The 572353-nt window shown below is 40.4% G+C and overlaps 41 protein-coding genes and 3 long non-coding RNA genes across 94 annotated transcripts in view; 18 read left to right on the top strand and 26 right to left on the bottom strand.

Annotated features, from left to right (window-relative positions):
- Window positions 1-17081: 17081 nt before the first annotated feature.
- Window positions 17082-46064, bottom strand: LOC122411519 (acid sphingomyelinase-like phosphodiesterase 3b). 7 transcript variants are annotated; one of them, XM_043420390.1, is made up of 11 exons: window positions 45723-46063; window positions 45352-45508; window positions 33509-33589; window positions 33069-33137; window positions 32159-32330; window positions 29884-30089; window positions 28052-28269; window positions 22161-22341; window positions 21902-22011; window positions 20714-20889; window positions 17082-20449 (listed from the first exon to the last, which is right to left on the bottom strand). In XM_043420390.1, the coding sequence occupies exons 3-11, from the start codon at window positions 33564-33566 to the stop codon at window positions 20206-20208; spliced, it is 1434 nt and encodes a 477-aa protein (XP_043276325.1). In that variant the 5' UTR covers window positions 33567-33589; window positions 45352-45508; window positions 45723-46063; the 3' UTR covers window positions 17082-20205. The 7 variants fall into 7 exon arrangements, with proteins under 7 accessions (XP_043276325.1, XP_043276314.1, XP_043276333.1 ...); XM_043420379.1 differs by having other exon boundaries at window positions 45352-46063; XM_043420398.1 differs by having other exon boundaries at window positions 45356-46063.
- A 6492-nt stretch (window positions 46065-52556) lies between these two features.
- On the top strand, window positions 52557-64355 carry LOC122419316 (uncharacterized). Its single transcript, XM_043433754.1, has 17 exons — window positions 52557-52903; window positions 52965-53117; window positions 53338-53396; window positions 53477-53618; window positions 53807-53974; window positions 54271-54417; window positions 54629-54702; window positions 58835-58982; window positions 59074-59132; window positions 59974-60115; window positions 60197-60361; window positions 60448-60588; window positions 61777-62007; window positions 62116-62174; window positions 62316-62457; window positions 62542-62709; window positions 64000-64355. The coding sequence occupies exons 2-17, from the start codon at window positions 52977-52979 to the stop codon at window positions 64144-64146; spliced, it is 2133 nt and encodes a 710-aa protein (XP_043289689.1). The 5' UTR covers window positions 52557-52903; window positions 52965-52976; the 3' UTR covers window positions 64147-64355.
- A 4987-nt stretch (window positions 64356-69342) lies between these two features.
- LOC122419315 (uncharacterized) lies at window positions 69343-77526 on the bottom strand. Its single transcript, XM_043433753.1, has 12 exons — window positions 77301-77526; window positions 76962-77214; window positions 76448-76551; window positions 76029-76364; window positions 75677-75958; window positions 75493-75549; window positions 71590-71811; window positions 71118-71370; window positions 70862-70965; window positions 70302-70676; window positions 69539-69814; window positions 69343-69456 (listed from the first exon to the last, which is right to left on the bottom strand). Exons 1-12 carry the CDS (start codon window positions 77496-77498, stop codon window positions 69412-69414), a joined length of 2505 nt encoding a protein of 834 aa, XP_043289688.1. The 5' UTR covers window positions 77499-77526; the 3' UTR covers window positions 69343-69411.
- A 1573-nt stretch (window positions 77527-79099) lies between these two features.
- Window positions 79100-84289, bottom strand: LOC122414576 (odorant receptor 13a-like). The gene is made up of 6 exons (XM_043425981.1): window positions 83955-84289; window positions 81532-81784; window positions 81235-81338; window positions 80672-81046; window positions 79453-79728; window positions 79100-79373 (listed from the first exon to the last, which is right to left on the bottom strand). Exons 1-6 carry the CDS (start codon window positions 84150-84152, stop codon window positions 79314-79316), a joined length of 1266 nt encoding a protein of 421 aa, XP_043281916.1. The 5' UTR covers window positions 84153-84289; the 3' UTR covers window positions 79100-79313.
- A 4111-nt stretch (window positions 84290-88400) lies between these two features.
- On the bottom strand, window positions 88401-94649 carry LOC122419314 (uncharacterized). Its single transcript, XM_043433752.1, has 11 exons — window positions 94220-94649; window positions 93858-94110; window positions 92640-92743; window positions 92207-92530; window positions 91560-91833; window positions 91379-91490; window positions 89763-89908; window positions 89482-89588; window positions 88971-89321; window positions 88574-88852; window positions 88401-88501 (listed from the first exon to the last, which is right to left on the bottom strand). The coding sequence occupies exons 1-11, from the start codon at window positions 94445-94447 to the stop codon at window positions 88445-88447; spliced, it is 2235 nt and encodes a 744-aa protein (XP_043289687.1). The 5' UTR covers window positions 94448-94649; the 3' UTR covers window positions 88401-88444.
- A 1646-nt stretch (window positions 94650-96295) lies between these two features.
- LOC122412525 (neuropeptide SIFamide receptor) lies at window positions 96296-134125 on the bottom strand. Its single transcript, XM_043422117.1, has 3 exons — window positions 132857-134125; window positions 110463-110562; window positions 96296-102052 (listed from the first exon to the last, which is right to left on the bottom strand). The coding sequence occupies exons 1-3, from the start codon at window positions 133425-133427 to the stop codon at window positions 101278-101280; spliced, it is 1446 nt and encodes a 481-aa protein (XP_043278052.1). The 5' UTR covers window positions 133428-134125; the 3' UTR covers window positions 96296-101277.
- On the top strand, window positions 103266-104072 carry LOC122412536 (uncharacterized). The gene is made up of 2 exons (XR_006261376.1): window positions 103266-103445; window positions 103786-104072. It is a non-coding gene; the product is annotated as an uncharacterized lncRNA (long non-coding RNA).
- LOC122412531 (uncharacterized) lies at window positions 105041-107136 on the bottom strand. Its single transcript, XM_043422128.1, has 2 exons — window positions 107093-107136; window positions 105041-105770 (listed from the first exon to the last, which is right to left on the bottom strand). The coding sequence occupies exons 1-2, from the start codon at window positions 107102-107104 to the stop codon at window positions 105516-105518; spliced, it is 267 nt and encodes an 88-aa protein (XP_043278063.1). The 5' UTR covers window positions 107105-107136; the 3' UTR covers window positions 105041-105515.
- A 6120-nt stretch (window positions 134126-140245) lies between the features above and the next one.
- Window positions 140246-165137, bottom strand: Cad89D (cadherin-89D). Its single transcript, XM_043422317.1, has 22 exons — window positions 164925-165137; window positions 163615-163860; window positions 160333-160463; window positions 159971-160129; window positions 158211-158319; window positions 157644-157846; window positions 150849-150977; window positions 149730-150681; window positions 149323-149484; window positions 148879-149056; window positions 148136-148394; window positions 147708-148017; window positions 145283-147096; window positions 144659-144871; window positions 144366-144454; window positions 144193-144276; window positions 144014-144082; window positions 143322-143525; window positions 142006-142224; window positions 141539-141748; window positions 140880-141280; window positions 140246-140767 (listed from the first exon to the last, which is right to left on the bottom strand). The coding sequence occupies exons 1-22, from the start codon at window positions 164944-164946 to the stop codon at window positions 140733-140735; spliced, it is 6198 nt and encodes a 2065-aa protein (XP_043278252.1). The 5' UTR covers window positions 164947-165137; the 3' UTR covers window positions 140246-140732.
- Window positions 165138-177696: 12559 nt separating this feature from the next.
- Tsp97E (Tetraspanin 97E) lies at window positions 177697-184176 on the bottom strand. Of its 3 annotated transcripts, none has more exons than XR_006262793.1 (7): window positions 181700-182660; window positions 181369-181536; window positions 180763-180861; window positions 180539-180664; window positions 180178-180306; window positions 179865-179992; window positions 177697-179493 (listed from the first exon to the last, which is right to left on the bottom strand). XR_006262793.1 is itself a non-coding variant. In XM_043433026.1 (7 exons), exons 2-7 carry the CDS (start codon window positions 181757-181759, stop codon window positions 179395-179397), a joined length of 681 nt encoding a protein of 226 aa, XP_043288961.1. In that variant the 5' UTR covers window positions 181760-182066; window positions 184083-184176; the 3' UTR covers window positions 177697-179394. The 3 variants fall into 3 exon arrangements, 2 of the variants coding, with proteins under 2 accessions (XP_043288961.1, XP_043289051.1); XM_043433026.1 differs by lacking the exon at window positions 179865-179992 and adding an exon at window positions 184083-184176 and having other exon boundaries at window positions 181700-182066; XM_043433116.1 differs by lacking the exon at window positions 179865-179992 and adding an exon at window positions 182846-182864 and having other exon boundaries at window positions 181700-182066.
- Window positions 182839-190768, top strand: LOC122413904 (facilitated trehalose transporter Tret1-like). Of its 4 annotated transcripts, none has more exons than XM_043426676.1 (4): window positions 182839-183100; window positions 184931-185026; window positions 185123-185208; window positions 185810-190768. In XM_043426676.1, exons 3-4 carry the CDS (start codon window positions 185157-185159, stop codon window positions 187198-187200), a joined length of 1443 nt encoding a protein of 480 aa, XP_043282611.1. In that variant the 5' UTR covers window positions 182839-183100; window positions 184931-185026; window positions 185123-185156; the 3' UTR covers window positions 187201-190768. The 4 variants fall into 4 exon arrangements, with proteins under 4 accessions (XP_043282611.1, XP_043280935.1, XP_043281789.1 ...); XM_043425000.1 differs by lacking the exon at window positions 182839-183100 and adding an exon at window positions 184266-184368; XM_043425854.1 differs by lacking the exon at window positions 182839-183100 and adding an exon at window positions 184289-184439.
- A 209-nt stretch (window positions 190769-190977) lies between these two features.
- Window positions 190978-211788, bottom strand: LOC122415833 (uncharacterized). 7 transcript variants are annotated; one of them, XM_043429538.1, is made up of 5 exons: window positions 211489-211788; window positions 206939-207995; window positions 206121-206376; window positions 204826-205133; window positions 190978-194180 (listed from the first exon to the last, which is right to left on the bottom strand). In XM_043429538.1, the coding sequence occupies exons 2-5, from the start codon at window positions 207405-207407 to the stop codon at window positions 194101-194103; spliced, it is 1113 nt and encodes a 370-aa protein (XP_043285473.1). In that variant the 5' UTR covers window positions 207408-207995; window positions 211489-211788; the 3' UTR covers window positions 190978-194100. The 7 variants fall into 7 exon arrangements, 6 of the variants coding, with proteins under 6 accessions (XP_043285473.1, XP_043286201.1, XP_043284676.1 ...); XM_043430266.1 differs by having other exon boundaries at window positions 211404-211492; XM_043428741.1 differs by lacking the exon at window positions 211489-211788 and adding an exon at window positions 209730-210917.
- Window positions 211789-214013: 2225 nt separating this feature from the next.
- Window positions 214014-219257, bottom strand: LOC122414207 (urea transporter 2-like). Of its 2 annotated transcripts, XM_043425253.1 has the most exons (11): window positions 219007-219077; window positions 218697-218804; window positions 218259-218384; window positions 217839-217958; window positions 217173-217324; window positions 216931-217093; window positions 215839-215919; window positions 215536-215683; window positions 214961-215145; window positions 214731-214895; window positions 214014-214657 (listed from the first exon to the last, which is right to left on the bottom strand). In XM_043425253.1, the coding sequence occupies exons 3-11, from the start codon at window positions 218361-218363 to the stop codon at window positions 214595-214597; spliced, it is 1182 nt and encodes a 393-aa protein (XP_043281188.1). In that variant the 5' UTR covers window positions 218364-218384; window positions 218697-218804; window positions 219007-219077; the 3' UTR covers window positions 214014-214594. The 2 variants fall into 2 exon arrangements, with proteins under 2 accessions (XP_043281188.1, XP_043281178.1); XM_043425243.1 differs by lacking the exon at window positions 218697-218804 and having other exon boundaries at window positions 219007-219257.
- A 7-nt stretch (window positions 219258-219264) lies between these two features.
- Window positions 219265-219940, top strand: LOC122414213 (uncharacterized). The gene is made up of 2 exons (XR_006261718.1): window positions 219265-219446; window positions 219545-219940. It is a non-coding gene; the product is annotated as an uncharacterized lncRNA (long non-coding RNA).
- Window positions 219941-220023: 83 nt separating this feature from the next.
- Mcm6 (minichromosome maintenance 6) lies at window positions 220024-223726 on the bottom strand. Its single transcript, XM_043425229.1, has 8 exons — window positions 223490-223726; window positions 223194-223337; window positions 222593-222857; window positions 222319-222521; window positions 222037-222235; window positions 220729-221908; window positions 220324-220598; window positions 220024-220239 (listed from the first exon to the last, which is right to left on the bottom strand). Exons 1-8 carry the CDS (start codon window positions 223576-223578, stop codon window positions 220126-220128), a joined length of 2469 nt encoding a protein of 822 aa, XP_043281164.1. The 5' UTR covers window positions 223579-223726; the 3' UTR covers window positions 220024-220125.
- Window positions 223727-228278: 4552 nt separating this feature from the next.
- Fntb (Farnesyl transferase beta subunit) lies at window positions 228279-230678 on the bottom strand. 2 transcript variants are annotated; one of them, XM_043433146.1, is made up of 7 exons: window positions 230521-230678; window positions 230221-230346; window positions 230024-230143; window positions 229619-229857; window positions 229236-229536; window positions 228888-229129; window positions 228279-228799 (listed from the first exon to the last, which is right to left on the bottom strand). In XM_043433146.1, exons 2-7 carry the CDS (start codon window positions 230335-230337, stop codon window positions 228610-228612), a joined length of 1209 nt encoding a protein of 402 aa, XP_043289081.1. In that variant the 5' UTR covers window positions 230338-230346; window positions 230521-230678; the 3' UTR covers window positions 228279-228609. The 2 variants fall into 2 exon arrangements, with proteins under 2 accessions (XP_043289081.1, XP_043289082.1); XM_043433147.1 differs by having other exon boundaries at window positions 230221-230340; window positions 230521-230668.
- A 1301-nt stretch (window positions 230679-231979) lies between these two features.
- LOC122418961 (tubulin alpha-1D chain-like) lies at window positions 231980-252712 on the bottom strand. Of its 2 annotated transcripts, XM_043433142.1 has the most exons (5): window positions 234173-234578; window positions 233819-234035; window positions 232855-233684; window positions 232545-232708; window positions 231980-232410 (listed from the first exon to the last, which is right to left on the bottom strand). In XM_043433142.1, the coding sequence occupies exons 1-5, from the start codon at window positions 234173-234175 to the stop codon at window positions 232284-232286; spliced, it is 1341 nt and encodes a 446-aa protein (XP_043289077.1). In that variant the 5' UTR covers window positions 234176-234578; the 3' UTR covers window positions 231980-232283. The 2 variants fall into 2 exon arrangements, with proteins under 2 accessions (XP_043289077.1, XP_043289078.1); XM_043433143.1 differs by lacking the exon at window positions 234173-234578 and adding an exon at window positions 252310-252712 and having other exon boundaries at window positions 232855-234035.
- On the top strand, window positions 241409-327449 carry tinc (tincar). 6 transcript variants are annotated; one of them, XM_043433136.1, is made up of 15 exons: window positions 253619-254622; window positions 275408-275468; window positions 310305-310421; window positions 310608-310899; window positions 311109-311333; window positions 311734-311865; window positions 317171-317941; window positions 318130-318317; window positions 318687-318880; window positions 319481-319983; window positions 320239-320440; window positions 321078-321210; window positions 321406-321456; window positions 322324-322533; window positions 322922-327449. In XM_043433136.1, exons 4-15 carry the CDS (start codon window positions 310614-310616, stop codon window positions 324095-324097), a joined length of 4071 nt encoding a protein of 1356 aa, XP_043289071.1. In that variant the 5' UTR covers window positions 253619-254622; window positions 275408-275468; window positions 310305-310421; window positions 310608-310613; the 3' UTR covers window positions 324098-327449. The 6 variants fall into 6 exon arrangements, with proteins under 6 accessions (XP_043289072.1, XP_043289071.1, XP_043289069.1 ...); XM_043433137.1 differs by lacking the exons at window positions 253619-254622; window positions 275408-275468 and adding an exon at window positions 241409-241429; XM_043433134.1 differs by lacking the exon at window positions 275408-275468.
- On the bottom strand, window positions 324609-340747 carry LOC122418968 (COMM domain-containing protein 4). Of its 5 annotated transcripts, none has more exons than XR_006262790.1 (9): window positions 340521-340747; window positions 329423-329474; window positions 329252-329323; window positions 329024-329089; window positions 328426-328465; window positions 328129-328332; window positions 327886-328038; window positions 327446-327562; window positions 324609-325004 (listed from the first exon to the last, which is right to left on the bottom strand). XR_006262790.1 is itself a non-coding variant. In XM_043433153.1 (8 exons), the coding sequence occupies exons 2-8, from the start codon at window positions 329423-329425 to the stop codon at window positions 327525-327527; spliced, it is 576 nt and encodes a 191-aa protein (XP_043289088.1). In that variant the 5' UTR covers window positions 329426-329474; window positions 340521-340747; the 3' UTR covers window positions 326791-327524. The 5 variants fall into 5 exon arrangements, 1 of the variants encoding a protein (XP_043289088.1); XR_006262792.1 differs by having other exon boundaries at window positions 327459-327562; XR_006262789.1 differs by lacking the exon at window positions 324609-325004 and adding an exon at window positions 326791-327186.
- Window positions 330907-333738, top strand: LOC122418962 (uncharacterized). 2 transcript variants are annotated; one of them, XM_043433145.1, is made up of 4 exons: window positions 330907-331100; window positions 331282-331463; window positions 331783-331990; window positions 332093-333738. In XM_043433145.1, exons 1-4 carry the CDS (start codon window positions 331023-331025, stop codon window positions 332825-332827), a joined length of 1203 nt encoding a protein of 400 aa, XP_043289080.1. In that variant the 5' UTR covers window positions 330907-331022; the 3' UTR covers window positions 332828-333738. The 2 variants fall into 2 exon arrangements, with proteins under 2 accessions (XP_043289080.1, XP_043289079.1); XM_043433144.1 differs by having other exon boundaries at window positions 331783-333738.
- On the top strand, window positions 335024-340332 carry LOC122418965 (uncharacterized). Its single transcript, XM_043433149.1, has 5 exons — window positions 335024-335122; window positions 338142-338508; window positions 338601-338790; window positions 339447-339617; window positions 339700-340332. Exons 2-5 carry the CDS (start codon window positions 338161-338163, stop codon window positions 339945-339947), a joined length of 957 nt encoding a protein of 318 aa, XP_043289084.1. The 5' UTR covers window positions 335024-335122; window positions 338142-338160; the 3' UTR covers window positions 339948-340332.
- Window positions 340748-340843: 96 nt separating the features above from the next.
- Window positions 340844-342280, top strand: LOC122418967 (MKI67 FHA domain-interacting nucleolar phosphoprotein). The gene is made up of 4 exons (XM_043433152.1): window positions 340844-341080; window positions 341181-341378; window positions 341793-341901; window positions 342013-342280. The coding sequence occupies exons 1-4, from the start codon at window positions 340991-340993 to the stop codon at window positions 342252-342254; spliced, it is 639 nt and encodes a 212-aa protein (XP_043289087.1). The 5' UTR covers window positions 340844-340990; the 3' UTR covers window positions 342255-342280.
- A 313-nt stretch (window positions 342281-342593) lies between these two features.
- On the bottom strand, window positions 342594-344918 carry LOC122419302 (homeobox protein MOX-1-like). Its single transcript, XM_043433740.1, has 4 exons — window positions 344824-344918; window positions 344296-344597; window positions 343128-343300; window positions 342594-342720 (listed from the first exon to the last, which is right to left on the bottom strand). Exons 1-4 carry the CDS (start codon window positions 344916-344918, stop codon window positions 342631-342633), a joined length of 660 nt encoding a protein of 219 aa, XP_043289675.1. The 3' UTR covers window positions 342594-342630.
- Window positions 344919-349841: 4923 nt separating this feature from the next.
- LOC122418960 (Kallmann syndrome 1) lies at window positions 349842-354238 on the top strand. The gene is made up of 8 exons (XM_043433141.1): window positions 349842-349982; window positions 350110-350237; window positions 352110-352302; window positions 352458-352781; window positions 352902-353101; window positions 353185-353329; window positions 353541-353773; window positions 353933-354238. The coding sequence occupies exons 1-8, from the start codon at window positions 349961-349963 to the stop codon at window positions 354176-354178; spliced, it is 1491 nt and encodes a 496-aa protein (XP_043289076.1). The 5' UTR covers window positions 349842-349960; the 3' UTR covers window positions 354179-354238.
- A 16-nt stretch (window positions 354239-354254) lies between these two features.
- LOC122418966 (putative carbonic anhydrase 3) lies at window positions 354255-359734 on the bottom strand. 2 transcript variants are annotated; one of them, XM_043433150.1, is made up of 6 exons: window positions 359386-359734; window positions 357300-357353; window positions 355860-356015; window positions 355436-355659; window positions 354877-355110; window positions 354255-354649 (listed from the first exon to the last, which is right to left on the bottom strand). In XM_043433150.1, exons 1-6 carry the CDS (start codon window positions 359426-359428, stop codon window positions 354458-354460), a joined length of 903 nt encoding a protein of 300 aa, XP_043289085.1. In that variant the 5' UTR covers window positions 359429-359734; the 3' UTR covers window positions 354255-354457. The 2 variants fall into 2 exon arrangements, with proteins under 2 accessions (XP_043289085.1, XP_043289086.1); XM_043433151.1 differs by lacking the exon at window positions 359386-359734 and adding an exon at window positions 358391-358412.
- A 3449-nt stretch (window positions 359735-363183) lies between these two features.
- On the top strand, window positions 363184-364824 carry LOC122406281 (potassium channel subfamily K member 15). The gene has a single exon (XM_043411665.1). It carries the CDS (start codon window positions 363499-363501, stop codon window positions 364498-364500), a length of 1002 nt encoding a protein of 333 aa, XP_043267600.1. The 5' UTR covers window positions 363184-363498; the 3' UTR covers window positions 364501-364824.
- Window positions 364825-364960: 136 nt separating this feature from the next.
- Window positions 364961-365777, bottom strand: LOC122406284 (uncharacterized). Its single transcript, XR_006259948.1, has 2 exons — window positions 365490-365777; window positions 364961-365371 (listed from the first exon to the last, which is right to left on the bottom strand). It is a non-coding gene; the product is annotated as an uncharacterized lncRNA (long non-coding RNA).
- A 201-nt stretch (window positions 365778-365978) lies between these two features.
- On the top strand, window positions 365979-369594 carry Arp1 (Actin-related protein 1). The gene is made up of 7 exons (XM_043433401.1): window positions 365979-366175; window positions 366537-366601; window positions 367074-367400; window positions 367930-368239; window positions 368310-368483; window positions 368638-368700; window positions 368779-369594. The coding sequence occupies exons 1-7, from the start codon at window positions 366128-366130 to the stop codon at window positions 368920-368922; spliced, it is 1131 nt and encodes a 376-aa protein (XP_043289336.1). The 5' UTR covers window positions 365979-366127; the 3' UTR covers window positions 368923-369594.
- Window positions 369595-369697: 103 nt separating this feature from the next.
- shtd (shattered) lies at window positions 369698-379130 on the top strand. The gene is made up of 17 exons (XM_043433399.1): window positions 369698-370436; window positions 370542-370685; window positions 370869-371186; window positions 371426-371609; window positions 371735-372001; window positions 372088-372502; window positions 372760-372949; window positions 373041-373443; window positions 373558-375567; window positions 375716-375920; window positions 376144-376464; window positions 376615-376843; window positions 376911-377116; window positions 377231-377570; window positions 377701-378331; window positions 378417-378548; window positions 378844-379130. The coding sequence occupies exons 1-17, from the start codon at window positions 370413-370415 to the stop codon at window positions 378927-378929; spliced, it is 6105 nt and encodes a 2034-aa protein (XP_043289334.1). The 5' UTR covers window positions 369698-370412; the 3' UTR covers window positions 378930-379130.
- On the bottom strand, window positions 378708-380579 carry LOC122419120 (rhomboid-related protein 4-like). Its single transcript, XM_043433409.1, has 2 exons — window positions 380197-380579; window positions 378708-380102 (listed from the first exon to the last, which is right to left on the bottom strand). Exons 1-2 carry the CDS (start codon window positions 380317-380319, stop codon window positions 379485-379487), a joined length of 741 nt encoding a protein of 246 aa, XP_043289344.1. The 5' UTR covers window positions 380320-380579; the 3' UTR covers window positions 378708-379484.
- Window positions 380580-380653: 74 nt separating this feature from the next.
- Window positions 380654-413065, top strand: LOC122419117 (serine protease snake-like). Of its 3 annotated transcripts, XM_043433404.1 has the most exons (5): window positions 380654-380750; window positions 380840-380918; window positions 411877-412135; window positions 412206-412456; window positions 412544-413065. In XM_043433404.1, exons 3-5 carry the CDS (start codon window positions 411921-411923, stop codon window positions 412879-412881), a joined length of 804 nt encoding a protein of 267 aa, XP_043289339.1. In that variant the 5' UTR covers window positions 380654-380750; window positions 380840-380918; window positions 411877-411920; the 3' UTR covers window positions 412882-413065. The 3 variants fall into 3 exon arrangements, with proteins under 3 accessions (XP_043289339.1, XP_043289338.1, XP_043289337.1); XM_043433403.1 differs by lacking the exons at window positions 380654-380750; window positions 380840-380918 and adding an exon at window positions 410403-410607; XM_043433402.1 differs by lacking the exons at window positions 380654-380750; window positions 380840-380918 and adding an exon at window positions 410403-410607 and having other exon boundaries at window positions 411844-412135.
- Reg-5 (Rhythmically expressed gene 5) lies at window positions 381062-386558 on the bottom strand. Of its 2 annotated transcripts, none has more exons than XM_043433407.1 (4): window positions 386098-386558; window positions 383777-383948; window positions 383594-383680; window positions 381062-382490 (listed from the first exon to the last, which is right to left on the bottom strand). In XM_043433407.1, exons 1-4 carry the CDS (start codon window positions 386227-386229, stop codon window positions 382075-382077), a joined length of 807 nt encoding a protein of 268 aa, XP_043289342.1. In that variant the 5' UTR covers window positions 386230-386558; the 3' UTR covers window positions 381062-382074. The 2 variants fall into 2 exon arrangements, with proteins under 2 accessions (XP_043289342.1, XP_043289343.1); XM_043433408.1 differs by lacking the exon at window positions 386098-386558 and adding an exon at window positions 384065-384304.
- On the bottom strand, window positions 405963-410954 carry LOC122419121 (eukaryotic translation initiation factor 4E type 3-like). 3 transcript variants are annotated; one of them, XM_043433410.1, is made up of 7 exons: window positions 410881-410954; window positions 408094-408256; window positions 407463-407583; window positions 407283-407390; window positions 406889-407011; window positions 406704-406803; window positions 405963-406606 (listed from the first exon to the last, which is right to left on the bottom strand). In XM_043433410.1, the coding sequence occupies exons 1-7, from the start codon at window positions 410933-410935 to the stop codon at window positions 406572-406574; spliced, it is 705 nt and encodes a 234-aa protein (XP_043289345.1). In that variant the 5' UTR covers window positions 410936-410954; the 3' UTR covers window positions 405963-406571. The 3 variants fall into 3 exon arrangements, with proteins under 3 accessions (XP_043289345.1, XP_043289346.1, XP_043289347.1); XM_043433411.1 differs by lacking the exon at window positions 410881-410954 and adding an exon at window positions 410386-410422; XM_043433412.1 differs by lacking the exon at window positions 410881-410954 and adding an exon at window positions 410355-410412.
- Window positions 413066-413649: 584 nt separating the features above from the next.
- LOC122419118 (uncharacterized) lies at window positions 413650-416691 on the top strand. The gene is made up of 6 exons (XM_043433405.1): window positions 413650-414225; window positions 414317-414470; window positions 414539-414753; window positions 414822-415016; window positions 415286-415528; window positions 415608-416691. Exons 1-6 carry the CDS (start codon window positions 414220-414222, stop codon window positions 415752-415754), a joined length of 960 nt encoding a protein of 319 aa, XP_043289340.1. The 5' UTR covers window positions 413650-414219; the 3' UTR covers window positions 415755-416691.
- Window positions 416692-416846: 155 nt separating this feature from the next.
- Window positions 416847-423723, bottom strand: e (nonribosomal peptide synthetase ebony). The gene is made up of 10 exons (XM_043433400.1): window positions 423185-423723; window positions 421522-421927; window positions 420962-421117; window positions 420534-420760; window positions 420377-420439; window positions 419743-420121; window positions 418610-418806; window positions 418198-418390; window positions 417747-418107; window positions 416847-417566 (listed from the first exon to the last, which is right to left on the bottom strand). Exons 2-10 carry the CDS (start codon window positions 421925-421927, stop codon window positions 416972-416974), a joined length of 2577 nt encoding a protein of 858 aa, XP_043289335.1. The 5' UTR covers window positions 423185-423723; the 3' UTR covers window positions 416847-416971.
- Window positions 423724-430482: 6759 nt separating this feature from the next.
- Window positions 430483-436978, bottom strand: LOC122419238 (uncharacterized). Its single transcript, XM_043433638.1, has 7 exons — window positions 436482-436978; window positions 436287-436394; window positions 435723-435868; window positions 435041-435354; window positions 432972-433124; window positions 431750-432191; window positions 430483-431637 (listed from the first exon to the last, which is right to left on the bottom strand). The coding sequence occupies exons 1-7, from the start codon at window positions 436699-436701 to the stop codon at window positions 431380-431382; spliced, it is 1641 nt and encodes a 546-aa protein (XP_043289573.1). The 5' UTR covers window positions 436702-436978; the 3' UTR covers window positions 430483-431379.
- Window positions 436979-437271: 293 nt separating this feature from the next.
- On the top strand, window positions 437272-494947 carry LOC122419240 (growth hormone secretagogue receptor type 1-like). 7 transcript variants are annotated; one of them, XM_043433645.1, is made up of 8 exons: window positions 455072-455752; window positions 458056-458563; window positions 459236-459357; window positions 459443-459605; window positions 477568-477676; window positions 477999-478070; window positions 491393-492017; window positions 493541-494947. In XM_043433645.1, exons 2-8 carry the CDS (start codon window positions 458473-458475, stop codon window positions 493604-493606), a joined length of 1248 nt encoding a protein of 415 aa, XP_043289580.1. In that variant the 5' UTR covers window positions 455072-455752; window positions 458056-458472; the 3' UTR covers window positions 493607-494947. The 7 variants fall into 7 exon arrangements, with proteins under 7 accessions (XP_043289579.1, XP_043289580.1, XP_043289578.1 ...); XM_043433644.1 differs by lacking the exon at window positions 455072-455752 and adding an exon at window positions 437272-437664 and having other exon boundaries at window positions 491393-494947; XM_043433643.1 differs by having other exon boundaries at window positions 455072-455211; window positions 491393-494947.
- Window positions 439580-454526, bottom strand: LOC122419239 (protein 60A-like). The gene is made up of 3 exons (XM_043433639.1): window positions 454202-454526; window positions 439861-441278; window positions 439580-439624 (listed from the first exon to the last, which is right to left on the bottom strand). Exon 2 carries the CDS (start codon window positions 441257-441259, stop codon window positions 439898-439900), a length of 1362 nt encoding a protein of 453 aa, XP_043289574.1. The 5' UTR covers window positions 441260-441278; window positions 454202-454526; the 3' UTR covers window positions 439580-439624; window positions 439861-439897.
- On the bottom strand, window positions 441441-447088 carry LOC122419237 (embryonic polarity protein dorsal-like). Of its 2 annotated transcripts, XM_043433637.1 has the most exons (3): window positions 447008-447088; window positions 446668-446844; window positions 441441-443937 (listed from the first exon to the last, which is right to left on the bottom strand). In XM_043433637.1, the coding sequence occupies exon 3, from the start codon at window positions 443754-443756 to the stop codon at window positions 442026-442028; it is 1731 nt and encodes a 576-aa protein (XP_043289572.1). In that variant the 5' UTR covers window positions 443757-443937; window positions 446668-446844; window positions 447008-447088; the 3' UTR covers window positions 441441-442025. The 2 variants fall into 2 exon arrangements, with proteins under 2 accessions (XP_043289572.1, XP_043289571.1); XM_043433636.1 differs by lacking the exon at window positions 447008-447088 and having other exon boundaries at window positions 446668-446887.
- A 16-nt stretch (window positions 494948-494963) lies between the features above and the next one.
- LOC122419242 (DENN domain-containing protein 10-like) lies at window positions 494964-497073 on the bottom strand. Its single transcript, XM_043433649.1, has 5 exons — window positions 496617-497073; window positions 496333-496529; window positions 495727-496152; window positions 495529-495646; window positions 494964-495459 (listed from the first exon to the last, which is right to left on the bottom strand). The coding sequence occupies exons 1-5, from the start codon at window positions 496654-496656 to the stop codon at window positions 495185-495187; spliced, it is 1056 nt and encodes a 351-aa protein (XP_043289584.1). The 5' UTR covers window positions 496657-497073; the 3' UTR covers window positions 494964-495184.
- Window positions 497074-498174: 1101 nt separating this feature from the next.
- LOC122419243 (small integral membrane protein 8) lies at window positions 498175-498793 on the top strand. Its single transcript, XM_043433650.1, has 2 exons — window positions 498175-498475; window positions 498546-498793. Exons 1-2 carry the CDS (start codon window positions 498374-498376, stop codon window positions 498702-498704), a joined length of 261 nt encoding a protein of 86 aa, XP_043289585.1. The 5' UTR covers window positions 498175-498373; the 3' UTR covers window positions 498705-498793.
- Window positions 498794-500090: 1297 nt separating this feature from the next.
- Window positions 500091-503664, bottom strand: Got1 (Glutamate oxaloacetate transaminase 1). Its single transcript, XM_043433629.1, has 6 exons — window positions 503526-503664; window positions 502131-502421; window positions 501782-502038; window positions 501435-501712; window positions 501103-501245; window positions 500091-501023 (listed from the first exon to the last, which is right to left on the bottom strand). The coding sequence occupies exons 1-6, from the start codon at window positions 503638-503640 to the stop codon at window positions 500878-500880; spliced, it is 1230 nt and encodes a 409-aa protein (XP_043289564.1). The 5' UTR covers window positions 503641-503664; the 3' UTR covers window positions 500091-500877.
- Window positions 503665-503806: 142 nt separating this feature from the next.
- On the top strand, window positions 503807-508659 carry Dpit47 (DNA polymerase interacting tpr containing protein of 47kD). Of its 5 annotated transcripts, none has more exons than XM_043433633.1 (9): window positions 503807-503921; window positions 504256-504409; window positions 504689-504964; window positions 505053-505224; window positions 505963-506155; window positions 506241-506521; window positions 506601-506765; window positions 506978-507396; window positions 507460-508659. In XM_043433633.1, the coding sequence occupies exons 3-8, from the start codon at window positions 504694-504696 to the stop codon at window positions 507069-507071; spliced, it is 1176 nt and encodes a 391-aa protein (XP_043289568.1). In that variant the 5' UTR covers window positions 503807-503921; window positions 504256-504409; window positions 504689-504693; the 3' UTR covers window positions 507072-507396; window positions 507460-508659. The 5 variants fall into 5 exon arrangements, with proteins under 5 accessions (XP_043289568.1, XP_043289570.1, XP_043289565.1 ...); XM_043433635.1 differs by having other exon boundaries at window positions 503827-503921; window positions 504316-504409; XM_043433630.1 differs by lacking the exons at window positions 503807-503921; window positions 504256-504409 and adding an exon at window positions 504443-504604.
- Window positions 508660-527471: 18812 nt separating this feature from the next.
- LOC122411342 (uncharacterized) overlaps window positions 527472-572353 on the top strand; it is a 181254-nt gene continuing 136372 nt past the window's right edge. For 3 of the 4 annotated variants that reach the window (XM_043420101.1, XM_043420097.1, XM_043420089.1), the window contains exon 1: window positions 527472-528410. The gene's annotated coding sequence lies outside the window, so the exon portion shown is untranslated. Of the gene's footprint in view, window positions 528411-553617; window positions 553694-572353 lie in introns of those variants that run through there. The other variant, XM_043420095.1, reaches the window with a different exon arrangement.

The raw sequence follows: 572353 nt of genomic DNA, 5'->3' as shown, positions 1-572353 counted from the left end.
AGTTTATTCATAGAGATATACACGCGCATTCATACGAGGAGAAACTCTACGAGCATGCGAGTACAGTTTGTAATTCTATTATCTTTACAAGAGCACGTAATCCACCGCGTATCACGTACTATACGCTTTGCTCGCTGTCTAAATCTTCCGGTTCTCTGGCTGGCTCTGGTGGCAAACCGAAAGCCACCAACCGTGCGCACCTCGATCCGAGCCTCTGTACACACACTATGAGGACCTTATATATTAAAGGTCTCATGAGGGTCATTCCTCCTCGAATCGACCAGCGGCGCGAAGACCTACCGATGTTGAACTCGTCCATGTGTACGAGGACAAATCGCTTGTGGCGGGGAACGTCCTGTCCTGGACGCTGCAACGACCGTGTGAGGCGACCATTTTTTATAGACTTGTTTACGAGAGCCTGATTCTTTAATTTTATTTCAACTTGCTAACTAATTTAAGTGTCAAAGACAGAGGGGACAATGGTTTTCAGTTTATGATGTTTCCAATATTGATTATATGACCTGTATGGGAGGGAGTACAAGGACTCTTTGATACGAAAATGCATGTAAATATCCCCCGGATATTGTTTCGGCATATAAAAATAGTTGAAATATTTTCCATTTGTGCAGATGAAAGCTAGTTTGACGGTCTCTTCTTCTGGTTATGACACGCTGATGAAAAAAGTCTGCTTTCATAAGTGTGCTGTTTTCTCCGCCGTCACCATATGCTACAACATGATACTTTTATAGATGCTCACAAGCGTGTAAAAAATGACTGCGTTGTAAAGGATAGGGAAGTAGACACTCGGAAGACGCCTCGTTGTTTTACCGGTGGCAAAAAGAACCTCATTCACGATTTGTTGCAGTTTTTTGTAATAAATGGAAATAAACTGGAGAAAAAATGGAATTCCCCGTGCATGTATATACATGTGTGATATCATATCGTACATACGAGCGGAATAGGATTGCTCTTGAGCAACCTTCGTCTTATTCACTGTCTCCCTCTTCTTTTGTCGACTCTCCGCACCCTCTTGTGTTTGCGACGTGATAAACAGGTCGTATTTACGGTAACATCCGACACGGGGATTTCTAGCTATGTTGTTATACGTCTCCCATTCTCTCATGTGCCCCATTGGTTATTCTCACCGAGGAAACAGCGAATGTGGATGGGTAGCGAGAGTGAGCGGGGGAGAGAAAAAAGAGAGAGAGAGAGAGAGAGAGAGAGGAAGCAAAAGATGAAACTATCATGTAATTTTATTTTCTGTTCATTTCGAATCGTTTATTATTACATTTTTATTAATCCCTTTATTTTTCTCATTACAAGTATCGAAATTTTGTAAAATGTTGCGGTCCAAAATCGTAATTGGAATGCAAGGAAATATGGGAACTCTGCAATAACTCAAATTCTCGCTGGCTTGTGATTTGGATCGTTCGAACGTTCGATCCAAGAACCAATTACGAACGTAGAATATTTTGCAGATATTATCATAGGTTTCAAAGAGACGATAATACCAGTAGACTAGTGGCAATATGGAATTAACGTGATTGGGAATTCGGAAATATGTATTGACACAACATTGGCAAGGGTATTTCACTTACCTCAATTCTGCACGTTACGTAATATTATAAACTGCATATGATACGCTGCATATTTCCTCTGTGAGTATGCAATTGCGAATGATCGCTAAAGGTCTTTTTGGTGAATGTCTAGTTTTGATACCTCGCAATGTGCTTCCACCGTAGGCTCTTTGCATTATATTTTCGTCGGCAGCTATACCACGCCCAATCGCGTCGTCCGATATTCACGAATTTCTCCAGCGCAAAAATCTTGCCAGCGATAGAGAATAGCTCGTATACAAAGTAGCCGAGTAGAATATTGCTCGTGCTGCGCCGAGTTCTTGAGTCTCTGCAGAGTGGAAACATTGCGAATCCAGCGGCTCGTGACTAATCGAGTCCGGAAATACATATGCCAATCGTCTGTCACGCTGGGCTGCCTGGAATTGCTCTGTTTCCCTCGCTGCCGAGAAAGCGAGAGAGAGAGAAAAAGGGAGAGAAAGCGGACAAGAACGAACAGATTGTACCGTCTGGCAACGTCTGCGGGCAGAAGTAGTAGTAATGGTGGTAGTCGTGGTGGTAGAGGCAGGAGTAGAAGAACAGAGTGGTGGGACGGTCGGAGTTTCATCCCTTATTCTCCACTATCGGCAACTTGTTCGAGTTTATACTCAACATAGTGCTGGCAGGAAAGCTGACCTCTTCCCACTAAAGCAAAGCTCAGAGTTCTGATGTATCGTGCCCCAGGAATTTGCTATATACGTGCACCGAGCGTAAGACGTTTCGTCACTAATCCGCGGTTTACTTTTCAGCTTCTATTTTCTACGGTCCATACCTCTGTTTCATGTTGAATTCTAACACAACCGAGAGCGAGTAATGCTCGATTGGTCGTCAGATCACAAAAATTACGAAGCGATTTTCCCTAACTTATCTCTTTATCAGAGCCCCTTCCTCTTTGTTCTCTCAAATGATTTATATAACAGGGAAACGTATAAAGCCACGGGACAAGCCGGGGTTTGTGTTCGATTTTTCGACGAGAACGTTCATCCATAGAAGGTAAAAGGACCTCGATGATCCACGATTCGAAAGCGATTGACGTGTCAAATTTCGAAGTAAGTAGACCCTGCGGAGGTAAATCGTGTTCACACACTCAACGCCATCGAGAGAAAAGACTTACTTGTGTGGGCGCTCGTTGCAGGAGCATGCTCTCCACGTTCTATTTGTCGTCCGTGGTGTGTTTGCTGATCTTCGACGCGGGGGTTAAGAGAGTTCCGTTGTATTTGCTCGCTATCGGTTCGCTCGCTCGCGCGCGCGGCACTCCCTCGTTACGTAAACCAATGGATTAGCGAGCGATTTCCGGCGACCTTCGTCTCGACCCTAACTCATTCTCTTAACAGAAGCGTGAGACTTAACAGATGTACAAATAAAAATGTATAGACACTTTTTTACAAATTCAAACGCACTCACTGATCCGCTCTTCCGCATAACACTCGATCTTCAATTCCGTTGGGCTCTTTCTATAAATTAGATGCGACTCGAGACTCACCGGCCTACGCGGAAGCAAGCAAACTTGGCGCTGTCGTGTTCCGTAATAATTATGTCATTGGTCGAGATATCAGAGTTACTCATGGCACTTTTAATTATCGTTAACGATCAAGCCTGCGAGCGGTGTTTTCGTCACGCGAAGTCTCCATCTTCTCGGTCGAGGTCACGATATACGAGGGTACTGCAACGCCTCCGCGGACGGTGTACCTGCTACCCTGTGGTTAAGCGTACGCGTTACGTATATAGCTATTTCCGCTGTAAAATTTCGTAGCGATACACGTTTGTCCAAAAGTTAGATACTTTTTAATCTGGAAAATAAGAACGTCGTGACTGATGTTTCAGAGATTTTTATATTCGGGGCTGTGAAACTGATACTTTTCGAAATTTCGTGCTTTCATAAATGCCATTTCGTCCCATCAGTCGTCTCAGCAACGATCGTTCCACGGTGTGCAACTATGTGGAAATAGTTTCGACCGGTAGTGTATATCCTTAAGGAACTTTTGTATATCCATAGCCCTGGAGCTGGATGGCAAATAGCAGGTACCGAGCAATTTCGTTAAAGTCTCAGAATCTTCGGTAAGCTCGAGACTCGCTCGTGTACACACGCGCAAAGTTGTACCGCAACATCTATATACTCGGTGAAGCTTTGGGAGGGAAACACATTCGGGCGCTGAGGTAAATTTACCACGGAAGGGTTAAGGTAGCTGGCTGTGAGTTGTACCGGTATGATTACGAATATAGAAAGAGAGAATAAGAAAGGAACGCTCGGCGCGGAGCCGAGGGTGGTCGAGTACGAGCGTTTAAGCTTTCATCATTTAACACTGTAGATTTTTCGTTAAATTCTTATCCGCATGTTTGATTTCATTACTTTCAATTATTAGATTCCTTTCGAATTGGAGGAAATTTCTAGTTATCCAATCAGTAGGTCGAGTCTCGAATGGACTGTTGTATATATTGTACTGAATCGATGGGACTCGAAGTGTTTGATTAACCGCTGCACAATGAGAGACGGGACGGAACGTCGCTAACGGCTTTAGTGAAAAAATCAATTGGCAGTTTTGTCGCCTCTGCTTCGATTCTTGGCTTTTTTTAAAACTCTTTCATTAAAACTTTGTTATTTTTACACATCCGGTTTGTGCCGCGGTTTGTGCCATTAAATTTTAATGGTTAAACTATACGACTCGCGGGCTGGAGGGAACTTTTGAAGGTGTATTAAAATTCAAAAGTGGTGCAAGCTTCCCTTCCGAGACAAATAGGCTTGGCAAAGCTGGAGCTTAACCAAATAAATTATTCAACGATAATCGTGAACAGCTTATAAGAATATAAAAAACTGACGTCTTTTGTACGGCTGATGTGAGAAATAAATTAAATGAATAGTTTCGAACTCCTCCGAGCTGCTTATGCGTAGGGGACGCGAATAGAAAATGCAACGAATGCAGGGGCCGTTAATCCAATAAGAAGCTTTGATCGGACAAATGGCAATGAGCTTAGTAGGCGCAGGAGGATTCTCTTTCCAATCGGTCAGAGGTTTCGAAAAGCTGTGAGAGCGAGGGGCGAAATAGTTGTTGCGGTTGCAACCAGCACGAAGAAATGAAATCCGGGGTCGTGAACCTTCGGACCCTGTCCTACGTTCTCAACTTACCTTCTTCAGCGGTCATTCACCGATTTACAAGATACATGGACGGCTGTTAACCCTGTAACGAGGGCTTACGAACGAGCCGCGAGTGATGCGACTCGTTACCGACTGGGACGTTGGCTACTACTTACTTTACTATATTCCAACCAAAGCCCACAGGCATCTCGCAGGCTTTCGTTTGCGCAGTCACCTATTTTGTGTGCCTTAAACTCTGTCCCTAAATCCCGCTTGCTCGTCCGCATACCAACAATCTTGCTCTTCCTCATTAAATCCTTCTCTTTTTTTATCATCACTGTACCAATCCTTCTCTCTATCTTTTCTTTGTTCCAGCGAGACGTGGGACCGATGGAAACCAGAATTTGCTTTTTCGCTTGCTCCGTATATGCGCTCTTGCAAACTTTTATGCTTCTCGCGACGGTTTATCGACAATTTTCAAAATCAGACACGAGGTACAATCGAAGTCTATTATTGATATGTCTCCGGACTAAAGCTCACTGTAATATCGCCTTGTTCATAAAATTCTATCGTTTTCACAAAGTTCTATTTCGGTAGCATGAAAAATTAACCACGTTTCGGTATTTCTGTCGATCTTGTCAGGTGGCAAAACGTTCTGCCAAGCGAATCAAGACCGAAAATCACGTTGTACAAAATTTACCTGTTAATTGCCATCCTCTGTAGCCAGTTTTCCTAACGTGTAGGCTTTTAAAGGGATGCACAGTATATTTGATCCCAAAAAAGCTGAAAGCTCGCGGTCACCGCGGACGCAGGACGATGATAAAATTTGCTGACGCCGAGCTTTTTTGGAACGGTCGAACCGTGTCGAAAAATTTCACTTTCAAAATGGCTCGACACTGACTGTCCTCTTTACGAACACTTTTATGGAGTGAATCGTCGAATCGTTTCATCGAACGTTTCAGACGCTGCTATTTTTTTTCACTTTTGTGCTAATACATTTCTGTATACAAAAGTTAAGCGATAGTTTGAGGGTTGAGATGCCAGCGGCGGTAGTTGTCGGTCACGTTTCTTCATCGATAATGCGGATATAGGAAAATATTACGGTGGGCGTGCAGATTGGTCGAACGAGAATCTTTTGTTCCTAGAAAGTGGGGAAAAGATGCCGAGACCACAAGTGCGCCTCGAGGCGCCCTCTTCATTTGACTTTTTTTTTATTGTTTCTGGTCGATTCCTCTTTCACATCCAGCCACTTTGTATATTTTGATCTTAGTGTAGTTGTACTGCACTGCGCTATATTTTAAATCACTTAAATGGAAATAAAAAAGAAAGCGGAAGGTTCAAGAACTTTAGTAGGAAATATGGAGTGTTTCGACGTTTCGATCCAAGTTTCTTGGAGTGGGTCACGATGGGAACTCGAACGAGTCAAACTTCTCGTAGAGCAACAGGCTAGTCACGTGAAAAACATTGAGTAGATGCGATCAGATACGTGAATGGCAACTTGTGATCGAGCTTTTTCATTTTGCTGAATATAATCACGATTTCCCTGCGCATAAACTTCGTCTCGCTTAAACATCAAACTTTGACTTGTCACAAGCATATACCGATGGTCCTCCAGTATATAATTTTGGACGTGTGTACGCGGAGTGGAACGAGGGCCGATGCGAAAACGATTTTACGCTCAATTTCCTGGAAGTACTGACCGAAGAATTTTACGATCAACCGGTAGCGCCCCCAGCACGACTTTGCGGGTGAAAACCTCTTCAGTTCGTATGTGCGGCGGCAATTGAAAGAAAAAAATGGTGAAACACCCACACATGCCCGATACGACCCCATGCGCACATACGGGGTATTTTTACTGTTACAAAGCAGGCTTCGCAAGGTGTGCGGAAGCTGAAGAGGAAGAGAAGCTCGTAACCACGGTTTATACGAATAATATGGCCTCAGTGGTCGTAACAGATCCAACCATTAATTAGAGAACGAGAGAATATCTTTTTAAGTGGCGAGGAGAGCCCCCGGTGCTCTTTACTCCTTTACGGCCGCAACGACGAGGAGGACGCCGACGGTAGCAACGACGACTGCGTTTGTGAGTCTCTTACTGTATCGCTGGAATCAACCCCACCTCTGGCGAGGGAAACACTTCATTAATTTTACAGACTCTCGTTTCTTTCGAGCGCTCAAGCTTCCTCTTACGAACGCCATCGAACTCGTCGCGGAATATCCAACGCAAATACACTTCTCATTCTCAAACCCAACCAGATACATATTATAGAAGTATACTTAAAAGTTTCGCCATTTTATAGACAATGTGCTATTTGTGAATTAGAAATTATGACGACGGGCTTAAGCCGAAGAGAATGTTGATTTTATTATTTCGACGATGAAATTGAAGAGAGGTGCGAACATCGTGACTGAAATAAGGAACGTTCCTCGGATCTGCAACCAAGACTCTCGCTTCCCACCCAACTTTTCTCGTTTCCAACCTCTTGGTTGCTCGCTCGATCATAAACGTATATGCGGGACTCTAACGCAGTTTCAACTCCCCTCCCCAGGGTGGCTTTACCTTAATGAGGGCGCTCGTTTAACGAACCCGTTGCCCAACGCTCGTTTAACTGTCTGCTATACGGTGGTTTATAATCGAATATGCATTTCCGACTGCTTTTCGATCTGCGAGACAACAAATCCCGATAAAATATCACTTTGCTTATGCACGCACTTATCTCACGACTTTCAACCACGCTTTGATCATCATTTTATCCGAGGCGGATTTTTTAAATTCTCATTAATTACAATACACATCGATAAATTACGCGACATGAATTGACTTGCGGGTGAGAAAATGTTCGTTTCCCTCGAAATCATTAATTTCGGTGAAATTCGCTTTCGACGCCCTCACAAGTCGTTTTTCCCGTTCCACTGCATGCCCTTTGCCTCGGGTGTTTTTGCTACTTAGTTCAAAGGTGAAATACATCATTGATAACCGAATTGTTTACGCGCTGATTAAAAAGTAAATATCGATACCGTAAGTGCTTGTACACGTTGCAGCGGTTACGGGCTCGTTGGGCGCTGAGTATATCTACCGTAATGACGTCAATTTGTGGCCTCATTCTCGTTCGGGGAAGTAGGTTTTATGCGGTAATCGGAATGGCCTCTCGGTTAGCCGCTTCCTCCGAATATATATCTTTTGAGCATATTGGTATCCGGATAATCGAAAAGCTCGCTCTCTTCCCCCGATTCTATGATCCCGTGATTTAATTTTTTTAATATCAACGCGTTTTCTCTCCGTTCGGTTCATTTCTGCTATAAATTCTTTGTGAATTGGTGTGCTAATGTACGGCCATTACGACACCGTATGGAAGAATTTCAAAGACCTTTCTGGTAAATCTAATGAATACGTTTTCTAACAGTTTTCCGCGGATCAGAAAATATGCACTTGATGAGTTAATGAGGTCAATCGACGTTAATGAAATTCATAGAATTTTATTAACGTAGGTCGAAATAAGAGAAGTTAAATGAAAAATGTCACTTCAGTCGGACACATTCTACTGTTTGCATTTCACGTCAGAAAGTACCTTGTCCAGCATGAATGTTGAGTGGTTTTTCTTGAATATTTTAATTGTGCCCATTTCGCGATATAACGCATATCACATCCGTATTATCTCTGGCACATTGTACCTTCAACATGCCAACGTGCTGACATGTTTGAGTTCTTCAATTGTTTGACAAGAGTCGTGTGTCCCAAATATACCATTTTGCTCTGCTTGCACTCTCACTAGATTTAACGTCGCCACCCTTGAAGCGATCCATTATTCATACGGAGCCCATCCCTAGGTTGGCTTTTTCAGTAAATTCACCGTCCCCTGACTATGGATTCTAGCTGCGATTTTTAAAACATAGCTTTTGGAAAAAGTCGTTTCGCATTTGAGATGAACACTCGCAAACACTATACACCCTGTTCGAAGAAGGTGCAAAATTCGTTTGAACATAATGGGATGAAGCACCCGGGGCTCTGTATGGTATGCGTGACATTCTGGCTTATGGTAGAAATTAATCAACGCCGCAGTGAAATTGAAGATGAGCCGAGGGACGTACCGCCGGTGGATATCTATGTGTGTACACAGTGAAAGGGAGGCAGGCAGATCGAGGCATCCAGACAAAGACAGGCACGTGGAAAGAGACGCAGCAGAGGCAAGGGGTAGACGGATTTTTTCGGCATGCGAAGCGAGCTTTTAATTAAGTAAATTAAAATGAGAACGAGAAAAGCTACACTTTTGCTACCTTGAATTGAAAAATGTAAGATACGGAATATTCTTTTTCTATAATATAGATACGGAGAAAGGAAAATAGAGTGAGGGGGAGAGGATTTTTTGTCGCTATTCGTTCGTTTTTTCTTCGTATTTTCTTCATCTCTCGTGGCTGTTCGAGCGACTGAAAAGAAGGAAGGCTCGTCGTTCTTTGCACAGCAAGAATGACGAGGTAACCGTTCTCGTTAAAGTCCACGAATTGAATCTTCGTTGGAAAGGTACATTCGTTGTGTACATATAGCGTAGGCTTTCGAGGGTTCAGTAAAATGTACCCTCCGCGGTTTTCCATTTTTCGATGCTTCTTTTAAATCGCGTTGGCTGAACATTTTTATTCGTATTCGGAAATATATCATTCTCATTAAAGCGAAAAACGTTGCCTCGAAACTTTCATGTTTCATGTTTGCGTTTTTTCTACGGAATGACGAGGAAACCTTCGATAAATACGAGAAAATAAGAGAATCAGGGGATAAATAAAAGGAAAATATCACGAATATAGCAAGACGCAGTTTTTTCGAGAATATTCAGTGAATTCATCACATTCTTTTCTATAAAATCACTGCCGAGGATCAAATGTAGCGGTGATGGAACATCGCCAAAAGCATACCTATTGGCTCGAACAACATTTCCCAATCCCTTAAATTGAGTCGCTGTTACGGCCAGTATTTTGTCAGCGCGTAGAGTTCAGTGACAATAATTTTCGAGGAAAGCTTAACTGCAACTAATTTATCGAAGTGAAAATGATTTTATTGAATTACGTATTCATTAACCGGCGAAGTGGTTATAGAAATAGATTTTTGTTCACTCACTGCACTCACTGTGAACGCAGAGGCTTGTTAATAACTAGCAGGAAATAGAGAGAATCAAGTTTGGAAGCAGAGATACCACGCTTATCCTGGAGGCATTCAACTGCGTATGGTCATTGTTTCGATGTTTAATTGCGCTTTACAAGGTACCTCCAGTGCTAGACTATGTTTGCTCGCAGTTAATGAGACTGTTAGTTTAAAATATTGGACACCGAGCGATTTAAATAATTCGACGAAAAAAATTCTACTTTGTTCCATCGACTTGCAGAGCTGTCCCATTAATAAATCATTTATGACATTTTTTTGGCTAAAAATTTTTATGACTGCGGTAAACAATATTTTGAATAAGTCGAAAACTTGAGAGTATTTTGAAATATGGAGCAAACTCCTAATTCATGTATATAACGATAGTATTTCGTATTCATATAAATTGTGTAAAATATCGCTTGATTTTGAGCATTTCCAAAGCGTGCCTTGAACTGCGATTTTTTTTGTTATCTAGCATGCGCAAAAGCGACTAATTTCTCGACGATTTTTGCTTTTCGGACGAATACACTTTGCTGCATCCATTTGAAAAGAACAGTATCACTTTTTCCACACGATCGAGTCTTCGTTCTATCATTTCGAATCTATATAAATGAATTATTTGAAGATAGCAGAATTTATAGGACACTAATTATAGGAATTTCGCTTGGTCTTTATTAAATCATCAATCGCACATTCGAGGCAGATATTCCGAATAATTATAAATGTGACATACGTGAATGATGACATACGTCGAATTTGCAGATTGAAATACTCAAAATTAATGATGACTCATGAGTGCCGAGTGAACGTTGTAATTATTTTCGATATGACTGAAGTTCACCAAAGATCCTGGTAATCGATTCATCGTGTTTTATAGTTTGTGAATTTATATATGTTTCTGTTTCTATTCGCACAGATTCACAGATTTGGCACTACTCGAGATGAACAAAGATTTTATCTGATTTCACTGTCATTTATATTATTTGCAATTTCATTCCTTCACAAGTAAATGCATTTTGGATGCGACCTAATTATGTTCAACTCCCTTAGTGCCTGCTGTCAACGTCAGGGTCCTGTCAGGTCGCCTGGTGATTCGACACACGATTGAGAGAATACGATCCATTACATCGGATAATTCAAGACGTTGAATTTCAATTTGAATTTACCATGCCGAAAGTCGTGATTAGACGTTCAGCATTAACATCACATTATATTAGTATTGAACGAGGATATCAGCTCATAAATTTTCTGTGTACCGATAAATCGATTGACGTTTATTTATGAGGTAGGACAGAATTACAGATTGAACGTTACGAATGAATGAATATGAAGTATCAAAGTCTTTCAACCACAAACTTCCACATAAAGTGGTTGCTCTTCCGCAGCCACATTTAAGTTTTCTATCAACTGTATAAAGTAACTCTGCAATAGTAAGTTTGTAACAAACAAATTGGACTTTCCAGCGTTCACGAAGTAATATGAAATTCAAACAAATTTTCTTGCACCCGGGCTAGAGGCATGCGCAAGGAATTTGTGCGAGGACACCCCGCACACATAGACACTTCTCTCAAGTCTGCTTACATCGTGTGCTGTGCAAGTCTCGTGTGTAACTTCCGTAAAAATTATTGCGGAAGTATGTTGACGCTCGAGCCCACATGTAGCCCTCATCCCAGGGCGTTCCGATAGATATTTACACATCCGAAATACGCTTTCGGCAGAAACACGGTGGTAAGGAAAGTTCATTTTCCTAATAGTATTGAGAGACATATGTGACGGTATTCTCAAAATGAACGATCGCGACGTGCTCATTGGTTTCAATTTTCAATTCAATTCAATGAAAATTTCAATTTTCAAAAATCTTTCAAACCGCGAAAATTCTACACTTTTTAATATTTCTGTATGATTTTAGTACAGACGACACTGCCTTACACATCAAAACGCTCTTTGGTTTTTTGATCTCGGATAAACCAAACCCCCGGAATAGTGGAGAGGATGGAGAAATATATGGGTTCCTGTGGAGTAGTTTTACATCGAATCTATCCGAGATATCAGAGTTAAAAATTTGATCACAGCGTTGAGAAACCAATAAATATAAATCCTTCGAGTTTCAAAAGTCTATGTTTTTATTCCTCGCCGCAAAAGAATCGCGAAAAAATCCGGCTGCACACGGGGTGATCTCCTTACAAAAAAAACGACAAATTATTTAAAAATTTTCAAGAGATACCCGGTTTTTCCCAAAATCTTTAATTCTCTGAAAATGCAAATCATCAATTCGCGATTCGTAAATTCTGTAGTTGTTGAGAGTAAAAAACATCACGAGTGTCTCAAGCTTCTATAAGGTACAATACTTCCTCAGGTTTTTCCCTGGTCTCCCTTATTTATAGACAGAAATAGGAAGACTGGCAGGAGGAAGACACGAGTACGATACCGTTCATTGGTACGTAGTACATACTAAGCGTAATCGTGAATTTGGGATACGTCTCCGTTGCATTCCAGGAACGAAATTCAACGATGCGGTGGGTGTAATTTAGCGAATATATAGTGTCGGAAGACTGTTTGGTTGGTTGGCATATCGGTATGCAATAAACGGACTAGCTCGCCTCGGGTGAGGAGTCTCCATTTCTCTTTCTGCCGGCGCGAGAGAGCTTCGATTTGCCTCATCATTGCTTTCTCTTTCTCCACCCTATACCAGCGGAAAAACAACGTCTCTGAACTATTCCGAATATTCGGACGGGAATCGACGTGGAGAAGTTAGTACCAGCAAATCGGTGCAGCTGCTCCGTGCCGGTGCGGAAGTTGGCCAGTTTACCGCGCGTGGCATCGCCCGCTATTGCGAATGTCGACGAGAGGAAGGACGCTCGATGAACTCTTATCGAATTATAGCATTCTGTGTGAGCATTGAACAACCGTTATAACTTGAATACCAAGATCCCTGTTGAAACTTTCCGACGGACCGTGCGGCTACGGGCTACATGGATTTTCTTGTTCCGACCGCTACACTCTGTACATCTTCCGCTGTTATTGCTATTTAGTCTATCCCAAAAGTTCGGCCATATCGATAGGTACCTGGAATCCCGATTGCATCGTCCACGTGTACAACGCTCGTGTAGATAGAATTTACAGTTGTTGTTTTACAAGATTCTCTTGGTCTCGAGGTAGTTATGAAACTCAGGTACCGAGAAACTCGATGGGAGATATTAGAGCGAATACCCTTTGACGCGAGATAGACGGATTGGTTGGGAAATTCGAGAGAGCTTCGCGCCGCGTTGACGGCTGCCGAGTGAAGAAAGAATGGAAAGCTGTTTTATATTCGTCGTGGTGTAAGGAGCATTGACAAGAGCGCAACGAATTACATAGGAGCAAGTATAAAGCGGGAGACGCGAAGCGTGGAAGAAGGGAAACCAAAAGAATATGAGTTTGGGAGGAATGTATGTGCAAAAAGGAGTTGAGACAGCAGCGCCACGAAGAGAAGCGAGCCAAGATGCCTCGAGTTGAAGAAGGTTTTGAGCGAATGAGGTGGAACGGGAAAGTTGCACGTTTTTAGTCGCGAGATTAGAAACGCATGGCAGGACTCTCGAGAAAAAGATGCCGAGTTGACACGCTCGCGGCTTTTTTCTGCCTGAGAAATCGGGCAACATTCGTAAATGGTAGAAGCCGAAGAAAAGATACTTTAAACTTGTGATCCACGCTCGTATATGCGACGATGGCTCTCGCCTACCCGGATGCCTGAACGGAAGCAATATTTTTTACGCGCTTCGCGACGACGTTTCCGCGTGCCCTCCTTTCTCTCCGCTTTTGGCAATCTTTCATGGACCCCCGTCGCAACCTTGTGTCGCCGCGGTACTCGTTGTTTCATTTACCAGCAACGCATATTTCTCAGTTCCTCAGACACTGTCGGGTCCATTTGAACGAAGAACGAAATTCAATATTTATCTTGTTCCCAAGAAATGTTAAATATTTCCGAATTGTAGTGATTCAACTGCGTACATATTTAAGAAGGAACGTGACCGATGAACGTTAAAACTCATGTGAACGTTAAAACGCGATCCTACCTACGAATTCTTCTCATTTCGCCATCTCATTTTCTGAAGAGCCTTCACCCAACGATAGGAAGCTTACGAATTATTCGTCAGTGCCAAGAGTACTTGGCAAAAGGGATAAGGAGTGACGCGTACATAAGACGAGGGATAAGTTGCCTCTTAGCGTTTTTTTTTTTATTCTTCCTCGCGAGTCCCCTCGTGCTGCAATCCTCTTCTTTCCTCGTATCTACGTGTTTGGTCGTCGTAAGTACGAGAGGAGCTTAAGTGGTGTACTCGAGCGATTAGTCCGTAGGTGTAGAAAAGAAGAAGTCATTTCCTCGGCTGTTGGATGGAGAACGACAATGGGAATGAGGCAAATTTCTATAGAACATGCCGAGCAGACTATTCTTGGAGCGTGAACTAATTTTAACACACAAAGCTTCTCAGAATCGCGTAAAAAATTTTCCCTCGAAGATCCTTTAAATGCTATAAAACTGCAAGATTTTTCATAACTATAAATTGCCTCGTTACCAGCATTCAAATACTCCGGTATAAATGAATTTTCTTATATTTATTTGTCGTCACATATTTTTTCCTATGGTTATTCAAATTCAGTCCATCACACGCGTATATTAAGCCAACCGAATCGATAGTGCTCGAGAGCAAACGTACGCGTAGTTAAGAATATCTGGTAACCTATATAGCCAGCTCTTCTTCCTGATACCAGCATGATAGTATCTGTTCTCCTATGAAGCATTCGTGTAACAGATATAATACTCTCTACAATTTATAACGTCTTAAAGCGGGCACGATCGCAATACACTTGGGTAAAATATCCTTTATAGTTTCGAGAGAAACGGGAGACGAGGATAAAAAGAGCGGGAGAGGGAAACTGAATGGCATTTTGCAAAAACGGGAGTTAATACTAGAGAGAAATGATACGAAGCGTACCCGCTGGTTTTAGTACCCTTCGCGTTACACGGAACGGCGGATAGGTATACGCAAAGGAGTAATAAATGTAGATGTATTTTGAATCGATCGATGAAGAGTTTTTGAGCGTTTTTTTCTCTCTCTCTTTCTGTCTCAGGCTCTCTATCTCGTTCCCTTTGCCGCCTTTCATTGTTGCTCAAACTCTTGCTAGCTCTAGTTCATGAAGAAAATGCTGAGTCGTCTGTAACGTTTCCAGATATTTCAAGCAAATCTAACTCTCGCACCGTTCTTCGATCTTTATTGCCAATTCGCTCGACACATTTCCACGAGCGTTTTCCATTGGCGGACTGCTCCGAGCTAGACTATCCACCAGGTGGCTCGTACACCAGCGGCATCGAGGTTCTGATTTCTCTCGTCCTACCCAATATCCGTTTACACATGTACGCATATGTAGGAACTGCTCTCATAAATGGTCTGCGAAGACCCGGTGGGTTTGAACCAACGAGTGAGCAAGCGAGACGACCAGGGTTATAGCGGGGTTTGGGAGGCGATGTGCAAGGATTTGCGCGACGCTTGCTCGCCGCGCGTTCCCTTTTCTCTCTGCGTAACATATGTACACACACCTATCCGCCTATACATACAGAGTGAGTGCGGTATCAACTGTACTTCGCACTCCATAATCCACGCGGGTGCCACCATCCGCTGTTCACCCCATTCCACCCTCAACCTCAACTCTATCACGCTCTTCCATACATGTACTTCCCGCCTGTAGTCTCTATCCTTTATACCGGTTAGCTCCGGCTTACCCCTTCCTCGCTCGCCCCCTCCGCCGGTTCATGCTGTTTTCGACATTTTTATTTTCTCACTTTTTTACGGTACTTACTCACGGGCATTATTGCCACGTGTAGTCGACGTTGCAGCTCGGTACATACTGCCGGGATAAAAATACAAATGAAATTCTCTATTAGCGTGTATCGGCAAGCTTTCAAAACGCTCGAGCTTCGTACTTACTGCTTCAAACGAGATCGGATGGGGATAACGGCTTTAAAATGTTTTACGTACATTCATTTTCTCGCTTTGAATACCATATACCAATAGTTCGATGCATGCTCCTGCATTTTATCGCGAGAAAACATTTTTCACAATGAAGTATATTCTTCGTACACTACAATGCTCTTGAATAAAAAAAATCACGAGGATGAAAAACATTTGTAGTCTCTCAGTTTCAATGTATTTTGTTATTTCAATGGAACTGATAGAAAGAGTTCAGTCATCGATTCGAAGAGCTTAAAAGAGCGATCGTTGAAATTGTTCGGTTAAAAAAAAACCGTGGAAAAGTGCTTTTCAGTGAATTGCGGACTAGCTTTTTTGGCGCAACGCGTGTGAAGAGGTGAGGAAGATAATATGTAATGATTGGTAAGAAATCGTTCTTTTGTTCGTTCTCGCCGTTAAACACTTTCCCGCGGCATAACAGCCTGTCGTTGATCGGTGCATAAAACAGTAGGGCTTAATTCCGAAAAGATAAATAAATATGTCGATACGGCTGCGGAGTGTTGCTCCAATTTAACGCTTTCTTACCGTATAGGACCATTTGGAAAATCGGTTTTCTGACACGAGCCCCCATACACGACGGGCACACGTGAGGGGCTTAAACAGAAGGCTTTTAACTAATTTAACACGCGTCAAAAACTCGTTCGCGTGTGCATCGGTACTCGAAGATTCGTTGAACGACGAATCTCACGAGAAGAAAGCTTCGAGCGGGCGCGTTCTGAAGGCGCGATACGAGTGTTCCCATAAGTATGGACGAGAGCACGAGAACCCGTTGGGATAGTACGCTCTCTGCTGGAGGGATTCCTCGATAAATCGCAGAGAAACGGATAAAAGTAAGTGCTCGAAGTGAGTGCGAACCAAAAAAAAGAAAAATAGGAGATGAAGAGGAAGACGAGAACAAAAGTGGTACACGATGTTGAGGGATCCAGGAACAAAAAGCTTCCCTCTCGGTCGTCTCTGATCGGTGTGTTGCTGGTTATGTACTTACATAGATAATAATATGACAGATGTTATGCGGTAGACCGTATAGATGTTGATGGTTTAATTATCACACGAATGAGGCAAAAATGGAGGGAAACAAGTGCCTCTTTATCAAAAGCATTCGTCGATCGTGCGATCGAAAATTAAAATTGGAGTAATGGATTGTATATAAAGTACAAAATTGATGTGAATTATACATGAACGGAACACAATTAATTTGAGTATCACGGGAGCAATTTTTCGTGCAACAGAGGTAAAGGTACTAAATAATTATATGATATCCCTTTACAAGGTCATTTGATATTTTATTATTTATTAATTCAGTTATGAAACACTTCGCTGAATGAAGAATTATGAATTGGCTTTTCATCGTGTACACACATCCCATATACATAAACTATATAATATATAATAAATATTAAATATGCGTATATACGTACGTGTATATCCGAGATAAAATTACAGTTGTTTGACAAAGTTTACTGAGAAAATGACGCATTTCCACCATCATTTGCGTGGCAGGATTTGAATTTGATGTCGCAATAAAGAAAAACGCTCTCACCCCTTTCTCGTTTTGGGAACCAAAAAGAAAAAACACTGAGAAAAGGTTTTAAGCGCACTCACACTTGACGCATTTGTTTCTAGCTAAGAATTACATTAATAACATGTATATAATTAACGCCAATGTCATATAGAGCATCCATAGGTACACAAAGTATATGCTAGTGATAAATAGGTCGATATTTTTTATTATACACGAATGACCGTAAATGAATGTTTTCTTCGATGTACATACACGTTCGTTTATACATATATGGGATATGAAGAGTTTTCTTTTATACTGCATATGGGGCATTCCAATTGAACTTACACAGCCTCGAGGTCTGCTTAGTAATTATATTTTCCTTCGACTTATTTTTTTCATAATGCCTCTTGGCGTTATGCTAATCGAAAAATTCAAATTTAATAATATACGCCGGCTCAATCATCTGCTTACAAGATATAAAAAATATTTTATCATACAAATTCTCCTGGTAAATGCGATTTCTTCTCGTTCTAATGCCAATTACTTTTTATAGGCTTACATCTTATTTCCCCGCTGCCAGCACTATCGTCGACAAAAACGATGGAGAACATTTCTCAGCAGCTAAACACTCCGGTATTCGAACATCATATCCATATTTGGTGATGCAGTTATTCATCTAGTGTCTTGTACACGCCCGTTTATTTGCAAAAGTTTCAACTTAAATAGACAATGCAGTCGAAATATCGAGAGATCTAACTAGTTTATGCCGAATGCCCCATCTATTAAATACTTGCCGAAATTTTACGTATGACATGGGAGTTCTCGGGGTTACACATGATATTCTATACCGTGACACGTCTAAATAACTTGTCAAAAATAACTTAAAAAAATAACTTTTGTAATAATAAACCCCGAAAAATAACTTCTGCAATAATGATTTTATTTTCCAAACACTATTTCCGCACACACACACACACACATCGAAGGTGCTCCCAACCCACCCAACGAATTCGCACACACATCAATTGTACTCCAAGCCCACCCAATGATTTGTCCTTTGAATCTCTGAACAATAGCTTTCGGACGATGATAATAATCCTCGTATCGTCTAAAAGTTATTGTTCAAAGATTCGAGTAATACGATGTAGCGAATATTGTGGAAAATAAAATTATAATTGTAGAAGTTATTATCACGGGAGTTATTATTACAAAAGTTATTACTACGAAAGTTATTTACGCAAAAGTTTTTTTTTTAAGTTTTCTTTGACAAGTTATTTAGACGTGGAGCCTTCTATACTATGTACACAACACGTCGAAAATTCAGTTTGTAGCCTCAGGTTTGAAAAAACATAAAAATTAAAACCGAGCAATAAAGTCAAAAATCGAGGAATTTACATAGCTCATGCCGAATGCCCCATCTATTAATTATTTGTCGAACTTTACGTGACATACGAGTTTTCGGGTTTACACATGATATTCTATACTATGTACACAGCACGTTAAAATTTCAGTTTTTAGCCTCTCACTTGTTTCATTCCGCTTGGTAATTCATACGATTTTTATTTTCTCTTCGGTTAGGCAAATACCTATGCGCTACAAAAGTTGTGCAGTGTACGGTCAGTTTGAATATTAACGGGTCCATCGTAGAGCGGGAAATATGAGATTCATCAAAAGCTCACACCTTTTCGTAAATTCTTTTTCACCAATCGTGGTTTTTTTTTTTTGTTTTTTTTTTGTTTTTTTTTTTTCATCGACACGGACACCGGGGTAGTATTGCATGTGACGCGTGAGTGAACGCGCTGTGCATTGTTCTATAAAAAGTTTGTTTTTTATCTGTGCAAACAAGTGTTAGTGGATTGATATAGAAAATTGGCAAGAAAAGCAAATGTATACTTCGACCGATCACAATGAATAGTGAGGGAAATGTGAAATAAATATTTACCCAGGGAATCGCGTTGGAGACGATACATTATTGAGCTTGCTCTGTTGAGTCATGCTCAGGATGTATCACGGATGTACGCTTGCTAAATTCGATCAGCCCGAAAAACGTTTTTCAAACAGCGCGAAGGAAATTAGGACATGATGACGGCTTCCCCTTTTCACAAATCAATATTTCGGGCAACATTATTTTTGGAACGCTTGCAAACGGAGCAGTACCTAAATACCCTGAACAACCCACACCGATCGTCAAACGAATAAATCAAGTAACGATTGGTGAAGTTTAACTCGTGCTACAGGAACGGGGATCTTTGATCACTCCCATAATCCGGCGTGTTTGCATCAGCCAACCCACGCTTTCACGTCGCGATGAACTTGTAATTTCATTCGGTTACTGGCTATTTGCATGGACTTTTTGTAAAACGTATAAATAACGACGACCAAGTTCACTCGCTCGAAAATAGAGAGAACCCGTTACGTCACGAATGATGTTTACAAAACAACAATAACAAAAACAACACGCGTTGGATCATAAAAGTAATCGAAGATAAATATGCCCCGTTTGCACGAAAGTTTACACAGAAGCGTACTTTCTCTATTTCTCGCGTTCTCACTCATTCCCATTTCTCTTTCTCTCATCACAATATTTATTTAATTAAATTACTCGTTGCTCTATCTTCATATCACGTGTACGAAATTATCATTAAAACTTAAACACTCGTCGATTAATGTCTCTTGAGTATTACACTTATGAATTTCTGTCACGTAACCACTTTGTTGCTTCGGACGAAATTTTATTGACAAGAAAACGACATTTGAATTTGTTTAAACTCACGTTAGGTTAGCAGAATTGAGATTTAGCCTAGATCTTATTCGGTGGGAAGTGGAATGCGTTTGCGAGGGATTCGGAGGTAGGTAGTTCATCAGGATTTCGTATTTGGCGTCTATCGACTGCGAAACAGAGATAGGAGGGCGAGGAGGAGGTAAGGCGCGAGGTAAAAGTGTACAGTAGGTGAGCACGCGGTCGCGAGAGCGTAGGCATACGACGCGAGGCAGGTGTTGTAAGAGCTCGGATTTACTCGTGTTACCGCGCAATAGTGACGCAATACGCAGGCACTGTTCAGCGCCCCGCAGCCCCAAATTTCTTCTACTTCCCGGGGCAATGATACAGCGTTCGCGGCGTAATATCTGCTCAGAAAAACAGTGTCGGATAAACTATGCTTAAAAATAATCTGCGTCAGTCGGTATGGTTGTATTGTATTCGGTTGAGACAAACCGATGATCCCGACGATTTGTAATCAATTGAGAGTTTTATAAAAAAACTCGTCGTTCTCTATGAAAATTTGATAATTCATGTCCGAGTAGCATTAAGGCACGTCCTCCAGACAAAAATTATCGAGAATTTATCGTTTTCCATGAATTAGTGATTACAGTACGAACGGAAATACTAACCTTACAAAAGCGCTGTCGTCGGTCTGGGTGAATCGATCCGCAAGATCGTGGAGACTGTGGGGCGTTATCTCCTCAAGATGATAATACTCGAGAAGGGAGTATTCGGTTGCCCAATTTGCATTACCGTCGATATTAGCTTTTGGGAGATCGAGGTAAAATTGCGTGTAATCGAGAATCTGTTTCGAAACACATACGCTCATTTTAGATAGCGATATTATGATGCCTACTATTTAGACTTTCATTGAAAATCATATCATTGAAGAATGAACTAATAAAACGATCGATTCGAGTGTCTGATTTTTTGGTACATGTTATTGAGGAAGATCATGCGTTACTTGTGATTCAAAAAAGCACCTGAACTTTTTGCTCATTTCATGATGAAAGAAACGATTAAAATTTATTCTCGTAATTATTAAAATTATGTGTTAAACTTATTTGTTGAGATTGATTAATTATTAATACAATGACAACGGTTAAAATACTAGCGTAGTAAAATCATCAAGCAAATTGTGACAGCAGCCATTTTCTATTTATATGCGTATACGTATCTATATTTTAAACCAGATGGCTCATGGTGTTGTCAAATCTTCCACCGTTTATGTCGTTATTACTCGTTAACCTCAAATATGTGTTTTTTTTCTATTCCCAAGTCATTTTTACTGGTAACAAGGCTTTCTCGAGACAACATTGATATCTAAAAACGTTCTATTTTCTTATTCTTGTTTTTGGCTCTTTAAAGTTGGGAGGATTTTATTTTATTAAATCCAAATGGTCGCACAGAAGTGTGCCTGTCATAAGAGCCTGTGTATAACCCTTCAAAAATTTTTTTTTAATTTTTCGTTAATTGTTTTCTCGACATCTGGACCATGGATCCTATAATAATTCCGGGAATAGATGCACGCTGTATATTTCTAGCATATTTCCAAATTTCAACTCTTAAAGTTAGAATTTTCGGTTTCCATTAGATTCGCGTGAGCTTCCTCAACGTTTTGTGGCGTTGGATCAGATTGAATCAAAGTGAAATAGTGTTGCTCAATCGCGATAAACAACGGCAGCATTTCATTGATTAATCATTCTGAGTGATTTAAGAAAATTCCAATTGTATCCCAGTCTATAAGTTCAATGCATCAAAGAATAATGAAAACAAACCGACAATTATCGGAACAGAATCACAATTAAGGCGTGTACCTTTCCCGTACTCGTTTCGAACTTATAAAGTCGAAGTCCTGGATTGTTCGGTCCATTGGCTCGTCCCGGCGTGACGCTCGGTGTCATCATTATCCAAGATACCGGCACACCTGCTCAACGTCAAGTTTTCATAGATCGCACGTGGAAGAGTGTCAATCTCTTTTATTTAAGAGATTTGTGAAGGGTACTTTACATTTAAGCGGTTCAACGTGCATATCGACAGTACACTTTGGGACTGGAAACATTAAAGGAGACATACCACCGTCGCTGTAGATCGTGCGAAACGTATCCGAGTGCCAGTGCCCGAAAAACTGTCCTGCAATTATGTCCGAGTATTGTTTCACCAGTTGCAGATAATGGAGGTTGTGCCGATCGCTCATTACTCTCGCTCCGCCATCGCGTTCCTCGACTCCCGGTGGCGTATGCCCTACTACGTAAACCTGATGAATAAAACGTTGATTGCCGGCATGATCACGGTATCTTTTCTTCTTTACGACGTATAAAAAGTTTCTCCTTCCTTTGTGTTATGTGCTGGACAAAATTATTTCCGTAGTAAAAAAAAAATGATCTGTGAATGAATAGATAATGCGAGACCACAATTAAAAATGAATGTTTTTTTTCCTAACGCACGTCGGGCATCGACAGGAGCGTTGGCTTCTACATGGGACTGTCGTAAAGCTACCTCAACTTATCTTCTTCACTCTTGTGACAACTTTGAAGTGATTATACGAACTTTTCGGGTGGTGAAAGTGAGAACTTGGCAATGCTATTAGGTCCTCGTCTCGAAATTCTGAGTAGAGTGTCATCATCCTCTTCGTCCTCCGGTCCAAGCTCACTTCTGGCTCATTCTCATCTTTGTCTGGCAATCTATTTCGTCCCGAAGCGAGAACGGGGCTGAGCCAGTAGGAAACTACTTGGTGAGGACCGGAGGTGGCCGGGTATGCATCGTACAGTGACGGAAGCGCGCGAGGGGAAAGGGGCGCGTCATCAAAGTTTCGGTAATACGCGTACAAAGCATCTGCGAGACTGAGGATCCAACCCGGTTCGTTGCTCGAGATCCACTCCACGAGGGAGAGAGAGTAAGCCCTCATCACAGAGGGGCTTCCGAATAATCAATTTCAATTATATGGATATGCGTCTCTAATTCAAGATTCGAAAGCAGATTTGCTCGGGTTTCGGGTTTACCAACGAAAGAAATTTCAACAAAGCAAATTGTGAAATAAATATTATCACACTTGAAATTCTCATTGCCCCTTTACAAATAATAATTGTGTACGACGAAACGAAAATCGAGAACCGCTGAGCTCTAGCCACTGGGTCGCATCAACATTCAATATTTACTTTTTTAATATTTTTCACTTCCACTTTCTTTTTACATTCGTAAAGCGCACATCCCTGATGCGGAAGTTCCAGCCTCGCTGGATAGGCAGTTCGTATAAATGAATTTCACACTTTATCTTTTTTTCTTTTAAACAAACTTTTTTCAAATCTGCCAATTTCTCCTGGGTTATACACTCTGTCAGAGAAATGAAATAAAAAAAAATCGATGTTGGAAAGAGCTGGTGTTATATGTGATGCGGCGGCATGAAAAAGAGGAAGAAGAGCCATCATTTTTCTTCCTGGAGGCTCAATCGAAATTGAAGTTGATGGGGAAAAAGGGCAGAGTTTTTTTGTGTCAAACATATGTTGGAATCTGGTTGAAAAAATCCATAATAAAAGTCACTCTTATTACATGCCAATGAGTCGTATATATGAGTGAATGGAAAAAAGTAATCGCTCGGACAGAGCGATTTTTTCTGTCTCTTTGTCCCTCGATCAATGTCACATGTGTGAAAGCTTTACAATAAGTTTTTGAAAAAGTGAGGAAAAACGGAAATGGCAACGCCATCGACAACAGTCGGGTGAAATAATAGACAATATCGAACGGCCACAAACGAGCACTCGGGCTGGCGTCAAACTAAAAATGTAGAGAGCGAAATATATATAAATGTATATCTACTGTATGACGGTCAGAATGGCACAGAGACCGAAGCATTGTAGAACTCAAATAGCGCAGCGTATACACAATTCCCGTGGCGTTTCCTGCAACAACGCGTGGTAGACAGACACTGGAGAGTGGTGATGCAGCAGTATAAACTGAGAATAAAAGGGTCGCGGAGTTCGAGCTGCAAAAGCCGAAGAGTGAGGATCGAGTGAATGCTGTGTACGAGCAGCGAGTATTGCCATGGGTAAAAGAGAGGAAATCTCGAATGCGCCCCTCTTGATGATACGACGGCAATGAGAACGACAATCGAATCGCTGATTGATCTCTTTTCACGCGGAGGCCCCAGCTCAACGATTCGTAATGAGTAATCGTATTATCGGGACCTCTGCGTTAATTGCGTTTGCTGACTACTCTAACGGGTGTATGTCTCGTTAATTTATGGGAAGGTGGATAGGTATGGTGAAACTTCGCCGGTCTCTATAGGTAATTAAACTGTGCGTCCGTAAGAATATTAAAAATTTCAAAATGATAAGAATTTAATAAAATTTGGTAAATGTACTCTTTAAAAATATATAAGAGAATATAATTTTTTTTAGATTTTTCTACCACACAGCTCTCGAGTAATTGAACACTAGAAAGTTCGCGTGTATGAGCATAGAGTTTGCGCATATACAGTTATACATCTCGTGCATAAGAACTTCGATTTAACGCTCTCGAATAACCATGTGGTAAAATAATTTGAAAAAAACTGTATTTGTGTACTCGATGCCAAAGAATGTTATCACCAAATTTTATAAAATTCTGATTATTTTGATTTCGTGATCGACCCTCCTTAAAAAGAAAATCTTTTTAGTTCGAGTAAAAGACAAAGAAACAACGTGCGTTCTCGATCGGCTCGTCAACGTTTTACGTGACTTTTGGTCGAGGTTTCAAACTCCCCATGCTGGGGGGAAGGCGGGATAAAAATGAGCGTTCGAAAGCACCGTTTGACGACGGTCGGGAAGGTTGGAAAATGAGAGCTACCGTCGTCTTAGGCCAATGGCTCTCTCCCAACGGTATGACGAATGGGTCTTTCGCGCTGTGCGAAATAAGAACTCTTTCCCTCGTAGCCCAGGAAATTTATGGCCACGTGCGCGAGTGCTCGCTACGATCTACAACGTCGGCGAGGCTAGGTAAGCCTCCCCCCGCTTATTCGTTGGCGGGATCCCCCTTCACGAAACCCTCGATGAGCCGGACCATCCAACAGTACTTCCACTTGATTCTACTACGTTAGTAGGTTATGCACGCGAACGCATTCTCTGAGTGATAGGGACGACGGACTTATCACTCAAAAAGTGCCCAGCCGAACTCTTACCTGAATTGGAATCCGATCAATTTTATAGCCAAGTCGTAAATCGCATGATCGCTAGAACTACGCCCGACCTGCTTCCATCCGCGCTTTTCAGAACAAGCTTTGCACTGGTCAGGCCGATACCGAGAGTGATACTCCGGGAGAACGGAGAGGAATAAACGAGTCACATGAACGTAATGATCTCAGCGATTAACCAACGTTTCCTCAAATACATTTAATCAAACGACGACTTGAATTATTTTTTATTACTCCTCGAATTTAAAGTTGTTTTTCTGCTACAATAATTAATCCGAAGGAATAGACGATTGGAGAAAAAGGACAAAAAAAGCAATGGGGGAATGAAGAAGAAAAAGGCGTCGCCAATAAAAGAGACCAGTCCAATTTGTCGGAATCTATTTAACGTATTTTCACTCGTTGCGATGCACAGCCATCGTAAAACTAAGATTGAAATAACTAGAGGAGACCAAGATTAAAATAGCCTCGAATAATTACAATGTTTTGAGAGGGGGGAAAGGGTGACATTCATAAAAGCAAGCAAGAACGAACCCCCATTTTTTACCAGCTCATCGAAAATAATAGTTACGAAAAACAGCACATGGACGCAGCGCACGAACCCGGAAGCATTGTCATTATTTTTTACAGATCTACGGATGCACGGAAGGCGAGAATCGAACATCAGCAACATTTTCCATGAAAACTCTCTACAGCAAGCATTCAGTCCGAAATTGTTAAACACGACCGCGCAAAATAGTGCGATTGAAATCGACGAGGTTGCTAGTGATGATGTTCTAGCAAGTTTCAACCGAGCCCGATACAGAAAGCTTGACTGAGACGGTGCGGACCTTTCGAAAGTTATCCGTATATTTGTATGAAAAGGAAGGTAAATCGACTACCAGATATATGAAACGAGAGTATCGACGAGATTTCAGCTCTGGCGGTTCCACTATATACACGGCGCTTCGACGGTGACAAGGAAAATCCAGAGTCTAGCATCGTCAAGCGAAATTTGAGGGCTCGAATCGATCGTCAAAGATCAAAAGCAGCTTTATATAATTGGCAGTTCGGAATTGGTGGAGCCGAAGGCCAGGTATACATTTGTAAATGAAAGGAACTGTGACGTAGATGAAAAGTTTACTTTACATATGAGGCATCAAATACCAGAAGTGAAAAGAGCACTACCCACAGACATTCCCATGCAGAATTCGGCGGCTTACGCTTTTCCATTTACTGTTCGAAACTGTAATTCACTATTGGTAGTTCCAGTATCCAACAAATGTATATATGTGAGTCAGAAAGCTCCATGGAATGTATTCGGGGGACGAATTAGAATCAGTGTCCATGAAGCTGAATGGAACAGGGTCACTCCTATGTACGAAGTATTGTATCAGCACGTATATTATATGTTTTTGTGTTTCCATATATATCTAATCGCAAAGAACGAGCAAGAAATACGTTGGCGTGGTATGCTCTTGCATGTGGCACGTTGCATTATCATTAAACGAACTCTCCGAAGAATACTAATTTACACTCTCTGTTTCTCTATTCGTATCCCCCAGTTCCACCCTACAAATGTATCTCTCACGAATAGTAGATGCTTTCGCTCGTAGGGAATAGCGATGATTCGTACAACTTTTGTTCCGATGTATAATCCGAAAGTCGGAAATTCGCGGCGTATTATACGGAATGAGCTGACTTTGCTAATCAAAAAACATACTTGTGGGAAATGTCAGCGTGTGCATAAACGTGGTTTGTTCACATAACACAGATCCTTTTACAAGTAACATCTTATTTACACAGAAACTTGTGATTTTCGGCAAACTCCTCAGAGAAAAGTGGCTCTAATTTGTTTGTGAATTTCATATTATTCTTTCCCACCGTTATTCATCTTCGTTCGTGGCTCAAGACTCCAGGGATAGTAATAGCGAAATGAAGACGTAACGAATAACCAGAGGCGAGAATATCGCGGTTGTTTTTACCTGGAAATAAAAGCGAGAATCTTATCGAGGAAGAAAAACTTTACGAACGCGGAGCCATTCGAAGGAAAATAGAATGAAAAGTGAAGCGGAGGAAATGGGAACGCGTACACTGGTCAAGTATGGGCAAAACGTATCACTGCCTGAAGGAGCCAACAGGCGAACCTGTACAAGTGGAAAAGGTTCATAGCGTAGGTTACCCAGTTGCCCCGGGACTCCGCTCGAACTGCCGCACAAGCACAGTAACACAGATGAGAGGCACGAGCTCGCTGGTGCTGTGACAGTATTGCTCGAACGTGTCTGTGGTAGAGAGATTTCTGTCTCGGTCGTACAACTACTGAATGAGTTTTGGAAAGAGATACTGGAACCCAGGTAGATGAAGATAGAAAAAGAGCGAGAGAGAAGCAGAGATATTACAGTGATCGGATCGTATAACACTCGCACAGTCATGGGACTGGTAACGTCGACGCTCTGGTAGCCCACCATTGCCAAGTAGCACCGCAGACCGGAGTTCATAGTCCACAATGCAATGGAGTACGAGTAGGAAAATAGATTGCTTCGGCGCACTCTTTTCCTCGATTCTTCTGTCTCGCCCACTTTGGTAAACTCTTGTACAAATAAAATATTCTGCCAAGAAAAAGCACTACTTGTTTATTTTTTTAAGGTATACAACGAGCTCAAGAAATTGGATTCACGAGAGCGCGTTTTTGTCTGCGTAAAAAGTTGTTCTCAGCGTACTCTCGTTGTTTCATGCTGCCCACTGGACGAGAGACTTACGAAACAATTTGTAATAAAGGAGATAGATAACCAGAGCGCATGGAATCGTCTGAGGTAATGCTTACCGCCTCTTTTTTCTTGCGAGCGGTACGCAGCGTCGAATCAAACCAAGTCCATTGACCGTGTGGATCGTCAGAGTTGTCGTTACCGACACTTACACCACTGCCCGATCGCTGGTCGTTAACACGATTGTCCATTCCTGTCTCGGTCTCGAGCCACAGATTCGTGTTGAGAAATATGATCCTGTAATTTTCGGTTGTCTGCTCGATCGTGTAGAAACCAGCTGTAGACACAATCGTAAAAGAGATATGTGTGTTTAACGAACCGGAGTAAAGGGCGCGCTCGTCGAATGGATTGATCTCACGCAGAAGGGTAATACCGCGCGGTAGTCCGCGTGGTTCGGAGAACGCTGAGTTCGCGAGAGCACTTTATCAACCTTCCGGGTATGCTGTTATACTATTTGCGGTTTTTTCGTTGAGCTGACCTGAATAGAGTCAACTCAACACATTCAATGGTCTATGATAACGATTTAATTCCTCCAATTGGTCGAGTTTTTCACTCGCTTATTCATATTTTCCTCGTACCACGTTCGTATCAGTTTTAAGCAGGTATACGAACATTTTCATTCTTCCAAACTTTCAATTGCTACAAAACTTGTCGGTGTACTACGAATTCAAGATTGCTCCACACACGCGAATGTATGCGCATTACTTTGAAGTAAATGGGGAAACGTTTGTCATCCGGAATAATGGACCTACCAAGAATAACCACAATAACGTCATTCGCGGTTCTATTACAAGATTAAGATGCTACGAGTAGTAATTTGAACTCGGTGAATACACTTCCTACCATATCGTTACGACCCTTTATACCCGTATACTCGCTTTCTGACACACTATTTTCTACTCTATTTACTCATGTTTCGTAATTATTTTCTCGCTGTAGCTCACGCTTACGTTCTTCCCGGACCCCGTCAAGTTTCCCGGGTATATATAGGAAAAGTTGGAAAATATCTAAAAAGTACGGTATTTAGAAAGGTGACTTCGGAGCCGTTCAGGGAACTTCGGAGGAGGGAGAAGGGGGGGGGGGAAGACAACGAAAGAGCGTTATTTTACTACCACCACGACTGACTGGTCGTTGTATCAACTAGTAGAGGTAATAGTGGGAGCAGGATTCGTAGAGGTAGCAAAAATAGTTGTGTATAGTGGTGGGGAAGCGTCCCGTAAGTCCTCATTTCCCTCGACGCATTTACTTCCCCTCTGTTTAACACCCTCGCACCGTTATTCGGCGTTTTTTATATTTTTATTTATTTTTTTTCGTGCCGTCCGACCTCTTTCCCGACTGCTACCCTTTCCTGATCCCCGTTTACCCTCTGTCCTTAGCGAACACCGTATTTTCTAGTGAAAACTTTTGCACCCCGAGCCAAGAAAACTTTCCGATTTATGCTTCGCGAATTAAGTATAACTCGTTTCCTCTCCTAACCTTTCTCCGCTTGCTTGGAGTTGTTGTTTTTTTTTCTTCTTCTTCTTTTTTTCGAATAATTTTTCATTTTATTTTTCCTCGCCGGCGTAAAGAAATTGCACGCTGTCGTGCCCTCATTTTCACATGCGCCTTTTTCTCCCATCTTTACGTTCGATCCCGTTTACGACCGGTGGTTCGCTCCAGCGGATTTTTCGAATGCCATGGACTCGAAGTATTGCACTTGGAAATATCGGGGTTCCGTGCTAAATGATCTAACGGAGGTAGAATTCCAAACAGTTTCTACTTTTTGCTAATCTCACATGCACCTGATTTGTGATTAGTGATTCTAACCGGTCGGTTGACAATAAAAAAAGCTTCGTGGTTGTAAACATATGTGGAAAAAAATGTGCGGTGATGGAGATTCTGAAGTACCAACTTTTTTCAAACGTCTGGAGAGCGTCCGTGGGTAACCAATGCTTCCAGAGAGTTGCTATTTCCTTCAAGCTAAGACCAACATCCTCATGTCCTAAGGCTGGGAACACGAATTGCTCGGAGAAGGTACGTGACAGCAGATCCGTCAGATTCTTCAAACACTGGAGCCGCAATTCTTTGCTCATTTTATCGCTATGAGACAAGGCGTCGCTGAAACAATCAAACGGTTTTCCGTTTTCGTGATGCATCATCGTCCGATTACTTGCTATTACTCGTGTATTTCCTATAGTCTTTTTATCTTACGCGATTGAGTTGGAGTTTGTTCATACTTATTTCTATTTATAACGAACATTTGTTCGTCAGACGCGGACCAGTAGGTTACCGCGCGCTTATCGAGTTGATTGAGAAACGAATTCTCAGTCGTGGTGCAAGTGAGTCTCGATTTTTGGAATTAACAAGCAAAACTCTGATAATGAGGTCGGCATGGCGCTGACGGTAATGCAGCAAAACCAGGTGGGTCGCCTCATTAAACAGTAGCGTAAGCTAGACCAAATTGCCAGTAATGCAACAAACGACTATAGTTTTTGCCAATGGTATTTACCCACACATGGACATGGTTTTGGTCGTGGGCTCTCGTACTAATGCTCATGTTTCCTGTTTTTCAGGTCTTTAAAATTACTCGCAGGCTAGCAATCTCGTTTGAATAGTTATGATCAAAAGTGAGCCACAGCCGTGGTTACCGGGTTCAGCGAACTTTTATCGTGTCAGTGTATAAACAATTTCAAGATGAAGGACCGCAGTCGCGGGGTTCAAATTTCATTTAATTATCATATATAGAAGTTGACAGACTCTCGGACTTTTTTTTTTCAATTCTCCCTAATATCGTTTTAGATCTGGCTTCGTCGCTTCCAATATCCAACGATGAAGCCCTTGGTTATCGGTCTGACTCTTATTTTGATGCTGCCGTCCAAATTCGTCGCGAATATGGCTTTTGGTGACATTTTATTGGTACATATTGGAGTGAGTGTCACACGAAATATTATATTTATTGGAAAAAAACTTGATGCAGGATAAGTCATCGGTAAATTACGAATAAAAGGTCTCTTTCTGATGAACTGTCACATTAAAGAGTCGAGAGATACAAACGAAGGTGACGAGGCAAAAAAAACTCAAGAACGTCTGTTAAATAAAACGATCGTTGTCGGGAGCATGGCAGGTATATGATGTGAGAGTTCGTGAGATAGAGACGGTGACGACTGTAATTGGGATAAGAAAAACGTCGGAGAAATGTCTGTATATACGATTGATTTTGCGCCTCGGAGAGTTTTTACCGTTCCGAAGATTTGTGTAAACGTAATTAGGGATGATCCAATCGTCGGTGAAGAGTAAAGAGCGAGGAGGGTTGGAGCGCGTGTACAAAAATCCGCACGGATGTAGAAAAAGAATAACGAGGGAAAAATCAGTCATGAATATCCAGTCCGGTGGCATACGCTCGCAATAATATCTTAGCAGTTGTTCCACGATTTCTTTCTACATATTTCATTAAATGGTTCCGTGAAAAGTGTCTCTTTTTTTCTCGACATCGTCATTTCTCGTGATCTTTGCCACTTCTATCGGAGTCTCCTCTTTCATTCATTCACGTCACTACTGCGCGAGATCTCGACGTCGATGTTGGATAACGGCCTTCTTCTCGCGGGTTTTGCACTCCACCATTGCCGCTTCTACCGGTGCCGCTACGTGCTAAGCCGACGGATGGTTCGATAAAAGTTTCCTCACGGCACCGCGGGGTCGTTATATTTTCCGTCTCTACCGCGGGGTGCTTCTTCAACTGGCATACACAGCGAAAAACCTCCTACGGAAACTCTCTGTTTCTCCCTTTCTATATTTCTCTCTCTCTCTCTCTCTCTCTCTCTCTCTTCCTCTCTTTCTTTCCCGTTGGCGAACATCTGCTTGTGGACTCGACGAATTCTTACCAGCTGAGGGGCTACTTTTTACAGGAATATAGGTTCGTTCATATATCTACAATGACGTATATGACGAGACCATACAACCTCGATCGCACTACGTGCTTCGAAGTCTTTTTCTACCATTCCTCTGTTCGATGCGCGTGAACGTTGTACAGAGAAACGAACGGACTATAACTACGTTTTTCTCTTGCACGTTGAACGAAAGAGTCATATATATAGCACAATGATAGAGATAAAAATGTATTTCGTACGCGTATAAAGTATGTTCGGTATATACATAGATGGGAGATCTCGCGTGCGAGAGGAGCATACCCAGTCCAAAGCACGAATTCGATTCCCTCGCTGTGTTTTGATTTCATAGCTTTTGCCGCTGATTCGATCAACGCCCACGGTGAATCGCAGTTGTAGTCACCGAAAATGCCGGGGGTTCTTCTGTCCTGCCTCGGGCGTCCGCTCTCCACATTACTTCTCGCGTTCCAACACACTATAACAAAAACACCACAAACGACGACACGAGTTAGCTCAAGTTACAACTTCCTTACCACTGGAAACGTTAAATTAAAGTACTGTATATGGAATCCCGTGGAGGAAAGCTTCACTTTAATATTTAAAAAATGTCAAGCCTGTCGGAAAAATCGTTTTCAATTAAATGTACCTTCAGGAAAGCACAAGTTAATCAAACAAAAATATGAGAAATAGTTCGTGATCCATGGGCCGATACAGCGAGCTCTCTACTTGTAGAATTTCCTGTCGTTTAATAATATTCCACAATTTTTTGTCCGGATTTCACGATTATTTCATTTTCACAAAAATGCACAAACTGCACAATGAGACTTCGGGCCGCTCCGCGGGCACTATTTAAAGACTCCCTCGGCCAAGAGGTGAACGACTTGAGCCAATTGAATAGAATACCACCAAATTCGGTTAGAGCCTTATACGACTATTTTCAATTTAATAATATCAATCAATAATCAATACATTTTATCGGGAGTTACGGGGATGATGAGAACTGCCAAAGACCAAATTATTTTCATGTACGATCCAAGTTTATTTGACAAAAACGTGCACACATAAAATCGAATAAACTAAGATGGCAAAGAAGAAAAACACGTCTGCGAGTCTCGAACTCGAACTCAAACATTCGAACGTCATTATTCAACGGAGCACACAAAAAACGGGGCGAAGCTAACAGCTGCGATTCGGAAAATTATACAGAACTTACTGTTGTTGGCATTTCTTTGCGCAGAGTACCGAGGGTCGTAATGGATGTCAGTAATATGCCAGAAATAACCTGGAACATAAATATAAACATTTACACGAAATTTCATAGAATATGAGCTTCGAGAAAACTTTTACTCTCCACAGTTATCGAGTAATGGAATCAACGGTCTGACGATATTTATTAAATTTATTAATTGAATTTTCTGGCATCTGCATCCGGCCCCCAGATTTTATTTTCTAGTGATAATATAAATGTGCCTTTTTGGTTTATCAATTCAATTATTTTCTATATTTTTTTATAGGTAGTTTGTTTTTTTCTTCTTCAATGAACAGCATGAGAAAACATGAATAATTTCGAGGTCCATGAATTCTGTAGAAGTAAAAATGAACATAAAAACTCAATTTCGCAATTTATGGTATTGATAAATCGTGCATACTCGCCTATACGACCGTGAACCGCGCACAACCACGAAAGTAGTATCAAATAATCGCGTATCATCTTGTCCTGCGGCTGCTTCGAATCTGTGCACACGTAAAATAAAATATATTTCGTTGAATCTTAAAGTTTTATTTGCTGGTAAACTGCGACTGGTCTGGTGGATAATCGTGCATGTTCAATCTTTTCAAAGGATTCACGAGATGCTAAGTAAATGTACACGCTGCGACTGTGCAATGGAATATTACACGCTAGAGACGGCAAAGGAATTTCGCTAAGCATACAAGCTTGAATCCACAGCATTGTTGGGATTGAATTACTTTGAGTTTTTTCATGATATGAAAAGCATGAAACCCAGCGGATAAAAAATGAAGCTTAAAGGCTATGAAATCTCTGGAAAGGGATATGCCCGTAATTTGGCGCAAGGCAATTGGATGAAAGGAAGTAGAGCAAGAAAACCAGCGAAAGGCAAACTGAGAATAACTATTTACGAGCTGAATATGCATGAACAATGCATGATTAAAAAAATGTATTCACTCAAAATTTAGTTATTTGTTCGGCCAGTCGAGTAGCGTTCACGTTGTCTCATCATACGCTTTTATTCATTCGGATATTTGTCGAAAATTTGTGAAAAAAATGCATATTTGCTCACACTTTTTTGTGAAGTTATTTTTTAAACGGATAAATTATGTTATTCATCTGAGAAAGTATCGTAAGCGGAGGTGCGGGATTTTTAGCGGGAACTATGACCAATTTTAGGACACGTCCAGCTGTTCACATTTCTATTTCATAATTCATATATCAAATAACTCCGGATGTTGGATATAAAGTGGTCTATGCATGCGATGAAATTCCATAGATTTTGTGGCGACGATAAAATGAGAAGTCACCGGATATTTCAAAAAAATTTATGACGAAACTTGGAAAAATGTGACTGGTAGACCATTTTTCGTGATCGTGACTTTATGCTTCCCGTAGTTTATGGTGACTGTGGTTATGTTTTATGTGACAGTGTTCACAATATTTTAAGTTCGACGCTACTTTTTTCCATTGCAAATTGAATTTTCCGCAAGTCACTTCACACTTTCAACGTATTTTCACTTATGTTTTACTATTTTTTTGCCATTCAATTGCAATAATTGCGCTTTTTGCCTAAAATTTTTCATACTCAATTCTCAGTGTTTGAGCGTACCATGAAATATTGTAATTCATTATCTTTTGTCATTACGAAAAATAATGGATTTTCTTTTTACTGAAATCTAGTTCAATTCATGATCAACCGAAAGAGTTTCTGCTTGGGCGTTTAAGGAATACATTCATCAAGAAAGAATTCCTTGCTGCTCCATCGTTTAATTGTTCACTCTTAATTGACTTCACAATAATTCTTTACCGAAGGGGCTCCACCGCTTTACCGAAACTCCATATTTTTCTCTACATGCCTGCCATAATAATTCATCACATTTTTCATTTCTTTCAATTTATTTATTTTCCCTATTTTATTACTTTTATGATTTCATCGCAGTTCTTCTTCTCGTTATATCTCTGCCTCCCTCCCCTTGGACTACAACCGACGCATCTTGTCACTAATAAAGCCAGTTAAGCTGGAATCTTCTCTAAGATGACATTACATTAGCTAGCCCATACAATACATGTAGCAGGTAAGCAATTTTTGATATCATTTTATTAAAGCTCGAGTTCAATTTGACTCTTTCTCTTTAAAATATTTCAGTTCCGAATATTTCATATCGAAATCATTCTTATTGATCTGAAACTCTATTCCGACGCATCCCTTTTCATGGGAAACAATAGATGGTCAAAGTGATAGCGTGATTGCTATCAATTGTTTCACACCCGAATCGTATCGGAAAGAATATATCAGCACAAAAACTATCAACGGTGGGAAGAAAGTTTTTTCGTCAATCAGTGCAGTACAGTGGGACAATCGCCGGATCGTTGGAAAACAAGCCTCTTCCTGCACGCTGAATCCCTCGAAAATTGAGCTTTCATGAGAGACATGACAAAAGAGGCTTTTTCAAAAAATGAATTTACAGTCGACGTCTACATGAATGGTCGCAATTTCTAAACTACGTATTTTGAATCCACGATATTTTACAGAACTTATACTTTGCTTTACACACAAATTTTCCTATAGGAATATTGAACCTGCTATCGGAGTGGTGGATGGAAAAAAATATCGGTTTTTTTAACGCATCCAGTAAAATTATACACATACATTTTTTTTCACTTTTTCTCTATTGATTTTGAATATGTATCGTAAAGCATTGTTATTGCAAAAAGCAGATTCCTCCTAATCGATGAATTTCATACCAATCATCAAAATAACCCCAAATGACAATATTTAGAAAAAATTTCAAGCGCATCTGTTACTTGATCATAATGAAGATGCGTCGGAATTAGAAAGGTTTTGGCAAATAGATCTCCAAATAATCTATTTGTGCTGAATAGAACAATCGATTTGAATGCGCCATAGCATTCTAGTACACCCAAATATCAAAGCTATTAGACGAATCCATTACATGTTGTCCCAACAGTTGATAAAAAATAGCGACATTTGAGAAGACACATTTGAGAATAAAGACATGAAAGATAGAGTTGGTACATACTGTTTCTTTTTCAATTCAAATCTCCGTGCAAATGTATTTCCATCGAGAATCAATAAATATTTTTGGTAAAGCCCCGGATTTTCGCGTAGTTGTAACAGTAGAAATCCGCTTGGTTCATTCAACACTTTTATAACACACAGAGAAGACAGATCCGTTTTGTTTAGCCAGGAATAATTTATTTTCAACGGAAATCCTTCTCCAAATACAGGAATCAACATAATTTGAGCATCAGTTGCAAAAAAGCAGCATTTCTGAAAAGTTCCACAGCTTTTCTTCACTCGAATAATTCTAACATCTTCATGAGCAGGGTAGTGAACAGTTCGTTTTCAACAAGTCGTGAATCGGCAAGAGCAGTGAAGAAGGAAAATTATTCTTGATAAATTTTACAAAAGCATTTTTTTTTTTTCCAATTTGAATAAGTTATAAAGAATAAACTCTTCATAAATTTTCTAAAATCTGTCTACTGATTGGGACAACGCTAAGGTTCGTTTTATTATTAAAAATATCATTAAACAAGAAGTAATCTCGCGCTAAGCGCGCTTTCGAATCCCCTAGTTTTTTATATAAAATTCATGAGCATCGCGTAAAATTGCAGTTTTGTCACAGCTTTTTCGTGATTCCAATTTGTTCGCTGTGAGAACGGTAGTTCTCGTCGTGCGACAGAGTTCAAGCCAAACGATGACCCCGAGGTTATACTTTACGTTGGGGAGTGCCACTGTGACAACTCTTCCTTCAAGATATTTATGAAGGAAAATAATTTTCCATATATTTCGAGAAAAGTGTTTTTCGTAAAAACTCGCGTGGATCAATTATGGATAATTATCTCCTGTTTATATCTCATTACAAATTCATTTCAACGCACTCAATATCCGCCAAGTGTTTTAGTTATTTTTCACTATCCTATCAGTGAGACAAGCGTGCATGGTCGTTGAAAATGCAATATTGTTCTAACCAAATAAGTAACAGAATTTCTGATACACTCCCTCAAAACTGTCCGACCCGTTTCCTTCTCGTATAACCATACGTGTATGGGTCTTCAATCGCTTCAACAGTCTCCTCGATACTATCGAATTCTCATAGACATCGATGTCAGGAGATCGTTGATAAAGCGACGTGTGGCTGCTGTTACCGTTTAATCGAGCTCGTGAATTTTTCCGCTTCCAAAGGAATTAGGACATGTGCTATTTTGCTCAATTTCCCATACGACGCGGCTATATCGATTGATTTTCTCTACATACATATTGAACTCCGATCTAACTCAAATAGAAGAACGTTTGATATTCCCTGTATTTAAACACCGTATTGTCGACGTTCTCCTATTATGTAATAATACCAGGGTGGTTCTGTTCACGGACTGTATACGTATGGATATTATCGCTGGAATATTACGTCAGCTACAGTATCATAACTAACTATAGTAGCGGGTGTGTATATGCCTGATGTATTTCATGGCGCAGGGGAGGTAGATGTGTGAGTTCGAAACTGCTTTTCACCGAGCAACTAAGGTTGAGCATCTGAACGCGTGCGCGGGAATATTCACCAGGGGCCCTATAATATCTCCGCTTGCTCCTTCGCCAGCATGCACCTGTATCCTGGCTATTAGACCCAGTTAAGCTATTCGAACTATCAACGAGAATGGGAATCTCTGGGATATACACGTTCTATCGGGATGGTCAATCTATTTGAGAACATAGTATATGGGACAATGAAAAGCGGAGAGTGTGGAATGAGCTAGTTGACCATTGAATGGTACCGAAGGCAGAGCGAAGAGCTCGTGGAACACTCGGCATGGATCTTTGATATAACGAGGCAGTCCGTCTTCTCGCTTTTTCCTTCTTCTCCGTCGCGTCTCTTATTCCATTTAATTTCGATGCAAGCATCTCATCTACGCTATTTCGTGAATAAGTAACTACAGCTTTCGATGTATCGGATATCGAGATATTTGAACTTCTGTCTTGGGTATTTTACCACGCTCCTCCTCCCTTTTCCTCCATATTGCTCAACAGCCTCGTCCAACTTTAGTTCTTTATTGTGGTTACGTACGTACGTTGCGCAGATACGATAAATTAGAGAATTCCAGTTACGACGATATTTCTTCGCATTACCGAAAATGAGCGCTCGAACATCCGGCCAACGCCGGTCCGGTAAAACGCTCGAACATTAAGCCACCAAGTTCTTGGTCGATACCATGATTTCATACAAGGTCGTATATATTCTCGACCATGGTCTTCCGGTATTTCGAGATCGTTTGTTAGAGTTTCTCTGTATCGGGATACTGGAAATTCAGAAAGTAGTGGGGCACGCTAGGACAGACTTCTCCAGGATCAGAAATACGGGGGATGTTAACGGCGATGGAAAACTTGAGAGATATAAATATGAAAACTATGTGTAAAGTTCAACAACCCGTTTGACCCCGCCGCAGAATTCCAGTGTTTTCTTCTACGTTAATTTTTTCACAATTCCGGCAAGCCCTAATAATAGCTAACAGTAACGGTCATGCTTAAACATCGAAGTAGTTAATAATCGAATAATAGCAATAAAGCATTTACGTATCTGCATTTTCGTGCAGACTCGATTTAAATATTGATCGAAGTAAAAAGGCATTCGTTACGATTTGGCGACAGCTTTAAATCGGTCAATTGATCGACTATAATTGAGATTGTTTTTTTTTTAAATTTTTTGCATTGTGTTGTTTCCTGGAACAACCGATGAAGATTGAAATATTAGCTTCAACAAACTAGCTTTTGCTTATTTACACACTCGGCTCGAATGATTTGCGTACAATTCAATTTACAAAAGTGGAATTGGAAAGCCAATAAAATACTAAACATTTAGAGTACAACGCGATGAACGATATCCACAGCAATTCAGGACTCCGTGCATCGACTAATGAATAGGTTATTCGTTAATATGGAATTCGATAAACTGGGGCTAGATGTGACCGTTTTCGCTATTTTCGCAATCCATGCACGATGTTGGAATGCTGATATTAAATCCTAAACGACGCTACGAACTCTGCAACTACAATTGCGTTTTTCGTTACCGAAAACATGAGGCGCGCAGAGAATGATTTTCAGAACATTCCTAGAGCCATCGACTATTTTCGAATTAGCCCAATCAAAGTGAGGTAGAATTGCCCGATACGCTGATACACAAAACTGTTGATTCAACGGCAATAAGAGTTATTGAAAGGACTTTTTGTCAGTTCACTGACACGAGTAGCTCTATATCCGGGGAGTTGTAAGGTTGTGGAAGGGGAGTCGTAAGGTTGTGATTGTTATTAATTTCATGCGAATATTCCGTTCATCTAACAACTTTTATTGTCAATTTTGCAATGTTACAGCGAGGTGGGGTTCAGTATGTCGAATAATCAAATTGCAGAACGGTCGATATTTCGAAATATCAGATTAGAGAAAAATAAGTAATTCGAAATTCTTATCTTCGATCGACTATTTAGCAGATTACGTGTTTAATCGAATATTCCTTCTTTGAATTCGTATTTACTCGAAAATATATATGTATATCGATAGTTTCCATTGCGAATGCCAATTTATAGACCATACGAATGTGAAAGGTTCATATTTTCGAATTCAAAATGGAGAATAGTTGTTTTATAGACACACCAGAATAAAGAGTAGTGAAAGATCGAAAGGGAATTTTTCGAGCCTATAAAACTTAGATATATGCAGAATAGCGACATGACTCCTCTGCGTTTCTTTATTTCATATTATATCATTATTATTCAACATTCAAAGCTCTACTCGAATTAATCTGTCTCCAAATTATCATTCCAAGTGCATAAACTCGAGATTTTAGCTATTCAAATTTTTAGTCATTCTAACGCGATGACCGTTCGGATATCTGCGTTCATTGATTCCTATCTCTATGTCCGTTGAACAACGTAAAATATTGTGCGACCGCATCGCATTCCAGTACATGAAAGTATTTACCTGATCGTTGATCGTAATTCGTGTTATTCGTTTTACGTGGTCTACGATCGCAAAGACGAATCAAACAAAGCTCGTGTTTCGTTCGCCAGGTTTCAAATTCGGTTCGCGCTGTACATAATTAGAGCCCTTAGTTGCGGACGCGAACACAGTCTCGCAGTCGGCCCACGCGGCGCGACGCACCGAAATGGGATCGCGACTGTCACTCTCTGAAAATGCGCTTTTCGTCCAAGCAGGGAGCTTTTCACTTGAACCAACATAACAGTGGTCATTCCGCATGTTGGCGAATCGAGTTCAGGTACAGAGCCAGCAGCGAGGCTGGTACGTGACCTCGGTCTCACTTTGTCGAGCTGTTATCGCGTCTGTGTCAAAACTTTTTGCGGTCTTCTACTATTTATGTTCGTCACGGATTTCGGACGCAGCGCTCCAAGCAAGCCGAAATTCAGCGAGAAGGTTATTGATTAGGGGAATCCGGGAATTACGATAAACGCTCCTCCACAAAGAAGACTAAATCATTTGTCGCAGCTCCCTAACGATACTGTACGATTCCTCGGATACTGGAGAACTCCCGAAATCAAGGAGGACCCAGACGCCGCTCCTGTTACGTATTCACCCTGAAGATTATCGAGCGAAATTCGTGCACTGTCAGACTCCATTCATTTCCAAATGCAGTACAATCGTCCGATAAAACAAAGAACCAGGAGACTATAAGTTGCACACATACATCTCCAAATATCTCGAAGTTGATCTCATAATTCATGGGCCGCGAGAAATTTGTAAAACTTTATCGAGTATGCTATCTGCGAGTATATATCATTGGGGAATCTTGGAGACGCGGAGGGACAAGAAAGAAGATAAGTAGAAAAGATAAGGCCGAAGAAAGAGAAGGAGGGGGCAAAGGGGGTGAAAGAAACGGTGTGGGAAGGGAGAGGACATCGCGGTGCATCTCATGAATCAGCTTGCGATCGTGAACGCGGAGATGTCATTCGTTTTCTTATTTTATTTTTTTCGTCTTTTCGTCTTGTTCGCCATCGCAAAGGGAAAGAGGTGAAAAGCTTGCCGCCCCGAGCTGCTATTCCCCCATGGCGCACACTCGACGTGAAAACCTAGCAAATTTTCAAGCGTTATCTATATCCCTGTGGCGTAAGAGATGTTGCCCGTGCGTTTGAGAAGCGTATACTTTGTTCAACAGTCGCGCTCTTCTCCGCCCGCTTTCGGTTTACAAGTTTGTTGCTCCTAGCGATCAAGAGGGTAGAAAGAGGAACTCCTTCGCACACAGACACATTGCGCGACGGTAGTTTCACGGTAATCAAAGTTAACACGTTTTCTCGTGTACACCGATAAAAGTTATGTACCTTGAATCCCACTTGTGTGTGGTGCACAACCGCATGAAAATCGGGTGCCGAGCTTTCGAAGCGCAGGAAAGGTCGGAAGTCATCAAAAACTTGTTCTTCGGATAACTCTAATAGCAATTGCGATTCTCACTTCTCTGCTAGCTCCTCGCTCCTATCTAATGTTTTGTAAATGTTTATGTGCGCATGAAAATTTTACAGCATCCCCGCGTTCTACACTTTTACAGCTATTGCAAGCTCTGTGGTACAACAACAACAACGGCGAGAATCTCTAATCCATCCTAATCCTGAGGTGCGAAATGCTCGGGATGATGTTTATAATCCAACGTAAAGTACCAACGCTTTGGAGTGCTTTGGAATCGACGCTTCTACTGTGGTACAAAGGATTATACGAATCTTGGCGGAGTGACATATATGAATGTGCGATTGTAGAAAAGCTCAAGGTTTAGAGGGACTGAGAAAAGGGTTTAAAAACGGACTAACAACGAATGTGCACCGTGTAAAGCCGCGATAGTAAAATTCCAGTTCAACATAAATCTGTCGATGGGTCTCATCCAGCGAGTAACACCGACATGAAATCCATGCAGCAAGCAACAAGTCAAGTATGGAGGAACGGGAGAGTGCGATAATAGTGAATCGGACAGAAGAGGGCTGGGGGTTGCGCAAAAAAGGTCAAAGCACGCAAAATTCGACATTGAAACATCCGTTCTATTTATGGCTTGAGAGATGAGCGAGCTGAATCTGATGAAAATTTTCTCCTCGCTTCTATCATCACTGAAAAAAGTTCATTTCCTCGATTTCGCTTATTTTGGCATGCTGCCGAGATTTCGCCTATTCAACCCACAGGACACATAGGAATACAAGGTCTGTTGTCTGGGATGAATGTCGACTTACTCGCTCCAGAATCTGATTCTACGTCGCTATATATTCTTTCGACGTGTCAACATCGATCAGTGTCAAAAATGGCGCGGTAGATTGAGTGATAGAATTGGCGAAAAAGGCAATGAAACTTCGCGTACACCGATAGTCACAGGAAAAAAGATCTGAACTGCGCAACGATGGAGTCTGGCAGTCGAAAATTTCTGTCAACGATTCATAACGCTGAAGTTTGCAACGTTAGAGTCCAAAACCCTCCAATGATTCCAGTAATTCTCCAATTTCGTTCCCTGCTTAATTTGCAATTCGTAGTTTTTCAACTAGTACCGTGTAAGGATTTCGTAGAGGTACGTTATATTCGTGTGTGCTGAGGTGTGCGATGTGAGTGTGAAATAAGAAAAGAGGGCTTTGGAGAAGTAGTGGGAAGATTCCCTCTCCACGGTCGGACCAAACGTCTCCGAATTTTCGCTCGATCGAGCGATCGAGGATATTTTGAGAATACTTAATCTTGAACAATCGAACATAACGGTTCTACCTATAATCACCTGCCTAGATCAGTCTATACCTTGATATATGTATGTGTGTACACGTTTTTTGTTTCGCCACGTTTATATATATATATCTATATCTCTGCATACTGGCATTCATCGACCACATCGATAATCAAAATCAAAACAGATCACAACGAATCTGTCTGTTTTTCGCTGTTTGTGTTTTACAAACCAAATTGCGTTCATGAAGAGTGACCGCCTCAAAAAAGAAGATTCCGATCGCACCACTCCTGGAATTCGTCTTCGATCGTGTTATCGCCGCAAGGGGCATCATCTCGCCACTTCGTTAACTTTACATACCATCTCGGCCTGTAAAGTTATTTTCATCACCTTCGGTCGAGAAACGACGATCCACGGGGTCGGACACAATAAGAAACGTCGCATCGAGGATCGGAGAGGACGAACTCACCCGCCGCATACATCTTCGAGCGTAATTAGATAAGTGAAATCGTTCCATAATTGTTTCTTCGTTTATTTGTTTCTTATGATCGGTCTGATTCCACTCCGAGAGTCGCAAAATTGTTTTTTTTTATAAGTAATTTCTGCCCTAAAATTGTGCAAGCGATAGAATGATTTTCGAGCAAATCGGACGCTGATTGTGGAAATTCAGCGCGAATGTCAGAGTTGGTTGTTGAATGAATAATTTGCCTCGCGTAACACCGAACCATTATACGCCTACATGTTCATCTTTGGTTTTTGTGTGTGTTATGATATTTTCCGTGTACAAGAAAAATCTATGCACTTATTGATTTATTGTTTGCCTCTATCAAAAATATATGTGTAGGTTTAGAAATTCGCAATCGAATTATCGCGCGTTGCCGCCCTTGTATGAAATTGAGAGTTTCGTCTGTGAATCCGAGCTTTGTCATTTATATCGACATTAAATCAATGTGTGAATCCTTCTTGTGCGCTTTTTGTTCTCAATCGAATCCGAAAATAAATATATCTCTGCAACGATTATTCAAAACCTCACACTAAGAAATTAAAAGTTGTTACAACCGATGCTTCGTGAAATAAAAAATTGGTAAATTACAAATGTTTTTTTCGTTCATTGTGTTGGACTTGAACGTTGAAAACTTCAGCGTCATAACGATTCCCTAATGAAATCAGGTTCAAATTTCTGTCCGGTTTCTAAGCTTGTAATGCGTCCACGCGAATGTGTGCAGGAATTGATGGGCTATGTACACTGACAAGGGAAAACGGACCACATCGGTTTTCACGGTAGTTGAGCAATTCTATAACGTTAAATCGATCTTCGAGGCCCTGCCAAGGTTCACCGAGCTCCAACACCCCCTACTCTCTTGCGCGTTAAACTTCTCTTTTGACATGTTCCAAAAATATTAGAATAGAGTCTGTTAGAGTCGGATGATGAAAATGTTTTATGTACGCATGTACGAACTGCGGCGTTGATGCTCTACGAAGGTCCGCAGCGATTAGCGCCAATTTCATTGCTCGCGTACGGTACGTATATTTTTGACTTAATCTGCATATAGCGCCTTTCATGAAAAAACTTCAAGGATCTTTGAAACTTAATTTATTTGAAAAGCCAATTTAATGGACACTGCGAATGCCCGTAATCGTCGTTAGCAAATCGTGGAAAGAGGGCTGCGTTAATTCACAGGATTTTAACTGGGTGAGATGGTTTTGGTCGTTGGAGATACGGTGAGAGGAATCTACCACGGGCTGAGGTGAACAACGGTGAAGCTGAAATGGGAGAAGCTTTGGGAAAGGCGCTGCCAAGGATACGGGGAGGATGGGACGATAAAAGCTTCCCGCATAACGTGGGATGAGTGTCGGAGCATAATGCTTTTTATCCCGGGGCTGTTATACTTTTCCACGTCATTTGCACACTCAGAACAGACGTTACCAAGATCGTTAAATAAATTGACGGCAACACCTGCGAAGAGAGTACTGTTACGCGTGGCAAACGAGTACACGATCTACAAAAAATGACATGCTAGAGTTACTTCGATCTGTTAAAACGAAATGTCATGGTAGTTTAACGGTTGAGTGAGAAATCGGGACATTATGGAGATGCGTTACGACGAGACCCGGCGACAAAGTCGTGAAAGACCACCGTACATTGATATTTCGACACTTAAACGAGCGCTGATGAGTTCACGGTTATGCGGATGGTAAATGATCATTGATATATCAGTTATTCGAAGTCAAAGGCTGATAACAATAGGCCACGAGCGATAACGAATGCAGAACACGAATATGGAAGGAAGAAACAAGCAGGAACCGAGATTAGTAATAGCTATCTCTCGAGCTCGTTTTCTCATCTCTTTTTGGCCTATTTGGCAAGGCGGAAGAACAAGTTCAGAGAGGAGGATAAGCTCCACAAATTCCGGGTCATTAACTCTGCACTTCTGTCGGGTATCCTCCGCTCTCGCTTTGCCATTTCCATATACGTTTCTCGTCTCGTGCCGCGTCGCTTTCCTCTACATGTGCACCAGCTCTGTTCGCGAGGTACACTCTGTTAGGTTCTTACGTACCCACCCACTTTGCTTCCACGCCTCAACGGATAAATTTACAGTATGTCCATGCCGTTGGAGAACGTTATCGAAGCGATTCTCCTCTGGCAATGCTTTATCCTCTTTGCTGTTCTTCCTTTTCACAAGTTCGTCGATTTCCTCTCTTCCACTCGTTTAACTGCTTAAAAACAAAGTTGTTCGAACATTACCAGTGAGACTGTTTTTCGCATTCGATTCCCTTCATCCTCTTGATAAGTTTGTGCGTCATAAACTCACAGTAAACACAAATATACAATTCAACAAGTATTTGCGCTAATTCCTTTTCAATATTTACGAATATTTTAAACTCGAAAACACACTTCCATCCGCTATTTCCGTATTTTTTTATATACCGAAATGTTTAGGGACCACTGGTGAAAGATCGAAGCGATGGGACAAAAATCGCGTTGAACATTGTGTCAAGAACAATTACGTTGGATCCTACAGATTCTCCGTTTGGTGGATTATAAAAAGATCGTGTCGGTACATTTAACGATACCGTGACAAATTAGAGTGATTTATTAAAATCACGGATGTCACTGATGCAGCATAGTTTTATCACACACCGACGTTCAAATTTCGTTAATCAAATAACGCATCCGAATACGGGCAACAACAAAGCGAGTGTAAGAAGGCTTTCGGCGATCGAACGTCCCGTAACGCGACGATGAGCGAACTGAGGGGGTTGCGCTGTATCTCACGCACGAGTCGACTCGGTCTTTCCGACCGGTAGTCGGAGAATGTCGGTGGGGTTGAAAAGGGTAGTGCAAACGGCTTCGCGACTGCGCTGTTTTTCCCAGCTCCTTCAATCTATTACCCTTCCAGCTATTTCCCTCTCTCTCTTTTTCTCCTCCTCGTCCTCCCCCCTGTACGTAGTCGGTCTCCTTTTCTTCCGGCAACTTGGGCTCTCTCGTCGCTTTCGAACCCGTCAAACCAACAACTAGCTACAGAGACGGGGGTAAGAGAAGGACAAACGGGCTGAATGTCATAGCGAGGGGATGCATATGACAGATTGTAAGTGGTACGGGAACGCAGATATATCATCGCATCACTTTGTGCCTCTCGTTACGTTTTATTAAGCAAGTATCAAATGTTGGTTGCACTGCCTCAGCTCCGTGGGTGACCTTCAACCTCTCGGACAACATGCTTGCGCTGATGAACCCATCATATTTCTCGAAGGACTCTCAGCTTAATTTATTGCAAGCATCCCACCAGGAGCGATATTTCAGAATGTTATACGGTCTTATTGCACTAACCTTACGGTGCAACGGAAATACTGATGTGATGAACATTTGGTCTGGATGGATGTTAATGTATTCTTAGGACGTGGCATTAATGGATGTAACGATACGGATAATGACTGTACACTACGCGTTATACGGTGGTGCGCATGGAGCTTGCTATCAGAACGTTCGTACATGCTCGTTTTATGCCAGTATAATTGAGGTAGGAAAATACATACTTCCGCTTGAAATTCTAAACTACGAGCAACCAACGCTCTTCAGCTACAGCTGACTATTGCGACGAATAACACTGGTTTCGTGCACCTCGGCGTATCATGTTTTAATTATGTAATTATTGACTTCTAAAAACGAGATAATCCTAATGCTATTGCGATCACGTTTCACTGATAATGTTACTTGTGGCGTGTAGGCGAGCAGCATTCGTGGGAAATGAAATGACGTAGATGACGTAAGCATGGTTCCATCGAAGGTAGATCCAAAATAATGTTGGATACATTCGTACAAAAAATCATCCGTCAATTGTAATTTGGGATAACTTTAAATTGTTGATAGTACGTCGAGTGATAGCTCATAGCGTTGACGTTAGTATTTAGAGGACACGTTTAAGCACGCTTGCTCGTGAAGTGCTGGACAAGAGAACATTGCGTTTAACCGATGATTCCAAACGAATATTCTGGACGTAGCTGAGTCAAAATTAGGCGGAAAGTGTGATGCACCGTCGCCACGTATACTCTCGTCGTACTCGGTGACGGATTTTTTTCTTTCATGCAGCATAGGAATGCTGCGACGATAGAAAGCTTATACAAGGGGAACGAGAATAGTGCCAACGTGTGTACTGGATTTAGTGCACGTGCGCAACGCCACCTTCCTGTATAATGTATCATGGTATGCTATGTACAGCTACCATGCGATATAAGCAGCAACGGACTTTCTTCCACCTCTTTGGCGTGTCCTCCAAGTTTTCCTATATTTTTTTCTCGCAGTATCCCATGTACTCCATGGAAGCTCACATACGCGTATCCTCCTATTATGTCTACGTATCTACAGCACACTCGTAACTACAAATATACCCCGCGTGTGTATCATCAACATGGATTCAATAAAGAGAAGGCTGGGAATCTGGTTCCTGAGACGGCAACGTTGACTCTGGGTATCCCCGTGCCCAGCTGAGTGCTCCCACGATAAAAATACATACGTTTCTCCCTGCCAGGAAGGTAGAATGGCGGCGCACATTTGGCCTTTCCTCTCTACTGTTCCTTCTGTTCTATTTCTCTCTCTCTCTCTCTCTCTCTCTCTCTCCATCCTTTTCCTATAAGCGTGGTTTTTAGTTACTGGTACAGCTTCGAGGAAATTTTATTTTCTATCCGGTGCAAAAAACAAGACGGCGAAATAGAACAAAGACGGCGAATGGAGACAGGAAAGGTCGCGAGCCGACATATTTGGACAGTTCAAATGTCATACGGGGCATCCAACTTTACAATATCATTGGATATTTTGTAGATTTCTATCTTCGTTTTACATTATCTTATATTTTAGCGGCCTTCTGGTATTTCTTTTCTCCAAAATATATATGCAGTCGAACGGCAGACGTGGCCGCTGCACCTCATAACCCGCACGTTCTCCCGTTTGACTTGCAACAGACGTTCCCTACAGCTTCCTGACCCTCGTTCAATGGCGAGAGCACTGGAATATATACACAGCAACGAATAGTGAATCACGAAAGACATGCTAAAATGATTGAAAATAAATAGTAACATTTTGATTTATCGTTTGTCCAGCCTTTCACCTGATATGCCCGTAAAATATATTGGGATACAGAATTTCGGAGAGAAATTCACTTCAGTTCAGTAAATTGCAATCTAAAAAAAAAGCCTGAAATGTAATTATATAGACACACTAGTGTTTGTGTGTGTGTGTGTACGATAAAAGTTTCGATATTTTGGAATTGAAGCTTTTGAGCTAGGATCAGAAAGGAAAGCTAGATTCGGACGTGAAGCTCATACAGGGCGAAAGCTCCACCGTCGACAAAGCTGTACCAAACGTTCAATGTAGATATTTACATCGTAGGCACACTAGATAGGATCGCTTTTCTTTTCATGGTGCACGTTCACGGACACAAGTGCCAATTGAGGGAGCCTATAATTCGTCGATATATCGAGAGAGGACTCAAATCTAAATCGCCTAGGGTACACAGTGAGCTCGTCGTTCGGGCAAACCGCATTGAAAACCACGTTTCACCAGACATACACGGATTTGCCAGCTATAGAGTCGATATCTATACGCGTACCTACAACCAGTGCACACGTATTTGAGTAAATGTTACTGTAAATACACACGTATACATATATAATACATGAAATGTACACAATATCGTTGAATGAAGGTATGGCGGGTTTTCGCGCGCACGCGAATGCAAGTGTATGTATGCACAGCGTGTATCGTACATCCAACTCTTCCTGTGTATCCCCGCGACGTGTTTGCCCTCAATTTGTGAACGAGACCAGCCACAGCTATGTAATGAGCTGCAAACAACGAAATAGTGCATCGTTTCACGCTCGCGGGACTCGCTCGATACTATCCTCGGATTTGAAAAGCTCCGCAGCTGTGTCGTTGCTCCGCGTTGTATACTTCCTTCTCTATAGAAAATGTACAAACAGTCTGCAACGAGTTGTTCAAATTTAGCGTCATACCATCTGACTCGAGGGAAAAAAACTCCACCTTTCCTCAAACATTATTCTCGCACAATACAGAAATTCTTCATTAACGAGAGTATACAATGCAATAAAAGATCAACCGATCTATCATGTTTCGAGCATCACTCAAGAGAACAATAATTCACTGAAATGCATCAAACGGCGTTAAATTGATCACTCGCGTCGATCGCCTCTATTTATAGTGAACTCGTATACAGCCATATTCATTCAGAAGCGCAAAAATTTCGTGAGCTTCTCTGTACTCGTGCATCCTGTAATCACGACTATTTACCTTACAATGTAGCATATCCGGAGCATGCAATATTAACGGTTCGGGTGGTAAATGCACTCTGGTAAATGACCGGAAGAACCTCCGCTTGTGACTTCGAATATCGATAAAGCGCTGGTTTGCGGTCAGTTACATCGATTTATCATCGTTCCCTGAAATTAATAATTTTGCTTTATCCAATTAAATGCATATATTCATTAAACGCTCATATTTTACTTGATGTCCTTCTGTCCTTCAATTTTATCGTCATTCCAATCTCTCTCAAGCGTATCATTTTATCCCAGTACACTCGTTTTTTATCTGTTACGCTTTTTTATCATAAAAAGGGTCTTGAGATTTTGGCCGACAAAACTATTAATCAAGGTTTAGTGGATCCCGGCCTGTTTCCTTGGAAAACATTCTATTCCTCCAGGCACACAACGACGCTGAAGTTTGCAACGTTGGAGTCCAACGAAATGACCTAAAAGAACCCTCGAATAATTCCAGTAAATCTACAATTTTGTTTCCTGCCCAACTCGTAATTCTTCAATCAACATCAATGATTCGTAAAATAAAAAAAAAAAAATTATGAATTACAAATATTTTTTCCGTTCGTTTCGTTGGACTCCGACGTTGCAAACTTCAGCGTTGTGGCATACACACGATTTTTATTTCACATTCACTTGGTGCCATGGATAAAGGTGAGGAAAGAAAATGATGGAGTGTGCGCGATTGCTATTCTTTCATTGCAGATGGTTACAATTTTGTAAAAAACTCGAAGTTGGTGATGAAGAGAAAAACGTATGAAATGAGGTGCCAGTGGTGCGTGCGTTTTCCACAAACAAAAGAAAAATAAACAACTCCATACACCAAATGCAGTCGCAGATGTTGCGTTTTCGGAGCGCCCATCAATGAAAAGTCAGCTTTCAAATATCGATCGCAGTTGAACAATATACGAAGGCATACAAACTCGTGTACATTCCACGGCCTCTCGTGAAATACTGTACATTTTCCAGCATGTGTCACGAAAGATCCTTGAAAAAGCGTGGCAATTGCGGATGGCTGACGTATCGAGTTCCATACGCAATAGTTCTGCCCCGTGCTCTCGACCAATATCAGAGAAAACGTCGCGCTTTTCAAATCTCAATAGAAACAAGCTATTTGCTTAAAATTCGTGTGACATCGTCCCCATCTGCAATACGAAAGTGTGTTGGCACGAGGCAAGCGATGAGGACCCAGTATATATATAATAACGGTGAAATATGATTTTCAACCAGCTTGGAAAAATGAACTCGCTACTCATGACGGAAAACGAGTAGCGAAGTTTTGTGTCGCAAATTTTAATCCTCTGCTCACACCGGAAGTGAAGCATGAGCGTGACACGAGCGTCAGTCCATCTGAATTTAATGATAAGACGACCCGGACACTCGATGATTCGTGACCTTTCGTGAATACACGAAGGAGAGCGAACATGCTGGGATTTCTCTAAACTCCCGCTCCGCCGGCCGCTTTCATGGGCGTTTGTGAATATAACGCATATACATCACCCTCCTGAGATTTTTCTACCCCCGGGCGAGGTCGATCGTCCGAAGCGCTTGCGTGAACGTATGCGAGACATTGAGCGTGTAATTAGCTACCGTATTTAATTATAACGCTATGCACGCGGACGTGCTAAGCGTATTTAATTCCACCAGAACTGAAAGCCGTATTTTTGTACTATTTTTAATGGGTTCGGTTATACGGATAAACCAACGTGGGAAAAATGTCGTTCACACTCGATTCTCTCTTCTGCTTTTCCCTACGTCAAAAATAATGTCTCTTCGTCTATTCATAGACGCTTTAGTAATGCAAAGACAATTGCTTGGTGCCCTCATTACAATGAGAGATTTACAGTGCCAGTGTTCGTGGAAGGACGAAATCTTTTGTACCTTAAAAATATTCATGTTTTATAAATTAACACATTAACGTTGGGTAAAAGCAGTTTTTCGAGTATAACATTCATTTATTCCAGTACACGATTCATGAGACATCACCATGTGAATATTTGCTACTAAATTCAACGTTTCGTCCTACATGAATGCAATGAAATGCAACAGATATTAAGCCGTAATGTAATGTATAAAAATTCATAACATAAACTTTTTAAGTGCGCTCAATTGGCTGTTTAATTACATTCGTTTTTGTATTCGATTGGGTCAGCACGAGGACGTCAATCAATTATGATTATAACCCTGCCCGAACGTGTATTCTTTTTTCGGAATATTTTTTTCCATTCATGAGGAAGGATGAACAATAAAAGCATTTTTAATGGAGTTGTATTCGTGGGATATAAAGCATACCTTTTTCAATGACGAATGCAAACGTAGAATGAAACGGCATCTATAATAGAATCATCAATGTAAAGAATTCCCATACCGAAAAAATGTTCTTCAAAATAAACGTGAATATTTCCCATTCTTTCCCTTGATAAAACGAGATTCCAAAGACTGAAGGGGAAGATAATCACTGAATAAATATAGGTAGTTTAATTGAACGAAAGAATCATTAACAAAAGAAACGAATATACAATAAAATTTCCTACATATAAATTTCTACATATAACTACTTTGTCTTTATTTCAACGCAATTTTCAATTACCGAGAATCAATGTTCTATCAATCTCAAATGATTAAAATAAACGTATTTCAGAATCATAATTAATATTATCATTCACACACTTGAAAATTTTCGCATTGTTCATCTGAATGAACAGTTGTTACGATGCGGTATCTATAAGGTGACATTGCTGACGTCACTCAATGTATTGTAGGAACTTCGTCTCTTACCCCCGCCCTCTAAAAAGATTTAGCAACAATTTGGTATGTACTTTTTACCTGACTATATTCGAAGTGAAGAGGATCGGCGCACGTTGCGCTGCTTTGACTCGAACTCATTGTTTGGCACCATTGCCATGGTTACGTACGATTGAGGAACGCGAACATATCATTTCGCTGTCTATACGCAGGCCTCGAACGTTGTTCATCCACTTAAAACTGTCCATATCAGTGTTCCGCGTTATCAACGTTTTTCAAGCTTTGTACAGAATTGAACTTGCCCAGCTCTCCTTGCTTATTCGTTGTCGACATCTTTATAATTTACTGTCGATCCCGAGTGTTTGCGAGTTCGATACTCCCTTGCTGTACATTGATGGATAACCTTGCCACGGATCAGTGACGAGCGACGCAGTATTTCATCAGTTCTCCACGACTGTTTCGTTTATCCGATACAGCTCACGTTGGTGTCGGACCCTCGTTTGGAACAGACTGACTTGGCACAGTCCAATAGCCAGGGTACGGACAAGAAATTCGTTTTCTCTCGAGTATCTTTGAACTAATCGTTTAAGCGTTACAGACACTCTGAGAAATGACGGTTGACCTTTATTACGTGCCGATAAGTCCACCTGCTCGGATGGTCATGATGCTCGCGAAAGCTCTCGGGGTCCATCTCAATCTCAAACCGATTGACATTTTCAATGGTGAACATATGCAGCCCGAATACCGCAAGGTAAAGTTTTGCCAAATTGCGAGTCAAATTGAAGGCAAATGATCATAGAATTCCACTCAATTTTTAGCTTCAATCCAGTTAAAGGAGTCCGATTTCTTTTTTGAAAAATTATCCACTGGAAGTGAACTTGCGTTGGACGAAGTTCCAATAAAAATACCTTTTGACGTCCTCCGTACTCTTGTTCCATACTATGCTCATATCTTGCCCATTATTATCGTAGATAAACCCTCAGAAAACCATACCAGCATTGGATGACAATGGGTTCGTTCTTTCCGAAAGGTTCGTAATGCTTCCTCTAAAATCGTTGTCACCATTTACATAGTGTCTCAAACAGTCATGATATTATTTGAATGACACAGCCGAGCAATAATGGGTTACCTCGTGAACAAATATGCCAAGAACGACTCCTTGTATCCCAAGAATCCGCAAACAAAAGGGATTGTGGATCAAAGACTTTTTTTCGATACCGAAAAATTGTATGGCAACATTTTCAAATGCTGGGTAAGTTTATGAGGCACATTTCCTTGACGTAGATGAACGATTCTACTAACTAGAGAATTAGTTTGTTTTCATAAAAAAAGTCTTTCGTTTTAACGTCGTGTGCATGTTCTGCCATGTAGTCATCGAGAAGTCGACGATATTACAAATGATCGAATGTCTATATATTTTTTGAGACGTGAAATTTGAAGTTTCCAGTGGCTTTCAAGATGGCAAGTACAGTGGACGAGAAAGACGTCCAAGCGGTTGAAAAATCCTTCGAGATACTAAATGTTTTTCTCGAAAATAACGATCACGTTGCTGGCGAAAACTTGACTATTGCCGACTTCAGCATTCTCGTTAGTGTCAGCATGGCCGAGGTACGTTCTCGCGAAGGTTCAACTACCATCAATTACTTTAACTAGCTTTACCTCGTTACTAGATTACTTGTTGAAAACAACGTTCTTGTGTCGCGCAGTTTGGTAGAATTAACGATAACAAGCATGTTATGCTCCATCTAGCCGAGCTTGATCGTTTACTTAGTAAATTTGTATAAGCTTCTGCAGTCTGGAATCTCATACTCGAGCCACAGGGATTAGAGGATGAAAAAAACATTCGATAAAGCTTCTGAAAGGCTAAAATGGAAAAACAATCACTTTTAAAACACGTTTTTCAGATTTTCGGCTTTGACGTTGCTCGCTACGACAATGTCGCAGGTTGGTACGAACGTTGTAAAGAGGAGACGTCCAAATATGGCTACGAAGAATTTATCGATGCGTCTTCACAGATTGGTGAATTTTATCGTGCAAATATTGAAACTTCTTAGGCGTAACGCGTTGAAAATGGAATGATCCCAAGGTTTACTCTGAGGCATTTAAACATTTAAATTTTATCGTGTAGACTTGATAAAGTGTAAATTGAATAAATAAGCATTCTAATGTCTATCGACAGATAGCACAGATACCTTGACGTTAATCCTCGACGAATTTTCATTATAGCGATTATTCTATTGACACCCATGTTAAAACCATCAGAGGGCTAAGCCTTCCAAGAAAGTGATACGAAAATCATTTCTTGATGGGAACGGGGTCACGCTGAAGGATCTTCGGTGACACTGAACCGTATTTCACAGTGACGTTGAACGAAGGAAGAAGGAGCCACAGGCGACAAGGGTGGCTGGCGGCTGCCTGAGACGCGCCGTTACTCTGCTACCGCAGACAGTTCGGCTTCTTCTCATTTTTGTTCGTGTTCAGTGATCCCAGTGGACCAAAAAAGAGAAGCCTTTACCGCGGCTGGCTGTGAACACTCGAAGGACGTGAATCGCTTCTCTCCGGCATCAAGCTTTTCCTTCACCCTCGTATAACCATTAGTATTTTAAGCTCAATGCACGTACCACCCGACATGCCTCACGTATTACATTTGGCCTGACCCTCGACCTTCTTCAAGCCCGGTAATAATATAAAAAAGATTCTCTAATCATGATAGAGCAATGCTTTAGTGCTTCCTTAAAATGTTGAGAATATTTGTCAAAGAATCTATTGAGATGTTCAAGATCCACTGGAATATTAAACGAAACGATGAAGAATCGTGCTTTTTATGAGTAAGACCCTCGTTAAAAGAAGCTTGTTTTCGAACCTCCATTGCTTCACAGTACTCAAAGGAGAGATTAAGGTCAGGCCACGCGATGAAAGAACATGCGACGAGAAAAAGAGAGCATTCAAAAAATGGTAAATCTTCTCTGTACATATTTATGGGGAAAAAAACCACCAACGGAGCATCCATGGTTTCATATCGCACGTCAGAATACCAGAAGACGTTAATTACATTTTTTATTCGCGCACTTATTTGAATTGTTAATTGAAAATGTTCACTTCTATACCGAGCAAGTCTGTGTCTTTTCATGTTATTGGATTTTCATCAGAATCTCGTCAAAATTAAAAATACATATTTTTCAATGCAGCGTGAACTCGACACAAAATTTAATGCTTGAAGTGACACCAACGAAACCTTATTACAAGACTATTATGAACTTGATCGTTTTATTTTTATCAGTTCACTATCCATTGATTATTATTGGACTGCTCAGAAGCTTCTTCTCCAATGAATTTCACATTCCTCCTTGCTTACACTCCCTTTAAAGAAATGGTTTGCTAATTAATGATAGCGAGGAAGATAAGGAGAGAAACGAAAAGAAGGATCGCGTTGGGAAGTGGTTGGCCTTTCTTAAAGCAGCTTCCACTCGCTCAGTTTCTGTAGACTGTACGAACAAGGAGTGACTGCAGTTCCTCTCTGGCGATTCCATTAAGACTTGGATAGTAGTAACCCGGCGGTTTCTCAAGGACCGAAAGGAGAAAGAATCCAACTCTGTGAGGTTTCTCCAATTATTCCTTTCTCGTCCTATATGAAAGAGTTAGTACTGACGCGCTCCAGTCGATGTCACGAGCAATGCTGAGTAGCTTTCTCGATGACGAAACTCCAAACACTTCAGAAGGCTTTTCGATGATAATAAAACAGATGTCATCCGGCTGAGGCTTAATGGAGCAAAAAATACGGACTAACAGCAAGCGTTGCAATTGCGCTAGCGGGATAAATTAGAATAACTAAAATTCACCGAGTCTGGGAAATCTAGGGAGCTGCAATAAAATCATATAAGGAAAGAAAAGAGGACATGAAATAGGAGAGGAGAGCGAGAACGAAATAGCGCTGTTCCTCTTCCACGGTATCATATTTCCAATATCATTTCATTTTCAAAAAAATAAAAGAGACACATCGTATTATAAATGTTTCCTCTCGCAGCGCACTGTGGGATCGAGCGGTGCGTGGAGTTAATTAAGGACGAGCAAAGCACAGAGACAATAATAATAAAGGACGATGACGAATGAATCGCAAGATGACAAATTCATTGTTCTCGTTGTGCAACAGGATCAAAAATGAAATGCTGTGCACGAATGTTATTAATTTTCTAAAATCATTCGATAATATTGAAAGGTTTTAGGGTAAAAGTATTTTCAAAGAAGGTCGGTAGAAACTCGATGAGCAAAAAAAGTGACATCAAATATCATGACATTGGTACACCAAACATTGCGAACTTCACACATCGCACTTTGGCACGCTGCAACAATGATATTTCAACAAGTTAAATTACTCGTGCTCCATATATTCGAGAAAAGGGAAATAAAATGATAGAGTGTGAAGAGGGATCCATGGAAAAATGAACCAGTAAGAGGCAGCTGCCGCGGCTCTCGAATAGCTACATTATTGATGGAAGCTGCGTGGAACAGCACACTGTCTTTCCCGTCTGGTTTCACGACAAATATGCTACTTTTCAAGGCTCTGGCGGATCGCTCACGCTCGAGCTCCTTTCACTTTAGCTGGTGAACTATGTGGTCGTTTGTCTCGGACAGTCAGGAATAGAAGAACATTCCTAACGAATATCGATGTATTTTTCCACTCCTTAGAACGGCTGACTTCATTAATGAACTACTGGCACATCTGCATCTTTCAGAATGATAATGAAATCTTGCCACAAGCTGATAACTTCCGGGACGCGAGGGTGCTTATGAAATTGATCGAGCTCTTGAAATCTCGAAGCAGGAATTCGGATGCCATGGTCCGACGTCCACCGGCCATTGGTTCTATTCTTAATACCTCACATTACGAGGCTAGATTTCATTTTATTTTCGAATGAAAAAAACCCACTGACTCACACTGACACATGTATCGCCAAGACGATTCGTGTTCTCACATCTAATACGTTTATCTCAAACATAACGAGATATTTTCGAAATTGTTATGGCCTCAGGGAAAACCCACCATCTGCGAATCCTCCGGATCGACGCGTTCTGGAGGTTCGCGCTATTTTGTTCAGGTTGCGCATTTGGTAAAATTATTTTTAGTTTTTTATTTTTCTCTTTTCATAATTTGCCTTTCGGAAATGTAGGTAGCTCCTGTGTATGAAAATTTCCACAGTAGCTTGAAGAATTTCGATGTTTGCCTATTAAAACCTCGCTTATCTTGAGCGATACGTTAAATCGGTAAGAACGTACAATGTAGGTTACGTCTAAAGAATGCAGACGTTGGGAGAATGACCTCGAAAGCAGCGTGCAACAACTTAGTATCAGTGAGGTTACGCTCAATTATGCTCAGTATCAATGAAGTATAATGTATTTGAGAAATTCTGAAGTTCTATAAAGTGGTCACAGTCTTTACCCGATTACCTTAATTATCAGCATAAAATAGTCCGTGAATTCATGAAAAGACTTTTACACGAACACTTTTAAAATGTAAACGCGTGAGGACTCATTCGTTCTAGCACGTGTATGAGAGTTGAATAAATTTTATTAGTCTTTGAATAATGATGTATTACTTTCGTTGTAATACGCCTTTTGTTGCTGGTGATCGCTGCTAAACCGTCTTCCCGTTAGTCATCGTAGTGACGGAAAAAACGTTATTCCTCTTGTTTTAATTGTAGCTGTGATATATGAATAAGCTGGTTACATTGGTGTAGGTTGCCACGTCAGCACTGATGTTCCATTAAGAAAGGACTTGGGTCTCCGTTAAGCGAGAGAGGTTCAGTAGTCGATCGACTATACTCCAAGCAATACGCATCTAAAGTTACTCCATCATTAAGAATTTTGTGGTGTTGTTGCAGCCAGCAATAAACTGTTGAAGGTTTGAGTCCTCGAAGCATTTTTATTGAGGATTTATTAAAAATTATTGGGAGCCTTTCAATTCATGAATTTTGAGAGAGACATCGCGAATGTCAAATGAAGCTCTGCGTAAAATATTCACTTATGAGTTTACAGTTGTTTATTATTCATTTCGAGAACGGATCTGACATTCATTTTGTTGTTTCATATTTATATTACTGATAAAAGGCAATCAATTAACACATATTTGATGAAAAATGTAATTAAATATAAATTCGATTCTGTATGGAAAATTTATTCTCAGACAACCGTTACATCCGTATAATTCATGAATAATGTAATCCTCAAACGGAAAGAGGTCATTTGTAGATTTATTTAATTAACGTGCTGTTCAACATTCGCATTCAGCCGGAGTACCATTGTAACATAAGTAATAAAAATAACTGATTTATGAATTTCTCACTAATTAATTTATGCCTCCGTTTCGCGATACATCGCGAATAATTAAAAATTCCATTGATCATTAAACAGAGATAATAATTTAATTTCGAGAGAGGTAGATTGTTCATAGTGATGATATATGAATTTCAGAATCAAAATGCCAATTGACCTGTACCACGTTCCGGGGAGCAAGCCATGCCGGGCAGTTCGACTGGCAGCCGCCGCCCTGGGTGTCGATCTCAATTTGAAGCACGTTGATCTCATGCACGGCGAACATCTTAAGCCCGAATTTCTCAAGGTTTTTATTTTTCTATTGTCAGATTTAACTGTTCTTTTGTCCATAATTGCAAGAATGAGAAATATGAATGGCGTTTTTCATTGGATTTCAGCTCAATCCACAGCACACTATCCCCACCATTGACGATAATGGATTTCACTTATGGGAAAGGTGAGTTTACGCATCATAAAAAACTATTTCAATCTACGTAGTCTCGTAAATAATATTTCCAGCAAAAACTTTTTGAAAGTGGGAAAGTTACGCCAAGTATTAAAAAGTTGCAACCTTGTTGATAAAAATATTTATTATATTACTTCCTCTAATTATTTATTTATTCTGTTTGTTTACAAAAATATAAAATCATATCAATTCAATCAAGCTAAGTAACTAGTGATGTTTGTTTAATTTTTTTCTTTTTAAAATTTAGAAAAAAATTCAAGCTTTTAAACAAAAACTTGGCGTGCAAGGTTTTTCAAAATGTACCCAAGTTAACGATACACACCAGTTTCTCAAATTTTGCTATTTTACGTTTTTCTTGTTGTTCTTGCTCCTTCAACTCAAAATGAGTTCTCACCATCACCCTGTATCAGAGGCAAATTGAAGGAAACTTGAATTCAATTATATACGTAGGCACACGTGTATACATGCATTTAGCCTCGTGTTTATAATTTTTGAAATTTAAAGACTAAATAGTATACCGATTAAAATGAGTCCATTACTTTTGTTTGGATAATCAAGCTTCTACTTATATTTTAAGGAAGCTTTTTTATTACAATAATACATTTATCAGACTATTACATCCATTAAAATGACTTCGTTTACATTCGGTTTTACTGTTTTGATTACTTTCATTTTTCTGAATTTAGTGTTTATTTTAATGAAATAAAAAGCTCCTCAAAATCGTTGCTGCCACAGGCCTACGAGAAGTTTGTTAACCGAAATTATTCTGAACACTCATTAGTTTCCACTCACAATAAAACTGAGAGAATGACTGCTCAAATGTCCTTCACAGTCCAGCGATTATGGGCTATCTGGTTGAGCAGTATGGAAAAAACGATTCTCTCTATCCCAAGGACCCGAAACAACGAGCAGTTGTTAACCAAAGATTGTATTTTGACATGGGAACGCTCTACTTAGCCTTCAGCGAATATTACGTAGGTTCTTGTGTGCTTGTGTGCTGCTACTATAAGTGTCTCCAGAAACCACGAATGACCTTTGTTTTTTTTCTGTTCTAGTATCCAATGATTTTTTCCGGAGCACCGAAAGATCAGGCCAAGTATGATAAAATCAGCCAAGTGTTTGGGTTCTTTGACAAGTTTCTTGAAGGAAAGGATTACGCTGCTGGAAATCAATTAACTATCGCTGACTTTGCTCTTATCACGACCGTATCTAACTTTGAGGTAAATATGAAGCTTTGTCTTCATCATTTAGTGGTATCAGATGACTTTGCTACTAATTTATCATTCCCTGTGTCATGTCTGTACAGCTAATGGAATACGACTTCAGTCAATATGAAAATGTTACGAAGTGGGCATCCAAGATCAAGGCTGAAACCGTCAAGTATGAGGAAATTAACGGGGCGGGTCTTCAAGCATTTAAGGCATTGATTACCATGTTATCTAAGAAGTAAAGAGTTTGTAATTTTGTAATCCGTGCCAAGGAGCGTTGTGATTTTCCATCGTAAAGTGAGAATAAATAAAAAAGAAATTTAATAAAGTTGCATAAAAGTCGGTAGACCGGAAAGACACCGAATGGCTTTCTCTTTAAAATCCGGAAGTTTCCGTGACTCTTTCTTCTTGCGCAAAGAGAGAGTGGTTGCAAATTGCAATGCATAAGCGTTCCTGAGCTTCGGGTTGGAGATTTTCGGTTGCGTTGGTCGAGTATGTTTGTATATAAGAAAGATTGGTACACAAGGCAGCAGCTAGGATTCGGCGTTGACCATCCGCTTTGGGCTAACGCATGGAACTTTGATACGAGGTTGGCTCGTCGGTGGCTCTCCTGTGCTTCCTGTATAGCAATATTAGGATCACAGGACGTTATCAAGAGGAACGAGCGAGGCGAACGAGTTTGCTGCTGTGGGCGATATTTTGTGGTCGACTGAAGAAAGCAAAGCGGCGAGATACGGTAATTATCGAGCTTATCGCACGGGAGATTACTCGTGTGGAACGTTATTTCACCCACCAAATGGACGGCTTATTACGGCAAAGAGTGAAAACAAACTTTTCTCTCACGAACTTCCGGATTCCGCGATGTAAATCGGCTTTGTGACCAACTACCGAGTGTCCCAAATGCATGTTTATTGCGTAAAAACGCGGGCGTTTGAAGATAAGAACGAGCTTGCCAATCGCTCACTCGGGCCTCGAGCATTACTCATTTATTTTTTTATAACACCAGTTTTGAAAATTTCCAAGCGAAATTGTTAGCTGAATGGCTACACCTCGAGAATTCCTCTCATCCAGTGCTATTACCTCACAATTATCTTTCCTTACTAACGGCGGAAGTAATGCTCTGGAATCGGAAAATTGTTAACATCGACGAAACGATTCGTCAACGCTAACGGGAAATGTCTGTCAATAGCTCTTCCTAGCTTACTCCAATTATGAAACCGTTTACAGTTGGGCGTAGAATCAATAACGTTTCCGCCGCGTCATGCAGATTGGTGGAAGTACAAGTCGATGCGAAACGCCTTGTCTGTACATTTTTTCCCTGAGGAAATCCTCCCCTCGCTGGTTAAACGGCTGAAGGTTTGTTCTAGAAACATATATGCATTGGTGTATCGACTAGCCTGCGGCCATGGCTTTGTCATAGTTGAACTTCAGTGTACATCGAACCAGGTATCTCCGCGCGTTACCTCCTTCGTCGCTTCTTTCTTCGATATCTACGTATTTTCTTAATTTACCTAACGATGTCGTTAGACTTGTACTATTATCCAGCAAGTCCACCTTGTCGCGCAGTTATGTTAACCGCCGAAGCAATCGGTTTAACTCTTAACTACAAGTCTATAAGCGTGATGGCAGGTGAAAATCACACTCCCGAGTACGAACAGGTACGTAATCAAATTTTCGCTCATAAGCAGAGCTGCTCTTTATTTAATTATTCTCCGAGCTAAATGTTTTCCGCCCATGAAAATACAACGCTTCGCTCCATTTTACAGTTAAACCCACAAAAAACTATTCCGTTTTTAGTCGACGGTGATTATCGTTTGAATGAGAGGTCTGTTATTACTTTCCTATCCAATAATAATTATCACGCGCTAGTTTCTTTCTTATTCTCATGAGTTATAATAATGACTATTGTATTATGCCTGCGATTGTAACAGTAGAAAGTGGAACGGGTAATGAATTCATTTTGCAGTCGAGCCATTATGGGGTATTTGGTAGATCAGTACGGTAACAACGAACGTCTGTATCCGGCGAGTCCCGCGGCGCGGGCTCTTGTTAATCAACGCCTCTTCTTTGACATTGGCACATTGTACAAGAATATTGCAACGTATTATGTACGTACAAAATTTCAATTCGAGTTTCCGAAAATATCCCGACGTTTCGTCTATCTTATAATAACCAAATTTCACTCTCTCAAGTTCTCAGGATTCTTTGGATTGGAACTCAAAGATGCCTCGACAATTTATGAAAAAATGGAAGCTGCTTTTGAGATACTGGACACATATTTGGACAATCAGGAATACGTCACTGGACGGAATATGACAATAGCCGATTTTTCAATGATAGTCTCGGTCACTACGGCTCAAGTAATATTTTCTACATTTAAAAAAAAACTTCAGATACTCTTTATATTTCGTCTTCTATTGGTTTTTCAATATTCCATACCTGACCAACATTTTATCCATAAAGGCTCCCTGTTTAAGGTGGTTCATGCACGAAACGATTTTCTTAAGGTCTTAATATTTACTCAGAGTTTAAATGGCTAGTCGACTGACACGCATATCAATTTTAAAGAGTTTGTCTTATTAGTTATTTAGATAAACGTGTTTAAATATAAAAAAAAAATATACAGGGGTATAGGAACTGTGCGTAAAAAAATCATTTACTTTTCCGTAAAACGAATGAACGCTTCTTACGAAGCTCATGAAAAAGTACACAGTAGCAGTGAAGTATACAGTGAAGGTCAGGAAAAAAATTCGATTGTCTTACTAGTAACAAAAATATGTTATGTTAAAAATTGAACGAAATTGGTAAAACGAGCGCACTCGTAACCTCACATTTACTCATTTCGGTATTTTGTTTTTCCTTGGTTTGGGTCATTCCTGTCACAGTTTTCTGTCTTTTTATTAACACCTTTTTCTTGATTCATTTCTCTTTGTGTGTTCCCTTTGCGCTCTCTAAAACGATTTTTTACATAAAAAACTAAAGTATTTTAACCAAGGACGAATGAAATTTTGGGTTCTGTGAGTGATTGATCTCCGTTCGATTGATGGCTTGTAATTTCATTCGCCAAAAAATAAGTTGAAAAAATTTATTTACAATTTTGCATAAATAACTCTGACATTAATTTAAAGTGATAACATCTTGAATTAGGAAGTAAATATCGACCCAATTTGGACACCCATAACATGCAATCCTATGGGCATGATCTACTTTAAGAAATCACAAGTTTGAAAAGTGTCAGTTTATGAAACTACTGACGTAAGAGCTAAACGGTATCGATTAGGAACGGTCGATTCAAATTATAGCCATACGTTATAAAACCTTCTCGTACAAAAGTTTTATTGTAGTCTCTGCGATAGATTCGTTGGAAAGTATTCTTCAGTATTTTTTGATTAGTAAATCGCAAAAAAACTTACACGTTAATTGATTGATACTCCAAATTATTGATAAAATGATCATTAAGATTGGATCGATAGGGCAATCAATCGTGGAGTTCGTGAAATAAACTTTGTTGTTGCACACATTGAATTAAGCGTAACTATAATAGATGATAAATCTCCAACAGTAAATGGGCTGTAAAAATACATTTACACATCAATCGTTTCAAAAAATTCAATGACTTTTTAATAATTTTGCGAATGCAATTTCTCCAGGCCTTCGGATTCGACGTATCGCCGTACAAGAACGTTGAAGAATGGGTTGAAAGGATGAAAACTAGTGCGCCTGGCTATAGAACAGCCAACGGTGAAGGGCTGGAAATGCTAAAGAAAATGATAGACAGCAACGAAGAGACGGAGTAATCATGTTGACGGAACTTCGAGACGTGCGAAAATCTGATTATGGAAGTCATAGTTATTTTAGAGATGCCACAATTGTAAAGCTTTTTGCAAAACTATGTAAATCTACTAATTTTATTTTTTTTATTAATTAACTACGTTACTTAAGAATAATTATTTTGAAGTATCTCGTTCTACGATGTATCACGAAAAATATAAAATTAGTTCTAGAATGCTTTGCCAATGTTTGTCAATCGCGCATCACCTGATAACCTATAAAATTGCTGATCGATTCAACTTTCACTCTCCGATATTCAGCCCAACTCTGTCACACGTACACATAAAGAAATCATCACATCGTTGATAGTATTTATGGAGCTCACATAAATTCCAACGATTCGAAGGAATGGATCCATCATTTGATTGCCGGAACTGTCAGAGCTCACAGCTCTAAAATCTCTCTCTGGCAAACGGATCGTTTCGGAATTCCGAAAAGAAGAGACGATAAAGCTTTAACAAAAGGACAATGACGCTCGATATTTACTACATGCCTAGGAATAATGTATTCGTATAGCACAAACTTCAATACCCATTGCTGGTAGCTATCTTGCACTGAAGGTTTCAATAGCTGTTAAATTCTTGAAACAAGGAATAATTCAGATCCGAATCTGTAAAAATATGTTATTTTCATGAATTTAAACTTTATGTCTACATTTGACTCCTCGATTCGTTGTCACTTTCCAAGTCGTTTGTGGGTAATGCGGCGTCATTTTCCTTTTTATAGATCAATTACTCGTAATGGCAGGAAAAAGAGAAAAGAGAACGTACGTTTCCGAAGCATATAATAAAGGGAAGTGAAGTGGCAACCAGCAACTTGGTTTTCTATCGTACTAATGGTCGGTATCATATTTTTCACGAAAATCGTTTTAACGTATAAAGATTCCTTTTCTATTTTTTCCAAAAGTATAAATTCTGTAAGTCTGTAATGTGACTTTCTTCGTGAAGCTGAAAATAGTAAAAAATTACGTTACAAAAGATGGGCAATGGATCTGATAAGTTACTTAAAAATTTATCAAACGACATTACCTTTCGAGATCGTGTGTACGAGCCGATGGTAGGTTCAAGAACGCTGCTTTTTCAGCAGTCGGTAATCTCAATTCTATCTTAGTTACAACGACTCCTCATGGGTAAATAATTGAATATCCTGAAGTATCCTAAATGATAATTAGGGTAATATGGGGCAAAATAGACACTTAAGAATTTAAGCAAGTTTCATTGATGGTCTTTCAACTATTTTTGAGTCCCAAAATTGATGCCCAGTCCTTGTTTCCTAAATTTCGTAAAAAAAAAATTTCGGGGCAAAATGGACACGGCCCCGTAGAGGCATAAAAATCGAAAAACCGACATTTTTCGAAATACAGCCGTTCTAAGCGACTGTTCCCGAATAGAATGTCAACTCGATTATATGGGAAAAGAAATGGGACCACTCAGGCTCCATTTCTTGGATGTAAATGAAAAAAAATAAGTCAAATCTTATATCCCATTTCTGTCATGTTTTTGAGGAATGCAAAAAATCGACTTTGGGTCCATCGTGTTCGGGTATATTTGGTGTTCGTACTAGATCGGAGTCCCACCATTGATTCATAGTCCTAGTTTCCGGAATTTCTTAAAAAAAAATCACCGGGGCAAAACGGACACAGACTCTACGAGGCATAAAAATAGAAAAATCGACATTTTTCGAAATGTAACAGTTTAGCAGACAGAAAAAAAAGCTCACCAAGACAGCCAAGTCCTCGTCTTTTGAAGACGTTTGTTGCATTTTTTGCGAAGAGTTACATTCGTTGTCCTCCGAAGATTGGATTTACCGTGTAACATGCAAAAAATGGGCACACGCCTTGTGTACAAGTGTTGAAGATGAAAATGTCAGCTATGAGTGCAATTTTTGTAAAAAATGAATAAAAAACCTTTTTTCCTTATTCGTAGTTTGATTACTATTGTGGTTTTTAAAAATAAGTCAAAAAAGCGAATAGATAGTGAGAAAGTAGTTTGAGATCTATTTTGCTCTGAAACTTGAATTTTTTGGGGATGTCACCGTGGAATTCAACAATTTACCATGATTTATGGTCAGGACATGATTTGGAACCGAAAAAAAAATTTTATGCATTTTATGAAATTTCAGTTTCGGGAAAGTCCATTTTGCCCCGGAATTCAACTTTATGGGGCAAAATGGACACTGTGTCCGTTTTACCCCATATTACCCTATTTGGCAATGAGGATTCGGCGATTTTTTGTATTTCGTTTTCTATTTCAGATACTTTGTTGAACAATCTAGGAGCTTTTTCGCTATCGTGATAATTGTTTCGTTTACACACCGATGTGATTTTTTGACTAGAGATTCAAACGAGTATTTTGATTACTGAAGTTCGCAGTTTTGATAAAAAGAAATTGGCGAATCATTCGAGAAGAACATGCATGTGTATTTTATTTCAAACTGATCAGTACTTTGGTTCCGATAAACATTTCGATATGACCGAGAAAAAAACAATGACACAGATCTACCATCGACACCATCTCAATTATTCAGAAATTTTTGGGTTTTCTCATAATGCGTATGAAGCATGGATGAACACTTTTTATGCTAAAACAAAAATGCGAAATCGACCGTTGATTATATTTGAGTATATTCACAGTAAGAATTTCTGATTCGTTCAATCTGAAGAAATGTTAAGTAAATTCTTCATACAAGTTGGTTAATTTACTTCCACACATCGTCTGATGCAATGCTCATTGAATATTACAGTACTTCAGCTCTCGAGTGTATAAATAGAGAGTTAGCGAAAAGAGCAATACCACAAAAGCAATGAACCATACACAATAATTGATCCTAACGATTTGTATACTTCTTAATTGTAGCTTACCCGCTACTGAAAAACGAAAAACGAAAAATTTGAGTTTCACTGATCTTGACGTGAGAAAAATTCTACGGGGAAAAAATGTTGTGCTTTGTTACAATTTGAAGTTGAAGTTGAAGTTGAGAGGTCTAGCCTATGTTTGATAGCAGGAATCCTTGAGCACGCTACTTGAGCATTTATGACAAGAGTTTTCAATCGATAGGGACGACGGTAAGGACTGCACATTTTCAAACGATATATTCCTCGACATACTTCGGGAGATAAGACGATTCTGGATGAAGAAATTTCGTTGCTTATTAAATCGAATTTGCCCCTAATTCACATTGATCTGTTTTTTTTTGCTTAGATGAAGTCAAAACAATTGCCTCCACAAAACTAGCGACTGTTGACAATGGAACGGTTGTGTAGTTTTTTCAAAACCTTGGAGCATGGAAAGATCAAATCATTAGCGTTTGTACGGTTCGAAATTTTGAGAATTTGAGGAAAATCGTGTCCGCGCGAAAAACATGAAAGAATCCACGACAGTTCGATCCCCCAAAATTTACAATTCACACAAAATGGAACTTGCATTGGGGTCATTCGATCATCATATTTTTTTATTTACTGTCAACACAATAAAAAAAAAAATGATTTGGGAAGAACATAATAATTTAGAGATAGAAAATTATCATTTTTGATTTGCTGTCAACACAATCGAAAAATGTGATGGGCAAGAGCATGCAACATTGCTGTCCCTGCTGACGTTTTGTTTTTGCGATGATGAACATTGTCACTAGTAAATTATGGATATTTTATCCTCACAGAACCCCATAAAATTTTAATTGGATAAAATTCTATCACCGATGCACTTTTTTTGATTTGTTAATGGTTTATTCAAACACAATCATTGGAAGTGCTTGTCGGGATGATGATGATTTGAAACATAAAAAAACTGCTTCGATTAAAAACGTAATTGGAAATTGTTTTATAGCCAAATGTTTCGTGGTTTGTGAAGTATTTGGAAGACGTTTTAAAGAAATTCTCAAGTTATTCGCCGGTTCACATTTAATAGAGTTTCAAGTATAACCACTTCCTTTAATCTGTCCCTGATTTATATGTATTTATGAATAGAAATGGCGACATTTATGACAGTTAAATTTCGCTCACCAACCGTCGCAGTGTCCAAGTATATGGTGCCAGGTTGCTGTTATCGTGAAATCCGCTCGTATAATGTTCATTCGGATTGTCCGTTTATTGCGCAATCTTCCAAAACAAACGATCCACTGAATCGTATTTTTCATACCAAGGCCCATCTTCCGCAGGATCAGTGAACTCTATAAACTTTCGGAAATTAAGTAAGAATGCCGAAAAAGCTCGGACGCACCAGTCTTCGTGAGATTGGTTTGCTTTGTTCGAACGATTGGTCGATTGATTATGTGACCGAGTAAATCACGTCAGAGTTAGATCGGTAAGAGTTCGATTGGGGACCGGACTCGTCTGTTTTGATAGAAAATCTCCAATTTTGATGGTTGATATGGACTGATTTCTGCTAAGATCAAATTGAGTCGAGCTGGCGATACAAAAGGGTGTTTTTTGCATCTTGAATTATCTTTGAAAGCGTGATTCCAAAAACCATAGATCATTCCACAAGCATAATTGAAAGACAATCATGCGCAGCTTCCGGAAGTCATTTCGTAAAATGATGAATTCCAAAAGAAAACCATAAACGAATGAGTACAGAAGTTTTCGTGTGCACCCATACAATTTTGCTGAACGCTAGACGCGTTGCAATTTTATACCAGTTCGGATACATTTTTATTAGTGGTATTATAGGGGCTTCGAAAAAATTATGACAAAAATCAACGGGGCAGCAACTCCGGATATTTCGAAACAGCTCCCGTTAGATTTCGATGTTCTTGGTTGTTGGAAGGTGACCTTAACAGTACTTTAGATTTACAAGTGAAAGTAATGTTCACCTCGGATCAGTAGGGTGGTTCACCGTCAATCGGCGAAGGCCAATACTCTTATACAAGATGACGTGGAATTTTTGTATCGCCTTCGTCAAAAATTTTCCGCAATTTTTTTTTTTTTTTTTTTTTTTTAATTTTATCAATCCGAAACAGGCCGCGTAGGAATATCGATAAATGTGCGTGTGGCCAAGGGGTTGATTTATTTTTGCATGCTGCATGTGCGTGCAATTTTGAAGGGAATGATTAATATGTACTCATCTTTTGGCCGAAGGAAGAAAGGAATCGAGTATGACACTTTGGGGTCGGTTAACGAAGCAGAAAAAATCGTAGTGTAAGTGAATATTTTTTATTTTCCTGTTTCTTATATATACAGTCGCAAGATTGAGACTTTCTTGATTGACAGTTCGTCATTGAGAAAGCGCTACTCATCAGTTCCTCAACAAAGTCAAGTAAGACATCGCGGAGCTCAGAATCTGAAATAACCGAACATTAGCACCCCAACGTTGAGGATTTACGTTCTCAAAAAGTAAGTTTTATCGAACGGAATATGCTCACGGTTGTAAACGTTTCCAAAGAGATGGCACAAAAGCCACCGGCGGTGAGGCAACAAGGCCGCCTCGCTCTCATAATAAGGAACATGAGATCTTTCCCAAGTGTCCTGCGAGAAGGATCAGAGAGGCAGTAGTACCAGCAGGCGGAATAAGCAGCGTCGGCAACTGCTTGACTTTCTCGTATCAAATCATCGCAGGTCAACGTGAACATAAACAATTGGGTGAACGTTCCAGCGCTGTGCACGATGAAGATCATTCGTCTCGAAAATTCTCCATCAGCCTCGAATGAACCCATTCTTTTTTCATATTTATACGAAGAAAACATCCGATTAGGATGTTAAAATTTCGGATCTTATACACATATGGTCATTCAATGTCTACCAAAATACAAGCATCGTGCTCAACCTACTTTGATCGCTTGTTATATCGAATAGCGTTTCAATCAATTCGTTCTTCCATTTTTTTCAATCAATGTCACGATAAATTTGCAATCATTCAGTGTTTTCTTCCCTAGTTTATGGATTACATTTGGTTGAGATCGAACGTGGTCTAACTGATAAAATATATATATAGGGATCGGGTTCATTAGTTTGCTCCCGTTTTACAATAAAATCGTTGGCCGACAACGTTAGCTCCATTTTTGTACAACGATAATCGCAAAATTCTTTTTTTTTAAATATTTTTGACTCAATTAAAATTGACACGATTCAAAAAATTGTGGAATTTTCCATTTCATTATCGCGAGTCCGGTGGTGGCAAAAACTCACCAACACAGCCTGATAGCTCACGAGACAGATGAGGAGGCTGAATATAACAACCTGACCGAGTATAACCAGCGTGTATAGCTCTTCGACCGACTCGATGAAAGCAATAAGAGCTTGATGCTCTTTAATGCAATCCTTCAACGTGTCGTTGGATCCATTACGTTTCTCGATCAACTCTATTTTCGAAAATTTACTGCTTTCCTCATTCGCCGATATTTCTGCATGCAAATTGGCATTTGAGTCGACTCCATCCGCGTACCGCATGAGCTTTAACTTCCTTTGTAACATACGAAAATGACCAGCAGTAAAGACATTTATGATGCATAAGAAATTATCGAAGCAAAAGTAGCAGATCCCCGAGTGAAAGCATGACAGTATCTGCAACAAGAGCACACGTGAGGATTCAACGAAATTCAACACCAACAAAATTAATTTGGATGAAAGAAACCGTATGAAAATTCTTATGCGATGTACTTGGCGAAGGATTACATGATTGTATCGATTTGAAGAATCAAAATCATTGATTTGTCATGTGATTTACGAAAATGAACAAGATATACTACTTCAATAGTAAAAATTGTTTCGAAATACGGCGTCGAGGTTGTCGGGAGGTTTATCCAAAGGGTGAATGGATGTATCCTGTCAGTATCATTTTTCCCCATATTTTCTGCAAAGTTAAACACCAAAGAATTCTCGATGACTTCAAAAAAGTCTTTTTTTTTCTTCTATGCAGGTAAGTATGTGCTCAATCGTTGGAAAAAATAAATTACATCTCTCATGGGAAGGGGAATGGGGTAAATTAAAACGAGAATGACTTACCGATAATCGGATACGCGGTGTAAGTACACACGGTGGAGAGAGCGAAAAAAGTAAACATTACCACAAAATAAATGCATCTCAACTCGCAGCTTCGCATTATGCTCAAACTCTCAGCATTGTTTTCCGCTTTCCATAAATTTTTATAACAATACTGAATGAGTTTCATAAATTTATCACGCTGAATTAAGAACATAATTAGCTTGATGCAAATTGTAAGAACTGTCATCATGTTACAGGCCGTATACGTTGCTTGCTAAAACGAAAGGAAGAAAAAACTTTATCGATATTTCCCTACTCGATGGAAGTTAACCATAAAATATTTTATTGGGTGTTAAGAAATTATGAGTTCTTCGAGAATGAGCGTCAAGATCAAGAATCAATTGTTACTCGAGTGCGATTGAGAATCGTGATGATTGAAAAAAATATTGGTTTACTTTTTTCACGCATCTCATTGAAATCCTAATATACTCACGTGGAAATCGGATAGAGAAAAAATCAGATCAGTCGAACATATGAGACCGGCGATTGCAATTGCAATAATCGTGTAACCGGTCATGAGATTCATAAGGAGTTTGTCGGCCTTGCTATGAGGAATCCAGAAACCGGTAAATCTCATGAAAAAACGCGTCAACCGTATTGCAGGTGAATTGCTTAAATCGGACAGTGCCATCCTACGGGTGCTACAGTCCCGCAACTGTTGCGTGTTTCAACTTTTTTTTTCTGCATCCCCATTCGGCACGCGACGATTACAGATAATGACAGATAATAGTGGATATATAGCGAGCCACATCATCGGAGTTTGACACTCGTAGTCTCACCTTCTGCGTACTTCTCACCACGTGGCCGACCAAATAAATAAAAAATAAATAAAAAAAACGTTTCTACAATCAGGACTTACATGACCATCAGCACGGAATATGTCAACCGCAAGAAATCCAATCACGCATTTCTTGGAATATTTTGCTGTTACAAAGTCTAGGCGAAGTAATAGGCCGTTTTGATAATGGTTATTGTGAGACGGGATCCTGGTCTTCAGTAAAGGTAATTTTTTAACAATTGGAAGTGAAGTTAAATCGTTACAAACATGCAAAAAATAAACCATATCAAGAATACGTTGCGGGATGGAATACAAGTAAGAAAATTTTGGTTTAAGTATCTTCGACGAAATCGAGCTGACTGTGGGTCTGTAAATGTGCGTCATTTTAAATCATTTAAATAAATTGTATAAACTTAAATTTTACTTTATTTTCGAATAATCTTTCTAATTGATTCCCGAAAACTGACGAACGGTTTATTCAAAATAAATCATCTTTAAAGCTGAAATAACGATCAATGTTTACTACACATTTTGAGTTTCATCGGCATCGCACTTTCTTCACATCAAAAATATTTTACAATCATGGCGTTCAACCATATTGATTATTGCAGTGCATCAAGGTCTACTCGAACTTGAAAAAGATGCTGGAAGTGAAATACTCTTTAAAATTGGAAAAAAGTCACTTGATATCAGAGTAACAAAAACTCCGATTGTCAAAAAAATAGTGATACAGTGTTTGCTAGGGTTTGAACGGACTAAACAGTTTAAATTCATTTTAAACACGTCCGTAATCTCAGAAGATAACTCGTGTCCACCGAAACATTCAACGGCCCAACTTACGTGATTTAGAGTTACTCACCCAATGAGACTGCACCCTCAGAATCATATCTGCTTTTTTTCATCGATTTCTTATCACAAAGAAGAAATGAGTAGAAATTATCCAATGTTCGGACCTTTTCTTTATATTTTAATCTGTTTTCAAGCATTATTTCTCTGAAATTTTCTGAAAAAAAACTTCGGTTTCCAGGCTGAACATAAAGAGCAAAATCCGGTTGCGAGCTTTGATAGGCTGCAGCTTATTTGTTCTATATTTTGAAGATTTTCCATATTATGGATGCTTAAAAAAAATCAAAAGGTTTGTTCGAAAATATACCCAGAGGGGTTTGGATGAACGGGCAAAGAACAAGCTCGACCCGAACCAAGTCCCCAGAGTTCAACCGCCGAGCATAACAGCGTGAGCATGAAGCTGTAACGCCTGAGCAACTGCGATTCTGGGTACTTGGTTCGTGTCGAGTTTGAAATCTGCCCCTGAAAAACGTACTCCTAAAGGAATTCGTTTTTTTTTCTACGAATAACGTAGGAAGTTATCCTTAAATATTTTCCATCTTTTTTCAAAAGATGCGTATTGAAATTTACTAATTTACGGTTATTCTGAATCACAAGTGCAGTGTATAAATTTTTTGTGATCTTGATGCGCGGGAGAACCAGTATTTACTAATTGGATGAAAAAAGAAAATTGCAGTGGAGGTAATAATCGCCAAGAACACGAATGAATTGACCGATTAACGTGCACACAATCGCCTGATGCAACTTTCGTCGAATATTACAGGATTTCGGCCCTCGCATGTATGAATAGGAATTTATCCTCAAGAGAAATACCGCAAAGGTAATAGAGCATGTATCGCACACACGGTTTCTTAGCTTACAAAATAAGTGTTGGTGGGCTAACAATTTTTATATTCGTCGGTTATAATTTACTTTCTAACTCAAAAATGAGAAACGAATTTTTAATTTCGTTGATCATAACGATAAGAAAATTCGATTCCTAAGAGAGGCGAGCAATCGAAGGCGATTTGATGGAAGTGTTTTTCTTACTCAATTTCTTAGTGAGTGGTTTGAGTTCCCGAAATCGATAAAAATTGCTTACAACTTTGAACCATTTGTCGATTCAGTCCGTGTCCGCTACTGAAAGTCCTTGAGTACTACCATATCCACGAAAGAAGTTTTTGATCGATAGTTCGAAACTTGTAGATGTTTGAACGTTGGAGAGGTTTTTTTCCCAAAGAATGAATCAAACCACGATGTACCTCGAGGGCAAAGGTGATCTCGAATGCAAGGAAAGCGAATTCAAGTCTAAACCGTAATGATTTTTGTGTTGCCATCGTCGTCGGGCAACACAAAGTTAGCAACACACGTAGAATTTTTTTGAGCTGACAATGAGTTTAGGAAATGAACATGAGCTCCAGGAAGTGCAATCAATTCTTCAAATTATCGATTTGCTAATGAAATTATGTTTTATCGCTACGTTGAAAGAATAATAATAATAAAAAATTTGTACTTCGTATTGAACATGATTTGTCTTACATTTATGAAAAAAAGATTCCAAAAGATGAAGCTTAAAGTTGAGGTCCAAAAAAAATGCTATTACTTGTGTTGTGAATTATGGATTTTATCGAATTCATATGTTACTTAGGAATGATAGTTAATGAGATTTTTCAAGTGAAATGTAAATGCTTGGATTTTTAGATAGATTTTGATGAATTAAAAGTTATAAAAATCTATAGAATACAACGATGGAACTCATACTGCAAGAAGACTACATTTTCTTTGTAAAATTTCTTATCAATGATAAAACAGAAAACAATACAAAACAGTTTTGTGGGACAACGTGTGGGACCAAGAATATTGGATTCCTGGTGGAAATCCAATTTTCCTATGAAAAAAAAAAAAAAAAAAAACAAAATATTCATTGTTCACAGTAGAAAATTTTACTGGAGTATTTAGAAAATTTTGACGTCACAAAATCTCCGTACAAATTTTTATACTAGAATGCAGCTATACTGGGGACATCGTAGAGAATCTTATCGCTATATCAGACTATTTCCCCATTGTTTTTATATGCTCAGCCCTTTATCGAAGTGTGTAAATCATCATTTCAGTGTGCTACGAAATTCGGAAACGAGTGATCAATACTTACGTTAGGGCAAAGACATTTTACCGTGATTCATCGTAAAATTTTCTAAACATTTTGTAAATTTTAATATACACGTACCGTAAATTTCACGGTCTACAATATTGACTATTGTAAAACTGAAAATTCCACAAAATATTGAAAATTTTACAGTGCGTTACTGGAATAAATATTTTTCGTTAACTTGTCCCCGCAATCAAATATATCCGGTGAATTTTACAGTGAATTTCACGCTAAATATAACCATTTATTCTCTCCGTGTTTGTCACTAGAGGAGATTTTTCTTCACTGCACCATCATTATGTGGGAGAAGTACACGGTAGATTTAGGACCACGATTTGTGAACGATAGAAAAATAATTTTGTAAAAGTAACCCAAATGAATTTGTGCGAATGAGAAAGAAAATAGTCCCTTACCAAAACTGCATCGTAATCACAACATTGAATATTTCATTATCTACAAACTAGTATTAATACAAATTGTACACGGTACACTTTTCACAAACCCGGAATGGCAATTGAATAATTTTCGCCACGAAGAATTTATTGGAGTTTTATCTGTTCAACTTGGTTTGTGGACCTTTAAACCGCGTCATCGTTCATCTGCCGAAGTATTGAGAAATATGATAGCGACGTACTCAATACCTGTGGGATCCGTGTAAAATATGAATTAATATGAAAAAAAAGGTTCGATGAGTACCCGGAACAGCAGTTTTAATGGCTCATTCTGGGAGACTCCATCGATTCTCTTGATACCAGAGAATTGACTAACCGAAGTAAATGTCTCGAGAGTCATTGGGGTGAATTTTCCAACGGTAAGGATGCAGGGCTTTCGCGCCCTGACCGTGACGAACTGACTAGCCATCAGGTATGCCCTTCCCCATCGACTGTGGTACGGGAGAGCGTACCAAAATGCGCGGTAAGCCGCTTCAGCAATCGCTGTACTTTCCAATGCTATTTCGTGACACGCCCAGGAAAATAAATATAAAATAATAACCGCACCCCAAAAAAACTCGATGCTGAGTGCCGTCCGGAGAACCGATTCATCCGCTCCCTTTGGAAAATCATAACCTATGCATTAACCTCCTGAACAATAAAATGAAAAATGTTTATCGACTCCTTACCAAAAGCACTTGGAAACCGGAAAAACATATTTGCAGAACTGCCCCCAATCCTTGACCCATCATTATATAACAGTACAAATTTTCAACTTCGTCCATGTAATCAATAAGCAGCTGATGTTGCCTGATGCAATTTTTCAGTTCGTTGTACGTCGTTAGTTCATTCTCGTTTTTTTCCCCACCGTCGTAATCTTTTATCATATTTTCCATGTACATGTCACAAGAGTTTTCTATTCGACGTTGCAATATCTTGAATTGACCAGTCGCATAAACACATACCGTGAAAAGAAAAGAGGCGAAAGTCGTTGTGCACACGGAGACACTCAGGGTTGCTGCAGCCTGTTTGAAAAAATCGAAACCATTATTTCAACAGGTTTCTTCGAGAAGCCACTTCGATGTGCTTTCCATAGCGAAGAGTTTACCTGTAGACCGAAAGCAACTTCGTAATACGGTGTCTCTGTGAATGGTAGATTGAACCACAATCGAAATGGTAGTATCCTCTGTGAATGGTCTTTTCCTATGGATTCTGTAGAGAGAAAGGGACGAAATATTATGGACGGGGATGAGAAAGCGGACATTCGACGATTATCATTTTATTAGAAAACAAAGAATTTTACTGTATTTGTAAGCTATCGTCAGAGGCTGAGACAGAAATTGAGAAAAATTCCAGAACGTCTGCATTTTTTCCAATTGAGTGGGCCATCTGAGACACAAAAATAGCCTTCGCAAAAAAAGACGTTGAAAAACGTTTATGCGGACACACGCGTCGCGGTTTGCTTCTTCGGAATACAGATCCCCTTACCAAGGAGAGCCTTGGGAGGGTTGGTGGATGAGATTTAATGGGATTTCCCCAGCCACGTTCTTTAATGCGTCTCTGATTCTCATGCACTTACGCGGATTGGGATAGTAAAATTGAAACTGTTAAATTTCACTCACCAACCATCGGGATGCTCAAGTAGTGCCACGCTATGATTTGCATGAGAACTGCCAGAATAATATTCATCCGCAGTGTCTGTTCATTGCACTTGTTCAATATTAATAGATCCATCAATTCATATTTCTTTTTCCAAAACGTATGTTCCGTGAACGCGTTCAAATCCATGACTTTTTGTCGATTGTATAAGAAGACGATGAGTTTAAAAAGTTCGATCAATACAGTTATCGTGCAAGGAGCGTTGTAAGTTATCGCCTGGTAATTAGATTCGAGTTACTATCGCTCGTTGCTTTGATACGTTCAGTTTCATCATAATCATTATGATAAACGATGTGACGAACGTGCAAATCACCCCATGAGTAGAAGAAATCAGTTCCCATTACGACGAGAGCGACGAGCATAGTGAGTACTGTGTAAACAAGAACTACGTTTGATATTATTTTGTCCCGTTTTTTCTCGACGTACCACATACCAACGACCTGCATGTAAAACCGTGTCATTTTTATCGAGAAATGATTTTCTACGCTTGACGATTCCATCTTGGAAAAATGGAAGGTACCGTCTGAGAGTGCCACTGCGGAAGCAACGATACTTTCTCATCAGCGGCCAAGCCCCTCTTCAAATATTCATCCCCGTGGGATCGTCCCGGATGTCGGTACGTATATTTTATCTCGTCCAACACATTTCCCATGATAGCCTTCATTCTTGGCACAGTCCTTTTAATCTTTCTTCGATTTTTTATTCCTTTCCTCTGTGATCCATAGTCGTGATATTTGATAGCAGTCAAATTTTTCATTTGATTACAGAGGAAGCTTCGGAAGACCGCAGCAATCCCCCGTAGAACCGGAAAACCAGACGATGTGATTCGAGAATGTGAATCGTCTTCGAGGAGACGTCACTTCCAATTTTTTCTGTGAATGACAGTACAACAAAGAGGAATCGGTAGTGGTTTTCGTACACGCGTATAAGAAGTAAAGAAGAAATCCATGAGGCATTCGTTTTTTTTCTGTTCAAGGGGCTCATTTATCGACTTCAGCGTCAGTACGAACCGTCGATCAACCAACAGCGATCGAACTTTTTTCACGGACTTTGTCTGCTCGTAGTGAAAATGGACGGCGTGATTTATTGATTAGGTTTAAAATTTACGATAACGATATAGTACGCGCCTATCGTGCTGAAGATCTACCATTATAGAGATCAATAATATTGTAATAAAGGATGAGCACAATTGTGAATGTCACCATGAAACTCGGATCATCATAACAAGTAAGATTTTTGACCGAACAGTAAAAGTCCAATGGAGTAGGCTTGTATTGTATTGACAAACTGTATTGTACTGTATTATATTGTATTGACTGGTTTGTACTGTATTGAAAAATTGACAAAAAAAAAAAATGTCGATCCTGTAAATACGTGTAGATGTAGAATGATCAATGCTTTAGTCATCGCACAGTAAATAGTTCACTCCATCTTTTTGGTGCGAAAGTGAGGTTACGTTCTCATTCTCTTTCACAAATGCACTGATGGCAGTAGCTCTGCACAACGGCGTACGATAATAAACGGGTGACGTGAGAAACGCGCATGCGTGGAACACGTTATAAAGCACTTTTAAATCCCAGGAGCTAAAAGTGTTGTATTTTGTACCTCCCACCGCTACTTGCTTCGACGGTTACAAAAACACTAATATTAGATCCTGTATAGACGCTCAAAAAGTGAGGTAAACGCGGTTGTGTTATATAAAAATATAATTTGTCTTGGGTTCATCAAACAATGAATTTCGGATATATTTATCACGTGCCGGTTGGAGAAATCGGTCGAGGTTCTTTCACGAAAAAATGAGAAAGTAGAAATAGTTAATAGCACATTGTGTATCAAGGAGGCAAAGTAGGACTTTTGACACCGAGTACTGAAAACATCGCGCGAGGCGTTAAAAACCCTTGCCTCCGAGGTGCACACGATACTTTATATAACCAAACCACGTTTCCGAGCTTTTTCGAGCGTGCCGACGATACCGAAAGTAGGTGTTTTACCGACTGCTTTAGTGGATTAGTGGTGGGTAGTGCGAAAAACACCCAAACTCCTAGGAGTTAAAAGTGGTGTTTTTCGCACTCCCCACCACTAATCCACTTCAACAGTCGGTAAAACACTTACTTTGCGTACCGCTGGCAGGCTCGAAAAGCGAGGAAAACGTGGTTGCGTTATATAAAAAAGTGAATGGTACGTTTGTATTTTTAATTTCTATTTTATTATTTCGTATATGCAGTCGCTCGATCGAAACTCAGTATGGTATCGGACAAAGACGATCAGGGATACCATTTTTCAGAACACTCGGTTAGCATTGAGAGAGTACACTGCTAATCGGTATTTTGGCCATTCCTCAATAAAGTCAAATAAGACATTGCTGAACTCAATATCTGAAATAACGAAATACAATTTTGTTATAAAAATTGATCAGTACAGGAGATGAATATTACTGCGTTCGTGCATTCTCACGGTTGTGAATGTTTCCAAAGAGATCGGACAAAAGCCACCGGCGGTAAGGCAACAGGGCCGTCTCGCTCTCATAATGACGAACATGAGATCCTTTCCGAGCGTCCTGCGAGAGGGATCAGAGAGACAGTAGTACCAGCGGGCGGAATAAGCAGCTTCGGCAACTGCTTGACTTTCTCGTATCAAATCATCGCAGGTCAACGTGAACATAAACAGTTGGGTGAACGTTCCAGCGCTGTGCACAATGAAGATCATTCGTCTCGAAAACTCGCCATCAGCCTCGAATGGATTCATTGAGAACAAGAAAAATCTTTGAATAATGCAACCTCCATTTAAGAAAAGGCAATATGAAGATTAAAAGGTAAGGATTTTGTATTTCAGAGTTTCAGCACAGCTCATGTTAAGAAGAAAATTCTTTTGTTCGGATGCAGAACGTCCATTTCCACGTAGCAATATTTCGCCTCAAAGGCATAGATCATTCGCTTAAGGTATTCCTTTCGCAGAACCGTATTTTTTGGTGACGCAAACTAGGGCACTCGAAATTTGGACTGATTCCTAACCTCTGAAAAGTCGCTGTTATATGGGAAAAGCTTCTGCTACTGCTATTTATCCAATTTCTATTGTTAATATCTCTTTTCAACATTCGGTAACCCTTTATTTTTATCATCGCTATGGATGCCTTACATTTTTTTTCTATCCGTGAGGCAGTTTGTATCAGGAATTTAAAGATATTCAGCGTATGAATTATTGAATAGAAATGTGGTGACGATAGAATCTCCGTAAGCTCCCATATAAATTTTATGATATTTGAAATTTTAATTCTTCTTCATTAAATGTTCGATAACCTGACCTGAAATTTCACCAGTCTATTCGCATGCACTTGTACTTTACTGTAAATTAAAATCAATTTTTTGTGGAGAGTTAGAGTTCGTGAAAGAAATACCTTAATCTCACCCCGAATTCTCCAAGTTGAAATTATTCGACTCCGTTATGTATGTATTCGTAGAATAACTAAATCTCTACAATACGCCAAGTCTCAAAATCTCTTATGTTAGACACGAGTGTCTATCGTTTGCTCGTCGAAATTTTTCGACCTAAATCAAATATCGAAGCACGAGAAGTGAGGTAGAATGTGTCTTTTTCTTACTATTTTAGCATCTAATCAGAGTGGCTCTAGAAAACCAGCGCAGGATTCGTCCGGATCTGGGATGTAAAAACTCACCAAAACAGCCTGATAGCTCACGAGACAGATGAGGAGGCTGAATATGACAACCTGGCCAAGTATAACCAGTGTATACATATTTTCAACCGACTCAGTGAAAGCAATGAGAGCTTGGTGCTTCTCAATGCAGTCCTTCAATGTCTCTCTGGATTTATACCGCTTCTCAACCGGTGTTGTTTTTGAAAATTCGTTGTATCCGTTGCACGAGGAAAGATCCGTGAAGGAATTGCTTTGTGATTCAAATCCGTACGCGTAGCGTACAAGCCTCAATTTTCTTTGTAATATACGGAATTGACCGGCAGTGAACACATTTACGATGCATAAGAAATTGTCGAAGCAAAAGTAACAAACGCCTGAGTGAAAACACGCAAATATCTGTAAATAAAGCTTCGATCAGCGTTGATCAGGATGCGTGCGATATGAATTCGGATTGAATGAAATTAATAAACGAATGAAAATTTGTTATATTGTACGAAACGAACGATTTCATGATCGTATCGACTTGAATGATACGGCGAAGATCATTGATTTTGGTGTAAAATGTGAAAATTAACAATGTATACTTCAACAACAAAAATCGTTTCAAAGTACGGTGTCGTGGTTGCCGGGAAGTCTAGCCAAATAGTGAACGGATGAATCCTGTCAGTTTCATTTCTTCCAATATTCGCTGCAAAGTTAAATATTCAACATGTACTCATTAATCAAACAGTATCGTTTCTTTTCCTCTTCCGCACATCCCTGAGAATGTGCCTCTACAAAACCACTAAAACGAGTAGACACAAATAACATCTTTCCCGAGCAGGAAATGTGTGGGAATATCGAAGGATTATGCATGAGATATTAAAAAAATGCTAACTCACCGATAATCGGATATGCGGCGTATGTACAGACTGTAGTCAGGGCGAAAAAGGTAAACGTCTCCACGAAAAAAACGCATCGGATCTCGCAATTGTGCAAAATCCCTACATCCTCCTCATCGTAATCAGTTTTCCAGAAGTTGTCGTAGCAGTACTGAATAAGTTTCATAAATTCTTTTCGCCGTAACGAGAACGTAGTTAGCTTGATGACTATTGTCAGAACTGTCATCATGTTGCAGGCTGTGTATGTTGCTTGCTAAAATATAAAGTAACAAGGCTACGCGGGATTAAAAAAAAACTTCAAAATTCCACTTTTTGGCATTTGTTATACGGTTAGATAAGAACATTAAAATAGTTCGGCCGTTCGATAAAGTACGGTGAAGGTCCACTTTTTTCCGGTAAATGATAGTTTAAGGTCCTCTGACAATGATAAGCACAGTTCCGAGACCTCTTACGGGGCAAAATTTTGAATTATTTTATTTACTATTTTGAGTTTTTAACACGGTATCCTATGGGAGAACTCACAATGATATTATTTGTGAAAAAATTGTACGGTGTTCGAGTTTTGGAAAAGTTTATATCATTAAGAAAATTTATCACAGATTCCGTTCCTTCAAAAAAAACATCACCTTATGGGGTTTTTAAGAAAGAAGACATGAAAAAACTTTAGTTTTCGACGAAAGTGGATCATTACGTTGGACAGCTGGTAACAGCTGATTGAACTTCAGGCAAATTCGGGAATCGCGGGCATTTCATCAAATTTCTTATTGAGACTGACTCACGTGCTTTCATTCGTCTTGTAGCTTCGCTTTTTTTTTAATGAATTGGCCACTCCTTTTTCTCGGTGTCATTATACCAATATAAATTTTCTTTCACACAATAAAAACGTTCCCTAGGTTATGTGCATTTCAAGTGTGACCGGTACCAACTCAATCATTAGCAAGTCAAGTTGAAGTATAAATTTTATTTTTTATAATATTTTTAAAGCATTTTATTACACTCTTATGATAAAAATATTATCAATATAAATGTTTATTAATTTTATTAATAACACCGGCATACAAAAAAAAGTGGTCAGTACTTTTGACTAGATCCATGTAATTCTATGTATTTTGACGCGCTGAATCAGAATTTGAGGCCAGTTCATTGCCTACACCCACCAATTTTGAGTAAATTGCAAAAAATTGCTAAAATTATAAAATAATCGCATTTTTGAGATGAATTTTTATTTTTTGACCTATATCATGTATGATTTTTATGTAATTTGATGCGGTGAATTTAAATGCAGAGTTATTTTAGCTTTATACACCTTCACAATATTGAGTAAGTATAAAAAACGCATATAAGTATAAAAACGCACTGAACATTTTTTTTGACCTTTATTGTCACGTCCCGCGTTTAGTTATCAGTAAACGCGAAACTTGACGACGATTCCTCTCAATTTTAAAATATTTCTTTTATTAAAATTGCTCTTCCAACATCCACAAAAAATAATGAAAATATATACGAATTGAGCGCATCAAATTACATAAAAAGCATGCATGATAAAGGTCAAAAAAAAATTTTTTAGTGCTCAAATATGCGTTTTTTTTGCTTACTCAATATTGTGAAGGTGTATAAGCTAAAATAACTCTGCATTTAAATTCACCGTATCAAATTATAAAAATCATGCATGATATAGGTAAAAAAAAAATTTTTCTAAAAAATGAGATTATTTTACAATTTTAGCAGTTTTTTGCAATTTACTCCAAATTGGTGGGTGTAGGCGCTGAACTGGCCCCAAATTCTGATTCAGCGCGTAAAAATACATAGATTACATGGGTCTAGTCAAAAATACTTTTTTTTTGTGTGCCAGTATGATTTAGACTTAAAATAAATCAACATAGAGTAGTTGCAATCTTGACTAGTCATAGAACGGCCGAACTACTTTAAGGAGGGTGGATCATGAAATCAAAATAATCAGAATTTGATCAAATTTCGTAATAACATTTTTTAGTATCAAGTATACAAATACAATTTTTTTCAAATATTCTTGCCACATGATTATCGAATAATTGAGCGTTAAATCGAAGTTCTTATGCACGAGATGTATAACTGTATAGATGTAAACTTTATGCTTATACACGTGAACTTTAATGTTCAATTACTCGAGAGCTATGTGGTAGAGAAATCTAAAAAAATTATATTGTCTTATATATTTTTAAAGAATACACATTTACCAAATTTTATTAAATTCTTATGATTTTGAAATTCTTAATATTTTTAACATGGCTTAGCAAGGCAACATTGTGTCGTCTCAATCCAACCCTCCTTAAGTGACGAAAGCGAATTACATTCGGGTTATTGATCGTTATATCTCACCATCATTCAGCTGTTGGTTCTTTCGTTTTCCACACTCGACTGAAATCTTATTTTTTTGTACTTACATGGAAATCTGATCGTGAGTACCACAGATCCGTTGTGACTAGATACCAAGCGATTATAATCGCTATGATCGTATAACCCGTCATGAGATCCATGAAAAGTTTACCACGCGGATTACCAGAAATCCAGAAACCGGTAAATCTCATGAAAAAACGTGTCAACTTTATTGCTTGAATGTTCGTTAAATCGGTCGGTGCCATTCTCAGGCTCCTCTAATCCCGCTACAGTTGCGTGTAGCACTCTCACTGTTTCCCCCGTGCAGCACGCGACAGTTACGGGTAATACCAGATAATGGAGATTGCAAATCGAGACATATCATCAAAAGTTGACACTTGCTGACTCGTCCTCCCCTCACTTTCTTTCTACATGGGGGAACGAACAAAGAACAAAACTTTTGTACAATCGAAACCTAATAGCGCGCTCGGCGTGGCGCGAAGGGGAGGGGGAGGGAGATTCGTCAATTACAAGCAACCCCCCGATACGAATTCGAAAATTATTTTATTGTAACGCCAAGTCGTCGATAGTTTTGTGAGCGTTTATTGTGACCGAATCGTTTGTAGGCAAACAGAGGACAATGTCCATACTTTACTGGAGCATATATCGTGGAACAATTTGTTAAATTTCAAGAATTTCATAATGCCACTCTGGAAGAATTGTACGCTACACAATACCAAGTTGTAATCAAATTGGAACATTAAAAGGTTAAACAAAATAATCCTCAAATAAAATGTCCGGATGGAAGATTCAAATCTCAAGACAATAAATTTTGATACAAACAAAGGAGCCTACCCCAATACCTAATACAGTTTCTCAAACGTCTATGTATTTCGTGATGAATTTTACTAGAATATTTTCTATCGGTCCGTGTCTATTTTAAATAAATTTCCCGTTTCGGGCATTGTGCATTTTTGGAACAGAATAAAGTGTAATGAAAGGTGAGAGCCAAGAAAATTGTAAATTGAGGCTGATGTTTACGCTCCATATTATACTCAAGTCAAAAGTATTATTGGGTTTCATCTTTCGACATTTGAAATACAAAAATAGAACACTCGCTAATCCGAAAATCGTCTTCGTACCGCGGTACAAAAAATAAATAGAAGTTTTCGCGTGCGCAACGATAGGGGAGAAAATATCAATAAGTTAAACATCGATTTTTTTTGTAGTGCGATTCTTAATTGATTGAATTAATAACCGATCACGCGGTCGCAGTTGAGAAGTCTGCTAATCGCGTCTGTGGTAACCATGCTGAAAAGTATCCGATTCGCCACCGGGAAAGGTCGTCTTGGTGGTGACCGTATCGACAAAAATTTTCGCAGTTTCTCCTTCCACCCTTGCCATTATGTGATTTATACGTTGTGAAATAAATTGGATAAAAACTAATTCCTTGGTAAGTATGGTATAATGATAAAAAAGTACTATTATTGCCATAGAAAATTCTCACGGTTGCCAATATTTCATGAACTAGTGAATGAATTTTGTTGCACTGTGCGCGATGAAAATCATCCACCTTAAAAAAAGTTCTCCATTGGCTTCAAATAAAATATTTTCTCCCATTCCGGCAGTGAAATCTAAGAAATTCTAAGAGATTTTGAGAATTAGTTTTTGATCCCATTGCAGATCTTGATTCGAACATAATTCGATTTTGGAATTAACATATTTTTCAAATAGAGATACTTCAAAGGACTCATAACTACCTGTCTTACCACCAGTTCTAATTGAAATTGATGATGGGGTGTGAGGAATTTCCATAACAATAAATAATATAATGAAGACCGAGCTGAAATCAGTTGTAAGAAAGAAAACTGTATGAGAAAAAGATGATGTTGATTCAATAACATTGATGTTATTGAAGAAAAAATGATTGATTCAAATCTAATGTTTTGGATCGAAATGAATGAAATATTGCTTCAAAGAAAATGTGATTGTTGTCAATAGCACGATGATATTGAAATTTTTCATTGATTCAACCAGACATTTCGTCCATTGAATAATATATGTAGATGAATTAATAAAATATTCTGTTATTTCAAAAAGTATACGATTTTGAATTCGAACATACGATGCAAAAAAATATGTTATTGGAATAACAACACATGCATGATTCAGCCAAGTAAATAGCTCTAATCAGGTTTGGAATACATTGTTTTTTGGATCCAATAAATATTTTCATTGCATTGATTCATTGTTTAATTCATTTGATAAACCAAGTAATCAATTTTTCGATACCATTATTCACTTGCTGATCAAAATGATTACTCTCAAGATTTTTGAACCACACAGAGGTTGCAGAAAACTCATCCAATTTTTTTTTTTCAATTTGTTTGTTTTTTTTTTAATCAAAAAGCTATTTATATCAGATTTGTGAACAGTTACCGCGTAAACGTTTGAATGGTAATTTTCTGTAATAAACTTATGCGATTTTTGTCCGCCATGTTGGATCTGTCGATTCGAATTTTAAAAATCGAACATTGGGTTCGTTATCAGCGATCCTAAAACCCGCAAAAACACATTTCAGGTCAATTGGGGTGATTTAAAAAAAAATCATCCGCCATTTTGAATTTTGAAAATCCAACATCGGATTCGTCATCAGCGACCCTAAAATCCCCGAGTGACAAGTTTCAGACCAATTGGATCGATTTTTGAAAAAGTCGTCCGTTGTATTAGATACGACATTTTTTATTTTGAAAATCTGTAATTAAATTCGTAATCAGCGACCCCAAAAAGTTTTGAATAATAATTTTCATCAAAATTGGAGTAGACGAAACAATTGTGACTAAAAGAGTTAAGTCGCAACTTATATAATGCCTTTTTGAGTTTATATGTAACAAGGTCCTGGTAGTCTAGTGGACAGCGTGCGTACTTAGAAAGATGTAGGTAGATACGTAGATCCTCATGCAGGTAGGAATTTTTCTTTGATTGAAATGGTTCCAGATACGTACCATAAACTGTGATGATCATCACGGGCAGTGAAAGTAGTTTTGGGTTAAACAATTCAATTTTTTTTTAATTTACTGATCCTTTTTTTCAGTGTACATTTATGATGCTGAAAACCACAAACGATATCGAAGCGATTCCATATTTGCTTTATTTATATGAATCTAAGATTCATTCGACTATTCGTTTAATTGCACTAATTAAATGAACTTTTCTGTTAAGGAGGGTAGCTACCGACGATACAATGTTGCCATGCTAAACCATGTTAAATACATTAAAAATTTCAAAATGATAAGAATTTAATAAAATTTGGTGAACATATTCTTTAGGGCCAAATTTGGCAATACAAATTTTTAAAGATTTTTCTTGTGTACAGTTATTGAGTAATTGATCACTAAAATTCAAGTGGTATAAGCATAGCGTTTCCATATATATAAGTATACATTTCGGGCATAAGAAATCTGCTTTAATGCGTAATTACTCGATAACTAAGCAGAAGAAAATTTTGAAAAAAATGGTGTCTTCGCACTTGACGTTGAAGAACATTATCACCAAATTTGATCAATTTCTTATCATTTTGACGAGTGTAGCCACCCTCCTTAATAGTATGTTCATTCCACTGGTTTGCAGAATTAATAAATTGTACTACTTATGTGATCCATCTAAAGACAGAAATTATCATATCAAATACACGTTTATTCGATTTATGCGATTTGATAATTGATTGAAGTATATATAAATGTGAACTTCATATTTACTGATTTGAAATACATATTCATTTCAATCAATCTAATATACGCTTGTTTCAGTGCTTGGCATTATCGTACCGAATGCAGATTCTATTCTTATGAGCAATTATTTTGTTCGATTAATAATATCAAGTATTTGGACAAGAACATTTGCTATTTAGTGAAAAAAATATGTAGTTTAATGAACTACATTTTCCAATATATTCATTTAATTGTACCGATCTTACATTTCGGTGGCACTATTGAATTACAGATTTAATTGAATACATGCTATATTTTTTTGAATCAATGACTTTTTTTCTCAGTATATGGCGAGGTTATAACGATTATAAAACATGAGAATGAAATACATCGATAGAAAATAAATAAATATGAGGCATTTTACGTCATTTCGCGTGGCCGTAATGCCGACAATTAAACATTTTTCTGAAATCATTTTACAAAAAAGTATCCAACGGACGGAATATCCAAACCACTTTGGAAATTTTTCTCACACGTCTTTCTAGAGTTAGAATTTAAAAAAGTTTACCTTGGTTGTCCCAAAATTTTTCTACACGCGCAGCCATCGTTGGTGATCACTTACTGCTCGTTAGGCTATATCGGTAAACCGATATGCTAAAACTGCTTTGTTTATTATGTTGATATTGTTTTTTTTGTATATGTACGAGATTGCATTGACATATAAACTCAGTCATTTTTAGTCGTTTCTAAAAAAAATTGAACATAATAGTTCTTCAAACCAGTTGACTGACCATGAGCAGCTCCCTCCTGGGTGGCAGTCGAAATTTCATCCAGATCGTAGTCTTTTTTCAGTTTTCAGCAGACTGTTTCAGAAGCGTTAAATACGAGACTGCAGTGCTATTTATCTGCAAGTATTTTATTATTTTACAGCAAATATTTACTGTACGATGCATAGACAAACAAATTGTTGAACCAACTGTCATAAAAGTTTCCAGAGTTATCGGAAAGTATCCGAATGCGGTGAGACAGCATGGACGTCGTGTTCTCATCAAAATAAGTATGATATTCTTCCGCAGTCTCTGGGTAAACACATCATTTCCTGGCAGGAGGTGCCACCTTGATTTGTATATGGCATCTGCGACTTCAATACTACCATCTCGCAGTTCCTGACAGGTGAGGGTGAACATAAACAGTTGAGTAAAAGTACCGGAGCTGTGTGCCAAAAAAATTATCCTTCGCAAAAAAGGCCCTCCGACCTACGATGAAAATACGAATTAACGGTTTATCCATGTAATTTTGATACTCTGAGTTCATAATTGTGAATATTATCCACACTCTCATTACAAACGTTGAACAGAAGAATAAAATACTTACCAAAAATGCCTGATAACTGACGAGACAAATGAGAATGCTGAACAACAGCACTTGGGCGAGTATTATCAGCGTGTAAACGGCTTCTATATCTTCGACAAAGCTTATTAACGATTGATGCTGTCTGATACATTCGTCGAGCTCTCTCAATGAACTCCGCGAGTCCCGTAGATAATCATCGTTTTTGATCTCAGTTTTTTCGCTTTTGTACGATTCGGGCTTGATGGTTATATCACATATTCTTTCAAAACGATGATGCAGAATACGGAATTGTCCAGTAACATGGATATTTAAAATACACAGAAGATTGTCGAAACAGAAGTAACAGATCCCAGAGTGATAGAGCGAAAGTGCCTTAAATATTCGTTCGAGGAGTGAAAAAAAACATATAAATACGAATAAACGAGACACTAGGTTACATGTACGACTCTCGTATTTCATTAATTAGGGAAAGTTTTGTTACTGAATGAACTCATCGTATAAAACTAAGGTACTAATATTCACTTCCGGGTACCTCTATGAAGAAGAGAATTTCAAAGTACGGTGTCTCTGAATATGGTATTATGTTGAGCCAGATATTGAAGGGGAACTTTCTGTCCGTGTCATTTTTACCAATATTATCTACGAACGTTTACAAAAAATTATTGCCACCAAATACTAATTCATTGACGTATATTTACGGTCTGATACATTTAATTTTTTTGACATTTTCGAATTGGGTTGTAGGCAATTTGAATGATCTGTTCCATATCGCATAGATAGGTTGACACAATCTTCACCGATACATCAACTCACCAATAATCGGTGTTAACATATAACTCCAAGCAGTGCCTTGAGCGAATGCCGTAAACGTGAACACAAAGAGAACACACTTTTTTTCACAATCGTCGAGAACCTTCGATCCGAAATCATCGTATTCGGCGTCCCAGAAATTCAGTTTGCTATATTGTATAAGGTTGATGAATTTTTCACGCTCGAAAGCGAATGTAAAAAATTTAATGAGAATCATGATCATCGTTATAATGTTCGTTAAGCTGTACGCGAGTTCCTATTGAAAATTTCGACAGTAATTATTGATCAATTTGATGAAGAAGAGTCATTGAAAATTTGTAACGCTCACATAAAAATCATTTCTCGAGTAATACAAATCCATCGCTAAAACACCGATTGCGAATATGACCATGGCGGACGAATACGCAAGTGCAATATCAAGAAATAACTTTTGTCTTGGACTGGTCGATATCCAAAATCCAACGACTCGTAAAAAAAATCGTGTTAACTTGATAGAAAGTTGGTTCCTTGAAACCGAAGCCATCGTGGCCAGCAGCTTGAGTCAGGGATTCCCCGTCTCGATTTGAAAGTTGGCACTATCGCTCCGAACATAATGTCTCGCGCTTACTGACTAATATTCTACGATAATGATACCTCCCAAACGTCAAACTTGACACACCCCTTGATCGATTTAATTTTCGAACGTCCATCATCGAATCGGACACTCCCTTGAGTTGAAGAAAAAAGTTTTTCGCACTTATAGTTTTCAGTATACCTTTAACAGTTACGATACTTTCCTTTCCAATTTTTTTTTCTTCTCATCATTCTTGCTTTTCAATCGTATTGAGAACATAATTTATTGAGAACAGTGAGAAAATACATATCGGTCATCGTTAGTGTAAAATTCATTGTTTTTCAATAAAATTTTAATCACATCTTTCGAAACAAAATGAGTGCTTAATCCTGTTTATATGAATCTAAATTTTGAGTTTCAGACTCGGATTGTGCGAAGTAATATTGGGGCAATGGATCAGTGAGTTTGCACGGTTTAATCATGGAAACGGTGATGGAAAAAACAAGTTAACTACCTTGTCAAATGTTTTTGCTATCACTTTTTCAATGGTGTAGTTCCGCTGAAAATTTTTTTTTTCAAATATTTTTGCGAAATATAGTGAAAAAGTAGCGATTTTCGAAGACTGCTTTTATGTCCATTTCACATTTCGAATTATCACAACCATTTTCATGTTCGCTCTTGGACTTTATTTTGCATGATTCTCAGCCGAAAAAATAGTCTCTCTACAATAAGATCGTACTGTGACTCATTCTACAAAAAAAAGGTCAGACTGAAAGCAGATTCGAGTATACGGGTAACCCGGGTCGAATGGAGTGGGTTTTTTGCTTTGGATGCAAACACCTTTACAATATATATCTGTATGTATATTTATACATACACATACAAAAATAATAAAAGATCACTTTATTTCGTATAATTCTATTCAGAAAGCTAATTTTCTCCTTTTACACTGATTGTATTTCACGCCTCTCCCTCAGAGATCACATTTGTAGTATAATGGTAGTATTATAGAAACGCTCATACAATTGTGATAGAGCTTTACTTACAGGTAAGTTCGTTTAATCACTAATTATTATAAACAGTGGTTGCATGTTTGTCTGAAAGGCAAAATGCATTCATGCGTCCGATGAGCTCATTTGTTGCATCATTGTGAAGTACGAAGCAGCCGTACTGACAATCTATGAAAATGAGAAATTCTTCAAAATCACTCTTTTCGAAAGAGTACATAAAAGAAAAAATACGAACACCCTTAAATGTTTCCAGAGTAACAGGAGCGAATTTGCCTGCTGTAAGAGATAATGGTGTACGTACTCTGGCGAGTACCATCAAAACTCCGTGTCTGATCATCCTGCCAGTTTCATCGTTGGGTAACAAATACCACTTTGAGTTGTAAACACATGCTGACAAACCACTGCTCTCGTAACTAATGTCATTGCACGCCCACGTGTAAAGATATATTTGCAATATATTTCCGAAACAATGTGGGAAGAAGAAAATTTTGATTCTTATAGTGTCACAAGTCTATGGAAACAATAAATTCGTTGAAAGATCGTAGTGAAACAATTTATTCCAGAAACCGTCCGTGTACGCAATTTACGTAAACTGAGAAAAGAAACACAGAAGAAAAAACATTACAAATTACGAAAAAAGTAAACATAAATAAAACCAATGATCGTTTTAACTAGTGAAGCAATATTCGATTTGATTCGGCGATTCGATTGGAACTAATGGCCAGTCAGAGAAACATATTATTCAAGCGAATTCACAGTTTTTGTAAGTTGACATGACCGGACCACATTGTACCATGAACCGAATGTTTTTATTCGTTTGTCGCGCGACCACAGAATTTCTTTTCTCAGTGTACACCCAAAATATAAGAGCGAATGAAACTTACCGCAAATCGGAATCCCCCGATACAAATGCTTATACTCGAGAGTAAAAGTTGACCGAGGAGTATCCAGGTGAATGCCTGCTCCATTTTTTCAACGTACCGAACGAGCTTCAGATGTTCACGGACGCACGTCGCGAATAGATCTCGCGCCAACATCCCGTCTTTGAAACATTTAATATTGTCTTTCAAGTTTTCGAGATACTCGTCAACGACAACCTCAAATTTGTGGCCGACTATTTTTATCTGAGCAGCAACGTGAATGTTGAAACAGCACACAAAGTTGTCGAAGCAGAAAGTGCAGATTCCCGAGTGTATCGTCGAGAGAGACTGCTCGAGTTCAAGGTAAGTTCCGTATAAGCTTCGCTATCCCTCAAATAAACATATAATTGTGTTTTTCTTTTTTACTCCTTAATGCTCTTTCCGCCGAACGTCGTACCTGGATTGTATAAATAATCTCGTAATAAGGACTGGTTGTTACTGGTAAATCGACCCACAGTTTGAAAGGTAGCATCCTGTCGGTTTCGTTTCTTCCACGGTTTTCTAGAGGACAACGAAGTTCAAAAGAAAAAAAAAACACGTTTTACGCTCCTTCATACGAGAACGATAGCTGCAAGCTTTGCAAGTTAAATGTTTCTCCACCGTTCGTTCAACCGAGTCAAAAGAAGCTCAGCCCCTTTTTATCATCATCTCAACAAAACATCTCAAATGTTTTGGAACTAAAATTCAACTGAAATTTCAAGTTTTTATCTCAAACAAACCATCTTCAGAAAGGATTTGTTCCATTCATCTTGAAAAATGTTCATGTGTCGAGACAACGTACAAAGGACAATGGCAGTTCCAGCAGAGTATCAATAACAGATCCCTCGATTACTGGTTCAAAGAGAACATTATGATGAACATGACGTTATAATTTAACGAGTACCGTTTTCCAACGTTTATTTATTGATGTTATCGTTTCCAAGAATGTAAGTAAAGAAGTTCGAGGAAGAACAGCATTCCTCTGAAAACTTGTTTTGTTAAATCCAAAAGATCTAACAACACACAGGATCTAACGGTTCTGAAGAATCTAACAAAAGTTTCTACGACATCTGGATTCCAACTTCGATCGGAAAATAGGGTGCACACTATTTGGGGTTGAAACTTTTCTCGGGTACTCTCCCCAATTCAGCTTCGATAAGCGGAGAAGGACATCCTGAAAGAGCTGAGATCTGTGAGTTAACAAGGAAGGTTGCTAGCAAGAACGAACATCACTTGAATGTTAATGAAATTTGTGTTAGCAGTACTTTTGGTTGCCTTCTTTTTCCCCATCGAAATAGCACGCTGAACTCTTCACGGTTACTTGGAGCACTGTCAGTCTCATAGAAAAAAAATCATTCAAGCATATTGGAGGCGCAAGTATAAGAACGCCATGGATAATTCCAGGAGCACAAAAAGTGCGATTGCACCTCTCAGTCGAACAGTCAAAAAAACATTTCGTCACTAAGTAAATACCACACCCTATTGACTACATGAAAACCAACGTACACACACGTCACTTATAGCTGTAAATCATGAATGTACAGTTGGATCTTATTTTCGGTGAACTCAGTTTTGTAAAAAACAAATAAATCGACATGATTATAGACATATTTAACTAAACCAAACTTAAACTTACCAAGAATCGGTGTGTAAATATAATTGATTGCGCCAAGTTGGACAATTAGAGTGAAAGTATAGATAAGCATTACCCCCTTTCGATCGCAGGCTTTTAAGACGCTCGTGCCGTACTCATCGTAATCCACTTCCCAAAAATTTCGCTCAGCGTAATCGATGATGTTGTACACGATATCGCGGTAGTACACAAAGCTCGCAAACTTTATCATGATTTTCAGGAGTAACATTGTTGCGCAAAGATTATACGTGACACCCTAGAAACATCACTTGAGAGTAATTGTATTTTATCGACAACTTCACATAACTATGAAATATAATTAGAAAAAAAAAACGCCAGAATAACCAAACATGAATGAAACGCACGTCAAAATCAGTTCGAACATAGTACAAATCGACGCCTTCGACTGCGATTGCAAAGAGAATAGCCGCCACAGCATAAACGAGGGCCACATTCAATAATTTTTTTTCGAATATGCTTCGGGGTACCCACAATCCCACAATTTTCATGTAAAATCGTGTTAAGTTTACCGAGCGATATCTGTTCCTTTTAGACACCATTATTTTTGTGCGAGAGGTATAAAAGAACAGCATGCACTACGATCCCCTTTCTACACCGGTGGCGAGGAACCTCGTTATTATTTTCCAGCCCGTGCATCATACGCTATTGACTTTAACTGGAGAAAATTGCAGCATTTAGAAAACTCTTTGTGGTATAGGCAACGACGAGTCCCGAGCCCCAACCCCCTCTCGATAATTGAGCGTCCATTACCGCAGGTCGCTCGATTTCTCTTCGTTAAACACATAGTGCAGTTTGAATTGAAGACGCTTTTAAACTCAATTTTCCAAGTCCATTAAACCTCGAAGACTGTCATGTGGAAGAAGGTGCGAGGGTGCGTGTGACAATCGTCGGAGAATCAAAAAATTATCAACGTCACTTATAACGGAAAGGTCTCGTGCCAATCTTATCATATGATTTATTATGCAAATTGGCTCACGATCAAGATCCTAAGGCGTCGACCCCACCAGCAGCACAAGTGTAAAAATTATTCGCTGTTCAATTACTGCCAGGCGAAGTATTGAGTCGATCCAGCACGCAGTACAGCAACGAGTTAGTAAATACATTTTTTTGAATAATGTGATCCTTTTGATCTTGTAAAATATTTTGCAAGGGAAATCGAATCAAATTTCCACTCAGAGTTGTTTCATTTGAAAGAGTCGAACGTGTACGTAAAAAACTAGACCAACGACGGTAAATACAAATTTCATATTTCTATAGTTCATTTGAGCGTCTGACAGGAAATATAAATCTTTTGCAATTTTGTCAAAGCTATCGAAACAATATTATTTTTGCGGCATTTTGCCTTCTTACAATACCCTCCCTCTTCCCTCATTCCATTTTTTCCCCTCCCATTGTGGCTGCAGCCGACTTACTCCCCACTGTATCGCATTTTCCGAGGGCGAAGGAAAACTGTAGAAAACCTTGCCGATACAGCCCGTACTTGGTTGATCCCCTCCGGTGGCAGTGCGAACACGCTCAAGCGCCTCCACCAGAAGTGCTCCAATCATGCACCTCCTTCTACGGTGGTACGACGTTGCGCCAGCCAGTGCACGGCTAGAGGGTCATCCCGCACGATGAGAACCGTCTATACGGAGGCCCCCAAAGTCGTACACCGACCGCACACGTATCACATAGAGGTGTTATTAGGCCATGGATTTATAAAGGTGGAGCCGAACCACCCGGGGTCACAGCAGAAAAAACACTTGAAAAATTTTTTCAAATTTTTCGTTGATGTCTTGGCCGGGATTCGAACCCGGGACCCGTGGATTGCGGGCCGCCCGAGTCTTTGTCGATCGGACCAACCGCTCTCCCTAAGCTATCGAAACAAATTTCTCGCTGAAATTCTTCCAAATGACAGTTACAAGATAAGCGGTTTGTGAGTAGAGTTCATGCCGCGTCAGTACATCCACGGTCAGTTCAATTTTCTTCAGAATCCACAAAATTTCAAACATTTTTTCAAACTGATCAAAAATAAAGTGTATCGGCGATGAGAATTTTTTACATCGCGTCTCATCAGAATCTTAGAAAAATTGCCTCCCATGCGCTCAGTGATCGATACGCGAGCCAGTGTTTGGCTAAGCGGTCACCTATCCAAGTATTGGCCACGTTGGAGCAGGCTGCACAACTTGGGTGACCCATACCCATTGTTGTCGTTAAATTTACAACATTCTTCGAAGAATGAGTTTACCATCATACTTGAATTTAATATGAGACGCGATAATTCGATGGTTTTTGAGACGAAGTTTGTGAAAAAATGAATATTTGATTGTATTAGATCAGAAGAACACTTTTCATCGAAAAATAGAATATAGGAAAAGTATTCATGAGATGAAAAATAATTCGGAAAGATGAGACGAGGAGAAAAAGATTAAAACGTTTGCTCATAATCAAGGTATTTTATTATCTATATTTTTTGAGAAAATACGATATAATCCATGTTGTATTTGTTTTACGAGTGACACGGTGTTACAATATTGTTACAATATCATTTCGTCTACAGCTGCAATACCCAAATTGAAGCTGAAACAAACGCCAGACTTTGATCTACACACTTTATAGTTGTGACCTTCGGGTTGTGTTTTCGTGTTGTTTATTTTTATTTATTTTTTGACGTTTTTATTGTATTTTCCCTTTCGTTTGGTACAATTATCGTCATCATAAAGCGGTAGGGATACAACAGATGCTTAATCAATAATTTTTAGTCGGACAAATATCAGGGATTATTCGTTCGTACGAAACTCGTAGTGAATTTCGAGACATTCGTCAATTATAGTTAATTTTCTAAAATAAAATTCATTCACCGTTTTGTGGTAAAGTGAATTTGTTTACCCATGGAGGTGCGTTTCACCAGCTCCACGTTGACCAAAAGTTTTTTTTCAGCTTTTTCAAATCTCTTGATAATTATCCTTATCTAATATGTTTCTATTATTTCATTGTTATTTGGATAGCCAGAGTCTATCCACCATAACGTCAAAGAATCATTTGAACCTAGGTAAAAAACTTTCGAAATAATAATACACAGATTAGGAGTAACTGCCCACGGTATACCGGGTCAGATGCTCGTGATCAATGATTTTTTTTTCTTTCATCTTATAAATACTGCAGGTTTAAGTGCGCCCGTGCAATGCATTGAAATTATTTTTTTCTTCAAGTACATTATTCCCCGCAAATTTAGTATTAGTCTTTCTTCATCGTACTTATTTTAAGGAGGTTGGAATGGTCCAGTTGAGTCAAATGACGATTTACAAAATTTTCTTTATACGAAGTCTTCAAAAAATGTATGCGAGACATGAATTCGGATCATATCAGGTCCTAAAATAGTACAGTTTAAGTGCAAAATTATTCATTTTGTTTCAATTATCACCGAAAACAAATTCGATTGTGTCACTACCATCTCGAGTAAATACAACATTGACAGTGAATAAAATTTTTTAAAAAGTGCGTCTATGAATGTTTCACGAGTCACAGAATGAAACTTCAAGTCCATTCAAACGAAAAGGTCATTTATTGTTATCATAAATTAATAGTAAATTGAATTATATCGTAGCAACGGCAAGCTTGCCAGTTGATGGCATCACTCGCTTCGCATGACCATGCACTACCTTAATACACGACAACAGCTCAACCTATACATAACTGAAAGTGGATGCTCGCAATTTTATTACACGGTTTACTCGCTTGTCGAAATTCATGATTTTCGAATTCGGTACATATTCGATAACAAATCGTTTTTTTTTTGGGTTTTGGACTTTTCGACGATCTAATTCGTGTACGTATTCTTCTTTTGTAATGATTCATCTTGGGATTACATTATCGAAAAAAAAAATGCGCATGTGTCGACACTTTGCCCATGCAAGTCTGCACGAATCGCACATGAAATGGTTTCGTATCTTCGGTTTCCGATGTTGAGAAAATTCGAAGAAATGTAATCTTTGATTTTGATGCACGCTCCAACCTCCTTAACAGTGTTACATTTATTCTTCATAAGTCTACATTATAAGATTGATTTTAGGAATTTTCCTCCATTTTAAAATCGGATATTTTCGGGAGAATTTCATGTTCTCGCATTAGAGTTGTCATAAAGAATCGAATGTTTGATAAATCAGTGCATAACAGATACAATTTGTATCAAAATTCCGATAAAACTGACCATTAAACGAATTATTTTAATGACAAACACATCAAAATTAAAAGATGAATGCGTCATGACATTTCCTTCCTTTTCGCTTGAATTCTGCAAGAGCTGTAAATTATTGACAAATACTCGATGCATTTTCCGTGCACTTCACTCGCTCCGAATGTGCGACTTCTCTCTATTAATTTGCTCCCATCAGGATGGACTCAATCTCTGTAAATTGTTTCATCTCATCTCTTACGATAGCAGTACAACGAAATGATCGTGATTAGTGAGATAGAAAATTCACAAAGTTTTCGATTTTACGCTTGAACGGTTATTAGTTTTGTTAATCTTCCAACAAATTCCTGTATGAAAACCGATATTTGCACATTTTCGTTTTTAGAAACATACATGCATATAAATTATCGCTAAACAGATAATTTGAATGTTCGCTTTTCCTTCTGTAATCGTTTAGATAAACGGCTAATTAGCGAGCGAGGTTGAATCGAAAATAAAGGAATGCGTGCTTTTCGTTTATTTTTCTTTTCATATCCATTCGGATTCATTTCCGATAGTTTGGTTAGAAAGAATTTGACATTTTTAACAATTGGTATGGCGAGTAGCAATCTGCACCAGCGATCGCGTCCGTATATTCACACATCTCAGTATCTCAAAACACTTCTTCGAATAGGTTTTTTCCGTTTTTTTTTTTATACCATCTCATTAGGTGTCAAAATAGTACAATCAATCAACGTCGCAACAACAGATCAAACAGATATAAGTTTTTAATTCATTCATTTATCGACGGTAACGTGTTTTTTGAAGTATCGAAATTCCAAAGACTCGATGCATGGCTTGTGTTAGATTGTGCATTCGAGTTTTTCTCGTCCATTGACAAATAATGTGTGCACCGATTGAAATCGCCTTAACACTATCAATACAATTCCGCGTAGTTCGAATGGGTTCTTCGTAGTTGGGAAACGAATGATACTTACGGTCGACTTGATTTTTTGTTTTTCCCCATTTTAACTTGTGATATCACTTATCATCTGAGTTTTACGCCTAAAAAGCTTTGCATTATTGAGAATGATATACATTTTTAATCAATAGGGAACGAAGCGTTAAAGTATCATTGCAACCAGATAATTTTCATTCAATTTTTTTCCTTATTATTGTTGTGATCATTTCATAATAATATTGTTATTATTGTTATCGTTATTATAATGATTATTAATATTAGTATTGTTATACTGTCGATGAAAATTATCAAAGTATTGAGTTTGGATATCCACGCTTCGGATACTCATGCGGGGCCTGAGTCAGCTGTTTGAATCACTTTGTAGTTCGTAATTCCTCAACCTTAAATCCAGTTAGAACCATAATCATTCATATGCCGGAGACGGAGGGACCCAATTATCATTACGGTTATTAGAAGTATCATTATTGTTATTATTATCAATCTCATATTAACATTATTATCATGAGTTATCGTTGGATGTTTCATATTCCTTCATCAGTGTCATCAAATTACCATAAATTATCGTACTATTTCGCACTGCCTCTGTTGACTTCTCGCAGCATATTATTTCGTTTCGTCTCATTTTTTTTCCAAAACATTTAACGTTTTTTTCTCTTTCTCTTTGTTATCACAATGGATTACGTTATAGAGTACACGCGTGTACTCACCTTATTGTTAAGCTGCCCGTGTGCAATCTGGAAAAAATCTAAACCTATTCTCTCCAATCGAATCTCTTTTTACTTATGCGAATTGATCTTTTGTTTCCTTTGTATACAAACTTTACGAAAATAAGTGCTCTATTCGTGAAAATCCCGCGCGACCTTTGAGGAAATTCTACAATTCTCCCAAATACTTCGAGACTTTTTAATTAGGGTTTTTTTTCTTTAATCCATTTTTTTCAATTAATTATCTCACTTTTAATGTCTTTTCGCAGAAAAGTATTTTCTGCTACCACATAGCAGATAATAACCGTAGTATTGATAATAGCTAATCGGGGTGAATGATTTTGCCACGCCTTCTTCACACATCCTCCAATATTTGCCTAACGCAGACTAATTCATATTTTAACGTACATATTTTCAATATAATGAGTACATTGTCGAGAGTAAAAAAACAAATTAACAATCGATGTATTCGTTCTGTAGGGGGGGGGGGGGGGGGGGGAAGTTTTTCGGTATCATCCGCGACCTTCGAGGATCCTTCAATTTTTTTTGCACGTAAACCTATCAGAGAATAATGGCTTCGTTGAATTTTTCCTTCGACAGGCTCATCCTCCTCGTTATTTCTACAATTTCAGTACGGATGGGCATTCCTCATTTTTTTTGTAAGAAAATATACAGACGGCGTATCTTCTCACATGCGACAAGGCAAAATTTGCCACACGTTCGTTATTCCCCGTTGGATATGATATTGGATAGTTGGTACAACCTAGAGCGTACGATACCGGAGACGAGGATAGTTACAGATAAAATACACTCAAACCACTCAACAGTATCGAGTAGCACATCGCTGCCGAGGCTTCCTTCAGCGGATTTATCTTATTTTTATCCAAATTTCGAAAGCCGGTAACATCGATCATTATCGAGACATGATTCGGTCATACTTGGCCTGTCTTGCGACATGATACGATAGGTTGCCAGCCAGGATAATTAGCATGACGCTCAGGCGTAAATAGTCACGCATACAAGGACAAACAACGCGTGTATACAGCACGTACAATATTGAATTGAAACCTCGATATAAATCTCGCTGGTCTTCGAAAGCTTATTTGTTTTCCTTTAACAAGGAAGGACGAGGGGCTATATCGTAGGTTGGAACAAGGCGTTTTCGTGCGAATATACTGGAGTATAGACGAAAGGTAACATAATTTCCTTTGTATTTGTTCGGTGACCGAGGAGATATTTCCATCCGGCGTTAAATGCGATCCGAGTAACGATCGATCGATCGTGACAATGTAGCGGGGAAACGCGCGAAGACGCGCGCGCGCGCATTCATGTCCGACCCATAATCTCAGACCGACTCTTTTTCAAACCCGTTCCGTGTATCCTGCATGGCTGATAACACAGGCACGGAGGACACTTCTTCATCAGCTTCGACGGAGACTCCATTGACCTCGGGAGACTCGTTGCGAGACTCGCGAATCTCTCCGCGATTCTTTGGTGCACATATAATGCTGCCGTAATGTAAGTGCGCGCGACAAGAACTCTCATCGTTGCTCAAAGGGTGCATTAAACACCGGTATGATTGAATATGTAAGATACGTTGCTGTCTTGATGGACCGGTGGCCCGTGACAGGTTCGTCTCGTTGAGGAGTTATTGTTGTTGACGTAGTACGATGATTTCCTCATGCTCGTCGACGATGACATTATCGCGACGGTCTCGTAGTAGCGCAATTTTCCGCAACAACGTCCACTCTTCAATATCGCCATGAAACCTCGTCTGTATTTTTTATTGAAGAATGCATAGAGAATCGGGTTGATGCAGGAGTTACTCGAACCAAGCCACTGAGCAATGGGGGTTGCGATTTTCAATACTTCTTCCTCCCAATCAGCTCTCTCACCGCCGAGCTTTATTCTAGCGAATATTACGTACAGCGGAAGCCACGAAAGTACGAACAGTATAACAACCACTACCAGCATCTTCACAACCTTGACCTTGGACTTTTGCTGTATCCTCTCCATCTGAGCGTCCTTTGTGTCGGTCGGTATGTGTCTTCGCCACACCTTAATCCATATGAGTATGTAGCAAAGAGATATGAGAATCATCGGTAAAACGTAACACAGCATGAGATTGCCAATGAGAAAAAAAAGTGAACCATCCTGCGGGCGGGGCCAAGATTCAACGCAAAACCTCAGCTCGGGATCGTCGTCGTCGATTACGAGATCGAAGAAAAGCAGCCAAGGCGATGTCGCGGTCAGTGCGATGAACCATATTAGTACGATCAACATTCGGGCACGTCGTTTCGTTATCTGACACTTCAGAGGCCACCATATCGCCAGGAACCTGGAACACATGTAAACGCGACAGTGAGTGTGAGCACATCGTTTTAAACTTCGTTTCATCCAGCAACAACTTCGTTAGGTGCATGCTCGAATTACACTGATATTTCAATTGGAAAAATACGAGCAGCCTCGATCCACGTAAGATCACAGAGGAGTATCGACCAAATGTTCGGGGGGCACACGCCCGCAACCGGTTTATTCGTTTGTACTCGAGCAATCCGCGGTAAGAGTACATTACTCGCGTCGTCACGTTGTTCAAGCGGAGGGATCGGAAAGATACAACTACATTCGCCCGCCGATTTAAAAGCCGGCATATACGTAGTGCATAACCATGGCTTTCGTCACGCTCCGGCGAACTTCTTCCGAGAATAGAAGGTGGAAAAAGTTTTATACACAATCGATGAGAATAATTGAACGTTTCCCTAGTCATGCTCTAATGCATTTTTCACGCACGCGTACAGTTTGGCCTGCAAGCACTCACATGTGTCTGAGCAACAAGCACATGGACAAGAGAGCGGGGCTTTGCTCTTTAAGGTACATTACCCAACGGTGATGGTACGAACGAAAAATATTACAAAAAAAATGGACCGAGAAAATTACAGTACATTTTCTACATAATTATGGCCGCATCGATTAATCAATTCCCGATATAATTGATGGCTTTAAACTTGTGTGTCTAATTGGAATGCCAGTCGTGAAATATTCGAAAAGCTATTTCTACTATAAGTACGTTATTATCGAAATCAAGTGGTCGTTTAGATTACGCGTGATAGCACAGTTGTGACACTTTTAATACAGTCAATGTGCCAATCCATTGGTCGGGCATTATTTTCAAACGCGTTAATTATTTAGACACTCGCTTTTCCCCCTTGCGGATCTTTTGCACGCGATAAACGTTATAATAATATGAGTCCGATTGAACCGATTTTCTTCGTCCCGATGTGCGACTCGTCGACAGATCATGACTACGTGTACGACCTCAGTCGTAAATCTTCCTCGTATAAATTACCGAGGAAATCTTGCACTGCACCAGGAAATCCGCGAAGTACTTATTGTGTGCAGTACCTCGAAGGTTGATCGTGAGCTTTGTTATAAACAATAATAAATAATCCTCTAGGGGAACTCGCGATCGATTACAGCTACGGATAAATCGATGGAAATACGCAGATATAAAGTTACGTCGGAAGGTCAGACCTGGCACGGGAAACCATGGAAAATAAATTACATTAGCAAAACTGGAGATGACCAACATCGTTGAAATTCGAAGGACATATTTCTCGATGGGTATATAAAATCGATGGTTTCCTATTGCTCGATACCAGAGTCGAGAAATATCTTGAAGAATTTGCACAGCGGAGAGAACTTTTTGTCCCAGCAACATGATTCGTATCCTGGTGAGTACGAGTGGTGTAATTCGTTGAGTTTCATTGCTGTAACTTTGCCGAGAGATTCCATTTTTTTTGGTTACGCCGTGAAAAAAAAAATTCCCGAAAACTATCATATTCGAGTGTATACGAGCATATGCGGCAGGACTCGTGCAAGCTTTCCCGTTGAATACTCGGCGTTGAACCGCCACAGGGTCTCTTGACTTCTCAAAATCGAGAAATATTACAAATTCAAAGCATCATTGAACTCATTGACAAAGTTTTTATCGTTTGCTTCATTGTGAAACGGATATGAAATTCAATGAAAAACTGGCCGACAAAAAGAATTTTTTCGTTCTTATTTTTCCAGATGATTTTTATCCTTGCTCTCGCATCGAGCAACGTCGAAGGTGCGCCATATCCACCCCTGTTGCCTGGACATCCACTAGTTTTACCGGCGAGTTATGTGAAGTTTGTGCATCCAGGGTTTGCACCGTTGCCTTATCATCCAGGGTTGAGCTGGGTCCACCCACCTTCCGTTTTTCTTCCGCATCATTATTAAGGAGACGTATGCAAATATTTTGTCTTTCGTTTCCATCTCACGTATTATCGATTTGCGTCGCTAGCAAATTTCAATAAACGCATTATAAAATCGCATCGAGAGCTTTTTTACACTGCTGCGAAAAAAAAAAGTAATCAAGATAAATGTGCAATTTGGCTGGATTTTGTCCTGTTCCAACGGTGCACGAGCTCTTCCATCTTCATTCTTTTCCCTCCTTTACTGCGCCACTTTGCATGTGAAATGGATGCGTCTACGATACTCGTATATTCCGACGACTATCGTGCAGAAATAGCAGGACGGTCCTCATCACGCAAATCGTATAAAAACATTGCGAAAAGCCGCCACCGCGTCTTATAAAAACTTCACAGCCGACAAAGAGATATTTCAACAAAATTTGTTTCGTTCTTAAAAAGTATTATAAAAATGAGTTTCGAATGGTGCCTTATCGAACCGTGATAATATCCTTCCTGGGCATGTAATATTTTACGAAGAAAAAAAGTAGTTCGGCTGTATCGAGAGACTTTAAATTTATATTAAATGCAATGCAAAATCAATGGAAGTTGATTTAAATCAATTTTTTCCAATCACCTATTTCTTCTCCTTGAGCAATTCCATCGTGCAATGCTTGTAAAATTACAACTAGCCAAAATGTGTTTGTGCGTTTGAATTTCCTATGCAGCGTATCGAACAAGATCAAATTTAAACTCTACGACAATCTCTACCAGAGTTTGTCCTGTGCTCCTTCTCACACTCGCTGTCGCTTCCTCTTCGCCGGTACAGCGAATGAGAGCTACATCAAAGTAGGAATCCCCTGGAGCAGCTCGATTATAAACTCTCGCAGTACACACAAACGCACTCACAGCCACACTTACATGTATAGAGGACACTTGATAGTACGATAAAACGCTCGTTGTTCGGGAACGATGAGAAGAAGAGAATGGCTTGCAGTAGTAGCAGCAGCAGCAGCAGCAGCAGCAGCAGCTCGAACGAGCGTATTACGAACTAAAGGATTTGAGGATTATAACGCGAGAAAGGTTCTCCCAATTTCACTCTTGAATGCGTGTTTTGGAATCGTAATTATAATTTTATTTAAAAAATTTCCATGGTGTTTGGACTATTCTGGAAGAGACGGGAAGGGGGAGGGGGGATGAGTAAAAAAACATAAAATCAAAGGAAGTGTTGGAAAATTCGATGACTCGATGAACGAATGCGTTTGACGGATAAGTACAAAAAGAACAACGAATATACTTAGTTCAGGGGGAATGATTGTATTCGATAGATGGCCACAGATTAGAGTATCGAAAAAGACCGTTGTTGCAGGTTTTTAGTTTGCTTCTTAGACCGTTTCTTTCGAAAGGGAATTTCGGATTATTTTGTATTTGTTGTTTTCGGTAATCGTCGTTGATGCGTAGTCGCAAGGATGTCGGTGACTGCTGATATTGTGGTGTTTTGGGTCTGCTTCATCATCGGCTGGATGTTATCGCTGAACCCTCTGTTGGATGTTGAATGTGGGAGAAATTGAGTGGTTGTTTGGGCTCTTAGCCGTGAAGACCGTGGAGACCTCCGTGTCCAAGAGCAAGAGCGGGAGCGTGGGAGTTGAGGACGGTGTGCGTGACGATGGGTACAGCGTGGACGACCGGGGCAACGGGCTGAGCGACGACGTGCGCGTAAGACTGATGCGCATGGGAGACGACCTGGGGAGCGTGGATCGGTCCAAGACCATGGCTCACCTGGACACCGGTCAATCCACCGGGGGCGGCGGCAGCGACGGCCAAAACGGCAGCGAGAACAGCCTGTTATCACAAGTTTTTTAAACATTCTTTTCATTACGTTTCATCTTTCCACACAGCCATTTTCCTCATCTTCCATTAGATTATTTCTAGTCCAAGTTACTTGTTTCATTTTTTTTTTTCACCGTGCAATCCTGTTTCCACGATATTTACAACACTCAGCTCCGATAACTTTCTCATTTTCTCATTATTTTTCTGAACATAACAATCTTTGATTTTCTGTAACTTCTTCTATTACCATCCCGGCATTCGATGTTTGAATACAGAATTTCTGTTCGTCTGTTTATGCAAAATCAACGCGTGCCTATGAAATTGTAATACCCAAGAGAATGTGTGAGGTGAAACCAGTCGAGCGAGCACTACACTGATTATTAGCGAGTCGCCGTGCACATGGAACAGGCGAATCGATATATGGGGAACGCGATCAAGAGCGAGACAAGAATCGCCGAGAGAATGGCGTGGGACACAACAGAATAGTGCAAAAGATTCTAAAAGCAGCATTCCGATTATCAGTGTATTTGTGCAAGGATGCTAGAGTTAATCCTCCGTCTCTTTCCTCGTGCATATATCAGTATCCCTTGATTATTTATTCGCATGTTCATGGATATATAGATATATCTCTATCGCTATGTTGATTCGATCTTTGTAATTTTATACAGGAGGGCTTTACAGCGATTTTGCAACGAAATCTTTCGGATCTCGAAGCGGTGTGACACCCAGGACCCGTGGTTAGATAATACACAATGTGCATACCTCACTCGTTTCACACGCATTTTTGTGACCCTTCTCTGTGTGCTCCTTTCTTACTCTTTCTATCTCTCAATCTCCTCAGTTCTCTCTCGCTCTTTCTCGTGTAGTGAATGTAATGGCACGATCTCACAACTATTGAGACAACTCGATGGAGTAAAGGTTACCGAATGAAGATGTCGTCTCGAATAGACGATCCGAGGCTCTTTTTTCTCAGAATATTTATTTTGTATCTTTGTATCAAATAAAAGAGGATTTTAATGAGAATATGCCGATTTTAATTTCCATCGAACTTCTCAAATCGAATGATACACAAAATTGGAGAATTCTATATTTCATTAAAAAATTCGATATTTCGTTACTGGGGAAGAGCTTGAAAAAACCAAATCTGTGGACTTTGTGCTCATCTTGTTAATGCCAGAAGAACAAAGTGGAAGTGTTTTGAGAAAATTAAATCGTGGTGAAATAAGAATTTACAAGTAAATAGAAGTTAATCTCAAGACAATAAGTATAAATTAATAAAGTTTATAAGAAATGTAAAAGTTTCAATGCGTAATGGTTTAATGCTTTCGTCTTACCAGCTTGAACATGTTGATGATTGTTGGGTAGTTTACTGTTTGGTGATCAGTAAATTTGTGTCGATACAAAGCCTCACAGCCAATTTATATAAAACGAACGAAATAAAAATGGAAAATATATAGATAATTTTGGTCACGTGACGAGGAATGAACAGCATGACGCTATGGAGCGAATAGTTGAGTCAGCCGATTTATCGTTGTACGTGGGGGTACAACGAGCCAATCGTCATTCAAGAATCGTTGCAAGTGCATTGCTCGTTTGACCAATCGTCGAGCTTCGCCACTACGATCACCCGGAATAATAATAATCTTGACTTTCAACCCCTGTCCAGACTGAGAATATCTCGTATCTCACTTCATTCAACGTTAAGTAACCGCGGCTGTTTTCTTATGGGATAGCCGTACGATAGATAGTATTCAGGGATCGAGAGACACTAGCTTATCGATCAAATTCATTTTTAAAAACGCGTGAATGAGAGAATATCCAATTTGCAATAAATTATAACATTATTCTGTCCATGCAACGTTTCTACTTTAATAGCTCTTATTGGAAAAATACAAACGTGAATACTGCGTTAAAAAGACATTGCACAATGCGTTCATGCAGAGTCAAATTCATCGAATTTTCCGTACACGATCGAACCTTTATTCGACTACGATGAATTTATTGCAAAGCTATTAAAAATGGGCTGCAATTCTGTTACATTTTTACAGAATCATTATTTTACTTTTCCTACGACTCTTATAAATACGTTCGATCATTTATATTCACCAGTATTTTGCAATACACATTTTTTATCCTCTTTCAATTACCGTTTAATTTAACGATATATCTTTTAGTAAATCGAATGAAGAATCGATAAGAGAACTGTTATTACCAAAGTGTGACACGCCCCTTATGTAACATACGAAGTGTGGCCATTGCTCTTTGACAATGCAAGTACCTTTACGAGATATTACATATATATAAATATAAATTTAAGCCGCAGTTACGACACATTAGGAAGCCGCTTGGTGGTTGGCTTTAGTGCTGCTGCGTGTCTCTGGGTATACTTTTCAGTAGGACGCTGTAGTGTAATGTATAACGAGAGAGCGAAAATATAATCCCGCGGTATCGAGTTTCGAACGAAAGAGAAAAGTCTCCGCAATGGTTTGTTATCATCTATATATCTTGAAACAACATCAGCTAAAGCACCATTCATTTTTCGTTGATTTATTATCGTCGGATTGAAGATTTTCAATATTTTCTTGGGTGCACCAAAACTGCTGTTCCTTCGATTTCTATTTTTTTCGTTACACATGACGTGTCTGTTGGAATATCTTTTCCACTTTTACGCTTCATCCTTTAATGTATAATCGTACGAATAAAAGTTGTATTTTGCTCAGTTTCAGCATTTTACAGATAGCTTGGCCACGGAGTGCTCGAATTTTTGTAATTTGCTTGTCTGTGACGCTCTCAAGCGGCAAATCAGAAATCAATTGTTTCATTTTGGAAGTTCCCCGTGTTCGGAAACCGTTAACATAATTTCCAGCGCTTTATTGACGATCGATTGACGCAGTGGCGTGTAGCAAAATTCAACGATTATGACTGAGTCAGAAATCCTCGGAAAACGGGACCAGTACGTTGTTGTTTTATCGCTCGTAAATTTTCGTCTTTTTCTTTTTTCCGAAAGCTTCGATGAACATATTCTATTGCAAATTAATCTGTGTACGAATGACTCGTTTGGCCGAAGTCACGCCCATGTTTGATGCTGGCCCAATTCGTTTGACAGGCTTGTACATAAATCAAAAACGTAGATTCTACGCAGCAACGAAAATATTATTAAAAATACGAACGTAGGCGAGCTTGTGTAATGACACCTGGCATGGAGGTTCCGGTCAGTAAAACATTGAGGCGGACGAACCACGGTAGCCATTTTACCGCACAAGTGAGTGAACGAACTTCGATGCGAGATTTCGAAAATCGAGCATCTGGGGCGTTGATAAATTTCGGATGAACTCTCCTTGTCACGAATATGAAAGGAAAGTGCACGAAAGTGCGATTTAAACAAAATTTGAGCCGTTTGAAACCGACGCTCATAAAATATCTGTCTTGCCTCCTACAAAATTCCCTTCGATTCGAATTGTTAAGGCGCAACGAGGCACAGGTCTGGAATCGAGCTTTGTCATTTCATTAAAAAAATGTCAAAAAAATAGTTAAAAGACGATAAAAGAAGAGCAGAGGAGGGTGAAAAAATGGCTGAAAGCAGGATGGCTATGAACCTGTGATGGCGCGGAATGCCGCTCATAACTTTGTTCGGTGATGAAAAAAAATCCCTTGCAATGGCGGATAGCGCAGTAAAGTACGTGTATCCATACGAGTATTGTGTATCTGCAATGGGTGCGAAACGTGATAGGTGAGAAAATAATAAAATCCTTTACAATCGTCGGTTGTCAATCTTAAAAAAGCTACATATCGTTAGTACCTCCATCATTTTTTCTCTATTCTTCCTTCCCCTGTATCAACGACCGTATATATACGCCTGACAGATTCTTAGATTATTTTTATTAGCAAATAAAATCAGTTCCAGGTACAATACACAAATGTATAAATCTGTCTATAATCATTGCAAAGCTCTGGTTCGTCGCGGGAAAAAATGATGAATAATTGTGATTAGACCGGGGCACATTCACCGAAAAAATATTATGTGAACGTGTGTTTGGATGATAGTGTAAACGATAAATTTTATATACAAATTTATATGGAATTTATGGTCGACCTTTACGACGGTATCGAAAACCGTTTCTTTTTTTCTTCCACGATTCAATGATACGTTCACGCATACAAAGATTCGAAGCAGAGAAATGGTTTGGCTGCAGGAGAAATAATCGTTTTTATTTTTACACCGTGATCACAGTATCGCTTGATATTATTAAGGATTCGAAGAAAGTACGCAACGAAGGGTAGTAAAGTACAAAATTCCCAGGAAAAAAGAAAAAAAATCACAAAAGGTTTATAAAGTAGTGAATATTTGGGTGATCCGCCCTTATCGGCAGTCTTTTTCTCCAGCAATAAAGCCATACACGAAGACTGTATAATATACTTCCTGAGCCAAAGAGCAAAACTCGCGGCTCTTACGACCCCGAACTTCCGTCTCGTAGAGAACGAAAGAGGGCACTTTGCCAGTCTCGTCAATTTCTTTTCTTCTTCATATGCAATTAATCTTGACTGGAGTGCACATTATATGAAAATATAAAAAGTTTCATCGCCTCCAGTAAAATCAAGTCGCGTGTGTGAGCATGCGACGAAAAATCAATTTGCTGCATTAATTAATTGTCCCTATTAGTTTTAATTAATGGTGATATTTAGCATCTGACGGATTACACTTACCTGTCCAATGAAACAGCGACCAAGCTGTACACCGATGCCGCAACTGAGACTCCCTGAATATACGACACTGTCTTGCACATAAATCTTCCCAAGACCCAAGCTGAAAGAAAAAAATTCAAATACACTTTGAAATCGTTCATTTATTGTTTAAAAATTTTGCTTTATTCTCTATTAAAGTTGCTAATTTCTCCAACATTAAAAATTTTAGTGCCGTACTGCAAGTTCTGGTTTCCCTCTGACCAGAGAAGTGACTGTTTCGAGTATCATTCGAAAAAATATGAATTAGATCGGAAAATCTTGATATTCATTTGACACTTGATCCTCCAGCGATAATTCATACCGATTGCTTAATCGTTTTCAACTATAATTATTGTTATTCGCAAAAGTTGCGCTATCGCGGATAATCGGTATGCGTTTACGCAGTCTGCACGAAGTTTTCATTATAAATTGCATACAATTGACGCATCGTATCGTTATCGATATTACTAATACTGTTATTACTATTGCGGAGAATCTCCGAGTCAAGATCGGGCGTAAACGACAACTTTGCACATATATTTATATGGAAGGATAGCTAGAGAGAATGAGGATAATAATTAATGAGGTCTAGGTGTTCGGGTGAACGTGGTGGGAAATGCCATCCGCAGATTGCCAAGTGTGTAAGTTTCTGTGTGGGCTCGCTGCATCGACACATAAATTGATTCCTCGTCAATACTCATCTGTGCCCCTTTCCCGCGCTCCCCCCTCCCCTCGCGAGTCTTCGCTCCATGTTTTTTCTCGCCCGAATACAGACACACGTGTCTTTAAAACACAGAAATCGTGAAATAAGAAATATAACGACTGAACTCTCGTCTAGCTTTGCTGTGTAGCAAGGTACACGGCAAACAACGTGAAAACCTTTTTATTGCCGAGCGTACGAGGGATTCCAGGTCGAATAGTTACGATCAAATTTATCCAATGTTATTTTTCTCTTTTTCATAATAAAATATTGGAACATCATGTACCGGCAATCCAATTTTCTCGAGTTCTTCCGTTATCAGTTTATTTTAAAAATTCGTACCGAGTTCACCGGTGACTATCGTTAGTGTTGAGTACTTTTCACGGGCAGCAATGATCACGGTGAAAGTTTTTTTCGAATTACAACAGGCTAGGAAATCACTAAATCAATAAATATTTTAACAATTAAACAGTGACGGAATTTTTTATTGGAGTATCATTCGAGAACAAAAAACATAAGACATGCCCTACAAAATGTGTTTTTTTTTTTTTAAATAAAGACTTTTGAAAAATCATAAAACGTGACAAGACAAACAGAAGTGAGCAAGAAATTCTCAATCACGTTTCGTCAATTCGATCTTAAACAACCCATAGACAATATACATATCCATAGATATATTTACAGATTTATATCTGCACAACGGGAACGACAGCGACGAGTCAAAGTTGTGTTGGTGTCTATGTGAGATAAGCAAGTAATTGTACACAAAAGTGAAGGGCAAGATAAACTCGCAGGCTTGCATAGAAAGGTAAACCAAATCAGCGATCGAGCGTTAAATGGCAATCACTATACACTACAAACGAATGTGTTATTATGTTCGTACCCTCCCTGGAAACACCGCTAATTTATGTTTTTCTCTTTATCAATTTTCTCGATTTTTCGTTTTTCATTGATCGATCAAAGACATTTTCATTAGAGAAACCGCTCGAAAACACAGTTGCTATAAAGTACGGTTTCACAACGCTGTTGCTCAATCGAAACCTCTGCATCATTGGCACGACTGTTCGCTATACCTGTGAAGCATTTCGCTCTCCGGCTGTGTAACCAGACGAAGAGCAACGTTCAATTTGAATATGTTTAGCTTGATATTTACAAACGATAGAGGAAACGGTAGAGTAGAACGTCGAAGGGCCAAAAGTAAATTTATGGATATTACATTCAAGGTTTAATTAATGAAGCGCTCGGTTTAGATGGGGTACTACACTTTCATGTCCAGCAGCGGCAGCAGGGCTATGTAACGTCAAGCGTAACAGCCCGCGCGTGGGCGATTTGTATACATGAAACATCCACGTGAAGATTTTATGTCGTGTGTACTGTACGCGTGTATACGAACGTCGAGGGAACGAGGAGGGGGAGGGGGGGGAGGGAAGGGGGCTGGTATTAAATTTTCCCCACTCCTTTAACAATCTGTCTCCGAGTCTTCTCGCTCAGATGTCTCCCCGTCTATCTCTCTCCTTCTTTCTTGGACGGCTTCGTGCTCTCCCACGTTCATATTTCCAATTCTCCCTTCCATTCCAACCCAAACACCTGATATTCCCCACCACTTTTATAAAATTTCCATTTTCCATAGTTCATTTAGTTGCTATTTCTTTCCTCGATTCACTAGGTCGCGAGAAAGATTCACGGATCCCTTGGAATTTTCATCAGTATATCATTTTCATCGAATTGTGTTGGTTTTTAGACTGGTATTTTTCGCTGGAATGTCATAGTTGCATTCCCTCCGATTGACGTATAATTGAAGGGCTGAAGCTCCAGAAATCGTGGACTAGAGTGCATCGAGTTGAAAAAATGTATGGAGCTGTTTTTTTGTTACGTTGGAAAACATTTGATTTCCAACAATCACGGTAAAAGTATGTAGTCAAAAGGTTCAGTGAGACGACGAAAAGACACAAGGGAACGAAATTTGTGAACGAAATGCGAATAAGCCAGGGTTGGCCGAGTCCAAATTCGATGCCTCGTGTGTGCTCGTACATGGGTATTTATTTTTGTCTGCCTATGACAGGGGAAAACTAGAGCAAAAATGGTCGAGAGCTTTGGCGGAGGTGACTCGATCGAAGTGCACTGTCTCTTACAGTCAGTAGCGAGCAGTAATTCTTCGACGATATCGTTGTTTCAGCTTGTCTATTTTCCTCTCTCTTTTTCCCTTACTCCGCTTCGGCATATGGCTCACTTCATTCACAGCATTACCCCCTACACCGAGCTTTACTCGAAGGAAACGACCACGACGATCAAAACGAGTGCCAAGATAGGAGTGTTTGTTCACGCCGTTGGATATGCCGGTAAGATAGCAAAAGCAACAAGGAATGGCAGAGCGACGGTAAAGAAGTAAGAGAAAGAGTTAGATAACGAAGGAAAACCATGCAAGATGCAATGGGGTCATAAAACAGGAGCAAGAAACTTGACGTTATCACGATGCAACACGAGATGACCCACCATGAACAACCTCTGTAAGAATAAGTTCCATTGCAACATGGCAATATTCCGAAATGCCAAATACTCCTAGTGAGATACGTTTTTTTTTAATAATCCTATTTACTAAGCCAGATAGCCTCGTACATTACCCATCAAAACCATAAAAACATTTAATAATGCCTGTATGAGGTACCGAATAAATCGCGAAAAAAAATCTCAACGCCTTGCATTCACAGTAATGAGTGTATACTCAGTGGGTGGCGCCGGCGACAAAGATGAACAGCCTCCGATGAGACCATTACTTGGTTGGGTGACCACTGAACCGTGCACCAAGTCACGAATCAATCGTCGCACGTGAGGATGATTAATTGATACGATCCGATCGGCCGGGTTTCTCAGTCCCCCTTAATCCCCGCACAGATGCAATACAATATGATGAATACAATAGTGCTATTGTATGCGGCGGTGACACTTTTGAAGAGTCTCAGAGTCTCTTAGGAGGGTGGAAATGAAGATGGAGATTAATGAAGTGGAATGAAGTACAGCGTGATGGCATGATAGCATGGTGTGGGTAGATGAAAAGCCTCGTGAGACTTTTCACCAGCTATGCAATGAGACATTTCCGAAAACTTGACGGTTTGCAACTTCGCTGTTGCATGCCATTCGGTCAATTAGTATTCAACATCAGAGTGCGCAATCCTTGAGTTCGTTTACTAATCACGTATACGATGTGTCAATCGACTTTCACTCTTGTAACATATTCGCTCGTGAAAACTTTGTAATAATGGTAAATGTTTTAAGTATAATGATAAATGATTTTAAAAAACTGTTTATTCCTATAAATTGCTACATCCTTAATTAGTGAACAGCTCGTTTATAAATGAATCGCTGTATCACCGGTTCAACGTATCAACAAAGTATAGATGGCACGTAGTAAAAGCTCCTTGAAAAACAACCTTGATCCTTTGTTCGAACAGATAAAAGGAGAGCGAGGCGAGATATTTGAAAAATTCAACAAATAAAAATGGACGGCTTTGAGCCAGAACCAAGTCTCGATCCATGAATTTTATATTTCCCTTGTTTAATGCTGAATCACAATGAAAACCTGTCCTCGCCACGCGAAATAAGTATACGTGTCGAAAAAATGAACCGATGGAGATACTGCCCAACGAGCTTTCCTGAATCTCGTTATCGCCTCTGAAGAACATAATCACCAGTGACCGTAGCTAATATCGAGTTACGAAAATTATTATCGACAATAAAATTGAAGGATTTTTTTCATAATACGGAATAAGTCGGAAGTCAAGCAACAATCAAATCGTCTGATAGAACTGTCGAGCAAATTAATGCTTTCAGACAAACAACGATCGGTTGATGAAGTCAATTATCGTGCGATTGATTATGTGTTGTCTGAAATAAATTTTATCAAAGTCTCTAAACAACAGACCTTATCCATTTCCCTAGCTTCAATTTTTTTGAGCAGTCAAACGCCTCCGTTTCTCGAAGCCCTTGATGAAAAATTCCAATTCATGTATTAAACGTTTTGAGGTCCTTCGAAACAGATTTAAACAGAGAGTAAAGTAAGTTCGGAGAAATTGGCCGTCCCCTCGAGGTGGCCTCCATCGAAAACTTTTCCATTAAGACTAATATGGAAAATTGGCTATCCCGAACGCACGTTTAACGTCCCTGAAATTAAAACGAATCGGACACAGATTTCTTCAACCCTTATATGATACACAATAATCATGAGCATACCTTAAGGATAATTTGTGCAGGATTGATCGCAGTAATTTTTAACCATTTTGTAGTAGAACTTAATTAATCCTTATTCAATCCCGAAGCATTATTCGCTGAAGATTGAAGCCTGTGTAATTCCGAAAATTTATCAATCTGTGAACAACTCGTTCCATTTAATTGTAGAGTAATTACAAAATGACGAAATCTTGCTCAAATGCCAAGGACGAAATTGCAAGCGTACAAGTATGTGCAGTCGAGTATTTCGGCTGCTGCTTCGCTTTTCGTCGATTACCAAAGTCCCGGATAGAGTGTGAGGCACGAGCAAAAGGGAGAGAACGAAAAAATGTAAAAGAAGAAAAAGAACTTTTTTGACACGATCGTAATAAAGTGAACCTTTGCAATATTATTGCTGTCACCGCTCGAAGAACGTTTGACACGAAAGAACGGAGTGTGAGGGACAGGTTAAATCACAAGAGCAATCTAACTCTGTCGTTCCGTTGCATATTCAACCCCTCGAACTTTAAAGGTCTGCGCTTTCAGCACGGGCGGTATATTCCTGAAGACAAATTTGGAAGTTTTCAGTTACCTCGGGAGACCGCGAACACCTTTTTCATCCATCATTGATCTTTGTAAGCCACCGATAAAGTGACATTATTGAATAGTGAAACCACCAAGTTATTACTTTTTAGTAACTCGTAGTTAGAAAATTAAATCATTATTAGTGATCGAACAACGTGAAATATGACATAATCCAGTTTTATTAGTTTCCGTTAAATCTTCAAGGTAATAAAATTAATGATCTATTGTCATTTTATTATTCCTCGAAAGAAGTACGAAAAAAATTTTACCAAAATATTTATCGTTGCCATAAAATAATTTGGAAGTCAAACTGCGATGGATATGCTGCCTTGAGGTGAGATAGAGACTATAAAAATTCGAAAACCATCATGACCAAAAACCAACCATAATCTGAAACACGTTAAAATAAGTTGGTAATACGAGTATGAAAAAAGAATGAATAAAAATCCTCTTTCGAGGCTCTTTCGTTCAAATATTCAGTCTTTTTGAAATCTCATACTCTTGAAGTCTCACAGTCAAAGTGATTAAATCCGATTGAAAAAAGCTCATTAATGAAGAGCATTAGAAGTTGGATGAGCTGTTGAAATACTTGTCGGAGAGAGCACACACGCAGTTGACGAGTAAGGAAAGGCAGTTTACGATGGCGGTTTGGCGAGGAAGGCGACTTGGAGGAAAATTTTTGGTGGATGCGTTTAGGTTGGAGACGTCGATTGAACGTAGCAATTGTGGGCTGATAACGGCACATCTCCCCGAAGAAGTGAGCTTGCTTTCACGACCAGCGAATTCTATTATCAAAGCATTCTCACACTGGAACGATTCGAACGAAGCTTTATCAGCAATCCCTTCGTTCTGCGGTTTTCCGAAGTGTTCTCGCTGTTCCATCGGAATATCGGATCGGCCAGGAGATATAGAATAGGGAGGTTTGGGCATGGAGATACCGAATCGTTTCCACGTTTGCAGCACTATAGATCAGTCCAAAAGGAGTTGACAGGGATGGAGGGCGGAGATTCTCCGGGCGGAGCATGTGTACATTCCGCCATCACCATTCCGCTAAAACGATTTATACGATCGAATGGTGTACCTAGATTCTATACGTGCTGTTCTTATTGCTGACAGTTCTCCTGCTTAAAGTTCCTATAGTTATCGTTCCACATCGTAGATCGAAGTAGACTATTCTCGCGCTTTCTCTTCCTGTTTCTCTCCATCTCTTCTCTTCCGCAATCTGCATGTACGCGTTTTACTTTCAACTCGCATCTCCGTGTCGCCATTTATATGAATCGGCGAATGCCCATAGCTTAATGGAAACTGCACGTGAGAAAGGAGTGTAGAATTTTGTGCTACCGAAATTTCATCCTTGTATAAAATGAGTTGGAAGAAAGAAACTATGCAGCGAAAAGGAAAGGGGAAGGGACAGAGAAAGAGAGTGTGAGAGAGAAAGGGGAGAAAATGAGGGGGAAATCCGGAAGAGAATGCTGAAACACTAGAGAGAAACTTCGTGTCTTCTGAACCACAAGCCACTGGCGTCCTTCCCACATCTTCTATAGTCCTCTCTTCCTCCAACCCTTTCTAACTCTGTTTGTGGTGGTGATTTCCTCGTTGTATAAAGTTCTAATGCGAGAACTCTCATGCACAAAGTTAAATAAACTCTGTTCTCTCCGCATCCTTCGAGGGGATGTCCTCCGAATATATGCGGATGTGCCACGTATCCTATCATGTAACACCTTCGTATCGAAGTATCGTTCATAATAAGTGCTAACAAACAAAAAAACTCGACTTGCTTGACTAAATAAGTTGAACAACGCTGATGACCCGCCTCTTTCGTTCGCTAACAAGCTCCATGTTATTACGAGTTTCGTCCTACTTATCGATAGTGATAAAAATGACTGGCTCAAGTTTTCATCCGCCAAAGTGTTCCATTATAACAATGCCTGATTCCATTATAATTTTGGGCTGTTTCGTTAATACAGCTTACTTCTTGTGACTCAACTGTATCATCCAACCACTTTAAAATCTACCTGCAGTTCGACTTAACGAATTCCCATGTTTCGCTCAATCCCATTCCATCAACTTGTTGTCCGGAGTTAGTTGGATCTAATGCAATTCTCTGTAGGACTCGCAGCGGCTCAAAGGAAAAGTAGAAAATCTATGCCGATGGAGTCAGCTGTTTCCGTGGTCAGCTTTCAGCTGGTTAGCGCCATCAGAAACTCAGAAAAAGTCTCTGCACTGTGCAATCGATGCGATGAGAGCCGGTGTGTAACTGAGCGGTCAACCTTCCGAGAAGTTTGACTTTGTTCAAAGTTATCTTCAACCCAAAATCGAGCTCGGTGAAAACCCCTCGTAGATCAATTCCAGCCAGTTTTTCATTCATTATTCTGAACTGAAGAAGTCTGGAGCAAGTAGAATTGATTGCCACATCGGATACTACGAATGACTCGAAAATTTTATTACCAACGATTTCAACTAACAACCATACCATTTGTGTTAATTTCACTGCACAGCAATCAGCATTACCAGAGATTTTTGAAGATCATGATATTATGACCAAGGTTTAGAAACTTAAAGTGTTCGAGGGCTGACGAAACTCAGCCGTACTACTGCGTGCAGGGACACGCGCTAAGCGGTCCAGTTTTGTTGAAAACCATTCCCAACGCGTGTCTTAAATTGTTGCGAATTGTCGACTATGAATTTCTCCAAAGAGAAAGAGAGAAAGGGGGAGCAGTGTGGGGAGATGACACCACGCCGTGACGGAGTGATAAAGAGAAGAAAGCCAACGGTGGCCATCATGAAATAGGAGACAATGGAGTTGATTGCGTCTCTCTATACACAGGAATGGCTAACAGCGAGGTCCCGTTCCTTCCTCGTGCCTCTGATGCTGGAGTGAAAATTTGAAATTCCACCACGTGTACTATGTAAGCATTAATGAGAATTCAATCTCAACATAGGCACCTTTGGATTTTACTGGTATGTTCCTCTCATGTACCGTCGCTCCCTTTCCCATCATAATCATCATCATTCTTAGTGTGTAATTTCGAGGCAAACTATTCGCAAGCGCAAACTTTCAAGAGGAGTAGTAAAGACGTCAGAACTTTTATTTTATCGCTAGTTCAGACCTTGACTCTGATCTTTCTTCACAATAGGGATATCACATGGGAGAACGACCGTGAATCGGACTTGCATTTGGCGTAAACGTACTTGACTCGATGTCAAATGTGTACGAGTTTGTTACGAGAGACACTACGTACGTGAGTTCACTACATGACAAAAACGTAGTTCCACTGTGTTACAAACGTTGAGTGGAGTGGATGAGGAATCCTCGAAGCGCATAAAAAGTGAAGCAATTTGTAAGTCAAGATTGAATTCTGTTATCCATAAAGAGAGTTTTGCAGGTGCAAAAGAAAAGCAATACAAATAATGGTGGTTTGACAAAAGCGACAATTATCAAACGCGCTTGAAATTTTGAATCAGTACCTCAATTTGCGTAACAATTAGACATCGGTGTAAGTTCGCACTGTTAACCAAGAAATTAATGTAAATCAAGAACCGATGGAATTAAACAATAAAAATTCGAAAATGCTTGTTGACACAAAACATCAAGTGGAAATACACATTTGGTAATCCGTAAACATTCAAATTTATGCAAGACCAATGGATCTTCTTGGTTTTCGCCAACAGACTTTCCTCTTGCACTCGCACAAACTATACGAAGGAAAAAAACCTTCGTGAACAGTGAAATAGCTTTTGCCAGCTTCACATGTCTATTTATTCTGTTTAGTATACGTCCTGTATGAGGGTTCACGGCCGTGTGCCAAAATAGCTGTACAGCCTGCTCTGAAGTATCTGATCCAGTGAATGGAATGTTTTTTTTGCTAATTAAGGAAACGTTGACAAGAGACGAAACGGTTTATAAATAGATTCGAATATTTTGACGTATTGGCTCGTTAAAAAAAATATCATTTTGGCGGAAAAAAAATTACTCATCATCAGTGTCAAGAGCCGTCTCTGATGAATTCGTACAAATTTTAAGTCATCTTTTCAAATGAAACAAAGTTAGTTTTGGCCGTGAGTATTATTCTTCAATAAGAAAGTTTTTAGTCGCTGAATTTCGTGCTTTTTGTTCAAAAAAATCTCGTGTCTTATGGTTCTAATAAGTAACAAATAAAACGAGTCGCGTGCTTATTCCTATTTGGTGTCCGACAAAGCCGTCAAGCCTTCCTCTGTTAATTGGGGCGATGAACTCGTTTACAACGTATCAAGATCTCTTAGAATTCTAAAGCCCTCTCCTTTTTGGGGACATAACCACTTGACAGGAGATAAGCATGAGAACCCGATAGGTGTTAACGAGCCTTTAGGGTGACCGAATTCGTTGAACCGCTTGAAAACGTTGTGTCGTCAAGAGAGACAGAGAAAGGTTTCTCCAAGGGAAAGAGACCCTTCGAGTCACGTCGACCCATCATGAGGGATCCTCCAAGCAATTTCCTGGGCAAGACTTTGTAGAACGAACTGAAGAAGAGTTTCTCAAGTACCGTTTGGGGTCGCTAACTTGGCAGACAGATGAGCGAACATCGAGGCATGCCTTCATAGTTATGTAAAGTTTCCTCTCAGCAGAATACAATCAACCAGTTAAGCTGAAAAGAGGTCCAAAACAGTGAAGAAAAATGTCAAAGGACGTCTTGCCCCGAATCGACGTTCCATTAGCGGCGTCTTTGAGTTAACATAAAAATCTGACTTACGCCTCCTTGCCTGCAAGAAATTCAATGTTTCCAGAACGTTCGATTTCAACACATCAAATCATATCTTCGAATTCGCTGGACGGAAACCAATAGAACGAGTGAATCAAGAAAAAAATACGTGACCAATATTCAAATTTGCTGCCGCTAACAAATCGTCCGCGAACACCATTTAAAAACGCCATGACCTCATAAAACCCATTATATATTCGCGTACGTACCATCATCGCACTGGTTTTTCTAATACTTGACGTCAAGTCGTTTTGCTATGGCCCTTCATCAACAATTTCTTTATACTCGATGTAGCACTCCACGAGTATTGAAAAATGTTCGTTTCTATCTTCGAAAATCCACAAATTGTTCACATATTCCGAGAATATTTCAATGGAAGAAGATAAATTTAAATTTCCATTAGAAAATTTAGCTGGGACTTAATTATTCTGCTAGCGAGGCGCATATTTTCAAAGGAAAGTAAAGCTAATAATTCAACGAGTTTTTACGCTGTTGAGTTCACCATAACGAATCGTCAACGATGGTTTTGCCTGTTGTAATAAAGCTTCCTCGTGTATGGACAAGAGCTGCACGAGGTTAAAAAGAAGGATGTGAGGATCGCAGTGCATAGAGCACTACAGTAATTCCCTGATCGAAAAGAGTGTACCAGAAGTAGAAGGAAAGACCATTTATCGAAGAATATAACGAGGGTGTAAATATTTAACGAGTCGTAAAGTTGTAAGGGCCAGAGTTGGCCAGGTCAAGAAGGAGATACCCGGCGGTGGCAGAGCGGCTTTGGGCGAGTATGTAAGGCTGAAATGAGGTAGGGGAGGAGAAGGCGCGAGGCTACGAGGAGAGCAAGAAATTAACAGGACGCTCGGACGACGAAGATGTCTCGACACGTAAGAGAAAAGGATCGATTTCAAGTCGACTATCAACTCAGCGAACGGACGAATTCGATTGGTATTTCGCGAGTAAAATCCATATTAACATACGTAAACCACGTAGTATTAGTGGATCGAGTACCCTGCAACAATGTGGCATAACCTTGTCCCGCTATTTGGCTGGATCCGCTGCGAGAACCTGCCTCAATCCCTGAAGTATGTGTCACTGTATCCCGCTTTACCTCATTTTTAATGCAGTTATACCTCGCAAGTAGCATTGTTTCATCGACGATTAGCATTTGTCCATTGTGTCTCACCAGTTTACATTGGGCTAGTGCTGATGAGAAGAATCATGGATATCCAAATAAGCATTGCACATATAATATCGAGATTCTTGCGGACATTTTAGAATAGAATGTTTATTTTGGACTGTAGACTCGACATGAAACGAACGGACTGAATAAAAGATGAAAAATTCTCGAGGGGACGTTGCTGTATGGAATATATAAACATCTAAAGAGTGGAAGAGTCATCAGGAAAAGAAGGATGGTGCGAAAAGGAGGATTGCCACTGAGTTACATTGATGGCCACAGTCATTCCACATCGTGGTTAGAAAAGCGGACCTGCTACCTATCTGCGAGCGAATGTTCGTTCCCTCGGCGGTGGTGGATTGGCTCGATGTAGGGCAAGCCCCGAACCCTGGCCCGTGCCTATACAAGAGTACGATCCTATACTCGGCGTGGTTGCATTCGCCTCCGAGAGAGAGAGAGAGAGAGAGAGAGAGAGAGAGAGAGAGAGAGAGAGAGAGAGAGAGAGAGAGAGAGAGAGAGAGAGAGAGAGAGAGAGAGAGAGAGAGAGAGAAGAACACGGTAGACTCGAATCAGCATTGCGGCTGCGCGAGACCCCTCTTCGGGGACAGTGCCCCGGTTTCGAATACATAACTTCAAGGTTTTCGTGCCTCGCTGCCTATATAACAGCACTACCATTCGTCCTGCTCCACCTTGATCTCGTCCTCCCTGTCCCATCTTCCGTACGACTCTTTACCGTGTAATTCGGATTTTCGCTATCTTTCTCCTACTTAGACTTTCACTGAAGACACTATTTAACCTCCGACGAAAAATATTCTCACATTTTCTTAGCGTCGTGACAAGTCACGACCATCCACGAGAACAGCATTGGACTCCAAGGACTAACCGTAAACCTGACGAGCTTGACATCGCTTTGCCATTAATGTTTAACGGTTCTTCATGGCCAAAGTCCTTGGATGACAGACCTACTGAGAATGCACTGTCACTCGAGTGTCTCTGTGATGGATTAAATTTCACTTGCCATCTACGTTTGTGCCTCCCACCCAATGCCAGAATATCAGGAATGCATATTTAAACCTAATTATCTTCCGTCTGCTTAGCATCAATATTGCCTTGATTATTGCGCGGGGTGTAAAAATGCTAGAGCCAGAATCCCGAACAAAGAGCTGACGAAAAACAAAGCCCTGGCACCGTCCCATGGCTGTAAGCCCTTGCCGCGAGAACGGGATGACAATAGCATCGAGGAAAATGAGAAATAAGCACGAAAATTAACCACGGAACGAGCGCCTCGTCATGTTATACTAAAATTTCGGATATGTGACCTTTGTTTCGACGGGAGATGACAAGCTTGCGTGGACATAACAGATGAGAGGTGTTTCGGGGTTGGTAGGTCGACGTTTAGATATCCTAGCCGGGTTGGTTGGGTTTCCGCTGTGCCTGCCCTCTCTTTCTCGCTTTCGATGTGTGCGAAAAGGTGACGGGAGCTCGTATAGCTACCCAAGAGGTAGTGACCTAGTGCAGCCGATGTGGCCGAGATGCATGACCCGAATACCGCTCTGCTGTACAGGTGTCCTACTGCCCTCTACCCCTTACGGTATCCTGCTCCCCTACAGGCAATACTATATACTTCCGATAGTAACCCCTTCCCTTGGCTGTACTTGTGGAAAAAGTGAGCACGCGACCTCCGTACACGATGGAGTCGAGGTGCAGCATCCGTGTGCCTTGACCCTTGCAAAATTTCGAAACGGAGTCCACGTTAGTCGAATTTTCGTGACAAGCAACCTTCCAATTTCGATCCGTTCTCCGCTCGAGCACAATGTGGAATACTTTAATACTTTTGGGGTGCGTATACAGTAAAAGAAAGTGCAGTGCACAGCCGGCGTGTTGATTAGCTCGTTATACTTCGGAGCGTTTCGCAATTATAATGATACACCCTCGCATCGGCTCAGCGAGCCAGAATATTCGGCTGGTCTTATCAAAATTCGAAGTAGGGCACACGCTGCGTACCCACTCGCCGGGACGAATAATCCAACGTAGAAGGTCATGGACAGAGATGTGCACCGTTGTGAACAACGGTATCACGAACTCTTGCTGGTCGTCAGTAATAAAACGATCACAAAAGTGTCGCTCTTGTCGATTGTCCTTGGATTAAGGCATTCCCGGTGAATGATAATCTCGAAACAGACTGCATGCATGTGCGCTACGTAACGACTCATTTGTCCAAAATAAATTCACCCAGCGATCCTACTGACTGCTATATAAATAAGATTTTTATGAATAAACATGAAAGATAAGTTTCGAGAGGTGTGTCGTTGAGGGGTTTTAATGATTCAACGAAAATTTCTATATAATCATATCTCCGCATTGATTATACAGTTTCCATAGGTTCAAAGATTAGGATATCATGGAGGACTTCCTGATTCGCGAAACAAGCTCATGTCGGAGGCAACGGAGATAGGATTAGTGGCGGTGGTAGGTATTTTCCTGCACGTGGTTACCCACGCGCTGCGGGTGCCCGGTCCCGTATATTCGGATTTTGATCGTATTCGACATTGACCAACGAGCTATGGCGTTCTCCGGTGATCACGCTCGTAAATTTTCCCACGATATATGCTCAAAGATACCCTTGACCAATAACAGAATCGAGAGATAAATTGAGGGGATGAGAGGCTACAGAGTACGAATCACTCTGCTGCTGGTATATCGATGACAGTGCGCGCATATATATCGACACGATCGGCTGAAACGAGCGCTATATAGTGTCGCTGGCAATCCAATCGAAAGATCACACAAACACCCTCCAAAATACCATAATTCGAAAAAGCGTGGCACGAAACTTGATGAAAGATTTGATATCTTCACGTATCCTTGGCAGGTGTGTAGCATAAATCTGCGGCGATGACCGATGGAGATGGATCAAATCCGATCCCATGTGCACAAGCGGTGGTCCTTGATAAGTCCATCAAAGTTCAAAACGCAGTCCGGTATGTATGTAAAAATGTATACGTTAATCCAGATGCGGACAGACAGATAGTGTAAAAGAATACCGAGAACCCGTTGTACCAGTGGTTGGAACGCACCGGATATCCGACTGCGACCTAGATACGTATAATTATCTTCTCACGAGGCTCGACCTTGTACGGACCAAGTCTGAACTAGGCCATGTCTCCGTCTGCTGCGCCTACGAGGGGAGAGAGAGGGAGAAACCCGGCAGTGGCTTACCCAACGGGAAACACCCTTGTGGCATACACCTTTCCTCGATTTTGCTCTCGCTCTCTCATCCAGCTCCTATTCGTCTGGCAGCCCCCTTGTACACGTATCGTTCATCATAAATAATTATGCAATTGTTGCTCAGAAAAAATGATTTATTCGGGGCTCATTTTCTCGACGATTTTTCGACTCCGTTGTTCTGCGTATTTCCTCGGATCGGATGACCGATGGAATTGACGTACTTTTTGTCTTCGTTAATCACTATGAAAATTTTATGTTTCAGCCACACTTTTCGTCCAGTAACGACATTGCATTGCGAACATCGCTGTGCATCTCGAATTGCTGTATCAACGGGGAGCCTCTGTGATTTCGAATTTTTCATATTTCCTTATCTATTGTGTACTCGCAGTTGTAAACCAAACCTGCTCTGGATGGCAGATTTGATTAATGCTTCCAAGGGAGGATTATCGGATCGGTGCATTCGGTTTATGTACAACACCCTGATCATGCTACAAACACACAACATGAGCTAAACGTCGAAAATCGTCTTTAATGTAAGTTAGTAAAAAACGATGTTAGTAAAAGTTGTCAGAGGAAAGCGTGAAAATTGTTGAGCTTTATCGAATCTTTTTTTCTCAATTATTCTATCTATTTTTCACCATTATTTGGGTTGTTACTATTCCGAAGGGAAATATATAACATTGCTTATAGGTCACCACGAATTTTCAGAGTTGTTGTATCGAACCTGCGAGCATGCTGGTGACCTAGTTATACATGCTTAACCGTACAACCGTCTGATGCCCTTCCATCAGGTCAATTCAGTATTTTCTCTATCTTCACTTATTATTTACCCGGTGACCTGCTATTCCACATCCCTTTCCAAAAATACACCTTATATTTGTTCCTATTTGAGATAGAACGAAGATAGCGACCATTCCGCTTGTGTTCATTGGTATGTGAAGAAAAACAGATCGTAAGCCGACGCGGTTTGCAGTGCCTGGAACGCCGTTATTATTGGAAAATCGTCTCACATTTTCGTTCCCATTCCTTCCTCGCGATTGCTTCGAGTGAGTTTTATTAGTGGCCACATGCCATTCTTGGTACCTGGGGGTATTGCTTATTCGTCCTGGTGTACGGGGAGGCGATATTCCGGGGTATTCGGAGCGTATCCTCTCCGTACGTATTGATATACTCGTCGAGACCTTTTCGGAAAACAAACGCGTTGATCCACTCAAGGTGGAAGAGTTTTCCAGTATAAACGATGCGCGGAAACCGAGCTGAGCAATCAAGATGATTTTTTCTCGATTCAAAAGCCGAATAGTGCAGTGTGAAAGGTGAAAAAGTCTGGGAAAGAAAAAATGTGGGGAGCGTCGAGTGATTTTATACTTCATTGAAAGCCGGTGGCGACAGCTCGTTGCGGATTACTGGCGGCAGGCTGGCTGCGACAATGGATCGAAACTGACGGAGGGGATGGTTTCGTTTCTGTACGCTTTGGTAGCAAGTCTACTCGAGATTTGCGAACCCGGTACCGGTATGTTGAGCTAAGATCCGCACGATGGATTACAATACAAAGGTACGTACGAGTATATATACGATTTATACAGGCTATCCTATAAAGAGAAACGTGCGCAACGTGATCCACAAACGGAAAAGTATAGGGAGGGGGTGTATTGTGAGAATTGAAAGCCGTAGAACCGGCAATGCCGTGAGCAGGGGTAGGTGGCCAGGTAGATGGGTGGCGAGCTAGGTGGTAGGTGTGTGAACTGCGAGAGCGAATGTAGGTCGGGCGAGAGTGTTGGCCCCTCGACTCGCCTTGACACGAATGCAGGTTATCCTCCTCTCTCGCTCCCTCTCTTCCGAAGGGCTCGTACAATTCTACTGTGCTGGGTTTGTGTCAGGAATACACGGGCTACTTTGGTATCGCGCTACCGCCGCTGTTACTGGCGCTAGCTTCTAATACCCTCATGTCGAATTGCAATAACCGTGATCGAAGCAGTGGGAAGATGCTAACACATGCTATGCCCGTTCATGTGAAAAATTGGCATAGAATATGGCCATCAGAATGGAATGAGAGCATTTGCGGATATACCAACGGCACGGAAACGATGATGAGCACGCGTGTGTGTGTGTGTGTGTGTGTGTGTGTGTGTGTGTGTGTAACGTGGTTTGAGACTGTGTTGATAACTTCAAAACGATCAGCTAAAAGATATTTTTCTTTAACTTGAAAAATGATGATCTTTGTTATTATGATTTTGACATGCCTCATCTCATTGGTAACTGGCTGGTTCTTGGCTGGCAAAAAAATATTGAAAAATGAATTTTCCTAAAACGAACGCAGTACGAAACAAAGCAAAGATTTACAAAGTGACAGTTTCACTTGGCTGATACATGCCCGAAGATTTCAGCCAAACTCATTGGATTTTTCCACCGGTATGTAAATATTCTCAACTCGTTGTACGCGTTATTTCGTTGACAACGTATCGCCAATTAAGGAAGGCGACGGCGTCAATGCCAATGACGAGTGTTCATTTATCTGGGCATATACATAACCCATCTGTACGTGAACTCGAGCCTGCGATTCCACGTTTTCCTTCTCTCACAATAATAACAATATACGAACAGTTGTGTATACACGAATGCACGTCTTGCACTCGCCGACTCACACCTGAAGAGATACTCGTTCCTTGCACAATGTTACTTTTTATCCTGCCACTCGAAACGTGTATTACTCACAGCTTCTCTGCCGAAAATAATTTCTCATTCGCAGATAAATTGATCTGCATGAGAATTTCGATAATAAATAATTGTGACGAAATAAAATGGATTAAAGAATCGTGCAGGGATTTTCTATCCATAATATTGAATATCGAAATGAAAATTTTCAAAATAATATTGAATCCCCCGCGTTTGATTGACCAAGATGAACCGAGGTACGGACTCATCCAAACAGAATTGGAGTCTGGTTGGGCGATGGTATATCGCGGTGTTGGTTCGGCGTTCACGGAAATGAGGCTAGCGGGGTAAGCGCGGGCCTGGCATTTCTCTGTGCGAGTGTTGGGCCGGGTCGAAGGCACAAGGGCGGTTTCTACCGTTGGTTATACGTCCATCGAGCAAAAGCCAAACGTATTATCTACTGACATATATAGCAAATACACGTACATATACAGGTGAAGCGGAGAGAAAGGAGCGAGAGGGAGGGGGGGGGGGGAGGGAGGGGTATAGCCGAGCCCCAGTTTTCCAAGAGTCAAGAGACTGAGAGACAGAAAGGCGAATACATGCGAGTAGGGTAGAAAGAAGGTTTCGCATGGATGCGGAGCAAGGACGAGAGGAGCGGTGCGGTAGAACAGGGAGAGTGCAGCGCCGGGCGTCGGGACGCGGTCACACGGGGTCGTTCACCTCGTGCAAGAGAGCGCACTCGATACCAACCCCCCGGCCAACCACCATCTACCCTTTCTCTTGCACGCTTTTCGCTGTATCCTTTGCGCGCTCCGTACTTTGCGCGCGGCACTCCCATTTGAACGCGAGGCAACCCCTTTGCCGTGCCCTATCAAATGCAGCCTGAAACTACACAGAATCAGGTTCAAAGATGGGAGCTTCTCTGTACTAAATACTTCAGGTTCCAGCCAACTTTTATCGGCGAACATCGCGGAGTCTTATATCGGTAAGGCTGTATAAGAAACATTGGCATGTACCAACATGGGGTGCAGCCCTGGAACGGTGCCGCTCCACCGCTCAGTACTCATGCCCGCCTACCCGCTTTTATCCTCTTTAAATGCTTACGATCCTCCAAGCATACTCCAATAAATTGATGGGCGCGTTGGTCGTAGACCGGAGAGCGCTCCTTTGCATTATGCAATAGATGGACTTGCTTCGATGAGCCCAGTCCTCGCACGAAATGCCCTACTACCTCTTATTTCAATATGGGGTTAACGTTATAGCAGACTCGTTCGGCCTCATAGCTTGTGAGATGACACCTTCAGCTTTCCTGTCTGCAGATCTCATCGTGAAATGAATACTAATTTCAATGATAAATTCAATGAAAAATGCTTAATTACGATCGATATATATCAATTAGCGACCGATCGATTAACAGATTTAATTATACAAAAATTGTGTTTTCACTGTCGTGGTTCCACTGCAGATAGTTTATAGTTTTCTCACTATTTTAATTATCGTAAAAAACGACAGAATAATTTGGGCAATAAGAGAGCATTGGGAGAGTAATTCTGTCGATTACTATTTTTTGGAGGATTCGAAATTCACATTGTTCCGTCAATCGATTATCCCGCCGTGAATTAATTGTTTTATGGAGCGAATGAAGGCTATTTTATATTTGCAGTGATTATGGTTATCCGTGCTGGTAAAGAGACGATCACGATCAAGTTGAAAAATATCGCGATTGTTGGTCGCATGAAAATGTCTGAATCTAATTGACCCATCAATGGTTTCAATCAATTATGAATCGTTTAACCAAATGTTTGGTTCAAGCTAAATCGGATACATGAAATTTCGGAGCCAGACTAAATAAGAACGTAATTTTGTAAAGACGAGAGATAATTTGCATTCGAATTCATTCGGAAGAAACGCGCTCGAGTCCCGTGGTCTCTTTCGAAGGTTGACGAGCACATGCGGTCGTTTCTCTCGCTCCGTCACCTCATTATTCGCATAAACGAATGCCTTATAGCATAAAAGAAAACGAAGAAGGAGAAGTGAGATAAGTGGCGCAGATCGCGTGGGATAATGTGTCGTGTCATCCTCGTGACTTTGAATAACAATTGTCTGTTGAAACAATGCATTGGGCGATCATCGTCGCTGTTTAGGCCGTCGTTCCCGACTCAAAAGCCGATACGTCTTGACGACGAAGATAAACTAATGTGTCGAATCCACACGTGACTGTAACTCGGGCCTTTTTATCACTGAGCAATTCACGTAAGAGATTCTGAGAGGACTCGATGAACTACTCTCATATTTTCCGACTCTCCGATGTGCATGCATCGACGCAACGAACCGGAGATTTTAAGCATTCAGTTTCGTTGCCAGCGAATTTCAAGGTAATATTTTTTTCAGCTCAATTTCAACCATTATTCTTTGTCTGCAACGTTTTCTTCATAATTCTTTGTTATGGAAGTTTCACTCAATTCCATTATGTACATAACGTATAAGGACCATAAAGAATAAAAATAAATATAGTAATACTCGAAATATTCCCGTTCGTCCATGAAATTGTCTGCGGCAAATACTCATCATGCACTATGTCTACGCTACGGAAATGCCAAGAAAAACTAAACGAAAAAAAAGGCAGTAGAATTACGGACGGAGAGAGGAAGGAAACAGGAAGCGAGAGTCGACGGGAGGCAGCAGAGTTGGTAAATATTAGCCAAAAGCCAAAAAGTATCTTAATTCCCAATGTGTTTTCTCAAGCATCCAAACGAGAAAGGGGGAAGAGAAACTTGACGAAACTTTCACGACAAATGTACGTTTGGTCTAACATGTAGGCGAACTTGTACGCGGAGCGAGCAAACGTTTTCTCTCACCCCTCTCCTTTCCCATTCTCAAATCGCTTTATCAATGGTTTCAAAGCGAAAACTCCTGATGGAAGATGGCCAGCAACCACCTCGTAGGAACTCTCACGAGCGCGATTCCGCGTACTTCCTCGCTCCCTGCAATCTATAGAACTCCAAACGGAAGTACAGGAGAAAAGGTACGCGGAGCATAATAGATGGAAACGGAAGTAAATACGAGGGCCGTCGTGAGGAAGTATTCATGAGAAACTTAAGTGGATCGGAGGTGCGAACGAGAACATAGATAAAAATGGGGAAAAACACCAGGTGGCTGGCATAGGGACCGTTTTTACAAGCTAAAAAAACTTAGATATTCTATGGACTAGAAAAAGCTTGATCGCAACGTGTGTAAGTTGAATGTGACCAAACACTTTCCAATACTAAAAATTGAGTATAACACTCCCGAATTACTGTATTGTACGTAAAATTCTAAAAGGCTAAAATTCCAAATGAAATGCCAATGGATGAAAAAAACTGTGCAAGAGAGCAGAAAGTCCAGAATTTTTCGTTCTTTTCTTTTCTCTTAGCTGCCGGCACTCAAAAGAATAATAGTCGTAGCATTCGCGCGATAGCGACGGGAAGCTGCTAATTTTACTACGTTTCTTACAGAGCACATCGTTTGCTTTGGCCTGCTCTCGAACGTCTGTTCCGTGGGTCGCGCATTAAGAAAAACAAGGATGTATTTCATTTACGAACATTCCCATTCGAATAAGCTCAATCTCGTAGAAATTGAGTCCAATTACTTTAGTTAGTACGAATTTTTTGAGCAGAATGCGAGAGCAGAGTAACAAAATACTTATCATACCAAATGAACTCGATGGAAAATATTCATCAAATAAGTGATTTATTGCCTGCTAAAATGAGCTGTTCAGAAAAAAGGATTTAATTTAGTAGAGTGAAACAATTTTCTTTCCGTTTAAGTGCGCTGACACAGTGAGTACGACACGAATTCCCTGTGAGTACATCTTGCCTTGATATACAAACTGCACAGCTTACCCCCTTGCAAATACACCCGGACACGCACACACACACGCGAATGCCAACTGTTGTGTGACAAGCGATACTTTCTATAATACCGACGTCCACCCCTTTGATTCTACATTCCAGAACTTCTGGGCGAGTCACGTCCCGGAAGAGAATGGATTCTGGAGGCACTCGTGCGGGCTTGGTACGAAATAGGGAAGGAGGAAGAAAGAGAGACGAAAAGTCTCAGTGATGGATGAAGAAAGTTGGATCGAGCTAGTGGGCGAGTATCGAAATAGAATCGTAAAAAAAGTAATGAAACGTCCGGACACCTGTATATACATACATGGTACGTACAAGTTAAATGGAATTCTTGAGACACCAAGCGAGTCTCCGAACGTTCGACTATGCCGAAAGGTGATTCTTGAAAATTACGACGCGATTCTTCAAAATTCTCTCACACCATTTCACGGCCATTCTGCCACGGGCCATTGGGAGTATTGGATTTAATTCGAACAGATATTCTCTCTCCGCTATGTTCGTATATATTTCGGCAAGTTATTTGAACGCGACGTTAACCTCGCGACCATTTCAATTTCCCATCCTGCTTGGCTCAATATAAGCAATCAAAATTCATTTCTATCGTAGAAACTATTCGACTGTGACGAATTCATCTTCGACGCAAAGGCCTTTGTTACTCCTCAAAGCAGGTATCTTCAATATTGAAAATCAGTGTTGAGTATAAAATTCTTCGTTTTTAGTCACTTAGAAGTAAACTCGTATTATGAAGTGCATAACTACAAGTGACAGGGGTAGGTGTGGTCTAGAGTGTTGTGCTTAAAGCAGCAACCCAAATATCGTTATATACCAAGTTCAGAGAAAGATGCCACAACATCTCCAGTCTCCCGATGTGCGATAGAATTTTTTCTTATTATCATCATTACACTCCTAATCGAATTTCAATTTTCAGTTAATCACGTTTTTTTTACTGAGTCAACTAAATAAAAGGATCGAAAAAATTGTCAAGAACGATCCAAGATGTAGTTACGCATGGCGTCTTTCAATTTCGTGAAGTATTTTTTATCCAATCGGTAAATCAAGAGAATATGATAAAAGTGTCAACGGCGTGTTCAACTGATTGACGAGTACAATGTAATACGTAATTGGTCTTGATTAAATTTCGATTTGACCATACAATATCTTTGGGCAGCATATAGCGGAGAGGAGAAAAAGCAAATACTCACGAACGAGAATATTTCCGACGAGGGTAGCCGGCAGACAAAAAACGATAACAAGGACATCGGCGATGGCAAGATTGACAATGAAGAAATTGGTGACGGTTCGCATCCTCGGTGAACGATAAACAACAGCGATAACAAAACTGTTGCCGATGAGGCCGATTACGAAAACAAGCATGTACGCGATACAATATATCGCGGTCAACGATATACTGTGTCTGTAGAAACGATCGGATGCATGCTCGACTGGAATATTTGCGTTTTCACTGGCGTTGAAGAGCGAGCCCGAAGATTCGTCGATCCGCGATCTTGAGCTAGCCGTAATGAGATCGGTTAGCGAGCTGTTGAAATATTCTCGCAGATCGTCCTTCGCTTGTACGAATACATCGTTACCGATCGATATGTGGAGAGGATTGATCGTCGTTAGTCCGACGTTTCCGCTCGTTCTTCGGCGGGCGTCGATGTCGAATTCCTCCGAATCCGGTAATCTTAGTGACGCCATCTCCAGCAGTCCCGAAGGAGGCTGGAGCATGGGCTGAATTTTCAGCGCGAAATCGCGTAACGTCGTGTCTACCATTTAGCAGTATCAATTTATCATTTGTCAAATGATCTTTCCTCCCTTTGTGTATATTTCAAAAAATATATACTTCCGTTATCGAAAGCATGCGAGATTTGAGAAAAGGCAGTTGCTGTGTGTGTCGCTTTGTTATTGTGCGCCTTTCCACTGGCGGGCGAGCTTGCGATGTGGCAGGGAACACCAGCACACCTGGGCTGACCCAACTTTACGTTGCACCTTTCACGTGGCGGATATTTTCGACGCCGACGCCTCATCTACGGCAAACTCTCGTAGGCACAACTATTACTCCCTTGATAATATTTTGTTCAAAACTCGACGAGCATTTTGGATACGATCGAATGTATTAATGAGTTTCAAAACGTCAGTCAAGGATGGCACAGAGTTCCTTTAAATCCTCATTGACGATTCGATTTATGATTTACTCCAAGAGGTTCGATGCGAGGAAGAAAAATGAGATGAGATGCAAAATACAATTGTCGCAGAAATTCGGTTTGATTCGAAAGCGGATCTTCGTTACCAGGGCAAAGCGTACAAAACGAGTAGGGAAGTTAAAAGATATTTTTCCTCGGGGTAGAATGAGGTGAAACAATAAAAGACAAGGAAGTAATGAAAGGGTAGAAGAGAGATGGACGAAAGGAAATTGACAAAACTTTTATCGCGAGCGGATGCTGCAGGACTAATGAGTCCGCTTTAAGAGACGATCGCGCACTGTTTGAGATGCGCCCGTGAAGCGGCGAGCTGTCTGGCAAAGCTCCGGAACTGCGCAAGCGTCCGACTCGCGACCGCACACACGAGCAACGCCACATGCACCTTATACTATATCATAACACAACGTTTACATATAAATTTAGATGTATCCATATTATGTATTCACACACATATTCAAATTATTTAGTATGTCGTGTTTTCAGCCTGGCCCGTTTGGAGCATGCCGAACGCAATTTTCCTCTTACCGTTTTCGAGTCATTTTCAGTCAATGTTTATCTCTCGCCAGGCTGCGGAGTCTTCAATTTATCATTTCATTATAAGGCCAACACTTGGCTCGCCGAGAGGTGGAGAGCTTCGTGATCCTATAATATGACACGGAATTACCGAAGCTCAATACCAACCCGTCACTCTGTACGACGTGATGAAAAATCCTCAAAGCCGGGTTATTTTATTGTTACAAAAAAACGAGACTATTCGGTAAGCCCGCGCAGACTGGAGAATGGAACATGAAACTGATCGGTAACTTTCGGGTTTTTGTTTCCAAAAATCTTATCTTTTCCTTCATGCCAAAACTGCACAGAGAACTTTAGTCGAAAAATTGAATTTTCGTTTTGAAAAGATGAAAAAAATTCAGCTCAATAATTTTACTGAACTTCGCCAAAAGTTATTCACCTTGCTTATCGAAACATGCGGTATTGATGATCAATTATTCGGAAAGAAAAAGAAACACGCGGCAGACGCTTTGGAATAACACACATCCCTTCATACATTCGTCGACACTCGTCGAAGTGCCGTAGATGTGATAAGGAAACATGTAAAAACAGCGAATACAACAAAAGTTTTGCTCATCGAACTGAACAAGGAATTCTCATTCTCGTGATGACTTTATTTAAGATTGCGATACATTACGCTGTCCACGATGTCAGCACATTTTTTTACTATTTCGAACGGAGGAATCAGAATTTTGCAAGCGAAAGAAAACAACTGACAATGAGCTTTCTTCATTCCGGTGCAATCGTATTGTAAAAATCAGGATTGATGCGATGAATCAAAATTTATCGTCTAGGGATGCTCGACTGCGCCAAATAAAACGAATTTTGCGTTTGCTCGCGAAGATAATTTGTCCAGGGAATCAACGAGAGTGTACGGCGGAGGCATGGAGCATCGATTGACGACGCCAACGATTCGATCATTATTGGTAGACCCCGATCGAGAATAAAATGTGTGTCAAAAATCTACATCGCTCCGACGACAAATCATCTTTGAGATCGTCGTCCACGGAGAATGCATTGCGTTGAAGCACCTGTCTTGAAACCAAATATTAAACACCTGTAGCCTGCTTGAAAAATTCCACGGTTCACTTAACTTGGGATTTCTGAACAACGATAATCGCGAAAATGATCGTTCGTTCCACTTTAATGGAGCGTTGTTCAACGCTGATAATTCATTTATTATTTGACGTGTATCGAGAGTCCATTCGGATCCCTATGATTCGCTAAATTTACGATATTCTCTGTGCATAGCCGCTTCATAATTACACCTGTATGATAATCAATATTCGAATACGAGAAGCACTCGAGAGTAAACGTACCGGCTTGTCACGAGATACAAAATTTATAGGTCGTATCGACGGCAGACGCAAACTGTGTACGATAGCACATTTTTCTTTCTACGTATTTCGAGCTATTAATCGAAAAAAATCATTTCTAACTAAGATCTCTAGCCATAAGTATCAGAAACTAAGAATAGAATAGTTCATAAAAGTTTCCATGTGTACGTGGTCAATGGTAGCAAAGAGAACATTCTTCCTCTACAGCTATAATATTCATACATAAATGATGATAAAAGGAAAACTTGTTTGTTGCGTTCTCGGTTATTGACCGGGCACGTTACAGTTCGCAACGACTGCCGATAGTTCATCGGTGAGGGAATGAGCTTTCTGATATTTCTAACATGAAAAATTGTGACGTTAATAATTGGGCTTCACGAATAAACCCAATATTCTAATTATACATTACTGAGGTGTTCTTTAGCAGGAGTGGGGGTGACCTTTGTCTATAGGTTCGAGCGTTATATGAAAGAAAGTCTGTGAGTGTTATTTATACGGTAGACAAGGTAAGCACAGCCATCCTATGAAACTCGGCCGCCACCACTTCGCATGAACTTCTCATATTTATTTAAAATCTATCTTCGAAGCCCTGCTGCGAAAGCTTGCCCTTATGACCTACTAAGGGTCACTTTTGGGTGAATTATTGAGGAATCCTGCTGTCGCTATATAGGAACGATTGGTGCTTAATTCTGTGTTTTTGCTTTGGGACTGTGACCCAAGATGATTTCGCAGCCTCTGCATCTATCGATGAATCAATAGCATTTCTATAGATGGTCGTCGATAGCACTTTCGATGCAGAATCATCGTCACAATTCGATGTGTATCTTTTGAGGATAAAATTTGAAAATAAAAAGTTTTCACGTTTTTATAGAGTATCCCAGGTGTGAATTGGTGAGGAAAAAAGAGGAGGGGGGAAATGCCGGAGCACAAGAAGACACGATAAGGATTGTGATAGGAGACGGAATTAAGTCTAAGCGAAAGAAGGGAAGGACATCCGGGCTTTCATTCGCAACAAAGTTCGTATTGAGCTCCATAAATCTCGGCGCAGTGTCGAAAGCTACGTGCAGTACCTCTAGGAAGCGTGATTTTTTTGTTTACCTTAACGGTTGAGAGGCAAGAAAAGAGAGGAACAAGGAGAAAGAATTGTCGAGAACCCTCAGGATGGAGCCAACTTTCTTAGTCGATCTTTCAACTCGATACGCGATATCGGCAACCATGACCCGCACCGAGCTTATTCTCAGAAACCTGAAGAGATCCTCTTCGCTCCCGAAAAACTCGTGAAAGATTAAAACTTCCGAGATTTTCACGTTCCATGAAAGCGCGAATACCAAATTTTTCCGAAGAATTCAATCTTCCCTCATTCTTCGACAAATTCCATTCCGGCATTTCAAATACTGTTCACATTTTCTCTCGTGCCATCCTCGACACCTATTTTCCCGCTATGCAGCATTTCGTTCATATGTCCACCTTGAACTCGGCTTCGTTGGCAATTAAGCCTTTTCTCCTTTCTCACCCCTTTTCCTCTCTTTCCGGTGGGAGCGTTTGCTTGATCCTAATTGCAATTTAATCGAGCCTCGGAGCACTCCCTCTGTACGTTAAACGCCCACGGGTCATTCGCGAGAAACGAGAGAAACGGAAAAGGAAAAATTTTTCACGTACTTTCGTTAATTCGATAGTTCGAACCGCTCCCGTGGCTCATTTTTCTTTCAATTTTTCTTTCATATTCCGTCTGACAATGAGCACATCAGCGCTAAGATAACCAGTTTTACCTAGTACTTGAAAGAGTATACACGAAGCGACTTGAATGCGATAGAAAAAGGCTTGGAAATGCTTCAATTGTGCGGTTGCAGATATTAAAAGCAGCAATATACTCACGAATATGTCCCAGTCGCCAATGCACGATGCACAATATACGAGAGCCAACCGAAGTGTAAAAAGAGTGTGTACGCGATAGAAAAGAATGACGCGGAGAACAAGGTCAGTCGGAACGCTGACTACCCTTGCACCGTGCGAGGTGGTTCGTCGTCTTGGTATATCCATCTCGCTCTCCTTCGCCTCTCGTTCTCGTTGAAAGTCGAGGAAAGCTCAAGTGCCGTGTATTTCTTGCGAGCCTCAATATACGACACGTGAGAGAGCTCTGGCTCAGGCGCTTCGCTGATTAATGACCGTCCTTAATTAATCATATACTGTTGCCGTTGAGAGAAGAACGCACGCGAGCTCGATCTTTTGTGCTATATGCATATATTAAATTTAGGGAAAAATCGTTACGTTTATAAATCACCGTTATAAAAGATCTCGTCCATAATTGGATAAGGCGCTCTTCGACTAGCCAACATTGAGAAAATGTTATGAAACGGAAACTACTGAAAAGTGTGATTGAACGTCATGAGAGGCATTCTTTGTCCGTGGCGGGTCACGGTGAGAAAAAGTTCGAAAAAAGAGAGAATAGATATGAAGCCCGAAGGGCGATGGATATGCGGGGCTTCCCTTTTTCCTTTTTCTCCATCCTACAAGCGAAAAAATGAAGATAAAAGCGAAAGCTTGGCAAAAAGGACGAACGCGAGGAAGCGAGAGCGACTGCGGATATGCTATTGTATATTATGAACGGGCTGATTCACAATGTATGAAGAAACTGATAGTAACTGGAGTACACTGAAAAATAAAATGAAAAAAGAAAACCCCGTGGTTCTAAGTTAAAAACATCTTGTTTGAATAAAAACAAAATTCTACCGAACGTGAAAAAGGATCATGCGTGCAAGGAAAAATACTTGTTCGAAAGCAGTGTCATTTATTCCAGCATCCAGGAAAAGAGATATAAATATTTTTTCGTCAGTTTGAAATTGAGGTCGAGTACCTTATTACTTCGTTTTGTGCGAGCAAGGCAACCTTCGAAACGTTCAAGATCAAAAATACGAATATCATCGAGAAAAAAGCTCAAAGTTTATTGTAAAAATATTTATTTTCCGATTATAGAGAAGTACATTCGACAAATGAAGAAAAAAAAGCAAATGTCATACGACTTCTGTACATGCTATTTTTCAACAAGGTACTTGCTCATACGTTACATCCCGTGCACGCTTCGCAGGCATAAGCTCGTCACTCCATCAGCAGAGGCTTGCCCTAGTAACGGTGCAGCATCTTCTGGTAACAGTTGAGGTCTTACAACACTATTGGTACAGCTCTCCACGCTCGCGTGGTTTTCACACTTCCAAGGCCACCAGTTAACATCACTTTAATACAATTTTTTTCTATTTGGTACGAAATGTACGTTTCGTATCGATGAGCCCATTGACGATAGTGAGATTTCGGAAATTAATAGGATCATCTCATGCCTCGACTTAAGATGCATTTTAGAGGAGAATGAGATTAAAATGGCTCACGAAGCGAGGACTTCGTTGCTTTTCGCACTAGCACAAGTTACTGTTTCATGGAGTGAGCAAAATAGATTATTCAAGGGGAAGGGCGCACGTCGCTTTCCACGATTGCAATTGAGTTATCCGAACGGATTGAAATATGAATTATCTCAGTGAAAATGAATTGAACTTTCAATCTTTGCAACTCATTGGTACAGCTAGAAGTAGAGTCAAATGATATCGTTTCCTCGAGTCCGAGCATATATACATAGGAAATAAATGATCCCAATTATCCAATAGAACGATTTTTCATTGGAAGCCACGATTTTGTTGGATAGAAATGGGAGATTTATCACCACGAAAGTTTTCCATCGTGCTTGTTCCTTCGTAGAGCGATACGATCAAGCAGTAGTTTTGAAGATGGTTTGAGGGTTTTTGTGAGAACGGAAAGCGACCTTGATAGTCTGATAATTAAACGCGTAAGAGTGAGAAGCGTACGGCGAGCAAAGGCCCAGTCACGATTCGAGCTTTCGCCTGTATTTGAGGGGATGAAAAGAGAGAAGTAGATTGAACGAGAGTGGGAACTGGAGCAAGATCGAGAGCAAGGACGAACGAGCAAAAGAGCCAGGGGGCGAAGGGAACACGAGGAGGAAGAGGTGGAGGAGAGACAGAGCGGGAAAGCTGAAATGAGAATGAAAGGAAAAGCGCAAGGGTCGAGAGTGCCGGAAAGAAGTAACAGAAAGGGCCGCCGGTCAGGGCTGTTAGGCTTATGAAAAATACGAAACCGTTTGAGTCCATTGCTAATATGTAAATGGGCAAGGCGTCTCTCGTTTATAGAGCGTCGAAAAGACCACCACCGTCGGACCAAATGAATCATCCTTAAATGCTCGGCTTGCTCCAATTGCCCGATTGTTTCTATTCTATGGACGAGGGTTTATTCCTCTTTCTCGGCTTTCGGCTACCGTTGGCCTCGGTACAACAGTACTACATACCTAGAGCCGCCCTATTAGCTCTCGCGATGTCAGGGACAGTTGCTTTTAAAACCTCCTCCGCGCAAACCGCAACTTTTAATCTTGAAATTATAGAGTTTCTTGGTGGAATGTCTCGAGAGGGTACGAGAAAATTGAATTTATTCGAGCATCCGAACATATTCGTACGTATACTCACGCTACTCTGAATTTTTATTTATAAATTTACAGGTAAATATATATTTATACGAGTATACATCAATATGATAAATTAATTTTTTTCACGATGATGCGCATAGCTACATAATTTACATTATTACTTTTTTACAATTATAAATACACGATGATCATGCACGTGTTGCAAGATAATCGTTCTACGAGAATCATTTTTTGCTTTATGGTAACACGAATCATACAAGTCATCATCGATCTGCCAGATCGCGGATCATTATTTTTCCTTCCACTCTCCTCTACATCAGTTTCAACAACCTCTTCCTTTCTCTCTGCGTTTTCCATTTCTTTTTGTACACATATACTCGGTATACGCCCTTAACCTAGTCCGTTCTTCTAACGCGGTCTGCCATCATAAAAAATTGATTGTTCAATGTTGAGCACCATGGGTGAGTAGACGTTGAATTAGCACGATTCGAGGATCGTTAAAGCTTCATCACCAATACAAAGTATGACTGGAGCCAGCGGGTCCTAAAAACAAAGGATTGACGTTGATTTAATTTGCCTTGAACGAGTGCGATGCTTTATGCTAATCTTCAATGATTCTTCATGACCATCTGTCATCCATAAGTATAACGCTGACCCTGTAAACTATCGGGATTGTCCTCGTTGTTTGGCAGTTTGGTGACGGTGTTGGCACGATCTCGTATCAAAGTACGACTGACGTTGTACCCTTCGTGCAAGCTCTTATCGTACGACAAGGAATTATTGCTGGCGCTGATCGCCCGCTTTCTTTTTTCGGTGTTGCTCCGGTACCGCGTTTCGCGTTGAAGGGTCGTACTTTCCCGAGGATACATGCTGCTCTCGAAGTTGGTAAAAGAGTGGAGACGATGCCTACGCCCAACAGTGTTGCTGTTACCGCTGCCTGTGATGCTCGTTAACTGTTGCTGAAGATCGTTTCCCGTAGCGTGAAGCTCGTGGCCCCGTGAGAGCTCGTTGCTCGCACCGCTGCGGTGGAGCGACTTGAGCGAGTCCTCGTAGCCACTGGAATGAAAATATATTTCCCAAAAATTGTTCGTAAACCGATAAGGATGACGCTGACGCGAAATAGCTTTATCGAGACCTTGAACTGCGTCGGTATTGAAAAGAAAAAAAAAATATCTCAATTTTTCGATACCGCATCACTAAAATTAAAGTTGAACTAGAAGAGAATTCTTCTTCAAGAGTCTTTTACAAATCTACCCATCGACGCGGCTCTCCCAACCTCTCACAATTAACTTCGGGTAAAGGTCAAGTACGCACTTGCTACTGTCGCCACTGGAAGGACTCGAGGAGTGACTGCAGTGACAGGCTCGCGCTACAATTCCGGAATCTTGTCCGCTCGAGTGTAGCGAAGTTGCGGAAGCCTCCAAACATCCTCCAACGGCGGCAGCAGCAGCGGTGACGCTACCATCACCGGTGACCGATCTCGCGGTACGCTTTCCATTCCCTACGTCGCTGCAGCAGCGCGTTCTGCACCGTTCAATTCAATTTCAATAAAATTAAGCATCAGATGTAACCATTACTTAACCCGAGTTGAATCTCAATAGCTGATAATTCAATTCTTCCGCTGAATTTATGTGATATATCATTAAAACGTTCAAAGATCAGCGCGGAATGAAAAAGCCTTTTCATTCAACCCCGCTGCATTTATCACAGCGAATATTATTGCGAATAATGTATCAAGAGAGAGAGAGAGAATATATTAACAGCAAAATTGTGCGACGCACCCTCGATGATGATGACGGACACAGCTGGGCTCGTGCTCAAATTGACTGAGCCTTCGGGTCGTCATTTCGTTAGCAAACGGTTCAGGATCGTATCGAAGACCGTCGACGAACGTTGGGAATAACGGTGGCCCTTTGCGTAGCGAGGCGTTTGGCTCGGTGAGCGTAAAACCAATTGGGCCACTTGCACCGTATATTCCGGAACGCCTTAATCGATGTCGCCTGATACAAATTTGTAAATGCCACACTTCGTTTTCTCTCCGAATTAAGATACGTTACTGAACCATCCCATATTATAATTGACGTTCGAAATTGGCTCGAGTTGTTGAGTCGACGAAAAAATATCGATGGAAGGAAAATAAAATTTTCGGTATTTCCTACTCGTGCAACTATTTGTACCTCCCCCCCCCTCCCCCCCCCGCTTCCTTACCATTAAATTCGCAGTCGGCGCAACTTTGTTCGCAAACTGTGGATGATTGAAAATTCCAGAGTGAAAAAAAGCAACGGAAAGTTTAGTATCGATTTTTCGATCTTCATCCGAGATTGCGGCTAAGGCACGCGAAACAGTTAGCGAAATATGAACTCCGCGGCGAGTAGAGCCTTGTACATACTGTATTATGTACATCGTTACGCTACATAGATACACATGCAGGGTCGGTTTATGAAAAATCGATAGGCTTTTCACGCTTACATTCATCAATGCGACAAGTGCTTTCTTTTGTTTAAGAAATTGGGTTATTGAAAAATTGATTTTTTGTCGTAAAAAATGGAAGAATAATTACTCCGATCTTCCATTCATTTGGATCTGAATTCTGAAACATTGAATATTACAAATGAGAGAAAAAAAAATTGGGATACATGAGAAAAAAGAAAGGAAACGAATGCTCCTAACGATTGAAATGTAAAGCATGTTTGCTTTGCCACAATATACCGTTGCACTTTGTAGCGGTTTACTGCAAATATTCATAAACTTACTGAGGAAATAAGATTCGTGACGCTTGTATACAAACGAAAAATAAGAAAGGAACGGAGGTAAATAGTTCCGAGATATCGAGCCTTTCTCTTTACTGATTCTTCAAAGAAAAGCTTTCTTGGATGGAAAATATTCTCGCCTTCGTTCTCCATGGAACTGTCGAAATATGCGATTCATTTTAAAAAGAGCCAAATGTTTCGTTGAAAAATAAACGCGACCGACCGAAACTATTAGAAAAGTATTGAGTTACAAGAATCGTTAATGGTTTTTTCATACCTCGCCAGCCTCAGTTTTTCGACTGACAAGAGTTCGTCAACTTTTGGCTGATCAAGATAAAGTCCCTTACCGTTTATTTCTACGTACGCAGGTGACGCATAGAGCAGTTACGAGTGCGCCGACGAAAACAACGCATCCTAGAACGACCACGCCAACCTCCAAAGTCGAGAGTAAATAACGATTGTTAGCTCGCCTCGGCGTGCTGCTAGCAATCTCGAGCATTCGGTATCTCTCCAGTTCATCCTTCAACTCCAATTTCTTTGTGCGGAATACACTGGAATATCATTTTTTCTCGTTTATTAAAAAAAAAAAAAAACGGCGGGGGAGTGTGGCATGAAAAACGTTTGAAGCGGCCGAATCCCTGTGTTTGCATATCTCCGATATCCCAACTTCTTTCCAAGTAATATTTGGTCATGGCATTGGCAGAAATACTGTTAACCCTCAATTGGAATTGTTTGGATTTTTTATATCTCGAAAAAAGGAGAATAATCTTTTCGAACTGATTATTTTCAACGGTAGAGCTGAACTCATAAAAGAACGGTAAACATAGCTACACGTGGGAATTGATAAACTTGGAAGATTTCATGAAAATACTAAAAAAAAGGATGAAAAAGTACGACGTTTGCAAACTTCTGTATCCCCGGGTACGACGACACTCTTATGCATCGAGATACTCTTTCCTCAGCTGTCCACAGTTGACCAGAACAGCTTCGCAGGACAACGGAACAGAGGGCCATGATAATAAAAAGTTTTTATACTTACTTTTGCAAAGTTTCCATATCTATCATGACGTTCAAATCCGGATCAACCGCGTACAGATACATGTCAGTACTGTAGAAAGAATAAATAAATAAAAACGGAAAATATGAGGTACAATCAAGAATTTCGTATCTCCCTTTGACCGAGTTTTATTCTTACGAATAATAGAGATTTTAACTTACGACTCAGCATCGATGAGATTTTTTTCTATGTGGGGCTCCAGTTTCCTAACTCGTACATCGAGTCCCGTTACGTTTCGCAAAGCGCTGTATAATGAGATAAAAACAAAAAATTGAAAATCGTTACAGAAATTGAATAAAATGAACGATTTTTAAGGAGGATTCGTAAAACTTACGTCGTAATCTCTTCCACTTGGGTCTCAATGTCCGTTGGTTTCTTGCCCATCACCATCACCACTTGCTTGTGATCGTCAAGGACGTACACCTGCAATAGATGGAAAGGGAGAATGAGTCGACTGAAAAAATAATCCATTCGGCGTCGCCGCATCCAATGAGAGGGGCACAAAATTCGAGGACGAGAAAGCCACGTTCGGAGCCAACAATCGGGGATTTTATGTGGGTACACATATGCAACGGAGACTATGGTTTCAGTACACTGTTGTATCCATGTACAGAAGTAAAAACTTACGAAAACGTTGGCAATGCTACTGCGACCATTCTCAGCACCTCGTCTGTCGGTGGCCTTGACATCGAAGCCGAAAACTCGACCGGCGTCCCGCGAAAAACTCCCAACAGATCGCACTTGACCACTAAGTGGGTCAATGGCGAATCGCGGCGCATCTTCTCGGCCAAGAATCTGGTAGCGAATCTCACCGTTTATTCCAGCGTCCGGATCCTCGGCCTGCAATGCATAAAACTATGCTGCCTCATCTTTGATACTCTCCGCGTGTCCTTCGCGTGCGATCTTATTATCACGCTATACGGCTACGGAAGCTCATCTACGTAGGAGCATGCGCGCGACGAATACGTATACGAATGATGCATTGTGTTGTGTATAATGCTACAATCTCGGAGGGAGAAACTCTCGTTTAATCCTATAAGCTCATAAGCTTCATTTTCATTCCCTAAAGCAAAAGAAATTTTCTCGATATTATGGAAAAGGAAGCGAATCCCTCTAATTGGCCTTGCTCTTTCGTCCGTGTTTATCGAAAAATGTTTTCATGTTAATGAGCGTTATATACAAATAAATATGGTAAAAAAGTGACGAGGAGAAATAAAATTGAGTGAAATTGCCTCGGATACGCATACTGACCTCGACCTTAATGATCTCGTAACCATACGGGACGGAAGTTGGAACAGCAGCTAGGAACGGACGACCTTTGCTCTTGAATCGTGGCGCATTGTCGTTGGTGTCTTTGATCCTGACGACGATCTTGGCCTCGTTGTTGGCCAAACCGCCGAGCTTCTCATCCGGTATCGGATATATCATCACCGGTCCCATGCCCCTTCCAGTTTTATTGACTCTCTCGACTTTGACCTTGATCTCGTAAAAATCCTCGATCTCGCGGTCGACACTTTTTAGAAGATAGAGAGCTCCGTCAACGGGATCGATGCTGAAACGATCTTGGGTTTCGATGTCGTTGGCGACTATCGAGTAGCGTATTCTGTCCTTGTTGTATCTCTCGGAGACGTTAAGTTGCAAGAGCTTAGTCGGTACGAGTGTGTTCTCTTCGATTTCAACTTCGTAATAACGATGCTGAAAAACTGGCTTTTCTTCTTCTCCGATATCGAGCTTCTCGATCGGCTCTTCGACGTCGAGCACCCTAACGTACAAAATGGCTGTTGAGGTCAAGCTCGGGGATCCCAAATCTCGCGCTGTGATTGTCAAATTGTACAACGATTGCTTCTCGTAATCGAGATCGGCGATGATCGTCACGAGGCCGTCTTTTCCGTCGATCGTCAAATGCTGCTTCTCCCCGATAGTTCGTGCAATGTCGAAGAGTATTAAACCATTTCCGTTGCCGACGAAATCCGTGTCGTTGGCATATACTTTGGTGACGATGCTACCAACCGGACTATCCTCGGGTATGGAAGCGTAATAAATCGGAACGATCAATCCATCCTCGTCGCTCTTACCGTTGATCAAACCAATCTCCGAGTAGCCGTAAAACTTGGGAGCATTGTCATTAACGTCGAGGACACTAATTTCAACGTCTACTCTAGCCGTCATCGTGGGTTGACCATTGTCAGTAGCGACAACGCAAAAATTGTAGGTATCGCGAGATTCCCGATCAAGATTACCGCTCACCGTCAAGGAGCCGTCGTAACGACCGATCGCGAATGTCAGCCTTGATAAATCGGACTCTGTAGTTTTTTGCTCGATGGCGTAACTCACATTGGCGTTTCTACCCAGATCGGCGTCTATCGCGACGATCTTACCGATCTCGTGAGAACTGTATTCTCCTTCCGGAACGTCAAAAGCGTACCAGGATTTTTGAAAAACTGGTGGATGATCATTGAGATCTTCGATGAAAATTCTTATTGACAAATGATCCGTGAGGTTACCCGAGTCCGTGGCTGTCACCAGTAGACGAATTTGTCGACCAGCATCCAACCCACGTGCAACCGTGATCTCGCCCGACCTTGAGCCAATGACGAAGTAGGGCTTGGAATCGGAATTCGATTTAACCTTCTCCGCCTCCTCCGTTGCTCCGCCGCTATCCGAGTCGTCCTTTCCTTCGATGGATCGCTCGTCCGTCGAGATGCCGTACGTTATCGCCCCGCTCGATGCATTGTCGGCATCTGTGCTCCTGCCAGTCTCGTCCTTGTCCTCGGCCAGCAAACGAATTATCACGGTACCAATCGTTACATTTTCCGGCACAAATACCAGCGGCGAACGATCCTCATTTTTCATCTCGTTCTCGTGATGTTTTGCGTTTTCCTGACTCGTCCTTTCGTACGTGGATGCGTCAATGCTCGACCAGATTTCTCGATTGTTGAGGATGCTCGGATCCTTTGTCACGTAGATTCCATGATCCGGGAGAACGATCATTTGCGAGAAAGTTGGCGAATTGTCATTCACATCCTCGATCTCTATCGTCATTGGTACTCGATTTGGTGGATTTACTGTTTTTTTTTTTTTTTTCGAAATAAGAAATAAGTATAAAATGTAATTCGAGTCAAGGAAAGCGTACCAGAGAATCGAATGGGCTTCGTAATTCATCGAAAGAATTAACATCCCATAAAAATGTGTGTTCGTTTTTACTATTCTTTTTCAATTTTGACGACCCAAATGACGTCGGGTAACGAAAAAAACATTTTATGATAAATTTTATGATCGTGTCGATAACTTCTTACTAATCGTTCCCTCACAAAAACTTTGTCACGAAATTCTTTTCGATAAAAAAAACGCTGCAAGTAAACTGCGAGAGCTTGTCACGGGCTGGAGGCATTCACGCCACAATAAGTCGAGCATAACATTTGTCTTGCCGGGTGAACGGACTTAGGAACACGCTGCTGTCCGATTGTGCCCGAGCGCGTAAAAAAACGAAAGAGAAATGGTGAATGAGAGAAATGAACGTAAGGTGTAACCAGTTATTTTATTTAATTTTCATATGCTCGCAGCACAGCGCAGCAGCAAGGGACCGAGTTGTTTTATAGGAGTTGCGTACGGATTCTTGCGTACGAATGAGTCTCGGGCGATTATGTGTCGATAATAAATGGAGACTTTCACTTACCACCGTCGTTGACAATTAGCTGGAGATTGTAAAGTCTCTTTTCCTCTCGGTCGAGTATCTCGCACGCGTTCCTCGTTTCGACAAAAAGACGTCCAGTAGCTGACTCAACGGCGAAACAATCGCTTCCAGGGCCCTCGAGGATCATACTGTAGTTTCCTCGGTTGATTTCCTCGTCCGGGTCGTGAGTTGAAATGGGATTCTTCAGAATCACTTCGGTTCCCGAAGGACTGTTCTCCTCCACGTGACCCTCGTACAAAGGAGCATCGAATATGGGAGCATTGTCGTTTTCGTCGTCCACTACTATCGTTACCTTTGGAAATAAATAAACATGAATATTTAAAGCACGAAGCAAGTAAATTATTCATTCGCGATCAACTATTTTACACATTTTTTTTTGGACACTCCGAAAAATAATGTTCAAAGCTCACTTGAAATACTCCCAGATCTCGAGCAGTCTCAGCAATGACGGTGATACTAAAGTTTTGTCTGTTCTCACGATCGAGACCTCGAAGCGTATAAAGAGTACCATCGTCCGCTATCGCTATGTCCGGTACGTCTCGCTGATTGGCTATGAGAAAATGAATATTTTTTGTTCCGTTCGTTCCATTGCTTGGGACAACTTGACCGATCGACGCTCCTACTGCGTTCTCCCGAACGTGGAACAGCAAAGGAGCTCTCGTCGTGCCTCTGTAGAATTTTCGATAGAGGATTAAATTGTTGTAGCCGCGCGTGAAAATAATATTGTTGTAAATTACACAAAGTATCACAGGGATCGTGGAACATGAATAAAGCTGCAATTCCAAAACTGGCGTTTTCTCTGCTCTCGTGTATAGCTCAAAACTGCGTTCAGGCTAGTTTCGAAATTTTATATATCGAATTTTTTCATACTAAGAGACTTTTGAAAAAATATTTACACAAGAAATTTATCCGGTAAAAAAGTCGTGCATAGATCATCAAAACACAAAATCGCGAGCGAGTTACGAGGACTCTTCCTCATCATCGAAAGCGCGCTTCTGTGTCCGAGAAATTTCACTTTTCATGTCACCGAAGCGTAGCGGAGTGCCTACACGGTAGTTAAATGTGTCATAAGCTCATCGCGTCGTCGTTACACCCCCGTACTCGGACGTCGTATTGTATGCGTGGAGACAAGGAGTTTCAGAGTTTCACTTACTTGGTGAATAGGTCTCTTTGGTCGTTGGGATCGACGACGTGTATCGAAACGTTGGTAACAAGAGTGAGCTCCCTTTCATCGGTGACAACTGCCTCGAAATCGTAGCTAGAACGATCGTAACGTTCAATTTCGTCGACGACGGTTATAGTTCCGGATTTTTCTTCGACCGCGAACGGGACTGAAAGTGTTTATCGTTGTCAGTACAAACAGCATCGATTCAAACTAATTTACTCCGACATTATTCCCATTCATATCGACAACGCTGACGGCAGTAATCAGAGTCGTAAATATCATTAAAATTAACAATGAAAGCGAATTTATCATAAAATGAAATGGCTACGATATGCCAATTTAAATTTTATCGATTCTCAACGTCCGGTGAAATACGATTTGATATAATCGTTGAGCCAATAAATATATCTCTGTACGTTGATTGAAACTCACCTCCCTCGTGATAACTGTGCAGAAGATCGTAAATTAAGTTACTCTTCTTAGCCGCAGCATCGTTTATTCTAACTTGGCCGACGCTCGTGCCAATTGGTACGTTCGCACCGACCCAGAATTCGTAGGGAGAACCGATGAAATCCGGCTCGTAAACTCGACTGTCTGCGGAAGTACGGAAAGATTCTATGTACGTAAAATGGCGTTCCAAGAAAATGGAAGTACAAAGAATTTATAAGCAGGAAGTGAGGCAAAGGGAGGGGAAGCGGGGAAGAGAGAAAGAGAGCACGGATGGAGCTGGATGGTAATTGTGACGGGAGGTGATGATCGAACTTGTTGATAGTTTCACAAGAACATATACGAGCAATGATTATTATTAGTGTTATTACTGCGGTACGTAAGAATAATACCGTCGGAGCGGAAGACGTCGACCGTGACGACGGCAAGGGAGAATCTCCTTTCACTGGGATTCGCCGGTTGATCCGCGGCTTCGACAAATATCGCGTGTCGTCCCTCGATAATCGGGCTCCTCGCGACGGTGATGACGCCACTACGTTGATCGACCGCGAACGGTACGCGGGCAGACGAATTGCCGGTCCGTTGAATTCCATACTTGACAATGCCGTTTCTGCCCTGATCTGTGTCGTGAGCGTGAACCTGTCCGAGTACGGTACCAATTTTGGCGTCGCTCTGCGTAACGAATTCGTAAACGTTGCTCGGTAAGAAAGTCGGATTGTTGTCATTCGCGTCGAGCAACGTAACTTCCACTTGGACCGAAGAACTCTCGTTTCTACCAAGATAAATGACACTCGGTGTCTTCTCCACCGCGATTACTCTCATTCGTAAAAATGCCGTTTTTTCGCGATCCAAAACAGTCTCATCGCGCACCGTCAGCCAACCGCTTTTCGGGTCCACAAAAAACGCCCCCGATGGGTCCTCAAGGTCGTACGTGAACTCCGCATTGTCTCCCTGGTCGATATCCTGCGCTACAACTTGCAGCACGCTGAAACCGTTTGGCAAATTTTCCACGATACTTATATTGTAAAAATCCACTTCGAACTCTGGCAGATTGTCATTCAGATCCAACACTTTGATCTCTAATTTAGCCGTCGCGAATTTCAACGGATTGTCCGTCTGCGACGCGTGTACGTGCAAGACGAACGTATTGTTCGGCAAATTTTTCTCGGCGTCCAGATCAATGTCGCGCTCGAGATAGAGAGTGCCGTTGTATCGGTCTATGTGAAAAAGTCCACGATCATTGCCCGATGTGATCTCGTATTTGATCGGTGAATTGATATCGCGATCCTGATCCGCGGCATGAATCGGTGTGTCCATGTAGATCTCTTTGTGAATCGGATTTTTCTGGAAGGCAAACGACGAGCAGCTTTTTCAGGCACCATTTTCAAAGAATAATCAATCTTTTTTTCTAGTAAAATACTTTCGTTGAATTCCGGTATCAACAATTCGATGAAAAAAAAAAGAAAGAAAGAGAAAAAAAGAAGGGAAAACTTGGAAGACGAATTTCTCACCGAAGCTGGGAAAGATTCATAAATCTTCGTCTTGTAGACGTTCTGAGTGAACTTTGGACCAAGATCGTCGTTATCGACGACGTCGACAGTGACCGTGGTGCTGGTAGTCCTTGCCGGTGTTCCGCGATCCTGTACCGATGTCAAAAGAAATCGTGAGAAGAACGCGCATGCACGCGAGTCACATTCTATCAATACAGAAGTATGAATAAAATCTACTTAAAGTTACTATATACGTATATGAAAATTTGGATTTTTCCCGTGCGACTCTGTATGACAAAGTTGACGCTCCCTCAACCAAGGGCACTTTCGGATCTCAATTGAAATTCTATTCTCATGGAAAATAATCAAGTGAGACCAACTCCGGTATGAGGAATAATAGAGAACGGGAGAGAAAGAGAAAGATGGAAAGGGAATGTCGACAAGTTCCGTTGGACCGAAGACTCCCGCGTTCGTTTATGGTCTTCTCTCTCTCCTTCTCCGTTTCAGAGTAACTTGGAGCTATTCCGGTGCTCGAGCTCGATCTTGACAGTGACGTGTAAGAGTCTTATAAACTTGAGAACTTCAATATAGGAACCAGGGTTTAATAAAATAACTCAACCAGAATAATTACGATAATGCGTGTATTTATCACAAGACCTCGCGTCGTACTGTCGAAGGGCCTCGCACGACCCGAACACCGGGTTATCTCCCACTCTCCACACTCATCCTTTTGCCGCGCATTTGTTCTTACATTTCTTAACGTATCTATCGTGTCGAAGCTCACAGTTCGGCCTCTCCTGACACACGTCCGTCTCGGGCGTCAATTATGTATTACATTATAAACTTAAATTTATTTTCATAGCGTAGATGGCAGTGTCAAAATCTCTTTCGTTTATCGTTTCCCTTTTTACTCGTTTTCAGTGATCAATCGCTTATACATTCGATCTCGTCAGTGTCAAAATCTCCTTGAGAACACCAGGGTCGCATATTTTTAGCCTCCCAGGTACCACAGTACGGCTTTTGGGTAACCTGATGGTTCTCTACATCAGCAATGACATAGCGGTCATTACGTAAAACCTTTATAACGCGGTAGGGTCCCTTGAATCTCGGAATCAATTTATGAGGCACGCCTGGTGCGCTCTCGAAGTTTTTCACCATGACAAAGTCGTCAACTTTATATCGGTGTGCTTCCTTACGCCCTTTATCAGCGTTTTTTTCATTATATTTTTGTGATTTCATTATTTTTTCGGCAGCTTTTTCTCGTAATGCATCGAAATCGCGTGTCTTGTTCACTATCGTGTCTTCAACATATTCTTTTATCGCGTCTTGGATTTTTCCACGTTGGTTCATACCAAATAGAAGCTTTGCCGGGGTTTCACCGGTTGATTTGTTAATCGAATTATTGAGCGCGTATTCTACTTGATCTAGAACCTTATACCAGTAGCGTCCTGAGTCATTGTCGATTAGTTTTCCTAACATCGGTCCTAATACGCGATTTACGCGCTCGACCTGCCCGTTGGCCTGTGGAGACGCAGTTGCAATTTCAATATGTTTGATATTATTTTCTCTAATGAACTCGCCAAACTCGTGGGAAGTGAAACTCGTTCCCCGATCGGAGATAATGCATTTCGGCGGACTGTAGTCAGTAAAATAGCGTTTCAGATATTTAATCGTCTCGGTAGTCGCTGTGGTTTTTGTCGCATAGAGCTTTACAAATTTCGTAAACGAGTCTATCACGACGAGGAGGTGGCGCTTAATCAGTCGTGCTTTTTCAATCGGTCCATAATAATCGATGTGTATCGTTGTAAAGGGTACATTTCCTTTCGGAATGCTGTGTAAAAATCCCTCCGTCTTTCCCGTGACCGGATTAAACGCAATGCATTTGAGGCAGTCTTGAATATATGCTTTCACTTTTTCTTTCATTTTTGGAAACCAATACGTAGACTTTATTGCACCACACGTCTTCTCTACTGATAAGTGTCCTACCTCGTCATGACATTTCCGTATAACATGCGTGATCATTCCTTGTGGAACATAAAACATCAACTCCTGCCCTTCCTTACGGTACACCAGGCCATTTCTCATTTCGAAATGCTGGTGTTCGGTTTTTTCTAGTAGCTCTTTCAAGTCTTTAATAACCGGGTCACGCCCTTGACTTGCAGCGAGATTCACTTCGAACGGATTATCTTCGACCACCAACACGTTTGTCGCACGGCTAAGCGCATCCACATGCTGCATTCTATTTCCCGCGCGATGTTCGACTTCGTAATCGAAATTCTCTAATTCCAAGGCCCATCTAGCGATTCTTTGGTTAATTTCTTTTTTATTGAGGGTCATTTTCAGAGAATTGCAATCCGTTATTATTTTAAATTTGATTCCATGTAGGTAGATTCGGAATCTTCGCAACGAGTAAATAATCGCAAGGGTTTCCAATTCAAAGCTATGATACTTGCTTTCGGCTTCACTCGTAAGCTTCGAAAAATAGAACACAGGATGTAGATTGTTGTCTGATTTCCGTTGAAACAGAACGCTACCATAACCACGAGAGCTACCGTCGCAATGTAGCTCGGTTTCGTCGCGAGGGCTATAAATCGCTAAGATTGGTGCTTGAACGAGTTTTTCTTTCAGCATTTCGAACGCTTTTAGTTCGATTTCTCCAAATCGAAACGTTACATTTTTTTTACAAAGTTCGTGCAGAGGTTTTGCTATGAGCGAGAACCCGTTGACAAACTTCCGGAAATACGAAGCCATGCCCAAAAAGCTCCTCACGCCTCGGGTATCTCTCGGTACTGGGTATCTTTGAATCGCGGCGATTCCATCATCAGTTGGGCTAATCCCCTCGTTTGACACTCTGTAGCCTAAATATTCGACCGTGGTGAATAAGAATCGACATTTATCAACGCGAAGTTCCAATTTATTAGCCACAAGCGTTTCAAAGACTTCTCCGAGTATATTTAGATTTTGCTCGACCGATTCTGTCGCGATCATAAAGTCGTCAAGGTATACAATTATATCGCCTCGCTCGATAAATTTTCGCAATACTTGGTTAATCCATCTCTGAAACATGGTCGGCGCACCCTTGAGTCCAAAGGGCATTTTCACATATTCATATTGGCCCAAAGGGGTAACAAATGCGGTGTATTTAATCGAATCGTTAGCGACGTTTATATGATGGAACCCGTCTTTTAAATCAAGCATTGTAAAATACTGTTTTCCTTGCAGAACATCGAGTTGATCCTCGATCAGTGGGAGGGGGTAATTATCTCGAGCGGTAACTTTGTTTAACGCGCGATAGTCGACACACATCCTTGTCTCACCGTTTTTCTTTTTCACGAGCACAATGGGAGAAGCGTATTCCGACTCGCTAGGCCTAACAATCCCTCTCTCGAGCAGTCTGTTTACAATTTCGCGTACTTGCTCTTTTTCAACATACGATAACCTGCGAGGCGCGAACCGAAACGGTTGAGCGCTAGTTAGAGACAGAGAGAATTCCGTCTTCACCAATGGTACCTCGGGTCGTTCAGGCATCAAATATCTTTCTTCGAATAGTCGTTCGACTTTTTTTTGTACATCGATCGGAAGTGCGGAATTTATTTCCAACTGATCCCTAGGGTCATCACCAGATGACGAGATATCAATATTAGCGATGTTAGCAATTTCAGTTTCATACTCGGTATTCTCTCCCTTCAAACTAAGACCGAACATCTTTAAAATATCGCGACCTAGAATTACCGAAGATACCATGGTGAAATCAGGAACAATCATTAATTTGGCTTTTCGCGACTCTCCATTCATCTCAATATCGAGACAGACCGAACCGAGAACGACTAAGTTGCTATTATTAATTCCTTTAAATTTACTAGTTTGATCATCCGTAACCTCTATTACATCGCCTGGGATATATTTCAATTTAACGAAACTGATAGGACTCCCAGTGTCTAACAATGTCAACAACTCGATTCGCTCTTTTCCCCCGTTAGGATACACAGTATAAAGGATGTTTCTGTGATACTCATCGTCTTCACTGGGTGCTGGACAAACGTTACTGATTTGAGAAGGCTTATGGGGGCAGTCTCGCGCAAAATGGCCGGGTTGGTCACAAACAAAACAGAAAACTTCTTTCTTCGGAAGCTCGGGACATTGAGGCTTCAAATGCCCCTCCTTCTGGCAGTGGAAACACTTCGGTGTTGAGCGCTGGTCCGCTGTTTCTCCGCGTACGTTTCTGCTTGTACCGGGCACCATCGATGATTGTTTTTGACCCGTCCTGTAGTTATTATCATGTCTGCTACCACTTTTCCCGTCTCCCTTGAACGGACGAAGTGCAATTTTCTCGAAAGCTTCTAGTATCGAGGTCGTGTCATCAAATTTTTGCATTCTGGCTTGGTCTTGAAGTCGTGGGTCTGGAATCCCATCAATTACATAATCAACTATCTCATCTTGTGGTATTCCTACGCGATTAGCTAGTATAATCTTGTCATGGTGATAGTCATTGAAAGTCTCCCCACTCTTCCAGATTCTATTCTCAAATTGTCGGCGTAACGCGACTTTATTTGGCCGATGATCGAACATTGTTCGCATTTCCTCCAGCAATTGATCAAGACTCATCTCAATGTGTTCGGGCTTCGAATGGAACCAGTCGAGTGCCTTCCCTTTAAGCCTTGACCCCACCAAAATCCGGCTAGAATGGTCGTCCAAGTCATATGAGTTCTTCAATAGTTGCAGCTGTTTTACCCAATTCGAAAAAGTATTTTGTGTCCCGTTAAATTCGCTTATTAGATCCGAAAGCGATTTAATATTGACTTTTGATTGCCCTTCCACGCTTGCTGGAGAATTCCCCCTTCGAAGTAGCTCGAGCTCTCGTCGTGCGAGCTCGAGTTCTCGCTGCATAAGGTCGCGTTCGCGCCTTAACAAATCGAGTTCTCTCTGTGCGTCTGCCGTCGGTGTATTACATACCGGGTCATGTTGGTGCGATGATTCCCCCGAGCTCACTGATTCCTCCGACTCTTGTCTCCATTCCCCGGATGGGTCATTTTCCTGTAAACGGGCAATCAGTTCAATTTTCGAACCAGCTGATGAGAGCCCGCGTTTCTGGAGTTTCGCCTTTAACTGAGGAACTGTAAACTCGTTTGGTTCCTTCATTTTATGTCGATGAATATTTATCTCCCGATAACTTTGAATTATCCGTCGTTCACTGTTTTGAGATATATGTAAGGCTGGTCGATAGAAGCACACTGGTATACAGTTATTGTCCACAATATTCACGAATGTACACACCGACTATCTTGGTACGTTTACGAACACGGAGACGCTACTCACACGCACCTACCGACGTATTCGACGTATTCTGGTCGATCACTCACATGCACGATTCGCCAGAATTCGTGTGTCCTTCTATTTCCTATCTCTTGTTCTACGAGCGGGAGTATCCAAAATAATTCGAAGTCTCTCGAAGAACGTAAATAAAACCGCTATGGTAGATCGGAGATCATGCCACCGATCGTGTGATTCTGAGTTCGTCGTTATGCTCAACACAGTTTTCGAATGTTCAATCGTAACAATAAAGGCGATTTTCCTTAGCCTTCGCTTCACATGGATTGAATCACCAAAATTTCCTCGCTGGCTGTCCGTTCCCAGCTTTGTGATCGCACCAAAAGAAATTCACCTTTTCTATATTCAATCACCGTTGAAATTTTGTCGCTGACCATCCGTTCTCAGCTTGTGATCTCACTAAAAATGAACTTTTCCCAATATTTAATTGTTGTTTTTCCACAGTCACTTCCGTTGGACTGGGATCTTTCTTCCCGTTACCCGATGCTTCGGAAAGGAAAAGAAACACGTTTTCAAAAATTACGATAAAATTCGAGTCGAAATTATACGCGAATTAGCCGAGATTGCCACGCCCGTTTCGCTACAATATTCTTACTCTCGCACACCGTAATCAACACCGTAATTTTGAAACACGTTTTCGTTTTCTCCCACGCCGCGAATTCCAAGGTCTCGTGTTCCTTTTTAAGTTTTTTTTTTTTTTTTGTACGTTTTAATTGTTCATATCCCACTTCTGAGATTGTAAGAGTCTTATAAACTTGAGAACTTCAATATAGGAACCAGGGTTTAATAAAATAACTCAACCAGAATAATTACGATAATGCGTGTATTTATCACAAGACCTCGCGTCGTACTGTCGAAGGGCCTCGCACGACCCGAACACCGGGTTATCTCCCACTCTCCACACTCATCCTTTTGCCGCGCATTTGTTCTTACATTTCTTAACGTATCTATCGTGTCGAAGCTCACAGACGATCGTACGGGAACCGACTCGAAATCACTTTGCCAAAGTGTATATCCTTCTCAGGGTCGAGCCGCGGTGCAGCGACGAAGACATCGATCGCAACGAAGATCTATCGAGCGAGCGCCCAGCACTCATGCACTTCTCCATGTATACACGCGGAAGCTCCGGTAAGCAAGGGAGACTACTCTCTGTACTACGCTTTCACGGGCGAATGGAGACTGCATCGGAAATTCGTAAGCTCTCTTACCGCTCCGCGTCGACTTTTACTCCGCTGTGGGGAGCTCAGCTCGGAAATTGTACAGAAACTACAATTCTATCTTGCGCTCAAATGCATCCTTCTTATACGGGCTAGCGGCATGTACACATGAGAGCCCCAAAGTGAATTTATCCAATCAATTAGGAGGAGAAGAAGAATATACGACGATTCGAAGCGTCATCCAAATTTATTCCAAATCCATCATCTGATGTTTCGAGATATAGAAGGAATAAAATTTTGCCAGGAATTAATGAGAACTATAGAGACTCACGGTGGCTGTTACGACGAGAGAAAATTGTCGATCGCCGGTATCGTAGTCCAGGGGTTTGCGTAAAATCAATGCCGTCCTGTGGCCGGATTCAAGGGAAAATTTGCCATCCTCGTTTCCTTTCACTATCGCGTAGTGGACGTCGCTGTTCGGAGTATCTGGCTTGTCACCGTCGGAGGCATGAATACCACGGAATATCGTCAGACCTGCAACATCATTCCCACAAACGTGTCAACGATATAGTCACATATAAACTTCCCATATTCATATTACACACACGCACACACACACGCACACATTAATATAACAACGCGTGGTATATATTCTGTGTGAAGTTTAGTTTGATGGTCGCTATGAGCTCCGGCCAGTCCTCCGGCAAACTACTCCAGGAAGCAATTCGTTCCTCGTTCCTCAGCTCTGTATATGCGCGCCGTTGCATATTCATGCAAACAGCACGCTATGCGAATATACTTTTCTGCATGTCCACATTTGAAAATCATACATTCAATGGAAACGGCCCTGTGCAAATAAATAGAAATCACACTTCAATATTTATGCATTTTTACTCACCGGTCGGCGTGAATTCATCAACCGTCACGTGGTAAGGCGCTCCGATGAACTGCGGCGCATGATCGTTAACGTCTTCCACGTAGACCGTTACCGAAAGGTGAGAAGACACCTGATCGTACATTTGAAAATCTCGTATGAATAATTATCGGTCGGAAAGCACTTTTCCAGTGCATAGTTTCTGTGACCTGAGACAATTGCCAGGCTAGAGGAGAAATTTTTTGAACTGAAATATTGTCGAATCGTTTCGATCGTCACTTTTTCATGTGAAAGACCTGAAAAAATATCGTGTTCTCGGAAAAGTGGTGTAGCGATGTGCTAAGTCAAGCTCGAGAAACCTGCATAACTTTAGAAAACGAGAGACGAATAAAACTTATCTCCCTGACTTGATCTCCTTCATCTCGTACAATCTCCGTACTATAATCACGTGGATAATAAGGATGCTTCATAATCAATGGAAAAAAGAGCGAGTGCTATTGGCGTATACCGTTGAGAAGTGCACGCGATGTAACACGCAGTCAACGTACTCGAAACTGCATTTGCCAAGATTATTGCTGCAGTTTATTCCAACGGTCTACGAGACGGTCACGCTCTCGGGGAAAAAAGGGACTTTTTTCTCAAGATTTTTCCGTCGATCATATAGTACGAGGCCGTCACGTTCGTGCTTCCCTTGGAAAGTATCTAATACTCTACCGTGTTCTTGCGTACATGGACGGAAAGTAAATAAGAGAAATGTGCATGTTGCTCGCATTGTATTTCCGATGAGACTCAGCCTGCACTTTCTCAAAATATACTGAAGATAAGCGAATTTTGGACTTTCTCGATTGAGCAATATCTAAACGAATTCGATGACTTTTATTTTCCGAAATAAATATACTCCTAAAAATACTCCTATATAAACAGTGGGGTAAAGTTCAGTCGACGTTTGCGTTGATTCATCAAGCGAATGGCGAATTTGCTTTTTATGTGCTCACTTACAAAACGAGAATTTCGAACGAACCGCTGGTCGAACTGCAATTTGGTCATGAGGAATCGAACCGTTAACAACCGCCGTTTCAATCAGCAAATTCTATTCCTTGCTATACGAATTTGGTGGAGAAGATAAAACTTTTTATCGGAATCATTCATCACTCATGGCCCGCGATTAAATTGATGACTTTGCGGAAAAAAATCTAATTGAATTCGAGAATGAATTGCATGACGACCGAGAGCTCTTTAACGTTCGTTTGCACATGTGCGAGAGCGAGAAAACGTGCACGTGCCACATCACTTCCGGCTGCGGATGGCATGCAGCGTAAATCGATATTCGTTCGCCTAAATACACCGCCCCACCCGAAACCAAATAAATAACTTAATATTGCATTGGAACGTTTTACTCACGGAAAATCTTCCTGACGGATTTCTGTCTCGTCCTGTCCAAGAATGTCCGTTTGTTCGTGCAGCCGTTAAGTATTGTTGTATCGGTAGGGCCTGTCGTATTATTAAATCTTAATCCGTCAAATGCGATTTGCAATAAGATTTGAAAAAGTTGTTAAAACCTTTAAATTTTGTCAATTTTTTGTCAACGCCGAATAGTTTCTGTGAGGACATAATGCCTCAAAGTTTTGTCACGAGTTGTGCTGTGAGCGTTGTTCTTGTCACCGATTAATTATCGTATAAACCAAAAAAATATGAAATAAAAAAAAGTTTGCAGGCACCATCGTATTCTCACTACAAATTCCTGGACGAAAAAAATGGATTATAAATGATTAGTAATGAATTACCAGCGTATCAGCGCCGGCTGAATAATCGCAAACGAAACGAAATTTCAATAAATTTCTCGGCGTCTCCGAGTCGACGAGATCCTCCAGTGTTTGAGACAGAGTAACTGCGACGTGAGTCGAATTCAAATCCTTGTGCGTGAAATATCGAGCATCCTCTTCCTGAAATGCCATGTCACGTATACAATACGATACCATAATGTTGTTGAGTACGTGCTTAAATGATAACAAACGTGAACGACCCTGCAGCCTCCAAATGATAACAAAACTTGAAATATAATTAAGGAATTATCTCATTTCGGTATATGGTTATTAAAGTTTGGGGACTTCTGACAGATGAGTGATTTTATTATGAATAAGCAGACCTTGTCAACCGGAATAATCGTCAAATGGCTCCTCGGATGAACCTCAAGGGTGAGAACTCGATCTCCGACAGCCAAGTTTTCCGGTACCCTCACGAATTTGAGGTACTCTCCAACCGGATAAAATTGACAAGCTGCAATCGTAATTGTGATATTTCAATGAAAAATAGTTGAACGGCACAAATAATTTCGCCTGTTGATTAGATTGAATCTCGTATCTCGGCTTATGGAGGAAAGTAGCGGCACAAAATATGGAAACGGTATTGTCGCTGTTCGGAGCTTCGTCCTCGGGTAGAGATAAAATCGAGAATCTAGGAAAGAGTCGAAAGTGGTAAAGGGTTCATAGGAACGTTCAGGGTCAGACAACCTTCTGCGCCGATGTCATCGTACACCGTTGTTTTCTTTCTTCATATTTTTCTTTTTTCTTCGACGCGTTAAGATCTCTCGGACGTGATGATATCGGTAAGAAAATTTATTCGGGCACTGAGCCCCCTTTCTTATATCGCTCATTCGATCTCTCGAGGCGATCCTCGGAGTCTTGAAAAACCGAGTCAAATACACAGTAGAGTTCTTACAGAGGCGGTGCCCCCGTGGAACGACCACCCCAAAGTCCTTTCGCGTTCAGCCACGCGCGACCTTTCATTGCCGGTTTTCTTTTATTCCTCGCGGAACAACTCGTTTCATTTTTTTTCGTTAGCTTTGCAAGAAATTCGATTTGAAAAAATGGCCCACTCGCTTTTGCCCACTCTTTCCACTACCATAGAAAAGTTGATTATTAATCCAGTCAGACAACATTACCAGTCAATGCAGGCCAAACCGCCCGCATATAAATTATAATTGCTGTTAAATACTATGAATATTCATCATGATAATAGTAACGAAAAAGTCACAAGTTCCCAATCAAACGCGTGTGAAATTGGTCAAGTAGAACCCGAATAACTCGATAAACGAGCGTTTGTGAAAAATGTTTCACGGCATTTATTTGATCGAATTTAGTGAAAGTCGTTTCATACCTTTTCCAATGAATATGCTTTCAATGAGCTATTATTTCGTGCCCGACTTCATGAAAATTTAAATTTCAGCAGCTGCGAATCTTACGTTATAATTATACAATACAAACTAATTCCATCAAACATTATTTCATTTAAAAATGATATTTGACATGAAAAAATTCGAATGATATTTGCCAAAGTAAAGTAATTGGTGACAGCAAAAAGCAAAAGTATATGAAATTCCATAAAATATGAACATTGTGTTGAAAAATAAATATGAAAACTATTGACGATAAGAGTTATATCATTGGTGATACCAGAGAAGGGACGCATATGAATATTTGTTTTCAACATTCAGCAATAAGCAACGAACCGCGAAAAGTCTTCGTTATATAATATCGAAAGAGTTGAACTCTAATCAATTAGACATTTTTCGAGTCGAAATAAAACGTACTTGAATCAAACGAACCGGTTTGTCGTTGGTAATGCCGGGCCAGTGGGTCCGTATTCGTAATGTTTTATTTAACACCTCGATTAGCTGCCCACAGCCGGTGTGCTGATACAGGGAAGGAAAGCCAACGGCGTTAATTAATTATTCAAGCGTTGATTGTCCTTTTGTAATATTTCTTTGGAATATCTTTTTTTACGAGCGCATACTGCTTTCCCGTTCGGGTTTGTGGGTTGAAAGCTCGCTGGGAGTTCCACCAGTGTACCCATACGAAAGCGCTCGATTATACAGTTCTCCGTGCATGTAAAGGTGGCTCTCTCACTCTACCGACATACGCGCTAACGTATGCCATCCCGATATTTACTCGAGCGAGCTTTGCCGAAGAGAGCGAAAGAGCGTGAAAGAGAGAGAGAGAGAGCTTTTACGAAATGTGGGCCAAGGCCGAACATGCCTTTTCTCCCTCTCTTTGCTCGAAATCCTCTGAATTCTCGCTGTTAGCCTCCCACCCTCCAACTGTATTCATGTGGCGTATATACAAATACAAACCTCGATATCTCTTCTCTTGTGTTGTTCAGTTTATACAAAGGAATAGCACGGCTGTATCGCGTATAAAATCCACGAATGCATCGTCGAACGTGTCTTGCAGCGACTTACCCAAACTCTCTTTCTTTTTTCCTTATTTTTTTCTCCACGCTATTCTCTCTATTCCTCTCATTCCTTAGCTTTCTGTTTCGCACTTGCCCTCTCTTCAAAATAACTAGGAAAGCTGCTCCGCCGCGTGGCTCCCGAAGACCAGCAAAATCGACGATCTCCTCGTCGCCGCTTGTGTCTATCGTATTCTCCTGCATGTACATTTTTGTATATAAATCCGTTTACATATACGCTTGTATTCACGTATACAGATATTCACCGAAGGAAAGCTCAAGCTCGCAACTTTGGTAAAATATTTGTTGCCCGGCGACTCGCTGACTTCTGAATTGAATAATGAAACGACACGGAGCGACGAGACTTCACGAACAACATACACGAATATACGGTTTGGGGCCTGCATCCTAAATATTCTCGCGGTATCATATTTACCGATGTAATATTCATTTTCAGCGAGTTCTTGACTACCGAGTAGTAGACCAGATTTTTGGGTACACATTAACGAGAGAGGAGACACATTTTAATGTAAAATAAAGGTTTCAATTAGTAAAACATACTTTCTTACATATATATTCAAATGGCTTGGAAAATAATGTAATCTGTGATTTAATTACTAGGAAAAATGTCAGGTTCACTCGGAGAATGTGCTCCACTGGCTTAGAAAATTAAAATTTTAATCTGCCCGTATAACCTTATAACCGTATAAAAGTGTATCAATCAAGATGAAACATCTTGACAAGGGCATTATGCTAATTAGCGTTAACGCACGTGGAAAACAATGATTGAACGATACGACGTGCGAGTGCGAAACAGCTGCTCGGCTTGAATGAATATTGAGATAATCTCTAATCTCGAATTATATTGCTCCTTAGAAGATATTTTCGCAACATATCGTGAGTGTGCGTTCGCGGTTGAAATTATGAGACACGCGGAATATAGGGAAGACCCAGATCTCACGATCCTAAATGCTAACGATGCTGTGAATGGGAAGCGAACCGGAGGAAATGCACTGCAGGATGGAGGAGGAAGTAGCATCTGCACACGAGACACTCGGCTCCTCGCCCTATCGCACGCCTTTCAACAATACTGCGCTTTTCGTTATTGTCCTATTGTTTTGCTGAGATACGAGACGCTCGTACTCGATATATTTACACTAGCAGACGAAATATGAAATCTAGTAATACGTGCTGAACGAACCTGTTGCGTAATTAAGCCGGAAGTTTACGACGATGGAGACGAAAAAAAATATTTTCAGGGTCAAGCAACTGGCGAACTTTGACCTCGGGCCTGATGAGTTCTTTCGCTCCATCCCTTCAGCGACGAGTGATTTTTTTGTAGCTCTCATCCTTACTTCCTTCCCGTCCCTTTCGTCTCCTCCTCCTCCTCCTCCTCCTTTAGTATGCGATCTCATGTAAACCGTTTTCTTCACATCGGGGAGGAATCCTGCAACCGGATATTGGCGACCTTAAATTTTTTTTCTGTATATTTTGCAAGCCTCGGTCTATTCAGCCCTGCGGGATATCATCTTCGGCGAATCGCTTTAGAAATAGTATACGCATATAGATTTATACACATGCATATGACTCCGTGACAGCTTGCGAGGATGGAATCACCCGCGAAAACGCCACACACGCGCGCACACACTCGGAAAGGACACACAAGGGTGTTTCCAATTTGGCATCGATCGCGACACGGATTTACACGAGCATCTCTCCTCGTTCGGCATATTTGGAAAGACAGCCGGCGCGTGAGACGAGATTTGTGCATAATATCAAAGGGAATAGGCACCAAGGTGCTCGCAAGATCAAGGACACCTGCACAAAAATACCTCTCCCCTATCTTTTGCTTATACCGCCGATGAAAAAGATCAAATCAAGGGACACGATCAATATCCTCTCAATTCGGCAATCACCGGACACTAGGGTCTAAATTGATAACGCAATTCAGTGGTTATTCTCAGGAAATCAAATCTCGAAATAGAGATATCTTCATGGAGGAAACTTCGATATGAATTTGAACTATTTTCGACAGAACTTTTCTCAGCTTCGTACGTATCTCGCGGTCGTTGCGAACGAATAATATCCGCGCATGGAATCAAGCCTGCTTAGACCTCCGGAAATGAGGAATTCTGCTCGGTTTTTCATCATTATTTTTGTCTGTTTTATGTTTTGGAAGGCACTGGAACAAGTTTGAAAATAGAATTACTCATTTTGCTGCACAACGAATAAACTGTATCGACAAACGACGTGCGGCGACCAAAAAATATAACCTTCTATCAATTTGTGGCAATCTTTGGAAAGATTCGAGGACGTATATGTTGACTAGCCTTGAAAAAGGTACATAGAAGAGTAGGAAAAGAAGAATTGCTGGGAGAGTAAAAGAACTTTGTGGGCAACCTTCGATTTTTCAAATCGAGAAGATGATCATTTTGTTCTTAACTTTCTTCTTTCAGATCAACAAGTTCAAATGTTCTTACTAAAGTTTGATGCAGGAAACTCCGCACTAACTAGTCTCTAGACACTCATTCATGAGAAGGATGATACAAAAACTGCGAAGAGTCTGGTGATATCACGCGCGGAAATAAGGATAAAACACACGCGAATCTGATGACAGATTTAAAAACAAGAGCTCTCTCCAGAAGAGAAGAGAAGCCTTAAAACTTTCAACTAGTTTCACGTTTCACGAGTGACTGACATCGAACTCGATGGCAACGCGGTGTTGTAGACTTTACCAATCGTCGTCGATTCCTTCTTTCGAGCCTATTGCTCGTGAAACGGGCCCCCTGCTTTCGTTCCGTCCCCACGCTCTTATTGCCTTATTGCCGTAGATCAACCTGCTTATAACTACTTGCGTTACTTGGATCACCTGATTATTATGTCAATTTCGCAACAGGATTCATAACCGGCGAGCTGATCAACTTATTTCCCATTTCCTCAATCCTGCTGTGACCTAAACTTTGCTCACAACATTTTCTCCCCAATAATGTCGAACTTTGTAATTGAGTAACGAAAAATAAAATTGTTTAGAAAGGCCTGAACTGTGTCTGTGACATTAACCTGGATCATATTCAATGGATTCAAACAACAGGCGAGAAAATGTAATTAAACAGAATTACTGCTAACCCACACAGGTGTAAACTTAAAAGAAATCGGAAGTAATGAGAAGAGCACAAGAGAAAAGATTTGTGAGGCACGAAGCTTCCGAAACGTGGCATGGTATTTTCGCTTTCTTCCTGCTCACAACGAGTTTGTCACGCGATCTAACTCTACTCTGATATACACGTAGACCCGTTTTCTCTCTTATAAACATTTGTCCAATGCAGCGACTCCATCGTCAAGTTGACCATATGAAAAATGACCGAGTCAACGGGTTACTGTGTCAAAAGAAACGCATTACCCCCGCATTCTTCTCTTTTTACTTGGCTCGAATTCTGGAAATTCTCTTCACGCTTCAATCACTCCTTGGATTCACAAATTCCCCTTCACCAGCAACTACTCTCTTTACTTATTTTTCCTTTCTTTCTTTCTTTCTTTCTCACTGGAGTAACAAGTTGAACTCGAAGGCACTCGCTGTGGTTCACTTTTTTGCACAAACGTGTTCAGCAAATGGCCGTTATGAAAAAAATTTAATAAACTATTCGCAGCTTCCCGATCCATTGGAATTAAATGATTATACATTTCCGATAAATTTCAATCTAAAACCAAAATATGTCTCTGTACACGTTCGACCACTTATAACTCTTCAATGTTGTTATTATTGAATCGTAATTATACTGAATGAATTTCTATGAATCTCTCAGAATACTTGTCTATCAAAATTCAGGCTTCGCACGACATAACATTTGGAAATTATGACAACTGCGTGGTTCTCATCTTCAAAATTGGACAAATAAAAGTGAATAAAACGATCTGAATGCCAAAAATGACTTTTAGCAGTGCATATTGACCCAAAAAATCTGACCTTGTACTAAAACCGATTGTTTTCGGTTTCTAATTTACAATATTCCCTAAGTTAACGAAACTTAGGTAAAAAAAACTACTCTCCTTTCGTTCGGAATTTGCAACAAATATGCAGTTCATTTTTCGACCAATCCGAAGGATTCGTTTGCCAAAATTGTTCGTTCGACGTGGATTCTGGTTCTCTAGACCCCGAAAACTCAAATGCACAGATCGAGCCCTTTATTCAGAAAATAACAAAACGCAAACTAGCAATCTTTGTTAAAATAATTTTCGGTAAAAGAGTCGAGATAGTTTAAAATACTCTGCAGCGCAACGATGCGTTTTAAACATGTAGAAATGGTAGTCGTCCACAGAATGCTGCGTTTTTAAACGTTACAAAATCCTTCCTTGCTTTATCACATCGTTAACCAAGTTTAATAGCGAGATAATAAAATCAGTAAATTAAAATTTTTCATTGCCACGAAGAAATGTCTATTTAAATTGAAATGAAAACTATTCGAATTTAGCATACGTTCGAGGAATTTAGGTAAAAGTGCAGTCTCTCCATTACATTTATTACCACTGAATGACAGTTGAACGAAATCGATTCAAGAGAGGAGCTAATGTATCACTTAGATACGAGACGCTTTACACCGTTGAAAGAGCACGATCAAAAAGTGAGATCTCAGAAGAAAGATGTCCCATCGTAATTCATTATCTTATGGCAACACGACTATGAAAGAATTTCGATTCGCTTTCGTTGATGATTCTTGATATTTTCGCTCCGCAGGGGCAAAGTGAAAATGGAGGTTTTCACTCTCGATGAGATTGGGGGGCGCCAGCCAGCATTGATCTGTCTCAGCTGCATGAGGACCGTTATCCAGCGTCGTCGGCGACGACGATATTACCGCTTGCCCGACTCTATCGTCGTTTTTCTCTCCCTCTTTCGCCTCGCTCGCGGTCTCCCTCTCTCTCTCTCTCTCTCTCTCTCTCACTCTCCCTCTACCGCAAGCAGAAGGATGATAAAAATCCACGGGTGCACCCACACGTTGAAGAAGAAGCCATCGGGGCCATTCTCAAGCCATTCGCTTTTCCTATCGTCCATGCACGTTTTGTGGATAAAAACTGACGTGAACGCGAGAGCGGAAGAAGCGAAAGAAAAAGAGCGAGAGAGTATCAACGATTTCAGAACAAAATCTACGAGCGGAGGCAAAAAGGAGATAGCAAACCGACGACACTCTTTCTACAATGGTCGAAAGTTTTAGAGAGAGATACGACCATGAAAAGAAAGAAAGCGACCGAGAGAGAAACCATCGGCGGAGCTGACTGAGAGTACGAGACCCCGGATGTACTCTTGTGGCTCTCGCATTCAAGGTTCTCGTACTTGCGGTGATACAACGGCTCCGGATTATATCATTTGCTTACACACACACACACACACACACACACACACACACACACACACACACACACACACACACACACACACACACACACACACACACACACACACACACACACACACACACACACACACACACACACACACACACACACACACACACACACACACACACACACACACGTATAGAGCATTCCCCACAATGACAACTCTCTAAATATTGCTTCGAATAATAATTATAAAAAAAACTCCAAACGTGTTCACCAGTTCTAACTGCATTTCTCACGCTTCTATAACGAAAGTTCAACAAAGTATTTTCGAAAAGCAGTATTATTCGAAGCGCATTTGAAGCACGTCAATTTCGAAAGGGTTCTATGATCATTTTTGGAGATAATTCTCGCATGCTCTCGTTGTTTCTCACAAACTTCCATGCGCAATCGTATCATGTCCGAGTGCGTATAAACTTGAAGAGATATGGACATTCGACGTGATATTTATACGGCGGGATAGCGCGTTCAGGAAAAAGGCTTTTGCGCCCGTATGTCATAATAACCTGATAGCGACTAGACCAGGAAGATGACTCTGAATTGTTCTCGTTGAGAGAAAACGGATCGGATTTTCGAACTTGTGTCGCGAGGGGTCGGAAGTTCGCGTGTTCATTCGAACGAAATGATTGAAGCAGAAGCTCTCCGAGCTATTCCGCTTCATTAATATTTACATTTTCCTCTCTTATTTACTTCTTCGAACCAAGAGACAATCAATTTCACGTTAGAAATCTCGCGAGGCCAGGCTTCGTTAAACTCGCTTCAATACTTCATAACGTCGTAAAAGTATTAAAACCCCCCCCCCCCCCCCCCCCCCCCCCAAGAACGGTGCAACTTCTCATAACGCGAGATCATCTCGTCTATTCCATTCAGAATCTCAAACATCTCAAAAGCCGTTGTCGAACGATACAAATTTGACATCCTTTTATACTTGTGATGATTATCATCAAACACTAAGTTCGTTTCTTTTATTTTAACATCACGATACGGCCACCTCGCGCTCTCTCGACTCGTGTCAAAATATCGATTTTTCTCGGACGCCCGAGAATGTGGCAATGACTCGAACAAGATGGTTTTTTTTTTATGCACCGTTATACAAGTTTATAATGGTTTCGCGCTGCTACCTTGTACGAAAGAGACCGAGGATAAAAAAATTTAATAGTGGACGCCATTCGAGAATTATATATCTTTATTACGACTCTGCAGTTGTTTTTCCTTATTCTCATGACCACCGCAAACGTCAAAGGCGCCAAATTATGAGCATAGATCATTTTTACAAGTTGAGAATAACGGCCTCTCTGATAATTTGGCATCGCGAATAAATCGAATTTATACAGCTGAAGAAGAAAATATTTCAGACGATTTTAAAACGGCTCGTAATTAGTAGAGTCTTTCCGTTCTTTCCCACGTTTTCGTTGCAACGGATAAGAGTCCTTTCTAAGTACACAGGACTCACTGTAAACGAGTGAAAGTGAGTAAAATTTATAATTCATTTTTCGGACTTAATTTCTTTGGAATAATTGTTTGAATATTTGCTCGCAACATTTTATAGACCATAAATAAGTTTTCATCGATTTTACGTTTCAGAAATATTCAATAAAGTCAAACCGTAGAGCTGCATATTTTAGAGGAGCGAGAAACGATTGCTCATGATGAAGAAATAACTTGCAATTCGACTCACTCGAGTCAGACCGAGTCGATTGTACTGAACAAAGAAGCGACGCGTCTTCTCGTTTCTTAGCTAAATCTTGATACGTTTACTCATGTTTAAGTTTGGATTTTGCGCGAAACGTACTCAGACGCGTTATGTGGCATGCAGATATTGATCAGGCAGCGTTCAAGTATCACGATTTCGTACAAATAATCGATGCAATAAACCGAAATAGAAAGTTCGAGTATTATAATGGTATCAGATATCCCCCCCGAGGGAACGTCCTTGATAGGTCATTTTGTACCTGCCGCACTCGCATTCCAAACTTTGCCTACGTGTAACTTTCATTTGTTTCTTTTACACTTGCACTTGCACCGTTGCACGCATATTGTTATTTCGTAGCGGCTCTTGGAAAGGTGCAGAAAGCAAAAAATGAGTTTCTCAGGATAAATGTCGAGGCTTTTGTTGAAACAACGTTAAGTCATCGGCTCGGAGGAAATGTTAATGGCATAATTGTGTTTATCGACCGTGAAGGAAATGTCTCCGGGAAAAAGTGGAGCTAATCTAGTGGTGGAACACCTCAAAGATTAATCCTTTCGGTTTGTCATAAGAAAAACATAAGATATTGAAGAAGTCGTTAAGGTTCCAAGTCCGCTCTCCAAATAACTGCTCTCCCAATCGTTGTGGCAATCACGAAATGTTGTTTCTCATTTCATTTTCATCGTGAACGATCGTACAGAAAGTGATCGGGACTCCAAATGATGCTAGTGAACGTAGACACTAAGAATTCAACGATGAGGGACGAAAGACACTGAAAAGTTTTGAAAGAATGAGGGCTCTCATATTTTCTTTTCGCTCAGCGATGCGACGACGAATTTCCATCCGCACGATGAGAGACTTCCGATCGCGAGACAAATTTATTTGGAGATAAATTTCCTGGAAAAAGTGGGTTGCTCATATATCTTGAAGACCGTCAGTCTCAATTATCGGGACAGAGGCTAATGAGAAAAATATGGAAAAGGGTAGAGCTAAATCCGGATGCAACGTAGTTGAGAACTCCGTGGTTCTTGTATCTTCGTGAGAGGAAATCGCGAGTATGAAGATCAAGGCAGCTGCCGATGACCTCGGTGGGTCGTCGACGTGCGAAACCGCGTCTCTCTATCGTTGACACGTCTCGTCCATTCTTAGCTCCGTTTTCACTCTCTCTCTCAGTCTCTCTTTCTTCACTCCTCGCTTTGTCTTGGACCGAGTGATTATTTCAAGACACGCGTCTCTTTCGATTCTATTGTAATATGAGCTCCGTCACGCAGAAGAGCGTTCGTTGAAAATTGCTGACCAAGATCAAAGTAGACCCGAGTAGATCGAGCCCCGAGCTTAATCGCGTTGTTACATTTTTTTCCTCCGCTGCTCTATCTAGCTCAACGACTTTCATTCTTGTGTGAATTTCATTGTTTTCTTAATGAGTTTTTCTTTCCGCTACGGAAAATCGCTCGTGCCGAGGAGATGCGCTAGGGGTTAAAAGGATATCAAGCTTGTGATATAAAAACGTACGTAGCAGGATAAAGCGTAAGAGTTTTCGGGCAGGGTTCAAAAACCTCTCTATGTGGCTGGTACACATAACCCGAGAGGGAGAAACGGGATATTATACGAGCAGTAACATAACTATGAGGATAAATCGGCTCGCTGCCCGACGCCAAGCAAGCTTCTTTACATATGCCGTTGCAGTTAAACCACTTGACGAGTCAGTTTAATATTACTATCTGCGCACAGAATGCACGCAGTAATCGGACAAGTTTTACCTCGACGTGTCGGGCACAACAGTCCAGTATAGGTCATCGGAGGTACTCGAGTGAGCCGGTGATCGCAAACCAGTCGAAGGAAGAAGTAAGCAACCGGGACGATCTGATTGCAAACTCGTTCGAACCCTTTCGCTACTTGAGACAAATATTTACATGCGAATTAGAGCGCTTGCCGGTTAATGTTCGAGTAATGCCACTTCGTTCTTTGATTTTCTTTGAAACACCGCGGTTTCATCGAAAAAGTAAAAAACGAGCAGAAAAAAAGAAATTTGAATCTTCGTCATTTCATTGTGGGTTTGATTTAGAACGATTTCATGAGAAAACGACATAAAAATAGAGATCTTTAGTGAACGCAGTCGCTGCTGAACGAGGCGCGCTCGCAGTCTCTGGTTTTTGGCCCAATACGCGGTGGGTTGATACACTTGTTCCTCAGCCGAGACCGTCAGAAGAGAAAAAGGAATCGCGAAAGTTGGAAAAACTTGGTGCTCCAACGAAAACGGGGGCTGAACTGTTATCTATGTTGCAGCGCGGAGTTGGAGTAATTTCATACTTTAGTGCTTTAGCCCGTAGGAGCCTTCTTCGAACGCTCGGGCGTGAACAATAACGGGAGCTCATTGAATGGAGAACCAGCGCGGATCTCGTGAGAATTATTAACAGACGGAGAACATATAATCGCGGCTCGTTATCCAACATTGTTTCACCGGAGCCATAACGCGATTCGAGCCATTATTTCCGTAAATCAATCTTCTTAACTCCCCTCGAAACTGGTCCCGTTCAATTTCATTCGCTACTTTCGATCCGTGCTCGAACTTCCTTCAAATTAGTAGAGTATCCAGTTCATCCGTTGAGGAGGGCGCGCGGAAGTACTCAAGAATTGAATGATTGAATTATTATCAAAATTCGATGAGGGTACGACGTTCAATAATAAAATGTGCCGACAAAATGCGGATAATACTCAGCGACCATTTAAAATTGGAGATAAAATTCTCGCTTTGAATCCTGATGAAAAGCAGCGTTTCGAATGTGCCCCAAACGCACGCCAAGAGACTCTAATGTCCGCGATGACTTTTTGCAGTATTTTCGATCTTCACGGCAAAATCTGTATATAATTCAAATGTTGTAGCATACGGAGAGTGGCTCCGAGTATAAAAGCGGAGAAAAGATGCCTCGCTTCCATGATCGTTTAGCGTTAAATGGAACGCAACGAGTAAACCGTGGTCATACCTTGTTTTTTGTGGGTACTCTCATTTTATCGCGATACATTCAACGTCTGGACGTGATCTCACGGGCCGCACGTACAAATCGTACAAGAATAAAATAAAAAATAACTCGGACGAAATTGATGTCACGTGACAGCCTTAAATCCTTTGGAAAAAATCTGATGGCGCATGATCAATGCAAATGCGACGTTGCTGGACGGTGTCGAAGGTCGTGTGACGACGTTACGTCAAATATAAAATGATTTCGCAATTGGAAAGAGAGCAAACAATATTTCTGTAATATTTGTAAACGTTGGAAAAACATGTTTTTCCTTTTGTACATGGCATTCAGGGGGTTCGTAAATTCGAGGAGAATAATACGGGGAAGCTGCTGGAATTGCGGCCTCCACGGTGAAGCATGGTCTGGAAGAACGTCGAGAAAAGACTGTATTTGGAGGAAGTCGTTTCGCGAACCTCGTACTTTTACTGGTCGATAGAGTCTGTCGCGGCTCGGTCATAACGATAACGTTCCAATGAGAATCGCGAGCAAAACACTGTCATGAAATACTTTGTCCCCTGCACCGAGAGAAGAGTTATCCGGCGGCGAGAAAGAGGCGGCGGCAACCGGATGAAATAAACTGTACGAAAAGTTTGAACGCCGCGCGGCACTCGCAATGCAGAGTTACGAATGGCACACAGAAGTGAATAAACCTGACAGCACGGCGTAAGAGTGCGTGATAAATAATATCGATATGTGTTTATGCTCGATCGAGTGTACGTCGGGAAATCAGCGGAAGAGGCGAACGGGAAAAAAGAGAGGAAAAACTTTCGCTGCTCCGATTATTCGTTTGTGTTTTCACACATGTGTCTATCCTTGTGGAGCACACCTAACTGTAGTTTCTTTTTCTCAACGACCAGAATCGCTTCTCTCTGTATATATTAGAGTGCCCGTTATTTTCCGAGTCGACGTATTTCACTCGAGCGCCAGTCAAATCGTTTATTCATAATCCGAAAATGATTGTCAATAAAATATACAAATGTATCACGACTTCTGCTTCGGTAACGATACTTTTCACGTTTAATACCGACGAGATTTCTGCACTCTTCGATTTTCAATATTTTTCTCGCTGACTAGATCCAGTAGAACTCCCTTAATTTCGTAGATTCTCCGCTTGTGATCTGCTTACGATTAGTTTGACAATTTGTCGTGTTCGTTCATAATTTTCTAAATGGTCTCAATTTCATCACAATTTTAAATATTCTTGAGTTACTCAACGTTGAGAGACCAGTCCGTTTATCTATGGAACGAAATAAAACTCTCCTAACGTCGTGCGATCAAAGCCCTTTTGGTGAAAGTGACAAGCTCAAAAACTGTGGGGTTCTTGATACAATTTCGTGCGTGGGGAATATTTTATGATTTCATTACAAAGTCGTTGAAGTCGTTTCAATTTTTTACCGTTCAATTTCGGTTGACGGTGGAGTGATTAAAAACTGTGTCGTCGGTCGGAAACTATGGGGCTTCTAAAGAAATCTTTTTTTATCCGAAAATCAAAATATTTTTTCCCCAATCTGTCTGATTGTAACTTTGGCCAACGAATTCGCTCATATCCAAAACTCTGCGTTATAAAAACTGCATGAAACATGGTCCATGAAACATGTGGAGCGAAGTAATTAGTACAGTCGAATAACAATTAATTTGATGGACAATTAAATGGCAGTCGAGAAATACAATTTGAACTTGAAAGAGTGGGAGAAAAAATTCAACCTCGGAGCCCGAGCCATCTATACTGGCAGTCAGATAACTGATAAAATTATCAACTTAACATTTTCTTGGTCTGTATCAACCTTTGGTGATGGGATAGAATTTCTGAATTAAGGCATAAATTGTAAATTTGTGAAATTCGAAGAAACACTAATGCGGAAGCGTGTGAAACGTGAAAATAGATGAAATTTTATTGAAATCTGAGTGATTCAGGAATCGAAAAGTACGATAGAAAGGAAATTCCATTTTGTCACCAATATAAAAAACCGTCTAACTGAATATAGATCACGATGAAACTAAAAATCACAATATAAAGTGAGTTGTCTGGTGTCGATCAAACAGGAAAAGTAAGATCATTTGAGCAGGGCCCATGAGATGCAAGCAAAAAAGCCTTTTTTCAAATGATTTGAAAAATAGAAATATGAGAAGTCCAACTTTTCGAGTAGCACCGTGAAAGCATTGAAGTCTTCTCGAATATGTATAAATCTGAAGAAACATTGGAATCTGTCCGGTCTGTCAAACGAAAAAGATCGACTTGAGCATGTGGCGAACGTGAGGTGTCCTTACAAAGTGAACGGTCCAGATAATGAATGCACTGCCAAGTCAATCGAACCCCTCGGTCTTGTCATTATTTATGCACATAAAATGAGCGAGCTCACCGACGCAGTCTACCCGTTAAGCGAGATATTGCGACGATTACATACATCCGTGATTGCGACCGATATTAGTTCGATGCAAACTTCATCGTGAGTACATTGAACACAGATGCACAGTGGGTAACGCGTACGAGAGGAATTTGAGAAAACTGGTCCTTTTTTTCTCAATTCGAGGATAGATTGTATGAATGGAAGTGAGGAGGAGAGGGACGAAAAGTTGAAAAATTTTTATTATCGTGCGGCGAAGGGAAACGTGACGCAAGAGATAATCGACGCCACTTTTATTCGTACGTTTGTCAATGCATGTACTTTTAAATTATTATGTTATCTCCGGCAAGCACGAGCTATGCAAATTGCAGCCTGGACATTGCCACTGGAAGTAAGTAGTCACGTTTACATTTCTGTGCAGAAAAATATAAACAATTAGCGGAATAAGAAATACGATATTGTTACTTTTACGTATTATATTCGTGTAAGCAATTAGAAAAATTTCAAACGACGGAAGGACTTTTTGCACGATCCCCTCTCACAAACTTCTTGTGAAACGTAACTGTATACACACAGATTTAGAATCTTTTTCTTCCATTATAATGATAGTATTTCGTCGACTCAAACGATCGTTCTTCTGTATATACAGCTAGATTCGTTTCACTAAACCTCGTGGCAAGCGCGGAGCCTTAATCTCGAGCAAACGGTTTGGCCATTCGTGAAAGTGGCCGCGGGTGTCTGTAACGAATTTTTCGTAACTCACCGTCCACCGACGAGGTTACCTCTCCGAGATCCTCGTCGAGATTAACTCTACGAAAAACTATACGTACTACTGATATTTACTTAATTCTCTTTGCAAGACCTTAAGACTCGGACTCGTTGTTTAAATTGCATCGGACGCACGCGTTACGGTCGCTCGGTACAACACTCCTGTTGTTGCTTCTAATCCACACAAATCTGCCAAGTTCCTTGGTTTTCTCTACAACGAAATTCACTGGACGCACCCGATCCAACATAATTTTTTTCCTAAAGATGCAAAAAGTATTTTTCATCGTTTGCCATGCTATTGGAACTGATAAAATCGTGACTTTTCCAACACGTTTGGCGAATTCGTTCGGAATTGAGAAAGAATAGTTATGGAGCCTGCCGCATATGGGGAGTTAAAATGTTTTAACGAAGAATAGGATTTTTTCTTGTCTCGTAGAAAAACTATGGTTTTTTAGAAATTCGCGTGACTCTTACGGGAAGGTTTCAATCGGCGAGGACATGCAAAAGTCTATTTATTCATGGATTCTCGTCGCGGTCAATTGAAAATTCAAAGGCGATCTTTTCGCTTGAACAAGTGAATCGAAAGAAAGCGAAGCACTCGTCCCCGTTTGCTCAAAGCCCCTGGACCTTGAATTCGAATCGCGTACACTTCCAGTTTTCGCGAATAACCCAGAATTCGATCGCGCCTCGTTGGAATACAAAAGATGAATTCTCCGTCGAGATATCCGACACACTCGCGCAAATCACTTGCCTACATAAATACTGAATTCACGAAAGAAAGAGAAAAAAACGAATGTCGGTCGAACTGTGGCGATTCGAGAAAGCTGGCGGGAAGGTATCGCCGGTGATCGCCGACTTTGCGATTTCAACTCGAAATACGATTGTAAAATGTTAAATAGAATCGGTGGGCTGTCGTGCGCCTATGCATTTAGGTAGTTCAACGAGAACATTTGAAATCGATAAGCCCAATATTTACACTGATTAATATTCAAAAGAGCACTCACGTTTATGATCCGAATGGTGAAAAATTCGGTTTTTTTCGTTCAACGACTGCGCTCGTCAGTAGGCTTCTTCAGGGGAGAATACCAAAGTCCGCGTAAACATAACGAGAAAGTAACGTGACTTAAGTCTCAAGCACAAAGCACCCGCGAAAAAAAAAAAATCATTTTTTAAAATCGCAACTCAACTCGCGAACAGGCCTTCGTGAATAATCATTCGCGAAAATAATTTTACCGATTAAAGTCTATCGGATTATGCTCATCCACTGTTCATCATTTATAGAGAAAAAAAATACAGAGTACAGGATTGTTCGAACAAGTTTACGACTGTTCGAGTTAAGTGTAGTATAGGCCCGTGCGCGCGAGCAGGCACTCTGATCGGCTCCGTCGAGTTGAACGCACTCACTCTCGCTTCGTTTCCTCGCTTCGTTCCCCACCTGCTGCGAGAGAGACTCTCGTACCCGCACCGATGCACCGGAATCAACGTTGCGTCTATGCCCGCTGAACTTACCCGTGGTCCTCTCGGCTCCGCTCCGATCCCGTACCCTTCTGTATCCTCCTGCATCTTATATAAATGCAGAGATACGTATGACTGCCTCATCCTCGGCGCTGTTACCGCGCTTCGAACTCTTCCCAAATTCATTATGCGGGCAGAAAAGCAAGGAGGAGTAAAACAATGTGAAACGCGGTGTAACGCTTTTTTTGTGGCGTCCGATTCATCTCGCGGGACCAAATTTTGACGAACCAAAAACATTGCGAACGCTTCACAGAACCGTATTTTGCTGTGGTCTGTCGAAAATAAAATTTCGGACATCTGCGATTCACTCCTCAAACGCTAAAGCAGCAGGACCAGGCTCGATGCAACGATCCTGACAAATTGAAACCCCAGAAAACAAAAAATGACTGCAGAACATCGCTTGCAGAGAAATTTTTCCATAAACACCAACACTTTTGGTTTTTCACCTCGATGACAAGTTTCGATGATCGAATAATTCATTTGCGATGTAAAACAGCAAAGAAATTACGATTCGGGAGGATATTTCTGCGACGAAATGAACGAAACACCGAAAAGAATATTTTATAAGGGAAGTCCTTTAATGTTTAAATATTTACGTGTGATTACAACGTCAATCTTACGGTATAGTCGAACCTCATAAGTTTAAGTAGATTATTTTTCTGCCCGAATATACACGATAAGAATACTTCTTTATCAGTAGTACCAATACGAGTAGCATAGTCATTACGTACATTATGATCTACGCACTATCTAGTATCATTGCATTCGCTATTCACGACTTCCAATGCCGAATGCACGAGATGATGATCTCGTTAAATCGCCATATGGATATATAAATAATATACATGTATAATATATAAAATACGATAAAAAAAAAATAAAGGTTGAGCTAGGCACGGGAGGATAAAGATACAATACATATTTATGAATATATATATTTGTTCTTATTGAAACTCCCAAGTTACGTGATAATCTCAGACTCGAATAACTGCGATCTATAAACAATAAAAATATGCCCGTTGATATGAAACCGATGACTCTGCGCGTTCGTCGAGTTCTTTCCAAACGTTTTGAAAGACAATTTTTCTGGGCAAATAATACGGAAAAAATAATTTTCATTCGTATGGAATCGTTCGTGATGTTAAAATGATTTGTTTTGTTTTATCTTTTTTTCGATTTTCCATTTTCTTTTTCTTTCACCAAACCTCCCATATCGTAATATACAATTCCTTTTCTCGTACACTCTGCGACGTATAAAATAGTAAACGTACAATTACCGAAAGCATAGGAAGCATGTCTGGAAAATAATGGGTCGATCGAATAGTCGCGCCGTGTTCGGTAAACTTGACGCGAATAAGCAAATTTGACGATTTGCTTTCGGCGGTCAGAATAACATACGCGTTACAACGATGAATATTGAAAAAAATACAAATAATTTACCACGATATAACATCGCATAGGAGAACATACTCATCGAAATTTCGACACTCAAGATAATTATAAATAAATGATAAACAAAATGTTTTTTCATCAGTCTCGCCGCTACGGCTCATCCGCTTGCAAAGATCTCGTTCATCTGACGATCGAGTTACGTATGCATTTTCACTCGTTATTGTAAATCGATACTGCGTTGCTGCGAGTTTTTGAACCTTCGACGTTTTGGAGAGAAGGAAAAAAACTGTAGCTCGACGCGTTTTGCGTATTCAAAAGCGATTACGGAAAGAATTTTTTTTTTTTTTTTTAATGTTCAGAGTGAGAGATGACGACAACGAGAACGTTGAGACGAATCCTTCAATACACTAAACTACAAGGCGCTTTGAGGCTTGGTATGTGAGTGTTGTTCGTGGCTGACTAGAGCACACATTTTTACCTATCATACTCCTTCGATTCACTCTAAAAATTTGATAAACGCCTGAAACAATATAAAAAAGAAAAAAAAAAGAAACGCAAAGAAATAGAAGCAAGATAACGCTCGATATTTGCGGAGAGTTACGAAAATTCGTGATTAATTTTGAGCCCGCAACCTCGGAAAGCACGGATATTTTCTACGTGAAAAATGCTCGGAACAAAGACGGCGATCCTTCGATATTTTTCTTTTTGTCTCCTTCACAACCGAAGTTATTGCGGTAAACCTCTCGTTCAATGAGCTGCGCTGTAAAAATCAAGCGTGTGCGAAAGACTGTCGACTCGAGGGAAGTGAGTCTAGGAGTTTTGTTTTTTCGGTCTTTCCTTTTACGTTGCAACGGTGAATTAGATTAGTAAAGATAATTTTTTCGGGGGAATATAGCTCTTGCTGCTTTTTCCTCCGGGTCCAATTGATTCCGGTAGCGACGTGCCAAGAAAGCAGCAATCACCTGTAAAACAACGCGAAATGAATGTGCGACAGAAGCTTCAATGGATTCAATTTACAAAGGGAAACTGAGGAGGCGAACTGTACAGTTGGAAACAAACAAAAAACCAACACCGTTAATTTGACACGACAAAAAACAAAAAACGTTTCGTCGAGAATCGTTACTTTCGAATAATTATGCGACAAAAAACCAACATTCTGAGTCGAGTGGAATACGAATACACAAAAAAAAGTATTAGTCTCTCGTTAATGAATTGAACAATCGCACTACTTTTTGTGTCCAACGAATTTCCTTTAATTTTAAGAATTAAAAGTAATTGTTGTGAATTATAAGAGGAAGAATGTACAAGGGGAAGACCGAACGAGACCACCCACCATCTATTTAGAGTGTCGTGCGAGGATACAGGGGACATGGCGATGATGTTAGACTAGAGGAAAGCACTGGGATTAGCTCGCGGATCTTTCTGGTTCCTGTAGCGCACCGTCAACCATACACCGACAAACTGCAAACGGTACACAAGTTAGCTCATTGGTAAAGAAGAAAAGAACGAAAAAATCGGGCATTTTTTCGAGTGTCCCTCGTGATATTAGTCAGACAGGCACGTTGTGCGTAGTTTCTGGTCAACTGAGTGAGCTTTGTTAGTAAAAAATCCCATAAATCGATGGCAAAGCTACTGTCGCGACTCACCTCCGTGAAACTGAAGAACAATCCAATCCCTCCGCATAACTTAAACGCAAAATCAATGGTTGATTGGAGCTTCTGCATGCACGGCGGACACTCGCAATCTGGCTTAGTGCTATCCTTGCAACAGTAACTCTGAAATCGAAACATCAATATTGACACGAGTTCGATGCTACAATATTTGCGTTTTTCTTTTCTATCATCCAGAATGAATGAACCGAAAACTACGAATAATTACTACGAAAAAAGAAGAACGTTCCCGAATACATTTTTCTTTCAGAAAATGTTCCAACTATTTTATTTTATTAAAAGGTTCTTTTATGATAAAATACTTCAATATTTCTATGAATTAATCTAACCGGCTTACATTGACTTTTTCACAGGTTGGATGCTGGAGAGCTGTATCAGTCTCTCCTACAGTGTTGTTGAAACCACAGCAGTGGAAGGTCTCTTGAACTTCTGCCTTCATATCAATTCCGACACGCCTCCATCCCTTGAAGTTGCAATTGAATCAGTTAAAAATTTTACTTCCAATTCAATTCGATGTTTCTACTACGAGAAATGAAGCGAAATATAAGAACGTCGGCTTACCGTTTCGGCAAGGGTCTCCTGCTGCTTAGCATTAACAGCCAAACAAGCGCACGCGATGCTGAACTGAATAAGAAACAGCAGGAAGAGAATGAGCATGTACTGAAATTCAAATACATTGTTAAGGATTAAAATACTGATGCGTTTGTCTTTTTTTCTTTACTTTTCATGAGAGTCCTCGGAAAAAAATGGATGAATAATGAGCAAACTTTCAAAAGGTTTCATCACGAAATCGGGAAATTTCCAGGTGGAATACAATTGGAAAAAAAGGCTCAAATTTTGCTCGAAATGCATTGGAATTATACACGAAAATATTGTGAAATGTTGAAAAAGAGCCGACAATTTCGTTCCTCGCTGGCTAAAATACTTTGGAAATTGAAGTAAGCGCAATTTCGTAATTAGCTGAAATAAAAAAAAAAAAAAAAAAAAAGATAAAAAGAAATGGTCGCCTATGTTCGAGAAATAACTCAGCTCTGCCGATACAGCAGTGCGAATATGAAATAATCGACTACGGGATTTGTGCTGTCAGTAGAATCCCGTTTCACTGCTATTGGTCACGAAAGATATAGTCGTAAACAGCCGTAAAGTAGGAACGAATAAAAAGGATACGAAGAAGAGCAGAACTTGATGATGTTTGACAGCTCCGATTAGGCCCAATATTGATATGAGAATGAGTATAACTCCGCACGCTAAAATTCCACCGATAATCGGTAGATTTGTAACGAGAGCGGAGGCTCTTCCGTATACCGCAACGCCGATTAGAATAAAAGCAACTACCTGAAAGGGAGGACAAAAAAAATAAGATGTTAAATCGTTTAAACGATTCGTCCGTGATTGATATAATGGGATAACGAGTAAAGCCCTCTTGCCGTCATCCAATCAAGAAAATACCCCAACACGTAAAAATCTCGGTCAAAACACGACCTCAGTAATAACTTACGATGTATAGGATGTTCAATGCTGTCAGAGCATTTTTGGAACACGTGAAACCACCGCACATCTTTGACACCCGATCTCGTGGGTTGTCACTAAATATAGCCTCGTTATGTTGGATATTAAACGATGTCGTTGCTCCTATTGTCGTAGAACTATATGATAATTCGTGTGTAGCACCAGCAGCGGGGCTGATCCGCTCAAACGAGAACGAGTCTCTTGGTCTGCTCGACGACTAAACTCGGATCCTTTTATCACACGAGACTTGCGTCACGAACTGCTCTGATAATTCTCACAGATTTGACTCACGAATAAGTGAATATGTATAACGTTAGCTCTTTGTCGGTTCGATTAATTGATTGGCGTAAACGTCCCTGTGAAGAAAAAAAATGGAAAAAACACAGAATATCGCCTCGTTCTTCAGCAGACGAGCCGCGACTGTCTGACGCTGGAGATCGATATCTCGAACGAATGTGCTCCAAACACCAGCGCCGCCAGAGTACGAAGGGACGGTGAAAGCCCGAAATCTGCATCTCCGCATTGATCGAAGGAATCTCTTGTGCCGACTGCAACCCACAATTCTTGACACTTTATCGAGGACCGATAATTTGCAACGATACACTGTGTAAGATAAATAAATAAATTCGCCGATTCAATTGTTTGGATTGTCGAAGAATTTCAATTGCTTTACGATCAGCCCGTTTATTTTAAGCAAAATGGGTCTTTTGTTATCGCATTTAAACGTCTTCGCGTTCTTATTCAAATCAGCCAAGATTTGTCGTGCGAACAAAGCCTCTGATTTATGACAAATTTCGCTATTACGTTCCAGGAAATTCATCTCAATGTACTGATACGAGTTAAGTTTTAAAATTCGCGTTATATTTGCACTTCTCACAGTGTGTTTTGGTTTTGTAACCCTCTCGTCCTTCTCAAAAAATGAAAAACGCTCTTCCACTCTACAATTATATGATAATATCACTGACGCTTCGTGCGAGGAACAGTTTTTTCTTCATATATCGAAAGACCTCGAACATTGTCATGAAAACTACGCGCTATTATTAGTTCATTTGTCTGCTCTGGCGCCGCGTCGTATCCACATTAACGAATATTTGTATTTGGAATTGTTACGTTAATGAATTCGTGAAGTATTAACCTTAAATTCAAACATTTATCCATTACTTGTCGGTCCAACGAGATACCGTTTTTGGGTGTTTCGCTTTACGAGATTACTGCTGCTTACTCAACGAAAGGGGGGAGGTTGTCAACACTCGAATAAATACCTGACACGAAAAAATTCCGGCTTTCAAATGCGTCTGTTATTATTTTTTTGTTGAATTTTCGTGCGTATGTACAGTGGATGGTACGAGAAGCGAATTGCTCATTGTATACAGCAAATTCCAATGACGCCGTGAGTAAAAATTATCGTATATTTGTCTTGACAAGAGTGATTTAACGTCTGTCGGTGCGTCGAGTTTGTTAGAAAATTTATAATTCCGTAGATTCCTTTTCTTTTGTGTATAGTCTGCGTCGTTGTATTAACACAAAAGATCTTTCTCAGCTCTCGCTTCGAGCGTTTTAAGCACGAATCCGACAATTTATTATTCATCTTTTGATGTAAAGCCCACAAATAATGTACAGGAAAATGAAATTTTCGCGAGCGCTCCGAGTCTCGAAAGGCACGGTGAAAAATTTACCGGCACGAAGCGCGTTTTCACAGAGAATTTTCGGTCTTTTTCTAATGAGTTTGAGAGCAAACGACGACGCGACCTGCTGCCTACATACTACTTGCGTTGGGCGAGTATTACTCGGAATTTTCCACACGCCCGAAGAGCAATACTTTCAAGGCTCTTTGTATTATGTTTACACGAATCTTAACGGGGAATACGAGTGAACGGAGATGAAGAAACATCTACGTTTCCAAATAACCGGGAGAAAAAAAGTGTTCGTGTCGCTCTGACAGAAGTACGAGATTGTTACGCGATTGCCTGCGATAAAATGAGCCTGCTACCCCTTCCTTTCCTCAAAAAACGTAACTCCGTCAATTCCTCGATCGAAGATTGGCAAAAGAGCCAAAAAAATCGCGGCAACGACGATATGTGACGCCACAGAGAAACAACGCCATTACAAGCATCGATAAATGCATCTGCTCGACGCACGCGAGCGTGCCTTTCAATTCAGAGCGAAAGTGAGAGAGACGGAGATAAAATTTTGTTCGAATTTTATTAGTCACGAGTCCCGCAATCTGTACACTCTTTTCAACAAATTATACGATTGGATTTTTCGAAGGAGGTTCAAACATCGAACTCAATCCGTCGATTCCATTCCCACACGATTCGCTCACACTTTCAGTGAGTTTTTAAAGATCCTTCGACCCAGGAATCGTTTCCTACCAGCGTTTCAACGCGTACGATAAAACTCTCGAACTCAACGCACTAAAACGACGAGACTGTACCGAGTCTCCGGACTAATTGTGCTCATACATCTAGATGTAAACTAAAGAGAAGTGGAGAGAGTCCCTGTGGGATCGAGAGGGTGTCACGAGGCTATAGCTGCGTGTATTCGGTCAGCGAAATACGATCGTATATTTAGTTCGAAAAGGCAGTTGTCTGGAGAGAGAATAGTCGGGAGCTGTGCGCACCTACTGATTTCGTAGGCCATTGGAATTATTGTCGAAAGGTATAATAATAATTGGATCTATCTGCGCTCGGTACCCGTGGACTAGACGGTGACGCTGAGCTCTCGCGCAGGTGATTTGAATTTGATCGAAAAATTTATTCAGTTGGTGACTATTCGCTTCGCCGACTTTCCTTCTGGCACGGGATCGCGTTATTGAGGCGCGATCGAATCGACGTGAATAATCGTGCCAGTGTGGTGGGTCCTCCTGCCCCCTTTTTTAGGGGACTTTGGTGTGTGGCATGCGCGCAGACATAATTATCAGAGTTATCCAAAAATCGATACAATCGTGTACGGATCGTGGAGCGAGCAGGTTCTTTCGCGTCGATAATCGAATCGCCGATTACAAATCAATGTCCGGAAATCCACGGGCGGCTGTTACGACGTTAAATCTTGTGTTTTCACACAATTAGTCCGGTTGTGTCTCGTTAGCAAAAATAACGAAAGCGGGGGAGGGGGGGGCGTGACGAACGTGAGAGCCCCCGTTTCTCGTAGTCGTTATACCTACACTGATACCAACGATCGAGACTGATAAAGCAGCTTTCATATAAACTGTTGTTCGCAGGAGGACGACTATTCTCAGCTTCACCGGGCAACGAGAGGCCTGCCGTGACGAGTCCTCCGGATCTCCATCGACGAGAAGCTTTGCAGCCCAACCTCCGTGAGTGCTCGTTCAAAGTTTCACATTCGATTCCGTTCTTAATACGCACCTTGTCAATGATGACGGGGGAACTAATTTTTCTTGAATTATAATTAGCACACCGTTCGAGTAATTCAAATAATCGTGGGTTATGGAAAAAGGGAAGACGAAGCAATGGCCTCAGTATCTCGCAGCGCTGACAGGTAAATCGAAGCAAAATCAATAGTTCAAAAATCCCTTTTCGTAGAGTAGTTTCTTTCGTGTGTGTGTGTGTGTTTTTTTTCTTCGACTCATTTCCAAAGTGTCCTAATCATTGATAAATACGCGGGGAACGGGGAGAGTGAGTAAAATGGTTAGTAAAATTCTAGTGACGCGATCGTTTTTAAGGGTGAATGATACAAAAGTCGAAATAATTAGAAATTGATCAAATTTGGTGATAATGTTCTTCAACATCAAGTGCGAAAACACAAATTTTTTCAAAATTTTCTTCTGTTTAGTTATCGAGTAATTACGCATTAAAGCAGATTTCTTATGCCTGGAATGTATAAGGAAACGCTATGCTTTATACACGTGAACTTTAGTGATCAATTACTCGATAGCTGTACAGAAGAAAAATCTTTAAAAATTTGTATTGTCAAATTTGGCACTAAAGAATATGTTCACCAAATTTTATTAAATTCTGATCATTTTGAATTTTTTTATGTTTTTAGCACGGTTTAGCATGGCAACATTGTATCGCCTGTGCAATATATCCTTAAATGAAGCTCAATGTTAAAGGCGTTGTCTCGATTTTTTTTTCGGTAGCCACCGTATCGTTGGCTATAACAGGCTGTCACATAGGGTGGACCTCGCCCAGTTTGCCACTGTTGAAAAGAGAGGACTCGCATTTGCCAGTGACGTCGAGCGAGGCCTCTTGGATAGCGTCGTTCTTCCTTCTGGGTTGCATACCCGGTTGCATATTGGCAGCTTTCGTGGTTGATCGTTTCGGGAGAAAAAGCAGTTTGCTTATCGCCGGCGCACCGCTGTTTTTCGGATGGGTTCTCATAATCGTCGCGTGGAATCCTTACATCCTGTACGCGGCTCGTTTCATCAGCGGCATCGGCCAGGGCATTGTGTACGTCGTGTGTCCGATGTACATCGGCGAAATAGCTGACAAAAATATTCGAGGGGCCCTGGGTACTTGCATCAAATTGATGGTGACGTTTGGGGAACTTTACGCCCACGCGATCGGGCCGTTCGTCCCTTACGAGTGGCTGGCTTACTACTGCGCCATTATTCCAATAATATTCTTCGTGTCGTTTGCCTGGATGCCCGAATCGCCGTATTATCTGCTGATGAAGAACGACCAAGCGGGAGCTGCCAAGAGCCTCCGACGTCTCCGGCGTTACACGAATCCTGATGAGGTTCAAGAGGACATGGATCAGATGGCTAAATCGGTCCTCCGAGATTTGGCGAACCGCGGTCATTATTGGGACCTTTTTGACACCCCGGGGAATCGGCGGGCGGTCGTAATCAGCTTTGGCCTGCAATTGATTCTCCAGTTCAGCGGTATCGCCGCGATCGAATCTTACACGCAGGAGATCATGGAGGAAAGCGATTCTGGCCTCTCGGCGGGGGTCGCCGTTATTATTTTGAGCGTTTTGCAACTGGCAGCCGGCCTGGGCGCGGCCGCCCTGGTCGATCGGATCGGACGCAGGCCGCTTCTTCTTTCAACGACTTTTCTCGCGGGCCTTGCTCTCACGACGAGTGCCCTCTTTTATCTGATGAAACTCCATTTCGGTTACTCGATGGAAGGCTTCGGATGGGTCCTCGACACCTCGGTCATGTTTTACGAGCTCATCATCGCTCTTGGCCTCAATCCCTTGCCGTACATGATGCTCGGCGAATTGTTTCCAACGAACGTCAAAGGCGTCGCGGTCTCAATGGCCAACCTGTGGGCGGCCCTCCTCGCATTCGTCGTCTCCAAAATGCATCAGGTTGTCACTGACACTTGTGGAATTTACGCCGCCTTCGGATGGTTCGCATCGACCTGCTTCTTCGGAATCGTATTCATATACTTCGTCGTCCCCGAGACGAATGGTAAATCGCTGTTGGAGATTCAGGAAGAGCTCAACTGCCGCCGGAAACATCGAAAGAGCAAGGAAAAACGAGCCAACGAAACTTGCGGAGAAATATATGTGAGCCACATCTGCTGAAAGCAACGATAATAATTGTCACTCCGAGAACTATCACTTCGTTCCAATCGAAATCCGATGCTATTGAAATCGAATGAGAATTTCACTGAAAACTCTCACGAATCGAGCAACTTTTTCGACTTTTCGCGCATCACTCGTTCCTATCTAACGAGCTCTACAGTCTGATATTTCGTAGACTTTTTTTTACTCTGGCATATCTCCGAGGATCCACCGCCGTGGAAATTAAACGGTACGTTGAAATTATTAGGCTAGAGAGCGTTCAGCACGCATTCCCTTCTTTTAAAATACTTCGGCATCATTTATCTTTTACAGCTTGACGAATCAATTCGAATTTAAGGAGGCTCGATCGCGAAATCAAAATAATCAGAATTTCATCAAATTTCGTGATTACATTCTTTGGCATCGAGTATACAAATACAATTTTTTTCAAATTTTTTTACCACATCGTTGTCGCATAATTGAGCGTTAACATCCAAGTTCTTATGCACGAGATGTACAACTGTATATGTGTGTAAACTGTATGCTTATACGCGTGAACTTTAGTGTTCAATTGCTCGAGAGCTATATGTGGTGGAAAAATTTTAAAAAATGTATATTTTTAGTTATATATTTTTAAAGAACAGATTTACCAAATTTTATGAAATTCTCGTAATTTTGAAATTCTTAATATTTTTACCATGGTTTAGCATGGCAACATTGTATCGTCGTGATCCACCCTCCTTAATATTTCCGCGTTACTCGACTCAATAGTCTCTTTGATCTGATAGATTTGCTGGAACTTTTTCATCACCAGATGCTAAAATTTTTGTCTCCAGACTCGACAGCGTTTTGCTGTCAGACATATTTAGAATAAGGAGTTTCAACGGCGAAGGCGAATCGCGTCCGGTATGCTTTTACTCGAGACTCGACTACTCCGAATATACGCTGTGCTTTCCCTGAAGTTGGTGACCCGTGTCAACCATGTTTTTTAATCTGATGCGTTCTGTAAAAATATTAATGGGCATCTACCTTGATAACGACCATTCGAGTGCATCAGTTAGCTTTTATTTTAAAATCGTTTCTATAATCGTTCCAACCACGCGTCGTGTGTTAATTATCGAGAGGTTTTTCGAACCCACGAAGCGTGATAACAACACACATGAACGAAGAAGAAAACTATTTTTACGCGGTAATTTTCAAGTTTATCGCATTCGGTCCGGAATTGTAACTATTCACTGAATTCTTTCGCCCGGGGCTGTCGATCCGATACCATTAACGTTATTGCAGATCGATGAAAAATCGAGCCTCCGGGCAGTTGCGATGAGCTTGGCTTTTCGGACTTTGTCCTTATCGGCGACTGTTGACTTTTCATTTGAGAACGAACGAGGGGCGTGAAACCGGGGAGAAATATAATTAACGTTATTCGATTTCGCAACGATTGTAGAAACGATTTTCAAAAGAACAATTCGTTTTAAACATCGGATTGAAAAAGCGTCGAATGCCCTTGAAATCCGAGAGGAAAAATGGTCGTTAAGCGGGACGCGTTTCGCCTGCGACGTAGCGTTTAAACGAGCGTTTAAATCTTCTAGATGAGTAAGTTGGATCATCTTTCATGTCAAAATATCATTGCACTCAATTAATCAATTTGCCAAGATCACAGTTCGCCAGTGCGTTCTGTAACGCGAAGCCTGACAACGTCGAGCGTCTGCGCGTGTAGAAACTTACGCGAAATTTTCATCAAAGAATATTTTACCGGGGGGATTCGTGGTTCGCGGCTCCGCAAGCTCCACCCTGACGTCCTTGGAATTAATCGTCGTCAATCGGCTTATTAGGCGAGAGCGATGTCTCCACGCTTCTCGTGTCGAGCACACTCGCGAAGGCGCCACGTTGTCGATAAACGTCATTCCGAATATCGTTCGGGCCCGTTGAACGAATAATTCAATAAAGACACACTTGTCTCGTGTCTACGACAACAAACGATTGTTGAATCTTCGAAAGAAAAAAAAAATATATATATCCACCCGCGCATGTGGGCATTCTCGCTGGCACGAAGGATGATCCGAGACCGAGCTCCGGACGAACGTTAATTCGCTCATTATACGAGCTAGTGAATAAGTTTTTTAGATTCTAATTCTTTCATAGGCTATAGATCTAACAAGATAGTTTTTTTTTTTTATTATTTTTCTTTTTTTTTCAATTGGCCAGAAAGAAAGAAAGAAGAACAAGGTGATCAAGTATTTTCGGTTCGTAAACGAGACCGTTGTAATATACCGCTGCAAATAGCACAGATTCCCGTTGAGAGTGGCGCAAGAGCAAGGGCCCAAAAAAAAAAAAACAAACAAAAAGATGAAAAAAAAAAAAGAGATAAAATCGTGCAGAGCAATATCGCATGACCATCTTCTATTCCCTTTTAGGCAGGGTTAAAAAAATACGACTGAGACTGATATTTATATTAATCGTAAAGTATTTATTCGTCGCACCGGAGACAGGACGTTCGAGAGATGAGTAGAGAAATATATGCTTTCGAAAATCCTCGATACAACACTGAAGTCCGTCTTTGGTCGCGACTAGAAACATCATCATCATTTGATATTTCCCTTTGAGGCAGGGTGCAAATCAACCACTGATTAACGACTTTGACGATTATTTATTACGTTGTCGATCAGAAAGAATGAGGTATATCGAGCCCTTTCGATGCGTTAACTCTGCATCAACGAAAGTAACGACGTCGAACGGGCGATATTTACGCTCGAGCTTACGGCCCCGATGCAACAAGAGATTTTAGGCGAGCACTGCAGCATGACTAACTTATTCGTTTCCCTTTTAGGCAGGGTGAAATATTGTGACGTTATAGTAATGCATAAGTTCGCGTGTCTGAGAATGAAGGACGAGAGAAAGAGAGAGAAAAAAATACAACTGGCCCTTACAACAATGTAAAATTAAATATGCCAATCTATAATATGTATCCCATGCATTATTATATATGTACGTGTTTAACGCCAAATCTGATTGCGAGACAAAAAGTTTTAGCTCCAAACGAAACTAAGAAATCTCAGTAAGGTTGTTGTCCCTTTGTCTTGAGAATCAGATTTGGCCGGGGTACCGTAAACGTGTAACGAAAACGTGTATTTCGCCGACGAGATATATTTACAAAGCAGGATTAATGTGTTTTAACCGTGAAGGATATTAATCTCAACGATATTATCAATGACGCCAGATTCCGAAACGAATGGATTACGAGAGAAAAAAAGGAAGATTAATTGACTCGAGCTGAATTTTTAGATCGAAGAATCGGATTCCCCGATCCAAAGATTTCGTTGTACAAAAATAGGTCGAAACTCGTCGAAATACACGGTTTTATATTTTCTGTAAATTCGTAATTTACAAATTGCATGACTCTCTACATGTCCCTTTTAGGCAGGGTTCGAGACAAATGAAATACGAATTCAACGTGATCTTATTTCGTAACAGATTTCTACCGTGTAGAAGTTTGCAATAGTATAAGGAAACGAAAAGAAGAAGAAGAAGAAATCAATTTTAAAATGTTGAAGCATTGTACTTCTTTAATAAAGACGTTTGAACGATAAAATATGTTATTTATTCACTGTCTTATCGGTGCGATGTCCCTGCGGATAATATATGATGTAGAAAATGAGCGATGGAATATTAAACGCCAGGGGAGAAGCACGTCAAAAGTCTTGGCGCGTCTTATCTATGCTCACCGAGGATATGCTCGTCGGCTCTTAAAAAAGACGAAAAATATTGAACGATCGAGTGACGAGTAAAAAGTCCGTTAAATTCACAACTATAGTATATACTATATATATTTTGTTTGTCCGGCATTGTTAATGACCGTTATACATAAATTGTTATTACAATATACAAACATAAATCTTAATAATTCATCCATTAACATCTCATATATACTTTTACGGTTACAGTCCAAATAATATATTTATATATTATTTTTATATTTTTTCTTTCTTTTTTGAGTTTGTGTTTTTTGCTCATTCTATGAATCATGTATAATATACAAGTTTTGTCACGAGAATCCAGCCAGTAACGAGGACGTCGTGGGATCACGATCGGTTTTGCCGAGCTTCCTGAGCCCGGATTCGCTATTTGTCGTCGCGTTGAAAATCTCAGGTGACTCGTCAGCACGGTGCACTCGAGTTTCTCAAATTTTCACGCACAATCCTATTGGTACGCGATCTATGTCGCAAATATTAAATCACTCTCAAGTGTGGTCTTATTACGTTTTGATGGATACTTCATTACTTTATTTAACATTATTTAATTTTACGTTTTTCTCATTAACATTTCTTAAGACATGTGCTCGCCGTTTCGTTTGGATTTCGAACCGAGTGATTGTCGCGCATCGACTGCGGGAAATTGCCAATTTCCGTTATTGTGTTTTCGATTATTATGATAAAACGTACGGTGACGCGGTAATCGACTACGGTCGCCATTTCGGTGGACATCCGTCGCAAACGACATTAACCATTTTTCATTTACTATATCGGTCAATCAATGGATTCGCATTGATACTTTTTAATGATAGACGAAAAGAAAATTTGATGAAATATCTTTTCTTAGATTTATTCGTAATAATGATTCGCTCGGGTTTTTGGAAAATGACTACAGCCGATTCGATTGAATTGCGGTGATGACATGTTGGAGTATATTGAAAATAAGCGTGTCTGACGATTAGGCCCGTTCAATTAAGTCGTAACTACGCACAAAATGATGACACGTGTGTCAGACTCTTCGCCCGATCGTCACTACCGGTTATAAATTCGACTCTCGGTTCTAAAGAAAAATCAACAATATTATCTTACCAGAAATGATATAATATTCTGTATAACGCATGGCACACGAGGTCGCCGAGTGTCACGTAGATAAGAATGTTTCTCGAGCTCACGAATTTCTTTTATGTTTCATCTCAAATAATGAACAGAACATTTTGTGACAATCTTTTCGAGGGATTTTTCGAGTTTTTTGGATGCTTTAGCAAATACATCGGACGATGACGTCAGAGTATCGATCGTGCATCGATTTCATTAAAAAAAAGGTTGTCAGTTGTCTCACAATCAAATTGGTACTTTTTCGTAACCGCGTCAAAGTATCTCGTTCTTTACAATTCCGACGACAAATAAAATTGAATGGTATGTAAGTGCGTCTCTAACGAAAACGAAGCTCTATTTTCGTCACTCACCGCGAGGCCACGAGACTAAACTGTTATTGAAAAGTTAAGCAATACAACAAACGATGATGTGCTGTGAACGCAGGACGGTTCCACTTGATTCTTGATATCGGAAATATTATTAAATTTTTATCAATGTTGAGCTAATAATATCTGAAAGATTTGTGATCGTGTCGGACGACATGCGTTTTTTATCGTATCGCTGGATCGCTGAAATTTCTTTTCTTTCCGCATCGCAACGGTGCAATTTTTTCTTACTCTCTTTTGCTTTCTGTTCTCTTAATATTTTTAATTTTCTATTTCGTTTATTATAAACCAAGTAATTGTCACTTGTTTTTTTTTCTTTTACAATAGTTACGAAAATTCATTGCGACGTAATTTTACGTCGTTCATTTTTTCTCAATAGAATTCTATTTCGTCAGTTATAATTGAATACTGTAGCTGAATTTTTGGTCGCAATTCGAAATAATTATTACACTCCGCTTGATTCCGTGATAACAATCGTTTTTTTCTGCACCCCTTAAATAATCGCGCAATATACGTAACATTTGATATATATATTTATTTATTTTTAAAATCAATATCTTTTACGGTAACAGTTGTAATTTTGTTGTTTTATGAACGGCCGATAACTGAGGTCTAATATTTTTTGCATTTCTTCCCTTATCGTATTAACTATGATTATCTTTAAGCCTTTTAAACTTTTGACTCGCTTTTTTCGCTATAATACACTTCTATAATAATACGCTTTTATTTTTATCCTCTTAAATGTCTTGACTTCTGCAAGCTTTCTTTAATTTGTGCTCCATTCGCAGTGGTTCACCAACGATATTCATTTATTCCATTAGTAAATTAGTATTTGCGTTGCGTTCTTGAATGAACTATTCGAAATACTCATTTCGTTGTTATTCGATCGAAATATTCACGTCGAATTTTATATCGTACACACTATGTATGCACAATATACGTGGAGCACTTTGAGCTTCCAACTCCTTCAGCTAAATATCGAAGTTTTTCACGACTCAAAATATCAATTGTGATCATTCTTTAATTAGACTTCTTTGAGAATACTAGCCGCAGCTTTTGATTTTTGTTTTTCCTCGGGTTCATTTTGATTTCGGTGTTTTTTTTCCTCGTGCAGTCTCAAAGTGTTGGGTTAATTTAGCCATCGAGTTAGTGCAAAATGCTCCATTTGCGGAATTCTTTTACGTGAGATTTTTCTACACATTGCTCACAGTAACAATTTTGATATTTTTATATGGTGATGAATCTTTGCCAATCTTTGAGCACTCTCCGGACGCATGTTTCTCGAGTAATAACTGTGTCGCCATTCGAATCAACATAATATCCATCTCGTATAGTTAATAACGATGCAGTGATTTTTGAATCACTCATTTCTCCGTGTTCGCGAGGCAATCGAGATATTGTTGTTCTTTTTTCTTTTTCTTTTATTTTCGTAATTGTTTTTGTACAACGTTTCATCCGAATAATCCTGCCACATTTATTGCCTGAGAGAAAAACCTAATAAAAATTGAGCTGACATTCCACGCGTGTGATCCACATCGTTCCACATTTTGTATACAAACATACTTGGTTTCATTTTGATTTTTTTTCTCGCGTTCGACTGTGGAACGAGAATCACTTACAAACGCGGCCGTTCAAGCAGTGAACCGTGGAGAGCATATCTTATCCTTCGAGAAATTCGAGGCCTCCTTTCCCTACGGCAAAGACGTTGAGTTTTCAGGCACCGAATTGTCTCGATTCAACGAGTTCAGCAACTCTTCGTTCTCCTTGCGAACTGAAAATATGAAAATGGATTAAACTTAACGAAAGTATTTTAACTCATTTACTTTTTCTCTTGTAAAGACAACCGAATTCATGGAGCAACGATGCCACATTATACTTCAATTTCAAAATTATTTCAAGCAGTATTTTCAATTATACAAATTATGAAAAAATGGTTTACTGTCGAAAGACGAATGCATGCGACGGATAAACATGACAACTAATGAAGCCGTAAAATATAGTAAATGATAGAAAACGGATACGAGAGGTAAAAGTGGAAACTAATGAGGCGATTATGAAAAACGGTCATTATTTAATGGCCCCTACGAGTATCATTGACGTTTGGATGGTAATTGTGATTAGCTCGATGCTCGGCCAGTTCTTTCGATCCCATGGGGGGCGTGTGAAAAGAGCTGTGAGTGAGGGTGACAACGACGACGAGTACCGAGGCAATGAGTAAAAAAAAAAAAGTCCCGACGATGATCATGGCGATTCTTCGATGTCTCCTGGCTTGCTCCAACTCAAGGGGGCTCTTTACGACGATTTTTCCCTTGGACTCTGTGATTTCGATCCTCGTCGTCGGACGAACGGAATCCTTCCGCCTCGGGCCTGTTCCAACCGCGCAAGTAGCGCTACTCGCACGCCTCGAAGCACCTTTTCTGGCTACACTTGCTCTCCTCCCATCACCTGAATAATCGACAATGACTGTTTCCTTTTTTTCATGTTTTTCCCACCACCACCAATAGTCGACTAATTATTCTCACTTGAAAAATTAAATATTCGACGAAATAAGTAGATTCAATTGCATTTGTAATGACAAAAATATACTTTCTTCCAACAACGTCCGTTTTTATTCGGTTCCGGAGAACTCACCGAGAGGAGTTTGCCTGCTGTAACTATTTGCTCTGGAACGACTGGAATGAATGCTGGTGCGTCTGCTGCCCGAGTGCTCCGAGTCAGAGTTCGGCCTGGAGCGTCTCGGACGATCGATCGTTTGCGAACAAACGGAATTCGATCTTCCAGCTCCGTCACAATGATTCGGTGGACATAGGCCGGAGGAGTGCAATTGCCTTCGCAGAGCAGAGTCAGCCGGACTCAAAACTTCCGGATACGATTCACCGATGGCTTCGTCGACGTAAAAAACTATTCTGTCGGACGAGCAGCCGGATATTCGACGGCCGAAACTCGGCGCATAACCGCTTGGGTCCATTGTTTTTCAATCGGGAATTTCCATCGAAGAAAACTATGACAACTCTCTACTCGTTTTTTTTTTTATCAGAGATTCTCTCTCTCTCTCTCTCTCTCACTCACTGAATACACATACAGACTCGCTTCGACTCAGTACTTCACTATCGCTGTGAGCACCAATGTTGCACAAAGTTTCGAGAGCCCTCAAATTTCATGTTGATGACAAGTGGCAATCGGAACTCGAATGATACTTTTTCAACAACGTGTCTACGAACAGTCTCGATTTCCGTGCCTGATATACAGCCTAAATACACTTGATATTAATAGTTTTGCCATGCAGAACAAACCAATCGTGAATGTATCACGAGAACTCGTACTTCATCGAGTAAATGTAAATTAATAATTCTGCGTGAATTCGTTTGAATTAAGAAGAAAACTAAAACCTGTTGACGAAGATTTATTCGAGATAGGAGCGAATCGATCGCTACTCGAAGAGTATAATATTTGCATGGATGTTTGTGTTAAGTGGTTTGCAATTGTCGAGAGAGTTTCGGGAGAGATAAACTGGCTGTATTAAAATTGTAAAAACTGATAATGCAGCCTGACGTTGGAGAGTTTGGGTCGCTGAGAATTCACGGGTGTGCGATGGGTAAACAAACTATCCGCTGGTAAGCCGCGTTGAGCCAGTCAGAAAACCCATCAAAAGGGTAAATCGTTGCATAATAGAGTTAAAACACGTGTATCAGGTTCTAACAAGAGAAAGGGCGCGTGGTCCGTGGATTGCAATGAAAATTCCGTCCCCATAAGCCTCTTTGAAGGGTTCACATTCGATGAGAGGCGTTGACGTGTGCAACATATGGACACATGAACGAACATCTATGCAGTTTGCGTCGATGTAGAGAAAGATGAGTCCGGTGTTGCGAGTTCGCGTCACTAGACCGCAACGTATAGTACCCGTAAATTCAACTCTGGCCTAATAATAGGCACGAACGCTGCTTCTCTTTCGGCTCTTCCCTCTTTACTCTCTTTTCCTCCCTCGCTGCTGCACGGGCGTGTGTGTGTGCACACTTACGACGAGAGCCATTTTGCTGCTGTCATGAATATTGTCTGCATAAACGAATCGTCCGCTTACAAATGGATGTAATAATTTACCGTATAAAGTCGAGTGTGCCAGGACGGAACGAGCAGAAAAGCTTTGAGCGAAGGGCCAACAAATCGCCATGCCCGAGAATTCTCCAGAGACGACCTTTGCTCCGTGAATATGAAAAACGAGTCCAAAACATTTTGGTACGGAGCGCAGTATAAAAGCATCGAATATCGAACCAACATTCCCTCTTTGCAATCCGACGAAATGGGGGGAAAAAAAAATAAAATCACGGTTCCTCTAGGGTTGCTATCGGAAATATTTCGTTTGGGGCGAGCAGCATTTATTCTTCGAGTACGAAAAGCCCCGAACCAGTCATCATATCAGACACGTCGTTTCGCATGAAGAGTACAGTTCGATCAGCATAAATGTATGCATCCATGGAACACGAACCTGAAGAAAAAAATGCATTTTAAACTTTTCCAAAATAAATTTTGGTCAACGAAAAGCACGAAACAATTGAGCTGTATTCCATTGAACAATTAGAGAAAGAAATTGTCGTAGAAGGGAGGTTGATGGGTACGAGCGCAATGAAACAGAACATTAAAGAGTACCTACAAAGAGAGACTGTAGTAAAGAAGTAACGTATTTATTAAGAGCTACCCTTGGTCTTTATTGGGTGTGATATATTTTTAGCGACGATTCTAATACTAGGGCAACAACGTGGGAAACTCGGCTCTATATCCGTGCCTCATCTATCGTCCCACAACCTGCCTCGAGCGTACGAGTCTGCGGTCTCATCCACCACGTTTTTCTCTCGTATAAATTACGAGAAAACGAAGACACAGGGCGCACGTACAGAGTCTTGCTCTATCTTCGGGATGCTGCTGCTTCGTAGGATATTCGCGTTGTATCCATCACCGAATAATTCTCCTCAATCTTATATATCTATATATTTTCGATACTTCATCGCGCCATTGCTGTCGATAAATATACTTTTCCAAATATTTATACGGAAACGTATCGCGCTCGAGCCGCATATTGGTTCATCGGAGCGTTGCTGGACGTATCAACTGAATATAGTTTGTGTGTTAAGTTACGTTTCCCATTCGTAGCTGTGTGTACATGTCGTATAAAAGCGTCCTACACCGCGTCTAGTCGTAACGTGCGTCAGCTGTTGAATAAAACAATCGCATTTGATCATCGGGATTGAATAATCAAACGCTTCTAAGTGGCTCGTTTCATGAACTCGGATTAGCAATGATTTGCACGTTGATTTTCATGAGTTTCATTGAAAGGGTTCGTCTAAAAAGTTGGAAAAATATTTTTCGCAATAACGTGTAACTCGGTGACTTCGCTGGGCTACTTTTTGCCTGGATTTATGCGAACATGCGAATGAAAGAGTGCATAAAATGCACCTGACGGCTTTGAAGCTCGGAAATGAGTGACAAATTCAACATTCGCACGACTCATATATGCCGCATTGAATGCGTGGTAAAAATGTATGAGCATTTCTCGATGAAATATGATGCTCCAAAGAGCCTGGTAAGCCGTTGAACAACTTTGCATATTTCTGCCACGACTCTCATCACACATTCGCCGGATGATTGCCGTTATATGCACGTATATTTGAGAGGGAGCGCGGTGTGAGGTTAGGATTTTTGTAATTTCTCCGCAGTTCAGTGACCCGACCATTGACCTCATTGGCACTGACTCATATCCTTGGATAAAAGCCAGCGTGACGGGGGGGAGCGTCGGGGGACCGGAAAAGAAGTTCCTAATAATTCATTTGCCACCCTGTATAATATTTAGGTCATTCAACAGCTCGCCCATCCTTTCGCGCCCGCGTGGAACGATCATTGCTGCTATTAGCGCTTACCAAAATTTATAATCGTTCGCCCCCGAGATAGCTTGTATGTAGAGAAACACCAACGGCTTCCAAAAGCCAAGAGTAATGATGAACGCGATGAAAAATAATGGAAGAGGAATAACCAACGTCTATTTTACTTAAAATACCCTCATTCCTGAGAAATTTTCGATATTGAATATGAATCAGGAATCTCCATAACTATGAAACTTTACCTCACAACTTTATCTACTCCCCCCATCCATGAAAATGCCAATGAAGGGAATAGAGGAGATTGTACGATCTAATTTACATTGTTCCGTGCTTATCGCTCGTAGCTCGAAACCCCCTAGGATAAGCTTCCGATGCAGTTGCAGCCTCGTGGGTGTCCTTTCCCCTCGAGAATTGTTTCGTCACTGCTCAGTTTGACGTTTTCAATTAATTATTTTAATCAGCCGGTTCAACGACTATTCTCATCATAGATGCAGTTTCAAAGAGACATTTCCGTACTCCGATGGACTAGCCACGTGCACCCGAGCATTTCCGAGCGAATATAGAGCTGTAAATACCGAAACGATTGGAACGTCTGTCTCGACTCGAGGAACTCTTGTGTCGTGAGTCTCCATTCAAAACTTTCATGTGTTTTGATGGAAAAAGTGTTCTAATTGATGTTGCATTAATGCAAGAGAAACGGCAGTGGGTGAGGCTGTGAGGGGACGTGAACTCGAGAAACAGTACGTGACTTGAAAACCTGGGAGTCGGGTGACCCGTTGGGGTTGTACCAACAGGCCGAGTACTCGTTCGCATTCCATTTTCCGACGGCTTGACATTCGCACAATAGTTTGTATTCCAGAGCTAGCTTCCCTGTGAATTACGTCATAGAACGTTGGGAAATGGAAAACTAAGCCAACGCGCCGATATGTATTACTGTGCTGTACTACAGGCACAGGTCGCGAGAGTCTTTTACCATCACCAGATACTTTATACACGTGTCGTCATACTTCTATTTACACAAAGTCCAACCCACACCTCGAGTGATATTCGCAATGGTTCATTGGTTGAGAATACAATGGCGACGGCATATATACCATGGAAGCTTTTACAAAGATTCTCTGACATTGGTATCGATTGAATTTACGCCGAGGGTTACGTCACGCCATATTTTCATTACAACTTTACTGTGCAGCAGCTCGAGTTCGTCATTTTGGAAAAATTACGTCGGCCGCGTCCGTTTAAGAGCATGAATCAGTCGACTAATTTCACTTGGAATTTTCAAAATTGAAACTCTTTGACGCAGTTTGACCGATTGAAAAAAGGCTCTGGCAAGCTGCGCAGGGCGATAGAAAAAATGGGCTGACAGAGCCTTTTCTTAATCGGTCGAACCGTGTCAAAGAATATCGAAATCGAAATTTACAGCTATCTCTCTCGCACTCACAGTTGCGATATACCGACTAATCCATGCTCTTAACCGAAACAAATATTTTCAAATAAATATAAAACGGTCTAGACATTTTCGAATTTTCCAAAAGACGATAAAACAACGAGATAATTGAAAAGTAAAAATGATCCTTACAGCTTTAGAAACAGACAAAGGTTTTGATTTTTTTTTAATATTCTAACATCCGATTTTTGTTCTTCCGCTTTTATTTCGGTAACGCTCATTTTTATCTTTCAACTCTTTCCACCCATTCGTTGAAATGCTCGAAACTCAGTGTGAAATTTTTCAATCAGTCAGAGTGAAATGGACCGTTTTTCAGCTATTTGAAAAATTATATACCGACGAATAGTGAAAAGGACGCGTGGATAAAAACTCGAGTGTGTCCGGACGAAGGAGAATGACGTACGATTGGTAAAAAGGACTGTGGAGAAGCTCTTGGAGCGGCATCAAAGCACGATAATGTATCAGGCTCGTGGAATGAAAGGAAGATTGAGCCTAAAAAGAACGAGTGGCAGAACTCGGACCAGATGATTATTCCGTCCTCTGTGAAAGCGAATGACAAATGGTTCGATCGTCCACTATTTTGTCCACTCCCGACACCGAAGCTTTTCGAATTCTCTATTCCAATCTCAAATTCGCGTGACTTTTTTTCAATTACGGACCACAGAAGTCTCTTGAATTTCCGCCTTGAATTTCAGCTGCGATTATTTGACATGAAAAGCTTCCGAACGAGTCGTAAAAGTATCGATTCACCAGAATTCTCACGCCCGGTTACTTCGGAAGACTTTCAGACTTTTCTTCCTTCGATTCACTGAAAAAATAGAAAGAGAAAAATAATAAAACGTTCGCCCTGAGAACAATTCGGTTCTGCACGATGTGAAACGAATAAAACCGGGTTACTCAACCGTGTGAATTTATTCAGAACGGATCATTGCGCAGATATAACCACCCGTCCACGTTTTTGATATCCACAAAGAGCCCCGAGCCTTCTAGATTCCCATTTTTCATTCTATCCCAAACCCGCATAATGTCGGCATTCCGAAAGATCCATCGGGATAGAAATAATACAATTTCGTTTGCAAACCTCAATAGTTTCAAGATCACGAAGCGGTTCGAGGAAGAGTTATAATATGCAATGTCAAGAATCGCAAATAATCGATCTCCACAATGCCTTTTTTCTTCTATCGAAAGTTCATTCGAGAATGAAAGATTTAACCGAATCTACTTGATTTTAAAATAAAACAATTCTAATTTTACAGTACTCCAAATTGACGTTCAATCTCACGAACATGTACGATCCGTTTGGATTGTCCGCTCAATGCCAAAAGATTGTAACGATAAAATGAAGGCTCAAGGAGCCACCGAAAAATGTTGGAATGAAAAAAAAAAAAAACGAAAAAAAATCCTCTCGCACTTCTACCAACCTCATCCCGTCCTTCCTCGCCCCCTCTTTCGCTCAGCCTCTTGACCAACTCATACTTATATACACAAGTGGATCTGTATAAGATGCGAGTTTCCAGTAGCGTTTTTGCAAATCCGCACACACACACACACACACACACACACACACACACACACACATATATATAACAAGGGGCTACTTTTAGTACGCTTATCCCAGAGCTTTAGAAGCGAATAACAAGCTGAGCAGCGTTTTCTCTCGCATAAGCGCCTCAACCAACTGCTGTTTCATATCCACTGTCAGTCAATCGCGTGTTCCATAAAATAGATTTTTTTTTGTTCATTAAAGTTTCTCTTGTACGAGAGAAACTGATACGTTCTCATTCGCTCATTCACCGTAGACAGGACCGACGTTTATATAAAACTGCACGTCTTTGCATGTATTTATTCCAATTGGTTGTTGTTGAATCAGCGGCCAATTGAATGTGAATGAGCGTAATAAACTGAGTTAATAAAAAAATTCGAAGTCACGCATTTTCCACAAAATTTTCCAACGAACGAATTTACATTTTTAGCACGATCGTGTGTACAGTTTCAGCGGTTCGAATTGATCCTTTGACTAGATTTCTCGTGTCCAATCAACACGTCCATCGATCCAAAGACGAAGCATAATTACGTGAATATAAATATCCATTTGATTCGAAGTGGTTTATCCACGTCAGTTACTTCGCTAACAAGCAGTTGACTCGGCTGCCGAATGTGAATTTGTTGCACAGCTCGTAATTGTAACACTCGTTTGAGATGCGCACGGCTCTATAATCACCTGGAACTCGGTTAAGGACTAGAAGTGGATCGTAAGATGTGACGAGGATGGAAAAGGGGGCAAACGAGCTTGCGAATTGAGGGGTTCGGAAACTCTCGATTTTCTGTGCCGATCCTCTCATTCGGGGAATATAAATTGTTATCGGAAATGCGAAATCGAGAGGAATCGTTCGCCGAAAGCTCGGCTCGGGCTTCCACTCTATTGGAAGAGTGGAAATCTTTTGAGAAAAGTGTGATTGCGCACAGCGGTAAAAAGCGATTAATGGGCGGATAAGATGTGAAAGAAAAATGGAAAAAAAATCGGGAGTAAGCCGCGCAAAAGAAAAAAGAGCGAAGATTGAAAAGCAGAAATAGGGTGCCTCCTTATCGGTGCATGGAGAGGGTATTTAGCGAACGAGGACGTACGATTGAGCATTATGCGAGCGAACTGGGGGGTGGGGGGGGGGGGGGGAAGAAAGTGGAGAGCGAAAATCCCTTTGAGAAACGGCTCGGAGCCTCCCCTGCACGAGGAGATTATGGTATAAAGATGAAATCTCGAAAGTTAACTCTCCGCAGCCCTCTTGATTCTCGTTCCATCCCTCTCACCCTTTTATCATTATTTTTTAAGAAGCGGACCGTCGATGACTGACACGAGCTCCGAAACGAGTGTTATCACTCGTCAGATATCGAAAGGAAGAATGTGTGAAAAAAATCCCACGGAGGATAACGCCAAAGAAACGAATGGGAATGGAAAGATCCATTGAGGAAGAGCGACAAAGGAATCCTCGAGGGACTTGGCTAATCATTTCCATCTACTTCGAACCTGGCTGTGGGCTTCAACTTTTTCGAAAGCACTCTAATGCTCGCTCTTTTATATTGCAAATGACGACAATACTTGGAATTTAAAATAACCGAGAACAAAAGACCGGGCGGTCGTACGAACCTAAATGCTCGTTCAATTCGTCATGAAACACGAATAATAAGACGAGTATTGACTCTGCGCGTTCGAGTCGTGATATCATTATGAATCGTGAATTTCAATGTGTCGTGTTGCTTCCCTGGCAACATTCCAACCATCGTTTGTACCTCTATTTTCCGAACCACTTCATTCGGAGCTCGAAGAAAAAAAGCACGAATGTCGAAATTTTTTCATGCCCGATGAATAGAGCCTGGTATCAAAGCGGCATTATTTAAAACCGAACATGGTTTTCAAAAAGTAATTAAATAAATATATATGGAGAAAGGGATTGTTGTTCGAGTATCCGAGACCACGCTCGACTCTATTCATCAGACTGAATATAAAATAGCAAGCTCATCACGAGTAACACCGGCACTGTCACTCTTGAGTCCGACAGGTGTGTGGCACCATGACACGAATGAATGTAATATCCGTAAATCACTGACGCGTGGGAGAGAGAGAAAGAGAGAGAGAGAGAGAGAGAGAGAGAGAGAGAGAGAGAGAAGAAAAGATTTTGAGATTGGTTTAAAAGGGGATGAAAAAATGGATTTTTATGCGCGAAAATGAATTTCGTAAATCGTGAAAACCGCGAGAACGGTGCAGCTGATGTGCCACGGAAATCTGGTGGCTGACTGGAGATTCACAGACGTGCGCCTTTAATTTAGAGGCGTGGAGCGCCCTCGACCTCGCTCTTGGCGCGGGCTTTTCCACCTATATATACATACATAAATGGATATGTACGAAGGAACACGAATACAGGCGAGAACCGATGTGCATCGTGACTTTTCCTGCGTTTGTACATTCTCCTAAGACTCGGGTGTGTTCGTGTGTGCGCCAGGTATAACGATGAATATGCTCGGCTCGAGATTTCACGTTTTCCTCAAAGTTGTGTCGCTGCTCCGTGAGCACGTAATAATATGCCAACGAAAACAAGAAGTAGACGTTGAGGGTCACAGTGTAATATCGAAAAGTACAGAAAGTACGAGAGAATATATGTATATATACATGTGAGGATTACACGCGAAAAGAGAACCAGAGGGTTTGTGATAATTGGCCAAGCCTGAGCTTCCCTCGTTTCGAAACTCCCAACGTACCCTTTCCTCTCTCCCTTTTCCCCTCAGTTCCATCTCTTTCACAGGTACTTGTGCAGTTTCTCTGCGTCTTATATGTCACACGCCTCCGTTTCCACTCGTCAGTACAGGCAACACTCGGTTTCTCGGTCTCCCGCAGTATTTTGTCCTTCTTAGAAAAATGCAGTTTATTTTATTGCGATTTTCAAATGTTCGAGTGAAAATGTTGATCATCTTTTCACAGTGTGATGCTCGAAGGAGGGTCTTGAGATAAAAGGAAGACGTCAGAAATCAATTCCGAATAGAGAAAAGTTCGCCTCGAGCCGGTGTTGACTTTCCATCAAGATTCTTTTCCCTTCGGTCTGACAAGACTACTACCGAGGGGCTGATGGAAAAACCTACTTTTAAACAAGTTCGTTTTTCCTCGGGTGCGACGAAATCGAAAAATGTCTTTGCACATTTTCACCGTCCTCGTGTATTCGTACGCGGAAAATATTCAACCTCGTGCCTGCTTTGATAAAAACTTCTAAACATAATCTCGAACCCTGCGAGATCGCTGCGATGAAAATAAACGTCGTTTTTCTTCTCCGGCGTGACGTTCAGAACTTTGATCAATCCTCAAAGTAATAATAATGGTAAATCCGATGGTGAAAAGTCTCGAAATATCAAGCTACAAATACAACTAGAATCTCACGCTTCGAGAATCCGATCGACCCAAACGCGAAGCAAAGGACTGAACGCTGCGAATAAAAGTGGTCATTTTTTCTGCTGTATCATTAAAAAATCTTTGATAATCGTAGAGGCCATTTTTAAAACAAACAGTCTCGATGCATGAGGAATTTGTATCAGCACAAAAAAAGTCAAACACTCACCCATATCGTCGATGATTGGCGCCATCCGCAAAGTAACACCGACGAGAAGCAACGACATCGCGAGAAGGAGACACGCGGTTGCAACGATCGTCCATCTGGCACGTGGAGGCAGCTCTTCGGGATCGACGTACTCTTCCTCCGGGACATCCGGTTCGACGATGCGTTTTTTTCGCTTTCTCTTTCTTCGTGGTCGATGAAAACGCTCGCGCTTGTCATCGCGTTTTTTACTAGCGTTGAGCGACACTCGGTCGTCGAAAGCATCCTCGAGATTCACTGCCACGTAATCATCCTGATCGTAATGGATTTTACTGAAAAACAGTCGCACAGTTCGTCACTCTTTCAACATACAGAAGGACTTCCACGTTAACGAATAGTTTGGTAATGAGCACAATCGAATGTCGGGCAACTTGTTGCTAGTTCGGTCAGACAAAACAACGAAAATGCCCGCGGGTTGACCCACATCAACTATTTGTCTCCTGTACCGGACCCATACAAACTAAAATTGGTATATACCCGACGTATCAACAAATGACAATGCCACTTTGTTTCTTTCGAATGATAGGGGATGAAACTTTGCCGTTACTTGGGCGCAGTACATTCGTCCACGGTAGAGTTTTCTCGAAACAATACTCCTTCTGAAATCAATACCTAACGCACCTATCATCTGCCCTCCTGTGCTGTTGGAGACAGTGCCTCCGGCACGGTGAATCGTGTCGGAAAAATTATTTTAAGGAGCTTCGAACTGTTCTGTCGTTCATTCAAATGACGGTTTACAAATGCTGAAGTTTGCAACGTTTGAGTCCAACGAAATAAAGGAAAATAACATTTGTAATTACCGATTTTTATTTCACGAGAATCATTGATGCGTAATGCGTAACTACGAATTGAAAATGAGGCAGCTAACTAAATTGGACAATAACTGGAATTGTTGAAGAGTTTTTTCAGATCATCATTTCGTTGGACTCCAACGTTGCAAACTTCAGTGTCACGTTTACGAAATACTTTACACGAGGCCTCAAACTTCTACTTTCGATTATATTTTCTCGTTAAATATGTAATCCGGATGGAGTCTCAGGCGAAACCGATGCTAGGTATCGGACGAGTTTCGCATACGCTTTCTCGAACCTCGTGCAAGCGATCCCAGAGGGAATCGAAACGGAGGAGCGGAGTGCAGGAAAATGTGGAGTTGAGCAATGAAACGAGTCGACAAAAACCCGAAAAAGCATGCGCAAAAATAGAAGAAAATAAAATAAACATAGGACAGAATGGAAAAATTGAAAGGCGTGTGAACTCACAGGTGTGCCGCAGTGTGGGAAAAGTAGCAGGCACTTGGGTGAATCCCCGCATGGTCGCACGATTCGCCAAGGGCTTCGCGGCTCTTCTCGAAGTTTATCAACGCGAGATCCTGATCCGCGTCGATATCGAGGAGCTCGAACCTCGAATCGAGAGGCAGATTAACGTCCTGCAGGATATTTGGGCTCTTGGAGTATCGTCGTTTCTTCCGAGGACTTCGAGGCATCTCGGACGCTCTTCGACGGCGCGTCTTGTCCGCTTGGTCGCGAAAGCACATCAATGAACAAGCAAACAAATGAAATCTTAAACAACGTGTAAACAAAATTATCACAATATTATCTGATCCATTTGACACGAAGTATGAAAACTACCAAAAGTTTCCATGTTTCATGTAACTGCTTCGATTTCGAAATCAGCTTATTTAAATTCCTGCCCCCATCAGGAGAAAAGCTCCGTTTCATCTGTGAACGTTTAACAGGCCGAACGCGACTCTCGAGACTCGAAATCCCAATTTGTATGCAAATTCCCGCGAGCTCTACGCCGCGAGTGGTTAAGCTCAAGCACGTGACATTACCAAGTACGATACAGATTTGGATGTGGGTTCGTCGCCAGCGGAACGTGCAGCGATGAAACTGGAGCTCGGGCTTCGCATGCATAATTCAATGTTCACGAGCTCAGCGAACCTCCGCTCCCCATTTTTCTTTTCTTTTTTTTTCTAGCTAATCCGTTTAATTCTTATCCCCTGATCGGGGTGAAATGATCAGTATATCCGAATCCAGCTTGATTTTCATAGACTCGCTGACTAACGAGGAATAATTACCGGAGCGTTGTTTACGGTGGTCCCGAGAACTCGGATCTTCGATGTAATCGCCGCAAGGCGCGGAATCGTGTCGACGGTGTCGATGAGCTTCGTGCTTATTATATTCCCGACGTTGATGCTCACCACTGCCACTGCGATCAGCAGCGTCGCGATGATGAGAACGATGATGTTGATGCTGATGCTGATGCTGATGATGATGATGATGATGATGATGATGTTGACTGTACTGATGATTCTGCGAGGAGGAGGCAGTCGAGGAAGACGTGAGTCTCGGTCTCCGGGGACTCGTCGGGGCACTCCCAGACTTTTTGGTGGTGCTCAAAGCCGAGGAGGCTTTCATCGCTTCCACCTTGGTCTCGACGAGTGCCGCAAGGACGGCCTCGAGGCGGACGACTTCTCTTCCGCTCGAGGCATCCTCCGTTGAGACGGCCTTGTCCGCGACATCGGTACCCGAAGGCATAACCGTCATCGCGTCAGCTTGCACCCAGCAACCGACAACTCCGTTTTTCGCGGCTTACATTGCCGCGGTATAAATGCGAACTTTGGTACACGACTATTTTTTCCAACGTCCCAACCATTCGCCAAACGGTGAGGTAACTTTTTCTTCTGCCCGTTTACGACCTCACGAGCTCTTCTCACCGCGCTTTACGACAAATCTGGCGTTCGGTTTCTCCACGGAATTACCGCCGGACATCTTTCCACGCGCGGTGACGTAACTGCGCGAAAATTCCTCGCTTCCTGCTACGCGAGACTTCTACGATCCACGATTATTCTCAGGCGAAGAAACGTCTTCAGAGTCGCTCTCAACGGCACGCTGCATCTCACGTCCTCCGTGTGGCTCGTACTTGTCTCGCCTAACGGCTTCCAGCGATGGAGCTTTCGCACGAGTCTTCGACACATTCTCGTTGTCTGGCTCTGTGTGGACACGCGTCAAATCTTCCGCCGATTTTTCTCCCTCGGAGACTTTGCTCTACTTTGGTGGACTCGCGCGCCGATTCTTCGACGAACCACTTCTTCCGTCTTCTTCCTTATTACAATCCTTCTCGTTCATCCTTTCCTGCGTGTGATGAAAAAAATAAAATATGAATTAACGACGTCATTAAAACTTTTCGTTCCCGAGCTTTATTTCTATTCAATCGATATTTCTCGGCTGCTTCCAGTTTAAATTATTAATGAATTTGCCCTACTTCGATATAATCGATACTCTTTACACATCGAGCCTCGATCTCTCCGGTTTCATCGACTAGCTCAATCAACTCCCGAAAGTTTCGTAGTCACGGATTCACAAAATTGTAGTTTTACAGCCTGTCGATAGAAATTACGTCTCAAATGCGACTAGTTTCGAGAGATGAACTTTGCCTCCCGAAACGTCATGAATTTCGTGTAACTTTCCATGAAACTGGAATCTTCGTGGTTAGCTTTGCCGAGTCCACGCGCCATTTCGCTTTCCAATATATTCGCACTGTGCTCTCAGCCGTACAAATGTACAGTAGAATTTCCAAGAATCGATCGAAACCCCTTAAAATTCAATAAGCATTCGTATCGTGAGAACTCAAACTTGAAAAAACTAACAAAGGATCGTGCCTCTGTCCTTGTCTCGAAGCATCGTGTTCTGACCGATATTTACACACATGCAATGTCAACGTACGAATTATTTCGCCTATCGCATCGAAAAGTTGATATAAATTCTTCTAGGAAACAGCAAACACGGATGAAAAAATCGTTTTCATAATTTTGATTTCATTGAAAAATGAGCTGCAAAATAATTACGTGAAAAAGCACACTAAAAAAAAATACTGAATAGACGAACTCTTTTCTTCGTTTAATTTATTCTTCAAGTCTCTCTGAATTTGATATATAAAAGTGCCATATATAAATACGTGTAAACGAGGAGTTGGAATGCTTCAACACAATGTAGCTCGTATACATTCTCCTTTGTTCTTCTTTCTCCCATTGTCTCGCTCTTCTGAGAACACACAGGGCTGAGCCTATGCGGCCAGGGGTACGATCACAATCATCTCGCACACTGGAAGGTTTATATTCTTAACAGAACTCGTGACCTTGTTACACTCAATTTCTGGGAGCTTCTTTTTTCGTTTACTCTTTTATGGAATGAGAAAAATTTTTTATGAGGGTTACAAAAGATTTTGCGTGGGCTCTCGATCGTCTAGTAACAACAAATGTATGCCACGCGGCAATCACACGCGTTACTGAGCGAGGGAAAAGGAGAGAGAGCCCGTCAGACTGGCGGAGTGGTTTCGAGCTAGTCGAAGCTGTTTACTCAGTCCTGAAGATCGCAAACACAGTGATACGTGTACACATATTTACATTGGCATGGACAAACATGGAATTCATCAGCAAAAACATATGAATAATTGTTTCGCACCGAAAACATTATTCCTTTGTAGAATAACGTTCCGATTTCAGGAATCAAGAAAATTGTCATCTTCGAAAACGAGACACCACTTTCTTGAAGTGTTTAAAAGAAAGTGAAAAACGATTATTTCAGGCCTAGGAATACTACTGCGAAGTATATTTAACTTTCTCATCACAAAATATAAAGAACATTCGAAAAAAAAACTACGAACGATGATAATGTAATTATATTTACGATTGTATCATTTCCAATATGTTCCCACTTGTTCACTTAATTTATCGATGTAACTCAACATTGTAGTTAATTATGGAGTTAAAATCAATTCAACGACATTAAGCCGGAATAAAAATATGATTTTATTGAATTGCTGTGTCCACTCGAAATCAAATTCATTTTCACAACTTTTGCACCTACCTAAACGTTCTAATCTGGGAGACGCGGAAGCGCTGCCTCAGTGATACATTATTCAAAGCCTCGAAATTACAACGGTCGGCAACATGAAAGGGGGAAAAAAATTCGGCTCTCAGTACGAATAAAACGGATTATCTGAGCTTTCGTAACTGCAAACACAAAGACGAGTTGTAACCGATAAATCGTACTTTAATAGAGTTCGCAAAAGTCGTTGGCGAATAGGCTTTCGTAGCGTCATTCGATTCCAGTCGTTTCACTCTTTCCATAAAAGCCCAAACGTTTACGAAACAAAGGAAAAGAAACCGTTGTACAGTGTCGCCAAACGTTTGAGACGACACGCAGTGTTCGACACAAGAATCCATCGGTTGGAAGGTCAACACAAAAAACAAAGGTTTCACAATCTCGCCACTTGTCCGGGACACATATTACCGATAAACGATTATGTCGTTAAGAATAAACCGACCCTAACGAGCAATCGACACTGGGATATCAAGGATCACGGTACGGTATGATCGCGAAAAGCCCTCGCAGGAATCAGAGGTCGTTGCAAGACATCACGTTTTTCTCAACGAAACCACTCTCGTGTAAACATTTCTCCGGAGAGCTCACAAACTCATATTTATTTTAAGTCCAACGAGTCTAAGCCGCGCGATAGTACTACGATGCGAACGGATATTGCTCGGGCTCTCGATTTTTCGAGGCTCGAATTCTCTCCGTCCGTCCTGACACGAGTCGTTTGTTCAACTGCCGCGTGGCTCGAACCCTTAACCCGAGAAGAGCGCGGGAGGATGGCAAAGCACAGGCGTCCCGGTACTGTACCACGGAAAACTAATCGGGTATGGCGATACTCTTCCCCCTCGTGGGAGTACGAGGAGGAATCTCCCACTTTGAATAAATGTATGAATTTTATATATATGTGTGTACATCGGTCTCCGCGTAGTGAAATAAATAAACGAACTGACGAGAGCGTATGGAAGACTGGCTGGTTTGAGACGCGTTAATTGGAAATAACAAACAAAGCATGGGTCGGAAAAAATCAGAGAAAAAAATCCGATCGCCTCGTCCCAGCTACAACTTTTTTTTCCCCTGTCGTATTTTTCCTTACGAACTATTTTCGTACCGACACGGAGGTCAAACGTAGACGTATTTTAATTACTGGAAAATTTAGAACAGCTTCGTGAAGAATCTTCGATATATTAGTTAAAGCAATAGAGTTCGTCTCAATGCTGTTGAAAGAACCTGCGCACGGTTTGTGTCGTTATTAAAATTGGAAAGACATTCAAATTCGTAAAAAAACAGCATCGACTCAAAAATCGCACATTTCATTCGGCACACTCGCGTTACATTCTTAAACTATTTCATTCTCAAACGGAACTGTTCGTCCTCTCAACTGAAAAATCACGAAAAGGAAGAGGGTCAAGTATATTTGATAAAAGATCCAGTGGATTTTTGATGTAACGGTGTATGCGAGTTATTATGACATTTTTCAGTGAACCGTTGGAATGTAATGAACAAAGTGAGGGACTATGAAGGACAAAGTGGTTGTGCCCATTCGAATAAAAGCGTTCAAAAATTGGTGAAAATAGTTTAAACTAATGACGACGATGAGGGATTATAAAAAATTAGAGAGAATTATGGATGAGGCGTGAGAGCGAGAAAATTCAAACGTATCTGTACCCGTGAAGCGTGACGTATATGTACACACGACGTAAAATACATGTTGCTCGTCGCGTTAACGACGAGCACGACTCGTTGCACTCACACTGACGCAAGCGCAGTACACTGAGGGTCCTGAATCCGCAGCGATGGAGCAGCGCAGCAGGCTGCATCAGTAGTGGGAGAGAAGTTGTCAAAGTACTCACGTAGTATGCGAAGTATAGAGTGAGACGCGAAGATAAAGAGAGGGAGAGAGAAATGAAGAAAAAGGAGAGATGAGAAAGAGAACGAGAGAGAGCGAGAGGAAGGACGATGGTATTATTTACACAAAATACACGAGAAAAAAGCAGCGACGGGTCGCGACGTGAAACGAGCTGCAGTGGTACGAGTCGAGATGTGACGAGCCGCCCGAATACACTGTGGAGCAGTGACTGCCGGCAACAAGCAGATGTGGCTACTAGCAGGAGAGTACCAACCTACCAGGCAGACATACGACAACAGAGCAGTGATACGCAGGGGTAGAGAATGAGAGAGAAAGAGCTTACGAAGTTAGGGGTCAAAGGGAGAGTCGGAACGAAAGAGGGAGGCAGAGTTATTACGCTGTTGGAAGAGAGAAGCAGATAGAATGAAAATCCTTCCATCTCATTTTCCAAGCCTCTCAGTTTTCTCCTCGGCAAGCACCGACCTTACCTCTTCTGAGGGACGCTCCCGCGTCCCTTATCGCCCTCCCCTGGAATAAATGCGAGGTAGGGCGAGGCGTCCTCCGTGTCTGAGGTCGTTGTTAGCAACGGAGAGAGAGAGAGAGAGAGCGAGCCCACCGGAGATACCAAATGAAAGGACAATGAGGCAGAGCGGGCGCGAAAATGTTCTCTCGTGTAGTTCAGGTCGAGGCTGGAAGATGGCGGATGTAACGAGAACGGCGAGATACACTGGGAAGGAAAATCGAGATTATCGAGAGTGGGAAAAGCATTTGGGGGGGGGGGGGGGGGCGTTGTGGACGATTCCGATACGTACGAGAGACGGAGATGAATAGAAAGAGGACAAACCAACAGAATAAACGAGAAAAAGAGAGACAGTTGGAGCGTATAAAGGTATGAAAACATAGAAAAAAAATAATGTTGAAGTGAATCCCGACAGGAGCTGAGACGGAGATGAAATGGGAATGCTGGGATGAGCGACAAGCTCGGGAAGTGAACCATTCTCGCGCTGCTTACACGGTTCGAACGCAGTCCCTGCTTATTCCGTTTCGCGATCCGGAATGGCGCTTAAACCCACGTGCAAAATCCTCCCTTTTTTCTACAATCCTCTTTTTATCTTTTTCCTTTTTTTTTTTATATAGTTTCAAATAAGCCGAGCATACTTCAAATACAATAGCAGCCTGCTCCGCCTCGAAATTGTGGTATTTCTCGGTTCACAAACTTTCTAAATAAATAGGCTTAAAAATGTATGTTTACTGAGACAACAGCCCCTTGCCGAGGAAACAATAGCACGCAATGTCCCAAACTCGTAGATTATCCTCGCCGCAAATCCCGAACGCTGAAACAAACTCTCCCATCGGAAACCCGCCCATCTACTAAAAGCCCCCGGGTCTCCAGTCTCGAATTCTCGTACACGCTCTGCGCACGTTTATCTTATACGTGTTTTCGCTTCCGTACTACTAAAGTTAGCCACCCAACTTGGAATGATTCATTACAATCCTTCGGTCCTTTATATCACCGAAGTTGAACAATCTTGGGCAAAATACTGTTGGTACGTGGCTTCATGCCACTTGTTTCCACCGACTCTCGCTGTTGAGCTCGTTCGCCAAATGTTTGCTTTTCTTTTTATTACCGCTTCGAGCTTTGTCGACGTTCAAACGCATAATGAAGTATCGTGATGAAGAAGAGAATATTTTTTTCGAATTATGCTCGATCCCATTGTCGATGATTTTGAAAATGTTTTTACTTGGTCTTTTTATTATTTGATTTTATACAGAAAAATTTGTTTATTCGTTTGGCAAAAAGTACAGAAGTCTAAATATTAATAAATTGATCAAATGTGGTGATAATGTTCTTCAACATCAAGTGCGAAAATACAATTTTTTCAAAATTTACTTCTGCTTAGTTATCGAGTAATTACGCATTAAAGCAGATTTCTTATATGCCCGGGGAAACGCTATGCTTATACACGTGAACTTTAGTGATCAATTACTCGATAACTGTACAGAAGAAAAGTCTTAAAAAATTTGTATTGTCGAATTTGGCACTAAAGAATATGTTGACCAAATTTTATAAAATTCTGAGCATTTTGAAATTTTTTATGTTTTTAGCATGGTTTAGCATGGCAAAATTGTATCGCCTGTACCAAATAGCATCCTTAAAGGATTTCACGGGGATTGTTCTTTATGCAGTTTTATTTACAAAGTAGCGTGATCGTGTAGCGATAAATCTTGAAATTTAATCGGGTATACAACTATCGGAATTTATATCGCTAGGGAAATCAGAAGCGATGAATAAGCGACGTAAAATCGTGCGGCAATAAAGGAATGAAATGAATTTCAGAGGACGAGGAAAACACGATTCAGCGATAGAATGCTAAACTGGCATGGCGAATTTACAGTTTATGAGGTTTTCGTGCGAACTTAAACTCGGCTATGAGACTCGAGATTTTATTATTCTTCGTTTGCCCTCTCGATCACACTTTTTCCGGAGACACAAACAAACGAAGCTAGATAAGATTTAAGCAAATGGTTTTGTCCCTTGCTTGAATAAATTTCTACAAGGTAATTGGAGCGACTGGAAGGATGAGAAAAAAAGTAAACCGTAAGGAGAAAAGTGAATCATTCGTTTTTCGCTGCGTCGTCGCTGCTCGGCTTTCAATAACTCTGCAAACGAGACGCTTTTGAAAAACACGAGTTATCCCCTTGCCCAGCGACCATTTTCTTCGTTTTTATTCCTCGTTATTTTTTGTTCCTGTTTTTGTCTTCGTTTGTGCTTGGGAAAATGATTTTCTTCGAGCAAAACGGTTTTACGTAGGCGGGTTTTACGTTCTTGTAGGGTTGTTAGTCCCGTTGGCGCCGGCGAATACTTGAGGCGTTATTGTCGAGGCCACGCAATGCGCTAGTTTGATTCTTTTTTATATCATTGTCTCTAGGCAGATAATCTCCCCAATCAGTTTGCTTGTTCTCGCGCAGAAATGCGGCAAGTTTAGTTAATCTCGAAAAGCATGGTTTCTCAATCGTTGGAGGATATTTTTTCTTCGGCATTTGGACTTTCAGCATCCGAGTTTTCCTCGATCTGTGGAAAAACATATTTTTTTCTTCGATTGTTATTTTTTCATGTGGGACGATTCTGCAAACTGACGTTTTACCTTTTCGAGGTCAAGTTCGTGACCTTTCAAGCGATAACTGTGGAGCTCGTGCTCAGGAAATGTCACCAATGCTGGACGTGGAAATGTCCCGTCGACGGAATCACGGAGCCCGAAAAATAACCAGGCTGTCACGACGAATGGGATCGTTAAAACCGGAAGTCCAACCTGAAATGTCCGAAAATTCTTCCCTCACGTTCTCTCACAATATTCCATTAGTTTGATGCAATAACCTTTGCCATTAGAGGATCCCCGACGTATTGAAGCAACGTCGTAAATATTATTGCCACAAAAGCCACAGCTGCGGTTTGGCCACTTATTACAAGAAACAGCCCACCGAAAGCTCCACCGGTTAAAAAACTGTTGTAGCCCCAAAGTCCGGCGTAGACGGAAACGAGAGGGACGTTGAGGCTCAAAGCTTGAAAAAGAAAACTATTTTACTGACAGAATAATAATTTACGAAATTTTCACATCCCCGAATTCATTGGGAATTCATATTTAGAAATTTTTTAATTTTGAGCTTGAAATAAAAACCACCAGTTCGTAATGGGTGACGTGCCTGTGCGTTGCTTCAAAAATTATCCGATTAACGTGAATTCGACTCAATCCCAAATTTTCACACGAGCGTTTATGCGCGATATTTTTTCCTCGAGGATGTGATATTTAACTCGGTACGACTAACACCCCAAAACTCAAAATCAAAAATCAATAATTCATTCCTCCATTCGCAATCTTACGAGACAACAATACCACGAATTTCCATTAAATACGTTTAAAATACCGTTGGAGAACGATCATTATCAATTACCTACGAGAGATCCGACCAATGCTCCGAGAAAAGAGAATAGTGCTGTCAGCGGTGAATAGACGATAATGGAAAGATAGATCACCGAAGCTGCGGCCACGTCATCGACAGCGTACAATTGGGACGCTGAAGTAACAACTCCGCGAAACACCTTCGAACGTTCATATCAACACTCTTAGACAATTTGGAATAATAAGAGATAATAAGCTCAGTAAGAAATCTGTAATTACACGACATGACAAAAAAAAATGGGAAATAAATTGTCCGGAATAGGAATCTAATAAATTTTATTTATGTTCTCCTTACCAGTCCCCAATTCAATTTCTCGAGGTTCAAAGTTTCATTGATCAGTCCTCTTTCCACGAATAGAAACTCGGTAGAATTTTCCTGAAAAATAATAACTGTAAAAACTGAAAAACAAAATTTTTCAACGCGGGGGTTTTTTCACACGTGAGTTTCATTTATGTGTGCATAACGATGACAAGAAATTTTAGAATGAACAGGGGTCGTTACTGGCGACAAGCAGAGTGGGGGTGAAGGAGGTGAGAGAGACTAACGAATCGTGATTAAATTGATTATTTGAGATCGTTGAGCTGCTCAATTGGAAATGATATATGATAAAGGCTGTGGCTTGTGGAGTGTAATGAACGAAAATTCGACATTGAAAAGGGAAATATCGAGGGGACAAATGCTGAAATAAAGTCAATCGACAGCTCGAGAGCTTTGGCTGTTGACGAGCTTGACGTTTCGTTTGTATCGAACTCACATAATTTTCATCACGTTTCTATCTCCTCGCGTTTCGTCCTTTCTCCTCGGCGGTAAATAAATACTACGTATGATGCAAGTGCAACATGCACAGGCATCGCGTAGCGCACGGTTAAAGTGCAAAAATTGGAGCACCTGACCTACATTCGTACGATCATTCGCACCACGTCGCTAAAGCCGACCGGGCATTCGCTGCTTCTTCATTTTACATTTTAATTGACCATACCGGTTTCATTAGCGAACGAATGTTATTGAACGCGCTCATTCCTTTCGTAGAACAAGATTTAATGTCAATTTCAAACTTGATACGGGAAATCAATGTTTTTTTTTGTTTTCAGTAAATTTAATAAAATGGCATTCTTCGGTTCACGAGCACGAAATCATGTCTACGAAAAATGAATAATAAATATTTTCGTATTATGATGTTGAAGTCCAACGAAATGATGTAAAAAAAAACTCCGAAAATTTCAGTAATTCTCCAATTTTGTTCCCTACCGAATTTGCAATTGGTAATTTTTCAACCTACACCAATGACTTCGTGGAATAAAAAAATAGTGAATTACAAATATTATTTTCGTTAAATTCGTTGAACTCCAACGTTGCAAACTTCAGCGTCGTTTTGTATTTCCTCACCATCTGTACGTCATTCTGCATCGTTACAATCTCCAATGCCTTTGACATTTGCCCAAAGTCTCGTTGCATCGTTAGAACAAGCAACAGGATAGGTTCCACTATGTTGTACGGTGCTGTTAAGCAAGGAAATCTCCCAGTTCCGAGTGATCGAGTTAAATAAACACTGGAAATTAGATTCAACGATATTTCAAATCGCTCATCACTTCATATTTTTTTAGGGATTTAAAAAAAATCCATGTCACCTGAATATTGTACCAACGACGATAATCAAAACAGCAAATGCATCGATAGCACCGTAAAATCTGGGGGCCGAAGCATACGTCACAGCTCCAATCAACACGGGATTAAAGACTGTGAGGCCATTGTCTATGTTATCACCGGTATCTCGAAGTAACTGTCAAAAAATAAAATCAGTTAAAGCTTTGCAAATTCTTTGACTAAATGGAAATCAATTTTGTTCGAATATACATCAATTCGCGGTTGATTATAGTAAAAAAAAAAAAAAAAGTACACTGCTGTTAATCTTTCGACAGAAGAATGAGTACTTTTCAAAATATTGACAAATCTTTTTGTTTTTTCTTTATACTTTCTTAGAATTTCTCCAGTGAAATTTACTTTTTGTGCAATGAGTTCTTACGAAACTTGGAAAACTTATTTTTTCGCGATTTTATTGAGATATTGATAGGAAAGCTCTCAAAGAAATCTCATATGTCACGTGTAGAACCTGTAGAATCACCCGCGTATTGTAGCCTATGCGGCAGGAAAGGTCCGCAATGCGGTGCAACGCACAGCTTCTCCCCTGTACCAAGAGAGATACTCACCTGCAGAGATAATTTTATTTCAAATTGGATTTAGCCACGCGTGGGCTATCGTTCACGTATATTTACTATTCCATACGGATTGCATACCAAAGAAAGTAAAAGTCCGAAGAAACCCGTTCCAACTGCGGCCACAAGGATACCCGGTGCGGTCAATGCCAACGCAATCATGATCATTATACCACTGATTGGGTTATTCGCGAATACCACCTTAAATTTACGATTAAAAAAAAATAAATTATTGCCATCGTCAGAATGAATGTTTATAACAAAAAGAACGACGGTCACGTATTTCGGAGCATGAACCGGCGAATCGTGAATCCAAGAGTTATGGAATGACCCAAATTTATTAATTCAAACAAAAATTTTTTAATGCTTGGCTCTATAGTTGTTTTTCTGTTATTTTCACTCTTTTACCGTTAGTACAATTTTATGAGAAAATGCATAACATAATAAAATGTGAATTTTCTTGAACTGAGTTGATCTCAAAAATGTTTGGAAAACTCTTACCTGTCCAAATCCTCTGCATAGGGAATCGCACCATCCGAACAAACCCCAAAGAAAAGTATTGTTCTTTTTTAAAATTAAAGCTTTGAGGAGAACAAAATCTCCCATAAACGCGACCCATCGTAGATCCTAAAACGACAAAAAAAAGCGTTACTTCATTTCAACATTATGAGAATTGATTAGTAATGAACCCCATAAAAAAATTTCAGCCGCGCCGAATCATCATCCCTTTTTTTGAGATACCAAATTTTGAAATGTAATCGTTCTACCATAGTACAGATGCAGTAGAGCATTAAGTTTTATAGAATTTCAAAAAAACTTATTCTTAAAAATTTTTGAACGTTTGAGACCGTTTCAGAATAACGTTTCAGGTCATATTCATAGGTCATGATCTAAACGGCAAGGTGTCAAATCGATACGGAGCTGCTGTCCCAATATCACCTCGAAACATCGATCTTATGCGAAATGAAGTTTTCAAAACCACGATTTTCTGTATCTGTACACAAATGCCATCGTCCTCTCTGCTTCGTGCCCGTCTCCGCTAGTCGGCTACCACCACACAAAAATGATTTGAATCAAAAGAATAATTTGCCGCGATTGAAATTTTGAGTGTAATCATCGTTATCCGATCTTTCGTTAACTCTTCCCTTTCCAGAGACGTAAAAACTGAGTATTTAAATCAAAGTGTTCCTGTGGAGACTCTTTTTTAATCCGGAATATAATAACTTTATCAAATTTAAGAAAAACGTACTTGGAGTGCAGAATTTTGAGCAACGTTGTGTACAGACATGCCGATCGATCGGTGCACTGTTACGATCTAGGGTAGACTTTCTCGATTACAAAATGTACACAGCTGGTCCAAGTATGAGCAGTCGCTTCCCCACCACCTGTAATTGAACGTTCTTTGGACTCGCCGTGAATTGATGGATAATCAAATATGCTCTCAGTATTGTCAACGAATTCGAACGTACATAGAAGTCCAATTTGTACGAGCGGTTTTATTTTTCTTTTTTTTGGCAATGGAGGGGAGGTCTACATCGCCTGGCCTCGTGTCCAGCATAAAAGCTATAAGAGCAAAAAGAACGCCGCTATGTCCCCAGCGTAGGTCTACGCAGGAAAGTGAGAAGGAAAAAACGCACTGCAATCAGCGCGGTGGTTGGAGAATCTACGCTTGGGAATGTCCCCACTAAAGTCAGTACACGAAATCCTCAGGACTACTCTTCCATATATCTCTGAATTCTGTTATTGTCGACGCGTCTCACGTAACATATCGATAACGATAATTGCAGATAAAAATTTATCGACTCTCCCAATACATGACATCTTGGTAGCGGATCTAAAAACAAACAAAAAACCGGAACGAAAATACAAACGAAAACACACAAGAAAAAACTGTACCGGGAAAGCATCAGCGCGCTTATGAGGCAGCAATTTTCAAACCTTCTAGACAGCTCATTATAGTTAAACCAGCAGCCGTGTTATGAATTCGATTCCATCCTGGCGCGACTAAAGCCGAAACGTAAACAAACACCGAAAGGATTTTGATGTCCTACGTCACGAACTCTGGTCAACACATCAACTGTCGAAATTAGAGACTATAATTGATCAACGGAATTACGGTTCACTCCAACGAAAATTCGATACTGTGAGATAATAGACGTCGGAATAAATCAAGCTTCATATCAGAAGGTGTTTTTTTTAACGTCGGTTAACTATTTCTGTGAATTTGACATTCACGATGAACGACCTTGAGCAATTCGAACTTGAGTAATAGAAAAAAAAACAAATGTATGTATATTTTCGTGTTGAAGGAGACGAGTATAAAATTATTAACTGTACTGCTAATCGTTGATTATATAGTAACTATCAACTAATTGTCGATGACGTAATTGGGATGCACGACGAGCATGGGATCATCTTCGTCTCCGGCACCGTCTCCCCGACTCCGGAGCTCCGTTGTCGTCAACGGGATCATTATTTGGTCCTGTATAATTGCATTGAGAAATAAATTATTTAGGCGAATGCAAGGAATATCGAAATAACTAATGAAAATACGATTTGTACGAACGTGATAAATGAGCCTATCGATCACTTTTTCTGCCAAAGCTTTAGCCTCAAGAAGTTCCTCCTCGCTGTCTATCTGATCCTGTGATTGATCGAGATACCATGCGACGAGTTCGGATTTTCGAATGCCTTCTTTATTCTCGTCCTCGGCCTCGATTCTATTCTCTTCGTTTCTCATATACAGAACAAACATGTTTGACAGATTTTTGTACTCCTCGAAGGACATGGTCAACTTCTTTTTCGGGAGTTCGCCAGATTCGTGACCGTTTGTACCGTTTGCTGGAAAAGTTGTAATGATTTTTTCTCAGTTTTGGTGTTCACGTTATTTGGACAGCTGCAATGACATCCGAGGACTAAGAAAGTTCCTGGGAAACGCTAATTCCGTGACAGACGAATGAAAATTACTTACTAAGAGGGGTCTCACTTGATTCGTCTCCGTTTCTGTTAAAAGCTTCCATCAGAGGTGGTGCGTCGTCCAAATCCATTCCCGTAGGCTCCTCGGTGGGTCCACCCTCGTCAAGGTCTATATCGGGTTGTTCAACCCTGACGATACTTTTGCTCAACAGTCTTCTGGCTTCTTTGACGTGTTTGACAGTGACTTCATCGACGCATTCTAATTTGGCAAGAGCTTCGGACAATCTGACGAGACTTTCGAGTTGTCGTACGGTAACGCGCCACGTTCCTTTACCAGTGCCCGTACCTTCCCGTTGTCTCAAGCTCGTATAACTTTCAACCAGCAATTCTCCGGCTTCAGCGTTCAAAACGGGTTTGAAATGTTTCGCGAAATTGATGTATCGCAATATGTCCGCTTGATCATAAACGGTATCGATGTTCATGGCATTGTTACTGTGTAAATCAACAATCTTTTTCGCTATCGCGTTGTCGACAACTTCGCTGCACTCGTCAATCAGAATGAAGAAAAGATCGAAACGCGACATAATAGGTGCCGTTAGCATTACGTTTTTTTGCAACGATTTCGATCTGTCGTAACGACCGCCAATCGGATTCGCAGCTGCAAGAATCGAAGTTCTCGCATTCAGTGACGCTCTCACTCCAGCTTTCGCTATCGAAATGGTCTGTTGTTCCATAGCTTCGTGAATTGCGACTTGATCAACAGCATCCATTTTGTCAAACTCATCGATGCAACAAATTCCATTGTCGGCAAGCATCAAAGCTCCAGCCTCGATTACAAAATCCGAGGAATCTTCGTCTCGTACAACCGCTGCGGTCAAACCCGCAGCACTTGATGCTTTGCCCGAAGTGTAAACCGCTCGAGGAGAAAAATCAGCGACTTGCTTGAGAAATTGCGACTTTGCTGTACTCGGGTCACCGACGATGCAACAATTTATGTCACCTCGAAGCGCCGTACCCTCGATCGTTTTCTTTGCCACGCCTCCGAACAGCATCAACGTAATTCCTTTTTTAACCTCGTCGCTACCGTGGATTGCTGGGAACAAACTCGATACGAGATTCGTGTATAAATTTTTGTCACGGCTCATCTCGTAAACTTTGTTCCATTCGGCCTCGGACATTTGGCTCTTCATCATTTCTTGCGATATGTCATCCATTGCCATTTCCGTACCACCAAACTGTGAACATAATGAAATACGTGAAATATTCTCCTCAAAAAAACAACAAAAAAAAACTTATTTTTGTGCTTTGATTCTTCGTTCTTCGTTCGGACAGTCATCATATTGTAAAGTTAAATTAAATATACCCTCAAACTAGTCGCAGATATGCTGCATGCAAGAAAAGAAAGTCGGTAGTTGAGATCTCTGACTCCCAAAGCTTTGAGTCCACGAACGCCTTCTCCCTGGGATCCTCCTTTGTGGCGAGAACTTATTTCAGCTTTTGTACCAGGCAAAGCCAAGGCTCCAACATCAGGGACTACTATCAATGTTCCAGTGAAGTCATATCTATATGAATAGAAAACTTTAGCAAAACCACACACTTTGTACAAGCAAATGTCAAAATTCATCAAAGTTACTATCTCCCATACCTGTCACCAGCTTGAACAGTTTCAACGGTTTCGGCTCTCAGGATAATTTCCAAGGAGCGTGGTATACAACCTCTAGGGAGCTCGGACTGTGCCTCTTGAATTTTGACTTTTTGAAAGTCAACGAAAACAGAGTTGTCAACGTCGAGAGCAAATCTTTTTCTGTTGCTGCATACAGGATTATGGCAAATTGTTGGATTCGTGAACTAAAAGACAGTAATGTTTTTCAATTTTTTTGCATTTGTGAATTTCATGGTGTCTAAATGTAAATACAAACCTTGAACTGTTGCTCGACATTTTTAATCTGCGCATTACAATCCAGACACATGAAAGTTCCAAGAACGAGCTCAGGGTGAACAGGATGAGTTCGGACTACTTGGCCTGATATTCTGGTCAATGTTCCAATTTTTGTTGTTGTTAACTCTCGTAGCTTGTGCCTCGTTGGTACATCAACCAGGCTAAGATAACATTCTTTATCCTGTTTCAATTCCCCAGTGTCCTTCACGTAATTGCAAACAGCTTGACAGAGGTAGGGATAAACTCTGAAAATTTTCAAGATCACTTTTGTTCATTTGATGTTATTGGTCATTGAAGAAATGAAATTCTGAATACATATCACGGTTCAAAAATTTTTATCGTATTACTAATCAGAATAATTTTGCTCTTATTCATTTACCAAATAGCTTTGACGAATGAACTCCTATTGAAAAAAAATTTTTTTTGTCAGTTCAATAGAAAAAACTGTTGGATCCTGAGCTTGTTTCTGGACAAAAATTTCTCTATATGATTTTGATGGAAGATTACTTTCATGATCTATTAGGTAAATAGAAAAAAAATTATTTTTATGAGGAATAGTGAACGGAAATTACCAGACTTACCTATAATATTCCTCGATAATGGTTGTGGACAAAACTTGATTATATTTTTCAATGTCTTCGAAGGAAACTTCGAGCGTACTGCGCTCTGGGCTGACCAATTCTTTGGAAGGTTCAAAATACTTCACTTCTCCATCTTCTTTGAATCTAGAGTAGAATTAAATGTTACTCGATACTCCAGTAATAAAGATTTCTCAAATAAAAACCTTCTTGTGAGCATTGTTCAAAATATACAGATATTTTTACTCAGCTGTGTGAAACTGCCACAATTTATTTGTAAACTCATAAAAAGTACTCACTCTTCAAGAAAATCCTGAAACAATTTTTGACACTGTATTCCAATATCGTCACGAACGCGAGCTTGATGAGTTTGCAAATCGAGATTCATTGTTCCTCGTTGTTATTCTAATAAAAATTGTCAAAAATCGACAAACACTGAACGTCTGAGTTTTGTTTTCAGCACAACTTACAGCTAGAACGCCTGCCGCACGTTTTTGGCGGGAAGCAGGAACATGCGTCAATCAGTATTGCCAACGTTTTTTTTATAGTTCCTTAGCCGCCTAATTTCGAATTTCGCACTTTTTTTTTCTTCAAGTGTGAATCATTTGTCGGGTTCCTGTCGATGATTGTCGGATCAAAATTAACGTTAGTCGAAAACTAGTATAAAGCAAGAAAAAAAAATTGTGTAAAACAGCCAATTTTTCTTTTTTTTCAATATTGAGATCACGAATTTTCAAACGCCTAATCGAAGCACAATCGTGATCGTGTAACGCAGTCACGAATTTGTAAATAAAAATAAGTTTGTCGGGTGTTCGTTCAAGTTGTTAACTGATAATTCGATTAATATAATTATGCGGGCCTTAAATTTTACCCTTGAATATTCTTGAAGCATTTATGATTTACTTTTTTTAATTAATTGTGGACCCTGATCTTGCAAAATAAAAATAAACCAATGGTGTCCATTAGGCGACTTTTCCCAGTAGATAAATAAAAATTGCAATCCACTCGCATTCATGAAATAATGCTGGTTTTTTTACTAGTTCGTTTGGTGTATTTACATTCTTGAAGCCTCGCATCACTCGCGTCTCCTCAGCTCCCTGGCTCTCTGGCTTGGTCCAGTACTCCAGTATGGCAGAAATAGTGGAGAGACGTCTCAACAACTTAGCCTAAAATCGGGGTCTAGTTCCAAATGTAAATACAGATGTCGCTAGAGTTGTTTTCTTCGAAAGATTCGACGACAGAGATTCTCTCGATTTTGTTGGTAATTGAATTTAAGAGTTGGTTTCGTGTTAAACGACACATTACAGTTCGACCAGAAACATTTCTACCAAAATTGAATTCTACCAGAAACATCTATACCAAAATTCATCTACACCCAACAAATCAAGTTTCATATTTCTACCATGACCAAATATTACCCCTTAACAACTGCACCGTGAATTTAAATTTTGATTGCATAGCTACCACATATCAACTCCACCAGAACATTTCTATTCGTAAATGTATAAACTGTAACGACTGTACCATGAAAATAAATAATTTAAAAAATGTCCACCAGAAAATATTTCTACTCTATAAAAATGTTCTATCATATTACGTCACTACTTCACTTTTTTTGGTGAAGTAGTTTTCCAGGTTAAAAATAAAAAAATATTAATTAAAATTTGATAAAAGTACCTTAATATATAAATATTAGAGCGCAAAATTATACAAATAATGTATAATTTTAATGGATGATCATAATTTATTCAACGGTTCGGTACATACAATTTTGTGTATTGATGATTATGGCAACTAATCGGTGAATATTTACGAATGAATTTTGGATAATTCGTTCGGTTTGTTTTCGTTCTTCACGTGTTTGTTTACGTTTCACGCGTTTACGCTTGGTCGTGTTTGGACTATTCGCTATAGCGTAGTAGCAGAGCAGAGTGGGGATAGAGGCGTTCGGTCAGCCAGCGGGAGAGAGGGGTGACGGGCGGACACCCGGCGGAGCTCGAGACAGGGGAGAGGGGCAAGGTGCAACTGGGCGCAACACGTTTCGCTTTTCGCTTCGCTTCGCTGCTTCACTCTCACTCACCGCTCGGCGGGCGTAGGGTGAGGACTGGTGTGGAACGTGAGCGCGCTGTTATCGCTACGTATTGTACATTCCAGTGCATTGAGATAACGGGGCACGAAATACGACACGTGGAATCCTACTTTATCCTGAATGACTAAAATAATTTTTTTTTACGGATTTAATTTTTTTCAATCAATCGATAAACAAATAAAATAGAAATCAATAAAAATTGGTAGCGGTCGTAATTTTATCAATTATTTTAACTTTAACAGTTATTTCATAATTTTAATAGTAAATTCAATCTCGCTGAAGCAACTGATCGGTCATCTAAATTACAAAATAAAAGAACTTAAGATCGTGCGAATCGATAAAAAACACGAAAACACAACGTAACGAATATTAAAGTTGAAATTTAATAAAAAATAATGATTCGCTCCTTGTCAATATACATTTTTTTTCTTTAATTTCTGAGATTCCATTTTTTGACGCAACTATAGATAAGCCAATAGGGAAGTCCTCGCACTCGATGTTATTATTATTACAAAATTTGCACATGAATGAGTATTTATAAAATTTTGGTAATTCGTGAAAAATAGTATCGAGGCAAGGGCCAGTAACAGAAAAAATTTAGTGACGCCTGTAACATAGCTTCGAGAGTCTTGTGTATGCTCGCACGCGCGCGTGTCCGCAAGCGAGCTAAGATGCAAGCATACCCCGAGCAACGCAACGCAAAGCAAAGCACCTAACGCACGGTCCTAAAGCCATGGGGTTGTCGGCAAGCGAAGACGGACAGTCAGTAAATCTACTCCATAGCGGATAGTTTGACACAGTTCCGAGGCCGATACAGTTTCTGTATTACTTTGAAGTCGCGCAGGCAAGATTCCATGCAGATAAGTCGGAGTTGCAAACGCTGCACGCTAAGCAATGCACGCAACGCGTATAACCGCAGCTATGTACAGCATTACGAATAGTTTTTACTAGTCAAATGCTAACAATAGGACGCGAGCAACCGGCCACGCGTGCACGCACGCGGGCACACTCGATTCTCTATGAAACGGTGGTACAGGTTTTGTCACTACAATTGTTTCTGTTACTCGACATATTGGCTTATCCATTTGCGCAAAAACGGTTTTCTGGGGAAAAAAACCTAGGGAAGAGTAGGCAAAGAAGAGAGCCCTCCCTAAAAATGGGGATATTTTTTTTCGTTTATGTTAATTTTCGTATTCAATCGGTCGTACAATTAAATAACAAATTTTTCTCTCGCGTCGCGGTATAAAGTTAAATTTTTGGCGAATAAAAACCCAAGTTCGTTCTCGAAAAAAAGACTAGTGGAAATATAACTTTGTGATAATGAATCGCGATTACGATTTTCTGCGATACGGTGAAGTGATAACAAAAGTTAAAGGTGAAATGATAAATTCCAAACATGGGAGGACGAAAAAGCATTGGAAGAAAAGTGTGTTGAAAATATGTGGAAAGTTCTTTATGATCAGAACCATGGAGCAGGATAAGAGAATCGTAGAGGCAGAGGGAGAGCGAAAGGATCGTGGAGGAAGACGGAGAGGGAGAGGATCGTCGAGGAAAACGGAAATCGCAAGGATCGCGGGAGAAAAAGGTAGGAAGAAGATCGAGGCCCGTTCCTGTAACCGTGAGTAACTACACCAACGATTTTTTTTTTTAAATGAGTGCGCGAAATATGAAAAATGATTTTCATGTTACAAATGTAAACATTCTGCCGATTGAATGATCAAAACACGTGAACGTCAGGATGACGTTTGGATATTTCATTGGAGTATTTTTTTCAAATAATGAACCGTTAGATATAATATTTTCATATTATTTATTTTCATGATACAGTCGTTGCCATTTATAGATTTACGAATAGAATGTTCTGCAGAGTTGATATGTGGTAGTTGTGCAATCAAATTTCGGTTGAAATGTTTCTGGTAAAAATGTAATGTGTCTTTACTCGACTGTCAATAAAGTTGAGAATCTCTGTCGTCGTATCTTTTTTCTTTATCGAAGAAAACGACCGTAATCACATCTGTGTTAACATATATTTGGAACTAGACTCGGATGTTAGGTTAAATTTTTGGGTACATTCTACTTGGACGCTGACAGCGTTAATAGCGTTAATAACGCTAATAACGCTAAAACGTGTTCGATTTGAAGTGAACGCGGTGACGCTGGTTGCGTTCACGTCATGTTTGACGGCTTAGCAGCTCCGAAAGCGCGCCATTCAGGACCGCACGTGCGTGCGCAAGCGATCAACGATTCTGTAGAGTTGGCAATAGCGTGAAAGCGGTAAGCGTTTTTGCGCGAGCGCACGTTAGTTGATTTTTCGATGAATTGGAGCTCGGAATAAAAGCGGCGAAAATTTCTATTCGAACCATTCGAACGTCAGTGAATGAAAAAAAAATGGAATAATATACTTTCAAATAGTTTAAAGTGATTTGTTGAACGAAATGAAGATATGATAATGAATAATCAAGGAAAACTTGAACCCAAAATGTAAGGAATGCAAGTCGTGTTTGAATTTTTCAAACGCAAGAACTAGGGATAATGTTTGTAAGTACAATCCGCACGATGGACAGAAATTTTGATTTTCAATTGGACTTCAAGTATGTACTATTTTATAATTTAAAAAAACGACTAATCTGGCATGAAATTTTTTTTTCGTATTTTTCTTAAAAGCCGACATCTGACCGCAATCTTAGAATTGGAAAAAAAAATCTGCTATATCTTCACAGATTTTAATTTTCGATGACAAATGATTTACACTTGACAAAATCAGAAATCGAAAATCAATCGGCTATAATTGTTTTAATAATTTACAAATTGAAAACTCTATGATAAAATTTGTAAGTACTTTTCCTTATTCATGTAGTCACAAAAACTTCGAAATTTGAAGTTTATTCTCTTACGTAAGTCAATGATTTCTCAAACATAACAACCTGTAAACGTCAATTAATGCATATACTTTGATAAACTTGTAAAATGGTATTAAAGGAAAGTAGATAAATAAAAAATTTTTATAATCAACAATTTAAATATTTATTTCTTCGATTGTTCAACTTTGTTGTTAATTTCGAATACTTGCGATGATTTATACAAGAAAATAGTATTGAGTGTTAATTAATGCACATTGATGATTGAATGAAACATTTTGTTGACATATCAACCATTGAATATATTATGTGATCAGACGAAAAATTAAAACATGATTTTACATTTTTTAATACGGCAACGTCGAATGGAACGTTTTCTAATGATGCGCGATTACACGAGTTCCAGTAATCCGCAAAATCTGAATACGTTCGTTGGTCCATTGGCGATTAATGGGATAAAAAGTTTACGGAGTCAATCGGGTATGGGTAATTTGTTGAAATAATTAGAGGCTTCGGCAACGGACGATAGTACCAAATTAAAGAGAGGATGAATTATTTCTACCGAGTTTATGTGACGGGGTCCTACGATTAGTGGCGTTGGTGAATTTTGAGCGATGGAAAGTCCGCTGAGAGTGTAGCATGTGTGATACGTATCACGATCCCTGCGAATAATTTCGTAACAAAAAAACAGAATACATGAGTCCAGATATCTGAATAAATAAAAGCTTCAGGTGAAACACTGTCACTCACTTTCCAGGTTTATCGATAAGGCCTCCCCAAGGATATTGACAACATATGAGGATGTATTCTTGCAAAGCTTCTTGATCAAACATCCAATAATTAGAATTTGGTAATTTTCCTTCGCTCGATAGAGTTGCATGAATAAGGGGGAAGGCGGCACCTTGCCAGAACGAGTAACACCCGTCAATCAACTTATTTGTTCTACCTTGAAATCCACCCTCCAAACGCATTTGTTTGTTAACGATCCATCGCTGGAAAAAAAAAGATGAAAAATGTAAAATATACAGCGGCGTTGGAGTTAGGATGATCGATCTAAAAAATGCTGTGTTGGTTTTACTTGATTAAAACATCATTTACCAAGAGCGAGGGCATGTGACAAAGGTTGGTTTTGCCGAGCAACACGAGAGATGCTAAGCCGCAATACGTATAACCTCCGTGGGCCTCGGTTCCAGGATAACATCCAAAACCACCTTCCCACGTTTGACATTTTGCGATCCAATCATCAGTATTAACGAACAATTCGGGAGTGTAGACGTTGGTCAATTTGGCAACGGCGATCGTGCAATAAACGCCCCTAATGTCAACCTCACCATTAACGTGCATGCAAAATCCACCGTCCTCCATTTTGAGGGTTTGGAAAAAACGAACGAGTCCTTGCCTGAAATGTGAAAATTCCGTCTTGCGCGATTCTCTTGATGAAAGTCAAATAATATTCAGGAATCTTGTATTTTCTCGCTCACCGGTCGATCGACCGATAAGCTTCGGGGGTTCCAATGATACAAAGAGCTGAAACTGCTGCATATGTCGGTGCCAAATGAGGATATTGACCTGGTCCTCCGCCGTAACCACCTTCCGGGGATTGACAACGGCTCAAGAACCCAATTATTTTAGAATACTCCTTATCCTCCAGTCTAACACCCAATATTTGCAAACCGTGGAGACTCCAGTAACATAACCATGGTCGACTCGAGTCCAGAACCTTCAAACGACGCCAATTAATTCAATCAATTTCTTTCTATGGGCAATAAATAAGTGAAATATGACTGTTTCATGTAAATTCTTATGGACTGGATTTTTATAAAAATTATATAATTTAACTTTTGAATCTGTGTGCCTACAGATGTCATACGACCTCAAGTACATACCTCACACGATGTAGGAATATTTGTCAAAGATTTTCTCAAATAAGCGGCGTGTTTACTCTTGGCCAAAATAGGAGGATTTTTAGATTTATAGAGCTTGAGAACATCTGCCTCGACCTCTGCCTGTAACGCAATAGATTTTTATAATTTGATTGAGCCTCGTCATGATTTTTTTTGCATTATTGAGATCTTTGTCGAACCTGTTCATGTGACGTAGGTGTTTCAAACTGCTCATCATCCTGCACCGCTCGCATAAGAACCTCGAGACTTCGCACTGTTTCTTCCTCCTCAGCATCATAAAATTGGTTCTTCCACATTGTCTAAAACTAAAAATTGAGCAGTCTTTTTTTTTGTTTCTACAGATTCCAATGGTTTAGGTGGATAAAGCAGTGAGCTTTGGTTATAACCTAACAGTGAATGGTAACAGAAATATTTTTAAACTGAGGAAAATGTTGTCATCACAAGAAACGAATCAACATAGTCGACTATATTCAACTTACCGCGTTGAATCACTCTCTATTGAACTAAGTTTTTTTCGTGCCGCATACCGATCCTGATAAACAACATTTGCAAGTGCAGGCAAGTGGTCGAGCCCTTAGCCCTGCAATTTGCCTGCAATCGTGCCTGCAATTATCACACGAAAATCGCCAAAGCGCCGCTGGTGGCAAACCCAATAACTGAGAGGCGCTTGCTGGATAATGTAGGAAATTCTATCGAAGATTCCTTTTTCCATATTACCAAGAAAGTATATTGGATTTTTGATTGAAAGTTCGCAGAGAACGAATTGCAAGATTTTATGAAATTTAAAATAACTCCTGTACCGCATGCTAGTCAAATGAGTGCTAAATTTTCAAAACGCTTTTAGACCAAGTTCAACGTACCGATTAAACTTATTGTTAGTAGATATGTATTCAAGCATATCTTATTAACGTGAATAAAAAATATTTAAAATGATAGTTTTGCAAAGCTATCAACTGATCGATGCAAATTTCCATGATGACACATTTTCACAGGTATTTTTCAAAGAATCATCTGTATTTTTTAACCGATTTTATTGCACCAAGTCTCGTTTTGTTCCAAAAAAAACGCGGATAATTGTTTGAAAAATACCAGTAAAAATGTGTCCTAGCGTTTTTAATATTTTTACATCTTAAGGAAGTTGAGGCATTAGAATGAAAATGATGTCATCGCTTTTAAACCGATTGCATCTTATAAAGTGAAGTGTACAAAAAAAATCAGTTAAATTTCCAGACAGTTTAGGAGCGTTGTTGCTGACAAAAATCAATAACAATTTGGGCCAAATAACATGTAATCTTATGGAAGTCAAGACACATTCAGTGAGATCTCCGTGAAAAATGATGCTAAAAATATGAAATTTTTTGGGCAACATGAGCAAGGCTTGCCGAATAATGTCAATTTTTTTCAGATTTATTAGGAGATTTGCTGAGATTATACTAATAATAATCTGTTTCCCGTGCAGTTTTTTGAGGCTAGGATCGTCACCGTTCGTGTTTTCGACTGAGCTCTCACCAGTTTTTCGTCTTTTTTCCCCCAACTTTTCTTTAAAGTGTATGCAACATCGTCAAACTGTAAACTGGCCTAACTTTTGAAAGGTACAGGTCATAAATTTTGGGTAAAAAAAATGACTGTACAGCCTCAACTTCCTTAACGAGATATGTTGTAGTACAAATCCATTAAAAATACATGTAATCGGTACGTTAAACTTGATTCAAAAGCGTTTTGAAAATTTAGCACTCATTTGACTAGCATGCAGTACAGGAGTTATCTCAACAGTCATTTTCGATGAGTTTAGAACAATGGAAGATCCAACAACCACAAGTACCGCTTCATATCGTAGTTTTGTGTTGTTCAGCAATGATTTCGAATGATGAGTAATTGAAGAAAAAGAAAAACCAATAACCTGAGTTATAAATTTAAAAAATTCGGGAGTGCGATCAATTACGAGCAGTATCGAGATTTTTAATTAGAAAATCGCGACATATACAGGCGATATACAAAATATGTTCATAAACGCATACAAAGTACATGTATAACAAACAATAAACGTTAAGACTAAGGAAAAGAGAGAAAAAGTAAATGAATCATAAAAATGACGTTTCGAGAGTTTCGTTTGCATGCTTGATTCGTAGGTGGTAATATTGATATAAAAAATGAAATAAACGCAATACGGAAAACGCTCGTTCGTTCATCCCACCATGAACACGTTCTGTTCATTCGGGAGATTATTTGTTTTTTTTTTTCTCTACATCTCTTCTTCGCCTTCACCCTCAGTCGTATCGAGAGCGAGCTCATCGTAGTCCTTTTCGAGGGCGGCCAAATCCTCGCGGGCTTCATGAAACTCGCTCTCTTCCATATTTTCGGCTACGTACCTTCGTTCGGACAGAATAGTGAAAATATTGCATGTTACACGATGTGTGAATCAACGTGGTTTTGACGAAAAATAATAATTTATTTGAATCGATCGAGCGAATAAGGAAAAATGTGGTGAAAAAAATATTTATACCAGTGAACGAATGCCCTTCTGCTGTACATCAGGTCAAATTTTCTATTCAATCTTTCCCAAGCCATGTTGATCGCCGTCGTATTTGCAAGCATGGCCAATGCTCTCTGAACTTTGGCAAGATCACCGCCTGGCACCACAGTCGGCGGCTGATAATTTATTCCCACCTATATTCGACGCGAAGATAAAAATAACACGGACAATAGATTCTATACGTGGGCGCATTGAATTTATGTTCATTTTTGTCACGTATTCTTTTATCATTCAGACAAATCGACGTCGGTTTTTCAATACGTGAACGAAGGTTAATTACTTTGAATCCTGTTGGACACCAATCGACGAAGTGTATGGCTCTCTTTGTTTTTATAATAGCGATCGAAGCGTTAACATCCTTTGGGACAACGTCGCCTCGGTATAGTAAACAACAGGCCATGTACTTTCCCTTGCGAGGATCACATTTGACCATTTGATTAGCGGGCTCGAAGCAGGCGGAGGTTAATTCCATGACGGTGAGTTGTTCGTGCGCGGCTCGTTCGAGGGAAACAATGGGGGCATAAGTGGCCAAGGGAAAGTGTATTCTCGGATAGGGTACGAGGTTCGTTTGGAATTCCGTTAGATCGACGTTCAAGGCGCCGTCGAAGCGCAAGGAGGCGGTAATGGAGGAAACTATTTGTCCGATCAATCGATTGAGGTTAGTGTACGTCGGTCTCTCGATATTCAAGCTGCGTCGACAAATGTCGTAGATCGCTTCGTTGTCAACGAGAAAAGCACAGTCCGAGTGTTCGAGGAGTGTGTGAGTTGTGAGAATAGAGTTGAAAGGCTCGACAACCGCGGTCGATATTTGCGGTGACGGATAAATCGCGAATTCCAATTTCGACTTTTTTCCATAATCGACCGACAAACGTTCCATCAAAAGAGCGGTAAAGCCCGAACCCGTGCCGCCACCGAACGCGTGAAATATCAAAAAACCCTGGAGGCCAGCGCACGTATCGGCTATTTTACGAATGCGATCGAGGACCAAATCCAACATGTCTTTTCCCAGAGTGTAGTGACCGCGCGCGTAATTATTCGCTGCATCTTCTTTCCCCGATATCAATTGTTCCGGGTGGAACAGCTGATGATACGTCCCCGTTCTCACTTCGTCTGTGTGTTGACAAACCGAGAAAAAAAGTGTCTCGTAAAAACGTACCTGTGTCATCCCTCGCTAAGTTTAAAACTGTTTAAATCGAGTGACAAACAGGGCCTGCGTTAATCGAAGAATCGCACAAAATTCTAACCGATAACGGTGGGCTCGAGATCAATGAAAACAGCTCGGGGCACGAATTTTCCGCCCCCGGTCTCGCTGAAGAAAGTCTGAAAGCCCTCGTCGTTGCTGCAAGTCTGCGGTGGGACTATGCCGTCCGGTTGAATTCCATGCTCCAGGCAATAAAGCTCCCAGCAAGCATTTCCGATTTGCACGCCGCCTTGCCCAACGTGGACTGAGAGAACCTCGCGCTGTCGGTCAATTCAATCACCATTTTCATAAATAAAATATTCCTCCGACGAATTAACGAATTTTTGTGTGTGTGTGTGTTTTTTTTATCCTGCAAGTAAATGCAACACCGAAACTTTATCGAAGCTCTTTCAAGTACCATTTTCGTTTCCTGGTTGAGTTGAGCGAGAAAACGACGAGAGAAGGAGAAATAAAAAAAAATATGCAGCAAAAACGATTTGAAGCTGCGAGGTGGGATGAACGAACGACGATGTTGACGCGACGAAACGATGAAACGAAACTGACGAGATCGATCACCGGACTTTTTTGTTTCGAAAACGTTGCTCCCGGATACCAAACAATTGAATTGATGACGAGCAAAAAAATAGAGATACGCCGGCCGGCCGCCCGCCGCCGCGCTGCTTATTCATTTATTTATTTTTTCCTCCTCTTTTTTTCGCTACCACCAAATATGTGTGGTAAATGAGAGTTTCGTGAAAAAAGTGCACATCTCGCTGCGAGGACGCGATGACGGTTTATTTGTTTTCGACACAACTTTTTCGAGCGAACTGTTGAAATATTTACGATGCATATTCGAGACTGTTAGAAAAACTGAAAAATATGATCTCCCCTCAAAAATCATACCGCTTGTACGTACCGTGTACGAAATCGTTTTGTCGCAGATGCAAAATAAAAGGAGCATGTAAAATCGATGCGTCACGCGACGACTCTCATTCCTCTTAGCCCCGGTTAAACGATTCACGTTCTCCCGTTTGGTTTTTTCGAAACATAGAAGCGCGAATGTCGCATTAGCGTGAATAAAAATTGAAGTGAGTCGCGCGGCTCGCGATGGATGCGAGAATAAAAGTGGTCCGCGTACGAACGAAAATCTTCTTTCTACCGCGAGAGTTATACCTTGACGAAAACAAAATCTCGCAAAGAGAAAAGCGGAGCGGAATGGAGTTCGATTTTAAGGGGAGCCGCGCTCCAATGACTCGGCGCCCGAGTCTTCGATATTTTGATATTAAAAATAAGTTTCTTCAAAGCGTGTCATTCGCTGAAAAAAAATGAAAAAAATCAACGAGCCCTCGAAGAAAAGGCACCTTCGTGTTTCTCATTTCGTCTGTTATTTCGGCCTGAAAATCCGAACCAAAGTCACACGAGGCCAAGAGGTCGCCCGGCTCACAATGGCCTGTCAGTTTTTTCCTTCGAATTTAAGAGATTCCGTGGGACGAGGAAAGCCCAAAAATGAATGTGCGCTACGAGAGATACGAACTCGAAGATTATCATTCCGAAATTTAAAGCCATCCTGCTGAATTGAGGACACGGCGGGGGGCGGGGACATCGAGAGAAAGAGTCATTGGGGAAAATCCACGATTTTGCCCGAAGGTAGAAGCCGCGCATGGAAGCTCTGCGGGGGAATAACCGCTGCATTTGGCGTTCGTCTGTGGGACATTACGTCAGATCTCCAGGTGAAAAAAGCTCCGCGCAGAGCGATGCGGGAGAGTCTCTGACTGCGAGAAGGGCTCGGTCGAGTTCGCGAGGCAAGAGCAGTCTCGGGAGTTACGACTTTTACTCCCAACACTCGATGAATGAATATTCTTGCGAGATGGAAATTGAAGAAAAAGATTACGCAGCCTGGCTGTAACTAGGTCTTCCCGACGCTCTTCGTTTCTCCAGAAATTTCTGTGACGAAATATCGCGCGCACGAGCATTCGAGTTTCGCTCCAGACATCCGGGGCGCACACACACAGCCACGAACGCGAGAGCTCGAATTTCACGCAGACTTTGCGTTTGCTCATCCTCTTAGTTCCTCCGTAATACGTAAATTTCTATATACGTATATAAAAATATATGAAAGGCGAGGGTAGGAAAACGATTCGGGAGCCGAAAGATATCAAGGATTTTCCGACGACGGATCATCCCCTTGCCAGACGTAGTTACGCTCTGCCTCTACACGCGAGTTACTTCTTCGCGTCGTATTAAAAGCTTTTCGCTTCATTTTTTTACCAACCTTTTAACCAAGTGCAAAGGCATCCTTGGCTCGAAGTTTCCGAGGTCATTTTTGACGAAAACACATTAAAGTGTGATTTTTCGTTGTTTCTAATTTATTTTCAGAAGGTTTTTGTACTTCTGTGGCTTTCGGGAGCCTCGGGGGATTTCACGGTCCCCGAGAACGTGCGTCGTTTCGTACAGAAACGTCCTCGCGTCTATGAGGAATTTCTTGGAGCATCGGTCGTCAGGGAGATTTGGAAAATTCTTTGCGCCTTTCGCCCGCAATTGAAGCTCGGCAGAGTGCACGGGTTCGAACGTTTCGACGAGAATCGCGGGCGTTCGACGGGGCGTTGCGAGCATGCGATCGTGGTCGCGGACACCGGCTCGCATTAGCGCTTCGCGCAGCTGTCCTCGAGGCGGTTTATCAAACATCATTTGTATTCGTTGAGTAGCTCGACGAATAACGAACGAAAGAAACGCGTGAGAGCTTCGCGGGAAGAATTTTATTTATGCTGTTCACAATGCGCACGGGCTTTGCATATTTTTCATCCGGAGCGCGCGCGCGCCGCGCGCGGCTGTCCTCGGGAGTGTCGTCTCAAGGGTCGCCGCATGAATTCGTCGATAAAGTAATAATGACAAGTTCGTGATTCTCGCTGCGTCGATTTTTCACTGGATCGAAATTTTCGAATGTTTCGAAAAGAAAATTATGAGCGACGTGGGGGCAATGAGAAATGGAATTTGTCGACGCAGCAGAATGTTTGCTCGAGCACGAATTGCGGCAAGCCAAACGAAATTTGTTCAGCTAAACCCTCAATTTGTTGTCTCGAATGAATATTTCTGATAAGAACGGAAACATTGTTGAATCAACAGATTCACAGTTTGCTCGTCATGGTTCGTTGATTCGGTTAACAAATAGACCGAATTCCTTAGTACCAAAAAGCGCGGTGCATCGCGCGCGAGTTTGCGAATACTCAACGCAGTAATCAATTCCCCGGAGAGCATTTTTTCCATTTTTATAAAAAAGCTGACCATCTTTTATTCGATTTGAGAAAGCCCGCGCGGAGCGTCGCTTCGACAATCTCCGCGTGTTACGATCCACTTCCGGTTTTCGGGACGGAGCTTCGTGCCTCATTTCGAGCCCGTATAGAGAGAGTGGGCGCTCGAAAAAAGCGGGCTTCGCGTCTGACTCTAGGAGAGAATCCAGTGGATGTGTCTAGCCAGCCAAATCGATATATGACCGAGAAAAATGCGAGAGAGAAAGAGAGCCGAAGGCTCGTGCATTCGAATTGCTTTCGTTCTCCCTCGCGGACGTTTCTCCGGGCGCGCTACACGGAAATTGCATCGTACCGCGGCTACTTCCTGGTGCAGCGCGCACCACTTCCACCCCGGCACGTTTTCTCCTCCCGGAAGGAACTATCGACCCCGCGCGCTCCGGGCCTCTCTTTCTCTCCTTCGCGTTGCAATAGCATATCGCTCTAACACCCCGAGTGTTCGCCATGCCGACGAAACGTACGTGTGAAGGGTGTTACATTTGGAAATGTATTTTTCGGATATCGTTCTCTCCCCGGTTATTCTCCTGCGCTCAAATATACTCGGCGATATAAGTAAAAGGTACGTATATCCTGAAAACTTGCGCACTTTTTGTTGGAAAAGGTGAGCCATAAATAGGGCGCGGAGTGAGCGCACAGACTGGGGGAAAAAAGTCGTCGGAGCTACGAAATGTGGCATTAAGGGGGTGCCGATGAAATGTACGATCCTCACGGGGTTGAAAAGGATTGACCAAAATTGTTTTAGATCGAAGTACAGATTCATTTTCTCCGAAAACGTGGCAGCTGAGTGAAGAAAACTCTTCAAATAACGTTAATTTCTGTCGAATCAATTTGCTTTTTGTGAGTTCATGAAAATCATATTTTGCTGGTTAAACTGATCAATTTTTATAGGTTCGAAGCGTTTTCCTTGGGATTTTTCGGGATTTTGGATTGTGCAACGAAATCTGCAGGGAACAATGGCGGAGTGTATAGGAAAAGAGCGAATATGGAGAAGGAACGAGGCAGGGTGGAAAAAACGTTTTATATTTAGTCTTTTTGATATTACGTGACATTCATTAGTTTACGAGTGTCTAATAACGAAGCATAAAAGTTTAATCGCTCTGGTGAACGACACGACGGACTGTATATTCTATGCTTATGGGATTATATATTTTTTTCATGATTTTTATGATGAAACATATAATAAAGGCCAGCACGCTCCAAATCGTAATTCCACTTGTGTGCACGGCAGACGCTCGCGTTTTTCTGCCTCGAACGTACAGTGCATGAAAAGATTTAAACGAGCGTCGAGCGGCCGCGCGCGCGCGCGCGCGGTTTCCTCTATTTTTTTTTTTTCACGCGTTATTATTACCCCCCGGGCATTATTCTATTTCTCCATGTAGATACTCTGTTCTTTATTGCAAGAAAATGTGTGCAAAAAACTTGAATAAAGCTTTTCCTCGATAAAGACCTACGAATAAGAAGAAGAAGAAGAATTAAAAAAAAGCTTATTCATTTATCCGCACCGCTTGCGTAATGAAATGAAACGATTGTTCAAAACCACACGGCTGAAAAGTTTTTACCAGCACCAGCTATTTCCAACGTTTTAATAACTTTAACGAGATAGAAAAGTTTTCACTCGTGCGAAACTCCCGTATGGAAATGTGTTGCATGAAGAAAACGTTAAAAACGAAGAAAATCAACCGCTGCTTCGGTGTTTTTTCGATTTTCATACGTCAATATTTCCACGCCTGTTAAGAGCCGTGACCGCATTTCGATATACCGACGCGCTTCAATCGAAAATATTTTCAAATGAAAATCGTTGAATTTCCCGAGCCCCCCCCCCCCCCCCCCCTCCGTCCCACTTTCTCGGCACGCAAATGTGAGCTTTTACCAATGAATTTCTCTTCATTTTTCTCTTTTTTTTTTTACTACAACGCACAAAGTGCTTTCCGAACGAAAAAAGCCTCCGACCGATTTAATATTGAGTGAGTCGTCGGCATGTTGCATTGCTAGTACTTAAAGTAGTTCGGCTGTTCTATGACTAGTCAAGTTTGCAACCACTTTGTGTTAATTAATTTTAAGTCTACGTTATTAATCAAATTAATAAATACTTACATTGAGAATATTTTTATCATAAAAATGTAATAAAATGCTTTAAAAATATCATAAAAGATAAGATTTATACTCCAACTTGACTAGTTAGTGATCGAGTCGATACCGGTGACACTTGAAATACACATAACCTAGAGAACATTTTTATTGTGCGAAAGAAAGTTTATATCGGTGTTACGGCACCGAGAAAAAGGAATGGTCAATTTATGAAAAAGAAATAAGCGAAGCTACTGGACAAATAAAAGCACGTGAGTCAGTCTGAAAAATAAATTTGATGAAATTCCCGCGATTCCCGAATTTGCTCGAAGTTCAATCAGCTGTTATACCAGCAGTCCAACGTAATGACTGGCATCCGGTTTCGACACATCAAAAACTCAAGTTTTTTCATATTTTCTTTCTTAAAAGCCCCGTAAGGTAATGTTTTTTTTTTTAAGAAATGGAATCCGCGATTAATTTTCTTCACGATAGAAACTTTTCCGAAGCTCGAACACCGTACAATTTTTCCACAATTAATATTATTGTGAGTTCTCCCATAGGATACCGTGTTAAAAACTCAAAATTATAAATGAAATAATTCAAAATTTTTCCCCGTAAGAGGTCCCGGGACTGTGCTCATCGTTATCAGGGGACCTTAAACTATCATTTACCGCAAAAAAAAGTAGGCCTTCACCGTACTTTATCGAACGGCCGAACTACTTTAATAATCGAATGTGATTCGCTGCTAAAATCCTTCGCGTTCCCATGCAGCAATGGCGCAGTGTATACAAACCCCCGCGAATATTTCTGAATATCGAAGAAAAAAATGGGTATTTGACGAGAGCAACGGAGAAACTCGTGGTTGCGAGACAGCCGCTGGTGTGCTCGCGAAGAGCGAGAAAAAACACAATCCTCGCCGCATTTGAGCCGGGCGCCCATGCTCCACGGGTCCAGATTTTTTTCCATCCCCCGGTGTATTTGAAAAGTCCTGTTGTCGGGAGAAAAAATTCACGGCTTTGTTGGCTACAGCCACCCGAGATTCGGGATGTGGGTCAGTAATCATCGGAGCTAGGACGGGCCTATATACGTGTCATTTCTTCCCCCTCCCCTCGCTCCCTCCCGCTCGTCCTTTCTCTTTTCACCCTTTCGTGTAGCAGACAACAGTATCCGGGGTAGCACCTAATACTGCTGGACGTATATAGATGCACATTTATGTACGGGCTGTTTCACGCGAAAATCAACGAAATGCAATAGAGATTACTTTTCGTCTCTTCGTATGCGGTGAGAAGTGACATTTTTGTTGATTCGTTGATGTTTTATGGTTAAACGAATTTTACTTTTTGAATAAAAAATACTTCATCATTCGTGCGATTTCAGGCTTCTTACGAAATAACGAAACAGCTCTCTAAAACGTATACCAATGGCGAGCGAAACTTTTTATTTAAAGCTTCGGAGAGTGAATGAAAAGTAAAAAAACGAATAAAAAGTGCGGCACGTTATTTCGGGACGAAATGAAGATATTTTTCTACAGTTGACGGAAAAAGTTTGTCCCACGAGGAGCAATAATTTCTTTTGTCTAATTTCCTCAGTGAATTGCAGCTTCATTCGTTATAGTTGTTTTGAACGAAAGTAGCACTTTGCTCCTCCACATTTTTCTCGCAGCGATAAGTTGTTTTTTTCCTCTTTTTTTTTCAGTTTATTTTGTTTGAAGTAAGGACAAAAAGTGGAAAAGGGATTGATAAAGAAGCCGTAGGTCTAGTTGGGGCGAAAGACCTTGTGTGCATTATATATGTAGAGCACAAGCATTGTACGTAGTCCCTTTTGCTCGACATGAGCTGAGAAAAGGATGGAACGGATTTCTCTCGCATTGCCTTTGCCCCTCCCTTCGAAAAGCTACCTCTCAACTACCACTAACCAACCCTCCGGTTATTACTTTCTCTCGTTCGAGGAACAGTGCCATTTGCAGTCCTGTATATCGTGAAAACCGCAACCTCGAGTGTACACGAAGCTTCGCAAAAAGACTTGTAGCTGAGAGAAAAGTGCAGAGGGAGACGGAGCGATACTGCAAATGGGAGGAAAGAAATAAAAAGGGAAAATGAAACAGGAAACGTTAGTAGCGGTGCTCGGAACTAGTGGAGCTGTGCGAGGCAAGAGATAAAAAAGAGGGCAAGCCTGTGAAATATCAAAATGAGAATATTCCAAGAAGAGACGAAGAATCGAGGAGTCGCCCATTGGATTCCGCAATATTTTTGAGCCCCGGCCACGCGAGGCTGCTCCCCGAGATGGATCGGGAATCAACGCCGGTAAGTAGAGCGCAATGACGAATGGTTTAAATTAACAAAAATGCTAAATGGGGAAAAAAGTTGGTAAATCTGTCGAACCAGGGCTGCAGCCCAAAAGTGCTCCAAATTTTTTTTTTATGTTTTTTATCACTAATATATGGTAGCCCATGGGATATTATGGTGGGGGACGCCATAAAACCCCATAAAAAAAATAAAAAATTCGCCATAATGAAAAATATTACTCTATTACATTACAGTAGATATTACAGTAGAGGTGATGAGTAAGTAGTGCCATGGCACTCGACACACACACACACACACACACACACACACACACACACACACACACACTGACTCACTCATTCACTATCGGAGTCAATGTCATTGAAGAAATTCTTGATAGCCGTAAGTAAGAAATGGAGACGCGTGGTGTGATCTTGCAAGTGGTACAAATAACTTCCCGTTGAAGAACCCCATGATTTTGAAGAATGACGATGCTTTCCTTCCGATTTTGGAATTTTATAATACATTGGGTAAGCGACATTTCACAACTGTGACAATCCATAGTCTCGAGAATACTAATATTACGAATATTTATCGTAGAGACTTACCTGCTTCTCGGATATAAACATTGTAGCAATGTAAACCTCATCACACCTTCTTACAATATTCCATTGTTTTTCGGTGTGTTTGGGTTTTGTGTGTGTGTGTGTGTGTGTGTGTGTGTGTGTGTGTGTGTGTGTGTGTGTGTGTGTGTGTGTGTGTGTGTGTGTGTGTGTGTGTGTGTGTGTGTGTGTGTGTGTGTGTGTGTGTGTGTGTGTGTGTGTGTGTGTCCATTCTCGATTCATATCAGTCTTAGTTATGATTTTCAGTTTTATAATTTTCATGGTGTTTTTTATGGTGGTCGAGGGTGTCCCCCACCATAATTTTGCATTTGACACCTTCCTTGAGTGATAAAAAACGTTAGAAAAAAAATTCAGTGCATTTTAAGCTGCAGCCCTGGTTCGACAGATTTACCAAAAAGTTGAATTACTCCGAACGGCAAAAGATCAAGTACGATTTAAATAGTTGTTCATGCGCTCAAAAGTGCCCAATATTGAAATATGACTCTTGATAATAAAGCGATAATCATTTTTCGGAGAATATCAAATTGGTCGATTGCACCTGTGAGCAGAGGGGGAGCAGACCTATCGAATGTCAAGGAAGCGTTGCAAATAATCGACTCTCGGCAGCTGTCGAGAGTCGTCTTTGCATGGTGCACCTGAACGAAGTTAACGCGCGAGTGAGGCGAAGAAACATGAATGTATTCGCGGAGCCTTCGATTGAATTCCCACAATTTTGTCGAATGCTATTTACACGATTCCACGCGAGTTTTTCCTCGCAAGCAATATTTATTTTCAAATCAAAATTTTTTCGTAGAATCTCGCGATATCAATTGCAACGCCGATGCTTAAAATTTCGAAAGATTTTCAAATTGTAAAATTGATGGACGTGTGGACACGGAAAATGAGGAGAAAAGGCCGGAACTCGTGAGAAATTCCGCCCTTTTTATTTGTCTCTGACTTGAACCGCCAGCGAGCGGGTCGTTTCGACGTGCGAAGACCGAATGGCTGCGGTGGCGCACACGTGTGTACACCCGATATCGTGTAAATACCCGAGATCCTCGACGGGAAATACACTAGAGGCTATAGGGCACTCGTCAACCGGAAATGTCGAGCTGCAGCAAAACTCGCAGCTGTAAACTCTTCGCAGTTGTACAGAACTAGAAATAGAAGGAAAGATGGAGGAAGGAGGAGGGCACGGATCGAAAAAAATACGCCGAGACTAGAAATCGATACCACCAGCTGTTGCGGCCCTCGCTCGCGATCTCTCATCGAATCCACAAAAACATCTGTTCATTCTCTCAAATATTAATGGCCTGACCAGCGGTTAATGAGCAACGAGAGTTACAAAAACAATGTGTTTCGAAATAATCGTCTCGGGGTGAGGCAATCCAGTTAATTTAACTGCTAAATTTTTGCTCTCGAATAAATCGATTCTTTACTGAATTGAAGGTTGCATGGTTTTACGAAAAAACTTTTCGTTTCAATGCCTCTTTTCAAGTTGAAATCAATCCAGTATTACACAATTTCATAAATCCAACCGAGTTACAAGTTCGTCGATGCGAGCAGCAATCTTCGTTTCGACTTAACTTTGGGCACGTAAAATTTCCAAGTTCAATTAATGTAACCGCAGGAAATCCGTTCTGCTCTCGTTTCGATGAAAATACTACATGGAATTATTTTCAAATGATTAAGTCCAATGGGAAGGGACTTGGCACGGTTTCCTTGAGGGACCTTATCTTACAAGGGAACAAGAGAGGGAGAGAGAGAGAGAGCAGAAATCATCGCTATTACGAAGTTGAGATAAGTCACGTGATCGCATGGCAGGTGGGCTCGCCCTCGGAGGAGAATCCAAGAGTGGAAAAAATAAAAAGAGAGGAGCGAGGGAAAGAGAGAAGGAATATGAGCAGAACACGAGATGGGGTATCCATGGAAGAAAATAAAGAAAAACGAGACGTGAGACGAGAAAGAGTGCGCAACTGAGGGCGAAACGAGAGTTTATAGCCGTGATATGCATGCAACGAGATTCGAGTCGCGCACCTGCTCCACCGACTCCGCTGTCTTCCTCTCGCCTTGTACACTCTGTCTTTACCATCATCCGGCCTTCGCCACCGGTCACCTACAACCTACAACCCATACCCGCAGGCGTGTGATTCGCTACTCGACGAGTGAACCTCCAAAATCAACAGACTCCTCGTGTGACTGTGTCGTATACATTTTTAAGGGTAGAAAATTCGTTCTCATTAAAGTAGTTCGGCCGTTCGATAAAGTAGGGGGAAGGTCCACTTTTTTTTGCGGTGATAATCATAGTTTAAGGTCCCCTGATAACGGATTCATTTACAATTCATTCATTTCATCGACTCACAATAATATTAATAGTGAAAAAGTTGTACGGTGTTCGAGCTTCGGAAAAGTTTATATCGTGAAGAAAATTTATCACAGATTCCGTTCCTTTAAAAAAACATTACCTTACGGGGCTTTTAAGAAAGAAAACGTGAAAAAACTTCAATTTTCGACGTGTCGAATTCCACTAAATTTATTTTTGAGCCCGACTCGTCCAGTAGCTTTGCATTGTGTAACGAAAAATTCCTTTTTCTCGGTGCCATTACACCGACATAAACTTTCCTTCGCACAATAAAAATGTTCCCTAGGTTACGCGTATTTCAAGTGTCGGGCTCAATCATTAATTAGTCAAGTTGAAGTATAAATTTCATATTTTCCGATATTTTTAAAGCGTTTTATTACATTCTTGCGATAAAAATATTCTCAATGCAAGTGCGTTTATTAATTTTATTAATAATTTAGACTTGAAATAAATCAGCATAAAATAGTTGCAAAGTCAGCTAGTCATAGAACGCCCGAACTACTTTAATTCCGCTACGATTTTTTCTTCATTTCTCCGCCCAAATCCTAAAAACTTTTGTATCACATGCCGCAGTTATTTTCGACGATAAACAGCTCATTAAAATCGCTCGAATCCGTCGCTTCTCGCTTTGTATTCGAACGACAGCTTAGACAAGTGGAAACTTCCTCTTATGTTTTAGAATACTGCGTATTACGAAGCAATCACGAGTACTTGTGCACGATCGTTTCGTACAACAACTCGAGTATGTACACTCATAATGCACGAAATAGCGTAAGGAGAGTTGATGAGACCGGCGTAACCGGATGTTTCGTCGAAACCACAGTCATAAACGTTTTTCCATTGTGCCAGTCCGTGCAACACTCGAGATTAGGCATTGAATCTGTTTGCACAATGAGCTCTCGAATACATCGCGAGCATTTCGAGAATAGACCTGAACGAAAATAGTTGAGCAACTAAATGAGGTTGAAAAATGAGTTTGAAGCGGAGCGAAATGATCGTTCGACTCTATATCGATATACTTTCGATGACAATTATTGTCATTGGAAACGATGACGCATTGATTTTTTACGTTACTTTTTTTTCACCGAAATCCTCCGCGATCGGTGACCGCAGTAGCACTTTCAGGCATTTTTCAATCCCCGAAGCATCCACGCAGGACAGAGTTGCTCGCCACACAATGGAAACGCCGGGGAGACCAGCAATTATGCCGCGGCACGATTTGTCGAAAAATATACCGAGGGAAAATATCAAATGAGTCTGAAAGAATAAGAAAGAAAGAAAAAACTAGGCATGCACGCGTCTTGGACCCTTTTTCAAGTATTTACTTCGGATCTGGTAGGAATATCTTGAAAAGTTTGTTGGTTCTTTGAGACGAGAGAAAATGCGAGCGAGATGAGAGACCAGATTTGGGATCCCCGTGGGCTCGGAGCGCGTGCCATCTGCCGACCAGTTAGCCTCCCCCAAATTTCGGGTCTTAACAACCTCGAGGGCTTCCTCTCCTCTTTCTTCCTCTCGGTTCGTACAGCTCCGAGTCGCTCTTTTCTCGTCGAATTCTCAATCGCTCCGTCTCGCTCGGTATCCTCGCGGCGCGGAGGGCATCGCAGAAATATGTTTCGCGCGCGAGCGATCCTGCGGCCAAGAAAGCGTACACACCTTCAAGGATATACGTACGAAGCTCCCCTCGAGCGTGAGCCATACATATTTCGGCAATCACTGCCAGCTGTCTCTCGCGCTTGCCGCATCTTGTTCCTTTTTTCGCAATAATACCCGAATAGCTACGTTTTCGAGGCAACAACAAAATAAAAATGAGAAACGCCGAGTAATTACGCGGACGAAATGATTTGTGATGGGGAAAAAAAAAAAAAAAAAATACAAATGTAATTGGAAGGTCGAGTGTTTCCGTTTTTACGAGAATTATATACTTTGTCAAAACTTGCTCAACTAAAGTCGCATTTTTATATCCCCCAGTATCAATCGCGAGCGAGTTCCAAACGACGAATTTATTGTTTCAACAAGGCGCACTCCCGGAAATCCGGCGAAAATTGCGCGGCCGTATGGGGAGGGGGGGATTGAAAACTCTCCATGCTCTCTCCCCTTCAGCTTCATTTCGCTTTTGCTTTAACCCATATGCACATCTCTAGTGATCTCACAGCTCTCAACGTCATTTCCAGCTCGCTTATGAATGTCGAGTGGATCTTTTTTTTATCGTCAACGAGGAACGCGTGAGAGAGCACAGCGTCTCTCGCGACCACACAAACGTGTTAGCGGGCCACTCGACCCCGGCATCGACTGCAACTCGAAACACTCTTTCACCTCTTCGTGTTTTCTACCGCGTGTTTTTCTGGTGGTCCGTTAAAACTGGAACCAGCGCGGAGCCACACGCAACAATGTGGATTGAAAAAAAGGGAGTCACAACGGCCCTTTCATTGATGTTTTTCAGCATTCGTTATGACGAGCGCTCATCCCGAAGGAATTTTTCGAAAATACATTTTTTCGCCATTTTTTCGAGGTGCGAAAGTCATCGTGAGATTTTTTTTTCAAACTCACAGCCAACGTTGTTGCTTCAATTTTTTTTTTTCTTTTTTTTTTTCAAGTGTGTGTTCAAATCGTGCGAGATAAATGCCCCGGAAAGAAAGGACAGAGTTCTTCGTTCAGTGTGTGGCTTGACGATATGCGAGATAGCACACGCGACAAAAGAAATCAATTGATTCTGTTGATTCGTTAAGGGGAAAGCCCCGAGCCCTAACCCCCTCAAATCACAAAGTTTTCTCACGCCATTGATTTTACGAGCACGCGATAAATCTCGATGGTTCGCTGTATATGAAGAGAACGAGACTGATATACTGACACTGTGTGAATCGTGCGTGCATTTAGTTGTTTAGGTTTCTTTGTGCGTTGTGTCCGCATATACGCGAGCAGAGAATACACATCATATGACACGAGCCATATAAATTATTCACGTTGATGTTACGGGCGTTTGAAGGGATTGCAGAGCACATGAGAGCGAGAGAGAGAGAGACGGGCTTCACGTGTGTTTTGTGGGGTTGCGCCTCGTGCATCGCTCAGAGTTCGTACTTGTGTACCTAATACACCGATAGTAAAAAGGGCTAAAGTTCTTCCTCCCTGCTTTTATCGTTTGCACAAGACCAGCGCACCCACCAGGGGCCTTCCATTAAATTATACCACGACATATGCTTCATAGTCTCACTACTTTCACGTCGTTTATGATACGCACATTTCCCGGAGTCAATCACATTATATATTCCTTTGTTGGTTTTTTAGAAATATTCTCGTACAAGGTCAAGAGGTTAAGTGACATGGGCAATGAGACGGTCTCTGTCGAATCAATTGTCTTCGGTTTGGACCAATAAATTCATTGGAATTCATTGGTTAAGGAAGATCGTGCGTTATTTGTGATTGAAAGAAGCAACTGAATTTTTTCGCTCTTTTTAGAGCAAAATTTATCTGTTGAGATTGATCAATTTTTCGTATAATCATAACGGTTAAAATACTTTCGTAGTAAAATCGTCAAGCAATATATGTGACAACAGCCGTTTCCTATTTATATGAATATGCGTATATATTTTTTAAACCAGCTGGCTCGTGGTGTTGTCAAACCTTCCACCGTTTATGTCGTTATTACCTGTTAACCTCAAACAAGCGTTTTTCTTTTTCGATTCCCAAGTGATTTAACCGGTAACAAGGCTTTAAAAAAATGTGAACGCAGTATATTTCTAGCATATTTATAAATTTCAACTGTTAAATTTGGAATGGAAGTTTGCTTAATGAGTGGGCTTGAAATAGACAAATTCGTAGCGTCCAAAGTGAGGAATGATTGGAATAAAAAATCGAAAAACCGTCATTTTCGAGGATGCAGAAAAGCGACGGTGGCTATGCGCTACCCTTTTTTAAACTTTCGGAATTGAGAAATTCTTAGCTCGACGAATGTTTCTTGACTCAAGGAAATTGTTTACGTTACAACAAAAATATTATTGCATCAATAAACTTAAATCCTCCAACAATCTCCGAGTTTCCACTGGATCTAATCAGTCGAAAACCAGTAAAAATGTCTGGTGGGTGACTCGAATAATGCGTTGAAACGAACTCGTAAAAACTCGCGAGGCTGTGGGCACGGGCGAGGAAAAAGAGAAGTGAAATGTAAAATTTGTACCGAAATATAAATCACTTGAAACGTGCGATATAACACGGACGAAAATTTGAAAATAATGTGTGGTTCGATCGGTGTAACATTGTACGCGGAATTCCAGCGGCGTATTCAGTCTCCATTATATTCACATGGCGTTTTCGTACCTCTGGGATGATGATGCATACTCAGAAAAGGAACGTATACGACGTGGACATTACGGAGGCTCGTGCGAGAGGGAACTTTGGTGCCGATCGTGATTCCCAAGAGCGTGGATGTACGAAAAACGATAAGGGAGCAGGAAAAATATAGGAATTTGGGTGAATGTCTTACGAGAGATTCCCCTTCTCCAGACGTGTACGCGTCTCTCCTAAAGTAGGGTCGAACCTTCCATCTAATGACCCTATATAACGTGTTACTCCGGAGAAGAGAACATTTGTCAATCGCTGCTGAAGAGAATGGCCCAGCTCGGAGTACTCGCCGCAAGAAATATCGCGACTTAGGTCCTTCCGACTTTTACCTCTTGCTACAAATGTGTGCACAACCTTCGGCTCTCGCGGGAACGGTATTTTCGGCGGGAGTGTTGAAGAAAGGAAGGGAAAATTACTCCCCCCGTGACATTCGATACTCTGAATAGACTAACGCAATATTTATTCGCGAGGTCCTAGCATCGGAGAGAGGGGAAAAACACTCGCTCTCTGCTCGCCTCCCTCGAATAAATATTTCAGGTTAATTGGATCGGTCAGCCAGCCCAACAAGCCCAAACCAAAACTTCTACTTTCTTGTACGATTCGAATGATTTTTCTCGCACCGAAGAGACCTCGAATTCACGATGCTGAAGTTTCCAACGTTGGAGTCCAACGAAATGATCTAAAAAACTGTCCAATAATTCCAGTAATTCTCCAATTTATCTCCAGTCGAATTTGTACTTTGTATTTTTTCAATCTACACAATTATGATTCGTGAAATAAAAAACTGATGGATAAATCATTTTATTTTCATTCATTTCGTTGGACTCCAACGTTGGAAACTTCAGCGTCGTTCGAATTCCGGTATTACGGAATTCGATCTCGAATGATTATTGAAAATTCTCTAAAGTCGAAGGAGAAGTGACGTTTTTAAAAACACCGCTCTCTTTCCATGGCACACCAAAGTTTCTGCGAGTTATTATCAATAGTTTATGAGATTATCGCATCCGTCAATCCTCGATGGATTCCCCTTAATTACGAGGAGTCAAAGTTCAGCCAGCTTGCGAAATACACCAAAAAGGTAAGGCGAGTTCACGAGCGCGAGCGTGTGTGCTAGCAAATTTGTCCGGAAAGGGCAAACATCTCTGTCTGCAATCGTTGATTAAGGAAACTCCGCATCTGCCTGCGAGCTTGTTTCGAGCATATACATATTTTATGCGCCATGTCTCCAAAGGAGACACACGTTATTATACCACGTAGCTGTGCCTCACTCGCGTTCCATTGCAGAAATAATTTTAACGACAGACAAATACGGCACAACTGCGTAGTCCAAATTTTCGTACGCAGTTTCGACTCAAATATATCTTGAGTTTGACGTTGTTCTCAAAATTGTTTATGGGAACGCCAGCGCCTTGGGCCAGTGTCTAAGGAGGATAGAAATTTCAGTTACAGCATAAGAATGACGCTGAAGTTTGCAACGTTGGAGTCCAACAAAATGGTCTGAAAAACGCTCCAATAATTCCAGTAATTCTTCGATTCTGTTACCACACACACACACACACAGAGTTAAAAGTGTGAATTTTCATGACGCCAAAAATAAATTTCTTGTACATTACAGGAAATATTTCGTTACAATTTTATTTGATTTTAATAAATTCTGATGGAAATCTACATTATCGACAGTTAAAATTCCAAGGGTGCAATTTTCGTCTCATTTTCCCATTCGTCTAACGGTAATTCTGCCCTTTTAATTTTCTCCCTGTGCCAGTTACGCCCTACGCCGCGTTCCGACAATCCTGATATAGACGTTCGTGCCTACAACTCTCGTCCGTAAGACGTGTTCTCAGCAGAATGTGCACTACGGGACAATCGCAGATGCAACTTGTCAACGACTGAGGTCACAGGAGCAACACAAAGCTATATACGTGTATAGTCACGCCCTTGTCTCTCATCTCCTTTTCGTTCGGTCTCTGGAGGAGGCAGCAAGGACGAGGAGGTCAAGAACCTCGAGTGTGGCTATGTAGGGTTCACTGTCTTTTCTCCTCAGGACGATATATTTCGTGTCACTGTGACAAGGCACATGGGACTCGAGATTAAATAATACGCGATGAAATATTAAACGATTTATCTTCTCTCTAATAAATAGTCTTCGTTAGCTAAAATCAAATGTCATTTTTATTTGCAGCATTATTGAAACGAAAATAGAAGAAATTTGTGAATAGCTGATCGAATAATTACGTTTGAAAGGTCAGTCCTTCGTGCCGAAATTTATTCGATTAAAACAGAAAAAGAATAATCACTTGAAGCATTGAGACGTTGAGGTAATTCGGGGATTCACGAAATCGGTTTTAGGGGTAAAAGGACTGAGATTGGTGATGCAGTAACGATGGTTGCGTATTAATACTTTTGCAGAGTAGAAATTTGACCGAATATCGCGTGGAGAATAGTTGACGAGTAGAAAAATGTAAAAGATGGAAATTACAGTGATCATTCGACGTCCTTAAATGTCGTTTTTCCAGGGGATGATTAGTTAATAGAGGAAAAGATTTTTAAAATTCTTGAGTGTACCGCCATTATGCTAAAAGCTCAACAATAGAATGTGGAGAATCCTACAGACCGGAAGTGGAATTTGGCCGTAAGCGATTTGGAGAAACGAGAGCAGAGCCAAACACTGATCCGGTTGGCGGGGCATTTACTTTCGAAACAGAGAAGGCAAGAGTGGGAGGAAGGGAGAGAGAGAGAAAAAAGAGTTAAAAAAAAAGAGAAAGTCCGTTGGAGCATTTTGGAAGAGTCGGTTAAGTATAGGATGAGAAAACGGGGCAGAGAAAAGCTCACGCCCCCACTAAATTAATCATGAAAAGTCTCTCTGCCGAGCGGAAATGCGAGGGAACCTCGGCAAGACCGAATTTATATGTATATACGAGTGTAATGGCGAACTTTGCAAACGCGAGACTTTCCCTTATGGGGAAAAGGGCTTGCGATAACTTTTCGTCAGGTTTTGCGTATTTTGCCTCGTGATGAATTCACGTAACTCGCGGAGAATCGTCGCAGACGCACTGAATTTAATTCTCTCCCAACCAGCTTCTCTCACCCCCCGCACCGCATTCCGAGTTTACCGAGCATCGGTGATTTTTGCCAAGCGAGAAACTTTCGCTCGTTTCTCCTCAATTTTCCCCTGTATAAACTAACTCCTTATTGTGATACCAATGCTAATTTCATCGCCCAAATTTCACCCAAATTCTTCAACATTATTACCGAATTTATCAAATTACCGTTACAACTTTAGCAAATATTCGATGTTTCAGATAACTCGAGTCGTAAGATTTTCTTGGCACTTGCACTTTTCCTCATTCTCTCGAGTCAAGTTCACTCTAAAATCACGACTGCGATGAAGAAAAAAGTGACGATACGAGTAGCATATCGTTGCCCAAAATGTCAAGTTTTGTGTGAAGCCCGAATGCGCGTGAGGTTAGAAACACGCAACACCGAAGCTTCGATCGAACGAAAATATTCATCGTTTTCGATGTTATTGAAAAGCATTGAAAATATTTTTCCTACGCGGACTCAAAACACGAACCAAAATAACTCTCGACAGTACGTACTTTCGCGTGATGCTTGTTCTCGAAAGCTCACACCCTCGAACCACGCTCGTATTATATTCATCGGTATATTTCAGCTCAGTTTTCGTAAGTACACGTACACTTGGTACGCTTAAACCGCAGACTATGCACAGAATTAATCTGTATAATCTTGTAGTGTAGAGGTTAACGAGTCAAAACTGAGAGAGAAAGGGATAACATTTATATCACCGTCGTAGGATCCTCAACTCGTGGCTAACCGCAGTTAATTCGCGTGAAATACTTGCGTGAAATCTAACGAAATATCTGGGAATAAAGTCAAACGAAAGTAGCTCAATTGGATTGTTGTGCGAGTTACTTGTTCGCGACACCCCGAGTTGAAAGTGAGCTCTATTTTGTATTTTTACTTTTACATAATTTCGAGGGTTTCGTGGTTAACACTGTACTGACGAAATTCCTTTCAGCGCCAATAGGCGCAGCACCGGTTGTTTGGTTAAGCACACTTGTAGATTCGGGTGGAAGGGAGTACAGTCGTAACAATAACGAAATTGGCTCGATTCTCTTGTCGACTTTATCGCGTTCCTTAGTAATCGATCAGACAACAAGAGTCAAAGGGGGAAAGGTTGTCGGCTGTTGAAGAGAGTAGCGAATAAAAAAGGCCGCAACAACCTGGCGCTTTGATGATACAAGTTTTCGAGTTGCATAAAAAAATTTAGTTCGAATCGAAGCTGTGAAAAAATCTGCGGGTGGTGATTCGCAGGAAGTTATGCTCGTCAGGGGTTCACCGCGAAATACGAAGGATGCGGAAGCGAATCGAGCGGGGTCATTATGTGTCACCGAGGGTGCTGCCGCGCGGTGACGATGAGAACCATCGCGAAATCTCTCTCTCTCTCTCTCTCTCTCTGTCTTTTCTCCCGTTCCGACCCGTTCCGTTCGATGGACAAAGAGAGGGAGTCTGTTTGATCGAGTCGCGGCGTTACAGTTGGCGGTGAAAGAAAGAGAGAGAAGGAGAAGAATGGGAGAAGAGCAAAATAAAGAAAGCGAACGAGGAAGAGAGAAAGAGCGAAGGGATGAGAGAGATCGAATTGAGGGAAGAAGGAAAAAGGAGGAAGAAAAATAATGGCAAAAGGAAAAGAGAGAGGGCGTGCGAGAGGAGGTACGATGAAAAGGAGAAAAGAAAGAGAGCTATAGGAAAACGATAACTCGAGTGAAAGAGATGAAATGAGCGGGAGAGAGAGGAGAGAGAGACGGAGAGCGGAGATGACCGAAAGCAAAAACGACTGCGCGCCGCGTTTGCGCCGAGCGGACCCAGCACGAAATACCGGGAGTTTGAGCTCAGAGCGAGCGTGGCTGTCGTACGAGTAACTCTGTGCCTGTCGTTCCTCTCGTTCGTGCACACGAACGAGCAATATCAAATTTTTTAATTTATTTATTTTTTCCATTGTTCCCGTCAGCACTGCGGGAATCGTTTGCTGATAACAAATACAGGATCAGGTTGAACAACCTGTTAAAAAAAACAATCGTTTCCTCATCGATGAAATTACATCGATAACCGAGGCTATCTCACCGATACTCAATGTCGAGCAATTGTAAATTATACATATCACTGTTTATCGATATACATCGATATCGGAACTGCTCAATTAATTTATTTCGAAATAGTCGTGAATTTTGATGCATATGTGTGTGACAAATAAATTATTAATGACTATGAATACGATTATGTGAACAACAAATAAAAACCCGTACGTTCGTGATGAATTCGTACATCGTGTTCATTTCCTAGGACTAATGAGTTCGTCATAAATGTTTTGTTTTTCAACGTGCTATAGTAGTGTTTGTATTTACCTTGAAGTGTGGTGCGCGCGTGTTTCGATATTCTTGCTCAGGCGTATATCGAATGCTCAATCAAAGAGTTATTTCGTATGCTTTCTCTCTAGTGTCGTGTAATTTCCACATATCGTGCCGAATGAAACGGAAAAATTTACTTCCCGCATAAAAGCAGACGATAAGGGACTTTAACGGAGTCGAATTAATACGATGAAACTAAAAAATCATTGAATCAACGCATCACGGAAGTTCGGGATAGTGATGTGTCGATAACGCAGTGCACACCTTATTGATAGTGAGAGATAGAGAAAAGTACGTCGAAACGAATGAAATATACACGCTCGGGAACCGGTTATCGCGATAATATCCCATACTCACCGATCTGAATTATCAACGCCATCGACACAGCAGCAGCAGCACCGGCTGCGTCAACAAACGATCCCCTTGCTTTCGATAAATATTGAAAAGCCATAGAACAACGTCGAGGATCCCTGCACCAAGATTCAGGTACGATTTCGCTTCAAAGCTCGTTAACCATTGTTATTATTTTTATAAAAATCCACGAGGAATTCGCTCTCGATGTTTCGACAAAACTCATTCACCTCTGAATTTTTCATTTATTTTTCGTTGTGTTTTTTTTCCCCGTATTCAAACTCGATTCTCGGTAACTAAAATTCGAATCCACCGTTGCCACTCACCGTCGATCCGTACGAATATTTTTCACGCTACCTATTGATCAAATTGATTTTTCATAGAAGAAATTTCCGTTGAAAAAATCATTCGACGATACTATAAACGAGATACTACATCATCATTCTGCGATGAGAACACTTGACGCGTTCGTCACAGAATGAGCTCATCAAAGGGCAATGGCCAAGACTTCCGTTCAATATCTCGGACTCTCGTGGACCGGAAGCCTAAAAAAAAAATAGCACTGAGCTGATTGCTTTTGCAAAAAGGCGATAATTATTCTCAGATTGGAACATTAAAAAAAAATGCCGAAATCGGTTGTAAAAAAAACTTTTCCATTCGCGATTTTAAATAAAACGCTTGAACTCTCTGTGCTCACGATTACCACCGTGAAGTCTGTCGGCGCAACGACGAAAAAAATCATAAAAATTACATATTTTTCGAAACTATGAATTCTCAATGCTTCCTTCTCCCCCTTCTGAAATCCACGATCGATACGAAAATAGTACTGGAATTCGCATTGTCCCACGATCTCAGCGTGTCAGAGTCATTGAACCTTGAAGCCAGGCAGATGAATCTCCCGAGAGATTGTGTGCGGGCTCGTGGGCGAAAAATATCACCATAAATTAACGAAACGAGTTGCAATGAATATCGTTCGAAATATCGTACAAACTCCACTCCGGCGATTAGGTATTCGCTTATTCACGACGGAACCAAGTTTTTCTTTCGTTAAGGTCCAATTTACGGGCAAACGTCCGTACGCGTATGTTCTTCTGGTATCTATCGAGTTGTTGAGTGTAATAAAGATCATTAATCTGACGTTGGGTCCTCGAGGGGGCCAAGGGCCGGAAGTTGCTATGAAATAGTAATAATAATAAATCGTAACGACCTTGGCAATCGCCTTCGAGGGGCACGTACCCTCTGTTTCTTCCCTGCTGCCCTTTCCCTCGCACTCTCTTTCGTTCGGTCGCCCCCCCCCCCCCTCTCTCTCTCTCTCTCTCTCTCTCTCTCTCTCTCTCTCTCTCTCTCTCTCTCTCTCTCTCTTTCGGTGTATCCAATCGATACTCGAGGATAGGGTGAGTCGAGAAACTCGGAATTGCTATGAATTTCGTTGCTGCTCTCGGTGGCTCGGATAACGAGAACTTCGGGCACGATTCCAGGACGGAAATTTTGTATATGCATACGCGCGCGCCGGGCAAAAGAGTGGAAGGTGAGGATAGAGGGAGAGTGTGCAGCGCGGAGCTCCTTCCTACTGTTTTCCTTCGGCGCGCGCGCGCGCGTGTGTGTTTTCTTATATAAAGAAGCACACACGAGCGGCGTTACGCGGTACATAGGATATATCGTGATATCGTGAATGAACGAATGAATAATTTGAAAGCGGCACGCGAGGGTTGCACGAGAACGAGGTTAAAGAGTCTCGACCCTACGAGGCTTTCTTGCCACGCCGAAGAAGCCTCAATATTGCTCTACCTAACGGCCGACTATCCACCAGTTTGAATTTACTTGTTCTAATCCCCTTGAGTTACGCTTTAGGAATAATCCTCGAGAAAAACATCGATTTCTGGTGTATTTAACGGTATCGGAGGGAAAAATAATGATTCGGAATCGTTCTGCTCGTGAGTTAACAGTCGATAATCTCGCAGGGGAACTTTCACGTTGAAACAACAGCGGGTACAAAGTCTCGGCGTCTTGAAATTGTGGGTCCGGACAAAAGGTCAATCCTTGCATTGTTCGAGGCAACGTGCGCGCCTCGTTTTCCACTTTTTAGGTTTCTGAAACAAGAAAGCCTCCGCTAGTGCCCACTACAAAGCTCTCTTTGTTCATCGAAATCCGATTTGACGAAAGAATCTTGTAAATGACGACGCGATCGCGAGGAAATAAGGGAGAGAGCCTCGTTGAGAAAAATTTACAAGTACCACGCGAGGGCGCTTTCACTCGTGACTGGGCGACGTTATTGCCACTACTTTTCTTTATCGCGCTCTCTCTCTCTCTCTCTCTCAGCCTGTCATTTTTACCACGAGTGTTCCCTAATATATATTAATCTCGTACGAGTGTCCTCAAATTACTAGTCCGAGTCTCACGTACCACTCGAAACCCACTCGAAAAGTCACTTCTTACGGGACTCGAAATCCTCTCGTTAATATATCGAGCCTCGAATTTCATTGTCCCATTTCCCAGACGGGAGCATTATTTATGACTACGAAATATGATATTTTTCGTCCGAGCACCATTTCTCATTCATTTTTATCTTTCTATAGATTAAAAGGAAGAGCTCTTCGATCCTTTAGCCAAGTTTTATACGACGACGCTGAAGTTTCCAACGTTGGAGTCCAACGAAATGAATGAAAATAAAATGATTTATCCATATCAGTTTTTTATTTCACGAATAATAATTGTGTAGATTGAAAAAAAAATACAAAGTACAAATTCGACAGGAAATAAATTGGAGAATTACTGGAATTATTGGACAGTTTTTTAGATCATTTCGTTGGACGGCTCCAACGTTGGAAACTTCAGCATCGTTTTATACGGCACATTTGACCAAATTTACAAACAAGTGTTGCTGGTTTCGTGCGTGGCTCTCTTGGACGAGCCTTAAAAAAAAGTGCTCGGAAATCGAACGCGAGAAACTCGGACATTTATGCGGAATAATGCATCAAAATGCATTATAAATAAATCACGATCATTTTCGAGACTGGGTAAAATTTAATTTTTTTTGTCTCGATTTAAAATAAAATCAATTCCAGTGGCAAGTTAACTTTGCTTCGCTTTCCATTTGGTGAGGACGCGTTTTTCATCTTTCTTTTTTTTCGTCGACGGGAGTACGTAATACGGCAGAGGAAAGTCTGACTCCCGGCGAAGGCGTTAATCTCGTATATTATTCAGGGAATCTCTCAGCTCGGCTATTGCTCGCTCTGCATAGTTGACTTTCAAAGGGTTGAGATTCTCGTCGCGCGTGCTGGACTTTCTCCATGGTGGTGGCGGGTTCGCGTGGGTCCGTCGCGGCTTTCAAGAGTCACATCGGTCTAGTTGCGCTCGTTGGATACAGGAGGGCAAAAGCCTGTGGCCGGAATAGAGACGAGGCGTATCGACGCCCTGCGGGGTCGATGTACTCGCTACAGGTCACGCTCTTCCTCTTTTTTTTTCTCTCTTGAAAACCATCGACTTAGCTCGCGCGCGTATTCTCAGAGGCATTGGCCAAATTTTATTTTCCGATGCTTCCGAATCTGCGAAGGCGACTTTTTACCTCGAGCGAGAGACTTTGCACTATCTTCCAGGGCAAAACGTCCGACAAAGCTTGAAATTTGGGAGGTGCGAACCGAGAAAAAGGCTCGAAAAGGCACCAATCGAATTTTCATTTTGAGCTCTCTATCTTGTTAAATGGAACGCGGAAAAAGATTGCTGCGACGATGCCGCGAATAGGTGCGTGTCCGCGAATTGATGTCCAAAGCCGCACGAGAAACTTTGAAGATTGAGAAGAAGGAGAAGGAGGAATGCCGAGCAGGGATCGCTTTTCTCTCCGTTTCTCAGGAAGCTGTTCGTTACGGTTAATTAATCTCATTATGAGGCTTCATTGCGGCGCGTTAATAAGCAAAGGTCTTAGGGTTCGTACAACTCATACCCAACACATATACACGCGAATCGACTCGAAGTGATCTCGCCCTCCCGGTATCAGGGTGAGCGAGTAGGAGCCCAATTACGGCTAAGTGAAAATTGAGCTTCGATGGAATTCGTTTCTATCGACGCCCGACTTGTCTTATTCTTGAGGAAATTCTTTTTTCTCATTTCTTTTTTCCGCTACAAAACTTTAGCGATCGTCTCCTTTTCCGCCTGCTCGATCAATCGCGTCTCGTCATTTTCCTTTCCCCGTTTCTCCGCATTCGATACGGTCCCCTCTCGCGGTTTTGTCGATTCTTCTCCTCTCCATATCTTATCAGAAATAATATAGAATAATTGTTCATAAATCGATGCAAAGTTATGCTCCGATATTATACCTTGTGGATATTACTTCCAAACTCGCGGAGCAATATTTTTTTTTTTTTCATATCGTTCGATGCTGTTTACATCAGCCCCGAGGGCTCGATGCCCGGAAATATTTTTTCAAATTTTATGCTCGTGCACGAGAGTCCCCTCGGGGCCTTTTCACCAACGATGGTCAGCGGAGCCATGACTGATTCACCCTGGGAATATCCATAAACCTCGAGCATTATTCGTCCAGGCCTCGTGTAAAGCGCAACAACTTGTACATCATCTCAAGCAAAATTACTTTCGTATTGATTTTCCAGAGCGTTATTAACCTGCAAAGTCTTTCTTTTGCTGTAATAATATTTGCGAAATAGCTCCGAGAATAAATGACCACACAAATGATTTTGTTAGAATGCGACAAAATTTTTTTTTACCTTGCCACAGCCCAACGTTTTTTTCCAGCATCCGACAGTACATCGAAATGAGAGTTTATGGGAAGCAACGAAATGTTGAATGCGTTCCTTCCAGATTCCATGGGGATTGATTTTGTTGATTCAACGATGATTCAATTGTAGAGAAAAATATTCACGGTAGCCAAAAATAAAGAGTTTGAATGCACCAAATTTTACGACGCGGAAGTTCGCAACGTTGGAGTCCAACGAAAAAAACATTTTTTGTAATTGACCAATTTTTTATTTTACGAAGTATCGGTGCAGGTTGAAAAACCACGAGTTGCAAATTCGGCACGGAACAAAATTGACTGGAATTATTCTACAGTTTTTTAGCTCATTTCGTTGGAATCCAACGTCGCAAACGTCATCCGAATTTTCGTTTGAGTTAACGAATTTCTTTTCGTCCTGCAATCAGAAAATTTCTTGTCTCCCTGCAATTCGACACTCATATAATGAAGAGAGCTGAGAACAAAATGTGAGAGGAAATGGGAGCGCTTTATTTATTCAACTTTGTTTTGAATGAAATAATGTGCAAAGAAACACATTCGTTGCATGCGTCCCTAGCGCTCCGCTCCGGTTTTCCCTTCGTTCCAATTTTTTCCATAATTATAAATTAACACGGAAGCTATTCGTGAGAAAAATCGTGTTGTGCGAGGGGGAATCCGAGGCGCGGAGGATTTGCATTCTTTGCAGAATTTTTCTTCGCGAGCTTTCGTCCAAGTGAAAGACGACAGAAGGAAGCTTAGGTTGGCATACGTGCGCGATATGCTTTGCATAGCTTCGCTGTGTCACGCTTGCACCATGCTGCAGCAAGGGAAGCCGCAAGGACTAATTAGTCTACTCGGTGTGGTTCGTGAGCTGTTGGGTGCTTTATACCCAGCGACGCTGTACTACGACGAGCTCCGGGCATCCTCCGCCTCCCATTCTCTTCTCTCTGCGTGGAGGTGTTGAAAAAAATGAGCAAAAACGGGCCGATGAGAGAGCGAAAGAATCGAGAAGGGAGACTCGAGAGGGCTCGAGATGTGCTTTCGAGCACCATGATCGCTTCGTTTTTCGGTCCCTCTGAGCGCGGGCGTTCTTGAGTATGTAATGGCGAATATTAGGACAACGCAGAGTGTCAATAAGCCTTTGTCTCGTCGGAGTGTTTCGAGCGTATTTGTCCTCCGTTAAAACCGTCCTCCTCTCGGAACGCTTTTCGTAAGGATTCATTATGATTTTCCTCTCAAATGAGTACAATGGCAGGGAAATTGTCGGCTTCGTTTTCATCGTTTTTCCCTCCGACGTTATAGCACAGGCTCGCGCGGTGCGCGGTTCATTGAAAAAAACAAAACTGCCCTGCGGATGAAATATTGAGCGCGCAGTGAGACTTGATATCGGGTTCATTTGAAAACGGAACGGTACAGCGAGAGAAAATCTCGAAAAGATTTCGAGGTTTTCGAGCTATTTTTATACAGTTACTTTCGTCCGTATAGCTCACCCTTCGGAGGCGAGCCCTCGCGGATAAATCCGTCGAAAAACACGAGGGAAACTGATGTTAACGACACGACGTCGTTACTCAAACTCAGAGTCACTCTCGCATTAACCCGCGCGGGCTTTAAAAATATACCGATTGACTTTTATCGCCGGCGCGCGCCTCTCGCTGACCCGGCCCATAAAGAAAACTTTCTTCAATGACACAATGGAAGCACAGAGGGAGGCAAACGTCTCGGGGGCACCTTGTTTGAAAAATTCATTCGACGCTCCGAGGCCACCGACGTTTTTCGTTGTTAATCGACACCGATTTTTCCTTCGAGGCGATAACGCCCGGCTGGCAAACTAATGAGAACATTGGCCTTCGTGAGAGCCTCGAACAAGCACCGAAATCTCCATAAATTGAATCCACTGATTTAGCCAGCAAGATTAAGGTAAAGAGATAATTATTAGCGATTAATCAGTGCACGGAAATAGAATCGTAAATCGATTGAGCTAGTCGAATGATTATTCGGTGGAACTAAACTGCCTTCTCGTCCGATACACACGAATAATGTTTTGGTTATTCGAGAAAGAGAGTGAACGAAGGAGCGGGGAGAGAGGCAAATCGTAATTAAAATGTGCAGTAAATTCAGTTGGGCAGAGAGCCAAGCCCCCTCTCGGCTACAATTCGCGAAGCATCCTTCCCGCGGATAACGCACAGCATAAAACGCCGAATCGTTCACTCCGCGCTCGCGCGCGAGCACCACCCCCTACACGAGATTCGTATAAACACGCGTACGAGCGCACATTAGAGCGCATCATAGGCATCAGAGGCTAACTCGCCCATTCACTCATCCATACACAGATATAATTGAAAGGGATTCGCGTGTATACTATGATTAAATAATCGTCGAAGCATTATCAATTCAACCGTACACTTTTACGAATTCGAGGCCAGACAATTGTTTCACCTATACCGTGAAATTACCAAATACGGAATAATCGTTTAGCGAATTGGGTGGAAACAATTGCACTTGGTTCGGTGTGGAAAAATATCTTGGATTAAAGTAGTTCGGCCGTTCTATTAAGGGGGGGGGGGGGGGGGGGGGTAAGGTCAAATCATACGAAAAAAAGCCATGTTTTTGTGAATTTTTTACTGACGACACAGTAAAAATATCTTTACTTAACCAGTGGTACATTGAACTTTGATATTTGGAGAATATCTTCTCAAATTTTCCGAAAAAAATATTAAAAAATACGGCAATGGCAGCAATTTTTCGGACGTATCTCCGAAAAAAAGTAGGTTTGCGGTGCCCCTCGTAACTCGCCGCTGAATCATACGAAATCAAAAAATTATAATTCATTCGTTAGATAATAGTTTTCCCCAGGTAACGCTGGGAGGGTTTTTCGAATTTCGAATTTTTCAATTTTACCGACAACTTTGAAGGGAAAATCACAATTTTTTGAGAAAAAATCGGCTAATTTCTTATTGCAAAATGAAAATTATTAACAAAAAAAAAAAAAAAACTCTCCAGCGTTACCTGGGGAAAACTATTATCTAACGAATGAATTTTAATTCTTTGATTTCAAATGATCCAGCGGCGAGTTATGAGGGGCACCGACTTTGAAAACGTGAGTTGTGGGAAAAACGCTTTAAAGTTTTCAACACTAGATATTATGCATTCAATTTAAAAAATTAAAAAAAAAATTAAATACCTTACCCTCCCCCCCCCCCCCTTAATAGTCAAGTGAGCAACTACTTTATGTTGATTAAATTGAAGTCTAAATTATATTAATAAAATTGTAATGTAATGAAAGGCTTTAAAAATATCGGAAAAGATCAAATTTATACTTCAACTTGACTTATTAATGATTGAGCCCGACATTTGAAATACACGTAACCTGGTGAACATTTTTATTGTGCGAAAGAAAGTTTATATCGGTGTAATGGTACCGAGAAAAAGAAAAGGTCAATTCGTTACAAAATGCAAAGCTACTGGACGAATCAAAGCCGTGAGTCAAGCTCAAAAATAAATTTTGTGAAATTCGAGAGGTCAAAAACGAAAGTTTTTTCACGTTTTCTTTTTTAAAAGCCCCGTGAGGGAATGTTTTTTTTAAAGAAACGGAATCTGCGATGAAATTTCTCCCCGATATATAAATTTTTCCGAAGCTCGAACACTACCGTACAACTTTTTCACGATTAATATTATTATGAGTTCTCCGGATACCGTATTAAAAACCCAAAATTCAAAATTTTGTCCTGTTAAGAACCTTAAACTTTCATTTACCACAAAAAAAGTGAACCTGAAGTTAGCGTGTGCAGCATCGACGTAAAAAAATCTCGAAAGCAGTAACTGTGCGGAAGTGTCAACTGTCAAAAAAGAATTTCTATGAGGCCACATTTTATCGTTCGAATTTGTCAAAGAATTATTCTTAATTGTCAAACGATCGTCGAAGCAACTAAAAGTTGCATTTAACTAGCATGCCCAGTTGAGGAGTTAACTTCAATCGACCGATTCGTTCCTCCGCAGAATGTTCTGTAGCGGAACGAATGAAGCGTAAACTCAAAGATAATTCTTTCGTGATGAATCAGCATTTTGAGTTCGAAAAAAATCGACTCGTCTTTGAACCGGTATGGACAAAATGTTTGCAAACTCCTGCATTTACAGTTGCTGGAAAAAGTTTTTCACAATATTTTTGAGAAGATTGAGAACACGGAGACAACGGATTCGTTTTTTACAGTGAGGGATATACATTATTTTTCAAGAATTTTAACTGTACTCAGCAACCGATTACAAGCAGCATAGTTTTTTTTGAATTTTCCAGTTATTCGTTCCTTTAATTCTAAACAGCCTTATATGTGAATAGCAAAAAGTGATGCACGTGAGAACTATATTTTCGTTTTATTTTCGAGTCTTATTTATCACGTCAGACTAGCACTTATACTGATAAGTCGAAATTTATTGTAAGTCACAAATTTTCACTGTCAGCACAGTAAATTCTATGATAAATACACGAATATGCACCGAATACGTGTGACATTTTACCATTCGTATAGTTCGTTTTCAAGGTTGCCCGAGCATAATTTACAACATAAACATTTAAAGTGACTCAAAGCATTTTTCACTATGCTTATAGAGAAAAAGTATCTCGAGTCTTTTCAATAAAAGGCACGAGTATTGGTCTTTTTATTATGGTGGATAGAACAATTCTTATTGCCGTTCTCCGAATTAAGGCTGCAATCCAGTACGCATATACTGTCCCCAAGATACTATATTCCTAGTACTTTCCTCTAGAATTTTCGGCCTCGTTTTCTCCGTGAAGAGCATGATTTTCGATGCGTGGTGGGACGAGCTTTCAAAAAATTGGAATACTTCGAAAGCAGGAACACTCGTACGCTGCGACGGGGGGAAGCTCGCGAAAGCGGTGAGTGGCTAAGAGTCGAGAATAAAAGGAGCGAGCGTTGTGTATCCTTTTATGTCTATATCGAGTAGTGGGTGCAGCAAAAAGGGAGAGGCCCCTTGGCTCGGATGTGTATTTTCTTCTTTGTCAGTGCGAGGCGGCTGGACAGGTTTGGATGGTAAAAGAGCCTCCGGGCGAGCTTCGCCGAGGTCCCGAGCAACACCTGCTTCTCAGGTATGTGCTTCTCTACCCTTTCCTACCGTACCGCGCGGCAAATAATCCTCCTTCGTCATCGCCCAGCCTCTCGCACCTTTTGTACATCCTCGCCCGGATTTCGCGAGCTCAAGATAAAAGCCCGGAGGCACGCTTGAATCGCACTCCTTTCGGGCTGCGTATCGAGTTTTTCTTCACACGTCGTGCGAGTCTGCGTGTGCGTACTTGCTGCGAATGGGGGAAAAAAAAAACGATTCTGTATTTGCGAAAATCGGTAGGACTCTTTCATTCGAATTATTCGATGTTAACTCTGGCGGCAGGGAAGTAGAATTGCTATTCGAGCGATCAATTTGAAATGTATATGAAAATGGTTGGATTCCGAAGACCCGATTTATAAATAAATCCGTTGAATAAACACAACGAGTATTATATCTGCGTGGCATTCGTATCCGCGCGCAAAAACATTGCTCGTGTATGAATTTTCCATAACTTTTACGATTAAAACGTGAGAGCGGTGGAGAAAGGATTTTTATCTCCATTCGGAATCGGTTGTATGAAACAAAACAGGCTTGTTATACTCTCCACACGTGGCGTTCGCGCGAGAGCGCGGCGTAATTCGCGCGTTCGGATTAACAGCGATTTTCGGTATAGACGCGGCGAGAGGAGGGAGGCCCGAGGGGGAAGCGGGGGGGCCGCGATCACCCGGTTTGCACCTGCCCGTTCTCAGCCAACAACGAATTTACTACGTGCCTTATATATACATTCGCGCACGTATATATTGAGAGGACGGAGAGTGCGCTCGCTGTGTATCGTGTTACAACTCCGTTGCATCGATCGCTTCACCAAAAATATTTTTCGCCTCCTTCGTTTTGCATACATATACACGATTTTTTTCGAACAAGCATTTTTTCGAGCTTGAGGGAATCTTGGGGAAGAAAAAAAATTGGTTTTTCGTCGTACATTGTCGCTCGGGACGAAGGAACACCGACCACCGGGGGCTTCTCTCTCTTCCTCTCCGTCTTCGATCGACCATCTGCTCTTCGAACGAGCTTCTCATCTGTCCGGGATCTTACTTTCTGCGAAAAAAATCTCTATTCCCCTCGAGCCTAGCGGACGACGCGGTGCTTTGCAAAACTTCTTCATCTCGATCAGCATCTTCGATTCCCTCGGAAAATCAAAATCATCGTAGAAGTTGACGAATCTGAAAACCAAAGCTCACTCTTTGGGCGGTTTTTTCGAATCGGGAATCGAGATCATTTTCGATATTTCTCGTGGCGTCGAGCTGCCAAAGCCACGAATTATGACGCTCAACTCCGCAACAAAATGAAGAAAACAAACATTCGTAATTCTCCAATTTTTTATTTCACCAATCATTTGTGTAGATTGAAGAACCGCGAATTATGAATTAGGAAGGAAAAAAACTGTAGAATGAGAAAACTCTTTTTTTCGTTAAAGTTGTGTTCAACTCCAACGCTGCAAGCTTCAGCGTCATTGCGAATTTCACAGTGTCATTGAATTTAGCGGAGTTCTGCGTAGGCTGCAGCAGGCTTGCATAATATTTTCGATCTTGCTTTTTATACGTTCGCGTTAAAAAAGTTACCTTCTCGCCCCAGGACACACCGTTTATCTCGTTCGTGCGTGCATTTCATTGATAAACCTTCCAAAGAATTAGGTCGATTCGATACTGATTTGCCAACTGCGAAAAAAAAGAGAGCAGGACCGCGCAGTTTGGTAAGAAAGTTGTCTCCGGGATGGAAATAAAAATGGCATAATTTGAACATGCTTGATACGAGCCTCGCAGCAATCTGTCATCTCTCCCTCTTACTCCTTCATCAGAGATGTTGCGGGCACACTCATTGGGGCGTGCCGCTTCGCGCAACTGCACGTTACAACTATTGCAAGTATACACAGGCACACATACACACGCACACGTATTTATAGATATGGGTGGTGGGTGCACCCCGGTGGCTGCAGGTGATTAAACGGGTGATTTATCGAAGGATCGCGGGGCGAAGCGGAGAGTCCGCTAGACCGAGTCCATAGTCACGTGCCCCTCGATTAGATACTATGTGTATATAATGCTGTTCTCCGTCTGGCTCCAACTTTATTGCCACACACATACAACTCGTTTGGACACCTTTCCCAACGACGCATCTGGATTAATTGCTGAAAAAAGTCAAGAAAGAATAATAACAAGACAACAGTTCCATTTCACCCTTTTCCACCCACGCGATCGAACCATTTTTTGAACGTCACGTTAAACGGACTAATTGTGCAGATGGCATGTTTCTGAATCTTAATTGGCGCACGGTTTTCTAGAGTTACGTGCTACGAACAGCGTAAACGTTGGAATTTTAGGTGTTTTTTTTTTTTTTTTGTTTATTTTAGAAATTAAAGTTGGTTGGATGGATTTAAATAAAAGCTTGCACACATCTTTTACATGCTCAGGAGTACTGGAAACAGATTTTTCAAATATTTTTTTCATGGTATTCTTTTGTACAATTGTGCGTTGAAAATGGCGCCCCGGCGTTGGCAGCAAATCTCAAAAATTAAACATCACAGGATAAAAAACCAAAAAGATTCTTCAAATGTACGTTATTAGCTATCGCGTGGCGTAGGAGATTTTTAAAATATTGTTTAGAAACAAAAATTGCGAGCATTTGAAGAAAGAAATCACAAATTTTGCGGTTTTCTCAGTAGAATATTGTTTACAAAAAAAGAAGAAAAAAAAACGTTGTCGAAAAACAGCTACGCCATGCTGAAACCACACGTTTTCCCTATCAAATACAATTTTAATCGAGTCGCTGGGATAATAATTCTGTCCGTTTTGCTGTCAACGCCGATTCAAGGGGTGCCATTTTCAACACACCGTTCTACAAAAATATACCATTAAACATTTTTTTTCTTCAAATTTCCAATACTTTTGAGTATGCTAAAGATGTGTACAAAATTTTACGTAAATCCATCCAACCAATTTTTATTTATAAAATAAACAAAAAACACGTAATATTTCAAGGCTTACACTCTTCATAGCCCTCAATAACTTTCTTTTTTGACGATATTTTCTTTCGATATTCTTCACTACGTGCAAACTTACAACGGATCATATGATCCGGGTACTGAAAGTTTCCATTTCACCGCCTCCTCACGTACCACTTGTTTTTTGCCGGTGGGTCACGATGACTCGGGCGACGGGCGGGCGTCTTAATTGTTTCGAGCGTTTCACCCAATCACATCCACTTATCCTTCGCTTCATTTAGCCTCGATCGTTTCTTGCGTTGCTTCGTCACCCATTTTTCTCGTTCTTACGAACGATTCTCTTAGCTCTCGTCGTTGCCGAGTGTATACATAAAGACTGTCTTATTCGAGGCCCGAAACCACGAAGAAGTTTCGTAGTTTGTTAATAAGTATATCATTGCTTCGGTTATAGAGAAGTGAGTCTGCAATGAGAATTGAGGTTTGTATCAAGTTTGAGATTCTCATTCGTCTGCGTCGACTATGAATCCTTCCAGATGTTTTACTTGCTAATTAAGCGAACTTGAGGCAAATTATTACTCTCGGTTCTCTAACGCCAAGTGTTGAAACAAGACTCCATTCATTAAATTGCGATTGAAATACGATTGTCAAAGACCCAGCAGCGTGTAAAAAGAGGCTCCCGTAACGCCGAGCGCCGAAAATGACAAATTGTTTAAACAATTCGATGATACTCCGTGGAGTATAATACAGTCGGGAAGTTTTCTCGTTCTCGTTATTCTCAAGGATCGGGGCGCGAGCACAGCCTGGCCTCGCCGGTGGAACGCTCTCCCCGTCGTCTCGAGAATTTTTCCCCGGAGAGTGGGCAGGCGTGAGGCTGGATCGCGGAGAATTCTCGCGCGGTGGTTACTCCGCGAAGATCGTCGCACACAGACGTTCCGGTGTTCCAACCCGCAAACCGCGATATCGCCTGTTTTCTTAATAGCTTCAGACCAACCGACTTTACACCAATCCCCCAACTCGGCTCTCCGCATCACGAAAATCTCATTATAACTATTGAAATGTAATTTTCGATTATTGCCGAGCAAGCTTCCTGACGAATCAGCCCGCAAATTTGAACATATTCTCTTGGAAAGGTCCTGCGGAGAGAGCGAACGGTGGTGCAAGACCCATAAAAACCGGTCGAGTAGTTTTCGAGTTTATCCCGGCCAAACATACCAACTCGCAAACTTCGTGTCTTTATAATAATCATAGTAATATCCCTGTCTATATATTATTTCATATACGATCTCTATTCACGTGCGGGACCTTCGCCTCCCAACTTTCCAGACGACAAAAGTTTATGAAATTCCCCGAGAGTCTTCGCTGCTGGCCTATACTTCTCCCTCGTGTCCCCTTCGAAGCTGCAGCTTGTTCTCGTCTTCTCCACCGCCGCGTATACCTTCCACCAGCTTCCACTATTCTCGCTCGCTCACTTATCCGCATTCTCGTTGCACTAGCAACTGCATACAAACGATATTCATTCGAGTTCCTCTCCCCTGCTTTCCGCGCATTAAATCTCATGAATCGTACACGTGTATTAAGTCCGTTTACATCCGCGTCTCATATCCCGTCAAAATCCACTTTATCCTAAAAGATTCTCGTGCGCGAACTCCCCCGCGTTCACGAGAATTCATCACGATTTTCTCACGCCTCGGTACTCCTTTTCTCCCGGCCTTCCAACTCTTTTGTCATGCCGGAGCTGCCCATACGCCAATAAGGACTAATCGTTTTGCCCGACATTTTATTCGACGTCGAGCACTTTGCGTTTCTAATCATTTCGTACATTTTTCAAATCGAAAACTCGATGTGTTAACGCTCAAGTTAAACGACCTTTATTGCTGGGACTAAAGTGAATGGGAACCATTCACTGGCGTTTAATCTCGCGTTTAATTGTTCATGAGAAGGTCGCAAATGAATGTGGAACTTTTCACGTTCTTAAAGTAAGAAAACTGATCGACGTTGAATCCAAGGTCGATGGCGCGGTGCTCCAATATTATTAGTAGCGCTCCTACGTATTTGAGGTAATCTAATGTTAGAAAAGAGACTTTACGAGGAAAAAATATCCTTGAAGTGCGGCAAAAAAAATTATCCGTCAGGCTGGAATTTATTGAAATTCTTTTGAACTGCGATAGAGTTACTCCAAAAATGAACCTCGAATCTTCTTGTGCTCTTTAATCCCTCGAGTAATGAAAATATCGAGGGAACATATTTTCATTCTCCGTCTCATTATAAGCGAATTTTTCAGAGTGTCAAACTCAGCTCATCTGCTTGAGAGATGAAGGAGAAATGCATTTTTAAGTGTGTCACAAAGTGTGTTGTCCATTTTTTCGAGCTGCAGAAAGAGTTTTTTCAACTTTGTGGCGTTGCACGCTCTGCAAAAGAGCTTCAAAGAATGAATGGAATGAAAAAAAATGTGGTTTCATTGCAAGACGTCGCAGCTACATTACACAACCCCACTGTAATTCTATATCCATACCTCGAACCTTCTGGATGCACTCGGTGTGAATTCACTCCCACACCGGAGAGTCCATTCGGTAACTCGATGCTTATTGTCCACCCACAGTTTTTCCTTCTCTCTATCCCTCGGTGTGTGTATATATACGACAGTCCTTCAATACAGATATAAACTTACGCCTCACTTTAAACTTTTATTTCATTTCTCAGCTCTGCTTCTTCGCCCCAGACACACCGTTCGCGTCAAAAGATTTCCTCTTGTGGTATTTTCTACGCTTTCAAAGTTTTGTGTCGCACTCTCCTTCTGTCAACAGGAGAGACACAGCTACGGAATACGATGAAAATATTTTTATTCTCAAGCCCCGAGAAAATATTGATACTTTGATTGATTGTTGAGTTGATTGAAGACACTGCTTCGTTAACTTTAACACATTTCAGTCCCGTATCCCGAAAGCACTGAGCGTTCGGTGCGCGAATTAAATGTGAAGTTTATGTGATGAAAAGCTGCAGAAGACTTCGCCAATCTCCGAGTCCGAAGATAAAGCGACGCTGAAGTTTGCAACGTTCGAGTCCAACGAAACGAAGGAAAAAAATATTTGTAATTCATCAATTTTTTATTTCACGAATCGGTGCAGGTTGAAAATCGGTACGAATTGTAAAAATTCGAGAGGGAACAAAATTGAAAAATTTCTGGATTCATTGCACGGTTTTTTCTAAATCGTTTCGTTGGACTCCAACGTTGCAAGCTTCAGCGTCATAACATAAATCAATGAGCACGAAAAATGATAATACACAAAAATATCCTCCGTTGAATTCGAATGTCCTACGCTGCCGTCTATTTATACAATGAAGTAAGTTTATGTATGCTGCGACGAGAAACGAGGTTGAACGTCACTTCGATCGATTAGAAACGAGGTTTGTTGTTGTAATGCGGAAATATTCTTGCGTGTTAAGCAGCGATGCTATTTCCACGTCCGCGAGTTCCGGATCGATACTACAATCCTCGTACACGTTGTGACGATACATCGTCGTGTGTCAGAGAAACAAGCACCCTTATACCATCTGGCGTAATGCTCGCGAAGGCTTACCCCTGTCCGTGTACCTTTGAACTTTCTTATATAGACGAATTTCCCTTCTATTAAGGATTCCCGTGCCGCATCGCTTGCGCGATAACTTTTAGTGCTCGAATGACCTTTTACGTCACTGCACGCTATTTTTTTAATATAATTTTTTTTCGGCATTCAGTCGAAATTATTTTTTCAACGTTGCGCAACGAATCGATCGCGAACGAAGCTCGTGAAAATTGATTTAATGGAGAGAGTCGGTCGGTCCTAGGAAGGGAGGACAAAAATTGATGAGACGGCTTCACGAATATTCACCGATGAAATCTCGTAGTTTTTTTTTATAAAAGTCATTCAATAAGTGAAAACAGTACAAGCGGGAATACGCAAGAAAGCTTACATACGTAAATAACATTAGAATTTTTTTTTTTTTTTTTTTTAAGAAAAACTAATTTCTTAGTTCCCCTAGTTCATGAATAATGAAGTGAATTTAAATTCGACGATAACATTCTTCAGCCACGAGATCCATTGCGAGTGCACTCTTCCGGATGATTATTGAGTGAAAAACTCGTAAAATTGTTCCTCTTCGGAGGGATTATTGAAACGTTTTTCTCTAGTAATTGAAGTAATTTAATAGTCCTGGAAATAAATTGCGAACTGGGCCATCAATATATTCGTATATATATACGCGACACACTGCGCTTCTCAATTATATTGAAGGAAGTGAAATGCTCTCGGCTGTAATGAACTGCAGGAGCATCTGGCTGGTGCAGTTTCTCGTGCTATATTCATATAAATATATATATGTCTATTCGTTCGAGCTTAGAATTGAATTCCGGGGCTTTCATGGGCTCGTAGCTCCTCGGAACTTGGCAGTGACACAAACATTTGGGTCAAGCAGTCGAGTAAAGAGAGAGAGAGAGAGACACAGAAGAGGGGGGGGGGGTTCGAGTAGGATACCGGGCTTTTGTACATCCCCGCGTGAGTACGCTCGGTGTGTTAACTGAACGAGTTTCGCACCATCGCTTTATGCACTCCTCTTCTTACGACAACGACCAACGACCATGAATAATTTCCCGCAAATTCTTCGACTCATCCTCGACTCGTTCCTCCCGCGCTGCAATTTTTATTCCTCGATAAAAAATAAAATAAAAAGGAAACGAAAAATTGATTGCCAGCCTTCTCGGTTCACAAATCTGTAGGATTGTTGGCGGAAAAATTGAGTTTTTATCGTTACTCGAGTCACTTTAATTATCGGGAATGAAATTATATTTTCTCGATCGCTTCACGAAGGCGAGGCTTTATTAAAAGTGTATCGATCAATAATATTTGAATAAAAAAAAAATAAATACTCATTGCCCGGGCCTTCCGCGTCAAACGAACTCGGTTAAATCATCCGAAGAAATATCACGTTGTCGTCGCTTACTCGACCGAATTTATGGCTTCTTTCTCATCAACTTTTTTTCATATTATATCGCCAGTGAAATCGATGACGCAATGGCACCGGTATCGAGAATATTCGCAGGTGGTCCAGCGAGAAAAAAGGGAGAGCGGAGCTCGGGGGGCGTGCGCGCAGTTTCGCTCGTCGTGTACGCGGCTCTTCTTCTTCATTTTAAATTATCGAAGTACGCAATATACCGGTTCTGTAAAATGTAATAGGGAATAAATGATTTACGGGTGCAAGAATAATCGATCGGTTATATATTCTCTCGAGGAGTTTACCTCCCAATGTGACGCAAAGAAAAAAATGCAGTTCCGAATCGTCCCCAGGCCAATGATTAAATAGAAGCACAATAATTTCATAATCATTTTAAAATTCGTCGATTCCAGGCCATTCTGTCTCTCGCGATTGCCAGCAGATAACTCCCCGTTGACGTTTCCAAACGGTAACTCGGCTGGAAGGGACTTTCTCTCTTCACTTTTGGTATTTTCGTTTTTCATTTCGAGGGTGCTGTGCATAACGAGAATTATAGGTCGGGGAAATGAGGCGGAACTGGGAAAGACAGCGATGATCACAAAACGAGAAAATAGTAGGGGACTCCCGTGTAAGAGAGCTTTTTCCCGGCTTATATTCGTAAACCCTTGCACATTTAACGTTCCTACCTATAGACATATCGAAAGGTTAAAAAGAGTATGAGTTTCTCCATTCATCTCGGTTCCAGGAGTGTCTGGCGTCTCCGCAGCGTCGATTTTCTACTCCCATCACGAATGTAAGCTCACCGCGGGCTTTCTCCCTATCTCAAGAGCCAGCAGTAACGCTGCTTCGCACGTTTTACGGAAGTATCACGAGGGCGCAGCAGGGGCACAGAAACGCGTTGGCGGTTTCCGCACGAACGCTTACGGAGACTGCGAATCCCCTTGGATCGGCCCCTCGTGGAACATCCCGCGGCAAAATCCCGCGTCGATCCACCTCGGACGAAAGTACTGCATCGATAATTAGAGGATGCGCCGCGAGCCCCGATATTCCTACCAACTTACTTTACCAACTCTCGACTCCCCCACTTACGAGTCTACACGCACTCGGGGCTGTTTGTGCATATTGCTTGACGTACATACAGAGCTCCGTTTTACCGCCTGCTCTCAATATTACTGCGCGCGCGTGTGTGTGTGTGTTCCCAGCAGAACATTTAGAGCACTCCGAGATATACTCGCGGCTCGGGTAACGATTTTATTAATGCAAGATTATCGATCGAGTACCGAAGACGTTGGCAGCATGCTTCTCCGGCATCCCGGCATTACTTTGCTCGTTCCACTCCCCCAAGATGCTCGAATAAACTTCCATATAAATTCTTATCGTTCTTCAAAACATGCAGGATCGATCGATAAGCTTAAAAATCGTCGGACACTCGGGGCGAATGGAACACACCGATATGGACACTGCGATCGCGTTCTATGTCCGTTGCGTTATTGCGGCGAGCAGGTAGCAGAACTTTTACTGTCGGTTGAAAATGTCGGTCAGAACGAGCGAACGTTTGTCTCGGTTGTTTCTCATCGATTTGATTCAGTGTAAGAAACAAAGTCGAGGAAATGAAGTTATATTTGAACGAAGTTTTGAAATAATATAGCGAATGCGGAGTATAAAAAAAAACGTTGCCGGTGAGAGAGACGTCAAGTTCTCTCGAGCAAGCGCAGATAACCTGATAATCATAAACTTCATTATTTTATCGCCCCATATCAAATTCCATTTAATCTCGATCTTCTACGAGCACTTTTTGTGTCCTGCCCAGCCGCTGGAACGTTTTTTTCTCAACGAGTAAGCGCGACGATCGTTCCGGTGAAACGTTGCCAAAGTGGGCGCAACAAACGATCATGTTCGAGATCACGAAAAAGCCTTTGCTTCACGGTTATATACACACACGAATTGCATCGTGCGGGTAACTCGATCCACCGGTATTTAATTACACGCAACCGAGACGGCTGACGCGAGGAAAGTTTGTTCATGCGCGCTTGCAAAGACTCCGTGATGCACGAGTGACTCATTAAATTGCGTGCGGTGGGCGCACTGGTCATTTTGGCCTTACTTTCCATCGCCGAACTCGCCCGCTCTATCTCTTCTTAATCCACTTTTCGTGTTTTTCATTTCCTCAACCCCCCCTTTTTTTTATCGTCTTAATAAGGTTTCCTCGTTTTCGGATCCTTCCCATCGACTCTCATTCAAATTCTGCTTACTCATCAAATTTGCTCTTTGACAACGTCCAGCAAATTCATGACGATCGTGTGTTTTTTCTATCAAAGACATTTTCATTCTTGGGCTGCACTGCGCGACGCGAAGCGACGTATCCTCATGGGCTGATAAGGCTCTATCGCAGCATGGAATCTACTCGTGCTGGTATTTTCTCTTTATTCCATTCTCCCGATTGAAACCGGACCGGCAAGCTCCCCACGGCTAAACTTTTCTCGTCGAGCTCCCTCCGAGAGCCTGCAGAGCGAAGAAAAATAGCTGTTTTCAGTTGCAGACGGATCGATCGATCGATCTTCCTCTGTAACCTTTGAACCGCGCGTCTGTCCGCAAATTGATTGGATTGAATATACCAGATCTGTATCAGAATACCACCAACGCATTCTATTTCGTCCACCCGCTCTCTCTCTCTCACCCTCCGCGTCGATCCGCATCGCCGTCCTTTTCGGCTCAGCGCGAAACAACTGGTATTGCGTCCGACGACAGGGCTTTAAGTAAACGAGATTTGTTACGGTGGATTTCAATTACCTAAAGTGCCACGACATTGACACGCTTCGCGAGAGCCACTTGATCGTGTGCGTGAGGGAGGGAGGGATTTACCCCTTAAGGAGACCATCGGATGAATACGACGATCATGTTATACGACGATCCATCAACGTTGAAGCTTTTTTCATCCTTACAAATTACTTCGTTGTTACACGGGCTTACGGACCTTTGAACTAATGAGTTTCATCAATGCTCCGCACTCGATCAAGATCCAACGCATTTGACTTTTCCCGAACGAGAAAGATTTTGTTGTTTTGTGAAAATTAAGAGAAAAATTCAAAAGGAAATGTTTTGATGGTTATTGAAGCGGCTCGCGTGTACTTTTTTAATTTCACATTTCCGTTGCCTTTGATACGTTGCAGATATCAAGAGACGATCAAAGTGAAGAAATTGCGAGGAACGTTCCGTGGAGATTTTCAAGCGGTGAGTCGAATAAATAGTCATTCCTTGCGAATCTCGTTAAAGTCGTTAAAATAGCGGCGATAAAAATGACGAAAAAGGAAGTCTTGTGTGCCCGCGAGTACATCTGTCGGTATCTTTTGTAAAGGGGGGGGGGGGGGGGGGAAACGCGGGAGCGAGAAAGTTGAAAAGGATTCGGGGGTGGGAAGAGCACGATGTACACGCCGGGCGAACTGAGCTTGGTTATATTCGAGGCTCCTCACGTTTTCCCATTTCTTTCTCGCGTGTGCCAAGACAGGACAGTTCAAACGATGGACCTTGTGTCTTGAATTTAGAGAGCTCCTCTCGCTTGCTCTCTTTCACGCTTACTTTTTAACCTCGCCGCAGATATTTCCTCGTTCGCAGCGAGACGCCGCTGCAGCATCCACCACTGCAGAACGCATGCACGAATACTTTTCAGCATTACAAAAAGTAAGTTTGCTGCTGCTTGTACATGATAGGAAGAAGAAAAGACTCACTCTCGCGCGGCTTTGGAAAGGAGGAGCAACACCCCGTAGCACGTAATTTTTCGCAGAGGGCGTGCTCGTAGTTTTTTCAAGGGCTTGCAATTTATGGCCCTCGAGATTACTTCCAGAGCTCTTTCCTCACTATCGCACTTTCACCGCTTGCTCATATAACCTCGCGTGAACGCGATGGCAAAAAGTATTCACCGCGATCATCCGAAGATCAAATCTCCGTTTCGAGACATTTTTTATTTGTGCATGAGATTGAATGGTCGCAGTAATCGAAAAATTGGCCAACGCCCCAAGCAGCGTCGATTTTTTCCTCTCGAGGTTTAATAACCTGAGGAATTCGGAGACGTGAAAAATTGATTTGTGGACACGCACAGCGGAGGTAAAAGTGAGCGCGGAATTAACATTCGTCGACGATGAATGTTCTCTCGTTTGAATAAAGCAGGTCCGACCGAGGACGTCCCGCGTGTACCGCGAAGTTATTTTATTTTGAGAAAAAAAAGTAGAAAAATAAATACACGATACATCGGGCACAGGATAAGTGAGACGAGGAAACAGGCTTTATTATAGGGCCACGCGGACTTTTTGGCTCGGTGCCAAAAGCCAGGGAGAAATGGACAAATGGAAACGAGGCCAGGCAAAAGCGAGACCACGCTTGGATATCGGACCGCGAACACCCGCGTGCGGTGGTTTTTCGAGTAAACATTCGATGTGCATTCCCTCCTCCCCCTTCCACTGAGAGTTTATATGGACCTCCGGAATCGGAGTTCCGTCGTGAGACCCTCCACTCGACGGTCAAATGATCAATGCTACGGTCATGGCTTCCCCCAGCCTCCTCTTTCAACACATGTATACGAAACACCCTAATAATTACATTCTCTTTGAATAGCTCTGCTCTCTTCCGTTTGAATGAAAGTTTCCGACAAAAAATCTCATTTTTTACTACCCGCAGCTGTTGTGCGTTCAAAAATGTTCCTTCACAAACGCTCGTGTTGAGGAGCGAGAGTGATGGACAAAAAATTCACTGATTCACGAGTCATTTAATGCTACAACGAAATCGAAAGGCTCGTTTTTCAATCATTCACTTCGAATTAAATGGTGAATGAATTCATATTAATAACAGTCGCTTAAAAACTCGAGATTTTAAGGTACCGAACGATTATTTCGATCGGCACGATCTCAGAATGACCAATAATCAGTTTCAACGTCCACGAAATGAATGGAGCGATTGAATGAATATAAATCTTAAGCCCGATAATAGATTAGCAGACCAAATCAATGCTGCTTCATTATAAAACGTTTTTTTTAAACCGAGAGTGGATAAAAATTTTCACACCATTAGCTGCCGCGCTGTCATAGCTGCTAGTATTGAGTCATTGCCTTTGTGAATGTATTTATAGCAGCATCAATGACATCAGGCGTGGGTTCAACCCGGCGGTTCATTTCATACAGTCCCATCGTCGAGTGTGTATGTACAGCTGGAGACAACGAAGCGAGAGATTCATTGTACGAGAGGGAAAATCGAACTTTAATCTTTGCGAGGAAGCCACGATAGTTGGTGACTAATTTATCGAGGCAATTTCGAACGATTAAAATAGACCGGAGGGAGTCTCGGGAGACAAAATATTTGAGATTTTCGGCCATAATTTTGTACATTTTCTTCTATTACAACTCGCGAGTTTAAATTTACACCGTTTCCCATAAATAATTCAATGTTGGAATATAAAGTTGACTGATTTTTTCAATACGTAAGCTAAACTGCGGAGGCTGAAAAAAGAGATCGAAGGAAAATCAGTTGAAACCGTTAACGACGAGGAACGACGTTCGAATGCTCGTGGGCGAATGGTAAGTGGAATGAACTGTAATGGTCAGGCAGCCCTCCAGTAAATCGATGCCGTCTACTACCTCTCGTACTATCGGATTCTTGCGGTGCCTTGGTAAGTTGAATCTTCGGAATGTGATTAAGCGCGGACCGAGGAAGTAAGTGAGCGAGGAAAAGAGGGACCGAGAGACAAGAAAAGCGGAGGCTCTTGCCTCCTTTACAGAACAGAGTTGAGAACTCGTCTCCGAATCGGGTAATCCGAGCAGACGAACGAGGGACACGAAATGTATTTTAGGCGTTGTTGGTGCAGCGGCACACATCGCTTGTCCACGTACTAGCTCATCCCGCAGTGTTCCGTCTTGAAAGAGCACAGTCGTCTGGAAAACTCTCCCTCCATTCCAGCCAATGCTTCAACAGAGGCCTCGAATTTCCTAGCGAATTCGATCCTCCACCGCACCAATAAACTCATCTTCGCCTTTGCTAACCCCGAGAACTCTCCTAGTTGAACATTTGTTGGCGCGATACCTAATCCTCGCTCCTGTACGTAACTCCTTAATCGCGAGCGACCTTAGCCATCTGCTCGTGTGACTTATGAAAATACCTTGTAAAATTTTACACCAACTTTCATATCCATGCTCTTTGCGGTAATGGCATATTTCATCCTAATAATCTCGACAATATATTGGCAAAAGTTTGTTTAGATCGTTCGACAGTATGTTTTCAATCACGCATGAAACGTTCAACGGATTTGGATGTAACTTGACACAGGGACGAACCTGGATTGACGCATACCATACTTTTCACATCCTGCCAACTGGTGGGAAAATCTTTCAATGATTTTGAATAGATGTATATAAAAATGTTTCCATTTGTTGACGAATATTTGCTGAATTTTTACTGTTTCAAGGAAAAATGAGCTTATCGAAATAATTTTGGAGAAATTGAATCTCGAGGTTGAGCTAAAATTTCATTGCATCGATTGAATCCGACGAAGTCCTTACCTTCACAATTTTTTGCTTACGTCACTCTTGTTAATGAAGAAATTCATTTGAAAAACGACATTTCGACTCAGGACGATATATAGAAGGATTTTACTTGAAAGAACGGATAGTTCGCCGACTTGAATGACAAGAAATCACCGAAAATATGTGACCGCATCACGATCATATCGGCTTAACTGCGAGACCGCGGCGTAGAAATGCGGCAACGTTGCAACTACACGACACACCAACGAGAGCAATTCCTTGACAGGCAGTCGTTGACATAATAACCTCCAAGAACGCCAGGCGAAACAAGTAACACGAACACAGAGGCACAGGGTTCACTGCATCCAAGCCAACAGCCGAGTACGAAGAAATTACGCAACGTTGCCAATCTTTGTCTTTATTTTAACGCAATTTTAAATCGCCGAGAAAAAATGTTGTATTGAAAATTTTCGCATTGTTCATCCGAATGATTAGTAATCATTCAGTATCTATAAAGTGGCATTGCTGACGTCACTCAATGTATTAGCATGGAGCTTCGTCTTTTACTGCCACCCTCTAAAAAGATTTTGCAACAACCTTAACAGCGCCAGTTATGAATTCATCGACAGATGGCGTTGCCTAAAAACGTTGTTTCTATCAAATATTGGCTAGGGATCACTTGTCGCTTCATTGATGTTTATTTCGGTGTACATATCAAAATAAGTTGCGCTTTGTTTGAGTGCCGTGATTTAGTTGTGAAGCAGCAGGTTTCGAGGCTCGGAGATGTTCAGGCCTCGTTATATACGTAGTTTCAAAGTCGACGTGTTCGATGCCTCGTGTAATATTTCCCGAATGCTATGAATGCGGAGTTTTTGGCAAATGTCGTCCAGTGAAAACACTATTCGCGTGGGTGAACCTGCGCGAGCACAAGTTAATATGAAATATTCCGTGGAATTTCTCGTCTCATGCATGCAATATGAGAGAACAACAACATTAACCCGATAAATCTAACGCCGTGCACGGTCTCAGCTTCTCGATAATTAGGATCCTCGGTTAATTGCAATCCTGACATGGTCGAATTTGTGGTACCACAGCGGGAAGTCTGCGTTTGAGGGTGTGCATGCACACGGCTGCGGTAGCTACGACGCATTCTCCTGAAATTTCGTACATTTTAGGGCAATAGCACGTGTGCTTCCTCGGGTGTAACTATTATTTCGTGCGATCATACTCGCACCGACGAAATTTATATCATAAAGGTTGTTTTTACGGGACATTAACCCGAAACTCACGAATTCGGCGAGCCCGGTGGATCGTTTTTTTGCATAAAAACACGTGGCTGGAATGACCGTGGTAATAAAATGAATTGCAAGAATAGGGAGGAACAGGCGACCGGAATTCCGCTCAGGCGGTCTTCACGCGCATGCCTGTTTAAAATCGTGCGATTTCGACTGATTTTCAAATTACTGAGAAAGGCTTCTGCTCATTTTTGGCCCTCGCGGCTGCGAATTTGCAGCGGGACTTATCAACTGTCTTGATCTACGTCGGAGGGAGCTCATCGCCACACCATTTGAATAACTATCGTCGTGAACGGGCGCTCGTCCTCCAAAATTGCCAGCGGAGACGAATAAATTTGCTTTGCTAAGTGCGACAGAGGGTTAAACGTACTTGGAATAATGCATTTTTTTTTTTCGTTTCATTTTAACTTCATTTTTTCGCACGGTGTCATTGAACTTTACGCGAGGAAAATAATCCGTGGGTTCAAATCTGAAAAAAATTCTCCAGCTGCTAAAAATAGGAAGCGGAGATCGCATCCAGAAAATCTTTTGCTCATTCGATCGAACGAAATTCCATTTCTCCGAATCGATACCGTGAGAAATAAAGAAACGCGAAAGCGAATGAAACTTGAAGGCAGCTGAACGAATTCATCTTGTTTGCGCATAAAAATGCCATTCGAAATAATCTCATTCAAAGCATGCGTGAGCAGATAAATAATTCCAGTTGTTCGAACAATCGTCATCAGACTTCGGTGATCTCTCGACTGATTCATAACGAATTTCCATGATTCAAATGAATGAACTGATAAATTTGATTACATGACACTCGCCAAGAAATTGTTGGAACTATCACGTTTTGTTCGGTATATAAAATAAATTCGGTTCAACAAACAATTATTGTTTTTCTGTGCGCGCATGTTGCATAAGTTGATCCTTTTTCTTAAGGGGGGGTCCTGCTTTAGAAAGTGAAAAAACCGATTGTTTTCGGGAATATTTTAAGGATAGACGGAAATAACTCACCATAGCGAACTCTCCGGTATAGTTTCAAGGATATTTAAAAAGTATAAAAACATTTGTCGAAGTTTCTCAGCTGCGTACAATGTGGAGATCGTAATTATTGTCTGCAAAAAAAATTCCAAATTCTTTTTCCATTTTCATATATTTTCCCTCCGTATGAGCCTATAAAGACCGGAAAAAATTTCGAAATTCTATGTTTACAGAACGTTCAAGCAATATTCTTTTCCTTTAGCAGCGTTTTTGTTCAAACTCGCTAAAAATATAGAATTTCATAATTTTTTCCGGCTTTTTATAAGTTCATATGGAAGGAAAATATATAAAGATGGGAGAAAAATTTAGAATTACGATCTCCACATTGTACACAGTTGAGAAATTTCGACATTCGGACTTAGCGCATAAACCATGTAAAAATGAGCATTTCTCACATAAAAAAAAATGTTTGTATACCCTTGAAATATCCTTGAAACCACCGAAAACAATCGATTTTTGACTTTTTAAAGCAGGATCCCCCTTAATCGCAAAACCCTCGAAGCTTTTAATAAATTACGATGATGAGTTGAAAACGTAATTATTATGTGTCGACACGCAATACAGATGAAAGGCCAGTGACCATTTTGAACCTTGAGTCAGCGAGTATAAAAGCTTCCCACCCACTCATTTGCAACGATTTGCTGGAGAATAATTTATTCATATGTAGATAGACGTATGGTGTGTGTGTGTGTGTGTGGCTTTTCTTCATACTTGAGTCGGGTCTGGCGCGAGTTCTATCTGTATCAACGGCTGCAGCGTCAATCGTGGTGCCCCAGCACGCGTCCTGGGAATTAGCATTGTTTGCAAGTTAAATGAGGAGTCTGTCCATTTTTATAACGCAACGGATCGAGTGTGCATGCGCTCGGGCAAGCGCACTCTCGTTCTTTCTATTTCAACCGTATATATTCTACCGTAATTTTCGCTTCCGTTATATTCTGCTCTTGCAGACATAGAGCTTAAGAAAAAACGTTTTGTTTCGGCTATTTGTCCTCACGGTTATGGGTGCAAACATTTGAACTTCTTTGCGTCTTTACCGCACGAGATTGTTTTAATTATTCTTTTAAAGAAGACCCAGAATTAAAGTGGTCGGAAAATGCTGCACGATTTTCCAAACAACGAAATTTAGGGAATCGCTGAGACAGCAGTAAATATTAGTTCCCCCGTCCCGTATACGCTCCGCGTCAACTCTATCGAGAAACAAAGAAATTTCGATGAGCCCCGCCATCGAGGTGCTCTCCGTGTTTTTCTGCTTTTTATTCTTTTTCATGGCAACCTAATATTTATAGGTAACGAGAGACGCTTAAGCTCCCGCGAGGGTAATTAACGGCTCGGTAGAAAGGTCGTGCACTCGTCCGGTGAACGCGGGCCTTCGCGATCCCGAGAGCAGGTCCGAAAGAGATGGAAAGTCTCCGAGAGAGCCCCCGTGCGATCATCCTTGAATATTTAAACCTCCCGAATCATTTCGCTCGGCCCAGAAAATCGCCATTTCCGTGCATCGCTGCTGATTTAACTATTGCCAGCATATCTTCGTGCTCACACAATGGACGAGAAGAGCCGACTACACGCGTTCGTGATGGGTAAATGACCCATGCGTGTATATTTGCTGCACAGGTTCGTGTGTCGATGCTTCAAGAGCAAAAGGATTCATCCGGCGAGCGGTCTTATCGTTGAATCCTCTCACATGCGACCTTTTCGTTCTCAACAAGCTTTCCGTTTGTATAAAGTAATAGGCGTATACTCGAAAAGCTTTATCTTTATAGCCCGCGGTTTTTCTCTCACAGTGACGCGGTCTCCTAGGCCGCGCGGACGGCCAGCGCAGCCCTCATCTATCCACTCTCCCCGGGCCCTGACACTTTATGGCGGAGCGAAAAATAATGGAAGATATCGCTTCACTTCTGAACCGGAGCTTCCTCGCGCCGAGAAAGAAAAAATAAACAGAAAAATGTGGGAGCTTAACGCGTTCTCGGCCCGACAACGGCACCTCGCATGGGTCGCTCACACGTACGTAAATATATTGAGAACCGGCACGTGCGTGCGAGGGCTTCGCGTTTTATTCAACGCCTCGTCGAATGATGATTCGCACGATACTTTTCTAAATATCCGGCTCATCGGACCAAAAGAGCAGCTTTTATTTTTCTCCGGAAACTCTGGTATTCAATCTGAAAATACAACAAAGCGGAATCGAAAAACGCGACGATCGAGAGATCACCGACATTCTTGCCGAAGGCCATCCCGTATTTTCTGAGCCTGGAAGGCCGTTAGCACCGGCTTTCGCGAATCCAGTCGACGCGAAATAATACCCCGCACGTCACTCAACACATATACGACATTTTCATAATGGAAAATTCTACTCTGAGCAAGATTTACGACCTTCTATAATTACGCAAATTTATGTCTTCACTTATCTCTGTACTATTGATTCATTATCCGAGCGTGTCGCGATGATTATACAACGCAGAAATGTAGACAATGCCGGCGGAGCGGAGTTTTATCGCACCCGGAGCTTTTTAATGGAACGCAGAAAATGAATTGCGTTGCGTAAATCGTTCGTCATTATCTCGAAATATTTTTTATATAACTACAATCTTTTTGAAAATATTCATAAAAATTATGACGAAATTTGGACCGAATATGAGTACAGAAAACAAGCTTCGTTGACGCGTTCTTCAATCGATAAATTCTTCAAGCATGCCCCACATTTTCTGTACATTGAATTTCTATATCGAGCCCATCCCGGAATATATCGAGGCTTCAAAGGAGTAACGAGAAGAACGGTGAAGACCCATGAGAAAAGCAGTGAAAAGTAGCGAGCATCAAAGCCGCGGAATATCGACGGCGGCCCGTTTGGAAAATGCGAGTTTTTCGCTCCTTTCGCACACTCAGTTTTTCCAACGATTCGTGTTTCAAGCCCAGCAAGTGACTTTTGTAAGAAAAGTACATGCCCGCGTGTAGAAATACCCCGTCGAAGGTTTATTGGAAGAGCAATGCAATGAATATGAAACGAAGAGTGTTGCGTTGTCAAAATATGTGAAAACTTCATTTGCATGTCACATTATTCCTTGGGTAAATTGAAAAAATATTTGCACAGGAAGAAGATCCATTTGGAGAGAAATAGCGCGCCAGTGGCAAGAGTGCTGCAGTAAAAGCAAAGTGCTGAAGTACGGAAAACATGCTTATACGTAGGTACAGCGGAAGATGGAGGAGCGCTGAATCGAAGGGGTGAAAAAGCGTCGAGGAGTCGAAGAATCGTTAATCTTGCGTGAAGGAAACATTCGTCTCGAGGCCTCTCGTGCGTGTGCGTGGTTGCCGCGTGAGAGCGCAGCTCGCTCGCTTGAAACTCGAAACCACCCTCTCGTCTCGACTTTACCTTTCTCTCTCTTCCTCCCGCCCTCTCTCTTATATTTCAGGTCCGTGGGTCCCAGCAACTCATTCTCCATTTGTTTCGCTCGGTATACTTGCCGCTTATGCCCTCTTTCATACGGAAGGAATACACGTGCTTTACGCTTCTCGTTTTTCCTCCCTTAAGCTCGGCTGCTCCTCCCTGCGAGCTCAGCGAAATTTCATACGTAATCCATTTTTGGCTCACTGCAGAACAAAATTCGTCTGCAGTCAAGACAAGCTACGGAATATATACGCAAAAAAATGAACAACGTTGTAGCTTATCCCTCATTCTTCTGCCCTATTCGTCGATTATTTTTCTTCTACTTACAGTCGAAACAACACCCTTGGAAATTCTAATTGGAAGATACAAAGTTAAGGAAGCTATTCAGTTACCTATAACTAGTCATAATAATATTAGAGCATCGTTTGACTTGAATTCATCTGTCAACGTCGCTTTTCCTTTTCATGTGGGCGTGTTTATGTTTGTTCAAAAATAGATCATATATGTCATTGACAGTTCATCAGCTGCGCGGAGAACATTAGTTCTCAAGAAAAAGACTTTGCGCTTGTACAAAAATGTGTATTTAAATAGAAGAATACTTCTCAATTTGTTTGTAAATTTATTACATCGACAGTCTTTCTGACTCGTATCCTTTCAGCAAAAAAAGTTTTCAAACGTCTTTGCCAGTCTGCACATACATTCGAAATTTCAAATTACGCGCATATAAGCTCGAATATGAGACGTTGCAACGTCTCTCTAGTGACACGCTCTGGAAAGAAGCGAGTGTCATGCCTTATTTTAGTAATTATTCCTGTCATAAGTCATCTTCGATAAATTTAAAGCCGGATAAATGATTGGAAATATTTCATCTCTCTACTGTTCAAATTTTGTTCCATCCTATCCATCAATAACGGAGATGTGGGGAAAAATGTACAGCTACTCCGTGATTTTTCATGAGAGGCCATGTCGCGTTGCAAACGACTGGGGGCCTCAAAAATTTGCACGAATGATCTTTTACATCATAATTTAACATTCTGTAAAGTTTCATATTTTTCTGTCCATTAATACTATTTCCTGGTTAACGTCCTTAAACAAAAGCTCACTCGAAATAAGTGATAAACAAATTAACGATGTCTGGACTTTTTCATATTTTTTTCGTAAATACCATTCACCGGAAATCCGACATTCAACGCTTATCTCAATAATCAAAGGTTTTCGTTTTTACGGACCTTTTTTCATCAGTCAATATTTAACTACAGTGAGAGTGAAAAATTGCGACGAGCAAAACTCACGGCAGATTTTTGACGATATTCGTCGCCCCACGCCACCGACTCGTCTCAAGCGTTACTAATCAATTCCTCTTCCGAATGTTTTTGCCCGGTGTTTGTGCACACATGCGATATGTATCAGGCATCGCTCACACACATCCGTATATGCACGGGCGCAGCGCGCCCATAATACACTTTCCCATAAAACCAGTTCACTCGCGTAAAATATTTTCAAAGGTTAAATTTGTTAAGCTATTTACGAAGGGTGAATTCGCTCGATTACACTTCAGCCCTGAAACAACGTAAAACTCTGAAAACTTTGTGTTTCGAGAGTTAAAAGTTCATTCGTTATGATGCCTCTCGTGGATTTTTTTTTTTCCATTATTCATACGGTAATACAAAAAAGTTTGCATAAACCGATAACAAAACGATTGTTGCACACACGAATTAAAATCTCACAGTTATTAATAATGTAATTATATTCATCAATTTTTCTGTCGAATGCGTGAAAGTTCGCTATTACTACTAATTATTCGCGCAATGAGATTGGCTACAGTACGAGAACAATGTACACTGAGACAAGAAATGTGTGTTGATTCAACAAAATTTGATTGTATATCAACAAATCGTCGTGAACGAAATGGAGTTCGTTGATTCAACAAAACGTCTGTTGATTCACACATGCATTCGTCGTAGTAAGCGAAATTTATTTGAGGCCACCAAATTGAGCAATCGGCTTGACTGAATTTTCGCTCAGTTAACAAATTTCATTTTGTGATCCAGCGGAAATTTTGTTGAACCAACAAACTTATTTTATTTCACGCGATGCAATGAGACGATGACGCGTTTTAATATTTTAATCAACATATTTTCACGCATGTGGTTTTGTAAAAAACTTCAATTTCCTTGTATCTCGACAACGAAGGCGGTTCGTACTACACTAATATTTTCTTCCTTGCACTATTCCTATGAGTTTCCTCTTTCATCCCGCTCACTTCACTCAGTCGATGCGTTCGTATGAGGGAATGTGAGCGAGTCCTTGGGTTTTTAACTCTTCAGCACATCCCTCATACTCTCGGTACCGTTTCGTCGTTCTCCCTTTTCCCATACTCTGTTGAAACAGCCGCAAAACTAATTGCGTTCGTAAACGCATTAATATGCTCTTGGCTCTAATCCGCTGAGGAAGTTTGACAGGCGAAAGGGATAGAGAAAGCGAGAAAGAGTGAGATGGACGCGTATTCCACAGAGATAGAAGATGGATGAGGACGACGCAGTGAACCGGATTTCGAGAGGGATTATTAGGCTTCCCGCATCCTTAATAGACCGTGAATCGCCTCGGGCACTCATCGTCTGCTTGTTCTTAACCAGATCACTCTGTACCTTTGATAGTCTATCCGTGAATGGTGTGATTGAATTATCGAACGCTTACGATATTTCCGGGATAAACATCTATGGGGTTTCATTTTTATCTTCATTTTTACAAGAAAAGTACTCACGTAATGCGCGAATTTCGCACGAATAATTACGATCTTTCTCCTTTTTCGTAGAAATTTTTCGTGGAGTCGCGCAAGACTCGAAGGAGCGCAAATAAATAAGGAAAACGTGGTCTCAATGGTATTGGTAAAGCTACGAAATATTCGACAGTCAACGACGATGGAATTTCTCAAGTATTACGGCACGAACTTTGACAATTATGCAAATACCTTCGAACACATATATATTTGATTAATTACGGAAGTGAATATATCGGTACATCGCTTATGTTATTGTCGAGCGAGCAGGTGGCACCAAATCGAAGCGATGATAGCACAGAGGCAAAGGAAAAAAACAGGACGAACGGGGTAAAAAAATGACTGGAAAGTCTCGCATGCAAGGAATAAATAGTGTTAGGTCCTCGCTAGTCTAGGAATGTTCGTGAGCGAGCAGTCCCCGTAAATGTAAATTGCTTGTTCACACGCGAACAACTTTTCTCTCTGCTCCCCTCTTTCCCTTCTCCCTCCTCGCCTTTCTCTCTCTCTCTCTCTCTTTCTCTCTCCTTCACAACCCCTATCGATTTTCTCTTCGGGCTGTGTGTGGAAGACGAGTTCGGCGCGCGCGCCGCGGAGCTTTCCCCAACATACTCGCATGTTTTCGCGCGCACACGCGTGCTAATCTTATCTTCGTCAAATTCTGCACTCTCTATTTCACGTGCGTCGACCACATCACTGATGACACACGTGTCATCCGATAGACATATGTGACGGCATTGCCCGGAGAATATTTACTCGGATGATGAGCGCGCCGTTTCGCTCCGAATATTCATCATTTTTTTCCCATTCTTCATACAAAAATGACAGCTTTTTCACACACCATTTCGAGCAAAGTACTCCGCGATGATCTATGTTCCCGGTAAAAATATCAATCATAGGGATACCATTTACTGGGCTTTTTATACGAAACAAAAATACTTCAACATAAATATTTGACAGTCTCTTGTACAAAGTAGGAAAATGGCACATTTGCCTTGATGATTTTTGGCTCGTTCACCACTTGGAAATGCAATACTCGTAAACAAAAAATGCACGGCATGAAAAACAACTCCGTTCTTCCGGAAAAATGCTATTCAGTTGCATTCGAATGTATCGGAATAAACTAAATCTTTTTCAAAACCTGTAAATGATGTAGTTTATCGAACGAAAAAACGGGTGGGGATGAAATGTTAGAATGACTAAAATTTCGAACAGCTAAAATCTCGAGTTTATAAACTTCGAATGATAATATGGTGACGAATCAATTCGACTAGAGCTTTGAGTGTCGAAATAAATAAATAAAGTAGAAACTTCAAGGTTTGAAGCACGTTTACATTGAAAATAGAATTTCAATGATTCATAAATTACTACAATTAGCAATACTGCGAATATTCACAATTTCGAAAATGTAATAACGAAAGACTGAATATTACTGAGGTTGAAATAATGAAACACCAAAAATTCGAACAGTCGAGATAGCGAAACGTTAGAAAGTCGACTGATCAAAATAAAGAAATGCAGCGGAGCTCAAAATTTTCATTCAATTCATTTTGCCTTTTGTCTTTTCGAGCCATCGCTATTCTGCATATATTTCAGTTTTACAGGCTCGAAAAATTCACTTTCGATTTTTTGCTATTCTATATTCTGGTTTGTCTATAAAACAACTACTCTCAATATCGAATTCGAAAATATGAACTTTTTACATTCGTATGGTCTGTTAAAACTGCATTCGAAATGAGAACTATCGAAATATATATTTTCGAGTAAATACGAATTCAAAGAAGGAATGTTCGATTAAACGCGTAATCTGCTAAATAGTCGCGATCGGAGATAAGAATTTCGAGTTACTTAATTTTCTCCAATCCGATATTAAAACTTGTATGAATTTCGAAATATCGACCGTTCTAAAATTTGGTTATTCGACATATATTGAACCCTACCCGACTCCGAAACTGGAAGCCTTCATGCAGCCTGCAAGGTTCACGGTCACTGCGCAACTCTTCAACTTCCAGCGAGTAGTACATTTAATAAGGAAATGTCCAGTGATATTTTATTTGTCGAGAGACCATAAAAATACGAGACTTTTGAGAGCGGTGTCAAAGTTGCTGGCTGTTGGCCACCAATGTGCCAGTCCTCGTGAAATACAGCGTGCATGTCACTCTCCATAGGCATATATACGTATGTGCACGCGTATATGCGTCGCGAATGTATTCTCATTCACCCCATGCTTGAATGCGGTCTAATATTATGCCACGCTACTATATCTTTATCCTATGCGAGCGAGTCCCTGGATGCATAGATATAGATAACGGCGTCATGTTGTGTGTATTAGAGGAAGGACCACAGAGAGAAGGGTGCAGGTGAAGCCGAGATGGGACGACGGCTTTTCAACGTTACGGAAAGCCAAACCGAGTTATCGGCTTCCGATCGGTGTGTGCGGTGACTATATACAGAGAAACGGGAGATACAATTCCGACCACGATTTCACGTCGACCTGGCCCTTTTGCCCTCTGGGCACCCACCTTGTCAACGATATACAAGTGCCATAAAATACTAAGGCGAGCCTATATCATAGCCTCCAAGTTTCCTCCGAGAGGAATCGGGCTTATCCATCATTGCGCAGCGAATACGTTGAAAGTTTTATTCGTTATTTCCGTCCTTCTATATACTGATAAATTATGGATATTTCTTTCGCCATTTTACGTCGCATTCACAGAGTCAATGAAGAAAATCGTTTTTATTGAGGATATTTGGAAATTATTGAATTCTCACGTTGATTGAAAACTCGATTTTTTTTATGGGCATTAAAAATTCCTGTGCAATGTATATATGGTCATGGAAAATTTGTTTGGGAAATCTTTGAACTTTGAAGACTTGGCGTCAAGCCGCTACCGCGCGTCCCTTGATAAGATTCGTAGTTAAATTTTCGTCATCAAAAGTGTCGCTTGGTGTGTGCATTTGGTCGAGGATGCGAGGGAGAGTTTTGCGAGAATGTCACAGAGAACCCTCCTCGTAGGTTCACCCTCGTCGACGTCAATTACGCGCTAGTAGAATCTGCCTGTATGCACCCTCAGAGGCGAGCTATCGGGGCTGGAATCGATTCTAGCCGGGAGATTCTCGACCAAGTGGGATCGTAAATCGCGAAGCAGGCTCGGGCATACGAGCAACGATCTAGATCTCTCGTTGTCACTCCTAAGCTCCCACAAAATTGAGCCACGTTCTTGCTCCCGTGCTATTAAACTCTGTACACACATAGGTTTGTTAATTTATATAGTTTTGAGGCAGATAAGCGATAACGCGAATGGAGGGTTTTGTCTTATCGTTCATCTCGATGCGTACAGATCGAATAATTGTCGATTCGTGTGTGTGTTCGTAACTGCATTCATAAATGCATTCGAGATCTTGACAATAATAAAATAATGCAAAATCAGTGTTTCCTCTGATTCGAAACAACCAGGAATATCTCTGCGAATATTCGCTGCTCGAGCCAACGAGAGGCTCGTATCATTTTTTATGACATTTTAGAGACCAATTCGCACTTTATTCATCACGTATCTGGCAATGGGGCAAATAATGCTTGGTGAAAAGAGGAAAAGCGAATTGTTTTTTAACGCGTAAACGGTCGAAGAGGTTGCGTAAAATCGCACGCGCTACGCGCGACGTTTATACGTCGAATAAGAGTAATAACTCCTCGCGATACGGAATCCGAGCGTCCACGCGGCGAGGGAGAATTCCTTCGGGCAAGGATGCCTATGGAAATGGGGTTCCGCAGGGACATCGTACAGACCATAGAGAGAAAGACGATCGCAGGAGGAGAATTAGTGTCGGAGTGAGAGAGAGAAAGCAAGAGTTCGTGGCATCGGGTATTGATTGAATGGGTGCGCGCGTGAGGACGGACCGGAAGGGTTAACCCGGCGCTCATCGGGGCCATCGAACGAGGGCGATTCTCTCTCAAGCCATACCCTGTCCCCTACATTCTTCATCCGCAAAAAGAACTTTTATCTCTTGACTCTCCTCCCCTCCGCGCGGACTTTGCATCGCACTCTCGACTCTCCCGTGCCTCCGTATCGTCTGGTAAACCACTCTCGGCAATCAGCGAACAATTATCACGCGAGTATGAGGTTTTTCCAATATCTCTCGGTATACTATTCGTCACAGCTTTGTAAATTCATACAAATCGGCATTTCGACTGATCTAAAAGCCTAGGCAAAGAAAAATTTGTCCCAGATGTTTTTTCCATTGGTACGTGTCGATCAAGAGATTCAAAACGCCCGTTGAAGTGGACATTCGGACGGCGAAAGCTCGTAAAAATGCATTGATTCGTCCACAGTCCAGCACGGCATTTCGTTCCATTGTAACGAAAAATTGACATTCGATGTTTTTATTGTGCTTTTTTTACATCGAACTTTCTTCCTCAATATTCCGCTCGGGCATATTCACATTTTTTACTCAAAGGAAAAGATTCTGACACATGATATATTGGAGGCTGCATCCACCGAAGGATACGAGAATATGCGGTTTCATAGATGCTTCGTCTTCCATAAGGGTTCTCTCCCATGCCCAGCATCCACATGACAGACGGAAGGCGGTTTATTTCGGCGTAGTAAACGCGCAAATGCGTCCTATCCTCGGCAGTGCCGTTAATATACGAAAAGCCGAGCGCCGTTTAAATTAGCTCGTGCTACCGGATTAGCTTTAAAACGCGAGAGCGAAGGATACGCGGCGTATAAGCGAGAGACGCAGGCTCTGCCCGCATCCATTTTCATTAACGTTTCAACGTGTTCTTCCGCGTGTATACCCGCATGTGTATATCTTTCGCGACGACCAGAAGCTCCGAACTTCCGTTTTCCTCGTTCCAGAGCTGTTCATTCACTGCTGCATCGTCCCTTCGGATTCCTTCTTATTTTCAATCTCCTAACAAAAGTTTGTGCAACGCCAAAAGTTTCGTTGGTTTATGAAGTTTTTTTCAAAAATACTTTTCGTTGGCACGATTCTTTGATTCCAATGAGTGTTTGGTGGCGAAATTATATCCATTTTCATTGATCACCATCGAATTTATTCGCGCGCCGGAAATACGTTTGAAGATTTGCAGACCGAATCGAACTTGGGTAACACTCAGACCGGATTTTTCATCGTTTCAATGTTATTCGATCATCTTCCTTGTTTTGAGAGATTGCATACGTTTTGTATCTCGACTCTGTGCCGTTGACGTAATAACACGCTGTTCGATGTGGATCGCGCGTAACGTATATCCGATACTCTTCGCGTACACAGGGGATTAGGGGTTATTGCCCGTCGGCGTTTTGTACCGTTTCGCTATGGCTTCACGACGAAAACAGCTCACGAATTTCAGCGAAAAATAATTTGACACGGAGACGTAGCTTTTCAAAGTTTTTAGAGATTCTTCAGATCCGAAGAGAACAATTTGCCGTGCGGAATGGATGTTTATGGACTGCGAACAGCATTTGCAATGGAGAAGTTTTATTTTTATTTTACAACGAATCTCAGAAGGGTGTTGATCAAAATGATGAAGCAAATTTGCGATTCACGATTCGTTGACTGGCATACATTGCGAGAACAATCTTATGCTTTTTGCTGGAGCACTGTTTTCATAATATGACGCTCAAGTTTGCAGCGTTGGAGTCCAACGAAGTGATTTAACAAAAGCCTTCAATGATTCCAGTAATTCTCCAATTTTGTTGGCCTCTCGAATTTGGAATTGGTAGTTTTTCAACCTGCACCGATATACATCGTGCGAAATAAAAATTGGTCAAAGCCACAAACTTGCTTTGATATAAGAAAAGTTCAACACGAATTACCGGAACGTGAATGTGACATGAGATGAGGTTGAAGTTTGCAACGTTGGAGTCCAACGAAATGATCTAAAAAAATTCTCCAAAAATTCCACTAATTCTCCAATTTCGTTTCCTGTCGAATTTGCAATTCGTAGTTTTTCAACCTGCACTGATGCTTCGTGAGATAAAAATTTGTTGAATTAAAAATGTTTCTTTCCTCCGTTTCGTTAGACTCCAACGTTGCAAACTTCAGCATTGTGACATGAGTGAAAATAAGAACTTGGGCCGTGCGAATACGTTCGTTGTTTGTGACGTGTATTGGAACTCATTTGTTGCCGGCCACCACGAAAATTCCGTTCATCGGAAATGAAAGAACCGGAGATAGAAGCGGGAGGGCGTGAGATAATTGTGCAGGACGTTTGCTCTCGGATGGGAGACTTGGAGACGTCGAGAATCCGAGCTGGTGCGAAATTCCACGATCCCGATGGATGAATCACGATGACTAAGGTCGAAGGGGATGAAAAAGGCAGTCTCTCTGGTCCATTCCCCTTCTGATACTCGTTTTCTCTTGTTGTTCGTCTCTTTCTTCTTCTTCTCTCGATCTTGCCCGATACGAAGTTTGTCCAAGGCACGAGGGAGCAACGATCTTTCGTGGTGGAGGATTGACAATGAGTCACTGCCGCTTGGGGTTGCAGCAACTTTCGCCGACTCTCACGAGCCTTTATTTTCTTATTCTAGTATTCCTTTATCAAACGTTTAAGGAAGCCTCGGTAATTCGAGTTTAAAGTTCGATAAAGCAGGTGACCGCCGTGGGAATAACGAAGGTGAAATATTACTCAGAGATTAAAAGTTACAATGACACTGAAGTTTGCAACGTCGGAGTCCAACGAAAGGATCTTCAAAAACTGTCCAACAATTCCGGTAATTTTCTAATTCTGTTACCCGCCTAATTTGCAGCTCGTAGATTTTCATTCGACACCAATGATTTGTGAATTACAAATACTATTTTCATTAATTTCGTTGGACCTTGCAAACTTTTGTTGATCCAACAAGACTCGCATTTGGTCAAAATTTATTTTTTTGATTCAACCATTGGTTATTTTTTTTTTTAGTTCTTATGCCGCAGCTGAGGGTTCAGATCGTTGGTTGTATCTTCAGAAAATGACTCAATTAAATATACCTTATGAGAAAGCACTTTTTGTCACGTACACAATGATTTTTCTTAAAAAGCAAAAACATTTTTAGTCCGTCGCATTCTCAGAGACAGAGACAGATAATTTTAAAATTGAAACAAACATTTATTTATCACATCAAAAAATTATTTCACATTCATCCGTAATATTTTGTCCGACGCCTTCGACTATTTTATTCGATTCAAGCAACAAAATTTGAAAATGTTTCAACTAAATATCGTTTGCAGCGAAGTTACAGCAGATTCCTCTCGATTCATTCCATCGACGAGCACATCTTGGATTTGAAAATTCTACGACTACGAACCGAACATTCGAGTAATTACTATATTTAAAAAAAATAACGATTCAAATATTTATTTTGGCTAAAAGCTTCAGCCTGGCCAACGATTTATGGTGTTGCCCATGACGAATCTCAAAATGGTGAACCCAAGTCTCCTGACGCGACGCTACCGGAAAGCTGCGAGACGTTGACTCCGAGATCTCTCTGGCTTTGCTCGGTACTCCTGTGTATGCGTAAAAATATATGTGGCCAACGAAATTGAGAGGGGTCTGAGACGATTCTGGGTGTATACGTGGCAGTGGTGGTGGATTTGGTGCTTTTGTATCGGTAAGGGGGTTTATGCGTGGGCGGTGGAAAGCGAGGGTGGAATTTTCGGGTGAATCATCGCACCCTGTCCGCGACGACCCTCTTCTATCTCTCCTGCCCCGTTGTCTCGACATCCGAAGTTCCGTTGTGGAGTTTCCTCCTGAAACGATATAGTAGTCGAAAACGCAATGGCTGGCAGTTCAACAGACGGAAAACATGCACAGTCTTGTTGGCGTCCGAAAAGTACGGGCGCACGCAACGAGACTTATCCACGATCGCAGTCCAAGCGAGAGCAATCTCGAATACACGCCACTAACGAAACTATTTTCCTCCCAAGATAAACATGCGATCTTCATACGATAAATACTGGAAATTCATGAAATGAGAGAATTTCTGTGACACTGAAGTTTGCAACGTTGGAGAGTCCAACGAAATTATCTAAAAAAGCCTCCAATGATTTCAGTAATTCTCCAATTTCCTTCCCTGTCGCAATTCGTAGTTTTTCAACCTGCACCGATAAATCGTGAAATAAAAAATTGGTCAATTACAAAGGTTTTTTCCCTCCGTTTCGTTGGACTCCAACGTTGCAAACTTTTCAGCGTCGTAGAATTTCTTTTATTCTCCGCGATATTCATGTTTCGTGTCGCGAGGAAAAATCTTCGAGCGCTTCGACACACGTTTTTTTTAGTTTAATGCGCACTATAAAAATTCCACACCGACAAAGAACTCTAATCGCTTTCTCGAATTTCTCAGTTATCACGTTACTGCATTTCAACAGCTCCGACAGTTATCCTCGACAACAATTCTGCCCTTGAAAATCGCAGGTTCACGAGAATCTCGACTATCCTCTTTCAAATTTGCTCCTGTCACCTCTAATCCTTCAATATCTGCACGCATCGTAACAATGTTCGAAAGCACATTTACTTCGAAGCAAGCCTACTCCAAAATATCACACTGCTCCATTACAAAGCAGTTAAAAAAGTGCCCTCATCGATCCCCTTCTCCAAGACGACTTGGCTCTGAAATATCGCTCCTCTTGAATACATTTTTATACGATAACATCTCCGAGTCAGATCGGAGTAAACGTAGATCTGGGTATTTTCAAGAATATAAATGTGCTTACAAAATTATTCGAGAGCAGAGATGCATTAGGGAGTCGAGAGTCAAGTTATTGTGTTGCTACGATAAGTAGCGATATTTCGGAGTATATCTTGAAGTGAAGATATTTTGGATTGAAGATTACACGGTTGATGGAGCAGTAGACATCGAGATGTTGTGAATTTTGGAGTAGAAATTTCAGGAGCAGAGTTGCTTTCGAGTTGAGCAGTGAAGAGAGCCGAATTCTCCAACAAAATGTATTATCGGTTGAATGAAATTTGAAATTTGAAAAAAAGCTCCTTCCATTCGTTTGACACCCGGCCGAATACCTTTTTTATGAAATACACTCGTGCTCCGTGAATTCTTTTGTATACCAGGGAAGATCGTTGTTCGAATATCGTTTTATATTCTCTTTGACATAATATACTTGAAAATAAAAACCAAACTCGTAAATCGAGATGCGGCACTCGTGTCGAGTCCCCGTATGAGCATTTTTACGAGTAAAATGAGTATACGTGCACCAGAATGCAATGTTCAGTCCGCGTGTGCATGCTTGATAACGCTGCCCCGTTTCGTCATCGGCGCGAACATGAAAATGTTCCCTCTCTCGCAGCGAGGCTTCTTCTGGTTTGCATCTCTTCGGTTTTATGACGTAAACTCACGTTCGTCGGCGTGAATCACGCGAGAAGAGATAAACTTTGCTCAGCCATCCTGCACGTTGGGCTCGGGCGGATAAATTGTTTACCTGAAAAACCAAATATTCGCAAAAACGTGACTGGCTCGAATATCAACTTTTAACCGGGGTAAATGCGTGCTTCAGGTCGGTCTCGAATCTCATTTTTATTCCCGGCAAAATCGACTTTTAAAGGTTGGCGCAGTACTCTATTTTTCATGTTAGAAAAGTTTTTTTCTTCGAAATAATCAAGCGCACGATGCCCGTCAAAATTGAGAGGATTTTTGAAGGAAACCAGTGCAGTTCCGTGATATTTTTTCTCTCGACACCGACGCGTACTCGCACAGACTCTTGTTGTGTTCCAATTCTCCTCCGACCACGAGAACTGCCAGGGACTTGTCCCGTTAACTCGAAAACTTAATCAATCAGTCTGGCAAGATTCAATAACGAAACTGAGAGCGAGAGGAAAGCACCGGAGGAGCGAGTGATATGAAAATGGAAGGGAATTCTAAGCGTGACGCATCGGCGCTTCTACAGCGAGTGAATTATTGATCGCGATACTAAGACGTTTGCTCGAGGTTTCCGATAATCGAGGGGGGTAAAAAATAAAACAGGTATATTGAGTGATCGAATTGAGATGCGAAATGTTGGGAGAAACTCGAGAAAACCATAAATAATGTGAAAATTTGCGCCAATTTTAAATACGTCCAATGCACACGCGGTGTAACGACGCTCGAAATAGTTTAAAAGAAATGAAATATATACTCTTGGCCTAAAAAATGAGGATGAGAAGGAAAAAGAAAAGTTTGCAATTCGATACAGCAGCAGTTGATTTATAAAAAACTTGTCAATCGCGGAGTTTGCGGCTCCATTCATGCGACGAGAGCCGATTTAACGTGCCGCAGTAGTGACAGTCTCAGCGCACGGTATATTCGGTAGACAGTTCGATAGAAAATCGATTTCCGGCGAAAAAAGCTTTCGAGCTCAATATATATATGTGAAATAGAAACGCTCAAACGTCGCGAGTCACTAGCGCTGCTTCTCTTTTAAGCTTTTCTATCTTGCACACCTATGAGCAAATATATACATTTGTATGAATAATACAGTTACATATTTGTATTTGTAGGTTGAGAAGAGCTTTCAGAGTAGCCGGAAACGTAAAAGCTCGCAGAGAAAGCTTCGTGCTCGCGGTGTATTGAATTTCGACGTACGTATGAAAACTGTGGCGAGTGCGACTCGCTTTTCCGCTTTTCCTTCCAAAAACTTACTCGTTTTATACCTGCTCACGATAGCTCTGTGTATAAAACGAGCCGCCCATGGGATATTCCGTGTGCAGAAAGACCATTATCCGGTTGGAATCAATTGTTTGTTTTTATTAGCTCTGTTTTTCTCGTTCATTTCAATGCGCAATGGCTACGTTTTTTGAGGACATGAAAAAAATGTCTAGATCGAAAAATTCGCTCCTCAAATTGTTTTCTTTAGCTGTAGACGAGCTCACAAATCTACTTTCCGTGCCCTTCGAATTTTGACGTCGCTGTAGAATTTATAGGACTTGGTATTTATGGAGCCTCAAGATAAGCCTCTTTTTCTGGAAAATCATGGATTTTACCTGAAAAATCCCGCAGCAATGTTGCAAGTCACATTCTTACGTCATAAAAAAATCGAACGCTTTACAAGCCAAGCAAAAAAGTGAGGTATCGGGATACGAGGCTGTTGGCTGTGAGAAAAGCAGCGAGGGTGAGGAAAGTAGGGAAGGGAGAGAGAGAGAGAAGAAAGAAACAATAACGAAATCGTATAAATCGGGTTGCAACAGCAGGCGTGGACGGAAAAAGCTTGCGTCGACTTGCTCGAGATTGAACCAGCAAATCTTGCCTCGTATGCGAATTTCCAAAGCCTCGATCGCGTTTGGCTAAGTTGAGCGCGAAAATGAGAGCAGGAGAAAGCGTTTATTTTGGATTTTATCGCGGGAAAGCCGAGGTCAGTACACGAGACCGCGTCTCAGATAACAAAAACTTCAACGACACAGAAATAAAGTTTCGTGTGTGTCGGGAATAGAAGCCGCGAGCAAATGGGATAATGAAAAATTCCGGATAAATCGGAATATTGAGAGAGAATAGCCGTTGAATAGTGAGAAGACACACTGTACGCGCATTAGTACGAAAGAGGGTGGCGTTACGGAAATAGCGCAAGTTCAACGGCTCAACGAATCACTTTCTGGACCAAGAAAATACAGCGTGGATGCTGTAAATATTCCTGCTTACACGTTCAACCTCGAATTCTCTGACTTCGTGCTACGTCGTAATGCAACGTGCTCGTGCTATTCAAAATACGAAAGAGACTATTTTCCAACTATAGTTGACTCAACTTTTTTATGATTTTAGTCAATATTTGTCGAAAAATTCAATTTCAACGTTTCTATGTCGAATTACGTATTTTATATACATTTTCGTACTTTTCTCTAATCTTGCCCGAGAAAATTCGCCCTTTTCTCGATTCCAAAGATCCTCTACACGCACATAAACGAGACTTCGTTATGAAACGCCTCAAATGGGTCGACGTACAGACACGTAATAAATTTTCGCATCTATTTCTACAATTGGTGTTTCTACGCTAGATAAATACGAGTTTCTGTGTCACCAGGCGTCGAGTAAAACACCGACATGTTTTGCTTACATACGCGTATATTATTTGAATTTGATGGTACGTTGAAAAAAGATCCCGTGAGTGAAAACCGGACGTTGGCTGTCTACGTGCGATGACAGGAACGCGTGCGTACGTCCAACGGTGAAATGTACCCCCCGAACGTAACGGAGAGAAAAAGGGAAGCAGAAATGGACATAATCGCGTCCTGCAGTCTCCGTACCAAAGAACAAAATGAAAAAGACCGCATGATAAATTCGCCACGAAACTTCAAAGTTAAAATAAACACTCCGAGAAAGTAATATTTTCCTCTGCGCCAGCGAATTTCTGTTCACATATTACGACAGGACTAGCGTAATATTTTTTTACAAAGCGGTTACGCACTTTTTTCGCGATTATTTGTATTTCACGGACCGCCGTTATATTCACTGCTGCTGTACTTTATTTAGTGACTCATCAGCTCTTCAATTGATGCGTTACGGGAGTGCAATAAAAACTCTTCAAATCTCGAAGCACCGAAACCCTCATATTTGGCATAGAATTTGCGCGATACGATTCAAGTTTGAACCGATCTAAAAACGAGCGATTGTTACTTGATTTGTAGCTCCCATCGGAGCAACGATGCTTACGCTTTCAATCAACGGTATACCCTCGTCGGTGCCGAATTTGTGCGGATTCGCGGAGTCGTTTCTGTTCACTGGAACGTAAATCGACTGCAGGCTCCCCGCGACGCTCGGGTGATTAAAATTCCATTGATTTCCATCAGGACTGCTGTCAATTGGGCGTTGATGAGCTGTAGAATCGAATTGATCTTATTCAAAAGATAAAATCAATCGACAATATTTGATACACATGGAAGTTCACGCATCAGAAAACTTGAAGAAGTGGCGTTTTTTTTTAACGAAAAATCTGATAATGAGAAATGTAAATGAAGAAATCACACTTATCGTTGTACATACAAACATCCCGGATGGATCAACTTTCTTTGCTTTCTCTCCAGTTCAAACCTTCCCTGCGCACGATAATTACATTCCAGTCGTTACTCAGCAATGCCTGAGAATCTACACAATCCGCAGGGATATACGCTTATACCCGTGTGTACACAGAGATATATATGCATAGACTGTCTGGACCATTTAATGGTCCAGGTCTATCTGTAGCAGCGCTATAAACGCTTCACCACAGGCTACCTTGAGCTTGCCTCTTGTCGTTAGAATTACATTGCCTTCACTGATGCCAGGCCGAATGAGCCCATTTCGGAGCTTCTGCTACGAAATCTATTCAGAGACCGGACTGACAGCGAGCGAGAGAGACAAAGAGGGAGAGAGAGGGAGCAGATAACTAATCAGCGGATAATCCTATGGTATTTCCACGGGATGGGTGACGTTAACGCCATTCGAAAACCAATCGACGCTTCATGATGTCTTCATCCTCATTCCCGATTGTCTATTTTTATTCTATTTGAAAAAATCGGACCGTGCTGGGCTCGACAAATAATTACAATCCGCGAGTGACCATGCATCGCATTGAAAGCGATCATTCGCATTCTAAAAAAATATCGACATTCGAACTTTTACAGTTTTTCATTTCGGTTTTCTGCAGCGCATCGCCCCCGACGGATTATTCTTCCATGAATCATGTACATCGAGGACATTGCGAAAGGGCATCGATCCTTCATGCCTATTTCCTTTCTCCTGTCATTCGTGCGCAATGTAACCATACGTGAGTGCGGGAGCATGAACTTCTGAAGTGAAACAATGAGTGACGGGTGAACGGGTGCTCCGAGTGGTCGGGCTAAGTGGTTTTCCAGATAGAATCATCCTTGTTAGTCCTTGATTTGACTGTTGGCCTCTGCTATGTTACACCGGCGCGAGTTTGCATTATTCAAAAAATGAATTATCTTCGTCGCTCGGATTATTTGAAGACGCGCTCAAATGTGTGATTAAGCGGCGGTAATGATCCGATTTTAGTACGTAATTCATCGAATCACATACCATCACAAGAAATTCTCTGGAAAAAAAACAGTGAAATTATTGAAAAAATAGCAGGCGAAACGTGCAGTTTGCAAAAACAGAGCGATGAATTTATTTGCCCATAATTATTAGTCGAACGACGCAGTCTCAGTGAATATTTTCAGATTGGAAGATTCTCCAAGGCAAATTGTGATTATTCATCGAACGAAAGATGTGCTTTTATGAAAGAAAAATGTCGAAGAGGGAGTGAAAGCGAGACAGAGAAAGAGATAAGTTAAAAGCGTGCTTCATTGTTTCTGATAATTCTATTCTTCCATTTTCTCGTCGAATAAACTTCATCCCCATTGAATAGAACGAACATTTGATTCAATTGAAAGGGGGAAAAAAAATTATTCAGATAGATTCCCTTTCCAATTGGAAAAAGAGTTACAAGAGAGAATCTCTAATACATTCTATATACGCGGCACTGTACCAGAGAATTCCAGGGTCGGAAGGTCGATCGACCTCGTATACACCTGACACTCGACCATTATAGCCACCCAAGCAGCGTCTATAATTGTGTTCGCGTATGTGTGTGTGTACATGTTCCGTACAACTGAACGAGTATGAACAACGAGACGAGCGAGACAGAATTAACGAGTCCACGTGCATACAGGATATTCTGAATCAATTCAGCACACACACGCGTTAGTGTGCATTGGTCCTTTTTTTAAGTGGATCAGCGAATGCGAAAAGCTTTCAAAAGTTCGGGTGGGGATAAAACGTTGGAATGATTAAAATTTCAAGTTTATAAACTTTGAATGATAATGTGGAGACAACTAGAGCTTTGAGTGTCGAAATAAATAAATAAAGTAGAAACTTTAAGGTTCGAAGCACGTTTACATTGAATATAGAATGTAACAATTGCCCATAGAATGACGACTAAAATATCGATTTCACGAAAATTAGAATATCACTTTTTCGATTCATAAATTACTACAATTAGCAATACTGCGGATATTCACAATTTCGAAAATGTAATAACGAAAGACTGAATATTACTGAGGTTGAAATATAGAAACGCCAAAAATTCGAACAGTCGAGATATAGCGAAAGGTTAGAAAGTCGACTGATCAAAATAAAGAAATGCAGCGGAGCTCAAAATTTTCATTCAATTCATTTTGCCTTTTGTCTTTTCGAGCCATCGCTATTCTGTATATATTTCAGTTTTACAGGCTCGAAAAATTCACTTTCCATTTTTTGCTATTCTATATTCTGGTTTGTCTATAAAACAACTACTCTCAATATCGAATTCGAAAATATGAACTTTTGACATTCGTATGGTCTGTTAAAACTGCATTCGAAATGAGAACTATCGAAATATATATTTTCGAGTAAATACGAATTCAAAGAAGGAATGTTCGATTAAACGCGTAATCTGCTAAATAGTCGCGATCGGAGATAAGAATTTCGAATTACTTAATTTTTTCCAATCCGATATTAAAACTTGTAAAATTTCGAATAATCGACCGTTCTAAAATTTGGTTATTCGACATATTGAACCCTACTCGAAAGTTCTCATGGAACGAGAATCATCGGTAACACAAAAAATCGTGGGGAAAATATTTTTATAAAAAACCAATCAGCAAGCACGACTTTACTGCGTTTTTATAGCGACTTTGTAAGTTTTATTAGTGTTAGAATACAATCGAAATCGCAAGGCTTTACTGGGATCCCTTTTTATTTCTCTTGGACACATATATTATATTTTAATGTCTAATTAATAATATCGTAACATGAAAATTCGGGTCCGTTATGTACACTCAGCACTCACACAATCACACATACGTACACACACGCGCCAGCTCTGGCGCTCGTCAAGCCACGTCGTTTCTAATTTCGTTTTTTTTTGTTTACTTTTTATAAAATTGATCGTTTTCTGGGGAACAATAATTCATGGTGGAAAGAATAAAGGTCGACTTATCTCAATACTGCGTGTATCCCTCGGTGGCTCTTGCCCTGGGACCGAGGTGGGCTTCGATGCTCGGGTACAGGTGTTGAAGTTGAAGAGAAAAGAAGACTGGCCAGTCGATTATGCGATGTATTTGGTTCAACTCCCGAAATGTGTCCGGCCTCGTTGACGTCCCAGAGCAAAGAGACCGAGAGCGTGAGATTACAGCTTGATGAGAGGGCGATTCCCTCTCCTCTACATTTACCAAATTCTCCCAATCTGGCAACACGGAGAGTTTGGTCTCTCCGTTCGCGAACATTCAAATCTTCGCCCGCGGAGCGCTCACAACTTGAAGAATCGAAGAATATCGGTCCATTTAGCTGATAAGAAAATATTTGGAAAGCAATATTTTTGAATATTTTTTGAAGGAAAAAACGTTCTTCGTCATTACATTCGAAAGACCATTCGTAAAAAATTGTTTTACGAATCTCTGCGCACTCGAGTATAGTCGTCTGCAGATAAAATGAAAAATTATAATTCCGAGATGGAACGGCCCGTATATAGGTATATGTGGAAGGAAAGGTTAAGTTGCACCCTCAGCAGCATCAGCAGCACCGCGGTGCAACGACGAAGAACCGCAGTACTCTCTCGGTTTCAGTACCCCGGGCGTGCATCTTCCGGTTCCCGGACGTGGCATCACGATCCACCGTGTGCCACTAACTACACGCCCCAGGGCTAAACGGGCACACAACTCTCTACTAGAGCTACTTCACGCGCGCTCTCTATCGAATCGATAGCCTCCGGGGGTGGTTCTCAACGCTTTTACGCCTTCGAATACATGAAACCATATTTATATAGGATTCCATCAACCTATGCGGGCATTCACCACGATTTATACTGCACCTAGATGCAATTACGTCAATACATACGTAATTTTCGGATGACAGAATGAGATTGCTTTTGAAATGGATAAAAAAAGGCAGCCGTCGCTCAAAGTTTTTCATTTTTTCACCTCGTGGTAATTGCAGATCTCGACGAAATTTATAAATTATATTTTTAAGGTAGATCATGCACGAAACGATTTTTTTAAGAAGTCTTGAAAATTTACACGTATCAAATTTTAAAGAGTTCGTCTTACTGGTTATTGAAATAAACGTATTTAAATATGAAGAAAAACACACACGGTTATAGGGACTATGCGTAACGAATCGTTTATTTTTTCATATAACGAATGAACGCTTCTCACGAAGTTTATGAAAAAGTACACGATAACAATGAAGGTCTGGGAAAAAAATCGAGACGATTGTCTTGCTAATAATAAAAATATGAACGAGAATGAGCGAGGAATATGAATGAGGAAGATTGAACGAAATTGGTAATGAGCACTCGTATAACCTCACATTTGCTTACTTCGGCATTTTGTTTCTTCTTGGCTTGAGCCATTCCTGTCATAGTCTTTTCTTGCTCCCCTAGCCGAAAGTACGCACTTTCCGGCCGCATTTCAGGCCGGGAAGAGCATTTTTCGTGGCCGGCTAACTCGGCTAACTTCAGTGCGCTCTGACCATATTTTTGCGGCCGGTGATCCTTTCATTTCGATATATGAATGTGAAGCCTGTATTCGTTGCCATGATTTTGTTTATTCGTTGCCAAGCATCATTATTATTTGCTTCAAGCGGGCGCGTATAGCGTAGCTTTTATCATTCATGTTATGCGCTATACTGCCATGAACCCGGACGAATAACATACATTTGTTCGTTCAGATGAGAAAACAGAAAATAATGTAATGGGACTAATAAAATGAATATGGTCGTCCCGAATAATGTTGTATTTCCAGATTCCAGGTTCATAGGAAAGCACATATTCATATAAATTGTCAAGTATAGCGGGAAATATTCATATATAGAAATTGTTAACTATCATGGGACTTTAAATCAGACATGTATCAAAGAATTATTTATTTGTACTAATAATATTGTTGTATCATTGTGTGATATTTTGTGTGTGTGTTTTTTGACTTTTTGTTTATGTTTTTAATGCCCGCCCCGACCAGCAAAACCTCGGCTTCGCCTCGGTCCTGCAAAAGTCGGGCGGGCGCCCCCCCCCCCCCCCCCCCCCCTCGCGATTGCTAGTAATTATTGAACGTACTTTCGGCTACGGGATCAAGAAAAATAGTATACAACCCACGGCCCAAATGTTGGATGCCCTGGCATGTGCAACATGAAGGCCTCGGCTTCGCCTCGGCCTTCATATAGCACATGCCAGGAAATCCAACTTTCGGGCCTAGGGTCGTAATATACTATTTTATCAATACTTTTCTCTTGATCCATTTTCCTTTGTGTATAATCTTTGCGCTCTCTGACGCGATTTTTTACATAAAAAACTATAATATTTTCGCCAGGGACGAATGAAATTTCTTAATTTCATTAAGAAATTAATTAATGTCTTGTAATTTCATTCTCGCTAAAAGATAAGTTGAAAAAATGTATTTACAGTTAACTCTGACATTAATTTAAAGTGATTAAATCTTTAATTAGGAAATAAAAATCGACGTGATAAAATCGGGCGTGATTTACCTTAAGAAAGTTTAGCTTCCCGCCCATTTCACGTACGTGAATATTGTCTTGGATATTCTTTCGTGAATGCAAATCGGCCTTACATCAAGAAGGAGATATTCGGCTTGAGAGAAAGCGACCAAGAGATGGGGGAGAGAGAGAAAAGAACAGGACAATATCGTGAAAGACATGGAAAAATAAGAAAATAGAAAAGCCGAGCATTTTACAACGATCAAAGAAGCGAGGTTCTGGCCAAAGGACCAGGAACTTGGAAAGTAGTAAAGAAATAGAACGCATCAAAGGAGACGAAACGAAAGAGTGTGAGAATAGTCAAGAGAGCTTGAAACGCAGCTAGCTTCGCCGGGAGAAAAAAAATACAAAAAAAAAAAGAGCCACGTTGTGTTCATCCCAGTTTTTTTAGTCTCCGACGTTTTTCTCGTGACTCTCTCATCGAGAAAGTAGAGACTTCCACTTAAGGTATGCAAAAAAAATGCACGTCTTTTAAAAAAACCTTTTTTTTATCACGACGAATACGCCGGTGTTTCTTTCTCATTATCATTTTGTGCGTTTACCGGATAATCTAGTGGGCGCACTTGATACACGAAGAATCCCGATTTTACGACGTCGTTGCTCGGAAAAACTATTGCTGCTTTATTTCGACGCAGTAAATCCCAGTAAATTTCCGCAATGAAATCGTCTCTCGCAGTTTCCTCTCAGGCTCCGCTCGTTCAAGTTCCATTTCGAAGTAGCCCTAAGAATGAAAATTACCCGGGCACGCACATATGCGAGTATATGCGCGTGTGTACACAACATCGATATATTATTCACCCTCTTTCGCAGTCGCTTCGGATACGCTTTGAGTTTGAGGAGAGAAAATTGGTGGCTCTGTGACGTCCCGCTATATTTTTATGTCAAGCATCCCTCAACCGGAGCGTACCTCCTCTCTGCCCTGGAACTTAATACTACGGCAAAGTGCTCTTCTTGATCGTGAATGTTGAATCGATGCACACCGGCACTCGAGGAATACACATCGTACAGCTGCTCTCTCTCTCTCTCTCTCTCTCTCTCTCTCTTCCTCCTCTCAGTGTTATCCCCCCGTGATCCCTTTTAACCCGGCGCGCCCCGGCGTTATACTCAATGTTGAATAGGGGCCCGAGAGTGCGAGAGGAGCATCAAAGACGATCGGATCCAGAAGCACACCGATGCTGTTCTCATTAAACTTTTAATCCGGTTGTCTCGCACCCACATTATACATCTTAGGAGAAGGGTAGTGAAAGCATTTTCCACGTGTACGACTCCGTTCTCGTTATTCGAATTGATGATTATTTAAAAAAGTGGAAAAATTTCTTTTGTATTTTCCAACGTTATACTCGAAGGCGAATAAGACGCGCCGATTGTGCCAGTGCACCATTACCAAGAACTTCGAACAACGTTTTTCTCTTTATTCTCTCGTGCATCACGATATAAAACTAAAGACCCTGCTAGCTTCAGTATGAAATACAATAAAAAATCGTTGTGTTTGCTCTCGAGCGAAATAACTGTTTTCTATCGGGAAGAAAACGCTCGTGAATCCAAGTCCCGAGGGATCGAAGTTGCCTTCGTTCGGGCAAAACGAAACGGCACACGTGACGAAATACAAGCACGTCTTGTAGGATTGCAACTTGTGCTCTGGATGCTGACTGGACTCGCTCCGGCGATACTGAGAATTACGGAGGAGGGGATTGTATCTGAAGAAAATCGATCTGGGCTCTCGGAAAGATACGAAACGAGAGGTATAAAGAGAGAAAACGTTATTTCGTTGGGAAAGAGGGGCTGCAACGAGAGGAGGGCGTGCAAAGGGTCCCCCTTGCAATGGACGCGAAGTTACTCGGGGTGCGGGGTCGACGACCACCTTGTGTTTCGTCTTACTCGATTTTTTTCCCACTCTCCGCAAAGAACATTCGAAAAAGGGGCATCGAGTTACGTCACCATAGTTACGAGAAACTTTGCGTCTTTTCTTTCGCCTCTCTCCCCTCCCTCCTTACGTTTCTCAATCTTTGTAGAGAAGAACCAATAAGATCGCGACGGAACATGTGTGCTTCGAAAAAGGAATAAACTTATGCTTCCCATAAATCACAAAAATATCCATTGGCCAAAAAACTTGGCAACTTTTTTGAAGGGGAGCTAATGCTGACTTGGCTATAAATAAAATAAAATTCCTGCTTCCGAATACACGTGCCAAAAATTATCCAAAAACGCATGTGCCATTAATTCCGTGACCGAGAGCAGAGAGCAGTTGGAACTTTCCTCGAGAAAATGCTTCAAGGAGAGCTTTCAAGAACTTAAGAATGATCATTTTCAGCAAAAAATGTTGCTTCCCCGTTCCTGTAACAGCATCCCAGAATATCCAGTCGCTCGTCCACGTGTTACAAACCCCTGACAGACTGTCAAGACATGAAAGTGCAATCGTGAATAACTCAGACACTCTTTACAAGTACAATTACACAGGATTATGGACAGTTGAAGCTGCAAGGTACGAGGACGACAGCACGTCGCTTACACAATTGAGATGCATCGCTGAACACTTTGGCCAATGTTCGTTCAAAGTTTCAAGACACGAATGAATTTTGTTAAACTTATGTTATCGCGTGCATTACTGAAAATGAAAACCCATTCAGATAGCAATCGACGGCTTATTCGTTCGTTTAAGTTCGTATGAAAAGAGAAATGGAAATTGTTGTGACAGTCGTCAAGATTTATTGAAACGTTACACTGAATTCTCTTTTCCGACGTTCCTGTATGTCGATATAATCTTATTTCCGTTTTCTCTTTCCGTTCTCTCTCTCGAGTCTCCGGGAATTATTCGATTTCCCACGGACGACGAACCGTTCGTTCATACAGACGCCTTCTCTGTCTGCTGGCATCATGTTTTATTCGCGAGTTCTTGCTAGCTCTCTCTCCTATATTTGACTGTCAACTCACTCTCCATACCTTTCTCGTTCTCGCTCAACGAGACGCAGCTTGAATAGTGCAGCCTGTACAGGATTCCGCATCGTATCCGACAACCGTCAGACATTTCTGCGTTACATGCAGTTGTACGGTTAAGATATACTATGAATTTACAGCCACCGAACAAACGAACGAGTAAACAATTGTTCATCCTGAAGTCACCGTGCGCTTACACGTCCTCTAAATTTATGCTACTTTATTATGCGACATTTATTCAGAGATTCAGTTTCATTCTTCCAAAAATGTTAACTCGAGAACGCAATTAACGCTCCGGTCAATAGTCACAGCACAAAAGCCTCCGTTGTGCAGTGCTTCTTTGCATTTTTTATCAACGTGTTTTTTTTTTTTTTCTTTCATTTTTGTAAATTTTTTTTTCTTCGTTTACCAAATATAACTTCAACAGAAGTAATTTGTCTCGTAATTGATGAACGATTAACAATAATCTGCTATTGGAATATTTATTGGAAAAATTAAACGATTAGAAAACTGAAAATCGTCACGATAGAGCATCCGTGAGAGGCAATTTCGCGAGAGAAATCTCTTACTCCGAGGATAAAATGAAGTCAGTGCATTTACGTGTTATCGAGAAGAATTATGCTCTTCGCCTCACTTCGCAAATGTATCGTTCCTCGCGGTGAAGCTGCAAATGTAAATTTATTCGATTCAGGCTGTAAATAGTGTGCCATCGATCACGCCCTCCTCACTCAGAGACTATCGGTTCTACAAAAGACTCGGGAGACTTGCTGAATATCGATGCTTTACAAATCTAATTGGTGATGCGGGTAAAAATGAAAGAGAGCTCGAAAACGATCATTTAACGATTCTATTAATTTTTATTTATCGAGTGGAATAAAAATCATGAAATCATGAAATCAGTCAAACTGTCACAAGCCTTAAAAACTGCGAGCGTAAAGTTCCCTACGAAATATAAGTATCACGCATTCTGCATTGTTCTCAAAGGAGGATGGGATACTTTACATCAAGTTGAGTCATTGTAACGAAGCAACAACTCATACAAAAGTGCTGGAATCGTCGTGTCAGGCCGCTTCGTCATTAGTTTTCTGCTTTGTATTTAGGCAAAGTATAAAGAAGAGAGAAAGAGAGCGATGGAAACGAAGGAACGCGGAACTCTTCTCTGCGAGTGAAAACGCTTTTGTTGAACTCCAAGCTCGTCTACGACAAGGCGTTTGTTTTCGATAGACCGTGCAGTTTGAACCTCACACGTTGCGAGTCGAGAGGGTTCTTACTCGAAGTAGTTATAGACCTACTACGTATGCGCATCAACCCCCATGTCGTTTCCTCTCGCGGCCAACAACTGCGGTTTCATGTGACTCGACGTCGTTCGCGATAACCACTTATTTTATACATATATATACGCCCTCGAAAGTACTCTCCAGCCGACGTCAACGTCGAACAATGCCACGAACTTCCTTCCTGCAACTTCTAGTCACGGTTTCTCTCCTGGCTCGGCTTTTCTCGTACACATACATCCTGTAGAAAATTCGAAAACGTTCCCTGAGTCTTCTCTCTTTGAGAAACGCAGCTATATTTACTTCTCAAAAATATTTCACGAGGCTTGAAAAAAATCTTTGTATTTTTGTTGAAGAATGAGGAATAATTCTTTTTACATGCCTTGTTTTTTTGGATGTTTCAGTTTTGTTGAGAAAAACGACGAGGAGGCCTCGACGATGACACAACTTTGCGAAAGTCTTGTCCAAGAAAAGTCCGCTCCGAGACTTTAGAGGGCCGTCGACAACCACGGCGCGAGAAGGCAAGTCTCGGGTTTTTCTACTCGAAATTACGAATGACCTTTTTCCTCATACGTTTCATCTACCGCTCCTCCGTTGCCCCATTGCCAATTAAAAAAAAAAAAAACAAACGAGTATCAAGTCACGAAAATGCCGAAGCGATGAAACGACGACGATGATACTTTATTAAACGACTTTAATTCGCGAAGGTCACGATGTCAATGACCGGAAGCCTGATGGGGTACGAGAATAACAACGAGGTCAATCAGGCCAAGTGCAAGAAGCCGCTGAAAACACTGCCAGTGGTTTCGAGTGTCAATGCCAGCGGCGTTACGACCATACCCGCGATAACATCGAAGTCGAGAAAATCTACGAGAATCTCGAGAAAACAAGAATCCTGCCATCGCGGCCATGTCAACGGTTTGTGGTCCGTTTGGTACGGTATTATTGCTGTTTCGCTCCAAGCTTACGTCGCGACACGATGCGCAAAAAGATTTGTTGGTAAGAATCAAACTTTCGTTAATGAACCTACGAGTTTTAGTTTTTTTTTTTTTTTTTTTTTTTTTTGAAAGATCAGTTGAAATCCTTCATCAAGATTTTTTTACTAAACTTTAACTGTTAAAGCAATCATAAATTCACATTGAATTTGGCAATCCGTACAAACGACGATACGCTTAAATATAATTTTTGTTGTTTTTCTCGAAAATTAGCTTACCTCTCGTTACCATGGCCGGCGGATTCACAGCCACCGAAATGGGAACTGCACGCGTGCATAGTTCTCGCTGGCACAGGAGTACTTTTGCTGCCAGTTCTTCTGGCAGCAGCTTTTCTAAAACTGGGCAATTTGGCGAACGACGGTGTCAAGCTGGGGCGCCATTTGAGCACGTGTACCCGAGATCCACCTTCATCTTTGCTCAACAGTAACGCAGCCAATGGTAAGTCCATTGCATATAAAAACTTTATGAGAAGTTTCGTCTCCGAAAGTCCGTTGGATTGTACTGCAAGGAATACATTTATCGCGACAGTACGTGAGATTTTTGTGATTTTCCATTTTTACGAAGAAAAAAAAACCAAGAAGAGTGAATTGTTGCACAACTTCATTCCTGCCGTACGCTTTCCCAAGAGCCTTTAATTAATCTCACGAAATAGCTGAAAGCGCACGCGAGAACCGAGCGATCCGTGAAATTAGTACACTCCTCGGCCGAAACTCTTGTAATTTGGTCTGCCCGAAGAAACTAAAAGAACGGAATAAAGCTACTCGCTGGAGCCAACCGAGCGAAGATAAACTTTCGTAAATTCATCGAAATTTAACGTATTATGCGACCATTTTGTCAGGGCTTGCGAGCAATCTCTGGAGACACGGTGGACCGACAGCAGCCTTCGTACACCTGTGCACCGCCATGTGTTTCCTCCTGCCTTCTTTGCTCATGGAAGCGAGACTCATCCATGCTGGTTTCCTGCCAAAAGGTAAGCCACTTTCACGCATAAATACACGTACGAATAGTTTACAATTTATTGCTTTAGCACAAATCACATATAAAAGAAAAGTCGGAAACAAGCTTTCAAATTTAGCCAGACTCGAGTCGCTCTGTTACTTTTTTCCCCAAAGTACAAAGTTTTCCTATTCTAGCGCAGGTACACTTTGGCGTTTTCGTGAAAAAAAAAGATTGTCTCGAGAAACAATGTACTACAAGAAAAGGAGAACCACGTTGAATTATGCAAAAAGCTTTGTTCGTGCAAGTGTCTGCTCAATAATTAATGTTAAAATCGCGCATACTTGATGAATATTTCATTAAGAAGAGGGTGACTCGTTCTCATAAATTTATTTTCATTTTCACACCGCGTAGAAAACAGATTCTCAAAGTTCCACTGCGAGGACGTGCTTTGCAGGAAAAGAGAAAATACGAATTAGCTGGCTTAGCCCTTTAAAAATTTATCTAACGTGGAATTATATGAGCTCGGAACTCCCCATATCTTCCTGTTGACACCAGCCACCCCTCGCTCGCTATTACGAGGAAAAAAAGCAATTTGAAAAAGGAAACGTCCCATGAAGCCTTCTCGAGGCAAAGATTACGGATTTTCAACCCTCCGAATCTTCCAACCCGTTCTCGTGCCCTCCGCCTCCTTCTCTCCTTCTTATCTCGCTTCTTATCGTCGTAAGAAGGCGCACTGGCACAGGGGCCAGAAAGTAAAACGAGAGTGGCGATTCCCCGAGGGCCCCTTAAAACGTGTCAAGGATCCCGAACACCAACGAGCAACTTCACTCAAGCCCGTTTGTTTCGTATTTTAGGGTGTCCCATTACACACACCGAGCTTCTGTGCAGGCCTCGAGACTGCCCCCTTGCTTCCGCACGCCCCCCCATACACTTCATCCTCGCCGTACATTATCCAATGTTTCTTGACTTTTTATCGCTCGAGCTTCCCGGATAAAAACTAAAAGAGAAACCCGACAAAACGTCGGGAAGCGCCAGTGAAAATAAAGCTCGCGAGACATAAACACTTGCCATTGGAAAAAAAAAACAAAAGAAAATGGAAGTTACTTTTTCAAGTTTTCAGTTAACCGTAGCGCTGATCATTTATCAACGATCTTTATTTCATTGAATGACTCGATCAAATTCAAATAATTTCGTGGCGCACGAATTAGTTTTCGTCATCTCCAAAACGTGACTCGTAAGATATTGCCATGAATTTCATGGACCATTAAAGCGCTGCTGCGCACGAATGGATTTGATTGAGACAAGATTTTTTTCCGCGAAGACTATGAAGAGAATGGATAAAAGAGGGGGAGAACGTTTGACGGTCTTTCATGTCGATATACCACCTTGCTTTGTTCTTCGTCAATGCACCTGCACTGATCTAATATTAAAAATTTTAATCGCGGAATTGCGCGTTCCATCCTCGCCTTTCTCCGCCTCCCTTTCTTGCCTCGCTCACTACTTCTCACGATTTCAATTTGTCCTTCATCTTTTCTATCCTCCAATACCGATGCGCTCATGAACGCGTACTACCTGCTCCGAAGAACTTATTATTAAACATTTAATTTTCCCGTTCATCGGAATTCCCTGGTGGAAAAAAAAAAAAAAAAAACACTCGAGAAATAAAACGGAGGGAGCACCCCGAGCAAGCACGTAGCTTAATAAGACAAGAGCACTGATTGGAAAAAGAAGATCGAATTGAACCCTGTGTAATTTAACAGACACTTCGTGCGATTATTCCATATTAAAATGAAATCGAGACTGAAGGTGTTTAACCAATTACTCGATGCAAAAAATGATCGATCGCGAACTGTTCTCCTGATCAAATATTTGCATTGAGGAACTTTTCTACATTATTTAGTTTTCGCCTATTCTATCCTAACATTTTTTAAGTTCGATTTTCTTACGCTTCGAGCATTACGACTGTGAAGAAATAATAATAAACGTTATGGAACGAGACAAATTATCTTCTTTTTTTCTATCATTTTTTTTATTCGCCTGTTCGAGGTCTTCTCAGTTTATCGTCAAGTGCAATATCGACTTTTCTTCCTCTCTCGGGGTTATTCCTCTTAACGTCCGTGGTCCTGGTTCAGACTCATAAATATTTAAGAGTCTCGGTGCTCGAGTCAGTGATTAAGCCAGACAGATTCTTGGCCAATATTGTGCATACGCTCTTTAGTATATCGAGGATACATTTTTTAAATATTCATCATGAATACCATTTGAAAGATTGCACAAAAAAACATACTTTCGGGTCAGTAAACGGATAATTCCGACGACGAAACACTTGAATCGATTTTCTGTCGACAATGCATTCGTTTGTTCAAACTTTCGTGAGAAATTCCCCTTCGTCCTCCATCATTTTCGAGTAGATCATTTGTCCATAGAACCGAGTTTATCTCAGGCTAAGGAAGAAATTGAACGAAGCCGATAAAAACCCTATAAATTGATCGCCGAAATAGCGAGGATCGTAAAATAAAATGAGATTATTGGATAAAAATTGAAAAATCTTTATTATGAAATCTTCTTTATATTGTATTTTGTGAAAGGAAAATCAAGATGAGACCTCTCTCGTCCTGTTTTATACGGTTTGTCGAAAAATATTATGGGGAATAAACGAAATGCATATGATTCGTATTTCCATCCCCTCAATACGACGTATCCTGGTAGCATTCGAACGAGATAAAGGGAGAAAGAACGCCAGAGGCAAGTTTTCCTCGTCCTGGCTCTCGTAGACGTATTGATCGGCCAGGTGTGCGTATATTCACATATACGCTTATATGCATTGCCTGTCGTACCCTTTCACGCTTCACACACTCCACGACAGCGTCTATCTATCTCTATCTCTTCGCATTGCACTTTTATACCCCGAGGTCTTATCGCATACCTTTTCTGCTACGTTATTCAAGATCACAGTCAAATTGACCTTCGACCCTCGAGAGATCCATACCGAGGCGTCGGAAAATGTTAATCCGATGTTACCTACGTTGTATAAATATTCGGCATTGAACTTTTCGTCCCATCGATTTTTTATTCCAACTGCCATTTAAATATTTCCAAACCAGCGATTTGGTCATATTTTTTAAATTAAAGATTAATGTACTGGGTAATTTGAAAGTTTTCTTCGAAGGAATAAAAACGAGTGACAACAATATTCGAAAATCGTACGGATAAGTTTGGATTCCGAGACTCAATGGAGTTGAACGAAGAGCTCTTGAAAGAAGAACGGATTGGAAAACGTGCATCGAATGGAACATGATTATACAAAAAGATGTTCGAATATTTCTTTTTGCAGTAAAAGAGGCAAAAGATCATCTTCTTGTTCATTTTGATCGTCATCCCACGCCAACTTGTCTCTCTTCCCCAGCCTCGCTGTTTAAACCTTCGGGGCTTCTTCCCTCGTTATTCGTTCGCATCCAATTTCTTTCCTTCTCTCCCCTTCTCTCCTTTCTCTTCGTTCAGCCGTGCCGCTTCCATTCCCGTTTCTCGCTTGCCGCAGTCTTCCGACGTTGATTTTGTTTGGATTGTGTTCTCTTTCAGGCTTGATTGCAGCTCTCTTCTTTTCACGACGCGAACGGCCGCGTGCACCGTTCGAAACACCCGGGTCCTTCTGCCCGGGAATTAAATTTTGTAATTAGTTTACACTGAATTACGCTCTATATAAACGTGTGCGTGAGTAAGGGACAAGAATAAATAAAAAGATGAAAATTCGAAATGTGTATAGAAAGCTCTTGTGGGCTATACTAGTTGCACGAATGAGGAGCAAAAGAGAAGCCCAGAAACGAAAATGTAATTTACATGAAATCGTCTGAAGTAGTGTCTCGCATTTCGATATATAGAACCATTTCTCTCGTGGCTCAAAGTTCTTCCCGCGGTTTATCGTTCCTTCCGATCTCGTTATCGACTCGATTCCTCCACGAGAGCTCGCCCGGGACACTCTCCACGGAATCAGTTGCTTCTTCACCTTCTTCTCCGGCTCCTTCCACATCCTCCCAGAGCTTCTAATTCGATAACTTTCCTCCCCCCAACGCGTACCCACGACGTCTCGAGGTGGTAATTTTCGAAGCTGCGAATCCGTTCGATATGAGGGGTTCTCTCTTCCTGTATCTACCACGACCCACCCCGGACGAGGGATCAATTATTTTATATCGGTTGTAATCTAACGCCGGGATTGATTCAACTATCCTGATGAGATAACAAACTCGTGGATACGCCTGACGCATCAGATCACTTCAAAACTCGAGTGGTAAAATTCATTTTGTCCAGTTTCAATCTTTCGAATATTCGATAAACTTCCCTTGACATTTAAATGCTCCAGGTGGGAATTTCTCATCGTTAGATTTTCGGACGACCCGGAAGTCGATATTTTGATGGATTCGTGTGTTATAAAGTGCATAAATTCTTTCATTTTCATGGGTTGTTAAATGAAAATAAAAGCCCGTACCGAAAAATTCGAAGCATAATAGCGCCTCGGTCAGTAAAATGCTAACTTTTATCATCCCTGCGAGATTCAAGGACGGGCCGCATAACTATTTATTCTAAACACGAACCGAAACGAGAGCCAGCAATGCTGGTCGGACCGTTCCGCACTCCCGATTCGTGTTCCGTGCCCTCCCGCATTCGAAAGCTCTCTCGATCTCTATACATGTATTGTGCATTTGAAATGGAGTTTGGAGTAGAAATCAATGGGCTTTCGCGACCGTTTGGTTCTCACAGAGACACGGAGCGTACTATTCAAGCTGGGATGAGAGAAAATTTCTATCGCAGTGTCTCTATGTACCTCTCCCTGGGCTTTCCCATCCGAACATCGAAATCAACATTCATTCGAGCTGACCATTGATACCGGAGTTAGCCGTCCATTGGTTTCCCTTTGGTCACGCAAAATCAATACAATAACGTAATACGCGCAAGAATATTCGTGTTATTTTCACATGACTGTCTCTGTATTTACTGCTATTATTTATGGAGGAATGTTCAATGGCAACATCAGTCGAATTGATCAAATTTTATCACAACCGGACACCTTTTCGCGATCCATCGAGGCAAACATTTGAATGGTATCGCGATAAATAATAAAACTTGCTTTCGCGTTAAAATGGAGTTATTGAATTGTTTTTTTTTTTTTTTTATACCACTTTCCTGAGCGAAGCCAGCGTTGATACAAAAACGATGTTAAAGCTTTCACAAAAATTTTTCACAAAATCTGTTATTGACAGGAGCTTTTCCTCGTTTAAAAAAACCTATCAGAAGATCCAGACTTTTTGATAAAATCACGTTTTCATTGTTCGTGATCGTAGACGCAATATGGCGAACGGATCTCGACTGGGTGGTATTACATCGCGACAGACTGGTGGTCCTCGGCTTCATGAATCCCTCGGGTAACTTGAGCACACTGGGTGGCATAGTGACGCAAACACCTCAGCCTTTTGTACCGTCCAGTCCCTACAACGGAGACGAGGAGGACGTTGGGAACAACGAGGATGAGGACGACCGGGACGAGCACGTCAAGGAATATCTCGTTACGACGCCACGATCGAAAATCATTGTTTCCATGGCCCACGAATCCTCGATGAGAAACAACAACAAAGCTCCTGAAATCTCGACGTTCGGTACAACGGTGAAATCGTCGATGGGAACACAAGCGATTGATTCGAGAATCGTTACGAAACCGACTGTTCCGTCAATCGATGGGAAAGTGTATATTTCGACGATTCGCGATTTCATCACCACGAGAAAAGGAAATCTTCCTACTTCAGTGACCCCCACTACTGGGCTGCCTGTGCCGAAACCGGGACCAATCGTCACCGCTTTGAGTGGAGGAAAATCATCGAGGTCAGCTGCAACGACCACCGGAAAATTTTCCACGAGCGGTAGTGGAAAAAACTCTTCGAAAAATGAAAATACTCGAATCAAATCAAGAATGAAAAATGCAACGTCGAAATCTACCTCGACGAAACTTGGCCAAACTGGCAACGAGGGAAATATCACTGCTCACAGCCTCCAACTGGTCATGAACAGCTTAGCTGATCTCGATCATCCGGATGAACTCAATATCGAACTCCGATCAGGTGATGATTTTTTAAAATTAATTATGAAGAATCTTTAATAAGATTTTAATATTATGATTTAATTGATCGTAAATGGTGAGACGATTAAAATTCATAATTATTCTTCGTTACATCGTGACTCCTTCGAACATGAATATCGTACTCGTATGGTCGACGGGACTTTATGTAAATTGAATAATCTCATCCAGGTGAATCCTACGGTCCGGTGAGCCTCGAGTACCTGAATTACGCCATTGCTCTAGGAGTTTATTCGGTCAGATATCCAGCCGTATTTTGGTCATGTAACAAGGCACTTGGTACTATCTTCAGTCTACAATTGGTCGCAAATTCCGCCCAAAGCCTTTTAGCGTACGCAGGAATGTCCGTTCTGTACAAGGTAATGAAATTTTATGTCCTCACGATAACAAACTACGATATTATGAAATTCTTTCCAACGGTGCATTCCCAAGAGCAGCGTATGCCACGCGATGGAAAATAAATTCAGATGGTAATTTATTCAAAAAGACTGAATTTATAATAAAGACTCGGAAAAAATCGATGATTACAGTTGAAGACATTGAAAATTTATTTGAAAAAATGTACGTTTACTCAAATTCCTTTGTCACATAATTCATGTTAGATTTATGATTTTGTTATTGCTGTTTTAATTGATATTCAACACATAACTTCAGAAGCATTTTGAAGAATCATAATATACTTTTTGACGATTTAATTAATTGACGTGATAACTTTTGCTGTTTGACAGATTCAAGTGGTAGGACCGCTGAAAGTTTTGCCTCTTCTTCGACACCGGACAGTCTCGACAGCTTCAACGATATCATCTTTCTTCGGTGACTCTTATTTTCTATTGAATCCACACGTGACACTGGCCCTTTTTGCACTTTCGTCTCTTCTCGTGCTGTGTTCGAGCATGGTCATGTATCTGTACGCTCATGGCAGGTAAGTTCATGAAGAACTGGAACACGAAATATTTCCACGTGATCATTTCATGAGGATTCCATTTAAAAACGTTTATCACATTTAATTCCGCTTGATAGCCCATAACAATCCGAAAAACGAAAGTTCACCGACTGCTTGAAAAAATTCTTCGACTCACGGTGCTTTTACTTGCTAATTTATAAGGAGAGGACGGAGGGGTCGCGTATTCCGGTCTTAATGGGAATCCACCGTTCACTTCCTATCTTCGTGAATTCTCATTGAATAAATTTAACTTGAATATCTTTGAACGCATTTTACTCCCATAGTACTGTCATTTTTAGATTTTTTCCCCTCGTGGAATAATAAACGATCTTCCTCTCTCTCTCTCTCTCCATAAACAGAATTATTGTTTGAATTATTAATGATGCTGTTATAACAGTCGACTTAAATATTGGGGAGCAAACCCTTGACAATTGAGTCGTCCTAGGCTCAACTTTCAGCTCAAATGAAAACCTCATCCAACATTTCAAAATTTTAGCTTTACGCTCATAACGTACAAAAATATGTTTAAACAGATCATTTTTAGAAATTTTTTATATCATGATTCTTTTTCTCTTGTAGATTCGCAGCTTTTCTCAATCAAGAACGCGAACGTCGAATAATTGTGGCGAAGGATTCTCGGAATGGTAGCGGTTGGGGTTACTTCACGCATTGTGCAGCCCTTTGCGTTTTCCTTGCCATAGCGATTTGTAGTGCGCCCCTGCTTTACGACTACACGGTCGTATATCGCGGCAGTCTCGACGGGGCAATATTCGCTTGTATCGTTGGAACGATAATTCATCTCTTCTTATGGCTGGTCCTCTGGATATTTCTCACGATAAAGCAAAAATGGGTGTTTAAATTGCGCGTTACAATTGGACGTGCCACTGTACGATCGGCACGTTCGGTTAAACTCGTTACTGATGTCGATCTTATATCTTCGAGAGACGAGGACGAAGGTGCCAGTGCGCCGCTACTCGTCGTTGGTAATGGACGGACTTACACCATCGCCGATACTTCACCGAAAAAAGCTATCATGAGTGTTATTCAAAAAGCTGCCATGGAAAGAAAAGCACGCAATAATGGTAATTACATTTTTTTCAGTAATATTCATACGATTCTTCTATCCAAACATTGAATAAACGGTGCACAAGATTCGTCTAAAAATTGATCATTTCCAAAATTCCTGTAAATCTGATCATTCGAAGCATTGAAAAAAATATATCAAATTATAAACTCCAATATGAAAATACGTGTTTTTGGCAGTGCTGATGACATCGTAATTTTCAACGAAATCGGCCGATCCTAAAAACCGAAATTTGATCATTACTGAATTGCAGGTGGTAACGTTGATTGCGTCGACGGCGAATCAACGGCCGATGGCGAAGAGCAAATATACTGGCTGCGACCGAAGCTCCGACCATCCCCCGCTCAATCTCCAACCGGACAATCAGGACAACCGAGCAACGACAAGGGTTGGCTGAATAAAAAGCTCAAGCCGAAAGTCACCTTTAACGACCTGCCTAGTACGTCAGGCTCGCGGTAACTACCCTCCTCCCTCCTCTTGGTGTCTTTGTGGCTCTCTCTATCTCTTCATCCATTGTATAAACAAGCACGTTTGATCTTTGTTGTAAACACGCAACCCTTCATTTTTTCTTTTGTTTTCGCTTGACGATTTTCATATTTCCTGCTCGAACGATTCTACCACCCTGTTGTAACTAATCACAGACCAACGCTCAATGCCAACAGCGTGTTTGGCAAAGTTCATTCGTCAAGCGAATGTATTCGAAGAGTTAAAATGTTGTTCACGAAACCATTCGTATATTTTTACCACAGCTCACGTAGAATGACTAATCCGTCTCTTCGTTACCTCTTTCCCTCTCTTTTTCTTTGTTTTCAAACTTCGTTTCGTCCTGCTGTCATTAGAATTAAGAGTGTTATTAGTGCTGAACATTTGTAACAAAAATATTCACGATAGATTTTATTTTTGTGAGATTTACAAAAGCTTGTAATTAATGGAAAGCATCGCAACGAGAGTCGTGACGGTGCGTCATCGATTCTCTTAATCGATTGAATCAAACACTGTACGTTAGAACGTGGCTTAACATATACGATACGTCATTAAAGATAAATAAGAACACAATAATTGTTTTCACAAGTGATTATTTATTGATTTCAGTAATAAGGGAAAAGCCAGACGAGGGATTGCCGATGGTGGGCCAGACGACGATGGGGATTACGCAACATTACGTGAATTACCGTTAATGTCGGACCTCGATCCAGCCGACGACACGACCTCGGAAGAGAACAAGGTCAGTTAACGAGATTTATTTATTTCAGTTCAATAATCAAAATTTCCACAACTCTCTTGGTGTCAACATTTTCGGGACTTTATTTTCCACGTGTCTTCCGACCATTTTCTGGTCCTCATCCTTTTTTTATTTCTTTTCAATTCCGTTTCTTGTAATGGGCTCTCTTTTGACGGTTGATTTTTGCTTGATACACAGTGGGGAAGATGGCTCGTGCCTCGTAGGAAAGGTGTTTCGAAAACCGCTCATGTAAGACACACACGAAAGAATATCTCCATGGAGATTACGAGTATCTAAATAGCTTGTATCGATGACAATGTAACAACGCGTGCGCTGTTTCTAATATGTATATACATATATATTTATTTATTTACCTCTAAATGTAACAGCATATACTGAAATTACTAACACAACCTCAATACCACACTTTTTTTTTTACACAATCGTCTACTTATTTATCCCCACCCTCGACGTCGTAGGTTATATCCCAAGATTATTGGACAAACAGATCGACCCGGAATAAGAAATAATAAAGCTCATCTAAGAACATTCCAACAATTTTCAAAAAGATACGAATCGAGTCGTTATTTTATCCTTCGTACTGGTGGACTACAGTATTCAAAAATATTAACGCCACGAACGAAATCGTAGACTATTCGCGTCGAAGGATTCGAGGACCTTGACAGAAGATGAATCAAACCCAATCTGTTGCTCCAATATAAATGTCCAGTAGTATGGGCCACCGAACTAAATTAAATTAACCTACGTATGTGGGTAATGATTTCTACACTCCGTGATTGACGACACACTGAATATGCTAATGAAAGATTCTTTATGCGAGCAAGATTCGATCGATATGTCGTGATATTGTTGGTACTGGTATTCGTTGCATAAGCATTATAACTGTTTCGCACGCGAGAATAGATTAGAGCATTAGATGATAGCATAGAAAAAGTGTAATCGAAAAAAATAAAAATATTTCAATAGGAAAATTCGAAATTTAGTTCAATACAAATTTGATCTCTTTCATTGGTTTGTCTATTTTTTCATTAACATCGGCGTTTACCGGGGGAAAGACTAACGTTGCATGTTCGACTGTGGTTCTGTATTTGACAGTTACTGGAGTGCGTGAACGACGATCAGGTGACGTACTACGCTAGCGGCAATCGCGACCTCCAACCCTCGGAGGGCGATCCGTCACCTCTTCTGACGCCCGAACCTTTGCCCGATCCTGAAACGGAGCCTCTTCCGTTGCCACCCCCCACCCCGACGAACCTCGAACCTGGCCAAGCCATCACTGGGCCTCCCAATGCTAATCACCTTCAGGTACTAACACGCAGGGGTAACAGCTTATTTCTTAATAACGCTTTCGCTTTCAACTATCTGCAAGTTTGGCTTTTCTGCAGAGTGGTGGTAGTGAATGGAAGAATTGAACCAGTAAACTGGGCACCCTGGACCTTCACACTCTTTTTTTTTTATGAACGTAAAACCTTGCAGAGGAATCAAAATCAACCCGAATCGTCTCTTTGACATAAAATGATGTTGACATTGAAAGACAAAAACGAAAAAAAAAAGGTTTTGGAAGAAAGCAAAGAGAATTTTCGACGAAATTCGGGGGTTGTTTTCGATCCTGTTGTAAGGGTCCAAGGGTCGAAATGTATGAAATTGTATTTATTGCATTGTCATAGTTAACAATGAGATGGGAATGTTACAGACTGTAGTTGGTCACACTCCGCGTTGTCTTCGTCGTGCTGATTCGGGAATGCCGCACGAGGAATTGACTCCGCGCTCAGATTCGTCGGCATCGCCACCTCTGGATGTCGTGAACGGAGTCGTCGCGAGTGTTGGAAACGGTGTAGCCGGTTATGGGAGTTGCAACGGCAGTTCAGCGAGTCACAGTCACGCGAGTAGCAATAGCGAAACATCGAGCGGCGTTCATTCGAACGCGAGTAATACGAGCAACGTGAGTCAGAGCAGCGGAGTGCAGCAGCAGAGAAGAGCGACGAGCGTGGACGATTTGACGGTAGTCGAGCCGAGGGAAGAACCGCAATGGCGAAGTTGTTCGCTTCAACGAGGTACTCAGCCTCCGACTTCAGGCTCAACGTTTTCTTCGCCGAGTTCTCGACCGGGTACGAGCCAATCGTTTTCTCCTCAGTACGTTAATCACACGCCTCTGTTGAACGGCCTGGATAAACCGCAAGTTGGTTGTCCGGCTGTTATCCTGGAGAACCCCAACGAAGCTACCGTCGTCATACGGAGACGATTATCGAGGCCTAAAATAGTCGATCCGTTGAATCCGAACGAAGAACCCTTCAGTCGTTCTACCAATATGAGAATGACTTCATTCACAGAAGGCACCGACCTTCGCGGTATTCAAGCCTCTTCGGCCACGTTACCGCACTATCCGACACAACCAGTTGTGACTTATCCGCATTGCTCGACCATGCCACTTCCTCATGCCTCTCACAGCATGACCAGCAACCAAAATATGGCAGCACCGACCACCGGAGGCAGCTGCGGATCGGTAACGAGGCACGCTAATTTCGTGCAACCTCAGCAACAACAACAGCAACAGCAGCAGTCGCTACCACCACCACAACCACAATTGCCGAGCCATCCGGCTCATTTGCCTGCTCATACTACTCTACCATCCCATCACAATGGAACAAGACTCATTCACGGAGCAGGGGCTACGAATCCATTCGTCAAACGTTTTCCCCCTGTACAAGTGCACTCACAGCCATGGGCTCTTCCCGGACATCACACCTTTCCCCAGCAACTTCAAAACAAACTCGCTGCACCGACAATGCAAATTAGACACAACGATCGCGATTCTGCCAATTTTTCCATGGCCAGTAGCGGCGATTCCGATACTTGTCTGCCTCATTGAAAACGTCAATCGACAATTGACACTGTTAGTTTTTGCGGATGATTCTCATTCCGTTGCTCCTTACAATGAATTCTCCTCCAGTTGTTTATTGTTCCCTCATATCGATCGCAGATGGTTATTCAGAGGAAACGTGCTAGTGTGCTAAACCAGCCACAAATCTCAACGGAGGTTAACGTTAATCGTTGAAATGGTGCAATATTAACGGATATATAACACCGCTGTAACATATCACTGACCCTTTTCGTTCCAGCCTTTCCTCGTAATATCTCACTAATGAGATATCGGAAGCAGTCGAACGAGGAAGCACGAGAGTCAGCTTTTAATACGTTTCTTTACAAAAAAAATAAAAGAGAATTTCGAAACAAATAGTATCCTTCGAAAGTAGGAGCTAAAACGCGTAGTTAAAAGTGGTTAGAAGCAACTCTAAGAATCCTGGGTTAAACGTCGTGAAAGAATTTTCACGAAACATGCGAATGGAAGAGGAATCGATCTCAATTTTGTATCAACTTAATAACTAAGAATGAAGGTTAAACTTTATTGAGAATATTGTGGTTAGAATTTTTTAATTTAATTCAGCTCGTAACTCGAAATTTTTAGGTGCGTGAGATCGAGTGATGAGTTGAACTATATTTTGGCAAAATTTCGACTGATTTTCAAAGAAAAATGTAAACAAAATAATATTGGTCGAAGCAAGCTCGAAGCGAATTTTACATTATAGATTAACATGATCGAGCATGATAACTTGATTCAACATTGTATAATTTATTCGAAAGGGAATCCATTTCTGCTTCGAAACTCATCTCATTGGAGTGTGAAAGTCATGCATTTTCTTGATACTCGTGTCCCATTAACCGCAACTTCCTTTCAGTGGCCATCCCGTCTGCTTATCTTCAACTTTTTTATACGCCTTATCAATAATAAAACAGACAAATAATAACAGAGAGGAATGCTGTTGAGGGGGGCGTAAGTGCATTGCAAAACGCACTGATTAAATAAAATAACGGGTACGATAATAATAATATTAATGATATTCGAACCGCGAAGGAGTATTACTGGAAAAAGTGAAATTGCGTTGAGAAAACAGCGAAAGAAAAATACATATAACTAACGAATAGCTCGCGATTTTCGTATATAATACAGACAAACAAAAAAGAGAATAAACGTACAGAGCAATGATTGTCGACTAGGAATACCTACAAGTATACGTACACGTATGAATTTAGCATTATTGAAATTTAAAAAAAAAAAAAAAAAAAAAAAAATAAGAAAAAATTTAAAAAACAAATGAAAATCAATTCAGAATTGATGAACGGAGGAAAACAAAAAAGTGTATCACACGATCGTCGCCGTAAAACGCGTTCAAATATGTAAGGTTCGAGTGAAAGTTCGTTGGGGATATATATTTTTTGCATTTATTATATACTATTCGAAAGGAATATTGATTACGTTCTAGCGGAGAAATCATTTCATGCGTATAATTGAGCAATTTGTATTATCGATTAATTTAGATCGTATTTTTATTTTGTTGGATACTTACTCAATGATTATCAACTTAAAACATCCTCGATAATTTTTCAATCAAACGCTATTTATCATACGAGAATGCGCTACACGTCAGATTTAAGAGATCTCAATTGACTTTCAACGAACATTCTGAGAGCGAGATTTAGTCTCTTGTTCTCGAAGTCTCTTTGGACGATCGGATACTAATAACCAAATCAATAATTACAAACGGCAGGTATTATTATACGTAAAGATATTTTTGTTCGCGATCGATACGGGAGGAGAGGCCATACTTTTGCATTTTTTCCACGATAAAAAAAAAAAAAAAAAGAAGAATAAATCCCGTACCGATCGTACATATCGTTGTGAAAGGACCACAATCTCTACGTCAGAGGAAGACAGAATAGGTTGTCAGTGCTCACGTTCGATAGAATGGTGAATGTAATTGTGAACAAAATCTATTATGAAAAAAAAAAAGATAAAAACACAAAGAAACAAGTAACATACGAAACGTGCACATTTTTTCGATAAATTTACTTTGCCTGGGAGTGTAATCGAGATTAGTAAAAAGTGAGATATGTCGCGGTGCATTCTTGCTATTGTCACATTTATTTTTTCAATTTATACTCGGCTTGTTGTTCATTTGTTTCTGAAATTATTTGACACTGCTGATTTTCCTAAGAAATTTCGTGCTGATAAAACTTCCATAGTAATTGAAACGACGGCTATGAGTTCTTGCACTATTTTCGATTTATAATAAATCGAAATAATTGAACGGAATCTATACGAAATATTATGTTTTGTGAGGGATCAGCTAATGTTGAAAATTTAGCGAATACCGAATGAATTTTGAAAGCAAAAAAAAACCAGTAGATGTTCTGAACTGAAAGAGCAATGCGACAAAATTAATGTCACGAATTAATGCCCTTTGTGCAAGAATATTTTTTTACCGTCTAGAGAAGAAATCCTACCGTAATTTTCGTACTCGAAACTTTTAGGATCGACTAGACGTGAACAGATTTGTAGTTGACAGCCAAGGGAGACTCCACACCGGCGAACAATCATGAGATTGACAAGGCAAAGATGAAGAGACAGAGAGATGGAAAAAGAGAAAGATTAAAAGAATGAAAATCGTCAAATGATTCGATCAAAGGGTCGAATAAAATTGAAAGAATGATAAATCGATTGGATCGACGAAAAAAAATGTATTTTTTATTTATTCTTTTTTAAGTTAATCGCTTACAAGATAAGAACCGTTCCGTATTCGGAATGAGTTCCCAACAATGATGAAATGAAAACAGTGGTGAAGAAGATGATAATAAACAAGCGATGAGATCGATTGATGTAATGCAATGCCAGAGTTCTCCGCTTCGCGCTCGTATAAATTTGTAACTGGCACTTGGATCGAGTCATCTCGACGTTATTCAAACGTCACGAGCACTTTTTTTTGTAAATACAATGAATAACGTGAAATAACGAATGTACGAATATTGTATAAAGACTGATTAGACTATAGCTTTGATATTTATTCCATTGTAACTGGCATGGTTGTCTTATGCTTCGGCTCGACTCGAAACTTCATCGCCCTGCATATATAGAGCAAACGAAATAATAATTAAAAAAAAAAAAAAAAAAAAACGAAGAAAGAAAATAGGACGGTGACTTTTGTGACTAAATCGAGCGAGCGTAAAGATACGTCGAAATATGCGCAGTTGTAACAGCGGCACTATTATATCGTCACAGCGTATAATTATTATTCAAGCCATATTATATACAGCTACCGAACTGAATGTAAACTTTGTATATTCGTTTAACAGGAAATAATAATAAAAATAATGAAAATACCCAATCGGTTTACATGGAAGTATGACATTTTTCGGGGACGATGCTCGGTGTTGCATCGACTGTCGTCTCCTTGTTTCGATCAGATCCCTTCCATCATAGCCCGAACTTTCTTCAACTCTAAAATATGAACCATCAACGGAAAATCATGATTCTGCAGTTAAATTTTCAATGCGAATATTCTGAGGTCGTGAAAAAAACTGTTTCGTTGGATTTTTGTACCCATTTTTTCAAAAAGAAGTGGCAATGGATAGAACGTTAAATATGTTAGATTTCACCTAGGAGAAAGTCGTATAAACAATCATTCGTAAATTTGAGATACCTGTGATCGCGATTATTTGAAAAAATTGATAAGAATTCTCGACTGTCAAATTTTTGTATATAAAATCTGGAAATACTGCAGCGCTATGTGTTAAAATCGTTGTTCCAACATGCTAACCCACCTGCCAATAAAACAGGGATATCATCTTTTGCTACGTCGATAACCTCCTCGGCTTCCTTGCTGGATCCAAGCTTTTTCAAATTCAGTGAAATCCTGCAAAACGGACTGAAATCTTCACCGGTCTGTTTTATCTCGACGGAAGATACGCGGCTGCCTGTAAAAAAATACGAGTCGTACAACCTCGCTGAGTTAATGAAAATTTTCGATAGTCTCGACAAAAAATAATCTTTGATCTCAATCTCACGTCTGAGTGACTGTGGGATCAGAGCTTCGCTGACAATCCTCGATGAAACATCCGTATGAATTCGAGCGAGAGCTGCACTGTGCTCACGAGGAAGTCCCAACTGCTGTAATTCGTTGCTCAAATCAGCTGGTGTCACTCCGTAACGAGCGGACGACGTCAAAATCAATTCGAGGGCCGCTACTATTGCTTTTGCATCCTCTGATTCTTTTTTTTTTTTTTTTAACATTTGGTTTGTTATTTATGAACGATTTTTTGCAATTTCAATTAGAATGATCAATAAAATACGTTAAAATATACCTAGTTTTGCGTCCTGGGTGAGCTTCTTCACTCTCACTTCCTAAAAAATACAATCAAGATGACAGGAAAAAGAATTTTTCACGAATTTCGAGCATAGACGGAAGTAACAGTAATTACTTTCGTAGGCATTTCGGCATTTTTTCGTAACCTGACCTCTCACTTCGTTGCAACGTTTTTCTTCAACTTTCAAGAATCTGCGGTTGAAATTCACTTTTTGCACATTTCTTTGATATAGTTTATTTTCTCTTTCGTATGAAATTTAGCCCGCATAGTGCTTGCCTCGATTACATAACGTAATTTTGGTGAAACAGAGTTTTTCGCAAGGACAGTGCACACGGGAGGCGTAAGGTGGGTTTTCCGAGAAGTCGGTTTTTACTTAAAGTCCATTACAAAAAGGACACAGGGGTCACAAAACGAATGAATGTAATGTACCGCCTTCAAAGCTCACTATTTTTTCTATTTTTCAACTACAAAGTCCATTCGACATTGCAGCTTTGTATTTTACGAAACATTTTCCTTATTCATTTTCATCAAATTCGAAATATATGGCATATAATGCAGTTGGTATACACAGAGAAAGGAAAATTTCAATACTCACGTCGAGTTCTTGGTCCGTGATTGACTTGGCAACGAGCTGCGCCAATATCTTCATCTTGATAGAAGTCTGCAAGCAATAATTCTTTTTTTTCATGTTTTTTTTTTTTTAATTTTGTCACCTACTTTGTTGAAAAAGAAACGAAACCATTGTCGAGACAGGATTGAATAGTTTTCTTTAACAAAAGAGATGAAAGATGAAGAATTTTTAATTTTATTTGAGTTCTCGTACCATTCGGGACAAGGCGTTGATTTCTGCCAGAAGCCAATCGGGACAGTCACCATCGCCGAGAAATCTGAAGCGCTGTGGGTACATTATTCACAAAAATTAATTAGCTTTATTTTTGTTTTTATGGCAACAGATTCCGCGAACGTTGTTGATCTGAAGTTTTGAGCTGCTTACCATTTTTGAACGTTTGTAATGATGCCGGATTCACTGGACCAGAAAGAGTTTCCTTAAAAAAAAACGGAACGTTTACAAACGAAATATTACATTTTCGCGAATCATAGTCGAAAGTTTTAAGCGACGATTTGAAGGCCCAATTTGAAATTTTACTACGAAAACTTAACGAAAAATTCAAATGTTGATCGTTTGGGTTTACGACTCGTGTCTCGTCGAAGGTGAGGTTCAACAGGATGTTCGAGTCATTGAGTAACTTAAGCTCACGTCTCATGTGAGATAACAGAAATCTTGCAAGAGAAGTTGGAGTGCTGCGCGGGCAATAGAGTGTTTAATAGCATGTAATAGACGAGTGAGAACGCAGCCGTCCCTCGATTATTCGAATTTAGGGTGGTTCGTGTCCTGTCGACCGAACATTCAAAATGAGACTCGAAATATTTCTTACGAAGTATTCTGACAATGAGAATTAAAAATGACATTATTTATAAAAATGTTCAATTGATACTGGGTCATATTTTTCAATCATGATTACCCCGAATAATTTTCGTAGAAATACTGATATCAAGAGATATCAGTATATCGACATAAAACTTCAATCATTTATGCGTTTATTTAATAATTCACGTCTGTTAAGGTATTCCGTTCACGAACCTGAATATTCTACAAATAACTGATTTTTAATTACAGTAATGTAAAAGTACATAGATTGGCGAAATTTTACGTCAGGTTATCGAACATTCAATAAAGAATTAAAATTTGAAAAATCGTGCAATTTACAAGGGAGCATCATCACGAAATTTCTATTCAATAATTCATACACTAAATAATTCTGAATTCCTGATACAAATAAAGGGTTATCGAATGTTTAAAAAAGATATTAAGAGTAGAAGTTGCAAAAATGGCAGAAGCAGAAACTTTTCAAGTGTCCCAATTTGCGCGACCAAAAAATACGGTCATGCGAAAGAAATACCTTAAGTTATGTTCAAGGATCGGCTCAAATAGTTTTGTCACTCAATTTCTGCCTGTTTTCTTAATCATTTTTTGAGGAACTTTCATTGAACGACATCGCGGTCATTGATCCTGTCGAGTCAATAAATTTCTGATTTCCTCGCTATTAACGTGAACACAGAAGAATAAAAATCACTAGAGAAAAGATGAATACGTTATGAATTGAGTATGGTTCGTCCAGGGAGCCCACGCGAAGGGTATTTCTTTTTCTTGCAGTTGTTACAATAAGCTAATACGAAAGAAAGTATAAGAGAAAAGAAAAATATGTTTGCACACACGTCGGTCACGAGATTGACGCGAGGCCGAGCCGCGCGGTGGGTCACCCTGCTGCGGAATTTCTTCAACGAATTCCCAGTGCAATCGGTCAGATCTTCGAAGCGAAACCGAAGAGTCGGTGACGACCCGAGAGACCGATGGCCATTGATATTGTTATTAAAGGGGTTCCTCTGCAAGGATAAATAGAAGCGAGAATCGCGAAAACTCGCCAGTTTTATCAAGACCAGCGACGATAACGGGACGTTCTCGCGACCGTCGTTTAATAAGTGCACGCGAGATCGTAACGAGCAGCAGTATTGCGCCTGGCGATCTCTCCAGGATGCTGATCAAATGGCTTTTCTTCGTTTCGAGTTTCATTCATTTTTCCATGGGTAGCACGACTTTCGGAGATTCCAAGGTGAGAATTAAGCAGGTCCTGCTTCCATTCTTTCACACAATTTCACGAATTTCTTCCTACACGAATACACGCTCGTATATACAACAACTATTCCGAGGATTACGACGAATCTACAAGACGAACGATCCTCCTGCATTAATAATGACGGACAAAATGACTCTTGCTTTTCTTTCGCACACAGACCAGCCTGAACTTTCAACCACCCTCTTCAACACTCGGCAAGACGTCATTACGCAATAGAAGAGATCGACGAATGACCCACTGGGAGTCAGAACCCCATTCAAACTTTGACGATGGAGACAACAACGAGGACCGCGAACGTATTTCATTTTCGTCCATCCTCGAAGAACCCTCCTTACTTCAGTAATATACAAACACGCCTATTTGTATCTGCCGACTTTTCGAAGTGACAAAATATTGTTTTTTTTTTCTCTCTCGTTATGAACTTGTGAAAACACGCATGCCGGAGCTACAGTTTCTGTAAGACTACGCTACATGCTTTTCGTTCAGAAAATTACGTTTTGCTACGGCAAAGAAAATTGATGGCGGAAAAAACGTAAAAGTTCAAGGAGCACTCGGACTTTCATTCCGATTCTCTACAATTTTCTTACAATTACAATTAAAATGACAGTTTTCTGTTTGGCAATAGATAAATCATGGAAAATGGGTTTTTTTCCGTCAGGTCTCCACTGAATATTAAAATCGCGGAAAAATCTTCAAGCCTGGAATCCGAGGTGACGGAAAATCGGTTAACCGGCTCATTTTCAAGATTGGACAATTGCATCGTTGACGTATATCCCCTGCGATCGGTCGTGCCATGGTTGTTGTTTCCAGGAGTGAAATATAATTCCAGAGTCTCGAGAAACGGAGCGTTGGGAGTGAGAAAATTGGTAATGCCTCATTGTGGAAAAATAGGGATGCAGGATCAGAAAATTCAGGAGCCTATTTACGTGGATGAGCCGGGCTGGATCATGATTGCGTTAAATCGTCAGGGTGACGGAAGCCAAGAGAGCAGTTCCGAAGGAGAACCTTTTTACGTGGCTCGAGGTAGAAGATCTGTGCAAATATCAAAGGACGAGGACGCTTCGAAGGAAGGAAAGTCGGAAGGAGGACGAGTCAGTGAGTTTGATTTGCCAATTCGTTCTGATTTGGGATACGAGCTTCAAGAATCGTCTTATTCCATGAGAAAAAAGCGCGACACTTTTAGTGAAAATCTTCGAAAATATATGATCGGGAACGGAGCGAGTGGTCTCGTATCCTCGCGATTCACCGAGAGAAGTCGTCAGAATTCTTATGTACATCCGAGGAACAAACATTCTGACATATTGGACATTCTCAACGAGCCATTTTTCATTTCACGAGGTAAAAAAAATTCTTTGGGGATTCAGCGTTCCGAATCGAACGACGAATACTCGGCAGCTCTCGTGAATTTTGAGATGAAAAAAGAATTCTTGGACGCGTGGAAGTCGAGAAAAACAAAGAAAAATTGTGACTCCAACTCGGCCTCTGATTGCGCTCGTCTACGATTAGAAACGAATGAACCACCGGTCGAACCCTTCAGAGATCGTCGCGGTGTTGAAGAGCTGTTAAAAGATGCCGATCCCTTTTATCTCTCACGTGGCAAACGGTCCCCCAGCACGATACACGAATTCAATCACACTGCTCAGTTGAACGAATTCACAAAAGTAATCAACAAGAATTTGTCCATTGGTGTGCAACATTCATAAGCAATTACTTAACTATTTCAATTTATTTAAACTGAGAAATCAAAAGTTTGTTTATCGGATTAAAAGAACAGCCGAAGTTTGCCGCAAGGCGTGTTAGTACCTCAAATATTAGAATGACCAAAATATATTTCGAGAGTTAAATAAACGAATCAACTTATTCGAACATTTTTTTTCCCCGAACATTGGTTTGACGATCTGCGCCGCCGTATCGTCGGTTCTACCAACAGCTCGTTCGAATATTCACAAACTTTTCAGTCCCGTCTCGAATCTATTTCAAAACCTTTACCGAGCCGAATATAGCGATGGAAAAATCATTTTTTTCATTCGCGTTCGATCAACAAATTTTTCATATCTCAGTACACACAGAATCGATGAGATTCTTAGCAACGGTGAGAAAGTTCCGATATTTTGTACTATGATTTTTAACATAATTGCATCAATATTATCAAGCGATGTGCATGCCCCCTGTCATTGAAAAAATTGATCCGTAACGTCATCGAGTGGAGAGAGTACAATATCGAAAAAATCCAAACGATTTCGTGCACGGAATCTTTTACACGAATCGGTTAAACAAAACAAAACTGTTATCAACAACGGTAAAAAAAGGTAGAATAAACAATTATTCTCTATCTGTATGCCACTGCGAAAAAAATTACGATAGAAAAAAGAGTGATAAAAAAATAAGCGTGCTGGGAATAGAGACCAAACGCGAATAGTGGATTCATGATCGCGGTATAATGTCAAAGTACTTCGGCGTTTTTAGTTCCCCAAACAGATGCTCTGTCGCCTTCGAAATGTGATGTTTTGATTTTCCATTTTTCAATGTACATTGCCTGTCTGCTAATATGAAATTTGTGCGACTCCAACGAATTGGAAGAAAGAAAAGTATTTAATAAACAAATGATTTATCACGCGGAGAAAAATATATTTTTTCTCAAAGTTTCCAGGTCATTTGTCAATTCGTTGAGTATTTTTAACACATGCCCATTCATTCTTCGATGGCAGCCACGTCGAATCTCGTCCATCACGAATTTATTTCCTACCGAAATTTTATTCACGCGCGTCTCTTTTTTTAGTACTCTTCTTTAACCACATAGAAATTTCGCCTATTTGAATAAATGTCCGGTGGGGGGATTGACGAAAAATTGTTGTATTACGCAACACATGGAAGTATAATGCATGTGTGGAGGAGGAAGAGAAAGGTCGAGAGAGAAAAAGTGATGGGGTTTGAGAAGGACGACTCCGGTCGAGAAGTGACTCGACTTGACGTTAGAGAAGAGTTTATGACGAAGATTTACACTACACTTTTCGAAAGACGACGACGAAAAAGAATGCTCCGTTGGCTACCGCACATGCTACCCCTATCTCGTTAGCTTGAGCAGTTGCCTGTTCGTAATACCGTTGAGGGTCAAGGACACACTCGAATCTAGTGGAATAATTAACTCACAAATAGTATGACTCCTGATTAAGTTATCGAAAGATTATTTGAAATCGAATTTTAATTATATTCGTATGTCCGTTGAGCGGGGTAAAAACTTACTGAGCCTCGGATTGAATAGTCGAATAAAAACTGCACGTATGTGTACATTTTTGTTTCAAGTCTTTGCGTTCTTTGTGACGTTCATAAAAACATAATGTTTTTCTTCCTCAATTGTTCAAGTACGTTCTCGAAGTGGAGGGTGCTTTTTTGCCGATATTGGAATAAAGAGAGTGAGGTTGATAGGAGGAACTGAATGAAGTTACCTTGTTACGAGGCTTGTTAAGAACACAATGGTATTAGCCCAAATGGCGTTTGGCTTTTCGAGTCGTAATTTTTTGCCTCTGTTTACCTCCGCGCCAAGTGTTTTTACACTTCGGGCTTCTGTGTGGTTATCATTTTTGGCCAATAACGAGATAAATGAAGATGGAGAGCCGGGTGAAAATGAAGATGGGAAGCGAACGCCAGGAAAAAATGAGCGGGCGAGCTTCGCGGAATGAAAATCGAGTGAGAGAAGAAAGCGAGAGAGAGAGAGAAAGGAAAAGAAAGTGAGAGAGCGAAGCTTTCGGCTTTCTTGCATGCACGGGGGTAGATGGATTTGTAATAGTGTATGAGCGTTGTCGTCGACGACTTGCGCGCCTAGGCGCTTGGGAAAAGTCTCAGCAGCCCCCGTCGTCCACGATTTTTGAACCAATGAGATGAGACCGGGACAACTGGTCTCGAGTGTATAAAAAAGCCGGCGAGATCCGGTACTCTCCCATTGCAACAAGTACGCCAGATCTCGTAATCAACAGAGGGATTTTTCGACAGAATTCGAGGTAAGAATTTTCCATTTTTTTTCTCCTATTCAACAATTTTTTTTTTCTTTTTTACCCATCAAGCGATTTTAAGGAAGTTGAGGCTGTACAGTCATTTTTTTACCCAAAAGTGATGACCTGTACCTTTCAAAAGTTAGGCCAGTTTACAGTTTGGCAATGTTGCATACACTTTAAAGAAAATTTGGGGAAAAAAAGACGAAAAACTGGTGAAAGCTCAGTCGAAAACACGAACGGTGACGATCCTAGCCTCAAAAAACTGCACGGGAAACAGATTATTATTAATATAATCTCAGCAAATCTCCTAATAAATCTGAAAAAAATTGACATTATTTAGCAAGCGTTGCTCATATTGCCCAAAAAATTTCATATTTTTAGCATCATTTTTAACGGAGATATCACTGAATGTGTCTTGACTTCCATAAGATTACACGTTGTTTGGCCCAAATTGTTATTGATTTTTCTCAGCAACGACGCTCCTAAATTGTCTGAAAATTTAACTGATTTTTTTTTACACTTCACTTTATAAGATGCAATCGGTTTAAAAGCGGTGACATCATTTTCATTCTAATGCCTCAACTTCCTTAACGTTATTCTGAACACAATTTTTACCCGAGTTGCACGACGAGTGCTTCGGATTCTCAATACACCTTCGACCCATTGACAGAAAAATTGACTGACTGGAAAAAGTCTTGTTTCTCTAATGTTTCGTTGGATACGGAAAAGAAATATATATACTTGAGCTGAGGCAAAACAATTCGGAAATGCTGAAACAAGTTTTTGGTCGAAACGGGACGAAACTTTGGTGATGCCAAACAGATGAATGTTGGTGCAACGAAATAACGATTAAATTGGGCAATTGAGATTCGAATATCTCATTGGAACAACTTTCAAGTATGGTAGGCAAATAAATCGTATTGGTTGGTCGCACAAAATCATACGAAAAAAACGAGAGAGGGAGAGAGAAAGAAATTCAGTGGTTTTGGTCATTCATCCACAAGGACTTGTCACCAACAACATTTCAACATTTCCACGAGAATATAAATACGCATAATTGTGGAAATTTCCGTGTTCATTTACTGCTTCTGTGTATTGTTTTTTTTTTTTTTTTTTTTCATTTAATCGATAGTCATGGATTTGATCAGTGTACTTTATACGAGTTTTGGTCCGGCAACGTGGCCGTTACCAGCTGCTTTTCGCGCTTGCAATTACAAAACGCTTGACAGTACAAAAACTGCAAATCCAAAGAAACCAGCGAGCCGGAAATGGTGTATTTTAAAAATAATTTATTCGAAATATCGAATTGAAATCTCGAGTATCGATTATCAACTTTGAACCGTTCTCGTAGAAAGAAAAGAAGACAAAAATGACAAGACCAAACGAGACTTCGACAGCAACGATATACATTCAATTCTGGTAAGAAAACGATCCGAGACGATTGAAAAATAACTACCACGAAAGCTGACAAAAAATTATTTAAAAAAATCAAACAACAGTCTCGAGTGAATATTTTTTCTTGTTTCTTTTTGTTCGAAGAAGGCTCCTCGGTGTAAAAAAATTGTTAAAGCGCACATTGGTACGCGTCACTCGTGACGTTGCCAATAAATAATTTATTCGCAATCTTTCAAACGGTCATAAGATCGCGGACAAGGAGGATCCACTAAAAAGTACCCACAACTTTCGACACGAAGCATGCCGAATTTAGTGACGATGAGACGCGCGTATCCTGTTCATTTATTCGCAAATAAATATCGACTCATTCCATGCCACAAAAGATAAATTTTGTCACATCGTATAACTACGTTAAAACACTTGTTTTGTTTTCATGAATTCGGGAACGGGGGACGAAGTGAGGGAAGTAAAATCGAGACACATGTAAAAATGAATAAATCAAAATACACAACACCAAAACAAATCCGACGTCCCGATGTCGTTTTTTATAGCGAATCAAACCTTTATGTAGAAAACATATTTCAGGCGAAAGGAAAAATTTGAATGTTTTCCGTTGGGAACAGGATATTGTGAATGAACAATTTATTACGATTACATCATAGGCAAATCAACTTGACATTTTTACGAGTTCGAAGCCGCATAGAAAACATAATGAAAAATGAACAAACTGACGTGAAAAATTTAAGGAAAAAGTCTCTTCTGAGGAAGTCTATTTAGTACGTTACGAATTCCGTGAAAAAGCATCACAATAACCTCGGAACGAGATCAATGTTTGTTTACGCTTCGCGAAACGTCGCATTTCGCGCTCGAAGGAACAAGCACGGATAAAGAAAATGAGTACTCGGGCTAGGAAGATTTGAATCTCTCGGGTATTTAGCTTGTTTTTTTTTTCTATTAATAAGACGGGAAAGAATATGATTGACTTTGTGGAAGCGACTCTGATCTCTTAATATATGAGACAAATAGGGCCACAAGAACATCGTAACAGCGGATAAAGCTGTCGTTGTCAACCAGTAGAATTTATTTCTTTTTCCATAAGTTTTCAGTATTCTTGTACTTATAGAAAACGGTTTGAACGAATAAACGCGTGAAACAATGATAACGATACTCTCGGTGAATCGCTGCTTTTGAATAACCGAAAGGTTGCTGATGGACTCTCACTTCAACGGGTGAAAACTAATGGTTTGCAATGCTTTTGAAAATATTTACTTTAATGAATAATTCGTAATTAGTGATCAAATAAAAAACTGTACTGTGATATGCGTTTTTGAAAAAATTGGCAACAATGTTGACTGTGATGCACTTTTGTATGACTCTTGAGAGGTGGATTTATGGGAAGTGGGACTGAAAGCTGCAAACACGTTCGATGAATGCATTATCCGACGAGATTTACATTATATCGGGGGAGGAATTAATATTGTATCGGAACGCGACGCAATAATAAAAAGAGCAGTAGCAAAAAGAATCGAGTAATCTTACATTATGAGGCTTTCGAGTTAATCCTCTTTTTATGAATAATATTGATAAATTTGATGAATTTTAATCCGGTGTGAAATGTTGATTTTGTCAGAGGCTTTAAACACTCGAATATGTGGAAATTCGTCGGGATGACGATACTTCTGAGTCGCGCGGTGATCGCAAATATCAACGAGGAAAATTCTTATTATTTGAGCGAGCGAGAGGAGGAAAACAGGTCTTTGGAAGGCTTGGGAAATTCACGGGGAACAACATCGGAATTAACGAGACTCGACGAAAACGAGAATGAGCCGCGCGAAAAGCAACAACCGGAAAACGAATCGTTACTAGATTATTCGAACCTGAAGAGTCAACCTAAACGATCGATCGTTCGCATGAATTTAAACGAGCGAAGGTCGGAATTACGACAGGCACCGGCATCGTTGGCTACGCTGCTCTATTGGCCGGAACGACAAGATCAAGTGCGTTCCAACATTCACGCTTTCCTTTTTTTTTTTATTTTTAAAACAAAAATGGGACATCGAAGAAACATTAAACCTCTCTTATGCAACAGGCTATTCGCATGGACACTCGACGAAATCCGTCGTTCAGCCCATGGGGCGGTAAACGAGACATGGACCGTTACAAAACCATCACAAAAATACGGAGGCCCGTCAGAGTGCCTTTCAACAGTTGGGGCGGTAAGCGTAGCACCGAAACAGACCGTATTCAGTCCGACTATGACAAAAGGAACGAAGAAAAAGGTAAACAATCACGCTCACACGTTATTTTTTCAGTCAAATGATCACCGCTCCCACTAAAATGAATCCTAAATCCATAACTCTCCTACGTACAAATGTCCCTAATCCATCGGTTTGGAAAATATTTCCAAGAGAACCCGTTTTAAACCACGCATCGTGTCATAACACATCGTCGAACCAAAAATCATGTTTATGACTGAATATCTGAATGGACACGGGAGGTTCTGTGACGTTAATTTATTGAAACAACAAAACGTCGCATTATGAGTCAAGAATAGAAACCAATAAACAAAAAAATGAAAAAACAATAAAACATTCATTCTAAGAATGTGCAGTTCGATGAGTGAAACTCTTATCAGAAACACCATGTGAGGAAAAATGTCATTAATTTATTTTAAATCAACATTTTCATTCTCAATGTGGATGAAGAACGAGGTGCCAACCATCTACCGGTTCTCAGCGTGTTAATACATCTTGTGGCTGAAATTAATGCGAATGATACCTTGACACCTTCAATCTATTTTCACCTGTACATTGCTGACTATTGATGCATGACTAGTAACTGGGGAAAACCTAATAAGCATAGTATTATGACATTGGAATATTTTGGTGCAAGTATATTTTAAAATGGGATATTTGATTTGAGTTATTATCTGCAGATATGATGGGAGAACGCGAGCCCCGAAAGCCATCACCAATCTTCCATTCTTGGGGTGGCAAGCGACGATCCAACGAGTTTCCTCAGAGTTTTGGAGAGACTTCAAAACATTCTTATGACTTGGAAGATCCATTACAAAAGGAAAGATCCGATATGGACAACTTCAGCAATTGTGAGTTGGTGTAATTTGATGTTTTATTTGCCTATATCCGAGCTGTTATTCATACTACATTATTATTTTACACTTTATTTAGACAGAGATCAATCAAGAAGCTTCGATAAATTGATCAACAATGAGGCTGAGGGAAAACGCGGATCTCTCAAGCTTGTTGGAAGCAGTCCAATTACCACATCAGGAAGTACAGTCCAAGACCATTTTGCAAGAGTACCGTTTGAGCCCTGGGGTGGAAAGAGAACGAGCGAATTACAATTCAGCGACGATGATCCACAAACACCTAGTGTTTCACTTATATTTCGTAAATCAGGACAAATTTTTCCATAGATCTATCAAATAAATGGCTGACAACATTTAGAATAATCCCCATCGATAATGAAGTCAGTGCTGGCCCGCATTCGACCTCACCGAAGTAAACAAGAAATTAGCACTTAATCGCTAATTTTGCCTGACAAATTCCATTTCACTTTCCATCCTGTTCTTACTCCATAAAAAAACCCAAATATAAGATTTTCTTTGCTTCGCATGAGAATTGACTAATGAGCTCGTTTGAAAGATGATTCAAAACCCTGTTTCATCAGTTTTGATTCAGTTGGCTATGAAATCTTAATGATAGTAATAGAAAGTATAGACCTGAAAACTGTATAGCTGCAAATCGTAAATGAAACTTCTGAATATTTATTGTTCGTCTAAATATATGTTTAAAACCATTTTTCATATGTAACGAAATTTATCTCCTTATATTCCGATGATTTTTGTTAAATTATTAAACAATATATATAAAAAATCCGGTGTTGTGTCTTTCTGGTTATATTCAATGCAGTTTAAGAAGAAATCAACTTTCAATATAAAACAATTGGACGATATGTGAAAATGATTTTCGATATGTCAATAACTTACCTTCAAAGTAATTCCTTATATATGAACGTAACAACAAAATTATGTGGAGTTCTGAGGTTATGTTATGAAAATTACTGAGGAAAACATGTTGAATGGACGAAAAAATAACCTTTTGACAGATTAAATTGACCGATTTTCGGCATTTTATATCGTTTTGTTTTCACGCGAGTACATGTGGCAGCACAAAGCGGCTCACAGGACATTTGAAGCGCAGTTGAAAAGAATCTGTATATCCGACCGAGTAGAACAACACCTTTCAACTTCCAACATTGGCCAAAACAAAAACAGCACGCGCTGTGTTCGAAATCTAGCCGGAAAGTCGGGGCCCTTTGCTCTCTTTCCTTCGCTTATAATTGTCGTTGGGTCTCCGTCCGACTTCCTTCAAATTCTGACCGCGTTTTCGTTGTTTCTTAAAAACAAAGTACTCTTTTGAACAATTACGAAGTTTTAACAGTGATCTAACAATAACGATGAAAGTTAAAATAAATAAGAAAGAACTCCCAAAGGAGGGACGTTCGACTCTGAACAAGGCAGTGAAAAACGTCAAAAAAAGACTCGAGGTAAGCAAAACGTGTGAACATAACCTTCAACGTCATTAAACGCGTGTTCAGAGTGTTTAGCCCTCGTTTTCTATAATCATTCAACAAATTTTATCCACAGACAAAAAACAAAGAAGCCAGAGTCAAAAAAGTTTCAAAAATCAATAAGAGAAAAAACAAAAATCGTGACCAGGTCGACCTTAATCGTGGTATAGTTTATATTGGACATATTCCTCATGGTTTTTATGAGGATCAGATGAAGGAATACTTTAAACAATTTGGTCGGGTCGTACGAGTCAGACTAGCTAGATCGAAAGAGGTGAGTAAAATAAAATTCTAAAAAATATCCACGCATTCTCTGCTTTTTACGCCAAAACTTTTTTTGCTATCACTGAATTGGTTGTATACGAAACTTTCTGTACAGGGATTATCTATATTTATTTTTTTGTTACAAATCATATAAAAAAACTGAATTATAACAGAATTAGCCGATTTGGAGTCCTGGTATCATAGATGTCAATATCAAAAGATATATTCTCGAAGTGTGAGAAGATCAATGAACGTTGATTGTAAATTTCAGAGGAAGTTGAAAGGATTTAGAATTTCTCTATCCTTAAAACAATCTTGTCATTAGAGTTTTGTGCAAAAATACAGCCATGAGCATAGCTATTTTTACGGATTGTACTTGTGCTTACTTTTAAGAAAAACTATGAAATATCTTTTTTATTTTCAGACTGGGAAAAGCCGTGGTTATGGGTACGTTGAATTTTTAAATCCTGAGGTTGCAAAAATTGCTGCAGAGACGATGAACAATTATCTGATGTGTGGAAGACTATTAAAAGGTAAGACCGCGAGGAACTTTGGAACGACTATTTAGAAAATAATGAACAGTTTTAGATGAGATTAATCTGTTTGATAAAAAGATGTAATTATATGGAATTCAATTGTTGCAGCAACGTGCATTCCACCGGAAAAACAACACAACGGATTTTTCACGAAAACGAGATGGACGAAAGAACATTATCCCAAAAAATTCAGCAGAATGAAAGAAATCAAGAAATTGAATGCTGTGGTAACAAAGGAGAAACACGAGATATTTGTTAAGAAATCACATGCCAAACTAACCAAAATTTCCAATAAGCTAGAAAAACAAGGAATTGAATTGAACTTTCCCATAAGCCCGAAAAAAGAATAAATTTACACATCGTTATTTTGTTAAAACTCCGCATCTTTTATTTATTTTTTAACAGGTGACAATCTTTTAATCCATCTTCTACTGTTGCACGTTTTTAACGTTATTTTTGCAAAGTTTATCTATTACAGCTTTTTCTTTGGTATTCGTAGCTTCATCAATACATCCATATTGAGAAAATATGCAATGATTTTGATAATATTCGTTCGAACGTTAGTCAAATTTCTTTCGTGATTTCATTAATTTTTTTCATCTTGATCTCGAGGTCACGAATCATTCTGTTTTTCTGACTATACTCTATACAATTTTTTCGATATTCGAACATGTTTGAATCTGTACAGGATCAAGAATCGACAATATTTGTTTTTATCTGTTGAAATCACGAGGATTTTTTCGCGCTCTCAAAATGGGTGCTTATTTCTTTAATGCGTTTATGTTTCATGCGTCTATTTTGAAACCAAACTTTGACCTGTAACAAAAAAAAAAGTTTTTATGCATATGGAAACATTGTCTAATTGACGTTGTTGCAGTTTTCATTGTTGAAACGCAACGAAAAAAAATTTTTCGAAATAATTTCTATCATTCCGGGATCGTAATTTTTCATTCATACATCCAATTCTCAGATCTCAATAAATGTTGTTCAATTGTTCAAGCCGAATATTGCATAGAAAATTAGAGGCTTTGCTGATGAAAAACGAGACACTTCGTTGCGGTCTAACGATCCATGCTTTAACGTCAGAAGACATTATTTCGATGTCGCATGTATTTGAAAGAATTTTGAATCTAAATTATTTTGAAAAAGTTCGTTGATTCTGTTACAGTTTGGAGATTTCAGTATAATTGAATTCTCAAATATTTTGCGAATATAATTCCCACCTGACGTTCGGTGAGATCGAGAGTGATCGCAATCTCGTATCGCCTCAATCTGGTTAGATAATTACTGTGAGAGAATTCGTACTCAAGATGACGAACTTGTTGCTTGGTAAAGGCGGTTCTTTCCTTTCGCGGTTTGTCGGTGTTGGATCGACGTCGACGAGACGTCGTTGAATCTGGAGGAGACGTGAAAAAAAACATACGATGCTCTTTCAACGATTGGTCAAGAAAAACTTGATGACGATATAAATTCAGGACACGAAAGATGAGAGGAGAGTGTTTCCAGTCTCGATTCGCCCCATTTGCGACGTGGGTTGACTCAAATCTCGTCGAAATCTCGTTGGGGAATCAGTCGCATGAAACTTTGCGGGGCCTCTCTTCCGTACCGCCACATTTTGCGATGATGTAGAGCTGATGTAATTTTTGCTCGGGCTAGAAACTTTTTTGCAAGTTACCAGTTCGCGTGGTTTAATATTAATCATGAGAGTTCCGTGTTGAGTCATTCGGCGAATATTCCAAGGGGTTTCAACATATTTTATTGTGGAAATTGAATTAATTGTTTTCCCATCACGATTCGTTGGTTGTTATTCAAACAAACGGATAAACTAACATTTAGTCTCGCTAATAATGATTCACGTGGCTAAAACGATGCAATCGCAACTGATCTTTGGAGGTAAAAGATCATAGAATGGGATAGTCCGGAAGAGAAGTTTGAAAAGGGAATGAATAGAGGAAAGTAAAAAAGTTGCTCGGTGGAATCTCGATCGAAAACTGATGCTGTGACTTGTGAGTTGAGAGCAGACGGATGTGCAACGTCGATGAATTCCCACACGACGAAGAAGCTAAAGAAATAGGAGTCGGAGAGGGACAACTGAGAATTGCATAACGCTCCCGATGCAATCTCGTTAAAACGAGATTATTGGATAAATATTTAGTCTTACGGGTTCTGTTACGGTCGAATCAACAGTGGCGTCTATCCAATCGTAAAACTTATGAGATTTTTTATCATTCTGTTTTCATGCCTTGTTTTATTTATTTTTTTCTACGTTATTATCAACAGACTTTGATTGAAAAAAGCCATGGCGCGACCACGCGCGATGACGCTTCGAAGAAACGAGAATAGCGGAATTGCAGAAGAAGGATAAAAAGAAGAAGAAAAGTGGTCACTGACCATGTTCGGAATCCGATGGATCGATCGGTTCCATCGACGACGTTGCACCTTCCTCCCGATCATCCTCCCTCTTCTCACCGTCTCTCAACGGGCAGTCAAAGTCCCGTTTCTCATCGACGCACGATTCATTTTCCCAACATGGATTTACCCATCCACGAAAAGCTGCAGAGCATGAATAATCAACCTGAGTCCTTTGATCGATGCAACATTTTTCGTACATCGTCGACTCTGTCAACGTTATTTCTGGCTGGAAGTTCACCGGAAGTACGTTTTCGTTATTCATCACTGGATATTCTTCCCACCTGCATCAAGTTTCACCACGATAAGTAATTCCGATAAGTCCAATCAATTCGTTTGAATGATCTCATGAAAACTTTTGCATATGAAAAATACATGTGATTTTTTGCTCGATTGGGCTTCAATGTAGAAAAAAAATGAATTCGAGCATCATTTTTCATTTCGTGGCGATCAAATAAATGAAATTAGACAAGATAAAAAATATATTGAAATTAAAAAACGCACAGTTACCTGGCGGGATGATAATTATCGTTAACATCGTTTTCTCTATATTCAGTTCCAGGGTACATGAAATAATGAGCTGTCGAAATTTGGCCATTTTCCATGGAGTTCCAGATCAATTCAGCAGGGGGAATGTACCGCAAAGGTAGATCGGTATTCAGAGCGTTCTGGGACATTGATCTCTGAGGGGTCGAAGGCGTTGGTGACAGAACTAACGTATCTTGTTTGAAGTTCTGGAGCTGGATCGAGGATCGTTGACAAGACGAGAAATTCATCTCCTCGAAGCAAATATTTATAGCACTTGTTACTTATCCTCTCTTCTACTTCTTCTTCTTCTTCTTCTTCGTTATAGCACTTCCGGTTGGTCGAGTTGACTCGAGTGTTTCGCGGTACTCTCGTAATGTGATAAGAGCTCGGCGAGCGTGAGATGGATAATTATTTGTTTGATTATCGCGTACTCTCCCTACTTCCCTTTTTCCTCATAAAAACTAAACAGAAATGATAATTCGAGTGGCCGAGAAAATATATCTGGAAGATGATTCTCCAGAGAGAATTGTCAAACGACTAACTTGAGCGTGTCACGCGTCTCGAGAACTATGAAAACTGTCAAAAAGAAAAAGGATAAAAAGCCAAATGAAGAAGAAGAGGAGAAGGAGGAGGAAGAAATCGAGGGGAAAATGATAATGAGAGTTGGTGGAGGAGCGAGGACATTTCGTCTCCGTGGGCGTTGAGGGAAACAACTCGTAGGCGTTAGGGCCACTAAAAAATCACAAATAATATATAAATGTAACTATCTACACTGGGACAAGAGTATATTTGTCAGGAGGGGCTTTTCAGAGAGAATTATTCTCACAGTCGCTAAACAGCCAATCGTGAGACACGTTGTTGTCCACGAATGACAAAACTGCTGTGAGAATATCGTATGTGGGGACGTACGAACGCAGTCGAGTACGTATGTGAGAATATGTGGAAACGTTATGTGCAAAGAGAATGTAACTGATGGGCGGTCTCTTTTTCCTCTTGCCTCTCGCATATTCGGCTCTCTCATCTATTTTTCCTTACATATTTCCCACTCGAATATACGACTGCTAACAAAAACTTGAAAAAAGTTTCTATTAAAAAAAATTCATTACGTATAACGATACATTCGTGTGACCATCAATATTTCATCAGTTGCTATTTTTTCATATTCTTTTTTATTTACTCATTTTTTGAGCACAATTTTTGTCATAATTGTCACGAAAGTGTGCAGATGGTCATTTTCTACGTAAAAGAGATTCTTTACATTCGCAAAACCACTTAAAAATGAAACATTTCGTTTGGAAAATGATGGATAAAAATTTTTAACAATTTGTTTGAAATCGTGAATAAAGTTTTTTCTCCACGAATTCAATATTTTTCGTAATTTTTATTCACGAAGAGAATTTTTGTTTTCAATTTTGAAACCAAATGTGCTGTTCGTTTTTTCTTACATATCTTTGGCATCTCATTACTACGTCAAGGAAACCATAATTCTGTCCCAAATGAGGCGAAGGGTCGCGTTTCGTGCACCTAAGACAACAAGAAAGGGCTGCACGTTCTGTCGCGGACACCCTCGTGTTATTCAACGCGAGAGCATTTCTTTCGGGGAATAGAGAAGTTTTCATTGACCGCTGATTCGTTTTTGACTGCTTTCTGAATAATCCATAATTTTTCCTTTGAGTTTTGATCTCGCATTAGTTTTCAACTGTTTTCTGATTGTGCGTGTCTGCGCTTGGAGTTATTGGAGCAATTTGAATCTCGCCGGTACGAATAGTATCATCAGTGAATATACAAAAATGAACCAGCGAAATGGAGCTTGTGAATAATTTTTTCAAACGGTTACGACACCCTCGGTTTTTCGACCTGACTTGAAAGAACTTGAGAATAAATGTTGCTGCTGCGAAGCAACGTGGCCATGGAACCGCTGACTCTTCTCGTTTTTTCTTCGTTTTATAATAAACGTCACTTACGTTGAAATATAGTGGGAACGTTTTTGCTCACGTTGAATCGTGGAGGAAAACGAGATCCCATCGTTCGATGCTTTCTCCATTCAAACACTCGGCTCAAAGGCTTTTTTCTATTTTTCGTCAGTAGCGATTATCGTAAAATCTTTTTTATTGCATATTTATTTGCATATCTAGTTTAGGTGAACGGAGGCGAATGCTCGTTAAACGTGGGTGTGTTTCGTTTCAACAGTAGCGATGATAGGGGCACGTGTCGAAGCTCTTGAATCTTTATGCTTTCTAGATATAGGGATGTGAATGTACGTATATATTAACATGCGTGTCAGAGATGTTCCCCGTGAGCACTCGAGTGAAAACACTCGTGGAGAGGAGTACACCGACAGGCATGAGGTACGCCAACGTTTTAATGTTTAAGGGCTTTTTATTATTGGGAGGCTTCTGTTTCTATCTCACGAGATTTCTTCTCTCGAGGAACATCTCTCACTTTATCCGCAGTCGAAATTCGTTCGTTCGCTGATGAACCACGCCACTAAATTTCATCCTAAAACGCGCCGGTGTTTTTCTTTCACGTAAACATCCGTTTTAGTGATTTTTTTTTCTTATCGTCATTGAAACAAATTAACTTTCAATATGGACAACCGCTGGAGAACTCCAGGTAGTTGAAGCTTTGGTGATTCTTTCATATTTTACCGAAAAGAGTTCGAGAAACATCGTGCTGAAGTGTTCGTTGCTAAACATATCACTCGAATTCACCATTTACATATCATTTCATTTGAAAAAAAAAACGAAGTTTTAATGAATTTTTATGAGCATTGAGATTCCATTTTTTATTTCAATGCTTGTCGATTTTGCTTTAATTTTTCAAATATTTTCTTTCCTTTTTTCGATTCGCAGGGATCGCTGAGGTGACTCTTCAGGCTTATGCTAGACGGCATGGTGGCACGGACGAAACGCGAGGCGAGCGTTGTCGCGCGAAAATCAAACCGATTATTCTGACGATATTGTGCACCGTTGTCATTTCTCTCGCCGTATATTGGCTGATCGTTGGTCCGATTTACGAGAGTCTGAGTACCAACGGAAGCGAAAATTCTCCGTCAATTAAATCCCGGGATTGCAGTCGCTGACTCTGGACGAATCGTCGATCAACGTTCCGTCGATCACCGTCATTTTTCATCCTCTGAAATACGTTTTCGCGACTCCTCATCCGGTACAAATAATTAACGTTAGTTGAATAAAAAAAAAAAAAAAAAAAAAAAAGAGAGAAAGAAAGGAAAACCTCATTCTCGAGTTCTCGGAATGTCATTCACCCAACTTCCTGCACACACTAAGAAATTCAGGAGAGAGCAAAATAAAGAAACTTACTGCTCCTCGAGCTCGTGAGGCTCCCGACGGATTTACGAGTGCAAGGCGACGCGATCGTGTGAAATTCGATTTGTTTTTCGCCTGATCCAAGCCAGGCCACGTTTTCTCGTGCGAGAGTCTCTGATTCATGGTCATTTGTGGACTGTCGGTAAACAATTTCGACTCATTATTGTTGGGGTCGATGCACCCACATTGTAGAATTATATTCGGGCGGCTTGTCATATTCCTACGAAAATGACAGTTCGAAAACGCAAAAACATAGAAAAATAATCCGGAAATCCGAACTATGGGATGTAACGTCAAACAAAATTTAAACAAGTCGATTTATTTTTATTTTTTTTTCTATTGCTAAGCCACTTTTGGGATCGAAGTGTTTTTTTCTTTTCATTTTCCTATGTGAAAATTGAGCCTCAATTATTCGATCACAAAAGTATCTTGTCACGCAGAGTGCCGAAACGCATGCCGCGTATTTTAAAATGCCTTATTATAGGCCCGGAGAAAGAACGTGCTGAAATGAGCGAGGGCTGGGTAGAAAAAATTGGTCAGAAGAAGGACCAGCCTCTGGGGAACATGAGTTTTACAACGAGCGGCTATAAATAACTTTCATTGCAGAAAAATGTTTTAATACAAGATGAGCCGCGTGCGCGGCACTCTGGCAAACTTCTCGAGAACACTTAAACGTTAACTTTATTGCCAATAATACTGTAGGCCAATCGGGAACGCATATCGACAACAACAAGCGAGAGCTTGTTGAGTCGTGAGGCCCCAGAAAAAAGGCCCTTCCGTGACTTCGGTTGTGGTAAACAACGCACTTAAGAGAAGTGCGTAACTTTATGCTATTCTTGGGCAGCAATATCGTTCAAAAGGAAGGAGCAAAAAAAAACATTTAATGTAGGTGCTCCATAAAAAAAAAACCTTTCAAATATTTTGGAAAGCTCCCACATCCACAATATAGCCTTTTCGTATAATTATCATTTGACAAATCTTATTGATAAAAGAATAATTGTAACCATTAGGTAAAAACGAAAAGCAGTTATTTCAGCATTGGAATTTGCATTTTCTTCTCGTTCTCGTGATAACGAGTAAACACGGTGATTGTATAATACCAAAATTTGATATAAACCTTAGCTTTTTTTTATGAATAAACTGACATTGGTTTCCTGATTACTTCGTTGATATATTAATATCCACCAATATTTGGAGCAGAAAGAATTTTTTTTACACAAATTGCATACTTTTTTTCACCTTTGTTCTCTCAGGTTTTACAATGATCGATCCGAGTCTTATTTCTTTAGATCATTTATCTTCGTTTGTTAGAAAAACGGGATATTTTTTCAAGAAAACAGGGTTAGATTGTTTTGTTGGTTTTGGATGATACGGTTATTGACACCGAAAGGTCTTTTCGTCTGGGTGTTGGGTATGGTGACGGTCGTCATCAGAGGATGGTGTTATGTGCCGTTGTATTGCTGGTGGTGGTCAGAGCCGGTGGTGCTGGGGTAGTGGAAGCGAATGGTGTGAGTCAGCGGTATAGAAGGAGAAGAAGCCATGCCCAAGGATCGCCTGGTCACAAAACCAAACTCGATCCCCAGTTCGAACTCTTCATCCTTTATAGGCGCCACACGAGAAACCCCGCGGACCAACCGATTTTCAATAAGATCGAACGATTTTCCTTTTCCCGGATATAAATGTTTCTGGAAGTTTTGTATGAACTAAAAAAATTGGGTTGAAAAAATACATTTTTTGCTTCCTGTCAGGGAATATTCTTGGCCCGCTTGACATACGAAACGGGAAATATTCTGATGATCGTCTCGAGATCGAAATGTACGTAAACCGGCAAAAATGAAATCGATCAAAATGCGCGTGTCAAATGACTCGTTTCAATATTTTCAATCGGCGTTAAAACACTGTGATGTAATAATAATTTAAAAAGTGCGCTTATCATTGCAAGGGTGGTGGTCATGGTGGTTTTTGGTACCGGTTTGCCTATCCTCGTGGACCAAGTACGTCGAAGAATACGATTCCATGGGGGTTGCTCGATGCGATGCTAAATGCAGCGATTCCACTCGAACCGAACAAGTAAGTTTTTCGTGATGAACAATCACAGAGCTAATTTGTAGAGGACGTTTATTCACAACCCTCGAATACATTCTATCATCGCTGCTTCCCAAGTTATTCGGGCTAACTTTATTTACGAGCGAATAAGCTCTCGAGTTAAAGCTTCTTCGTTATTACGGAGCGCAACAGAGTTGCCCTTTCGACATTATCGAAAAACAGGTTTTGCACACTCTATACAAGTTATAAACGCACCCGTGAACGGAGAGAACCCGCGGCTCGTGCGCATGTATATTATATGTAGTACAAAAAGAAGAGGAGTATACGAGCAGTAAAACTATCGGGAACGCGTTTAACCCGCGAGTTCGGTCGAAGGTCGAGACATTCCGTATATCACGTTTCTATTCGCGTTTACCTCAACGTTCCATTCGTTCCATCATTTCATTTCTCTCCTGATATCATTAACGTCGTTCATTCGGAGCAAATTTCAATTCTCATCAAATCCTACATTTTGTTGTCTGCTACAATGTAGAAAATAATCGATTTCAATTTTTTTATCATCCTGCAAAAAGTAAGAATTTCTCGTTTTTCTTCCTGATCTACTTTGCTTCATTGTATTCCTTCATACATATTTTATGAGAAGTACGAAATGATTATAGTTATTCAAAGCTTCGAACTTCTTCCTGTTTTCTTCTTCGTTCCCCCCGTATATTCGTTTCTCAACTTCTTCCTTGATAAAAAAAGAAAGAAGACTACGATAGCGTACTGGATGTTGGAGTACAGGTACTTGGATGACTTGTATACAGGCGCGGATTGTTGGGCTGTTTGTGTGAGGCTGGGGTTGTTATAAAAAGTAGGCCAATAAGTAAGCGAACCAGTTTTCTTCGGGCGCTCGAATGATTTACGCGTTTCGCGATGTGTGCTGTTGGCCGTGTGCGCTACGTTGGGTACAAAGCCGGGAAGGGACCGCCGGTGATGGCCACACACGCGGTCTTAGCCCCGGTAAAGGACTCCCGAGGATCGGGGCCCAGGAGACTTATTTCTTTCTCTCTTGCTCCTTCACACGAGTCCGAGCAAAGTTGCGAGCGCGCGAATGCCTCGATGTACAGGCTGTTCCACAAGTCGAGTTCGAAGATCGAAAATCACTTTGATCCCAAGGGAATCAAAGCAATCGCTACTTTTTTCTCTCAATTCCGCTATTCGAGACGATTCGTGGCTTTGATCAATCAGCGATGGGGTACGACGAGAAGAAGAAAAGTTGCGAGCTTTAAGCGTAGCTAGCAGAGGCCCACGAGTCCGATCGACGTTCATTTTTGAGCGGCTCGTTCGTCGATTGCTTGAGATCAATCGATGATTAAGGTATTGCATTTTTCAAATTCACGGACATGCTCCGTCGCGGTTAATCGTGGCCGTGACTTTTTCATCGTCCTGTAGATCCTGAAGGCAAACTGTACCAAAGCCTGCCCCCCGAAGCCCCTTTCCACTCCATTTTGGTTCCTGCTCTTTCGTGAAGAATCGGCCGTTAAAAACCTCACGATCTTTATCCTCGCCCTTCTCATTCTCGGTAACGACCAACCACCGCCATTAAATCCATAAACTTGGTACGAGCCAGTTAAATCTCTGGTCTTAATGCTTCGATGTTGACGAGTTGATTATTATACAATGTAATTCGAGATGCTTCTGAGAGCCACGGGAACGAAGCGCATAGCCATTGATTACGTCGGCTCATTTGATCGTACCTTCGATTTTTCATCCGGGCTCGTGAGGTTCGGGCTCGCGTTCGTTCGAAGATTTGCCTTCTCGAACTAAATAATTAACAGCTCCAGACTAACGATCATTGAGCAGTGAACCAAGTTTCTCAAGGCGTATTATTCGCTCTGCTTTCTTCTAAAACAGTGCATGGACTCCTGCCTAACAGCCAACTACACGAAGCCGGGTAACTGTCCCGAGGAGAATTCGATGTCACCGTTCGAAGCTGCTTGCATCATCGCCTGTGCGAACGACTCGCAGTGTCCCGATCTTGCCAAATGTTGCCCCAACGATTGTGGTGTCACTTGTATGAGACCCACAGGATTCGATGATCGAAACGGTCGGTTATTTCTTGAAAAAACGGATGGAAACTTTGCTTCGTTTTGGCTAATCAATTGACAAATGCATTGTCATTCCAACTCCGTAGTTCCGTTGACGCCTCATTAAAAAAAAAAAAAAAAAAAAAAAAAAACACATTTCTCCATCTGTTTTCAGATATTCCGTCAATACCGGAAAACATTGAAATACGACGTGAGAAAAGCAACCTCGTTATTCTCAGTTGGAAGGTTAAACCTTCCCTGGACTCTAACAGGAACGAATCTACCGTTCGGTATCTCGTCGAAGAGCGGCATTCCTTGGGCCCAAGGTATTTGGAGTCGCGACTCAGCTCCTGGTCCGTTCGCCACGTATCGAACAAACCTCACGCTTCTCTCAGAGCTGGACTCAAGAGTGGACACTGGTATCAATTCCGAGTTGCCGCTGTCAACGTCAACGGTTCCCGAGGATACTCGTCACCTTCGGCAGCGTTCAAAACGATGGGTATTTCTCAAAAAAAATATAAAGGGCTCTTCGGAGGGTAGTTTTGAAAGCGAGGGTTCAATGTAGCTTTGAAGAGGAAACTTTACGAGTATTGGGATTGATGTTGAAGACATTTTTCAGAACCTAGAAATCCGAGGGAACCGAGAAATCTTTCATTGAGCGGAGCTCGAGTTCAGGCGGATGGAAAACTACGAATACTTTTACGGTGGCGTCCACCACCTTCCGATGTTCCGATCATGTTCTATAAACTCTTCTGGAGCCGATTAATTCATGGACCAGCGAATGACTCGATTCTTGTCAATCATAGAACAGTTTCTAAGGTTCGCATCAGTTTTTAAGAGAATATGGTTTAAGGGCACATTACCACTCAAGCGAATATATTTGCAACGATTTTTTATTCCAGGAAAAAGTGTGCTATGAAGTGAAAAATCTCGAGCTCGGCTGTCAGTATTTTCTTCAGGTTCAAGCAGTGGCTGTTTACGGGGGCCGTCGGTTAGCCTCAAGAAAAGCTTCGAAAGTTTTTAACAGTACGGATTATAAGAATTACGGTAGGGACCAGGTCAATGATAATTCCGCCATTTTTTCTCATTGCTTCGTTTTTTGTCTTCAATTTCCAAAGTAGTTAAAAAAAACTCTCTCTGAGCGTCCAAAAATACAGGAACGAAAAAACTGCACATCTTTTCTTCGGCGTTCGTGTCTTTCGCGTACGTTGCCGAAAAAACATCAAATCGGACATTTATTTCAGTCGTTTATTTCAAGCCGACGGTGAGGGACGATCGCGAAAATGTGAAAGACACAATCAAGGACTTCGGGTACGAAGATTAATTTGTCAGTGCGGGGGTGAACAGATCGAGGCTCGCTTAGTTTGGCCACCCGATCCAGATGCCACGAGTTACAACGTTACGTGGACCGAAGAGACGTGCGGTTCTTTAGCGAACAACGAAGAATCCACAAAGTCAAATCAACGAATTTCCGGAACGCGAACTACCGAAGTACGTTTACGTTTGTTCTCCTTTATTATGATCGATCGTCCCGATTATTATTCAAATGGAAAATCATAATGACAATCATTTCACGAATTTAAGCTATTTGATAATAAATCTGATTTTAATATAAAATAAGATGAAAAATATTGACATTTTTATTGACAGAAAACACGTCTGGATATAAAAGGATTGAGAAGAAAGTGCACGTACACGTTAAACGTAAGAAGCGTCTCGAGTCCGGGAAGGCGTCGAGAGCGCGATCGAAATCGGTTGGAAGATCGAAAAATAGGCATCGAATTCGTGACGAACGATTGCGAGTACCGTAAAACGAAACGAGGCGAGAGGGAACGAAATTCAGAATCGTCGCGATGTCGACGAAGAAAAGCGAGGATCAAGAGATTTTTTCATTAAATAATCAATTTTGAGATAAGCGAAAGCGAGTAAGCAGCACTACGAATGTAAAATAAATCGTTCAGAACGAATAAAGTACATTTCCGACGATTTGTCTCGGCGTCCTCTCGATCTTCCATTTTATTCCGGGATCTTTCACACTTGTTCTCTCTTCCTGTCGTTGAGTCGTACATGTAAATTGGTACAACAGAATCGGGACTAGAAATTTAGGAACGGACGGTGCATGGCCTGTGATTCGATTCGATTCGTAAGCGATTCGATCCATCACGTTATTTCATCTCAACGGACGAGCATCAACGACGAGAAAATTGCGGCTAGTATCGTCAGACAAAATCTGCTCTCGGTCGATATCGAAGCTCCCGAATAATCAACCAAACGGTGATAAACATCCCGATGTCCCAATTTCTGTACGGGTCTATAGTTGAACTTCAGTGTACCGTTGCTTGACATCACGTTCTCGAATACACTCAGCTGAAAAAAATGCATCACCGATGAGTGCACATTTTCTTATGATCATAAAATTGAATTGGTTTTTAGATTATTAGCAGCAACGATTATTCATTATGAGAAAAAGACGAATTTACTGATTGCATAATTTTTTTAAGGGAATTTTCACTCTAATTGCTCTCACAGTGCAAATGGAGAATCGTCGCATTTTCGTAATAATTGTAAATTTATTGTACAATTGTGGAACGAACCTGAGCGTGGGATATGGCGAGTTTCTCTGTCAGGACAAACCATGTAACGGTCTCGGAACAACCGGGTGTCGTCAACGAGCCGTCGTAGCGATAAAAGGTCGTGTAATCTTTTGGTAAAAGGAGCGACGGTATTATTCTGCGTTGTATTTGAGTCGTGCTCGTTCCCACCCAGGCCGATACTCGTTCAGTGGCTTCGAGAATCGACCAAAAATCATCGTTATCCTCATCGCTCAGCTGTGAAGGAAAATGTGTCATTATTCGATAGCATTATTTCAAGGATTTCCCACTCTAAAATCATACAACAGGGTCGAAAACAATCCTGAATTTGCGAGTCTTCATAAAACAAAAAATGTTTAGGTAAAATGTGAAAAAAGAGTTCCAGTCATCGAATGTTCAAATGGAACTTCATTGGACATATCAAAACAAACAAAAAACTGCTTTTAAGTTATCAGAAAAATTATCGAATGGGCCTTGATACACTTCGAGTGAGAACACCAAGATTCTTATCCCTCGAACTATTGAAGTTTCCGCAAAAAAAATGGATTGCACTGAAATTCACCTTAAAGAGAACCGCTACGACGGTTAATCCAAAATCGTTTTGAGCTGCGCTCGTAAAGTTTGGATATTGCTTCGCATAGTGCACCATGTGCAGCTCCAAAGCGTCTCTGTTACCGTCTATCGTGTGCTCGGCGCCCCAATGAAAGTGCATTTGATCAAAGACGTAAGTTGACGAGAGGCCACCACCCTTCAAAAACATTGGCACCCCCGTGAGAGTTATTTGTACTGAAACATACTTTCCGTCATTCTAATTTCCGTTAAAAAAACGACACAAAGATGTAGGACTTTTTATTTTTTAATAAAAATTATTTATTGCCTTCACTATATTTCTTAAAACATGAAATTTTGTGCGTTTTTTAAGAACAATAATAAACTTTTTCACTATTCATTTGATCCTGCATCGATCTGAAGATTGATTAACTCACTCGAATGACCCGTATTTGTGAGTGTCGCAGTGTAGGCGTAATCGTAGCGCACAAACTTCAAAGATCCCAGATCAGTTTTGACGGCGTCGTCACTCATAATATTGATGGGAGATTGTTTCTCGCCGGTTGAGCAAACGTCCGGCCAGTGGTCAGGTCCTGAAATTGACGAAAGTTTGAAAACGAAATCTCAGTACGTAAAAGATTGATCTTACGATTTCGCGAGCAAGTGAGATTGATCGGAGATGATGAGGGAAAGTTAGTGCAATTTTCCACGATGCGTCAAAGAGGAGCAGAAATGACTTGAAACATTTTTTCTAGTACACGTCGATTCAATCCGGCCTCGGAGAAATAACTCTTTTCTCTCGGTCAAGCGATCTTAAGAATACCGCGCACTTGAGCTTGCAAATTTCCTCGACGTGTTTTATCTCTTCGGGATGAAGCAGGAAAACGAGGTCTTCGGCATTGAGGTCGCGTGCAATCTCGAGTAGTTCTTCCAAACGCGAAAAAAATACACGTTTTATTTCATTAACGTATATTCAAAAGAGTGCTATTTATATAGGGCTCAAGTAAATGGCGGCAGTTCGCTCGAGCAACGAATCCGCTTAGTTCGTTCGATCGAGAAAGCTTTTTTGTGGTTCAGAAAAAGGCATAAAATCGTACGGATTGTATTTAGTGATAACGAGACGGCGTCAAGCACGTAAGAATTAAGAGTACGTGTACGTAAATTTGCCATTATCCACTGTATGTGTGCGCGTTGCGCTGGAGCACATCATTTCCTCAATCAGTTCGAGCGCCGACGAGGGAGTGGGAGAGAGAAAGAGAGATAGTCCGGACGGATCGCACGAATCAAAAGCTCTCCCTCCTTATGCTGGATCATCCAGAGCCGCAATATCGGAAAAGAGGGGCGGGGGGGGGGGGGGGCGACGACGACGAAAGAAAGAGACGGATGATAATAATGGCCAGATTGACGAAAATAACGCAAACTATTGGCAAGCACGAACGGTGCGTATACATTTTGACAGATTCAAGTGCTGCACAGATTGCGGTGTAGCAACCACAGACTCATCGTTTCATTTCATCTTTTCCAGCTTAAATTGGATCGTTTTCGTCTGTAAGAACTCTAAAACGTAATAAAAAAAATGTCTTAAATGTCAGCCACGTGAAAAAACTGGGTTAATCGTTCGTGAGGAAAAAATTTGGGTTCGTGTTGAATAACGAATAAAAGATGCACCTTGGAGACATTATTTTTTCCACTCTTTCGAAATAGCCCAGCAAAAATCGTGGAATAATACTGAAGAATAATCGATTTAATAAGCCGTTGAAGAAAATTGCTCAAGTATAACGATATGTCGACAGATAACATCCTATCTCGAATCGGTGCAGTGTTTAAATACGAGAAAGACATTTTTTTATGAATTTTAATAAACACGGCTGACTCACCGTTCGAACCCGAATAAGACCAGTCGGCCGATCCCTCGGTACTCGGAGGAACACCTGAAATTTAAATGTTGGCATAAATGCACTTTGAAATCGTTTCACATTCCCTTGGGACGAGTACCCCTTAATTCCTTCTCATTTGTCCATATACTTAAATTGTTACGAACGTACATGTATGTGTCACTATATATAATTTTATAACCACGATAAATTGTTTTATGCGTTTCCATTCTGGGCATTTGCAAAGCAAATAAATATTCTTCCTCTCTCGAATAAACATTCGCGAATGCAGTTTTTTCTTAATCTTTATTATTCGCGTTTTATTTCCTCCAGTTCCCTACAATAACCTGGGATTAAAAATATCTCTCGATTGTTTTGCTCCTCATGTTAGTTTTTAATATAAGAATAAATTGTGCTTCAAATAAAAATCGTCTGCTTTTCGGTTCTAGAATTCTTCTATCCAACTTTTTTTACTGTTTTTCTTTTCTTTTTACAATTTTTGCACAACCCCAAATCGAATTTCTAGATCTTTTATTTTTGTTTCAAAATAGCCATTCGCTCGTGAATTTTTCTCGAGTTAAAAATCGTAATTTACTCAAGCTATCTAACATTTTTCTCATTTACTTCCTCGAGCAAGGGTTCCGATAGAAAAATCTTTGTACTTATACGCGATTAGTCAATAGAGGAAGCTTCTAAAAATCAGAGTACGAGCATTAGTGATATCGAGTTTATCGCGTTCTCAGGTCAATTGTCAACTCTATTTTCTTACACTAGTGAACACCGAGTAGAAGACGATTGTTGTATTTTTTTTTCCGTAACGAAAATACTCGCGTGTCTGATCCTCACTTATAACTTACCGTCTACGCCTCATCAATCGCATAATTCGCTAGAAATTACATGCTCTTACACGGCCATTATAATTACTGCTTATCCGTCAGAGACGTGACTCGTCAGACACTCGTAAAAAAGAATGATCAATTCATCGCGATCATTGTGACGGAAATTTTTGTGCTACTTTCATGACGTAGAAATGCATTTCTGGATAAGTTTCAGTAATTTATTTTAAAACCTATTTTATACTGGAAAATTCTTACCGATCATAATTGAATTAATAACGAATGTAACGTTCCCTGCCATTAACCAAGGCAACTAATACGGAACAGGGACCGAAGAGTCTTGAAAAAAAAATCTCACTTCAACACAAAATCTGATGAGTATGATAACAAAAATTCTCTAGTCCGATGTTTTTCAACCTTTGACGATTTTGTTTTGACTGGAACACAGTTTTTCATCGTTTTCTACGACAGTCATTGTTTTACTACAAATAAAAAAGTCACAGTTCAAATTTCAATTTTGACGACACTTGCGTTGAATCTGTGAAACGGTTGATATTGTTTAACAGTATTCTTGTGGGTTTTCGTGCGAAAATGAAATTTTAGGAATAGTTTAAAAAGCCAAAATGAGGCGAAGCAACGAAAGATAATTTTTCATCTGTGTCCATCTCGTCGTAATTTCAACAGTTGAGGTCTATTATTATTGCTCATTTAACATGTAAATTTGGACTTGTATCGCTGGAACTCCCATTCGCTTCCTTCCTCTGTATGCCAGACCTTCGGATGAATGGATCGAGGTCCGTACAGATTGAAATGCTGACACGTACGAAACGAGTTGATGATGAAGATGGTTTCAATTTACCAATTAACCCTTCAATCAAATTTTTCCGGAGCAACCATTATTTTTATCCTTGGACAAACAGTTGTCACGTGTTTTGATTGCTTGATTATTCCGGCGACGAAAAATCACAACTGCATCCCCAAACACGTGGCTAAGACGAGCAATAATCTCAGATTCGTGCCAAGAGCGCGTCGCACTCTGTATAATTGACGATCGTTTGCGCCTACTATTCGGCGACAGAATTAAACGTCCTTCTGTGCTTGCGCGGGTCAGTTTGTGCCTCGATCGTCCGAAATTCCGAGCTTAGCAAAAAATGTAGATCCCGATACCGAAGAAATACGAAAATTTAACACACAGAAGCATCTTAACGCAGGTAGGCACGGTTCGTTTGCAATATTGGATGAAAATCGATTACCTGAAAGGAGAACGAGGAGAAGAAGCGACGCGAGGGACGTCATCTCGACTTGTCAAACAGCGATTGTGCGATTCTTATTCAGCGAGATGATGAAAAATTATTTTTCTCTTTCTAAATTACATTCCAAAAAATTCGTTCCGTTTAAGTTTTTTTTTAAGATCACCCCCGCTCACTATCGACGATTCGGTACAGAAAGATCTCCGTCGCGATCACGATTTCATGCAAATATCAAGTCCAAAAGCCGCGCCTCCGTTTTTAACTATCTCTGCTCTGCTGGTCCTCCTCTTTTTTGGGGAGTACAACCGAGCGGAACAGCGACGATTGAACGACTGCAAAGAGTATTGGTCGGCAGGTTGGTCGGTCGTGCAACCCCCGAGGGATTACGAAAGATCATCATTATCATCATCGTCATCGTCGTCGTCGACGTCGACGTCGTCGGCCTTACTATTACACTCGACTCAAATGTGTGCGAAAGAGAGAGAGAGAGATTGAAGACTTGCGCGCGCCAACCATTCTTACGATACTCTGCTTTCGTTGCACATACAGATACACGAGAATCGCACAATTGGTAGTGGTTACGTCGCCAATAAAAAGAAGTGAAGATTCAGGGGCTATTTGAGCACACGAGGAGAGAACCTCGGATCGGTAGACGCATGGGTGGTCACGATTCTTTTTATACGCAGCGATACAATCATCGTATTCATTTACGCACCATACAAAAAAAAAACGAGGGAACCAAAATCGGTTAAGGTGAATTGAAGCCGTTTATCACTTATCTCCGATCTGAATCGGAGAGCGCAGCACCCTTCGAATCAATAACAATTTCAAGTTATTCCATAAACGAAATACCCGCGACGAGTCCGTCGGTATATAACATCACCGCTCACTGCACAATCATCGGTTTCGAGTAAAACGTTGAAATTTCTTACTAAGTAGCTTTCAAGAAGGTGGAGAATTTATTATTATTGATTCAAATTTAACGAAAAAAAAAACACAATTTTCTTTTCACTGCCGAGTTTATTATTGAAACATTTAAATAAATATTTCTGCTTTTGTGGTTGCCGCTACACTTTTTATTGCTTATTCTTAATTAATTGAACTTTTTGGAATCGATCATCGTACTTTAAAGTACCGCTGATATTGTTCCCTCGTTAAAAGCGTCTGGTCTCATCATGGACCGTTCTAAGAACTTGATTGAATCGAGACCATTCAGGTGCTCCTCACATATATTAAATACACGGCTGTACACAGTCAAATGTATGCATATTTGTAGCACCGTGGTTCGTGACATTATACAGCAGAGCATCGAGGTCGCACCCACGCGTACATGCGCACCGCCAATATTATATTCAGACTCATTGTGCCAATTTATCAATCAATATTTCATTGATACATTTCTTCGAATAAACAATATTTTCATAAATTCTTTTTTAACAATATTATGGATAGTCGAGTACTGTTTTTGATAACCTTGATCGTGGCATTTGGTTGAAAAGGAAGAGTAAAATAATTTGCATCCGAGAAGCCACAGGGAAGTCGATGCTCCTCGCTTTATCTTTATCATTAATTTTCCATAAATTCCTCGTAAAATTGTAACAATAATGACAACGATGCTGCAGATCTTTATTCTCGAATTAGAGTTTTTTAGGCCTCGACAATCGAGGGATCAACATCCTGTTAACTACACCACCGCAGTTAGTTCCATTTGTCAACATTGTTAATTCGATGATTTATGAAAAATAATAGTAATTCGAAGAGTTTATTCGACGTGGAAACCCTCATAGATTGAAATAAGTTTAAAATTGTCTACCGTCGTGGTGTATGGTACCAGGTGTACGATTTGCAACTTTTGGCTCGATGAAGGTCTTTGAAACGGCGCTTGTCACGAACAAGGTTGTATATTTTAATCGTACTACAATTTTGATCGGAATTGGGGGTGAGTACAAAGTGTATGAATGATCATCTCAGTTTTTATATTTATGCTGAACAATTGTACGTGTACTAAAAAGTTGGAAGTCCATAAAAACGTGAAGGACGTCATCGATATTTTGTCATAGTGTAAAAATAGATTTATTCACCAATCAATATTGATACAATGAAGAGAATGAAAATATCGAATTATCAATAAATAAAATGATTGAACGAACTTGAGAAAATTGCACAGAAAAATGGGGTCAAGAGGCAGCTCCCCCATATCACAGTTCGTTGCAATTAATCAGCAGGGAACTCGGCGATCCCACGGTTATGAGCATATGCAGGGAGACACTCGAGCTACGTGTTTGATAAGCGAACACTGTGGCACTCGAATGTATACGCGATTTGTTCGCTCCATCATGATTATTCGTGCATAGGAGATTCCATTGTACCATAAGATTACTTTTACAATAACCAGCAGGACTTTTGAAAAAAACCTCATCAAAATCTTTCTTATGAATAGTTAAGAGGCAAAGCTTCACCATCATATTTCCTCGTAATCCTATCAGGCAATGCAAAAGGACGAGATGAAAAGCATCTGCCGCTTCCTTTCATCTCTCGTAATCTTCATCATGAACACACACAATACATGAGTTATTATTGGATTAATTGGGAACGAACTTAAAAGTCAATCTGAGCTTCTTCGGTTTGGCAGTGAACCGTTCAAAATTGAATATATTGGAACGAGGATTAGACTTCATTCTTTTGAGTTTCATTACTCCCAGTTAGTACACATTCACAAAAAGGAATTTCCATGAGTGATACTTTCTCTTTGATGTCGTAGTGAATAGTCAAAGTTTGAGGTTTAATTGAGCGATTTAATTTAATTTTCGTCGAAATAATCATTTTTATTCTTCGCAACTTTCTTTGAAACCCTTCCGAGGCTCAGAGAAGCTCATCTTAGCAGTTTGATTTCATTCTTCCCGTAATTCGATGAACTCCCACCTTTTAAGGTGTCTCCTCGCTCGTGGACATATTTTTTAGGGCGAAATTTTATCTCACCGCTGGAGGAAAGATTTTCTCCAAAAAAAAAAACGAGAGAGTTCTTTGAACAAACACCGCGAGGATGAGAGTCAAATTCTGTCTCGTGTTTGTTAATAAAATCGGATGAGAATTTTCCGTGAGTGCGAGCGAGATAGCTGCAAATTTCATGAATATTAGGGAGGGGGAGGGGGAGGGGGGGGGGGGGTCGGTTGGTTGGTTCACCTCCACGTAATAAAGGTGCATAAGAAATTAAACATGTCAAATAGGTTTTTTGAAGTAACATTTTGCAATTGGTTTCGTTTCGACTGGTCGAGTGCTTCTAGATAAAAAAATGTACCAGCTAAAAAAATGCTCAACTTTGAGCGTAATTTCATCCCTTGGAAGCACTTTTGAGCTGATATTAAAAAGTATGCATCTCTTGTTCTTCGATGGATTTAAAAAAAAAAAATAAAAAAAAAATAAAAAAAATAAAAAAATAGAATAAGCTGGCTAATTGGATACAAAGAGACGCGCTTTGCCTCGAAGTTATACTTACAAAATAATGTTCACAAAAAAATGGTAAGACCAACATTTTTATAAATCTGTTCGAATTCTTATCGAGTACAAAACAAAAATATATACGAGATTTGAGAGCGAGAAAAGAAGCGGGCGAGAATGAGAGAAAGAGAAAGAGAAAGAGAGAGGTATTGTAATAACGGAAAGAGACACGGAGCACAAACGTAGAGAAGCAATGCTGGCGGGACCGCCAAAAATAGAAAGACCACGTGAAGCCTGTCGGATCTTTTTGGAAAATGAGAGAAGCAAAGAGAACAAGCATCAGTCTTAACAGCGTGAGTTGGAGATCTGGCTTCCTGGTCCAGCGCAGTTAAACGGTCCATGGAAAGGTTTTTTTTGAGGGAAATGTTCGACGATAGTTGATGAAAATTTGGAGAACGAATCGCGCGACAATTGTGCTGGTTTTATGGGATGAAACGAGAGTGCGCAAAGAGTCCGAGACGCGAAGTTTCTACGTTGAGCTAAACAGAGCTTGAGTTTTACTTTACGAAGCTTCCGAACGATCCAGCGTTAAGCTCGCCATGTTGAACGCGGACAAGCGTTTAGCCATTGAAAATTCGTGAGAGTTTCGACAGGGAAGGGAAAGAAAAAGTAAGAAGAATGCCGCGCATGAGGTCGTCGCTGAGGAGCAGAGATTCCTCAAGCACTTCGACTGGCGTGGATCCTCGCGAAAGGGTGAAGGACTGTTGTCGCAAGCTCGTTGCTTTCATGTGCACCCAAGTCGGAGTCGGCGGCTTGGTTGTGGGCTACGCCATCGTGGGAGCAATGGCATTCATAGCGATTGAGAAGAACGCAGAGTCGATAGATTTGAAGGGGCAGCGATCGACGTGCGCGCTGACACTCTGGAAGAGAACCGCCGGAAACCAGACTGTCAATATTCTCGACAGAGAAGCTTTCAACGCGACCGCCGACGAGATTTTGATCCTATTTCAAAGGCGAGTCGTCGAGGCCGTGAAAAAAGGTTACAACGGTCACACAACGAAGGAGTCGTGGACCATTCCGGCTGCGCTTATGTTCTGCTTGTCCGTTTTCACGATGATCGGCTACGGGAATTTGGTACCGCGAACCCCCTGGGGCCGCGGGGCTACCGTCGTTTACGCGATTTTTGGTATACCCCTTTACGTTCTCTACTTTCTCAACATGGGCAAAGTTCTCGCACACACTTTCAGATGGTTGTATACGAGGATGCACGAGTGCACGGGTAAAAGAAAGCCTGGAACGAGAATAATCGTCCCCTCGACCGCCTGTCTCTGGGTCCTTTCCGGTTACATCCTCGCTGGCACCATCACCTTCGCCCAATGGGAAGGATGGGGCTACCTCGACAGCGCTTACTTCTGCGTAACGTCCCTGTGCAAAATCGGCATTGGTGATTTCGTCCCAGGAACCGATCTCAACGACGAAAATCAGAACGAAAGCCAGACGAAATTGGTTATCAATTTTGTTTATCTCCTCTTCGGACTCGGCCTCGTCGCCATGTGCTACAACCTCATGAGAGAAACGGTTCGTGTCAAAGCGCGACAATTGAGCGAAGATACCAAGAGAGCTTTCGACGACTTCAGGCACAAAATTATGATGACTTGTTGCCGTGCTAGACTCGAATGATCGAGCAACCATCGCACAAAACTTCGATCACGAAATCTGCTACTACCGAAATTTCCAGCCACCAAAAGCTGCTACTAAAATTCAGTTTTAACGAAAGATCAATCGCTCTATTTCACGTTAGAACAATTCATCGTCTTGTGACAAACGTTTTGTCTACAAACAATTGTACTAATTGACAGAGGACATTGAACATTTCCGCGCATTCAGAACAACCCGGATGCACCACGTAATCACGAATACCCAAACTTCGCAACTCTATTTTTATTTTGTTTTTGTACTTTGTTTTAAATATTTTGTATAAAATAAAATGAATCTGTTTTTCAATACGACGTGTCTATTTTTATCGTATGTCTGCATTATTAAGGAAGATCATCCGTTACTTTTGTGATTCAAAAAAGCAACTTAATTTTTTTGCTTTTTTTATTATCAAAGAAAGGAAGAAAATTTATTCGCGCAATTATTAATATTATATGCGTAACTTATTTATTGTGGTTGATCAATTTTTAATATAATGATAGCGGTTAATTAAAATACTATTGTAGTAAAATCGTCAAGCAAAATGTGACAACAGCCATTTTCTATTTATATGCGTATGCATATCTATATTTTAAACCAGCTGCTGGCTCATGGTGTTGTCAAACCTTCCACCGTTGATCGTTATTACTCGTTAACCTCAAAAAAGTGTTTTTCTTTTTCCATTTCGAAGTCATTTTCACTGGTAACAAGACTTTCTCAAGACGTCATTGATATCTAAAAATCTTCTATTTTCTTATTCTCGTTTTTGGCTCTTGAAAGTTGGGAGGATTCTCTATTTCATTAAATACGAATCGTCGCACAGGAAGTGTGCCTGCCATAAGAGCCTGTGCATAACCTTTCAAAAAATGTGATTTTTGTTAATTGTTTTCTCGACAACTAGACGTAGGTCGCCTATAATAATTCTGGGAATATAGATGCACGATGTATATTTCTAGCATATTTCTAAATTTCACCTCTCAAAGTTAGAATTTTCGATTTCCATTAGATTCGCGTGAGCTTCCTTGATGAAAGAAACTTGACGCTATATCAGCGTCAATCTATAGAGAGATCGAAACAGTTTCTGATATCAATTTCTTCTTCGTTTCAAATCTCCACTTTAAATATTGCCAGTACGACACGAGCATCGCGTAGAAAGGGGAAAAATTAGCGAAAAGAAAGTAATTATTTCGAAACTTTGAGTGGGGAAAATGAAAATTTGACGTACACAGGATTGCACAAAGCGTAATGGTTGCACGATGATGTTGGAGAGCATCGACTGCATTTGAAAAAAGCTTTTGCTTTAAATGATGATGGAACGGATCTCTAGCTTATCGACGATCTTTACAACCGTTTCGGTCTACATTACCGAAAAGTCGTACTCAAAAGTTCATTCCCAATAAAAAAGGGATCGCTGTGTGTTAAAGACTAGCAACTGAAATTTTTCAAAGGTTACATATCGAGTGCAAGGATTCAGGGCTGTGAAAGAAGGTGTGGAGGTGTGTGGGACTCGATCGAGACTCATTCGGGGCAAACTGTATATGAAACTGAAAATTCTGAATTAGGAAGTAGAGCCCTGATAGATTAGAGCCAAACCTTATATCACGACGAAAAAATGGAACCGTACGACGTTATTGTGAATCAGCCCGTGGTTATCGATAACGTAAGTAGAAATGGTTCTTTTTATATTTGTCAAGGAATATTTCCGCACTCCTATATTTGTATGTGTCCGTGAACTCGGCGATGTGTCAAATCCCTGCAGGCCATATTGTCCGGTTGCGGTTCATAGAACTTGGAAGAAATATTTTGTCACGAAACAAATAATATATCGACGTTACTTCAACAACGACAATTTGACGTTTGAACAAATGATTTTCACGTAGTGTTCCCGATAACAATAGATCGTACATAAATCTGTCAATGTCAAGTCTGACAATTGCCAAAGAAGTCTCGTCGTAAAAACATGCGAAAAAAATCAATAAAATGACGATGATCCATTTACTTGAATTTTACTATCATTTCAGGGTTCTGGCGTGATAAAAGCAGGATTCGCGGGCGATCAAATACCAAAATGTAGATTTCCTAATTAGTAAGTAAAAGTTTGGCAACTAATAAAAATTCACAACAACCAAATTGTTCTGTCACAAAGATTATCGACAGATAGCGATGAAGTTTATTTTTGTCCAACAATGTTTGAGTACCTTTGTTATAAATTTGATTCACGTTTCATGAGCTCTCAACGTAATGAGCAGAGAATGATCTTGAAACATTTTTTCAACATCAAAGTGCCTTAGTTGTTGAAAAGATTGATTCTCTAGTCAATTGTTGATAGTTGTAAGATTCAATACCAAATGCGATAAAAACTTAGGAGATTCCTGAATGCCTCGTCGCATGTTCTATGATTTCGTTGGTACTTTTTCAAGTATCAAGAGAAACAATATTGGATGATGAAATTCTGAAACGTTGGCAATAATTTTCATGGTTTTCCACACATTTCTTTATCTGTGTGACAGAAGGACAACAAATACTGAATAGTTTTGTAAATGAAATTGTGTTCTCAGCATCGGCAGGCCGAAGCATGTGCGTGTCATGGCCGGTGCTTTGGAAGGAGACCTGTTTGTTGGTCCAATAGCGGAAGAACATCGTGGTCTCCTCTCTCTTCGTTATCCCATGGAGCACGGCATAGTTACAGACTGGAATGACATGGAAAGAATCTGGAACTACGTTTACGGCAAAGACCAACTTGCAACTTTTTGCGAGGAACATCCTGTTTTACTAACAGAAGCACCTCTCAATCCAAGAAAGAACAGAGAAAAAGCGGCTGAAATATTCTTCGAATCTTTGAACGTACCTGCACTCTTTGTTTCCATGCAAGCTGTTCTTAGTCTGTGAGTTGAATCCGAAATCTGATTGGATTTTCATAATTCTAATGAGTTTTCAACTACAATTCTGATATTTGGTTTTTTCTTATCTTTTCAATATTATTTTGATATCAATACATCTCATTAGAATCATTGTTATTATCCAGCTTTTCTCAGTTCTTTTATATAAACTCCAATATTTGACTCCAATTTTCTTGCTGAACGGTTCAGCAATATTTTTATGTTGCAGTATTCAATGTAAAAATGTTAATTCAACTCCGCTCCAGAAATTCTAGAAGATATCTTTCTATACCAATGCAGATCATTACTCTTGCCAATCCAGAAATCATTACTCCTACTTATCCAATTTTTTTGCTACTGGAGTTTCTTTAATGAACAAGCGCCTGAATATTTCTCAATATTGAAGTGAAGAACCATACACCACTATTTTTGTCTCCTATTACAAAATTTACATCAATATTAATGGTGAAGTGAAATGATGAATTGAACGGAATAGATGAAAAAAATGATGTTTAACATTTACTTTTATTGGCAGATACGCTACAGGTAGAACAACGGGAGTAGTTCTCGACTCAGGTGACGGTGTTACGCACGCAGTACCAATTTACGAGGGATTCGCCATGCCTCACAGTATTATGAGGGTGGACATCGCGGGTCGTGATGTCACGAGATATTTAAGGTTGTTACTACGCAAAGAGGGTATCAACTTCAAAACGACTGCCGAATTTGAGATCGTGAGGACGATTAAAGAAAGATCCTGCTATCTCGCTAGCAATCCACAAAAAGAGGAAACTATTGACACGGACAAGTTTCAATATACGTTACCCGATGGCAGTTGTCTTGAGGTATATTCTAAATAATTCCTTACTTCAAAAAAATACATAGAAAATGATCTAACACATGAAAAATTGGCAGATCGGCCCGGCGAGATTCCGAGCTCCCGAAGTTCTCTTTAGACCCGATCTCATTGGCGAGGAATGTGAGGGACTGCACGAGGTACTTATGTACTCGATCCAAAAATCGGATTTGGATTTGAGGAAAGTGCTTTTCCAGAACATCGTGTTGTCCGGTGGCTCTACGTTGTTCCGAGTAAGTTTTTTCAGATAATTGAAAAAGTAGAAAAATTCTTACGATTTTGTGAATTTGAAGAATCTTGTTTTCGTTTTCTGTTTCTGTTGAATATTCCAACGTCAAAAAATCGGAAGAATGATTTTTCTATCAATCTAATCGTCCAAATTTTCAGGGCTTTGGCGATAGGCTGCTCTCTGAAATTTGTAAAATGTTAGCAAAGGATATAAAGATAAGGGTAAGTTTAATTGAAAATCTCTGATAGATTCAGCTATTGAATATTGATGATTGAATCGACAAAATAATGTTTGGATAGATATCAGCGCCACAAGAACGACTCTACAGCACTTGGATCGGTGGTTCGATCCTCGCTTCGTTAGATACGTTCAAAAAGATGTGGGTCAGCAAACGAGAATACGACGAGGACGGTACCAGAGCGATACATCGCAAAACTTTCTGAACAAAATACTAATATATCGCCAAAAAATTGAAATATAACGCATAACTTTTATCAAGAACCGAAAGAATAATGCTCGGCACAACACTCGCACTTAATCGTGTTTAACTATACACACATGAAGACTCAAACACACAGACATACACAAAAAAAACAAAGAAACACAAAGCTTTTTTCGCCCCAACGAAAAATTTTTACAAATGATTTTCCGTGCGTTCGAATAATTCCGAGGGATCGTGAATACATAATAGAACACCGACGAATACTTTGTAATATTTTTGGTTCTTTATTTTGAACTGAAAAAATCACCCACTAAACTGACTAGTGCAGCTCTGATCCCTTGAAAATATTTTTCAGTGATTTTTAAGATTATTTAGACATATTACGGCATAGTGCGATAATTAATTTAATTTACAAACTGAACTGTCTATTTATGTTCTTTTTTTGTACTTTTTAATCTGTAACAGCGTATTGTCTAGTTTGAATGAAAAACAAATTGCATCCCTTTGGAATATGAAACAAAATATGTTAAAATGTTTCTTTACGCGTTAATTAAATTTGCAGCAGACACGGAATTGTAGGGCAACCCTTCCAGTGCAGTATATAGTAATTTTGCAAAGTATTTGTAAATATGTATGCTTTCGTAAAAATAAATCATCGCAATTCTGATAGTTATATAGAATGTGCGATTTCTCATAAAAAAAAAACATTTTCGAAATTATCTTTTTTGTCTCAATTATTATCTTAACCATATAGAACAAAATTTAGGTTTCTGTTGTGAGAACATGATAATGTTAAAATTTGAAGACTGGCAACCTCTCACCGATAAAGAGAATAAATGGCAGGATTTGACACAGTCACAAGAGGGTAAGAATTTTGAGTAATGTACAGGATCTCACAATCAGATTTTTGGATTGTGCAGATTTATCCTAGAGTAAATCCAAATGAATGAGGATTTTTATCATTTCATAGATGTTTCTGATTTTTTTTCTCTGAACTATTGAAAATAAAGAAAGGTATATTTTCGCCACAAGGGTTCACGTCACAGCAGCAGTCAAATTTACTAAAGTATAATTTCCATACACGATTTATTATTTTTACTCTTTCCTTTAATCCCGCTGTGCTCATTTGACAGATTGAAAATGCGAAAAATAGAACGCGAGACGTTATCACGTCATTCAAACTCATGTTAATGGCGGGATGATGGTGATAAATAATCAGGATCACACGGGTTTGAAATAGGGTTATGTACGAATGTTGCTTTGTCCTTTGTCGCCGGCGTCGTTTCGTCAATCATGGCAGCGTCCATGGGTCAGTGTTGTTGATTCGCGAAATAAAAAAAAAAAGGAAACCGTTCGAATACTTTAAAGTTGTGTACACGTGATCTTTGGATAAAAAAAATAAATAAAGCAAAAAAGACCGACTCTCGTTTCGGAAAATATAATATAAAATAAAAAAACAATTTAGCAAATCTGGATGAAACCAGGGAAAAAATGATCGCCGCCTCAGATCCGCTGGTACTGACGTTTGTATCGTGAATCAAACCTTATCATTCATATAATTTTCAGAACATATCGAGTGGAAAAAACGTAAAGATTGTTTAAAAAATTACATTTATTTAGGAGTATAGCCCAGGTGGCCGGGACACTTATTCACGCCATCCTGGATCGGTCATACACCAATTACCAACTGGATGTCAAAATTCAACTGGTGACAGCATACTACTACGAAAATTTAGTCAAGTCAATATATCCGAGAAATCCGCTGTAAGATTTAAATATTTTCTTTTATGAGAGTTATTTTTCACAATAATTCGTTGTTGGAATGATTATATATTCATGTTTTAGAAAACTTTGATTCATACTATTCCCATGAGTTTTTTCTCTGAGACCATTATTACAATTTTTTTGACTCTCTTACATTGGTAAATTTCATTTAATTTCATGAAGAAAGAGTTCTGGTTGGTGAGAAACAATGAAGTTTGTGGAGAGGAAGAGCTTTACTGCTGCGGCAAAGTTGCTATACATTCGAAAGGCATGCAGTTTACAAGAGTACTGCAAACTTCTTATACCTGTGAAACTGATATTAAACATGCTTTGTGGTGTACATTTTGTACTACCACTCCGAACCAAATGATGAGAGACAAGGACACGGAAGATGATGAAAAATTGGGGAAAAACATTGAATGCATTTGTCTCCTTGATTCTTATACGCTCAAAGTTTTCACTGACACAGGAGAGGACTATGTTTCCAGTTTGCAGTTTCAAGTAAGTAAACAAACTCTACTTACAAGGCAAACAGGCGACTTTAGCACGCATTAATTATTTGAATTTTAGGAACAATTATTATAAAAGAGCTGACTTTTTATAAATGAGCTTTATTCCATGATAATTTTTTTTTAGTAAAGGAACAATACTTGTTGAGAAATGAGGGAATCAATTATTTCATACATTTTTGTGATTGACCAAACGAACTACGATTAGTTTTGATAAACAAAATTTTCCAGATATCTGCAGTCTGGACAACAAAGTATGGAATACTTTTGGAAAAATCACAAGTTCCTTCACCGCTATCGAGATACTCTTCTCTTGAAGCAAGTAAATGGGCAACTCAAAACCACAGCCATTTGCCCGTAGCTTTTTCACTGTCTCATCCGCTCGATGAAATATGCCCTTTGCTAATAAAACATGGTAAATTTGCAAAATCTTTACAATAATTAAAGTTTTAACTTATCAACAGAACATTCAATAGCTGAAAAAGTTCAATTGAAAAAAAAACTGAGAACAAAATTGAATGAATTTATATGCATTTTTAGGGTCCATTACTTACATGTGCGACGCCAATCAACAAATTGTATTCACAAGTTCTGAGCCATCCCTGGCGGTGGTTTACGACATGAAAACGGGCTTACATTCCGTGTACAAAATACGCAAAGCATCAAACGAGGAAAAACAAATTGTTTGTGGCAGTGGCGATACGACCTCCAGTGTGTTCAATAATTCGACAAATGCCTCGTCCTTCCACATCGGAGCCAACGCTTCAGCGAATCGCAGTTGCAGCGCAAAAGCTCTGAGCCTATTCGGTAAATTCACTGACAAATCTAAAAATCGATAAAATACGAACTGAACAGTTTTTTAGCAACCACCTTAAAAATGATTGATTCTTCAGGAGTTCCCAATCCTCAGTTGAGCGGAATAAGTATGGGATTGGGAATGGCAAACAGTCCGTTTGGTTCGCGTGGCACATCTTACACAACATCTTGTTCAGGCGGAGGTCCATCGCCGTCTCAACAACAACAGCATAATCAGCATTCACGGTCGCAAAGTCCAATGGCTACGATTTCTCGATGTCAATCTCCCACGCATTCAGCGTTTTCTCCTCTGATCGGTGCGTCGGTCAATCCTAGCGTTCATCAAACGCGACTTCATCAGACTGTTATGACGACTATTCTCGGACAGTCGCAAAACAGTCCGAACAGTTGTAACAGCGTGCAATATCAGGAACGTCCGGCAACCACGAGTAAACCTTTGTATCCGGAAATATGTCTCGATCACGTATGGACTGAAAATAGTGGGATGCCAAAGTATGTGTAAGAAAAATGCAAAATTTTATTCCATTCATTTTTATCGTAATATTTTTTGATATTTTTCTCCCATTGAATACTGATAATTTGAAGAATTTGTTTTATAAATCAAAAATTGGGAGTGCATTCGGAAAATTTTTCATAAGAAGAAACTCAAGAAAATTGGGCATAATGTCATGGAAAACAGGAAGTCACTTTTAAGCTCTGAGAGTTTGCAATAAAATGATCTTTTTATTTCACCGGTTTTTTTTTTTCAGAGAAATTTTATCTGGACGTGCATCCAAAGTTGTTTTGACTTCGGACCTTGTGGGTCAAGGGTATTTGGGCTACCTCGTGCCGAATAGATCGCAACTTTTTCTTGTGAGATTGGAAAAAACGAACAAACAGCAACAAATTATATTTGGAATGGTGACAAGTATCGTCGCGAAGGATGCCGTCAGCCTTCCGGTTCGTGTAGCCCCAATTAGTACTGGAATAATCGCATAGCTGCACAAATAGTAATAATTTTTGTATTATACAAAATCGGAATAATTTTCAGACTCTCAACATGATCGCGACTTTGGACTTATCTAACGGCGTAACTCTCTATTCTGGTGTAACTTGCGTTGGAAAAGTTCACATACCGAGCACCTTGCCGAATATTGGTAGCTGTAATTATTTTATCAACAATTTGGGACAAAAATTAAGTTCGCCTTTCCCACGAAGAAGCTCATTGATCCCGCAACATGTTGCTTCCAATGAAGTCAAATTTGAAGAAGCTCTTCATCTTCTCAGCCCCGTTGGAGGCACTTGTGGCAGAGCTCCGCTCTTATTGGATAATTCTCTATTGGATGCTGGCCTTATTGGTCTGAAGGATGCCGTTGGGAATAAAATCACTCTTGAATACAGCAATAAGAGTTTTTACAGGATAGCTCTTCCAGCTGCAAGCACGTCTCCTTTAGGTACGAAACAATGAATTTCAACAAGTTTCAATGTCTTGGAACCCCAATGACTTGATACATTTTTATTTATACTAAATTGGCTGTAGCGAAAATATTTTTTCTTATAATTTGCAGTGACTAAGTGTCTGAAAGCTCTTCGGAGTGTGTTGCAAAGGGATTTAGCCATGCAATTATTAGTCAAGTGGTACGGAGCTCGAAACGCTCCAGGACCACAAGATTTCACACCGATCCAAGAGTGGCATCTGTTTCTGATTATTCTTTTGACTTTATTGGGCTACGACGTGGACAAGTTACGGTTGATCCAAAGGACGGAGGACGAGCGCCTTGGCGAGCGAAATAGTCCGATTGTTGTACCGAAAAAGCAAAAAACAAATGATTCCGGGACCCACGAAGATTGGCTATACATTCTGGAGTCGTCGGAGCACAAGAATACGCGTACATACGTAAATGACGTTTTGCATCTGAAGGAATGCTCGAAACACGAAAAATCGGAATCGACCCAAAACCCAACGAGCTCTATCTCGAACATCGGAAAAATAAATACGCAGGCAACTCTGTTCCCGTATTTACCACTCGTTCTCTTTTCTCTTCATCTTCTGTACGAGGAATTGAAACTTCATTCCGACATGTCCGAGAGTTTACCACTTCTGGCTCAGCTACTTCATCAACTCAGCACCGATCTCAAGTTTGAAATGTACTCTCGTTATTATTTCCTCGATTTTCCGGAATTGTGTCCTCTCGAGAGTGGACTAACGTCTCAATTGACGAATGTAGAACTAGAGAAAATCACACCCCCGAATTACATGCCCTCGAAGCCACCGAGTATCTTCGAAACTTTGTACAATCTTTTGCACGTCTTCGGAGTAACGGCTTATCCCTATTTGAGTCGAGTGAATCCGCGAACGAAATCGATCGTTCAGTTGGTTGGTCTGATATCGCACGAAGATCGAGCAGAGTCTGTGGACATCGACAATTTGACGAAATTGATCGTGCCAGCTGGAAGTCGAGTGGATCACTTGGAAACCGGATGGAAGCAGGAAAAGGATGTGCCACGGAAACTGGAATGTCCTCGTGCCGATAGAATAGTTCTGTTCTATCACGAAATGGGCTTTACGAAAAAAGATCTCGAAAATTTTCCACCAGGAGTTGCCCTGATAATAAAGGACGTATTGCATCGGTGCAGAGAACGTCCACCTTCAGATTGGCCAACCGGAGCTTACGAGTTGATCGATCGGGAGGATTTGGCCGCTCTAGAGAAGCACTCGAGGACGTTACAATCGGAGCACAGCTCGGAAACTAGTGGTCAAACTTATCCAGCTAGAGATCCCGATCAGGATGATGGGATGGAATTCGACGATTCGATATTGAAACTGCGCTTCAACAAGGACCACCGCGTTGCTGAGCTTCGGCGTTTGCTCGATTCCTCGAAACCCGTAAGAATAGCAATAGTCCAACGTCCCGACGTGAGTGATCACGAGTTTATTGAAGAACAAGAACGTCATTTACACGCTCTTTGCACCAGAACCATGGCACTTCCGGTTGCGAGAGGAATGTTTACGCTTCGGACTTCTACACCGATAATAACGGAACAGTTGCCTATTCCCCGTCTCTGTTTAACTGGCAAAGCTTCTCCTCGCGGTACCACTGTGGAACTCGCCCACATCGATGTTCCACCGAACATGAATTTGTGGCCCCTCTTCCACAACGGCGTTGCTGCCGGTCTTCGGATTCATCCGGACGCCTCGAACATTGATTCAACCTGGATTGTTTACAATAGACAACAACAGGGCGAATTCGGCATAGAACACTCAGGCTTCCTAATGGCACTTGGTCTCAATGGCCACTTGAAAAATCTGGCTCCGTTCAGCATGTACGAGTATCTCGTGGAAGGTCACGAGGCCACCAATGTTGGTCTTCTCCTGGGATTGTCTGCCACTCACCGTGCGACCATGGATGTCTCTATGACTAAATTGCTATCCCTTCACGTTGAAACTCTTCTTCCACCAACGAGCATCGAATTGAACGTTCAACAGAACGTTCAAGTCGCTGCTCTCATGGGAGTTGGTCTCGTTTATCAAGGAACAGCTCATCGACACATTTCTCACGCTCTGCTTACGGAAATTGGTGAGTTGGCCGTTCGCAACGTGCTGTGATTTCCTTTCCAACGTTTCCGTTCGATGTGAATTAAATTACATGAAGAACTATAGTTTTATTTCAAAGAGTATTACAATTCTTTTGCATTAAATAGTGATATTTTTGAATCGTCAATCAGGAAGACCACCAGGACCGGAAATGAAGAACTGCGTGGATCGTGAATCTTATTCCCTCGCCGCAGGAATGGCTTTAGGTCTGGTGGTGTTGGGACGAGGTGGTGGCTCTGATCTAGCGAGCATTCCAGATACTCTGCACTATTATATGGTTGGTGGACATGCAAGACCATTTACTGGAGCACAAAAAGAAAAATATAAATCTCCCAGGTAATTATTAGTAATCTGACATTCATTGTATGAAAAAGTAATCACGCTACAGTAAGCGAAAATTCGTGAAATAAAAAATAACTATGGTTTCGTACTTGTTGATATTCGTGGTTCGATGATTCGTTCGAATGGAAAAAAAAACTGGAGTTAAAATAATTTGTTTATTTTATTGAACTTTACGTTTGTTGGAGTGATGAATATTATATGATTACTTCAAATACAGCTACCAAATTCGAGAGGGTGATTCGATAAACATCGACGTTACGAGTCCCGGAGCTACGATAGCTCTAGGTCTCATGTATTTCAACACCGGAAATCGAGCGGTAGCCGAGTGGATGCGAGCACCTGGTACGCAGTTTCTTCTCGATTTCGTACGCCCGGATTTATTACTCCTGAGAATACTTGCCAGATCGTTGATACTGTGGGATGAGATTGAACCTACCACTCTGTGGATATCGAGTCATGTACCCGATATTGTTTATAAATATCGTCTGCAAAAACCTACCCCGGAAATAACCCAAAGCGTCGATCTTGAGACGATGAAGTGAGTGAATGCACAATGTTTTTCAAATCACATCGATAATACTTTCGTCTAATAATTTGAAAATATTTGAAGAATCCTGTGCTGTAATTTTTCAATGAATATTTTTTGTTGTAATGCCTGAAATGGACAAATTAACTACTCTTCCCACAGCCAAGCATACTGCAACATAATCGCAGGTGCTTGTATGGCTCTGGGTCTGAAATACGCGGGAACAGCAAACGAGAATGCGTTCAAAACACTTCACAATTATGCTCAAATGTTTACTGCTCTTTCGCACAAATCGATCGGTGAACTGGCCGGCAAATCTACCATCGAAACTTGCCTCAACGTTATTTTACTGTCCACTGCTGCTGTCATGGCTGGAACCGGTGACCTTGAGGTAAAATTTATATTCATATACTTTTTTCTTGATTTGCTGGTGTTTCGATATCTTTTTTGTTTATTAGATAATGAGGATTTGTAGACAAGTGAGAACTCGAGTGGGCCCAGCGAGTAACGTCGTTACTTACGGTTCTCATCTCGCCACGCACATGGCACTCGGCCTTTTGTTTCTTGGTGGAGGAAGATACACTCTTTCCAACAGTCCGAGCGCAGTGGCTGCTCTTGTTATCGCTTTATTCCCCAAATTTCCAACGCATAGTAACGACAACAGGTACTTTAAAAATAGTTTTAGTTAACACTATTTCGTTTTAAAACATTCTGGTCTTAAGGTATTCACCGCATAGCACTAAAAAAATGACAATAATTGGAATTAAATTTTTTTTAGATATCACCTCCAGGCCCTTCGTCACTTGTACGTACTCGCTGCAGAACCTCGTTTAATTTTACCGAAAGATATTGACACCAGAAAAAATTGTTATGCAACCGTGCATCTGACATTCAAAACGGATCGATTAGCAAGTGGACAAGAAGCTGTATTGAAAGCCCCTTGCTTGCTTCCTCAGCTTGAAAGTTTGAAAAAAGTCGAACTCAAAGATGATCGATATTGGGAAATAGTGTTCGAGCGAGGACACAATTGGCAACAACTTGAGGGCATGCTCGAAAAATGTGCCTCGTTGAGTGTCAAACAGAGAGCTGGTTGTCTCTCGTATCTCGAAGATCCACATGTAATTATAATCCTATTTCAAAATTTATATTTTTTGTTATTTCCAGCATGATAAATTTGTTCGAAGTAATAATCATGTATGGAAAAATGAATTTAGATGTGTAATTGATAATCCAAATTTCTTTTTTCAGGGATTCAGAAGTTTAGTGGCTCAAACTTTGACGACAGAAAACGTGATAACGTGGGCAGCTCGGCCAGAGCACGTGACATCTTTTACAGACGATAAAACGGTCTTGAATATTGTCAAATATTTCTTGAATCGAGTTACAAACGAAAAGTTCAAGTATGAGACAACGAGAGACGGATTATTTTCGAGTAGCCATAGTAAGACAAATTCGTCATTTTCCTCGAAAAGTCTTAACGACTCGATAGATAAATCGTCTAAACTGTTTCATGGAGAAAAAATGGATATCAGTGAAATGAATTCTCCAGCGAGAACCGTCCAAAGTTTAACGAACGTGCAACAAGATGTGCGAGAAGTTTCAGACTCGGAAAGACATTTTTTGCAAACTCTCGCTATAATTGTTTACGAATGCGTTATCAAGGATAAAATAAGTTTGTTACCGTTATGGGTGAACATGTACAAGAGCATCGAAGCGATCGAACAACGACCGACATCCTACGTCGTTTGGCAAATAAAATTAGTTTCGTCTCAAGTTCTCAATAGGAATCACATCGAAGATTCCAATTCTTTGTTCAGCATTGAAAGCGTTTTGGCAATAAAACAAAAAACTGCTTCTATCATGGATTCGTGGGAAGAAGGTCAGGCAGTTTCATTTTTTTTCTATTCTTCAACAAAAAATAACCTGACCGCACATTTATTTTATCTTTTTTTGTTTCAATACAGAACTCAAACCTTTACTAAGAAATTACTTGGTGAATGGTAGCATCCAAGCAAACCCTGACGTTCTGGCGAAATTCAGTGCTTATTGTATTTTCAATGACATTTCTTATCATCCAAATTATACTGAATTGCGAGGTAAGCAGATGTCGAATACAATTATGGAAATTAGTAGTTAATTTTTTGAGGCTTTTTTTAATAATCCAATAAACTCTTCAAATTGCATGAACAAATTAATTTCCAAGGAACCCAATTAATCATGGGAAATCGGGGGGGGGTAACAGAATATATTCGACGTATTAAATTATTCTTTATTATTTAATAGTAAATGAACATCAAATATTTATATATAAATATCCTTAATACAAAATACGTACAATCGTTTTCATCGCACATTTTGAACAAATGGAAATTAATTATTTTTTCTTTTCAGTTCACCCTTTCATAAACAATCATTTGACCCAGGAAGTTCAAGACACGACCCTGTACGAGTTGTATAAACTGTTGAACAGCATCTAAGTACTGAAACGATTAAAGTTAGGAAAGTAGGTGCTACCAAAGCGAAACTCATTGATCTGGAAGTTTTGAATGAAGTTCTGGAAATTTTTTAAATACAGTTCAGTACAAAAATCGCTGTAAAACTTTGTTGTATATAAAAATTTCATAGAAGTTAAAAAATGTATTCGTTAATGAAATAATATATTTTTCATCAAAATAGTACCTTTGGGCTGTCCTTCGAGTCTTAATCCATTTAACAATTTGCTTGTTGTAAAGTTGCTACAAAATATCTAAGTACTCGTTTTTGGCTAGGTATAAATGTTCCCAAGCTCGTTTTTGGCTACTTATTTGTGAAAAAAACTTAAAGCAATTGTTATTTACACCATGATGTTTGTAATTTGGAAATACAAAAAAATATCACATCAGCCAGCATAAATAAAAACGGATGAGATTCCCTCATGACGTTTATGTGTATCAAGACATACTCGAATAAACATATCAAAATCACAAGGGAGTTGAAAACTCAAAGAAAAATAGTACCGTAAACAATACAAAATGTTTGGAAAACTGGAAGCTTCACACAAAAAGTCTTCGCCTTCTATAAAAGGGTTCTTTGTGAATGATAGGCATGCCAGTGATCGAAAAGAGGGCATTGTCAATGAGAACACCGAGGAAAGTATATGAATAAAGACAGCCAATGAGGATACCGCCAAGGTGACCGACGAACGAAGCATTGGGAACGAGCATGTGAATCAGTAACAATTCTACCCAAACGGCATATTTACTAGCAACTCTTATATTTCTAATGTTGTGAAATTCATCCTTTTGTTCACAAATTGTGAGGACTTTAAGGGCGAATAAGACTGCTGAAAAACCAATAGCACATGTTGTGAAGTAGGACCAGTCCCCGGTGATTTGAGTTAAACTCCATGATAATCCAACATACATCGCACTGCAGCCCACCGAGAAAATTCCCAGAAGCAGTGCATAGTTTGCAGTCCCGTATAATGGCTCGAGTGTTGAGCCTTTCAGTATGAATGATATCATGTTGTAGTAGAGATGCATGTCCGATCCATGTTCGAAATTTGATACTATGAATGATCTCCAATCTTTATATTTGAGGACTTTGATTGCAGATATACAAACGTCTTCTGCGTTCCAGGGAACTTGAATTATTCCAGTGAAAAGCAGAGCCTTAAATTTGCAATGAATTTTTTTGTTTAGATTTTCTTATCTACTAATAGTTTCAATATTGTATAATTTTTCCAATCAGAACTTTTTTTGGTACCTGTCCAATGATTGCGAGAAGCGTTGCAGGTGGTATTTTATTAATCCCGTAATCCATAGTTTGCATAGCCAGCAAATATAAACCATACTGCTGAATTTGTTGTCTTCTTTGAATCGGTCTCATTTTCAAAACTAATCCAGTGGATTCACTTACTGACGGTTATTACTTTCAATTTCACTATCTTAATATATTTTTTTCATTTACGATGGTCAAAAAACAATCTCCCGACGAGTCAAGTAATATACGAAGATATTCAAAATTAGTGGAAAAAAATTCCAAATGCTTCGACCTTCGCTTTAGCAACACTGAATGTGGAATGTACTCGCAACATAATTCGGTTTTTTCAAGACTCCCGCTGATGAAATAGTTTCCCGAAAATTCGAGGAGAATTTTCAGTTTGCGAGGTTATTCAGTTGAGTCGCTGTGGTCGTTATTTTGATGTTTATTGTACCACGTGGTCCAATGGCAGCCGGGCGTTGTAAATGGAGCAGACATCGTGACTTTGAACCACTTTGAACACAAATTTTTTAAACGACGTTTTTTTGGCTGGAGAAGTAATGAAATTTATTTCTATATCATTGATACGTGATGGTGATTTTGGAGAACAAGAATCTTTTTGTGAGCCTTTTTTTTGGGACTGCAGCAATCGCTGGTGAAACAAGCAAGCTTTGTGCAGAGGATGAGGAAATAGTGCGGCGAGAGTTTTCGCAAACGCCGGCAGTGTGAGCAGTGTTTTTGTTAATTTTTCTTAACAGCTTCATTTTTTTGGTTATTCATTATAAGATTTATCGAATACCATAGACATCGTCAAATATGCTTCGAAACTGGAGAGCAGAATCAGAGGATGGAATAAAAGGAGATTCAATTCTGTCAAACCAAATTTTTATTACCAGACAAAAATGAATTGCCCAAAGTATAAAAAATCGTTTTTACAAAACATAGTTCATTGCAATAACTTACAACGGAAATTGTCTCTTGGAATTGTTGTAACCTCAATTAACAGTTTAAACGGTATGTACAATGGATGAAAGTGCTAAAAGCTAATAATACAGTACTTTGTTTGAATTAGAGAGTGTCGAAGAGGAGTGAGAGTGCAACTCCTTGTACAATTAATACATTAAAAATATTTAGACACAATAAAATCTTGTTCACATGAACTACCAATCAAGTATTATCAATATGACATACGAAACTGTGATTTTTCAATTTCACATTATAACAATGAAGAATTCGTCGACAAATAGTCTCAAAATAATTTATCACAAGAGAAAAACAAAACGTACGTTTACGTTCGTACACTCGCAAGTCGATAGATAACCGTTGTACACGAGAGAGAAAGAAACGAAAGAAACTCCGCTTCTTTCTTTCCACGAATCTCCGTTCGTTTATCACAATCGTTTTCATTGCAAAGCAGGAGTGAATGAACAAAACAAAAAATGATAAATAATATAAAAACGATGGAGGTATTATCGAACGGGTAACGAGCCTCAACGCATTATTATCACACGTACACAATTAATATTAATAAATATCGAATAAACCGATGGGATGAATAAATGAGAATGGTATAAGATGAATTGAAAAACAGGCGACATTATTTACAAGGCAAATGAGGTGAAATATTCTGCTTTCGTTAAAAGCATCTCTGATGAATAACTGTATCGGTAAACAAATAATAAATAAGGATGAATGATAAAACGTAGTATTCCGCCCGGAAAGATCGATGTGCTGCGTATCTTTTTTCATCTTGGAAGACGCATACGAGATCCATTAGAGAAAAATTGTATCTCCAAATGACGTTGAACTTTTTTTTTCTCCTTTACTTCTCGAGTAACGTATCGTCATTTTTTTTCCGGTGGATCGTATTTTCCTGCGTTTTTAGTAGAAACGAACGATGCGAGCGCTGTTGCCAACCTCCGGCATACGACGATCCCGGTAGATTGTGTTGTAGCGACGGTAATAGAGGTTATTATTGTTTGCCGTGGTGGGATTCGCTCGACGGAGGGACTTGTCCGGCGTGTAAACATTCAGAGCGTTCGGTAGGTTGAAGAAAGCTCTGTTATTGTTTGCCTCGATTTCCGAGATCGATGGTATCTTCGAGTACTTCATCTCCTCGACGTCCTCGTCACGGGGCAACGGTTTTTTCGCGTCTTCAGGCACCGGACGTCCGTCTGGGAAGACGCGGATCACCATTGGCCCGACCAAATAAGGACCGCTTTTGTCCGAAGGCCTCGCATAGTCGTTTATCCTCGCTGATTCTTCTCCCAAACCATTGTCGTCACTTTCACTCGTAGCTGCAGAACGAACACCGAAATACAAACGTTAGAATTTTATTATACAACTTTGCAGGTTAGATAAACTTGGACTTGAGTTCATTTTTATTGTGGTCTTGAGACTCGTCATTCCGCGATTCAATTAAATAAATTTCACGGGTCCGAATAAATCGATCGATCGTGACAGTAAACCATGAAAAAAAATGTCCAATGTTCCACTTGCGAAGGAAATTGTTTTTGGAAAGTTCAATGATTTAATATCGTAAACGATGATAATCGTAACGAATGTTGACTTTTTCGGTATCGTAAAAAAGGTATTTCGAGTGAATTCGCAGAATTGAGGATTCCGGCAAGTTTGGCCGGGGGGACTCGTAAAAATTCCTGCAACGTTCAGAATTTTTCCTTCGAATATAAACGCGACATCGAAGAAACACGTAAATCGAGTCTCCTCCGTGTTATGATAATTCGAGGCACCTCCACTAAACTTCCGGTAAATTTAAGACCGACTACTTAACAAATTCAAGGCTCTCGTTACTCCGCTGTACGAATTATAAATGAGATTCAATCGCTCCAGGGATCGAACGTTGTTTGGACAAGGACGAAAGAGACGCGCGAGACGAGTCGACGGTGTAACGAACGCGGGAGAAAAAGGCGCGACCTCATCTCCATCTCGGAAGTCTATAAAAAAAGTACAATCCCGCGGCCGCGCGGTGAGTTTACAAGCAAATATTCATATCCTCTGAGCGCGCATCTGTGCCAAGGCTTTTTCATAATCGTCGTTCATTATTTTGTCCCATCGAACATGTTCAATGAATGATTTTATTTCACGAGCAAAGATCTTTCGAGCCAAATAGTATGGAAGTTGCGGCTTTGTGTCACGCAGAGAAAATGTGAAAGCCGAAGCATTTCTTCGAATGCGAAGAGGCCATGAGAAAAGTGACCTCGTTAACGGTCATCGGACGAGCGAGGCGCAGCGAGTTTTTAGATTCCTCCGAGTCGAGCGACCTCTGAGCGAGATTTTCTCGTTGTAAACAATACGCGAATGCCCCCGAAAATCTTAGCACCGACGAAATACAGTGAGAAACTAAAAACTTGAATGGAAGAAAAATTATCGAGGTAATTACCGAGCGGATCTTCTTTGCCCAAGTCGTAAGAATCCTCGTGGCTGTATTTGGCCGGAACTCTGACGTCCTTCATCATCGCGCGCCAAACTGTAAACAATAATTACGAAATTAGGATAAAGAGTCCCACGTTATTTCGCCGGAGCAATTTCTTAAAGCAACGAACAAAAAATAAAACAAACTCACTTATGTCATCGGCGTCGCGCTGGTAAGGGTCCATTCGGTCCAAATCGATCTCGTCGAGATTCACCAAATTTCTTACTCCCGAAATCAACAAATTTTTGTTGCAGTCCGGCGACGAAGAGTCTGCACAATATTTCGCGACTTGTCTCGAGAATATGTTGTACAAATAGCTCATCTGCGAAGCAGGAGATAAAATATTGATCATTAGAGACGAAGATATGAACGAGCAATTCGGGATTTTAATTACGAACGAATTTCTATTGGGATTTAAAATATTTCAACGATTCGTACACATTTGAGAGATGCAGCGAATATCATTTTGTTCGTGAAAATACTTTTATCGAACGAATCGTCCAAATGAACATCGCACATTCCTCGGCACGTCCGGTGAAACTCTCGCGAATGTGTAACACGCTCGGACGAACAGTTATACGCGCGCCCGTGTCACTTTTGTAGTATACACACGAGGAAGAAAGGGGGAGAGTCTTTTCAGCGCAATCAGCAGAAGCCACTGTTGATCGCATGTGTCACGTATTTCGTATTGCAACGTTTTCAATTCGTTTTTTTTTTTTTTTTCACAATAAAACGCGATTGTTCGCTGATCGTGCATTCGCGAAACATTTCTCGTCTTTCATTCAAATCACGGACGAGCTATTTGCGAAAGAATAATCGATAGGCGCAATACGCGATCGCGAAATCAGGGATTTCGCAGTGCGGATCGATGAAAATGTGAAAATTGCGCGATCACAATTTACGTAATTCCGTTAAAACATTTCAAATCGCGGCTTGACACTCCGAGTGGCGTTTTTAAGCGAGGAGAAAATTCCCATTGATTTTTTAACATTCGCTCGTGAATGAAAAACTTGCTTCATTGATGCAAATCGCTTTTATTGTCGGCGGACAAAGAAACGCTGACGTTTTAAGAGCCCTCGCGATAAACCGGGCTCCGAAAGACTTTGATTGTTTCACGTATGCACGCATGAGGGAACGTTGGTCGTGAATGAATTTCACTCTCCTCGTTTCCTTCCAAGAGGCAAAGAGCCTCGATCCTTCTATTCGCTTCCACGCTGCGCGGTTGCTTTTGTTTTCCGGAAATTGGGAGAAAGTTACGGATGACGAACGGCCAGGGGGAATTATCAAAAGGCGATCGAGAAGCGAAGTTAATTCCAGCGAAATTGCTCGTTTCACTGCGCACAATTGTGCTTTATTCGAAAAAACTTTATTTCCATCGCGGAGATTTTCTTCGTCGAGTCTTCATTTGAAAAATGGTCCCTTTGCAGTCTCGCAGTCCATTGACATTCACAAGACTTCTCGCTCGTTGGAAGAATGACGTCACGAATCGAGGTGGTTGGAATAGAGGTCGGAGAAGAAAGTTCGTGGATGCGGATTGACCGTAAATTTCACCGTAGTGAATCGAAACATCGAAGGCACAGAAAACTGGTACAATCTCCAAATTTCATGCTCCACTGATCTTCCAGCGCGTATTCGTATATTGTTAGAGAAGTGAACGTGCTTCCTTCACTAAAATGAGCAACGAGAGACTGCGTCGGAGTAAAGAGCGTGGTCTTGAACTTCAACTAGGAAGCTCAACGAGCCGAGACAACGGCGGTCTGCACCGAGATCTCTTTTACCGCGTTTTCGAATACCAAACGCTTTTCTTATCGTGCCAAACAAAATGTTCGTTTACCTCGAATCACGGATTTAGCAAATTTCCGTTTCTCCGATTCCGGCTCGCATCGACTCAACATTTCACAATCGTTTTGTTGAACTACTCGTCATTCGCACGAATCAACGAAGACGTCGAAACGTGATTATTTTGTAGATTTATTACATTGAGGAATGCCGCTGGATCGTGAATTTGGCGTGTGTCGGTAGAAGCAAAACTATTTTATTTGTTTCGTTATATCAAGATCGAGTTGGGCTCAACGGTTTGACGTAAATTTATTTTAAATTGCATGAAATTGTATGCGACTTTAGATTACCGGAGAAAATCTTCCCGAAGGCGCTCGATTGTTCGGTGAAAGTTTTGCGGTTCTGGACTTAAACTTCCATTGGGGAATCGAAATAATTTCTAGACGAGTGAACGTGGCGAGGTGGGAATGTTCATCGATTGGGAGGTTCGGTCGAGATGAGCAGAATCGAATCGTTGAAATATTTCTTACCAACTAAATTCGTATTTGCACGTTCAAATGTTTTACAAGACTGTTTTGAACTTTCTTATGGATTCGTGCTAGAAAAAAATCTTCCAAATCCGGGGGGAAGTCAGGAGTGGCGACGAATTCTTCCTTTTGAAGTGGATTTAATGCAGAATCGTGGTAACTTACTTTTTGTTTTTTGGCAAGGTTTTCCCAAATCGGTATAGAGGAAGCGTTGATCCTGGTGGCGAAACAGCAAGCCACGAGGATGATGACCGGTGTCCAACTTCTCATGGTCCCAGATCGACGCGTCATCTCCATTTTTTTCCAAACAAAATTTGACGGACGAATGCGCGAATGTCTTTCGAAAAAGTGTTTTTTACAGTCACAAGATAGCACTCTCGGCGGTTTCACTTGTCGAACCAACAATCGAAGAACTTTTTTTTCTCTTTCCCGCGACGATTCGGAAATCTTTTTCACAAAATGTGAGAATCTCTCGAAACTCGTTTATTATTTTGTCTTTTCAGATGGAGATTGACAAAACAATGTGTTTGTGAGTGATTTTTGTGGGTGAGCTTTCGGTAAGAGCGTTCGAAATAAACTGAAGGCAGCGTGGTGGATCGTTCGGTTTTATCTTGGTCGGAGCTTGACCGGCGGAGTGGCCCACCGAGTGTTTGCCGGGAGATCGTAGTTTCGATTCTCCCACTACCTTCCGCTCGCTCAAAGTACGCACACGCTGCCTCCATTCGAATCGACCTACCTGAGCTCATGACGTAGTGTTTACCGGTCAGAAAATCCAGCTAAGTCCTGCTCACACACACGAACGCGTTTCGTTGAGGCTCGCGTACGCTCCCCGCGTATATACGTAAGAGAATTCTTTTCTCGTACGAATAGACGATTTCGGACTAATCCAAGTCGATAGAAGTATTTTTTTACGATCCTGACGTCGAACTTTGTTTCCCACCTTCTCGTCTCTCTTAATTGAGCTCCAAGGGCGTGTTCTCAAACGGATCTTGTTTCCATAAGTCATTTTTTTTTCTTTGGGCGCAAAACGTTTTTGCTGTTCTCGATGGAGACAACACTTGAAAATTGCCATTTTTTTTCGAAATATTTCCCCCTCGAGATGCTCCCGTTGCATCAAAGCTTATGCGTTACATCACACGGTGCTGCTGAACCCAAATTTCGTGACAACCATGAAATTCGGCAGCAACACACAACGTTGCAGCTGTCGCTGTCGATTGGAACATTTTTATATCTGTAATAAAGAATGAGTTAATATTTCTCGAGTTCACGCACGTTCCAATGAATTTTGGAATTTCTTTCATAAGCTTCCGCCAGTTTTTTCAATTCGATATTCGATTACAACCGTGTGCCTCGTTGATAGTTTATTCACAAATGTATTGAAATCTCGCGCAGTAAATTCACAAGAATTGACAGCATCTCGTCACTTGATCCCAATCCTCATTGAATTTTTTATGTTCACGCAGAACTTGAATTTTGTTTGGGTTTTTTTTATTCACACAATTATTAATCGAAACGAGATATTCAGTGATGTCGGTCGAACCCTTGGGACGTCCTTCAAGCGAAGAGTCTTGGGCAAGCGTAGTACCTCCTTGTTGATTTGCAGTCGAGTCGTAAAAATGTGTTAGTCACAGTAATTTTCTGTTCTCAATCATCATCACTCACGAGTATCTCGAGAGCTTAACTGGTTTTTTGTTTTCGTATTCATTTCATCAAGAATTGCGACCTTAAACTCAATTTTTCTGATGAATTACGTACATTCATTTTATTTATAGAAAGTTAACAATAATTCGTAACAATTCGTCATTGTTACCAGCAGGACGCATCTCATCAATGTGGTCACCCAGACCCAGACAGGTCGTTAATAAAACAAACCTCATTTACGGAGTTTCGGTGTCAAGAAAATGGTGCCACTAAAGGAAAATGCAAAGGAGTTCAACGAAATGAAGGAAAAAAATATTTGTAATTCATCATTTTTTTATTCCACGAATCATTGATATGGCTTGAAAAATTACGAATTGCAAAATCAGCAAGGAACACAATTGGAGATTTACTGGAATTATTCGAGAGTTTTTTTAGATCATTTTGTTGGACCGCAACGTTGCAAACAAACTTCAACGTCATCTGTCACACTGCATTTCTTGTGCAGCCTCGTTAAACCTTGTTTTTATTCTTACTTTTCAAATTCCGAATGAGCACTTGCGACGGGTCGGTTCCACCTACGCTCAACATTGCCTCCAAATTGGCAATGCCAATGAGCATTACCGTATAAGTTCAAATAGCTAAACGAAAGATCGAAGTTATTCGAGAATAATGGTGGGCGGAGCTAGCGAATTCCTGCATAATTCTAGGACTAAAAATACGAAAATAGCTCCTTACGGATCGATCAATTCGTTGATCATCCGATAAAGCTCATTTGCTAGAAAATTGTCAAATGAGGTCGATAAATTTTCCAAAGGCGGCAAAGAATCATGACTGCCAGATCGCAAGTCCGTGGTTTTTTTACGTCTCCATTCGTAGTACGTGTCCGAATACACGGAGAGACTTTTGTACGAATATTTCGGATGGATTTGCTAGAAAAATTTGCTATCTTTTGTAGCAGCGCTGTTCTATATCGCCATTCTATTACATTTCGCCAAAGTGCATATAATTTTTATGCCGAAAGCAGTTCTCTCAAATTTTACTATGTACGACAGGCAAAATTTACGTCTGCGACATTCTTACGTCGAACGATGTATCGATATCCGAATGTCACTCGTGTCTTTGGCGAAATGTTCAAAATTGGTGAATTGGACTGGCCGAATTGCTTGGAATTTTACCATGTGCCACTGGTTAATTTTCATGTTTATACTCGCAACGCCTCATTATAATTGGTGGGCGCATGCATTTTGCTATGTTATTGAGCAAAATTCAGTGCGGTAAAAGGGAAAATACGAAACTATGCAATTCTCGGTGTTGATTTTTGATATAGCCCAGCGCGTTATTTACTATGAACTGTGCTAATGGTTCCCCAAACTTTTGCATTATTTGACACACTCTGTAGTGATTATTATTATAATATCGATGTGGTCCGACGTTACTATAAAAACATAGTAATTTTTGCTATAAAAGTCTCTCTGTGTAACTTTACCATCTGATGATCCAGTTTTATCGACGCATTTTTATCGGACAGCAATATGCTTGAGTTGCTTTTGTGCTAAGACCTATGAAAAAATGCCCTAACAAATTGACTCATTTTCGGGTTATGGCATCAAGCCTCGTGAGACTATTTACGTTCTATTTAATTATCAGCTCGATGGAAGGTCGTCTTCTTTCATGTTGTTCGGTATCTTGAAATCTATTAAAATTTTTCGTCGTGGGTTAGCACGAATCTACGAAAAGGATTATTTAGAACCTGAGTTAGTGTTTTTCTATCAAGAGAAGAGCTGGAAAACAACGAAGAACGTCGCTGTTTACAAAGATCGTTTGATAGAAAACAGAAAGTCGAACGACCACGAAGTGATTCAATTTTTTTTTTTTTAATTTCATTTAGAATATCCGTTGTTTTCACCAGGCACCGCGATAAAACCCTGGAAAGTTCGTCTCATTTCAGACACAGAACAAAAGCAAAATGGAAAAAATTATTCATAATTAATTTATGGTACATCCAATGAAACCTTCAATTGACGAGGATTTGCCTTTGGAGATTTGGTCTCGATGTTGAGAAATTCCGGAAGCTGTTGACTCGAGTGATGAAAGGCGAGTGTCTGATTTTACTACTCGAATAACACAACGTCACTGCGCGCACGTGCTTCATATTTACTGCTCATCCTGCAGGCACAAAGTTAAATATGAATCCGAGTATTTTTCTTTTTGTTCCTTCTGCGATGCTTAATTAATATGTTGGAGGGATGCGTCGCGGTCCTTTGCAAGTTATGCCCATTAAATTGGTCGATTGATTCGAAAATGTAGTAGATTTCAAATAAATATTTATTTAGTGGCAAATGATTGAGTGAGTTCGAAAAGAAGAATCGAATCGTCCATTTACTTGGAATTTTTTATCTCTGCACGATGACTAATGAAACTTTGTCTTACTGCCTTCGGATCTAGTATATTCTGCAATCGTCACATCGAGTCATCGCCGGTCTTTTTTGGGCTGTAGATCCGTTGTTAAGAGCCCTGATAGAAACGAAAATGAACGCATTCCGAGAAATAGCAGCTTCGATGTAATTAGCGAACTTCATAAGGCGAGAAAAGGAAAAAATTGAGGATAATTCTTGTCGAGAATGATGATGTCTCGCGAACTCGAATCTCGCAGAGTCAGATTTCCAGGGGGGCGAGACTATCGTTGCAGTATATTATTACAATCTTTACTGAGAATCCCTGCTGCCTAGTTTGCATCCTGGCTCTTATTTTCTTCATTCTTTCTTCGTACATCTTTCTACTTATAATGCATTCGTTGAGTTCGTTAGACCACTTGATCTTACCAGTCGGAGCACGTAATCTGCGCAAATGTTTTGCAAACAATTCAAAGACCACGTTTGAGGTCTCAATTGTGTTCGTTCTCTTTTGTTTGTTTTTTCATTTGATAGTTCGTCGTTCAAGCGATCAACACTTGCTATAATACAGACGCTCAAATTGCCAGACTCGAAAGATAGAACGATACGAAAGATATTATTACAATGGTATAATTAAAGACGAAGAGTTTGCGGTTTGTAGCGGCAGCCAGTCAATGACTCACGATGTAAATAGGATCATAAATACGAGAAAACGATTTATGCGAATGTTGCATAAGCCACGAATGCATTTGACAGGTTCGTCTACGGTATTACGTCAGACACAATTATTACTCCCGCTTTTTGTAAGGCATTGTCATTAATCGAATTTTGAGTATTTAAACTGTACAATTCGATGCAAATCGCACTTTTATTGAGTCGTTTCGTTACATTTTTTTCTCGCCTTCGCCTCTAAAATAATCCTTTTTTCGATGCTAATGCGCATTATCATTTTACTCAAAGGTCAAACTTATTGCATTTAAATTAAGTCATAAAATAATGTCTGCGTCCAGGAGACTTTGTGCAACGCTCCACGTAATTTATATCAATTTCAAACTATTTTTGATCAGTTGTAGTTCCATAAAATTCACGCGATTTTGTCATTTAAATGCGGACGTTAATGTCTGAATCTTCACACGAGTTTTGCTGAAAAGTGAAGGCTGCCTCATTTTTTTTATATAAGCTCGTTATATTTGGAAACGATTTTTTTCTTTTTCGCATACGGAAATACAAGCAGAACCTGGACAAGATGCAAGGAAATGTGGAAAATTAAATTTTCAATTTAATGCTAATTTTTTCTATCATTTTATCTCGGAAATTCCGCGAAAATGCGTTCCCATCAATTTGATATTACAATGAAATGTTCGCGGACATCGGTTATTCAAGATAATCACGCTACGTCGACACCGCGTATTTATAAGCGTTTATTTTATGCTCGCACAAGTTGAGTGAGGATCGGCACGAACGTAATTTCTCAGCTGACGAATACGTTCGATCGATTTTTTGCGGTTACAAAATATCGGTGCGTCGAGGCCTGGATCAATGATAAATGGGCAGGAAAAAAAATTTCAGGCAAACGAGATCCCGGACTTGGTCACAATACAATACTGAAAGGTCCGCAGTTTTCCTTATATTTATCCAATTAATCTTCTCCTTTCGTGATGTCTTTGTTTCGTACGATTCTAGAAGTACTTCTTCTCACTCTTCATTATTTATGTGCCAATCAGTATTCGATTGAATTCAAGCTTTTCGTCCAAGCTAATAAAAAAATCGACAACTTTAATCGATTAATTGTAGTGTGCAATGTGAGCAAGGTTCCCTTCAGTACTTGAGTTTTTCGGACATATTTTATCTTCAACGTTGAATAATGAGTATCTTGGGTGACTTGGGAAAAATGAATAAATTGTCTAGATATAACGATGAATTATTGAGTAGCATCAGAAAACTTACAGATTATTGAAAGTAAACAAAAATAATGTTTCGTGTATGAAAAAGCTATTCATATATCGAAATAGATTTTTATGCATTTTTTTGCTAAACTCGGCTCCAAGTTGAAACAGCGAAATAGTCTGCTCATAGTTTCGATCGAGTTTTCTATTTTTTTATCTTAATCACAAAACCACTAAACTTTTATCCACAGAAGATTCACGATAAAGACTGCTATTATCGGGTTCTTAACTCAATTTTAAATTGGTAAGAAATAAGGAAAAAATAAAGACACACGCGAAAGAAGAAAGAATGCGTGTACAGATGAGCGCGTTTTGGAGCACGAAACGGGGATTCCCCTGATAAAGCGTGGGCTCGTGGAACATACCGATTTTTCTTTGTTCTCAATCTCCCCCACATTTTAATCCCGCTTCAAACCTACGCGCTACACAAACGTTATTGATGCTGTGGTGGCCTATCGATCACGATCGCGGCCACGGTGCCTTTGTCCGTAGCGGCAACGGACGCCGATAGGTCATCGATGAAGATCGTAAAATCTGCGAAAGCCGAATCTCATTCTGTCAACGTCGAATTTACTGGAACGATTTTCCTGATTCAGGATATTGGTAATGAGTATTCATCGATTTTTGGAATTAATAAGAAGGTGTTAAAAGGTTCATGACGTATCAGATAGTTGGCTTAAAATCTTTTTTTTATTGGACGATAATATTGAGGAAAATTTTTCCGAACAATAAAACCTTCCAAGACTTATTCCAGGTTCCGAAAACATTTTAATCTCTTTCTATTTGCCTCTTTCCGCATCCGTATGTGAAGAAGGCATGTGGAATTTTGACTATTCGTGATTCCCTGGAATTTCCAGTTACGCACACGTGAATCGTGCGCTCGAAAACTCGTGAAAAAAATGTCAGACTTGCCTTTCGTGCCTTATACGAATGAGGAATTCCACACCGGCTCGATCTACCTCTTCAACCTGGCCGATCTGTTCCATTGTTTTTTTTATTCCAACTTTTTAAATGTATTTATTACAACGCTATGAGCCATTCGTTTTTCTGGTTATTTTGTGTTCTCTTCCTTGATGAAATTATAATTGTTTTGTCATATTTCGAGGAATCCTAAAATATTGATCCCACGTCAGAATTTTTTCTGCAACGATCACCAATTTCATTATTTTTAATATGTTTAGTCAATCGTTGTAGATATGCGATTAGTCGTAATGGAGTTGAGAGGTTTCCTTTCGAATTTTCGTTCTCGGCTTTTTGAGAAAATCTTTTCTAATTCTTTCGTAAAAAATATCGTAACATATTACGTTGTTATATAATTTTGATTTATTGTGTTTGTTCTTGAATTATATAACATTCTACATGAGATAAAATCTTCTACAACGAATTCGTCAGTTTGAAAGTCTTCTTCTTTTTGTCTCTGGCTTCCGTCCGTGTAATACTTTTTATCTGAAGACGAATGCAACGTCAAAATAATAATCAATCATTTTTGTGCATAATTTGAACCTTTATTCGGTTATGATGAGTCACAAAGATGAAACCTCTCAAGTTTCTCGCGGGAAGGTATATAATTTTATCAATTTTTTAATATTAAGTGCGAACAAAAAAATTGATTTAATCGGTAGGTATTTGAAACAACATGGAAATGTGACTTATCCAAAATTTAACAAGCGCGTGAATTGGAATCACTGAATAAATAATATTAATAAAATTTTGGTAAAATGTCATCAGGGCACTGTTTGGTATCACCTGATTAATTATTTACGGCGGAGTTTGTGCCCGCCATTCGGCCGGTGCTTTTTCATATCGTTGACATTATCAGAATTCATTAAACACGCGTACGTCAGAACTGATTTTTTCTCACATGAATAAATTTTCTTCACATTTTAAAGTCTTTTTTTTAACATTACGAAACAGAGCGAAGAGAATGATGTTGGTTTGTGTGACATACGCGGAAATACGACTGAATGAAACCGGAAACAGCGTTCAATCGTTTCCCCTTACGGTTTAACAGTTTCCGGTAATTCAAGCTTTTGTCTCCCAATGCAAATTCCATTCGTTGCCTCGAGGCCGTTCCAATGTTTTATCCTGTCCGATAAATGTTATTATGCGGCGTACCACTTCCGAGATTCATTTCCGACAACCGACGAATACGCGCTTAGAAGCGGTAATCTGGGTCACTAAATTCCCCTATGATTTCAAGCGAATCGCAAAAAATTTTCTACCGCCAGGTCCGATACAAAAAAACATTATTTTTCCCAAATTTTTTCAATATTAAAAGTACGTCGACTCATTATATTGAAAAAAAACACACACACACACACGCACACACACAACCACAAAATTGCACAATTACCGGATTTATGCAATAATCCCACGAATAATTCACGATTACGAAATCTCGCGTCGAGATTTTCCAGTTGAGATTTCAAACTTAATTGCTCATTTGTTCAGGCTCGCAAAAAAAACTGTAGGAATGACTTTGCAAATCGCGGAAACGTGTTCAATTCCCACAATTTTCGATCCACAGTCGCACCGTGCGCAGTTAGGACGTCTCGACGTATAAACGAAGAGAAGAATTCTCGTGAATTCCGCCATGTAGATTCGCGATAATCAAATTAACCACTTGTCTCATTACGCTTGAATCATAAGTATTCTTAGGGAAATGAGCAAATGGATAAAAAAAAATATATATATTAACATTACACAAGGAGATGTCATTGTAATGAATTGCTTTAACAGTTAAATCCTGCACCGAGAATAAAAAGTCATTGGAACAACGAAATGTGGCATTACGGGGTGCCAATAAAATATATGATCATCACGAGGTATTAAGGAATATCCTGCGAATCTAGTGGTCATCGCAAATTCCAACTTTGAGAGTTGAAATTTTGAAATATGCTAGAAATATACATCGTACATCTATTCCCAGAATTATTATAAGATCCACCGTCTAGTTGTCGAGAAAACAATTAACGAAAATTACATTTTTTGAAGGGTTATACACGCAGGCTCTTATGGCAGGCACACTTCCTGTGCGACCGTTTGGATTTAATAAAATAAAATCCTCCCAACTTTAAAGAGCCAAAAACGAGAATGAGAAAATAGAACGTTTTTAGGTATCAATGTTGTATTGAGAAAGCCTTGATATCAGTAAAAATGACTTGGGAATGGAAAAAAAAAAACACATATTTGAGGTTAACGAGTAATAACGACATAAACGATGGAAGATTTGACAACACCATGAGCCATCTGGTTTAAAATATAGATACGTATATGAATATAAATAAAAAATGGCTGTTGTCACATTTTGCTTGACGATTTTACTACGAAAGTATTAGCGCTATCATTATATTATAAATTGATCAATCTCAACAAATAAGTTACAGATAATTTTAATAATTGGGAGAATAAATTTTATTCATTTCTTTGATCATGAAAAGAGCAAAAAAGTTCAGTTGCTTTTTCGAATCATAAGTAAAACGCGTGATCTTCCTTAAACATGATTAAACAAATAAGATAGTTTTAGATCAAACTGCAGATTAATTCTCTCGAAAACATTGTAGTTAAGTGAGGAAAACCCTTCCAATAACATCAATTGCTATTGAATCAATAATTTTTTTCCTCAGTGTCGATTGTAGAATATCGGTCGCTCGAATTTTCCACGCAGTTTGATTGAAAACTTGATAAACTGAGTGAAAAGTGAGAAAATTGAAAAGTTGATGGGTGACGGAAAAAAATTGAAGAGGATCCGGATCACGGGTTCAAAGTTCAGTAGCCCGAAGTACAAATCGCTAAATTCAAAGCAGATTTGTTAACAGAATCTTTGTTCGCAGAGGGATCGGTAAATCCGCGGGATTTTTCATATTCCATAAAATAATAATAATGAGCGAAGCGATCTACGGAGTTTTAAGAATCATGTGTGACCAGTTGAAGCATTTTATGTTTATGTCATAAAATGTGCGAACTCCGAGGCTGTACAAATATATTGGGTGCGCGTGTATGCGAAGAGGATCCATTTTAGAGAATCCGGGCGAGCGATGTGCGTCCTCGAAAGGTCGTTTCGAGATTCCATTCCTAATATTAATCATTCACCGCGACAGACCGGTGTGTCTGGACCATCGCTTCCACTATTGGGCATAGTTTTATCCGCCTAAAGATCACAAATTTGCCGCGTCGTTGTGTGTATCAAGGTCGGCTTTTTCGTATTATTTTTTTAGTCGCGCTTGTGAGTTGAATTAGAACGAACACACCGAGGCAAAAGGTTTTGACGTATCCTGCATCGACCGAACGATTTAGAGGAATGTCGAAATTCCTTTTCATTACGAGATTCTCAAATTTACTCACTATTCGAGCTTGATAAATAACTATAAAATTCTCTTTGCAGATTAATGAATAAATAATATAATAAAATATAAATGTTCAGTGATAAATATTTTGTAAACTTTGATGATTTATTTAGTGTCTTGGAAACACCCAAATTAGCGGTGATATTGACCTAAAGTAAAAATAGCAGTGCCATTATTCATGGTACAATTGGGAATGGAAGTGGACAACTGTTCGTACGATATAAAACCCACGAGGGGACTCGAAGAAGGCGTTAAACTTTTCTACCTCGTCCGGGTTACTTTTTTATTTTTCCCATTAACCACGGAGAACAATGGGCCTCGCTATTATGAATTGACACGGAGTCATAATTCCCAGCATGCCCACGTACCAGTTTGATTAATGAGAATATTATTCCAAACCGTTAAAAATTCGATGTACTTTATATCGCTAACAATGTTCGTTCCGATAAAAACCCGCCAAGTTCTGTGTCTAGACCTCGCGGAGACTGGACACGAAAATATGATAATAAACTTCATTGTGACAATTGATTTTCCGTTCGTCTCCAAACGATGATACGGGCTCTGGGTCTTTCTCGCACTTTATGAATAAACAACCCAATAAAATATTTCGAATCGATGATACGTGAATGAAAAAATAATCGTGCTTAATGAAGAAAACGAAAAAAAACCAATCACCTTATGGACGGTTGATGTAAATGAAAGATTTTGTTTTCAACATTTTCGGAATTGAGAACCGAGTAATTTTCGAGACCCAATCGAATCGTCCGGAGTTACTAAATTCGATCGTAACCATTAGCGACAAGGTCGCGATCGCTTTATCTTCAGAGTCTCCAGAAAAATAGCACCTCACTAAATTAGAACGGCTATGAAATTAAGGAGGCGAGCAATCTCGGCATCAGGCGAATTGTATTTATGGAGAAAATCGAACATAAATTATGCTCTTATAATCCGAGGGGTGTGTGCGAACGAAATATTATTGTGTTACACCAGGAACACATGGTATAATCTGTGGCCTGTCTGTGGTATGCGAAATTTGTCAGGCCCGCGCGAGTTGGCGCCGTCTCACGCCTCCGGGTAATTCCATCTCCGAGTATCTCGCGTCGCGCGAGCGGTCTTCGTCTTCCTCGTTAACGCCGAACGATCATCGCGGACCATCGAGCATCAGGCAAACGAATTACGAATATATATGTATGTTGTATAGCGAGTTACTTCTCTCTTATGTCAGAAGAACGTACTGAAATTAAGTGAAAAGGATGCTGGGCCAGGGTTCAACGACTTTGCGGAAAAAAATCTTGGCGATGTATCGGCGAGGTAGAAAATCATCCGAGGCCAGGTGTTCGATTGTCGTAAATATTTTTTTCAAAGCTTTTCAATCGAAAGTAACCGGATCATGATGAATGGGGCGTTACACCGATTGATTTGGTTGGGCTAAGGCGTCATTGATTTTGTTTACGAGTTTAAAAGTGCGAAAATAAAGTTATTGGGACGGCCCCTAATTGAATGGTAATTCGAGTGCTTTTTTTAACGCGTAAAGCAGAACTCGTTCCATAGAATTGGCCGAAATGACGGGTCATTATTTAGTCCGTCGATGATAAATTTGTCTGGAAAAATATTATTTTTTCAACAATATTTCAAAGCTCCATTCGAATATTTCATTCGCTGATTAGTTTATTTTAGCTTCGTTTTTTTTTCTATTTAAATGTTCAACTTTCCATGGCGTAACGTTTTGTCACGCTATCCTCGTCCCATTCAAAGCCGCTTCCTCAGAACCTGCTCGTTGCCCCTTTTATCGTGGTTTGCCAAAGAAGCGCTCGCGCGCGCGCTTGTTACGATAAACGCAGTGAAATGACGATTATGTCGCACAATCTGGGCGCGTTAACGCGGTTAAGAAATAAAAAACTTTCACCTGTCACGAGCAGCGACTATCGTGATGAGAATTCGTGAGGAAGATCGCATGAAATCCCGGGAGCTTTCGGTAAATCTCGAAAGCCTGTTCCAATAATAGCCGTGGAATCCGCGATCAACGATAAATTTTGTGGTACTATATTTTCGGGTGGAATTTGAATGGATTCTAAGCTAATGGTCGAGCACGTGGGCGCACACGGTTTTCGTAGCTCAATCTCCGTAACGCATCATTAGCATTTGTTCCTACAATAGACTTTGGATTCAGGTCTTGTCGGATCCTTTCCCGATCTATCCTCGTAATGTATACACATATAAACTATCCATTATTCACTAATTTCAAATCACTTTGTTATTTTCAAAAAAATACATTTAAATTTTTATTTTTGGTATACCAGCACGTTCAATGTTTTTCAAATACACCATAAATTCCACCGGTAATAATGCCGCTTTAAATTGCCTACGGGATAATGGGACCACCCATTTTTTTCATGTTTTGCTTCAGTATATTGAGAAACTAGTTGTATATGAATATTTTCATGAAAAAATATGCGAAAAAACGGTCACGTGAGTTGCTGTTATATCGATAGTGAAAAAAATGTTTGTTTTCGATCGGTGTGGATAGCTCGATGAATATTTCTGCAGTTTTACCTTCTTCCCGCTAATCCAGTGACGTTCACGAATCTCAACAAAGTGAAAGAAAAAAAACGATGAAAAATGCGATCAAGAGGACAAATTGGTCTCTTGTGGGATAGTTTTTTTTTCCCCGCAGCTGGATTCCGTGAACCAGGATCAAGATACGCAATTTTGGCGTAGTAGAAGGAAAAAGGACGATTTAAGAATCTGGCGTCAGCCCCAAAGAATCCTTTAATATTCGTGACGTCAACGCATTTTTCGTTCCATATTTGTTGCCAGTCTCAGTAGGTCAGGATTGATCGTTCTCTTGCAACTAGCTTGGCTAAAAAACCGATTTTCATTTAGGTAAATTACATAAATTACTGACTTGAGGAAAGAAAAGCTCTTGGCCACTTTTTGGCCAAGGTACATCGATGAATTATTACCTCGGTTGAGATCGCCAATTGTAGCAGCGATACCAATTCCACATTCACGATTACGAACCGTTGAAAATTTCATCAATAATATCCTCACGGTAAAAGAGTGAATACTAGTTTATTTTTACGAAATTGGTCGTTAGGACGGTCCAGGCTGGAGCAGGAAGCAGAATTTCCGGAGCAAATTCCGCGAAGACTTGGGTCAACATTTATTCGTTTTTATAAAATTTTTATTCTCAACGATTTTTCTATTGCTACATATTGCAGCACTTTTTTTTTTTTTTTTTTTTTTTTAATTTTTCATTGGTTTTGATTGATTCTGCACTAATGTCTGACCTGCATTCGAATAGTCTAGCCATTTTAATAAAAATAGGTAAAAACGAGTCTTTTGAAGCTTAAAGCGCAGCGTTCTTCATCGAAATTTACTTTCGGAGTACATCAATGATGAATCTCAGGACACTTGGTACGTCATTGAAGTATCTCTGTCATTCTCTCGTAGACGTTCTTTTGAGAGATGATGGATGCTGGGGTGCTCCCGTCCCTCAAGTCCTGTTCGGTAAACTCTGTCAACAGCTCCGAGGAGAGGCACACAGGTACTCCTTGAACGGGAAACGAGAAACGCTTGGAAATCCCTGACCGTAATCGATTACCATTATGTGTACATTCGGATGACTCATACATTTACGATCAATGACCGCGGAGATCTTGAAAAGTCTTCGTTAGTTTTTTTTGCATCGCATGGAAAGAAAAAAGAATGAGGACCATTTATCCAGCCATTTACGAACGGGAGATAAAAATCGTCTCGCATATTCTACGCCAAGCACTTGTCCTGAATAACTTTAGAGTGAACTTTTTTACCGACGAGCAAATTGGAATTACGCTCGTACGTTTAAAAAAATATTAAACGAAAAACGGTAATGCTTTATATAATTATTAGCTTGAAATAAACTTGTGGATGTAGGGTGAGAAAATTATTACTGAAACTATCACGCTCGCACAACAAATTGGATGCAAAAATCGGTGATGTGATCATTGATGAAAAACAAATGAAATGTCGCAATCATTATACAACGAAATTTGAAGGGAAGCGATGCAATTTTCATAGTGTTGACCATGAAAATTCATCGTCTTCTTTCAAATATTGTAATACACACTGTAATTTTCCATTTGCTTCCGATAATTAACCTCGCACAGTCTCTCACGAATTTTTAAAATATTTTTCTCTCCGCGTGATACGAACCTCATAAAAAAATCCTTAATTCTCATGTGCCAAAAGCAATAAAATTCAGCGTGGACGGGGGCACTCTGACGTCGAACGAGCGTCAGTATCCCTGTTTTTTTGCAATATCTATATCAATCAAAAAATCAACTTTGACTTTTTCATCCGTTCTCCGACCATGTTGTACCTTTTACGGATCCAGGAACAGCTTTTCTACATTTTTTCCTCTTATTCTTCGAAGAAAAATAACCGGTTGAATAAATGATTGGTTGACCATAATGAAAATATTATGAAATTATTTACCAAAGTGAATACGCCGTGCAAGTTCGATCGATTCGTTATTCTCTGAATTCGAGAGACGCGCGGTACCAGCTCGTCGCCAAATATGGAGAAAAAAATTTGAAAAAAATGGCAAAACAAAATATCCTGTGAAAAGATTCATCATCATAAATAGAGACTCGTAAAACGAATTTTTGTGAAAACTAACGAGGTATTTCTGAGCCAAGGTGCTCGGCATTATCGAAGGTCGTTGAATAATTTCTGTTTGATTTTCTGTGCACGAGACAGCCATTTTTTGCTCGCCTTCGATTGTCTCTCGTTGGAGCTTTGTTGTCCAAGGGCAGTTATCGACAGTCGTTGCTCTCAATAAAATGTAAAATGAATGCAAGCATTGTCTCAACAACGAGCGCAAAACTATTCGTACCGCTCATCATTCGTATCAAGAGACGCGGTAGCGGCTTATTTATACACTCAGGAATTTATGCATACACTAATATATAGACAGAATGGCGTATCGCGCCAATGCGTAACCACATGGGTGCGAGCCGAGGTATAAAAACGTATATGGATTCGATAGTGGAATGTATGTATGTGTGCACAGTGCGGAATTTATAATCGCTTGGCAACATAAGACGAAGGTCCAACAAGGTCACTCAAGGACGTCAGGAAATAAATACAGCGTCATATGGGGGAAAGACTACGGGGAATGTAGGAGCTCTTATTGCTGCCATATAACACGAACGTATGTACTTCTTCTATATATATTTACGAATCCACGGACAACGCATTGGGGCTCGATTTTTGAATAATTTACGCTTTAGCTTCAAAAGGCCTTTTGGTGTCATACACTCTGACTGGTCAAAAGTATTATTCTACTTATGGAAATGTAGAAGTTCGAGAATGAGCTATAAAAGCTCGTCACCAATTACTTTTTAGGCTATTCTTTAAGAACTTATTTATTTATCGTTTTCGCACCTACGCAGTATGCGTACGATTGACGCAAAAATGTTAATGTTTTTAGAAAACAATAAATATTGTATCGAGCGATGAATTATTTCAAATTGCTTTTTCTCGAGGGCATTGGACGTTGATTGCAGCGACTGAGAATAGGTGAGAGAAATCAGATGTTTTTTTCAATTCGATCCCTCGTTTCGCTCGCGCTCATTTTTTCATTATTTTATTTTTAATATCCTTCCGAACAATCCAGTGGGTTTTTACGAGCCCACTTTTTGCCGACTTCACTAATTTTCGCGTTCGTCTCGGACCTCCCAAGAGATCTGCTCACCGCCACTTTTTCCCAGTGCGCTTTCGTTTCGCACATGCTCGCGGAGACTCGGGGTTAACTGGGAAAAACTCGGCTGGTCCAGGTGCCTCTACTTTTTTATTGGAATTTCAGTTGACGTGCAGCATGCACTATCCCCATTCGATTCAACAAGTTTTGGCCTCGCATCGGGGGGTGCCCAACCTTAAGGATCGCTCGAACCATCCACCCATCTCGTACCCATCGATTTCGCTGTTATTTTTGCTATTTTGTATTATTAAAATAGTTTTATGGTGGAGAGCGAAGCCAGAGGCTCCATGGAAGGAATGGTCAATCTCTTCGAAGCATGTAAAAGGCAAGAAAGGGAAACCGTTGTAAAAACAGGCTGTAAATGCCTGAAAAAGGTGAACGTGTGTATACGCGGCTTAGAAAAATATTATGAATCGGTTGTCAACTCATTCGAAATGCTCTCGTACTGCAATAACGCTCACCTCCGATCATCATTTATGGCGAAGATTTGCTTTTCGAAAAAATCATTTCCCCGGAGCTCGAAAAGTCAAAACGGAGTTGAGCATTGCGTTGCTACCGAATAATTTATTCGCTTCTATACCATCGTTCATGTCACATTTGCAACTTTCCGAGGTCACCGTTTGACCAGAGCAATGAAAAATATGTTTTGAAAAAAAATCCTGAGAATTGGGTTATTTCCATAACTCGAATCACTCGACGGGTATACGACGGAGATCGTAAACATTGTTTAACATTCCTCAAGGTCGTACTACTTAAATGCATTAAAAATACAAATAATCAGAGTCAATTCTTAGAGGAAAAATAATGAATGTTGAAAAATCTAGATTTCGTAAATCATGAAAAGGAACTTATAAGTCCATCGGAGATTCTCGACACGAGGTTTCAATCGACTATTTTCATTGTCACGTGTCATTCGAAAACTCGATGTTTTCTTCATGAGCCAAAAGTCCTGAAACGAGAGCATAATGACAATGGATTGCCGCACAGAATTTCGAGTTTGACCTCGGTGTATAGTAAAGAATGCACGGATCCTTAAACAATTACGTAAAAGTTGTTCGAATGAGGAAAAAACGAAATTGCATTTATTTCGTAACGTTTTTCACACGCGGTAGAGGAGGCTTTTGAAAATTGTTAAAAAGTCGTGAAAATATTTCTGCATTCGGACGTTGTTCCGTTTTGACGATTTTTTAAATATTCGGAACAGTGAGAAAAAAGGGGAGTCAAGGACCGGATTACAATCTCTGAAAACAATTCTCGTGGGGCGCTCGCGCGCTCGCACACAGACGCAGACGAGTAAAACCGATCGTTTGGGGAATACAACGAGAATATGGAAAGCATTAAAATTCACCGGCAGGAATTCGCGGCAACGAGGAGTACGATTTAGTTATACACCTATCACCAAGTATAATTTAAGACCATCTTAACGGATACGAGATTCCTGAATTAAAAAATCTGTTTTTATTTTCGAGGAGAGCAAATTTGCGGGATTTCGTCTCTCCGCTCGGCAGGGACTGACGTCAAAGAGGCGAGACCGGGAGCCAGAGAGAGAGAGCAGCGCGGGGAGTGAATTCTTGCGTCTAGATTTTGCCGTAAAATGTTGATCCACGGCGCCGTTCGGCTTTTGCGTTTCTAGCCGAGCGATACATACACGGACGCTATTCGCTCTTGTTCGCGTGTTAAAAATTCCAGTCAAAAATTCATGAGCATATCGTTATAATCTGCTGGTAGAGATTGATCTGAAACACACGCTCAAACTAAAAATCGTTAAATTATACTTTAATTTTCGTCATCGTGAAAAATGTATTTATCGGTTATCGATTCCAATGCATTATTCATTATCTGAAAGCCACAGCGATTAGGAAAGATCAGCATCGAATCGAGTTTATCGAAAGGACGTACCTCGATCATTCTCCTTTTCTATCGAAATTCACAATTCCTGTTGTGGGGAAAAAATTAAAATACAACTGACAAAATTAATATTTGATCGTTCATCATTAACCTCACGGTAGCGGTGGCAGCGACGGCGCCGAACGTATTGAGAATCGTGACAAAATTTAGACGCCACATTAATCATTCCCTCGTGTGGTAAGTTCGTGTCTAGACTTATATCTATGTATATATGGATGGATACACGTGAAATTAGTAATATTGGTATCAAGAGCATTAAGTCATTTTGTCGAGAGCCGGAACTCGAGAAATCTCAGTTCTTTTTTCCTCTCTATCTTCTCTTCGTTGGTTCTCATTCTTTCATTCGCTTATTCTGCGCTCGCACCGGCGCCCGCCTTCCGAGGGGCGATTTCAACCTAATATGTAAAAACGAGACGCGATGAGACCGAATAACGCGTGTGTATTTCTTCGAAATAAAAGGGACTCGCTCGCGCGTTGTCGCTTTTCGATCCCGTGTATCTAGCTCGTTAAAATATGTAGTGACGCGCTTAAAGCCCAAAAAATGTCCTCTCCGAATATGAGAACTACCAAGAATCTTGAATTAATAAATCGTTTAATTAATCGAGAATGTCTAGCACTGGCGCCAGTGACGAGAGAATTATACGAAATTTCGTATATCTATACTCTCGACTTTAGCCAATACGAAATACTCATTTATTCCTAATTTCTTTCACTTACTGATTAATCGCGTTTATCGTATTGTAATTTTATTCTTTTTCCCTTTTTTGCCTTCACTTCGTCGGAGGTTGGAGCCTTTTTTTCAGTAAACCATTATTTTTTCTCGTCTCTTGGGCTATCTTTTTGTCAACCGTGGTTTTGCGAATTCTTTAGTAGAATCAAAAGTCGTTGGACTGCTTTAGGTCAATTTTTGCATTCGTGTTTCAAGCGAACTCGATCCGTGTATTGTGCTTGGTGCGCGCATTATGCTCCAGATGAAAATGGCTTGACGACGGTCACCATCTTATTGATATTCAAACGAATGGTGTGTACTTTAGCACAAAGTATTCCGCAGGCGTATTTGAGATATGAGTCTAGGAATGAATTTTCGTAATAAATAAAGGAATAATTCATTGTTACGTCCGGGTCGAAAAGTTCAGTAAATCGGGACAGCCTTCGTATGCGCCCTTGTATTAGCAGCGAGTGTGTATCCACTGAGAAAACGTCGTCGGCCACAGTTGTCGCGACGAGGATTTGAATAAAACATCAGAAAATCGAAAATGAAGCTATTCCTATGACGAAAAGAAAATAAAAAAACGAGCGTTGAAAAGAAATACGAAATAAATTTTTTCAAAATAAGAAAAAGATTTTACAAATGTTAGACGTGGATAAAAAAAGTCGAATAGGAGTTGAAAAAACGACGCATGAGATGCGAGGTGAATGCAGTCAACCGGTCGAAATTCCACAGATAAGAGATCGACGAAGGAAAAAACAAGCATAAATCAGCTAACAAGATGCCGTGAAATTTTATAACGTGCTCATGCCGTTGAGCGAAACGAATCTCGCCAAAAAATCCAAATTTTCGTTATTCCATAAAATTGTGAATCCGCGAAAGCAGCGTAAAAACATTCATTAACCCGGAAATTCGGATCTGGATCTGCTGGGACCAACGAAGATTTCGTTACTCTTTCAATAAATTCTTGCATTATTCATATGTAACAAACTTGTAGACTTCGAAGAAAGCTCGAATTAATTACTACGATGCATCGTGACCTCCGAGTCTTGACGTAACAATTTTTTAATTGCGCAAATGTCGTTTCCGCCTTTTGCATATGCACGAGAATTCTTAATTGATGAATTTGTTTTTTTTTTTTGATTCGACAACATTTATTCGGTTGACTTTTCGAGCGAACGATTACGAAACTGATGCTGTTATGATAAATCGGCGAAGGTTCAGTTCAGTCAGTGGAAAAAAGTCAAATAGTGGTCGTTGGGTGGAAAAAAATGTTTGGTTCCCTCGTACAAAAAAAAATGAATTTTGTGTTAAAATGAAAATTTATTTATGTATTAAATTGGGTTATTTTATAACTGACTTCAATTATATTATTTCTTATTAATGTCGCATACATTTTTCGTTATTCTCATTCCTATATAAATCGTGATTGTTAATTATGATTTAAGAGATCATCGGAATTTAAATTCTTGACATTCCGATTTCTAAGCCATAATTGATTCATGGAGAATTCTTAATCAAAAAAGTAAAGATATATGCAATCAATGCGATTTAGTAAATCCTTCTTGAAAATCGGTCTCGAAGATAGAGATTATTCTGAAAGCAATGGTTTCGGGACTTGTATTCAACTATGTTCTCGAAGGCACCCGAAAGCTGAAAAGCTGCGACAATACGTGTTTTAAAAAATAACGCATCATAGAAAACACATGGTTTCAAAAATAAGCGTTCGCTTCTTAACATATGCGGTATACAAAACAAAGGACGCTGCAAGCCGTTATAGAGACGTTGCTCAAATTTTTGAAAAGTGATCTTTTATCGAAAGTCCAATACAGCTGGTCAATTAACCATTTTGGGCTCCACGAAGATATTTTTTCGTTGAATCCGGACGTATTTTTTACCTTATCGATTAGCCTGGAGACTTGGAAGTATGTGTAAAAAATATATTTTTCATGTTCAGTGACGCATATAAGCGTGGTGCGACTGGTGAGCTGTCAAAAGTAAGCGGAAAATCGTATATATTTACTCTGATCATTTCTCTCACAAATATGCGTCGAAATCTGATACGAAAAAATAATGGGCACTCACGTTTATAAAATTCAGCTTGAAAGTCGATTTCCGGAAGGAGCCGATGCACTTTTTGTAAAACGGTAGCTTCGTTGACTAGATCTTTGTTTACGTTCCATATCTGAAAAAAACAACGAGTAAGCTTTCGAGCCAGAAAGCGTATGAGGACAAAATCAGACTTCGTTTTTTATTCGGTTAATTTATACCTGCACGAGATCGTCCCTATCCCTGATGGATACAGTGATGCCACAAACCTCGTCACCTTCGGCAATGCTGTCCGTAAATTGTTCGCCAATAGCAGCGAGAACTACTTCCTTCCAAACTTTTTCCTGAAAATCGTTTTTGAATTTTTTTTCCCCACACGAATCATTGAATATTCTATCACCACTGATAATCTTTTTTCTTGCCTATTTTGTTCAACTCTCATTCCTCAAGGTGTTAATTCATTGAAATAATTTATTCTCATTACAATTAAAAGCGTTGGAAACAGTTTTTTAATCTAATAATGAATTCCATTCTTAGCAGCTGCCCCAAAAGCAGAAAGGGATCAGGTTTCTGTATAGTCAATTACTTAACGACCAATCATCTTCGTAAACCCACTGTATCATGTTTGTAGCATTTCAGTCTCCAAGTTCCGCCATTCTGGTTGACAGCCTCTTCCCACATCGGGAGTCTTCCATCCCTCATGAGATGATAACTGTAGGTAATCTAGAAAATATTACAGCTCGTTATTTTTGACCCGTTACTGAGAAATTTATGAGGTTCTCGGATTGCTAATACCTTCAATTCATCCGGCTTCGGTATATTGTTGTAAACAGCCCAAAAGCCTTGCACGGTTTTAACGGTGTAAATTTTCTTCAATTTGGCTTTGTACTCTTCAGCAGTTGTGCCTCGAACCGCTCTGTGAAAAATTATCGTTTATAACGAAAAATTGAGTTTAACCAACGATTGAGTGTCTATTCCTAAATGAAACACGGGACATTTTTTCATATCTTTATCCAATAACTTTCAATATAGAACGACGAATCTTGACGTTTTTTAATGTAAATAATGTAATAATTCCCACACACAAAGTATATTCCGCATCTAGATTTTTGTTTACGTTACACATCTGCATATACTCGCATACCGACACACACGCAATTGCGCAAGTGTTTCCGGAAGGTTAAACTTCATCACTTTTCTCATCTCGCGAAAGATGTCATTTTTTAACGCTATGTTAGCCACGCACCACTAGCGCCGAAACAAAATTCATCTCCGTTTTTGGATGAACAAAAAAGTTTTAACGAAACTATTCGATGAGGAAAATTGAACTCGGTCGTCACTTGTTATTAATTTTGTAAATTGGAAATCCTAAGAATTCTGTAATTATCAGCAATGCATTTTTTGGCTTTTTTTACGAAAAACTCACTTGTCAAGATAAAAGGTCCACGAGGACTGGAGAGGAATTCCTGAAGTATCTTGATCGTTTATGTTTTCCGTTGTTTCGTTAGTAAATACCGGTGATTTTGAAAGATTGACGGAGCTATCATCGCTTTCCTGGCAGCCCAACGCGGCCATCTTGGACTTCGGATCTAGAAAATCACGTGATCGAGCGCAAAAGATCCACAGCTGACTGTCACTGAGCAGTTGAGATCAAAGATCTCGTTGTTTCTCATTACTTTTCCAATCTCGAATGTCGAGAGAAATTGATGGTCGGTAACACAGTTCTCATCGCATCGATCGAAAACCGACGATGAAAAGTAAAATTATTTGAAAATGATAAACAATAATTTTCATTTTATTGATGGAGTTTCTTTGGAACTACGACGGTAAAAACCTCTCTGAACTTTGGACATTTGAGTTTCTGCATGAAAGAAAGACCGAATAATCTCATGGATCTTCGGTTGGCTACGAAGGAAAATCTGGTGCTTTATCCTGCTCCGATAACAAGGCTCACCGTGGCAAAGATTGCAGGAACCTGCACCACTCCTCAATTTCTCAAGAACGCAGAATAGTAAAATTATTCCTAAAACGTATAATTGCTTTCTCTGGGACCGTGAAAACTTCGAAGAGCATTACAATGGCTACAAAATTTTTCATGAAAACGCAGGTATAATTTCGGATGAGCATCTTCGTTTAAATAAAATTATCTTCGATTGCGAATCCCGAAACTACCTTTTGTACGGTAACCAAAAACACCTGCTATTTTATGGTCGTGATTCTTCCAGGTAAAGTTTTCGGAAACACTGCTATTGTTTGGCTTAAAGTCAATGGGTCTGTATGCGTCTTAACCGTGACGCTGGGAGCGGGGGCGAAGTTGGGGCCGAAGCCTAAATAGCGGGGTGTGGCTAACGGAGCCAAGGGTTGCAGGGCCCCAAGGATCACCGCCAAGGGGCAGTTCTCAACGGTCCTCTTGAAGGAGCACTTCTTGGCTGAGGGCCCATTTTGATTGTACCATTGTCAGGGACGAGGTCCTGACTAGATTCACAAACTTGAATTTACTTTAAGAATTGTGTGACCACATTCTATGATCTTCACAAGTGACCGTGTGAATGGAAAACAGTGAAATGTAGTTCAAGCATGGATAGGAAGGGATAGCATTGAGGATCATGTCATCGCTGAAATCGATGAATAGTCACCTCGGTAAAGAAATTTCATGCAGATGCAAGATTTAAATGTGCTAAATGAGAGGGCACTGTTGTACGCGTTTAGAGTTGAAATTCTCTAGGACAGAGGAATGGAAGAAAATTTTCTAGAGGTTAACTTTTTTTTATGTGAAGGGAGGACGGTGTCCAAAAAGAAGACAGCGTGACAAGTGATCTACTTCAAAGAACGTAAATTCATCGACGTCGATATGGAATTTATATCACAGCAGTGTTTCAGACTTCATTAAATTTCATTCAAACAATGAACCCTTATCCATCGACTATACCATTCATCAGTAGCTGAGCGTGAAACACTAAAACCAAATAATATCGGAGTTAGGAGCTGGTGATATTAGGGCGAGGTCGTCGCCGTACGTAGGCCTCATAGTCAGAAAATACGATGTGCCCCGGCGTAGGGGTGAACGATGGTAACCCTTGCGGCGAATGATAGTAGCCAAAAATCTAACCAGACACTGACTGAATGTAACCGATACTCTCGAGTTGGACCTGATCACTCCAACTGCGAGGTGGACGTTCATCAAGTCTACGGTCTTTTTCCACCACTGTACTAACAGTAATTCCGTGCCGTGGACCATTATTTACATGCAGGTTGCTAGAGATACGTCGAGGACGCCACAAATGCAGGATGCTCGAATGAAGTTAATAAGTCAATGGTTCTCTATGCGTCTTAACCGTGATACCGGGAGTGGGGAAGAAGAGTTGGGACCGAAGCCTAAACACGAGGTGTGGCTAACGGAGCCAAGGGTTGCAGAGCCCCAAGGATCAATGCCAAGGGGCAGTTCTCAATGGTCCTCTTGAAGGAGCGCACTTCTCGGCTGAGGACTGGTTTTGATTATAAGCAGGGACGGGGTCCTGACTACATTCACGCAAACTTGAATTTACTTTAGGGAATGTTGCAATGGATTAATAACGACAATTTATCGGTTCAATGAGTAAATACTAATTCTCGTTATTCCGCAACAAAATATATATTTACTGGAGGTTCATTTTAGCCTCGATCGACAAAACTAGTGTTTTTGCTTACTCGACTCGATCCTCATTCCTTTCGATTTTACCTCGTGACAGTGTGCTCATCATTCTCGCCAATTATATTCTCGCGACAATGTTTCGGCTCTTTAATTTATTCATGTTATCAATGTGGACTTTGAACGTTTACGCAATACCGGTTTATTATCCCCGGCAGCCCAATTCGCTTGGCAATGTCAACGCTATTGCTGGTGATTTCGAACGTACTAATGTTTATAAGGATGACGAATATCGATTGAAATCCGTAGAAAGTAAGTGTCACTTTTATTTATAGCAATCGAACCAGCAAAATCAACAATCATTTTCAGAATTAATATAATCATGGTTTTCACTAATATAAACGAGCGTGACAATAGTAATTCATTGGATGATAGTAAATCAATCTTGAGCCATACTAATAAACCATGTTACGATGTTTACGTTAGTATAATGCACAATACACTAATATTCGCAAGCGATCGAGTGGAAGTTTACGTGGTGCAGAGAGAATAATTGTTAAATCAACGAAAATTATGTCGACTTACAAAAAACAGTACTGAGAAGCCGTGGCCATGTTACTTTCACAAAATTTCGTGACATATTTCGAGCAAAATTACCGACTCCCTTTCGGCGAGAACGCGTCTGTGGACGATCGGTAAAACAGACTAAGGTGATTAAAAAAAATCTGCTCCCCTCGACTTGTTGAACAAAGGAGAGTAAGAAAAACTCTTTCGTCATTCGACGGCTCGAACTCAGAAGAGATTTGGTGGGAACAAAGTCTGAGATTTCTTCCAATGCAATCGTTATTAATGCCCTAAATAAATGAATCGATGAAAAATTAAAAAAAAATATGATCGAAAGAAAATATATTTCTTCATTCATTCAACAGGAAAAAAATGTCAACAGTTCATGTTATTATATGTTTTAAAAGACTATATTAAAAGTTTCATCATGTTTGAACCTTGGACGAAATATTCACGACGCAATAACTTGACATGAAATAAACTCAGCGAAAATAATTTCCAAGTGATAAATCAGCGAATTTATTTTATACTTATTACAATACCAGCATGTAAATATACTATTTATAGATCAATGAGCATAAATTGAACGCAGTGAACGAATAATGTTGCATTGATATTCAAATATTGATGACATTATATTATAAATTTTGCTTATGCATGGATAAATTATCTGCAATATATTCAAAAACCGTTTTTGCAATTTATTTCGTCTCTGCCAATTATTTATTGCTACCAATCGCTTCAGGACAACAAAAAAACAAACATCCAGTCCGTTGTAATATTGCATTTAATATGAACATTCATACTAATGAAGATTATTATCGTGATCATCATTGCCAATATTTTGTATTAAATATTGGCAATGATATCGTTCTCAAAAAAAAATATTTTCTGTATTAACGACTGCAAGTTTTCGAACGTGATTTTGTTCAGAATTATTTAGACTAGATAATATTTCGACATCTCTCGAATACGTTATTTCAGTGGAACGACTTTTTGGTTTTTGGTCTTTCGCAGAATGCGAAGAATATGCCAGGGCAGCTGGGCAAACAACATGGATAATGTCGGGGTTCTTTCCAATACCGATATTTACCGAGTGCAAAAAGATCGTTAATTCGTTGACTTTCGACACCGGAATAGCGAAGGCCAATGAGTTTCCGCACATGGCAGCGATAGGTTGGGTTTTGCCCGATCATACGATAGGCTATTACTGCGGTGGTAGTCTAATTTCGGAAAAATGGATCATGACTGCTGCCCATTGCACACACGGACCGCTGTAAGAATTCATACGATTAATTATTTCAATACTAAATAAGCAAAAACGATCAAGAAATCGAATGATTCAGGGGTAAACCGGCAGTCGTTCTTCTCGGTTCTAATCGGCTGAGCGATACCAGAACAGGAAAATTGAAGTGGATCAAAAGGTCGATCAGACATCCGGCTTACAACCCTCCAAGCATGTACGCCGATCTCGCTCTTCTGGAGTTAGCCAGAAGGGTCTATTTCCAGCCAAATATAAAACCGGCTTGTTTACACGTGGAATTTGATAAAACGCCGATAAAAGTTTGGGTCACCGGTTGGGGCAGCACACAATTTGGTAAAGCTTGATCTATTCTTTCGAAAATTCTCAATCCCCAAATGAATCCCCTGTAATAAAATCAATTTCTCATTTCTCTTTACCAAGACGATGAGCTCAGTGACGTTTTGATAAAGGCAGAACTCGAAGTGATCGATAATGTGCGGTGCTCCTTATCGTACAATTCCTCGACTTCGGTGCCGAGTGGCGTTGTACCGAGCATGATTTGCGCCGGTGATCCTCAAGGCGGTTGGACGAAGGATACTTGCCGCGGCGATTCGGGAGGTCCCTTACAATCTATTCACCCCAACGGTTGTCTCTACGAGCTCATCGGTGTTACGAGCTTTGGAAAAGGATGTGGGAGTTCCGGTCTTCCGGGAGTTTATACCAGGGTTTCTCACTATGTCGAATGGATCGAATCTGTCGTTTGGCCCGAAGACGATTGACTTCATTTTCGACGTCGTCGCGTTGCGATTCAATAACCCGTTTATACGAAAATTATGTGCAATCTAGTCTTTGACTTGACATCGTTTATTTGCTTACGCCAAAATCGTAAAATTTTTATTGGAATTAAAATTTTAACCTTTGCATCGGAATGTCGGTGTATAAAATAAAAAAAATATACGAAAACGTAATCGTCGATTTCCTCATCAGCTTGATCCATGAATCACTCGTATCAGCCGATATCCTTCAATTCCATAGTACCAAGTCGTAAACGTTTGAACGTGCGGTGTTACGGATTAAGACGTAAATTGGCGTGCAACTTTTCACTGATTTATTTCCACTCGTAAAATTCTGTGCTGCATTTTTCTTCGACCTTACCTGCAGAAATTACTTTACGGTAGCTGCTTTCAGTTAGATGAAATTTTTGTGTGTAAATTTCGAAAAAGCATACTTTTCATAATAAAAAGTAATTATGAAAGAAAAAATTGCATTCGGTTTTGAAAAAGATGGAGAAATTTCGTGATCCTGATATGTGATAATGTGAACACGTTTTCATCATAAACTTTATTTTGAAAGAGGTCACAAAAAGTTATAAATCCGTTCAAATCGATGTGTATCGTCAGTCCAAAAAACCATGCCCCCTATCAGAGTTGTAGATCTCGATTGTACGGTAGTCTGATTTGAAAGACTAATTCCAAGTGGACGTGTGGTCGTCGAGCTCGTCGGTATCGCAAGGCACGTGGTTCGTAGATCCACACGATTACAGTTTCGTTCTCGGTGACGCGCAGTTCAAACATATGTCGAAACTCATGTGTGCTGGTTCTAAAATCACCAAGAAATGTCCTAGCAAACAAGAAGCACTTGGGAAAGAAAATATTTTGGAAAAGTCGTAATTTCAATGGGTGTAGCAAAAAATAAATCGCTGCTAAAAGAATTTGATTTGGGGCATGTGAAATTGAGTGCAAGTGCGTATTAAAATTAAAAGGTATTAGTCCTACTTTGCTCGAGTCGTTCTATTTTTAGATCTACGCATATACCGTGAGTATGAGTTGAGCTCTGCAACGAATCTCTGCCTGAGCTCAGTTTCTTTCATGCCGTTACGATTGAGCCTGACTTTTTGTCAGATTGAAAGAAAGAGATTCGGGACTGAGTGATAATGCTCTTGCGGAAATAAATGTGGCGCATAATGAGTGTGAGCGGGATAAAAAAACTCTGAGTTTTCATGAGCGATTTCGCCACTGTTTTGAGTGTGTTGGGTTCAATTTCGCTGACGGACAACGGAAATCATTGGTCGATGGAATTTCACTCGTTGTCACTTTGAGGCTTTAGCGAGTTATACGATGCGTGTAAGAGCTACTTTAATTCCTATTGAAAAAGTCCATATTTCTATGTTCGCTAGCTGGGCTCGGAGATTTTGTGAATTTTTTACTTTTCTAGTGTGACAGTTTTTTCTGGAGACGAAGATGCTTGTTCGTGGTGTTGTTGCTTGTTTCGACGATCGTATTAATCGTCGGTTCAAAATATTACGCTCAACCAATAAAAATGCTCGACGACTACGAGGCTGGCTTTTCGAATGAACGATACCACGAAGGTGATTAATAAACAGTACGAAATTAAGAAGATGAAATTTCTGAATAAACGAGTAATTTGATTGTACAGTTTTGCAACGATGGTACAATTTTTCTGGAGCCTCCGACGAATGGTACAACAACAAAAGTATCTCAATGTTCGACGAGGAACTGCTAATGGTAATTCGTCACAAATGGATCGTTAATAATGCAACGTTAAGCGATTCTTACAACCTTAAAAATCCGGATATACTGGATCCGTCAATGGGTCAAGCTCGAGAAATTATGAAAGCTTTGGACAATAAAGTGAGTTAATGACATTCTATACGAAATGAAAATTCTCGGTGAGTTGAAGTCGTTGGATTATCTACCAGAATCGTGGATTTTTCATTGAATGTGGTGCTTACGATGGTGAAACGAGAAGCAACACACTTGTCCTCGAGAGGTTTCTCGGATGGTCTGGTATCTTGATCGAGGCGGATCCAATCAACTTTTCTATGATGCTTGACAAAAAACGAAAAGCGTACCTGTCGCCCACGTGTCTCAGCATCAAGCCTTACCCAATGAAGGTACTCTATTTCTCCAATGAACCGCGAAAAGGGCTTGATCCTAAGTATTTTAATGGTTCGTTTCGAAACGTTTTTTCACGCCCTTAACGCACTCAAAAAATTCTGGAAAAGTGCATGATACTGCTCGAAGTATTCATTTTGAAGTACCAATTACAAATTCCTCAAAAATTAAATTTTCTTATAATTTTTTCCTAAGCAATGAAAAAAAAACCAAATTGGTACAGAAATTTTATTTACTCTCGTTATTTAATATGCTAACAATTTTGCAGGCTTCTTTCTTGATGGCACGTAACATCGGTCGGATCCATGAGCACGATGAATCTCAAACTGAAAAATTGCCTAATACAATGGATGTAGCTCACAGTGGAAAGCACATCACGGTTCAATGCTTTCCTCTTGTTTCGTATGTGGCTGCCCTCGGTATCGAAACCGTCGATTACTTGAGTCTCGATATCGAAGGCAACGAGATGGAAGTTCTAGAAACCATACCGTTTGATCGAATCGACATACGGGTATGCGACGTTTTATTTTTATTTCTACCGCTTGTAATGGTCTGGAAGCAGTGCTTTGATTATTTTATGATTTTTATAGACGCTATCTGTTGAACATATCCATGGAAGAGTGGGACGAAAACAGATGATTGAATTCATGGAAAAACGGGGCTACTATGTATACAGTTTCGTTGAACGCGATGACAATCTCGCGAACGATATTATTTTCGTGAAAAAACAATCTTGACGAACATTTTAAATGTAAATTTATAGAGTTGCTTTTTGCTGGCATGAAAGGACGTTCCAGAATTTTTGTCCGGAAACTTTTTCCGACGACGTATTTTCATTTTTTCCCTGTCAATAAAATTGAACGAATAACTTATTTATTCAATCAGTCTTAACGGTCAGCAGTCGTTGTAATTAATTTTTGATCACTATATTTCTGTCGTTGAATGAAGAAATACATGTAATTTATTCAGTAAACATTCAATGCGTTGAAAGCAAACAATTGAAATTGACGATTTGAACGTTTAGGCGTCCACTAAGCAGTGAGAACTGATAAGAAATATTGTAGAGTACAAAAAACTAAAAGATGTAACGAAGATAGAAAATATCCGAATTGATGCATTCCATGAAAATTCAAAGTCCAATGATCACAAAATTGAGTAAACAGTGAGTGCAAATAATATTTATAATTTGCGGTACCTCGTTCCTAATCTTTGAGAAACCACACTCTAATAAAGTAATAAAAAACATTTGATAGATTTACTAATGTTTTGAATGTTCAACAGAAAATCAGAGAGAATTATTTCGTTTTGAGAAGTAATATGTAAAACTTGAAAAAAAATGTCTGATGCGTTTTCTCTGTGCTTCTACTTCTTATGGAAATTTAGCATTTTTATTATTTTCATAAAAACGATGACTCAATGAAGCTTGAAAACTGCATTGAGAGGCTACCGACCTGTTCGTACTGTCGGAAATAATGACTAATTTTCTAGTTTTCGTGCGACATCAAGTGGTTAAGTGTCATGACGAGTAATAGCAGGGTGTAGGCAAAATTGCACGTTGGACGATTGTCCGTATTACGTAAAAAAATAGCCAACGAGCGATGCGCAGAAAATTTGTTTGAAAAGGAGAAGATTGTACATTTGATGCAAATAAAGTTTTACTCGTTGAATATTTCACGAGGTGGAATAAACAAAATTACTTACGATCCTGATCTCAATCCATGAAATTCAATTCTATTGGAGAGTGTGATTCTCATATTCGTTGCTTGCATGAAAACTAAAGTGTACACGAATTTCGAGTTGTTTAAGACGCAGAGGAAATAATTACGAAAAATATATAACTATGTTTATTTAATCTCACAAATAATTGATACATTATGGACTATTTACAATGTATGTACAGTGAAGAGCAAAGATTTTCGACACGTCTCAGCTCTAGTGGTTCTGAGATAATAATCTAAGAGATTGATTTCCAGGAGCAAAGAGCTCGTTGATTATCTGGTGCTTTTCCAAAAGGTTTCGTTCCATCGGGTGCGACGTACTTGTTGACTTGATAATCGAGCAAAACCTCATAATTATAAATATCCGAACCAAGCTGTTGGGTCAAAGGGCTCGTGTTCGTAGTAAAAATACCGGCGAAATTTTTCCTCTTGGCCAACCTCAGACACTCGTCCTCCATGATTTTCATCATAATAACATTTTCAGCCGAGCTCAATTCACTGTTCGTGCCCATCATGAAGGTATGGAAAATCTGGCCTTTGCCTTGCGGCAATTGTCCTTCGCGAATCGGGCCCTCGAGACTCTCCAGAAACTCAAATATTATCGTCAACTTCGAATCTATCGTAACTTCCGGTTCATCCCGTGCATCAAAGTTCAATGACACCGCAAGAATTTTCTCGTCGTTCTCTGATGATTTTATCACGAAACAGAAACCCTTCTCGACCAATGAGTCCCACAACTTTCCCATCAACTCCGTGTAATCGTTTCTATGGAGATTCGGAAGGAGCCATCTTTCCAAATCGGCTTTCGTGTAAAAACTGTCCGTTATTATTCTGGAAGAATTATGACGATTATTATTCAAACTAACGCTTCGGTAAATTTTCTAAAAAATAATATCGACAAAAACTCTGTATTGTCATCACGATTTCACGTTAATTCACGAAAGTTCATCGAAATAATGAAACTGAAGATAAACGAGGAAAAATGTATGAATTGTGGATAATTCGACTCACTCTATAACTTGTTGTTTGTGAGAATGATTCAGTTGTTCGATAGCGTATTGCTGTTCTTCCATTGGTATTTCAGGTTCGTTTGAGTCGTTGAAAACAGTCATTTTGTCAAGAATATCGGACATTTTTTTAGCGGCTATGAAATCGGTGATGCTTATGTGATATCCTTGGTCCTGTAGTTTCGTGACGGTGTAAATGGAGTTGAGTGAGTCACCGCCGAGTCTGTAAAAGTTTGCGTTAACGTTCACGGTTGAACGCCCACTTTTTCCGATCACCGCGGCTACGGTAGGGAAAAGAATTTTTGCTTTTTCAAGCTGATTTTCCGGCACACCATTGTAATCGCAATCCACGGTCTCTTCTCTTTCTGTGAAAATAATGAACATTTGTTATTACATCAACCGAAAAGCGTGGATCCAAACGCAATTTTCAAGCGTAAAAACATCATTTGACAAACCTGCGAGACTCGACGACTCGTACTGTTGCAACAACGTTTGCCTGTCAGTTTTTCCATTTACGAGCAACGGAATCGAGTCGATAACGATAACTTGAGGAACCATGTACGGGGGTAGTTGGCTCTGAAGATAATCCTCGGTCTGCAGACCGGAAATCGACGTTTCTGGCTTCGCCGTGACGAAAGCAATCATCGCCTAGAAATTTGAATTTTCCTTGTACTGTGCAAACGATTAATAAATTTAATACACGAAACTTCGGAGGGTCTGAAATTTTGTTACGTTCTTTAGGAGTAATGAATAAAAAACTGATAATCATTTTGGACTTTTGCCACAAACCAGGAAAAAAGTCATTCATATTCTGATGTTTGAAGAATCGTCATGCGTACCGAACACGCATTCATCGTACTTATTTACCTGAGAAAGTTCGCCAGGTTTGTAACACAAAACGGTGGCTTTATCGACACCCGGTGCAGCGGTCACTGCCCTCTCAACTTCAGCGAGATCGACACGATGTCCTCGTATTTTGATCTGAGCATCGGTTCGTCCTTCATAAACGAGAATTCCCTTGACAATTCTCGCATAATCGCCGGTTCGATAGATCGTCGAGTATTCTGTATCGGTGTGAAATAATGAATAGTAAATCGATCGTTTCTAAATTATTGTGGGGAGCGTAGCTCTGGGAGAGATTTCAGCGATCCGGAGAATGCTGCCTTCGCGCGGAGCTCGTGAACACTCGAGAGTTATCGAGGAAGGAATAGTGCAAAATAAAAAGGAACGACATGCCGAAGTGACAAGCGCGAATAGCACGAATATTTTTGTTTCTGTTTCAGAGATTTCTTCACTCGAAAGTTGAATACAAACTGTCCAGGGTTTAATGACGTCGAGTGTCGCTTTACTAACCGTGCATTCGTTGCTCTGTCATTAAATGTCGCATTTTAAATTAGTCAAGATGACGATTGAATCGGGGCAATTATGCTTCACGAGTTAATTCAATTTGCAATAACTCCGAGTGGATTTCCAAGATCGCTTGTTATCAATTAACATTCTTTGGATTGTTTATCTTCGCCAAGATTTTTTGCACTCAAGACAGGCTATTACGAAAATATTTATTTTTTGCAAATCGTACTCTTCAACAGATCCGCATTCTCTCGGATAAATGTAATTGGTTGTTGCGAATTGTAACGAAATTGCAAAGTTGGTCGGTAGCGCGTTGTTCTCACAGGACGAGGCAAGCGATCCAATGCCACAAACAAAGAACCAGTATAACAGTGAGAAAAATCCGAGTGTCCTTCGATATGGATTATTATTCAAATTAACGATAAAATTATGGGTTGTGTTTTTGCTAAGAAACCTTGAACGATCATTAAACGATCGAGGGAGAGGCCGTCTCTCCATTATTGAAGATTGCCGTCTGGTTTTTTTATTCTCTTCCTTCCTCTCTCTCTCTCTCTCCCTCCCCTTCGTTTTTTTTACTTATTAGAAAAATACTGTCCGAGAATGTCAAGCATTGTTCTTCCCATAGCTTTTTCTATTTTTTATTATCTTACCTGGGTCGATCGCGTGTGGGTTGTTGATGAATTTGTGAGGATCTCGACCGCGTATGTAACCTGCTGCCAAATTTCGTCCGGCTACAACCAGCTCACCAACCTCGCCCTGACTCACGGGGCACATGTCCTTGTTGACGAGATAAATTATACAATTATCGAGCGGTCGTCCAATCGGTACTTTCTCGAAATTTTCCAGCTGCTCCATTTTTGTCACCAAATGGTATGTCACGTCCCCCATCACCTCCGTGCTCCCGTAAAAATTAGCCAATACGTGTTGACCGGTCGTAAATCGTTGAAAAAATTGTTCGGCGAGCGACTGTGGGAGCGACTCCCCTGAACATATCCACAGCTTCAGATGAGCCAGCGGATCAGCTTTTTCCTACCGATCAATTCGAAAATTCAGTGAAATGTGCTTTAACTAAAATATTTTCAGTATTGCCTGTCACAACGATAGATTTTACAATTTTATGAATTAAATGTCGTTTGGGAAACAGACTTTTGGCTGTCAGATCTGAACAATGTCTTCGAAGATTGCAAAATTATTGGTAAAGAATGTCGGATTGGAATAGCATGAGCTGTGGTCGTAAGGATGAAATTTGGATATTTGATTAGAAAAATCGTGCGGGGCACTTACTCGGAGGCCGAGGTAGACGAGCAGTGAGCGGAGAAGTGACGGTACCAGAACCAAGCGACGAATCTGAAAATATTTGAACATGTTTATTTGAGTTGGACACTCTTATAGAAATATGAATATCAACGAGCACAACGAAAATTGCAACTTTCAGTCTCACCTGGTGCTTTTCCAGTACTTTAACAAACTTGACTGGATTCTTCGTTGTTGAACGAGGAACAACAACGATCGTACGACCTTGAAGAAGCGGTCCCCAAATTTCGGGAGCACTATCGACAAAAGTTAGCGCGGTTTTGAAAATACAACGTTCTTCGTCATTCCCGTATGGAAGTTTGCGCCACTGCCATTGAAGTCGGTTCAACAAAGTAGCGTGAGGCAATCTGACACCTTTTTTTAAAGGAAATTCCATCAATTAATCAGCGGGTAGTTATACGAAAGAATTCATTCGAAAAAATGTGTAATCATTTTTTCATTACGTTTGGGCAATTGTGCACATTAACCAAGATAACTACTGAATGACGAAATAAATTTTAATGTCATTTTCTAAGTGCGAATCAGTAATTCAATCGGGCAAGTATTCGATCCTACCTTTCGGAATGCCTGTGCTGCCGGAAGTGTAGAGTACAATGGCAATTTGCTCGGGATGTTCGTCGAGGGATAGCACATCAGAATCTTCATTTTTAGCCTCTTCCCATAGTTCCTCAAACGTAATGAATGGTGTGTCTTCGTAAGAAGATCTGTCGCCTGTAAAGATATCGCGTCAAATCTCTCGCTTATCGACGTTTTATTCTCGATTTTTGAGACGTCACTTCAATCCAATAATCATAAATTATTTTACTTTGATTAAACGCTCCGTATCCGTTCAAAGAACGAAACGAAGCGAGAAACGAAGTTGTGATTCATGAAGCCGGTGAAACCGATCTGAATGAAGCGACACGGTCATTCTTTTTGCAGTGGGTATTTTTTTTATTTTATTTTTATTTTTCATTAAAACCTACAATAAAATTGCCGTACCATGGGACAAAGCTGATTTTCAGCTTCTTGGACTGATCGCCTAAGAATTTCAATGTTTCCAAGGCTCTTCCGTTGTACAAACAAGATGAAGAGCCATGAGTGAATCGAGGAGAAAAAGGAGATCTTGAACTCACCATTAGCATCGATTATCACCATGAGTGGTTCTGATTCTTGGAGTATGTGCTTCACCCTCGAGGATGGAAATTCAGCATCCAACGGTAAATAAGCCATTCCAGATTTGAGTATGGAGAGTAAGGTAAGCGGCAAGCCGAGAGAAGGCCTCATCGAAACAGCCACAATGGGATCTGCATTTTCTCGGGGTTTGCAAATTTTTCTTAAAATTCGCGCGATCCTGTTGCTCGAATTTTCGAGCTCCGCGTACGTCACGGAATGCTGTTGCTCGTCCTCGCTCTCGTAAATGATCGCGGTTTTCTCGGCATTGGCTGATGAGATTTCGCGAAACATCTGGTGGACCAAAGCGTGGTTGCCCCAGGCGATCCTCTCGCCTCTGAGCACCGATTGCTGCTGCAGCGAACCCATCTGCGAGGAAGAAAACCGTTTCTGAGCATTATCATTCCCGTAAAAACCCTTCGATATTTTAGTCCCGTCGGTATATATGTTAAACGCGTCACTCCAAAATCTTACGTGGATCGAGTGAAAACCGGTATTCGACACTCCACCGGATCTTCATCGTATCCGTCCGGGTTTTCAGGGCCTTATGTTAATTTTTTGTGCTCCGAGGCTTAGACTTGGAGCACAAAAACTCTTTCACGACTTGGGTCGCTCGAAGATTACGAGGTACAATATTTTTCTCGATCTCTCTCGTGCGTTTAAAAAACTGTGCACAAAGAAATTCTCGTCGATATGACGCAACAAACGTTGCATGAACAATTGGAAAATAAACGAGACTCTGCGAGAGGAAAAAGTACAATGAACTTATTTCAAGTTATTCACACGTGCGATCGGCAATCTCTTGCGCCGATTTCTGTTTGGAGAAACGTGATCCAGCCAGCGTGGAGTGAGTCGTGGGGAAAATAGTGAACACTCACGTGTGCAATAGCTCGTAAGCGTCAGCCAGTGCAATTAACAATTATGCATTTGAATACGCGGTAAGATGAGGCGTTGGAAAAGTCTAAAGTCCCCTGGCTCAAAGGTATCTTTCGCGATCGTTGACTCAACAGCACAACAAAAAACAGTATTCTCATGACGTTGGTTCATTGAACTAACGATTTCACCTCCTCCGTGCAGCACAAATATTTTTGATCTCGATGACACCACGAATAATTATATTCCTTGACATAAGTGTTCGTGGTAACTCACGAGAAACATAAATATGCAAAATAATGGTTTTCTCAACGCCAGGGATGACAGAAGTGACATTAAAAAACCGCTCACTTCGGTTATGATTTTACAAAACTCTGGTAATCCGCGTATTCATGCTTGGCCAATAAGAAAGTTGCCCCTACATTATGGTCGTTAATCGTGCATCGAGTGAGAGTTGCAGTCACGCACTGACAACATTAACTATCATTTCCTACTGGACCGAACGAACTGTACGTCGGACACCGAAGCTAAATTTCAGATCCCAGATCTTTATTTGTATGAAAATATGATCTTAAAACTTGAGCGCTGGTAAAAAGGGAAAAAGTTTGAGCCGAAAAATAGAGCGAATAACTAAAAATATTTTGCTTCTCAAAATTATTGCATATGAAACATTCGAGTCTTATGTTTTTCGAATTTATGAAAGTAGCATAAAAGATCTATCGAACGGAGTAATAAATAGTCGTTAACTCTCACCTTTCGTAATTTTTTTTCTCCTGATCAATGGATATTCTCGTGTCCTTTTAAAGATTTTCCCGAGATTTATGAGGATAGTGATGGGACGACTGGTTTATTCGATAAATCACTGCACTACTCTCGGATCTCACGAGTTGTGGTCAGTAAAGTTCAATGACGCTTTTTTTCCCCTCGGCTTCAGCAATTTCCTATTAAAATGTTGTCACGACACATGACATTTTAAACACAATCGGTAAAGCTTATAAGCACTGATGACACTTCATTCACTCATGTGTAAGTCGTCTATGATCAAGTCGCTATCGCACTAATCGATCTCGCGTCGCTACAGGAAAATGCGCCTTCGTTTTATCTCCGTTAAATCGAAAGATTCGTTGATTATTTCAAACCCGCTTACATTCGTATTTTTACTTATTATTTCAATCTGAATTTTTGTTTCCACTTTAATCTCACGTGATCGCTGACTTTCGACGCTGTGACTCTATCATTGGGCTGAACCGTTAAGCGATTGCCACTCAATAGTAACTCCTCCCGTTGACGAGACTCGAGCTTTTATATGAGAACTCGCTTCGAGGACCCTGGGTTTTGTTCGTCGTCGTTTGTCCCTTCCCTCACTACTCGCTCTCCGATCATTGGCTTTCTTCCTCTATTCCTACCAAAACTCCAACCATTGTACCGCCATTACAGCTCATTCTCGTCATTCAAAATGTCTACTCACATATTCGAGCCAGCTAATTTTATTCCCGATTTTACTAACTTTTTTCATATCCACGATAAATCGAGTGACAAATTAAAATTACTTTGTACGTCGTTTGAATGACGGATGATTTTTTTTTTTAAATTGTTGCATTACAAGATTTTAGTTATAAATTATTGGAACACGTGACAGCGAATTTTCATTTATGCCGCTTCAATTTTCCAGCCCGCACGGAGAAAAGACCATCGACGTAAACATCAAACGGTTCACAATTATTATCGGTACATAGTCACGCGAGTGAGTCGTATCACGGAGAAGTATTGCCCTCCGAAAAAATACGGTGCGTTGACGTGGAATTTTTTGCAGACGTTCTACGTGCGTACAAACCACATTGAAAATTGCTCCAACGATCTTGACCTCAAGGTTGTCGAACTGTCAGTAGAAATCGCTCGGCGAGCAATTGCCTGCATCACACCACCGTTTAGGTGTTTCGAGACCGAAATTCCAGCTGGCAGTTTATTTAAAATTTATTGAAAAATTATGATCGATGAATCCCCAAAAATCGAGAAGTTTCTATAAGTCGGAGGTACGTCCTTCAAAATTTTATTCAACCGGTTTGTACAGCATTAATCTGGTCAATCAAACCGTTAAATGATTAATGCTCTTTTGGCAGTCTCAACTCTTTAGGTTCATTATTTCCACGTGATGAAAAAAAAATCTAGGGTGATAGTCGTCATTAACGTTCGTTAATGACGAGCATAGTCATTCAATCGAGCGTCCAGAAACTAAGGTCAACCAGATTCGAGAATGATCCATATTAGTATAGAAATGTGTGTACACGTGTGAGTGTGTAAGGTATTCTGTGAGTATAATGAGCACAAAAAATGTCTGACTCTGGACCACGTCGAAAGAGTTAAGTTGCAAAAATTACTTGGAATTTAGATCGATCATTTTTGGATGACGAAAGCGGTAAGGGACCTTGGAAATGATAATCTCATGCTTCTCTTGTAGTTCAGTGTTATATTCGTTGTAGACGGAAAAATTCTGCCATGTGCACTCTTCAAATACTCCAATCATTCAATTGGTTCGTCGCCGAACCAGACTCTGAGACGTATGACGTGTCTCGATGTTTTTTTTCTAGGCTTACTATCACGCATGGAGCTTAATGAGCGTTGGGACTCTTCTGTGGTCATTCCCACGACAATTCGTGGCATTCTTCGTGGCCTTGGAGCTCTGATGTCGTCGAAAATGAAATTAACACACTACGAAACCAACGTTCGTATATATTTATAGCTGAGAATTGTGTTAAGTAATTCGTAGAAGTGTGGATACAAACAGTACTTTTACGTGTATACGTAAATGAGTGAATGGCAGGTTCGCGTCATGAATATTAAACTCGTATAACCCGTTCAATCTCACCAATATATTCTGTCAATATACTCTGGTACTTCCGGGATTTCGTACGCCAACATTGCATAGTCGTGGGGCATGCATTCACGAAAAAAAGTACATAATTTTTGTAGTTTGAACGGAACATGGGAAAAATGCATGAACAACTGACGCTACAAGTTTTCGAGTCGGACAGAAACTTATTAAATACAAAATCATGCATGCATTTTAATTTTTTTTATTGTTTTCCTGTAATGATACATTCTGGGTATAGCAATAAAATTCGTTTTACCAATCCTTCAACTCGTATCAGAAAGAACAGAAGGGGCAAATTTTCCTGTTGTTCCGAGTGTTCACGAGGAAAAATTAAATACGACGTTTAACCACAAGTTCTACACATTTTACCGTCTATGATTAAGCAAACTGTGGCACGCAAAAACGGTACTTCCATGACACATTGTAGTCACGTTAGATTTTTTCCTCCATCATCTACGTTGAAAATGTGAGCTAAATAAACCTTTGTCGCTCGGAAAATGGAGTCTGGAAATGGGTGCAAAAACTGTATAACACGACGGTGCGAGTCTCGATGAAACCGTCGATTTCCAGTGTGAATTTATTGAGAGTTACTGTACGTAGTGCCGGTCCGCTATGATCGAGCTAGGCTGCAAAATGCTGATTTCACCAGACTCAATGTGAAACGGTACGGGAGTCTTGCGACAGAAATAATTTCGCCACAATCGCGCACTCTCGACACCTCTTTCGACAAACTTTTGTGCAGTTCTTTACATTGTTGAAGCGAGAATACAAACGCACGGCAAGTTTCGTCATTTAGATTAATTGAAGTATCGTAATTCTAAATTGAGTATGAAAACGTCGCTCAAAAGTAGACATTAAAACATATTATAAATATTTGATGATACGAATTCATACGCAATTTGCGCGAAGCTTCATTATTAGTCATCGTATTTACTCGACTGACAAGTTGTCCTCATTGGCCGAGGGAAATTCCCAAGGCATCGGGAACTCCCTTACCTTCGTGGTAACTCGATTGCTCCCTCGAAATATGATGCCGATCCACAAACCCGTTTTCAGCGCTACCCGGTATTCGAATTTCCTCTGCGTATTAGGGACGTTGAAAATTTTTTATCGTTCCTTGCCCGTCAGAAATAAAAGTCATTGGATGACGAGGCTTTTTGCGTGTAGAAAGTATATATCGCAGAGGAAATCCCACTCGTGAAATTGCAGTTGCGACGCATTTCCTGTTTGCTCACTTTTTTATTCCAATCTCTCATCACCCTCTTATCTACGAAACTCATTTCCGAACTCGTTTACAACAACCATGAATTTGGTAAATGAAGATACGAGCTCTTTCGATCTAATGCTTATTATGTCACATGGCTTTGAACAAATAGTACGAATTCATTCATGAGTTGTCAATCGCAACATCATAACGGCGTCGACTAACTCTGTTACGTGTGTTGCGATTTAATCGATTTTTTAAATATCACTTATGATTGGGAATGACTCGATTATCGAATCAGCCTGATTGTCTGATACCAGGTGAGATTTGCAGAGGCGTGTATCACATCATAATGACTTACGTGACAATATTAATATGTTGAAAAATCAGATTGGACGATCTTAATTACCAGGGTCATAGTGACTGTAAGATTTTAAAAGAACGTAAATGAAAACAGCAATTTTTGTTTATCACACAGAGCGAGGTGTGCGTGGTAGCGAAAGTATAATTTATCGATGAATATTAGACTGGATCAAAGCGGCATGCGCGATAGAAAGTACGGTGCATGAGGTGGTAGATGGAGGAAACGAGCACTGTAAAATAGGCAATTACGATTACAAAACTTGGCCACGAGTGTCCGCGTTATCATAACTACGTACATGCTACGAACGAGAAAGAAATTTCCATTCACCTCTAACCAGTTTTTTATTGTACACCCGGAGAGTAAAAGGAAAAAAGAGTTGGATATTGAACTGCTGTTAACTATGGTGAAGATTCTATGAGGATATTAATTCTCTTGGGGCGATGAGAAAAAATGAAAAAAAAAAAAAAAAAAAAAAAAAAACATTCTCATACCTAACGTATTTTCTTTAATTCTGAACACATTTTCATACGGACGATTATCGTCTAACGTTAGTCTACTGGTTCCGTAAATGAAAATGCGAATTCCCGGACGAGATGTCAGCTCTACTTGTAACCGTGCATAAAATAATGCAGATGTATTCAACACATTGATCTGCAGTGGAAAAAAAATGACCCTGAGAAACGATCATGTATATGAGCAACATAACCGGCACTTCTATCAAGTAAATTGCAAAAGGAGGATGCCTAGAAAAATTAAAACAAGTCCGATACCGTCTGTTTTTCCTGAATAAAGCGATTCGAAGTCGACAGTTTTTGAATAATTCTAATAAATAATAATCCAATTGGACTTTTCAAACCGTTTTTTGGAATATGTTAATTGACGCAAATGTGACAAATGTTGATTCATCGGAAATGTATTAACGGACGCTTCAACGTATGCGAATAGCATTAAAATCTAAAGCGTGACAGTTTTTTTTTCTCGACATTTCGATATTTTCATAAAAATTATAATGAAAGTTGATAAATTCTCAAACCATGTTTGATTTACCAGTGCATTTCACGTTTTTGTGGTAGTCCGACTGTATTTTTATCCATTCATCAAACCATTAGCCAAATAAATATGAGCAGTCGAAAATCCACTTGGTCTCGAATTCTTACACACATTCAAAATCCTAATTAGGTCAAGCGTCTAAGACTGTTTCTCGTAAAATGAAATTTTTATGTTTCAACATTTTCAATTAAAACATCATAGTTATATGATTTTCACATGTTAATTAAATTTTTGTGACGCAACTGTCGTGCTATTAACCGGCGGTGTAATAATGTTAACTTGATAGACGGTCGTTGATTTTTTTGTGCTCGGTTCGATAGCGGTTCGATCATAAACAAGGCGTTACTACTCGATAGAAACACCCGATCACCTGAGTAATAACACGCTTTTATTATCATGTGTTTGTCATTCTCTGTGATGATTTTTATATTCGCCGCTGCGCTTTTATAGTGCTCGAGCAAAAGTATAAAAAAAGAACAAAAATTTTTTCATTTATTCTCATGTGCTTAGCGATTCCGACCCTTTATAAGGATGTTAAAGCGGGTCGTACTAGTCAATGGACAGTCTTTGACCATATTTTTTGAAAGAAATTACCACAGGCAATTATATGTAGCATAATATTATTAAAAAATGTAACAATGATTTTTGAACGGTAAATAATATTCAAGTTCATTTTATATTCAAGTTCATTTTATCATGGAAAAGATTTTGTGCAGAGTTGTTAATAAAAGTTTACGTCTGACAACGTCGGGCGTTGAGGTACCATAACCTCAAGTTATTATGTCAACAAAATGATCCGGCATAACATTCACGCCACTCACGGTAGAGATAAAGGGAAATTTATTTCCAAACGATCTATCCCATACCTTTTGAGGCCTCTCAATAAAAAATCTTACACATATTACCAAGCATTTGATGAAATGAAATTTATTTTACAAAAATATATCATCCCAAATTTTTTTTCCGTGCATTCTTTCATTTTCCGTTTATTAATGAAAAAAAGAGCCTATCTCAAAAGAATTTTTGTATATACAATGTGCTGCAAACCACCTTTCTGAGCCAATTGAAATATTTTCTAAACGCAAATTATATACATTTTTTTGCACTAACGTTTAGTTATTTTATGAATGCAATTATTTCTTCATAGTTTTTATATCGCTTGAAATGCTGTGTATCAAAATATTGTCAATTTTTTTATTTGGAGTAAGCCTCTGACAGTAAATTTAGGTTATGTACAGATGTAAACATATATAGATTTTGCGACGTTGCGACAACTTCTCAGAGTTATAAAATCCTCAGATTCCGTGAGCATTTCTCGTCTTTAACTTTATATTTTTAATTCAGATGTCCGTTGACCCCTTCTTTTAACCAACCGTTAGAATCCGTTCAATTCATACAATAGATTTTTTTAATTATCCACATCTGATATAGAAATAGAACAAATTTGGAGTTATACAAGTTTCGAAGCCATTGCGGCTATAGGCGACACGTAAAATTGTGTTCTTTTTAACTAATAATATTTCGATTAAACATTCAATAAGGGACCTTGAAATTCCACACAGATCAAGTATTAAGCTCGGACTACAATATACAAAAAAATTAGAGTGCCATCTGAAATCGAGTCTAGTGCTCGTACATCCTTAATAGAGCGTGGAGCAACATCTGGCTCAATCGTTCGAAATATTCGCGAGTATAAACCTTCGTATCGAATGCGATTTTTTCCGAATGAAATTTTTTTGACCTTCAAGAATCGAGCAGAAAATTCTCGATGTAGCAAGCACGGGGGGTGAGGGTGGGGGAGAATGTGACACGATGGGAGAATAGCTGGCATGTGCAGTAATAATGACCGTTGGGCGAGTGAACATTTTGCGCGTTACGCAAGCCTAGATTGCTCGTATGATTGAGTCAAGTGACGAGAACAATAGCCCACTATCCATCAACTTATGTGTAACCCCGTTACGTTCGTTAATCCGTCACATCCGCGGTAACTTTATCCCAACATGGTTCTATGTTTTTTTTTTCTATCTGCTTCTTTTTTTCTCTTTCTCCCTCTCTCGTGGACTTTACAAGCTTCCTCCTTCGTGAGTTTGTTGTCATGCTGTAAATTCCGAGTGAACGAGGATTCAATTGATCTCGTTCATGAGTATGTACCCTGTTCTTTCTTCTCGACTTCATTACATTTTTGTCTCTAAGAAAAACAGCGAGAGTTAACTCACCATGTTTAGTATTACAAGCACGTAAAAATCACTTGTTCCTGAAAAGTCATTTTTCCTTTTGTGTTTCTTGGAGCGCGCGTATATATCGATGATAAAACGTGATATTGCATCAGGCATAAACGATCGTTCGTATAAAAATGTTTCAGAAAAAAGATTACTTGCCCACGCGGTCGCTCGATTTCCATACGATGCATAACGTGCGGGAAATTACAATCCCTCCAATCGGACGAGCTTCTCTCGCATTCGAGCGTCCCGTTTGTCATTTTAATTATAAAAAAAAAAAAGAAAAAAAAATCAATAATGCTCGCACAGTTGAGGAAAATGGAGCTTGAACTAGATCAATAATTGACAAGCACCTCGCTGCATTTATTTACTCTACAAATCGTTATTTACATATTTATATTCGTCGACGTACACGCGCTTGACAATATTTTTCTTGTTCTTGTTTTTTTTTTTTTCGACGAATACATACGTCATTGTTGTATGAAGCTGGCCTCTGGAACTTTAGGTACCATAACGCCTAATAAAAATCAACTCTCAATAGTGAATATTTTTTTCCCGATTTTTTCCTAAATCATTCGAAGGACCATTAGCACTTTATCCAAGTGACACCTCGTCTCTGTGAATCACTGAAATTATTTTCTTCTCTTACTTTTGTAAAATCGAACGAAAAAATAGAAACAAATAATCTAAAACGAAACCCTTCTGACTCGAAATAATATATCAAAATGTAATTCAACGTTCACTCCTAATTGGTCATGACTTCCATGAGTATTCGGCTGACCATCCAAAGCGATACGTTCATAAAATAAAAATAATGTTCAGCTATCTGTTGGGGCGTATCAAAGTGTCAAAATTATGTTGTTCATATTTCTCTCGTCCTTTACCACGAAAAAAATGATTTTCTAACTGTTCGTCCCACACTCTTCAATTTATTATACTTACGAAAACTCGATTAGTCAAAAATGATGTACTCCATCGGCGGCAATATTTCATTTCACAATTATATCTTAGCTTATTCATATATTACGTTAATTAAACAGCAACAATTGAGAAATATGTCGTCAGACACGTAATCGTTAACGCGAAGGTTGAAACGGAGCGATCAGCTTGTTCTCATTGATACGATTATTGCACAATAATCGATAAAAAACTAGTTTTTCCTAGCGTTTCAACCCCGCTGAATTTGGAATTTTTTCTCTCACTTTTCTGATTACGAATTTCAGTAAATCGCGCATGATTTTAAACGCTCTTATCGGACATGGTGCTTCTGATGCTGCGGTTGCTGTCTCGTCGCTGTGGCGCGCGGGAGTTTCTCTGGTTTCTCGCTGCCACTGGTGGCTCTCGATCGCTCCCGACCCTCCTCAGGCTCGTGTCTCTTTCGATGCTTCGTCCTTTGCTTTTCGGCGTGCGAGGACCTCGAATGTTCGAGTACACGACGTAGACGGCCAGGATACCAACAACGAACATCGCGACGCCAACGCCGCTCACGGTTCCGACCTGGAGAGTGCCCAGAAATTGTAAAAGGAGGCCTAATCCCGTGCATGAAGTTCAATAAATCTCGGATGAGTCATGAGGGAGATTAAAACAATGATGAATCGAAAAAAATTACCATCGTCCACCATTCGCTTTCATCCATTTCCGTGAGCAAAACCCTCGCAGCCTCGTCATCATCCTCGGCGTGGAGCATTTTAATCTCTTTAGTCGTCGTCGCGCATCCGGCACGTTTTTCTTTTTCTTTCGACTGAATCCGCTTGAAAATTTCAGGCAGTGAACCAGTATCGTCCGCGTCGTCGTCATCCTCATCGTTGTTGCTGCTCGCTGCATCGTCGTCGTCGGCCTCCGAGGACGATTGTCCTTTCCATTGTATCTTAGCATGATTTTTCATCACGGTCACATGCCCCAGTTTCTCGAGAGTTCCACTTTTCTTTTTTATCGCTATATCGAGCGTTTTACTCGTTGATTGTATATCAGCATTAACCACGGTTAATATGCTATCCAGGACCTTATTCCAATCAGCAGAATTCAGCTGGTTTTTACACTTTTTCTTCTTACTTCAGGAGAAAAAAATTTTATATTGTAAATAATACTCGGTTATCAGTACGAATCTAAATTGATATGATTGCTCTTTGACGAAAAAAATTAATCGAACACTCATTCTTTCCGACGGACCCGAGGGACTCGTTCGAACAGTCACTTTCGAACAATAAAGGAAAAACGTTGAAAAGTTATTTATAAGACTGAAAGCGTGAACTGTCACTCCTTATTCCTATGCATCAGTGGTTGACACTGATCTTTTAATGTCGTGTAATTATCCGCAATGGTACACTGAGCCGGGTGGTCCGTTCGCATTGGCGATTCGATCGACTTTTTTTCAATATTCCAGAGCTGAGAATTATGATGTCAAGAAATGTTATGCATGAGTGATGTATATCGCTAAGTGTTGCTCTGATTATAAAATTAGCGAAGCCGCGGTGAAACGCATCAGTCTGCGAACGAACTGTTCAAGGTCACATTGACAAGGTACGGAAAGCGATAGGAATTGTACAACTTGATCGAGAAGAAAGTCATTATCACGAATCCTGTTTCGCTTCCGTTGAAATATAACGGGACGATTCACCTCATCGTGCTTGTTTTTTCTCGGGTTATTTTTCTAATTGAATTTCGTACGTTGATAAGTTTGAGATGTCAAATGTGGGCTCTCTGTCGTGTTGAGGGGTTTGTCGATCAACGAAATGGAATTTTTTTAACCCAAAATTAATCCTTAAAAAAATAATGGTCGGATGTGTAATCGAGGGGCAAAAATGCAGGGTGCTCAAGCGAAAATCTCTTACCACAAAGTATCCAAAGCTTTGGAGTAAACTTTGATGGCGTTCTCAAGCCATCTCACCTCTCTGAGCTCCTCGTCGTCGTATTTACCGACACCCTCGTCACCGTTCCACCATCTGGATTTTTCGACTTTTTCTTCAAGGCCTTCGTACGCGTTTCTGGTGAATGGAAATAACCAAATTTTCATTAGTGGGTTTGGCAAAGATTACTTTAGCAAGCAACGGGTACGTTAGTCAGATATTTTATGCTTCTCGTTGCAATAATTCGTAACTGCAACCAGAGGCATAAAATATTGAGATTAATATCACTATATCGATCCACCCCAAGGACTACTTCGACTGAACAGCAACGATTCAGAAAAAACTTTAAACCAACCACGAACGATTGGACTAGAAAAAAATTAATAAATATGCCAGAGTAATTTCGGGCCTCAAAGCGGCAAAGTTCCCTTGAAATTTTTCGTTTCTCGCAAAGCCTTGAATACGTGGAGAGTGTTAAGGAGTATTGGAACGCGATGAGAGAATAAGTCGGAATGACGAAATTCCGTTTTAATGTTCGCAGCGATAACTGACAAGGATTTTCATTCGCATCAAATCTTTGTATAGCTCTTATTTTAAAAGAGAACCTTCGCTTCTGTAAAACGATTTTCTCTTTCCTTGGAATAGTTATATCTCGTGGTTTCGCGTGAGAGAATAATTAAATTATCTTGAAACACTTTGAGAGCTGACGGGACGGAGGATTTATAGCCGATAGTTATAGATCGTACGAAAAAATGAAAATTGCGACACGAAGAATGGACATCGAGGCGGAAAGGCAGGAAGTTAAAGAGAAACCCCGAGAAATCCAAGACCTTCGGATCTTGACGAACGGACTCGTTGACGCGCGAAGCCACTGAATTCTCGATATCCGTAATTCGTGGGAGTTTATTCAGAAGGAAGGAAGGAAGAAAAAAAACGTATTCACGCTCGTTCATGCCGCAGCTCGTGCTCGAGGACGTGAGCAAGAAAAGGGGATTGACGCGAGTGTTGCTTGAACAAGAACGCCTCACTTTGCCTCTCTCCATCAGTGATTCGTGACTGCAGCAATTATTGAGGAGGGCTTCGTCCATTATTCCAATTGTCCTATTATTTACTACGGATCCCGTCTTTCGCGATGAGCTTTTATGATTTCGTTAAATTTTTATCAACTTTACCGTACTTTCTGAAAATTCGGTTCAATTATTCGATTCATTAAGATTCAATATTCCAAAGCGTCACCAATTCTCATTATCTGTCATGCTTCACTGAGTAATAATAAACATTTTATAGCCAGTCTACTAACAGGGCACAAGTGGGGAGAGGAATTGCGTCTCAGAGTTCTCGCAGGAGTCAACTTGGAGCGTAATCACTATAATTTTTTCCTAGCACTACTTATCAGTGCACTGGATTGTCTATCACTGTTTGATTAATATCTTATGAATGATGCATCGACGAGAAAAATTACTATCAAACGTGTACATTAAAGAATTTGGCAATAACGCTCGAACCACATGAGCCTTTTGAGCAATATCCCGATTATCGAAGCAATGCATGTAAAATATGCAAGTATTTGTAACAAAGATCTCGACAGTATTGCGTTCAGAGGTACAATTCAAAATCGATGGCATCATATATTCGAAATAAAATTTATAATGATTACTATCAAAAATTACTATCAAACGTGTACATTAAAGAATTTGGCAATAACGTTCGAACCACATGAGCCTTTTGAGCAATATCCCGATTACTGAAGCAAACCACGTTCGATCAAAAGATCTCGACAGTATTGCGCTCAGAGGTACAATTCAAAATCGATGGCAGCATATATTTGAAATAAAATTTATAATGATTAGGTAAAAATGACGAAATAATTGATCAATGTTCGAGACACCTTGACGCACAACACATTATCAACTGTTGGATAATAACGCAATCGAGATCGATATAAAACACAAGAGATATCGTTAAAAACGCATTATGAATATTGATGTTCTACACCGCTATAACGAGAGGCTTTTCAAAAGAGATATACAACGAGGTTGATGTGAATAGCAAACCTCGCGTCCTCCAGCAGGATAATGGTGTTGGACGAGTTTATTCGATTGAGATAATTCTCAAGATTTCCTTCGCTCGCAACAAGGATCGTAGAGTTGACAGCTGTTCGAAAAAAATCGTCGACCGGCTTGCCTATGTGCACGATTTGCGAGGTCAAATCTTCCTCTTCATTGTCATGAACCATCACGCACAGCCCTCTGGCAATCGCGCTGCTCGTCACTTTTTTAGCGATGTTTTGAACATCGTCCTCGTTGTCGCCGTCTGCAACGAGTGTGAAGGATTTCCACTTGAGAGCCTCCACCACTTTCAAAATGCCCTTTTCATCATAATCAAACGTTAATCATTGCTATTAATAAACGTTCGTGTCTGATTCATCGCTGTGTTACGCAAAGTATTATTCTGCGGCAAGTATTATTTAAGGTGAACGCTCCTGTGATCAACTGGTCGAGACAATTTCATAAGACTTATTTATTCCACCTCGCAAAAATAATCGAGTTATTGTTTCTCGTATACTTCTGTAAGTATTTTTTGTTCATTGGTTACCATGACGAGTGCACACGAAATTGCACGTCAATAATTTTACTACTGGACATGGCTGCGAATGGAGGACTCGAAAAATGAAGAAAATTCAACTGAGACCAGTCAATCGCGAAGTGTGTCACTTTGCATGGAAAAATGAACAACCTGTGCTATGAAGTTATCAGATTCCTTGGCAAGGTGATGCAGGTACGGCGAGTTCGATGGTTTTCTTACGATATGCGGTATCCCTAATACGGACGTTATCTTGTGCACCGCATCAGCGTTCGTTGCGGAATCAGGTCCGATTATTCCTAAAACCATTCCACATTATGACGTTTTTCACGTTGCTCCGAAAAACAGAGAACGAGAGTGAGACATTTACGGGCCTCTTTCCCTACGAGGCTCTGCAACTTTTCGATAATTCTTATTTTTTATTCGCTGTTGCTATGATGCACAAACCCATGATGTTACAGACCATAGTACATTTGCCCTTCAAAAGTATTATCGTCGTTCTCTTCTTTCAAATTTGGATTTTGAGCATAATTGATGAAACGTTGTCAATAGAAAAGTGAGGAAGGATCGAATTGTGAATTCCAATCACAACGACGCGTCTCTCGATCGTGATCATTTATAGTTTCTGTGCTTGTTGATATTATCCTATTCAGTCACGCTCTCATTTCTCAATCAGAACTTTGCATCTCAATAAATATACAAATAAAGTGTGGTCACCTAAAAAATATGGGGGATAGAGGCAATTCATATCAGCCCAGACGAGAGCTTTCATTGCTGACTTGACAGCTCCGATCACACTTCCGCACGTGTCCATAACGGTCGTTTCTGTAAATCGAATTGCAAATAATTGGTTTTCAAAGGATTTTTTAACCCGTCTTGAAGCAGCATTATATTCGGATGAAATAATATTACCAAATTTGAAACCGTGGGTTTTGTTGTTGTGCGCATCTGCTAACAATTTAGCCGCTTCGAAAAGAAGTACGCCCTTCGTAGATACTTTCGTGCAGGCAGGATCATCGTGAACAGCAGTGAGCACGGATATCTGTACGCGATTGGGACATTCTGTGCGTACGCCACAGGTGCAAGCTGCTAATATAACGATAATGGCCAGCAAAGTGTAAGCCTTCGCCATAATTGTCGGTTGATCGGCCGAGAGATTAGAACAGTAATAGAGTGTCCCGTTCCTACTGACTTTCCATGTTGTTAATGATAAGTTCACAATTTACGACACTATCGCACAAACATAATTCACTCGTCGCCCCTAACTCAAATCCGTTTCACAATGTCAATTAATAGTTTATATTTGCCACGAAACAGAGATCTTAGTTTTTACTGAGATGCTAGTTTATTATCGAGAGTTCCTCCCAAACCGAGCTGTCAACTCTGAGTGCGAACCTTGGTATTGAAAAATCCGAGCTTTATAGGGAAGCCACTATGACGTGCATAATGTATTTCTAGGGTTTTAGCCGAGGTCATATAGTTCAGTCGTTCTCACCTAATATATCGGTCGCGGTCAACCCTTGAAAATAATTCATGAATTCAAGATATTTTGATCAAATTTCTAATTCAGTGAAAAGTGATCTTCGATTTATTAACGGTTGTTTCTTAATTTATTTATAAATACCAACGAAACACAATTGAGCCAGGATATGATTGTGTTCTTAGTGGGATAAACGATTCAATGATAATTACGAGTATGAAACTTTCATCGCGATTTAAACGTAAAGAATGACGATTAATGCTCTTCGCTAATATTAGCGCTTGCACTTGACATTCCATGTACCTTGTGAGAACCACTCCTAATTTACTTAGCCCAGTAAGCTCGTTACGTCAAGGAACATTTGTGCATATACGTTCGATCGCGCACGAGCTCCCCGATGGGTTGCGATTCACGTTTCAAAACACGCCATTTTACATAAGTGGGGGCTAATACTCAGTTACGAAATAATTATAGATTCAGTGGTCGTTTGTATAGACCGTCAATCTTTTTAATGATTCTCGTATATTGCAATACTGCAAGAGTGACATTTATCATCGGGGAAAAAAGGGTGCGAAATCGTATCAACGTGAATGCAACGATAGGATTAATTAAGAGGTGTGTTATGCGATTGGTATAATTCAAGATTCGAAAAATATCAGCTCGAACTACTTCAAATTTTTCTAGAGGATCGATTTTCTATGGCGTCTACTTTCTGTCCGATTAAATTATAGTTCTGCCCTTCGTTTTCATAGTGAAAGATTATTCGTTTCGAGAGTGCGTGACTTGGTCAATTTTATTGCTTATTGGGATAGATCAACATCTTTGTGACTGACGTTGACCACGATAGTAAACAACGGCTCCGAACTTGGTGAAGAACATTTACTGTTTGGACATTCGATGTTTTTTTTTTAATATTCTTTTTCGTTTCAATACTTTTTTCTATGATCAAGGGGCAGTAACAGTTTCAAAAATCGTAGGGAATTCGTTCGAGAAATTCTTCACAATTAAAGCTGATGCTGGTATGAAAAACAACTCTCGCACCTACGAATTTTTGAAGCGATTGAAGTTGATAAAAGTGCGTGGTACGAGATAGTAAGCAGTAATTTTCCATTCTTTTTTTCCAAGTAACAAGCTTGGAAATAAAATATATCTTCAGATTTCATCGCGTACCAGATATTTTTAGTTTTCCTCTCTCAAAGATTATAGAAAAACGATAAAAAGTATCTAATCTCGTACAAATTGATAATTAAAAAGCCGAACCTCGCATAGCTGTCATTTTACGACCAACGAGGTTTATAAGTTGCCGGACATCACATAATGATTCGAAAGTGCGATGGTGAATGGAAAACTTGTAAAGAACCATATAAAGATCGGTGTTGGTTCATAATAAAAATAAACGGAAATTAGTTCATTCAGATGCAATAAAAATTAAAAAAAAAAAAAAATATTAATCAAGATATCGGGTGATTGCCGAAAGAATGTAACGCTGTCAGCACAATTGTTTATCTTATCGTTTCATGGGCGATTTTCTACATAATTTATTTCGCTTCTATTAATGAAAACATATTTCTATTGGTATCTATATAGTATGATGATAATTTCTCGCATGGCAACAAATCAGACAATCACCAATTATAAAGTAGTAAGAAAGGATTTATAACAGCTCAAGGGTATAATCTTAGGAGCTAATGGATCAGCACGAAATCGGTACACATACGCTTATTCGCACTGAGTCCGAAGCAATTTTCATCCGGGACTCACCTGATCATCCGATTTGCATAATGGCTTTGTTACCTGTCGGTTTCTTCGCATCCAGCTCCGGAAATGCCCGGATCCAAAGCCAGACAGTTTTAATCATAATAACACCGGAGGAGGAGAATGCATTTACAAATTATTAGTATGCAACGATAGAGAAGGTAGAGAAATCCCGTGAATTATAAGGTATGTACGTTCAGGGCGCAGAAAAAAACAGGCACAAATGCGTTGGACCCACGGGGAGGACTGAGTAATAAGTTTGTCGTGGCAAGTGCCCATTATCGCTTTGGTGTGGCAATAGGGGCCATTCATCAATGTCGTTGCGCGCAAATGCTATAATAGAATTTTGAATTTCAACTATACTCGCGCAGATAGTGATTATACAATTTTTTCCCTCGTGCTACCGCTTTTAAATAGTTCGCCGAATAATTATTATAGCCTCGTGGTTATGCTCATGTTTAACGGCTTATAAAAAAGACGCATGAAGAACAAAAAGGAGCACAAGTCAGGTGACGACTTTTTTATACATTTCGCTCGTCCCTGGTTACAATTCGGATTGATTCGAGACTCGGGCTACGCAACGTGGAGCCATAATGGTTACATTTAAGGGATTCGAAGGTGTTCCATTAACGAACTGTGACACGATACGGTTTCAAACGTTTCGCAGAACTTCACTTTATATGACTATATATGAACTTTTATATTGCCAAGCAAAACCTAGAAATATAAAGACAAAAATTCCTCCAGACGCCTTTACTTTGGCTCTTGTTCACTCAGCTTCTTTCACTCTCGTCCCCTCTCGGCACGAATAGTGTCTTTTCTATATCCGTAACAGTCCCATTTATAAGTCAAGGAAGATTCTAATTTGTTTCTACTGTTAAAAATGCTTGCTATTTTAAGATGAGCTCACTCGATTTCAAGGTTAATTAAAATTCATGAATATCGAAATTTTTTTGGTCTTTGCATGTTTGCCAAAAGCAAAAGATCATGGACAAGTTTTATGTTAATCATTAAAAAGGAAAATAAACTTTTTAAAATAGTATGTTGAAAGGATACTGAACGGTAGAAAACGAGGAAAAAGTACATTAATTTATCAATGACAACCGCACGCACGAACGGCCATGTTTTTATATTTTTTAAGAACAACGTTTTGGTCATCATGAAAATAGAGGACAGATATTGTTGATAATTTGGTTGGTATGCAGCAAGGCTTGGGTATTGTTGAGGGTCGAGCGAGGTGGACGAGGGTCTGGACAATGGCGTGGTTCGTCGCGTTCATGTGACTAGTTAAAGGAAACTTGCATTCACCGGCACAATAATAAGCATCGTATCCATCGGGGGCAATTATCCAATCTTGCCATTGAAGATCTTTGAAGCTAACGTAAAGAGTATTTATTCCGCACGGTTTGTTCGAATGGTGTGAAGCCATGCGATTGTAGTAATCTGCCAATAAATTACGTATGTTGTAAGTGTCTCTCTTTTTTTTATGGATGGAAAGGATTTCGATATCATCGAGGCTCGATCGATGGTAAATCCGCAATTGGTTGAGCCTGGTGCTTTTGAAGAAGCCTGTCATGAAGGGTTGTCGCTCGGCATCACCCTTGAACCCTACAATACCAATATCTTCGGGTCTCGTCTCATGAGACGAACGATCGATCGAATAAACCGACAAGTAAAGACCCTTGTTGTCCTGGGGATTATTCATCCAATGATCCAGGGATTCGGTCACGTTCAAAGTTATCCATCCCTCTTGACCAGCCGTAGTGTTGGTTGTGTCGACAAATTGCATTCTACGTTCGCCCTCGCTCGATCGAGTTACCCGGTAAACGGTTATCGTAAAAGCACCACGATTTTTAAGATTCTTAGCATCTGGTCCTCGGTAGAGCCTGAGCTCTGCCAAGGTCATAAGCTCATCCTTCGGGGCAGCATCCACGTTGAACCATATTCTTTTGACTCTCTCAGGTTTGCCAGTTCGATGCTTCTGTTGTGCTGAAAATGTCACGATCGAATCGCTCTGATTGATTATTTTCAGATCGTTTTTTGTGAAATAAAAATCGTACTCTTCCTTTTTTGCGTTCCGTTCGCTCTTTCTCTCATCTTCGAACGATTTCTCGTATATGCTGAGCAAAAACTTCGGTGCTGATCTCTTGATCATCGGAGTTTTGCCGTTCACGTTGTTCGGCTTGTCCGGAAGCCCTAGAAGTTTTAGTATCTCATGTTCCAACGCGATTTTCTCCTCCTGCGTAGTTAGCCGATAAATTACCGTTTGATCTTGTCCGTTGTCCACGTACAGACCGCTGTTGTGACTATTCGGACTCGATAGACTGAGAACATCTTCTATCGCTGGTAACGATAAAACTACGAGATAAACTGTCAAAGTTGTGACGCGCGTGTACGTTATCTCAACAAATCCATTAAATTTCTTGGTCATCCGGTCCATAACGTCCAAAATCATTTCTGAATATGACGGTTCACTGAAACAAAAAAATAAGCCGGGCAAACTTTTGAGCCACGATCGCTTCAAACGAACTCTTTTTGTCGTCGAATAATGTTTTTTGGAAAAGATTCAAATCGAAAAGGGCGGGGGTTAAAGGATGGTTTCCGGGAACTACAGAAATTTTATTTTCATCCCCAAATCTCTTTTGAGGTTTACTTTTATTGCAATGAAATATTTGTATACACACGAAGAAAAAAGTCGGCGTTTCGATAACAGTCGTTGTTGGAAGATTTCATTGAGCGGTGTTCTCGCTCAGGCCATACAAAATCATAGAAAACTAGAATATTCGTTTCATACTTAACAATATTATAGTGATTATATAAATTTACTTCAACCCTGTATAATAGAGGCATGATTTATTCGATCAGTTTTTTTTTTCATAGCGTATTTAAATGCCAATATTTAGGCTGAGCTTTTCACATTTCTCGAGGCATTTTGGTCAAATTAAATAGAACGGAAAAACAGAGTTCGTTCTCTAAATTAATGATGTATATGTTTACATCTATAAAATCTTATACTGCATGGAAACTATACAAAAAATTATGACATCGATGCAGTGAAAATTGAGAAATCGAACGTTTCTTGGAATGTGATACAAAGTAACAGGATCAATGAACAAATAAAAAAATTCAATAATTAAATACTCATAAAGCTATGATTGCTCCGTCGAAGCACACCACCTCTTGGAGAGTCCTTGAACAAATCGATCTTTAATGGACGATCGTTAAACGTCACACCAAGAAGCAGCGGCTCCAACGCTAACAGGTAACGTTCCCGTTGCGATGTTATTTTCAATTTTCACTGGATGATCGATTATGGAAAGTCCACTTGAAAAAGTTTCCGAGAGTGCGACACTGAAGGCCGCCAATTCAGCGGAATCCAATTGATTGAGGCTTGTGTCAAAACTCGCTTGATTCGAGCCAGGAATGTCCAGCAAATCGCTTTCGTTGATGGTGCTTTCGAGGCCCAGCAGATGAGCGTTGCGGGGCTGAGTTTGTTGCGACGTAGTCAATTTCTGGAGAGCAGGAGCCTGTTGCCGGTGAGAATATTGCTGCTGAAAGCAGTTGGAAAACTGTGAACTGTCCACTTGATGTCTGTTGAAAGATTGCTGATGATAAGGGTAGCCTTGATTGTTCGGGGCTGATTCAAATTCTTCGTTGATGATGCTGGCAGGGTGGTTGGCTCCACCGTGCATGGCATTGTAAACGGAGTAGCCAACGGCTGGAGAGGGTAGACTGACCGGCGAGTCTTGATCTCCGTAAGAAGGTACTGAGGTGTCGAGGAGGTTCGTTGGCGATTGAATCGGAGTCCCAACGTTACCGACCATCGAATGTACGCCCTCGGTAAAAGCGAGTCCGACCCCCCTACCGGGAAACGACTGGACTCGTGCCTCGAGTCTCACTGGATCGGTGTTGCACTCGAAGATTGGTTCGTTCATTGGAATACCTTGGCTCTCGGCTTCCGCTTGGATGACTCGTAGAACCTGCGCACGGGGGCTTCCGCCGAATTTGCGACGTTTTCTCCTGAGAGCGTCGTGGTCATCCGCGCCGAGTGGCAAATACTGGAAAGGCAATGGTTCGCTCGTCGCACCGTCGGAGGGTCTCTTCAGCTGAATGTAAACTGGCAACGGTTCTTCGATCGCCTGATATCTGTAACTCGGTGTACGGAATGCAATCGCAGTTTGTTTGTGAACATCGATAGATTTGAAGTCGCCGTAGCCTTCCCAGACTTCAAGGCCGTCCCGTTTCTCGAAAAATCGCACTTGTATATTGTCCTTGGCAACTTTTTCGCAAAGCATTATCATTTCCATGCCGCCGGCAACAGTTCCGCTGTAATGACTCAATTTGCAGATCATTAAGTCGGACATTGCTTTTTTGTCGTAAATCGGCTGAGAGACGACGGGCTGCAAAGGAACGTTTATTTTGCCCTCTCTACCCTCGACAAACACTTGGAAACACATTCTAACGGCGTTGAGATCGACGCTCGATGGTTGCCGTTTATGATCGAAACCCGTCCGAAACGGATCGACTCGTATTTCCTCACGTACGCTTAATGCCTCCGCAATGTCTTTTTTCTTGACACATTGAATTCCGAGATTGACGAAGCTCACTATCGGATGTCCAGGTGTTATTTCCATTCGACACACTCCTGTTTTGCACGTCCCTTTACCCACGAGACTATGGGGGTGCGGTCGATAAGGTTGATCTTTTGTTACACACGAAACCACTACGATGCCCCGACCCTGATAATTGCATATTTTTATAGTTGGATATGTCTTGTACTCCGAACTGCTGTTTGCACCTGGTATACTACCCGCTGAACGACCTTCGCACTCGTAGCGAAAACGTAGAGCTTTGCTCGCGGGTTGCTCCACTATCTCCACGTAAGGAAAACCCTCCTTATCATAATTATCGATTTCTAATGACTTCATACAACCGCCGGAAATCATTTTCATTTTTTATTTCTTCTGCGAGCCACGTTCACTTCATAAGCGGCGCTTTCCTTCGGAACTCGGTAGCTTGTCTTTTGAGTCGATCGTACTCCTTAATTAGCAATCATCAACGAATTGATTAACTCAATTTGTCATGATCCATTCGTTACGGTTGATCACGTTCCTTTGGCATTGCAAGAAGACTCTGTAATTGAGAAAATAATATTGTTAGCTTTTTTACTTTGGTGTAAACAAAAGTTGTTAAAGTAATTAAACTATTTTGTTTATTTAAAACTGATTTCCTGAGGCGTTAAATTCCATTTTTTTTTGCCCGAATTTTTCTTTATGGTTTTTCAAGTCATGGGTTTTGAAGTTAAAAATATTTTCTCTTATTCACATTAATCTTGAGTCCTTGAGGCGTATTTTCTTTCTTTATTTCTCAAATTTTGATAGATTTTATTTTCTAGCCAACTGAACATATCCATTTCACACGCCAGACTAAGGTCCTGAATAATGTTCGAAAGAACAAATTGACACTGACGTCGAGAGGCGGTCGATTCACGGAAAATCTATTGTGTCAGATAATTTGGTACGTCGCGTACCTGGAATTTTTTCAGACTCTATACCGATTGATTCTTCACAATGGATGTCTGTACGTGTACTGTTTTTTCATGGCCATCCAAACAACGTGCAATATATTTAAGTGATTTGAATAGAAATTACGAATTATAGATGTAAAAGAAATGTTTAGTAGTAATCGTACTAAACTGTGAAAAAAAGTTGCACCTCATTAAAGTCGTAAGCGTTCGTGCTCGAAATCACTTACGCGTTTATGAAAATAAAATTCGCAAATACTTTAAAACTGACATAAGTAATCGAAATTTTTCCTGAGTATTCCGATATACGTTTTGGTTTACTAAAATAGTGAAATACTTTTTTCCAATTTTTTTCATTGACCGCTTTGTTCCAATAATAATGTTTGTCTCACAATCACTCTAACGAAATTAGGACCAAGTTTGTGTTGATTAAAAAATTTAATGATTGAGGAATAATATTTTATTGATACACAAATCGTGAGAAATTTGACAATGTATATGGCATTTTTCTTCAGAGGCATGTTTTTTAACGTAAAATAAAAATATCCCTTTTTTCATGATCAAAATATTTGGAAAATCGGATTTAATTGAATTTGTAAACTTTTTTTTTATTATTCAGGATGCATTTTGATTTTTCTGTTTCATTTTTAAATAAACAGGCAAAAATTTTGTTGACCGAAACAAATTTTCGTTGTTCGAACTAAAAAATTATTTTTCTCGACATTCATCTCAGGTCAAAATCAACGTAACCGATCGCTCTAAAAATTAGTTGAATATACTGTAACTTTTTCATTGAAACAATCCGCTAAATTCGTCACCTTCCGACCCACAAATTCTGTTCGATACGCACATTCTTTTCCCATCGATACTCTCCGCTCTGAAATTAGTTAATGAACGCTCATATATTGCTGTACCACTTAACAGAAAATTCATCGCAAGCCGGCACTAAAAATGTATTGAGTGGCGGACAAATTACCGAACAATAGTGCAAGTGTTGAAAGTTACGGATTGTCGGAATACTTGGCGTCAAGACGCTGTCGCGTCTGTAGATAAATGTTTATGAGACATTCCATGTGGGGCCGGCGGTCTTTTTCCCTGACCCCCGCCCCCTTTTTTTCTTTTATATGATTCTATTAAGTCTGCAAGACACCGTGACGTTTTTTCAGATTTTTCTGAACAGTTATTTAAAAATTTTTTCTAAAATAATTTTTTCAGTGTGTTTATGAAAACTATTAACGTTGAAAAATTTCGAAAAAAATCGAGAAACACTCACTCTGGGCCAATAGTTAAATATTTTGCTACCCAAAACTAATTTTCTTCACAATTTCAATGTAATTATACGTACAATATTTGAAGTTCTTACTCTGATCATGGAAGGATCGCAAGGAACTTGTTTTTTTGAATGAGCGTAGCCAACGTTGTGGCAAGAAAATTGTAATGGTTCTGTATTTCGATGAATGGCCGTTTAAAGCCAGTCCGGCTTGGCGCTCGCAGCGACAAACCCGGATGTACTAAAGCCTTCGTACAAAATGCTTCAAAAAAATAAGTGCCACAAAGTATTTAAAATTCAAGTTGAATACAATCGTATTATATTGGAAATTCATAACTACTAATTGATTCGAAAATTGTGGAGAAAATTAGTTTAAGGTATCAAAATATTTAACTATATTGGTCCGGAGTGAATGTTTCTCGATTTTTTTCAAAATTTTCCATAGCTTATAAACGCACAGGAAAAATCATACTTCCACTACGGGCGATAGCTTAAAATGTTTGGCATACAACCACCGATTTTGGGGAATTTTTTCGAACTTTTAAAAATCTGAAAAAACTTCGAGGTGTCTTTTAGACTTAATATAGTCGTATTTAAAAAAATTTACCAAATCAGCGGGGGTCAGAGAAAAAATCTGCCGGTCTCACATGGAATATCTCTTAAACATTTTCTGTGCGTCCAAAAAAGAATCAAGAGGCACTTTTATGAAGGAGTTTCCCGTCCAAATAACCCTGTTTATAATCATTTTAAAAAAATGATTATAAAACTCTCTAGGACCTTCCGGCGAAGAATTCGAGATAGTTCGTAGGCTCGAAAACACATCACGTACTCAAAAACGGAAATATTCTTGTGTAATTTAGCGGGAATGAGTCAGGTCCCAACGCACCAAGTACCTCGTCTCGCGTTATTGAATCAGCCCCAACAATTAAAACGTTAAACGCAAAAGAAAAAAACAGCGACACTATTTGTCAAGCGTATGATAATCGCACCTCGTATTTCGATCATAAACTAATACTATACGAATAACTCGTCCAAAATAATGTAAACACTGCAGGATCATGATGCTCACCTATGCACTTTTATTTCTTATCATCGTTGATACGGAGAACAATATCCTTAGGCTCTACGACTCGGTTGACGTGAAGTTGATTCCCCAAAAAAATGAAATTTTCACTCCGTCCAAACACTTGTTCGCACTTTTACTTTTTGCACGACACTGAATTTTAATTCTCCGAGCACTTCACTCCTGGAAGGGTAATTTGAGAATGAGCGCTCGAACGAGACCTGACTTCAACTTAATGTCTACTAAAGTTGAAAGGGATTTTTCGAGGGCCGGTGTATTAAATATGTACATACATACGTATCTATGTATTTACTACACAGGCCCTATACATGTATTCCTGCCCTACCTGTGTCAATGTTTCACATAACCGTTATTCCATTGTGAAGGTTTTCGCTGCGGCGATTTTCGTCGCTGTATTATTCTCGAGTGACCCTGTAATTAGGCTCGTGGCACATCGTAAGTCGTAAAATTTTCTCGTACAAACATATTCCGATTTCAAAGCCGCTTTCTTCGGCCGACTCTTAGCAGGCAACAGTTCCAAGGACGGAACTGTAGATTTCCTACCTGCTCGCTGTCGGTGATGAATGTTATATTTAGGTAGATCGCTCTCCAAAGATAAGATGCTCGTAGATCTATTGGCCATTCTTACCTTCAGTGAGTATTATTAGCGAACTTTTCCTCGATTGAAATTAGTTCGCATTGTTTTTCGTCGTATGGCGTTAGCAGTAAGTGGCAGAGCCGTTAGTTCGTTTATTTTCCTGCCAAGCAATGATAATTGAAAAATGAAAATTTCAGTATGTGAAAAATATTTCTACTATAAAGCTTGTTAATCTTCTTCACAAAAGACAAATAATTTTACGGGTAAAAAGGACAAAAAATGTCGCAGGAAAAATAAAGTTTTTGTATTTTTTTTCGAAATAAATGAAACAAACGTCACGATTTTTTTATATGTTGGTGGCTCGTGCAATGGTGAAAAGTAGAGAATAAAAAATGAGTCGAATAAAATATATAAATCAATTGCCGTAATGGAAGGAAAAGTTAAAAAAGCAGCTATATAACTTTACAGTAGCTCTCGAGGTGATGGAAAGTCACGATTTATTGGATTGTGGCTCGAGGCGCATGGACGTAACGGACGCACGTGTTCACAGAGCTTTCGCAGGAATTAAACTATTGTACCATACTCTCGCTGTTTTCAAAGTCCGGAGTTTGGTGCACAGAAACCACCCTCTGCCCATTAGAGTGACATTACTTTGTACTTAACGGTGCTTTGTTGGGTATACGGGCAATTATAGGATTACATAAAATAAAGTCCAAATCTTTGATTCTCGTCAGGCTTGGAAACAATACGCGTGATAAGCATATCAGCGTTGAAATTAACCATTGAAAATATTTTTGACAGTTTTTCATGGTTTTTGTGATTGTATCTAAACAACTTTGATAATGGTGCTACAGTTGTTTGAAATTTTAATATCGTTGAGTGATTATTGGAGGAGGTCATATGAATCAATTAACATTAATCATATGGAGAGTAAAATTGGTCAAAATGTTGGATGGACCCATAAAAAGGTTAAGCGATATTTCAAACTGAATTTTTTGTTGAAGCAATTTATATCGCACGTGCAAAACTATGACGTGTGGCCAAAACTAACACAATCATAAATTCACGACTCTCCAGAAGTAAATCGTAACTTCGTACGTGTGATTAGCGTTCTAGATCCTCGAAAACAATTTTACTGGTGCTAAAATTATTCCGACTGGGAGAAAACATTTTTCTTATTTTTACGTAGACGGTGGTGACTATTTTATCGTCACAGTGTAATTGTGAGCACCAAAAATAAACTAATTCCAGCTGATCCCTCTCCATACTCATTATCATATCGTGATAATTATCTCGACGCGAAAATGTGCCGACATTCATAACAATGAAGCCAAGAACGCATTTGAAGGTAAGAGACAAACGTCCCATGATTTTTTCATCGTTTGAATTATTTCAACGTTTTCATTATCGAATAATTTTAAATAAGAACAAATATCGAATTCATTCCCGCCATTTTGTTGAATCTTTGACACTCGTACAGATGAATTTTTACTTTCGGAAGTTGATCCCAGATCCAGTTACAACAGAAAGCACATTCGTTCAAAAAAAATGTACTGGTACATATGAAAATTGTGAAAAAGTAAAGATCAATCAAGAATCTTTGAAGATTCATTTTACCCTGATTATGCGCTTTATCAACTCTGCAATGAAGACGTAAGCATATAAAAAATAATGTCAACACACGGTGGAAGATTTAAAACGGAGTCTTCTACGATCCACAGGTGATTAACGAGCGAGCAGCAGTAAAGGAACCGCCACTATAAATCACCTCGTGTTGACGCCCGTCAGTATCCACAAATTATCATACGAGGGATCATCCTTGACCCTTTATAAACGCTTTTGGCATATGAAATTGCATTTATATACATAGATTTGGAGCAAATGCATAATACTAACTTTCTTCTTCCTTTTTCAAGGATTCCAAAAGTTTTTCTCATACTCGGAACCGCAATTACTGCGGTTAGAGAGAGTTGAGATCACTGAATGAATAAAATGTTATTCGATTGTGCGTTTCTCAACCCGCACCAATACTTCGTGAAATAAAAAAGATGTTTTTTTCGTTAATTGCGTTGGACTGGAACGTTGCAAACTTCAGCGTCGTTAGTCAATTACTGATCCCATCTTTTGAACCTAATTTTTCATTTTTATTTCAATCTTACAAATATAGACTTTAATTTCACTTTGTAAATCTCACCTTCCGGTAAATGACACAGAAACAAGATTGAAAATTCGTTACTAAATATTAAGAATCAATCAGCATAAAGTTGCATCACGTCGGAAAGGATTAGGTCAGTTTGCCAAAAAAAAAAGAGTAACAAGATCCATTTAGCATAGACAAAAGTTGGACTCCGAGGTCCACGAGTTCAATTGCAGCTCAATCATCTGCAATTCAGGATCGAATAAAGTAACGACAGTCTGGCTAGTCGGCATGGCAAGTCTCATTCACCCCTAATAAACGATAATAGAGTTAGCCTACGCCCATTGACTCCTTGCAAATTACGAGCACTCCTTACTCGTTTTATCGCTCATCGAAGCTGCTGCTGAGTGCGGTGACCGGTTGTGGTCACCTTCTTGTAACGACACAATCATCTCCGAACGTAGGTGGACGTCGAGATCTATGAAACGCTGGTCACGTTTCCTTAACCTAAAGAGCCAAAGCTCAAAGATTAACTTGGAAAAATGTTTAGAAGAATTTATCATTGTAAAAATCTTTTTGACTATGGCAAAAAAAATGCAATTGTCTTGACAACTGGTTCAGTTGCAATTACAATATTGGACCATTGCCAACAAAATACTTTCAGGACACTACAATCTTCTTGGAAGTCTCGATATCAATTTCACCATCTTCATTCGCTATGACCGTGACTGCGTTCGAAACTTTCGGGTTATTGAGTTCTGGTTCCGACTTTTGGCGTCATTTCTTGGTCAGAGAGTAGCTGACATCATGAAAAATGATTTTTTCTCGGATTTTTTGCTGTTTTTTGATAAGATTTTTAGAAACTTTTACAACGAAAATTCAAGGGTTCATTGAAAAAATTCGAAAAGTATTTTGTGAGTGGGACATCGGAGGAGTTCTCTTAAAAGCAATCAAAGAATTTACTATTTCAATTTTCATCACTGTTTATGAAACAATGCCAGTGTTAACTACAGAAAATCCATAAACGATCAAATAAAAAATTTTTGTTCCTTCATCGATGATTCGTATTTGAATACTTTTTGTGTAAAGTCCATGATTTTTCAAATTTTGAAATCGCTCGATTCAATCGAAATGAAAGTCTTCCTATCTCAGACTAATGGAACAATAAATTCACAAAGCAACACTTTTTCTTCTTTTGAATTTCAATTGATGCGGTTTGTTTGCGATTTATTATTATTTATAAGCCCATTATCTAGCTGCAAATGGACGCTCGTGTTAATACGAGGGTGCGCGGCGAGTATTAAATTATGTATAGTACCACTCAGCTGTTAACACGGATATTTGTGCGTGAAAGCCGCGTATAGGATAGAGTCAAGGGGAAAAAGATATTTGTGTCTCTGTGCAAGATATTCTATAGCCGCGTCACAACCCTCGTATTACGGAGGCTGGCTCTGGACCAACAGCAACAGGCACTTTTAAAAGCCGCTATGGGTCCGGGCTCCTGCTGTTCCGAGATAAAAAGCTCCTCCAAAATTCCTTTTCGTTTTCATTTTATTGAGGTTTTGTTTTCGAAACTCGAAGATAATCCTCCCCAAGTTTTCCTCAACTTCTCAGAGTCTCTTGATCCAGCAAATTCCGAGGAATTCTAACATACGAACCTTGGAGGCTACGCCGCTATTAAGATATAACTGGATGGATAGGCTTGACCAAAAATTATATCTGATTGGAATTTCCGTACTTCGTGATGCAATAAAAATCTGAAAAAATTTAACAACATTTGGAAAGCTATGAACAACAATTATCAATAATAATATTGTCCAAAAGTTAATAACAAATTGTTTAAACAATTAATTATTCAATAATTTTGCGGTGACCTATTGTTTTTTTTTACGAATCAAATGTGTGTATTTTTCCGAATGCTCATGATTTTTTTCAGAATTTTCGTGGATTTTTTAAATTTCTTGAAAAAATTTTGAAAAAAATTTTAAAAAATTTAAATTTTGGATATGTTTTAGAAGACATATTTACCATCAGTTTTGAAAAGTCTCAAGGTTACTGGATCAAAAATGTACAAATAGAGCGACTTAAAAAATTTAAAAAAGGGAATTTCAAAAATCCACGAAAATTCTGAAAAAAATCATGAGCATTCAGAAAAATGCGCACATTCGATTCGTAAAAAAAAAACAATAGGTCACATCAAAATTAATGAATAATTAATTGTTTAAACAATTTTTTATTAACTTTTGGGCAATATTATTATTGATAATTGTTGTTCATAGCTTTCCAAATGTTGAATTTTTTCAGATTTTTATTGCATCACGAAGTACGGAAATTCCGATCAAGATATAATTTTTGGTCGAGCCTGTCCATCCAGTTATACCTTAAATCACTCTATTCAGACTTTTCCTCAACATAGATTTGATGAAATCCCTCAGATTTCAGGCCGCAAACGAGTTCAAAGCGTCCCTCATTATATGCAACGTTTTTACACTGGCTGGACGTACCAAATCGAGATCTCGAACAGCCGAGTCGATTTAGCATCGAATCTTCCATCACGCACATTATCTATCATTCATAAAAATAGACGAAAATGCATTGGAATCGGAAAAAACTGAACGCACGTGTATACAGACAAAAATACGCAGCATATCTTTAAAGGAGAGAAAAAATAGATTGGAGAAATATACGAAGGAAAAAAATACGAGCGTTTTGTTTACAAAAATAAATGACAGCTGAAGCAAGTTCGTCCGAGCCGTAGATCGAGAAGGAAAGACAACGAATAGTGAAATAAGAAGAACATACATGTTTTGCTGTAAATCTTCCGAACGATATGTAGGTTTATAAATATGTGGATGTGTCTATACGACGCGCTTGCAGCAGGCGGCAGAAAATTTGGGCGAGTAATTTAGCGGCCCTAAACTGTGGATGAATCGTTTGCTCTAAAAAACAGGTCCATAAATAAAATATTGCCGCAGCTTGCCCCGACCCCTAATTCGGAAGATTTTGCAACGAGAAACATCTGGATGGAATTTTCTTCCTATATAAGTGTGAGTGTATTCTTTATCATCTTCGCGATTGCCTAACGACGCTGCAAGATTGATGCACATCATTTCTTTGCCACTCATGCTGGAAGTCAATTTACTGGCAAATGTTGCAATAATATTATTTTCTGCTTGCGGAAAAAAATTATGGAAATTTTCTAACTTTGAACACTTTCGGATGCTCGAATTTCGAAATTCATTTATTATAGAAATAATGATGTTATCATCTAACGAATACATCGGAGTGGAGTTCGAACCATCCGCGTTGAGGTACAAAAATCCAAATGCTATTGAATTTCATGACCCTCGGAAATGGGACGTAAAGCCCTTGAGATATAGAACAATATGCAAAATTTAGTATATTCCGTACCTTTACATCAAAGGTCACGCGTTTACAGCGAGAAAATAGAATAATATGACGTCACAAGAGTGGACAGCATCGAGAGAAGTACCGGAAAACTAATTATTCGAAAACACGAATTACTCAAGATGCAAAACCGTTTCTCGGCAGCGAGAATGACGATGGAACAGTTTTCTCAACACCTTGAATAATGCATCGCCTGTAAAGAGCATTGAGCACTGCAAATAACCTTTTTCTCTTTGTTTGGCACAACATTTTTTGTCCAGGTGTATTGAAAATTAAAGTTTGCTCGATCAATGATTTTATCGATTTTATTACGATGTTATTCCTTTCACAGGAATAACCAAAGCATTTTTCATTTCGACTAATTCGTCATTACATGCGTGTGCGGAGCAAATGAAATATTAGTAAAACGATCAGTCTCAGTCTCGTTAAGAATGCAACAAGTATATGCAAATGGAACGAGCCTGAGTTTAAACCCCGTCAACCGTCTGAAAACTCATTCCATCAAAGCCGATTTTGGTTTGTTGATTAGACGCGATCCCCTCAGGGAGAATAGAGTTCGCGTTGGGAATTTGACACGTGGATGTTAATTTAACTCGATGATTTTAGGCAACGTCAAAGTTTCGGAGAACCAATGGATTTAGGGGTGCTGTCGCCAAATAGTGCGTGTTATTTTCGAAAGCTCACAGGTGCGGCCAATGTTCGACTACCCAGAATGAAGATCTTTAATGACGTATATATTTATTATCAAAAGCAAGAATATAATTGTAAATTCATGAAAGCGAACTTACGTAAGAAATAATGTTGCATGCACGAAGACAAAATAATATTGGTTACGTTCAGAAATGCTGTGTGTCCGGACTTCGTGTAAACATTAACCACACGACGTCTCTTTGGAACACGTGGTTATATCCAACATCCGAGAATGATCAAAGGAATACGCGAATAATATCGCACATAGATAGATAGAAAGACCAAAAATCAGAGAAGAGAAAGAGCTTCTGAAAAAGAGTGAATGGCATAAACACTGAAACATTTTCACATCAGGTCTCTTTTGAATGGAAAATAAAAAAATCGCCTTTTAGGTCGCGCTGTCATTGAACCAACTGAGATATCACGTGGGTATAGGCACGGAACTCATTTAGTCAGAACTTATCGGTAAGAAAAATGAAATACACGAACGTAACGAAATTTCAAATTCTCGATAAAAAATGTTCAAACTTTGGAAAAATTCATTTTGGTGTAGGACTTTTTTCAAGAGTCACAAACACAAAATTGGAGTCACCAGCCAGAGCATTAAGCGTCTGTCCAGTAAGTTGTGTAAGTTGTTTAGGGTCTTGGATAATTCGTTGCACAACAATCGAGCTCACTATTCATTATTATGGTCCAATACAACTTACACTACGCTCGAAGTATGCTGATTCTGCTCCGGTCTCCTCAAAGGTGGAGACACGCGACACTCTCGTACGCAAACCCAGTCGTTCGACACGTTAACTTTTCCACCCTCCCAAATATTATTCACATTCGATTAATTTTTACATCAAATGTTTCTTTTCAAATCAAATTTTCAGATTCCCCACAATTTGGCTGGCCGTGATGGAAACGCTGCACTGACACTCGGGCACTGATACTGGGTCTCAAGAATCAAAGATACGTTTTCAGAACTATCCCAAAGCTTTCGCCAGCACCAGTCAAGACTACTGAAGATCGTAGGCACCCAGGGGAGCTCCGCGGAACTTGCAAATCGAAGAAAGACTAGCAATCCAATTGTGGCTCGTTAATCGGTGGGCTTTCGGCGTTATGCTGATTTGCGATATTAAGCAACTGATTTCGCAAACTGAGCAAGTCTTATTTCCTGCTCACGATGCAGATATGTTCCGTGTTCCAAGTTTCCAGCGGTTTTTTTCGACTGAGTTATCGGGATTTTTGTATACGGAATTTGGGTCAGTGGATTACAACGATGCGTTTCAAAAGCGTTGAGAAATTACGGAATTTTTTTACATCGCAATATATGACCAGTGCAGAAAAATGAATAGCTGAAAATTTCAATTAATTTGTTTAAAAAATGATAAATTTCCTGCCTGGCTGCATTCAGTGATTACTTTTTAAACATTCGAACTTTTCAAATAACCCACGTACAATTCAGCGGGTTGATCATTTCTTTCTGTTTACACGTAATACATATTTGGATAAACAGGTGGAGAACGGTGGGCGCCTGCGCGAGGATTGTCCTCTCGCTTCTTGGTTCGTTTCTAGTCGTGAGCCGAAAAGCACTCGGTACGATTCAAAGTAAACTTCGCATGCCGCTGTGCAGCGATCCCTTTCCCGAGGCACTACTCAGTGTACCGTCACAATTCGCGCGCTGCGGTTTAACTTTCTTAACGCGAGACAATACAGGCTACGAACATTCGTAAGATTATTTAATGCACACGTGACAGTATTACCTTTGTAAGATCAGACATAATTCAAATTTATCCATAAAGTCATTCACTCGGGCTTAAATTATGCAATATAAAATATCAGAGTATTTCATGTTCCACTAATCTGCATAACGTAAACTGTTTAAGTCAAATCATTGTCCATTTTTGTTAATAAATTGTAATAATCCAATGACCTAAATGGAGGAAATCATTGCACGAAATTGCTGTTAAATATAATATGGTAATACATGATCATTAAATTGTCTCATTTTCTGAAAAAAAACTAGCAGCGTGTTATTTACCATCCCAGTATCATGGAAAACCGTTCCTATATTTTATTCGAGTAATTCTTTGTTTCTTTCTCTCCCCTACAAGTCGAGTGTGTGTAAATGAAAAATTGCCCGGTTCAAATGAATCATCGTAGATCAATAGAATTTCGGTGACTTAGAAATACCTTCGTGAGTGTTCGGAAGTGTGAGAAGTGAATTTTTCATGTTGAGTGTGCTCATGGCAGAATCGAAGTTTCAAAAGGTCAGTTGATGAACTGTGGAAAAACTTGAGCTTCAGGCTTTTATCGAAGCTCGAAATAGTATTTTTCGTTCCGAATAATATGCATTCGCATTCACTCAAAGATTTGGGACTTACTCCAACAGTTACGAGGTCGTAAAACAGAGTTGAAAATCATCGTAAGGTTTTAAACGACTCCGAATGAATTCATTGCTTTCTGCTGTCACTCTATTCCATTATATGACTGCTGATTGTTATGCAGGGCACGGCAAAAATGTGTCTTAATTCACGTCGGAAGTGCACGAACCCTTTTCCTACGTTGGCTGAATGTCATCAGTCATATATGAGTGACATTTTACTTTAATCGCTCGTAAACTCTTCATTTCGGCTAGTGGTCTTACTTTCTCTCTTCATCCTTTTCGCAGTTTTGTCGTACCAATGATTTCGCCGGTTTATGGGCCGGAAGGAGAGATTACCAGCACGAGCTGGCCACGTTAAAGTTTCATTGCTCTATCACTCTGTTTTCTTCATGACTCATAACTACACACTACTATCGCGCGCACTTTTCAACCCAGCGCAATTGTTTGTGGTTGAAATTGATTGGCGAAAAATCGTTTAACAGATAATAGGATCGATTCAAGTGCGTCATATTCATTTTCAAAGATAACCCGACATCGTGGGTTGTGAAAAACTAGATCGATGGAATCAATGACACAAGTTCGTGTACGAAACTTCACGTGGATGAATTTTAACTGCGAACACGAGTTTGCCAATGTTTCATTAAGCTTCGAAATCGAAAGATCATCGATGATTATATTGAAGAATGGTAAAAACCTGAATTAAATTATCGGTCAAATTGGAAATGAATTTATTTGTCAAAAATATGAGAATCCTCACGATCTAATTTACAAAAAGAGATGAAAACGGGATTAATTTTGCATTCTGCATTATTGTCAAAACTGAAATATTTGGTGATGGCGTTTGCGAGAGCAAGAAGGAAGAGTTATGCAGCCCTTGAAATATTTTAAGCTCGCGAAGAGTATCTCGAGGGGGATGTCGTTGATGGTAATTGCTCTACGAAACGTGTCTCCTCTCTCGTTACTCTCGTGTTCAGCAGAGCAGTAAAAGTGTGTTGCACAATTTATATGGTTATATGAGAAGTTTGAGAAAAACGAAGTTCCGTGAAGTCTTTTCTTTTCATTATTAAAAAGAAAATTAATGAAATTCAAGCAGCTTCGTATTTTCATTCGAGATATAAAAATTAGTCCATCAGAACAAATTTCCAATTGCACCCCGTGCATCGCATCGTTATCCGGATATTGATTTAATCTCGAGCATCTAAGTAAATTGCACAGGAGATTATCATAGTTGACATTTTGACAGGGATGTTGAAGTCGGTCGAACAAGCTATACAGCAAAGGAGTCATTGGTAAACGAGACTAAAATTAGTTACGTCTATCGAGACTAATTACCATCCAGTTTCTAATAAACTAATATTATATTTCTCTCTCATCCTGTCCTGTCCGTCCATTCTAATCTCCCTCTCGCTTTCGATGCTGGCATCTCTCTCTCTCTCTCGTTTTCTCTGACTCTTTTTTCCTCAGAACTTTACACCACCCACGTTTTTCACCGGGACTTTGAGTTACGATCACTCGTTTACAACGTTATTCAATACTTCCGCAAGGCTCAACGACTGCTTCACAATTAATGAACTGGCCAAACGTTCTGTTTCTTGAGTGGTTAAGAAAAAGTGACGTTTCACAAATCGAATCGAAGGAGCAAGCGAATACGCTATTCTCTGAACGGTTCAATGTATACTCACGAAAAATCGAGGCTAAATATTTATTAAAATCATCGCTTTCAGATCGCCGGAAATTCTCCTCGGGTATCTTCATTAATTTAACCGGTTTCCTTATCACAATTTGAGTATCGTTGAAACGAGGATATTAATTTGGTCGGTAAATCTCTGCTCTAGTTATGCAAGTATAGTAATACCGTTCATCAGCTCATAGTCAACGATGAAAAGAAATCTACTTCAGGGATATGAATCATCAAGAGGCTCTCACGAGAAACAACTTCGAGAAAATTTGTGATACGATAACGGAAATGATCTTTATCGATACGTCAGCCTTCGCCATAGAAATGCACAATTTTATAGAGTTTCGTATTAGAAATTCAATCAACTTTTTTCATATTTCCATCTAGAAACACGGCAGTAGTTCGACGCCAAGTATTCGAAGGAAAAGCCCCAACTCGAGCCTTCCCTGATTTTTCCATGAGCAAAAATGAAACGATTGTTTCATTTGACATTCTTCCTCTCTTTTCAGGTCCCACCCATGGCAAGATTCGTTAAAATGGACTTTAAGAACACGCAAAGAAGATGATGAATGATTACGGAACACGGACGAATAGGAGTTCAACGTTTGGAGAAAAACCGTCAGCTACGCGTTCCGAGCAATAAAATTCGAAATGCTCCGAAGATCGAGAACACCGCTCGATCTAATGTCCTTCTTTCATAACTCCAGAGTGATGAACAGTGTACGAAAAATCGTACAACCGAAATCAAACAACAGTACAATACTATGTCGGAAAATATGGTGCTAAAAATTCTACGTTTATGAATTATGAATGAAGTATTAAATCAATCAATATTATTAATGATAATATTTAATATTAATTGCGTGTATTCGGAGAGTTTTGTTGTTGTTATTGAAGTGAAAAAAGTGAATTTTTGAGTTGAAAAAATGTTGTCGACCATGTCGACCACAGCCCTCGAATTAAATACCTCGTACTACACGACAGTCGTCGGGAGTAGCACGCTCGATGGATTTTCCGGTAAATATTCAATTTGTTTAGCGTCAATAACTTATTATAATAATAATTTAATTAACTAATTCAAGTATTTTTCTGTATGAAATTCGCTTGCGTTCGGAACGTGCGCTGCACGACCAATTGTTGGAAGAAACTCTTACGAAATTTAGAAGGCGTTTTGATAGCTTCGTCTCCAAAGATACAAGTGTCCTACCATATAAGGAAAACGTTGTCCATTCGCCCGAAATCCCTCTCCGGATCATTCGACCTCGGGCCCAATGATGCCAATTTTTAATCGATCATATATCAGCGAGTTTTCTATTGATATTCTTTTGTTGAGTTATCGGTTTGGTCTGATAAAAAAATTTACCTCCATATTCATTGCCATCGAGTTGTTGGAACACACTTTCAGTAGATTGTTTTTGTGAAGCTTTTACTTTTTTCATGATGAAAAAACTCGATTCATACGCTTATGGATCAGAGGAATAAGATTTTTTCAGTGTAGAACAAATAATTCATTATACTAATCGAGTTCGATGGAATAAAAATTTCCACAGATGGAAGATACAAAGTAAAAAAAAAAAGCAACTTCGCTTTGATTCTGTTAATGATAAAAAATCGACGGACACTTTTGAAATAAAAAGTGAAAAAGTATTTTTCATATTTGTGCCTTGATTTGATTCGATGGGTTTTAAGTTTCAGTTATCGAGCCCGAAAATACTACATCGACGACGTACATGTTGCCACCTTACATTCGCATAACATCGATGACCGTCTGCATCGCAGTTATGGTTTTGGGAATCATTGGAAATTTAATGGTAAATTATTGGAGCTAGAGAAACGTGCATTTTAATAAGCATTACAACAATGTCGCGTTACTTTTTTTGTGGCACGTTTTTTTAGGTTCCGTTGGTTGTACTGCGAGGCAAAGACATGAGAAACAGCACTAACATCTTTCTGGTGAATCTGAGTGCGGCTGACCTTTGCGTCCTTGTCATATGTGCTCCTACTGTCCTTGTCGAGGTCAACTCGGGGCCTCAAGTCTGGCCCCTGGGCGAACACATGTGTGAGTAGGACAAAATCTCAGAGTTCACTCAAACGTTCTCCTCTGACGACCAGCATTAAAAAATACTTTCTACGACCCACATTTTTATTAGAAATGAATCATGCACGGATAGCCCAAATTATTCGATTTTGTCGAGATTCCTCACAAAAATGATATATTAAAGGATCTTGCAACTGTAATTTAGCTGCCCAACAAACAAAAGCTTTGCCCAACAACTAAAGTATTTTTTAATTCTATCAAGGCCTTTACTTGGTTAAACAGCCCTCGGGCGAAGTCGTTACTTGGTTGGGTGATCACTTCGCCATACACCCACTGGCTCATCGTTTACTAAATCGGAAGCAGTTTCTCAGAATTTCTGATAGCCCCAGCTATATTAGCAAGTTCAGTAGGAAAAGGCAGCTGGGGGCAACACACTGGGAAACGGGGAGGGGTTTTACTGAAACGAAAATCAGGAACAAAAACAGTGAAGTGAGGCTAGAATCAGAGGAAAGACTCGATATTGAATCGAGGTTCAATATCGAAAACGATCCAAACGTACATAGGAATTATAAAAAAACCAGAAGAAAGCGAAAGATCGAAAGAATCTAGTCGCTGTTACTCAGATTTTTTACTCAAACTGTTTGTCCTTGAGGGCGATTTAGAAACTTTCTGACGTCATATAGAATCGTCACCGCGTACAGAATAATGCGGCAGGGCGTGGGTTCATTTTTTCTTTTAATCTTTGCCATCGAGTCGCTACCGAGTCTCTTCCGATCTCGAAATTTCGGTAGTCTACTTTGAATCATGCCGAACTCCTGAAACTTTCCGTTTGCATAAAAATAGTAAATGAAAAACCCAACCATTCGACTTGCTTCATCCGACGGTTTTTTCGCAGCGAACTATCGCCATAGCAAAGTCCTGCGTTGACGACAAAGGGGTTTACGACATAAAAATATTCAAATCGTCAGTTTTGCGACATGCGTAACTTTTTTCGCTCGTCCTTTTTTCTTCCACTCGTACTTTCCACGTGTACTTTACAAATTCTCATTCAAATTCGTACTGGTGGAGTATTACATGTGCGATCTCAATTTTTTTGTCCATCACGAGACTCTCTCTTTCTCTTTTCCCAGTGAAAATAGTCGGAAATATGTCTCCTCGATTTGTCGTTTTACTTTACACAGTATTTTCAGAGATTCGCGGGTTTCGCTCCAGCTTTCTTTGGCTGAGCGGGTACTCACGAGTGCGTGACGCTTCTGCCATGTTTCGTACGACGTGCACTCGGAGTGACGTGGCTTGACACCGTCGTAAACTACACGAGGAGTTAGGAACTGCTATTTTTTTTCGATTTAAGACATTAGTGCTAGGGGACCTCACACGATTAACGAAGCATTCTCCACCTGTTTCAGCAGAATATTTTTTTTGCAGTTGTACAAAAATGATAAGAATAAAAAAAAGATAAGTTTATAAGTAGAAAAGCTGAGAAGCTCATTTTACTTTGACAACTATTGAGAGCTCAACTATTTCAACTATTTTTCATATTCGTTTGTGCAGAAAACTGATACAGAAAACTGATGCAAAAAACAGAAAACAGATACGAAATAAATATGTCGTGAACCCATGTAATCGGTTTAGGCTCGTTTCGCTCGTTATTGACGCCCGCGTGACATAAAGAGCAGGCGGAAAACGAGGGGGAGAAATAGAAAAAACAGACGGGTGAGAGGCAGAGATTGAACACTCGTACAATACAAGCACGTCTATTCATTCGACTCTTGATCTTTCTCCTATGAGGCTCTGTGACGTTTGGAAAGATGCCATTTTACGAAAGTAGACGCATTTAGAACGTCACGTATACAGTTTATGTAGTAGATAGGCCTCTCTTGGTACGGACTTCTATAATTAATGATCTAATTACTAGTGTATTTCACGCAAGCTCTGCCGCTACAGAACGAGACGTGTGTCACAGATTAAACGGCCACAGGAATCAAAAGCTTGAAGTTTAACTCGAATATTTAACGGATTCGTTATGCACGCGTGTGCATACGTCATTCACGGTTTTTTCAACTATTATAGCTCATTTCCTCCAATTTTTATCTAGTTACATGAGTGATTTGTCACTGTGAATTAAATCTTGGGATTCAAAAAAGCTACTGAACTTTTTTGCTCTTTTCACGATCAAAGAAACGAATGAAATTTATTCTCCCAATTATTAAAATTATGTGTAACTTACTTATTGAGATTGATCAATTTTTAATATAATGATAGCGATTAAAATACTTTCGCAGTAACATCGTCAAGCAAAATGTGACAACAGCCATTTTCTATTTATATGCGTATGCATATCTATATTTTAAATCAGCTGGCTCATGGTGCTGTCAAAACTTCCACTGTTTAACTTCCAGTGTTTTGCTTTTTCTATTCACAAGTCATTTTCATCAGTAACAAGGCTTCTCAAGACATCATTGATATGTCTAAAAATATTCTATTTTCTTATTCTCGTTTTTGGCTCTTTAAAGTTGGGAGAATCATATTTTATTAAATCCAAATTGTCGCACAGGAAGTGTGCCTGCCCTGCTAAGAGCCTATGCATAACCCTTCAAAAAATGTGATTTTCCTTAATCATTTTCTCGACAACTAGACGGTAGATTTTATAATAATTCCGGAAATAAATTTACGGTGTATATTTCTAGCATTTTTCCTAATTGCAACTCTTAAAGTTGGAATTTTAAATTTCCATTAGATTCACGTGAACTTTCTTAATTTGTATCATGAATATTTGAAATGATCAGATATTATTGAATCATTCATCGTTTTTTATGAAGCACCAGCTTTCTTTTTATAGTAATTTTTTATCGTAATAAATTTTCCCTGCTAAGATCAGCTACAGCGTTTGGAATATTTCATGTGATTCGAAATTTCTGGAATTTGCGTATACAGAGAGTAGAAGCAATTCAAGCATATCATGTTCATTATTTGAGATTGATCGAATCTTCAGTTTGGCTAGGGAGGGCTCACTACAAACAGTCGAGCAAACTACCTCGAGATCGATAACGCAGTGGAGAAGAGAAACTTGAATGTTTTCGTCAGAGTCCACGTAAACCTCAACAATATAATTATACTTAGTCTTCGAATTTGTTGTTTTAACAGAGTGCAGCAACATTGCATAGAAGTTGAGCATTTTTCTCAATTAGTTTAAAAAATCAGATTAATATAATAAATTCATCGGTGACATTCGAAAGAAAAACAGTAATGAAAATGACTGTTTCCAATATTTCATTTTATTTTTCCCTCCATCTACGCACTGAGATATCAACGAACCCAAAATTTTTAAAAATTGACATTCAAAATACTGGTGCAAATGTTTTCACCCGGGCGTCATCATGGGTTATTTTATGCATGAGTTATGGCCATGTTCCATAATTGTCTAAAGTTCTTATTGTTAGTCGTAATGAATTCGATCTAGAACATGATCTTCTTACCAGTACTGTAATATTGTTATAGCTCAAAGTGATTTGTCTGCATGATTTGATATCAGATAACACGATTTCAATGAAGTAAGAGTCCCGTTCGGTTATTACTGGAATTTGTGCTTGCCAATGCTCGATTGCTTTTGTACTGTTTCCGTGATGTGTAGTATATCACGATGACGACGTAAACAAATCAAAATGGATCACCGAAAAACTATCACCACCCACTGTGGACGTGCTATGATCCATTTCTCTTAAATATAAACAGTTTCGTATCCAACAGGGAAGTTGCACCTTTGTATAACGTCTTCAAACGAAAATTTCCATATTCGAATGCGGTGATTACCGATTTCTCAAAAATTCACTGAATTCCGTTGTTTTTCAAAATTTCGAGAAAATTCGATGAAATCCATTGAGAACGGGTTCAGAGCGGCGTTTTGGTAACTACTCTCTTTGATAAGATACTGCGGATGACGAAGTTGAGAATAAGAGGCGATGGAGTCAGGTAAAATAATATCGTTGCCTCCAGAGCTCGCTTTCGTTGTTCATACCGAAAATCTTGCGTTAAATCGAGCGGTTGAAATGATCTGGAAGTGAGTTGCAGTCGAGAAAGTGCCAAAAAATGATGACTCCGAATGAGTAAACTTTGCCTCACCCTTCTCGGTACTCGCAGCACCGAGACACAATCGTAAATTATCGCGGTGGGACGTCGACGCGTTTCCGCGTGGTCCAAAGGACTCTTGAAGCGAGCGATTCGCGGGATCGTGAAAAATGAACAAGTTATCAGCTGCCTTGTCTCTGGCACGCGGCGCTTCGTCACGCCTCTTTAACTCGTGCCAACTTTTCATTCATTAATCATACTCTCGTCGCCGCGAATAATTCAATCTACCAGCAGCGTTCAAAGGGAGTATATGCATTTTTGAAACTTACTCGTCTTTTTTCATACCGCGCGCTTTATTCTAATTAAATGAATATCAATTTCATTTTCGACTCCCTCTTTTTACGCACTCGGCAAAACGAGGCCGAGAATCTTTCTTAGTAGATACTTTTTATCAGTCCCGTTCTCCAAAGTTTTCTGCAACTTTTCAACTAGACTTCTAAAGCTTTATTGCAATAATGGTTCGTTCCCTTGTGACCGTGTGAACAAAAAAATACGCTGACGCTCATCGCCAGCTGTTACCGCGGTCGCGATTTACAAAGTTTTTTCATTCACTAAAAACAGCATGAAAGCCCTCCGTTGCATGAAACCACAAAAGATTTTCGGAGGCTTTCCTCGCCTCGTCTCAACATTTTCTCGTCGTTTATAAAAGCTTCTTGAAGCAGCGAGCAGAACCTGACAAAACAGAGCAGATGTTGCCAGTATCGCGCGGCAAAAGAGTTCCAAAAAAATCGATAAGAACAAAGCTGCGATTTTCAGTCGAAACTCGTACTCCGATAAGAAACAGAGTCCGCGAAATGTTTCCTATCTTCGTGTGACGTACTCGCAGAGTGGAGTGACATTTTATATGTACTCCAAAATCATTATCGTACAAGCTTCGATTTCGTGTATTTCAACTTTGACTTAAATAACTGCGAACCTATCTCAGGACGTTTAAATATAAATGCGGAGACCCGTTTGAACGTTACAATGATGTTCGAAGTTTAAGAAAAGTCTAAACATTCTCATGAGCAGGGAAAATAAAATTGTTAACGTTTTCAAGGTCCACCCGTAGCATTTGGAGTGAACGAGTAGATTGGGTACATTGAATCACCGGTTGAGAAACTGGCTTACGAGGAGAGAAGAAGAACGGGAGAGAAAGAGGGAGAGCGGTAAATCCACACTGTTTTCTCTCACTTCCTACACGCACATGCTCCAGATCCTGTGACTCTCTTCACTCTCACCCGTTCTCCGCGGGGTCTCCGAGACGCGTCTCACTTGGCCAGTTTTGGCTGGGCGCCAGCTTCCATTATCGCGCTGTACGTTTCACCGACCGAGACTCGGAGTCACTATGTTTTTTTCCCTGCTTTCCCACTGATGCTTACCTTCCTGTCACTTACATATTGCATTTCAACTGTCATAGATACAAAACTATATTAATAAATATACGTATATACATTAAAGGGCAAACAAGCGTGTTCTTCCTGTTGTATCTGAAAAGACGTGAAGGCACTTACGACAAAACATTTGGGATTTCAAGCGACTCTTCCGCGATTCCACTTTTTTTCATCCCACTACTGTTCTGTACAGCCGGATTGTCAGCTTGTACACTAGATACGATCCTCTCTGCCGAACGTAACAACCGATATATCTCGTCTCCTGCACTGCTGTGCCAGAGAATCGGAAAAAAGTCACTCGTACACGTGACACGACAAATAATAACATATTCGAAATTTGACCTTTCGTATACGTCGATCTGATTTTTGTGGTTTTATTTTTGAGTGAAAAGTGTTTAAATATGTCGTGCAATTCATCGAGCCAATGATCGACAGCAATGAAATATGAATTTGTGACGAAGTCAATCCCGCATTGGAGGATCAAAATCGTCCGAATAATCACTCTTCGTTAGCTCACTTTGCAACGCTTATTTCGAGTTGGAGACTCCTTACGAGAATCGTTGATATTATGCAATTACCATCATTTAGAATCCTCGTTCGAATCATATTGAGAAAATGACGCTCTTCATTACGCATGGGTCGTTGGTCTGCGGATAACGAGCGAAGAATCACAACCCACTTCGCTTCGGGCGTTAAACAACGTTAAGTGGTAGCTACGAATCGACTGAACTTCGATAATAAATTTTAAAAAATATATTTTCAACGTAAGTGAACAATGCACTTTATTTTGCCGAAGGGTCCTTGTGGATCAGACAAACATATCATCCCATTGATCATACCTCGTGGTCGGAAAGTGCTCTAAACGAAGAAGATCGTATATATAGTAATCGATGAAGCTTCCTCTGTCTGTGTTCCTTGTCTTATTCTGGGTCGTCGTTCCCGCCCCCATCCCACAGCACTACGACCACTTATATATTTCCCTCCCTCCTGTTCTGCTATTGTTCTTTTTCGCCAACAAACCTCTTGCTGCACACGCTGTTGACTCTTGAAGATGTTTGCACCGATTGCGCTGTGCTTACTCATAGTGGCGTGCACAATTATGACAAAATTCAAAACTTCTCTTACAAGGGAAAAAATACTCTTGAATTCTCGACTTCCGGGGAGAAAAGATCCGTCACTTCCAGGCGCAAAAGTTATCTCGCGTTGTTGTTCGAGTATGAATTCCGTGTAGATTCGTAAGTAACGAATATTTTATGGGACTTTATTCGGAATCACCTAAATTTCTGGCTTATTTAAAGAAGTGAATTGAAAAGTATTTCATTGCGTACGTAAACTTCATCCCCGGACGCGATTCAACAGGGAATTATTGATAAACCGCCGTACGGAGTCACGGAATGTGTTCGGAAAAAACGGCGGTATTTCTTGCTGAGTAACCGTGGCATGACGAAAATTGTTATGCCAGGAATTTCGAGTCATGCATTCGAATGTGTATGCTTTATCGTAAAGTCAGTACTGAAAAGAAAGGTTTGTGAGACAAGAGTGATTGCCAGACCGATCGGGAGACCTAGCCACAAAAATGTAATAACTCGACCATAAAATAGTTCGAAGGATGTTTAAAGGGGCGGAGAATGGAGAAAATCGTTCGCAGGGTGATCGTGTGGAATGCGTGATGCGGTTATAAGCTCGTAAATCCTGGTAAATGTCACACAGACGCGGATAGAACTGGTGATGATCGTTGATGCATCGAGAATTTCAATGAGGCCGCGGGTGCGTTGTTGACTCCAACAAATTGTTTCTGATATGAACCGTCGCGCACCAGAAGCTAAAACACCGGAAATTGGTTAGCTTCAATACACCGAGGCACGGGTTTCGTTAGCCGGGCACCGCGCTCATTTTGAATGATCAAAATTTCGTTCGAACGAAAGTTTCTGCCAGCAGTCGATGGCGAACTAAAAATTTACTCGTTCTTCACTCATACCGAGTATCGAAAAAGTATGAAATTGAAACGATTTGAGAAATGTGAACCGAACCCATTCATTCGTTAAATTAATCGATATCTGGAATAATCAAACTAGACGAAAAGATTCTTCAACATAATTACCAAATATGACAATGGCGGGACAGTGATTTGTGTCAACGGATCTTTTGACAGCTCTCACTGAGATTGAGAACTACTGTCAATTACTGGGTGGAAGTTGTCTATTCCTGCAGTGGAAGCTCTCGGTGGGCGATTCCTGACGCTGACGGAGCCCACGCTTTTCTCCGTAATTACCGTAGGCGCCTTGTCTTGTTTTGCAATCCCAAAGTTCACGTGTCCAATATTCTGATGTACCTAAAACTAATTAACTAAATAAATGGAAGATGAATAGCACAGGCGAGACACAAACAATTCTCATCGTGCGTCTAAAGCTCAACGTGTTCTTCCTGGCAGATAATTTCGGCCTGATTCAATCGCGGTGATGAAATATTTTCTTATGACTCTCCAGTAGAACGGAGACTTTTATCAAAAATTCCACAGAACTTCCGGACTCATTCCCGATCGTATGAAACTCCAAAGAAATCTCAGTATATCTCATGATTTATCTGTCATACGCGCCATCGCCTTAAACACATTTTTTAAAGGTTCTCGACTGAGGAAGAAGATAAATAGTTTTTTACGACTTAACGCACGAGCGATAGAAAAAAATATCGGAAAATGTTGTCGCTGAGGGAAGAATAGCGTGGTTCGGAGGATTTTCGAACGCTGCGGGTCGTTCACCGACGTACCCTGGGGTTCGCAGCAAATTTTTTCTCAACTCTTTTTTTTCCATCAAACGCGGAGAAAGGAGAAAGGGAGATGGAATATAATGGAGTCGACGATGGAGATACTGCATAAAAACCAACACAGTATCCGTGTCAAGGGCATTGCTCTTAACTGAGTTTCAATGTCGCAAACTCGTATACCGAAAAAAAAATCGAAAATATATTTTTTTTCAACTAATTGGATAATAAAGCTGCTGCCAGCGAACACGTTCAATTTATATAATCGGTATAAAATTATCACCCACGATTCACTTCCTTGTTTTGTGGCTATCGATAAAATAGTGGAATGACAATGAATCTTGTGAGCATGAGACGCGAATAATATCATACGTGTCCTGACAGTATATAAAGCGGAAAAGTCAAGATTTGTCAAGAGAGTTTACGCGTTTGGAAGTTAGCGAAGCGTGCCGCTGCTGGTTTGATGCTAACCCAAATAGATAATGAACGAGCGAAGCGGGCTCTATCGGACGTTCATATGCCCACCTATGCTAATATCAACCTTCCCCGTAAACAGATAACGACGCTGCGATTCACAAGGACGCTAATGCAACTTTCCAACTGGACTCTTTGATAACGATCGAACCGAAACTCTCTCTCCCCAAATTTGCATACTCACTCTTAAAAGCTGCATCATAACATGCAGTCAATGAAAATTCGTTCGAGAATCTTCCAGTTCGTGAAAGAGCCTGCTCTATCTCACCTCAGGAATGAATCTCTCTCTCCTAATGGAATGAACAAATTTCTATTACTTTTGATAATTAGATACAAAGACTTACACACAGAGAGAATTAAACGGTTGTATTTAGTGTGAAATTCACTGTAAAATTTACCGTGATACATTTGACTGCAGGGACAAGTTAAGGAGGGTGGCTACACTCGTCAAAATGATAAGAAATTGATCAAATTTGGTGATAATGTTCTTCAAAATCAAGTGCGAAAACACAATTTTTTTCAACATTTTCTTCTGCTTAGTTATCGAGTAATTACGCATTAAAGCAGATTTCTTATGCCCGGAATGTGTACCTATATATATGGAAACGCTATGCTTATACACTTGAACTTTAGTGATCAATTACTCGATAACTGTACAGAAGAAAAATCTTAAAAAATTTGTATTGTCAAATTTGGCCCTAAAGAATATGTTCACCAAATTTTATTAAATTCTTATCATTTCGAAATTTTTAATGTATATATTTAACATATTTTAGCATGGCAACATTGTATCGTCGGTAGCCACCCTCCTCAACGAAAAGCATTCATTCCTGTAGCGTAATGTAAAATTTTCAAGATTTTGTGGAACTTTAAGTTTTATAAAAGTATAAATATTGCAGATGAAACGTCAAAATTGACTAAACACTCCGGTAAAAGTTTCTACTTGGAACAATAAATATTATTTAATTTATAGGAAAATTCAATTTTTCTCCCACAATAATATCACGAATTGCAGCTCGTCACCGCACTATCGTTACTTACGGTAATTTTTCAAATTTGTGTTGATATTATTAGATTTATGGATTTTGTTGTACGATTAAATTCAATGAACCACTCCGTTTTAAACTTTTCGGATATCTCTCGAAGTATCTCAAACCGTGGCTCGAAGCATCAAGCCATCATTACACGTTTGTATGATATTCCATCCCATGAATTTAAAGATTTACAGTCATTGAATTTCTGAAGTCCTGCGAAAAATGTGAACACTACAAAAAATGGTGAAACTATGTGTTCGGCTGGCTAAAATACTCGGCACGTGTAAGAGGACTCTACACTTGGAAGTTAATCCTCATAGCTGTTTCCAATAGATTTCGAAATTGCTGGTACCATGTGGGTGCATTCACTACGGATATCGATTTCGTAACTTGCAGTACTAATCAAGGCTATATGAGCCTTCAGGTCGTATTTGCTGGGCATTTCGAATAAAATTGCTAGAATATCTGCTGTAGGGCTCTCAACAAATCTGCACGGAATTACCCGACCCTAGAATCGCTGCCTCGTGCTCCGAGTATTTCTCTTTCGTTTTATTCTGTATGGATTTAATCCAAATTCTGGACTGCCTTCTCAACAAGTATTAACTCCTTGCATCTTTGGAGCCTGCGCATAAAATTTAAATTCACATAAGCAAGTTCTGCTCGAGATTGCTCATGAATTTAGCTGGATCTTTCTCTCTTACTTTCTTCCTTTCTCTCGTTCTTTCTCCTCATCTTGATTAGCTCTCCAAAATTTGTATGCTAATTCGTGTATCGTAAACAACAGTGTAATAACACTTTTTCTTCTATTTCCCTTGCTCGAGTCGCTTTATATGTATCGCAACATAAATGTATACATTTCTATTTGCTTCGAAAAGTTTGGCTACTTTTCAATCAACTTCCAATTTGTGGTTTCCTCAAAATTCGATATTTTTGTTTTACAAAAATCGTAGAAAAAAGATGTTGCAATGTTGAGCATATTTAAAACAAAAATTCATAAATTATTGGAAAGTCAACGGGGACAGCAATGGGTGAGCGACCTGTATGAGGCCCCGGCGATCTCCCCAATTGACCAGCTTCGAACGAGGCTCAATACTTGGATGGATGACCGTTTAGCCATGCAGCGGCTTGTGCATCAATTACAGAGCAATTAATATAAATATAAATTATAAAAATAATAAATAAACTTTAAATAATTATAGTAAAAACAAATATCTCAGAAAAAATAAAATGTAAAACCAGGCTGTCACTGTGCTTGTTCCGAGGCGATACTAAATCTTTCGTTGATCGAAATGAACGAATTACTCATGGAAAAGAACTCGAAAAAAAAACTGAGTATGAGTTTTTAAATATTTCGTTGAAAGAAAAATTGGAGCATTATGTTTGGCATCGAGAAGTGAGTGTATGCAACTGGTTAACAAAAATGAGAAATTTCGGAATAAAATTATTACTATTTTATTTATGATAAAAAGGAATTCTTTCATTTTTCTGTTCAGAATACTTGAAAGCGAAACGGAGATGGTAAAATCACGATTCCTGGCGCAGAGAGTTTTTCTCTTATTGAAATTCGAGTCGCCGTTCAATGAAAAGTTTCCTGGGGACTTGGATTTCTCTTTCTTTCCCGTTGCATTGCTGAATTACACAGGGGTCGTCCTGGGTTAAATGGCGGATACAGCTCCGACCTACAAAGAGAATTTAATGCCACGAGCCACTTATTGTTTGGCTGCAATACTTATGGACGATGCATTTTACAATGCATTCGAGGAAGCGGCTCTCATACTCCTCGACTACTGCAGAAATGAAACATTTGTACAAATGCACAATTGGCACTGTGCACCGAGTCGCAAATTAACTTCTGCACGAATGAAAATCGACAAAATCATAGACAGCAAAATTCCAAGTGAATCGTGAGGAAACATGAATGCATTTCGATGCGATGATTGAACAAGAGTATATTTTATTCTTCGCTTCGAATCGTTATCGACTCTTGACCAGTGTTTACGTATTTCGAACCATCTGATGTGCTATATTATTCGATACAACATTATTATTCATGTTCTACCTGAATATTATCGATAAAATAATTTTCGTATATATCAAATTCAAACCACATTCCGTACGCAAATTCTCGTCGAATTGTTAATATGGGAATTCAATATCCGAGGGTAATTCGTCGCTAAAAATTACCAAGTTCATATTGTAGTATGGATTAATATTGTCAACTGAAGACTTTTAATTGAAGCGCATAGAACTTGAAAACGATTCACACGATACCACGCTGCAGTGGGAGTTTATTCGTGATTTCGCGTATAAAATGTTCCTGTGCTAAATACAATTGAGTTATCAAAGTCATTTTTGCATAAGAAATAAAACTAAAAAATTACTGTTGAGTGGAATATTGTTCGAGCTTCTCTTATATTCCTGCAATGAGAATACTGGGAAAAAAAATGAAAACGTGATGTCAACTACGCGATTTGCAGTTCGAATTTGCAGTATCGAACCCCAGGGCGTAATTAAGTCTCAAGCGCCTGTAGAACGACAATTGGCAAACAAACTGGCGGTTCGTAGTCATAGAAAAATTTTCGTTCGGAGCATTGAAACTCGAGACCTTTCGGCACCTCGTGGGCAATAACATATCACAATTGGAACAGTCCGTCAAATGAGAGGAAAGAGAAAAGGAGAAAAATGACGCCGACCGATCCGATCGACAATGGGGATTCCTCGTTTCTCATGTCTCCGTGAGATCATAAAGAATCCGAGCTTACCAGAGTTACATAAAATATACTCTTTAACCTAGAAAAATCTCGAACAAAGTCGACGATCGATCGTCGGTGATCTTATAATCCATGATTGAACTTCCTGACCTTTTCATCCATAAAAATACTTTTTTATACTTTTATATTCGGGGGAAAAACATTTCGTTTTTATTTCATTCGCAGTCAATCATTTCAGAAATGGATGACAAAATATTGAAAAAGTAGCAAAAGCATCTCATGGTTATACACGATTCGATCACAATTATATATTCGTTACTGAACTTGCTGTTTCACAAGAAGAAAATAAATCGTTCCGTTTATTCCAAAGTAACTGACCCGAAGATCATATTCGTTTTGAAATTCTCTTCATCTCTTCATGCCGTTATCCTTATTGCAACCAATTTTGGTCGGTTTACAAGCGTTGTAATTGTAACGTGAAAGCCGGCACCTTTGAGCTGCATCCTCGCGTTCTAAATATCCCCTTTATATTTATGTGTATACCAGCGTTTTAACGTTTGTACCGATGGACACGAGCCTTCTCTATATAGGAATGTATTCTGTAGTGGATTAAGTTGTAAAAGTGGCGTAATTTCGAACGTTTTATGGCCCACGGTTGCACGTGCCTTACGTGTCCTCCGTATAAAGCGTTTGCGATTCCATGCCACCACGAAACAACGTCAACTCACACACGAGAATCGCTAACCTTCCTACCGACAAGTATTGAGACTGTTCATGTTTTCACCAAGTTCGAATTCTCTCTTTCGGCAGTTCATTCGATTAGTCGACTATTTGAGTTGCGAAAACCTCAATTTCGATTTCGTTTCAGTCGGTAAAAGAATCAGTAACAACACGAAATCATCCTTTTAATTAATATTTTATTGGCACTCGTCCGTGATGCGAGTTTCATTTGAACAAACTGCCAAACGAACATTAATAATCTGAATCGGTCCGTTCATTCATTTGTTCCAGTAAAAAGTTCATAGTGTTAACAATATTGAGCAAAAAAATCGTACATTCACAGCTCTTAAGTATAAATAAGCACCGGAATAATTAAACTTAAACAACTGGGATCGGGCTCATCGGGCTATAAATCCTTTCGACGTTCGAACGTCACGAAAGAACTTGAGTAAATATTTCTCGACAATCTAATGAAATAAATTGTTCTCTCCATTCAGCTGTCACTGTGTATGCAAAATATAGTAATAGAGGTGACACTAACGAAGAGAAAACGGGAGAGTAATGAGACGTCGTTTCCTAGAATTGATCCACTCGTACAATAATTGATGGTAAATTGATTTTCCAAGCACCGAGTTAAGCATGGACGTCGTCAGCCCATAAACGCTCGATGCAGTACTTTCGCGTTTCACATTAATATTTTCTCATTCATTCCTTCCCTGTTTCACCTGTCGATGCGAATGATTTCATTGCTATTGCTTCAATAATTTGTTATCAAGTTGTAGAGTTGGAAAAAATCGGTTTCAAAAATCCTTAGCATTACCGACGATTCTCCATGTTTTGAGGTGGATTGAAACGAAATCGAACGAATTCTTCATCCGAAAGACCGCGGTTCAAAACTGCTCGTCTACTGTTCAACGTTCGAGTTTTAATCAAATTTCCGGCACCATACACGCTGAAACATCATGTGCATACTTCACTTTTACTGTATGCACTATGAATAGATGAAATACTTTAATCGCAGAAAACAAATTTCTATGTGACCGTTTCTGTCGTCGTTTGCAATAGGTTCGATTGTTGTATGTTCACACGCTGGTATTCGCCTGGATGTGATGTTATAGATTCGAATTCCAGAGATCTCTCGTATCTCATTATCAGCCCCATGCCACGCTCTCGCAGTATATCTACAAGCATGTGTCCAAGTGTCGTGCTTATATATGTATTATTTTTTACTATGTGCAGTATTAAAGCTGAACGCACGTACGTCGCACAGCAATAAAATGCATTTGCAAACTAAATTTGCATTTGAATGCGAAACATGGTACGGAATGAATTTTCTGTTTGTGTAAAACTGCCAAGAACGAGAAAGACATTGCGATCTTTGGACTTTTGTTAAGTGTAGCAAGTTTAAGAGAAATTGTACGACAATGACTCGACGAGTCTTGTTATTTCCTTTACCATTCCTCAGAGCATTCTTTCACTCTACTTTTATACTTCCCTCGGGGTTAATTAAAATTTTCATCATTAACATTGTGTTCATAACTGACGGGGATTTTTTTCAATGCTCCCATTTTCATTCATCGCTTATTTTATCATTATTTAAAAGATAAATCTTCCACACTTTTCTTCTCATCTCCATGGAAAAATGAAATTCGTTACTAATAAGTGCTGTTTAATAAAATTGTTTTTACACTGAAGCGAAATTTCTTCACAAGCGTTTCGCAATACATGGCAACTTATTAATGCACTTCATAGAGAATCGATTTTTTTATATAAAGGTGTGTGTTTGCAGTGAGCAAAGTAGAGTCCACGATAGACTCTTATATCGAATGGGGAAACCTATGAAATAAATAATGCCATGTTTCAAGAGCCATCAATAAAATTAGAGTCGCCCTCACCCGGATGTTACAAACCTCGAAAAGATTCCTTAAGATCATAATCAATATTTTATCGTGCATCACTTCAGTCCTATTCACGATGAATCTGAATAGTGAAAAAATCGTGTGTGTGTGGAAGTATTGAGTTGTCAGAACAAAAATCCAGAGTGCAATTTATTTTTGGTTTTCACTTGTCCATAAATTGTCTAAATTCATGTCGAATGTTCTGCTTATGAACAATCGATTGAAACGATTTCCCTACAGCAGTGGAAACATTTTGTTTTCATTATATAAAACACCCACGCAACTTCATCAATCGCGCAACACTCGCACGGTGAGATTGCCTCTGAAAATGATGGCCTATCGCTTTTGGCGTAAGAGAAATAAAAGGGCTGAATTAAGTGTCAACAGGATAGCTACAGAAGAGAAGGGAAAAGAACTCAAAGTAACAAAGAACCGGACGAGAGAGGGAAGGGAATGAAAAAAGCTCTGCTCGCAAGCTTTAACAGTATGGATAGTTAGACAACAGGAAGTCGTAACTCGTATGATCAAAAATGTAGCGTTACGCCCTTTCGTGAAAAATGAATGCGACGATTTAGGGGTGGACGTTTTTTGTGCCGAGGGTGAAACGAGTGTGTGAAGTACAACCCCCTGCGACGAATTACCGTTGCTCTTAGCTTATACGTGTTGAAGCATTTAATGTGGCTTCGCAGCCGGTAGCCTCGAGTTTTCTTGTCCTGCTATGCCTTGAGTTTCATCCAATTGCCTTTAACCTTCATAGCAGGAAATAGAATAGCGGGTTATTCGTCTCCAAAGGTGGGCAATCCGGGTCACCTGCTTTAACGCTCATGTAAAGAAATTCCCGAGGAACAACCCGGCACAGATATTGCTCGTATAAACGAAGTCATTGCCACTAAAATCGACTGCTTTTCGAAAGTTATTTCAGCTAAAAACACGTTCTTGATTCCTGATATCGAGCATAATCGAGTTGCATTAACAATCACTTTGGAGAGAATCTCTCATAATTTCATCCGTACAATACGAGACGTAGAAATTTGCAGCTTCGGAGTCCAACGAATTTAATGAAAAAAAAAAAACATTTTCAATTTGCCAATTTTTTATTTCACGTAATTATTGGTGTAGGTTGAAAAATTATGAATTGCGAATGCGGTAGAGAACATAATTGGAAAATTACTGGAATTGTTGGAGAGTTTTTTTATTTCGTTGGACTCCAACTCTGCAAACTTCGTATCATATAAAAGTTTCATTTTGAGGATCGTTAAAAATTGTGTTGCCGGAAAGCATTGTGAGTGGGTTCACATGTCTGTTTAACGATTACGGAGGGACAATTGCGGAACGAAAATTCAAGTGGAAGAGACAATGAAAAAACATCCGCAGATAGTTGAAAAACAGATTTGAAATACGCGGATCGAAACAGACTGAGAACACGAGACGGTTCCAATACAATACGCTTTGTTTCATCTCTGAACATCAGGTAATGCGAGTGTTCGTTGTTCAAGTATACGAAAAGGTTTCCCTGAATGCGCTGTGTATCGGATTGAATTTGTTTTGAAAATGACAACCAAGCGATCGTGTTGTTTACATTATTTGCTGAAGGTTTCAAAAACTTGCTCGGTCCACTCAATCCATTTTATTACATCCGCAAAAATAAACCTGACTGCGTTTTTTATCAATTGCTATTCATAGAACTGTATAAAAAGTTATTTCAATACGAAAATCTTCCAACTCCCAAGAGGCTTGTTTATCGAGCCTCGCTTATCGAGGCATTTTTCCAGATTTGAAATGCAGAGAATTCTCTCCTATCATATTCGTCCAATTCAAATATTTTTCAAGTTTACGAAACGCATGATTTTTCAAAACAACGGCTCAATAAAAAACCTGAATATCCATGTCAAAGTGGTTCTGAGTGACCCAGAAAATAGCTGTACTATGAAATTCGAATACAGAAAATTCTTAACTCTCGTACATGGAGGAACGACAACGCAGCTTTTCTATTCTCGCAGTTTATGACGAAAGATGTTGAATACAGGAGTTAAAACAAAACGTGAAAAAAACAATCGTTTCTAGAGCTAAGTGCGCGAGTTGATTTGTTTTTTCATATTTGACATAGGCTCGCGGTTATTGAAAAAGTGAACGCTTCGATAGTGCTTCAAATTAAAAATAGATTGCGTTTCGTCCCGTCAGAACACACCTGTCGGGAGATATAAAAAAATAATTTCCCTTGACTCTCGTGACGATCACGTTATCACAGGATTCGATTTCATATCGCGTTGGAAGGATTTCGTGTTTATTTATTTATTTATTTTTTTTTTTTTTCATCGGTGGAATTTACTTTTCCGCGAATGACTGAGACGTTTGAGACCTAAAAATAGCTTCAACGTTGACTGAAAAAACGGGAACAATAAACCTATGTTAGAAATAGCAGGTGTCAAAGTGAAAAAGAGCGTTTCGCAGAAATGAATCGTCTTTCGGATAATACGATACGACGCAAGCTCACGCGAGACCAACATCTCGTAGATAAACGCAATACCTGAGAAAGTGAAGCTCTCGAAGGCTTTTGTCAAGAGACCGGCCTAAGAATAAGGCTCAGTATATAGAGCACCTTTAGAAGCAACCAGTCTTTTCCTACAATTCGTCATGGATCACATTTTTCCTCCCTCTGAATCCTCAGACATGTCTGTATCCTTAAAAAACGAGGTTTAAATTACTCTTTTTGGGGTTGAATGTCAATCAGAAGTTCTCGATGAAGAATAGCCTTAATTGAAAAGGACTATCGTGCCTGAAGAGACTAACAAGTCGTAAAAAAGTTTGTTGCTTTGAGTAAAGATGAAAGATGTCGTTTGAGAGATTCACACTGGTACGAATTTCAAAGATTTTTCATATCGTTTCAGGTAAAGCAGTACCATTTGTTGAACTCACGGTGGCACATGCTTCGGTACTTACTATATTGGCCATCAGTTTCGAACGTTATTACGCCATTTGCGAGCCCTTGAGAGCAGGGTAAGTTGTTTCATCGTCGCGCTTCGTTATTATTTCCAAACTGAATTTTTCATTTTTATATTCATATTTTTGCCTTTTGTTACTTCACAATTTTTCTTGACGTAGGTATTTTCGTTCGGTGATAAATAGCGATAAAACCATTTTAATTGCACTAAATCCGGACGGATCGAGGTACGAGAATCCGAAGAATTCGATTCCGGCGGAATCTCGTTGACCGCCACTGCGACACATTCGTTCAGGGTCTTCGCACCCTGAGCGGAACTCCCCGGAATAGAAATGGTCCTTCCTATCTAATTTGAATTTATATTTCCTGCTGTTTCAGCTATGTGTGCACTAAAGCGAGAGCCACTTTTCTCTGTCTTCTCGCCTGGGTCGCCGCTGCTCTCTGCACCAGGTAAGATGATTAAAATTATGCTTGTGACAAACCCCATCCACTCAGAACGAAATTAACCTCAATTATCCTGCTTGGTTAATTGCTCTATTTATCTCTGCTCCTCCTTCTCTGGCTGATTCCCTTCCTCCCTTTTTCTATGTCCGTTTTTTGGATTCATTTCCGCCTTCGGTTGAAATGAGCTAAACTACAAAAGCTCGAGGAATACGAAAATACCGTGTCGTCCTCTAGAATTATTTCGTTTAATTATACGCTCCGCATCTCAAATCAACGCTACTTTTTCGTGAGTTCTCCACTCTGCGAAAAATCTATTTCTCCCATTTGCTTGTAGCTGACAATCAAGATATGGAGTTTTGTTCACTTTGACCATCGACCTCGAACCGAGAAATTATCGAGACACCTTTGGAATCGGTTTTATCTTGCATTTTTACATTAAACCATGGAATCAGTGACCAAAAATAGGAATTGTGGAACGACTTGATTTTTTGACGACGTCAAATTGGTCGTCTCGAAAGAGAGAAAACATGGAAACTGCATGTTTGACATTGACGAAGCGAGAGATTTGAAAACTAATACTTAAAAATATATATAGATTCAACGTCACTTTGTGTTGGAGACTCTCGCTCTGATAAATTTATCGTTTCGTTCAACATCAGCTCTGTACGTCGGTTGTCTATTTTTTTACGTATTTAAACTGCTGCGCTGGAGCTCTGGATAGGTCGTTCCATAGGAGGCAGAGCAAGAGATCCGTTCAGTTGTAACTCGTCTTCGTCAGTCTTTGACAACGGCATACGCGAGACATTTCTATGCGACAGAAAAATATATGGGGCCACGTACTTTCTTCCCTTAGATGCGCTTGCCTTAACGCAAAGTCTTGAAAAACGCCTCTAAATTCTTCAGCGAGAAACTTTTTCTTCCTAGACTTTCGTCAATTGCAAAATCAACTGATATTTTTATGGATATCTTCGAAAAAGAGGTGGAGAGAACTCACTTAAAATGTGAGTCGCAGAGAAAACTGTTAGATTACTTGGACCAAGGTTACTTCGCGTTGCTCCTTTATACCCCTCGCGAATGACATCTTTTGGCCACCCTTTTTTCCGAAGGGCTTCAAAGCTCCTTCATTCGAGTCTATGATCGATTACCTTTTTTCAACCAAAAAAGCACATATTTTCTATACAGACGTTTTCCAGCGATATTCAGTTATTCAATATTGAACCTTCGTGAATACTCGAAGAATGTGAATTCGAATTGAATTCTTTCAGGTCCTCAGAAAATATTCATCACTGCTTAGAACTTTAGAAAATCGATCGGTCAGAAACATTTATTATTTTGACAATTTTTTTAGTGTGAAGAAAATAATTAGATTCACTCACACTCATTTTTCTTTTTTTTTATCTATTGAAAGGGCACAATGAATAAATTGAACTGTAAGTTTTTCAATTCATAGCTAAACTTTTCTCTTTAAGGAGAATTATTTAATTGAACCGGTGCAATTGAAACATACCAGTGATTACGAGAACTCCATTAAATTCAAAGTTATACTGGAGGAAAAAAGTAAATGTTTAACCTTCTCAGGAGGGTTTGCTGCAAATTAAATTACATGAGAATAATCGATTCAACGCACTTAATAGGATCGCACTTGGTGAATAAGAATTTAACTGTGCATAGTTTTAGATTATTCGTATTATTCGCAAAAAGCTGGTGGAGGCTTTTACGTTTTTCTTTTCTCTCACACCTCTTATCGATTTTCAAGAGAACGTACAAACACAATATCAAAATCGATGCCACTAGGACGGGGTTGATTGTAGGTTTGAACGAGGCAGCATAACACACTCGACCGTTCGTCTCAATTAACGAGCGATATACGTGCATCTCCAAGGATTGCCTGAGAATTCACAGCAGGCTGCAACGAGAAACGATGCCCTGTATTAAAATGACAAAAAAAACGATCCCCCACGATTATTCATTTCACGTGGATGTGTGCGTTGCAGGATATCAACAGCGCAACACGTTAAATCTTATTTTCAGCCTGTTCTATTTCCGTGCTATTCACGGACTTGGGAATTCATAATGCTTGATAGCAAAACAGAACCAACCAGTTTTAGCGGAAAAAAAATTTGAAACACACTTCGTTCATGAGTTACGTACATTGCCGTCATAAAAAAAACTTGCTTTATTGAGCGAAAAAAACTCAAAATTTCATTTTGGATAAATGAAAAGTAATTCGAATGTAAAATTTGGCCCGAATGCACCATAAACATACAATAATTCGACCCACGAATATATTGTAAGTTCCATGGTTTTACTCATCAGAGTGGAAAGGAAATATGAGATTTGGACATAACCATGTAAATTATTTGATAATTAGTTCGTGGAATACACAAGCATGTTTCCATGCCGAATTCTCGAGCGGTGAGGTCTGGTATCGCGATTTGAATGAATGAGCGAGTGATCGCTTGTTCAGCGATTCTTGGATGATGATGCACAAACCACCTCTCAACTCTGGTTACATAAACACTCAATCACTCCAGTGGGAACCAACAGTTTGACCCATAAATTATAACAATTGAGTTATCATCGAAAATTCGTGAATTGCATCAATCGGTGCTTCGAGGCTATCCGTTCCAGTCAATTGGATTACAAATCAATTTTACGAATCTTTGTTCGATTCTCTGATAGAATACAACTCTTAAAAAAATATGGACGGCTGAATTATTTTGTTCTTATTCAATTGTGAATAGGCGTGCTGGTACGGGTTCGATTAAAATCGAATAAATGAAAAAATGTAAACAAAAAGAAATGTTCAAAAGCAAATCAGCTAGAGTCAAAGGATCGTTCTGTATTTGCATTTTCTACTGGAGTAGGTGCGTATCATTCATATTGGAAAAATCCCAGTGCTCAATTTGCACAATGCGTTGCAGGTGAAAAGGATTTGGAAAATTGCACTTCCCTCACCAGCTTCCGCATCGATCTCAACTTTTGTCGGCTTTCTATGAAGACTTTTAAATTTTATTTTATATTATTATTTTTATTTAATTATGGATACACGGGGATGCACGAAATAGACGTTTGTAAAATACGCGATCTCGAAATCCATTCTCGAAATTCAAAGGAAAAAATTTTGACGAACGAATTTCGGCGATCCAGTGGATGGAATTAATTCGAACAAGAAATACAAATAAAAAGCGGTCAACTAACAAAGTAAACGCGTGGAAAAAAAAATCTTACGTTCGTTACCCTAGCGAACTGTCATATCTCGACTAGAATTTTATGCCAGGTTTTTGCCATTGTTGATATAACCGCGTTCTGTTTTCCGTTGTCGATAACGGGACGTTTTGATTGGAAAGGGACATTTATTTTCAACGAAACAGCGAAGCTGCTGACAGTTCCTGATCGAATATAAGATGTTTTCTTTGTTGGAAAATACCAACGTTCCAATAACTATCAAATTATAATAAACATTGTGAAATAAAGTCGGTATTACAACGGGCTACGCGACAAGAACGTAAGATCGAGTAAAACTGATGATTGTTGAAATCAATCACATTTTCAATAGTTAAGGAGGATCGTGCCTTATTTGTGATTCAAAAAAGCAACTCAACTTTTTTGCTCTTTTCATGATCAAAGAAACGAAAGAAATTTATTATTCTCGCGATCACTAAAATTAGGTGTAACTTATTTGTCGAGATTAATAAATTTTAAATACAATGATAGCGGTTAAAATCCTTTTTCCCTTTTCTATTTATATGCGTATCCTGATTTATATTTTAAACCAGCTGGCTCATGGTGTTGTCAAACCTTCCACTGTTCATGTCGTTATTACTCGTTAACCTCAAATAAGTGTTTTTCTTTTTCCATTTCGAAGTCATTTTCACCGGTATTTCTCAAGACAAATCAAGTCATCTAAAAATATTCTATTTTCTTCTTCTCGTTTTTGGCTTTTTAAAGTTGGGAGAATCCTATTTTATTAAATCCAAATCGTCGCACAGGAAGTGCGACAACTAGACGGTAGATGCATAATAATTCTGGGAATAGATGCACGCTGTATATTTCTAGCATATTTCCAAATTTCAACTCTCAAAGTTGGAATTTTCAATTTCTATTGGATTGAACCTTCATTTTTTTGACATTTCGCAATCGAGTATAGGATCGATTTACATTTTCCATTAACTCAATTAAGATTTATCCCACTCTCGAGATAATAAAATGCCAGTGACTGATCGAGATGATCTCTCAAGAATCGTGTCACGCACAGGTGCTTTTTCGCCTCATTCAATCGTGTCCCCTTTATGCCGATGGATCATTAATCATATCCGGAAGCACCCGGCTGAAGGGCTCTGGAGGAGTGTGGATGGACCCCGCCGGTGAGAGAGACCAATTTCTGTTTGAATTGGTCCCACAAAAAAAATCACTGCTCAAGCCTCTTGTGTCGTTTGACAAGAAACAGAGCGTCGTAAATAAAGCTTGTATGCGTTCTCGGCGATGGCTTTTGACACCCTTCTCCATTTCTCTTATTTCGCAACTTCAATGCAGGGAATTCCCCTTTTTTCTATCCCACTGTTCATTTATGTTTATCTGAATAAGAATTGAGTTTTGGCTGAAATTGCATTTTCCCCTTATCCTTATTCGAACCCACTACAAAGAGCTTGACGAACGTCCCGCAAATAAGGGTGAAATAATCCCTGAGGCTAAGAAGTGCGCGTTCTTAGGTTTCATGGATCGCTTGAGCAGAAAAAAATCTACCGCCAAGAGATGTGCAGCCTCCTTCGCTGTATCTCTTTTTCTTTATTGGTCCCTCGTGCATTAGGCTATCTCCCTTTTCTGACCTCGATATCCGGGTGCGAAAACTCGCCTCGTTTTATCAACATCCGCGCGAGCGTCTGTATTTCAGGTCTGTGCTATACGCATGAATCCACGAACGGAAATCGTTGAAATAAAAGCAAAGTATCAATTAATATAACACTATTTCGAGAGTCCTGGAGGTTAAAAAATCTCACATGCAACATGAAAGCTCAATTTGTGTGTGATGAAAAGTAGCGGGTGGTCTTAAATGTTCGCACAACGTCTTAACTCTGTCGTTTCAAACTTGCTTTGCTCTAAAAATATGTATTTATTGAGTCAGGCATTAATCTGGAGATTTTTTAACGATTTTTCAAATGCAATGTACTACATTAATGTTTTACGAGCCCAACAGGCAACTTTCAGTTCCAAAAAGGGATACTTTAGAACGGAAGTTTTTTTGGTTCTCGTGGTGTAACGAATTTCTGTAATATTCAATTCGCTTTGGCTCACGAGCTTGATGAATCTTCCCGGAATCCGTGAATGTAGAGATCCGGTCGGCACGATGCCACAGAACTTTAATTGCATCTCTCATTCAATAAAAACGAAGCGTTCGTCCGGACTAACGAAAGGAAAAGGCGCCAGAGCGCAAAAAAAGCATTCATAGAGATTCAATATTCACCGCAACCCTTCCTTCAATTACTCCGGATATATCCGTGAACCTATGTATCAAAAAATGGAGAAGAAGGCGAAAAAAAGATGGAAAGATTGGATGAAGCAGAGACGAAAAAGGGGTAAAGAGAAAAATGGAGCGAGTCTATTTCCCGCAGTCACTCCATTTAATCAGCGGGAATACTCCGGTGCATTTTTCCACCCCAACGATCACACGCCCCCTCTCCATATTGGCCTATTCCCTCGACAATCGTCTAAAGATCTTACACTCTTGGCCACTGAACGAATTTACCTTGTTTCATCGTACGGTAGGAAAAATTTCTCGTCCTCCCAATATCGCTCTGTTCTTTTCTTTCACTCTCTCTCTCTCTTTCTCTTTCCCACACACACACTTCCGTCGTTTACTTTATTCCTGAGGGAAGATAAAATATAAAAATAAAAACAAAACAAAAAATTGGTAACTCGGTCAGATTCAGAGTACTAGAAGCCAAGAGAACGTGACATTTCAAACGAACGACTAGTCGCCTTTTTTAGTTTCCCTCCAAGTTTATCATCGTGAGGGATGCATGTCAATTTATTTTGCTTCAAAATATACAAGAAAAGGAATTCGTGTTCTGATGCCAATTTGTACATCGCGAAAAAACCAAAAATCCAATAATACCGAGAATTTTCACGAAGCTTCGGAAAATATCTCTCGACATTTTCTCTCACAGCGAGAACAAGAACATCGCATGCCGACAAGTTCAGATCGGATCTCTGTAATAACCCGGTAGCTCCTAATATGGCAAAGTTCTTTATCCCTATCAGACCCAACGAGATGACATCCCACGCACTACAGCTTATTTATGTCGGGTTTCCTCGTAAACGGAAGCCAGTTTTATACGAAACGTGGGCCAACTTTTTTAAATTGTCAATAATTATTTGCAAATAATTAATTACGAATGCAAATGGGAGTAATTGAAAATCATTTTTTCAATCATCTTAAATTGTACTTTTTTAAAACTTTCATTATCACAAAGTTCTAGCGGACGATAAAAAATTAATTTCTGAACAAATTTTTTTTCGAATTTAGTACTTCCATGACGCTTATTGATTGTGACAACGGAAAAAGTGCTTCGGTTCGTTACAATGAATTCTGGAAAAATTCATTTTATTGTAAAAGTGATGAATGACATTGGAATGGTTGAAAAAAGTTGTTGTAAAATTAAACAATAATTTTTTGAAATCCTTTGCCGAAAGGGGTAAAAACGCATGGAACAAAGTTTTATTCGTATTCTTGCAAATACGTGGAATTAGAGGAATAAAATTTCAATGTTACGAGACCATTCGAGTGACACATTGGAAAAGTGTAAGTTGTCAGAGAAGCTATACTTTTTGATACACCAAATATCAACCAACGTACGTAATTCTCTGCATTGAATGATAACGAAAAAGCATTTATAAAAGTTTATTGAATTAACGCAGATCGAACAATCCACTGTCGTGCCGGATCTCGTCCTGGGCGGCCGTATAATACGAAAATGTCATGAAGGGCTTTTCGCGAAAGGTTCGCCAGTTAAAATAGAATCCACGTTCGGAAATTGGTCAATTTTTACCTCCGCACCTGCTGGCCCATCGCGCGTTCGATATTACTTTATATGACGTTTACTGCTCTTCCCTCGATTCCGTTTGCCGGAACTGTCGACGACCAAATTACATTTAACTCCATTTTCATTCAAAATTAAATTGAGTTCCATTCGCTAAAGTCTTTCAGTAACGTCGATCGAAAGATTTTCTTATACTTTTAACGGCTTCACGATCATAAATATTCGATGAATTTGTGACACATAAAATGAATTCCGGATAAGAATCGTTTTGTAAGAATGTAACGAACAAGATAAAACTGACGATAAGGTGGCGGTTGTTTTTTTTTTTTTGATTATTATCTTTTTACTTTTTATACGATTTGTTTTTCGTTCTGGCGTTCTCGCTTATCCTGCATTTTTTTGCACCTTCTCTTCTTGAAAATAATAAGAAACCCTCGATTTCCTCAACCTCATCGAACGAGATCCAAGATCTCGATGAAGACTGGAAAAAAAATAACATTCGACGAGATGGCGCCCACCGGCCACATTTCAATACTTTCTCTGTAAAACTCATGCATTCAATAAACCCACACAAACTTATCCCATTGTATCTTGATACGTAAATAAATTGCGAATCTCTGTTTCCACTTCATTTCTTTCGAAAGATATGTACCTGGAGATGCAAGCGATGTAAAAGTTTCTGTTCCACGAAAGTTTTCCTTTCCATTGGATGAAATTATTCTCGAAGCTGATTATTTTCGTAACTCACTTATTTGTAAGTTCGAAACTAGAAAAATCGTTTTCCGAATGATGAAACAAAACAACGATTCATTGGATTTTCATTCCAGATGAAGGCGAAATATAGTCATTTCATTTTTTAAACGTTTCTGCTTTCATAGTTTTTACAACTCCATTTCATGACTTTCAGTAGAATTAAGTGAGAAGCTTCGGCTGAATGGTGAAGCGATGATAAATGAAAAATCACTTGCCCCAACTGTTTTCTCTTCATTCTTCAAGGAAACTAACCCTCACAATGTTTTGTAACAGCAAACTCAATTAGCTCGATTAAATCATACAATCATCATAAGTACTAGGAGACCGAAATACTGAATGAATCAAAATAAACGGCATCAAAGAAAGCGTGGGAAGTGATAAAAGGGGCTGACCTAACACGTGCCTAACGGTTTAGTGATATGAAAACCCCTATCAAGTTACGGGTCGATGATTTTTTACGAAATCGCTAAATCGAGTCGATAGAAGCGTCCAGTTTTTCTTCCTTTTTGGGCTTTCACAATAAAAAATGATCGTTCTCGCGTAAATGCGAAGCGGTGTAAGCGAGTTTCATATTCTTCAACGTGAAATTTTTTTTCACCGCTCAGTCATACCGGAATCAATGATCGTGCTGTTAATTAAGCTTCTCGTTATCGTTACAGCAAACTTATCTAAAGAATTTTCCAAAATTCTCTACCACCGAAGTCACCCCTTAATAAAAACAACCGTCCCACGCTCCCCTAAATCTTTTCCAACACACGGCCACCCACGCATCACGCAGTATGTAACGTCGCATATCCCCTTGAATCGCTAACGTCGCAACGATACATTGTGAGAACATATGCATCCTAGTGGTAAATACACTTGAACGCCCTCACACACATCAGCATTGCGATATTCGCGGAGAAAAGCTGGAAAGAGAAGAAAAAAAGATGGAGAGAGGGCTGGCTATGTCTGGATTTTTACCCCATAAAATTCATGGGTTCGCTGCTTTTGGTCCTTTCATTCAACACATGCCGATTCACCCTTACATCCCTACTCGTAACAATATACGCCCCAGAGGGTAAATATCCTCTTGGCCATATCTTCGACCGGAGCAATCTCGTGCAGCCTCATAAAAACGTATACCCTTAAAGATTCTACGCTTCCTAAGACACAAAATCGCATGCCCAGTACTTTCCACTTTCTCTCGCATTCACTACCTTTTTTCAAGCTCAAGAGACCGGAAATTATCGCGCGGCTAGTCCGCACGTATATAGTTGAGTCTCAAATCCATTAGCCAAAAACCTGTTAACGACCTCACTAATGAGATTCGAGGCTTACCTATTATAAGAGAGCTCATTCAATGACTTGTCTGGGGATTAAGATTGAATGAATGTAAAGTTTCTTTTCATTTTTTTGTTTTTGTATAGACTTTTGGCATAAATAGGGGGAAACGTCGAGTCGCTGTGATGAAATTGTTTCCTGTGAGGTCTCGTGCATTTTCTACAAAAGTCGAAATAACCGTTTTAAAGCTCGAGAGTATTTGCTAGCAGCTGAGAGAAACCGGGTATATATTGCTATCAGATTTCACTCGGCTCGTCTGCATTATGTCGAAAAACACTTTTCGAGAGTCCAGCACAACCTCGTTGCTGAATGTTTTTTACCCCCTTTGACGTTTTTTTCCGAAGTTTGCCCTTTTTGCCCGGGCTCCGTACACGTCCATCTTGGCGTCACGGTAAAGTCTTGTAAAAAAAGAAGCAAGTGTACAGAAATTGATAATGCTGCGAGGAAAATGTCCAGCTCCATGCTACTGTCCCGGAGGGACCCTTCGTAAAGTGCGGGCAAGCAAAAAACTGCAATATTTTATTTCACCGCGTGGGAATGGACCGGTGAGGGTCCGAGACAGGAAAAGCTTGCTCGCGCACGCGGAATTTGCTCCTTTTTTTAAGCTCTCGTTGCTTCCTCGGCTTCTCGTACTCTCGAGGTTTTCACGCCCACGTGAAAGCTCGGAGAGAAAACTGAGAATGCGAAACTTCTTCTCTAGTTACCTTTTATCCGACGACGATGCTCTTTCGAAACCATTTGTCCACTGTGTTTTCGTCGGAGCTTCCCCTTCGGTGATAAATACGAGGGAAAGCCACGTTGGTTGATTTCTCGCCTCCAGGAAATCGCACAGCCAATGTTGAGAAGCTCTTGGAATCGAGAAAAATCGAGCGATCCAAGATTTTGTACAAATAATCGAATAAGTATAATAATCTTTGACACCGGGATTGATACTTCGGTCAAAAAATAACTTCAAAGTATTTCTCGCGAATTGGGTTAACTCTCGATATTTCCTCTCCGGTGCTTTTTCCTCCGATGCAAATATTACAAATTCTTCCACATCCAAGCCAGACATACGAGAGTCATAAATCGAAAATAAACCACTCGAGTGTGAGAGCAGCCTCAAACAAGGTCTCGAGGTTGATTCGGCGCGTACAGTCGCAAAAGTGCAAGTGCCGCTTTTTTTTATTAGTTCGTATATACAATTTTCCTTTCCCTGCTCCCTTAAGACTTTGAGTCGCCGCTCCAACACGACTATGGCGTATCTCACGTTCATAAAAATCCGGCTTACCGTTTTTTCTCAAATGTCCTCTTATCTGCGTCGGTGTGAGCTTGAATTTATGCATGCTCTGCTTTTTTTTATTGTGTATTGCTGATGCAGTGCTTCATTATGATGGTTTTTTAAATACTTAGCTGCAGTAAGCGTGCAGGATCATTTTTCTCAAATTACCATTTTCTCGAAAACAAATTTTCGAATTAAGAAAATATTTCAATTTCAGACAATTAATAATATTTCCTTGCCCCGCTTAGCGTTATGAAAATAAACGATTCATGCCATCACGATCTATGGACAACACCATTTGTATGCATGGAAAAAAAGCAACGCTCGAGTGAAGTTTTCCGCAAACTTATCAGAGGCAGCGTGTGCGTAAGAAAACTTTATGCAATGCAACGTCGTCATTCAGGTGGAAAAATAAACTGTCGCTTATTCCATCTTTTATTTTATTATTGCCCGCTCGAGAGACACTATTTTCATCAATGTATAACACATCAAGTCTTCGTAAGCAAAAGTCTTATAGCTGAGCTCAAAAAAGAGTATGAGAATACAAAAACACTGATGAAACAGTGTCTCTCAATTGTTCACTGGTAAAAGTGCTTGAAAATTGAGATTCATAACGAAGAAAAACTGCTTTACAGTCGAAACAACGTCGACATTAGACATCGAGTTACGAAGCATTTTGTCACATAGCACAAAAAATTTCAATAGTAGAATAAGAGTTGGTACGGATGTCAAAATTAACTCAAATTATTGAACTGCAACCAGGGTGATTGATGGATACAAAAATCGTGTGAAGGAATAATAAAGAAAACAAGATAAGACGAGAAAAAAAAACGCACGAAGCCTAGCGATACCAACAAAAATGTATTTTAATTCTTGGTTGATTGCAGTCCAATGATCTGGGTATCGCAGTATAGCGTAGTCAGAGTGACGATGAAGAAGAGCAACCTAAACGACGACGGGAATATCGAGTCACGGAACATTCCGGTTTGCTTAATGCTGGCAAACACTTCGGCCACGACAGCATTCTTCCTTCTACTCGTGCTGGTATTCTTCATCGTGCCTCTCTTACTACTGGTGGTGCTGTATTCGGTGATCGTGAGACATCTGATCCTCGATCATTCGCGGGCTTCCAGTACGAGCGAAAATTATCACGCGCGAGCGAGAAAACAAGTGATACTTATGCTACTGACTGTTGTGTTCAGTTTCTTCGTGTGTCTCGCCCCTTTCAAGACACTCACCTTTTATCTCGTCCTCGCGCCCCCGGAAAACGTTCAAGCGATCGACAACGACACTCTCCTCAACATCGTTTACTTCTGTCGCATTATGTTTTATCTCAACAGCGCGATTAATCCAATTCTCTACAACCTCATGAGCACCAAATTCAGACTCGGGTTTTTGAAAATATGTGGATTACGGAAACGACGAAATTCCGAGCGGAGCACCATTCGAAGTACCCTCAACGCAACGAGAATCTCCAGGAGAGTCGTCGACGAGCAACAAGAGGATTTTTTATGACACAGGGCTCCCTCTCGAGTCCTCATCGTTCCGAAAACGACGCTATCGTTCGCTATGTTTTCAAATCATTTACATTCTTCGAGGCGCCCTCGGAATATTCGCGAATGAGAATTCTGGTCTCGCTCATTTTTTAGTCTAACTGAGCTAGTACATTTTTTTAGTAATCAAGTACGAAATCATGATTTTAACTAATTTTCGCAATATTCGCTCACGAACGTACAAAATTCGGAGAATTTTCAACTAGATTCGTAGTCGTTGAATCAGCAGATCGCAAACCAATAACGGGACGCAATTTTTTTCATGTTCAATTGAAAAATGCTCAATGTTGTTATCAACATCTTGGAACAAGAGACGAGAAAGTGTCGTTTTCGAGTATTTTTACTTTTTTGCTTCATCAGCTCGGTTCAAACTCGATAATAACCTCTTATTGAACTTCTTCAATAAGACTTGTCAAAGTTTTAATAGTTTCTTATGATTATATTGCTCTTTCTCGCGCAACCGCCGTCCACAGGAGAATCTCTAGTCGTATATTATTCATTTCATCGTAACCGATATCGGGGTCAACGTTGGGGAGGGTGAAAATCAGAAGCGATGTCGAAATACCCTCCGGAGCAAGGACATCGCTCTGAGAGACCCAGATTTTTTTTTACCAGAGAACGCTTTTAGTGTCGTGAGCATGATAGAAAAAATGTTTGGAAAAATTCATTTTGGGCTCTCCCGTATTTATTTCAAAACGCTGTTGTCTCGAAAATCCTAATAAATTATGGAAATATCGACGTTCGATGTAGCACGATAATGATTCAACTGAATCACCGTATTATATTTCATGGCTACTTGCAAACGAACGAATTATCTCGCCACGAATGACGATCTACGGTTAAAAAATCGCTCGATCAGCCATAAAGTATTTTAGAGCCACCAAAAAGAGATGAAGCATTCTCATGGAGATTCGAGCATGCACGGATCGAGGGGAAAAATTTTACATTCACATACTCCTTCGGTCAATCGAAAAAAACGTCCTTTAACTCTGGAAACACGAAAAAATAATGAAATGGAGTATAAAACACTGAGGAAGGTGCACTCGACATCGATTCTTGGCGCAGATAATTCGCCAGCTCAGTATCTGTGCCTTTTTTGTTGCATGCGACCTATATAATACATTGATTAAGTATCTCTTACCGTTGAATAATGTTTGGTTTCGATAGATAAAATAAATATTTAATGTCGTTATTCCTGTTGTAAAATTAATGAATAATTCAATCCCCACGAACCCCTTATTCCCATGGCAAATGATAAAATGAAAGAAAAATCAGCGAAAAGCCAGACGAAGTGGCTTTTCTGGCAGAAATAAAATATGCAATTGGTTTATTAATTGGTGTTAATTGACGAGACTTTTGGACGTGATATTGATCGATGATCGTTACGTGTGATTTCAGCCCGATTCTTTCGATGGTAGACTACGTCATAGAACACGACGAGGACGGTTTCGAATTTCCAACGTGTCAGACGCAAGCGAACACGCCATGGATGGTCGGGTTTATCCTAACGACGATAATAATATTCTTCATAATACCATTGATTATTCTCGTTGTACTTTACACCGTAATAGCACGACATTTAATGGCAAACCCTGCGATAAGCCGGGAACCAGCGAATAATTTACTCAAGTACAGGAAGCAAGTTGTCCTCATGCTCGGGACTGTCGTCCTCTGTTTCTTCGTTTGCCTATTGCCCTTCCGTGCTTTCACCCTGTGGGTGCTCGTCACACCCTCGAAGACAATCGTCAAACTTGGCATCGAGGGCTACTTCTGTCTTCTTTACTTGTGTCGAGTTATGCTCTATCTCAATTCAGCGATAAATCCGATACTCTACAACCTCATGTCGACGAAATTCCGGGACGGATTCCTCAGGCTGTGCGGCCTCGGTGTCAACCGAAGAAAAAAAGCGAATCAAACGTTGAGCCGCGCGAGAACTCACACCACCGGATCTACCAATTGCAGCAGCAATCATTCCGACTTCTGGAGACGCCACAGCAGCAACAAAAGCTCCAGCATCAATCAGGTCCCTAATGTTCACAACGAAAAACAGGCTATAAGATTGCCACTCTTTTCCGCTGTTACCGGAAGTATTATTAGAAATAGTCAGCACAAACAGGAGAGCTACGTTTAGCTTATTATTTTTTCCTTCTCTCTTTTACAACGACTTTCGTGTTATGTTTTTTAAATAAAATAAACCGACAAACGGTTTTACGTCATTCCACGATGGAACACGATTTTTAGTGGGTATTCAGTCAGAGTTTTTTTTCTCTAGTCACATCGACGAAATCGCAAATTATTCTTTCAAGTGATTCGTTGCATATATCGAACTGTTTTTTTTTAAATTTTTTTATTTTTTTTTCTCTCATTAAAATCATAAATTCGCGACAAGTTTACCTAAAATAATGATGGAGAAATTTTTCAGTACACTAGCTTGGCTTTCGAATACACACCACTGAACGTGGAAAAATACAAGAAGAAGTAATAATTTCATCGAAATGAGAAACAACAGCGATGTCATTTCACTTGACCGAATGTTTTTCTGGATTTTCATATGATACAGAAACAACAGTGGGCTTCGTTGAACTTTTTGTTGAAGGTATCGAAGGCGCTGTGCCATTCGTTAGTTTGGACCTCATTGTGGCGTAAAATCCGTGGGCGTGGGAGAAAAATTCGGGCTGTATACAAGCATTTTGGTCTAACGAGAGTGAAAATTCGAGTGAATAAGTAATTAGTGGTTTATCGGAGTCGGGGATATGGGGAATGATAACTTGAGCCGGAAGTCTCGCGTGGCAACTTATTTATCGTTAGAGCTTGGTTGACTTTTGGCAGAAATCGTTGCCCCTGCTCAGATAAAATATGTACCGTATGTACACATTCAACCAAGGAATCCCAAAGGCCCAGAAAATGAGGAAGAGAGAGAGAGAGAAAACCAAAAGATTTATCGCGTCCTCCCGGTTGTCTTCCCACGTCCGTGATTTACGTTACGATTCTCTTGCACGTTCTCTCCTCTCGGCGAAAGATAGAAATTCATTTTATTCCTATATAGCTGCGGGTTTAACGACCAGAAAAATACACTCTCGACTATATCCGAATCAAGCCCGGGGAATTTGACCGATGCAGTTTTAGGGGTAAGAAAAATGAGAATGAGAAAGGAAGAGAGGGAGGAGGGAGGGGGGAACTCGTGAGAAAAAGGACGTCGTTGTGTCTCCGATGGCGCAACCATTTATTTTTTTAACGAAGGCACGAGACCCAATGTCGGGATTGTATAAAAAAAACGTTTTTGTTATCAAGCTTTTTTTTATTATTTATAGTTTTGATGAAATTAGGGATTAATATGATTAATTTTCATATGAAAAATGAATGATGGTTGAAAATAAATTTCTCGGAATAATCAAGCATCGTTATTTATCACAAGTTTTTCTGGAGTTGAGAAAAAAATAGGGTGCGACGCTTGAAATTTATTTGAAAAATAATTTTTAAGAAAAAAAAAAAAAACGATTTTGTTTTCCACGTGATCAGTGAGAATGTTCTATTGTTACGTTTTAGGGCTCAGAGATTCGTTTTGCCGCTAATGGAACCGTCAAAAAAGAGGGAACTATAACGCGCCGATAAAAAAGATGTTCGGCAGATCAAATCACGCCTAACTCGGCAGAGTGTGCCAGGCTGAAAAGAGAAATGAAAAACGAAAGGAATAGAAAGAGGGTCGAATGATGATGGGAGGCAAAAATTATGGGCATTGCCCAAGATCAGGTCTACGAAACTCGGGGACAATGACGTCGAGGCAAGAGGAATCCAAATTGACCCAGAGCAACTTCACTTTTGCTTAGTGTATCAACAAAATTGGCTGTAAAAACCTCGTTTGGGACAAAAGACCGCTTTACTTCAAACACAAATAAAAACACTCGCCTATTTTTCAAAGTACGGAAATATTATTAAAATGAAACAAAAATATAACTCGAACGTTGCTGCTCGCTCCAAGATAGAACATTTTTTTATATTTTATGCCCTCAACAATGACTTCTATTTGCGAGAAAAAAATATCGTGGATTTCTAGAGCGAAACTGCACCGTCATTCGCTTATGAATTTGAAATTTTTTTCACTTCGAATCTAAAATCATAGTTCAATTGAAAAATTACCGTTCGTCAATCTAGTCAAAAGAGTATAACGATGTCACGCTTTTTAAAATTAGTTTTCATCACCTGCTGTATTTCTAGCGAATGTATTGATCGTCCATTTATTTATTTATTTATTTATTTATTTATTTATTCATTAAAGTATTTATTCATGTGTTGGATACTGCAAAGCGTGAAAATGTGAAATGTGCTTCGAAGGTCACTTCGTTCCACCACGCGGCATAAACCAAAATTTGAAGACTGTGAATAAAAGACGCTCTGGATGAAAAACCCTGAGATTTGCATCGAACAATCGGGAGAAATAGTAACTATAATCGTGATGCGATTCAAGCCAGATGAAAAAATCATTCCATTCTGAAGCCCCTAAATTGGGACCATTTTTGCTAGAGATAAAAACAATAGGAAATCTCATTGAAGATTCAAAATAACAGACAAAATTCAGGAAGAAAAGTTGAAAAAATTGTGGATCGGTTTGTAAATAATACTCATGCAAGCATGTCGCGCGAGACACTTGGTTCCTAATAACTGTCCTCATGTGTAGATTATATGAAAATAATAATAATAATAATAATGATAATTGTAACGATGATAATAGAAGAATGAAGAGAAAACCAAATTTCGGTAATTGACCGATTTACAAATGTTGTATTCTGCATAAGTTTAAGAAATGCGTTATTTTATGTGACAAAAAATCAAAGTGATTTATTTTAATATGTTACAAGGATATAACATAATACAGACGTGCAACGATTGAAGAAAAAATATACGTTCCTGTAAATATTTTATAATATTAATTGAAATAAAATGTTTCTAAGGGTGCATTGTGTACATGTGCTTGTTATTGAAGCCAAAAAAACCTTTATTAAATTCCGATACCGATCAATAAAAAATAGATATACAATTCAAAGATTCTCTGAGTTTGAGATTTTTCCAACCAAGATTCTATCAGTCGAGGAACAAATGCTGATGACAGTTATTAAATAAATGCATCGCTTGATGAGTTTTTTTAATATCAGATACTTTTGGATAAACGGATTGAGTTATAAATGAAAATAATCAGATAGGAAATAGATTTTCTGCCATACCCAAGTTTATCAAAAAATTTTCTACCGCCGGTGGTAAATCGCGTTCACGAATACTTTTAACAGAAGAAAGAACTTTTTTCCCTTCTGTAGGTTCTAACATTGCTAGAGTCTTCAATTGACTCAAAAGATCTTGAGTCTTCTCAGCGATCTCGTTGATTATTTGCCCTTTGTTGTCGTCATCCTTTTCACAGAGTTGCACCATGAATAACGCGATTTCCTTGTGGGCTTTTGTCATAGTTAGACTCTCTGGAAATTCATGGAAATCACAATAAAAACTTGTTTTCCAAAGATCTGGATTAAATTTCAAATGTTTACCTTTCGCGTGTGAAGCAACGGTAATTTCTCTAGCTGGAATGTTTACCAATAAATCAAATAATTCTGGTTTTGAAGAAATAGAACTGTCTCGACATCCGGCAATGTAGTACGAATAGCTCTGCAGAAGAAATGAAATTTTTAACTACTCAGTAGGAAAATATTGAAATATCATTGAGGTATATTTGGTAGCATATTCACTTTGAGTTCTGAAAGCTCATCCTGAACAAGATCAATCCAGGGAAAAAGATTGTCAGTTACTTTGCGATGCTTCATCAAAGTAGGAAAAGTTTCGATCCATCCGAACAGTTCTTCAAGACTGTGATGATAAATGACAATTTTTTTTTTCAACAAAATTGCTGTGTATATCAAAATTGTTTCCAATTCGAAAGTTCTTATTAATTTTTTGGCATGATTGTTATTCATTCGCCACTCTCCGTCAAATTGGTGCAACGCATTGCCTTTCGAATCACGTACAAGACCTTCAGAAAATGCAGCCAAGTAATGCCTCAAAACTTCGGTAGGATCACCCGATTCGCAATATGAATTATTCATTATTCTGCACAGTTCCTGATAGTCATGGGGATTGAAATCCTTGGTGATGAGCACTACAGCACAACACTTTACCTGATCAATAACAAAACATTATGAATTTGTTGGAATTCACTTTCTAAACATTTTATCGGTGATGTGATTTGTCCAATTTGTATATATTAATTAGAATAGATTTTTACTTAATCAATATTGAAAGTGTATTTGATTTCAAGATGGAATTTTTATTATTTAAAAAAATGGAAAAACACTAACTCTTGGCAATTTGTTGGCTGCGATAGCTTCGCTGCTGTGAATATAAATCCAAGCATTGTCTAGTCTTGCTCCTATAAAAGACTGAATGCTATTTTGTTTGGTACGAGAGTTCCATTTCCTTGTAACATAAGATTTCTGGGTGTCAGTGACAGCAGGATAGGACCAAGTCCACAATACATCTCCATTGCAATCTTTTTCTGTAAATAACATCATAGAAAATGAATTATAGAAAAAATATTGTATATTTACGAGGATAAATATTGATTGTATGTTTATTTATTCACCTATTATACTACACGATATCAAATTAATTAGAGGCGTCATGTTTGAGGTTAAGTAGCGATAAATAAATCATCAGGAGATTGAATATCACGTGGCACAAATATTCCAACTGGGACTCAACAATATATTGCACATTTTTCCTTATTTTATTAAAGACGGAATGATAATAATAATGATATAACTAATTATGTCAACAATTTTGACACTTTCGGATAATGGGAGTGTCAAAACACTCCCTTGAAGAGTTTGAAGCTTATTGAAGGTACTGACGGGACACAAATATGAGAAAAGCAATAAAGCAATATTCAACAAGAATCGAATATCATTAAGGTCTGTTATTTAAACGAAACTTGAACCAAAGTGAGTTTTTGTTAAAAAATATTGTGACTGGGTGATGACGAAGTTAATACTGTGTTCAATTAAAGAGAACGTATAGCGATCGTGAAGAAAAAAGACAGCGAGGATCCACGAATATATAAATATAAAAACATACCAAACTTTTTGTAATCATTTTAAAAATTGAAAAAATAAGCTGACTTGAAACAAAATGTTTTTTTCTGTGTGTAATATTATTCTCATGAACATATGCGCCAACCTTGTTAATTATAAAATTCGCAACTAATAAATGATCGCGCGCATTTTGGATATCTCAAAATTGAAACAAAAATGGTTAATTTTACATGGATTACTATTTTTGATTTTTCTATTAATAAACGCCCGAGAAATGAATACCACAAAGGGTACATTCTACTTGGACGCTGACAGCGTTAATGTTAATGTTAATAGCGTTAATAACGCTATAATAACGCTAAAACGTGTTCGATTTGAAGTGAGCGCGGTAACACTGGTTGCGTTCACATCATGTTCGACTTGGTACGATTACAAAAAGGCGCCCGTACAGCACCGAAATCGTAAAGACGTATTTAAGACGTCTATACGATGTCTTCACGTCTAAAAGACGTCTTAAATACGTCTTTACGATTTCGATGCTGTACGGGCGGAACCAACAAGTGATCTTGTTCTTTTTTAATTACTCGACGAAATAACACTGGATTCATCGAAAAGTGAAGACAGCGAAACAAGCAGTAGTACGATAACAGAGATAACAAACGATTCTCTATGTGGATGCGTTCAACCACTTGAACGTCGGGAGCGTTGAGAATACAATTCTAAACGCACCCATCTAAACGCTTGTAGCGTTTACAACGCCAAGTCGAACGCAAAATAGCGCTCAAATAGCGCTATTAAGAGTATGGATCAGTCGACTAACCTCACTTGGAATTTTCGAAATTGAAATTCTCTGACACAGTTTGACCGATTAAAAAAAGGCTCTGTCAGCCTACGCAGAACGATGGCAAAAATCGACTGACAGAGCCTTTTTTTAATCGGTTAAACTGTGTCAAAGAATTTCGATTTCGAAATTTGCAGCTATCTCTCTCGCACTCACGGTTGCGATATACCGACTGATCCATCCTCTTAACGACGCTGTCAGCGTCCAAATAGAATGTACCCAAAAAAGTCAGAAATTCAAAATCATTCAGCTAAGTTCACGGAAGTGTGTTCAAGACTGTTCAAGACTCAACTGCAGTCAATTTCATTTAATAGATCAGCTGTTCATACCGCTGCTGACGCCTAGTTTTGTTTTTGTAGAATTCGTACGTTCTTGTATGCAAAGTATTAGCTATTAGCATCAAAAGATTTAAATATAAATAGTCTTATTTATCGACATTTTTATTCAATCAATTTCTGAGAAATCATAATGGAAAACAAACCACAGAACCCTCAGCCAGGAGATGGTCTGAGGTCAATGAGGACAACAATGCTCTTTCGGGCGGTTAATTTCGAATTGTATACACGACCTGTGAGTAAAAAAAAATGAGAACGTATATTTTCAAGTACCGTATTCATCTTGACATATTTATTTGATATAGAACATGATAATAATGGGACTGGGTATTGCGGCGATGACTGGATGTGCCGGCTACATATTTTACATGCGTTCGAAATACGAGGGTATGGGTTTTTACACCGCGGTGGAATCGGATGGCAAGGAAACGTTTAAAAAGAAAGTTTCCAAATGGAATAATTGATTATAACTGATTATTCGCATTTATTTATTTATTATTAGTTACTTGTACATTGTGTAAATATGGACAAAATTAATAAAAAGTGGATGCAATTCGTTCTATTTTTCCAATTTCCAATTCTACTATATTATTCATTTACTCTTCAAAACTTATCTAAATCAAACAATCGAATTCAATTCGTTAAATCACGTTTAACTGATGTTGCTGATAAACTAGGTCAGCTAATCCTGGATCAATCATTTTGGGCTTTTCTAGGATTAATCATTTTAATTCGTAAGGCGTTAGTTCATTCTCCAAATTGACAATGCTGAAGTTTGCAACGTTGGAGTCCAACGAAATGAGGGAAAAAAACATTTTTAATTAACCAATTTTTTATTTCAAAAAGTACCAGTGCAGGTTGAAAAACTGCGAATTGGAAATTCGACAGGAAACGAAATTAGAGAATTACTGAAATTTTTTTAAGTCATTTCGTTGGACTCCAACGTTGCAAACTTCAGCCTCATCCAAATTAAGCTTGACTTATAACATGTACAAATGAAAGGGCAAAAAAAGGCGAATGTCATTTCTTTTCTAATAGCATCATATTATTTATTTGTACATTGCAATAATTCGTTTTTTGTTGCTGTTTACTTTCAATGTTCGACTCGCATATCAAAGTGAGATCGATATGCGGACAATTAACAAACTTAACGAGAAACGTAAGACATACATGTTTTTTTTTATACATCATATAATAACAAAGATTCTAATCACCAACCACTATGGAAATGCTCAATTATTCATTGAAATGCATCCTCCATACTCCGAGGATTCGCTTATTCTCTCTCCCTAAAACTATTTCCTTTTTTTGGTCGCCTACTTTATCCTTTTTTCCTATTCCCCACTCCATTATTTTTACTATTTTTTGGTGTTTTCTGTGGAATAATACTACTGCTCATAAAATTTTTTCCCAGTGTAGATGTTTCAGAAAATATAAGGGTTTTCTCTGCTAGTCCCTAACGCGTTTGCCTCATCAGACGCATAGATAAAATTTATGTGTTCGTTTTTCCTCAACCCTGATACAATTTGGTCACAAAGAAAAATTGTGTATCTTTATTTTGGCAGCGTAAACGACCGTTCCAATATTTTGGAATTTCACCCGCATTATTCATGGGCTATAATTGATACGATGCTAAGAAGTTTGCAACGTTGGAGTCCAACGAAATGAACGGAAAAAACATTTGTAATTCACTAATTTTTTATTTCACGAAGTATCGGTGCGGGTTGAAAAACTACGAATTGCAAATTCGACAGGGAATGAAATTGGAGAATTACTGGAATTATTGGAGGGTTTTTTTACATCATTTCGTTGGACTCCAACGTTGCAACAAACTTCAGCGTCATTGATAATTATTTGGCTGAATCCATTTTATTTTTACGTTTTCAAATAAAAAATATCTTTCCTCCGGAAACAGGCAAAATTTTAGTACTTTCAGAGCACTTCTTGAAAAATTAGATAATTTTTAGCTTCAGCTTTACACGAGATGCAGTACATTTATGACAGTATCATATGAATAGTGGAAATGTTTAAATTTTAAAGTGAAAGCGATCACGCGTTGCTATTCGTCTGGCAGTTTTGAACATATTTTTCGTTCTTCGTCAAAATGCGTCCGGATTGTGATCGCTCTCTGTAATGTATACGCGAGCATAAATACTAATTTCGTTTACTTGCATTGAATTTACGGAGCTTGCTACAACCGATTGTGAATGTTGTAAGTAGTACGATTTATTTTGGCACAAAAATTAGCTGGATTCATTGCAAGTCAATTTGACACTAAAAACACAAAACAAAGAGATAGATAACGGATTCAATCATACCACTCTAGAGTTGGTCATCGGTCAATAAAAGAATGATCATCTGTACTTGAGATATCGTCATTGTCGTGTACGTATGTAAAGTACGCTTTGAACTTGATTAATTCTTGAAAAACCTCGTGTTTCGTTGGTTTGAGGTAGTTATGTTGCCCGAGAATCTACTGAGGTTCTTCCGGGTTGTTCGATTTCTTGATTTTTGTTTCGTGATCGTTTGAACTAATTATATATGTAGTCTAGCTGTGATCTACCAATTCGGAGTTGAGAATCCTTAACAATTCATCATTCAGGCGTTTCGCACGAATGATAAATCCTTACGAACCTTCTACGAGGATGGAAACTTGAGAATTGTTTCGTGAAATGCTTTTGCAACGTAATCCATATTCTTTTCATTTAATCCACACATATTTATTCTTCCACTGCGCAGCATATAAATGTGGAAGTGTTCTCTCAAATGTTCTACTTGTCTCTCTGTAAAATTATAACAAACGTGTCAAAAATAAATCGGTATTTATTTCTTATTGAAACAACTTTTAAAATTTTTACTCACCGGTCAATCCAGTATAAGAAAACATTCCGATTTGAGATGTAATGTGCTCCCAAGATCCAGGAGTTCCTAATTCTTGTAATTTTTCGTAAAGACTAGCTCGCATGGCTTTTATTCTGGAAGACATTACGCGGATATGACCCTTCCTGAAATGAGAATCTTTCTGTTCATATATAAAATGAAAAAAAGTGCATTACTCTTTTGAATGTACAACTTTTCAACAATTCAAATTTAGTCGTATCTAATTCAGAGTTCTGAGAGTATGCACAGTTCATTTTTTCTATCTGAATACTTCACAAACCAGATACATAAATAATGAAATTTCATTAGTTTACCATTCAGCAAACAGATCAGGATTGTTCAAAACTGTTGCCACGATGCGAGCTCCATGATTCGGTGGATTGCTGTACATTCCACGAACGATGAGAGTCAACTGTGACTTGACCTGAACAATTTGTTTGGTATTGTTCATAACAACGACGAGATTGCCAGCTCTTTCGTTATAGAGACCGAAATTCTTAGCGAAACTTTGAGCGCACAAAAATTCCATACCCCTCTCAGCAAAGAGGCGAACTGCGTAAGCATCGCGATCAAGGTCGCCGCTTGCAAAGCCCTGTATCGAAAATTGATTAGATCAACTGTCTCAGATGGTGGGAAAGTATTCATATTTCCGAATGCATACTTGGTAAGCGCTGTCGAAAAAGGTGAAGAGTTTTTTCTCTTCAATCACATCGGCTATTCTTTTCCATTGTTCAGGCGTGGGGTCACAGCCGGTGGGATTGTGAGCACAAGCATGAAGGATTATGACTGCGTTCGCGGGTGCATCTCGAAGATCTTGAAGCATTCCTTCGATGTCGACTCCACGAGTCTCAGGATGCCAGTAACGATATTCACAAGCTTTCTTGAATCCGGCATTGGTGAAAATCAATTTGTGATTCTCTGTGTACAGTGAAATTTTACTTCATGCAGAAATGATCAAACTCCATGTTCTTCATGATGCGTATGAATTATTACTTTTATCAATTTCTTACCCCACGTTGGTGTGCTGTAGTAAAATGTATCGTAGTGAAGAATGCGAGCGAGGAAATCAGCGCCGACTCGCAAAGCTCCTGTGCCAGAGAGACTCTGAACACCAAATGCTTTACCCTGGAGAACAATGGGAGAATTTGGGCCCAAAAGAATATTGACTGCTGCTTGACTAAAAGCTTCCAGTCCTAAAACTGGCAGGTACTCATGATTTTGCAGTTCATCCGAAGCCAGAGATTTTTCCACTTTTCGTACCACTGGCAGAACCCAAGGTTTGCCTTCACTTGTTCTATACGCTGTAAATTATACCAATATTGTTATTTGTATCATTTTTACAGAAATTCATTCGACGCCGCTATCATTTCAAATTTTCCTAAAACTTCAACATTTTGTAAATGATATCAGTTTCCAGAGCTAAGATATTTTTGAAACTTCCCTGTAGGCTATGATAAAATAAGACGCCGGTTAGTACCCACTGGTTACTACACTTAATTATTTCGTCATTAGCTTATTTTTAATGACTTCTAATTTGTGTTTTCCATGGAGACTAATAACAAACGACTTTATTCAAGAAGAATTGATGAATTCCTGACTGCTCCTAGACAAAAGTGAATGAACTTCGTATAGAAAACTCATGTCCAACAATGCATTCTGGGCTCTGGAAACCAAATAGGGTGTTGTCTTTTGCAAGTACTCAATAACATATCAGATCCTTAAGACTAAATTTTTGTGCAAATGTGAGTGAACATTTGACAAGTTTTAAAAGACTTTCAAGAATTATTCATTGATTTATCCCTAGTGAAAAAATATCAACATTTGAAACTCATGAACAACTGATAACGTTGAGCAATACAATATTGCTTCACTGATTTCTCTTAGAGTTGTGGAGTACAGATGTGCTTGAAGAATTTATTGGGAAATAAAAATGAGGCAAAAACATGATAATGAATAATCATTGATAATTAGTGAACGAAGAATGAATAATGTTCTGTTTGTAAAATATTTCATTGATAAAATATTACTCTTATAAAAAGGGATAAAAATTGAACTGATTTGCCTAGTATTATCATGCTTATGATGCAACGAACATTAAAATATGCTTGTCAGAAAGAACAGGGTTATGAAGGTCATTTTCATAAAACGTTCCAGAAAAAAAACACCAACGTCATAGAGTCGTATCCACATTGTGCAATCAATTCTCATTGCGTTTATAGACGAGATAATTTTCGAGGTGGAATTAATTTAACAGTTATGGAAGCGACAGGTTATAGTGAGATAAGGATAAAATACATGTGAGTCAGTTTACCGGTAAATAACGAATAAATCCGACAGCTATGCATACGTCGTAACAATTCTAAAAACAAAGATTATTGATCGAATGATACCAAAAAATAACTCACCGCCGATTGTCAAGCTACATTTGTTTTCGTGAGGATCATCAACGAAGGACTTTTGAAGGGCAAATACTTCAATAGGTGGTCCTAGTTTAACATCTGTGAATCTTGTTTCACTCATTTTTTAGGAAAAATTTATAGATACTATACGGTAAAACGAATGTGACGTTAAAAAATCCTCAACGATCGGTGATAAATGAAAATAATCATGAACCCTCTCAGATAGAAATATTTTTGAGAGAATTCGCTTCTTTTCCGGGTTAATCGGGCGATATGAGAAGCAAATGATCCAACTTGTATGGGATAAGAACGAGCACTGGATCACGACACCCGTTCCGAAATAACTCAGTGCACTCGGGCGGGAGGGAGAAAAGAAAACCGCGTGATCTCGTGCGGCACACTGTGAGTTGTCCAAGTGTATCAGCTGCGATAAATAGACATTTCTGCTATAGCGTTCAGTTGGGAGATAAATTTATCAATTTTATTTTCACTTATAACTTCCCATAAGGCGCTTGATAAGATTTTTATAAGATATCATCGTACAACAAATCACGATTGCATTGATGAGATATCGTTTAGTATAATTTTAATAAAAATAATAATGCATATGTGAGAATGCCGATAAGATAAATCCTACTGGATATCTATAATGTATATCATCGACATTGATTTTTAAGTGTTACGATAAATATATACCGATATAATATAACCTTCGAAAAATGAATTATCCATTCAGGGTTGAAGAGTTTTTACTTTCATCGTTAGATGGCAGCACAAAAAACTTTTTGGGTTCTAGCCACGGAACACCGGTTCTAGCCTGTTAGCATATAAAGAGTCGTCATATACTCGATTCTTCAGTTTGGAATGCTCGAACTTACGCCTTACTGAATGTAAGTATTCATTATTTGTAAACCATCTGATGAACGTGAGCGAGCTGTAGTATTTTTTGATTGCCGCGCCGAACACGTGTTCAGTCGTTGTTGTTGACGTTATTTTACTAAGTATAATTACAAATTCTTGCATTTTCTTACTTCGGGAATAAAACAATAAACTCTCATCAATAAATTAATCTGAAGCAATAAATAGTGAGAAATTGCACATTTAACCTAGAAGCAAAGTAATAAATTAATAATATAACTAATAATAATGAAGAATATTGTGTATTACAGTGTCTATGGAAGAAAAAGTTGGGAAAGAAAATAAAAAATGGACCGAAGAGGAGCGATTAGAGTTGGCAGCAAAACTAGATTCAGAGCTCGACGAGTATATAAATAGTTTGGAGAAAAAATCCTATACCGAAGGATGGCCAGAGGATCGTTGGCAAGAAGAAATGGAAAAACATCCATTCTTCATGAAAGAAGTGCCAAAGGCTGGAGAACCAGTTTCACCGCTTATGGAGGGTTTACAACAACTAAAATACAGTACCGAAGATAATACACCCGAAGGTTTGTCACTTCAATTGAACATTATTTTTAAATACTATGTTTTACAAGAAACCATAATTCCAATTACCACAATCACTTCTTTCTATAGAACTTGCCGTCAGTTATAAAGAGGATGGTAATTACAATTACAAGTACAAGAATTATCGCCTGGCGATTCTGAGCTATACGGAAGGAATTAAAACAAAATGCAAAGACAATGCTCTGATGGCACAACTTTACAACAATAGAGCTGCTGCCAATTTCATGCTCCAAAATTATAGGTATGTCAAATTATACTTCAAAAATAAGAATATACCTATGACTATAAAAAGTGATGTAAATTGTTCTCTTATAAATCATTCACTGAAAAGGCATCACTATGCTCATAAAATGATTTAATTTCTACTTGACTCTTATGACAAGCAGTATGATTATCAGTAGAGAACTTTTTATTATTTTTCATTATTGGAAAACCTTTTGTTCGAGACTTTTCATATCCAGTATTTCACAAATGCTAGAATTGAAAGAAAATTTTACTAGAACATCGAAGCTGGGATGACAATCGTCTGAATCAGTCTTTTTATTATCGATGACTGAATTACTTGAATGAAGTTAATGTAACTATTTTTTCAAGCATTTCGATTAACGTTTTTTTTTAAACTCACAACCAAATAAATGCTTCACTTTCTTTTCAAATTTAATTATAACCAAAGAGAACATGAAGGGAATCGCAACTTTCATGTGGAAAGTGCATGTTTGTGAGACTAAAATGTTGAAAATTTTCACAACTTTGTACTGAAACCTGGCTTCTTTTTTCTAAAATTTACAATTTTCGAACTGAAATTATTTCCGAAATTGAGACAGGAAAATGACGTGCTTTTGCATTTGAAAAGGAACTTTCATCTTATAATTAATTTCCCTCAATTCTTTCTTCGTCTTCTGGAATGAAATGATGTATTTGACGAAATTCAAGTTGAATGAATTATATAAATCTTAATAATTGCAAAATTTATTCGTAGGTCAAGTTTATACGACAGTGAACATGCAATGAAGCTAGACCCAAAATATTCAAAGGCACACAACAGAGCAGCAACGTGTTGTTTCCGGATAAAAAACTACGATAAATGTATCGAGCTTTGTGACAAATATCTGGAGCTGTATTCACCAAGCAAACCAATATCGGTACTCAAGAGTCAAGCGATAATGGAACGAGTAAGCGAATTTGCACCGAAATAGGTTAATTCAATTGTCCGAGCGCGTCGATTTCGTTTACACGACGAATATTGATTTTTAATAGAAAAAAGAGCAGCGAAATGTGAGGATGCAGGAAGTGTTATCGAAAAAAGCGGAAAAAGAGGAAGACAAAGTGATGAGGATAATCCGTGAGAAAAAAATTAATGTCGAAATCCCCGAAGGGAAAGAGGACTTTGAGCTTCGAGATCTCGTGCCCCTGGTGCCTCAATTGGCTCAGCACAGAGTTCGATTGGATAGAGCTGGTCGTTTGATTTGGCCTGTTACGATTCTCTATCCCGAGACTCTACAAACTGATTTCATTCAGAATTTCTACGAGGACACGCCGTATGTATCCCGCATCACTAGTTCCTATTGCAACGATTTCAGCACTGATTGTATAAAAGAAATATTTTTTTACTTCCAGATTCATGGATCAGTTGGAAGACCTCTTTGAAGAACCACCCGAATGGGATCGTGAAAAACGTTACATTCTTCCTAATTTGAACGTATATTTTGAAGGTCCGAACAAAAGTTCCGTTCACAAAGTCGACGTCAGCCGACCTCTCAGTAGCATCCTCGAACATAAGAAGTAAGAATCGACGTCCTTGAAAAAACTTTATCGCAAAACCAATTTATGATAATTTTCGAAAAATTTCATTTCAAACTCTAGTACATTCTTTTACACATTCTAGTACATTGTTTATAGTTCTTTTCTTTTCTCCCTCCTGGCAGCAATGATTTATGAAGATTTAAGATATAAAAATATAACCCGTTTCAATCGGCATGGTTTTTTCCTTACAGATTCGTTCTGCGCTGTGGTACACCTTCTTTCCTCATTTTGATCGCTTCTAGTGACGCGGAAAAGCGTTTTCTGGATGCTTACAAGAGGACGTAGCGCCGGTCGCGAAAAAATCAGCAGAATAAACACTACGCATAACCTCGTACTATTCTGCAGTCGTTAAATTTCGACTTTTGTTACTTTTCTAAAACGAGTTTGCCGTGTCCGAGACCGATGAGGTGTGTTACAATATTTGTAGTCGCTTGATTGTAAGCTTACTTGAAATATTGTTAACAGCTTATTCAATGAATTGAAAAATGTTGTTACTCCCCGCAATATTCGAGAGAACGGCGTAAAGAATAAATGTGAGAAAAAAAGTTTGACTCGATTTTGCAATAGTTTGAAAATATTGGAGAATGGGCGACGATACAAAAGGGGAGCGGTGAGTTCTTATTACACTGAGAATGATTAATTCGGCAGTACTAATTCTTCATTAATATCGTAGATATGAATTAGCTGCGGTGCTCAGTTGGCAACTCCGAATATCGGCAAAGCGTAGTTTCGAGAGGGCGAAAGGGAGGAAGATCGGATGGGGTCATTAGTTTCTCCGGTAATTACAATTCAGTCCATCCAATCGGAACTAGCTAGACGTGTCGCTGCTGGCGTTGCATTTCGAGTTAAACCGGTGGCCCAAATGCGAGAAATGGAGAGGGAGGAAGAGAGATAATGAGAGACAGAAATGGAGATATCGAGGCCGGTGGATGCTTCTTCATCATTAATTCTTCATCGGACAGTTCTTCAATAATATAACGGATTCAACGACGATTGTGTGAAATGGGATAATCCGAAAATGCACGAGAAACCTTTCGAAGCGAGGGAGGTTGATTTTTTTCTGGAATCTTGGCCGTATGGGATAATTAAGGAGAAGTCGCCAAAGTTTCTCGACTTTGGGTAAATGAAATAGAGGCTCTAAAGAAAACCGCTAACTTTCAGATGAAAGAGCGTTGGCAAAGGGCTGAGGGACGCGGGGAGAGCTTGGGAGAGTGAGCAAATAGACGCAGAGATGTTTGCGCACGTCACGGCGGGTGGACATCGATTGGCTAACTGCTTTCCTCTTTACGATTTCTATTTGTTTTTTTCCCTCTCTCTCCTTCTCTTTTTTAACTTTGTTTCGAGTGGGTACGCTGCCCCTCTATGCTGCACTGCAACGCTTTATCTAATACGAGTGTCGAAAGCTTCGTCGATACGTCCAACTGTCCATAAAGTGATGATATAATTGGACGTAACTGTCGATATGGAATAAAGGGGTTACAAGAGCAAGAGAGATGAAGTGAAAGAGCAGCGACTCAGTTCCGTGAAAGCAGACGTCAGCTTTTCCGAAAAGCTTCCTGCGTTCTGGCTTTTATCCCTCTGTACGAGAAATTCGGATCGATTTCAGCCACACTAATTATCGGCGTTGATGATTGGTGGCGAGAAATACAGTGAGGGAAGTAGAGAGGCAGCGAGAGAGGGTTTGAAAACGAAAGGAAGCTAAATAGCTGCACAGTCAATGTCGCTCGGATGCTCATACATTATTCTGCCCCCTGCCACAGAATCCATGATTGCGGTGTGAATGTCAAAGCCTCGAATTTCTCTCATTCCTGAGGTTGCTTTTATGAAAAAAAAAAAAAAAACATCTCAAAGCTAATATTTTCACTTGACTCACGATATCCGTTTGATCGTAACGGATTGAGACTGAAATGATACGTAAAATTTCTCTTTTAAAACACTTTTATGCTGATAACCGAAAAATGTGACGGTGAACAAATTTAGAGAACGGGGGAAAATGTCAATCGACGAGAAAGCAGCGTTCATCACTGTGTGATGCAAACAATATTATTATCATCAAAAATCAATTCTATCTGACGAATACTCAACTTTGAATGCAAGGTGTAAAAGTAACGAGCAAATATCGAGTGGATTATTCCGGAACAATAAAAAGAATTGATAATTCCCGTGTCGACATTAGTTAATGGCCGGTTAATAATCGATGTACATATTTCGTTGTTGAGCTATATGCCAACGATTTTAACGTCTGTCACACTTTCATGCATGTTTACGTTCGTTAGCTCGCCCCCATTATTCGAGTAGCATTTGAACGCTCATCAAAGACTATACTTGTGAATGGATTGGACATAGTCAATAAAGAGTCGTTTGAATTTCGAGATGGCTCTCATTCCGCTCGTTACAGATCCACGGCGCATCTGTCCTCTGTTATTACGATGTTATTGTATCATTTTCGTGGGCGCGAGGGACAAACAGTCGTGACGAATGTCGATAGAATGTCGCGAGAAATATTTTCATTGATATACACACACGATTTATGCTTCCTTCAACAGCAGACTGGGAAAAAAACACACACAAACGAAGAGAGAAAAGAGCCTCTTTGTAAAGTCGAAAGTTTTGATAGGTTATCGACGAATATGACAATATTTATCCGTTTCGTGTCTCGTGCACGGCATATTTACAAGCTACTGAATGTCTGTATATATGAACGATATTCTCTCATAATAAGCTCCGGTCGGAGGCTCACGAGGATAATCCGGGCTATTACGTGGGATCAAAGAGAAATGATACAAGATTCGAAACAGCTTTTGCTCGAGAGGGCGCACGAAAGATGCGAGAGACATATGTCACCGTATCGGAAATGCTTTGTTCGCGAGCCGGCTAGATGGAGCAGTGACAGAGGATTCTCAAGTTTCATCAACGTTTACCTGATGAGAGCAAAAGCGAGACCGAGAGCTAGAGAAAACGAGAGAGGAAACCCTTTTAGTAGTTTGGCAGCAGCCGTTTCGTGTAGTGCGCTTCAACAGTCAGCCTCTGCGTACGTATCCACCACGCTGGTACCCATGTGTCTTTAGTGCTGTTTATATAGCTGCAGCGAACAAACTCGCATGCACTCACGCACTTATTCTTCGATTACAGTAACCCTCAAAAGTTTCAATACGCCCAATTTTTGCAAAGCTCAAAAACGCTCTTCATTAGACGGATAAATACTTAATAAAGTCGACGAATTTCATATATTTTTTTGATGTGCCGATTTCACGGGTTCGGGGAACGATTCCAACTCCGTATCTCGCGAGGATACATAACCTCGAAATTGAATCGGACTGCTTGAACGAACGATACGATTAAAAAAATAATCTTCCGCTTGTCTCCTTCGAGGGGGAATCCATTCGAAAACTCGAAACCACGAACTTCCGCGTATATATTTCAATATCGATCCAAGTCAACGGGAGATTCTTTCCGTTTCGTAGGAGCGAAAATTTGATCCGGGTAGTTTTTGATTGAAAAAAGAATGATGATGACGGTGAACTTGCAAAGGAGAAGCAGTATTTTGACGAATTGCGCCATACTTTTGGTGGCTGTTGTATCATTACCGAGGGTGCACACAGTGCATTTAATAGCGGTATACAGTCGTTATAGACTCGACGTTGAGGAGACGACGGAGAGAGAAAGAGAGTACGTAACTCGCTCGGTCGAACGCGCGCTTCGTTCTCGTTCACGCTTCGATTGCCACGTACAGAAATTCCCAACGCTTATCGGATGGACATCTGATCGAGGGATTCCCGAGGTTTCACCACGGGGAACGAGAGAAACCAACAAGGAGTCTCGCCTACTCTCGATCTTTTACAATTAGTCTCTATTTCCTTTTCCTCCCGGCCACTTTTATGCTCCGCACACTGTTTCGTGTTCTCGCTCCCGCGGCTCTCCTCTCTCTCTCTCTCTCTCTTTCCTTTCTTTTCTACGCAACGAGTGGGATTTTGCCTTTTTTAATCTTCTCGCACAGTGCACCGACTCGAGATTTTCTCGCTCGATAGGCGCAACACTTTTCGCCTATTCTTCACACGGAACGTTTTACCTCTGGACCAAAAATTCCTCTCGAGCTGACGTGTACGCGTCGAATGTTGAATGTACGCATTGAAAATACTGCCAGCAAAGATTTTTCAATCTCGGAGGTAAACGAAGAACTTCGCGCTCCCATTTTTCAGCTCACACTTTCTCCTACATCCGGCCCAACAAATTTTCTACGAAGCACATTTATTTTACGATTATATTTTCTGTTTCCGCATCCTTTTGAAATATTTTGCTCCACTCGGCTACAAATGAAGGAACGTAGACCGGAAAAAAATCGCTCGGAGAATCGAAAATTCTCTCGGAAACAGCACGATTGAGGAAATCGATAAAAAATTTGTATTTATTTTTTCTCTCAAGTAATAAAGCACGAGTAAGTAAGTCGTTGACTGGGCGGGATCAAAGGCATAGAAGTCGGGGAAAAAATGAGATCGCGTATAACATAAAATATTATAAAAAATACCACAATTGCGTATTACAGTAGAAAGAAGATTGCCGGGTTTGACTCGACTCGGAAAAATAGCTGAGCGGCAAACAGAAAATCTGCATAAATTTGCAATTTTTGCATAATCCGATTGAGCGGAGAGATTCGTTTGAATTTATTGGAAGGTCCTCTTGAAAATGCGAGCCTTTTTAAATCGCTCGAGGTTTTTCACGGTATTTCAGGAGTGTATAAAAGCGAAATGAAAATGCGAATCAAACGCTCTCCCACCGCGATTTGAAAACTACGCAGCAAAGGTCGGTCCCCTCGAAGTATGCTGGAAGCCGGAAAGAAGAGCTGCATTTTTGAAGTTGAATTTAACGAAAAAATGTTGCGACGAGTACGAGACGAAGCGGAAAAGTAAAAGCTCGAATTAATAACTTTCGTCACGTCTCCCGAAAGGAAGAAAAAACTGAAAATTTTCCCACTCCCTTTGGACCCTCCGTTTCCCCTTTTTTCGTCTTCCCTCCGTTAATTCGAAACTAACGACACCTTTTCCGTAATGGCTCGCCGCACATGTCGCAAGACCCGTCCAAATTACACCTCCCATCATGTTCGTTCATTTGTTTAGAGTACAATTATATCGTAATTTCTGGTACGAGTTTTACCGCGTTCGGAAGTCCAGCTAATCGGGAAGGAATCGACTCAATTTTCCCTTTTCCTTTTCAAAGCTATACTCGTCGGCGAATACACCTTCCGTGTGCATGCTGCTGCGTACGAACGTGTTCGCGGTCAGAACGTTTTATTCCAATCAAATGTCGTAACTGGATTAACCTCAGGCTACCCAAACATCATACTCTTCGGGCGCGGATGGCGGCATCGTTTTACCAACTGAGAAACTTGTGCGCGCAGAGAATACGGGGCTTGGGGAGGGGGAGGCCGCGTTATTATAAAAGTCACGCACGTTGACGCACGTGCGTGCCCGAGTTATCGCACTGGACTCCGCGGCCTGCTCTTTCTCGCTTTTTTAACGCAGAGGACTTTATACAAAGTGTCCGAGAATTGGGCCCAAGTCGGGGCCGATCGACGACGAAAATATTCCAAAAGGAAATTTCTCAGCTACCGTAATTCCGTGCGAATAATCGATTCACTCATTCCGCTCGCAGAAACGGGCTTCGTTCCGGGCCCTTTAAACTGGAAAATGAAATTTGCTGACGAAACAAACTGCTCGGTAGGATCAGCCAATCCGTGAGGAGCAAATGAAGCTTATTGCTTTCCCAAAACTCGTGCTTGACTCAACGATATTTTCGTTGCGGTGAGAACGCTCGTTTGAGCCAACAAACGAAGCGTTTTAATCAACCGAAGGTTCGTTCGCCGGGCCATCGGACTTCCTCCCCCCCCACAATTCGTTGTTTCAATAAAAATGTCGAATCAACAAGACTCTTTTCCGAGTCTATAATTTTGCCGTGAATTATCGCTGCTTGGGTTCGACGCAAGCCTTTTGCGGACACTTTGTACACGGAGAGACTTTTATACGAATATTTCGGATGAATTTGCTAGAAAAATTTGCCATGTTTTGCAGCAGCGCTGTTCCATATTCGCCATTCTGTTACATTTCACCAAAGTGCATTGTAATTTTGATGCCGAAAGCAGTTCTCTCGAATTTTACTAAAATTTAGGTCTGTGACATTTTTACATCGAACGATGTATCGATATCCGAACGTCACTCGTGTCTTTGGCGAGATGTTAAAAATTGGCGAATTGGACTGGACAAATTGCTTGAAATTTTACCATCTGCCACTGGTTAATTTTCATGTTTATGCTCGCAACGCCTCATGTAATTGGTGGGCGCATAAATTTTGCTGTGTTATTATTGAGCAAAATTCAGTGCGGTAAAAGGGAAAATAGGAAACTATGAAATTTTTCGTATAGCACAGAGACTGCTATGTTATCTCCTAAATTTTCATCAAATCATTTAACCATTTACTATGTTTTTTATAAAAATTCGCTCGGTGCTGATTTTTGATACAGTACAGCGCGTTATTTACCATGAATCGTGGTAATGGTTCCCCAAACTTTTGCATTATTTGACACACTCTGTAGCGATCATTATTATAATATCGATGTGGTCCGACGTCACTATAAAAACATAGTAATTTTTGCTATTAAAGTCTCTCCGTGTAAGCAGCGCGTTTATGAAACCTCGAGTGTTTACCTGACGATATTTAACGGTGCCAGCGATATGCGAGCGTGCATATCTCATGCTCGAGAGCTAGGAACATGGACTGTGTGTTGTGGAAAGGAGGGAGGCTGCGGCGAGGATCGAGAGCGAAGACGAGTTGTCGCCTCGGGGCACGCATTCGTAACGCTGTAAGTGGACGAAGTGAGAGTATCTCGAGGATAACGTATGTATTCTGAAGTACGTGTGTATATATCTCGGTCATTGATACATCTCGTTGATATATCCACACTCGATAGCACGCGAGAGGCGTGCGTATAGCTCACTTTTAGTGCGTATAAATGTAGGTGAAAACACGCGGTCTGTATATACGTAAGACAATAAATGAACGGCGGTGGTTCACGAACGAAATTCAAAGTCTTGAGACGGGGCTACGGGCGCGTTGGATGGGTTTGAAAAATCGATTTTTCTCATGGTTGCATCACTCGAGATTAGGGTGTTTGAAATCGATTAACCTATTACGCAAAATGGTTGTACGCGATGAAGAAAAATGGGCATTAATCTCTGCTCGGGCGAGTATATTCGGGCACGTTCGCTTTCACTATCATTAGTTTACGCTCGACATCTCAATTCACGTGATTTTATATAAACACTTTTTTTTCGAAGCTGTCATGAGACAACGATTGCTCGCATTATCATTGCGTCGTTCACCCCGGATTTTCGACGATTTTTCAACGTTTTCGTGTCGACTCGGTGCCGCGTTGTCTCGCCGGTTTCGACACGGTAGCTTCGCGTCTTGAGAAAATGTGCTGGAGGATCGTAGCGATGATATATATTTTCGCCTCGATTCGTGCGGATTACAAAACATTTTTCCTTCATTTGACGAGAGATGGCCGGAATAATCGTCGCGCGACGCTCGGACGTATTAACTCCTTTTAATCAGTGGAAACTTGTGCTCGGAGTCACTTTAGAAAATGTCTTTTTCATGGGAATAAAATAAATAAACGGAGAAAAAAGTAAGAAGAAAGGAAAGTAGGTACTAATCCACTCTCGGATAATTATGACGCGCGCGTGTGTTATTCGTGCGAGGAAAACGATGGCTCCGGTTTACTCATTCGAAAGTATGCGTGCTCGAGGCAAAAAGTGTTCCGGATACACTCGGCCGAGGGAGCGAGAAAAGCAGAGAAAAAAACGGACGAGAGAGATCGAGAACGAGGGAAAAGGGCAATAGAGCGAGGGCGAGGGAGCGAGAAGGCAATTTAATTTGATTCTAACGTAATTACGTTTAAACGGGGCGAGCAGGGAAGAGACTTTTTACTGCTCGTGAATGAGAGTGGCTTCTTTTCATGCACACACGCGTGAATTCACATTCGTTATCCGATGTGTGCCATTTAATACAACCTCCGATATAATCCGATTATATCGGCTGTTATCTCACCTTGTAATCACTGTGATTGCCGCGGGCAGTGTTGCCCGACGTTCTCTCTGTACGAGAGAAAAAGTCATTTGCGCACTTGAGAAAACGACCGGCATATTTTTACGTGGATACGTGCGAATATAGAAAAGAGTCTGCTCGTCTGTGTTTTCGTCTACGATAGCACGAGAAGCATCGAACTCATTTCATTGTATTTTCCGAAATTCCATCGCGTCTGCAGAGGCGAGGGAAACGATTGGAAATATAAAAATGAACGAATCTGCCGAAACTCTCCGTAAGTAGAAAAAAAGGACAATTTTTTCGCGTTGCGATCGAATTACCAACGTATTTTGAAGTTTGATATTTACCCCCAAAGTGTTCGACTGGATTTTGAAACCCTGAAAAATCGACGTTCCGAGCTACTTTTCCATCGATTTTCCTGATTTTTTTGCGCTCACGCACCAAACTCGTTTGCCTCCTTTTTCTATATATTCACCGTTCCACAGTGGTTCTTTAGCCTGTTCCGACGGCTTGATCGGCGTAACAGTGTCTGAAACCCGGGAGATTATCGCGGCTTAGAAATCGATACGAGAGAGTAAAGCGTACGAGCGTCAAGTCCGAACGGACTGCATGTCGGTTGCATCAGAACATTTATATTTTGGTTCTCGTCGTTGTTCTTCGACGCAATGAAACGCACTGAATATTGGCGCAACGCGAAGGATATTCCCGCAGAAAATGATGATGAGAGCATAAGCAATAGGAAAACGATCGCGGAATGGTTTGAAAGTTGAGTAATGAAATATCGAGTCGATATAATAATAGCATTAATTGAGGATGCGTACCGATTGAATGACGAAGTATAAATAATTGAAATCTCTGAATTCATTGGAGGAAGGGACTAGCGGCTCATGGGTATAATGGTTGAGCGTTCGAAATAATTCGAGCGGGCTGTCCGTCGGGAAATCTCGACTGTAGAACGTGGTTTCGAGTCCCTATCTCTATTCCTCTTTCTCTCATTCTACCTTCATGCTCGTCCGCGCGGAGGATCGCGTGTTCCCAGTGTGACACTGTCAATCCTCGTAGCACTCTATATCACTCCCCCGTTTGCTCACACTCGGTGGCTCTATATGCGCGGACGGTTGTACGGGTTCTTTCAAAAGTTATCAATAACTTTATTTAAACGTAAATGCGCGGCTTTCGTTGATCCGCCGCCGCGCGATCGCGATCGCTGGCGAGGTGAATTCTTCGAAAAAAGCTCTCGGCCGTTTTTTCCCATAATTTCGTATTCCAATTTCCTCCATAAATTTCGTCCACGATTTTTGAGATTCTCTGTAGGCAGATAAAAAGATGAAACGTAAGGGGGGGAGGGAGGGAGAGAGACATTACGAAAATTCTCAATCCCTCGTGTCTCCTCGCGGTAATATATTCGAGCGATTAAGTCCGTAAGAAAGGAGATTGTGGTTGTCGATCGACACTGACAGAAACGATCAATCGATCGGAACTGGCCGATCGCAAACGAAGCCTCCGAGCGCGCCCGTCGCGATGCTTGAAACAATTATTCCCGGTGATCTCTGTACAGGGGAGCATTGAGATCGTGCATTATTGGATGACACTGGATTTGTGACGAGTAAACGTATAAACACGATCGTGCGTTTCGTTCGAGTACACACATTCGCGATAAGCGTTAACTGCGCGTCGTTTAATGTATGGATTTATGTGGGATGGGAGTGCGTAACGAAGTTGCTTCATTTTGAAGTATCAGAATAGCTTTTTTTAAAATCACCTACTGCAAATAATTTTAAGAGACGGAAATAATCCCGCGCAGTTTCAGTTTCGCGACAGGAATTGCAGGATCAAATCTCATGGGATATTTTTTGTGACAGTCGCATTAAATAAGCTGCTGCGACGTGTCGGAGCTCGAACGAACTTTCAATTATAGCAACTCCCGGTACATTTTTATTTCTAACTCACGCGAAAATGTTGCTGTTCCTTCGCGACGATTGGGTGAAATTTCACGTCGAGTAAGTAGGATCGTCCAAAACGGGGTGGAACTTTTAATTGGTATTATGTTCGAGGTAGTAGCTTAATTGAATAAATTAAAGTGATAACGTTCATACATTTTGATGGGTATGCAAGTGACGCCGGTTATTTCTCGGCAACATAATGGATTATGTAATCTGTACTGTCGCTTCAATTGCTACGTACGTGTGCGATGATGAATAAAAATTCACCAACGGAATGTTAAATGAATGATTCATCCGGATCTATACTAACGTACGGAAAGAGAAGGAGAGAGAGAGAGAGAAAAATAAAAACATCATTTAACCAATATCATTGTGTGCTGGATATATACGTATATATGGAAATACTACTGTAAAGTTTGTTCTTCCTCGAAATCTGCATAATTATTCATTTATCTGGTCATTCGTGAATTTGCCTCGTACACGATGAATATTGCAAGCCAGATCACGTGAACGAATGCATGAAATATTAACCATCCCGTCGAGTGTCCTCTCTCTCTCTCTCTCTCGCCTTCAATTTCGGTGCCATTTGTATGTAGGAAATTTACCTTGGGTTGTACTCGCCGCATATACGCGTCATCAGAGACCATACAATATATATAGAAATTCGTATCTATATTTATCGAGTACGAAATTCAAAACGTTAATGGACCTGCAGTCGCTTCAAATGTTCCAAATCCGAATAAAATAGCCTCGCTACGTACAAAAGAAAGGACTTTGGAATTCGATTCGTGGGATTTCGGCCAAGAGTGCATGGTGAATGAAAAAAAATATAGAAAATACGAAGGAGAGGTCTCGAGATCCAGCGTGGGGCGCGGGCGGTCGATAGCCTCTGCGCATATCATTTTTATTCGTAGTACGAATACGCGTGCTGTATATATCTTCGCACAGGATGGATGGATGAGGATGAGATGAATTATCTCTCTGGCGTATATAAATTCAACGCATTTGTCACACGCATATACATACATACAGGGACAAGTGTATTGCAGGGTTAGGCTAATTCGTATATAGAAACGTTCACGCGCATCGCGCGGTATCGAAAGGGTTCGCGAAAGAGAAAGAGAATAAACGAGGCGCGAGAGATCTACAAAATGCACGACTCGGGCGCTTCCAATGAAACGGATAATGTGCTCCTTTTCTCGCATTCACGCGTTATACGTTATTCGTGAAGACACATTTTTATTATTTTACTTCGCCATGAGCACCCGTCACTCGAATGGTGTAGAATTTTCAAACAACGCATTGGAACGCTGATCTGCGCGGATTGTAAATGAAATTGTTGCGGTTTTTATCGAATACTTGCCGAAATAATTCTGTCATCCGAAGTTTCTGGGATCGTTACACTGAAAAAGGAAACTCGATGAGTGCGAAGGATGCTTGCATTGTCGTGCATGCGGAGAAACATTTATTTGAGCTGAATTAAAGTACTCGAATCAGGCGAATTTTTGTTTGTGTGCAAATAAAAATTTGCACACGTATTTTACATACTCAGAAGTACTGGAAACGTTTATTAATTATTTTTTTAATGATATATTTTTGTGGAATGGTGTGTTGAAAATGGCACCCCTTGAAAGAGTTTTATCCCAGCGACTTGATTCAAATTACATTTTGTAGGGAAAACGCATGTTTTTATTATGACGTGGCCGTTTTTTTTGATAACTTAATATAAAAAATTTTTTTTATAAACAACTTTCTGCTGAGAAATCCACAGATATTGTGATTTTTTTCTTCTAATGGTCGTCATTTTTTTTCTAAACAGTATTTTGAAAATCTACGTCGTGCGATAGCTCACAGCACATACCACTTAAAAAATCTTTTTGGTTTTTCCTCCTGAAATGTTGCATTTTTCAGATTTGCTGTCAACGTCGATTCAAGGAATGCCATTTTAACTCACCATTGTATGAAAAATAGCATGAAAAAAAGTAAGAAAAAATGTTTTTCCAGTACTTCTGAGTATGTGAAAAATGTGTACGAGGTATTATTTAAATCCATCCGACCAATTTTTATTTATAAAATAATGAGAAAACACCTAAAATTTGAACGTTTACACTGTTCAAATAGCTTTTAAGTAATTTTGTAGCGAATTGCAGAAATTACGAGAGGAAAAACTCAAACTCATTTAAAGTGTCAACAGCAATTTTTATCCGGAAATATCGCGGTGACGTATAATTGATATGAATTATTTGCAGTCTGATCGCTCGTGACATCGAACAAAATGTGAATTTCTCATCCGAAGCTCTCATACGCGTCGATATATACGTTTTTCTCATGGGAGCATATATGCCCTCTTCGAGAAGCTAAATGATGAATGTTGCTCAATGCAATTACGAACTATCAATCACAGAAAAAAGGTGAGCTGCCACTCACTAGGAACAGAAAGTTTGTTGAATTTATATTTCATTTCTCGTGGGACACGACGGAAATATTTCTCATCGATACCGCGGTAAAATATGCCACGAATTAAGCGCTTAGTGAGTTTTTCTTTTGGGGCATGAAAAAAAAAAAGAAAAAAAAAATATTATACGCGCCCACTGATTTTACATTTCCGAGTTCGTTTTGTATTCCGTTTGGTACTGTGATATTACGTTCAACAATTCAAAATAAAATGCACGTTTCATCGGAATAATTAATCAATCGGTTTACAATATTCACATCGGTTCGGTCATTGTGGGATTATGTGCATAACAAATAACAAATTCGCAGCAAACGAGGTGCAAAGACCAGCCAGCCATGCAACGATGTATATGAGAAAGTACAGCCGAGCATAGATCACGTATCGATGAACACTGAAAGCCGTAACGAATCCAATAATTTTCCTGGCTCGCGACCACGCATTCGCTTTTCGAATCTATAAATTGTCTGTCAACGCGTGTGTTTGTGAGATCTCAAGCACGTATTAAATGCGTAAAATTGCTCGTGTACGACGAATTTCAGGCTCGTAATTCATCTTATTCTCGTATCTGTAATAATAAATATACCAGAGCTGTGTGCAGCGTTTTCCGATCGGAATTAATCAAAGATAACATCACCTTGACGCATCATTTTCATTACTTTTTTCTAGTAAGCTGCTTTCATATAGACTTGTGATGGGGGTAGAAATCAAACATTTTTTTATTAGATATTCTTCAAGCACAATGTCTGAAGAATATTCTCGCACGAAATTTCATAAAGATCGGAGCATTAAATTCGTAGCTATGAGTACACTGATACTTGAATCTTTAAGGAGTTTCGGTACAGGCGATACAATGTTGCCATGCTAAACCATGCTAAAAGCATAAAAAATTTCAAAAAGTTCAGAATTTTAGAAAATTTGGTGAACATATTCTTTAGTGCCAAATTTGACAATACAAATTTTTTAAGATTTTTCTTCTACACAGTTATCGAGTAATTGATCACTAAAGTTGACGTGTATAAGCATAGCGTTTCCATATATATAGGTATACATTCCGGGCATAAGAAATCTGCTTTAATGCATAATTACTCGATAACTAAGTAGAAGAAAATTTTGAAAAAATTTGTGTTTTCGCACTTGATGTTGAAGAACATTATCACCAAATTTGATCAATTTCTTAATATTTAGACTTTTGTACCGAAACTCCTTAAACGCGATTATCTCAGAATCGGCTTTCTTGAAAAATACCTTTGCGATGGGCACGATTACTGAAAAACTATTAATCCGATCCATACCAAATTTATGCCACTTATTTATTATAACAATAGCCAGGGCCTGGACGAAGGATTTCGTATTTTGTTGAAAAGAAAAAAAATTGTAACAAAAAACCGAAAATTTAGCCCCTCAAAAATGAATTTTTTGGTAAAACCGTCGCAATTTTTTTCAATCAAAATTTTTACAAATTCTTCGACCAGACCCAGGCTCTAAATGAATAAAAAATTGTACAAGTACATGAACATATCTACGAATGTATGTCGTTCGCAGTTTTTCTATAAACATTTATTTTCTTGTCGAAAAAAAATCAGTCGTCTTCAAAGATCCTGTGCACTGTTTTCTTCAACACGACGATCCAAATTTCCCAAAAGTTTGAACGAAATACTTGTTAACCGCGAACGAGCTAGTTGAATTTTCTCCCTCCCAAGTCGATTCTCCTCACTCAATCAAAAGCACGAATTTTGGCGTATGAACTCTCCATATAAATACATCGATATATCCATCTATTTGATATGTAGTCAGTACAGAGGGCCACGTATCTTGACGTATCATATCATTTCAGTTACAGCCAGTGGCTTGACGTGGAATGTCAACGCTTTTGCCCACCCGCATTAATTCATCAGTGCAATAACGTCTATCGTATTGATATTAGATTTACTGTATATATCTCCATAATCATACAGAATCGAATCAACATACGTGTGTTTATTATGCGTGTGTACGGATGTACAGAATTCGTAAGAATAAGAGCGTAGCATGATATTCTCTATATTTGTTAAATTATTATCGACATCGAGTGACAAACGGAATCAAGACGAGAAAAGTTCTCCAACGAATGCTGATAATGCTGAAATTCGTTTGCCCACTGAATGTCTCTCAACGATTAAGAGAACATCGTTGAATCGACGATTTTTTTCGGATCTTTTCTTACACTCTTGTGCTTTAAATAAAATGTATTCTTCGGTCCATCGGTTTTAACGTAACTTTGGTAACTAGATTCGACGAGGGAAGCTATTTAGAATATGTGACAAAATTATTGTAGAAGTATTGGGAACCCGAGGAAAGGCGAGGCCGCGCGAAGGAGATTATATACGAAGAAAGGGAGATGAGGTTTGATCGGTTAATACGCTCGTTCAAGAACTGACCCACATCACTTTTACGGCTTACGTCGTCGGTTATGTGTTTACATGTAACTTATATATGTGTATGGAGAGACGAACACGTATTTCGATTTAATAAACGTGGTGTGTGTCGGGCGAAGTATTTGAGTCGACGACCTGCTCGTATTTTTTTATTACAAAATCAATTTTTAATTATACCTTCGTTTTTACCAATACCGTGATAAAAAGTTTTCGGTTGGTGGACGTTCGATTAATGGGCTTACTATACCGGACAGGAAAGAAACGTAGGAAAATTTCTGGCTGATGAACTCGCCAACGGGAAGCAAATATATCGATGAGGTTATAACGGTGCCGCTGAAAAATTATTGAGCATCACAGTTAACAATATTTGGTCGAGCGTGGAAAAGTCGAATATAAACATTTCGGGAAAAAAATGTGATATCGGATGCTGGTAAAATGTTTCGAATTATGTGCGGATGTTGGCTGCACAGATGTCGAGAAATAAATATGAAAAAAATAATAAATATCTTGATGAAACAGCCAACTTCGGACGAGTAAATACGTCCGAATAGATATTTCGCCGTGACCCGGGGCATGTAACTCTCTCATTCCCTCTCTTTCCACGTGTATCTCGTTCGCCACTCGCGGATCACCGACGAGCTCGCGAGAAAGCGGCTTACATCGTGTCAATAATGATCGAGAGTGGGTGTGCGTTTTCCCGCATGAACGATTTTCGTACAAGCGAACCGACCTCCCATCGCCGATCTCCGCACTGAGAGACACGAGCTTTCCAATATGTCACTCGATCCGCGAACACTTTTCTACAAAATATTTCCCATGTACGGGCCTTTCCAGGCGAAATTACAAGAGCAATTTGTTTTTCCTTGCCGCGCACTTCAACACCTTGTTTGTGCTTTTTTCTGTCCCGCGAGGATCCATAAAAATATTGAAAAATCGCAATTCTTCCGTTCGTTGTCGCAAGACACTTCGCATGATTTCATGAATCCAGAAAAAACGAGTCGTAATTCGTGTCAAAAAGCCCATGGACGAAATGAGGGAAAAATGTCACGGAGGATCGAGAAGCCTCGTGTAATGTATGCGTGTTTTATGGAGGGGATGAAAAAGGGAAATATTTTTAGAAAGATTGCCTGGCAGGTCTCTCTGGATGCTGGAAAATATTTATTGAAAAATCTATGAATCCGTGTATATATACATTTGTATGAGCAATTTTCCACGCATATCGCGCCTATGTTTTCTCTTTCTCACACCCTCTTCGCGTCTCTCTTTCTCCAGCCTTGGAAAGCGTTGGTCATTTGAATTTAGTATCGTATAAATAACCGCGGTTGACTTTTATGACCGCACGTTTCGATTGTTTGATGAGTTTTCGACAAGCCGCTTCCGTCCACGCTCATCCTCGAGAGTAATTAACGTCGGTTATTACATTTCCCGATAGATTTCACTCGTGCTCTTTCTCTCTATACGTATGAACAATATTTGACACAGATATACACACGAGACGTTGGTAAATTGGTTAATTCGTTTGTCATCGAAGGCGCGCAAATTTCAAGAGGAACGTTGGATTTTATAGGATCGATTTTGCCCCCTGATACCAGAGATTACGATTAACCGTTGCAACTCGTCATTGCGCAAGTTCCCAATTATCCGATGCGATACTTGATTCTCTTGGTACAATTTCGTTTCACTTGGCTTTTTTCTTTCCAGCAGATTTGGGCGTTGTACTTTTCGTAGACTCGTTCCTTCCCGGCGTTACACTTTTGCCTCATTCTTTCTCTGGGTAAAATATAAACTTAGATTATCCGTAGATTAGAAACGGGACTCCCATAGACATAATATGCTCGACAGGTGGTTGAGATATGGTTAGAAGAGAGCAGTGTACGAGGGAGAGAAGCCTTGGGCGTATTAGCCGCGGCCGCCCACCGGAGTGACAAAGTGGCGGCAAGCATAAGCACACAGTGAGAACCGAGGCAGTTTGCACCCTGGTGAAAGGGCTACAACGGAACTGGCGCGGCTCAACTCCGAGACTTTTGTCATGCCCTATTTTTCTCTCTCGTACCCTCGCGGCTGCTTCTCTCTCTCTCTCTCTCGCTTTTTTATATGCGCTCTCTCAGTTTACTCGCTGAATTTCCTGCGGGACGTCACATTTTTCGTACCAATGTTCTGCTCTTTGTTTTTTTCTCTTCTCTTTTTATTTTTTCTTCCGTTTTTATTCACCCACGCCTTACCGTTACACCGACTGATTTACGTCACGTTTCAAAGGAATCTCACTACGCAAAATTAATGCGCTTAAAAAAGCCTTTTTTACACGCGTACACCGCGCGCGCGGCGAGAATGAAAACGAATGCGGCGCACTTCATTTTCCCCTTTTTTCATCTCCTACGTGTCTCGCGTGTTCAACCTAAAATTGGCCTTTTCTATTTCCCAGAGGAACTGAAACGGACCACTCCCATCATCGACTCGATGATTCTTTATTGACATTTATAATCGTGCTGGAAAATTCAAGAAATTTTGGCAGACGTGGATCTTCGAAAGCTATGGAAATCCCATATTTCGAAGGTCTTCTTCCAAACGAGAAATACTATTTTTTTATTGCTGGTCACATCAATATTTTCAGCACTTTCGTTACAACATCGTTCGCATCGCCAGCAGCGTATAATGTTTTGCAGCGGACGTATAATTCGTACGTTTTCTCGAAACCGAATGTTTTTTTCTCTCATTCCGTTGGAAGTTTGATTAAATTTATGTCGGGAGAGCGAACATCGAAAAAATTTCGTAATACGAAGCGCAGTGAACCAACCGGTTAATTAATAAAATAAAACGATATCGTAGTTGCCGAATGAGGCAGCGGTGTACGAGAAATGGATTAAATACCGTGTTCCACTTTATCATCCATTCGCCCGGAATTTCTTGGGATTTCATGTGAAATATTTGAAGTATCTTTGTAAATTGAATAACTCCGAATGAGATATACGGCAAAATTTCGTCGAGTTGTGCTCCCCGAACGAGAGTGAAAAATAATTGTTTTCGTTGGTCAAACCCGCAGCCGCTTTGTTGTATTCTTAATGGAACGAAAATATTATTTTAGTTGATGGACATCTGGCGAGTCGAGTCCGAAGGACCGTGAGCTTGTCTCCCCCCTCCCTCGTCCGGGAGGACTCCCCATATCGATCACAATTAGCCCTTTTTTTCTTCGCTCTTTTCGTTGTAAAAATTACATCCGGTGGGAGGTCTGTATAACATGGCGATGATAATTACCCTCGGCCACACCGTTCTCGAGAGTCCGTATTCCGAGGTGGAACGTTTTTTCCCTATTTTCGTTATTTTTTATCCTTATTTCTTTTTGCGAACAAGCTCTTTCGCATGGACGATTACCTCCAGGAGCAGGAGGTGGACGGGGCTGACGGAGAGGACGGGAGATGGAGTTGTCTTATTCCACTAAGTAGAGAAAAAAATTTACTGCATATTACGACGTCCATCGTAATAATAAAGCTCGAAAATAGTTGATCAATTTAACGACGTTGCCGCGTTTTTTTCATTATTTTTATTACCATTACTTTCGTCGATAAGAGAACGCAATGATTATTTGAAAATCACTCAACTTTTTATGGGATTAAATGATCGAGAAAACTCTAATATACTTTGAGAAAAGTATGTTTTTGCAGCGACAGCAAGATGAAGACGCAAGAATGGAACTGAATTACGAAAGCAGCGAGGAGATTCAACGTGGAAAATATATATAATACCGCTGAATAATTTGGCGAAAATAAAAGACGAGCGCGACGTGGATACATGTCAGAAAAATACTGACATTTCGGTATTACACGTGTACCGAGAAAGTGTATCAGTAGCTCGAAAAGGGAATAAAGAAAAATGGTTGTTTCGTGAGGAACTCCAGTTGCCAAAACGCCCAAGCGTATACAGGATTGGAGGACACACACGTAACATCTCTTATACGAGAAATCCCTGTGATTTTGTGATCACGCGAAACACGAGCCAGAACTCATTTCATCCGAATAAATGTCGTTTGAATTCCACCGAGAAAATCTTCGAGTTACGCTGGATGTACGTTTAATTTTTCACCAGAAACGAGATCACGTTTCCCCCTCGCACTCCCAGCCTACCCCCGTGTAAGGGATGAATTTTTCAATACGTCTTTTTTCCCATCCTCCTATCAGTTTGCCAGAGTTGATGCTCCGGCTGGGGAAACATTAATATCTCATGATTGTGTAATTGCCCGCGTCCTATAAATAAAGCACCTATCGAGAAATATTACGCGCCTGTGCTCGCGGCTTCTGAACCAAATTCCCATGCTAATGTATTAAATATCGAGCCCCGATACGTGTACAGAGCTTTCGAAACTACGTGCGCGCATTCCCTCCGTTCTCTATTCTCTCCCATAATGCATTATTTATCTATTGAAATATCGAAGGAGAGCTATGAAACATCGATTAGTTGAAGAAATCGGGTTTTATTGAAAATCTATCGTTGTTTGATATCGAGTGAGCCAACGGAGGAGCGATTGGGATTTAAAAATTGTCAATTATTTCTTTGGAAAAGTGAATAATTAATGCCTCCGAAGGATCGCAGGTGCGAAGGTATTCAAAGCGTTTCGGAGGTGTCAAAAAAACATGAAATCAGTCGTCGAAGCGTTGGAAGAAAGGGAAGCCAATTTTCGTGCTCACTATGATTCTGTTTATTCGTTCGAGACTTTTTAAGAGGCTTTCGCTCGCCTTATTGCGTCTGGAAAAAAATTCAATCTGAAAAACAAAAACGTATTTGAACAATAATAATGTAAGATTTCGGTGGCAACGGTAAGAAAAAATGTATCTTAATACGGATCTCGTAATGAATATTAATATTTGTCCGAAGGCGTAATTATTTGAGGAGAAAAATGGTGAAGATTCGTCAGCAGATTCCCCGGCAACTCTCGCTCCCGAGGTACTAACCGGTATTTAAACTTAGCAGCGGCCTCAAACTCGTCCATTTCCGAAATTTGACTAAGCCCTCGCGAAAGATCGTATTTCGAATGTATAGTTTTACTTCTTTTTTAAAAAACTAACATATTTAACGTCTCGGAAGTTGGTCACGGTTTGCGATCACGCGATAAACGAAATAAGTGCTCCGGGGGGGGAGTGGAAATAATAATTAAAAAAAAGAGACGAGGGAAAGGATCGGAAGCCCGGTTACAATAATGGCACGTTGGTGTCCGCGTGTGGCTTTTGGGCGCGCCACGCGAGGATTCACCGCACGAAAAGGAAAAGGTGGGGGGGGGGGGGAAGGAGAAGAGGGAAAAAAGCGCGAGGCGTCGATGCATCTCTCGACGTTTTTATTCCCCTGAGAGTACGAGTGCGAAAGGAGGGGGGGGGGGGGGGGGGGGGAGAGATATGACGGCGTTGGGAGAAAAAAAGAGAGAAAAATGTCGAGCCCGAGACTGCGAGAGAGAGAGAGAGGGGGGGCACGGGGTGTTTTCGTCCTTCGAGAGGGATGAAAACGAAGATGGAAACGTGCCCCTCGGTTCTTGCGCTTCGAACGCGATTCAAGTACAGCGAGAACGAGGGAGAAAGAAAGCGAGAGGAAAAGGGAGAAAGAACTAGGGTTGCGTATTGGGCGCATTCCTAACCCTCGTGAATTTCCGTGAACGTTCGGGGTTGCCTCGGCTCTTTGTGCTTCTCCACCGTACAGCGAACGTTGGTCAAGATGGCGCGCGCGCGCCGTACGCCGAAGGGGATTGGCCGAATGGCGCTGTTGAACCTTCTTCAGTAGCCTCCGAGGCCTTGCAGCGAGCGAGTTGACGCTCGGCCGCACGAGTTCGAACATCCACGCTCGACACCTTTTTTCCTCTCTCTTCCTCTCGTTTGGATATATAAACACTTCGACCGTTATTTCACGTTTACGCGTTAAATACATTGATTACTTGTGAAAATGGCCATCGTGGCCAGGATGGAGGGAGCCTCGGGTCTCGATCGTCCAAAATAAAAAAAAGAAAAAACAACAACAACTTGAGGAGAGCCAAAAGAATCGCGTCGGCGTCTTCGTCAAGTTGCGATCGTTCCCCGTGAACATCGCCCGGCGATTCTTTTGCGAAACACTTTTGGATTTTAGTCAGTATTGTGATATTATTGAAAAAAAATCCCTTTCGAAACACCGGAATTTGTGCTTTATTCTCGTCGGTCATAGATATTTCGTGTATCTATAGGCATATGTACGCACACATGTATATAGAAAGATAGATTGATACGAGGAGTCGTGAAATTTTTTCGTGCGTTCCGGGGTGTGTGTTACCGTGCGGCATCAGTGAATTTTTAGTGCTCTAAAAATTGTTCTGCGTTATCGTGAGAAAAACGTAATTCCCGTTATTACTGTTTTTCCAATAAGTGTCACAGGGTCTGTTTTAATTATTGTTCCTTTTAGTTCTTCTTTGCACCTTTTACTTCGATTTTTTAATTCCATATGAAAGAGTGTTTTTCACTTTTGGCTCGCGGTGTAAAAGCGTCGAAAAACATCGTATTATAATCGAAGACACTTTGCTTCAGAATTGTGTGTTGTGCTCGGGTGTGCTGCAAGTGTTTTTTGTGCCCGTAAAATCTCTACGTGTTGGACGCAGGAATTTTTCATCAATATTATTACTTTTTCTGCCTCCTCAAACGCGCGTGTCGGAACGAAAAAGGGCAAAGCGTTTAAAGAATTGGGAATCAGAGAAGTTGATCTACGATTTCCGGTGAGTTTTGTGCCTTTGTTTCATGGGCTTGTCGCACGAGGATATTCTTTATGTTTTTACCTTGGAACGAGGCAATTGGCGAATGCAATCCCAGAAATCTCCATTTTGACGGATTGTTATTGCAGAAACGTTTTAAAACGAGAAAATTAGTCTAAATAAAAATGAGTTTGGTCAATTTTCCTCCCTTTTGTGTTATTCGAACAAAATCGTCCCTCAAATGAAACCAAATTATCAGCGTATCGAATTTCGTTTCATGCAATCCGTTCATTATAAAATCGAATTCATTGGATAAAGTAGATTTCGCTATGAAATTTTGCACGCGTTTAAATTCAAAGTGTGAATCGCTGGTGTTTTGGTATAAAGTTTGAAAAATTTGACACGTTATGCCAAAGTGAAATCAGTATTCGTACAAAAATTTGCTTTATCGCGCTGAATACGAGTGCAGATGTAGTAACGTGCACACATGGTTAATTCCCTCCAGTGTATATTTATACTGTGCGAGCTCCGTGTACACAAATAAATGAGCTCTCAAACCGAGGGCCAGGTTCATGAAAGTTCCACTAGTTCCATCATTTTTATATCGGCGAGAAATTAGCCGCTAAGGGCACCCTTTCGACATTAATTTTCGAGTGCATACGTCGAGAGTATTACGAGGGCTTAGTTCATTAAAAAAGAGCTTAATAAGAGGGCGGAGGAAACACCTCTCAAATATTTATGCGCCGTGTTATCACGTACAATTGAGACGAATGAAGTTCGCGCGGTTGTTGTAATATTTCGGCCGACATTATTAAGGTTCGACGAATATTTTCTTTCTTCCAAATCCCATTAAACAGTATTTCCAAAAAAATGTCTCCATCTCTTAGATTCTATGTCAACTGTCAAAATGAATGAATCGTTTTTGCCAACTGAAATCTTCGTTATAGCACGATTCCTCTTTGAATTTTCCCATTATTTCCCTTTCAATATATCGCATACTCGCCATGTATGCACACTCGTAACCATCGTGAAATATATCAAATGGGTGTATACGTATGTGAAAACCGATTTAATATAGCGCACACCGTCTCGTATAACTTGCTGAATTAATTACTCGCAAGTTCGTATAAATCCATTGACGAGCCTCCTGGGAAGTAGTTTAATATGGTTTCTATTCAATTTCTCGTGAATTACAATAGCCCCCGATACTAGCGAACGCGCTCTTACTTTCTCGAGAAGAATCTTCCCTTCCCCCTTCGCCTCCTTAATTTTTGAGATGAAATAACATTTTTCAAGTTCGAAAAAACCCTGATGGCTCACCAAAAAATGTTTGCTACCGGCTTGTCACTAGATTCAACTTTATAAGTGTAGATTTCGAGCTTAAATTTACCACGCAAACTATTCGACGTTCTGCTCCGTTGATGAGACCCTTTGAAAGTGTCGTCAACGGTCATTCTTCGCAGATAAATGACGCTGGGTTTTGCAACGTCGGAGTCCAACGAAATGATGTAAAAAAAGCCTCCAATAATTCCAGCAATTCTTCAATTTTGTTCCCTGCCGAATTGGCAGTTTTTCAACCTGCACCGATACTTGGTGAAATAAAAAATTGGTCAATTACAAATGTTTTTATCGTTCATTTCGTTGAACTGCAACGTTGCAAACTTCAGCGTCGTATTGAAAAACGGAGTCAAATGAGCAATCACAAGTAATCGTTGGAGTCGAACGAAATGAAGGAAAAAAAACATTTGTAATTCAGCATTTTATTTATTTCACGAAGTATCGGTGCAGGTTGAAAAACTACAAATTGCAAATTCGACAGGGAACGAAATTGGAGAATTACTAGAATTATTGGAGAGTTTTTTTTTATCATTTCGTTGGACTCCAACGTTACAAACTTCAGCGTCATTATATATACATATCGGTTTTCTTCTCACCTGACAGTCGACAGATATCCTAGCCTCCAAACTCGCCGGCTATCACGAAAAGTATACATATATGTAAACATTCTTAACGTTCCCAAGTGACTTTTCATCGAGATTATTTTAAAAATTCTCTTCGAATGAGTCGATGGTTCTATATTTTTATGGTTACATTGGAATCTTTATAATACAATCTATGAGGAGCAATTTTAACATAAACTATATCTAATTGATAAGGAAATGAATTCTGCAAGCATAATAAGTTGGCGGGATGGGTTTCTCATAAGATGCCGTGTTACATTTATATTTTTGATCGTAAATTTCTTGATATAATCTTCGGTAACCTATTAAATCCTTTAGCCACATGAAAGTTTATCACGTAAAAATAATATAATTTAAAATTACGATGAAGGCTCTCGTCCATTTGTTTCATTCGACACGTTTTCATGAAATTTGAACAATTCATTAGAAGCGAATCCGGTGCGTTAATAAAAGACACGAGCATAGCAAATGTCGAGGAAAATTTGTTGCAGTTAATCTCACGGTTTTATTCACGTGAGTCCACCGAATCGGTTGTCACTGTAGAATTGAAATTTCGGGAACGTCGAAGCCGAGAAATGAGAGGTCGATGAATTGCCCTCTCAATTTGATGAATTTTGCAAAAGTAATTAAAAATTCAAAGGCCACTGTATGAAGAGCTCGAGAATAACGCAACGATTTGACATTTCCAGGAATACAGTGCAACACGAATTATTCGACGAAGTCTGGCAATAATAATTACAAGGTATTTATTGAGCGTAAAGCCGGAAAGTCATGCATAGAGTTACGTATGTATAGAGGTGCACCGGAGAAACCAGTGAACCATTACCGAATTACGTTTATATGCAATGCGCGTACCGCAAGATCTTTGGTGTAATAATTCAGAGTTTAGTGGAGAGAAGCGTGGGGGAGCGAGGGGTGGGGCTAGAAGGATATTGTGGCAAGGAAAGAGGGTGGAGTGAGAGCGCGCGCGCGCGCGCGGGGGGTGAGTTTGTAATTAAAGTTTAAGTTCGAACAGTGAAATTGTACACAAAACGCCGCGAGGGCCAGTTGAGTATCTCTCGAGTTAACTCTGCATATTCCACGTATTACCTAATGCTAATATACATCTATATATACACACACGAACGTGCGTCGTTCATGTGGCTCACGAGATGGAGATTGCGTGCATTAATACGAGTCCGCGACTAAAACTCGGGACTCGCGCACACGAGTGTGTTTGTGCACGATCGTACGTATCTTGGAGAATCTACGTGTGTTGCAAGCTTCTCGAAATTCTATAGAATCTCTACATTATGCGAAGACACGTTGTGTGTATCTGATGGAATGATCCGCAGGTGTATCGCACCCTCTCTCGTTCTCTCCTTCTTCCATTCTTACTGCGGGTGTTCGTAAACTTTTCTTTCCTCCCGTGAGTATTTTCACACTCATTTTCTCTTGTTCCTTCTGTTTTTATTTATCTTTCTCCTTGGTAACTTCTCCCTTCGTTCTCGCATGAGGAAGGAAGGAAAGGTAGAGGGTTTGTACATGGCTTACGCTCTCGTTAAATCCGTGCATTTCTCCCGAGAGATTTAACATTTTCTCTCTCTCGCTTTATCTTTCTCCAGCTCTCTTCCTTCTCATCTTTCTTGCGCGATGCTCGCTCGCGAGCGCTCGGGCTCAATCGAAACGTGTCCGAGTGCAAGGAGCACGAGGAATGATAGAGCCTTTCACATCGGGAAGGCTTGAAGAACGGAGCCGAGTTGAGAATGCCGTTCGAGCCGGATCGAGAAACTGCGAGGAGACGAAGCTCGGTACTCCTCTCGTGTGTTGTTTTCTCTTCCTCGCTCTAACACTTCACAAGTACGGTATTAACAGAAGTGCTTCTCTCGTTTTCATCTCCGTTTTTGGTTTTCTCATTTTTTTACTGCCAGCACCGCGTTTTATCACAGCACTGTATACTTCGGTTGAACTCCGACTTTTCCCTTCGCCCATTTCTCAAGAATGAGCCATCGCGAAGGACGAGAAAAAAGGTTAAAATCCAAATTATAGTGAGTGCGACGAGTTGACGCGTTTTTCGTTCCAACTTCCGCATTTTTTGCTTCCATTTTTCGAGCTCTAGAAAATAATGGACAAAAGGAATGTTGTCGTCGAATTTACGTCTTAGAATACAAACTCTGGAACACGAAATCCTTGGCGCTTACAGCGAAATGCATTATTGTCAGCGATGTATATACGTATTTATGTTTACGCGGCGATCGCTCCTGATATTTTTCTTCCTCTCTCTCTCTCTCCCTTCTTCTTCTTCCACCTTAGCTCTTAGCTTAGCCCGGCTCCTTCGAGCTTTACCATTCTCGATTACGAGAGGTCGAGCGGACAAACACGACACGAAGGCTCCAGCGCATTAGGAATTCTACCCTATCCGAGGATTCCTTCGAATTTATTGAATTTCACTAAGCGCGCGACACGTACGCCTCATCTATACTATACATGTAAATATCTCTTCCCCTTTGCCCGGTCTCTTGCCTCTTTCTTTCAACGAGATACAAGCCCGCGTCTCTGCACCTTGCTCCTACTCTTGTTTCACTTATTTATTGTTATTTATTTGCTTTGAACTCGAGCGAGCTCGCGTTATACGTGTGTGAGTTTTTGCACGTGCGCGTATCCACGAGGGAGAGAGCGCGTTGATACCATTACCGTGCGGCAATAACCATTAACGTAGTACTTTGATATTCCATCGAGTTTCACTGCGCTATCTTCTCCGCCACAAGCATACATATGAATATTCGTGTACGGATCGAATATGTATCTACTTACCCACAGGGCGTTTATCTGTTATTTACGAGGAGCTAGTAACGCTGTTACAATAGACTTTTTCTAAACGCGTTTATTCAATCAATTGCACTCACTTCGCGTTCAGTCTGTTACCAATTTTTCATTTCTCTTGTCGGTCTCTTCTTTGATTTTATTTCCTTTCTATTTTTTATTTTATAACACACCCCGTCGTTGGATGGTGGATAGATGAGTCCGCTTATCGAATGTTACGCTCTTGATGTAGTTTTGCCGTAATATATTCCTGCCATCGCACGTTCTACTTCTTCGTCGCACTTCTCTCTTTCGTTTTTTTTGCTCATCTCTTTTTCTCTCCCCTCTTTTTTCTCGCGTTCTCTTTCTCTCTCTTTGTGTCTCGTAGAAATGGAAGCGCCTCGAAAGAGCATTTTAGACATATCGTTAGACAGGCCAAAGAGCGCGTGTGTGACAAGTGTATCAGGCTCGGTGTGTAACGTTCTACCACCGTAGGAATCCCTCCGAGCTATCCAGTTATCGGATTATTACCAGACATGGCTCCCTCGTTCTCTTTCTCTCGCTCATATTTCTCGTGTCTTTTTACTCTCGTGGAATTCGCAACCTGCTTTATATTCTCTCCTTCTCTCGTGTATTCCGTACTTTTCCTTCCTCGTTCCTTCGCCTTGGCACCTTCCTCGGCGCCCGTATCGATTGTATCTCCAGCTTCTAATCTCGTTCACGTTTCCCGAGGGCCGATTTACCCTGCTGGAAAAATCAGTGTACGCTCCATGAGCCCCACATTCCTCTTTGCTTTCCGGCGAAACCTTCTCACCTTTCCTCTTCCTCATTTTTCATTTTTCTCAACTAAAAACCGACGAAGAGATGACGATATGAAGTTTTTAACGTTGGAGACCAACTGAGTGAACGGAAAAAAATCAATTTGTGTTGTTCTCCAATTTTTCGTTTCAACATTTTTTTTCCTTCGTTTTGTTGGACTCCAACTTTGCAAACTTCAGTATCATCGCTTTAGAGCCAGAAATACATTTTTAGAGACGAATGGCTCGTTGTTTTCCGATGTAAACCAGCGTTGCACTAAATATTTGAATTATTTGAGGAACCGTGTATTTAATCCAAAGAGAAGCCCAACGATCAGCTCTCACCGTCATACTTTACAATGCTCACAATATAATTAACTACTGTTTTTTTAGGGCATTCAACTGTCGTCAAACGTACACAAATTCACCCGGATGCACTCGTTACAAATTGTTTTTACACGTCGTTGCTTTGTATTTTATCTCGTTTAGTGCCCGCGTCCACAAAATTTTCCGCAATTTTACGCGGAATAAAACAATACGACCGCGACGAAATTACTTTTTTCCTATATGTATAGATAATATTGGAAATTCCATGCCAAATTGGTGTTTATTAACGCGTTTACAGTCTCAACAAGTCGGTTCGCAAAATTGCTTGTGAATATATTAAAAACAAGAAAACATTTGATTCATTAATTCCATAAAAATGTCATTAAAATTTGTCCAATTAATAATCTTGTTTCACAATATCGTTTCGTCAGGTTTCGTCCACATTTCACGTTTCGTGGAAAGAAAAAATGTTTTTTCGATTCTACGGTTCGAATAGATTTTTCTCCGGAGTTTCTTACCCAACAATCGTAACGCGCATATTTTCTCAAATTCAATCATAAGAAACCTCTAAAAATTCCATTGATCGTTCGCGTGCTGTTGCCTTGAGCTACAATATTTTTCATAATATCCGTTCATTATCGCGCAAAGTGGAACGAGAGACGATTTCGCACGAAACGCCCTTGACGATTTACAAATATTTTCATCTCGATGACTCGGTCTAGTGAGCCGAATACACTGTCCGCGATTTGAGAGAGCGGTACTCTCGTCGCCGTGTGTGATTCGTACGTATGCAATAACTGTTGAATTCTCTGATAAAAAAACCAATAATTCATTCGTTTCCTCAATTATGCATCGCCGGTTTATTAGAATTATTCTGTCAAAGTATCACGCGAGTTTATCACATTTCTACAAAATCTCCCAATTAAAAATGTGTTCGTGAATTCATAAATTGTACACATTTGAATTTTCCTTCCCGCGATTTACTCGCGTTCAGAGTGCAAACGAAGAACGATGACGATCGAATCGCATTAATTAACCGAATTGAATTCATTCCCTTGAACGTTGAACAATGGAACGTAACGGTATTGCGATATCGCGTATCACACATAAACGATATCCATCGTTTATGGGGAGAGTGCGTTTATGAATATATGACACAGAGGCAGTGTTACCGTAGTTTGGTGATAAAAAACCTCGTGAAAAATGTCTCGTTTCGGGCCAGTTTTGAAAAACGTTTCCAGCCTCCTCCCTCTACTACTTTTTCGTGGCCCGTTATATCGTGGGACGTGATTCCCCGCACCATCGCACGCTCCGCGGACATGAAAATGTCCCGGGCAATTATCGTTCTACGGTGTATGAAGAGAGAAAAAGAGACGGGGGTAGCAGGACAGAGGCAAAGAGCGAGAAGAGGGACGACGAACTGCTGGGCTCTACGCACGTGTCCGCCGTAATTAGCTCTCTGCAAACTGGAAAAACTTGTACGTATATCTATACAGTGTAAGGCCTGAGGCGAAATTACTGTGCATAGTGACGATACGTATACGGTAGCACTCCGTCAATATATATGCATATGTATGCCCCACGCTCGTATGTGTGACTCTCCCATTACACTCGTTCGTACCCTGCTTCGCAAACAACCTCGTTCTACCTATGTTGGGAGTGCCATGTACGAGGAGAGAAAACCCTAGACTCGTCGCGTACATATATTTTTCCTAGAGCTTGTTCTAGGGTAAAACAGAGCGCGCGAGAGATCGTGCTGGAGAGAGAGAGAGAGAGGCAAAGGGAGGGATGGACGGAGAGTGACTTGGGCGGGGCTTTATTTGATTTTCGAGAGACGAACCGAGGATGAAAGAGGTGTGAGAGTGAGCGATGTCGTGCAGCGTCGAGTACGAAGATGGGAAATGAGATGAGGTGTCCGAGTAAAATAGCGTGATTTTTATCCGCAGGGATTTTTTGCTTGAATAGACCGGGGCAGGGCGCGCCTTCACGGGAGAGTCTTTCAGTGCGACATTTTTCGTCACTTCTTCATTTATTCTTTTTCCATTATCTTCTTCGACGATGAAAAAATGCGGTGATTAGAGAGCTGCTTTTTTACAAGATTCGTTTCTCGTAACACGCTCGAATGTGCGTTCACGCGCGGTGCTTTGAATTATCAAATGGGAGAAAAATGATTTCGCCCCCTCCCTCCTCCCCCCCCGCCCCTTTCGACGCGCCCTCCACAACGACGTTTAAAAGCCAAGAGGGACAAGAAGCCGTTATAATATTCTCGTGCTGGCCTTTTTGATGCGCACGGGACCCAGCGGCAATGCGTGCAGAGGCGAGAGTATAATTGAACTATCCATCCTTTCCGATATACATTCACACCAGGTTGGGCTGATGAGTTTTTCACTCTAATATTACCTTCTCCACACACACACACACACACATATATTTAGGATGCATAGAGTTTGGGGATAAGGTTGTACGGCCGCGCATGTACTTAACTCGCGGCTCGCTTCTCCACCACCCGAGTCTCATCTTTCTCCCGTATCACTTTTCAAAGGGCTCGAGCGAGCGTTACAGAAGCGCCCGTTCTGGCCAAGCGCTTTGCCCACATACTGCGAGAGGGAACGTACACCGCGATATATAGCTCGTTGCGCGAAGGGTCGATAGCGCAGCCTCGTTACCACTCTCTTTCCTCCCTCGAGCCCCTCGCCCGCCGCTGCCGCCCCTCCCGACGAGCACAACCGCGCTCTCCAAATTTTATTTTTCCTCTATATACCCCTTTCTCTCCCGTCCCTTCTTTTTATTCTCTTTATTTATTCTCAGCACTCGCGTATCAAAGCTCCATACCCTACGGCTCGAGTACCCTAGTTACGTACGAATTCATGCGTTTATTCATACATTCTTATGTCCGTATGCGCGCGTATGTGGAAATAATATATATATTCGCGTGTGTAACGCATTACGCACGTCCGAGAGAATTGAAATTTTGTTCATTCTCCCCGACGAGTCCCCAGAGGCAAAAGAGAGGCATTGTGCGAGAAAGAGAGAAAAGAGAAGATCGACGTTTGAGAAAAGATAGCGAGCAAAAAAGAGATAAAGAACGAAAGAAAGTTACTGTTTGATTCTCATGAGATTCGGATCTTTTTGCCTGCAGCGTTCCTTTTCATGAATTCATCCGCCCGCAAATTAACATTTCAAACGTTTTACACACACACGCACACGCACGCACGCACGCACGCACGCACACGTGTACGTATATCTCCGCGTACGAAGATTGTACATTTATGCATTGATACGCTGTCCTAAAAAATATGCATCTCCTGTGCACCCTCTAACTTGGTGCATTCTGACACGATAATTGAAGAGTGTTCGCGTACGTTCAAATGTTGGTTACGATTTTTTTCCTGGTTAAAAGTTAGTAATTCGATGCTGAAAGAGAAAATAGACTCGCGACGACACGGAGCGTCGTGTAACTCTATGTCGTAAAACTGATGAATTTTTATGACCGTCGAACATTGCACCTGCCGCGGTAACGTGCGGTAGATTAATCCCAATTTTGTTTCCCTCTGCTGAACAAGCGCTTGAATTCGTGTAGAAACTTGGAAAGATACATTCGTAAGGTTAGATGTAAAAACGTCATAAAATTGGGTTCCACGGAAGAGCGTATCCGAGGCCCCGTTGGAGGGAGGGTCGAGACGTTTTATTCGTCTTTTTATTTGATTTTCGAAGGTTTTAAATAAATTTAATGCGTTCATAAATGTCCTAACGAGTAACATTCGTATTTTCATTTATCGTCTCATATTCTTCGTACATGTTGAGAACTCTTCTCTATTTCTCGGTGAGATACTCCTCTCAGCACGCACGCGAAACTCCCATGCTTGAACAAAGCCCGGACTTTATTTCAGCTCTGGTACAAAATTTCGGTGAGTTAACGTGGCAACGTTGGATACTCGCCCTCCTTCTCTCTCGATCCCTCGCACAGATCCATCGCTCCTCTCGCTCACTCGAGCCTTCTTCGATTTCTTCGACGACCCTGACTGCCGCTGCCGCTGCCGCCGCCACCGCGCGCGGTGCATCTTTCTCTTTTCCTTTTCTCTTCGTATCCGCGCGCACGAGAGAGAAACCCCGCAGGATTCCAGAGAGCACGCACGGCAGTGTGAGATTGAGAAAGAGAGGGCCACCTTCGCTTGACCGGAACGGTGTTGTGCCTCTCCTTCTCCTACCACCTCCGACTCTCTCTCTCTCTCTCGCTCTCTCCCTTCAGGCCCAACGTCGCTGTCTCTTCCTCGGTTACTCGCGAGGGCCGATACAAGCATGGATCCACGTGCATGTGTACATATCCACCAGTCACACAGATGTAAAAGGCCATTCGGCCTTATGCAGTGTATATAGCTCCAAGCAGTATTGGATGCACCTCCTTGTCGGTGTACATATATATAGAGAGATGAACATATCGGAACTCGAGCGAGAAAGGCTCTTTTACTTTTCCTCGTATTCGTTTTTTTCATTTATCGTACGTGTGGCCTCCGCGCAACATGCTCGCTCGTCGCCTTTCATGCTCTCCGCTCTCGTGAATTTATGTATTTAAATATCTGTATTAAAGAGTTTGAATATAGGAACACAAAATGTTGAGAATAAATGGGGGAATCGGCCTTCTCGCTGTGAGAATGATTATTGTTTTGCTTGTTTGTTTTTTTATTCGCGCGGAGGACTGAAATCGTGTGGTGGTTGAGGACTTGGGATGGGGGAAGTATATGGCTGGGATGATCGCGATTGGATTTTGATGCACTTCCTCGAGTAATGTGTGAAAATGAAAGAAATATTGAGTACACTGTGCAATCCGTGTACAAGAGATTCTCGTCAGGGGCTGAAATATTTATTATGAGGGAAGAAAGTATTGGATTGAACTCTCGAATTCATAGCTATACGTGGGGCACGAACATTTGAGAAATGAGATCGCACCGCGGGCGTTTACAGGGACTCGCTATACTAGCATGGCAGAGAGTGAATACGACGACATCGATCGTCGCTGGTGTCGACCGGAGGCGACGCGAGAAACGTCGCGCTCTGGCATTTTACGAGGGTTCACGAGGAATCCGGAAGGAGCTCGAAAGAGCCTGTCCGAAAGCAGAGAAAGGGCTCTGCCAAGGGAAAGGGAGAGAAAGAGGAAGGATAAGTACATGACAAAAGTATATATCGTAGTCGAGGTGCTTCAATAATGCACCAGAGCTCGGTGGGGCGACGCAAAGAGAGCGAGAGAGAAAAGCACCAGTTCTGTACATACGTATAAGCACATATATTTGTACATAAATACGTAAGATAGCCACCGAGCATTTTCATTGCAATGCACTGAAATAGGGCGAGTACGAAATAGAAAGAGAAAGAGGCTACGGCAGCTTCGATTTAAGCGAAATACACATCGCAAAAGTTCACGTAGAAAAGGGCCAAACTCTGTGAACCCGTTCACCTTTTTCATCGCTCAGTTTACGCCTTTTTTACTCACCGTGCTCCCCAGTATTTTATTGCATCTGAGAGGACGAAGATTCGTCCATGTCCTCCCCCTCTAACACTATATTTTCCGTGAGAAAAGAGCGACGGGGACACAGAGGGTGGGAAAAGCACGAGTGTGTGATTGTGGATTCCATGTTTCTCGACGACGAGAGAAACTACCCTTTCGCAACCTCTTTTTCACACCACCTCTACTCCTCCTCCTCCTCCTCCTTTTCTTCCCCTTTGGCCAACGTCGAGAAGGCCTTTCAACGAGCGATCTAAAACGATTTATACACTTTTGTAAATATACATCTGTCTCTGTGTATCGTCCAATTCCTACAATACCAATCGCAGTGTGTACCCGACCCTCCCATTTCTAACCTCGAAAGCTTACTACTCTACCTCTACAAAACACCCGGACGGACAACTATTTGTCGCGAACACGCGAAACTCGATACTTCTTCTCTTATATATATATCTATAATGTCAAGCATATACGTACAGAGGCCAGTGTATATGGAGGTATTAAATTTTTCTCGTTTGACACGCTACTGCGATCTATAACTTCGAGAAAGATCAATCGCTACGGAATACATTTTTACACACGGAGCGGGCTCCGAGTTTATTCTCGTGGGAGATGTGTATATTACGTTGCACGATAATATTACGTCGAAAGTTTGTGTTTCGAGGTTTTAAATTCGAATAAACTGGTAGAACGACGAAGCGATGAGTTGGCGCTGTGTGATATTGATTCATCGACTCGACGAGTGTTCGGTGATTCATTTTTGACTTGGAAATTCTTCAAGTTGATTATGGAGTTTCTTCGAATCCGTGGATTCTTGTAGATAAGCCATGATTGACGACGGTCTAAAAAAGTTTAGTCAAAGTCCATTGAAAAATCCATGATGACAAGAATGAAATGGAGAAGAGTGGCATGAAGAAAACTGTAAAAAGCTCAGTCGTGAGAAACTAGAGAACAAAGAGCATAAAGGAAAATAAGAAAAAACGTCCCGAAGCGTTTTTATGCCGCGCGCGCCACCGCGCCGGTGCTTCTTCCCACTGTGTTTCTCATCCGCACCAAGTGGCCGATTCCCCTTCGTGGTGCGCCGTACAAGAGAGAGCGCACGCCTTCGTTCCGGTTGTCCGGTTAATCGCGAAAACTTTCACGACCCGGAGAAAACTCGCGGCACGTGAAAATAGCGCGAAAGAGCCTCTCTTGCCCCTCCCCCCAGACGGGCGGAAAAGAAAAAGGGGCAAATTGCAAAAGTAGACTATCCACGAAGTACAAGGCGATGTATAAAGAGCACCGGCACCAGAGACCCAGGGACAATGCACTTACGAGCATAATGCGACGATAGAACGCCAACTACGACGAGAGACTAGACAATTCACTTTGGAACACGGAGGGGAAAAACGGGTGTAAAGTAGGAGGTGGCAGCGAGGAAGGAGAAAGAACAGGGAAAGACACGGAGCGAGAGGAGAAAATATGGCTAGTTTTAGTTTACAACTTCCCGAAACACGAGACAACACATACACTAACACGAAATAAATGACCGTGTCTCTTATTATACCAGTTCCCCCTGTGCACACTTGCTCATAAACTCGTCCAAACGCCGCACTCATTTATTTCCGAATAGCTTCCACTTTGTTTCCTCAGATTATACGTATATACGATGAGGATACGCGAGTGTGTGTATTCACTTATGTGCGAGAATTTTGAAACATATTGAGAATTGGAACGGTCTGTTCCAAGAATTTTTAAAGTCGCTTCTTTTTTCCCAGGAATTGTGTATCGAAATATGTGGTTACGATAACGGAGGTTAAAACGTTAGTCAACAATGGAATCGCATTCGAAGACACAACGCTGGATAGAATGTGGATGTATTTTCATTTTTATTGATCCTTGTGAAGTATTAAGGCTTTGTTACTGTTTTTTCATTTTCTGTCAAAATAGTATTTCAACACTTTTATTAAGGAGAGTATGAAACTCGTTATTTCACTTTTTTCTTTTAACAGACGCAGACGTAAACATTGTTTTTATTTATTTGTTTCTTTTTCATGGTCGTTTTATTCAGTAGCTGCGGAATAAAAACGAGCCTCTCATTTTATTCAGCGTCGTTGGTACGCGCCATTTTTTATTCGATTTCTCCTTCCTCTTTCTTTGCCGCCTCGCTCTCGCGACCTCGTTCGATTTGTTCCTCGTCTCTCTTTCGTTCGCCCTTTGGCTTTTTAGTGTAGGGCCCGTTACATCCTTATTTAGAATTCGATACGTGGCGTTTTTGGTCACTTCGATTCGACGAGCAACTTGCGTCTTCGTTTTCCACGGACAAGAGAGGGGGCAAGGAAGAAGGCCTGGTACGATAGCGAAATGGTCGCAGGCTCCGAATATTTCCAGTTGAAGTTCAGTCTCTGAAAAAATATGGCTTTACCACGAGCAAGAAAAAACACGGTAACTACCTTTTTATACGAAAGTATTCGCCTGCAACAGAAAGTAACAATACAAATATCCTTCGTATAAAAAGAAACGATGGGAAAGTGACGAATCTTGCGAATACTTGAGAAATAAAAAATCCTCGAAATCTTGAAAAGATCGTTGACTCTGCTTCTTTCACATCGATTTGTGAACATTTGAAGAATTTCGAAATAATATCCGTGGCGATATTCAACGAAATCATCGTCGTTTTTATACAGCAGCGAATCTATCGTGCAGTCTCAACGAGACGAGACGTTTGGCTCTTACGAGGAAGCTTGAAGAAAGAAAACAATTCTGCAAAACAACAGATCAGAGAACGTCCGTCAAACTCGAGCGACCGCCGGCAAGACCGCGGTGACTTTGCTCCTGTCCCGTATACTTTCGTCTCTCCCTCTCGCTTTCGCTCGTCCATTTTGGATACGAAGTATGCGAGCCACGTGAATTAAATACGTAATACAGCTGAGTGTCGAGCGTGTCGCGCATGCTGATTGGTAGCGTACGTTTATTTGCCGGCCGGCCACTTGAAATTCTTCGGCTCTCCTGACTCTTCTACGTATACATATTTATGTATGCGAACATGTGGCTCCGGTGTCCGTAGTACACACACTTTCCACACGTATGATCGGGCTCTCGACATTCGTACACAAACAGAGCCCACGTGTGTATACGTTACATTTTGTATATAAGGGGCGTTTGAGGTGAAATAGTGAAAATTTTTGTATTTGCCCTTCGTTGGATGTAGCGTTGTTAGGGTTACGTTGATAAAATAAATGAAGAGCAGCTGCTGTTGATCCCCGTGTGTACAAATATTGAAAGAGGAGTCCCAAAATTCGTGGAGAAAAAGATAAATTATCGTACTTAATATTCGATCTTTAAATTAATTGTAAAAGAAAAAGCTTGAGCAAAATCTCGGGAAGAAATGAATGTTCGACGATGAAAAAAGAAATCTCTGAGTCAACGGGCCGAGATCACTTGTCAATTTGGCTCGAAATCGTGGACGCCTATTCCCCCCCTCGTAAATAGATTTATGCATGCGTTCTTACAAAAGATAAATAGCCGGAGACATTTCCTCCTCCCGCTCCCGAGATGGAAACCCAAGGGGGGGAGCATGTTTAGCGTCGACTCTGGCGAAAATAAGAAAGAAAGAAAGAGGACGAATGAAAAAAAAGGACAAAATAAATAAATGGAAACTGGTCGTGCGGGAGCTCGAGCGAGGGAAAAAGAGACGAAGCAGAGCTCATTTCTTTTTTTTTCTTCTTTTCTTTCCTTTCCTAAAACATAACTCGCGTTTGTGTATTGAAGAGCCAGGGGGAAAAAATGTATAACACATTTCTCCGGTTCGTCTTTCTCTCACCGCACTCCACGTCTTCTCTAGATCTGTCTATACATTTTCGTTTTTTTTTCTTCGAAATGTAAATATAGATGTCGCATGTACCAAACTCGTGACATATACATTAAAACATTCTCGCTGATCGAGAAACAAAAATCTTGTGGAATCCCATAACGCAATGCCTGAGAGACGGCCAAAATAAATCAAAGAACATTCTGATGGATATGTAAAAATATGGGACATGAATTATTTGACTTTTTTATATGAGATACACGCAGAGGATTTTTCGTCTAATGAAAAATACTTTTTCTTTCAATATGAAACACAGCAAACCTCATGAAAAAACTTTTCATCGGAAAAAAATGAATTTCCATTCAAATGTATGTGGCCGCGATGTATTTACGAGTTTTTTTTATATACATTCAAAAACACGTTTCAGTGTTTTTTTTTACGAGACTACCTATATGACAGTTTTTTTAGCGCCACTTTCGTCGCACCTCCATTTTTATACGTCACAGTATGCATTTCTACCTTGCCCTCGCGCGCGTAATCATAAAAGTTGACCGAACACGCGCTCGCGAGATGCAACGTAATGCCCTGTACTGGCTTTGCCTCTTATCTGTAACCGTTCCGCCGCTTGTAACATCATCGTCTCTTGTTTCTTCTCTCTCTCTCTCTGGCTCGCTCGCTCGCTCTTTTCCCTCTTGCGGGAACTATCGTCGTATACGCGCTCTGGCATACGAGGGATTCTCTTCCGGCCGATACCCCTCGCAAATGTGATTCATAAGGGGAGAAAAGGACGGCGAGTGAGGCAAAGGCGGGAGGAGGGGAAAGAACGACAACGAAAACCGTCTGTATTTTAGTGCATTTGTGTGTATATTTGTGTGTTGCGTATGTGAAAAATGTATTATACGGTGCCGGAGGCACGGTAAATGGCCCGAAACGTCTCCCATCCGATAACCCGCCTCGTGTACAAAAATTTCAATGTTTTTAATACTGAAAAATAACACAACAAGCGTTATTCATATTCAAGAATTCATTTGAAACTCTCGTTAGGAGGCCGAAGCGTGAGAAGCCTTCGTAGTCAAATACAATAGGAACAGATAACATATTTAAAAAAGAAATTATTGTAGGAAAGAATATATTTCACAATAGTAGTTCCCCATCAAAATTTCTATGTTATTGAGCCGAGTCCAGGACAACGCGGTTGCGATGATGTAAATACCTGTGAAATAAATAATGGGGGTACGATAAAATACGACGTTTTTCAAAATAGCTCGATGAGTCACGTTCTCATTTTCATTCCTACTTTCTTTTTATTCCCTCTTTTCATCCGGCCAAACGACTTTTATGTTGACTATTCTGAAGCTGCGAACTCTCGCGAGGTTTTGACCCTGGTCGACGTTATAAAGGCAGTTCGGAGGTAATAACAACCTTCGGTTCTTCCGCTCTCTATATTTACATTTTTATTCAGCTCTCGTTTCCTGAAACGAAACTTTTGGTCGCGCGGCATCCCTTTTCTGTTCAACCCCCTGGTTGAGAAGTCGCGCGCGCGCGCGAGACACGGGATGAGTAAAGAAGCTACTGCTGCTGCTCTCTCGAGTCTTCTCATTATGCATATATATAAACTGGATTCACTCGAATCCAGTTTATCACCAACTCGACGTTTTTATAGGCCGTATTCTGCTCTCTCTCCTTCTTCATCTTCTGTGCTTTTGTATTGTGTTAAATATATACATGAACGTACATAGATAAGTGAATATTTTGCTAAAGACCTTTCGTCTCGGTTGCCTCAGCAGCGCGTTGTGCATACACTGCGCCATCTTTCATAGACCATAACCCAGTCTCGTTTAAATTTGAAAAAAATATGTGTACAAAACAGGTTTCATTTCTATCAGCATGTCATTGGCGAGGCGCGGAAGCTGCAGCATTCATCAACTGCGTTTATTCCGCTCTTTATTATGTCCGTTTCATTTCTGTGATGACTAATTTATTTTTTGGTCTCTCGTCTCCTGCATGCACAGCCGTAAAACCATTATTTATAATTCGCAATTAAAGTCGAGACATATCACTCTTTGTGAGTATATGACGCTCAAGTTTGCAACGGTGGAGTCCAACTTTTGTTCCTCGCCGAATTTGCAGTTGGTAATTTTTCAACCCCGACATCAGCGATTCGTGAAATCAAGAAGATTTTTTTTTCTTCACAGTGTGCTTTTGATTTTTTTGCTCAGCATGAATTTTATTGGTATTCACTCATCGCGGGCATCTTCGATTCTGGCTTTTTTTCTCGTCTTGGCAAATTTTCGGTAAAATCCGCAATTTCTTTAAGCTGCTCTCTCTCTCTCTCTCTCTCTCACTTCCTTGTTTTTACCAAATTTAACATATTTTAATATTTCCAACACATTTTTCATGTCAGCGACAAAATCGGGGTTTCCCATTCCCGTAGCTCCGTTCCTCCGCGTCCATACATCCCTGACGAAGCTTTGACCCTCGCGCGGAGTGTGCTAAAGAGTGATAAATTCGTGAATTTCAACTCCCTCTCAGCGTATATACGCATAAAATATTTCCGATGCTGCGGACTTTGCGATTCAACGCTTTTTTCAGAATATTCGTGAATTTCACATCGAGTCTCTTAAGCTGGATACAAATATCGCTGACGCTCCACTCAACCTTTCTCGAACCAATTTTTTTCGCATGTTCACCCATGTCATCATTTTTCTCTCGTACGCCAATGGAATATTTCACGATATTCAATCTCTTTCCTTCCATTGAATTCCAGTCCATTACGATATGACTAATTTGGAATGAATTTGTGGAATTTCTCCTCCGACCTTTTCCATTTACTCGCCTCTCATTTTATCCAATAAACTCAAATAAACGGTGCATAAAAAATAGGACTTTGAGTCGACATCAATAAGCGCAGGTTCGTCAAAAATTTGGCAATTTTTTCTCCCTCGTCGCTTCCCCTTGGCCACTCCCGTGCCGGCTCTTCTCTTGCCCGATTTACCAGGAATTTCATATTTTTACGTAAATCGTAAACGTATACGTGTAGACGAGGCTCTTGCCAGCAAGTAGCACGGGCTTTCCGCATATGCAAAGTACCTCTCCGTATCCTCCTTCGTTTCTTCCTTCCACCGGCTCTTCCTGCTCTCACGTACGTGAGCCTCCCGAGCTCGCGATATCGAGGGGTGGGTCCGTTAATACATACGCGATTGGCGACGGTGGGTGCGCGGTTTCACGGTGCCTTTCTTCGGTGGTCCATGCGCGCGAGTGAACTTGCTGCTCCCGACACCAGCACGTGAATTTTCAGTCTGTATACCTCCGCCCGCACCAATGCCCCTCGCTGTGGACGTATTTATTTATTTATTTCTGTGTGAGCTCGTGTTACTGCTGATTCTCCCGTTTAGGCCGAGCGCATAATAGGCCGCTTATGAATTCTCCGGCATTGGTCCATCGTCCTCTCGGAAAGGGGAATTAGGAATAATGGAATGAAGAGAGAGAGAGCAGGGAGCCCTTCGTTACGTGTGCGTTAGCGAGTGTGTGCGCGAGGGTTTTGTGAGACGCCGGACTCGAGACGAAGGGAGGAGAGAGGATAAACGACGCGAACGTGAAATCGTTCATGGCATGAGCACAGAGTGCATGTACACTCACACGTCAAATGAGAGTGTGCCAGAGGAGAGGAAAGATAAAGTAAGCAAGCCCACAGGACGCGTGGAATTTAGACGAGGGCCAGCATAAGCGAACCACGCGCGTCCATTGTACTCCGCTGTGCGATTAGTCTAGCGAGACTACTAGACACGAGAGCGAAGACCGTCTCTCTCTCCAACTCTTCTTGCGTCCTTTACTCGCTCGTCCATGCACACGCGCTCACACACACTTTGCGGCGATCCCATTCCGGACTACTTGTGTGTGCTTCAATATTGGAAACGAAAGAGAGAGAGAGAGGGAGAATGAGTTGCTCCGATTTCGTCTCATTGTTGTGCTCGACGTTCCCGTCTAAACCTGAAACTCTCTTATACGCGTATTCGAAATGATGGACGGACGGAGGATGCACGCCCACAATATGTTTCTTAGTCCATTCAGTCTTCGTGCTCTTTTTGCCATTCCTCATTAGCTTTTTGGTGTTATGCCTGCGTTGAGAAGACTCGCGACGATTGACACTCTGTTGAAATTCGATGTTGAACTCTGCTCGATGGCTTTCCAATTATTTAAAGCATACCAAGTTTTACTTGATGATGGGTTATTGGCAATGTGTACCGCTCGCGAGGGAACGTTACTTTTTTGAAAATGAAATAAATATGTGACTCGCGCACCACACCCCCGTTCGTTGGTTTCGCTTCCGGTCGCACGGGCATAAATTATTATCATGAGAACACATTTTTACGCTCAGCTATTCCTTGATGCTCGAATCCCTTTTTTAGGAGGCACACTCCGAGCCTGTTTCCAATCACCCCGTCGCAGTAGCGTATTATTTCTGCTTTTATTTCTTAACCCACCGCATGCGTATGCGCGCAGCGCGACCTTTGTCGCGGTAAATCGCTTCGAAAGAGGATACTCCGCGGCGAGGAGCGAGTCCTCCTTCGTCACTATCTCTTATTTCTGTCAGTTATTCTCGCGCTGAATCTTTACTCTCCCGAGGATCTGCGAACGCGGTGAAAGTTCCCCGCGGTGTGGCTCCTCCTTTTTAGAGAAAAAGAAGGAGACGGGAGAGAGAGAGAGAGAGAGAGAGAGAGAGCTAAGCTCGGATATTCGAGTCAAGAGCGCGCCTCGGAGTCGAGGTTTAACTTGTAAGTGATATCCCAAGATGAAGAAAGACTAAGGAAGAAATAGACGGAGAGGGATAGATAGAGATAAAAAAAGAAAAAGCGAATAACCGAGTCGAGAAAAACGAGGGAGAGAGAAGCTTGAAAAAAAGTCTTATTCACGCCGCAAGTCCGAGACTGACAAACGACTCGCGCTCAATCTTCGATCTTGTATCCAGTTCTGTATATTATATACGTATGCAGGCACATGTGTGTATGTCTTCCGTATAAAAACATAGGAGGATTTATGTGAGTGCACGCACGCCTTGGATACACCGCGTACGTTTAACCAAAAGTCTTTTCTATGTGTGCTGCACGCGTAGAAACTCCGGTGCGAGGACGTCGGTAGTCCGCGTTCGTGTATCCGAACGTGACGAACGATTTCGGGTGGACGATTTTATTTATTACACCTTGCCTGCGTCTGCCATCGCGTTCTGTGCTAACAAAAAAATGTATAAGAGACGGAAAAAGTTCAACCCAAAATCACTCATTCCCCAGTCCATTAAGGAGAATAAGTGCGTTCTCTGCTCGTCCCTGCCCTCGCCCCGCGCCGGCGTTCTTCGCTCGTCACTCCTCCGTCTGCCGAGTCGTCTCCTTAATTTTCTTCGTCGTTAATTCGTAACGTGATTACTACGGGACGCGAGGGAGACGAGGGGGCCAAACGAAAGAAAGGAAGGAAAATGGGCACGGAAAGGGGGATCGTAGAAACAACGTAACCGCGCGCGCATCACACGAGTTAGACGCCCCCGAACTTAATTGTATGAGGAAAAATAAAAACAATAATGATCATGATAATCTCGGAATAATTAAACTCGGAGACGATTAATAAGTGATTTGACGGAGACTCGGTGAGTTGGGTGTAGTTTTTTTTTTTTTTTTTTTTTTTCATTTCATTTAATAAATGAGTGCGAGAGAACGAAAGAGTGAGAGGGACAAAGATTTTAATCGTTCATGTATATCATCGTGATCCGCAGGCTCAGTAATATTCACATGGAATTCGATACCATCAAACTTCAGGTATTAATTTCTGATCAAAAACTAACGATCGCCATCCATTCCGTCATTTGATATTCCGCAAAATTTATCTCGCTGGAAACAAAATTTGCATGAAATATCGAAGTATTTTGTTAAACCTATTCGGCGATGCTTTTTCATCCAGGCAACGAAATTTCGACAATCAAATTCCTTCGTAGTAAAAAATATAAAAGTTCGTTGAATCGATGGGAATTTTGCTGCGTGGACGCGCAGTCATTTTGTTGGATACTTTTTTAAGGAACGTGCGTTACTTGCGATGCAAAAAAGCAACTGAACTTTTTTGCTCGTTTGATTTTATCAGAGAAACGAATAAAATTTATTCTCGCCGCAATCATTAAAATTACGTGTAACTTATTTTCTGAGATTGTTCAATTTTCAATATGATAATAGCGGTTAAAATACTCTCGCAGTTAAATCGTCCAAGCAATATGCGACAACAGCCATTTTTTATTTATATGCGTGTCAAATCTTCCACTGTTTATGTCGCTATTACTCGTTAACCTCAAATAAGTGTTTTTCTTTTTTCATTCCCAAGTGATTTTCACCGGTAACATGGCTTTCTCAAGACATCATTGATATCTAAAAACATTATATTTTCTTATTCTCGTTTTTGGCTCTTCAAAGTTGGGAGGATCCTATTTCATTAAGGAAGTTGGGGCATTAGAATGAAAATGATGTGATCGCTTTTAAATCGATTGCATCGTATAAAGTGAAGTGTAAAAAAAAATCAGTTTTAAATTATCAGACAGTTTAGGAGCGCCGTTGCTGAGAAAAATCAATAACAATTTGGGCCAAATAACATGTAACCTTTTGAAAGTCAAGACACATTCAGTGATATCTCCGTTAAAAATTATGCTAAAAATATGAAATTTTTTGGGCAACATGAGCAAGGCTCGCCGAATAATGTCAATTTTTTTCATATTTATTAGGAGATTTGCTGAGATTATATTAATAATAATCTGTTTCCCGTGTAGTTTTTTGAGGCTAGGATCGTCATCGTCCGTGTTTTCGACTGAGTGTTCACCAGTTTTTCGTCTTTTTCTCCCCAACTCTTCGTTAGAGTGTATGCAACATTGTCAAACTGTAAACTGGCCTAACTTTTGAAAGGTCATAGCTTTTGGGTAAAAAAATGACTGTACAGCCTCCTCAACTTCCTTAAATCCAAATCGTCGCACAGGAAGTGTGTCTGCCCTTCGAGAGACTTCGAAAAATCTGATTTTCGTTAATTGTTTTTTCGACAACTAGACGGTAGCAGGTCCTATAACAATAACGGGAATAAATGCGCGCTGTATATTTCTAGCCTATTTCCAAATTTCAACTCTCAAACCTGGAATTTTCGATTTTCATTAGATTCGCGCGTGAACTTCTTTAAAGAGCTCTGAATTGTTTGCTATCGAAACGTCTCGAGTCTTTGACATCCAATGAAATCTTGTTAATTCCCCAATCTGTGTAGAACCTTCGGCCCAATGCACGAAAATCCTCAACATTTATCCACGCTGCACCTCATTACGCATATTTATACGCGTTAACCCATATGTGCATTGGAATCGGTGTTTCATCGGGAGTCTGAAACGTATCAGGAATTTGGGTTGGATCGATGGAAGCTCATTTATCACGGAGAGCGCGATTACGATTAGATTTTTCCGTCACGCCTTCTCGAGCGCGGTGTGATTCACAGATTCTCATAGATCTCGGGGCTGTGCGAGTGGTTCGGTGTAGTTTTTTTTTTCTGCTGGGAGAAACTTCGCCGTCGTCATCGGCGGCAACCGGGGACGAGTACAAAGAAGTGGCCGCGGGCTCGATTACGAATATAAAATAAAAGCATCACTCGTTTCCATTATCGGCTTGGAGTTTCAAATGCTCCAATGAGTTTTATTCACTTGACTCGAGGTACTAAACGTGCGATTTATTTATTCCAACCCTCTGGCGTTTTGATGTCGATGTGGCATGTTCGTTAAGGGAACAAATTTGTCTCATTGTATGTAGGAAAGTCTAATATTCGAAGCCTCGAACAGTCGTGGCGTCAACAAATGATGTGGAACACCGATGAGAATTTATACGTACACAGTTTAATCGTTGGACGCGAACTTATCGAAGCTGCTCGCACAGTGTGCTGTCGATGTTACGTTGTATAACGGAATACCGATTCGGTTATAGGAGCGAACACTATCGAAGCTGCCGTGTTCCGCAACGATCTCTCGCGGGATGAAAATCTCTCAGGCTGAGAGACTCGAAGCAACTCGAGTATAACGCGAATTCGTCACGGATCGCCCGGTGGCCACACACCGACGAGCGGAAAGGTTTCCTCAGACTGTCTTATGTATTGCGTCTATCTGTATATACAGATAGATATCGAGGCGAATGCGCGCGCGCGCGTGTGTGTGTGCGTGTGTGTGTGTGTATATTGGGCCGTGTACGAGCGACGCTGCGATTTCAAAGTTGGCTGCTGCTGTTGCACTTGGGACACGAGATCGGAGAAAGAGGCGAGAGAGAGAGAGAGAGAGAGAAATAGAGAGAGCCAGGGGCCGATATTTTACGGGAGGCGCTCGAGCGAGAAGCCTCCCTATCTCCAACGAAGAGGAGAACCTCGGAAGAAAAGTATAAGAGAATCGCTTTGGCCAGTGTGCTTGTTTCGATTCGCGGACGAGTTTCGTCTCGGTCCGCTTCGTTTTGCCCCTTCGCTTCGTCGTATCTCTCTCCGTCTTCTCCTTCTCCTTGACTTTTTATTTTCTTTCTCTTTCATCGGGGCCCTCTTCCTGGCTCTTCCATCGTTCGTCTTCGCCTCGCGTTTTCTCGCCCTCGTCGTCCTTTTTTATGCCCCTCTTCGTACGTTTTTTTCCTTCGTTTTTCTCGTTTCTCTTAAACTCGTGTGCGTTTCGTTTCCTTCTCTCCATTCGCCTCGATCCGATGCACGCCTCTCACGAATCGATCGGACATCATCCCCGTATCCTCGAGCTATCGATTTTTCGTACCCACAAGAGAAAGCGAGCGGGACGAGAAGACGTCGCGGACACACACGCACGTACCTACCAGACCACGTTTCTCAACGTTTTGATTTATTAGTTCCAGGGAAAGGGGGAACCCGCCCGACGAAATTTGGGCCACTTTTTTCCTCTCTATCTTGGAAATCGGCTACTTTCCATGATTCCTGTCTGCTTTTTTCTTCCTTCTCGCTTTTTTCCCTCCATGTTCCTCCTTCCTTCGTCGTTTCTTTCACCTCCCCCTTCCCTCTGTCTTAACCCGGCTCCGAAGATTTATACGACCGGGAATTTCACAGCTGCGTTTTCATTTATTCTCATTTTTTTTTTACCACTTCGTTATCGATTGTTTTTTTCTATTTTCATTCGATTACGTCGGGGCTCCAAAAGCTTTTTTTTTCGCTCGTCAATTTTGCGGTCAGCTTATTCATTTACCTTCGTTCACACACCTTTCGAGCCCTACGAAATTACGTCGAGCAACCAATTCACTCTTATTTTTCTCATTCTTTTCTCTTATCTATTTATTCCTATTCGCCGTTCTCGTCTGTGCTGGATCGTTCTCAATGCGAGCACAGGGCTTGAGAAATTCTTGAGTCGCGACTGGTCGAGCAGCCGCAAGATCCAGCAAGATCGAGAGAAAGAGCCGATCGGAATGTTTCTTCTTCCCCCTCGGATCGTGCTCGTCCCTCTCTCTCTCTCCCTCTCTCTCGCACCTCTCCGCGCTCCTCGTACCTGATACCCATTACCTCGACAGCCGGAACCACGCGCTAACGTCCGAAAATTTTTCGCTCTTCGGGTAATGATTTTTCCGGTCCTATAATCTCACATACGTTCCTGTATATTTGTGCATGCACGTAAGCGGGCACTCTCTTCTTATCTTGACGCGTATGCGAGGCGAAATTTTATTTCAATGGTGTTTTTCTCTTTCCGGTTATTAAATAATACCGAAAGTGACGAGTATCAATTTAACCATTACGGTAGAACCACACGAAAAAAATTGTCCGCAATCTGCATATAAACTGGACCTTTTAAATAATTTTTCAAAAAAAATAACCGTCGAGTCCCAGCTCCAAATTGACGTTGAGTCTCAATAAGTTGTGATAACAAACGTCCGAGAATTCGTCCCCTCCCCCCCAAGTGTAACAGGCTCGATAAAGTGCTTTTAAAAAATGAGAAAAATCGTTATGCGCAGGGTTGAAATATGCTGAGGAATTTTGAGTGGACGTTGAGGAGACTGTTGATAATGCAAGCTGGGCGAATGGCCAGGCCTCGGGGCACTGCGGTAACTCGAGACGCTGTTGTCCTCTGACTCGTTCGTGAGAGATAGAACGAAAGAGAAACACCATACGTACGTATATACATATAGAGATAGCGCACAGTGTACAGTGCCTCTGTTTTGTAGGATGAGACGAGGTCGTAAGAATCTCTCTTTCCCCTCTATGGGGATGCTCGTCTCCTTCCTTCCCGGGAGTTCTCGGGCGCGATAGTCCGAGAGGCTCTTCGCCAGGGACCATTTATGGCAGCGTACTGATAGGCTCCTCTATCTACCGCAGCATCCTCACGAGGGACGAAGGAGAATGTGTGTTGTATAGTAACAGAGAGGAGGAGCGAGATCCAGCGATTTTCTGTGCGAACCGCTATACGCTCTTTTATTTATCGTTCATGTGGTGATTCTTCGCGATCATAGACGCGTCACTGTAGACAAACTCGAGCGGAGAACACTTGCACCTGTAATAATCGATGCGACGAAGAAGGTGTGTTGCCTTGGTGACTCTTATTTCACGGGTAAAACAAAATATTGCTTTCCTTTAGTATCAAATTACGAATGGTGCGTTATTGGAACGTTGTTGGAATCGTTATCGTTATGAGCGGACGTGAATATCGATTCGACGGTAGACTTTCATCGACGGGTATTGACAAATTTTTGACGAGACTATCGTTTTTTTTCTCTCTTCCATATCAATTGATTGAGTGAATTATATCTCCGAGACATCGCGTATCGATATATATCTACATTACACGGATTAGACTGACGAATTCGATTGGGAATCCTTGCCCAAAATGATGGAAGTTTCGGAGCCTCGGGCCACGTAGCAAAATGTATTTCCAGCCACCATACATTTTTACGTTCGACTGGACTCTGATCCGATTTGTCAGCCGAGGCCTCGTTATGCCCCGGGCTCCTAAAGTCGTTGACGAAGACGACGAGGACGACGATGAAGACCTCGGGGAGGGGGAAAAGGGCGAATATATCGTGCAAAAGGGAAGACGAAAGAGATGAAGAACGCAGAGAGAAAGAGAGAGAGAGAGAGACGGGGATATTCTTATTCGCATTTCGCGCAGGGTTCTATCTCGATCCTATCGAATTTAGCGTTACCGCATATCGCTTTGTTAAACTCGTCCGGGCGTTTCGATTTACCTGCAACGACCGGAGGACGACCGAATGCGAGAAAAGGAGGGGAAATATCTTCTCGGGAGAAGAAAGAGAGAAAGGGAGTTTGAATCCCTGGACGTCTCTCGCCGCTCCCTTAATGTCGAGATAAAATTCAAGGAACGCCGATTTTACTGGGTGGCCTTCCTGGTTCCCCTCTTCATCGTCCTTTTTTCTCTCTCCAAGCTCGAAGAGCCGTTCCCCCTACTGATGCATGCGTTCGGCCCTTTTCCATACCGCAAAATATCTCGATCGCACTTCTCCGGACCCTTAATTCTGTTACCGAAATGAACTTGCTAAAATATCGCCCTCTTGTTTCAAGCGTTGCGCTTTAAATCGACCCAAAATATCCCACGTACATGCACGAGTTTCTTTTTCGATATCTCTTTTCGTGCGCACAGGGAAAATAACACACGTTTTTGTGGCTCTGCGCGTTTATAAATTGCTTCATAACCCCGATCATTTTTTTCTCTTACCCCCCTAACTTTTTTTCCCTTTAAGGAGGGTGGATCGCGACGATACAATGTTGCCATGCTAAACCATGTTAAAGATATTAAGACTTTCAAAATTATAAGAATTTAATAAAATTTGGTAAATGTATTCTTTAAAAATGTTTAAGACAATATGAATTTTTTAAGATTTTTCTACCACATAGCTCTCGCGAGTAATTTAACACTAAAGTTCACGTGTATAAGCATACAGTTTATACATATATACAGTTATACTCTCGTACTATCTCGTGCATAAGAACTTCGATTTAACGCTCAATTATTCGATAACCATGTGGTAAAAAAATTTGAAAAAAATTGTATTTGTATACTTGATGCCAAAGAATGTTATGACCAAATATTATAAAATTCTGATTATTTTGATTTCGTGATCCACCCTCCTTAAAACTCGTTTAGCTCGAATACATGTTTTTACAATGTTTCCTTGCTCGTCGAAAAGTAGGATTGAAAGAGTTTCAATTCTCTCAAAGAATGCTCATGCGTGCACTCAATAACATGGGTCAACACGCAATTTTACATTCATATTTGAGAGAAAAAAATTACATGGCATGAAAAAGTTGGCTTTTGTATCCAGGAGAACGCTTGAACGATATTTTTGCAAATCAGTGATTTCAATGTTTATTTTTTAATAAAACCTCTTACAAATATAAATGGATATTATTTTCGTTCATTTGAAGTATTGAACTAGCTTACAAATAAGTGGAAAATGACACAAAAAAGGAACACGGGCCCTGTTGTTTCATGCAAACCTACATTCTCTGCTTGTACAAAACACCTGATTGCGAGCCTGATTGTTATTTATCGCACACGCACACACACACACTGTGCGAATGTAAGAACTCCACTTTTACCCCTGAGTATTTTTGAATGTTATCAAAATTGATGAAAATTTTCATGAAAACATGAAAATGATTGTCATTATAACTATCACAAAAGCAAACTTCGTTTTTGTCCACAATTAACCACAAAATCATGAAATGAAGTTTAGAATTAACAACATTTTTTTTGCAGAGTCCTGTTATTCGCGATGATCTCCGGTAACTTGTCCATGTTAAACTGACTTTTACTGCAAGATTAAAGCTGCATTTCCTCGCAGCTGTTGTAGCCTCGCGACAATAATACGAAATCGAATCATTTGTTCCTCACATTTACATGAGTGTGAGTGGAAGCGAAGGGGGAAGGTGAGCACAAGCGGAGTTCGATGCCGCGCGTCCACCGCGAAATTAGTTACAAACTCGGCGGATAACTAATCGATCTTGGCGACACGAGAGTTTGGTATGTCGCCGCTCGCAGAAATTTCTCTCTCTCGTTCGCCCGCTCGGGTTTTCGAAGTGGGCAAGTCTCCGTGGAGTTTCTCTTAGCTACAGTGCCTGGCGAAGGTTTCTGTTCCCGCAAAATTCGGGTACGCGACTGAACTTTGTCCTCGTCCGCGCATGCATCTCGCATAGTCCTAGTTTTGTATACTCTGCCTTCGTCCTCGCCGGGTCCTTCTCACAAGTTATCGATGTGTAGTGTGACAAATGCGCGATTGCAAACAGCTCCGAAGGTTCAACGGGAAACAGACTGAACAAACAGTTGACAACGCTTCGGTAGATCACCGGGGGCTGCACTAACTGTTTCAGTCTTCTCTGCCTCCCTTTCCTCTTTACCCACTCAAAGTACCGAAATCATTTCATACACTGAAAATACTTTCCTCAACTAATTTGCTTAATTGAGGAGCAGGCCACGCAGAGGACTCACGTGCTCATGTCGAGTGAGCCACGCTCTTTCGACAAATGCATCAATTTCTGTGCTCCCTGATATTGCTCTCCTCGGAGCCTCGCTTTCCATCAGCAGATTTCCTCGCCTCTCACTGCGACATTTTGCTGCATGGCTCGCCCAACGAAAAAAATTCTCCAACAATTCCAAGAATTCTCCAATTTTCTTTCCTACCGAATTTTCAATTCGCAGTTTTTCAATCTACACCAACGATTCCGTGAGATAAAAAATTAGTGACCAATGTTTTTTTCGTTAAATTCGTTGGATCCCAACGTCGCAAACTTGAGCGTCGTCCACGCCCCCGCTAAAACTCAAATGCTTAATATTTTCCTGGATGCACCCACTCCCAAACTAGTCACATTTGGAAACTCCTTCCCTCTCTCTCTCTTTCTTCGTCTACTAGATAAGACTGATGATAGAAAGTGACGACGTAGACGCGACGATGACGACGAAACTCCGGTTGAGGAAGAGTTTAGTGCCCGCGATAGATAACACGATACGGAAGCTCTCCAGTTGGTCGCCAGTCTCGTTTCATGTACTACATTAGTTTATTACCCCTGGCTTCGTTCACATACAGACCTCTCGATGTACGTATCTCAGTTTCGAAGTTTTGTCCAATCTGTCTAATTACACCGTGTCTATATTAACAGGCATACCGATTGCCTGCGTTTAATGTATAAATCTACGTACGCAAAGTGCATAAATATATATGTAGAGTAACGTATTTGCGACGATAATTGTAGATATACGTGCAAATTGATAATTGATCAAGTAGCAAACAGTTTCTGTATTAGTGCTTTATCAATATAGATGTTAGCAATTCCCTTTAAATGCGATACATTTGTGCGCGTACATTATCGAGTTGATTTCTATCGTATGTTCTCCGTTACACACATCCTTGTATATAGTGAACACGCGACGCTCATTCGCAATCAATCAATCTGATCAGGACCATTTATTCATTACGCTCTACACTCGTTTACTTATATTTATTATGCTACGATGACGAAAGAGTGAAAAGATTTTTGGCCCACGTCGATCGATCGAAATCGATTAAAATGTCGAGTTTTCTTCAGTCCAATTGAATCATTGAAGGATCTGAATTTTCCGCAATTTCTTTTCTACGACCGCCAGAGCTACGGCTGATTGAATCTACTCGCTAACGAGTCAAGATTTTTTGCATGTACCCAGAACGGAATGAGAGAGAATAAAATCCCCAGGTCTCTTGGTACTTTTCTTGCACGTACACCCGAGGCGAGTTCTTTCAGATTCTGGCCATTCCTTGCGGAAGCTCACGGGCAAATCGAACCTGGCAAAGGCGACTGAGAAGGCAGAGGGAGAGAGAGGCTTGACAAAGGGAATTTACGGAAGAGAGGACACACCGCGGAATTAGCGATGGTCCTATCCAAACGTCTTTGGCCTGAATTCCCTTTGTTCCTTCCTCCCACGTGCTCCCACTTCTGCATGCTGCTCTGAGACCCTCCCTCGCCTCTCTCGCTTCCATCCCTTTCTCATTCATAATATATATACTCTCCTGCACACGCAGGTCCTACCTGTATGCGCACTGATTCCATAAGGCGTACCACGCTCCAAGGAGAGACTTGTACGGGATTTCGTGATATTGCGAAAACGTAAATCCCATTCGGTGTGCGCTCGCAATTTTGCATTCATCGGGGCTCCGTCGAAATCCTTCCCTCCTTTTGGCCTGGCGTCGAGCACGGCGAGAAAGGGCACGTTCATGAGAAAACGATATCTTGAAAATTTCTTATTTCTTGACGTCTTTATTCTTTGACTTTTCCTATTTTGTTGCTTTTTGTCTTTTTCGCTTGGATGAAAACGATCGACTTATTTATTTGAAAATGCGGAGAATTTGTCTAGAGTCGTATTAAAAAAACCTTGAAATTACAGTGTCTGAAAATATGCGGGGGCGCTCTGACCCGCGGTAGCTTCAACGAGGTTTTATTGATCTTTTAATTTCTCACTTGCCCCTCTTGATTTATATATATGGCAATAGATTTCCATTATTTAAAATGATACTTCGGAAGCGTTGGAGAACGAAATACATCGGCTCGTTGCTGTTTCGTAACACGATTAAAAAGGAACCTTGTTATTTTTCTAATTCTATTAGCTCAACTTGAAAGAAATTATCGACTTTTCGCCTCTGCAGTTTTCTTAGATTCCGGGTAATTCGAGTTCTTTTTTAAAGAAATCAGAAAGTTCGAATAAAAGAGAAGAGTAATGGCAAATTGAAAGAATAAATTGATGAGAACTTCTCGCATGACCAATTCTCGTCTTGCACCAATTTATTTCGACGCTCCTTCTCACTATTTTTTACAGTATACCAGAGTTCATCCGACAGTATAGTTTGCTTCGTATTTGTTTTTCTTATATCGCTCGTTTTCCCTCGTTTCTCATCGGAAAAGTGTAGAGTCATAACGCTGACGCGAGAGAGGAAAAGAAAGCGAAGAAAAAAAAGTTCGAGGGGAGAAAGCAATGATTGCACATCGCGTTCGAAGGGCTTTCGATGAGCTCGAAAAGAAGCGAGAAAGTGATGAGAAAGATTGAACGACAAATTTGCGGCGGAAAACTTTAGCCCACGCTGATTTTACGATCAATGAGTGAGCCAGAGGCGAGGAAAGAAAATCGGATTTCGCGTTACAACGCAAACTGAACCGAAACTTTTAACGAACAGATTGTTTTCTTTATTTTTTCATTTTCTTTTCACTCTTCATCACGCACACACTCTCCACGTAGTAGTACCTCTAGTCTAAGAGGGAAACCCTTCGACGGGAGCTGGAAAAGAGAAAGGGATGAAACACAGACGCCGGGAATGGCAGACACATGGGCGTGGAAAAGTGTTTACGCTAAGTGGGTTACGGATTTCGAGGGGTGGATTGAAAAAATAAAGGGTTGCACACTGGATATGGGCGGAGACAGGATGGCGATAAACTCGAGCGAGCATCGAACGTATCGTGCTTCCGGAATGAGAATATATATAATAAAAAAGGAATAAGTGGCAAAGAGGTAGTGAGAGCGAAAAAGAGAGGAAAGAGGAAACACGCTGGGAAGAGGAAAGAGAAAAACGGATCAAGAGATTAGAAAGAGAGGAAAAATAGTGCGCTCTTTCTACAGTTTTCATACTAAAAGAGGGGCCCATTGCCGTCATTGATGAGACACGAAACTCTCTTCCTCTTTTCCGTCATTATATATTGCGCGAAAAGCAATTCCACATGCGGTTTATGAGAGTCATACTCAACGAGAATTTATCTCGGCTCTGCAAAAAACCATCTCGTTTCCGTTTATATAAAACGCAAATACTGTTCTTTATTTACCAATATAAGTTCACCGAATAGACGCTTTAGAAAAAAAGCAAATCCTCATTGGGCGCTGATTCTCACGTATTTGATGACGTTGAAATTCCCACTGTTGGAAATTCTTCTTATTTCTTCAGCAGAGCTTGGACTATTGTACGTATCGTGTTCACCGAGGAAAATTGGATTTTGAACTCTCCTCAAAAAACCATGAAAATAAAATTTCGATTCGTTCGTACGATGCGTCGTATCATTCGCCGCCATCGAAAGCGAGTGAATAATTTTTAATTAGCCAATTCGTTAATCGTTTACTTTCGAATTCAAAGAGTTTTGTCAAAAACAAACATCGATATTTCAACGTCTCGTACGTTTTTCAATAATGCTCGCGATTAAAAGAGATTCATTCCAATTACCTAAAAGCATGAAAAATCTCCAACGTTCGTAATTTTACTAGCTCAGAATTCGCTGATACGAGACGACTATAAATTAGTTAGAATTTACAGTTATCATTGTTTATTTTTTTTTCTAAATTTAATCTATCGATCGAAAAAGATCCGGAGGAGTGTAATAATATTGCAAAAATCGTGAGTAATGTGGCGCAAAGGTAACAGGCAGGCCATAACTCATTTTATCGGAGCAATTATGACGTTTTTTAAATCCTCCTCTCGGCCTCATCTTTTTTCTCGGTTCATAACATCTTTTTGTTTCGGTCGCGTATGTCCGTTTCCTTGGATAAAAGGAAGCCGACTGCGGGGCTCGTGACTCTCGTGCGCTTGTGAATCTTCGGCCGCGCTCAGCGATATGTATGAACTTGAAGGCTCCGGAATGAAAAATAAAAAAAGGAAGGAAGTACGGAGCGAGAACGAAGAGGGAGAGAGAGAGAAAAAAAACGGGGCCCGGGCGGAATAAAGACGCGCATTCGATGATCGCGCAACGATTGCAAGCACGTACCGTGTCGGAGAGCCTACATACTGTATATCCTTTATACATATATAAAATACACAGAGACTATTTACAATATAAAATTCAGTGTAGAGTTAAGAAGAAAGATAGATATTCATTCCTCTCGTTCTGCTTTTACCCTGCTGCTCGATGATGCTTCGACGGTTACCTCCTTTGTTTAAATTCATCCTCAAACTCTCTTCCTCTTTCTCTCTCTCTATCCTCAACGGGGAGAGAGCGGCCCGTGGGATTATCTCTGCTCGACCGATCAGGCATCTGGAAATCATCTGAAATGAATCTTTCTTCGTACATAACGTGCACATAGAGATTCACTTCGCCTTCCTTTGCCTTCTCCTTATGGCCTTGTTCCTTCCTCCATCTCATCCTTTCTTTCTTTCTTCATCTTCGCATATACTAACTCTCGGTGTGCTCTATTCAAATGTAACGCGAATGAGAGAATCCTTTCCTCCGAGCACTTATCCTCCGTGCTGCCTCTGTCCATAGACCCGTATACTTACGTATATACTCGAGTCCCACAACATCGATGCACTATTTCGTAGTCGTAAACTAAACGCTCGATACAACAAATATATTTGTATATATGTGTGTGTCTATAGACATTCATAGATATATCGGAGAGGCCTCATGTATAATTTATACAAGCTACTATGGTCTTTGGTAAACCGCTATACCATCACCTTTTGCTTAGCAGAATAGAGCATCTACTTTATTGCCTTGGGATGAGAGTAATAACGCTACGAAATTCTCCTTCGTCTCGGGGCTTTTTGCACAACGTTGTTATCTCAATTCGCGATATTATCGATGTTGCGTTGCGCTGTGCTCGCGTAGATTTTATTAATTTTTCGTACACGATGGTTTGAAATCGTAAATTCAAATGCTGAAAACGAGCTTCCTGTTTTTCAATATTCATAATTCGCCGTATTGAATCGGCTCATCCGAAGTTTTGTTCCCTTCGAAAATAGCGTATCCGCAGCAGCACACTCGGCCCCGGTAAATTATTAGTTTCCGAAAATGTTTCGCAGCGGATTAAGAGATTTTCTATTTTTATGTACGTTCATAGGCGAGTGTAGGGTTCGAGAAGGATGAGGAGGGGCGCTTTGGTGATGATGCTGTTTAGGCCACAGAGTCTCGTCGGGAGCATCACGACTCGGACGAGACCGTGACTAAGTAAGACGCAAACTCCATCGTCGGTGGCCACTGGCGTCACGCCGAGGAAAGACGAGGAGAAATTGCCGTGGCCTCCCGCCAGTTGTATATGCTCACTTTTTCATGTGTGTGTCTACACACAGCTTATGTATTGTACCGACGATGTATGTGGGACACTGGCACACGCAGTCGCTCGCCTTCATCCTCCGTTTCCTCGCCATTCATCGAGTACTTAGTAAAGAGCAGCCCTGTGGATAATTTCCTTGCGCGCAGGTAGAAAAGTCTCACATTGTTGGGTTCGATGTGCGCCGCGTAGGATCGCTCTCTCGCTCTCTCTCTCTCCCTCGGTACGTCTGTTTTTCATGCTCCTTTCGCGTCTTGCTCGCCATTAGGATTAACCTGGGGGAGTTCACCTACCCGAACGAGATTCAACTTCCTCCCTCCGTGTTCCTATTTTCATCTTTCTCTTCATTCACATTCTCTCTCTCTCTCTCTCTCTCTCCGATACGTGTACGGCACGCATGAATTCCTTACTCTTTCTATCTCGCCTCTCCATTCTTTCGTGACTCAATGCTAAGTAGTTCTCTTTCGATTCGCTCCCTTTCAGTCCATCGCCTTCACCCCAAGGAATAAACTGCACGAGACTGCGCGGGGCTCTGCTCTCCATACGACTCGACAAAGTACCCAGATATACCATCGAGTCGTATACACGTATACGCATTCGTATATGTGAATGGATTTTTATGGATAGAGATGCGTGTTTATGGACCCCGTAGGAATTCCCACCTGCTTATCCAGATCTCGAGTTCCTCGGCCCGATGCTCTCCTTCGGTACGGATCTCGGTGACGACAACGCTGACAATAAGATCGATGAAAAAGTGCATGTATAAGTCCAGATTATCCGGAGATTACGACCTCTTTTGGCACACGGTTTTCGTTTTTTTTTCTCCTCCCCCTCTCCCAATGTGTGGATTATTATTTCGATATATATATTTATGAGATCAATGACACGCGTTCCACTTCTCGTCGATACGCGCGCCGTGTCGATTCATCGATAAACATCTGCCTCCGTGTGTGCCTGTGTCTGTGGAGTAGAATTATCTTGAGTTTTCAAATTAATTGCACTTATCGCCCAATCTTGTTACGGTCTATTCATTTTTTAAATACTCACTGACTTTATTACCGGTCGAAAGCGAGCCGGCTATTAAAATGGAGGAGCATAGAGAAAGACGAATGTGTTATCTTCCTCGGCAAGAAGTCGCGATAGAGACTTCCTGCTAACAGGCCTTCCAAATGTCTTTCGATCGGGAGAGCAAACGGTCGCGACAGTATTTAAGCAACGTTAGTTTTCAACTCGCTGTGTGTGGCCAATGACTACAAATCTGTATTCACTCGTGTGCGAGAAACCTCTATAAGAAATAGTTGTACACGAGCATTATAATTAGTAGGTTAATCGGGAGAGCTTCGTTATAAATCATTCATAATTTGGTGAAAACAATTAGCTGCTTCCTCACTGCGGGATCAAAATGAGTTGATGAATATTAAGAAAAAACGGTGAGGGGAAAATTCGCGTGTATTCAAATAAAATTCACTAAAACCGTTTAATAAGATTGAATTTCAACAAGTAACGTGATTATTTAACGATTTTTAATCAACAACATTTATTGGTCCTGGTGAACGAACGCGACGCTCACTTTTTATTCGAATGAATCTACTTCGAGAGAAAAACGTCCAATTTCATTTCGTCAGTCCATCGAGCGTGATTTTATTAAATTTGCGCCTCCATATCGCGTGTGTCCTTCGCTCTCCCCCCTCATTCTCTCTCTCTCTCTCTCTCTCTCTCGCTCCCCTCCCGCCTACTCTTTACCTCTCGCGTTATGAAAATTTATTATTTAACTGCAGCTGCATGCACGCGGCATAGAGTCAAAGAGTTATGTTGGTTGATTTTATTTGGAGGTAAAAAAGGAAGTGAAAAATATTCTATACCGTTGCTCTGTCGTTCTCGCTCTATCGCTCTTCCCCTTCGGCTCCCTATCGCACTCTTTCAACGACTCACTCGCTCGCTTTTTATTTCGAAATCCAAGATTCCATTACGTTCGAAATGGTCGGATGGCTGACTCGCCCGGCTGGCTCCGAGCGCGGATGGGTATTAGGTCGTAGCAACACGAAAGTAGAAGCAGCAGCAGCAGCACCACCACCAGAGGAACGGGCTTCTTTCCAAAGTATACAAGAGAGCTGGAGAGAGAGGTAAAGAACCTCCGGGACCCGTGAATCCTCTCTTTGGAGATATACTACGTTGCTGCTGCTTCCTCCTCTCGCCTTTCGTTTTCTTCATCTTTCTTCGACGTACACACACGTGCACTCACACCGCGTACATCCTTTTTGTCGCTCTCTTTCTCTCGCTTCCTTTCTCACTCGCTTCTTAATACTTCTCGTCTCTCCCGGCACACTTCCCTTTGCACCTGGAAACCCGTACAACTCCCTCGACGTGGAAAGCACCGAGCAGCAGCGGACCGCTGCCGCACGTCTTCAAAGACCCTTCTGTCGATTCAGGTGGTCGCATAAGAATTTATACCCCGAAAAAGTTTTTCCAGTCGATTTTTCAGACTCAATTCCTCCCGCACGGCTCACTCACCAGTCATTTTTATCAATAAGTTATATACTACAGAGGGAGGAAAAAATTTCATGAAAATGTTACCTCGAAGATTCGCGACCAAAGTTCCTGCGTCATATACATAAAAACGGGGGTGAAACTCGCCACACTTTTTGTATTTATTATTTTACGAATGTATAAATCTTCTCACCAGCCGGATCCTCGAAAATTATTGTAACGATGAACGAGAAATGTCACTATTTTCAGTGCCAGTCGGTTTTTTGTTCCAGAATGAATTACTCCGATCGAGTTTCATGTTTTTCTCTTCGTTTCTACGATTTTTAAGAAAGTTATTTAAATATCATGGCCGTAAGTGTAGTCGTTGATATGAGTCTTTATCAGCGAGTCAGTTTGATAACCTCAAACACCAATGGACATCGCTTCTTTTTACAAAATGTGTTTTATAAAATCGTTATGAAAATCTCGTTGGCCATTAACGAATATACTCACGAATGGGTCATAAAATTTTGTTTAAATTCACGACAAAGTCATCTCGCCCACGAAATAATTGAAATGCAAAGCGGTTATGAACATCTGCGTCTTCATATTGTGTATACACAGAGTTTCACGAATCAGAGGCAGAAAGAAGAAAATGGAGAGCAACGTTTTCATAATTATTCCGTGCACACTCGTTTTTCCTCGTGATGAATATCTCTCATTCTGTGACTTCCTCTCGGCTTTTCCTCTGCTTTATCTTGACTCTGTGAAGAGTATTTCGGAGAGTGAGTCGGCGACGAAATAATATGACAGCCCGTACAGACATGGCTTCCTCAGGAAGTCCCTGGATCAGTGAATTAACGCATTTGCGATGCAGCAAAAAATTGCAAGGAGCATAAGTGCTGCAAGTGAATAACTGGATGAAAGATGAAGATTCTACTGCGAGCAACAGAAGCTACTCGATCAGCAAAATTAACGAAATATTCGATCGTTAAAACGTTGATGATTGCACTGCTGTCGCTTGCTTACCAACACAAAAGTATTTATCGCGTGAAATTTCGATGAAAATTGCAAATTCAACCTGACCCAGGGAGCGCACATTAAAGTTCACTTGACAACGTCCCTTTGTTCACAGTGTAGCGTGAGAACTGATAAGAAACGGATAGCAATGGAGTGCGGAGAACGGGAAATACGCTCAATAATTTTTGACATAGATTATGCAAGCTCCCAGCTACGAAGGGGTCTTCGGAGATACTTTTTTGCCTCCCCGTCGTTTGCATTCTCCATTTTTTGCCATCTCTACGCCATTTTCCTTCTTTAATTCCCATTCTCGTGTGCGCGTGTGTCGAGCCTGCGTGTTTGTGTGTGCGGCGGCGGCAACGTTGGAACGTCGAATATAAAGGGTTGGCGCTATACTCCGGGGCTGTTTTTGTGCGAATCTACTCGTGTGCGCTCCCGAGTGTCTAGGGGCGCGAGCGCCCTCACGCGTCTGTACAATTCACGTGTCCCACATCGCGAGGGGTGGCCGCCTTCTTACCCCATCGAATAGACTGTTCGCTCTCGAAAAAACTTTGCACTTCTGTTTTCCCCCCTGTTTCTCGTTCTTTGTACCGAGCCTCGCGGCGAGTTTGGTCTCGCCGCCGCCAAAGTGTAAGATTCTACTAATTCTCCCCATTTTATTCTCGCATCGAAGCACTTCTCCTTTTCAGTGCTCGGTTGTCTTCGAAATTTCCTGTTCGCGATGTTCGTTCAACTTTCGGACGAAGAAAATGAGCGTTTCGAGAATTTTTCGACTCGCGAAATTACACTTCGGAGCTTGCGTGCTTACCATTCGCCATTTAATTTTCCTCGTGCAAGCTCCGCTTTCGGATAAGCAAACGCGTTTTTATTCCACCTCAAATTTATGTGTAACAAATAGAAGTTGGCGCACGTGTGTAGCACACGCGGACTAATGCAAACGAAACGTGTGCGAGAATGTGCTTGTAGTCACGAGCTTGTCTGAGAGAAGAAAAAATGTTAGCCGCGGGGTGTTGGACAAAAGCAGCTCCCTCTGATGTACCGTATGTCTGTCTATGCGTCTGATGTCTGAGCTTTTTGCGAGCGGCACTTGAACCATGTGCAGCGGCGCCCCGGAGAATACTTTGCTCTTCGGCTACAGAGTGATGAGAGGGGTTTCACGATAAAAAACACATATACACACACTCGGCAATATGTACGTAGATTATTAAAAGTTCAGTTATGAGGAACGTTCTGAACCAGCGACAAGGGGATAGGAAAGCATAATCGAAATAAAAGTGACCCGAACGAGAAAGGTAAAGGAAGAAGGAGAAAAAAAATGGTATTTCGTTACCGGTTGGATAGCTCACGCCCGGATCTTTTTTCATAACTTTAATTTTTCCTTTCATCACGTACAATTTTTCGCTCGCGACCTGCTTTCTTCCTCTTTACGTTCTATCCCTAACGAGGGGGAAGCGAGGGATGAATTCGAGGGATGAAATCGTCTGTGTATAGATTTATGTTATGTGAGAATAGATATGGCTTTCTCTATATTGTACATGCATTGTATTTAACTATATATAATATATATATAAATGGGGTATAGTATAGATTGTGCACGAAGGCGAACTGCAAGAGAGTTGAATTATACGGCTTGTTAACCCCGTTCATCGGCGCTGTTGTAAATCATAATGTAACGCGAGAGAAAGAGAGATAGGTAATGTGGATAGGTAAGGGGTTGGGTGACCGCCCTTTGCCACAATTACCCTCTCCGGATTTCAGCCCCCTGCCATCTTCGGTTTCTCCCTTCCATCTTTTTCTCTCTCTTTCTTCTCCGTTTCTCTTCGTCTCTTTCTATCCTTTGGATCGTTCGATAGTTCAAGTTTTCCCAGCACTTTTAATGGCTGAATAGCCACGAGAAGCCAGGTCCGGTTATATTCCACGTTAACGACGAGAAATATAGCTACACGCACACACACACACACATGCAAAAACGTGGGCTAATCAAACGCAACCTGCACGCCGAAACGCCTCGCGGGTTCTCCTTGGAAAAAGGTCTACGGCGATAGCCCACAAAGTCGGTCTTGTTACACCGAGGATGGGGTTCTCCGCCTCCACCTGTCCTTCCGGTACATTTGTACGATTGCAGTTTCATTTCAATGAGAGTATACGCGATTCGTTTATGTTTTCACGATCCATTTTTTATTACTGTGAGCAAAAATTTATGAAATATTTACATTTTAAGGTAGATCATGCTCGTAGGATATTATGGGTGTCCAAATTAGGTCGATTTTTACTTCCTAATTAAACATATCATCACTCTACATTAATGACAGAGTTATTCATTCAGAATTGTAAATACATTTTTTCAACTTATTTTTTGGCTAATGAAATTACAAGCCATTAATTGAACGGGTATCCATCACTGACTGAACTTGAAATTTCATTCCTCCCTGGCTAAAATACTATAGTTTTTTATGTGAAAAATCGCATTAGAGAGCGCGAAGGGAAATGGATCAAGAAAAAAGTGTTAATAAAAAGACAGAAGACTGTGACAGCAACCAGCGGTAAAAAAAAAAAAACGAAACGCTGAAATAAGCAAATGTGAGGTTACGAGTGCTCACTTTACCAATTTCGTTCAATCTTTAACGCAACATATCTTTAATACTAGTAAGACAATCGTCTTGATTTTATTCCCAAACCTTCATTATATACTTCATTGTTATTGTGTATTTTTTCATAAATTCGTTAAATGAAAAGATAAACAATTTTTTATGGACAGTTCTCTGTGTATTTTTCTTCATATTTAAATACTTTTATCTAAATAACCAATAAGGCGAAAACTCTTTCAAATTTGATACGCGTGTCAATCTACTACCCATTTAAACTCTGAGTAAATTTTAAGACTTTCTTAAGGCAATAGTTTCGTGCATGAACTACCTTAATCGAGCTTCGTAAGTAGAACGATTCTTGGCGTATAAAAAATTGGTTTCCATTGAGCCATGCTTGGACGGAAATAAAATTCTTGTGCAGATTACAACGTTTTCTTGAACTACGAACTTTCATTTCATTCATTGAGATCTTTTTACTCCACTTCTGAATTCATATTTTTTCGACTTCCTTTATTCTGTTCCTTATCTCGACGTAATTATGATTGTCTTGATGGGAATGTTAAGAAAATTGAATCCCGCTGTATGGTTCTAAACTTTTCGTACAATGCTCGAGGTTCTTATTTCCTTAAAGTTCCTTCGAGCTCCCTTACTTTGACCCAATTCCCTTAACTTTGAATTTTTTAGCTCTTTTTCCTTCAACTGGCCTGTTCTTTGGTGCTAAAACCAAACTTTCTTTCTTACTTTCCCGTCCGGTGGCTAACTCCTTGTTCTGTTCTTTTTTTTTCCCCCCATTATTTGTTTATTTGTTTATTTTTTCTTTCATTCCCACGCACTCGTGCACACGTTTGTGTGCGCACCAAGAGAATGAGAACTGAAAATGAGGAGAAAGATAGATTGACTTCTTGCGGAGGGATGACAGGTACGCATTCTCGTGTCTGAGAGTGTTTCGTTACCTGAAACGACGCGTGGAAGCTCTAGCATCTTTTCTCTCAATTTATATATTCATCTTCGTCTCCCTCTAAAACGAGCAAGAAAGAAACTCAAAGAGAAAGAGAACGCGCACGAAACCTCGCGTCTCCGTTTTGCATAATATTCGAAGCCTCAAGAGGCTCTGAACACACGTAACAACCGAAGAGAACTAAACAACAAGGGTGATGGGGAATAGGAGGACCCATCGAGCAAAAGTCGGTCCATTTGGCTCGTCAGACTCTCGTTCGTTTCGCCTCTGTATACATACGCAGCGAGTTTTTTTTTCAACCCCTCCTCGGTTCCCTTCCTCAGACGTGGCAGCTCCTCTCGATTCTCTTTTCGTCCTATCTCCGAACGTAAAAGGAGCAGAGAGGTAGAGACGGAACGAGAGAGAGCGAGAGAGAAATATTGAAGAATCTTGGGAGCTAGATTATCTCGATAAACGACGAAGTTGCCATCAGGAAACGATTAGTATCTATTAGCCTACTCCTTAAAGATCGGCTTCACGTGCGGTCTTTTTTTCTATGCTCTTCGTCTCTCTCTCGTTCGTCTTTCTATCCCCTTGAATGTGCGCCCGGAATGTTTGAAAAAAAGGAAGAAAAACTCGCTCACCTTTTAGCAGTAAAATTCGTCGAATTCTCAAACCCGAAACGCAACGAGAGCCAAATGGCCACTTTGCAACACGTTACCCTCCGAGCACCATCTAAAACGTGAGCCTCATCCCCGATACTCGGTACACATTACATGAGCGTGCTATACGTATAACCGTGTTTTATCCTAATCTTGGACGAGGCGAGCTTTCAGCTTGCACTTCCTCTTGGCCTCACTCTGGAAATGCTTTTTCCATCTTTCACTTTTGCTATATGAATACGTAGGACGACGCCTTGTGTAACCCCGTGTATGTGTATCTAGTCAATATTTCACATTTTTCTGTGGAATATTTCTCGTTCTTGCGCACTATTTTCACGTACGTTACAACTTTCGTGTACCAGAAAGTACAGGAAATGTCACTGTTGAATACAACTTTAAAATACTCCGTTATTGAAAATATCCTGAGACTTGTTCCGAAGGAAGGAAAAGTCACTATTATATCTAATTTGTCGATTCGAAGAGAATTGTCGAAAGGATTTCAATATTTCTTCGATAATTTTATCATATTTTCAGGATATAAAGTAACTTTTCTCTTCACTGATACACGACAGTTCTTCAAGCATGTGATTTTCCGATCAATACTTTAATTTTAGATAGATAAAGAACAAATCGCTGAAGTACATATTTATAGCTGAGTTTATATTGCTTCGGGGAAGTTTGATCGGAGAAAAAGTTCAGGTAAGAAGTATGAATATATATATTTATCCGAACGATTGAAAATGGAGTTGAAAAGTGGTCTCTGCTATGTTCGTTTATTTTTATTCTTCCATAAGGCATCGCCCTTTTGAATCCAGTGATTCCATTATGCATTACATTTCGTTTGAATATTTGAATACAAAGTGTGATGAAATTCGAGGTTCGGACTTGAACACAATCGAAAACTCTGTCGAATAATTAGCCGGGAATTTGTATCGCTCGTTGAATAACACGAAACTGATTTATACATATATTCGATGCCAGGAGGAAATTACCTCGACACATCGATTGAAATTAGAGGCGAAAACTCAGTGATTTGCACGTTCATAAATACGTGACGAACCACTACTTGATCGCCATTTTTCGCCGGCTCCTCTCAAACTTTAATGTTGTTTTATTTAAACTGCCCATACACGAAGGATCGTCGATTTCTCGATGTTTCATTATCCACCAATGTTATCCACGGTGTGTAACACCGGCATAGGAATTTAAGACCGGAGGAGCTCGCTCTCATGACCCACTGTGTGTGGTATTTGGTGATAAAAAGCCTCGAGCGAGCGAGACTTGAAAGGGAGAAAAAACATAACAGGACAGATGAAGAGAGCTAGAGGAAGAGAGGGAGAATTTGCGTTGTGTCAGAGCAAACTTTAACGATAATTAACCGCCTTATTAATTGATCAATTACCATTTGGAATAAAAGCCCTCATCGATGTATCAATTTCAATTACGAAGCGTGGTGACGCGCGGTCGCTGAATCGATGACGAATAAAAAGGGCGAAATATAACGATGAGTATCGACTGTCGAGCCAAAAATTGAGCGCATTTATGCATTCTTTATCTCCTCGAAAATTTCTTCGTTTTTTCACTCCCTTCTCGTTGATACTGAATTATTTCCAATTAGTGCGCGACCGGCCAGTGCGTCAAGTTTTCCTCAAATGAAATTAACGCACGCGAGCCTCTGCCATCGCTTGATTACGCTCGCTAAAACGTAATTTGGAGCATCCACTGAGAGAATTTAATTGAAGCCTTTGCCCCCGGCGCACTTGCCCTCTTACTCCTCTTCCTCTTCGTAATGGTTATTCCAATTATTGGTCAGATCCGCGCGCAGTTTTACGAGCTCCGATGTACAGAGATAGCGATACGGTCGTGCTGCGAATCTATATACAGACTCGTATTCGTCATCATTTAACGTTATGCGGTTTGGAAAAATGGGCGCCCACATGGCTAAAGGGTTAGGTTACGATCGGCGGAACGCGCGACGGATGAACGACTGTTCAGGAATGCTCAGCGATTTATCGATGTATATGTGTAATATACGTACGTGTACATACAGAGGAAAATGTATGCGGGGTTGTTCCGCGCAATCTGTTCCGAAT

The sequence above is a fragment of the Venturia canescens genome, chromosome 1, assembly GCF_019457755.1.
Source record: "Venturia canescens isolate UGA chromosome 1, ASM1945775v1, whole genome shotgun sequence".
Taxonomy (NCBI): Eukaryota; Metazoa; Arthropoda; class Insecta; order Hymenoptera; family Ichneumonidae; genus Venturia; species Venturia canescens.
This window is presented reverse-complemented; position numbering and strand designations above follow the sequence as displayed.

Excerpts from the sequence above, each read along its gene's own strand:
- LOC122411519 (XM_043420379.1), bottom strand. The coding sequence starts at position 33,566 with ATGATACGCGATTATTTGATACTACTTTCGTGGTTGTGCGCGGTTCAC. Across the intron at positions 28,270-29,883 it reads TCTCCAGACGTTTGAAAAAA|CTGGTTTCTACACGATCGAG; the intron begins GTTGGTACTTCA and ends TTGTGTCTACAG. Across the intron at positions 20,450-20,713 it reads GACGACAGCGCTTTTGTAAG|ATATTACGCCGCGAACGCTG; the intron begins GTTAGTATTTCC and ends TTTTCTGAGCAG.
- LOC122419316 (XM_043433754.1), top strand. The coding sequence starts at position 52,977 with ATGACGGTTGACCTTTATTACGTGCCGATAAGTCCACCTGCTCGGATG. Across the intron at positions 53,619-53,806 it reads GCAACATTTTCAAATGCTGG|TTTCCAGTGGCTTTCAAGAT; the intron begins GTAAGTTTATGA and ends TGAAATTTGAAG. Across the intron at positions 60,589-61,776 it reads TTACCATGTTATCTAAGAAG|TCAGTGTACATCGAACCAGG; the intron begins TAAAGAGTTTGT and ends CATAGTTGAACT.
- LOC122419315 (XM_043433753.1), bottom strand. The coding sequence starts at position 77,498 with ATGGAATCGTCAAGCGTAGAAAATCATTTCTCGATAAAAATGACACGG. Across the intron at positions 77,215-77,300 it reads ACTCATGGGGTGATTTGCAC|GCGATAACTTACAACGCTCC; the intron begins GTTCGTCACATC and ends TCTAATTACCAG. Across the intron at positions 71,812-75,492 it reads GGCAGATGAACGATGACGCG|TTGCGGGACTGTAGCACCCG; the intron begins GTTTAAAGGTCC and ends AACACGCAACAG.
- LOC122414576 (XM_043425981.1), bottom strand. The coding sequence starts at position 84,152 with ATGGCACCGACCGATTTAACGAACATTCAAGCAATAAAGTTGACACGT. Across the intron at positions 81,785-83,954 it reads ACTCACGATCAGATTTCCAT|CAAGCAACATACACAGCCTG; the intron begins GTAAGTACAAAA and ends TTTATATTTTAG. Across the intron at positions 81,047-81,234 it reads AAACGATTTTTGTTGTTGAA|ATATTTGCGTGTTTTCACTC; the intron begins GTATACATTGTT and ends CTTTATTTACAG.
- LOC122419314 (XM_043433752.1), bottom strand. The coding sequence starts at position 94,447 with ATGCTGTTCTTTTATACCTCTCGCACAAAAATAATGGTGTCTAAAAGG. Across the intron at positions 92,744-93,857 it reads TATTTACACACCGATTCTTG|AAAACCGTGGAAGAAACGAA; the intron begins GTAAGTTTAAGT and ends GTTGTCCTCTAG. Across the intron at positions 91,834-92,206 it reads TCGGGGGATTCCGATTTGCG|ACTTGTGACACTATAAGAAT; the intron begins GTAAGTTTCATT and ends TTGTTTCCATAG.
- LOC122412525 (XM_043422117.1), bottom strand. The coding sequence starts at position 133,427 with ATGGTAGACACGACGTTACGCGATTTCGCGCTGAAAATTCAGCCCATG. Across the intron at positions 110,563-132,856 it reads CGTCGGAAATATTCTCGTTC|CTTGGGTCTTGGGAAGATTT; the intron begins GTGAGTATTTGC and ends TTTTTCTTTCAG. Across the intron at positions 102,053-110,462 it reads GTCGCTGTTTCATTGGACAG|GTTCCTGGCGATATGGTGGC; the intron begins GTAAGTGTAATC and ends CATGTGTTCCAG.
- Cad89D (XM_043422317.1), bottom strand. The coding sequence starts at position 164,946 with ATGAATGAGTGTCTAGAGACTA. Across the intron at positions 144,872-145,282 it reads ACGAGATCATTAAGGTCGAG|GCCGAGGATCCGGACGCTGG; the intron begins GTCAGTATGCGT and ends TATGCATTGCAG. Across the intron at positions 142,225-143,321 it reads TGCGTACGTAGAAATAAACG|GCGACATCGATTAAGGCGTT; the intron begins GTAAGGGACTTT and ends AATTTGTATCAG.
- Tsp97E (XM_043433026.1), bottom strand. The coding sequence starts at position 181,759 with ATGTGCGGTGGTTTCACGTGTTCCAAAAATGCTCTGACAGCATTGAAC. Across the intron at positions 181,537-181,699 it reads CATTGAACATCCTATACATC|GTAGTTGCTTTTATTCTAAT; the intron begins GTAAGTTATTAC and ends CCTCCCTTTCAG. Across the intron at positions 180,307-180,538 it reads CAACCTGTGAAAAAGTCAAT|AGTTACTGTTGCAAGGATAG; the intron begins GTAAGCCGGTTA and ends TTTCGATTTCAG.
- LOC122413904 (XM_043426676.1), top strand. The coding sequence starts at position 185,157 with ATGGAAAAAGGGAAGACGAAGCAATGGCCTCAGTATCTCGCAGCGCTG. Across the intron at positions 185,209-185,809 it reads GTATCTCGCAGCGCTGACAG|CCACCGTATCGTTGGCTATA; the intron begins GTAAATCGAAGC and ends TTTTTTCGGTAG.
- LOC122415833 (XM_043429538.1), bottom strand. The coding sequence starts at position 207,407 with ATGACGGTTATGCCTTCGGGTACCGATGTCGCGGACAAGGCCGTCTCA. Across the intron at positions 205,134-206,120 it reads TCCCACACTGCGGCACACCT|TAAAATCCATTACGATCAGG; the intron begins GTGAGTTCACAC and ends ACTGTTTTTCAG. Across the intron at positions 194,181-204,825 it reads GCCAATCATCGACGATATGG|TTCGCAAGGAGAACGAAGAG; the intron begins GTGAGTGTTTGA and ends TCATATTTTCAG.
- LOC122414207 (XM_043425243.1), bottom strand. The coding sequence starts at position 219,045 with ATGTCTGTACACAACGTTGCTCAAAATTCTGCACTCCAA. Across the intron at positions 218,385-219,006 it reads CTCAAAATTCTGCACTCCAA|GATCTACGATGGGTCGCGTT; the intron begins GTACGTTTTTCT and ends TTGTCGTTTTAG. Across the intron at positions 217,959-218,258 it reads TATGCAGAGGATTTGGACAG|GTGGTATTCGCGAATAACCC; the intron begins GTAAGAGTTTTC and ends CGTAAATTTAAG.
- Mcm6 (XM_043425229.1), bottom strand. The coding sequence starts at position 223,578 with ATGAATCTCGATTTGCAAACTCATCAAGCTCGCGTTCGTGACGATATT. Across the intron at positions 222,522-222,592 it reads ATGTCGAGCAACAGTTCAAG|TTCACGAATCCAACAATTTG; the intron begins GTTTGTATTTAC and ends ACTGTCTTTTAG. Across the intron at positions 221,909-222,036 it reads TATCTGCGACTAGTTTGAGG|TTTGGTGGTACGGAAATGGC; the intron begins GTATATTTAATT and ends TTATGTTCACAG.
- Fntb (XM_043433146.1), bottom strand. The coding sequence starts at position 230,337 with ATGTGGAAGAACCAATTTTATGATGCTGAGGAGGAAGAAACAGTGCGA. Across the intron at positions 229,130-229,235 it reads GTCACATGCCCTCGCTCTTG|CGATGGATCGTTAACAAACA; the intron begins GTAAATGATGTT and ends TTTTTTTTCCAG. Across the intron at positions 228,800-228,887 it reads CTTATCGATAAACCTGGAAA|GGATCGTGATACGTATCACA; the intron begins GTGAGTGACAGT and ends AATTATTCGCAG.
- LOC122418961 (XM_043433142.1), bottom strand. Across the intron at positions 233,685-233,818 it reads TCTCGAGCCCACCGTTATCG|ACGAAGTGAGAACGGGGACG; the intron begins GTTAGAATTTTG and ends GTCAACACACAG. Across the intron at positions 232,709-232,854 it reads GGTGTCCAACAGGATTCAAA|GTGGGAATAAATTATCAGCC; the intron begins GTAATTAACCTT and ends CGTCGAATATAG.
- tinc (XM_043433137.1), top strand. The coding sequence starts at position 310,614 with ATGTCAATGACCGGAAGCCTGATGGGGTACGAGAATAACAACGAGGTC. Across the intron at positions 317,942-318,129 it reads CAATATCGAACTCCGATCAG|GTGAATCCTACGGTCCGGTG; the intron begins GTGATGATTTTT and ends AATCTCATCCAG. Across the intron at positions 322,534-322,921 it reads CCAATGCTAATCACCTTCAG|ACTGTAGTTGGTCACACTCC; the intron begins GTACTAACACGC and ends GGAATGTTACAG.
- LOC122418968 (XM_043433153.1), bottom strand. Across the intron at positions 329,090-329,251 it reads TCAACGCCTTGTCCCGAATG|ACTTCTATCAAGATGAAGAT; the intron begins GTACGAGAACTC and ends TATTGCTTGCAG. Across the intron at positions 328,466-329,023 it reads TCACGGACCAAGAACTCGAC|GAAGTGAGAGTGAAGAAGCT; the intron begins GTGAGTATTGAA and ends TGTATTTTTTAG.
- LOC122418962 (XM_043433144.1), top strand. The coding sequence starts at position 331,023 with ATGCTGATCAAATGGCTTTTCTTCGTTTCGAGTTTCATTCATTTTTCC. Across the intron at positions 331,101-331,281 it reads CGACTTTCGGAGATTCCAAG|ACCAGCCTGAACTTTCAACC; the intron begins GTGAGAATTAAG and ends TTTCGCACACAG. Across the intron at positions 331,464-331,782 it reads GAAGAACCCTCCTTACTTCA|GTCTCCACTGAATATTAAAA; the intron begins GTAATATACAAA and ends TTTTTCCGTCAG.
- LOC122418965 (XM_043433149.1), top strand. The coding sequence starts at position 338,161 with ATGTGGAAATTCGTCGGGATGACGATACTTCTGAGTCGCGCGGTGATC. Across the intron at positions 338,509-338,600 it reads GGCCGGAACGACAAGATCAA|GCTATTCGCATGGACACTCG; the intron begins GTGCGTTCCAAC and ends CTTATGCAACAG. Across the intron at positions 338,791-339,446 it reads CAAAAGGAACGAAGAAAAAG|ATATGATGGGAGAACGCGAG; the intron begins GTAAACAATCAC and ends TATTATCTGCAG.
- LOC122418967 (XM_043433152.1), top strand. The coding sequence starts at position 340,991 with ATGAAAGTTAAAATAAATAAGAAAGAACTCCCAAAGGAGGGACGTTCG. Across the intron at positions 341,379-341,792 it reads GACTAGCTAGATCGAAAGAG|ACTGGGAAAAGCCGTGGTTA; the intron begins GTGAGTAAAATA and ends TTTTATTTTCAG. Across the intron at positions 341,902-342,012 it reads GTGTGGAAGACTATTAAAAG|CAACGTGCATTCCACCGGAA; the intron begins GTAAGACCGCGA and ends CAATTGTTGCAG.
- LOC122419302 (XM_043433740.1), bottom strand. The coding sequence starts at position 344,918 with ATGGAAAATGGCCAAATTTCGACAGCTCATTATTTCATGTACCCTGGA. Across the intron at positions 344,598-344,823 it reads GATAATTATCATCCCGCCAG|GTGGGAAGAATATCCAGTGA; the intron begins GTAACTGTGCGT and ends AACTTGATGCAG. Across the intron at positions 342,721-343,127 it reads TCGATCTCACCGAACGTCAG|GTCAAAGTTTGGTTTCAAAA; the intron begins GTGGGAATTATA and ends TTTTTGTTACAG.
- LOC122418960 (XM_043433141.1), top strand. The coding sequence starts at position 349,961 with ATGATCGTCTCGAGATCGAAAT. Across the intron at positions 349,983-350,109 it reads GATCGTCTCGAGATCGAAAT|GGTGGTGGTCATGGTGGTTT; the intron begins GTACGTAAACCG and ends TATCATTGCAAG. Across the intron at positions 353,774-353,932 it reads CCGGAACGCGAACTACCGAA|AAAACACGTCTGGATATAAA; the intron begins GTACGTTTACGT and ends TTTTATTGACAG.
- LOC122418966 (XM_043433150.1), bottom strand. The coding sequence starts at position 359,428 with ATGACGTCCCTCGCGTCGCTTCTTCTCCTCGTTCTCCTTTCAG. Across the intron at positions 357,354-359,385 it reads TCTCCTCGTTCTCCTTTCAG|GTGTTCCTCCGAGTACCGAG; the intron begins GTAATCGATTTT and ends TTTAAATTTCAG. Across the intron at positions 356,016-357,299 it reads GTCTTATTCGGGTTCGAACG|GACCTGACCACTGGCCGGAC; the intron begins GTGAGTCAGCCG and ends CGTCAATTTCAG.
- LOC122406281 (XM_043411665.1), top strand. The coding sequence starts at position 363,499 with ATGCCGCGCATGAGGTCGTCGCTGAGGAGCAGAGATTCCTCAAGCACT.
- Arp1 (XM_043433401.1), top strand. The coding sequence starts at position 366,128 with ATGGAACCGTACGACGTTATTGTGAATCAGCCCGTGGTTATCGATAAC. Across the intron at positions 367,401-367,929 it reads ATGCAAGCTGTTCTTAGTCT|ATACGCTACAGGTAGAACAA; the intron begins GTGAGTTGAATC and ends TTTTATTGGCAG. Across the intron at positions 368,701-368,778 it reads CAAAGGATATAAAGATAAGG|ATATCAGCGCCACAAGAACG; the intron begins GTAAGTTTAATT and ends ATGTTTGGATAG.
- shtd (XM_043433399.1), top strand. The coding sequence starts at position 370,413 with ATGATCGCCGCCTCAGATCCGCTG. Across the intron at positions 375,921-376,143 it reads GAAAAATATAAATCTCCCAG|CTACCAAATTCGAGAGGGTG; the intron begins GTAATTATTAGT and ends CTTCAAATACAG. Across the intron at positions 377,571-377,700 it reads CGTATCTCGAAGATCCACAT|GGATTCAGAAGTTTAGTGGC; the intron begins GTAATTATAATC and ends TTCTTTTTTCAG.
- LOC122419120 (XM_043433409.1), bottom strand. The coding sequence starts at position 380,319 with ATGAGACCGATTCAAAGAAGACAACAAATTCAGCAGTATGGTTTATAT. Across the intron at positions 380,103-380,196 it reads TTCTCGCAATCATTGGACAG|GCTCTGCTTTTCACTGGAAT; the intron begins GTACCAAAAAAA and ends TGCAAATTTAAG.
- Reg-5 (XM_043433407.1), bottom strand. The coding sequence starts at position 386,229 with ATGGAGATGACGCGTCGATCTGGGACCATGAGAAGTTGGACACCGGTC. Across the intron at positions 383,949-386,097 it reads ACCTTGCCAAAAAACAAAAA|ATGAGCTATTTGTACAACAT; the intron begins GTAAGTTACCAC and ends CCTGCTTCGCAG. Across the intron at positions 382,491-383,593 it reads GGGCAAAGAAGATCCGCTCG|CTACGAGTGAAAGTGACGAC; the intron begins GTAATTACCTCG and ends TTCGTTCTGCAG.
- LOC122419117 (XM_043433402.1), top strand. The coding sequence starts at position 410,433 with ATGTTTCGGCTCTTTAATTTATTCATGTTATCAATGTGGACTTTGAAC. Across the intron at positions 412,136-412,205 it reads CATTGCACACACGGACCGCT|GGGTAAACCGGCAGTCGTTC; the intron begins GTAAGAATTCAT and ends CGAATGATTCAG. Across the intron at positions 412,457-412,543 it reads TTGGGGCAGCACACAATTTG|ACGATGAGCTCAGTGACGTT; the intron begins GTAAAGCTTGAT and ends CTCTTTACCAAG.
- LOC122419121 (XM_043433410.1), bottom strand. The coding sequence starts at position 410,935 with ATGTCACGAAATTTTGTGAAAGTAACATGGCCACGGCTTCTCAGTACT. Across the intron at positions 408,257-410,880 it reads GCTTCTCAGTACTGTTTTTT|ATCCGAAGTCCAAGATGGCC; the intron begins GTAAGTCGACAT and ends GTGATTTTCTAG. Across the intron at positions 407,391-407,462 it reads CGAAGCCGGATGAATTGAAG|ATTACCTACAGTTATCATCT; the intron begins GTATTAGCAATC and ends AATATTTTCTAG.
- LOC122419118 (XM_043433405.1), top strand. Across the intron at positions 414,754-414,821 it reads TGAAAGCTTTGGACAATAAA|AATCGTGGATTTTTCATTGA; the intron begins GTGAGTTAATGA and ends ATTATCTACCAG. Across the intron at positions 415,017-415,285 it reads TCAAGCCTTACCCAATGAAG|GCTTCTTTCTTGATGGCACG; the intron begins GTACTCTATTTC and ends ACAATTTTGCAG.
- e (XM_043433400.1), bottom strand. The coding sequence starts at position 421,927 with ATGGGTTCGCTGCAGCAGCAATCGGTGCTCAGAGGCGAGAGGATCGCC. Across the intron at positions 420,440-420,533 it reads AAGTACTGGAAAAGCACCAG|ATTCGTCGCTTGGTTCTGGT; the intron begins GTGAGACTGAAA and ends AAATATTTTCAG. Across the intron at positions 418,108-418,197 it reads CGAGTCGTCGAGTCTCGCAG|AAAGAGAAGAGACCGTGGAT; the intron begins GTTTGTCAAATG and ends TTATTTTCACAG.
- LOC122419238 (XM_043433638.1), bottom strand. The coding sequence starts at position 436,701 with ATGGCGAAGGCTTACACTTTGCTGGCCATTATCGTTATATTAGCAGCT. Across the intron at positions 435,355-435,722 it reads CTGATAACTTCATAGCACAG|GGCATTTTGAAAGTGGTGGA; the intron begins GTTGTTCATTTT and ends TATGATGAAAAG. Across the intron at positions 431,638-431,749 it reads AAAGCGAATGGTGGACGATG|GTCGGAACCGTGAGCGGCGT; the intron begins GTAATTTTTTTC and ends GGCACTCTCCAG.
- LOC122419239 (XM_043433639.1), bottom strand. The coding sequence starts at position 441,259 with ATGATTTTGGACGTTATGGACCGGATGACCAAGAAATTTAATGGATTT.
- LOC122419237 (XM_043433637.1), bottom strand. The coding sequence starts at position 443,756 with ATGAAAATGATTTCCGGCGGTTGTATGAAGTCATTAGAAATCGATAAT.
- LOC122419240 (XM_043433644.1), top strand. The coding sequence starts at position 458,473 with ATGTTGTCGACCATGTCGACCACAGCCCTCGAATTAAATACCTCGTAC. Across the intron at positions 459,358-459,442 it reads GAATCATTGGAAATTTAATG|GTTCCGTTGGTTGTACTGCG; the intron begins GTAAATTATTGG and ends ACGTTTTTTTAG. Across the intron at positions 459,606-477,567 it reads GCCCCTGGGCGAACACATGT|GTAAAGCAGTACCATTTGTT; the intron begins GTGAGTAGGACA and ends ATATCGTTTCAG.
- LOC122419242 (XM_043433649.1), bottom strand. The coding sequence starts at position 496,656 with ATGACGCCTCTAATTAATTTGATATCGTGTAGTATAATAG. Across the intron at positions 496,530-496,616 it reads GATATCGTGTAGTATAATAG|AAAAAGATTGCAATGGAGAT; the intron begins GTGAATAAATAA and ends TGTTATTTACAG. Across the intron at positions 495,460-495,528 it reads CGTTGCTTCACACGCGAAAG|AGAGTCTAACTATGACAAAA; the intron begins GTAAACATTTGA and ends ATGAATTTCCAG.
- LOC122419243 (XM_043433650.1), top strand. The coding sequence starts at position 498,374 with ATGGAAAACAAACCACAGAACCCTCAGCCAGGAGATGGTCTGAGGTCA. Across the intron at positions 498,476-498,545 it reads TCGAATTGTATACACGACCT|AACATGATAATAATGGGACT; the intron begins GTGAGTAAAAAA and ends TATTTGATATAG.
- Got1 (XM_043433629.1), bottom strand. The coding sequence starts at position 503,640 with ATGAGTGAAACAAGATTCACAGATGTTAAACTAGGACCACCTATTGAA. Across the intron at positions 501,713-501,781 it reads TTTTCGACAGCGCTTACCAA|GGCTTTGCAAGCGGCGACCT; the intron begins GTATGCATTCGG and ends TTTTCGATACAG. Across the intron at positions 501,024-501,102 it reads TTCTTATACTGGATTGACCG|AGAGACAAGTAGAACATTTG; the intron begins GTGAGTAAAAAT and ends ATAATTTTACAG.
- Dpit47 (XM_043433630.1), top strand. Across the intron at positions 504,965-505,052 it reads CGAAGATAATACACCCGAAG|AACTTGCCGTCAGTTATAAA; the intron begins GTTTGTCACTTC and ends TTCTTTCTATAG. Across the intron at positions 505,225-505,962 it reads TTCATGCTCCAAAATTATAG|GTCAAGTTTATACGACAGTG; the intron begins GTATGTCAAATT and ends ATTTATTCGTAG.